This window comes from Rhinichthys klamathensis, unplaced genomic scaffold (assembly GCF_029890125.1).
Source record: "Rhinichthys klamathensis goyatoka isolate OS25496 unplaced genomic scaffold, OSU_Roscu_1.1 h1tg000011l_1, whole genome shotgun sequence".
NCBI lineage: Eukaryota > Metazoa > Chordata > Actinopteri > Cypriniformes > Leuciscidae > Rhinichthys > Rhinichthys klamathensis.
The window spans coordinates 3,487,072-4,002,842 of NW_026606564.1; the positions used below are offsets into that span (position 1 = coordinate 3,487,072).

General features: G+C 40.0%; 10 protein-coding genes and 1 long non-coding RNA gene across 17 annotated transcripts; 4 read left to right on the forward strand and 7 right to left on the reverse strand.

The window, feature by feature from the left end:
• Window positions 1-17,944: 17,944 nt before the first annotated feature.
• Window positions 17,945-73,324, reverse strand: LOC130097403 (phospholipid scramblase 1-like). 4 transcript variants are annotated; one of them, XM_056264243.1, is made up of 9 exons: window positions 28,916-28,954; window positions 28,715-28,798; window positions 28,551-28,615; window positions 28,256-28,298; window positions 26,649-26,869; window positions 18,847-19,008; window positions 18,575-18,736; window positions 18,398-18,449; window positions 17,945-18,297 (listed from the first exon to the last, which is right to left on the reverse strand). In XM_056264243.1, exons 1-8 carry the CDS (start codon window positions 28,929-28,931, stop codon window positions 18,420-18,422), a joined length of 783 nt encoding a protein of 260 aa, XP_056120218.1. In that variant the 5' UTR covers window positions 28,932-28,954; the 3' UTR covers window positions 17,945-18,297; window positions 18,398-18,419. The 4 variants fall into 4 exon arrangements, with proteins under 4 accessions (XP_056120218.1, XP_056120211.1, XP_056120203.1 ...); XM_056264236.1 differs by lacking the exons at window positions 28,715-28,798; window positions 28,916-28,954 and adding exons at window positions 73,096-73,179; window positions 73,294-73,324 and having other exon boundaries at window positions 17,946-18,297; window positions 28,551-28,621; XM_056264228.1 differs by having other exon boundaries at window positions 17,946-18,297; window positions 28,551-28,621; window positions 28,916-28,968.
• A 6,583-nt stretch (window positions 73,325-79,907) lies between these two features.
• On the reverse strand, window positions 79,908-84,072 carry LOC130097426 (phospholipid scramblase 1). Its single transcript, XM_056264261.1, has 7 exons — window positions 84,020-84,072; window positions 83,850-83,935; window positions 82,183-82,225; window positions 81,880-82,100; window positions 81,542-81,703; window positions 80,483-80,644; window positions 79,908-80,188 (listed from the first exon to the last, which is right to left on the reverse strand). The coding sequence occupies exons 2-7, from the start codon at window positions 83,910-83,912 to the stop codon at window positions 80,150-80,152; spliced, it is 690 nt and encodes a 229-aa protein (XP_056120236.1). The 5' UTR covers window positions 83,913-83,935; window positions 84,020-84,072; the 3' UTR covers window positions 79,908-80,149.
• A 10,467-nt stretch (window positions 84,073-94,539) lies between these two features.
• On the reverse strand, window positions 94,540-96,483 carry LOC130097439 (uncharacterized). Its single transcript, XR_008808304.1, has 3 exons — window positions 96,260-96,483; window positions 94,862-94,894; window positions 94,540-94,570 (listed from the first exon to the last, which is right to left on the reverse strand). It is a non-coding gene; the product is annotated as an uncharacterized LOC130097439 (long non-coding RNA).
• A 12,197-nt stretch (window positions 96,484-108,680) lies between these two features.
• Window positions 108,681-111,462, reverse strand: si:ch211-71m22.3 (uncharacterized protein LOC100148868 homolog). The gene is given in 8 exon segments (XM_056264272.1): window positions 108,681-108,821; window positions 108,973-109,011; window positions 109,139-109,297; window positions 110,718-110,879; window positions 110,956-111,093; window positions 111,096-111,160; window positions 111,244-111,298; window positions 111,398-111,462. Coding segments are annotated over 7 exon segments (666 nt in total). The 5' UTR covers window positions 111,455-111,462; the 3' UTR covers window positions 108,681-108,821; window positions 108,973-108,981.
• A 2,045-nt stretch (window positions 111,463-113,507) lies between these two features.
• Window positions 113,508-128,096, forward strand: fubp1 (far upstream element (FUSE) binding protein 1). 2 transcript variants are annotated; one of them, XM_056264193.1, is made up of 19 exons: window positions 113,508-113,673; window positions 114,251-114,344; window positions 115,794-115,829; window positions 115,934-115,970; window positions 116,105-116,151; window positions 116,263-116,334; window positions 116,431-116,488; window positions 116,583-116,745; window positions 119,210-119,308; window positions 119,399-119,539; window positions 119,653-119,755; window positions 119,843-120,085; window positions 120,192-120,352; window positions 120,671-120,816; window positions 120,927-121,003; window positions 121,149-121,274; window positions 125,258-125,332; window positions 125,593-125,750; window positions 126,033-128,096. In XM_056264193.1, exons 1-19 carry the CDS (start codon window positions 113,581-113,583, stop codon window positions 126,039-126,041), a joined length of 1,938 nt encoding a protein of 645 aa, XP_056120168.1. In that variant the 5' UTR covers window positions 113,508-113,580; the 3' UTR covers window positions 126,042-128,096. The 2 variants fall into 2 exon arrangements, with proteins under 2 accessions (XP_056120168.1, XP_056120177.1); XM_056264202.1 differs by having other exon boundaries at window positions 125,273-125,332.
• A 1,477-nt stretch (window positions 128,097-129,573) lies between these two features.
• miga1 (mitoguardin 1) lies at window positions 129,574-147,341 on the reverse strand. The gene is made up of 16 exons (XM_056264215.1): window positions 147,293-147,341; window positions 146,559-146,719; window positions 144,227-144,395; window positions 139,145-139,257; window positions 138,845-138,980; window positions 138,499-138,635; window positions 136,774-136,894; window positions 135,522-135,622; window positions 133,281-133,387; window positions 131,744-131,816; window positions 131,379-131,465; window positions 131,203-131,301; window positions 130,968-131,102; window positions 130,827-130,880; window positions 130,250-130,366; window positions 129,574-129,881 (listed from the first exon to the last, which is right to left on the reverse strand). Exons 2-16 carry the CDS (start codon window positions 146,655-146,657, stop codon window positions 129,663-129,665), a joined length of 1,767 nt encoding a protein of 588 aa, XP_056120190.1. The 5' UTR covers window positions 146,658-146,719; window positions 147,293-147,341; the 3' UTR covers window positions 129,574-129,662.
• A 1,369-nt stretch (window positions 147,342-148,710) lies between these two features.
• On the forward strand, window positions 148,711-206,281 carry usp33 (ubiquitin specific peptidase 33). Of its 2 annotated transcripts, none has more exons than XM_056264162.1 (24): window positions 148,711-148,940; window positions 161,143-161,230; window positions 164,597-164,650; window positions 164,785-164,847; window positions 174,608-174,748; window positions 175,156-175,261; window positions 175,353-175,422; window positions 175,512-175,625; window positions 175,740-175,818; window positions 180,460-180,868; window positions 181,207-181,341; window positions 181,867-181,979; window positions 185,395-185,567; window positions 188,235-188,305; window positions 188,483-188,516; window positions 188,599-188,644; window positions 190,222-190,402; window positions 193,933-194,059; window positions 194,580-194,749; window positions 195,647-195,728; window positions 195,816-195,924; window positions 198,831-198,933; window positions 199,112-199,180; window positions 205,137-206,281. In XM_056264162.1, the coding sequence occupies exons 2-24, from the start codon at window positions 161,147-161,149 to the stop codon at window positions 205,292-205,294; spliced, it is 2,691 nt and encodes an 896-aa protein (XP_056120137.1). In that variant the 5' UTR covers window positions 148,711-148,940; window positions 161,143-161,146; the 3' UTR covers window positions 205,295-206,281. The 2 variants fall into 2 exon arrangements, with proteins under 2 accessions (XP_056120137.1, XP_056120144.1); XM_056264169.1 differs by having other exon boundaries at window positions 180,460-180,862.
• A 1,066-nt stretch (window positions 206,282-207,347) lies between these two features.
• zzz3 (zinc finger, ZZ-type containing 3) lies at window positions 207,348-235,083 on the forward strand. The gene is made up of 12 exons (XM_056264181.1): window positions 207,348-207,499; window positions 216,567-218,049; window positions 221,367-221,505; window positions 221,610-221,757; window positions 223,560-223,687; window positions 224,919-224,990; window positions 225,208-225,309; window positions 226,174-226,269; window positions 228,779-228,928; window positions 230,751-230,885; window positions 231,257-231,357; window positions 233,566-235,083. Exons 2-12 carry the CDS (start codon window positions 216,632-216,634, stop codon window positions 233,708-233,710), a joined length of 2,634 nt encoding a protein of 877 aa, XP_056120156.1. The 5' UTR covers window positions 207,348-207,499; window positions 216,567-216,631; the 3' UTR covers window positions 233,711-235,083.
• A 522-nt stretch (window positions 235,084-235,605) lies between these two features.
• Window positions 235,606-340,562, reverse strand: ak5 (adenylate kinase 5). Of its 2 annotated transcripts, none has more exons than XM_056264313.1 (14): window positions 340,225-340,562; window positions 338,737-338,890; window positions 338,150-338,317; window positions 333,804-333,976; window positions 323,833-323,946; window positions 306,108-306,299; window positions 269,827-269,917; window positions 257,731-257,807; window positions 247,687-247,729; window positions 246,949-246,993; window positions 244,194-244,357; window positions 241,971-242,087; window positions 240,770-240,964; window positions 235,606-236,248 (listed from the first exon to the last, which is right to left on the reverse strand). In XM_056264313.1, the coding sequence occupies exons 1-14, from the start codon at window positions 340,282-340,284 to the stop codon at window positions 236,183-236,185; spliced, it is 1,659 nt and encodes a 552-aa protein (XP_056120288.1). In that variant the 5' UTR covers window positions 340,285-340,562; the 3' UTR covers window positions 235,606-236,182. The 2 variants fall into 2 exon arrangements, with proteins under 2 accessions (XP_056120288.1, XP_056120280.1); XM_056264305.1 differs by having other exon boundaries at window positions 338,704-338,890; window positions 340,225-340,561.
• Window positions 340,563-341,956: 1,394 nt separating this feature from the next.
• Window positions 341,957-399,419, forward strand: pigk (phosphatidylinositol glycan anchor biosynthesis, class K). Its single transcript, XM_056264346.1, has 11 exons — window positions 341,957-342,106; window positions 344,075-344,128; window positions 344,797-344,888; window positions 345,214-345,349; window positions 345,647-345,758; window positions 345,846-345,942; window positions 348,984-349,101; window positions 350,702-350,812; window positions 354,375-354,547; window positions 376,073-376,148; window positions 399,006-399,419. The coding sequence occupies exons 1-11, from the start codon at window positions 342,023-342,025 to the stop codon at window positions 399,120-399,122; spliced, it is 1,170 nt and encodes a 389-aa protein (XP_056120321.1). The 5' UTR covers window positions 341,957-342,022; the 3' UTR covers window positions 399,123-399,419.
• Window positions 399,420-422,615: 23,196 nt separating this feature from the next.
• Window positions 422,616-481,315, reverse strand: st6galnac5a (ST6 (alpha-N-acetyl-neuraminyl-2,3-beta-galactosyl-1,3)-N-acetylgalactosaminide alpha-2,6-sialyltransferase 5a). The gene is made up of 5 exons (XM_056264391.1): window positions 481,031-481,315; window positions 480,174-480,365; window positions 431,501-431,913; window positions 424,533-424,640; window positions 422,616-422,962 (listed from the first exon to the last, which is right to left on the reverse strand). The coding sequence occupies exons 1-5, from the start codon at window positions 481,043-481,045 to the stop codon at window positions 422,716-422,718; spliced, it is 975 nt and encodes a 324-aa protein (XP_056120366.1). The 5' UTR covers window positions 481,046-481,315; the 3' UTR covers window positions 422,616-422,715.
• Window positions 481,316-515,771: the final 34,456 nt, after the last annotated feature.

A 515,771-nucleotide genomic window follows, 5' to 3' on the forward strand; every position in this document is an offset into this window, starting at 1 on the left:
CACAATTAGATGTTGTCCCAACATCTAGCAGTTCACTTAAGCTTTAGTAATGACAATCTTTGTAGACTTTGTTTTATGTGGACTTTGCTGCTTTTACTACATCTGAGCCTGTATTAAACCACAGTCTATCCCTAATATCCGTATGCAAGAAATGGGTAAGGATTATAAAATGGCCCTGGGCTCGACCATGATGGAAATGTTTGCTGTCCAAGGTAAGGCATATTCTGATACTGCTGAACTTTATGACTACAACTTATATTATGGCAATTGGGTGTGCCAAGGTGATCATAAGTGAACAGTCGAGGGGCACGTCTTTCTCTCTGAGGTCTAGAATGTCTCTCAACTGTTGTCGAATCATTGCATTGCTCAGGTGATAATGTGTTCTCGACATGTTCCTCTCCTTCTTGTCCAGTTACAAAGGGATCCTCAGCTTGAATCAGTTCCTCCTCACAGTCTTCTTCACCTGGACATCCGTCCTCTGATAGCCCAACAGCATCCACTTGATCTCCGATTTCGGCGATATTCTCGATCTGCTCAGCCAGTCTGCTCGCCCCCCTTTCTAACTCGTCTTGCACCCTTCTCCACCGTGCTGTTGATTTGGTGAGTAATAAAGACAACATTCATCCTCATCCTCTTCATCTCTATCAGTTTCAACAATGTCACTCCTTTTTTTGTTCTCCTTTGTCAACCTTTTCTCTAGGTCAGCATCTTTGTTGAATTGTCCTTCCATCGGCAAGTGATCGCATGGAAGTAAGAGATTACGGTGTAGGATTCTAGACCTCCCCTTTCCCAGCTCAGGCTTGACTTCATAAATTGGGAGATTTTCCTTGACTTGCCTCACAACAGTGTGGATGGTCTCTTACCAATGGTTACGCAATTTACCCATACCTCCTCTGGGCGTCAGGTTCCTAACAAGTATGCGGTCACCTGGATACAAGGTTGTGCTCCTCAGTTTCTTATCGTAATACTTCTTACTCCGTCCTCCTGCCTTTTCCATATTTTCCCTAGATATTTCATATGCTTCCCGCATCTGTTCTTTCCATCTCTTCAGATATTCCTGCTGCCTTACTGTACCAGTGCTTTCTTCCAAACCAAAGAGAAGGTCAATTGGCAGTCTGGGATGTCGTCCATAAAGAAGATAGAAAGGTGAGAACCCTGTGACCTCACATTTAGTACTATTGTATGCAAAGATCAGTTTATTCAGGGATTCCTTCCAGTTCGTCTTCTGCTTGTCCGTCAGTGTTTTGAGCATTTGAAGTAAGGTCCTGTTAAATCGCTCTGTCTGACCATTCCCTTGCGGGTGGTATGGCGTCGTTCTGGAACTGAGGACACCGCAATTCTTTGTCAGCTGGGCTAAAAGCTGATTTTCAAATTCACCACCTTGGTCATGGTGTATTCGTTTTGGAAATCCAAATCGCAGGGCATAGTCATTAAACAGGCGACCGTTTTAGCTGACTTTGACGTTGTAGGGTATGCCTGCGCAAACCGTGTGAAGTGGTCGACTACCACTAATATATATATATATCCCCCCTTACATTTATCTAAATGCAGGAAGTCTACAGATACAAGTTCAAAGGGCTGCGTTGTGATGATATTGGTGAGAGGGGCCCTTGTTTCTCTACAAGGCTTCTTTTGCTTTAAGCAAGGACAGCTTTTTGCAACATACTGTTCGATTTCTTGTTGCATATGAGGCCAAAAGAAACGGTCTCTGATTAGGGATGTTGTACGGTCGATGCCTTGGTGGCCCATCTCATTGTGCAATTCTTTCATTACAACTGTCTTGTATCTTTCAGGTAGAACCAATTGGTTCCTTGTAGTTGTTTTCCGCTTCAGGATCCCATCCTCGTCTACATGGAGCTTCTCCCACTCCCGAAGAAGACATCTACTCTTAGCGGTAAGAGACTTAATTTGGTGGCCACGAGGCCTCACACTGGTCAGTTTACATTTGATTACAGGTCCAATATGCAGATCCTCTCGTTGAGCCTGTTGGATCTCATTCCCAGGAATAGAACTATTGACACCCCGATCTGACGGACATGGAGGATCAGGTACTACCCATGATGAAGAATCTTCCTGTACTTCCACTGCTTGAGCAGTCGCCGCTATACAGTCTGATGGCAATTCCTCTGTAAATTGTTCCATCATCTCTTCGATGTCGAGAGGCAATCTTGATAAGCTGTCAGCATCTGCATTCTCTCGACCAGGGCGATATTTTATTGAAAAATGGAAGTCGGCTAGCTCAGCTACCCACCTACAACCAGTTGCATTCAACTTCGCGCTGGATAACACATACGTGAGGGGATTATTATCGCTGAAGACTGTGAATGTCGGTGCATTGTATAGGTAGTCTCTGAATTTCTCAGTCACTGACCACTTGAGGGCGAGAAACTCTAATTTACCCGAATGCAGATGGTAGTTTCGTTCAGCAGTCGTGAGTGTCCGAGAGCCATACGCTATTACACGGAGCTTACCATTCTGCTTTGGTATAATACTGCCCCCAGACCTTGGTTTGAGGCATCCGTATGAAGAATAAAGGGCAACGAAAAGTCTGGGAAGCCGAGGATAGGTGGTTCGACCAGATGGTTGATCAATATCTCCAAAATCTCTTGGTGCTCAGCTTTCCAAACGATTGGTTGGTTAGAAGGCACTCCTCTATCTTTCAGTCTACTTAGTCTTGATTTTTGGCACATCTGTTCCCCTTCTGGAGTGCCCTTGAGTAGGTCATATAGTGGCAAGGGCGAAATTGTCAATCACACATTGGGGGGGGCAGCTGTGGAACTTTTTGTGTTGGCGCATGCACACATTTTTTTAATCAAAATAAAATAAAAGTCAGAGTCCGAATGTTTGTATAGGCTAACACAACAAGGAATTTTATTACATCTGATCGTCAAACGTATAGCCTACTCACAATGATTACAGCATCGGCATCAATTACAGGCCTGAATTGACAACAAAGCGGTCAGTGATCTCTCTCTCTTATATTCTTCTATAAACATATAGTGTGGCTATAAACATTTTGATTAAATTACTGTTACAGGATAACAGGATATTTACCATTCATAGATAGCCTATGTGCCAAATGTCTGTCAATTTCCGCGCTCCTCCTAACTCTTTTTCTGTTTGGTTTTTCCTAACTCACTGACGATGCACGAGCTACTAGGGATAGGAAAACATGACATGGATTTCAGGAGAAATAGGTTTTGCTAAATGTATAGTGTAAGGCAAGTCGAATGGATTTGGGAAATGGACCGGCCGGGATTTTATATTTTCGGAGCTGGGAAGAAAGACGTAGGCTATTTGCAATCACATCTGGCCCTGCCCGCATAATCATACAAGCCGCATTTCCATTAGGCTACCCTTCAAATTGCGCAAATGGAAATTGCGTAGCCTAATGAAAATGCGCACAATGGAAACACGTCCATTTCGCAAAAACTCCCGTTTATCCCAATAAAGTTTTTACGCTCGCATGAGGAGGTTTTTCAGGCAATTTGAAAAAGAAATATTTCGCAAAACTGCAATGGAAACGGGTTTTGCGCATTTACAGTCACCTGACTTACGCGGTGTGTTTTGGGTCCGTGTCCGCAAATAATAATAATAATTATCATCATTATTATAACATTTATTATATGTAGAAGACGCTTTTATCCAAAAAAGGAACAAAGCAATTCGTCACATTTCATTCATAATACAGGTTGGACAATAATAATAGGGCTAAGATTATCACAAATAAACAAGATTTTGACGCATATCCAAGTGTGTGTGCGGACTGGGTGTGGAGCGCGCACTGGATGGCACAGAGGCGTGGGCGCGAACACTTGCATTTTCCTATCAACAGTCGAAACAACTTAAAATACTCTGTCATTTCTGGTCATACAGAATATAATAATACATTATTCGCTACTTTTATAACTACTTTTATTTGCGTAATCTCACAATAACAAGAAAACGATGTGCTTTTGTAAAATAAAATAAAACAATCAGGCGCGCTTTCATGATCTCCGTGAACTGAAGCGCGAGAACTGATAGGCTAGCCTTTGTAGACTGAAGCTTTAAATGTCCACTTTAAAAGGAACAAATTCGAATCGAAAGCTAATACCTTCTGATTATGTAATCCGTATGAAGGTGCATTTCTCTCTAAAGGTGCATCCGGAGATGGAGATATGTTTTTAGCCGACACTGATTTAGGAAAACAATAGTTTATTAATAAACAATTAAAATGCCTCGTTATTTTTTCAGACACATTTATTATAGCCTAACTCACCCATACATCCCCTTTCTGTAGGCTGTGGTTATGGCTCTTCTCATTCAGCACTGCGGGAAAAATATAATTTCCAGGTTCTAATTTGGCCTTAGAAAACCAGTAAAATCTACATTTTTTTCTCCATATTAATTTGTGAATATTTTAAATGTTTAATAAAGGGGCAAAAAGTCATAAACAAATATCTGAAAATTCGTCTCTCTCTCTCTCTCTCTCTCTCTCTCTCTCTCTCTCATATATATATAGGCCTATATATATATATATATATATATATATTTTTTTTTTTATTTTATTTTATTTTTTTTTGTGCAGCATTTGGTGTAGGCCTACAGGTCAAACTAAAATGTTGGTGTTCACCTTTGCGTTTTAAAAATACAACAACCGTTCATTTTTCGTTTTGCAATTACGGGTTAAATAAGAAAAATGAATGCAAGTACACTGACCGTTTGGACATAATACGAGACAGAGTTCTTTATTGAATTCATAAAATAAACAATAATTACAGGAATATTCTACTGGACTCTAAACCCACTGATCTATATAATGACATTAATAAAGTCATTCTATATTGATCAGTGTCTAAACCTCAACGAAATGCCACAATCAAGACATCGGAGCAGAAATGAGGGAGAAACACCCAGGAACTCCGTGTCTTTCCCTGCCATTAACGCTTGGATAACACGCCACGTCTCCTTCCATTAATAGTAATAATGTCTATGCGGTGGCTGTGATATAGGCTATAAACCTACCAACGTCCGTTGCCATGATTTTTGGAATGACTTATCGCGAGAGGAAAAAAAGACGTTTTAGTCGCATTTATCGGTTAATGGAACGCCGTCATTTCGCAATAGTTTTTTATCGACATTTAGAAAATATCGCAAAAGTTTTGCGCAAATCTGTAATGGAAACGCGCCCCAAATATGATCAAATATTGGGGGGGGGACAAATTGCCCTTCGTTGAATATTGGGGGGGACGTGTCCCCCTGTCCCCCCATAGAATTACGCCTATGTATAGTGGTCCAGCAATCTTTGAGAAATCCTTGATATATTCTCGGTAGTAGCTTAAGAGCCCCATCACAGTTCGCAGTTGCCCAACGGTACGCGTTCTCTTTTTCTTCCAAGCTTGCACAGCCTCCGTATCAGCTGGGTCCACTTTGCTCCCTTCCGCAGAAACCATCCTTCCAAGATAGCGGATTTCTTTTTTCAACATTCCACATTTACTTGGTTTCAGTTTTATTCCATACCGTCTAAGCTGCTGTAGTACCTCCCGCACATGGTGTACATGATCTTCGAAGGACTTGCTATAGACTAGCAAGTCCTTTAATCCTTTTTCCTAACGCAGACTACAGGTGATGCATAAGATGATGTTGACTTAGATATCCAGCCCTGAGCAATCAGATCATGAAGATAATCTTTTACTTCCCTATACAGCGGCTTTGGCACGGAGATATATGAGCGTGCAACCGGAATCGTGTCTTATAGAAATATTTTCAGTGTTAGATTTTCTATGCACCCAATATCATCATCTGATTTGGAGAATGACAGACATTCCTCTCATAACATTTCTTTTTCAGGCTGACTCAGATGACTCAAATCCACCGGGGGGTCCCAAACATCACTGGTAGACTCAACGCTGCTCGTTTGGATGGAAGTCACAGATGTACGTATGGGCTGGCTTGACTGATCAAATGACGTGAGCGGATAAACAGCTTGTACCCCATATGCTGTTCCAATGACTGTTTTACTAAACAGGACAATGTCATGATCCGTTGGGTTCCGAGCGTCAAGCACGATGTATGGTGGGGAATACCCTGTCCATTGGCCGCAACTATCTGAAGTGTGTCAGATGCATCAATTATCTCGGAGACAAGCCTCAGCTTCACATCAGGTAATACCTTATTTTTCCACCACTCATCAATAATACAAACTTGAGAACCCGTGTCCCACAATGCTGTTGTTTTTACTCCATGAATATAACAGTCAATGAGACACTGTTTTCCCACTAAAGCGGCCACACTCAATGTTTTGTTTGAATTTGTTTTCGTTTTGACCCTTAATTCTTGCACATCTTTGTGTTCCTTTCGCTTACATTCTTTCTTGTGTTCACTCCAGTGATGGGCTTGACATAACTTAGAGCAGTAAAGGGACTTATGGCATGATGTACAGAGTCTTAAAGAATGGGAATCCCCCTTCACGCCACAACACGAGCACTGTTGGTGGGACATTAACACCTGGCAGGTCACCTCCTGTCCCATGGAAGTAACCCTCCCTCGTTTAAACGATCATCTCTGGGTGAGTTTGTTGTTCTTGCTCTGCAATCTGCCATGAAATGCTCACTGCTTCCACATCTGGAACAGTGTGTGCAATAAGTATCAATTTCACTCTGTTGGCAGTTTAAACATCTCCTAGGATGACCGCTTGGCTGCATGAAATGACGTTGAGGAGCAAATCCTTGTTGAAACTGAGTGGTCCTTCCTCTCTGTCCTGGGCTGTATTTTGGCCAATACGGAGGAGATGAATACTTAAACTGATTAGCTGGTATGTCGTCTTGTAAACCAGGTGAAGACAAATTCTGTGCAGCACTGGCTTAAGGCAGTTGAATCGACTCTCTGATTTGTGACACTTCAGCACTAAGGTTCTTTAATAGCGCCATGTCTGATTTGATTTCGCGGAGTTCATTCAGCAAATCAGGACTGTGTTTACTCTGCTTTTCCTGAAGTAACATTTTCCCTTTCTTCTCTGCAGGTGCTGGAACATCAGTGTATTCAACGCAGTGCACCATCGGCCGATGTTGAACTGCAGTTTTCTTTTTACTTTGTCTCTCTGCCTCGGTCATGCATGCAATATTCAATTTCTCTAACAACAGTTCATCACTCACGTCTGTTTGTTGCAGGTATGGCTTGAGGTCACCCCTGATGTAATCGTTTTGCAGACCTGTAAGAACTGTATGGAGAAACATATTTTGCACCAGAATAGGGTCATACTTGAGGCTAGACTCAGCTTCCGGTGATGCGAAAAGAATTTTCTGCCTCAAATCTAATGCACGAATGAGAAAGTTCTGAGGGGTTTCTTTGCTGTCTTGGGCCTCTGACATGAGTTGTTTGTACAGTTCGGTTGCGCCCTTCTCCTGGTAATGCGAGCGAAGGATTCTTCTCAAGGTAGGTAACGTTAAATTGCCTTTGCCCTCTAAGTAACTGCGTAGTTGCATGCCAGGCGCGATTGCTTTGATGACTGCATGTACTATTTCGTGTTCAGGGACGTTTTTCTTTATTCCATTTTCAATCTGATGAGTCAGGCTAGAGATACTAAGTTTATCTTTTTGTTCTGGTTCTCCAATTTGGCCTGCTATTTTAAACTCTCTTTGCCACACAAATGGTTGGGTGAGATCTCTTATTGGATTACTGTTTTGGTTTGTTTGATTCACCGTCTTTACTTCATGTTTTGTTTCACTTTGTGTGTGCTGTAGTGATAATTGTAAAGCTAACTGCAGTGCTTCAATCTGTTTTTGCAGAATTTCCTGTTCTGACACCTGAGCTACTTGTTGCGGCTCTACAGAATTATGAACTGCAGGCTGTCGTGGTAGTTGAATTTCAACAATTTTGTCTTTCAGGTTAAGGAGGAGAGACATACCTCCATCCTCAAGTTCCTCTACCTCATCTTTTTCTATATACTTCACAATGTGTGCAATTAGAAATGAACGACTTTTCTCCAATACATTCTCATGTTCAGTACCAACAATATGTAGAAAGTCACACACTGCAATCAACTGATCACTACCCAGAGTGTAAAGTGTCCCAACTACTTCAAGTCCTCTAGCGTGTCCATGTTGGTTGTGAATAAATGGTCAGTGACAGTGTAAAGCAGAATGTCTACTTGAGCAGGAAGAACTTGCAGCTTTTCCTGGCTAGCGTAAGGAACCTCAGATTAACCGCACTTCTGCCCGTCCAGTCGTGAGACTATACTGCACACCGCCGACCTTTTATCGTGATGGTTGTGGTTGCAAGGTGGAATGTTGTCATCTGGCACTACAATCGATCGGCAGGACCATGGACCATCCATCCTCGCTGGGGCCTCTAAAATGTTGCACCCCTGGAAAAGGGGAAAATAGACATAAATAAATGAGACGACACGAACTCCTTGATGTCTGTGCATCAAGCTGTATTGGCTGTGACGCAAAACTTACACTTCATTTCTTTTTTTCTTTTACCAACAAAACAATAATAAATTCACATACCATATTGTTTAGTATTGCATTAATCATATTGATTTTGTTTAACACACTACACTGCACATTTACGTATGAATCACATCGTACAAATTCATTCAAAATCTTAAAATAGTTAGTAGAGATGCACTGATACTGAATTTCTCAGTCGATAGCCGATTATTTAAAGTGATATCGGCCAATACCGATACTGATAGTTTGGTGACTCTGCCTTTTATGCCTTCTTTTAAACTAATAGTAATTCATTCCACAATTCTGAAACAAATTCAAATAAAACTGTATTCTCTCCATTTCAACAAGCTTCACAGTAACTGGTCTCATAAACAGAAAACACTTTACTCAAATTAACATTAACACTAACTAAAATCTGAATTTAAATTAAGATTGAATGTTATTAATTCATATTAACAAAAATTATTCTAAAATAAACTCCTGTTAGGCTCACATTCACTCACCACAAACAAAAGAATTGAACATCAAACTGATAATAATGTCAACTTTTTTGATGATATTAACTCATTTTAACATGAACAGGATTTCACGAGTTCACACTTACATATAATTAGATAAAGTAAAGAATATGTGTATTTGGCGTTCTGTCCGAGGGGAGGGCTCCGAGCTCGGGGTTTGGCCCGAACTCAGAGAACTCCCCCATCCCAGGTTTGGGATAGGACTAGAAAGAGGAGTGAGGAGATGGAGTGGTGGAGGGATGCTGGAAAACTGTCATAGAACCGCAGAAAAAACTGCTGTATACAGTATTGTATCTCCTGATGTTAATTGAGTTGACTGGATGAGCTCCTCCCATGACAATTAGATTAATTATCTGAACGTGCTTTTCCCGAACTTTGTTAATAAAACATCATTTAAAAAAGCATCTTGTTCTGCTAACACAAAGCATTTCCCTCAAATAAGTGTGTGAGGAAATTCATTCTTCACAAACAAGCTTTTCTGCTTTGAACATTGAACATCAAACTGGTAATTTTTTAATATTTTTGATGATATTAACTCCTATTAACATTAACTGGATGGCAACTGATGCACAGAATCTAGTGCCACACGTCGCTATGCTTTGTGGCACATCTGGTCTTCATTGGCATGTGCCAGGGAATAGTGTCACACATTGTCATGAAACACTGACACTGACACCGACACAGAGTTGTGGAACATGTCACCGTATGTTGTGACACCTCCAGTAGTGACTGACAGATGAGTTGAGCTGCTTTACTGACATAAATAAATAACCTCTGGTATTACAAAGCATTCAGTGGCACATGCCACTCAAATACAGATGTGCCACAAACTGACTATGGGCCCTATTTTAACGATCTGAGGGTGTACTCACACTAGCCAGTTTGAACCGTGCCCGAGTGCGTTTGACCACCAAAGCGCGGTTCGTTTGACTAGTGTGAGTGCTCCGAACCGTGCCCGGGCGCGGCTCGATTAGCCGGCCCTGGCCCGCTTGGAAGAGGTGGGCCAAAGCACGGTTCAGTTGGACTCAGGCGCGGTTCGCATGCAGTGTGAGCGCTAACCGTGCTGGAGCACGGAACAGGACGCGTGACCAGTGTTGCCAGATTGGGACGGTGATTTCCAGCCCAAAAGCTCACCAAAACCCGCCCACTACAAGAAAAAACCGCCCAGAATTTTACTGCCAAAATAATGTGATATAATTTCATAACCATGTCATTTAAGGTTGATAAGCACAATTTGTATCTCCTTAAAACAAAATAACAATAATAAAATAAAATAAAAAATAAATAAATTTTCCAGCAAAACAGATCAAAACAGGGCAATAATTAAGGAGAATTAGCCAATATGACTAAAATGTCCAGGTGGACACTGTCAAAACGGCAATCAAGAAATGAACCGATGACTTTAACCCTCGGAAGTACACATTGCAGAACATAACGCAGAATTTAGCAGTCAAAACGGATTATCTCGTCGGTTATGCTCGTCGGTGATGTCAACACTAACGCCAGCTGACTCTGCATGAGCGTGTGTGTACAGTAATGTCATGATGACTGATTTTATGGACTACATGCACTTTAGTTTCGTTTTTTTAACCAATTAGACTTTAAAATGTAGATGTTTGAAAACCGCCGAAATGATCCCAAACCAGCCCAAATTTTGACCACCCGCCCAAACCCTTTTTTACCCGCACAATCAAATTCAAAACCGCCCCCCTCCACTCTCAAGGTTTACGTGGCAGCCGTCGCGGCGTTCTCTGAACCCCGACGCGCTCAGTCCCTGGGCAAAGACGAGTTAGTCATCCGCTTCCTCAGGGGAGCTAAGAGGATGAACCCTCCGCGCCCCCCTTCGGTTCCTATCTGGGATCTTTCTATAGTTCTCGAAGCTATGAAAGCACCCCCGTTCGAACCGCTCGAGTCTGTGGACCTAAAATACCTCTCGCTCAAAACCGTTTTTCTGACGGCTCTGTCCTCAGTAAAACGCGTGGGGGATCTTCACGCGCTCTCATCCAGCGCCGCGTGTCTTGAGTTTGGACCGAATGATTCTGTTGTCATTCTCAAACCTAGGCATGGCTATGTCCCGAAGGCGATTGGTACCCCGTTCAGGGCTCAGATTATTTCCCTATCGGCTCTGCCTTCATCCGATAGTGAGCGCGACGCCAATCTCCTCTGCCCGGTGCGGGCTCTGAGATTGTACACTACGCGCGCTGCCGCGTTCAGACGCGCTGAGCAGCTTTTCGTGTCGTTTGGGGGGCGCACCAAAGGTCTGGCCGCCTCTAAACAGACACTGTCTAGATGGATAGTAGATGCTATCGCCTCTGCTTACGCATCTAAATGCCTGCCCTGCCCTCTGGGCATCAGGGCGCACTCCACTAGAGGCATGGCCTCATCGTGGGCATGGTCCTGTGGAATTTCCATTCATGACATTTGTGTGTCCGCGGGAGGGGCCTCCCCGTCCACTTTTGTCAGATTTTACAACTTGGAAGTTCCCGCCTTGCAGGCAAAATTACTAGCTGTCTAACGACCAGCTCCCTAAGAAGCTGCATTACTGGGAGTCCCTCACACAACCGGTTCGCCCCTTGTGCTCTCCTTAAATGCTTATACACTTCATGTGCCCGCTCTGCCGGCCTCATAGATGCTTATGTATACACTTCATGTGCCCCTTCTGCCGGCCTCATAATACATTCACTCCACGTTAAAAATCCCCCGGTATCACCCTGGGATTCATGAGTGGATTCATAGCGCGCACGGCGTTGACCAGGTGTTCCCGCAGCGTAAGCTAGCTTACGCAATACGAGAGAACCTCTCGTAAGAGAACGAATCGGTTACCTAACGTAACCTCGGTTCTCTCTAGAAGAGGGAACGAGTATTGCGTTCCCGGCCGTGCTTGCGCTAATAGCGTTTCGCTTCACGCTGAAATAAATCAACATAATAAGCCTGGGAGAGACTGTTATATACACCATAGCCACGCCCATTCTGGCGGGCCATGACGCAATGAGTGCGCGGGCGCCTCTCATTGGAAGCGGGTTCAGCCCCGCTCTCCCATAGGCTTAAGCAGTTCTCTCTGAGCGAACCAATGAGCTGCTAGCTAGCCTGCTCTAGGTCTGCCGCAGAGGAACTGCGTTGTCAATGGATACAAATTATGAAATAATTTTTTGGCTTCAATATCTCAGCAAAGATGAATCTTTCCCGCAGCGTAAGCTAGCTTACGCAATACTCATTCCCTCTTCTAGAGAGAACCGAGGTTACGTTAGGTAACCGATTCGTTTTTCTAAAGTATAATAAAAGGAAATGTGCCTTCCAAAAAAAACATTTATAAAACACATGTGTTGTATAAAGAAAATAAAAAGGACATAAGCAAATATAAATATCACAAATATGTGTTATAGACAAAGAAAGTTTGTAAAATGAACTTCAACTGTCAGAAGGACAGCTCATGAAGAATCAATCGTGTACAGAAAGGAATGTTCAAATTCAGAGGAACAGTTCAGAAGAAACGTTAATAATAAATATTGAGAAGATTGGATCAGTTGTGCTCCTTTTTTGTAATACTTGAAATACAATTTTTTTGTGGAATACTTGATGCGGCCCAGCCTGACCCCGACTCTACCTCCAGCGGCCCCCAGTTAAGTTGAGTTTGAGACCCCTGCGCTAAAGGGTGCCATGTGCGTTGGATGTAGACGCTTTGGCAAAAGCGTCAGTATATGACGCCTTGGGATGAGAACGGGCTGAAATAGTCTAATAGTAGACTTAGGGTGCTTTCACATCTGTAGTTCGGTTCATTTGGTCCGGACCAAGGGCGAAAAATGATACTTTGTAGCATTTTTCAGGCGTTTTGGTTCATTTTCACACCACTGATTGCTCTGGTCTGAATCAGTTGATGAAACGAACCAAAATGCAGTCACGTGACAATATCCACATCACTCGTTGGCGTATTTCCATAACTGCACTTCGATTGGTCAGAATTAACGTGCGGGAAAATTCCACAGATCTATGAAACCCCCTTACCCTGAGCTGTTTGCTAAACAAAGCCAAGATTCTGCTGTTCTTCGAGTTTTTGAAAGTTGGGACCTAATATGGTCATCAGACCAAATTTCGATGAGGCTCCCCACCTCCTCACAACTCCAAGTTTGTCCGTGCAAGCTGTCAACAAACATTAGTCCTCATCCCATAATGCACAGCGCAGCTGACTACGGCAGCTGGTTTAGTCCAAAAATGCGCAGTTCTTTGGCAGTTGGGTGTGTTCGAGGATCGGATCACGTTCTCACCACAAACGAACCGCTCCAGAGTTCGTTTGAAAGCGTACCGGTACGCTTGTTTGGTCCGCTTTTGGTGCACACCCAACTGCGACTGCTGCATTCACATCAGCCCAAACGAACCGCACCAAGGTGGACAACGAACTCTATTGCCATTCCACCGAACTAAATGAGGCAGGTGTGAAAGCACCCTTAAATAGTCTTGGCATGTTGGCCTCTAAGGTGTGAAGTAATGAAATTAGTTTTTTTTTTTTAAGATCTTCCTTGCAAAATTTTAGCAGGGCAGTTCTTACAAACCGCAGTTTTGTCGTCATTGTCACCCAATTCAAAGTAATCCCACACAAGAGACTTCTTTACACACAGCAAGAATTTGATGTGTTTTCCAGCCCTCTTTTGACTGACAGGATACAATCAGCCCTGATCATTGGATGTTATTAAACAATTGGACGATAGCGTGAAAATTTTCCTTTATCGGCCTATTCCGATTGTTGGCCGATACATCGGTGCATAGTCTTTGTTATATGCGATCGGCAACAAAGTTTAAACCTTACATAAAACTGTCTTTTTTTTAAAACACATGTTTATATCTGATTGCTGTACTATTTAATGTTTATGGATTGGCCTCATTCACTTCCACTGTAAGTGCCTCACTTTTTTTTTAAATAAGAAGAGACTCCTCGAAACTCATTTTTGTGGTAATCAACGTGCTGCAAGAGCTGTTGATTGAGCTTAACTTGTATTAAACCTGGAATATTTCTTAAAGGGTTAGTTCACCCCAAAATAAAAATTCTGTCAGTAATTACTCACCCTCATGTTGTTCCAACCCCGTAAGACTTTCTTTCATCTTCGGAACACAAATTAAGATATTTTTGATTAAATCTGAGAGCTGGATCACTCCTCCATAGGCTTCTTAAGGGATCGAAACTGGCCGGCCCAAAAGTTATGAAAGACATTGTTAAAATAGTCAAAGTGACTACAGTGGCTCAATCTTATGTTTATCAAGCGACGAGAATACTTTTTGTGCACAAAAAACAAACAAAAATAACGACTTTATTCAACTATTCATTCCCTTCGCTGTGGGCCGTGAGATTTCACGTAGTGAAACTACGCAAAGCTTCTGTGTTGCACGTCACACGTAGGCTCACTATTGGCCGACGCTGGTCATGTGTGTGATGCGTGTGACGTACAACCTAGAAGCTTCGCGTAGTTTCACTACGTGAACTCACTCGAGGCCCACAGAGAAGGAAATGAATAGTTGAATGAAGTCGTTATTTTTGTTTGTTTTTTGCACACAAAAAGTATTCTCGTCGCTTGATAAACTTAAGATTGAGCCACTGTAGTCACTCGGACTATTTTAACGATGTCTTTCATAACTTTTGGGCCGGTCAGTTTCGATCCCTTAAGAAGCCTATGGAGGAGTGATCCAGCTCTCAGATTTAATCAAAAATATATTAATTTGTGTTCCGAAGATGAACGAAAGTCTTACGCGGTTGGAACAACATGAGGGTGAGTAATTACTGACAGAATTTACATTTTGGGGTGAACTAACCCTTTAAGTTTACTTAGAATCACGAAAGCATAGTTCTGGATGAAAACTTTTTGGTTACTAACTAATAATTGTAACTACTAGCTACACCACTGTCAGTTATATGCCTATAATTTAAATCAGAAGATGCAACTGATTCGCCCACCTCTGTCTGTGAGCACTATAGGATACAAATTGAAGATCCTAATGATGAGACCCAGCATATTAAATGACTGCACCAACTCAGTGCTTTATTAATTACCTTCAAGGGACTAAATGCTCTCAGTGTACAGAGGTTGAGTAAGTGTTTAACGCCACTGAACAACAGTGGATTGTGACTGTACTGTATGTGAACGGTGGTGAGTTGTGGGTGGAGCTGCATGAGGTGAGGCCTTTGGCTGCTGTCATAGACACATCAGAGGACAACATCAATCAAGACCTTTCATTAGAGGCTGTCTAGGTCTCTCTGCGCCTCCATCAGCAGATGAGTACTCCATTATTGATCAGACCAAATACATCCAGCAGCCCAGCTACCACTATTTCTCCCAGCTTGTAATTTTACAAGCATTCTCCAGAGCAAGAGGTTATAAAGGAGGGAATATAGGGTTGAAAATACCTTTGAATATACTGTTGAAACTGACTTGCATTTCAAGTGCATTAGTGCAAATGAATATTTAATTTGTTTTTACAAACTGAGGGATGAGTCGGAATTATTGAATGTGTTAACTGATAGAATTTCAGAGACATCAGAAATTAACTTTCACAAAACAAGAAATAAAGTCACCCTGTAAGATTTTCGCTAGATATAAAGTCGCATTGTGATATAAAATCTCAAATACAAGAAATAAAGTAGCACTGTAAGATATGCTGTGGTCAGAATTATTGGCACCCATGGAAAATATGATCAAAGATCGCTGTGAAAATAAATCTGCATTGTTTATCCTTTTGATCTTTCTTTTTAAAAAAATCCAAAAAATTTAACCTTTCATTGAAGTAAAATTATTGAAATGAAACATAATGAAATCAATGTTTTTCTCTAAAACACTTTTATTGGCACATTAATTATTGGCAAAATATATAGGGAAGTATCTCTGAAGTATATTCCAATTAATATTTACATTTTTTAGCACGCCAGGGTGACTAGGTGACTAGCATATCCAGTTGGACTTCAGTTCAGTTCAGACTGGAACTTCGAAAGGGACTGGATTCTTTGCTCAGATCAAGCTAAAAATAACTTTTTGGTAGAAAACCCACTAAATGAGTTTAGTGGACTCTGGGATAAAAAGTACCCCATGTCCACGGTTAAATATACTGCGGGATCTTTAATGCTGTGGGCCTATTTTTTTGCTGGAGGTCCTGGATATCTTGTTCAGACACATGGTATCATGGATTCTGTCAAATACCAACAGGTAAAAAACCAAAACCCTGACAGCATGTGCTAGAAATCTTATAATGGGCCGTGGTTATCTTCCATCAGGACAGAGATCCAAAACAAACATCAAAATCAACACAAAAATGAGTCACTGAGCACTAAATGAAGCTTCTGCCATGGCTGTCCCAGTCCCTGACCTGAACCCTATAAAAAATGAGTGTGGTGAACAGAAGATGAGAAGCACCAACTGGGAATGGTCATGAAGTCATGAATGGTCTCTGATCTCTTGTCAGGTGTTCTCTAAACGCATCAGGCATTATAGGAGAAAACTCAGAGCTGTTATATTAGCAAAAGGAGGTTGCAAAAATGATTTAATAAAAGGATGCCAATAATTGTGGCCAACATGTTTTGGAGAAAAGCATTTATTTTTTTATAATGTAATTTCCCGCCACTTTCAATTCTTTTACTTCAAAGAAAGGTTAGATTTTTGCTTTTTTTTATGAAAGATCAAAGGGATAAACAGATTTATTTTTACAGCCATCTTTTATCATATTTACCAGGGGTGCCAATAATTCTGACCACAACAGACTGTAGTCGCAAATAGTCACATCAGATAGAAATAGTCACATCACAAGATAGAGTCACATTTTTAGATATGAAATCACACATTGTGAGATATAAAGTTGCAAATACAAGAAATAGTCACTTCTTATCTTGGCTATTTATACGTTTCGAGAACAGAATAATATTTTACGTTTACTGCATACAGCACAGTGTGCACTGTAACTGATGATATTTGCAATATAGTGTAGAGGGGAAAGTTTAGGATGACATGCTCCGGTCTTCAAAAGGTTTAGAGTAATGCAGGCAGACAGGAATAATTCAGTTAACTTATTTTATTGTCAATGAATTTCAGTCCTCTCAGTGTGTCTGTTTTGGATCTTATAATAATATGTGATATAGAACACATTATGCAATGACTTACATTGCACACAGCAAAATGCTATGCTGTGGTATCCAGTTATTATTTCAGAAATAAGTAAAAAACAGGTTTCAGGTTCATTCGCCACACTGGAAATAGAAAGTCATGTGCATTGCATTATGGGATACGGTTTCCCACACAGTGTGCTCTGGTTGTATACTCACATTTTGGCACATTTGGGGTATTCTATGCATGCAGAAATGTTGCATACAGTGAACAGCATATACACTGCACTAACAGTACAATTAAAATGTAGCGTACTATTATGAACATAGTACATTTTTCTAAAACTAAAAGGTGAATTTCGAGGGGCCCTTTTCATTTTTTATTTCTAAAGCTGTCCTTAGTTGCAACTCTGAAAATAATTTATTTTAGTGAAAAGTCTACAGATGAACATCTTTTCCAGGATAAGACTAAGGACTTTTTTAAGGATCATTTGATTCCTCGTGGAGTGTAAATGAGGTGTTGTTGCTGAGTAACGTTAAAACTTGAATAACAGGAAAGCAAAGGTAAAAAAGTGAAAGCGGTATTCATTATCTAATGCCTCCTTAACTTCCAAGAAGGCATAATGAGGAATTGAAGAGCACTTTGGGGAAAAGGCAGTAGGTGCTAAAAGAAATGTTATTTTGAATAATGAGAATAATTACACAGTTACAGTATATTATATGCTTATTTCAACTACTTTTTACAATATAAGATGTTTGAATGTAAAATGCACTACCAGTGATCAGTAATAAATAGACTGTAAAAAGTGGTAGCCTGCAATTACCTTAAATAGCTATTTCTACCTGATTAAAGTGATGTTAAATATTATTTTTGACATGATTAGTTAATTTAGATATTACCCCTTTTCCACTGTAGAATAGATGAAATTTTGTCTTCAACAAAAAAAGAGCAATGACCAAAAAACTGACTAAAAAACAAAAACAAAGAGCAAAAATTTTCATTAATTTTTCTTGCTACAAGTGTGTTTATATTGTGTAAAAATGCCTTAAAGTTTTAAAGGAAGTTAATTGTTTAGCAAAAGCTTCCATAGAGCAGGTACTTGATGCTGAAAACATTATAGAAAAGGGAATTGCTGTCACCTAGTGGTGACTCAAGAACATTAATAAAACACTATATAATATAATGTGCATAGTAATGTGTAAAATATAATTGTAAGCTAAGTCATCCACATTTGCATCCATGTTCAGAATAAGGAGTTCAAATTTCAACCTGAAATATTAATTGAAAGACAATAGTTAGAATCACGTGTTGACAAATCATGCTGTGGACATTTTCAAAACACTCCCATATGCAATATAAGTGTACTTACATGACATCAAGAAAACTATCATTTATTTACTGTGTTCAAAGAACATGAAGTCCTACAAGAGAAGAACAATATCAGATTATTCACTATGCTGAAACACTCAGAGCCTATAGAGGAAGTTTAAAAAACTGGTCTAACAAGAAACATGGTGATGTGCAATAATGCCTTATTTTAGCTTACTATGAGAAAACATGCTCCAAAAAGAACAGCTTTAATCTTCACATCCAGATCCATAGGAAAGGAGATTCCAAAATTGTCTGCGTCAGTGAAAGCTTCTCTCACCATACCGGTCCACTGTTTAGAGATTTTGCCCACCTTTGTTGACTCATCCATTGACAAAACCTGTTTAGATGCAAATAAATAACTATTTATGATCATGCAAAATGGTGCAAGAACATGACAACTCAAAAGATCAAACTATCATCAATATGTCGGTCTTATATGGTTCATACATCAAAGTTCACATCAGAGCAGCATTTGCAGACGCAGAACGGCCCCACGATCTTCAGAACTGCTTCTCTTTTCTCATTCTGTATGGTAAACTTGGGAATATAAGGATGCCAATTCTGGATCACGTATCCAATGGGGTTGCCTGGTGGAGACTGGATTTCAAGCTATGAGGCAGACAAAAGACACATCAGCAGCGATTGGAGCAGTTTAGGCATAACTATACTTAAAATATAGTAGATCTTATTATTCACAACTAGGTGGCGTTTAAGCTGTTAATTCAATCACAGACATGACAATTGATGGTGGCATTGCTGTGTACCCATCATGCAACACATCAGTCCTGCAATAGTCAAGGTGATTAAAACATTTAACAGACAACTTCCTCATTTTACAGTTAAACATGACATGCATATGCTGGCTCTTGATTCAGCAATGTTGTAATGACATTTTAAGAGTGTCCATGAGTGTTCGGAAATATTAAGTGAGAAATATATTTTACACATATCATATCATAAATCATTAATATCATAAAATCACGATATTATTATTTTTTGGTAAGTCCCACATGATATTTTACAACTCAACCTGAACTAACCTTGCCTTGTCATAAAAAGGTTGAATTATCTGATATTTTATAAGACATATTGTCATGTCCCTGGGCTGATCTGTCCGTCCTCCCTGGTCTCTGTCGTGTTTTGTGTTTGTTTGGAGTGTGTTTGTGTTTGTTTGGAGCATGTGGGTTCGTTTTGACAGTTCACCATGTGCCTCACTGTCATAGCGGTGTCTCATCCCGCCCCCTTGTTATCCAATTCATTACCTCATTATTGTTTCACTCACCTCACCTGATCCAGTATCAATTAATTCCTTCTATCTCCTATTTAGTTCCCTCATGTGTGTTGTCTTGTGCCAGATGGTTGTTTGAGCTATGTGCAAGCGATAGTTCCAGTTGCTTTGTCTTGTGTTCTACCGTGTCGTGTTGGATCTTTGGCAGAGGTGGGTAGAGTATCCAAAAACTGTACTCAAGTAAAAGTACAAGTACTTATAGAAATATTTACTCAAAGTAAAAGTAATAATCTTAAAAGTTACTTGAGTAAGAGTAAAAAAGTATCCAATGAAAAAACTACTCAAGTAGTTAGTTACTAGTTACTTTGGATCACATAGGCCTATATATATATCTATATATATATAGATATATAGATAGATATATATATCATGATATTATTTATATATTTTTTCATTTAACCCTTTAAGTGTCACCCCCCTTTTTTTGAATATACATGAAAATGCACATTTCGAACTTAAAAGGTTGTAATTCAAGAATGCTTTGGAATATAGACGTAAGATTGGTCTCGTTTTAAAGAAGACATTTGGCAGATTTTTGTAGAAGTGAAATAAATTAAGAAAGTGAAACAGAAAAAAAGTTATAGAAGTTTGAGTTTATGAAAATGTATAATGTAAAAAATTCAATTATTCATATTTTATATAGAATATATATTTTCAAAACCTGGGCGACTTTAAAACTGCAAAAAAAGCAAAGCCAAAAATCTGAACAAGTTGTGTTTCAAATTTTAGGTTGATATCTCAAAAAATGAGATTTCAGTAAGATTTTGTTTGGGCGCAGTACCAAACTTTTTCACTAGATGACAACCAGACTCCATTACTGCCCATATAAGGGTGCCTCCATTTCCAAATGTGTTTTGAGTGATCTGAACCATTATTTCCACAATTTTCATACAATTTATGAAGTAGACATCCTGTTCAAAAGTAATATGAGAAGTTTGGCAGATTTTGATATGAATTCAACCTCTAAGAAACACATCAAAAGAACAAGTATGTGCGTTATAGCTTCCTGCCACATCACAAATGGTGAATCTATCATTTTTTTCTTTATATTTAAAAAAATATTCAGACCTTTTTTTCTAAAATAATGGAATGGATGCTATCTTTTGAACTCTTGGCATGAAAACAAACTGAGGTTTCTACCCTTCTTTCATGATTTTTCATGTTCATCACTATTTCAAAATAAAGGTCTAAACACGCTTTAGGAGTATGAAAATATTCTTGTTGCAAATTGATAAATTACGGCTCCTCTGTAATTTATTTTGAAAATCAATCACTAAATATGGAAACTAGAGATTGTAAGCTTTCAAATGATATATGGTTTGTCAAGATTAGTTTAGGTTTATTATATGATATTACTGTTTTAAAAATGTAATGGATTTGGGCCCACCGGTGGGCCCGTGACACTTAAGGGGTTAAATGACTAAAATTATCATAATTAGATAAGCTATCTTTGCAACAAAAACAGAAGAGACAAATATTATTTCTGTATATCTGTATATTATCTATAGCCCAAAAACCATTGCCTGTCCTTTGGTTTGTATAATAGTATAATAACTTATACAACCACATTTGAATTATTAGACAATGTCGGAATAAAGTGACTCTATTGAGTTTTGCATTCAAATGTAAAGGGATGGGAACCATTGACACAGATTAGAAAGTGTTAAAACTCTTCACATGTGCTCGCAGTCATGTCATGCCAAACACAAACAACAATCAAATGCAAGGATCTTCTTCTGTCTGTTCTCCAAAATTTATTTAAATATATGCTATATTTATGAAAGCAGTTTAAACTAGTTAACTGTGTCTAATAAGGCAGGCAAAGGCATTCGTTTTCAAGTCGAGTTCGCACACCACTGCGCAATACACACATTGTGTGTGTAACGTTACACACATTCATAAACTTGACGATGATAGCTTATTTAATGTATAAAGTAATGTATATGTCCAAAAAAAAAGGGTAATGTCATACTTTGTAGTAAGTGCTATATGGCGTAATAATCTGTTTGGTTGTAAAATGTATTACCTGAATGAAATGAAATCGAATGTATCGTCGTGTGGAATAATTCATTCACAGACAGCTTACGAAGTAACATACGAAGATGTTCAACTAATAAAGATCTTCATCGCTGGAAAAAATATGATGCATTTGCAGATTTACTTTCTAGACTGTAGCTACTGTGGACCGCCACTTCATACAACGCTCTTGATGTTCTTAAATCTTCCTGTTACGACTCCGAGACGATTCAGTGCGTGCAGGAAACTGAACAGATCATTCAAACTGATTCGCGAACCGATTTAGACAGATCTGCCCAACTTGTTTGATGAAGTCTTTGAACAGAATCGACTCAAAAGAGTGATTCATATGTGAATTGAGCATCGATCATGCCCAGAAAAAAGAGAGAGCGCGCGCTTAGAATAAACTACGCTTTTAACAACATTGCATTAAAATAAAGTAACGAGAGGAACGTCGCCCAACGTAACGAAGTAAAAGTACAGTTTTTTCATTAGAAATGTACTCGAGTTAAAGTAAAAGTACCCACAATAAAATCTACTCTTAAAAGTAAACATTTTCCAATAAAATACTCAAGTAAATGTAACGAAGTAAATTGTACTTTGTTACTACCCACCTCTGGTTTTTGGTTTCATTTTTTAGCTTTATTTTCTCTACCTCCTCCTGAATTCTCCTCCGCTGCATTCAGCCCTGGTCTCGTTCTCTGTCTCCGATTGTGGATCGCCTTTTTCTCTTTCCTGCTTCACGTGCTACCTGAGAGCCGCCAGCCATCCCGCCTCTTCAGCCTACCCCTCTGCGCTACTCCGCCTTGTTCTGGCTCATCAGACGTTGTGAGTCTACTGAGGATGCTACCCTGGGAGTTCCTCTGAATTTGTTCAGTTTGTATTAAGTTCCTGTCTGGATTATTGACAGCCTTTTGTGTTTCTTATCTTTGAAGAAAAATAAAAGCTTTTTGTTGTCTGCAGTTTGAGTCCGTGTCCTGACCTGACATAACGATCTGGCCAATTATGGACTCAGCGGGCGCAGATCCCCTCAGATCAGTGGTCACTCAGCAGGGTATCTTGGGCCAGCATGCCTCCCAGCTAACAACCACATCTCGGAATCACGGAAGTTGGGTTCTTAAGTCCCCAGTTGTCAGATCTAAGCGTCCAGCTCCAGGAACTACGCAGGGAGACTTCAGCTAGCAAGACTGATGCCACCGCCAGTCTATCCACTCTCCGTCAAGAGCAGGAACCTCATGCTAACAACCCGCCACCCTATGATGGTAACCCTAACTCCTGTCAAGCGTTTTTGTCACAATGCTCTCTGGTTTTTGCCCTTCAGCCTCGTCGGTACGCTGTGGAACAGACCAAGGTTGCGTATGTCCTAACTCTGCTGACAGGAAAAGCCTGTGACTGGGGTACATCTGTATGGGAGGCTCGAGCTCCTTTTTGCACTTCCTTTGAGGAGTTCCATCAGGAGATGGTCAAGCTATTCGACCGGTCTGCTCAGGGTGAGCTGGTACGGCTACGTCGAGGAGGTCGGTCAGTAACAGAATTTGCAATAGAATTCAAGACGTTAGCAACTTCCTGTGGCTGGGACGATGGACCGTGCAGAGCCAAGTTCAGGGCTGGATTGGTTGAGGAGATCCAAGATGAGATTGCCACCCACGAGCTCCCATGTGGATTTGATGAACTGGTTAATTTGGCACTTTGTGTGGAAAGTCGCCTTCACCAACGGCGCCAGTGTCGGGCTGTGTGCTCTCCCTGGAGGTTGGGAGAGCTGACTAGCGACACCACTTCTGTTTTGCCCTTGCCTTCTCCGGATGATCCTGAACCAATGCAGTTGGGATGCCTGCGTCTCACTCCCCAGCAGAAACAAGAATGATTTGCCCGGGGCCTATGCCTCTACTGTGAAAATGCCGGACACTTCGCCAACAAGTGTCCGCTAAAAGCCAGGGCCCATCAGTTGCCAGTGGGATCCTGGTGGGCGCTTCTTCCGTTATTTCCTCCCCCTCGTCCCGCACCCTTCTTCCTGTGACGGTCCAGTTCGGGGGGTCTAATTACTCCTGCTCGGCTTTGGTGGACTCATTAGCTGGGGCCGGTGGTAACTTCATGGACAGTGGTATGGCGGAGCGGTGCGGTATTCCGGCCACTCCTCTTCCTAGCCCCATCTCCGTTCGGTCCCTTGACGATTCCCCGATCACTACCATGACTCACGTCACTCCCCCTGTAAGTCTTGTTGTCTCAGGCAATCACCATGAGATCACCGAGCTGTACCTCCTGAATTCCCCGAGTGCGCCAGTGGTCATGGGGCACCCGTGGCTGGTGCAGCACGGCCCTCACGTGGATTGGACCAGGAATTCTGTCTTGTCATGGAACCAGTCCTGTCTTGCGTCTTGTATGGGTGCTGCCTCTTCTCCTGGCTCCGTGTTTCCTGTTTTGCAGGTGGAGGCGGCTGATCTGTCCGGGGTCCCGGTGAGATGCCATGATTTTTGACCGTTTTTCAGCAAGTCCCAGCCCATGTCCTTGCCTCCTCACCGGCCTTATGATTATGCCATCAATCTCCTTCCAGGCACTTCTCCGCCGAAGGGTCACCTGTATTCCCTGTCCGGTTCAGAAAGAGAGGCTATGGACAAGTATATTCGAGAATCTCTAGATGCCGGCCTCATCCGCTCCCTCCTCGTCTCCGGCTGGTGCAGGGTTCTTCTTCGTAAAGAAGGATGGCTCCTTGCGTCCTTGTATTGATTACAGAGGTTTGCATGACATTACTGTCAAAAATAGGTATCCCCTGCCCTTAATGTCATCTGCCTTTGAACTCTTGCAGATAGCCAAGGTCTTCAGTAAGTTGGACCTCTGCAACGCCTATCATCTGGTTCGGATACGAGAGGGGGATGAGTGGAAGACAGCATTTATCACTCCCTCGGGACACTTTGAGTACTGGGTCTTACCGTTTGGCCTGACCAACACCCCAGCTGTCTTCCAGGCCCTGGTCAATAACGTGCTGAGAGACATGGTTAACAAATTTGTCTTTGTGTACCTTGACGATATTCTTATTTTTTTCTCCCTCTGTTCAGGTACACACTCAGCACGTACGTCAGGTGCTACAAGGGCTGTTAGATAACCAGCTGTATGTAAAAGCGGAGAAGTGTCTTCCACGCAGAGTCAGTTTCGTTCCTGGGCTACATTATTGCGGCAGAGGGGATCAGAGCTGATCCCGCTAAGGAAGGGCTTCTGTGGTTACAGTCTTACACCAACCAGCCTATATCTAACATTCAAATCAAAGGCTTTGAAACCTGAATAAACAATTTACTTAAAGAGACCCTATTATGCTATTTTAAAGTTTCCTAATGTTGTTTTGGAGTCTCCTACAACAGGTTTACATGCATCAAAGGTCAAAAAACTGTTTCATTTCCTCATAATATACATTTGCACATCACCACATTTTCAATGATTCTCAAACGACTCGTCAGATGAATCAATCTCTCTAAATCCCTCCTTTCCGTGAGCTACTCTGCTCTGATTGGCCAGACAGCTCAGTCTGTTGTGATTGGTCTGCCGCGTACAGCGTGTGTCGAAAACAAAAACGCCCATTGCCATAACAACGTCAGCTCTGATTGTCCTGAGGCTTCCTATGCCGTAAACCAGAGGTCTTCAATCCTGCTCCTATAGGGCCACTGTCCTACAGAGTTTAGTTCCAACCTGCTTCAGCACACCTGTCTTTGTATTTTCTAGCAATCCTGAAGAGCTTGATGAGCTGATTCAGGTGTGTTTGATTAGGGTTGGAACTAAACTAAGCAGTGGCCCTCATGGAGCAGGTTTGAAGACCTCTGCCGTAAACTAAACACAGTAACCAACAATGACGTTGATTTTTACCATATCAATCTGAGCACGAGTGCGATGATGAAACATTGGAAGAACTAGTAATTCAACCCGAACCTCCATTGCAAGGACAACTCTAGCAGGACGTTTATCAGTGATACACTGCTCAGTTTGAGGTAACGTAACGGTTACATTATGAAATGTTGCAACTGTAATTCCTCACCATCAGCATTAACAAGTGTATGTCCTTCAACAAAGAGATTATTTTACTTGTACTTATTTATTTACAGAGTATTTTTCTAATTTATTGCGGTGAACATGTGGAAACTGGATGTGCTGTCAATAAGTGCAATAAGCTGACCTCTAGCGTAAATGACTGATGTAACATAAACGTTGATAAAACAAATCTTGCTCCATTAATCTCTCCTCAAAGTAGTGAGAACGACAGACAATTTGCATTCATATATACAGTTTTAGGTAATAGTGGCCCACAACTGATTAGCAGAAGTATTTCAGTAAGACAGTAATAATGTGAGTTAACCAGTTAGCAGGAGACCAACACAATATAAAACTCAAAACGAAGTATTTTGAACACCATCTTTCAAGAGCAAGCGGTTTGCGAATCCTGCATTTAACTCAATTTGAGAAGCAGTCATCAGTACAATAAAGGGAACACAGCAAAAGTTTAGGATGCTGTGATATCGTGGTAAAGATTAATTTTAACCACCGATTCTTCACATGCTTGTCCTTGGGCAGTAAAAAAAAACTGGTTTTACCGTCACATTGTAGAGCACAGGGTCTCCTCGACATGATGCTGTCCATTATCCACAGGAATCAGCTGAAGTGTTTAAGGGTTCAAGTTTTCCCTGGTGTCTGCGAGCGCAATAAGTGGGCGGGCAATATCCGAATGTTTCGTCTTGACGTCACAACGAAGCGGCTTATGCCTCGTTTGAAAACCGATTCATTTCATTGACTCAGAGTCGACTCTTACTTTGGAAAGACAATAACTTTATATACGGTGCCCTTTCAGATTTAAAACTTTGCAGGATGTTTTCTTAGAGCTTAGAGCTATGTTACACATTACATGAAAGGTCATTTTCAAAAAATCCATAATAGGGACCCTTTAATGAACAGAAACGTGTTTTACCTCTTGCAGGCAACAGGGGCAGCAGCAGCCTCCACATTTCAAAGGGCGTGTGAGCGTTATCACTTCCTGTCCCAAGTTATCCTGAATATGGATGATGAATGAGCGCAATGGCCCACAGAACTGTCTGTTACAGCAGTCGTTTTCCTCAGCCGCATAGAACACCTGTTGCCCCAAGCTGTTCTTCACCATGTACTTGTTATTGGTCTCCCAGCCCAATAGAACTGTGATATGAATCAATAACACAATAAAAACAAAACATACCTGTGTATATCAAGTTGAGTTCACTGCATTAACTGACCCATCTGTAAGCCCCGCCTTAAAAAGGTTACTACCAATCTTACCTCGGCAACTGTTGCCATATGCCATATTATTAGACAATCTTTTTTCGAATAGAATTCTATGGAAGTCATGTGTGTTTGGATAGTTTAATATTACAGAATACTGTAATAATAATACAGATTCATATTACAGAAGTTTTATAAGCAAAAATAATATAAAACATTGTGACTGGGCCTTTTATCACCTTTTATAAAATAAAATGAATAAATAAATATAAATTATAAATAAAAAATATATATATATAGATATGTAAATTTTCTGAAGAAAATATGAGTGGTGCTTGTAATGGCAATACTCGGCACTGTGGTTGCTAGGAAGTAGCTAGGGTGTTGCTAGGCAGCTCCTAAGATGTTCTAGGTGGTTGATAGGACATTTCTAAGCATTGCTATGGTGTTCTGGGTTGTTGTCAGGGTGTTGCTTGGTATTTGCTATTGTGTTTTGAGTATTTACTAGGGCACTGGTATGTGGTTGCAAAGATATGGCCATACGGTCACTAGGGTGCTGTAAATTGTTGCTAGGGTGTAACTAGATAGTTTCCAGGGAGATTTTTAAAGACTATTTGCCAGTCCGAATCAAAAAATAAACAAATAAACAAACAAACCAACCAACACTGTGATTCTACAATGTTCTGGTGCCGAGATATGGCTGGCTCATTTAACTATATGGTTGCTAGGGTGCTCTAAATCAATGTGTCTCAATTGATGGGTCGCAACCCGAGAGTGGGTCACAAGACTGGTCTGAGTGGGTTAACTAAAAAGTGGACTGCAACTTGATGACCATGGGAAAATGTGGGTCCCATGGCCAAACCAGTTGAGAACCACTGCTCTAAATGGTTGCCAGGGTATTTAAAAACTACTTGAGATATTTAAAAACTACTTGGTCTGATTCCAAACATCCCACCCCCTTATCTATATGATGTTCTAATTCAAATATATCCCTCTCATTTTGTGGAAGTCTATGAGGTGGTTGCTAGGGTGCTGTAACTGGTTGGGGTATGGCTATAAAGTTGTCATGTCACTACTTCTTGGCTGCTTGACAGGCGAGTCAATATTCTATGAAAACATTCATTTTACTGAAAATCATATTGTTCATGTACATTTCCAGTTCATTCCTATGGGATGCTGTGTAAAGCTGAAGTAACCAAGGGGGCGGGGCTTATAGAAAGTTAATATGCCTTACATTTAAACACATTCAAAATATTCAGTAATTCATTTTTTTTCTTTTAAGTAATATCAGTGGAAAAACGACAACAAACATCACAATATTACCTTCAACTAGCTCAACTTTCTGCTTTACAAGAAGTTGATCAATCTGTGTTGTAAAAGGGGAACAAATGTTGAAAACCATCTTTAGGATTATCTTTACGTTTACTTGGATGGCATGGAAGGCAGTGTTACTCTAGTAATATTCATTCTTCCAAGAAGTGGAGCATTTCAAAGCCACAAAACTAATGCAACCTTAGCCACCACTTCCTGAGAAGATACCATCTCATGCAAGAAAAATAAAAACATCAGTGTCTTCAGTGTCGTACAGAGCGGTTCATTCGCAGTAGTGAAGCTCTACCTGGGTCAGGTACTCCAGTCCTGGTGGACAGCCTTCGGGTCTCTGTGGAACCGACATCATTGGCACTTGACCTTACAAAACAAAGAAAATTACATCTTAAACATAAGATTCTGAAAAAGTGAGATACGATTTTGAAAAATCACATTTTCAATAGATTCCCTTACCGTGGCCTGGTATGGCTGGTGCCTGGCTATACGGAGGGGTGGAATTAATTGCATTTGTCTGTGGTTGGAGGTCAATGGGTAAACCTATTTTAAAGAGTATCAAAAAACAGGGTGTTTTTTTTTTTTTGTGTGTGTGTACTGTATAACAGCAAGAATGCTGTCAGGATCAGGTTACTGATGATAAGGTTTTGACATACATACCATTATTTGTTGCCATGGCGGGCAGCTGCAAATTACTCTCTGGAAACCAGAAAAGCAAGTTATGCTAATATTTTCTTGTATGTTTTTTCCATGCATTGTAAGGAATGGAATTTTGGAAGCCCAACAGACTACATTAATATACATCATTTAGGCTGAGAACACCTGGGAATTGACCAGGAATTACCCGGGAAGTTGAACCACAGGTGCAGAATCCAAACTACATGTAGTCAGTTTTGTGATAATTCACTCACACGCAAGAGGTTTGTAACATTAGTTGTACCACTTTTAAAATTGTACTAATTGTTATAAACTGCAGCTTTTGTACATAAAATAACCATTACACCATAATGCATTCATACAGAAAAAAAAACACGAATAGTTAATGTGGCAAGCAGGACGTTTGCTAATGCGCGTCACATCGGCCTTGTGTCTCTCACGGAGGAGCTACAGAAGGATAAAAGGAGGAGTGACGACAGTGGAGGACGAGAGAGGACCAGGCCTGGACTTTACATTGTGTTTTGTTTATGTTTGTGCGCCAGTTGTTAATGAGGGGCTGCCACTTTACCTTCGTTTTTTGTTTGTTTATTTTGATCTTAAAGGGATAGTTCACCCAAAAATTTAAATTACACCATGATTTACACACCCTCAAGTCATCCTAGGTGTATATGACTTTCTTATTTCAGACGAACACAATCATAGATATATTTAAAAACTGTCCTGGCTCTTCCAAGCTTTATAATGGCAGTGAACGGAGGACGAGATTTTGAAGCCCAAAAAAGTGCATAAATCCATCATAAAAGTAATCGACACGGCTAGTTATTTTAGTTTTTTAAACGTTTTAAATATATGTATATTTTTCTTCCACAAACTTTTATGATTTTAGTGGGAAGTGCTTAGAAATGGAGACAAAGCACCTATGTGACGACCTTAAACAAAGCATTCAAATGAACTATCCAGGTTATAGCCCCAGTCTGAGTGTTGCCACTCCTAATCCAATCAGCATAACTAATGATGTTTTATTAACAAAGTTCGGGAGGAGCACGTTCAGTTAACAAGATGGAGTGCACTCAGCAATCAATGATGAGAGGTATATATACAGTAGATTCAGCAATCTCACCTCACTCCATTGATAGTTTAGCAGCATCCCTCCACCGCCCCTTCTCCACACTTCCAGTCCTAAACACTTACATAGGGGGGAGTACTCTGGGTTCGGGCCAAACTCGGAGCCCTCCCCCCGGACAGCACGCCAAATGCGCATTAAATCTTATCCACTCTAATTATATGTCGGTGTGAACTCGTGAATTCAAAGAATGGGACAGAGACTCCAAGGTAAGAGTATCAGTAATCTGACTCATTTTACTTACAGAACATGACTGGCAGGAACCTCTTGCTAAAATCTGTGCTTAATAGGATGATTCATCTGATGTCATCATCTTTACCTAAAATTCTAAATACAATGTACTTCTCTTTAGTTTTTAATATGTTATGTAAGGATATATCCGCAGATCTTAAACAGATTCTTAAATTTGTAATCCCACAGATGGCTTGAGGGTGAGTTGGGCAGCGCTAGGGAGTGGCTAGCAGGTGCTTCAGCACCCCCCAAAAAAAACAAAGCACCCCTAATAGCACCCCACAAAATAATTTCTGGAAGCAATTATATTCAGGCTAGGCTGTATTCTATGGAAGCCCGGAACCACATGGTGAAGAAGAAGAAAAAAAATAAAACTTATCTTGTTATTTCGAGATACAATATTTCAACATAATATATCGTTATTTCGACATAATAAGTCGTTATTTCGACATAATATCTGTTATTTCGACATCATATCTCGTTTTTCGACATGTGCTGGGACATTCTAATCTGCATTAAGCCAAGCGTTCTTATAATGGGTTTCTATGGGAGGAAAATGCTTAATGTGTAGGCTAATTAAATGCGTTGCGGCTCATCTGGGTTTTTTTGTACATAGTATAGCCTACATTATTATGATTTTAGTATTATAATGATTAATAAATGCACGCACAATTATCCATGAACTTGATAAATGTTGCAGATATGTTTTATGCACAAAAAATAGTCTGTATAGGCCTACTGTTGTAGCCATTAAATAAGCGCATTTAGTTTCATATTTGTTCAAATATTAAAATGTTTTTTTCCATCTATGTTCATTATGAAAAGTGAACAGCAGGAGTAAGATAGGATTTGCAATATATCGGGAGACATAAATGGGACAGGCATGATTTTGACTAGGCCTACTACATTACGTTTTGTTTTGTAGAAAGCCTTTCTTTAAAGTGAATTTCGTTTTGTATAAATTGTATCTTAATTAAAAAAAATCATCAAACAATTGCCTGGATTTAATTAATAAGAAACAAATATAGATGACAATATAAGCATGACATGGAGGCGCTGGCGCGGTCACTTGCATTGCACGTGAACTTGAGCGCATCTCATCATAAATTAACCGAAACTCAGCGTATGCCTCACAGACATGAGAAATATATATATAGAAAGCTTTAAATGTCTTTAAACGAAACAATTCAAAAGGAAAAGAAAATGATTATGTTGCACGCACACATATTATGTCGAAATTACGAGATATTATGTTGAAATAACATTAGGCTATTAAATTAATAATAAATCTTTAAGAATATTTGATTGAATGCTGAATGTTGTGCTTATTCAATTTAGTAAATTTAATACTTAAATTGTGATAATTAAAATAATTGAATATTAAATATGTAGTGGCCAAGATTTGCTCATTTAGTAGGCTATTTATATACAATATATAGGCTATATAATTGTGCAGCTCCCCCTGTCAATGATCTAGCACCCCCTCAGCACTCACATTAAACATTCTCTGGCGCCGCCCCTTCTTTGGGTGAACTAACCCAAACTATGTTGATCATTCGCCAGTTTATTCCCTTATCAACAAACCTTGTTACACTGGTGCCGAAACCCAAGAGGAATGAGAAACGCCCTGTCAAAGAGCCCTTGCTGCTGTGGGAAATCAGCTGTGTTTATTTTGATATTAAAGTGGCCTATCGTTTGCTAGTTCCCTCCTCTTCCCTTATCAACATACCTTGTTACAGTTAACATTAAAGGACACAAAATATTACCAAATAATCAATCAGTTATTTACATAATTAATAACTGGATTAGGCCTACTTAACTAAATCATCTACAATCCTTTGAAAGTATCTTATTTTATAGCATTTTCATTATGTGATCAATATAAACTTATTGATCATTTATGCTGTTTACAATACGTTTAAAAATGTTGACATTAGTTGGCTACATGAGCTAATAATGAACAATAATAATTCATCTTTAGAATGTATTAACCTTAACTAATGTTAATCTCAACTTGACTATTTTTAAGATCACAATTTTATATGTTAGCAAGTTAATGAACTGATAACCAACATTAACATGTGTATTAACTAACATTAACAAAGGTTAATAAATGTTGTACAAAAATATATATTGTTCATTTATGTTACTCAATGAATTATAATGTTAAAATGGACCTTGTTGTAAAGTGTTACCATTTATGCTATCTTTTTTTCTAGTAAGTGCTACCTTTTAATACCACTAAGCCTTCAGTATTTTGGCTGAATATAGCCTAGTTGTAGTGAAGAAAAGGCATAATTGCGTATAACAATGACATGACAATTCTATATTTCCAGAGGAAAGGAAACTATATGCTACTGTAACAGATGTAAGGCAGTTACTTTAAGTATATATTTCTACCCGATTTAACCGTTAAATATGCTACATTTGTAAGTGTCGTGTGTAACCTAGTCCGATTGATTCAGTAAATATACGTTTCATAAGCCAACAGTACTCACCTGCTGTTCAAAGAGAAGTAGCCTACTGTGGATGTTGATGCTGTAGATTTCTTGTTTTGTTCCTTAACTTGATTTCTTTTCCCGAAAAGCCAGTCGAAGAGAGGTATAATATATATATATTTTTTAGATGTATTGTAATGAGCGACATCCCACTCTTTTCTCTTCACTCTTTATATTGCAACACTGCCCACGGGTTTCCTATCCGGGAAACAGTGCTTCTGATCGCGAACACACCCTTTATAAACAAACTGACAAATCAAATATCTTCATGAACATTTTCCGTGACAACTCTTGGCATTTCTCAGGTCCTCTTATGTTTTAAAAGAACAAATACACCTTTTGATAAATCTCTCAGTTTCCATCACGTTTTACTTCCTTAGAAAAAAAAAACTTTCCTTGTGACTTGCAATCTCAGTCCACCCCATCCATAATTGACAGGAAACCCCTTATTAAAACAGTGCACAGTGCAATTAACGCTTTATTGAGGAAAAAAAAACACATTTTCCTAACAGTGAGGCTATTTACACCTCATCATGAGAATAGCAAGTATGTAGCTATCACTTTAAAACCGGTTCTTATTAGCATTTATTACCACATAAAACATTGTTCCATATCATAAAACCATATAAAAAAATATAACAAATAATATAGCTGCAAGCAGCAATTATCGGGGCCAAGCGCAAGCAGACGATTAGACATGCCAACATGGCTGGGAGTGTCAGACCAACTGCAACAATGAGCAATTAAAGACATTTAAAGAGGATTTTAGGCGAAATGGCTGAAACATCAGTAATGAAAAATATGATTTAATGGATTACCGCTTTCGACCAATAGGTGGCGCAGTTACGAAATTGATGTGGTGTGGTTAGAGTGAGGTGACAATGACACATACAAAGTTTGGTGTCAATATTTCAAGGCATTGTAGAGATAAAGCCTGAATAGTCATTTTGGCTTCATGCCTCAACTTTGCTGCTGCGTTTCATCTATCGACACGAAATCCATAACTTTTATTCGGCACGGTCTGATGATGATACGATTCGATTTTGGTGAAAATCGGACGAACGGTCTAGGAGAAGTTCGAAAAAGTAGGTTTTAAAAGAAAATAAAGATGGCGGACAGGAAGTTTGGCTGACTATGGCGAAATTGGTATCTATGTTTTCGGCATAACCCAAGAAATATATTAAGACCAGTGTCATTACAATAGGCAAATTCATTCAAAAGTTATTAGCATTTTTGGAAATTTATTATAACTTTTGACCAAAAGGTGGCGCTGTCTCGAAACTTTTTGAGTTCCTTCAAGGTATGGTGCTGATGGCACATACTGAGTGTCGTAATGTTACAGCAATGCATTCGTTAGCATTTTACATCACAATACTGTATTGAAGTCAATGGCAATTTCATAGTTTGTTCTATTATAGCGCCAACAAGTGGCACAATCCCACAATTTTTTTGTGTCCTCAGAGTGAGCCCATACATGTGTGTGTCAAATTTGGTGAAAATATCTCATTTTGTTTTGGAGTTATAGACATTTATGCATAAACACATAAAAAATTACCCACACCTGACTTTGTTTGCATTTTCTTGCCACTTACTATTAATATTTTGACATTTGGGCATTAGCATATATAGCCAACGACCTATGTTTTCAAACTTCTGACGGTGGTTTTGTCTCGATCGGTCTAACGGTTTCGAAGATATTGGCAAATGTTTTTTAAGCGCTAAATCCCAACGCTACACAAACCGTAAGGCAAAACCTAGCATGTTTGGTATCGTTGGACTCGGAAAGGATTCAGGAACCTAAGGAGATGACTCCCATGATAATTTTATTTTACCACTAGATGGCGCTGTTTCGAAACTTCTTGAATTCCATAACTTTTTGTCGGCATGGTCTGAAGATGATCTGGTTAAATTTTCGTGGAAATCGGAGCAACCGTCTAGGAGGAGTTTGAAAAAGTAGGTTTTTCAGAGAATTCAAAATGGCGGAAAGATTTCCATGACAGATGGATGTGTGCATTAGAATCGGCGTGAGCCAAGTCATCAGAGGAGACAATATTTTTACGGTTTACCTTTACGGTTCAAAAGTTATTAGCATAAACATGAGTGAAACTTTGGACAGTTGGTGGCGCTAGAGGGATTGAGTTAGAGACTCCAAATTTGCTATGGTGACTGTTCAGACTGTCCTCTATCAGTGTGCCAAATTTCATAACTTTCCCGCAAGCGGTTCTATGGGCTGCCATAGACTTCCATACGGAAGAAGAAACGGAAGAAGAAGAAGAATAAGAACGCCAACGATTTCAAGTGGTGCCTACGCACTTTCAGTGCTTGGCCCCTAATAAGTGATCTTAAAGGCACACTATGTAAGATTTTTGGATCAAAATATCCAAAAACCACTAGAACAATGTTATATATTTTGTTGATTTGTGTACTTACATTATCCCAAATGTTTCTAAGAATGTTTAAATCCAGAGAAATAAGCAGTTTTAACCAGGACACGGACCGTGTGTCGCCTTTCAATGACATCATATGTCCACGTTACCCTCTATTTCTGGAATTATTTTGTAGAAACCATGGAAACACCAAAGACGCTTTAATATATTGGACCCTATTTTAACGATCTGAAACGCAAGTATCAAGCGCGAAGCGCAAGTAACTTTAAAGGCGGGTCTTGGGCGCTGTTGCTATTTTACCGGCGGGATAAATGACTCTTGCGCCCGACGCAAGTTTAAAAGGGGTTGGTCTGAAATAGCTTCATTATTCATAGGTGTGGTTTGGGCGTAACGTGAAATAAACCAATCAGAGCGTCATCCAACATACCCTTTAAGAGCAGGTGCGCATGTTGCATGGCGGATTGTTATTATTAAGGCAGATTTACCAGGCGCGCGCCAGGAGCGGTTCACACCCGACGAGACCAACGTTCTTATCAGGGCAGTGAAAGAAAGAGAAGTGACGTTGTATGGGGATGGGAGTTTTTTTTTTCTTGGTTCTTGACGGACAAACTAATTTGTCAGATGTCCTTATATACATGTGTCTTGCCACTATTGGGCAAACAGGTCTGATCCGTCATTACTACAATTAGCCTGAAAAAATTGGGTAAATGTGTAAGCTAGATTTAGGACTACATTTTTTACATCTTCATGGACACCACAATGATTTACCTCATGTATTAATATTTTTCCTTGTTATAATGTATGATTTGCAAAAATAAAAACTGATGCATCTGTGTTGATGAGAGAATCAAAGTGTATGCGCGTTGTGCACCCGCTACATTATGGCCAAGCATGCGCGCTTAAAATAGCATTATGAACAACGCGCAACGCGCCACTGACTTTAGACTGTTTTTTTTCTGGTCAGTGGCGGAATTGTTTTCTGGAACTGCAAAGTAGCACTAGGGAATGTTTGCGCCGAAACACGCCTCCTTTTTGCGCCGACCCGCCCAGGGAGCGCAAGTTAATTTCCTAGTTTACCGACGTGCGTCTGTGGAGGGAAAAGCCCGCTTTGCGCGGGTGCAAAATAGGAATGATACATGCGTCAGTGTACAAAGTAATTTGCGCCGGGTGCAAGATAGGGCCCATTATGTGTTATGATACCATATTTACCATGCCTAATATCGATCTAGCTCACTGCAGTGTACAACAAGTGTCTCATATAGTAGCCGCAGAGCGAACGCACAGAGTAGCATTATAACAACTTTCATCACACTCAAATGTATCTAATATGATAAAACAGCACTGCGTTTCCCCACATACGCTTGACCAGAAGAAGTGTAAGTGGCGTCTCTGGCATAATAAAAGCTCCACTGCTCTTGAGCCGTGTGTCGTGCTCGTCTCTCATTAGTAATCGTTCCAGCGGCCTCGTTCCGCTCCAATGGCTTTCGTAACTTTTATAAATCTTTAATACATTACTGGTCATCCATAAATATGATTTCTGCACGAGTCCTGTCGTATTCTCCACCGGCTGTAGAGGTGAAGACAACAACTCCCATGATTCCGCCAAATCAAGGCGTCATCAAGCTACCCCTTTGTTTTGAATGAGCGACCTCTAGTGGCGAAATATTACATAGAGTGACTTTAAAGACTTGCTGCTTGTTTCAAGCCACCATCAAAACAAATGTTGGTCGATGAAGTTAAGGCATGTTAAGGCATAAGCATGTTGTATAGTCTTAACAATATAACAGGCAAAACATAAATGCATAAAATTGCAATCACAGAAATACAATGACAGACACAAACTGGCAATGTTACATCATGTTTACTATTTGCAATCTAATTCAGTTTCGAAGTACAACCATCAGCACTATTAACAGCAATTTCACATCTTTAAACATTTTCTGTAAATCATATTTTGGGATGAATCTGTTGCAAAGCTAACTTCCCTTTATAAGTCCAGAAATGAATGTGTGACTTAAAATAGCATACTGATAAAGTGAGACCTTCAGAAATGTACAGGATACACAACGACCATGACGTTCTGAACTAGTTGGGTTTGTAGTCGAAAATCGATTCCAGAATACTTATGATCAGGAATCGGATAGAAAATGTAAATTTCGATTTGATACGATGATGGAGAATACGACAGGACTCGTGCAGAAATTATATTTATGGATGACCAGTAAAGATTTATTAAAGTTACGAAAGCCACTGGAGCGGAAGGAGGCCGCTGGAACGATTACTAATGAGAGACGAGCACGACACACGGCTCAAGAGCAGTGGAGCTTTTATTATGCCAGAGACGCCACTTATGCCTGGTTCAGATTACACGTTTTTTTTGTCTGTTACGATAGTCACTGTGTCAGATTACACGATTTTGACTCCTAAAATCTTGTCGTGTCGTGGATAGGAAACATGTCAGACTACACGTTGCTTCCTGACCAGCCATCGCGTACCGTCTTTAACGACGCATTTGATGTCATCGAGAAGGCGAAACTAGTAGCGAGTGACTTCCGGAAAAGAACGTAAACAAACAATGGATGAAGCGGTGAGTGTTGTTCATTGTCGGGTTTTCTTTATTTTTTTTTTACGTTTTTCTGAACACAGGACAGCCAATACATGTTCCTGGATTGCTCGAAGAGGACAGTATGGGCTGTCAATCCTCCAAAGAGAACTTGAGGTAAAATATTGTTTTCTTATGACGGAACCCGTCGTGGACGACCGTTAAAAAAATTAAACATGCTAGTCTTTTTGTCGTGATGTCGTGAAGCATCGCAGACGCGACGTAGGTTGTCGCCCACTATGACACACTATACGAGATGATACGATCGAATCTTGCGTCCCGACACCCGTTGTCGTTTACGAATCCCCACGACACCCTACGTCAAACGGATCGGGCCAAAATCGGGCTAAAATCGTGTAATCTGAACCAGGCATTACACTTCTTCTGATCAAGCGTATGTGGGGAAACGCAGCGCTGTGCGTGCGTATTTTAATGTGATTTCAAACCATTTACAAGCACAAGAAGACACGAAAGAGGACTGTGCGTGGTTTTCTTTGTGCACACAGCCAAAGCGTGAATTAAATTCTCGTATGCATCTTCTTGTATCCTGGTAATACCAAACTCTGCTACTTCGCTTTGCTTCGTAGACAGAGTCTGGCATGGCATAATTGAAAAGTGTTTTCTTTCTCGCGGGGGGGGGGGGGGGGGGGGGGGGGGCGCTTGTCTGAAGTATAAAATCATTGGTTAATCGTAAGCCAATCACATAACGTCTGGTTATGACGTGTGTTATTCGCCAGCTCAGCCGCATCGAACTTCCACTGTAAACACATGTATGATGCGAAAACGAAACCATCGAGCGAAATACCGGAGTGAACATGGCTGACCGAGTTTTGCTGCCTCCTTAACCTGATCCTCCATGAGTGCAACCAAGGGGGACACAATCACAACTATCGCCTTGCCGGCCTTTGGCCTCCCCAGTTTCTCGTTGACGATCAGTAATAGTTGAGAAAATTGAACTTTTCCCAAAACCTGTCGGGAGTAGGGCCACAACGTCACCTCCATTCAAAATGTTTAACAAACACTCATCTTGTTCGGGCTTCAGTTTGCAAATGCCGGGAATATTCTCCACAACAGAGCGAATTGCATCCCGTGTCTCCATATCCGCGGTCGTTTTCGATTTCCCTAACCTAAAATACAATCAGTGCTTAGCGTCTACGTGTTACGAATTGCGTGGAAGCAAAGGCGGAAGTCGGATCTAGATGCAGCAATAGACTTTAATTATATACAGACTCAGAACAGAAAAGATACTCGTGGTACGCACATTAAAACATACATTCATTCAATAACTGACCACGAACAAAAGAGCAGACAGGATTTAAATACACAGAGGTGATCAGGGAACAAGACACAGCTGGGGCAAATCAGAACAACGAGCAGAGCCATAACAATTAACAGGGAAACACACCTGAACCAAAGGACCTAATAATGAACATGACTGGAGATAACAGAATACAATGAACAAGGCAGAGAAACGAGGTACAAACTGAATAAAAAAACCAAAGCCAGTGAACCACAAACCAGAAACATGACAAAAATAACCAACACTGTAACATTACCCCCCCCTTCCATAAGGCGCGACCTCGCGCCGATTCAGAACACGACCTGGGCGGGAGGGTTGGGCGTCATGGAGTCCCAGACAGGGTAGTCGGGAACCATAGACTCCATGACGGTACCGGTGTGAGTGGCCATGGCGGAACAGGACGGTACCGGAGTAAGTGGCGGAGCAAGACGTGCCGGTGGCCACGGCGGAGCGGGATGTGTAGGTGGCCACGGCGGCGCGGAACGTGGCGGTGGCCACGGCGGAGCAGGACGTGACGGCGGCCAGGGCGGGGCACGCTTGGCAGGAGACGAAGGCCAGGGTGGAGCATGGCGTGGTGAAGGCCAGGGTGGAGCATGACGTGGCGAAGGCCAGGGTGGAGCAGACTCAGACGAGGATGAGGACTATGTCGACGTCGTCTCCATGGCCCTCACGGAGTACCTTCTGCCCCCCCCCAAAAAATACTTGGGGAAATCCTCGGGAGGAACCTCCAGATGGTAAAAGGGTTCCGGGCAGGCCTCCCGGAGCTTGAAGGGCGCAGGCAGGACGAGGCGCAGAGGCGGGGCCGGCAGGGCGAGGCGCAGAGGAGGGGCCGGTAGGGCGAGGCGCAGAGGCGGGGCCGGCAGGGCGAGGAGTCTGGGAACGCCCTTCGGAGCCTGGCGAGGCAAACGAGACCTCCTTCTCCTCCTGCGACGACGCGTCACTGGGCTTGACTCACTTGACTCGGTAGACTCACTTGACTCGGTAGACTCACTTGACTCGGTAGACTCACTTGACTCGGTAGACTCACTTGACTCGGTAGACTCGGTAGACTCACTTGACTCGGTAGACTCGGTAGACTCACTTGACTCAGTAGACTCGGTAGCACTTGACTCGGCGGCACTTGACTCACTTGACTCGGCGGCACCTGACTCACTTGACTCGGCGGCACTTGACTCGCTTGACTCGGCGGCACTTGACTCGCTTGACTCGGCGGCACTTGACTCGCTTGACTCGGCGGCACTTGACTCGCTTGACTCGGCGGCAATTGACTCACTTGACTCGGGAAGCGCGGTCTCACTTGACTCGGCGGCACTTGACTCGCCTGACTCGGCGGCACTTGACTCACTTGACTCGGGTTCGTCGAGGCTGAAGCGACGTGCGGGTTCGGAAGACAGAAGCTCAGCCTCAGGCATGTCGATCTCGGCAGGAAGAAGCTCAGGCATGTCGGTCTCGGCAGGAAGAAGCTCAGGCATGTCGTGGAAAGCGGGCTCGACTCGGTTCACGTGAAGCGCCGGCTTGTGGAGCGTGGTCTCGGCTGAGCAGCTGAAGTGAAGCGCGGGCGCGACCGGGCTGACGTTAAGCGCAGGCTCTCGCAGCTTCTCCTCCACGCCCACAGTAAACGGGGAACCGCTCCACAACAGGGCCAGGTCAACGTACCATTCTAAAGATCCGTGAGGACCAGGTTCGGGCATCAGAGACCGGAGTGGTTCCGATAATCCTCCGCGGAAGAAGATCTTCAGGCCGTGGGTGTTCATTTGCGCGAGATATGCCAGCTCGAGGAATTCTGCGACATAATCCTCGATGGCGCGATTCTCCTGGCGAAGACGGAGGATCTGGACATCAGGACTCCAGGTAGGCATGGCTGCTAGATCCTAGTGGGTCAGTTATTCTGTTACGAATTGCGTGGAAGCAAAGGCGGAAGTCGGATCTAGATGCAGCAATAGACTTTAATTATATACAGACTCAGAACAGAAAAGATACTCGTGGTACGCACATTAAAACATACATTCATTCAATAACTGACCACGAACAAAAGAGCAGACAGGATTTAAATACACAGAGGTGATCAGGGAACAAGACACAGCTGGGGCAAATCAGAACAACGAGCAGAGCCATAACAATTAACAGGGAAACACACCTGAACCAAAGGACCTAATAATGAACATGACTGGAGATAACAGAATACAATGAACAAGGCAGAGAAACGAGGTACAAACTGAATGAAAAAACCAAAGCCAGTGAACCACAAACCAGAAACATGACAAAAATAACCAACACTGTAACACTACGTCACGGCTCTCAGCCCGCCCTCTGTTCGTTGATTGGCCGGCTGTTTTCAGGCCGGATGAAAACTGAGAGACATGTCGATGTCTCAGACTGAGTACAGAAGCAAACTGAAATAGAGCGGAAGAACGAAGTCTGACGGAGTCAGGCTAATCTTCTTGCACTTGAATCTAAAATACTCACAAATTATGTCAAAATATCCCCTTAAACCTCGGTAAACAGTTGATAAAAAAATCACGTGCACCAGTTAGGGATGAAGGCCAAACAACAACGTGGATAAGATACAACAGTTACACACTGTGTGGACTATAGCTCTGGATTGACAATATTAATTTCTAGATTTTAATCTGTAATGATATGGTTTTTTAAATCTAAAATCTTTTACTGTGCTGTTTTCTGTCATTATTTACAGAATTATATTACAGAATTCAAACAATAAATGTTGTTTACAACTTACCGAAATGAATCCTGTCTTATGTAATCGCTCAATCATAGCCACGGGAATATTTTATATCAGGTGGGTGCTGGGGGCGGTTCCCTCGAGATTTTCCTATAGGGTTTTTCAATATGAGTAAAATAAAGCCAGTGGTAAACATAACTTGATGATACTTTGAGGTTACTTTAATTTTTGAAAACGTGCTTTTTAATAAGTAACTAGATAAGGCAGTTTGGGGTGTGATAGTGTGTGCAGTTAACAGGGGCGAATTAGTCTTCCGGGTTCTGACGTCATGCCTGCACGGCCAAAAAACACTTTTTTTTTTTACTGTTTCTCAATTCCAAGAACGCAAAGAACGGATTTGCGTACTTGTGGAGACCGGTCTTGGTCTTGCCAGGATACCTTCAAAGAATGAACTTGGAAGGACGCAAGGACACAGAACGCATCCTTTTGAGAACGCATCATTCATATAATCAACTCTGATAAGTGGATCTTTATTTACCATCATGAGTGTAAAATGCAATAGAATGCCTAACAGAGGGGCAGGCAGCTTTCCTCTAGAGCTCTGTCAATATACACCAAGCGAACTGTGAAGTGAATGTTGTTTGCTTAAAGGTGCCCTAGAATGTTTTTTTAAATTATTTTATAATGTTTCCTGGGTTGACCTTATAATGTTAGTATGTTTTTTAGATCAAAAATAGTCATAATTTAGAAATAAAAGGCATTTTTCCTAGCCTGATTTTAGCCTCTGATTTGAACACTCTGTTTGAAGGGGCGTGTCTGCTGTGAGAACCGGCCACTGCTGTGATTGGCTGACATGCTTGCATATGAAATTGCTAAGTACATGTGAAACTCTCTCGAATACTTTTACTACAGATATTATACGTTTTTACAGCTATCGAGATTAACGAATCGTGAGATGTTTTTAAAGTATTTAGATCTATTCCCATCACACACAATGTTAACGTGATGAGCATTGAGCAGATGACAGTCTGTTGATCGCGAGACTGAAGATCTAATCATTGCAAAGCAGTTTCTGCACTCTCTCTCAGGCGTTCACCAATGCAAACACGATGATGTACATACAGTAAGAGCTTCGTTGTGCAGTAACGTGCGTCATTGATTTCATAACGAGTTGTCCAGATAAACTCATGCTGTGTGGAAAGATTGTTCTTTGATCGCTTTCTGTATATAATTTATTCACTTTAAAAAAAAGTTTGTTTTCATCCTACTAAAAGAAACGATGTGAAGTTGATATTTTAGTCACTGGTTTGACTTACTGATGCATAAACAGTATTGAACGATTTTGAGAGAAAGATTACCTGTCTGAACTTGAACAATTACACATCAGAAAGTGTTGCTTGGTAGCTCGATCCGAGGCCAGCTCTGTATTGGCCCAAGTTGAGGAAACAGTCGTCGGTTAAATGTTTGTAAATTTCCAGAGAAAATAAAATTAACCCATTGTTTCTTCAGAGGCTCGGATGAAGGAACTAAAAAATACTTTTGTGTTCATTTTTACATCCAAACACTGAGCAACTGCCATGCTTCGGCTGCGCAGATCCGCCCTCCGCCTGGCATTGAGGGCTGGCATATGCAAATCTTCGGAGGCGTACATATTAATGATCCCGACTATTGCGTCATAGTCGGTATTATGTGGAGATTCGCCTGTTTTTCAGGGGTGTTTTTTAAAAACGAGATTTAAATAAGAAGGAGAAAACAATGGTGTTTGAGACTCACTGTATGTCATGTCCATGTACTGAACTCTTGTTATTTAACCCCCTGGGGTCGGCTATCGCGCCGGTGCGATTGTCTCGCTTTTTTTCTTATCAGTGCAAAAGAGACTCAAAATACTCGGTTGATTTTGATCTTACATATAAGTGTGATACATCATTAGATCCTGTTAAGTTTCTTTTTTTTGTGGATACTCAGAATAAAAATAAAGTGTTGTGCTTTTCACCAAATAAAGATAAACAAACATGATGCGAGTTCTGCGTTCTCTCTGTCAGTGAAGTCCATTCTGAAATGCGTCCTAAGATTAACTGTAACTCCGCGATTACTTGTCACACAGGCATGAGAGATTTTTCTTTATGAAGCTTGAATTCTCTTCTTTTAAATGAAGTAATTTATATAAAAAACAAATATTCTCAGTTTATGCAATCTGTATGAAAAGAGAGTGCTGTCAGTATTTTTTTTCCCAGCTCATTACACTTCATTACGCGTTAATCTGACACGCCCACGGAGGACGTGCGCTATTCAAACGCAAATGTGAGGCAAGCCATGACAATGCCCACATCAGCCGTTCCACCGCGGCGGTAAAATGTGTGGTGTATTTGCTGCCTTTTACCGCTAAGAGGCGCTACAATCATAGACTCTGAAAAGTGTTTGTTTATTCCGGTTTATTCTCTCTAATGCATAATCTGCTACCGCGCCGCGGCTGATTCAGAGCGATTGAAAGCTGGTAGCAGATGAATTCAACGAGTGAAACGTAGTTAAAATAATTCATAATCACAATACTGAAATTAGAATACTGAAATGTAATTGAATAAATAATGAAAACATTTCAACATAAAACATTGCAATAAAAACATTTAGGCTACATCAATGAGGCCTTACAACTTTAACAGCGTACAGATGGTATAGCTCAGTGATCAACGCAACAACACGAGCTTCGAGGAGCTTCAATCGAGCCGAGATCGAATCTCAATGTAGCAACCGATGTTGTCCTACAGCGTTTTTATTTTACCACCTTGATGCTTAAATAAGTAACTGTTTATAACTGTTTACTTATTTAAAGTCAAGAGTTTTGTTTAATTATCATTACAACATAAATTTGCGACATTCCTGTAGAACCGCAGCCGCTGCACAAACGACAAAAACTGATGAAGGATGATTGTCAGCCGATTGCATCAGAAAATGAAAATGAAGAAGCTCATCTTTAGTCTGCTAAATTATTGTGTAATGTAAAAGAACACTAAAATTACTTAAGTTTGAAACCAAGTTCGAACATTTCAAGGTTTAAATAAAGTGTCGGGACAGTTTTTTTAAATTTAAAACAGGGTTGCATCGGGTTTAGAGTTTATTTCTTTTGCGATGCAAAATAAGAAACACTAGGCTAATCTTATTCTTGCGACATTTTAAATTTGTATTGCCAAAGAAATTACAGCTAAATTAAACAATTAAAACAGTACAAAACGAAAATTGTCCAAAGAAACATAATTAAATTAAAAACATGCGTTTCTCTTTGCCTCTCTCGAATCTCTTTTTAACAAGTTTATTTAGTCTCCCTTGCTGCGCGTGCCGGGTCTCTCTCGAAATTAAACATTTCAGGGTAAAAACACATCATACAGCTGATAATACTGTATATGTCGCTGCGTGTCAGCCATACAAATCACGAAAAAATTATTTAGCCTTTAATTGTTGCTTCAAAGACACAGCATGCCTTGTTGAATTCACCTTACAATAACTTCAATTGAAATTTTGTGTGAAAAAAAACTTTAAATAGGCTACAATAAATAAACTACAATATTTATAATTTAATAAGATATGGGGCCTACATTTAGACACAGATTTATCCTTACAATAATTTTGCCTGCTCATCAGGCTGGCTATCCGACACTCTCCATATGAAAGAGGAACATTAACACCTTTGTCCAGCAACTGTCCCTCCAACGCATGTTAATTTGTTGTCATGAACAAAATGTTCAACTCAATATTAAAGTCTACAGGGATCTTTGGATCCTTACAACCAGGCATGCAATTTGTGAATTAGGTTTTTATTTTTTGTATTATTCAAATAAATATCGAAACACGGTGCTTCGTGGTAATGCTGCTAAATTAAATAACATTTATAGAATAATTATGAACTTAAATGAAACAATATCGCAACATTTCGACAAATACATTATTTGATCTGTTTTTACATTTTAATTCAGGGCGATTTAGCCTACATTTAATTAGAGCGAGATTTTCACCCTTGTCTTGTCATTTTCTCATTGGGAAGCGCTTACATTACATGTTTGAGTAGATCCTCTGTACCTCTCGTTTTCATATGGATTAGCCTACATAATCAGATAACATTTATTAGCCTAAATATTTAGACATTTAAAGGCTTTAGACATAGCCGATTTCTTATCGTGACTGAGCTGAAGTGGCTTTCGGTTCATTTTTGTGACGCGCAGTTCCCGGAGACAGAGACGACAGATATACTGTTTTTGTCGTTAGCCTAATATGAATACAAGTTTACAGTTTTGAACGATGTAAGCTACTCTACTCTTATCTGTATGACCAAAAAATTACGGAGTCGCCTATTAAGTTATTTTAGCTGTAATAATGAGAAAAATAAATTAATCTAAATGAACACCCCGCCGCGTTTGTCGAACACTAACTCACCATGCCAGAATAAAACCCGACTTTAGAAAAATGCATAGGGCCACTCGGCGTGGTGTGCCAAAACACTTAATTATAAACTTCAATATTTCATTCAAAATAATCTCAACACGCTTTGTGAAATTTTGAAAAGCCGTGCATGCATTAGGGCCACTGGAACTAATGAACAACTGAAACGCTGGTTTTGATTTTATTGTTTGTTGTTTAAACGTGCCTGTTGCATATCTCTATTTTATATATTTGATATTGGTGAAGTAGCCTATAGCATTGATTAGCTGTGGAGGGAGGGGTGTGGGGATTAAAATAATTAAGCAGAAGCAGGGATGTTTAGACGAGAAGGAAATCCCAGTCCCCCCTGGCAAATCACACTTTACTTAAAACCATGTTTTTAAAAACTCTAGGTTGTAGGGAACAGACCTCTCTGCCATGCGCGCGCATGGTTTGGAGCACAATATCTGTCTCGCATGCACGCTCGCTCTAGATAGATTACAGGATATTTTAACTAATTTGCGGTATAACTAGTCGGTCACGAGTGGCTCAACAGGTAGATCTATAGATAAACCATATCTTTTAGGAATTTGACCGACCGGGTTGACACTTCAGCGTGAGAAATCGGGGGTGTGGCGTGAGAGCGTGAGATTTGGGTCAATTGCGTGAGTCTCACGCTCAATGCGTGAGAGTTGGCAGCCCTGAAAAAAATATATATATAGTATATATATATTAGAGGTGGGCATAGATTAATTTTTTTAATCTAGATTAATCTAGATTAATATTGAAATTAATCTAGATTAATCTAGATTAAAATGGCTCATTTGAATTCTCCCGAAGGCATTCAGAATACGTGTGCTACCCAAATAATGACTAAAAGTAAGTCTTTGAGAATAGTTTGCCTCGCGTAGGGATGTGCATTTCTGCCAAAAATGCCATTCGACAATCGAGGAGCAAAAGTCGAATATCGTAAAAAAAAAAAAAAAAAAAAAAAAAAAAACGCAATGACAAAAGGGAGGCCAATTTCATCTTTAGCGATTTGTCATCAAACAAACTGTTTATTAATTGAACAAGTAACATGTTTTCGTCCTTTTTTTTTTAACATAGTAGGCTAATTGGAAGAAGAAAAAAAACAATACGCACGACAGTCCGTTTTTGCATCGCCAATGCTCGTTAGATCAAAAAATAATGTCATCATATGTCATAAGAATTTTATGTGAACCTGCCTTGTTACTCCAATAGCCTCATTTTTAAACAAATTAGTTTCAATCAATGTAAACTATTCGTGTGATTATGCCACTGCGCAATACACGCGCAATACACACACAATGTACCTGAATGAAATGAAATCGAATGTATCGTCCAGTGGAATCATTCATTCACAGACAGCTTACGAAGATGTTCAACTAATAAAGATCTTCATCGCTGGCAAAAATATGATGCATTTGCAGATTTGCATTCACTAGACTAGACTGTAGATCGGCCACTTCATCCAACGCTCTTGATGCTCTTAAATCTTCCTGTTTTGACTCCGAGTGTGAATTGAAAGCGCTTCAGACGATTCAGTGCGAGAGGAACTGAACAGATCAACTGATTCGCGAACCGATTTAGACAGATCATCTGACAACTTGTTTGATGAAGTCTTTGAACAGAATCGACTCAAAAGAGTGATTCATTTGTAAATGAGCATCGCTCATGCCCATACAAAGGACACAGCGCGCTTGGAATAAACTAATTTAACAACGTATTGCATTAAAATAAAGTAACGAGAGGAACGTCGCCCAACGTAACAAAGTAAAAGTACACCTTGTGTCCCTGACAGGAAAATACCCCACTGCGCGATCTGTGACAGTAGGCGCGGCGTCATACTACACATTAGAATTGCGCGAAAATATAACGATATTCGAAAAAGCTATTTATGATCCCAACCCAACTTTGATTAACGGCGATATTTTTTTTATCGCCCGATAAGAGTCTCACGTTAACGCAGCACGTTAACGCCGATAACGGCCCAGCACTAATATATATATATATATATATATATATATATATATATATATATATATATATATATAGGCTATATATAATTTATTTTTTACAGAACTGCTTTTGAAATTACGATTGGTAGCCTTATACAGATGCAAAGTCGTTCTGTTGGATACTATTTTGTTCCTTAGTGTAAAATGGAAATGCATGATAATTGTATTTTATAAATATAAGCAAAAAAACTGTATGGTGTAACAGAGTTTCAGAGCTAGACAAATCTAAATAAATATAAAACTTACAACAGACCATGCGGGATTTGAACCCGTGTCATCTTGATTAAGAACCGTAAGCTCTACCACTCGGCTATGAGTTTTCTCACTGAAAAATACCCAAACGTCTGTTTCTGACATGAGCGAGAAAACGTTTTGTCTTTAGCCTGTGAGTGTAGGCCTATACTTTAGCCTTTTACAGTTTTAAAAGATTATATCTTATCTGTATGACCAACAATTACGGAGTAGGCTATACATGTTTGTTGTAGGCTTATTTGGAAATTACCATAACTTGTAGTATTTCATCCTTAGGCTACAGACATTAGCCCCACTTACGTTTTGCTAAATGTCCCTTTGCGCCACCTGGCGGTCATTTCGCGAATGACTTTGAAATGCGACTGGTTTATTTTTACCGCGGTGGATGGCTAAAAATGGTATGTGGATGGCTAAAAGGTGTGACAAAAAATGTGCTTTTGGCTTTCATTTATATTTTGATTGTTTGTATATATATATATATATATATATATATATATATATACACTACCGTTCAAAAGTTTGGGGTCGGTACGATTTTAAATACTTTTAAAAGAATTCTCTTCTGCTAACCATGGCTGCGCTTATTTGATTAAAAATACAACAAAAATCAGTTATAGTATTAAATATTATTCCAGTGTAAATCAGCTGTTTTCTGTGTGAATATATAGTAAAGTGTAATTTATTCCTGTGATCAAAGCTGAATTTTCAGCATCACCAGTGTCAGTGTCTTCAGTGTCAAATGATCCTTCACAAATCAGTATAATATGAGGATTTCAATGTTGAAACAGTTGTTGGTCTGTCAGGTGTACAGTTTTTTTTTTTTTTTAGGATTCTTTGATGAATAGGAAGTTCAAAAGACTTTTGTAACATTATAAATGTCTTTACTGTCACTTTCGATCAAATTAATTATTCCTTGATAAATAAAAGTATTGATTTCTTTCCTCCAAAAAAAAAAAAAAAAATTCTCACTGACCCCAAACTTTTGAACGGTAGTGTATATGTGTGTGTGTGTGTGTGTGTATAAATATTTATTTATATATATATATATATATATATATATATATATATATATTGTCCTTGCATTCTTTATTGTGTGACACCCCTGAATGAAAGGCTCATTAGTATGCAGTCTGCTCAGGTGAGAACTGCCTAATTATTCATGAGGGGGTTGGGCCGTTCCGCCCATCCGCATATTGCCTTTGCAAACAAAAAAATGTTTTTCACAATTTAAAACAATCTATTGTTTTATGTGAATGATTAGGCAGAATGATTTTCAGATCAATTTGAAGCAAAAACTCTAGGCGACAACATCCACTAGTCAAAAGTCTTGTGGACAGATATTTAGTATGTTATTTGTGGCCTTATATTAGAAACTTTAGTTTTTAGTTTTTTCAATAACCACGCATAAACAATATTCTCTCAAAAATACAAACATGTACATACATGTTGCTCACATATTATGGTAGCCCTGTGTGTGCTATATAGAGTGTACTTTCACCTGTGCCATTAATATGTTTATAAGCAACTGAAAAAAGCAGAAATGTCAGAGCATGCCAAAACATCTCAAGGACCCCGAAAACACCTCAGACCCCAGAGGGTTAACTATGCCAACATAAATTCAATTTCACATTCTAGGGCACCTTTAACCCTCTGGGGACTAAGCCCTTTTTGGTCCGTTTTCTCTATTTTTACATTTGGGCTTATAAACCATATGTAATGGAGATGGAACACCATGTGTTTGGTATCTATGGATTCAGAAGACCCTAAGCTAACATAATAATACATGTAATGTGTTTATAAAGGACGTTATAAGGAATTTTATTTTTGTCATTTATTACTGAAAATCACACCTCACACAACAATAGTGAACAGTTTTTGAACAAAAAATATACTTTTCAAACCCTTTGCTTGACAGAAATTTGTAACTGTTCAATCAAAAGTGTAAAGAACAATAAAATAATGAACTTTATATACAAACAGTACCAGGCGTTTTTTCTCAGGCATGCCAGTGAGCAAAGCAAGGCCTCTCCAGGAAGTTGCAGAGGGCCACCTGGCATGCCCCACACTGCCAGGGGGTCTTGTTGTACACTCTGCTTGCCTTGCAGTGCTCACAATACTTTCTGGTATCTGCAGGCTTGTGTGCAGGGTTCGCTGGGTCCAATGGGGCAATGGGCAGGGGTGTGTGATGCGTTGTCCTGTCTGCAGCCACTGTTGTCTGAACCTTAGTTGTCACCCCAGCAAGTTGAGCACAGAGCTCCTCCATAAAGGCTCTGTGTGTCAGCGGTGTAGTCTTCTGGTCTTTACACAGTTCTTTGTGGAGGAAGTAGCTGTTGCATGTGGCTATGTCCACAAAGTGTAAGAACATAGTCTTATACCATCTATGAGCTTTGTGGTGAGCAGAGGTGTACTGGATGAGCTGATCGGACAAGTCCACACCCCCCATGTATTTGTTGTATTCCACAACTGGAGTGGGAACTGGAATGCTCACTTTCTCCCAGGTTCCATCTCTCTTTTTTTGCCTTCTCGCGACCTTCTCAGATGTGTAGGCTTGATGGATGGTCGAGCAGATGGACACCTCTCTTGTGTCCATCCACTTGACAAAGAGCAAGTCACCATCTCGGATCCATCTGATTGTGCCTCTTTGGGATTTTTTGGAGAGGGCATTCACGGTGGATTTAGGGGTTTCCTTCCTCCCCTCTCTATAAGTACCGCAGGCTCTAAAGTGCAGAGACGACAGGTGTCTGAACAGCTGAGGGCTTGTATAAAAGTTATCACAATAAATGTGATAACCACTTCCCAAATACGCTTTGTCCAGGACACCCACAACTGCGTCATAGGAAAGTCAAAAGCCAGTGGGGAACTTTGCCTTCCCCGTGTACACGGTAAAGCTAGACGTGTATCCATTTGAAGAGTCGGCCAAGATGAACAGTTTGAATCCCCACTTAGTTGGTTTGTCCTTTATGTACTGTGTCATCCCTGTTTTGGCTTTTGTTGCCACCATCCTCTCATCTATTGCCAGATTTTTGTTTGGCTGGTAAAAGGACTTGCATGCTGCCTTGATTTCTGTCATCAGAGGCTTGAGGCGAAACAGTGGGTCATGGTCTGATGTGCCTTTTTTGCTGTCATTCACAATGTCCTCAGCCGGATCGCTCATGTGCACATTTGAGGAAATGCAGAGCCACCTGTCCCTTGGCATCACTTTGTTTGGAAATGGCACTGAAAAAATGTTTTTTTGCCTCCAGTAAGCTTTCACTGATCCAAGTTTTAGCAGTCCCATGAAAATGACAAGTGCAAGATATTTTAGGAAGTCTGTGGGGGTGACATCAGTCCATTTGAATTGCAGCCCTTCTGCTATCCTCTTTGTAGCTTGCTTATTTGTGTTACTGCACAGTTTTCTGATGACATTATTACTGAAAAAATGCTGGAACAAATCAAGTGGACTGTACACTTTGGATTTATCCAGTTGCACTCCTGGGGGCCTGGCAGGGGCAAACCTGGGGAGAATGGGTGCCACATCTAGATCGCTTTCGGTTTTCCAGTGTTGTTCAGGTGTTGTACGGTGTGGGGAGCGTGATCTTGAGCGGCTCAGTGTGGGCCTCTGAATACTCTGTGTAGATTGTCTGCGTCTCCTCCTCGGTGGAAGCTGAGGTGCTGTTGCCGGTGTTGCTGATGTGCTTGGCAGGCTCAATCTCCTCCTCGGTGGAAGCTGAGGTGCTGTTGCCGGTGTTGCTGATGTGCTTGGCAGGCTCAATCTCCTCCTCGGTGGAAGCTGAGGTGCAGTTGCCGGAGTTGCTGATGTGCTTAGCTGGCTCAATCTCCTCCTCGGTGGATGCTGAGGTGCTGTTGCTGGTGTTGCTGATGTGCTTGGCTGGTTTGTTTCGCTCCTCGGTGGCAGCTGAGGTGCTGGTGCCGGTGTAGATGACGTGCTTGGGTCATTATCATAACTGAAATAAATGTAAAAGGAGAGAGCAATTACACAATGAAACTGGAAGCTTCTTTTTGTGTCAAAATTCATTGACACAAAAAAAAAAAAAAACCTCCACTATAAACTCTATACTAAATGTTACTAAATGTAACCCTATGAAACTCCTCTGTACACTAAAACACATTTCATGTCTCAATCTCTCTCTCTCTGTCTAAAAATCCAATACATAACATTACACATAGGCCTACTCAAGATGCATGAGAAAATAAATAATAATAAAGAGGTTATTTGAAGTTACATACCAGTCCTCAAATGGATCCTCCCCATCCTGGTAAAATAATTCATCATCTGTCAAAAAGCTGTCAGCTTCGGATTTCTCCTCGTCACTTTCCAGTAATTGTGCCAGAGCTTGATCTGAGGTAAATCTTTTACTGCTTGCCATCATAAAAGTTATAAAACAATAAAATAATAATGCTATAATTGTTAATATGCTATATACACTCACCGGCCACTTTATTAGGTACACCTGTCCAACTGCTCGTTAACACTTAATTTCTAAGCAGCCAATCACATGGCGGCAACTCAGTGCATTTAGGCATGTAGACATGGTCAAGACAATCTCCTGCAGTTCAAACCAAGCATCAGTATGGGGAAGAAAGTTGATTTGAGTGACTTTGAACGTGGCATGATTGTTGGTGCCAGAAGGGCTGGTCTGAGTATTTCAGAAACTGCTAATCTACTGGGATTTTCACGCACAACCATCTCTAGGGTTTACAGAGAATGGTCCGAAAAAGAAAAAACATCCAGTGAGCGGCAGTTCTGTGGGCGGAAATGCCTTGTTGATGCCAGAGGTCAGAGGAGAATGGCCAGACTGGTTCGAGCTGATAGAAGGGCAACAGTGACTGAAATAACCACTCGTTACAACCGAGGTATGCAGCAAAGCATTTGTGAAGCCACAACACGCACAACCTTGAGGCGGATGGGCTACAACAGCAGAAGACTCCACCGGGTACCACTCATCTCCACTACAAATAGGAAAAAGAGGCTACAATTTGCAAGAGCTCACCAAAATTGAACAGTTGAAGACTGGAAAAATGTTGCCTGGTCTGATGAGTCTCGATTTCTGTTGAGACATTCAGATGTTAGAGTCAGAATTTGGCGTAAACAGAATGAGAACATGGAACCATCATGCCTTGTTACCACTGTGCAGGCTGGTGGTGGTGGTGTAATGGTGTGGGGGATGTTTTCCTGGCACACTTTAGGCCCCTTAGTGCCAATTGGGCATCGTTTAAATGCCACGGCCTACCTGAGCATTGTTTCTGACCATGTCCATCCCTTTATGGCCACCATGTACCCATCCTCTGATGGCTACTTCCACCATGTCACAAAGCTCTAATCATTTCAAATTGGTTTCTTGAACATGACAATGAGTTCACTGTACTAAAATGGCCTCCACAGTCACCAGATCTCAACCCAATAGAGCATCTTTGGGATGTGGTGGAACGGGAGATTCGCATCATGGATGTGCAGCCGACAAATCTGCGGCAAATGTGTGATGCCATCATGTCAATATGGACCAAACTCCCTGAGGAATGCTTCCAGCACCTTGTTGAATCTATGCCACGAAGAATTGAGGCAGTTCTGAAGGCAAAAGGGGGTCCAACCCGTTACTAGCATGGGGTACCTAATAAAGTGGCCGGTGAGTGTATATATATATATATATATATATATAAATATTATAATCGTTCTGTCTCTCTCTCTCATATAAATCTCTCTGTGCGCTCTGTAATACTCCGATCCGTTCGCTAGATGTCTCCTTCTCCACTCGACGCTGTTTGCGTCATATCACTTACTATAATCCCACCCCTTGCAAGGCTACAGAGTCCTCTGATTAGCTAGAATACGTCGTGGTAACCTTCCTCTGATTGGGTAATAAAAATATTCCTCCCAGCGGCAATTTTTTCATTGGTCTTTGCGCGTGGAATATTCCTAACAACATCGATTTCATTGGCCTTATACGCAGTGGTATTGCACAACAAGGAAGTGTGTATACCATATATCACTGTTTTCAGCGGAATCTGAGGAAGACGGCAAAAAAGACCGCACCTTTCTATCATTAATAGTTTTTAAGATAATTACACATTTGTAAAAGTATGTCATTTTGGGCGGTACCGCCCAATCCGTCCCCAGAGGGTTAAGCACATAAGAGACAGGCAGCCAAAAGAGCCCACTCAAGTCTTGCAGGAAACTCCTGTGTAGACGTTAACAAACACATTCTCGGCTATACGACCTAGTCTAAACCACTCGCTGAGGAGGGGCGTGGTGACTCAGCCATCCAATGGCACCTCATTAAAATCCTGTTGTGCAGAAAACACATCCGGTGCGAAAGAAAGGGGTTTTCAAGGTTATAGAATCTAGCAAAAGTATTCTGCGAAGACCAACCCTGCTGCTAAGCAAATTTTCTGAATAGACATGCCCTTTAAACAAGGCCAAGATGAAGCCAAACTCCTAGTGGAGTGGATGCGACCACTTATAGGACAGTCTGCCTCTTAAGAAGCATAAGCCAAGTGGATGGCTTCCACTATCTTTCCACTACTTTCTTAGCACCCTCATAGCAGACGAATAGCTGCTCCAACAAGCCAAAGGAGCTAGTTCTGTCCACATAAGCACGCAGCGCACGAACGGGGCACAATGGGCGTTTACGCGACCCTCCCTCCGTGGCTGGGTCGGGAGAGTCAAATGCTTGAAGTGTTATAACCTGTGCTCTAGAGCGCTTTGTGTGTATACACTCCAAAAGCCAGTCTGAAATGACTCGAACTCTTTTTAGAGGCTTGTAGAACGCAATTTCTACTTTTACTTTGTGAGCTCGTCGTGGACTTCCGGAAAAAAACGCGCTGCTCGCTGACGAGGGGCTTGATAGCGCCCCGGCAGGAACCATTCGTCTAACCGGCTGTGTGTGGGCTTCAGGGGCAGCCCAATCCAGTCCAAGCTCTTCAACAGCTTTGGAAAGGACGCAGAGAAACTCTACGTCAATCCCAGCTCTTGCGTCGGTTGGCTCTCTAAGCAGCGAGGGGGCGGGGTCATCTACCGAGCCCGACCAATCCTCGCGTCAAGAGGCCGCCAACGACATGCTGTCGTCATGAAGATCCTCGTCAGATCCTATGAATGAGACCATACCACTCGCGCTGGCAGAGGGGCGTTGGTCTGGGCGGGAAAACAGCACAGGTGAAACCTCTCTATGTGGAGAGAACGAGGCACGCGGGACATGGGGCCGGTGTGAGCTCGCTCAACTCCGAGGGTTCAACCCCTTTGCCCCGCTGTTTTTTCCTCCAAGGTTCCTGGAAGGAAGAAAACGAGAGAAAAAGAAAAAAAAGCGATCTTTCTTTTTTCTTTTTAAAAAGAAACGAGACGCACTCTCTTTGCTTGTCTTTAACGTGCAGGGGCTCACTACACGAGCCACAGTGGTGGCGTGACATTTGCATCAATCTCGTAATTTGCTCTTTTAGACTCGCCGGATGGCGGCAGGGGATCGCTGAAACAGCTACTTGCAGGCGAAGAGCGGCTCGCGAACAGTACGTGTGCGGGATCGGCAAAGAGCTGATGTCGGCGCGCTGATTCGGCTGGTTCCCTTGCTTTGCTGGTCAACAGCGAGAAGGATTGAAGAGTATCAGCGAAGAGAAGTGTCGTCGCTGAAGGAAAATTAATCTGATTGTCCCATGCCAGATCCCCTGCTTTTATAGCCAGATGCCACGCCCATATGATGGCGTGCTCTGGCGTGCTTCCCTGCCATAGGCTCGTGCAGCTCCGCTGCCTTGCCATTGGTTCGTTTTATTACTCTGCACGAACCAATGGCCGTGCAGTTTCACTGCGTGATTAAAAAGGCTTCAGAATTCGGAGAAAAATTACTCAGTACGAGTAAAGTATCGAAAGGGAACTGCTGTATATATACCTCCTGATGTTAATTGAGTTGACTGGATGAGGTCATACCATGACAATTAGATTAATTATCTGAACGTGCTTTTCCCAAACCTTTTTAATAAAACATCATATAAAAAAGCATCATGTTCTGCTAACACAAAGCATTTCCCTCAAATAAGTGTGTGGGGAAAATCTTTCTTCACAAACAAGCATTTCTGCTTTATCATTGAACATCAAACTGGTCAATTTTAATATAAATGTTTTTGATGATATTAACTCATATTAACATTAACTGGATATGAAAAGCATCATGTTCAGCTCACAATCAATCAGCATTTCCCTCAAATAAGTGTGTGGGGGGTAAATCTTTCACAAACAAAAGCATTTCTGCCTCATCATTGAGCATTAAAGAAAGGCACTTTAAAGATTAAGTGACATGGCACCTGACGCACAGAAGCCAGTGGCACACGTCGCTATGCTCTGTGGCACATTTACATTTATTCATTTAGCAGACGCTTTTATCCAAAGCGACTTACAAATGAGAAAAAATGGAAGCAGTTAAACTAACAGTAGGACAACAATATGCAAGTGCTATGACCCTTCTCAGTTTAATCTAACGCAGTACATGTAATTTTATATATATATATATATATATATATATATATATATATATATATATATATATATATATATATATATATATATATACATAATAGAATAGAAGAGAAAGTGTTAGTATTACTGGATCAAGTGCTGCCGAAAAAGATGCGTCTTCAGCCGTTTCTTGAAAATGGCTACGGACTCAGCAGCTCTGGTTGAGTTGGGCAGATCATTCCACCAGCAGGGAATGATCTGCCCAACTCAACCAGAGCTGCTGACAATGCTGCTGAAATGCTTACACATCCGGTCTTCATTGGCATGTGCCAGGGAATAGTGTCACTGACATTGTTGTGAAACACTGACACTGACACTGAACATGTTACCGTATGTTGTGACACCTCCAGTAGTGACTGACAGATGAGTTGAGCAGCTTTACTGACATAAATAAATAACCTCTGGTATTACAAAGCATTCAGTGGCACATGCCACTCAAATACAGATGTGCCACAAACTGACAATATGTTTTAATTAGGGGTGTAACGATACACGTATTCGTATTGAACCGTTTGGTACGAGGCTTTCGGTTCGGTTTTCGGTACGCATTTTTAAACCGAACGGTTCGTTGGACCATTTTTCCTGCCGACCAAAATTTCGTTATTTCAAATGCAGGCGCGTCGCGCGTGATAAGCGCGCTCATAATGTAAGAGACGCTGGCGTGACCACAACATTGCCCAACATCAAATGGCAAATGTAATGTAAGCGGAACGAAACTGAGCTACTCGTTATTGTGTGGTTGACGGACCGTTTATCAGTTTGGACCAATGCAGCGCGAGCCGATCTTAATCAAGAGCACTGTTACTACACAGTGAAATCCAGTAAAGAAAATTTTTTAATTCGCCACTGAAGTAATACCATCGCTGCGAGATCTAGTTCATTCACATTTCTCCGTTATTAACGGATCAAACAGCGCTGACGTGGAAACCAGGAAGAAACATTGTGCCATGAATGAACTATTCATTGTCCACAGATCAGCAACATTCACCATGGATTTACAGTAGTAACACTACTAACTATAACCATGGAAGTTTGGCAGGAATAGTAGGCTATAATGCTTTCAAGTAACATCACGTCGGTTTTATTTTGACATTATGGATACAATTGCTGCCCTCAAATGTTAATCTGAACTAAAATAAACCAATTTGTTTATAACTACTACAATATTACATTTCATTTTGTCCAAGGAGCTGTTTTGTTTTATATGCTCCTAAGAAAAGTTAAGTATAGCTCCATCATTGCTCAAAGTAAAAAAATATCATACTTTATGGTGTTAGTTTTAATAAAAATATAATTAAAAAAATTAAATCAAGGAAATTTCTCTGGCATTTCTTTCTTTTTGCTGTATCGAAAACGTACCGAACCGTGACACAAGTGTATCTTATCGAACCGAACCGTGATTTTTGTGAACCGTTACACCCCTAGTTTTAATATATATACAGTATATATATACACTCACCTAAAGGATTATTAGGAACTCCATACTAATACTGTGTTTGACCCCCTTCCGCCTTCAGAACTGCCTTAATTCTACATGGCATTGATTCAACAAGGTGCTGAAAGCATTCTTTAGAAATGTTGGCCCATATTGATAGGATAGCATCTTGCAGTTGATGGAGATTTGTGGGATGCACATTCAGGGCATGAAGCTCCCGTTCCACCACATGCCAAAGATGCTCTATTGGGTTGAGATCTGGTGACTGTGGGGGCCATTTTAGTACAGTGAACTCATTGTCATGTTCAAGAAACCAATTTGAAATGATTCGAGGTTTGTGTCATGGTGCATTATCCTGCTGGAAGTAGCCATCAGTAGTCCATGGTGGCCATAAAGGGATGGACATGGTCAGAAAGGTGCCACTAAGGTGGACATCGCACGACCCACTGACCACGCGGTGACCTTCATCGCACAAAGAGCTAGGTCCGTTGCAGTACGAAGTTCCTGGAGAACTTGTGGATCATGCACCCTCGTGCAAGTGGAGTTAGGGCACAGTTGCATAGCAATGGCCTGCTCCACTGGCGGGATACGCGTGTATCCCTTAGCTGCCCCGCCATCAAGGGTGGTGAGGGAAGAGGAGCCACTGAGATGGTTTCTGGCAGTAAAAGGTGCCGTCCACGTCACCGTGAGCTTCTCGAGCACTTCCGGGAAGAAAGGCACTGGGGTGGGTTGCTGAGAACCAGCATGCGCCACCCCGAGATACCAATCATCCAGCCTTGAGGGCTTGGGACACGGTGGAGGGTACCACACAAGCCCGATCCTGTTGGCGGCCCGGGAAAGCATGGCCATCATCTCCGGGTCCGATTCGGGTACCGCTGGCACAACCGAAGGAGGTAGCAGAGCCGAGTCGTCATCTGCGGAGAAGTCTGACCTACCCTCCGATGCAGCAATCGACATCTGATCGTCGCAGGGAGCACCAAAGGAAATGACTGGTACACACCTCGAGGATGGTCCAGCACGTTCCGTTGGTGGCTCAACTGGCTGCGGAGCGTGAGAGGGATGAGGGTTCCTAGATGGTTGGTTCCCCGAAGGAAGCGCGCTCACCGCAATCCTCAGGTCACCCGCGTCACTGCCCGAAGCAACCCTCTGGGGAGGATTGGATCGAGGCAGAGGCACAGGGACTCCGCCCCTTTGCAGGAACGAGAGTCTCAACCGCAGATCCGCGATGGTCATCTTTCCACAATGGCACATGACTCATCCACAAAAGCTGCCTCAGCGTGTTTGAGGCCCAGACACACGAGGCAGCGATCGTTACCATCCCGTGACCCCAGGTAACGACCGCATCCAGAAACACAGATAGAAAGTCATCTTTAAAAAGACGCGTTCTATCTGTGTAAGCTCTTTTAGGGACTGCTCTAACTGGTGCTGAAGCACGCAGGGGAACAGTCACTGTGAACACAGACAGGAATTTGCACCTGTCTGTGCGCTGTCTCTCTCTCTCGCTGGCAGGTCTTACCAGCTGTAAAAACAGCTTTTGAGCGCTCTGAATGGCACACCTTACCAGCTGTTATAACAGCTTTTTTGTTTGCTCAGTTTAACTGGAACGAAAATTAAAAAAAGACAGAAGGAAAGAGAGAAGAAAGATCGTTCGCGCTGCCGTGCTGTAACACCCGCACCAAATGGAGAGGTCCAAGAAAGGCTTGTTGGTTTCACAGTCTGTTTTAATTGTAGAAGCATCGAAGTGCTTGGCTCCGAAGCAAAAAAGCTGAAGTGCAATCGCACCTGCTGCTCATTATATACCCGTGCTGCGAGGCTGAGCAGCTGATGCAAATGATTGCACGCATTGGCTTGTTTAGTTTCACTCGAAGTAGATTGGCCTCTCTAGCGAGATTCCTATTCGTCGGTCACAATGTACGTCAAAGTGACCGACTGATAGGGAACTCATTTTTGTGGTAATCAACGTGCTGCAAGAGCTGTTGATTGAGTTTAACTTGTATTAAACCTGGAATATTTCTTAAGTTTACTTAGAATCAAGAAAGCATAGTTCATGGATGAAAACTTTTTGGTTAACTAATAATTGTAATTACACCCCTGTCAGTTATATGCCTATAATTTAAATCAAAAGATGCAACTGATTCGCCCACCTCTGTCTGCAGGGCCGGCGCTAGCCATTTGGGTGCCCTAAGCACAAATGCTTGGTGGTGCCCCCCCACTCCCAACCACCCACTCACTCACCCACCCAAGGAATAACAAGCATTCAGAATTTCTTAGTTAGGTTCTCTTTACTTCCAAAATAACTGCTGCAAATAAATCATTTTACATTTACAATGGCACCAAATATGAAAATAAATAATATAAAGGTTAAAATTATAAATACCAAAAACCACCACAATTACTAAAAACACAGATTTGGAACATGAATGATATATGTGTGTACTGTGTATAATTATTTTGTATATATATATAAATACACATTTGCATGTATGTGTTTAAGAAATGTTTGTTATTTATATATAAAATATTTAAATTTATATATAATACAGTATATACATGCAAATATTTCTTAAATATATACATGCATATGTGTGTGTATTTATATATACAAAATAATTATACGCACACATATATCATGTAGACACAAACTTTTATTTTGGATGCGATTAATATTTTCCCAGCCCTAATAATTTGACAACTCTGTGAATATGAAAATATACAAACACTGAGATTGTGTGTTTTTTTCTTTCTAATTGCAGTTTCACCAACAGATGTCGCCCTTGGGCCTTGGCCTATAAACCTCTTGAAAATTATCCGCATAGAACAACAACGAAAAAACGTATCTAAGCGGTCTTCCTTTTCTTCTCAAACAAACTAACTGCATCTTAAACAGCCCAAGTTTCAAAATTCGAGAAACCCCCGGACCCCCGTTAAAATAAAAGATTAAACATGCAGGGCTAAAAAAGCCCCGGATCATTTGCACTACTAGCGACGCTAGAGGGCTGCATTGGGATTGAGTCCCGCCGGGTCCCGCGGGACCCAACGCAAATCTCGCGGGAGCGGGCGGTTTGAACTTTGCTGCGGGCGGGAATGGGCGGACAAATAAAACCCCTGCGGGATTGGGAGGTAGCCTAACGACATGATGGAGATGTCAATGATGTGGAAAAGAACCTTAAACGAGGTATTTACAGTACAAAACCTGAGCAAGGCAAGTCTGACATTTACTATTCATCTTCCTGATCAGTGCGTCAGAATACATGCAGGCCAGGGAAACGAAACCAACAACCCCATGAATCTCTTTAACAATAGCAATACAAATACGCGTTTTTTTCCTGCGGGACAGGAGAAGACACAAAGTCAGTGCATCTCTATTATTGTGCGGGAATACATTCTCCGAGTTTTGCGGGTGCGGGCGGGAGTGGACATACATATTGCGGGAGCGGGCGGGAGTGTAACACATACGTTGCGGGAGCGGGCGGTAATGGTCAAAAATTCGGCGGGCGCGGGCGGGAGCGGGATGAAGAAAACAGTCCCGCGCAGGACTCTAAGCGACGCCCCCCTGGACATGCATACACGACGCAAGGGCGCCCGCGCTACAAAACTAACATTTTTATTTAAAACATTGTCTTACCTGCAAGCGACGCGCGAGTATCATCCCGCTGTCTCTTCTTTTTCCTTTTTTCCGCCCCCGACTCTTGATGCCTTTTTCGAGGCCATGTCTGAGGTCGGTGTCTGCCAAATTTGACATTGATTGAGGCATAATCGAACAGACCACTGGGAGGTGGGGAAGGGGGGGCACCAGAGGGAGACTGGCACAGGAGATACACCTTTTTCTCGACTAATTTGGTCTAGGCCTATATTACTTTTGTATTGCTTTTGTATATTAACATGCTTTAGACATATTTTATTTGTTATTTATACTAGTAACCTATTGTGATGATTTTTCACGACCCAGATTTTTTGGTGCCCCCCCCAAGCACACGGTGCCCTACGCGCAGTGCGTGATGTGCGTGTGCGGAGCGCCGGCCCTGTCTGTCTGTGAGCACTATAGGATACAAATTGAAGATCCTAATGATGAGACCCAGCATATTAAATGACTGCACCAACTTGGTGCTTTATTAATTAGCTTCAAGGGACTAAATGCTTACAGTGTACAGAGGTTGAGTAAGTGTTTAACGCCACTGAACAACAGTGGATTGTGGCTGTACTGTATGTAAACGGTGGTGAGTTGTGGGTGGAGCTGCATGAGGTGAGGCCTTTGGCTGCTGTCATAGACACATCAGAGGACAACATCAATCAAGCCCTTTCATTAGAGGCTGTCTAGGTCTCTCTGCGCCTCCATCAGCAGATGAGTCCTCCATTATTGATCAAACCAAATACATCCAGAAGCCCAGCTACCACTATTTCTCCCAGTTTGTAAGTTTACAAGCCTTCTCCAGAGCAAGAGGTTTTCTTCCTCAAAGACGCAGAATCGACTTACATTGGTGTACACTGGACTAAAAAAATAAATGACAAAAGAATCAGCTCCAATAGACAAAAAAAGAATATATGGTTGAAAAATACATATACTGTTGAAACTGACTTGCATTTCAAGTGCATTAGTGCAAATGAATATTTAGTTTGTTTTTACAAACTGAGGGATGAGTCAGATTAATCGAATGTTAACTGATAGAATTTCAGAGACATCAGAAATTAACTATCGTTCACAAAACAAGAAATAAAGTCACCCTGTAAGATTTTGCAATATGGTGCAATCTGCTAATACAGAAACCTCCCCGTGGTGCAGCCTGGGAAACGCTGACTGGTACAATCTGATATTCCTATCTGATATTACCATCACCAGTAGGCCAATATCTGTATACCTACCCGAGCAATCTAACAGATGACGATGCCAAAGCGCAACAGATACTCGCCCCCCTCAATATTGAAGGTTTTTCCTGATGCAAGGCAGACATGCTAGCAACAGCGGTCAGATGCTTCGACATAGTGTGCATGCAGGAAACCCACATCAGCCCTACACAACACCAACCAGCCATCCCTTGAATGAAGCTGGTGGCCGAGATCCGACACAGACAGTATGGGTCAGCTGTAGTCAGCAGACCAAACCTTGCGATCGAAGAGGTCTGCACCCACATCACCGAAGGGCAAATGGAAACCATCACAGTTGCCCTCCTGAACGTCTCTGTCACATCAGTGTATAAACCCCCCCAAAGTCCGTTCCTCTACTCTGAACTGCCAGACAGATGCAAGAGGAAATACCAAATCAGCATTGAGGACTTCAATGCCCATAGCACATGGTGGGGTTATGAAGCGAACAATCAAGACGGAGATGAAGTCGAAACCTGGCTCGAGTCGAAACACCTGACTCTGATCCACGACGCAAAACAGCCAAAATCTTTTCACAGCACCAGATGGAAACGAGGATATAACCCAGATATCGTGTGTGTGAGCAGTGAACTAACAACGAGAGTTGTGTGAAAGAGGTCCTAGACCCTATCCCCCACACGCAACACCGGCCAATCACCATAACCATCCGATCCGTTCTCCAAGCAACAACCGTCCCCTTCCGCAGAAGGTTCAATCTGCATAAGGCAGACTGGCTGCCGTTCCAACAGGAGATTGAAAACTCCATCTCCAGCATTCCATCACACCCCAACAACTACAGCATGTTTAAAGACCTGTTGAAAAGGTCAGCCAGGCGACATATACCAAGAGGATGCCAGACTGAGTACATCTCCGGGCTGTCGGAAACATCTAGTGACCTATTGAAAGCCTACCACGGGGCATACCATAAGGACCCCTTATCCCCCACCACCATGGAACTCTGAGAGATCCTGCTGAACAAAGTCGGGGAAGATCGAAGGAAAGCCTGGAAGGAGCTGTTAGAAAACACCAATATGACCAACAACAGCAGTAAGGCATCGGCCACATTCCGCCGCCTTGGCGAAGACCATACCACACCGCCCACACTTACAACAGTCACAGCAAACTCAGTTGCAGCACAGCTGGTGGCAAACGGTCGCAGCCAAAACCGGCGCAGACCCACAGGAGAATACCGCCGGACAGCGGTACTGGACCACCCACAACCAGCCAGAGCACTCACCAAGCCTTTCGATCCACAAGAACTTGAAGCTGCAATGAGCATGCTGAAACCTGGGAAAGCAGCAGGAATCGATGATGTACTGGCGGAAATGATACAGTACCTGGTACCTAAAGCAAAGACTTGGCTCCTAGAAATGCTGAACTCATGCATGGCAGAGAAAATATTCCCACCGTTATGGAGAAAGGCCAAGACTGTTGCAATTCTCAAACCTGGAAAGGATCCATCATCCCCAATTTCCCTCCTCTGCATCACCTACAAGTTCTACGAGAGCCTATTACTCCAATGCCTTATGCCACTTATAGAATCTAAGCTTATTAAAGATCAAGCTGGTTTCCGTCCTGGCCACTCCTGTACTGGACAGCTACTGAACCTTACCCAACACATTGAGGACGGTTTTGAGTGCAAACTCATCACCGGAGCAGCTTTCATAGACCTCACTGCTGTCTACGATACTGTCCAGCACCGCATCATGACTAGGAAACTTTTTGACATGACTGGTGACCTCGACCTCTGTCAAATCATCAAAAGCCTCCTCAACAACAGGCGCTTCTTTGCACAACTAAATGACATGAAGAGCAAATAGAAAGCCCAAAAGAATGGCCTACCACAAGGCAGCGTACTGGCCCCCCTTCTCTTCAACATATACACTAATGACCAATCACTTCAATTACAATGCCACGGTTTTATTTATGCAGACAATCTCTGCATCACCACCCAACAGGAGAACTTCCAGAAGATTGAGCCTGTCATGGAAAGTGCCCTCCAAGAGATTACAACCTACTACAATAACAACCACCTGAAACCCAACCCATCAAAAACCCAACTATGCAGCTTCCACCTTAAAAATCGAGATGCGAAAAAAGAACTGAGCATCTCATGGAATGGATACAAACTCTCCAACCACCCTCACCCCGTGTACCTGGGAGTCACACTCGACAGGACACTCTCTTTCAAAACTCACCTTCAGAACACCAAAGATCAACACTTGTAATAACATTCTGCGCAAACTGGTAAATTCAAAATGGGGCCCCGATCCACCAACCATCCATGCAACTGCCCTAGCCCTGTGCTTCCCCACAGCCGAATACGCGTGCTCAAGCTGGAGCCGCTCCCACCATACCAAACTGATTGACACAGCCCTCAAAGACACCTGCCGCATTATCACGGGGTGTATAAAGATAATGCCAGTCCTGTGCCTCTACGCCCTAGCTGGCTTTTTTTTTTTTTTGAAAAATCAAAGAGATAAACAGATTTATTTTTACAGCCATCTTTTATCAAATTTACCAGGGGTGCCAATAATTCTGACCACAACTGTAGTCGCAAATACAAGAAATAGTCACATCACAAGATACAGTCACATTTTTAGATATGAAATCAAGCATTGTGAGATATAAAGTTGCAAATACAAGAAATAGTCACTTCTTATCTTGGCTATTTATACGTCTTAAGAACAGAATAATATTTTACCGTTTACTGCATACAGCACAGTGTGCACTGTAACTGATGATATTTGCAATAGTGTAGAGGGGAAAGTTTAGGATGACATGCTCCGGTCTTCAAAAGGTTTAGAGTAATGCAGGCAGACAGGAATAATTCATTTAACTTATTTTATTGTCAATAAATTTCAGTCCTCTCAGTGTGTCTGTTTTGGATCTTATATTATGTGATATAGAACACATTATGCAATGAAATACATTGCACACAGCAAAATGCTATGCTGTGGTATCCAGTTATTATTTCAGAAATAAATATGAGTAAAAAACAGGTTTCAGGTTCATTCGCCACATTGAAAAAAAGAAAGTCACGTGCATTGCATTATGGGATACGGTTTCCCACACAGTGTACTCTTGTTGTATACTCACATTTTGGCACATTTGGGGTATTCTATGCATGCAGAAATGTTGCATACAGTGAACAGCATATACACTGCACAAACAGTACAATTAAAATGTAGCGTACTATTATGAACATAGTACATTTATCTAAAACTAAAAGGTGAATTTCAAAAGGGGACCTTCTCATTTTTCATTTCTAAAGCTGTCCTTAGTTGCAACTCTGAAAATAATTTATTTTAGTGAAAAGTCTACATATGAACATCTATTTTTCAGGATAAGACTAAGGACTTTTTTAAGGATCATTTGATTCCTCATGGAGTGTAAATGAAGTGTTGTTGCTGAGCAACGTTAAAACTTGAATAACAGGAAAGCAAAGGTAAAAAAGTGAAAGTGGTATTCATTATCTAATGCCTCCTTAACTTCTAAGAAGGCATAATGAGGAATTGAAGAGCACTTTGGGGAAAAGGCAGTAGGTGCTAAAAGAAATGTTATTTTGAATAATGAGAATAATTACACAGTTACAGTATATTTATTATATGCTTATTTCAACTACTTTTTACAATATAAGATGTTTGAATGTAAAATGCACTACCAGTGATCAGTAATAAATAGATGGTAAAAAGTGGTAGCCTGCAATTACCTTAAATAGCTACTTCTACCTGATTAAGTGATGTTAAATATTATTTTTGACATTATTAGTTAATTTAGATATTACCCCTTTTCCACTGTAAAATAGATGAAATTTTGTCTTCAACAAAAAAAAGAGCAATGACCAAAAAACTGACTAAAAAACAAAAACAAAGAGCAAAAATTTTCATTAATTTTTCTTGCTACAAGTGTGTTTATATTGTGTAAAAATGCCTTAAAGTTTTAAAGGAAGTTAATTGTTTAGCAAAAGCTTCCATAGAGCAGGTACTTGATGCTGAAAACATTATAGAAAAGGGAATTGCTGTCACCTAGTGGTGACTCAAGAACATTAATACAACACTATATAATATAATGTGCATAGTAATGTGTAAAATATAATTGTAAGCTAAGTCATCCACATTTGCATCCATGTTCAGAATAAGGAGTTCAAATTGCAACCTGAAATATTAATTGAAAGACAATAGTTAGAATCACGTGTTGACAAATCATGCTGTGGACATTTTCAAAATACTCCCATATGCAATATAAGTGTACTTACATGACATCAAGAAAACTATCATTTATTTACTGTGTTCAAAGAACATGAAGTCCTACAAGAGAAGAACAATATCAGATTATTCACTATGCTGAAACACACAGAGCCTATAGAGGAAGTTTAAAAAACTGGTCTAACAAGAAACATGGTGATGTGCAATAATGCCTTATTTTAGCTTACTATGAGAAAACATGCTCCAAAAAGAACAGCTTTAATCTTCACATCCAGATCCATAGGAAAGGAGATTCCAAAATTTTCTGCGTCAGTGAAAGCTTCTCTCATCATACCGCTCCACTGTTTAGAGATTCTGCCCACCTTTGTTGACTCATCCATTGACAAAACCTATTTAGATGCAAATAAATAACTATTTATGATCATGCAAAATGGTGCAAGAACATGACAACTCAAAAGATCAAACTATCGTCAATATGTCGGTCTTATATGGTCCATACATCAAAGTTCACATCAGAGCAGCATTTGCAGGCGCAGAACGGCCCCACGATCTTCAGAATTGCTTCTCTTTTCTCATTCTGTATGGTAAACTTGGGAATAAATGGATGCCAATTCTGGATCACGTATCCAATCGGGTTGCCTGGTGGAGACTGGATTTCAAGCTATGAGGCAGACAAAAGACACATCAGCAGCGATTGGAGCAGTTTAGGCATAACTATACTTAATTATTCACAACTAATAGGTGGCGTTTAAGCTGTTAATTCAATCACAGACATGACAATTGATGGTGGCATTGCTGTGTACCCATCATGCAACACATCAGTCCTGCAATAGTCAAGGTGATTTGAAAATTTAACATAACTTCCTTGGTAAGTAGTACCACATGGTATTTTACAACTCAACCTAAACTAACCTTTCCTAGTCATAAAAAGTTTGATTTATCTGAAAGGTTGATTTATCACAAGAATAAAATAAAATTTTACAATATATTAAAATAGAAAGTTATTTTCAATTCTAATAATATTTGACAATATTGCTGTTTCCACTTTTTTTATATATATAAATATAGCCTTGGTGAGCATAAGAGACTTAACTTACAAAATCTTGCCGACCCAAACTTTTGAACTGTTACATTGTAAAAGGGTTTTATCTAAAACATTTTTTTTTTCTACAGGAAATAGCACAATGATACTAGTTCATGAATCACTGCTTCTGTGGCTTGAACCTACATTCTTTCACCAACCGTCTTTAACCACTAAACCTGACATTCAAATCAAAGGCTTTGAAACCTGAATAAACTAATTACTTAATGAACATAAATGTGTTTTACCTCTTGCAGGCAACAGGGGCAGCAGCAGCTAGCACACTTCAAAGGGCGTGTGAGCGTTATCACTTCCTGTCCCAAGTTATCCTGAATATGGATGACGAATGAGCGCAATGGCCCACAGAACTGTCTGTTACAGCAGTCGTTTTCCTCAGCCGCATAGAACACCTGTTGCCCCATGCTGTTCTGCACCATGTACTTATTATTGGTCTCCCAGCCCAATATAACTGTGATATAAATCAATAACACAATAAAAACAAAATTATAAAATAAAGACCTGTGTATGTCAATTTGAGTTCACTGCATTAACTGACCCATCTGTAAGCCCCGCCTTAAAATGGTTACTACCAATCCTACCTCGGCATCTGTTGCCATATGCGATATTATTAGACAAACTTTTTTCGAATAGAATTCTATGGAAGTCCTGTGTGTTTGGATAGTTTAATATTACAGAATACTGTAATAATAATACAGATTCATATTACAGAAGTTTTATAAGCAAAAATAATATAAAACATTGTGACTGGGCCTTTTATCACCGTCTATAAAATAAAATGAATAAATACATTTAAATTATAAATAAAAAATATGTACATTTTCTGAAGAAAATGTGAGTGGTGCTTGCCATGGCAATACTCAGCACTGTGGTTGCTAGGAAGTAGCTAGGGTGTTTCTAGGCAGTTGCTAGAGGGTTCTGGTTGGTTGCTAGGGCGTTGCTATGTGCCTGATAGGCAATTGCTAGGGTGTTGCTAGGCAGCTGATAAGGTGTTCTAGGTGGTTGATAGGGCATTTTTAAGCATTGCTATGGTGTTCTGGGTTGTTGTCAGGGTGTTGCTTGGTAGTTGCTATTGTGTTTTGAGTATTTACTAGGGCACTGCTATGTGGTTGCAACGATATGGCCATACGGTTGCTAGGGTGCTGTAAATTGTTGCTAGGGTGTGACTAGAGAGTTTCCAGGGAGATTTTTAAAGACTATTTGCCATTCTGAATCCAAAAACAAAAAACAAACCAACACTGTGATTCTACAATGTTCTAGTGCTGAGATATGGCTGGCTCATTTAACTATACGGTTGCTAGGGTGCTCTAAATCAGTGTTTCTCAACTGATGGGTCGCAAAACTGGTCTGAGCGCGTTAACTAAAAAGTGGATTGCAGCTTGATGACCATGGGAAAATGTGGGTCCCATGGCCAAACCAGTTGAGAACCACTGCTCTAAATGGTTGTCAGGGTATTTAAAAACTACTTGAGATGTTTAAAACTACATGCCAGTCTGATTCCAAACATCCCTCCCCCTTATCTATATGATGTTCTAATTCAAAGATATCCTTCTCATCTTTTTTTAGTGGAAGTCTGAGGTGGTTGCTAGGGTGCTGTAACTGGTTGCTAGGGCATGGCTATAAAGTTCTCATGTCACTACTTCTTGGCTACTTGACAGGCCAAGTCAATATTCTCGGAAAACATTCATTTTACTTTAAATCATATTGTTCATTTAAAATTTCCAGTGTATCCCTATGAGATGTTGTGTAAAGCTTATATGATCAAGCAAAAGTAATCAAGGGGGTGGGGCTTATAGAAAGGTAATATGCCTTACATTTAAACACATTCAAAATATTCAAAGTAATATCATTGGAAAAACTACAACAAACATCACAATATTACCTTCAGCTAGCTCAACTTTCTGCTTTACAAGAAGTTGATCAATCTGTGTTGTAAAAAGGGAATAAATGTTGAAATCCATCTTTTACATTTACATTAAAAAGGGAATAAATGTTGAAAACCATCTTTTACATTTACATTAACATGTCAAAGCCACAAAACTAACGCAAGCTATGTCACCACTTCCTGAGAAGCAGTGGCGGCTGGTGGGTTTTAACATTTTAAATGGTGGGGCACACAATTTTAGCGGTTGGATTTTTAACTTCTTTAAAATGGCTTTTTTTTTGCTCACTTAACTTTCATATATTTTAGATTCAGGTCTTTTATTGTTTTAATACTGATGATTTTGGCATACAGCTCATGAAAACCCCAAATTCCTGTCTCAAAAAATTAGCATATCATGAAAAGGGTCTCTAAACGAGCTATTAACCAAATCATCTGAATCAACTAATTAACTCTAAACACCTCCAAAAGATTCCTGAGGCTTTTAAAAACTCCCAGCCTGTTTCATTACTCAAAACCGCAATCATGGGTAAGACTGCCGACCTGACTGCTGTCCAGAAGGCCATCATTGACACCCTCAAGCAAGAGGGTAAGACAAAAAGAAATTTCTGAACAAATAGGCTGTTCCCAGAGTGCTGTATCAAGGCACCTCAGTGGGAAGTCTGTGGGAAGGAAAAAGTGTGGCAAAAAACGCTGCACAACGAGAAGAGGTGACCGGACCCTGAGGAAGATTGTGGAGAAGGACCGATTCCAGACCTTGGGGGACCTGCGGAAGCAGTGGACTGAGTCTGGAGTAGAAACATCCAGAGCCACCGTGCACAGGCGTGTGCAGGAAATGGGCTACAGGTGCCGCATTCCCCAGGTCAAGCCACTTTTGAACCAGAAACAGCGGCAGAAGCGTCTGACCTGGGCTACAGAGAAGCAGCACTGGACTGTTGCTCAGTTTTGCATGTCATTCGGAAATCAAGGTGCCAGAGTCTGGAGGAAGACTGGGGAGAAGGAAATGCCAAAATGCCTGAAGTCCAGTGTCCAGTACCCACAGTCAGTGATGGTCTGGGGTGCCATGTCAGCTGCTGGTGTTGCTGCACTGTGTTTTATCAAGGGCAGGGTCAATGCAGCTAGCTATCAGGAGATTTTGGAGCACTTCATGCTTCCATCTGCTGAAAAGCTTTATGGAGATGAATATTTCATTTTTCAGCACGACCTGGCACCTGCTCACAGTGCCAAAACCACTGGTAAATGGTTTACTGACCATGGTATTACTGTGCTCAATTGGCCTGCCAGCTCTCCTGACCTGAACCCTATAGAGAATCTGTGGGATATTGTGAAGAGAAAGTTGAGAGACGCAAGACCCAACACTCTGGATGAGCTTAAGGCCGCTATCGAAGCATCCTGGGCCTCCATAACACCTCAGCAGTGCCACAGGCTGATTGCCTCCATGCCACGCCCCATTGAAGCAGTCATTTCTGCAAAAGGATTCCCGACCAAGTATTGACTATTGAGTGCATAACTGAACATAATTATTTGAAGGTTGACTTTTTTTTTTTGTATTAAAAACACTTCTTTTATTGGTTGGATGAAATATGCTAATTTTTTGAGACAGGAATTTTGGGTTTTCATGAGCTCTATGCCAAAATCATCAGTATTAAAACAATAAAAGACCTGAAATATTTCAGTTGGTGTGCAAGGAATCTAAAATATATGAAAGTTTCATTTTTATCATTACATTATGGAAAATAATGAACTTTATCACAATATGCTAATTTTTTGAGAAGGACCTGTATATACCTAAATATTTATAGAAAACGACACAGACATCAAGACAAAATAAACACCTAGTCCTAGCCTATCACTTGAAGCAAAAATCCATCCTTCTGTCTTTTTAAATGCAGTGTTAAAAGAGCACGGTTGTTTAGTGAATCTGATTGCTGCAGCCTATGTCCAACTTAGGCATGGGGTCTTTTTTATTTTTAATTTAGCTGTTGTTTGAATGGTAGTTTAGTAAATTTGTTTGCAATCAAATATTCAATATCCCTACTCTCCATATTTATATCAGCGGTACCAGTTCAAACTAATATCACGTAATTTACGTCTTGTCGATGATTGGTTGATATACCAAGGGAGGCTAGCCTCCTCTCCCATGTTACTTTTCTCAACACTCCTAATCGCTGAAAGTGAAATACTCGATGGTGATTGGCTAATTTTTTTATACCAACGGAGGCACAAGTCTCCGGCTATGGATTTGCCTCCTCGTCCCTTTCTCTATCCCCTCAGACTTGCGTTTCACAGATTCGGCGCATTCTGGGAAAAAGCACGCGGTGGTTACACTTACAGAGGTGAAGTTACAAACACAAAAAAGAAATACACATTCTGAGACACAAAATTTTGGGTAGGCTGTGCCTTCCTTGTTTCCCCTGACGAGCCGCCACTGCTGAGAAGAGATCTCATGCAAGAAAAAAAACAGTGTCTTCAGTGTCGTACAGAGCGGTTCATACGCAGCAGTGAAGCTCTACCTGGGTCAGGTACTCCAGTCCTGGTGGACAGCCTTCAGGTCTCTGTGGAACCGGCATCATAGGCACTTGACCTTGCGAAAGAAAGAACATGACTTCTTAAACATCAGGATCTGAAAAAGTGAGATACAATTTTGAAAAATTGTATTTTCCATAGATTCCCTTACCGTGGCCTGGTATGGCTGGTCCCTGGCTATAAGGAGGGGCGGAATTAATTGCATTTTTCTGTGGTTGGAGGTCAATGGGGTAACCTATTTTAAAGAGTATCAAAGAGCAGGATGTTTCTTTGAGTTATGTACTGTATAACAGCAATTTAACACAATGCTGTCAGGATCAGGTCACTGATAAGGTTTTGACACACTTACCATTATTTGTTGCCATGGCACCTGCAAATGACTCTCTGGAAACCAGAAAAGCAAGTTATGCAAATATTTTCCTGTATGTTTTTTCCATGCATTGTAAGGAATGGAATTTCAGCAGCCTAACAGAGTTTTTAATAGCCAATAAATTTGCAAAACAGGAGGGCATTAATATACACCGTTTAGGCTGAGAACACCAGGAATTACCCGGGAAGTTACTCACTTTATTTTATTTATAAAGCACTTTACAACTGCACCTGCAGACCAAAGTTTTGTACAATCAGCAGCATAAAAACAAACGCATAAAAACAACATGCAACATACTAATACAGATACTAGCCCAACCTCTCAAAAGCTAAAGACAAGAAATAATTTAACACAAGCTTTTAATACATTTAATTTAATACATGCACTATTCCCATGATTTACTCATCCTCAAGCCATCCTAGGTGTATATGGCTTTCTTATTTCAGACGAACACAATCAGAGATTGTGAAAAAATGTCCTGGCTAATCCAAGCTTTATAATTGAGGACGAGATTTTGAAGCGTGAAAAGTGCATCAATCCATCATAAAAGTAATCGGCACGGCTAGTTATTAATACGTTTTAAAGGGGTTTAAGCTATAAGTTTTTAAGGGGTTTAAGTATTTTCCTTACACAAACGCATCGCTTCTCTTCAGAAGGCATGTATTAACCCGAAAATGGAACATTGTGACACCCAACATGAAAATTAGTATTAACTAACATTAACAAAGGTTAATAAATGTTGTAAAAAAACATATTGCTCATTGTTAATTTTTGTTAATTAATGAATTACCTAATAATGAGACCTTGTTGTAAAGTGTTACCATTTTTGCTATGATTTCTAGTCAGTGCTACTCTCTAATACCACTAGTTGAAGTAAAGAAAAGGCATAATTAGCGTATAACAATGACATGACAATAATTCCAGAGGGATGGAAACTATATATAGAGGCTACTGTAACCGATGTATACGTGCAGTTGTTACTTTAAGGATCCATTTCTACCTGATAAACCGTTACATATGCTACATTTGTTAGTGTAACCTAGTCCGATTGATTCGAATTCATAGGATTAAACAGGTTAGGCATGCCTTACAATACGTTTTTTTTTACAGTGTAGCCTATGCTGCATCATGAATTTCATATGCCAACTTACCTGTTTATCAAAGAGAAGTACTGTGGATGTTGATGACGATGTTCTCAACTTAATGTTTTTCCGGAAAACCCACTCTAAGAGAGGTAGGATATTTAAATGAATAATAATAATAACAATAATGTTTTAATGAGAGATCCCAATGTTTTCTCTTCGCTCTTTATCTTCCTCGCACACCGCTCATGAGTTTCCTTTCCAGGAAACAGTCTGCTGCTTGTGGTCGCGAACACACCCCTTACCAACAAACGAAACAGACTGACAAAAAAAAACAAAAAAAAAAATCTCTTCATGACCATTTTACCGTGACAAATCTTGGCATTTCTCAGATCCTGTTAGATGTCCTCGAATTATTCATCTGGCTTTATGACGAAAGTGTCTCCATGGATATAGATAGTTATTTTTTTCGACTACATTTTTTCCAGGTGTTTTAAAAGCATCTGCTTCTGCTTTTTCAAATACCCCTCTGTTTCCTTCACGTTTCATTTCCTTAGAAAAAAAAACTTCCTGTCATGACATGCAATCTCAGTCCATCAATTTACAGAAAAACCCCTTATCAAAACAGTGCACAGTGCAATTCAAAGTTAAAGGAAACGGTTTATTGTAAAAAGATAACTAAATGTTTTTTTTTGTTTTTGTTTTTTTTTGCCATTTATTGCCTTGTATTCACGTTAAGGCTTTATAAAAACATTTTTTGAGCCTTTATTTACACCTCATCATTACTTCCTCTCATGAGAATAGCAGGCTATGTATCACTTTAGCCTACAACCGGTTCTTATTACCATATTTTATAGAAACCATTGTTCCAAATCATAAAACAGGATTAAAAAATATAAAAAATATAAGTGATCTTAAAGTGATCTTGCTTCTTGTTTCAAGCCACCCTCAAAACAAATGTTGGTCAATGAAGTTAAGGCAAAATGCAAAATGCAATCACATAAATACAATGACAGACAAACTGGCAATGTTATATCATATTTACTATTTGCACTCTAATTCAGTTTTGAAGTACAAGCCCTATTAACAGCAATTCACATCTTTAAACATTTTCTGTGCTTCATATTTTGGGATGAATCTGTTGCAAAGCTAACTTCCCTTTGTAAGTCCAGAAGTGAATGTGTGACTTAAAATAGCACACTGATAATGTGAGACCTTCAGAAATGTACAGGATACACACAACGACCATGACGTTCTGAATTAGTTGGGTTTGGAGTCGAAAATCAATTCCAGAATACGTATGATAAGGAATCGTATAGAAAATTTACATTTTGATTCCGTTTATAGATTCCCGAGTGTGTATTTTAATGTGATTTCAAACCATTTTCAAGCACAAGAAGACGTGAAAGAGGACTCCTTTTGGTACTCGCGCTGTGCGCGGTTTTCTTTGTGCACACAACCAAAGCGTGAATTAAGTTCTCGTATGCATCTTCTTGCACTTGAACGCACAAATACTCATAAATTATGTCAAAATATCCCTATTATTATATTATATTAAAATATACCTAGTCGGTAAACAGTTGATATACCGAAATTTTGGCCGCCAAAATGGTTTTGGAGGGCCGAAATCAGTGACTGAAACATGGAATTAGCTTCTCCGCTCCCACGTTTTGACTGTGTGCAGCGTCTATTTCCTGCACACAACGTGGATAATCTACAACAGTTAAACATGTCCGCTGTGTATAGCTCTGGATTGACAATATAGATTTTAATCTGTAATGATATGTTTTTTTAAATCTAAAATCTTTGTCTGTGCGTTTTTCTGTCGATTCTATTATAAAAATCCAGACAATAAATGTCGTTTCCAAGCGCTCGTCTTTAATCAGAAGGTATGTTGAAAGATACATTACATTAGACAGGGTTCATTTCGGTAACTTGTAATTGCTCAATCATAGCCGCGGGAACATATTTTATCAGGGGGGTGCTTTCAGTTTTGAAACCGTACGTTTTAAGTAACTAGATAATGCAGTTTGGGGTGTGAAAGTGTGCTGTTAATGTTGTAGAACAAAACAACAAGTTATGTTTAGCAGAGGCTTTATTTTACTCGTACGTTGAAAAACCCCATTATAAAAGCCCATCAAAAAATCTCGAAGGAACCAGTGGCGAATTAGTCTCAATTCCAAGTACTTCTGGAGACTAGTCTTGCCAGGCTACCTTGAAAGAATAAACTTGGAAGGACGCAAGGACACAGAACGCATCGTTGTGAGAATTGAGACTTGCTGCGATCTTGTTGCTCAATTGACCATTCCAGCATATTTAAGTAGTGGCCAATGCACAATAAATACAACATAACATCACAAACAAATGTCATATTAAAACATTTCTTTCATATTATTATAGACATTATTTTCATAGTATCTCATATTGTTTTTACTGCGTGTATTTGTGAAAATTAAGTTTAATGTTGCTTATGCTTTGTCAATGTTAAGATTATTTTATAAACCAATTAAAAATTTTCTGGCTTTCTCCAGGTCTTTATTAAAATTAGGCAAAACAAAATGACATGAGCCATCATTCATTTACGAGCTTGCAGCGGGAATCTCTTATGCCGGGGATACATTTAACGACTTGCGGGAACATTCTAAGACTGAACTGAACACACTTACAGACTTTCCAACGACTGCAGCAGATTTGAACCACCGAATGTGAACAGACTGAACTCAACTGTCTCTGATTCGCTGCGTTAGGGCATGATCAGTCGTAAGTATCAAATTACATTCATAATCGGCCTAACAGTCATTAAGTGTGTCCCCGGCTTTAAGTAAGAACGAGAACTTTAAAGCTTAGAGGCTTCTGTACATCAGCCTACCACAGCTTCCTTTGGGATTTCTAACGGTGCGTCTCCAGCAAACGAAGCAGAGCGAGCATTTCCAGCTCATTCCTATGGAAGTTGAGCTTCACACTCGCGTGGTGCATTGTGGGATTGACAGCAGACCGGAGAAAGAGAGAGCAGCAAAAGGTTGGGCAGTTCTCAACTTTATGCAAATATCAAGGATATTTGTTGCTATGTCATTTGTCAATGATGCTACAAACACAGACGGCAGCCAATCGCTGTGATGTTCTGGTAGTGACGCCTGTTTAAACCATGTAGATTCCACATTCGATCGCTCCAGACACGTCATCTTGGAACGGTCAGCATGTCGTTACTCACTGTAAGAATCAATGATGCCAAGACATGGCACAGCTTCTGATTTAAATTCCTGAAGAAATGGGATAACCTTATGTTGGTTTCTGTTTTTAACTCAATATTACAGGATTTTACTATGGTTTTTACTATGATAACTTTTAATGTCATGTTAGGCACCTTCGTCTTGTATTACCAGTAGTTAGTTCTGCTGAAGTGCATTGCAGATATTGATATTCATATTCATGCATGCGTTTAAAGTCCCCATGAATTCAAAATTGACCATACTTACTTTGTTTGCCTAAATTGATCGTTTTGTGGTGAACAATTCATCCATGCAAGTCAATCCACACAAAAAATTTGTTTGGCTTCGTAATCTTTAATCAAAATCTGAAATTTCCCCTCCCCTCTGCGTTGGAGGACCTTGCCTGATGACGTAGGTTTCACGGTTTGGGCGTCTTCTTAACATCCGTAATCACGCCCCTCCAACTGACAGTAGACAGACTGAATGAAAACACCTACTTTTCTAGATCCAATCAGGTGCTAGTTGGGGAAAAAGCCACGCCCACCATTTTGCCTCATTTAGTATTCCGTTTCTCTCGGAAATACGTCACAACACTGGAGAAAAGTCGTTTGCAACTTCCGGTTCACGGGGACTTTAACTATGGTTGCAGACGCAGTCAACTTGTTCCAAATTGTTGACGGACCGGGTTTGACTGTTCCAATATGGTAGGCGGCTAACGTATAGCGGCCCTTATAAACAGCTGGTAATGAGGCATCTATATACATATATATATAGCTCTGGACTGGAGTTTATGCTGGATTTATATGCACATAAATCATATTGTTTACACATTGGACACTTTGCAGACCTGTTGGGGAACGTACTGTATAAAATACCTGCCATGTAAAAAACACTAAAACACTTCCTCAAATCTAACAGAAGAGCTGAACAGGAGTGAACATATACCGCACAACGCAGCGCCATGGCACGGAATGGGGAAGTGATTGAAGAAACAATAATGTAAATGGTGCACTTATGACATAAACATCTTGACAAGCGGGATAACATTCAAATAATCAGCTCTGATAAGCAGATTATGTTAAATGCAATAGAATGCCTACCAGAGGGGCAGGCAGCTTTCCGCTGGAGCTCTGTCAATATACTGTACACCAAGCGCACCATGAAGTGAATGCTGTTTGCATAAGCACATAAGAGACAGGCAGCAAAAAGAGCCCACTCAAGTCTTGCATGAAACTCCTGTTTAGGCATTAACAAACAGGTCTCTCAGCCATCTAATGGCAGCTCATTAATCTCCTGCTGCACAGACAAAACATGCAGCACAAAAGAAGGGATTTTAAGGTTATAGAATCTAGCAAAAGTATTTTGCGAAGACCATCCCGCAATGTTCTGAATAGACATACCCTTTACACAAGCCCAAGATGACGTCAAACTCCTAGTGGAGTGGCGTGGACAACTATAGGACAGTCTGCCTCTTATAGAATCATAAGCCAAGTGGATGGCTTCCACTATCTTTCCACTACTTAACTACACTTTCTTAGCACCCCCAAAGCAGATGAATAGCTGCTCCGACAAGCCAAAGGAGCAAGTTCTGTCCACATAAGCACGCAGCGCACAAATGGGGTACAGTGGGCGTTTACTTGACCCTCCTTCCGTGGCTGGGTCAGGACAGGAGAGTCAAATGCTTGAAGTGTTGTAACCTGTGCTCTAAATGGGGTTGAGAGCAATTTGGGTGTATACCCTCACCTAGGGGTAAGCTTCACCATACAGCCGTCCGTCCCAAACTCCATATTAGCACTGTTAACTGAGAGAGCTTGACTAAATGTTTTTACCTGACTGGAATTGAAACTTGGAATCAAAAAGAATTGGAATCGATAAGCAATATCAGAAATCCAAATGATACCTAACCCAATGAACTAGTCATTTTAAAAAAGCAAAAAGGCCCAATTGAAGAATTACCTAAATGAGAATGCAAGGTTTAAATCAACATTTAGATTAGTTAAACATTGACATGTTCTAGAGGGCTGACATGTTATATTTACAGCAGTTTTATGGTGGCACACCTTTCTTTATTTGACGAAATAAAGAAAGGTGGTGTGACATCAAGAAAAGTGTCTGAAAAGGATGTTAAAGTTCATTCTTTACTGTTCATATATATAAATAACTATGAAAAACACTTTGATGTTGTAATCGGGGGAAAATTATGACTATGATCCACATAATCTTTAGTTAAAAATTCAAAGAGAAAACTACAGCACCTGAAATTCAAAAGAAATACACAATGTAAACAAATGGGGAACAAAGCTCCAGGATGTCACAACTTTCCTTGGAAAGAAGACGAATGATGCAGGATCCAAATAACATTCACGTTTACTGGTGAGTAACACATACAGCGTGACCACGTTCAATAACTGACAACGAATGAACAGAACGCGGAGTGTAAATACACAGAGTGAGGAGGGAGTTAAACAGGCACAGGTGGAGGAAGGTAAGCTAATCAGGGACTAACGAGAACAATACATGACTTCATGGTGACACAGGAGGGTTTCACTCTTGGTTTTGAGTGTGCTCAAAATACATGAAATCCTGTATATTAAAAAGGAGAAAAAGACTAATTAAATTACTGTGATTTATGCATTTATGTGAATATATAATATATACTATATCCAATTACAGCCTATTTTTTTATGCAGAAGTATGTTTGATTGCACCATGACTAAATGCCCATTATAACAAAAAACAACCAAATATTCATACAATTTGACCGGAAAGCTAATAATCAAAGTTTAAAAATCTGAAGAAGAGAAAAAAAGGCTTGTTATGGCTCTCAGATTTACAAAGTGTTATGGTTTGTATTAATGCAGTGTACATATTACTTACAATAAGAAAGCAGGCTCCTAATAGAACTGCTTTTATTTTCACATCCAAATCCATTGGAAATTGTAGGCCAAAGTTGTCTGCATCAGTAAATGCTTCTGCCTCAAATCCCGTCCACTGTTTGCTAATTCGACCAATCGCTGAGGACTCATCCAGTGACACCACCTGGCATCACATAAGCATGTGACTGTTAGTTTGATAAGCATCAGTGTTGCATTCACAAACATAAACACTCACTAGACATGTGTCATATTATTTTATACAATATACTGTACGCTACCCAGAGTTTGGGATCTCTTGTGCTCATAAAGACTGCATTTGTTTCTTCAAATACAGCAAAACAGTACTATTGTGGGAAACATTATTACAATTATAACAGTATTAAAATTTATGTTTTCTATTTTAATTTATAAAAATGTAATTTGCTCCTACTGCTTACTCCAGTCTTTAGTGTCACATGATCCCTTAGAAATCATTATAGTATGCTGATTTGTCAAGAAACATTTATTATTATTATCAATAATGAAAACCATTGTGCTTAATATTTCTGTTGAAACCATGACACATTTTTTTCAGGATTGTTCAATGAATGAAAAGTACAAGAACATCATTTGAAATTTCTTTTGTAATTTGTATTTTTGTGGAAACTGTGATGCTTTTTGGGGGAATTTTTGATGGCTTAAAAGTTTAAAGGAACAGAATTTATATATATAAATATATAAAAATATCTCTACTGTCACTTTTGATCAATTTATTTGAAATTGAATAAAGAGTCCTTGCTGATTAAGATTATTATTTTCTTTAAAATCTTACTGACCCCAAACATTCTAACTGTTTTATATTATTATATTATATTATATTATATTATATTATATTATATTATATTATATTATATTATATTATATTATATTATATTATATTTAGTACTGAGCAACGATTAATCGGATCCAAAACTAATAAATAAACTAAAACTAATAAATCGCATCCAGCACTAAGTAGGCTATATTTTATTGTTTTATGACATGATATGACATGATATTTGCTGTAATTTATACACCATACCTCAAAAATAACATCAGAACAACATTTGCAGTCACAGAACGGCCCCACAATCTTCAGAACGGGTTCTTTTCTCTCATTCTGAATAGTGAACTTCGGCAGGAAAGGATGCCAGCTTTGCATAACATAACCAATAGGGCTGCCCGGAGGGCTCTGAACCTCCAGCTGAAATATATAGCAGCACTGACATTAAGATAGCAACATAGATAGGTATTTTTCAATATTTAAAAATCATTGGTCCCTTTATTAGTATACCAGAATGCAAAGCACAATGCAAAACAATGTGATAATACTCATGGAACAGTATATGTGAAGTGGTAATGTTGTGTAGTATACTATACCTCTTGCAGACAGCAAGGGAAACAACAGCTACTGCAATTAAGCGGACGGGATAAAGTCATCACTTCCTGTCCCATGCTATTCTGGATATGAAGCAGGAAGGAGCGCACCGATCCACACATCATACGAGTACAGAAATCACTCTCCTCAGCAGCAAAAAACACCTGCTGCCCTAAGCTATTTTTCACCACATATTGATTTTTGGTCTCCCATCCCATGAGAACTGTGAGAGAAAGAGAGCATTTGTGTTCATGTGACAGGGGTTTATAAAAGTGTTTCTAGTGCAATCAATGGCTGAACATTACCTTCCATTAGTTCCACTTTCTGATGAACTAGAAGCTGGTCAATCTGTGATAAGAAGCATTGTAGAACTGACATGAAAATAGGCATTGAATGTATTTTCACATAGTATATTTGTAAAAAGATACAAGATACAAAACAGTTTGTATTCAGAAATGCTATTGCTTTCTTTTCTTTTTTTTAAAGAAAAGAAAAGACTGATTTATCCACCAGGGTCGTAAGGATTACTGTCACAATGGCTGTATGTGATTTTTTGGAGCTTCAACATTTGGGCACCCAATCACTTGGACTCACAGAGATTGTTTTTCTCTGTTTGACCCTACAGATTTATCAATATCTGATCAATATGCTTAATAAAATAGAAATGGGAGATGGTCACATCACATGAGTCACTTTATTGAACATTAAGTCAGTTATGAAGAAATAAAGAGCAGTAGCTATGAATTGTACCCGTCATATTCTGTGATCCCAGAATGGGCCTATGCATTTGTAAGGAAAAACTATAGGATCTCCAACAGTAATCATAGTTAATAGTAATAAGAATAAAGAGCATATGTGTATCAAACATTGAGAATATTTTATACAAAACAAAACCACCATTAACACAGTCCAGCATCAGACAACAACAGCGCAGCATAATGTTGACACCAAACGAGTGTCGACACCTGATAAGCTTCCAACGCCTCAAAACACGTAGTCTCTCAGCCTCAGACGTCAGGCCCACGTTTAATATTCCATTTAATTATTGACTTCGTATCTCTATTTTGTTTGAGATATATCATCATACGTTCAAAAAGGCGGAGGGAAGAGGAGATGCACCAAGTACCTCAGGTGTTACATCCTTTTATTCTCAGAAAACCAGACAGTTACAAAAAATATTTTTTAGTTAAATAAGATGTTAGAAATATGTTTATTCAGATTTTAATCATTTTTCTTGTGCGTGTTTTTTCTGTTTTTTTCTGTGACAGAAAATACATCGGACGTCATGCGCCAGGTGTATATTGTGCCTATTGGACCTAGATTCTGCCTTATTTTGTAAGTTTTAGTTGAAATTATGATATGATTTACAATACATTACATAAAACAGTAAATATTACATGACATCATATCTCTTACAAGTGGACACGAGAAAAGCATTTAAGACAAAAAAGTTATTGTTTAATGTTATTTTCAGTATTATTCTTCTTCATTAGTAGTACATGTCATATAATAAAAAATAAGAGTTCTCTTGGCAAAATAACTGGGGTGCTTCCGTGATTCGGGGGGAAAAGCTTATTAAACATCATATCGGCACCCAAGTAGTGTGATAGTTTCGAATCGGGAAATAGGTGTATCGTCCAAGCCCTAATAAATAACCCTCATGTTTCCATTGTATCTTGTCTAGCTTTGTCTTTGTAAGCTGCTGTTGGTGAGTTTGTTTATTTCATGTTTCAGTTCATGTTTCAAGTCAGGTCTTTGTATATGTTGTTCATGTTTTATTTTATTTTATTTAAAGCAAAATGTAGACTATAAACCAACTAAACCACGGTCACATGACTTCAAAGTCACACCACTAAGCTTCCAACCCTTTCAGTTTTTATTTTATTTTATTTTTATTTTGTCTGAACGTTTGGGTTAGAATAGTTTGAAAGTTTCTCACTTCACTGAAATCATGAGTTATGCTGTTATTCACCTGGGTCAGGTACTCCAGACCCGGAGGACAGCCCAGGGGTCTGTCTGGGACTGGTATCACCATCGGGACTTGAGGTGGTACATAACCTGCAGAAGAAAAGAAAACGCTTACAGTATGTGAACTCTATAAACACATTATTCATAAAGAAAAAAAAACTCTTAGCATTTTACCTGCTGGTGGTGTAGGATAAACTTCATTTCTTCCTGGATGAGGGCCAATGGTATATACTATGGTAGAAACAGAAAATCTCATTAACTATCAGATGTACATGTTCAGAGTCAGACATGGAGTGAAAGAGAATGAAAACATTTCCCTAGAGGTAGAAATTTGCCTGCCATGTTGATATAAGAAAATGTACCCATACTGTACTGTATTTACCCTTGTAACAAAAATTGTGCATAATTGTATCGAATGTGCACTTGCATTAAAAATGCGGGTAATAATAGCGCAGTCAGACAGTTCAATGATAGTGATGATTGTTTTGTGCAACCAGGTAGTTGCTGAGTTCGGTTGCAGATGGGAATAGTGTTTACGGAACAGCACATACCACAGGATGAGCATGGTAAGTATCAGGTGAGTATATCCACACAGGTATCACTGGAGATATTACAGGGAATATTACCTAAGGAATCTCGGAGATCGCTGGAGACATGCAAACCGAACTACTATGGTAAGTAGAGCAGACAAGGAGTCTGTAACCCTTTGCGGAGCCAGACAAGGAGTGACCGAATGTTTGTATTTATACTGGTCTGAGTGTGGTGCTGATGAGGAACGTCTCAGGCTACGACTGTAACCTTTGTTCCCTGAGAACAGGGAACGAGACACTGCGTTGATTGACGCATTGGGTAACGCCTCATGAAACTACTATCGAATCACAGCAATCCTATTGACCGGCGACAGCCCATGACATCATCAACGTGCGACCCGGAAGTATATAAGGGCGCCCTGTAAACATAACATTCACCTTCTCGTCTGAAGGGACTGTTTGCTAGGCAGGCCCCGAGGCATGGCAGAAAGACGCAGTGTCTCATTCCCTGTTCTCAGGGAGCAAAGGTTACAGGTGTAACCTGAGATGTTCCCATTCGAAGGGGAACTCGCACTGCGTCAATTGACGCATTGGGGAACGATATATCCATGCCGCCATGCTAAGGGGAGAACATGCCCTCAGGCAGTGACAACTGTCAGAACCAGCAAAATTCAAATGAAATGCCAGAACCACTCACCCTCAGGTCACACTGGGCTGTCAGTGACAGCATTCCCTACGGTCATAGCCCAAGCTATACGCTTCACAGGAAACCTCCAAAAACCTTGTTTATTGAAAAGGCCTACCTGGGCCTGCTCAAGGGCCTAGGACCACAGCTTCAAATTAGAAGGGAATGTGGCTAGGGCACCTGAAGGAGCCCCAGCCAATTACTATTCAGGGGAACATACTCACCCGAAATGCAACCAAGAAGGCCTGACCTGGCGTCACTTACATTGGACACTTCAGTCTGGCCAGCTTCCTGTCTGTCCGAAGACAGAGCCTCTGGACACTTGCCTTTAGGTAAGGCATCCAACCCGAGGGACTGCGAAGCTGAAAGTGAACCACTTGGCCCAGATCTCAGAGACGGGGTATGCCGGAGAGCATGATTCAGCATAGTGCCTCCAACCCTTGCTAGCGAGGTGAGTTTCTCTGCTCGATCCACGGATCTACCCAGGGTTTGTGTTTCAAAACACTGGGGAGGCCTGAAAGGCCTAAGGGCTGATCTAACTGGGAGGCCTCACAAGAGGCCTACGACCGCCTATGACCAGACTCAGGAGACAGAGTACTCATAGTGACTGGCCCGGATCTACCATATGGGCAATCTGGGCACGTGCCCAGGGGCCCTTGCACAGAGAGGAGCCCTCCGTGATGGAAGGTTTTTTTTTTTTTTGTGCGACATAAAATTAGTATACACAAGGCTTGGCCTCGATCTTGATAATTATCCAATCAGAATTTTAAAAAGTGTATATTACATTATATGATCCCGCTCTTATTCATGCAAATGCTTTTAAACCATTCATGTGCGACAAGACAAAAGTGTGACTGTGACAAACAAACACACAGAGAGAGAAAGACACGTGCCAGTATCGTGCGCTCAGACAGCACTCCAGAATACAGTTCTCTTTCGTGCTTGAATTTACAATAACACACACAATTAGGCCAAAATGTCCGTTTTGTCGAGTATCTTCATAACATAAGAGCAGTCTTATGTTGAACGTGAAGAGTTGTGAGAGAATGAGGCACGAGATCAGCGTCTCTGTCAGTAGTCTGGTCTTAAATAGACAGCAGCCAATAAAGCTTTCTGTCAGTAAAGTTAATCAAAGAACAAAAAGAACAGAGAAAATTACTCACTGGTCTTGACTAAATAACTTTTTTAGCTTTAATAAGGATTAGTCTATATTTAATTTATAACGTATGCAGTGCAGACTGTTTGATAACTTTATTCAATTTCGGTATATATCCAAGGCCTACCTGTTAGACACTAAGGGCACTGGTAAATATGACATTTATTTTTTACTAGTGTATTATTGAGACAAATTATTGCAGTAATGCAAAGATGCCAATATTTAATTTTGTAAAAAATATTATTTTACTTTGAAAACAGTGCATTTAGTTGTTGTTTCTTGTTTGAGTTGATACACATTTCAGCATTATCACTAATCTGTGTGCGCATTTTACTTGAGAACCAAGCAAGTTGACTCATGAAAACATTTGTTTATTATATCACAATCGCATATCGGAATTGCAATCGCAATATTGACCTCAATAACCGCAACATGTAATTTTCCCCAAATCGTGCAGCTCTACTTTTCAGGAAAAAAAAAAATGTGTATCATTGTCTTGTGTCTTGTGAACTAGTCATTCAGCTTTTGACCAATTGTGATTTGGCATGTCAAATCCCACACCTGGTGGGCCTTAGTATAAGTGTGTGTGTGTGTGTGTGTGTGTGTGTGTGTGTGTGTGTGTGTGTGTGTGTGTGTGTGTGTGTGTGTGTGTGTGTGTGTGTGTGTGTGTGTGTGTGTGTGCATGCATGCGTGTGTGTGTGTGTGTGTTCCTGTGGAAGGGAGGCCTGGTGAGGCCAACTACCTGATAACCAGAGAGACCAAAAAACTGGTTGCTATGAACCCCGATTCCGGGTGTCTGCCCAGTCCTGGGGCTTAGACTCCGTCTGAAAGTTAAAAATTAAAAAAAAAAAAAAAAAAAGCAAAAAATTATCCTTTAATTTCCTCATATTTGGAACGCATTGCTGCACAGAGCAGACCTGGACTAGGCAGCTCACGCGCCTATTGGCTGCTCTGCGGCACATGCTGCAACCTATCGGTGGACTGATAATGACGTCATCACCAATGAGGGCGCGGGCGCCCTTGCGCGTCATGTCCCCCCAGAATAGGCGTGGCTTACCTCTATATAAGCCGAGTCCAGATAGGGTGTACTTTGGTTTTTCATACTGAAGCGAAACCAGAACGCAGCACTAACACGGCCGGGTTACGCAACACTCGTTCCCTCTAGAACCGAGGTTACGTTAGTAACCGAGTGTCTTTTCTCTTACGAGAGTACTGTCGTGTTGCGTAAGCTAGCTTACGCTATGGGAACCCAGTTTAAAGCGCCGTGTATGCTGAGGTCATTCACAAAAAGCCCCAAGGGCAGGTGCCCAGGGAACACATAATAGTGAAGATATCTGGGCCGACACAGAGTGAGCCCGAGAATATATAATGACCATATAGGGAGTGTGTCACATCATATGTATAATTGAGTGCTTAACACAGTATAACAGTCAGCATGGACGAAATCAGACTGAGCTGTATAAGCAGAACTAAGTCAGTTCGCTAGATAAAAATGGTCTCAGACAGAGAACAATTTGGCCTGCAAAGCAGGAACCTCCAGGTTATAAAACCTTATAAATGTATACGGAGAGGCCCAGCCTGCCGCTCTACAAATATCATGGAGTGAAACACCACTAGTCCAAGACCACGACGAGGCCATAATTCTAGTGGAATGGTCTCGAACACCTAAAGGCCATTGAAGGCCTTTAGACTTGTAAGCCAAAGCGATAGCATCAACTATCCATCTGGAAATGCTCTGTTTCGAGGTAGCTAGCCCTTTAGTGCGGCCACCAAATGAAACAAAAAGCTGTTCTGACTGCCTGAAGGCAGCGATTCGTTGAACGTAAATCATTAAAGCCCTGACCGGACAAAGGAGGTTTACATCATTCTCACTGTCAGTTCCCGGAAGGGCTGACAGGGAAGTGACTTGCGCTCTGAACGCAGTGGAGAGCACTTTGGGGACATAACCGTGTCTTGGTTTGAGCATAACTTTAGAGTCATTAGGCCCAAATTCCATGCACGACGCGCTCACGGAGAGCGTGTGTAAGTCACCCATTCGCTTCACTGAAGCGAGAGCCAAGAGAAAAATGGTTTTGAACGAGAGACAACGTAAGTCCACCGACTGAAGTGGCTCGAAAGGGTCACTCTTCATAGCCTCTAGGACCATGGAAAGGTCCCAGGCCGGAACCATGAGGGGTCGAAGAGGGTTCAGTCTTATCGCTCCTCTAAGGAAACGAATGACAAGATCGTATCTCCCCAGTGACTGGCCATGCAGAGGTTCTGAGAATGCTGCTATGGCTGCAACATACACTTTGAGCGTGGAGGGGGACCTGCCCTCATCCAAAAGCTCTTGAAGGAAAGAAAGAACTTCCGTAACGCTACAGCGTTGTGGGTCTAGGTTTTGTGCCGAACACCAGCCAGAAAACACTGACCATTTAGAAGCATAGAGTCGTCTAGTAGAGGGCGCTCTTGCTTGTGCAATTGTACTCAGCACTCCAGCCGGGAGGTCAGCGGGTATCCGTTGACCGTCCACATATGCAGTGCCCATAAGTCGGGGCGCGGGTGCCAAATCGTGCCCCTGGCCTGAGAGAGGAGATCCTTTCTCAAAGGAATCGGCCACGGACCTGTGCTCGTGAGCTCCATCAGTTCTGAGAACCAAACGTGGTTTCTCCAGAACGGCGCCACGAGAAACACAGAGCACTTGCACTCCCTCACTCGCTTGATCACCAGTGGTAATAGTGTGATCGGGGGAAACGCATACAGCGGGCAGCTGGGCCAGTCGCGGGCCAGCTGAAAGTGGTGAGTCGAGCCCGCAGGTTCGACACAGCCATACAATCACATTCCTGGCAGCCGCCCACGGAAAGCGCGTGGTCCGCGTGGTTCCGTCCCAGGCAGGAAACGCATAAGATGTGTCGGTCCCGGTCGCTGAGAGGGGCTCGACAAGAGCCGCACTTGGAAAAACGAGGCATTTGAAACAACGCCTCGTGCTCTTTTAGGAGAAAAGAATTAGAATGCAAAGGATATAGGTGCCGGATTGCGCAGCAGGAACGGCGATGAAGCGGCGATGGCAGCTTCCAACAGTAGTGCAGAGGGCTCGTCCCGCTGAGATGCTTGATTCGACGGCGCAGGCTTCTCCGGAGAATCAGCGATGTGAAGACACTTCGCTGAAGAGATGAAAAATAAAAAAGAACTCCCTATCTGGACTCGGCTTATATACACTCACCTAAAGGATTATTAGGAACACCATACTAATACTGTGTTTGACCCCCTTTCACCTTCAGAACTGCCTTAATTCTATGTGGCATTGATTCAACAAGGTGCTGAAAGCATTCTTTAGAAATGTTGGCCCATATTGATAGGATAGCGTCTTGCAGTTGATGGAGATTTGTGGGATGCACATCCAGGGCACGAAGCTCCCGTTCCACCACATCCCAAAGATGCTCTATTGGGTTGAGATCTGGTGACTGTGGGGGCCATTTTAGTACAGTGAACTCTTTGTCATGTTCAAGAAACCAATTTGAAATGATTCAAGCTTTGTGACATGGTGCATTATCCTGCTGGAAGTAGCCATCAGAGGATGGGTACATGGTGGCCATAAAGGGATGGACATGGTTAGAAACAATGCTCAGGTAGGCCGTGGCATTTAAACGATGCCCAATTGGCACTAAGGGGCCTAAAGTGTGCCAATAAAACATCCCCCACACCATTACACCACCACCACCAGCCTGCACAGTGGTAACAAGGCATGATGGATCCATGTTCTCATTCTGTTTACGCCAAATTCTGACTCTACCATCTGAATGTCTCAACAGAAATCGAGACTCATCAGACCAGGCAACATTTTTCCAGTCTTCAACTGTCCAAGTTTGGTAAGCTCTTGCAAACTGTAGCCTCTTTTTCCTATTTGTAGTGGAGATGAGTGGTACCCGGTGGGGTCTTCTGCTGTTGTAGCCCATCCGCCTCAAGGTTGTGCGTGTTGTGGCTTCACAAATGCTTTGCTGCATACCTCGGTTGTAACGAGTGGTTATTTCAGTCAAAGTTGCTCTTCTATCAGCTTGAATCAGTCGGCCCATTCTCCTCTGACCTCTAGCATCAACAAGGCATTTTTCGCCCACAGTACTGCCGCATACTGGATGTTTTTCCCTTTTCACATCAATCTTTGTAAACCCTAGAAATGGTTGTGCGTGAAAATACCAGTAACTGAGCAGATTGTGAAATACTCAGACCGGCCCGTCTGGCACCATCCTTCAGAGAGCACTGAAGCCAATTGTCTGATTGGCCAGTGAATTTAACAGTCAAGCAGCCTATATGTTGGGGCTCAGGGTCAGGGAGGCCTGCTAAGGCCAGTGCCTGACCGTCAACACTGCTGCTGGCTGTGTACCCCGTCACTCGAAAACTCATTTGTGGATTTGAGAGGACTATTCAGCCTGAAGCACGCCAGTGCTGTCAGCCATCTACCCATACTGCTGGGAACTCGCTTTCAGGGAGGCCTGGTAGGGCCTACTAGCTGATAGCAAGTCTACACAACACCGTATTGGAACCATACTACACCAACACAAATATTGGGGCCACCCACAGGAGGCTTATTGAGGCTGGTTACCTGGTCACAGCTATAATGTATGTGCCACAATGTTGGGACTCTCTTCCGATGAGGCCTGTTAAGACCTACTACCCGTCAGTGAGTCTACTGCCCGGACGACTAAGGCCAACCACCTGAGGCAAGCTGGCCTAAAGTTTTTTGTTTTTTTGTCACAATAGATCCAGACTGAGAGGCAGAGGTGAGCGAATCCAAAACAAGTATTTATTGAACATTCAATGTGGAAATAATGCTGTAAGTAATAGCACAGTCAGACATTTCATTGATAGCGATGACAATAGTAACTCAGTCTTTTGTGTTAAGAGGTAGTTGCTGAGTTCTGGTGGAGATGGGAATAGTGTTTACTGAAGAGAACACACCACAGGATGAGCACGGTAAGTATTAGGTGAGTATATCCACAAAGGTATAGCTAGAGTTTTACAGGAAATATTGCTGAAGGAAAAACCGAGATCACTGGAATTCAATAAGGGAGATTGCTGGAGACTTACAAGCCAAACTACCTTGGTAAGCAGTGGCGGTTCTAGCCCATTTCAACTGGGGGGGCCAAGCTGGGGCCAGTTGTACTGTTAGAGGGGCCAGTTACATTTAGACCTTATTGTTGTCATATCATTTTCTGCACTGCTGCAGGCATTAACAGGGAAAATACCGTGTTTATAATCATTCAACAATGTATTTGCATTTCCATTATATTTTTACATTTGCATTACATATTCAGTATTAGTCACAGTAACTGTAATAGACATGATGTCCTTCTTTCTCTTCATTTTGAGAACTATAGAGCAAAAGCAATGGGGACCAAGAAGCTTATTAATTCATTTACTGAAAATAACTGACTTGATATGTCTAACCGTTTACAGGGTTCCTGCACACTTTTTAGAGTCCAATTTAAGGCTTTTTAAGACCTAAAGAAATCAAAATTAATACCGTACATTAGAGGTGTGCAATATTGACAAAAATATATTTCAACATTTTCAACATTTTGTTAATAATTAGATAATATTTTACTGATTGTGTTTTTGTGCTGGTGCCATGGCTGGTTTAGGCCTGTTGTTGACAGCTGACTCACGAAGATATTAATATTTTTCATATTCTATGCAGTGGTCGATTCACAGCAGTGACAGAAATACATTTTTTAATTAAGGGGCAATTTTTGCCACCTTAAATTGATTTCCAGGGGCATTTTCACCTATATATGGACATTTTTTCTAAACTTATTTAGAGTTATGCATCACCTTTTATGTCAAATACTAACATTCAAATTATACAGTAATTATACTTATTTATACAATAATACTTAATTATACAATAATTATACAGTACCACTGTTACCAGTCAAATTAATTAATTCAATCAAAATCCATCTTTGCAGTGCAGAGGTGACACAGAAGTGGCATTAATATATTTACACTCCATTTACAATTGCATAAATAAAGCTATGAGATTTTTTTCAAATCAATATTTAAATATGAAATTATTTCTAAGTTTAACGTTTTAATTAAAGGATACTTTAAATATGAAACTAAAACCGCCAGTAGGCGGCGGCAAGTCCCTGTAAGAGGGATTCATTCATTCAAACGATTTGTTCAAACGGCCGATTTATTCGGGAAAGAAGCAAGTGATTCGTTCAAAACGCGGATTTCAGTCAAGAAATCATCGCTGTGTTGCATTGAGACTCACTACGGTTTCATTATGAAATTCTAGTCGGCGAAATAAAGGGAAAACAAACAATATTGACAATATTGTGTCTAAAAAGTAACTCCCAATGTTAACTTATTGTTAATTTAACTGTTGTATAACATAAATATCACAGTTGCAATTGTGCACGGGAAAACGGCACTCTTGCTGATGTGATATTCTAATATAAGAACATAATATGATATAAATATAAGACAAAAACTAATTTGGGGACATAGCCTACCTATGAACTGCACACAGCAGTGAAAGGACGATAGACAAATGCTATGTCAGCTCACAGTGCCTCGTACATACCGTGAAACTTCAAATAATAGCCGAGTCCCGAATAGACGCCTGTCTCTTTTACACGCCTGGTGTGGCGACAGGTTTGGGTACATAAAGGCCGGTCTCAAATAGAAGCCGGGTCTGTTTTTAGTTTCGGGTTGTATTTTATCTTCTAAAACCCGTCAGAGCGTCCGCTTGCTGCGCTTGACAGTGCATAACGAGCAGAGAGAGAGAGAGAGAGAGAGCGCCCCGGCCGCGCGCGCGCACTCACCTCTTCAAACATTCTGCCGCGATTCCCGCGAATGTGATGCGAATTGTCACGTGAAAATGCAAATCCACAAAGATAGAAAAATAAAAAAATAATACACATACAACGATAGCAAAAAACAGTTTTGTAAAAATTATTTCAAACTCCACATTTAGGGGGGCCACAAGGGGGGCCAAGCTTTTTGTCACAGGGGCACTGGCCCCCCTGGCCCCCCCTCTAGAACCGCCACTGTTGGTAAGTAGAGCAGGTAAGTTGTCTGTATCTTTTTGCAAAGCCAGACAAGGAGTGACTGAAGGGCTGTGTTCGAAATCATCCCCTATACCTTCATGCACTATTCCCTACTTTACTCCACTAATAGAGTTTACTTGAAGGAGTGGCTGATTGAATTCGGACACTGAGTGCTTTTGTAAAGTTTGTGCTTGCTGTTTAATAATCATTTGAAACTTAGCATACTGGCAGCTCCAGTAGTAAGATGAAAAGATTTATCTTGAACTCTGTCATATAAACTAGTCAAGTCACCTTTATTTATATAGCGCTTTTTACAATACAGATTGTATCAAAGCGCAAAAACTAGCATATATAAACCTTGATTAAACTATTTAATAATCAAGTAAAAAGGAATGTATACCTGTATGATATTACACTGTAGCCACATTGGACCAGTGGTTTGGAAAATGGATGGATGGATGATTGAGCTGCGGGCGATATCTTTTGGTCACACGCAGGAATTGATTTGGCACGTGACTCTCACAGTGCATTATGGGTATTCTCTAGCCGTTGAGCGTACATCGGTTGTACACTCGTTACTGGTGTGCGTTGTGGGATTGAATGAGTGCACTCGGTAACGTCCACTATGGTTTCGCACACTACTTCAGATGGCTGTCCCCTCAAATAGTACTCTTTCGGACACAGCCACAGGGTGTGCATTGAGTGCAGTGCTGATGAGGTGCAGGTGCAGGTGATTAGTAATCGGGTGTGTGACTGAAGAGACTGGTGTCTCCACTAACTAACTCAATTTAATATAGAATATATAATTTAGTAATGAGAACTCTTTTTAAAAGTGTGTGTGGCGAGCAGGACGAGGTCGAGAGCCATGAGAGAACGGCGCGAGGCCGATGGCGTGATTGATAATGAGCGACACCTGTGCAACGCACCGGTCTCGTATCTCTCACGGAGGAGCGGAAGCATAAAGGATGAGCGACGACAGGGAAGATAGAGAGAGGAACAGGCTTGGTCTTGTGTTTTGTTTTATCATATGTGTCTTTTACTTTCGTTTTGTATTTGTTTTATTTTGTTATTAAAGTCTGTTGATTGTTCGCCAGATCCTGCCTCCTTCTTCAACTAACCTCGTTACAGTGTGCTTTGTAAAAGTTTACTTTTCCTTCACAATAAAATGTAATTTTGACTATGAAGACTTGTTAATTTTACAAGATTGTCAAATGCAAGTGCAGATTGTCTTGATTTTGTGTGTAATGTTTTTTATGGCTGCTGTAGAAAAAGTAGCTGAATTCTCACCAGGTGCTGCAGGTACATTTGCTTCTCCTGTCTGATCTACATTTAAAAAGAATGCAGATAAAAAAAAAAAACAGATTAGATCATTAAGTTATAAAACCAGAAAAGTGTCATGCCATCACAGTAACAATGCACTTCATTGGTTGCATTTTCTCAGGACTGAAACCTGTTTCCTGGTAATCTCCAAGATCATTAACCAACGTCCCGCCATCAAAAATGCAGAACAGCTTAATGTAATATGTATACACTTGACCGTTGCAATGTGTCATGCACTTTTATGAATTCAGATGTTTTTTTATTAAAATGGTTAAACTAAGGGTAATCACTTACCTTGCAAAAACATGATGAGAAATTAATGTTTGTCTGTAATGAAACACAATAACAAGAAAACAATAGAATTTCATTGTGAGTTCCCATCCGTAACTCTACGTTTTTGAGCTGCCACTATAGCAGAGAAATGCAGTCTATTCACATTATTTTGATAAACTAAATCTCAAAAGTACTGAATTGACGGTTATGCCCATAATTATTTGAACTACTTGCTGAGGTTTTGCACAACAATAAAACATTGATCAAAACTGTGAGTAACATAAATTATTCATGTATTCTGTCACTAAAGTTCCTGAGGGTGTCAATTGGGCTGAAGGATTTTAGCGTATTGTGTTACACAAAGGGCAATTACCACTATCTCTACATTTTTTTAAAGAGAAAAATAGAGAGATCACACTGTTATGTATATAATATATTGGGAATATAGGCTGTACAAACTGACTTTTTTTTATAAAAATTTTTACGTGTTTTAAGTGATCGGAAGCTCTGGACAGGCACTCGGCTCAGCTCGTAATTTGTCTCACTCTATAGAGTTCTTCTGGGTTGATGTATTTTTGTAGGTCAAAACCCTGAAACTACTTAGCATTATAGCACTTCTGGTTTTGTCGTCTTGAAGGCAAAGATATTTTCATGTTTTATTCTATGACATAAAATACATCGGTAATACCCTCTTGTGAATTTTACATATTTTTTACTTTAAAGGTCCCTAACAAAAATGGGACTAGAGAGGTTGTCGGGGACATTAAACATCACTAGCCGAACAGGTAAACTCATCTAGTCCACTTTCACAGCCTGGTGTTATCACGCTCTTGCAAATTATTATAACTCAAACTTTCAGGGAAAATGTTTTTATAGAAAGACTGAAGAAATTGTCAGCTTAATGATCGTGACTTTGAAGTCATGTGACCGTGGTGTAGTTTTTACTTCTGCTAATTGTTTTTAGGTTTCAACATTTATAAAAGTTGAGTTCATTTGTGAAATTATCATGATGAACAAAATATTCAAAACATAAACTTTTGTTAATCGCAGAAGTTATTTTCTGCAATACTCCCATTGGAAAAATCCTATTGGGGTTTTGTCTAGAGAACCAGGGTGATGTTAATTTCTGGGCTGGCCTACAAAAATATGTCATCAGTCTATTCGGGATCAATATGTACTCATGTTAAAAACTCAAAGAAGTTTTACATTTTTTAAGTATGTCTAGAATTCTTTCAGCCAAACTATTACGCACTTCTATAACTTGAGACCAATGGTACACCTGAGCAGAACAAAGGTGTTTCTTATTAAAAACCCAAAAATGGAAAAAAGCAACAAAATGTTAAAAGACATTCATCTAGCACATGTTCACATATAGGAAACTGCCTTTGTAAAAATGTCACAGTCTGTAAGCTTACTTACCAGATTGAATGATGATAGCACATTGAAGGTTCCATCATTACAAGTATGTTTGTCTGGCGTGGAAATTTGTTATTCATACACTCGTTGTTGTCTGTCAGTATTCTCTTTTGCATTAATTGGAATTGTACCTCCGGACATAAAAAGGCAATGACTTTGCAAACTCTTTTGTCTGACATATTGTGAAGTATCAAGACACCAGTGATACTCTACACTCCTGGAGAACACGAGGTTGCCAGGATACTGACTGTCAACAATATACCCCATGCAAAAACATGGCTCTTTGTTGGTGCTTTAAAGGGATAGTTCACCCAAAAATTTAAATTACCCCATTATTTACTCACCCTCAGGCCATCTTATGTGTAAATATCATTCTTCTTTCAGACTGATACAATTGGAGTTATATTAAAAAATGTCCTGGCTAATCCAAGCTTTATAAAGGCAGTGAAGGGGAGCCCAAAATTTGAAGCCCAAAAAAGTGAATCCCATTATAAAAGTAATCCACACAGCTCCGATGGGGTTAATGAAGCGAAGCGATGTATTTGTGTAAGAAAAATATCCGTATTTAAAACTTTATCAACTAAAATAACTAGCTTCTGACAGACGGAGTGATAAGGTTCACTCGCGTTAGTTAATAATCCTGTAATCCAATAATCCTGAAATGCCCTATAGTCAGAATCTTTCTCCTTCAGCGCAAAGATTATCTCGCTGCTCCGAAGAAGACTTAAGCTTAATTCAACTCACTAAAACAACTTGAATAAATATAGAAAACAATAATATTATAATAAAATATTTGATTTTCTCACTAGGGTGTAATGGAGTAATCCAAACATGTCATAGAGCAATGCTTTACACCGTGTAATGCCATACACCATAATGCAGCATCTTGACCTGAACAAGTTTTAACCTATAAAATATTGTCATCACATAACATTATAAACACTACATAGCTAACAATAAGGTTGATGACGGGGACATGTTAGTCCAACATTCTCTGTAAATAGTGGGAAAATGCCCTTCAGATGCAACTTCTGTCACCTCTGCAAAGAGTTTTTGTTGATATTAGTTTTATTAGAAAAAAAACACATCGTGTATTATTATTCAATGTGAATTTATAAAAAATTCAATTTATTACATTTATTATAGTGATTTTTATTGAATCTGACACAGATATGACTATAAATGTGAAAATACTCTTAATTTCTTTATTTATCGTTCAACGCGTTAGTTTTGATATGTTCTTGTAAAAGAGCATTTTCTGTATCATATTTTATTATAATGGATATTTAATATTACCTCCAAATTTTGACTGACAGTAACTGGTAACATTATGTCTAAAAATGTAAGTTACTCAATATTAACTTGATGCTTATTGAACCATTGTATGCAATAAAACAGTTGTGGCAACATGACATCATTATGGGTGACTCATTGAATCGATCACTAATGGGTATATCAACAGACTTTGCTTTGAAATAATTTAGAACTGTACAAAAGTAACTGGCAATAATTGTTGTTATGTTAGCTCTTGTTTATTACAGTTGTAAAAAAAAAAAACAGTTTATTGAACTGTTGTATAAAACAACCATGATGTTGGTCTGAATCAGCATCCTCTCGCTTGTTTAATATTCCTAAAATATGACTAAACTGTACAATTGACCATTGCAATGTGTCATGCACTTTTCATGAATTCAGATGGTTTTTTATAAATTGGTTAAATTATGGGTAATCACTTACCTTGTAAAAACATGATGAGAAAATAATGTTTGTCTGTAATGAAAGACAATAGCAAGAAAACAATAGGATTTCATTGTGAAGATTATCTTGCTGCTCTGAAGAAGACTGAAGCCTCGCCCTCCTCACCTCTTCTAGCTGTTGAATGTGCCTCGCAGCCTGTAATTCAACCAATTTGAAACCAATGAAATCCTATTGCCACTCGACTGAGGGCATGGCAGGCCATCCCTGGAGTGTCAAGCTGGATTTTGGGGATAATAGAACGAGGTTACTCGCTCCAATTCGCTCGCAGACCATCCCCTCTTCATGGGCGACCTTTCAGGATGTTAACTGTGAAACAAATCGTGCAAATTCGCCCCAGGGATTGGTTTATATCAGTGGATCTGAAAGACGCCTACTTTCATATCCACATGGCCCCCATCACAGACAGTTCTTGAGATTTGCGTTCGAGGGGGTGGCATGACAATATACAATCCTTCCATTCGGACTCTCTCTAGCTCTGCATACTTTTACGAAGTGTGTAGACACGGCTCTTTTCCCTCTTTCCTCTGAGACAGATGGGAATCCGCATACTCAACCATCTCAACGATTGGCTGCTTATAGCACCCACATATCCCAGCTCCTCAGCCATCTGGAGAACCTGGGCTTCAGGGTCAACTTTGGAAAGAGCTCAGTCAAACCATTAAGGAGGTCTCAGGTCTCGCCCTCTGCACAGACTGGCGAACCATCTTCTCCTATGGGCACAGAGGAACCTCCACTCAGTGAGGAGCAACGAAGGAGCAGACATGCTGTCGTGGCGGACTGGGCCTGGGGAATGGAGACCCCTACCCCAGGCAGTCAATGTGATATGGCGCACCTTCGCTCAGGCGGATGTGACTGAAGAGAACTCCCACTGGCAGATATACTTCTGGAAGGAAATGGATGTGTTGGCTTAGAAATGACCTCGTCTGTGCTTTTACGCCTTACCTCCTGTAGACCTACTTCCGCAGGTCATCAGTCAAATCCAGGATAAAGCATGTGCCGTTCTTCTGGTGGCACCATGCTGGCAGAGCCAGCCTTGATTCCCAGAATTGGTCCAGCTACTAGCTCCGTGGCCCATACTGCTAAGAAGAGACCTTCATGATTTTGCACCCCCAACCAGGGATGCGTTTCCCGAAAGCATCGTTAGCCAACTATGTTCGCAAGTTCCGTCGTTACCAATAGAGTTCAATGGAAATTGCAACCAACTTGCGACCAGAGTTGGCTAACGATGCTTTCGGGAAACGTACCCCAGAGATGTGGAACCTGCATGTTTGGTCAGGCCTTCCCCAGTAAGTGATAAAAATGATCTCGGAAGTGAGGGCCCCTTCCACAACTGTTCTTACAATTCTGCAGGAGATGCTGGATGCTGGGTGCGCCCCCTCCACATTCAAAGTATACGTGGTGGTCTTTGCGGCAAATCACACCCCGGTGGGTGGCCAATGGATTGGGAACCACAACCTGGTCGTTACGTTTCTCAGGGAAGCTAGGAGGTTGAATCCTCCCCGCTCGTGTTCGGTCCCGTCATGGGACCTCTCCATGGTCCTTGGAGAGGACCCTCCGGGACCCTCCCTTTGAGCCGCTCGAGTGAACTGACCTTCAGTCCCTCTCGCTTAAGACTGCCCTCTTGCTGCATCTAGCATCAGTCAAGCGAGTTGGAAGTTGGAGCAGGCTCTGTCTGTGGAACCTTTATGCCTTGATTTCGGTCATGACAACTGTAAAGTGGTCCTCAGGCCGAGAATAGGCTACATGCAAAAAGTGCTTTCCATCCCCGTTCAGAACACAGGTGATAGCACTGTCAGCTCTTCTGATTGCGTAGAACGAGCAGGCAAGCCATCCACTCTGTCCCGTCAGGGCCCTTAGAGTGTATATTGAGCACTCTAGCCGATTTCAGCAATCAGAGCAGCTGTTTGTCAGCTTCGGAGGCCGCACTAAGGGGCTGCTGGTCCCTGGTTCCCTGAGATAATGGAATGAACATTGCGTAGCTGCCGTGCTACTACGCTGCACAGCGAGTCATGCTAGACACTCCTCAGTTGAAAGATTCTGACGATTGGACATTTCTGCATGGCTTATATAGCCAGCTAACCCTGCCCCTTTCGGCAGGCATGAACCAAATTAGGCTTCAGGATTCAGAGAAAACTGAGTTTTACCCATAACCGTTGAATGAAATAATGCAATGCTTGTTCCCGTTATCTCAGGGAACCAGGGTTACGTGAGTAACCATAAACGTTTTTTTTTTTTTTTATAAACGTTGCTCTGCCCGGCACATAGACCCCATCTCTTGTGGGATTGCTTCTATTTTGTCTTTTCTTCAGGAGCTGTTGGATGGCAGGTGCACCTCATCCATGATCAAAGTGTACACTGCAGCTATAGCGACGTACCACGTTCCTATAACTAGCCAGTCAGTTGGGAAACACTACCTGGTGGTCAGACTTTTCAGAAGGGCCAGAGAGCTCCCCAACACAGTACCTACCTGGGACCTGTCTATTGTCCTGAGGGCGCTCCTGGGCCCTCGGTTTGAGCTGCTCGCAACAGCTGACCTTCGGCCTCTCTCGCTTAAGACCGCCCTCCTGCTGGCTCTGGTGTCGGCCAAGCTAATTGGTGACCTACAGGCTCTTTTTGTGGGTGCTTCCTGCCTCAAGTTTTTGGCCAAAGTTGTCCTTAAGCCCAGACCAGGCAGTGTGCTTAAGGTGCTTTCCACGCCTTTTAAGGCTCAAGTCATCTTGCTCTTTGCCCTCCCCTTTACCGAAGGTGAGCAGGTACCACACCCACTTTACCAGGTTCGGGCCCTTAGGGTCTACATTGAGCGCTCTAGCCAATTCAGGCAAACAGAGCAGCTGTTTTGTGTGCTTCTGAGGCTGCTCTAAAGGGCTGCCAGTTAGGAAGCAGAGACTGTCCCACTGGATAGTGATAGTACTAGCTTACAAGTTCTCAGAAGGGCCCATTCCACCAGGGGAATGGCCTCATCTTAGGGTTGGTCTAGTGAAATATCTATTGTTGATATCTGTGCGGCGGCAGACTGGTCCTCGCCGTTCACTTTTGCCAGGTTTTATAACCTAGACGTCCCTACTCTTCAGGCCAGATCCTTTCTGCCAAGTTGACCAGGGGTTTTTCCCTAAGTGATACAATTCTTGGAGGCTCCGGTCCCAAACCCAAGCCTGCCCCTCTTTTCAGACATACATTGTCCCTGACTCTAGTAGCTTGCCTGTGATAAAATAAACAAATGGTATCATGAGTCAACTTGCTTGGATATCAAGGACAATTCACACACAGATTACTGATAATGCTGAAATGTGTATTTCTCAACTCAAACATACAATCTAGCAACAACAACAACTAGAAATGCAGTATTTTCTAATCAAAATAAAAATTTTACTAAATTAAATAACAACTAAATCTTTACATTACTGCAAACTTGTTATTTTCCCAATAGTACAGCTAAATAAAATAAATAGAACACTAAATAAGAAAATACAAATGTTTATGAAAATAATTATTAACATTTTGTCCAAACAAGCAGGGACATTTAAGCAGGATGTTACATAATTTGTATAAACTCTTTTGAAAATGAAACTGGATATGAAAGTGTGGTTCACTTAATTATAGGTGCTGATCCCGTGGGTGCTCGGGGCCTGGAGCACCCACGGAAACGGTCGAGCACTCACGGAAAATTAAAAAATACGAGACATTCTCCACTGATTTTAACCAATAAAAAATCGATTGCAGACACTATTATCTTCACCTTTTTACAGTTTATTTGAGGTTGTTTCAATGGTTATTTTAATGACAATTGTCGAGAGAATGTTGGGACCTGCTGGGACATGTCCACACAACTTCGATATTAATCAAGTCATATTAATCAAGAACCCCGGCAGAAACATAAATCGGCGTCTATGCACTTAATCAAACTCAAACCATTAAAACTATTGTTGGTTTGTTGTTGTTCTTGTTTTTTAAATGACCAACTGGTATTTCAAAATCCTCTTTCCAAAAAGTAACTCTTATCGTTCGAGAGGTTCTTTACCAAAAGAACAAGCATATCCACCTTGTCTGGTTTCAGACAGGGGCAAAAAAAAAAACAAAAAAAAACATTAACATGGTGCAAAAAGCTCTCTCTGATGCACAGCTTGTTTCTTGTATGCACAGATGTGTATACAATGCTGGTTTGCATAGCCAGGGGAAGTTTATTTTGTGAAACTTTGGGTCTAAGCATGTTTAGCAGGATGCCTTCATTTTTCTCATTGAGATATTTCAGAATTTTTTTTTTGAGTGATTTGATTAGGTCCTTTTCCTCTTCAGTCAGTACTGAGGTGTTCAGAAGATGCAGAGCAGACTTCACGCAAGATATACGTTCACCTGACAGGTCATCCCTAAAGTCCTGGAGTGGGCTGAGTGCCTTGTTCACAGATTCTAGGACCTCCAGGTCCTGCCATTTGAGGGCAGTAGGTGTCACACTTTGCAGTCTTTAGAGAGAACCCTGGACAACGCATTTTGCTGCTCCAGGACTCTTGCTATCATTTTCTGAGCGGAACCCCATCTTATTGAGCAGTCTGTCACCATGGCATGCTCTCGGAGGTTGAGCTCTCTTTGTGCTTCCCTCAAGGCCACTCTTTTCTTCTAGTTATGGGAGGAGTGGCCAACAATCTTCCCGCATATCCCAGTAGCCCTGTTAATGCATTGTGCATTATCTTTCAGAGCATGTCCTGCTTACTAATGCAGTAGTAAGCAAATAGCTGTGGCAGATGTGTACTTTACATACAACCATTTCTTACAGAATTGTTTCATAATAATTAACCCTATATGAAATATGCTAGTATGCTTTGTGGCACACAGAATTCTACATTATTTTTAAATTATTTTATTCTTAAATTTATGGTACAACTACTCCTAACGTTATGGTTAATCACTGTCATCTTAAATGTACAGTAGTACAAATATTTGCTGTAGCCTAATAACAAATGTTGAAATCAATTTAACTTACCAATGGCCCGATGAAGTCTATGCTCAAAGCACTGGAACCTAGTTCACTGATTAATCTCCACTGCTTTGACAATGTTAGTGCTAGTCTGTTGTGACCTGATGCTCCTCGCAGAGGTCCCATGCAGCCAGTGCCTCTTTCAAGCCCAAGGTTATGTTCTCTCCCATCTGGTAGTCGGGGAAATACGATGTTTGCAGGCAGCGGCTTTTCAGTTCAAACTCCTCGTTGACAAAGTGCACAGTTAGGCTTCAGTAGTCCTGCTTGACCACAGGTCCATAGTGGTTGAAAAGAACATCACCGTAGTTATTTCCAGTTGAACCTTGCCACCTCAGGCAATTAAATTGTCGTGTTTAGATGTGCTTCAGACTCCAGCTCACACAGAAGCGGTCCCAGAGGGATCAGGACCATTAACCTTCCTCCTTCCCAATGAGTCGAGCCTTTAGCAAGATGGAGAGATGGAGCCAGTCAGATCGTACGTAAATAAATGAGTGCAGCTCTGTGGCAACTTGGGGAAGAGTCTCTCGTGGATGTCTGCTGGTATCTGAAATGTGATGGCCTGGACAGTGGAGAGTCCCACAGCAGGGCACGCAGGGCACTCATCAAGATGGCAGAGTGTGCATTGGATGAGCTTGAGGAGAAACTAGAGAGCGATGAAGTTAAACAGTACTGTGCTGATTGATTAACATGAATTGAAAGACAAAATAAAAGGTGTAGCCAGCTCCAAAAGGACTGGAAAAATATTTACCAAATACCACACACCTTTTCTTCTAAAGACTACAGATTCCCCCCTCAAGAGCCAACCAGAGCCAACTCCCCCATTGTAACATTGGGAAGGGAGTTTAAAATCTGTGGGCAAATTGGGCAGAGTGGTCAGAGGGATACATTGGCAAATCTCAGTTTAGTACGCCAGATTGAGCTGGGAATAGAAAAAGGGAACACACAGACTGAGTCGGGGCTGTAATCAAGGCTGTCAGTCCAGGGCTGCCTTTAAGAGACATGTTAGAGATCAAGTGTCGGCTGACCCTCAGTGCACTCCTCACGATCTTGAAATGCCACTATCGGGTAATAGCTCCACAGAACTTCATGGAAAGCAACCAATGAGGACACCGATGAACAGTAAAGCAAAGCCATCATTCAGCACAAGTTCCTCCTCTCGATAGAAACTGGACTGTGGAGTCAATCGGTGAAGTTCCAAATCCTACCCTAACTCAGCGATGTGACCATAACAGATGAAGAAATTATACAGAAAGTGGATGAGGCAGCAAAGGTAGAAATTGAGAAAAGAAAAAGTCTCTAAACCTAAGAAGTCCCAATCAACAGTGTTGATTAAAACAGTAAAGGGGATTGAGACTTAATCCTGAGACCCTGCGACCTCATATGAGGACATCACATTTTTGATTGTGTGCAGCATAATACTTAATTCTGTGTAACTGAAACATGTTTTCACAAACGAGGACACTTACACTGCCATCTGGTGGAGTCAGAAGAGAAAAAAATTTAACATAAATAATTTAAAGATGGCGGAGAACACAGGTCACATGTCACGCAGCCACTACAGACCAAAACTTTCAGCTGTTCCCCGTTTTGTTGATTATCTCCCCATGTGTTTCTGATTAGCCACGCCCCCTTGTTATCTTGTTTAGCTTGTTTGCCTGTGTATTTATACCCATGTTCTTCAGTTGGTGTTTGTCGGTCGTTGTTTGATGTTCCTCGTTCCCTGGGGCTCGTTCTTCGTACGTCGTTAACTCAGTTAGCTGGATTTGATTGTTGACGATTTGGCATGATCTTGGATCGTTTGGTTCTTCGAAGCTCATCCTTGACTTGCTGTCATAGCAACAGGTGCGCTAGCTTGAACCTGCTCGTGAGCAGGCTTATTTCATGTAAACAGGATTAGATCGCGCCTTTATAAGCGGAGGTGAAACGAGAAGTCTTTTAACACAGCGCGATAGTGTACTTTTTGAGAGATATAATTTTTCTCATGACTCGTGAGGATGTCATTTACATAAATTATTTTTTGGAAACGCCCATTAAATGTTCGACTCGTCGGAGTCGGCCTTTAATAACAGCACAAACTGTGTGCATTGTCCTGATATTATTTGCGAGTGGCTCTTTTTCCTTTAAACTATTGGAGATGCGGAGAACTTGATAAGTGCTGTCTGTCGTGTCATTCACAAAGTTTACCCTGGCACTCAAGCAGTTTTTAGGGTGTTTTTTTGTGGCATTTCCAAGCCAGTTTAGACCCAAGATTGTAGGCTATAGCATGTTTAGCCAACGCAGGTATTATAATTTTTAATGAAGATCATGCAATCATGAACATGCCGATTATGACACAGATATGTCCCTCAGGCTTCACTAATGTGATTGGTCAATAGACTGCACACATGTTCCCATCAAGGCCTCTATGAAGGGGATTTTGTGAACAGAAAGGGGGATCACAATGTAAATGTGCAGCAAAGTTACTATAAAAATTCTTAATATTCACGATTAGTAATATTATATCAAATTTAAAAAAAGGCAGTCGACAGACTTAAATCTCTAGATGGTGTGTGACTGTTCCATATCACAAATGTGGAAGCACAGAGATTCACATTTATGCACATTACTTGAACATGGTATCAATATCAAGCTCACTGTATTACATACAGTTACAATGCAGATCTAGCCAGGACAAGGTCACACAATGAAATGAACTTTGGCCAACTAAAGGGAAGATTTCAGTGTCTGAAAAGCCTGAGGGTTGCACTTGATAGGGCCTGTGACATTACATGTGCCATATTACACAATATTTCCACCATCAGCAAAAATATAAAACATTTCATTAAATGTTTAATAAAAGACAAGACAAATATGCTTAGTTCTTTGATTTTTTATTTAAATTGTTCTTTGTAAAGAAAAACCAGTGATCAAGTCATCTTTTGCCTGCAATAAGAGATACTATGCAAGGTCAGCAAAAGTACTGTGTGTGAAATAATATATTAGCACTTACTCTGAAGTTCCTTTGAAGCAACTGTTCAAACACAATTTCATTACAATGAAGTACACTGGGGGAAATGTGATCAATAACTCATTGCAACATATCACTTGTGATAAAAACATCTAAATGGTCACTACAAACTTATAATTTGCTACTTTTTGCCATATCTCTCTCCTGGCTTTGCACATTTTAGGTGAAAATTTGTAAGTTTTCAAATTCAGCATAACCTTCTAGCAATAGCTCTTGCTCTGCTGCAGAGTAAAACTGAGCGCGCTCTTAGGCCACGGTGAGCAGCCAATAGCAGCGTTGCTGATCAATGTTTCTACTATCGATACATATCGCCTTTTAAACCAGCGCATTAATTTTAACTAGTGAAAATGTAATTGTGGATATCAAGAATTAGCATTGTTACTAGTGGAAATGTAATTTCTGATATCAAAAATTGCCATTGTTACTAGTAGAAATCTAATTCCTGATATCAATTACTATTATTTTAACTAGTGAAAATTGAATTGTTGATATCAAGAATTCATATCCTGAAAATGAATAAAAGTTCAAACGGCTTGCCATAACCCCCAAAAAGCTAGAATAAATCTAAAATGCACGCCAAACCAAAACTCAGGTCTCAGGAGGATAAAGTTAAGATAGACCCACTGTCCTTGCATGAGGACATCATTTTATGCAAAAACTACTTCCTGTACAAAAACAAATTTTAGTTATTATACTTATTAGGCCCTACTTATACCAAATACCAAGAACAATTATAAAATGCACACCAGGCAAACTCTCGGGTCTCAGGAGGTTAATGACAGCATTGAACGTGCTGCAGATGTTGGAAGAGCTTTGCAAGGAGATGCAGATGTTTCTGGCTGTAATGGAGGCAAGTCCCCGCCCTCTTGGAATATAGCAGAGAGTGAAAGGCTGCAAATAGTGCAAGGAAGAGGGAACGGGTGAAAACTGTTTGCACTGTTTTAAATGTGGGCAGGGTCAAGCGACCCAGCGGTTGCTGGTGACCCCATCATCGGCTACAATGTCATTGAGGCCATCATTAACAGAAATGAGGGAAAGACTAAAGGTGAAAGAAAGCAGTTGGCACACAAAGAGAGTAAAGCCTTTGCAGTAACAGTGAAAACTGCTCATCGTGTGGTCGAGTTGATGCAGAATGGGGATTCAGATTCAGAGACTGGTGTAGTTCGTACCGGCAGAAAAAGTGTGCCCTTACCAGCTAACCAAGTCACCACACAAGAGCCCAAGGCCAACACATGTTCTTTTAACAGTGCCTTTTAATTGCTGTTTTTGATCCGGCTATTATTTAGTTACAAATTAAGCACTGGAGATCAGTCCAGAAAACGGTAAAGGGACAGAGTAGTTCTCAGAAATCTTCTGCTGCCATGTGACATTCTACCCCTTGATCAGCCACCAGCAGAGATTCGTCAGCCACAGAAAGAACCAAGCCACAACGACAGCATCGCCAGCAGCCGATTGACACCTACAACCTCAGAGGCCTGAGCATGGTGAATCCGAGGCAGACACAAGGAGAGTGACAGGTGGTAAGACAGCGAACCCAGAGACTGAGACATCAGCATGTTGTACTGAGTTATGATACATTGGGTCAACCATCCTTGGTACAAAGAAACTGTAAGGTAACAGAGATTTAGGTAACACAGACCAAGGTTTACTGGAGGCCTTGGATGGCTGAGGTGTTCAAAAGAAATGCGGTAACACTTTACAATAAGGTTCATTATTTAACTACATTAGTTAACATTAACTAAGAATGAACAATACTTCTTCAGCATTTGTTAATGTTAATTTCAACATTTACTAATACTTTATTAAAATCTTGTTAACATTAGTTAATGCACTGTGAACTAACATGAACAAACAATGAACAGCTGGATTTGTATTAACTAACGTTAACAAAGATTAACAAATACAGTAACAAATGTATTGCTCATGGTTAGTTCATGTTAGTTAATACATTAACTAATGTTTAATAAATGAACCTTATTGTAAAGTTTTACCAGTAATGCTTTACATGTTCATGAAAATATTAGGAGACATTAATTTTGTGGAGGGGAGTGTAGCTCTGAGTTTTTATTGACAGCTCAAAAGAGATATTGTCCCTGTTCAAATTTTGAACTGGCTAATGACTGAGATCTGAAAATAAGGAAACTATTTGCTAATAATATTGGTGTGATTGTATATTTAAGAGTGTTATTCTTGTTAAACTCAGCTTCACCAGTAGAGGGCACCCTACACTATGCAGCATTACACTATGCAGGATTGGTCACTGACGTCACTGAGTGGAAATAGCGTTCAGTATGTGAGTTCAGCAGTAGGCTACACACTATAGTGTTACCCGATCTAACCTGTCTTATTCATATTTCTTACAGAAATAAAGGTGTCGCACCAAGGACGAGCACCACCTCATTCTTAAAAAGTGTACAATACGTTTTTTTCACATCACCAGTAGAATTAATAAGAACTTCAGCTGTAGGTGTTTGTGGGTACTGTGGTGTTTGCTTCCCTTTCAGATAAAACATGCAACCTCAAGATGCAACCATGTCACCTTCCTATAAGTGAGAATCACAAGCTGAAACAATTGTCTTGAATTGAAAATAAACAGAACAGATTTATGTGCCCCAGAAAAGTAGAAGATTTAATGATAGCAACTTTAACAACATTTGCAAGGTGAAAGTATGTTTTCTTTTCTTTTTTTTTTTACAGAAAGAGATACAATACAAAAAAAATCAATATTGGCCATATACAGTATGATTTTTCTCTATTCAGCCTTTATTGGTATTGATAATTTAGCAAGCAGTCTGTAGACATTTGTCTTCCACCTCGTCTTCTTCGAAGTACTGTAACCAAAAAAGAAAAAGATGTGTTACATGCACACAAAGATAAAAAATTGCCCTAACTATTACATATCTTTTAGTTTTGTGCAAATAAAAATACCAGAATACTCCCTTCACATTATTATTAAAATACACCAGTGCACTTGCCACTCACAGTTCCACGTTATTGTCGGTTTTCATAATACAAGCAGTCCTAAAAATGAATTGAGTTATAATTAATAGAACATTTGTAATAGTAAATTAATAGTCCATAAATAGTAGATTAATTTTTTTAAATCCTATATTAGAACACTGGGGAATAATAATAAAAAAATGTTTACAATAAGTATGCAGGCTCCCAAAAGTGTAGCTTTCATTTTGACTTCCAAGCTTCTTGGAAACCTCAGTACAAAATCTGCACCTGCTGGTCCACAGCCTGAGAAAGGTTTGAAAATCTTGCCAAATGATGTGTTTATTGCTGCCCCATTCAAAGACACCAGCTGTGGTCACAGTATAAGACAAATTACAACACATTAAAGGCATAGTTCACCCAAAAATGAAAATTCTGTTAACATTTACTGTTTGGTAAACCATCTTTAACACATTAAAGGCCTGTTCACACCGGGACGAATTTCGCGCGCGTTATTCGCCGACGTTTAACGCCTCGTGACTAAACAAAGGGCGCCAATGTGAGTGTTCACACCAACGCGTAAAACGCCACGCGTAAAGGCGTCATTTTTTTAAAAACGCCTCGGGTTCGTTTTTTTGGTTTGACGCGCCGCGTCAAAAACTATCCGACCAATGAGATTGGCGCTTTTGCTCACGTGTCTGGAGCTTCTGAAGTTACAGTAAAACACAACTTGGGGGCGCTCAAACACAAAACGGTCTTGCCGAGCACCCATACGTAATGGCGAAGAAGATATACAGCGTCTACACTCTGCCGGGAAGAAATAAGACGAGGAAGATGTAAGGCTAGATGAGTAGAGCTGCTGGTCTTGTTGGTGTCTTTATAAAGAGACACCAACGACAATAAAGAACCATATAACAAACGCGACAAACTTGCTCTCTTCTTCTGAGTGACAAGCGAGTGTCAGAAGCGTAGTTGCGCAGCGCCACTTTGTGGACCGGGGTATTTCTGTTTTACATTAAGCGCCATCTAATGTCAGGGAATGAATTTGCGTGTTCACTCGGCTCATCGTCAGCGAAAATCGCTTGGGTGTGAACACAAAAAACGCGTTGAAAAACGCTGACGAATAACGCGAGCCGATATTCGTCCCGGTGTGTACAGGCCTTAACAGTGGTTAAATGTCTTCAGAAACCAGCACTGGTTTACAACGTAATCTTCATTCTGCTACTGTTTAGAAAAGTAAGACCAGCTCTGGCATTTAAAACCAAAGATATGTGTTTGTGGGTCAGGTTTTTTCCTTTCATTGTGGGGAAATATAGCACAACCTGAAATCCCCTACAGTGTGGGATGGACAATGAGCTTAAAATGGCTTTAAAAGCAAATCGAATTTGAGGTGGGATCAGGGTTGCCAGGTCTGCATAGCAAAAACAGTCCAAATGGGAGGTGAGGGATGGGTCTAAAAAAAAAAAAAAACCCGGGAACAGTGTAATAAAAGTAGCACAATTCCACGTGAAACACTGGCAACACTGTGGGGTACACAGGTAAGTTATGGGAACATGTTTGGTGTAATGGTTTAAGGGTTGATTAGGTGTTGGGGTCAAAAGTGTGATTACAGTAATTTATTACAGCTGTAATTACACACAGGTTTTTTTTATTAAACGAGTACAATTAAAAAACATGTATGTAAACAATACGTGCATTCTATCAAATGATTAATTTAAATCTCTAAGGTGGGACCAAATACTATTTTGTCATTTAAAAGGATACAAGTCAGTGGAAAGTTTGTGCATCACCTCAAAGTCTGCATCCATGCAGAAGGTACAAGGTACAAATGGTCCTGCAATCTTAAATGCTGGTTCACCTCGCTCATTCTCAATTGTGAATTTAGGTAGGCAAACTTGCCAGTTTTGTCGAACAAGTCCGATGGCAACGCCAGGTGGAGACTGAACCTCCAGCTAAAATAAACATACAGCATATCATATTACAGTACAACATAATCAAGGGGTAAACAAGACAGAGATAAGGTCATACCTCATTATTGCTGCAACAAACAAATGGTCGCACCAGTCTGATGATCTCTTGATTTGAGTCATTAAAAACATTCATTGTGAAGGGACGTGATCCACCATAGAAATTCCTGTTACAACAATCATTGACCTCAATTAATACTAAAAATGTTTTTTCCCAGTGTCATCCTTCACCTCATATCTGTTGTTAGACTTCATTCCAAAGAAAGCTTTCAAAATGAAAAGGTAGGAGATAAGTGTGTTGCTCATTTGATTTCACTGTATTTCATTCATGAAATGCTGACGAACAAACCTTCTTCAAGACTTTCTTCCAGAGTTTTTTCTTTGTAGACAAACAATTGATCAATCTAAAATAAACATGAAAATGTTTCAATCAAAATAACATACACATAACGATAAACATAATTATTTATTAAATTAAACAAGCATCTCCAGCCTTATCTGACCCAGGTTAAGGTCTCCAGATGAGAAGGACAGTGGTACGGGTCTGAGGAAGGCATCATTGCGGTGACCTCTGCAGAAATGTTTATGTATCAAACAGCTTTGTTAAACAAATTATTACACAGTGAAATCTATTGTGTATTATCAATAAAAAATGGATGTCATCCTTCATACACAACATTTTTATTTGATTCAGTGCACTTATATTTGTCTTTCATGGTCCCTTGTGAAAAATAAGTGCTTTATTATATTGAATGTGAACGTGTAGTGTACTTGCAACAAAATTGCAACATCATCATTACAAATGTGCAATTACAAATATACTTAAATACATGACATACAAGTTTAATAGAAGTTAGATTATATTTTAGTTGAAATGCCTGTCAGAACGTTTGGCAGTACACTTTAACCATATTTCAAAGACAATAGAAATAACATATAAAGATGTACTTAGGTCAAAAAAGGCACTCTTAAGTTATGCAACATTTAATATAACTTTAAAATTTTCATTTAATTGTAAATAACATGCAATTAAGTGTCTGAAAACATTACATTCATTTCACACTATATGGCCATGGTATTTCCATAGTGAGTAGCCTATTTTTTTTTTTTTTTTAAGTTTGCTAAAGTGTGTCTTATACCTTGCCTCGGCCATAGTCTGAATCCGTGCCTGTTGTAGTCAATCAAACAAAATCAGCATAGATAAACATACCACTTGAAAAACTCACCTGACAATTCCATATTTGATTTTAGACTGAAAGGAGACGGAGAGAGAATAAAAAAATAAAAAATAAAGGACATCAATATTGTTTATACATGTTAAATATCATTATTATAATTTAAAGATCATAATAAATCCAATGGTAGGCCTAAAAACTTCATGACACAAAAAAATTGCATTCATATATATATATATATATAAACATGATTTAAAATGAAATTATTTTAAAGGATCTCATATTGAGAGATATACCACATACCAGTGAGATACAAATATTTTGTTCGTCTGTGGCACTGCACAGAAAATGTTTCTCTCATGACAAACAATCTACCTAGCTTTTTTTTTTTTTTGTCAGCAAGGTGTTTGTGGTTGAACAGTGGGTTGACCCACTTTCAAGTTTAGTTATTTCTGGTTTTAACAGCTTGAAAATGTTCCGTTAATTCTGGTAATTTTATCTAAATAAATAAATATACCACATATAATTGCAGGCATTTGTCTTGTTTGCAACTTTTGGGTATCAGCTTTATCAAATGTCTCGTGATTGTTGCAGTTTGGACCTCATCCAGGCTATAAGGCAATTGATTTTTTTTTTTTTTGTAGTGTAGGTGCTCAGCTTTATACATGGATGTGTTTCTTTCTCAACAGCCTCAATTTGTCAGTTGACACTTCAACATGTGTTTCTGAAACCAAGAAACAGTGTACAATAGTAATATTTTTTTTCTTCCGTTTCAAACAGTTTTCATACAGTTAGTGTGGGAAAATTGACCATGGTTTTATTTTAGTAAAAGTGTAGCCATATTTGTAGGCTATATAACCATATAACCATCTACACTATAGATAGTGTAGCAGCATGTTAATTTGTGGTTAATTAATAGGAGTAACCATGTTTTATTTGTAGTAAAATGGTTAATTTTTGTAAGGGTTTGTTTAATCAGTGACTGCTTGCTTGTTCATTTTATATTTCCACATATCGTGGTTGTCGGAACATGCTTGCTGACCTGAGCCTCACTGTAAGTCTTTTTTTTTTCTGTTGTTGTTACATTATATGGTTTACATATTTAGAAGAATTTTCAAGTTTGTGCTTTGTACAGTGCTTTGAGCACTGACTGGAAGTGGTAAAGTAAAGATGTTATCACTAATGTCTTACTAGGCCTATCAATAGTCATGTTATGTCAATATGGTGGTGTGTCAGTTTTCTAGAAGACTATCTAATGTGTACATCATTTAATCACATTTCAAAGTTGTCATATATGATAACTGTAGTAATAAATATGTTATTTTGGTAGAAACAATATTATGAGCGACGGTACGTTTTGGAAGGAAGGAGGGACTTTTATTCCATTTCCGCTGTAGTAGCTTGCCGACCGGAAGTTGGATCAGGATCGAGGCGGCTGCAGTCGGTTCTCTTCATCACTCTCGCGCGTGACGGCCATCTTCCTTCAGCTCGAGAAGACTGTTCCTGCAGACATGGCCGACTATTCTAACGTGGCTCCGCCGTCCTCTAACTCCGGTGCAGGGATGAACGATGCTTTTAAAGACGCCCTTCAGAGGGCCAGACAAGTGAGTGCTTCGAAAGAGTCTGAAAATATGTTGTATCTTCAAACTTTCCGCATAAAAAACAAAATGAAGCCTAGCGAGCTCGTTAGCTAATGTGCTAATGTGAGGCCTTGATGCGTTGCAACAAAGAGGTTTCAGTTTAGCGTTTTTTTTTTAAAAAATTACTTCCTTATTTCAAGGTTTAGCGGAAGCAGAATGGCGTGTTACAAATAATACTTATATCCTATAGTATAGACTAAAAGGCAAACAAATAGTTTTAGCTCCACAATATTAGATATTTACGTGAGCTGTAACGTTGTTACACACAAACAGCCACTTATAACTTTAGGAGGAATTAGGCCATTGGATATAGGATGGCCTCAAATAGATTACATAGATGGTTTCGTTTCAGCCATTTTATAGGCTAAGTAAGCTAATTTATAGAAACAGCGAAACTTATTTTTTTTGGTGCTGCTAGGTCGAAGTAGTTTTGTTCAGGAGAACAGTAGACTCAGATAGGCCTCATACTGTTACATGTTTGTTGTGATTTTACAGAAAAAACGAAAACCGTTTAACTTTGGATTTCACAATATCTTTTTAGATAGCAGCAAAAATAGGAGGTGATGGTATACCCCCCTCTCCGTCCTCCAATGAGTTTGGTTATGGAGGACAGAAGAGACCCCTTGAAGATGGAGGTAAGTTCACAGGAGCCATGTTGCGGCTTTATTGTTGTGCATATTGGTCCGTGTAAACCACATTATTTCGTTTTTAACCCTCTTGTATTCTTAACTTGTGATCTTAAGACTTTTTTTTTAATTAATTGAATGTTATATTTAATATATTGAGCCTAGCCAAACCTTTAAGTCATGCCACATGTGTTCATATTTTCATTAAACACTACAAATGTTAAACTATTTATGCTGTAAACTCTGCATGAAACAAAATTTGTCATTCTCTTCAGAGAAAAATCTTGTAATTTTTATATTATTGTTGAGGACTGTTACTTTAGCTTAAAATAAATGGAACTAATATTTTAATCTTATTAGTACATTCAAGCACTAAGTCGAGCATGTGTCCAAGCAAGGCTTTCTGTAAAAATGCGTGGAAACGAAGTGTATTGTTGAAACAGTTATACAAAACTTGCCTATAAATAAACCAAATGCAAGATTCCCAACCAAGAGATGGCAAAAAAGAGCCTGATCTGTACAAACACAAAGGGTGCTGGATGGTCTCATCATGCTGCTTCAAATAACTTTTCCAGACGTATTTTCCTACCTTATTTGTGGTGTGAGCCGAGCGCTTACTCTTTTAAACAGTTTGGAAATTATAAATCTGTATAACTATAAAATAAATCTATAGCCTAAATAAAATCACAAAGCCACATTTTGTTTTGTTTTTCACTTTTACCTCAGTTCCACTGTTTTGCTTCTATGTTGGAAAGCTGAAAAAGATCACATTTGCCATGCTAGTTGTGAGAATGGCAATTGATGATACAGCAAGCGTACCATGTTCTTATGTTGGATAAAATAAATATAAAATGTCCACATTCACTACTGCTCAGTCTCTACCATTGTATTTGTGTCCTAAAACATATGTACATACAGGGCTGTGCAATCCCTAGTCGATGAGAACAGTGTTACTTCATATTACAAACACATTGACTATATATTTACCTTTAATAGGTTCTGCATTTGTATATATAAATATACTTTTTTTCAAAGCCTGATTTGTAACCCCCCAAAATTTGGATTTTTAAATTAATACATGTAAAAAAAAGTACATGTTTATTAAAGTAACAAATTAAGATAGTATAACCACATCAATTGCAAAAGATATTAAACTTAATGTCACTCAACTCCACCCTGCAAAAACAAATAACCTCACCACAATTAAAGGAGCAGGAGCTACACTGTTTTTTTTTTTAACCACAGCCTTTTCGAATCATGTCGAAATTTTTTTTGTGTCGAGTCACCAAGTTTCAATTCCAATTAAGCAGATTTTTTTTTTTTACATTAAAAATCAAAAAAAATCTGTCGGCCTAAAATGACTATCAGAGGGTTAAATGGTTTTCTTATGGATTGTTTGCTGTAATAGGCTGATATGTAGTAATTATATGGTTAACTTGGTCTTTTTGTCCTCTTTAGATCAACCAGAAACCAAGAAGGTTCCACCAAGCGATCGTAAGCAATGATTGTTCCACATTGAACTGATTACCTATTAAATGTGTTTTGCAAAGATGTGGCTATTTGGTCATCTTATAAGTTCATGCTTTTATTTGCACCAGCTTTTTCATCTGTAATGGGAGGCATGGGTGGCCCAAGGTACATTTATTTATTTTAAACAAAGTATTTAATGCAGATATATTTCAAATATTAATGCATTTGTTTTTTAAAAACAATAAGTACATTTCTGCTTTGCATATTTCTTTTAATGATGCTATCATGTCAATATGTAGGTCTATATCAGAAGAGTACAAGGTTCCAGATGGCATGGTCGGCTTCAGTAAGTTGTCCGATTCGTTTTTTCCGAATTCATATCCACGACTAGAGGCTTTGGAGGACTTTCATTTAAATCCCATCAATAATGCAGTGTTAATTAATCACTCATCTGCAGTCATTGGAAGAGGAGGAGAACAGATTTCAAGAATCCAGCAGGACTCAGGCTGCAAAATACAGATTGCTCCTGGTGAGTCAAAATGCTGTGCCCTGACATTGTGTGTCTGAGCCTGAGGCTCTTTGAAGCATAAATGAAAAGACTCTTATTCTGCACTCTACCCAACAGACAGTGGTGGCATGCCTGAGAGGTCAGTGACATTAACAGGCTCACCTGATGCAATCCAGTGAGTATCTCCACACGTTTAAAAACATTTCATGGTTAAAATGAGTATGGTGTTTTAGAAGTGGGTGAAAACAAATGTATGTTTTCCATAATAGGGGTGCAAAGAGGTTACTCTCAGAGATTGTAGAGAAAGGCAGACCTTCTCCAGCATTTCACCACAATGATGGACCAGGGATGTCTGTTCAGGAGATTATGGTCCCAGCCTCCAAAGCTGGTCTGGTCATTGGAAAGGGAGGAGAAACAATCAAACAGTTACAGGTAAGGTGCACAGATGTGGTTTATTTAGCAGACTGGTTTATTTAGCGTTCAATTAACCTGTTAAGCTTCACCAGTGCGTGGGCGCTCTGAAGCGTTTTTTTTTTTTAAATAGTTCAAAGTTACTATCATATTTAATGTTATTAACTTGACAAACTATACATAATTAAAAAGATATAAGACTCAAGTTTCAGTTTTTGACCACTATAGGCTTTATGCCGAGCGTCACGTGACCAAGCCGGAAAACAGATCACATCGCTTCCGATTCAGGTCTTTTGTATGTGCTTCATGAATTTTTTTGCGGTTTTACTCAAGATAACTTAAAAAGAGCAAGCAAAAATGAGCATAACCAATGTCCCTCGCATGTGCAGATTGATATTTAAAAGTTTTTTAATTTTTCTTCTTCAAACTAACGTTTAGATATTTAAATAGCATAAAACACCTATAACAAAGTGAACTTAGTAGGTTAGCTGATTACCTTAAAAATCCATAGATATTGTAGTTAGTTCTTACGGCCGTGAACACTTTCTCTGACAAGCGGATGCAATGAGACCTGTTTTCCAGTTTGGTCACGTGACGCTCGGCATAAAGCCTATTGTATTCTGAGAAACTTATAGTGACAGTTATGTCTTAATTTGTGTCAGGAGTTATGAAATTAAAAAACGAGTCGTTACCTTTAATATGAATTATGAGCGTCAGCTGCTCTTATTCAGAAAAAAACTCCCGTGCGATCGTCATGACAGCGCTTGACAAAACAACGTCCCTCAGGGCTTTTAGCTCAAACATGTGCAGATTTGGAGAAATATTGATAGATTCTCATAGGTTTACATCAGATTTCTATAGACAGGAATAATATTTATTGAATTTATACCCAAATGCGTCGATGTAATCATTATGAGCGCTGTATACTGTGATGTACTGTGTTTTCAATTCATACTGACAGTCTGAGGGCGCTGTGTGTTCAGTAAAGTCCATATATGGATCACATGAAGAGCCATAATCATGTGACATTCAGGAAGTCCTGACACAACAAAGCTATCAGAGATCGCTGTAAAGTGCAGATAAAGATGTTTTGAAGACAATAAACATGATTGCAATGATATTTGATTTACCTGTGTTCTTCGAGTCATGTCAGGTATTTTCATAATAATAGATTATATGTATAATGTAATGCTAATCGAGATAGACTTTCACAATTTGCAGAATACAATAAAATAATATATTTTCTATCAGATTTTTTTTATCTGAAGCCAAATCAGATCACAGAAAGTTATTTAAAACACTCGACTTGAACTATAAAGTAAGTTTAGAGTAAAAACATGATTTTAATCTCATAAATTGTCGTGTATTGATGGTGTGCTAAGCTAACATGCTAGCTAGCTCTGTGCACCTGCTAGGCTGCTAACGTTACCTAACTTCGCTGTCATTTTTATGATTTTTTCTAAATAAGAATGCTTACTGAAATGTTTCTTTTTTCAAAAAGGGCATTTGATACAGTTTCACTGTGAAGTGAGAACTTTTATAAAAGAAATGAGGGATTGAAACAGTGTGAATTGCTAGTCGTTAGTGATTATAATGAAGACAAAAGAAAAGCATATTTAGAGCAATAACCAAGCCGGAGAGGTGTGAATATGTGCAGGGGAGACTGAGACTGAACGGGGCTCGTTTTTGCATCACAAAACAATAGAGGCAATAGTCTGAATAGATGCTTATAAGATGACAATAAACACCAGTTTGCATTTTAGAGTAATCAAAATAAAGTCATATGACATGATCTTGAAAAACATTGAACTAAATACAGAGTTTTAGACTTATCATCTTCAGATTTTAAATATAACATAGTTAGACATGTGGCTTTAGCTGCAGTGCATTTCTAGATTGCTACAATGCCAACTTCAATTTTATTTTCATGAAGATGTTTCATAAAAATAAATGTATAATAACTTTACAAAACTTTGAAGCTATTTATAACTTTTTTTTCATTATGACAATAATTAATTCTACATTTACAATAAACTTCCAGGTGTCAGCTTTCAAATGAGATCTTACTTGTGCTTTTAGTACAAAGGGTTCATGAACTGTTTCAGTTTGGGTATGCTATATCTGGGGATTTTTCAAAAATGGGGTTGCAGCTTAACAGGTTAAAGCTGGTTTGGAATTCCTGCTTGTTCTCTGACTTCGGACCATAAAGGCTTTAATCTCTTTACGTGTTTTCCAGACATGTAATTACTAATTTAACTGAATCCTGCTGAGAGGGAGAGATATTCTTTCACCCATGCTCTCACTATTCTTTAATCCCTCCCTAGCTTGTACTATTCTGAACAATGTCAGAAACAAGTTTATTATTAAGTGCCTATTGCCTCGTAAGATGAATCGCTTGTATTCCTTGTTTGTGAGTCTCTTTGGATAAAAGCATCTGCTAAATGAATAAATGTAAAATTGTAATTGTTCAACATTTGTTTAACAGGAACGTGCTGGAGTCAAAATGGTCATGATTCAAGATGGACCCCAAAACACAGGTGCTGATAAACCGCTCAGGATCTCCGGCGATCCTTTTAAAGTTCAGGTGAGTACATTAAGGCATTTGCATTGCTACATCGTAATTATACCAAATTATGGATAATATATCTATTTTCAAATGTCTTGGTCTGTACAGCAAGCTAAAGACATGGTGATGGATCTGATCAGAGATCAGGGTTTCCGGGAACAGAGAGGAGAATATGGTTCTAGAGCTGGAGGAGGTGGTGGTAATGGCGGTGGCGGTGGTGGTGGAGGAGGAGGAGAAGGTGGTCTGGATGTAAGTACTGTTTGATGAGATGAACCTAATATTTTGACTCTTTGTGATTTTACACATTTAAATAAGTTTTTGAAAGGCAATTGACTATTGAAACTGTTTTGCTGTTGCTTTAGGTTCCTGTGCCAAGGTTTGCAGTGGGAATTGTGATTGGCAGGAATGGTGAAATGATCAAGAAGATTCAGAATGATACTGGTGTGAGGATTCAGTTCAAACCAGGTGAATAAGTTTATATGCACTTCAATGTAAAAGCGAAAACTAAATCGGATTCAGATCTTTGACACAAATGCTTGTCCTTTGGTTTAGATGATGGCACTACACCAGAGAGGATCGCTCAGATAATGGGGCCTCCAGACAGGGCTCAGCACGCAGCAGATATAATAACTGACCTTCTGAGAAGTGTGCAGGCAGGGGGCCCCCCTGGTCACGGTGGGGGCAGAGGGAGAGGCCGTGGGCAGGGAAACTGGAACATGGGCGGCCCTCCTGGAGGCCTGCAAGAATTCACTTTCACTGTGCCTTCCATGAAGACCGGCCTCATTATTGGCAAAGGTTAGCTGTTGCTGATAATTACTTTACCTTTGAAAGGATATGCAATTTTATGTTGTTAATTGGGTAAATGTATTAACTTTTTGAAATATTTTCTCTCTCTCTCTAGGGGGTGAAACAATTAAGAGCATCAGCCAGCAGTCCGGAGCCAGGATAGAATTACAAAGAAACCCTCCACCTAATTCAGACCCTAATATAAAGATCTTCACAGTCCGTGGATCACCCCAACAGATTGATTACGCCAGGCAACTGGTTGAGGAAAAAATTGGAGTTGAGTGCCTTGGTTTCCTAACAAAATTTAGCAAATTTTTTGGGTGAACATGAAATGCTGCGCAGACACAGTTTATTTCTTGCTTATTGACAAGCGCTTGTGTGAGGGGGTTATGAGATAGCCGCAACTTTAGTTTAAAAGAATACAAAGATGTTTTTCTTTTGGAGAACAGACTTTTTTTAGGGTGAGGGAAGGTTAATGTTTTTGATTAAAGATTATGAGGGCATATTAGGTACTACAGCATTATGTAAAAAAAATGAGAATTGTCCATTTTTATTTCATACCGACTCTAAAATGTTTATTTTGGTTTATTATAGGGTCCAGTTAGCCCTATGGGTGGCCCTCATGGTGGTCCTGGGCCCCACGGAGGTCCTTCTCATGGCCCTCCTGGTCCACAAGGACCTCCTGCTCCCATGGGCCCATACAACCCTGGGCCCTATGGCCAGGGCCCTCCTGGACCACAGTAAGAACTTTCTGCTTCATGATGTTAAGCATGTGTTGGTGTTTTCACTTTTTCTTAAGGAGTCAATTCAATTTGAGGTGAACTTAGTGCGTCTTATTTTTTATCCTCAGTGGTCCTCCAGCACCATACCAGCCTCAAGGCTGGGGCAACGGATACCCCCACTGGCAGCAAGGGCAGCCAGATCCCAGTAAGTGCTCATATCTGTGCAAATTAGGGTTGGTTCAGAGTGGTATCACTTAAGTTCTTTTCCTCATTGCTAGTCAAAGTCATTGCCACTTCAGTTGCCTGTTGGGGGAAAAATGAAATTGGCTAAGCGGTTGTTTGTTCTCCAGATAAAGCAGCAGCTGATGCTAATGCTGCTGCATGGGCAGCCTATTATTCTCAGTACCAGCAGCAGCCCCAGGGCCCCATGACACCCACCTCAGCAGCCCCAGGCACAACCCAGTCCAATGGACAAGGTACTTTTTTACCTGCACTCCACAAAAACGCCACCCTCCCTTCACTGTAGACCTACAGTCTGTTGTACAGTAGCACTTAGTAGGCTTCCAGTGTCGCCATATGTGCACAGTATAATGTTCTTTTTTTTTTTAATGGTCTTTATCCGTTGAGCTGGGGTGGCCTTTTTCGACTAGCACTCATGGACAGGGCAGTTTCTGAGGCACTCAACCTGTTTGTGCAAAGTGCGCCACCTAGCCAGGTGGAGGACTTTCTGCAGCCTTTGAAAAGAATGGTTATCAATTTCTCAAATTGACCCTTCGCTAAGCCCCGCCCTCCTTAGTTACTGTTGCTACGCCTGTCAAGCTTTCACGGCTGCCACGTCTATTACAGTGTGAATGCACCGGTGTCAGACATTCCCATGGAGATATTTAGTCATTTTTGGCGAACAAGTGAAATATCTGAGAGAGCAAGACAAAAGGGACAGCAGTATGCATTCGAGGGATATATCCACGACATATGCAACCGATTAGAGAATAATTTCATCAAAATTGAAGCTAAGGCCTATAACGTTAGGTCCCAGCGCAAGCAGCAGCCGCCTCCTTAGCAGACCATTCACATGGGAAACACACAAATTGAACAGCTATGTTCAACCACAGCAGAGTAAGTGAAATGTGAAAATAATCTAATAATTACAAATCAAACAGTTTATCCATCAATCTAACACCGGGAGAGCCGCGATCGGATTGGGGTAACGTTAGTAGGCCGTCCGCCGTCGATTAACAAAATGCTGAAACATATTTTAAAGTACCAGTGTTTCCTCTAGGATTTTTTCCAGCCGTGGTGGCAGGCCCATTTCGCCAGGGGGAGGGGGCGTGGCCCATTTTGTGATATTCCCATTGGCCACGCCCCCTTATCCCAGGTGTTTAAACCTCCCCTAAGCATTATAACATGAAAGGCGCCAATAAGAGCGGCAAAGCGATTATGCGCATCGCGTGCGCAGAATGATGCACTTGAAGCAACGCAAAGTCACAGCGCGCAGCGCTTCGCATTGAAAAGTTCAAAGCACAAAGCGAAGAGATTATATCTATCTATCTATGTTTAATGTATTATATCTATGCAACAGTTTATTGAGCCTTTTCTTTTAACAGTTTTAAATTTCAGTTAACTTACAGTGCGCATGAAGAACAATTCATTGTGCTCTCTACTCTAGTGCTGTAGTAACAGACACCCGGGAGAAAGGAATATGATTTAGAAAGCGCTATAAACTCCAGCAAGATAAAGTAATTTTATGCAAACCATAGACCTTTATCTACTAATAAAGTAAAATAATGGGAACATTGATCTTGAAGAGAGTGTCGTCGTGTTACTGTCGTAACCGAACGTGACGCGCTGTTTGAATGCTGAATGGAGAATGACTGAGGAGAGATGAGTTTCCATTAACTTTAACTTAACGACTTAAATATACATTTTTACCTCACATTATGCTATTGAATGACTTTAGAAGTCTTGGAATATAGTGCGAAAACGTTATGGTGCTTTACAATGTTTTGTATGCCTTTAGTGGGGCTTAACAATAACACACACAATATCGGACCGAGAAGCTGCAGCCGTGGCGGGATGATTTTAGGTGTGGCGGCCCGCCACGGCAGAATGAATGTAGCGGAAACACTGATGTCCGTGAGCCTCCGTCTTGCCTTTAATTGTCTTATTTTACGTTCAAATATATGCATTATGAACAAAGAACCGCCATTATTTCCAAGCAATAGGCGTTTTTTTTTGTTAATCCTGTCGACATTTAGTTGTGAATGGGTCTCCACACTGCTTGATCCACGCCCGGGATTTCTCCCCTTTGGCTTTTAGGTTTCGGGAAGAAAAAAAATGCCACCCCACCGTCCAAACTTTTAGAATACCGGGTATCAGATTTGCACAATCCATACGCACAACGCGTCGGCATGTTTCCCTCGCTCGAAAGCTTGACAGACCTCCCGCGCCTAGTTACGGTTGCTAAGCCACGATTGGCCAGTGGCGGTTTTCGGGCGTGGCTTAGCGAAGGGTCAATTGTACCATTTTTAACAGGTGACCCACAAGCTCCAGTTCAAAGTGGACAGTCAGATTACACCACGGCCTGGGAGGAATATTACAAGAAATTGGGTATAAATATTTTGTAGCTTCAGGTTATTTTCTTTGAGAGCAGGATAAATAGCAGCAGGGCTTGAATAGCCAATCTGTCCTGTTTAACTTTTGGAGTCTTGTGAGGGAAATTAGTGGCGTGAGAATTTTGTTTTTGGTGCTTGTCCACAGAAATATTGGTCTCAAACCCTGCTGTTCAGAATGAGGAGCTGTAGTGTCTCAACAGGTAGAATAGGATTAACACATTGACAACCATGAATGAGATTGTATTTCTCATTTTCGTATGCCTACAATGGATAAATAACTAAGTTTCCAAATTTGTGCCTAATATTACTGTATTTCAATGCCGGTTGCACTTATAAATAGAGCTGGGCAATAACGATAATTATCGCGATACAATTTCTCAAATACAACTAACAAAAGTTTGATAAATGTTTGATATAATGTTTATGTGCCAAAAGTGAAATGAAACAACTTCATTTAAACCACGCCTCATTTATTTGCTCTGTTTAAACGGCAGTGCAGAGCGTTCTTACTAGAGCAGATGATCCGTTTACTCTCGGATCGTTCTCGAGCACTAAACAGTGCTGTGAGAAGCTCTTGAATTCATTGAAGAACATGAATGTCTCTGTGATTTTAAACTAGTTTAAACCAGATGAAACGGCACTGACATTCTCGACAGCACTGAGAAACACGGTAAAAATTGTGCCATGAACGATCCAGTTAGGCTTTTCAATCTACACATCACCATCATTTACCATGGATTAACTCTTAACTGGCCGGCCCACGTTGTACAGCGGCCCACTGGGAAAACTTCCGGTGCTCCGGGTATCCTCATGGTATTGTGGCAGAAATGTGGTATATTCATATACATTTTTATATTATTAGTGTAGACATGTATTAAAGGAGTAATGGAATATGCTTGATTGTCATCAAGTTATAGCATTTGTGCATTTGTATTTATAGTAAACAGTTTATTTTTCATAACATGTAACTATGGTATTTACCGTGGTGGTTAGGTGTATATGTGGTTTTACCTATGGTCATCATGATCTAAATGAATAGTATGGATGACCAATGGTTAATTTTAATAAAAGTAGAGTCCTAACTCAAAGTCAGAATATTTAAATTTTACCATTGAGGTTTTCAATTTTTACAAATGTTACTGTTTTTGTTAGTAAACAAATTTACATCTGCATCCCAACTCGAGCTACTGACAAATGTGCATTTCTAGAAGACAAAACGTACTATTATTAATATTGTAGCTTGCACTGCAAACTCTGGCGAAGATGCGCATTATCAAAGTCGGGCAACACAAACTATCACCCGTTAGAACATGCAGAAAATAAGAACGTGGTATTTCTTGAGGACTAACTTGTAAGTCAACTTGTGCATATTTTGTAAAATGTAAGAAATATTTTATTAAATGCTTTGAATATTCTACCTCCGATTTGTTAAATGTTCACCTGATTTTGTCATGTTCTGAGAGTAAAGAGTAGTTTAAAACCACATTTAACTGTCTGGTTTTGACAACTTTTCACTCAGGAGCAAAAATCTGCCTTTTAAACTTGAAAGAAATAAAGATTTGACATTTATCGTGATAATTATTGATAGTCATTATTTATTTATTTTGGCCATATCGCCCAGCCCTTCTTATAAATATTAAATGTGAAATTACTGAAATTTGAAAACCTTAATCTTCAATGAATGTTTTAGTTGAACTGTTATTCTAATGTTAGTAAAATATTTGTTTCTTGCCTGATAAATTTGCTGGTAGACTTGGAGTCTAGTTGCATGTTTTGACCGGAATTGTCAGTAGATAATTCAGTAATATGTGATTGTTCTGTGTAGACTCGTGATTAACGTCTTTTAGATCTTGTGTCTTCAGGTCAAGGACAGCCTCAGCAGGACTACACGAAGGCATGGGAAGAGTACTATAAGAAACAAGGTGAGACATGAATATGAACGTTTTCTAAAGGTTTTGGGCAGCTGCAACTCTTTCACAGTCCTCTGCAGTAGAGCTGCTGTGGACTCGGCTGCCCTAGAGTAAAGCTGTGGGTTTCTGTCCCGGCTATCGGAGGTCGTGTGGCCGGGGTCGTTCCCCCACTTACAAACATTGTCATGGACTTCTTTAGCTTTAACCATGTGCTAAGCGGTGATTGTTGTTGTTGTTCTCTCTGTAATGCTTTGTGTTTGGTTTAATCTCAGGTCAAGCTGCTCCTCAAGCGGCGGCAGCAGCGGCGACGTCTCAGCCGGGAGGTCAGCCAGATTACAGTGCAGCGTGGGCAGAGTACTACCGCCAACAGGCAGCGTACTACGGCCAAGGCGCCCCTCAGGCGATGGGAGCTGCACCCCAGGCTCAGCAGGTACACTCCCACTAAAACACTTTGCCTTTTGCTCTCTTCAGATGTGCATGTCTACTGTTTTTGTTCCCCCCCTTTTTTTTTCTTTTCCTAACATTTACTTCCACAGGGTCAGCAGGTTTCCAGATGAGTCATCGATACAACACTTAACCAAACACTTTCCTCCTCAAACAGGCTTCTTTTATCTCTTTTCTTTCATTTATTTATTTTTATTTTGGGAGGGTGTTGCATAAATGTTTCTGCTCTTAACATGTTGTGTATTTCTTATGTATTTCTTCTGCACAGGGCCAGTAATGTGAAGTGGACATAAAGTAAATGCTACATTGTCAGAAAAAAACCTTTGTTAAATGTTTGGATGCAGACGCCATGATGAAGATCTTAATTTCATTGGTTTGAGTGTTTATGCTAGATCGCAGACCGGCTCCAAAGTCAAGTATATATATTTTTTTTTTTCCTTTTTGTTTTGCCACTCTTGTAAATGAACGGTTTGTTTTTAGTCGGGTAATATTGGTCATTCCAGCTCCTGTATCTCCTGTATTTCATGTAGTTTTGAGACTAATCTATAGTCATTTCCATGTAAATCATCTCAGTTTTAATATGATATGCCTGTTGTGTTTTGCAATAAAACAATGAAACCTCCTGTGTTGGTAAGTGGGGTGCAAAATTGGGCAATGTTTTGTGAAAATTTCATTTCCTGTTTTGGGATTTGGGGGGGGGGGGGGGGGGGGGTCTTGTATGCAAATTTACAGAAAGAAAATGTTGCTTTTTTTTTTTTTTTTCTCTTCTCCAACTGTCTACATTACCCCTGATTTTAAGTTTGATTCCTGGTCTATTTTAAAGTTGCAACTAAAGAGTATCAATGATCATTTGATTGCTTTGACAAATGGAAGGATATGGCTGTTTTATTATTTTTTTTGTACTGGTCATTGCTGTGGATGTAGGTGTAGGCAGGTTATCTAAGGCAAAGTGGCTTTGGTGTTGGCAAGGTATGTGATTAATTCAATAACTCTTCAGTGCTGTAGTGTTGCTCATTCTTGTACTGCATTTCACCTGGTTTGTTGAGGTAGTGTGCACTGTTAATGAGAGACATTTCCTCCCTCACAGGCAAGATTAGGAAGGCGGTAAGCAAGTATGCGTCTTTACATAAAATGTTCCTTATATATTGTGACTGCAATCATGTTGCAAGTATTTTAGTTTGTTCAAGTTTGCTGCTTTTTTACAGGGCAGGTCAAGTGTTCTGATCAACAGTCATGCCTTGCTAAATTACTTGTCCCCATCATATATTTTAAATGTCTAAAATCCACCAATTGTGTATATATTTATATCAATATTGCTGGCATTTCTAAACCGTTTTGATACGATTAAAAAAAGCTCAAATGCGAACGTGGACTACTTTTTTGTCTACCCATTGTTTGTTAGCATTTTTCCAATATAGGCCTGTAGGTTTTTGGAGACTCTGGCCTTCCACACCAGTGAAATGAGCTCTCCACTGTAAGTACAAAATGTACATGACTTTGCGGCCCAATTTGTTATGCTGTCAATGCATTGTCTTTGACTTACTGAAGCGCAATGTATTTAAATATCTTTAAATGTTGCCCTTTTTGGGTAAGTATGTCAGGGCTGTAATTTTGATTTTACATTCATTCAAGATAACGACTACCCTTTTCCACATTGGACTGTTATTTTTGCCATAACAGCATTGTGTGATATTTACAAATTGAGTCATTGCCATGTTGACACTGCTTTAGTCATTTAAGACTTGTCTCTGACTTCTCGTATGAAACTGTGAACTGTATCACTGTGTTTAAGTCAGGACGTCTGTAGAAACAGCATCGTTTTCCCATCTGAATTAACACTGACTAGACATTTTTTTGTGATTTCTACTGCCAAGTGTTTTGTACTGCATAGACCCATAAAGACCCTCAGCAAATGACCTCTTTCAGATGTTAATTAGTATTAATGTCCAATTTCTAAATCTGTGCCTGACCGGTTTGTGTGATTTGAGGTCATTGAGGCTGTCAAATTGATTCAAGTTCTTTTGATCTGACTGTTCAGTAGTGAGCAGTGCAATGTCTAATTTTGCAGTGTCATCCCTGACCTTGCACCTTAGGTTCTGCAGCAATAACACAGGTAAGAGTATCCTAAAAAATCCAAACAATTGAACCTGTGATCTAGTGTAATGCTTTTCACATTTGATACAGAGGTCAATATGTGCCGCTTTTTCAATTTAAGGATGTCTCTTGTCGTAAATGGACTGGCGTACGCCTCAAATGTTGGAATTTAGATCTGCTGGAAGTATGTTTTTGTCCATATGAATTGCATGGCATTGACCTGTAGCTCACAAAACAATGTTTTTCCTATCTTTAACTAGGATTGTTATGCTTTTCTAAATGAACCCAATGTGATATTTTTTTTTAATTTGATTGCCGATTTGTTAGCTTCCTGGTAAGTCTGTTTAGCGTGGTCCTGTTCTACTGTTATAAACTGCATGCAGATGCGAAATGATCCAGAGCTAGTCCTCTGAATGCACTCTCTGATAACTGACGTATACTGTATGTATGCTCATGTTTCATTGGTTTGCAAGCTTTCTTGATGCCCCTCTGTAGTGCTAATGTTTGTCCCACATTGCTGCCTTCATTCTCACTCACAGTGTTGAAGATGCTGCAGGCGTAGTTCGTAGAATCAGGTCCTAGTTTGTCCGTAAGGAGGAATCCTTTGAGTCTGTCCCTCTGCTGAACATAGACTGTTCAAGGGCTCCAATTATAAGGTAAAAATATATACCATGAGGAATCTGTCATTGCAAAGTCAATGTTTCTGTTAGTTTAGGGTGATGCCAGTTCGATTTGATTATAGAAATGTAGCCACATGTTTCTGTATTATTGGTTGACTAATGGTTCTATGAAATGTTCGAGTACATGCTTTGCCTTTTGTTGACAAGCGTAGGGATTTAATGTGCATCAATGCTGTACATGTGGACCATGACCAGACCAGGAACTTTTTTTCTTTTCTTTTTAATAGACATTTGCCAGACTGGTTTCAGTTAAATAGTTCCTTTAAACTTAGTCTTTGTCCATTGCTGCATATCTTTTTGTATGCATGCAAGATGTGCTTTCCTTTTGAGCAAATTGTTCACAACAGAATTCGTGGGGGTCTAAAAACGAAGAGAAAATCGGAGGCTAGCTGAGAAATTTGGAGCATGCCTTTGAGGTAAAACAAGCTATCATGAACTGTTAAAAGCTGTTGAATGTACTTTTGATTTTTTGCTGAGAATTGTTGGTCTGAAATGTTGAAGATTGTTGCCATTGTCATCAATAAAATTGTAATCATTACAAATGGTTAAGGTTTTTATTTCTCGTAGTGATTTCAGGGCTCCTTTTATACAATACATTTATACTGGCTTAACGTGGAGCAGTTTTAGCAGTTTTAACTCGGGCAGATTGCAGGACAAAACAGTTGCATTCAGGTCACAACACATTATATTTGTAAGGCTTTTAATAGATCATGTAATGAATTGCATTCACAACATCCACCTGCTCCATGTACTGCTCATGGAACCACTAAGAATGTAAAATAAATGTATTGCTAGTGTTGAATATTAGTTTCTATAAAGTGACCTACAGTAAAACAAATCCTATCTATCAAAATACTTCCAAGAAAGCTTAAGTCTTAAAACATCAAGGACCTTAATTCAGATCATTCATTGTGCAAGTTATTTATTAAAAGTCACAAATTAAAAACTACTGGAACACATTAAAGGGATAAAAAAAAAAACATCTTTGTCTTTTTTTAATCCACTTAAATACACAAACTTTACACTGCATTGAAATGGCACTAATAATAATAATGTGTGCTGGACTCAGCAACTGTAGGCAAGTACACGCCCCTGGAAATGTAAGGATGTGTCACAGCTGTAGCTCACTGAACCTGTGCCTCCAGTAAAGCACTGTGTACCAGGTGCAAAGGTGTGCCACTACAGCCGTTTAGGTGACGGATCATGTCGGTGCCCAGGTAGGCCAGAAGCAGCTCTGAGCGTCGGTGAAGCAGGTGCAGGACATCTTCAGACAGAGTGTCCAGACTAGAGTATCGCACTTTATCCAGGTCGAAGATGTCCTTTAGGAAGAACAGCACCTGCTCCTATGGGACAAAAGATAAACCATTGTGTTCCTGATTTACTATATTCAACAAAGTTGAAGATTATACCGTGGTCGTCTCACATGACCATCAGACCCCCTGATCATCAGCCGGATAGCCACTGTACTGTAAAGTTGAGTGCCAACCTTGAACTTTAAAGTATCAAGAGTGTTTGATTAAAGCTTAAACTCAGTAGGAAAGTGGATCTCCAGGAGCAGAACTGAGAACCCTGCTCATCAATTTTAACATTCAAATAAATGTCATGATGCTATTAAATGTGGTGACACATGCATCAGGCGTTCAGTGTATGTAGGTATGCCTTTTGAGACTGACATGCTTTAGGATAAAGAGGTCATCAAATTACACCTTACCTTGAAGAAGTCACAGAAATCGTGCAGGGAATTTTTGGGACCGAGAAACCCCCAGGCCAAGACCGGACTTATGTGTTCACACACTGCATAGAAATGTGCAATGAAGCCATCTTGAACCTGCGCACACCAAATGAAATCTTGTATTGACAATGCAAGACCTTCAGCTCTCTGTAACGTCTCCTCCAGCACATCTCAAAGTCTGGACTCAGAGATGCCAATTCATGTGTGGAAATGATTATTCATGCTCCTTCCAACCATTCTTTCACAATGAATCTTGACATTGTGATCCTGGAATATGGCCATGATTTGTTTTCCGACATTATTGTTTAAGAAATGAAAAGCTACACACTTCATCAATTAGGTTTAGAAGAACTGTTTCCAAACATATAACATGCTAGAAACATAATAATCACTGCAATAATGATCCAATCAATCCAAACAGTGACTTTTTTGGGCTGGGCAGTGGAAGATTTTACAATTTAGATTGACACTGAATTCATACAAAAAGAAAAAAGAGAGATACATTTCAAGCCAAACATGCGGGCCTTGACATCCTGGTTGCACATCTCAACAATACCTTCATATGTTGTCTCTTCTGCTTTAGAACGGACCAACAACTTGATGCAACAGCCTATGAAGGTAAAATAAAGTTATGAAATATTGTGTAATTGAAATGTCATTTTGTCGAATGATCAAATGTTAGAAATTCTGTACACACTGTCTCTTTGAAGGAGTTGTTGAGCCAACGATTGTTCACCACATTTTGGATTGAGACTGGTGGATTCTCAAGATCCTCAAATGAATCCATAAGAATGAAGTCAAGAACGATGTCATAGAAGTTGAGATGTTTAACCTGAAGAGAAAAAAAAACCTTCTTAATCAAGATCTTGTGTTTGAAGATACATTTTCAGGACAGGTCTTGTGTCAAATCTGTATAAAATGAGATCTCTCACCCCTCTTGCAGAAAGCTCAATTTCGGTGTTCTCCCAGTGGTCTGTTTGCTCCATGAAGCAGATCATTTCTTCGAACACCTCCTCAAATCTCTTTGGGCTCTGCAAACCACACAACACAGGTCTGTTAGGTTGGGGACGGATCATATGTGATCACACGAAACAGAAAGGACACTCACCTTCTTTGCTTTAACAATTATTGAAGACAATATCCTCTTTCCTGTGTCAGCCAGAAATGCTCTAGTTGCTCTTTCACATAAGATTACCTGAATTAAAATAAAAGGTACGGTTTAAAAGTTTACCCACACATTGAGGACACTTGCAGTCTTGTTGACTTGTGAATGGCTGCCACATGCACATGTCTGTGAAGTGCACAAGACCATAGGAAGAAGTGTCCCACAGACAGTTTGATAGAAATTCTAAAATTTTCCAAAACTTTGAAGTTCATTATGAACTATGAAGTTCATGAGCTTAGTGGCTTAGAATGGACTAAAACCAACAAAGCTGAATTTTGTAGTCAGGACATGAGAAAGGAGTCCTTTACCTGACACGCCTGCCGTATACAGTGCAGTTTCGCCAGGAAGTCAGTGTCTCCAAGGCATTCAAGCATTTCTGTTCTGATTTTAAAAGAAGATTACCAATGAACAACACAGTCTGCTGCATAAAACAAGCAATATTTGCAGAAACATGCAGATTTTTGAAACAGATCTGATCACATTCAAATAGCCAATAACTTGAACTTTGTTTAAGTGTCTATGTCAACAATATTATCTATAGCTAGTCTAGTGGACTACCGTAAAACTTCAAATAATAGCCGAGTCCCAAATAGACGCCTGTCTCTTTTACACGCCTGGTGTGGCTGCAGGTTTGGGTAAAAAAAAAGGCCGGTCTCAAATAGAGGCCAGGTCTGTTTTTTAGTTTCGGGTTGTATTTAATCTTATAAAACCCGTCAGATCGTCCGCTTTTTGGCGGCCGGCAAAGCACATTGTTGTCCCGCCAAAGCCATTTTTGATCGGTGAGTGATGTAGAATAGAGACTGCTGCGCTTGACAGGGCGCAAACGAGCAGAGAGAGACGTCTTCAAACAACACGAGTGCTGTCTTGCTCTCTCTCCCTCGCGCATATTAATCAAAATCAATTGACACGATAGTAAAAGGTCGGAAGACCGCAGTTTCACGTGGAGCATTTGGGGATTTTTAGAGATTAGAGACAGGCCTATACACTCAATGAACAACATCTCAACACTAAATTATAAAGGCCTGTCTCATATAGACGCCTGTCTCAAATACAAGCCGGTGCAGTTCGACGATTTGGGAAAATAAAAGCCCGGGCTATTATTTGAAGTTTTACGGTATATACAGAATTTATTATTGTGATTAACATTATTACATTTATACAATATGTATTTGATTGAACTAATGTTATGGATGTAATAAGCGGGATCATGTACAGCTGATGGTGATCAGGACCCTGACCCGAAGCTGTTAAGGCCCCAATATGCTTCAGGCCAAATTAAATAACGAACTGGTGTAATGTCATTTCGAACAAAATCAGGTGAAACAAAGTTCATTTGAGGTTCGCAACAGCTTGCCAAAACAAACTTTCCAACTACCATGGGTCTGTAGCGATTACTTAATAGGTGGGTGTAGATCCGGGGCTTTGACACAGAAATCCTCCCCGGTCACATGTGAGTAAAAACATGAACATACTGGAGACCTGCTTTGTAAAGTTGTAATTCTAATTGAAAGTGATAGTGAGATTTTGTTAATGTTTAATACTGTAAATCTGCTTGCGTTAAAGCAACCAATTGTACAAAGTGCTGTATAAATAAATGTGACTTGAATGGAGTGGTGAATTGCAGAGCTGGTGCAAACATGTCCACATCCCTAAGAACAGCTGCTCTCTTAACTGCTGTTTTTTCACCACTGGCATTTTTGTTGTGTGTTTATTGTGTTATTTCGAGGAAAGCATGCAGCACATATTTACATATTCATCTAAACTCTCAGCAGCATGTGCGGTGTAGGAATGTTCATTAACCGTATAGTGCTTTAAAAATACTTTTCCTTGACATACTGGACTCACCGTAGCACTCGACAGGAGATCTTCCCCTCCTCCGCCATCTGCAGGGCCTCCTCGTAGAAGGGGTGATGACACAGTGCATGGGCACTCCTCTCTCTGTGCTCAGATAACTGCAACAAATTACGAGATTTTTTGCAGAATTCTTTCAAATTGTATATATTTTACATCTAATATATTCTATTTCCTATATATAGGTTGGTGCCAGTCACCAACAAGATTGAGTGTCGACTAGGGATGTGCACCACGACTAATTCCATTAAGGTTTAAATGGACGTTTTGTAACCAACTTGTCTTAACAAACCCATAGAAGACAAAAGACAGTCTGTATAAGACAAAAGTCAATCCACTTAAAGTCCCCCTGTAGTCAATTTCATCCCTTAAAACTCATCTTTGACCCCAAAAATTACACATTTAAAAGTTTTTCCTAGAAAAAAAGTCTTCATGCCTTAAAATAGCTTGAATGTAATTCATTTAGTATTTGCGGTTCAATGAATATGCAAATAACATTAAAAACTTGATTTTCACCACAGGGGGACTTTAAAATAGCCTACATAATCTATGAATGAATCAGTAAAACCCCATACCGAATGCCGCAGAAAAATAGGTCATATACACTCACCTAAAGGATTATTAGGAACACCATACCAATACTGTGTTTGACCCCCTTTCGCCTTCAGAACTGCCTTGATTCTACGTGGCATTGATTCAACAAGGTGCTGAAAGCATTCTTTAGAAATGTTGGCCCATATTGATAGGATACCATATTGCAGTTGATGGAGATTTGTGGGATGCACATCCAGGGCACGAAGCTCCCGTTCCACCACATCCCAAAGATGCTCTATTGGGTTGAGATCTGGTGACTGTGGGGGCCATTTTAGTACAGTGAACTCATTGTCATGTTCAAGAAAACAATTTGAAATGATTCGAGCTTTGTGACATGGTGCATTATCCTGCTGGAAGTAGCCATCAGAGGATGGTTACATGGTGGCCATAAAGGGATGGACATGGCCAGAAACAATGCTCAGGTAGGCCGTGACATTTAAACGATGCCCAATGGGCACTAAGGGGCCTAAAGTGTGCCAAGAAAACATCACCCACACCATTACACCACCACCACCAGCCTGCACAGTGGTAACAAGGCATGATGGATCCATGTTCTCATTCTGTTTACGCCAAATTCTGACTCTAACATCTGAATGTCTCAACAGAAATCGAGACTCATCAGACCAGGCAACATTTTTCCAGTCTTCAACTGTCCAATTTTGGTGAGCTCTTGCAAATTGTAGCCTCTTTTTCATATTTGTAGTGGAGGTGAGTGGTACCCGGTGGGGTCTTCTGCTGTTGTAGCCCATCCGCCTCAAGGTTGTGCGTGTTGTGGCTTTACAAATGCTTTGCTGCATACCTCGGTTGTAACGAGTGGTTATTTCAGTCAAAGTTGCTCTTCTATCAGCTTGAATCAGTCGGCCCATTCTCCTCTGACCTCTGGCATCAACAAGGCATTTTCGCCCACAGGACTGCCGCATACTGGATGTTTTTCCCTTTTCACACCATTCTTTGAAAACCCTAGAAATGGTTGTGCGTGAAAATCCCAGTAACTGAGCAGATTGTGAAATACTCAGACCGGCCCGTCTGGCACCAACAACCATGCCACGCTCAAAATTGCTTAAATCACCTTTCTTTACCATTCTGACATTCAGTTTGGAGTTCAGGAGATTGTCTTGACCAGGACCACACCCCTAAATGCATTGAAGCAACTGCCATGTGATTGGTTGATTAAAAATGGTAAATGGACTGCATTTATATAGCGCTTTCACAGACCCAATGGCCACCAAAGTGCTTTACATTTTGCCTCCCATTCGCCCATTCACTCACTCATTCATACACCGACGGCGGTGTCAGCCATGCAAGGCGCCATCCAGCTCGTCGGGAGCATCTGGGGTTAGGTGTCTGGCTCATGGACACCTCGACACTTGGTCAGGTGGAACCGGGGATTGAACCACCAACCTTCTGGCTGCCGCCCCAGTGATAATTAGATAATTGCATTAATGAGAAATTGAACAGGTGTTCCTAATAATCCTTTAGGTGAGTCTACATGTGCTATAAAACACAATATGAAATGTGTTTAAATAAAACACATTCATGTTGAATCCCATAGAAAATGAAGGTCTGTGAGATGTGACTGACATACAGCCTATTAGGAACTGTCCAGCGTGCGCCACACTGGCACACAGACTTTCCTCTCACCTCTGCTGCAGACACAAAGGAATCTGTCGAGGCGATGCTGACTGAATCTCTGTGACAGTTGTCCTCCAAGTCCTCCCGCACAGAGAGATCCATGTGCGTGTCTGCCAGAGGAAATGAGGGAAGATTAGACTTAAGTGCCCTTATCTCACATGGGTGAGCAAACTGGTCTAATTCCAAAACAGCAGACAGCATAAACAAAGTCACATGGAGAGACTCAATGGAATTGAAGGACAAACGTGCCTATTGGTTTGCATGTGAATTGAGCGCATAATGCCTCATAACAATTGTAAACAATTGTAAGGAAACTTTCTGACCATGACCAGCTTCTTTATTTAGATACAGAACATGTTATATGCAGAAGCACAACATGCAAATTTGCACATCTACAGTACTGTGTCCAGTTCTGTGTTTAATGAAGAACTTAAGGCTCTCTCTCAAAAAAGAAAATGATATTGTTCCAAACCTGTATGACTTTCTTTTCTTCTGCAGAACAAAATGTATTTTGATCATACAATAAAAGTCAGTGTCTCCTGTGTTGTTTTGGATCCCAGTGATGTTCACTGGATGAAACATCAAGTAATCGAAACATCCTTCAAATCATCTTTTGTGTTCCACGGAAGAAAGAAAGTCACAGGTTTTCATCGACATTAGGAAAACCAAGTCACCATAGTCCATTTACACTTGCAGCTAAGGTTGCCAACTTCAGCAAACGAAAATAAAAGGACAATCTTGGTTCTTTACAGAAAAGTAAGAGTTAACGGGACACTCAAAATATAGTTACCTACAAGGTATAAGTTTACACTAAGCGTTCAACACTTGCAGTTCGGTTCTCTTGGTTCTTTGGTTTGTACCCACAAAATAATTGATACATTTAGTCCTGGTTCGCTTAGCGTTCACAGTCATAAGGACACAAAACAAAAAAACTGTTTTTATGATGTGCATTTTACGACGGATCTTACCGATAATTCAAAACTATGCTGTGTGCTAAACGCTTTTTACAATTGTTTTCAAGCAGCTTTACAGAAATAAACATGTCATTACCCATTACTCGTGTCAAACTGGTCTCTTGAAAACTGAAGGCACTGCTTATGCAATGGATCAATATGTCACACACCAATAAAAAAGTCAATTTTTAGAGTACAGTAATGCATAACAGAGCCAAGCCCAGTAATAAATGTTACACAAGACCATTAATTCACATTCACACAGATATTTATTGACTTTACATGACAGTCTTTAGTTTAACACTCACCGTTACTAGGACATGTTAAGGGGTCTGTCATTCCCAGCGCTCCCTCAAACTCCTCCTGGAGCCGATAGGCTCTCTGTAGCAGAGACTCCAGCTTTTGGATGAAATCTGCACTGATGATGTCCTAATAAACAGTCAATATTATTATTATATATGTTTTATGAACAGAGTTTCAGCTTAGGAAACTGTACATTAACATTGTTTTTAAATTATTTGTGTTTTTAAATAAGCATTAGTGTCAAGGGTAACCTAAATGCAAACTAGGGAAAATGAGCGTTAACAATTCAAATTTAGAAAAACAATAAATTACAAAAATGCCTAGTATTGGCTGAGAACCAATATGGTACCAATATCCAGCTTATTTTTAATGTAAGATCATTTGTAACTTTTTTTAACCTTTGTCATCCACTTCCAGTAAATTTAGCTGTGCAGAAACAGTCCGTTATGCTACTTGATAAGGCAAACTGGAATTTGTATCATTTTATCATAATCATGAACACATTAGTTCGTAGCACAAATAGTTTTATCATTTACTGCACATTGTTATTCTTCTAGTTATGTACCAATAGCAGCTAATGAATCAGATGTCTCGCACATTCACAGAAAATAGATTACCGTATTTTCCGCACTATAAGGCGCACCGGATTATAAGGCGCACCTTCATTGAATGACCTATTTTAGAAACATTTTCATATACAGGGCGCACCGGATTATAAGGCGCATAAGATACTGCAGTCAAACGTTTGACTGGGTTTGCGTTATGCATCCACTAGATGTGCTAAAGGGAATGTCAACAAAACAGTCAGATAAAGTCAAACTTTATTAAGCGTTCTGACAACTCCGTTCACTCCCATGGTAACGTTGTTCAAACATTAAAGGAGAACTCCGGTCAATTTTAATATTTAGCTAATTTTTTTGTAAATTTGGAGTGCTGTCAGTACAGATAACAACGACAAAAACCGACCGTGTTATCCTCTTTTTAAAATTCGCACCCTGTTGACTTAAACGGGGCAAGTTTTAAACCTGCTTTTAGCCTCTTAACAACCTTAATGTGTCATTACAAGTGCACAGCCATGTGAGTGAACACGGTGAATCTGACTGCAGTAAATGTGAAAGATATGAATAAAAATGATGTTTATTCAGCCAGCTCACATACCCGTATTTTCTTCCTGTTTTCGGTCGAAGTCCACAGTAGGCGACTGTCGAGTGCGCGCGCGCGATCATTGGTAACTAAGCAACAGTGGAGACTCAGACTGTCAGCTGTCAGCCGATGACGGTACTGTGTGGTGTTCTGAGAATATCAGCTCAAATGGATAGTTCATCCGAATCAGATGTTGAACACACGGAGGAGGTTTGATCGCGCGCGCAAACTCGACAATCAATTACTGTGGACTTCGACCGAAAACAGGAAGTAAATACGGGCATGTGAGCTGGCTGAATAAAGAGATTATTCCTGCCTTCGTGAAAGCTCGGATCACAGTTGAGACTGATATATCAGCCCAGGCATCCACGATCCATTGGCAGATAGTGGCGTAAGTCGGCCGGCGCTGTCTCCCCGTCTTGGTGAACGCGTGTTCACCATCCATATATAAGGCGCTCCGGATTATAAGGTGCACTGTCGTTTTTTGAAAAAATTATAGGCTTTTAAGTGCGCCTTATAGTGCGGAAAATAAGGTAGGTGGATATCATGCGTCCCTACTGAGGCCTGCAGTGTTTGGGGAGTAATACCTCCATGCTTTCTTCTGCAATGGCATCTCCAGCTCCCAGCTTGACCGACGCACAGCTGTCCTCATCCTCCGCTTGCCTGCTGCGGAATGTTAGTGCCTGTTCCCAGCGCCGCAGGGCCTCCTCGAACAACTCCATTCCTGTGAGAGGACACAAATATATCTATTCAACCTGTGTATTCATCTGCAAAAACTTGTGTATGTAAAAACTATGTGTGCACTTAAAGTATACCGCTGCAATGGCATTTTGAACATTTGAAAATGAGAAAGAACTCTGCCGTGAGTATACATGGGCCTTCATGAGACTGAGGGGAGAGGATGAATCAATTCTGCTGTGTGCTGGTTTTTACCCATCAGGTAGAGATTCTCTGGAGTGACAACAGGGATGTTGAGCAGATTACAGACGTCACCCTCATCTCCTGCCCCGTCCCAGCAGCTGGAGCCATTAGCACAGGTGGAGCTACTGGAGGAGTGCCTGCTCCTCCCCTGAGAGAATATTTCAACATCTCAATGGTGCACTAACGCCAAAAGGCACACATTTTACAAGACTACCTTTTTGTCAATGGCATTTTTGGTGCAGCATGTGCTGTTGAAGTCACAGGTATATTATACCACTATCTAAAGATGAGTATAAAAAAAATGTTGCTTACCGAGGCCAGGCTTTGCAGGGAGCCCGAAAGCTTCCCGTACAGGCCACCACTGGAAACCACATTACATGAGTAGCAGCTCTTTGAGTTCAGAGGCAGATTTTGATAGTCATTCTCTGAAATAAAAGAGAGAACAACAATTACATAATATATTCTATTATATTTATAAAAATATTAGGGGTGTAACGGTACATGTATTCGTCCCGAACCAAACAAATTTGTCATGAAAACAAGCTACGACAGTCACTGTGTAAATGTATATTTCACAAATGAATTGGAGAATAAAATTTACTTTATAATTAGATTTAGAAGATTTAGAAAAAAAATCGGTTTAATAAAAAAATAAGAAAAAATAAAGCAATTTTGTGTTTAGTTTTCTCCCCCTTGCCGTACCCGTACCGAACCGTGACTTAAAAACCGAGGTACGTACTGAACCGTAACGTTTGTGTACCGTTACCCCCCTAATATATATATATAAAAAAAAAATATATATATAAAAAATATATATATAGACATTAGGGGCTGTATTGTCCTAGTCGATTAGTCGATTAATTGGTCGATACGTTCTGGTTCGACCAAAATTCTGATTGGTCGATTTTTTTCCCCGCGTTCATTTCATCAGTTTTGCCCATAGACTGTAAAAAATGGTTTTGCCACGCTGAGGCGCGGTCATTTCATCAGGTGGAAAGCACTAACTGCTACTGGGGGTGTTTTCAGAGTACCCTTGCTTCACAGGTAACAGTCTGTCTTCAGAACACCCCCTTGTTTTCACCTTTTTTGGATTAGCCCAACCCAAGAGAGAACGATAAGTAGGCTATAAGGTTTGATGCTGAATATTATTTATTTAATTGTGAGAGCGTTTAATAGTCAGTCCTCTTCTAACATGTCAACAAAAAAGAAATCGATAGTGTGGCAGCATTTTGGTAAAATTGATAACGGGAAAAAGGTCGAATGCAAAGTGTGCAAGCAACCACACCTCGACGACAAACATGACATATCATCTAAAAGTGGTAAGCTCACTTGTCTGCGTTAGCTTGCCCTGTCTGTTTTGAATAGGCTATATGAACAAATCAGAATTTGCATATTTCAATGTTTTAGTGTGATAACCTAACTTTTTTATTTTTTGTTTGGAGCCTAATGCGCAATTGCGCTGTGTAGTCAGCGCTGTTTGTGTTGTTTTGAGCCTAAGATGCTTTATTTTTCAGTTATGCACTTTATTTCGTTTCTGCTCTTGATCTGGTTTGTTTAATAAATATTATTTTTTTTATTAAAGTGTGTTTATTAAGAGTAAAAGCTTTAAGTTTATAGTCTATTCGTGTCTCAGCCGCGAAGCTGATCTCTCCTATGTTCAGCCTGTGCGAGGACATGCACAGAGCGGCTGAAATGATAGTGTCTAACAGTTATAACATATGACAAAAATAATTGTCTAAATTATGTTGCATATTCCTCAACAGTTTGTGTGATGATATTACTAGTTGACAACATAGTACTATTTTCGGAAATCATAGGCTATGATATTGTGCAGGTGCACGTGATGCAACGCTGTCAGAGCCGACAGACTCGTGTGTCAAACTCATTTCAGTGCAAAATAATTCGGTCAAAAACGATTTAATATACTGCAAATAGGCTACTATTTTTTTTTATTTTTTTTTATAATTCATTTAGGCGGACAGCAAGGCTACCAAGTACTGCGCACTGTGCACAGCTAAGTAATTTAACGGGTTTTTTTTCTAACGTCATTTTTAGTCGATTTTTAGTCGAAAATGTCAGGACTTCAGTCGACCAAGATTTTCTTTGGTTGAATACAGCCCTAATACACATATACTACTGTTCAAAAATAGTCTCTTTTGCTTACCAATTTATTTGTTTAAAAAGTGAAAAGATTAATATTTTGAAATATTATTTGAATTTTTAAAAAGCTGTTTTCTATTATAATTAGTGCTGTCAAACGATTAAAATATTTAATTGCGATTAATCGCATTTATGTCATAGTTAACTCGCGATTAATCACATTTTTATCTATTCTAAATGTCCCTTGATTTATTTTTGTCCCATTATTTTTTTCTCTAATCAACATGGAAAAGTGGATCGGCTTGCTTTGTGCAAATGTTTTTTTTTACTGAAAACAATATTGGCATATACTGTAGTGTTCAATTTCACACTAACATTCACACTTGGAGCAAATAATCTTTACACAACGTAACCCTGTCCATCAACAAAAGGGTGAAAAAATACTTTGTCATACAAACAGCCCTTTCTAAGGGATCAAAACAGGGCGAAACAAAATAAAATTACAAAGTGCACATGTAAGGTAAACTAGGACTACTTTCTTTTTCTCAAGTTTGCTTTGAGCAGTCAGGCTACTGCTCTTTATTCACTAGAGGCTCATCAACCCAGCCTCTTATATCAGAAAGAATGAACGGTAGTGGTGTCACACCAAACGTGAATAGAGCGCCTGGCGCGAGTGATTTCAATGTAAAGACGCGTTTACGCGTGTCTTAAGGTCCTGCTGCTGTGAATTCACCTCATTCACGCGTCCAGTTTGCAAGAATGACGCGAGTTGAGCGTAAACTTTCCATTTAGAATCTTATTGGCATCCATTTCGGCGTCTCGCGCTCGCCATCCAATCAAAACGTAACCTTACCCTACTATTTGGCCGGCTCAAAAGCACAAACAAGTAGGGCTGGGTATTGACACAATTTTCACAATTCGATTCGATTTCGATTCACAAGCTTGCAATTCGATTCGGATTCGATTCAATATTGAATATTTTGGATATCAGGTAGAATACATGGCAAATTTTCTCAAGGAAAACAAATCTCTTAACTAATGCTGTAAACTATGGGAGTCAGTTGTAGCCTACTAGGCTTCATTAGCCTACTATAATATTGAAGGTAAAAATTAACTGATTTTTAGCTATACAAACACTTAAATTACACTTTTATTTATTTTTATAATAATAAAGTTATATGAAATATAAACATTTAAATGGTGGCTGTCATAAAAACTTGCCAGATTTATTCAAACATGCATTAAATATTGAAGAACATTAACATTTTTAATGAATATGTAATATGGTGCATATATTTAGCAAAATGCTCCTCTTTAGAGTTAATTTTTCTAGCTGACTAACGAGTTTATGGTTTTTCTGAGGTAAATGTGACGTTACATGACATTGTTTACAAGTTGTTTGACTGACGTCTTTCCACGGTTGAAACACTGATTGAGCGATTCCATGTGACATGATACGGATTTCGATAAGTTGTACTCCATCTTTTAACACACTTTCAGACGTTCATTCATGTTTATTTCGCACTGTAACTTTTATTATTAAGGCAGAAGAGGAGATCATGTGCGATCATGATCATCGATCATGTGGAGCGCGCTGCTGCTTCTCTTGAGCTGAGCTGAGCCAGAGCGATCTCACGCCACAGCGCCAAAACACTATTTACGTTTTTGAATTTCGTAAGAAAATGGACGTAATTTGAAATTTGAGACTTTATTTAGTATCCATAGTAACAAAGCGCGAAGATTATTGCGATTTATTGGATGGTATGCGCGCTACAATGTTCCATTCATTCATCAAATGAAAACAGGATGACTAATCGATTCAAGAGATTTACGAATCGATATCGGTTCGTAAAAATGAGAATCGATTAATATCGAGAAATCGATATTTTTTACCCAGCCCTACAAACAAGTGTGTGCTGCATGCCTATTGTTTTGTTTCTGGTCAAGCTAGATCTGGTGTGGTGTTGTAGTTTTTCTAACGTTACTAGTTGTTGTTACAGCATGTAAAAAAAAAACTACAACGTTTGCTAGGCCAAAAAGAACGTTAATCTCGCGATAAAAAAATTGACGCCGTTAAAATGGGTTTGCGTTAACGCCGTTAATAACGCGTTTAACTGACAGCACTAATTATAATATGTTTTTACTAGGGATGCACGATATAGGATTTTGGCCGATATTCGATATGCCGATATTTTCAAACTAATTTTGCCCGATGCCGATACCGATATCGATATATTTGTATTTTTTTTAAGTGAAAAAAAAGCTTATTAAAGCTTCTATTAATGTTCTCAGTCAAGAGCAGTGAGTGATTTCCTCTGTGTTTTGTTGTTTTATTAACATTAACGGGATAGTTATCCCAAAAATTTAAATTGTCATCATTTACTCTCTCAAGTTTCTTTCTTCTGTTGAAATTATAAAAGTTATTTGGAAGAATGTGGCTAACCAAACAGTTGCTGTACTCCAGTGACTTCCATCGTATATTTAAGCACAAGAAAGAAATGAATCCAGGTTTGAAACAACATTAGATAGACAGAATTTTTATTTCTGGGTGCAGTATCTCTTTAAAGACAAGCGGCAGAATATTATTACTGTCTCTTTAAGAACTGCACGCGAGTAACGCGACGCGTCTAATATACACGCATTTGACAAGCAGATTTTCTCTGTTTGCTTTCACTTTAGACATAACCAACTTTGTTTATGTAAACCTTGTGTGTATTTGACAGTATCAGCGCAATAAGACTCGAAGGATTAGTCCAGTATGCAGACTCTGTGACAGGCTTTTAGTTCCTGTGAGCGTCGCGTGTACGCGCTCAGAAAAGCGGATCTTAGAACAGCGCATCAGCACGTGAATGACATGTTTACCTAGCAAGACTTTGACGCACATGCAAACAATGAACTTTTGTGAATTGCAGTGTCCCGTGAGTGTAACTCTACCTCTGCGTTTACATGTGATGTGAATGTACGTCGCGTTGTACAGTATGTTGAGATGAAGGCGCCAGAATTGAACTGATAGAATGCACGATACTATGATTTTTCTTCAAATGCAGATCGTGGAGACATTTTAATCGTCCACGATCAAAAACCGTGAGACGCGCACCCCTAGTTGGAAGTTTAAGTTGCTGGCGCTCATGCTTCGTTCACGGTCGTCACGTGCGCATAGGAAACACGCCACCCTATCGGCAAGACTCATCGGCAGAAATATTCATATCGGCCGATGCCGATGATGGTCATTTTAAGCTTTTATCGGCCGATACCGATGTTGTCCCGATATCATCGTGCATCCCTAGTTTTTACCTTTTTTCATAGGGACAGAAGTGAGGAATTCAAATGTTTCCTGCTCTACAGGCGAACTGGCTTTATTCTTGCCCTTCCTCCTCCTGAAGCGGCGTGCGAGGAAGATGAGGGAGACTGCGCCGAAGGCAGTGGCGGCAAAGAGCTTCTTGGTGCCGGTGCTCAGACTCACCTGCTCAGAGAGGGAATAGAGAGACACAAGGCAACGTTTAACTTTGGATCAAGCGCACACAGAGATCAGACAGGGTGACAGCTAGGATTACATGACTGGAAATGACTGGCTGGCATTTGGCCTGAGGGATCTGATCTAATGAGCAAGTTTAAGCTAACCACAGACACAGACACATATTACTATCAAACAGTGTCTGTGTGAATGACCTAAACATAAAAGTTCCACATATGTTTTTCTGAAAAAATAACACAGAGGACCTGATCACACTAGGTTTGAACTTTGAATACATGCAAGCCTGAATGAGATTTAAACTAAAATGTTTGTCTGTTTGTCACACAAAGCTGTCATACGGCTTTAGAAGACTTCAAATACAGTGCTTGACTGAAATATAGTGTCACTTTTATGTGCTTTTTTTTTAGAGCTTGACAGCTTATCCACGACAGTGAGCTCATTGCACGCAACTCACGTATCCAAGCACTCACAGACCAATCAGACTCAGCTGCGAAATCCATCCAAGGACAGATACGTGACTAATTTAATGTTTCGCTTTTTCAAAAAGGGGATCAAAACCATTGTGACCTTGTGAAAAGCCAAGTATTAAAGCTTATAAATTAAGCTGTGCATGTATTGCTAAAATAAATAAATGCTAAAATAAACCTACTTTAAGCTGAATGCCATTTTTTTCCACCTCAATTTTATGGGCTGCATTTATTTAATCAAAAATACAGTAAAAACAGTAATATTGTGAAATGTTATTACAATTTAAAATGATTGTTTTCGATTCTATATATATTTCCAAATGTAATTTATTCCATCCTGGCGCATTATTCAGCATCATTACTCCAACCTTCAGTGTCACATGATGCTTCAGAGATCAAACATGATGATTTGCCGCTCAAGAATGATGTCTTATTATTATCAATGTTGAAAACAGTTATGCTGCTTAACATTGTTGTAACAGTGATGCCATTCAAACATAAGAGTACGTAAAAATAAAGAGTGAATTTAATACGTTTATTCATCTAGGATGCATTAAATTGATCAAAAGTGACAGTGAAGACATTTACAATGCTACAAAAGATTTCTATTTAATTACTTTAATAAATTAAAAAATTAAAAAATTGATAAATGCTGTTCATTTAACTTAATATTCATCAAAGAATCCTTAAAAAATATCACCATTTACACAAAAATGTTAAGCAGCACAACCGTTTTCAACATTGATAATAACAAGAAATGTTTCTTGAGCAGCAAATCATCTGAAAATTCATCAAAAGATGATGAAAATTCAGCTTTAACATCACAGGAATAAATTACAGTCTAAAACGCTTTTCAAATAGAAAACAGTCCTTTTAATTTGTAATAATATTTTGCACTAATAGTGTTTTTACTGTATTTTTGATTAAATAAATGCAGGCTTGGCGAGACTTCTTTCTATATATAGCCTACAGTATATATATATATATATATATATATACTAGGCCTTTACAGACACATGGATTAACCCAGAGAAAATAAAAAAAACTTTCCCTAATATAAAATATTCCCTATATAAAAAGGGTAACACTTTATAATAACTATCATTAATAGTAACATTGAAGCTAAAATGTGTACTAGCTGCAAAAAACTAATGTTTTCACACAGGTTTTCCCAAAAACTCCTGCTGTTAGGACAAACAGATACTTTTGCCACAAATTCACACCAATGAATAAGCCAATGCTGAACAAAAGCACTTTGTTTACACTGTTTGTGGGAAGCAACCTACAAATGCCTGGCTCACAGTCCTTGCACATCGCCTTTAAAGTCACTACGAAATCAAAATGGACAATTCTTGCCAAAGAGCCAATAAATTCCCCATTGACATAATCAAGTCCCATCCTAATTATTTTTGTTTGTGAGAATAAATAAATGTGTGTATATATTAAAAATAAAAATAAATTGTATACATCTAAGCCCAAGGCTGCATTTCCAAAAAAAGCATCGTAAGTCTAAGTAGATTGCAGAACCATTGCCACCAAACTTAACTCACAATGCTTTTGAGAAACGCAGCCCAGGTCGACAACCCTGGATTTAAACCCTATTTCTGGATGACAATGCACAAGTCAATAAGCTTGTGAAACAGAAGTGCCTGGCTTTATTTCTGTCCACTGTTGGTCAGTTTACCTGTGGAAGAGAGTAATAGACCGACAGTGGAAGGTCCACAAAGTGCAAAGCGGCCACCTTCATGGACACGCGAGAGCTCCTGAACACGTCCTCCGTCATGATCCCATAATTCCTCGGGATGAGTCTCAACCGCAGCTCTTTCTCCACTTCACCAATACAACCTGAAGAAACACATCACTTGTGTTATATCTATATGTTTAAATCAGCATCTACCAATGGAAAGAAGGAATGACCACCTGACCTGCCAAACCTCAACTGACACTTATCAAGAATCTTATCAATTGTTCACTTGAGTCTGACACACACACAGTTATTTTAAAGAAGTTCAAACAGTTATTCTCTAAATGGCCATTGACCAGAGAATAACTGTTTGAATATTATGAACTCTTCGTCTACGTAACAGCCCAAAACAAGCAATATTGCTCCTTGAGAATCAAGAAAACATGCTTGAATCAAGACTTTTAAACCAATAGAGGTTAAATTAAATATTTGTCATGTTAACGTCGTGATTCAATGTTAGCACCACTGATCATGGCCATAAATAAAAAGTAAGACCTTTATAAAAAAAATGACCCACATTTATCATTTTTTATATTTCGATCGTCGCTCTTGGTTAACTCTGTGTTAAACAAATTAATAACAGGCAACATCATACATTCTGACAGTGAAAGCAGTTAATGTGGGTTTGTAATCTAAGTACAACATGAACATGACAAACATGGGGTAATGCTTACATTTTTATGCCTTATATCGGCGACACGCCATCTGTCCTCTATCACTCAATGCGATAACTGTAACTGCGCGTGTGAGCTAGTGTGGAGGAGGCGAACAGACGCCGCTAGAACTCCCTTCCGGTGCCACTGCGAGGTTCCATAATAAAAGTTTTCAATCTGTAAGAAAATGAAAACAATAAGCAAAAAATAAAAAAACTACATAACTACCTAAAAATAAATAAACCATTTTAATAAAACAAAAAATATTAACTAATAAATAACATTTTGTTTAAAATGATAAATTAATACATTATATTTATACATTAAAACCAGTAAATACATTTTAATTTAAATAAAATAAATAAATAAAATTATTTGATTAAATAACTAGAAATTATTTAAATGAATAAATACAAGTTAATATAAATAAGTAAAAAACAATACATTTGATTAAAATAAATAAATAAATACAATTTGATTTAAATTAAAATGAACTACATAAATAAAACATTTTAAAATAATAAATTAATACATAGGATTAAAATAAGTAAATAAATAAATACAAACATGATTTAAATCTATACAAATATTAAAAAAATTAATAATACAAACTGATATAAATGAATAAAGAAATACATTTGATTAAAACAAATTACTAAATAAATAAAATTTGACTTAACTACAATTATTAAAATAAATAAATAAAATTTGATATAAATATGTAAAAAAATTATACATTTGATTAAAAAATGTTAAAATAAATAAATATACACAATTCTATTTAAATTAAAATAAGAGACAAGAAACAAGATAAACATATTTTAAAATAATAAATTAATACATTGGATTAAATAAGTAAATACAATTTTATTTAAACAAATAAATATAAATGTGATTGATAAAAAAATACAATTGAATTAAATTAAATTAAAACTAAATAAATAACTAAAACTTGCATTTAATAAAACTAAATCAATAAAAAATTAGAAAAGCAGTGTAGAATAATAAAATATACAAATAATAATAATACAATATTATTAAACTAACTATATAAATTACAATAAATTGAATAAAATAAAGTAAACGTGAAATAAATAAATAAATAAATGATAAACTAATACATTTGATAAAAAATAAATATATTAATAAAATACATCTAAGTCACATCTACAGTGTGATTAGAAAAAAACCCGCAATGATGTAATAGTAACATAAACTGAATAGTTCTCACATTTAAAATTCTTAAACAATTAAAATAATAAAATTTTAGGATGGATAGATTGAAAAGCCCTGCAGGTGTAGTTCTCTCTGTGTCCGCACCGGGGCGTCTGGGCTGGGACAGTCCTCACAGATCCCGGGCTCAACGCGCTTCTGCTGCGAGTGAGTCGCTCCGCTCGTCCACACTAGGCGGCGTTCACTCTCTCACACTCTCATCCGCGCAACCGGAAGGAGCTGTTTGAATGTGTCATACCATGTAGCTCCAGTCTGAAGTTAAACAGCCCGATGATGCCAGGCGTTTGAAAACCTGCTTTCTGCAAACGGAAGAATACTACAGATAATGTAGCTGACACACGCCGAAAGACCGCCATCTTTCAACCGCCTCTCTCTCCATCAGCAGATCAGAAGCGACAATCGATCCATATTTAAACCATCGTCCATTTCCCTAGAGGTGAGCTAACGTTACTATTATATCAGATCTGAAATATGGCGTATTTAAAGCTTTCCATCCAGCTGAGTGAATATTAACCTGCGCATTGACTGTGTGCAGTGTCAACTGTGATATGAGCTGTCAGATGATGTGACTTTAGCTTTAGCCCGTCGCATTCACACGCCTTCTGCCTGCCCTTCATTCACATTAAACGCCTCATTCAGTGACAGTCTGCAGGGACTTCAGCTGTTCTTGTGGTTGGAACTATAGAAAGATTTGTAATTGTTGGAAAAACTGCGTTGAAGTATGTGCGTGACAGCAGGCAGCTAGTTGCTAACTAGCCTAGCGAATATTCTGGCTAATGCTGACGCGTTACTGGAGTGACGTCACACACACACACAGCTGAGGCCCGTTACTGTACATTAATATACTGTACTGTACTGTACTGGACTACATTTAAGCCCTCCTAGTGTGCAACTGTTTGTTACATTTATGATGTATTTTATTGCATTCTTTAATATTTGGAACATATAATTAATAAAAAACTGCACATTAATATACGTGACTTACTGTACATTAATGCACAATGCTATGTATGTGAGTATACTGAACAGGATGATAATTATAACGATGCTGATCATATTCGGTGGTGTCATCTAAAATATTGAAAACCCCTGATTTAATAAAGGTTTAGCTTTCTATAAACTCACTAACCTCCTTCAGTTCCCTTGGGAACGCCAGTTTGGGAAATCCAGCCATATAAAATGGAGCAGTGCTAATTAACACATATGCACTAATTGTCTTGTGCTTACGGTATATTTTCAGAGGAGTTAATGATATTTTCTAGGTATCTCATCTGACAGTGTGGCCTTATTGAAACTGTTCTTTTAGCATCCATATCTTAGTATTCTTGCCTTTTCTGCTAAACTGGTTAGTCAGTAGATATTTAAAGATACAATTTTATGATCTTATTTTTGCTTTCGGTTTATATAAGTTTAAAATATGATGAGGTTGTATAGTATAGTATGTGCACAGGCCATAAAGACTGTACATGCTTGTATGCATTGGGCTACAGGTTATAGATTGAGTACTGAAGGCTCAGATAACGTTTTTTTAATTTTTTTTAGTGTCGTAGTGTAGATTTATGGCAGAAGACATGAAAGTGTTTTACTACCCTTGTGAAACATGTATTTTGATGCGTTGACTTGCATACTAAAGCACATCTAAAGTACTTGATTATAATTTTGAACTGTAGTGCGTTGTTCAATGTTACCTTTAAAGTTAATATTTTGTAATGTACTAAATTGCAGCTTATTCATAATGTGGCTACATACTATATGTAAATACACTACAAATTCACAAATGTCAATAGAAATGACATTACATTTTAATTTTGCACAGTTGTTTGTCAGTACATTCAGCAGTACACAATAACCATATTTCAAAGACAATAGAATTATGAAATCACATTAAAAATGTACTGAAGTCTTACTTGACAAAGTTCAACTATTTGCATTTAATATCAATTTAAACTAGAGCACATTTCCTGTTAATTGCAATCCCATGCAAATACGTTTCAGAAAACATTGCATTTGTTTTACACCAGCGTTCTTGTAAAGTGCATTATTTCCATATATAAGTGTACTCTTTTTGAAAGTGTAATTTTTCACAAAGGTACACTTCATAAACATGTTCTTGTTCCATGCTATGCAAATTGGCAAGAGGTTATTCCATCGTTCATGAAATAACAGATATCTTTGACGTGCTATTGATATTCACTCAGCGCAGTCCTGGTCTAACTCGCTTCTGGCGTAATACTTAGGCTTTACTACCCAAGTGTGTGTAATAAAGTGTGTTCATTTAGTCCGCTTGGCCAATATGGCGTCCGTCCAGTGTGTTTAACCCTGATACAGATGTCTCTGTTGTGTAAAGTGACAGATCGTATGTGCAGAGAATGCACAAAACCTCATTACTTTTTACCTGTGGTTTTATTCTGTTAAAGAACTAAACGTTTATTGAAGACCTTATTGAAAAAAAAAAGGGGTTTGTGTTACAGTTGTGTTGGAAAATGAAGAAAACAGTTACTTGTCAGTAGGACATTTTTATTTTTGGTGAACTTTCTGTTGTAAGACTATATAAAATGTTTTAATTTTAGTGTTTTAAACAGTAGGCCTATTTGTTTAATTCTTGCTAATTTCCTGACCAGTGATTTGTGATTAAAATTAAGAAGACCATTAAAAGACCACTTAATATTTTTCCAATTTTGGCTTGGCCCATTTTTCTATGCCCATTTGTTTTGTTTTTCTCTATGGTTTCTGGGTCATTTTGTGATGTGATGTTGCTGTTTTCACCAGGTTGTAACATGCGTCTCCTTTGACCACATGTGTTCATGTTTCGAGGGGATGCTCTCTGATTTCATTTGAGACACACCAGGATGCCTTAGGCTGTGTCCGAAATCTCCACTCAAACCACTACTCCCTAACCCCTATGTAGGGGGTAGGGAGTAGAGCACTATATAGTGAGCTCACCAGCATAATAGAAACACCACTTTCGGACACTACTCGATCGTCTCTCGGCGCCGTTGATTAAACGCGCCATCATCTGTCAGCTGGTGCCGAGCCAGCTCTGGGCTAAATAGATTTTTTTTATTATAAATAAATACATTACATTATATTGAGCTTATTTCTCCAAAATTGTAAAATTAAAAGTAATTTCTGGCCGTTTCTGTTATAATTCGTTTCTCCACACATGATTATAACTTATAAACATAAATAAAATTAATACACATATTTCATATATTTTCATTTTCGCGCCACACCGTTTTCTCTTGCCTGTCGACATTAGGAAAAAAAAACAGATCTACGTTATCAAATATCTTGCTCATAATACTCTTAATAAAACAGCTTTTAGACTCTGTGGAGATGCCACTCAATATTTATCTTTTTTGTTTGTTTGTTCTCGTGATTCAGAAGATTTTGCGGATTAGCAAAAGAAACAGGATTTCTAGACACAGAAAACGACGTGCTGTTCTTGCTACGCTAGCGAGTTGTCGTCAAATTGTAAGTTAAAGATGAAGATGATGCTGATAGGTCTTTTACGATCAGCGCAATGCATGATGTTATGTAGGGCTTGGGTTAGTGACCATCGGTTGTACACTACTTTTCAAAATGCATTCTGGGATACATTGAGTGGACTATATAGGGTATAATAATCATCACTATAAATTCGGACAGCACTACAAAATGGCGAGCTCACTATATAGTCCACTATATAGTGAGTAGTGGGAGATTTCGGACACAGCATTAGTGTTACAGTTGTGTTGGAAAATGAACAAAACAATTACTTTTGTCAGTAGCCTAGGACATTTTTATTTTTGGTGAACTTTCTGTTGTAAGAAGACTAGGGCTGGGCAAAAAAATCGATTTTTCGATTAATCGTTTTTTAAAATGTGGTCGATTCAAAATCGATTCTCAACGGCCACGAATCGATTTTTTCCATATTCAGGGCTCGCGGTGCTGCATCTTCTCACTCTGCACAAGGCAAGCGTCAAGCGCTGCAGGCGTCGATACACACTCGTGTTTAGGAGTCGGGACATGATTCACTTGCACAATCGGGCCAGCATTGCATCGTAACTAACGTTTATTATTTTCACGCCTTTTTAAAGGGGTCATATAATGCCATTTTTGTACAAGCTAATATGATTCTTTAGGGTCTAAATTAAAAGTTTGTAATATACTTTAATTAAAAATTCTCATTAGTATTGTAAGAAAACACTTATTTTACCTGGTCAAAAAGAGCTCTGTTTTCAGCACGCCGTTTCAGTGCATATGACTTTAAATGATAATGAGCTTTGCTCACCCCGCCTCTCTGTTCTGTGCGTACACCATTTGTAACACAATAACCATAACGCGTTGTTCATTATAAACGTGGGATTATGAATTATATTGAGAATGTCGTACATAGAAAACATGCCGTAATGTACCCTGTGTGTAAACCTTAGACTCATTCATCGTGAAGCGTGCAAGCGATTTGCAAAGATATAAATATTAATATAAAGTTTAATAAAACGTTACACTCACTTCAGTTGTTCTAGAGGTTCAGCAGGAACACGAATATCTGGTACCGATCCTTTATTCAGGAGCAGCTTCTTAGCAAAACCAGCTTTATACTGATCCTCGTTGTCGTTTATAAAGCAGTCTGGTGAGAAATGATTTGCGCAAACATGAAAGCATTGACGTTGCTCGTGGGGAATATTCCCTTCGAAAACAAACTCAGCCACTGCGTCTTCAGCGGTTCGGATTTGGGAACATTAAAATGACTGCTGTGTTCGTTATTACACCCAAGAACAGAACACCAATCGCTTAGACGCCATTCTGCTCATAGACAGTGCTCCAGCATATCAACAATGACCGCGCCGGTCTGCGCAGACTATGATTGACAGCTGGCTCACGAGCGAGGGCGGGTCTGTGTTGAAACGCTCCTGTCAATCAACAATCGCGGGAGGGGCGTCCGACCGTGTGACGTCACAGGCTCGAACGGCTCGATTTGAGGCAGGGGAAAACATATAAGGAGATTAAAACAAAAACACTGGATGGATTTTTATCATTATATGATGGTTGTGCACAGGCACTGCCAACACACATTTCAGTACAACCAACTTGAAAAAGTGCATGTACCATTATATGACCCCTTTAAAGTTTTACCAGTTTAAACATTCAAGCAATTTTAAACTATCCTTAGACTATATAAAATGTTTTAATTTTAGTGTTTTAATGGGTTAGTTCGCCCATTTAAGACATGAAGTTGTATGCAATCCTTACCAGCACTATAGTGCATACACACTGACCCACTCTGTTGTCACCTCCCTGGTCAGAGTTCTGGCCGCTGGAAGTTTTTCAATGAAGTACTCCCATTTATTTTCCGGGGCCACAAAACTGTGCGTTTTTACGTGAAAAAATGATTTGCGTTTCAAAGCTTGATTAATTTACCACACAAAAACGCCGGTCAAAATTCATACCTCAGTTTTAATCTGCACTATTTTCTATCCATTTCTATCAATCCCCGCTGCTGTCAACGTCAACAGTGCGCAGGTTCCGATCAGCTGTTGATAGCGCGACTCGCTGACATGTCTGACTGCGAAACTTCTGATGATGAAACCAATTTTAGCACAACGACAATGTTATTGATTGCAGCACAAAACTACTCGGTTACTATCGTAACCTCAGTTCCCTGAGAGAGGGAACGAGTATTGCGTAGCTATACGCAGTGGGGAAACTCCTTTTCCTCGATTTACTGAAACCTATATGTAAAACGCATTTGCAGCTGCACAGCTAGCACACTGAGCGTCTGGCACGCTCATAGGCTGTGCTGCCGCAACTGCACAACCAATGGCGCGGGCCACTCTGACATGCAGCCAATGAGCTAGCTCAACGTCAGAGCCCGTCAAGGGGGTGTGGCTTAGCCTATAAAAGACCCCCGAATTCGCCATTATAGCAGGTTTATACGACTGAAGCGACAACTTCACCAGCTACTAAGTGCGGCCGGCTACGCAATACTCGTTCCCTCTCTCAGGGAACTGAGGTTACGATAGTAACCGAGTAGTTCCCTTTCGAACGGTCACTTCGTATTGCGTAGCTATACGCAGTGGGGACGCCCTGTAAAACGCCGCACCCTTAGTAACTGGTTGCACTGCAACTCAGGCCCCCTGAGCTAACAGAACAAGCCAGAACCCAATATATGAATATATATATATAACAGACCAGACACTGTCAGGCCTGAATAATATATAAGAGTCAGTAACAACCAACAGAATATACTAACAAACCCCGACACTGTCGGGATTATTAATACAATTCATAACCGGCCTAAGCGGGTTTTATATGTATGTGATTATGCACAGTAATTTTTTGTAGACAAGACCAGACAGCATCGAGTCTTAATCATACTGAAAGAACCTTCGCCTGCAGGGAAGGCACCTCCATATTATAGAACTTCATAAATGTGGAAGGCGAGGACCAGCCGGCCGCATCACAAATATCTTGAATGGGAAACCCAGATGACCAAGCCCATGACGAGGCCATGCCTCTAGTCGAATGGGCCCTGACACCTATAGGGCAAACCTGACCCACTGAAGTATAAGCCATAGAAATGGTATCCACTATCCATCTAGACAGTCTTTGCTTGGTAACTGGACCACCCTTAGATCGGCCACCAAAGCAGACAAACAGCTGTTCTGACTGTCTAAAAGACGCAGAACGCTCCAGATAGACTCTCAGCGCCCTGACAGGGCAGAGAGGATTAACCTCCCCATCCTCAGCAGAAGGGGGAAGGGCTAATAGCGTGATAACTTGCGCTCTAAACGGCGTTGAGAGCACCTTGGGTACGTAACCATGCCTGGGTTTGAGAATGACTCTGGAGTCATCCGCTCCAAACTCCAAACATGCCGGACTCACAGAAAGGGCCTGCAGATCTCCCACTCGCTTGATAGATGCCAATGCCAACAGGAGAGCAGTCTTAAGCGAGAGTGGTTTTAGATCCACCGACCGGAGCGGTTCAAAAGGCGGCCCCTTCAGGGCCCTGAGGACCGTGGAGAGGTCCCAGGGAGGTACTGATGGGGGCCTGGAGGGGTTAATTCTCCTAGCGCCCTTCAGAAATCTTACCACCAGGTCATTTCTTCCCAGTGATTGACCAGCCACCAACGCATGATGCGCTGCGATGGCTGCCACATAAACCTTGAGCGTGGACGGGGTGCGGCCCGCGTCCAGTAGCTCCTGCAGGAAGGAGAGTACCACCGATACCTCACATGACTCTGGGTCAACTCGATTTTTCGAGCACCAGCTGGAAAAACCCGACCACTTCAAAGCATAAAGACGCCTAGTAGACGGGGCCCTTGCTTCAGAGATAGTGCTTAAGACCTTGTCAGGAAGGCCCCCGGGTACCCGTTTAGGGGCCACACATGGAGGGCCCATAAATCGGGTCGGGGGTGCCATATCGTCCCTTTGGCCTGTGTGAGGAGGTCCCTCCTCATTGGAACGGGCCAGGGGACCGTGTCTGACAGCTGAACCAGCTCCGGAAACCATGGTCTGGATTTCCAGAGAGGAGCCACCAGAAGGACTGGGCATCCGCTCTCCCTGACCCGTTCGATGACTTGTGGGACCATCGAGATGGGGGGGAAAGCATAAAGGGGGCGGTTGGGCCAGGGATGGGCCAGCGCGTCCCTGTTCTTCGAGAAAAACACCCTGCAGTGGGTGTTGGCTCTCGAGGCGAAAAGGTCGATTTCGGCCTCGCCGAATCTCTCCCATATCAGACTGACCGTCTGAGGGTTCAGAGACCACTCGCTTAGGGGAGTGTTGCCCCGTGAGAGCATATCCGCGCCCAGATTTTGGACGCCCGGGATGTGTGCTGCTCTCAGGGAGCTCAGGTTGGCCTGTGCCCATAGGAGGAGGTCCCTCGCCATAGCATGCAGGTTGCCCGACCTGATGCCACCCTGGCGATTTATGTAGGCCACCACTGACATGTTGTCCGTACGGACCAGGACATGGTGACCCCTGAGGTTTAACAGAAATGCTTTCAGGGCCAAACCAACTGCTTTCATTTCCAGACAGTTGATATGTAAGCTCTGCTCCGTGCTCGACCAGAGGCCGGATGCAGGCTTGCCCTCGTGCAGCGCTCCCCAACCCAGGTTGGATGCGTCTGTAAAAACCACCTTCCTCCTGGAAACTATCCCCATGGTCACCCCCTTGCGGTACCAGTCCTGAGCCCGCCAGGGAATCAGTGTTCTTAAACACCCGTGATTCACCATAATGCGCAGGCTGCCTGACTGCCATGCATGGGTTGGCACACGGCGTTTCAGCCAGTGCTGCAGCGGGCGCATGCGCAGTAATCCCATGTGGAGTACTGATGATGCGGCTGCCATTAGACCAAGCAGTTTCTGAAACCTCTTCAGAGGCGCGCGCCCTGAATGCGGCTGCCAGTGTCTGCACAGAGAGCGCGCGCTCTTGAGTGAGCCGCGCTTTCATTGTCACCGAGTCTAAAACCGTGCCCAGAAAGACCACAGTCTGACTGGGGTTCAGTTCGCTTTTGGCAACATTGATTGTGAGACCCAGGCATTTTAAATGGCCGAGAATCAAATCCCTGTGAACTATTAGTTCGTCTCTCGACTGCGCTAGCACCAGCCAGTCGTCGAGATAATTCAGCACACGCACTCCCTGGCTTTTTAGTGGGGAGAGCGCTGCATCCATACATTTCGTGAATGTACGGGGTGCCAAACACAGACCGAACGGCAGAACGGTGTATTGATATGCCCTCCCCTCGAAGGCGAATCTCAAGAATGGCCTGTGACGAGGGTCGATCTGAATATGAAAGTATGCATCTTTCAGATCCATTGAAACAAACCAATCCCCCGGGCGAACTTGCGCGAGAATTTGTTTGAGTGTTAACATTCTGAAAGGCCGTCTCATGAGAGCCCTGTTCAAACGTCTCAGATCTAGTATGGGTCTGAGCCCGCCGTCTTTCTTTGGAATTAGAAAATAACGGCTGTAAAACCCCGAATACATTAGCGCGGGAGGGACTGACTCTATCGCTCCTTTTGCTAATAAATTCTGAACTTCGGTGCGAAGCGCGTGACCCACGCCGCTTCTCACCGATGTCTCGATAACCGCCTGGAATTTCGGGGGTCTGCGAGCGAATTGGAGCGAGTAGCCTCGCTTTATAGTGTTTATGACCCAACTCGACACACCAGGGATGGCTTGCCAGGCCATCGCCCGTGTGGCTAGGGCTTGACACACTGAATGGGGGGGACCGCCTAACATAAGGGGACCTGATACCCTTACACTGTGATTTGTGCACATACTGAGTGTTTGACTGATTATACAGGCTTTTGCCCGGGGGGATTTCAGTCTTACAACAGGGCGGGGGCCGCCTAGTGAAGGGGGACCGTGAACCCGTGTGTTGTGATTGTGAAACATACTCTTTTTGTGCTTTAGTTGGGTCGCCGTGAAAACGGCGTTTGTTTGCAAAGACGCGCTCACTGCTGCGGGCCTGTTTACAATAATAAAATCCCCAGCCGCCTGAACTGAACAGGGAGCTGTGGGAAGTTTTGCCGGTTTTTTCGAGGGTGGTCCGGCTAGCGCGAGACACGAGCCCTCTCTCTTTCCTCTCCGTGCTAGGACGACTTCGGAGGCACCTGGTCGGCCGCGGCGCTGGGTCGAGGGCCTTGACGCCTGGGGAGCGGGTAGCGCTTCGCGGGCCTTGGCTGGCGTTGGCTATCAGCCGCAGGGCGGGGCTGAGAGGCCTGTTTCACCGGCTTGGCTGGATGAGGCGAAGGCGGCGGCTTGGGCTTGCTGGTCGCGGAGCTCGAACGTTTCGGCAAGAAGTGTCGCATGGCCTGGGACGCTTTCTGTGCCTCTGTGTACCTCTCCGAGAATCCTTTCACCGCCGGGCCGAAGAGACCGGAGCTGGACACCGGGGCGTCGAGAAACCTCGTTCTGTCGGCGTCCTTAATCTCGGTGAGGTTAAGCCAAAGATGGCGCTCGAGCACGACCAAGCTCGCCATGTTTCTTCCGATGGCCTGTGCTGTAGCCTTAGTAGCACGCAGCGCTAAGTCTGTAGCACTCCTCAGGTCTCGAAAGGTCTCCGGGTCCGGGCCAGTCTCGTCCATGGACCGGAGGAGTTTGGCCTGGTAGACCTGCAACACGGCCATCGTGTGCAGGCCCGATGCAGCCTGACCGGAGGCGGAGTACGCGCGTCCAGCGAGGGCTGAGGTGTTTCGGCAGGGTTTGTTGGGATGAGCGGCTCTAGCTCGCCAGCTAGCTGCAGTGCTCGGGCAAAGATGAGCTGCCACGGCCTCTTCGAGGGGCGGCAAAGACTCATAACTCTTTTCCGCTGCGCCATCCACGGAGGAGAGCGTCGCGGAAACTGCAGATCCCACACGTGCTGAGTATGGAGCGCGCCAGGCCTTGGTTAGCTCCTCGTGGACCTCGGGGAAAAATGGCGCCGGTTTGTGACGCGGGGCCTGCTGGCGCCCCTCCAGAAACCATCCATCCAGCCGACTACGAGGCGGCTCCTCGGGCGAGGCCCACTCTAGCTCGAGGTCCGCGACGGCCTTCGTCAGGATCCGAAGCATTTCGGCGTCGGAGTTCGTCCTGGTCGCTAATCCACTGGCCACAGATTGAGAAGCGGAGACGGGGTCGAGAGAGCCCGGCCATTCGTCCTCAGAAGCGGCGATGGATATGCTGTCGTCGCGCTCGAGAGATCCGCCGAAGGAGACGAGGCCTGCCACGTGTGGGGGGGGGGGCGTTGGTCTCCTGTGAACAGGACCGGTGATGGCGTTTGAGTCGGAGAAAGTGAAGCACGCGGGGACGCGGCCGGCGTGCGTTCACAAATCTCCAAACCCTCCGGTTGCCGTTGGCTGCGACGCTTCTTCTTCCTCGGAATGGAAAGCGTGGTTGAAGCGGCCTCGCCGTCTCGAGAGAGAGCTAGACGATTGCGCAGCACGGAGATAGGCATGCAGTCGCAGGCCGCACATCCGCCGACAGAGAGTGCATTCTCCGCGTGGTCGACACCCAAGCAGGAAATGCAGCTCTCGTGTTGGTCTGCCTCGTGCAGACGGCCTCCGCACGTGGCGCAGGATGAACGAGGCATTCTGAAACAAACACAATAATAGAAAGGATATAGGATGTCGCCGGATAGCCACAGGTGAGACGGCGTCAGGAGACGACGGCGTGCAGGCGAAGTCTGCTGAAGAGAAGCTCGCTCAGGCTGAAAGGCTTGTTCGACGGCGAATTCACAGTAAAAAGCTCAGGGACATGTGTACTGTCGCTGAAGGAGTAAAATCTGCTATAATGGTGAATTCGGGGGTCTTTTATAGGCTAAGCCACACCCCCTTGACGGGCTCTGACGTTGAGCTAGCTCATTGGCTGCATGTCAGAGTCGCCCGCGCCATTGGTTGTGCAGTTGCGGCAGCACAGCCTATGAGCGTGCCAGACGCTCAGTGTGCTAGCTGTGCAGCTGCAAATGCGTTTTACATATAGGTTTCAGTAAATCGAGGAAAAGGAGTTTCCCCACTGCGTATAGCTACGCAATACGAAGTGACCGTTCGAAAGGGAACCTCAATTGTGTGTGTGTTCAATCAAATAGTTTTCTCAGCAAATTGTACCAATATCCCTATAGCTGTTTTTATATTAAACATCTTTTCACGTGTTTTATAATATAGTCTAAACATTAGCTTGTTTACCGTACAGTTTAGACATGGGATCATAAAGTTAGTAAATAGAGCTTACCCGTGGTACTGGTACAGCAAAACTCTTTAATTTTCCTTTTCCTCCTTGGTTGGGGATGTAATCGTCTTCGCTGAAGTGAGCACTACACACACGAAAATCCTTTATTCTGGATATTTTAGCTCCCGCAGAGTAGCCGATGGCAACCAGCCAAATCAACAACACGCGCTTGCACCCCCTGCTGGTGAGGTCGACTAACAACAGATGGAGATTATGCTCGGTAAGCTGTCTCAGTTATATTCGAAACAGGAAAACGATGGAATCTGAACTTTGATCCCGGCACATCGTTGTGGTCACAGCCACAGCCTGGGAATTTACAAGTTCGCACCATTGTTAATTTAATACTTTTTACGTCGTTGTCAATCGATTGTGTAAACACTATGGAACAGCTGATCGGAACGTGCGCACTGTTGACGTTGACAGCAGCGGCACTAACCGGGAGTACTTCATTGAAAAACTTCCAGCGGCCAGAACTCTGACCAGGGAGGTGACAACAGAGTGGGTCAGTGTGTATGCACTATAGTGCTGGTAAGGATTGCATACAACTTCATGTCTTAAATGGGCGAACTAACCCTTTAAACAGTATTTCCTGACCAGTGATTTGTGATTAAAATTAAGAAGACCATTAAAAGACCACTTAATATTTTTCCCATTTTGGCTTGGACCATTTTTCTATGCCCATTTGTTTTGATTTTTCTATGGTTGCTGGGCCATTTCTTGGTTGCTGTTTTCACCGGGTTGTAACATGCGTCTCCTTTGACCTCATGTGTTCAGGTTTCGAGGGGATGCTCTCTGATTTCATTGAGACAAACCAGGATGCCTTATTGTTTGCACTACAAATTCACTGTGTTTCTTACTATTTCTAATGTATTTTTAATAATCAAATCCCAGCTGATATTGAAATAACAGTTTACTGATGTGTTCATCTTTCTCTCTTTTTCCAAAAGAGTGATGTCTGGAGCGTCGAGCAATGACTGCCCTCACTTGGAGTGTGTGGGGGAGATCACCAAGGAAGAACTCATTCAGAAGTCTCACGTGAGTCAAACCAAGACCCAGTCGCAACCTTTATCGTATCATTGCTTCCGCTCATTTCTTGTTCCTCAAATGTATTGTGCATTATTGAGAAGGCAATGACCCCTTTTTTGGAGTTATAATGTGTGGCTTCCTAACAAATAAGAGCTTAGGGTTAGAATCAATGTGCAGTTCTCCATTATAGTCTAAAGCATCTGAGGTTGCTGCACCACTAATTGCTTGCTGGCGAAAGCAGATTGTACCTTTTAATAGAAGATGTTTTCAGTAGTTTTTCCATACGTTAATGTTGCAGAGCTGTGAGCTACAGTGCGTACTGACATTCAAAAGTTTGGGGTCAGTACGAATTTTTTGTGTTTTTGAAAGAAGTCTCTTGTCCTCACCAAGGCTGGATGCATTTGATCAAAATACAATAAAAACAGTAATATTGTGAAATAGTCTTATCATTTTAAATTACTGTTTTCTATTTTAAAATGTAGTTTATTCCAGTTTTGGCTGATTTTTTTTGCATCATTACTCCAGTCTTCAGTGTCACATGACCCTTCTGAAACTATTCTAATATGCTGATTTGGTGCTCAAGTAAAAACATATGTTGTTGTTGTGCTTAATATTTTGTGGAAATGGTTATAGATGTTTGTCAGAATTCCTCGTTGAATAGAAAGTTCATAAGCACAGTATTTATTTGAAATATAAATCTTGGTCACACTTTAGTTTATGGTCCAATTCTCACTATTAACTAGTTGCTTATTAGCATGCATATTACTAGGATATTGGCTGTTTATCTGTACTTAGCACATATTAATTCCCTATTCTGCATGATCTTATTCTACATCCCTTGAAGAGATAGTTCACCCAAAAATTTTAATTCTGTCATCATTACTAGGGGTGTCACGATTCTCCAAATCCTCGATTCGATTAAGTTTTCGATTCTAAGGTCACGATTCGATTCGATTCTCGATTTAAAAAAAAAAAATTTAAAGCGCAGATTGCTATGCAATTTTTAGACTACACGTGTATGCATTATGCAATATAAATTTGTTCACAATGTACACTACACCATTGCCAAATTTAAAATATAACAAAAACAAGTAACATCATAAATGTAACAATAACTTTATTAAGGCTTCTATTGGGGTTTTAGAATGAAGCTTTGAATGTCTTTCTCCGTATTTATATATGGTACACGCACATAGCAGAGCTTGCAAACTGTGGCTTTTTTGTCGACAACGCGAACGTTGTCAACATACCGCACTGCAAATCCAAAATACCTCCACACCGGCGACTTCAGAGAAGCAGGAGGGTGTTCAAGTTCCGTTGATGGGTCTTCGATATCTGCAGTTGCCATGATGTGTCAGTTAGAGGACTCGCAGCCTTTCAACAGGTGTTTTGTTTTCCGCACCGTGATGAGTCGTTCATCATGAATGAGTCATTCATCATAAACGATCTGTTCATTGCCTCTGTCACGCGACAAATGAACAAAAGACTCGGAAGGTAAAGTAATTATTTGTTCCCTGTAGTGTAAATTATTTTTCACTGCATTCATCATTATGTACATCTTCTTAATGTTCGGGGAATTTGCATGTTAATAGTATAACATTTAAAGCCCCTGAAATGACTAGAAAAAAAGTTTAGTTAATTTTGATGAACGAGATTGAACAATAGAGTCTGTAAAACGATCCGAACTTTCCATCACGGACGCGACATGGGGCGTGGCAGTATCGACGATACCATTTTTTATTTCGATTTCGATACCATTGAATTAATTTCGATCGATTTCGATTTAATATCGAAATCGTGACACCCTTAATCATTACTCACCCTCATTTTGTTCCAAACCTGTATGAGTTTCTTTCATCTGTTGAACACAAAAGAAGATATTTTAAAGAATGATGGTAACTAGCGATTTAATGGACCCCATTTACTTCCATAGTAGGGAAAAAAAAAATACTATGTGGTAGTCAATGCTTACCGACGTTCTTTAAAATATCTTCTTTTGTGTTCAACAGAAGACAGAAACTCATACAGGTTTGGAACAACTTGAGGGTGAACTATCTCTTTAATGTCACCCAATAGTAGGGGTGTAACGATATTTGAACCGAACCGAAAAACCGCGATACACCACCCACGATACGTATCGCGAAACTCTCATGGCGAACCGAACACGCCCCCCTGCTGCCCCGCCCAGCACCGGCTCATTGCACCTCATGTGTTATGTGTACACAACGAATACAGGGCTGTTGCCTAACCACCATTGACCACATATAATTGCAATAAGCTCAGTGTTTTGTTACTTTTGATAATAAGCAAGGTGTAATCTTTCAAATTATGTCTATTTGATCACGAAATGCAAACAATAGATGCCGTTTTGGCGCTCTTAGATGTGGCGTGACAGATATCACTGTATGCATGCGGCAGCGCGGAGCGCGATCATCTCTTCCTCAGTTACAGAATAAACATGAATGGACACTCGAAGGTATGTTGAAAGATACAGTATACTTACTGAAAGGCATCATAACTCGTGTAAACACTCAATCAGTGTTTCAACAGCGGAAATACGTCAATAAAACGCTTAGTTTTTCACATAGCTTTATATTTAACTTACCTCAGGCAAGTCATTCAGTGTCCACAGCTTGCTGGTTTGCTAACTCTTTCACTAAATAAATGCTATATATTAGCCTATATATTATATTTTACTTAACCTGTTTATGATATCTTGATTATTTAATGTATGTTTAAAATAGTTGTCATGAAAATAACAGCAACTGTGTAAATTATTATTTAACAATAACAAATTAGAGTAAAAACATGTTAATGCAAAAATTGCCTTATGTGCAGTTTACATGTTTTCATACAATTTGTTATTTGAGTGTTGATTATTATTATATCATTTAGGCTAAAAGTCGCTGTTGTTAAGCTTTAATGTTATAGTAATGTAACTGGGCTAACGTAAGGGCTGTAGTTTACAGCATTAGCAGATAATTTTGTTATCCTTGAGAAACGTTTACTTGTAATTGAATTAATTTAAAGACAAGGACACAATTTGTTCATTAAAGCACTGTTTAATAAAAAAATAAAAGCAATTTTAGCTTTCTAAACCCCCCCACCCCACCGAAATGAACCGAACCGAACCGAGACCTCAAAACCGTGGGACGAACCGAACCGTAAGGTTTGTGTATCGTTACACCCCTACCCAATAGCAAAACAAATAAGCTGTAATTATGAGTTTATTGAGCCAAAAGCCGTAGTTAAAAGTCGGTTAATAGTGAGAACTGGACCCTAATCTAAAGTGTAACATTATAAATGTCTTTACTGTCACTTTTGATCAATTTATTGCATTCTTACTGAATAAAGAATAAATGTGTTTGTTTACAGGGTCAGTGTCAGGACTGTAAAGTCGGAGGACCGAACCTTTGGGCCTGTCTAGAGGTAAGTTATTTTGTTTAATACGGATGCGCCGATATTAAAACACCGCATTTTGATGTTGTACCTTATAAACCTCACCAATAAATGCTGATATAAAAATTCTTTACTATTTCTTTTGATGTTTATCACTCGTTCAGAACGGCTGTTCATATGTTGGCTGTGGAGAGTCACATGCGGATCACAGCACTGTCCACTCTCAGGTTAGTCATCGTATTCTCCGTTTCTACCATTTCTTAGCTCCTTTTGAAAATGTCTAAACATTTTGTGTATTAATACCTGGTTTTATTTATAGTATTTTACAAAATATTTTATTTAGTTTAATACATGAAGAGTTTGGTTCCAAAACGCGATAAACGCCATTTAAAAAAAATAATAATAATTACTGCAAAAATCAGTATTGTATCTGGTTGGTATTGAAAAGTCAATGTTTAATTTTAAGTAAAATGCGATATCCGCCGTGTTATTCTGTCATGTTTTCTCCCTTTCTTTCCAAACCGCGACAAACGCCAGTCTCCCTTCTCTGCAGAATGCGATATATCCGCTCTCAACCAATCACAACGCACCATTCCACGCAATGTAAACAGTAACGGCAGCGCCTTAAATACACCCGGCTTCCTAGTTTTTCTTATCTATTTTGTACTTTTCGATCAACAAACAAACAAAAAAATGATTAATTTTGACGGCATTGATGAACCTGTGGTTGTTTCTGCGGTGGGTAAGATAAGGCATCGAAATCGAATCATTTACGTGAGGAGATTAAGAAGATGAGGCACTCGGGAGGAGGAAAAATGTTTTCAATCTTCTTTACAGTTCTTAATAAAAATTTTATACTAATAAACTTACGTTGTTGTGTATTTTCAACAGTTTCAATATGAAAAAAAAAACTTATATTGATTCAATGGATTAATTGCATTTTGAATAAAAAAAAATGGATTTATTGCATTTTGGGGAAAAAATAATAATTCTTTGAAAATCAAAACCTGGATTTTTTTTGTTTTTTGTTATTATGACCTACAAAAGCTATGTGAAAGTTTGAAACAGAAAATAGTGGTTTTCATCTTTCCACTTTCTTGGTAAAGAAAACACATTTTTACTCAAATTAATCTAAATGGATTTATTGCGTTTTGGAACCAAACTCTTCACATGTACTTGCAGCTTGTGACGTTTTCACCCACAGTGAGCTGTCATTGTACATTTCAGACATGATGTGTGACCCTCATAGCGATTACATGTGGATCTAGACCGGTGGATCTGATCCCTGATCACATGTGTTGATTTCACGCCTGTTATTCTGAATGATGAGATGAGTCACTGAAGTGTGTTTTGAATCCCAGCCTGGCCTGTGGCTAAACTCATCCATTATTAATAAGCGCTCCGGTGGGGATCTCACTCCCCACTAAAGCCCACTCTGATTATTACCCATTACCAAAACCCTACAGTGTCTGTGTGAAAACCTCTGAGAGCAGACAGCCATCAGACATACTTCCTTTCACAATAACCTGCATTTGTTGCAGTAAACAAAATGCAGGCCAAGTTTTTTTTTCTTCCACTAAATGGTTTTCCTCTAGCAAGGGCCTTGTGGGTATAAAGTACTGCAGGGGTGATGTATTTTTGTAGACCAACTCTGAATAGCATCACCCTGGTTCCCTCGACAAAAACCCAATAGGATTTTTCCATTGGCTTTTGGATTATTGTAGAAAATAAGGTCATTACGGTCACATGACTTCAACGTCACCACCTTTAAGGCCCTGTTTACTTCTGGTATTAATTAGAGCCCGACCGATATGGATTTTTGGGGGCCGATGCCGATACCGATATTAGGGAGTAAAAAAAGCCCGATACCGATATATCGGCCGATATTATTTATGTGTATATTATAATACAGGAACAATATTATTTATCTGTATTATAGTACAGTATACCAGTCAAAAGTTTGGACACTTTCCTATTGGTGTGTACAAACTTTTGATGGGTACTTTACACAGTAGCTATAAACAGAATAAATATATTTTATAAACACGTTTTGCAATGATCACTCAAATGTGGTAATCAAACACTTGTGTGACACAGATATGTAATGGAGGCAGGGGGAATGATAGAATGAGAATTATACAGCTGAGCTGTAACCAAACTAGTTTGCTTTGCATGTTATATTATATTATATTCTAAATACTGTTGCATAATCTTCACTAACGACTTTGTCTTTTAATTTAGTCATAACCTGTATCAATAAATATATAAAAAGTGTCACTGACAACCTTATTATCTTCTATTTTAATTCCTCTAATCTCTACCAGTGGAGGAAGAACTCAGATCTTTTTACTAAAGTAAAATTAATAATATCATAATGAAAACGTTTTTAATTACATATGTACAGTACTTTTATACTATTTTAAATAATTAGTAAGCAAAATGTAGGCTACTAAACGTGAAACTAGGCTACTCTTTATGCAAAATGGCCCTATATAAAGTGTTATAATTATATACATTTTTGGAATATTGCTTGATGTTGTAACGTAGCGTTATCAGGCAGAATGAGCTTTAACACGGTGTCTACACCGGACGCGGCCGTTACTGCTTGCTTCGCAACAGCTGTTTTACCCGAGACAAAGCAGAATCAGTTTACTGTTGGAGATCGCTCGCGCCACGCATTTTAATCAATATGTTTCATCAACCAATTGCCTTAATAAATAAGAAGTAGGCCTAAATATAGCAGACAATATAATCAGGACTTCTCAGCTGCGCGCTTGCAATAGTCACAAGCTCACACAATACGTGACAGAGGCTTGTAGCAGAGAAATCAATTCTGTGAATTACACTGCGCAAATCACAAGTAGGCTACTACCCACCGGATGAAGAAGGGTTGGCTCTCAGTCTCCACAGGCTACATAAAATATTCATTTTATTTTATTTTTCGTGTTCGCATTTATGAGGAAAAAACAATGTTACAGACGCGACAGTTCAGCACTGCGGACGTGAGCGCTCTGAAAGCGGCACTAAAATATGCTTTGAAACTTTCACATAGACATCAAACAGAAAGCACAAAACCTTTCGTTTCAAAGTGAATTTCGTTTTGTATTAATTGTATCGTAATTTTAATCAATGTTTCATCAACCATTTGCCTGGATTTAATTTATAAGAAGTAAATATAGCAGACGATAGATAATCTCGACACGGAGGCGCCTGCGGGTGAACTGGAGCTCGTCTCATGAACCGAAACTCAGCGTATAGACCTGAGAATTGAAATATATCTATATTGAAATGTCTACTTTTAAACAGAACAATTCAAAACGAAAGTCAGACAGATTCATGCAATCGTATGAAATGTGCATTTCTCTCTGGCACGCCTTCACTGAAGATCGCGAGTCAGCATCGTCAACTTCATCTTTGGCTGACACTGACTGAAAACACTTGTTTATTAATAAACAATTAAAATGTCTCCTTGCTATATTTGTTGTATTCATAATCATTACTTTTGCCAGTTCTTGTGACAGCTTTTAGGTGCTTTATTGGCAGCGCCACCCTTACATGAATCACCGCACCCGCATTTTTAAAAATATTAATTTATCGGCCATTATAAATGCCGATACCGATAGTTAGGAAAATGCCTAAAATCGGCCGATAATATCGGCCCGCCGATATATCGGTCGGGCTCTAGTATTAATATGCGTTTTGTTCGATCGGATCACAAGTGGATGACGCTAAATACAGGTGTAAACGGGGTTAAAAAAAATTTGAGCTTGTCCACGTTCGACCACTTCCAGAGGTAGTCGAAAACGCATTCGACCGGATTGCTTTCGTAGTGTAAACGCTCATGTGATCGAATGAGTTCGAACAGCCACAAAAGACCATCTACTCTCCGTCAACTGAGTAAACTAGCGCGCTAGCCAGACGGGATTTAAACTTTGTCGCCATTTAAGACCCAAGCTTGGTTTGAAGATGAAAAACTTACCGAACACAATGACTTACTCTCACCATTCCTGATTTCTAACACACACTCAAAGCATTTGGTGTGATTCTAGCGGCTCTCAGAGCAGAAACGAAAGCTGCTGCTCTCCGTATGTTTTTTCCGTTGTCTCCGGGCGCATTAATATGTAAATCACACAAGCTTATTTCGTAGTTGAGAAGAGACGGAAGTAGTGGAAAGTGAAAAAAAAAAAGATGTTTCATGTCCTCGACAACCTCTGTAGTCCCATTTAGTCACTTGCTAGCAACCACCTTTTTTAAGGGTATAAGCTTTAAAATAATCACAAAGGCTATTACTGTATTTAGTACTTAGTTTTTTATATAAAGCACTTTCAAAACAATACTCTAGCAGTACAAGCATAAAATAAATACATAAAACACAACAAACGCAGCAAATATCATCCGTCATGCTACATATCACTTACAATGATCAGACACTCGAAAGCCAAGGATAAGAATAAGAAAGCCTTTGGACCAAATTTGAAAGTGTCAATGAGGAATGCCCCGATAGTCTTGCTTGATCCTAATGCCACATCACATCCTGCTCTGCCCATCAGGGCAATGCAAGTGTCTTTGTAGACACATAAAGATTATTATTATTTAATCCTGTTTTCAATCATGTAAATTCCCAGGGTCATGAGTGTGCTTTGCGTTTACCACAATGTATAATGTAGATGAGTTTTCTATCATGTTAGCCTTGCTGTGCTGCGAGTTCAATTAGATATGGGCATGTATTACATCTCGGTCACTGTGGTCGGAGTGGCAGATGTTGGCAGGGCTTGTATTTTGGCGCAGCTCTCATAAATGTTTTATCTGTCCCTGTCTGCACCAGTTGTAGTGCCGCAGTGAAAGCCAATCCAGACACATGAATAATGCAGAGACCCCTCAGCCACCGCTGTGTGTGCAAACCTTGACCTAACGTCACCACTCCCCATTTCCCCTACTACGCTTTCATTCTTGTAGCAATACACTTTCGTTTCACCCTACATTTTGAAGAGTCTTTCTGTTGCATTATATGTAGAGAAGTAGATCAGTACTCAAGCTGCCTTTATTTGGGAAGCAGAAACGCACTGATGTGGAAGTTCTGGTTGAAACCAGTAGCGGATAAGTGGCCGAGGCTATTCAAACATTTACTTATTATTGTTGTTGGTACACAGTATTGCCCCACAGTCGTCAAAGTCACACGTTTTGGTGAACTTTGCCATTTTCGAGCTGAAATATGGCATTTAGCCTATGTAATTTGATTTGATCCAGAACTTGTGATATTCTTAAAGGGTCCCTATTATGGATTTTTGAAAATGACCTTTCATGTAGTGTGTACCATAGCTCTAAGTGAATGAAAACATCCTGCAAAGTTTTAAATCTGAAAGGGCACCGTATATAAAGTTATTGGGCCCTATTTTAACGATCTAAAACGCAAGTGTCAAGCGCAAAGCGCAAGTAACTTTGTGGGCGGATCTCGGCGCTGTTGCTATTTAACCGGCGGGATAAATGACTCTTGCGCTCTACGCAAATCTAAAAGGGCTTGGTCTGAAGTAGCTTTATTGTTCATAAGTGTGGTTTGGGCGTAACGGGAAACAAACCAATAAGAGCGTTAAATCACATTCCCTTTAAGAGCATGATGAACGAGGTGCGCTTGTTCCATGGCGCAATACTATTATAACGGCGCATTTACCAGGCGCGCTTCAGAATCGGTTCACAGCCGAGGAGATCGATGTTCTCGTCAAGGCCGTAAAAGAAGGAGAAGTGACATTGGGGATGGGACAAACCCACCCAAATTAGCTTCGGTTAAACATGCATATAATAATTTGTGTAAATGTGTAAGCTTTATGCCTATTTTTCCCATCGTCATGGACACAACAATGATTTCCCTCGTGTTTTAATATTTTTCCTTATAATAATTAGGGGTGGTTAATCTGTCTGATTTTCCCGATTCGATTCGATTATTGAAGTCCCGATTCGATTACAGTCGATTTTCGATTATTAACGATTCTCGATTAGCGATTATTGATTTTTCATTTCACAACAGTAAACGAAAATACACTACAAAGTGTTTGCAGTATTAAAAAAAGTCAGCTGCTGAATTACTTAACTCTTTTATTGAGTAACAACAACTCAAAGCACTTTCTGTGTCGTGTAGTTATAACTTCAGAATTATTTGTATGTAGCTTATGTTCTGTAGAACACAGAAATGAATACATCACATTGTGTTGTGACTCATCAAGTTGAACTAAACAATAACAAATAAATGAAAGGCTTATTTCCTTTAGGAAGTAGATCAGAACCAACATACTGTAGAAATTGGACAATTTTCTTCTAGAAAGACAAGGTGTTGTAGCAAGCAACGCTCGTTAGGCCGGAGACACACTGGCTGCGTGGCGTGAGCGTGGCGTTTCTGTTGCGTGTCAGCTGCGTCGCGTTTTCTGTGTCTTTGCACACCAGAAACGTGTCTGACGCGGCGCCGCTGCTGCTAGGTGACATAGAGGGACAGTCTACATTTGGGTTAGCGGTGTGTTAATCCTTACTACAACAATTTCAACTCTTGCCTCTTGCCTTTACGACAACAATTTCAACTGTTATCACACATCTTCCAAAATCCGAAAAATAGGGAAGTGGGCTGTCTGTTTATTTCAATAACATTTACAAATTTTGTGTAGCTTTAAAGAGCCTATATTTAGCCTGATGGTGGACCGTCACTCAGAAGACACACTATGTTGTTATTGTAGCCTATTATCTTTATATCCTCCTGAGGCCCAGAACGTTTTTTTCTAAAGTTTTTTTTCTTCTTCATATAATCACATTGTTAAAGGGATACTCCACTTTTTTTGGAAATAGGCTCATTTTACAACTCCCCCAGAGTTAAACTGTTGAGTTTTACCGTTTTTGAATCCATTCAGCCGATCTCCGGTTCTGACGGTACCACTTTTAGCATAGCTTAGCATACATCATTGAAGTGGACAAGACCATTAGCATTTCTCATTAAAAAATGACCAAAGTGTTTCGATATTTTTCCTATTTAAAACTTGACTCTTCTGTAGTTACATCGTGCACTAAGGCCGACGGAAAATGTAAAGTTGCGATTTTCTAGGCTGATATGGCTAGGAACTATACTCTCATTCCTGCGTAATAATCAAGAAACTTCACTGCCGTACCATGAGAGCAGCAGGCGTAATGATGTGACGCAGCGCCTGAAAATAGGCCACCTTCCGTCAACACAACGGAACTATTTTCAGGCGCTGCGTCATATCATTACGCCTGCTGCTCTCATGGTACGGCAGTGAAGTTTCTTGATTATTACGCAGGAATGAGAGTATAGTTCCTAGCCATATCAGCCTAGAAAATCGCAACTTTACATTTTCCGTCGGCCTTAGTGCACGATGTAACTACAGAAGAGTCAAGTTTTAAATAGGAAAAATATCGAAACACTTTGGTCATTTTTTAATGAGAAATGCTAATGGTCTTGTCCACTTCAATGATGTATGCTAAGCTATGCTAAAAGTGGTACCGCCAGAACCGGAGATCGGCTGAATGGATTCAAAAACGGTAAAACTCAACAGTTTAACTCTGGGGGAGTTGTAAATTGAGCCTATTTCCAAAAAAAGTGGAGTATCCCTTTAAGAGCATAAGAAACAAATGAAAAAAAAGAGATATTTTATTCATATGTTATGCTATGACCTCTGTAGTGAACACCAGGACTCGATTGTTTAAAAAATAAAAATGACATAAATTTGTATATAGGCAAAAATAATGGCAATATTTGAAAATCTTTATTATTATTTGTTTAAATTACATTGATATCTGAATTTATATCAAAACCTAGACTTTCAAACATCAAAATGTAATTTATTAATATGTATTCGTGTACAAAATGACATATAAACATCGTTTCCTATTCTATTTTGCCTGGAAACGCTTCCAACACGCTTGCGTGTCGCGTGAAAAATAGGCGTCGGTTCTATTTCTAGCATGCACGCGTTATCCGCGCGGCTCATGCAGGCAGTGTGCAAGCTCTAACCTGTTAACATGGGAGCCGAAATAAAAACGGACACACCACGCAGCTGAGACGCCGCCACGCAGCCAGTGTGTCTCCGCACACCTGCTCTCACTCGCTCTAGCTGCCGTTACACGCGCTTGCTAACTGGGCGCGTTCGTGACGTTCAACTTCCGGTATAACATTTTTTACAAATGTTATAATGCAATAATGCAAAAAATAAAATAATGCAAATTTTTTTTTATATATATATAATAAAAAATCGATTTTTGAAAATGTAATAATCGATTCATACTCGTCCATAACATACTCGCGATTAATCAATAATCGATTTTTTTCACCACCCCTAATAATAATGTATAATTTGCAAAAAGTAAAATGCATCTGTGTAGATGAGAGAATCCTCTACAGTGTATGCGCGTTGTTTACACTCTGTATTATGGCCAAGCATGCGCGCTTAAAATAGCATCTGAATGTACGCGCAACGCGCCGCTGACTTTAGACTAGGTTTTTTCTGGTCAGTGGCGCAATCGTTTTCTGGAACTGCAAAATAGCACCAGGGAACGTTTGCGCCGAAACACCCCTCCTTTTTTGCGCTGAACTGCCCAGGGAGCGCAAGTTCATTCCCTAGTTTGCCGGCGTGCGTCTGTGGAGGGAAAAGTCTGCTTTGCGCGGGTGCAAAATACGAATGACACATGCGTCAGTGTACAAAGTCAATTGCGCTGGGTGCAAGATAGGGCCCATTGTCTTTCCAAAGTAAGAGTCGACTCCGAGTCAATGGAATGAAACGTTTTTCAAACGAGTCATAAGCCGTTTCGTTGTGACGTCAAGACGAAACATTCGCATATTGCCCGCCCACTTATACAGACACCAGGGAAAACTTGAACCTCAAACACTTCAGCTGATTCCTGTGGGGACTGGACAGCATCATGTCAAGAAGACCCTGTGCTCTACAATGTGACGGTAAAGACAGTTTTCAGACGGTAAAGCCCAAGGACGAGCATGTGAAGAATCAGTGGTTAAAATTCATCTTTACCACAATACCACACCAGTATAAACTTTTGCTGTGTTCCCTTTATTTTACTGACGACTGCTTCTCAAATCTCGGAGTTCAATGCAGGATTCGCAAACCGCTTGCTTGAGAATCATTGAAAATGTGGTGATGTGCAAATGTATATTATGAGGAAATTAAACCGTTCTTCCTCCTCCTTCTCATTATTCTTCTATTCCTCCTCCTCCTCCTCCTCCTCCTTCTGATATTGGTGGTATTGACATGGTCTCCACTATACTGTGCATCTCTAGTTATAGCTACCCTGGAAATCCAGGGTTCTCGCGAGAGCACAATTTGAATTTGCTCAGCGAGTCACTCTGGCATCGAGTAATGATGCTCATTAACTATGTCCTTGTAGCCGAGCTGCACCAATCACTTTGGTGTATCTGATATAGGCGGGCCAGAGGCGAGCTACACAGATGACGACAGCGCTGCGACGTCGAAGTCATTAGTAAACATCGCAAGATGGCTATTGATGAACACCAGTTGTTTGAAACGGCTTTGGCCGCTACAATGAACGAGATAGACTTGGCTTTTTATCTAAAAGAGGAACAGAAGACGGCGCTCGAATCGTTCCTTTGCAAGAAGAACGTTTTTGCTGTTTTGCCGACCGGACACGGCAAGAGTCTAACCAGTTAGCCCCGCTGGTAGCTAAGCGTATGGGGCGTATTGTTGTGATTGGTCGTAGTGTTATCCAATTGCGTGCAGTGAGATTTTCAAATGCATGCTTGGTGCCGTCCCTCGAGTTGGGCGATTTTCATTACTCAATGCCAGACCTTTAATCTTTCAGATTTGGGTCTGGATTTCCAGGCTAAGTTATAGGAATTTTTTCATGACTTTTTTTTTTTTTTTTTGTGGTTTATATTTTATTTGCATTTTGAATGTTAAACTGGCAGATACACTTTTATTTTCATTCACATGTCCACCTAAGCACTGTGCCTTTTTCTTCCAGGAGACGCGGCACAACCTGACAGTGAATCTGACCACTTTGAGAGTGTGGTGCTACGCCTGCACAAAGGAGGTGTTCCTGGAAAGAAAACTGGGTCCACACACACACTCACCCAGCGCTGCCAAACCCATCTCTCCAGTACAGGTCAGAGCTCTGATGCAGCTTTCCTTTGAATGCAAAGCGGCAAAACATGGTGTGAAAGTTCGGTTCTGCGTAGATAAAATCCTCCATTATATATGCAACGGCGTCTTTGCAGTGCAAACTTGGCTATAAAATGTTTGCTAGGAAGACAAGACCAATCACAATCTTGGTATGCAAATATGTGTCAGGCAGAAGACAAATCATAACATTTAATACATAATATTTGTCAGTTATGTTTTGAATGCTGAACATTATCAGTGTCTGGAATTTTTTTGTCCCCCTTTCTTTTCTTTTAATTTAATTTAAAGAAAGACAGCACACCTGTTAATTTTGAGGCCACAGTTTTTCTGAACATAGTTTATGGTTTTGCATAAGGTGTGCTGTTGCTGATCATCTCTCTGTTCTCTCAGGATTCCAAAGCTCCCGGGAGCCCCACCTCCTTGAGAATCCCTCCCGCGGGAAACTGTGATGACCTGGACATGGAAACTGAGGAGGAGGACGAACTGAGGACCAGAGGTCCTTCGTCTCTCATGTCTAGAGTTCTGTGCTTTTGCTCTGCATCGCAAACACTGTTAGTCTGAACCTGGCCATCCGTTTCTCCTCACAGGTCTGACTGGACTGAAGAACATCGGCAATACCTGCTACATGAATGCAGCGCTCCAGGCGCTCTCTAACTGGTAAGAAGAACCACAGAAATGTGTCGCTAATGTGTTCTAATTGTTCTCTTCCAGTCTTTTCCACTCTCTCTTTTTGGTTTATCTTCTAGTCCTCCACTGACTCAGTTTTTCTTGGACTGTGGCGGTCTGGTGAAGACAGACAAGAAGCCAGCGCTATGCAAGAGCTATCAGAAACTCATCACAGACCTGTGGCACAAAAACAGGTACATTATTCTTGTGCCATTTCCTATTTTATTCTCATTTTTTCCTCAAGAAACATGTTTTCAATATAACTTTTATTGCTTTTGATTTTTTTTTTTTTTTGTGTGTGGTTGCAGGAACTCCTATGTTGTTCCCACAAATCTATTCCAGGGCATTAAGGCTGTAAACCCAATGTTTCGTGGTTATTCCCAACAGGTATGCACCATTATTACTATTCTGTCCTATATTATGGCTTATATTATCGGTCAAAAGTTTGGGATCAGTAAAGTTTATTTAGCAAGGATATACATTAAATTGATCAAATGTGTCAGTAAATACATTTTATAATGTTTCATAAAAATTATATTTTAAATAAATGCTGTTTTTTCCCTGTGAATCAAAGAATCCTGACAATTGTATTCAACTTTGATAATAAGAAGAATTGTTCAAATCAGTATATTAGAATGATTTCTGAAGGATCATGTGACACTGAGAACTGGAGTAATGATGCTGAAAATTCAGCTTTGACATCACAGGAATTAATTTCATTTTAAAATATACTAATATCGAATACAGTTATTTAAAATTGTAATTATTAATCCATTTTTGATCAAATAAATACCGCCTTGCTTAGCATAAGAAACTTCTTTCAAAAACATAAAAAGTCTTTTTGAACATGAGTGTATTTTAAAATATTCATTCTATTTGGTCAATTTATGCACAATAAAAAACTAAAATCATTTGTTGATGACAGTTGCTTTTGTGAATTTAAGCATCACAACATTATAATGTACAGAATGAAAGACATTAATTTTGAGATTTGCTAAAGATATGTGTTATTAAATTGTTAGTGTTTTTTATCGATTAGATGATGAAAAGGGTAATCTAAATATAAAAATAAGAGGAATTTTAATCCATGATGAAATAGCCAGTACCATCCAATACACACAAAAATTAAAATTCTCTAAAATTGTCTGTTAACGATATGAAAAACGACATTTTGTGAATTGTAAGGCCCTATGACTTCCACAATGTGGAAACACTGTTGTTAAACTCTGTTGTGCAGCACATTGACAAAAAGGCTGTTTTATTGTATTTTCATTGTTCATTTGATTAGATTTATTCAATTATTCATGTTTTATAGGCCCCTAAATTCATATAAAAAGAGGACTAGCCTCACCCAGACCAGCCCAACTTAGTCAACCAATGGCATGAGTTTGTGGCGGGACTATCCTTTCATTTCAACCAATGACAGATGAGGTCAAGCTCAAATGATCTTGCTAGCAGAGGGAATTTCATCTGTTAGAGCCTCTGACTGTTTCACTTCGTTCTGTTTTTTTTTCATCCTTTTTCTTGCCATACTTTGTCCTCCAGCTGCATTTAAACAGTAAAGACCCTGTTTTAGTCTTGCATATGAGAGATGTTGTTCTCTTATATGGAGCACAAACTGATTCAGAGTCTCTCTATATGTTTGATCACCTCCAAACTGTGGCTTACATCCATTGTCACGCCTGGCTGGAGAGGAAGGCCGTTTGGAGAATTAGTGTTGACATGAATGGGCCATCACAGGCTTTTCAGAGACTCAGATAGTCTGTGGACTCCTGTAGAGGGGGCATTCAGTCAATGAATTCCTTGTTTTAAAGTCAACCCCTCTACTAAGTATGAAGGGAAATGGGCATTGGTTGACATCATCATACAGCCAGGAAACCCTTTGTCCTTGTACTGCATTGACATTATACAGCGATGGCCTTCTGGTCTAATTTGCTGTGTTCTGTTGTTAGAAACTTGTTTGCATACCAGGATTCTTAATATCAGGATGTTAGAATGCCAGTTGGGCTTGTTGCCATGTGGATGAGCCAGTAATGACTAATGTTCTAATAAGCTTCAGCTGTTCCTATGGTGATGGGGTCTCTGCGGGTCTCTGGCTAATCTCTGGTTTATAAAAGTGATGCTTCATGAATTTTGCATTCTTTTTATAATACCTGTAAATGTGTGCGTGACTGTCAGGTCAGGGCACACGTCAGGACTTAACCGTCAAATTTAATGGACAGGTCTTCAAGACAAATGTAATTGAAGAGATAGTTTACCCAAAAATGTAAATTCTGTCATTTGCTGGCCGAGATATCAGTACTGGCAGATATATCTGCTCATTTTTTCTCAATCACCTCCTGCTATTGGACAGACTTGCAGAATAATTAATGGTTGACTATGAATACATGCTTTCGCACCAGAGGAACGTTTTCATAGTTACTATAACTAATGTACCCACTTTTTGGCGCACCGCAGGTACTGGGAAAAAATTGAGTTCTAGGAACGCCTTTTGGGGGTCTAAACAGGGCTCGACATTAAGGCTTGTCCGCTTGTCCGGGACAAGTGGATTTTTTGTAGGACAAGTAGAAGAGAAAATTAGTTAAATTTCAAACAAAATAAAATGCCATGTTACTTCACGTTATGTGCCACTCGTTACGTCTATTTTACAGATTTAATTTGACCGATTTGAAACGAACACATTTTTTCGCGCTGCCTGTGAATGTCCTGAATGTGACTCACAGAAAGACGCGCGCCAGTATAATGCGCATGCACAGACCGCGCGCCAGAAGTTCTCTTTCGCGCTTGAACGAACATCAACAACACACACAATTAAGCCAAAATGTCATTTGTCGAGTATCTTCATAACATAAGAACAGTCTTGAGAGTTGTGACTCGTGAGAGAATGAGGCGCGTGTGATATCCGCGTCTCTGTCCACAGCGGCTGCTCTTAAAGGGCCAGCTACCAATAAAGCGTTCTGTCAGTAAAGTTACTGAAAGAACAAAGGGAACAGAGAAAATTACTCACTGCTCTTGACTAAAGAACTTGTGTAGCTTCAATAAGTAGTAGTCTATATATAATTTATAATTTATGCAGCCCAGACTGTTTGATAACTTTATTCAACTTCTGTATATGTCCTACCTGTTAGACAGTTAATTTTTATCCAGACATCAATGGCTTATTGATCATTATAGGTGTTATCAATCATTTAGTTGTTATTGCTAATTTCAGAATTATCACTAATCTGTGTGTGCATTTGGTTTAGAACCAAACAAGTTGACTCATGAAACCATTTGTTTATTATATCGCAATCGCATATCACAACCGCAACATTGAACTCAATAATCGCAATATGACATTTTCCCCAAATCGTGCAGCCCTAGATAAAATTATAAATCTTTACCCGGACAAGTGACTTTTGTGCATGGACAAGAGAAACATAAATTTACTTGTCCGAAGGACAAGTGCCTCAAAAAGTTAATGTCAAGCCCTGCTAAATTAGAGTAGGGTCTAACCTTGAGAGTAGGGTCTAACCCACACAATAGGAACGATCAGTGATGTAATTGTACTAGGGGTGGGAGAAAAAATCGATCCATCGATGCATCGCGATTCTCTCTCCAACGATTCTGGATCGATTCTGAGAATTCCAGAATCGATTCTGAGCTTAGTTTTTAACCAGATGTGCGATGACGTTGAGTTTGCTTTAGAAACACCTGTATTCTGCTTGCTTCCAATTCCTCACACACATACACCACTCGAACCTTCCGTAAAATAATCTTTCATAAAGTTCGGAAAGGTTGAAGCGAATAACACGGACATTCACAGGCTTCATTGCACAGGATACGCTGTGAGAGACGCGCGCTTTCTTTGATGTTACACTTGAAGTGTGCAGTCTCGCCCATCTGTATTTTCCTTACAATTGCTCTACGAAGTCATCATTTATGTGGTTTGGAATGCAGTGGACTTTTATATTTAAAATATGAACCTCACTAACAGAAGGCTGCTTTCAATTTCAAATGCTGACGCGCGCTTTGTTTGTGAGACTGCTCGCGCATGCGGCTGTGCGACTCCGTGTAGTGGTTTAATGTACTTGTGCAAAATTAACGTAAACACAGTCAGTTATGTCTTAAGGGATTAAACAGACAGGACACACCGGATTACTTCTTTTATTTCAAAAGAGATGCGTGCGTGAATGCAGCTTAATAGATCTTCTGCAGTCTATGATGTCATAGTAAAAAACAACAGTAAAGATGAAGAAAAATCACTCAGTTCTTGAATGGAAAACGTTCAGATAATCTATAGGCTACTGAAAGCACTTTTTGTTTGTTGTTTGTTATATTTTGATATATAATATTAAGGGGAATATTAAGACGAATTAAGTAAATTCGGCCAGAATTTAACTAAATTTAAACATGGATTTAACTGAAACTTGGGAGCAAATTAATAAAAAATGCCGGCACAATTTAATAAACGGGGAGTTCTTAATTTGTGGCGACGATAACTAGTTTTCTTCCACATATCATGTGCAGGGCTACTTAAAATAATGTGTTTCAGGAACTGGAAATCTTTGATTTTATGTGATGCTTCATCCAGTCCACTAGATGGCAGTGCAAGTCCAATATACTGTTATATTGGGCAGCGCAACATAAACAAAAAATTACCGAGTGCACCTTTAAAGGCCGGTTAACACCAAGAACAATAACTATAAAGATAACGATAATTATTTAAGCGTCCACACCAAAGCATTATAACGTGCTGTTTATTATGAGCGACGTTGTCAATATTTTTATCATTCATCAATTCATCAGCTGAAAAAAAAAAGCATTCTGAAAGTGAATTTAATGATATTGTACCTCTGTGTTGTTATCGTTATAGCTGTGGAGTGAACTTCCCTATTCTTACTGAATTAGAACGATTATTACAACTTTGTAGTCTTGTTGTTATCATTATAGTTCTATTCCTTGGCGTGAACGGGCCTTAGCATAGAGTTTAAACATTCTTTGTTTGTTCTTATTTTGTAAAACACTAAAATCTCTCTCCATCCTAAGGACTCTCAGGAGTTCCTGCGTTGTCTGATGGACCAACTCCACGAGGAGCTCAAGGAGCTCATTCCTGAACCCGAGGACCCAAACCAAGCTTTGGCCATGGATGACAGTCCCGACGAGGACAACCACAGCCAATCCGACGACTTCCAGTCCTGCGAGTCGTGCGGCAGCAGCGATCGTGCCGAAAGCGAAGGCCCCAGAGTCCCAGAAGACATCAACGAAGCGGAGATGCTGATGCCAGAGCAGAACCAAAACAACCGGGATTGGCAGAAAGAGAAAAATCTCATCAACAACTTGTACCGTGCCGGTTCCCATTGTGACCTGGATAAAGACGTGGACACGACCACCGAGTCTAGGCCGATTATCAGCAGCCAAGGAGCCATTAAAGCTCAGGGCCGAACTTCAGGTGAACGTAAGGACGTTAATGAAATCAAGTTAATTATACTAACATGTCAGTCTGATATCCCTGGTAAACTCACTGAAAAGTGAGGTAAAAAAGTTTGAAATAGCTGCCCAATGCTAGACTGTTTACGAACATTTTGAAAGCATCTGATCTCAGCGATGGGGATATGTCGGCACTCCAGTGTTTTTATGATTTTACTTGCGTCCAACCTTGATGAATGAGGAATTTTGGAATTTCGTTCTTTAATTTGGACGGATGGATATCAGGGCCTTACTTGGAATAAATGAAGGTCTGTGAATGTTTTGCTTGCTTTTCTTGACTAAATTCTGTGTTTCCTCTTTGTTCAGATTCAAACCCTGAAACCCATGTCAGCAGTAGCGTCAGGCCGCAGAGTCCCTGTGGAAATGATGGAATCACATCTAGACTGTCCTGCAGTCCCCCCAAATCCATGTGGACAAACCTGAGCTCAACTCACAAGAAAGGTACCAGAATTTCAGGCGAAATCACTTCGGGAATGAACTAGTTTTATATACTAGTTATTTAAATGTATTACTTTTTTATAGGGCTGTCAAATGATTAATCGTGATTAATCACATCCAAAATAAAAGTTTTTTTTACATAATATATGTGGGTGCATCGTGTATAATTATTTTATAAATATAAATACACACACATGCTTGTATATATTTAAGAAATATTTTCATGTGTATACTGTATATAGATTTATATATAATTTATATTATATATAAATATAAATATTTTATATATAAATTATATTTTTTTCTTAAATATACATGCATGTGTGTGTATTTATATATATATACAAAATAATTATACACAATCCACCCACATATATTATGTAAAAAAAACTTTTATTTTGGATGTGATTAATCGTGATTAATCATTTGACAGCCCTACTTTTTTATTGTTGTTTGCTTATTTCCATAACCTGAACTGAAACAGATTTGACATTGATCCTAAATGGTTGTGGTATGTCATGTTGACAGTACCCTCGTTCAACCCACCTAAGAGCAAGCGGCAGAGGAAATATCGCAGCATCATCTCTGAAGTGTTCGACGGCACCATTGTCAGCTCAGTTCAGTGTCTGACCTGCGACCGGGTGAGTGACTTGTGTGTTTTTCACCCAAACAACCTCGCTTTGACAAAGTGAACACAAGCATTTGATTCTTCAGTTAGCAGAGAAAAGCATTTTAAAAATAACAGAGGACAACGTACTTGTGATTGACTGATATATGGAGTTCCTGCAGATTAGCTGCTAGACTTTAATTTAGTATGACGTTGTTATTAGTGTGACACTAGAAAAACCAAGGTCAAAGGTTGATAGGTTAATAAACAGATATAAGCTACGGGTTGTTCATTGTCAGAAAACCCTAAAAATGTGGTGTAACATGAAAGCAATTTATTCTTAAAGCAAAACTTTCTTAAGCAACCTTTTACACATCAAATGAGTATTAAGTCGTTGATTTGATGTTGTGTTCATTGAGCCATTGATGATCTGTGTTCATTTTTACAGTTTTGTTTGTCATAATTTCTCTTGACTAAAATGCCATGTGTATATACAGTGAGGAAAATAAGTATTTGCAAGTTCTCCCACTTGGAAATCATGGAGGGGTCTGAAATTGTCATCGTAGGTGCATGTCCACTGTGAGAGACATAATCTAAAGAAAAAATATCCAGAAATCACAATGTATGATTTTTTAACTATTTATTTGTATGATACAGCTGCAAATAAGTATTTGAACACCTGAGAAAATGAAATGAAATGAAATGAAATACACTTTATTGTCCCCAAAGGGGAAATTTGTGTTGGACTCAAGGTGTTTACATTGACATTGAAACATTGAAATGCATACATTAAAATCACTAGTATTATAATAAATAACAATTCCTAAACACAAACATACATATACATACACATATATACACATCATTCATCATTTAACAATTTAATTGAAAAAGGGATAAAAGACTTCTTAAAACGGTTATATCTACACATCGGAAATCTGTATCGTCTTCCAGAAGGTTACAATTCATACTCAGTGTACAGAACATGCAATGGATCAACCACGATTTTATGTGCTTCTCTCAGGACCGATTGTTCATATAATGACTCAAGAGACAAAAATTCTTTTCTCCCAATGGTCTTCATCGCTATTCTAACCAAACGTGCAAGCTTCGACTTTACCTGAACTGTAAGGTTACCAAACCAAACTGTAATGCCATATCTGACTATGCTCTCTATAACTGCCTGATAAAACAACCACATAATTTTCTGGTCCACTCCATAAAGTCTGAGTCTACGTAAAAAATACAGTCTTTGCTGCACACGAGAACAAATTATATCAACATGAATCCCCCAACTTCAATGTTAATATTTGGTACAGTAGCCTTTGTTTGCAATTACAGAGGTCAAACGTTTCCTGTAGTTTTTCACCAGGTTTGCACACACTGCAGGAGGGATTTTGGCCCACTCCTCCACACAGATCTTCTCTAGATCAGTCAGGTTTCTGGGCTGTCGCTGAGAAACACGGAGTTTGAGCTCCCTCCAAAGATTCTCTATTGGGTTTAGGTCTGGAGACTGGCTAGGCCACGCCAGAACCTTGATATGCTTCTTACAGAGCCACTCCTTGGTTATCCTGGCTGTGTGCTTCGGGTAATTGTCATGTTGGAAGACCCAGCCTCGACCCATCTTCAATGCTCTAACTGAGGGAAGGAGGTTCTTCCCCAAAATCTCGCAATACATGGCCCCGGTCATCCTCTCCTTAATACAGGCTGGTCGCCCTGTCCCATGTGCAGAAAAACACCCCCAAAGCATGATGCTACCACCCCAATGCTTCACAGTAGGGATGGTGTTCTTGGGATGGTACTCATCATTCTTCTTCCTCCAAACACGGCGAGTGGAATTATGACCAAAAAGTTCTATTTTGGTCTCATCTGACCACATGACTTTCTCCCATGACTCCTCTGGATCATCCAAATGGTCATTGGCAAACTCAAGACGGGCCTTGACATGTGCTGGTTTAAGCAGGGGAACCTTCCGTGCCATGCATGATTTCAAACCATGACGTCTTAGTGTATTACCAACAGTAACCTTGGAAACGGCGGTCCCAGCTCTTTTCAGGTCATTGACCAGCTCCTCCCGTGTAGTTCTGGGCTGATTTCTCACCTTTCTTAGAATCACTGAGACCCCACGAGGTGAGATCTTGCATGGAGCCCCAGTCCGAGAGAGATTGACAGTCATGTTTAGCTTCTTCCATTTTCTAATGATTGCTCCAACAGTGGACCTTTTTTCACCAAGCTGCTTGGCAATTTCCCCGTAGCCCTTTCCAGCCTTGTGGAGGTGTACAATTTTGTCTCTAGTGTCTTTGGACAGCTCTTTGGTCTAGTGTCTTTGGACAGCTCTTTGGTCTTGGCCATGTTAGTAGTTGGATTCTTACTGATTGTATGGGGTGGACAGGTGTCTTTATGCAGCTAACGACCTCAAACAGGCGCATCTAATTTAGAATAATAAATGGAGTGGAGGTGGACATTTTCAAGGCAGACTAACAGGTCTTTGAGGGTCAGAATTAGCTGATAGACAGGTGTTCAAATAATTATTTGCAGCTGTATCATACAAATAAATACCGTAGTTAAAAAATCATATATTGTGATTTCTGGATATTTTTTTTTATATTATGTCTCTCACAGTGGACATGGACCTATGACAATTTCAGACCCCTCCATGATTTCTAAGTGGGAGAATTTGCAAAATAGCAGGGTGTTCAAATACTTATTTTCCTCACTGTATATCTGCATGTGTGTATTTATTTATTTATTTATTTATTTAAAAAAAACAATTATCCAGCAAAGATGTGTTATAAATGCCTTTGCTATCATTTTTTTTTATCAATTTAATTTTACAAATAAATCCTGCTCTTTTGAACTTTCTATTCAGCAAAGAATCCTGGAAAAAAAAAACGCATTACAGTTTCCACAAAAATATCAAGCAACAAAACTGTTTTCGACATTAATAATAATAATAAATGTTTATTGAGCGGCAAATCACTCATCATATTAGAATGATTTCTGAAGGATCATGTGACATGAAGACTTTCAGTAATGATGCTGAAAGTTCAGCTTTACCATCACAGGAATACATTACATTTTAAAATATTTAAAAAATAAAAAAAATAAAAAAAAATTTGATGATAATGTGGAAATGGTTTGATCATATAAATTTTTTTTAAACCTTTTTAAGTATTCACTTAATTGTCTGCGCAGATACAAGTAATTTTACGTTAAATAAATATTTTGTTTATAATGTTGTTTATTAAATCAACATCCCTTGCATATGAAAAATAATCAGTGATAATAGAGTAAATTGTACAAAGCTTGACATGATGATATTTTTGTTTCAATAGAGCTATTTTCATCACCGTTGTTTTAATGTCTCTGTTATTGTTCCTGGCAGTATTTGCAGTTACAGATTAGCATTTTAAATCCGGCTCCTCTGTTACTTGTCCTTCCTTTCTCAGGTATCGGTGACTTTGGAGAACTTCCAGGACATCTCTCTGCCCATCCCAGGGAAAGAGGACCTTGCCAAGCTGCACTCGTCCTCCCACCAGACGGCTCTTGTCAAGGCTGGTTCCTGTGGGGAAGCCTACGCCCCTCAAGGCTGGATTTCTTTCGTCATGGAATATATCAAGAGGTATGTTTGAACCAGAAACTGATTCTTAGGAAAAGAAAATTATACAGGCTGGCCCGGTTCTACGAGGGTGCTTGAGTTCTGCACGCTCACGAATCCTCTCATTAACAAAGTGCGGACATGATGTAAAATAAGAGATTCATTGTTCAATGTAGGCAACTTCATTGATTATAATTTTGAACTTGTGAGATCGCGAACTGCAATTAGTGAAAGCTTTTAGTGATTATAAAGGGAGCCATTTTTGCGTGCTTTCTAGGCTATATACAATCCATTCAGAATTTCGACACTACGGTAATTGATATGATTAGCTTTTGGTTTGACTAGGTTATCAAACAACTAATAATGTGTTGCTTATGTTACACAAACCATATTCCCGTTCTCCATCTCAGAGTTAGACGGCTGCCTTCTAACAACCAGCATCCGCAGGTTGACGGGATTGGTTACATGCTTGTGATGTAGAGAACAGGGGCGGTTTCAAACCACGTTTTTGAGACTGTCTTTGGTAAACTGCCGTTTTAAGGAGAAAATACTCAGAAATAGTTTTGGCTGATGAATTTACACATGGTTTGTCTTAAAGCAATTTACACACACACACAACAAAATTAAAAACTTGATTTTCTCGACGGGGTGTTTTTTAGTGTTTTTTTGACCCATTTAAGCAGAACTTGCCAAGGCGGGCATTTTGACGTAATTTTGTTTGAATATGTCTGTTCAAGCACAAGAAGACGTGAAAGGCTGCTCAATTCAGTATTGCAGTACCACACATCGCTCGAGTGACGAATTGAGGTCCCTTTCGCGTCGTCTTGAGTTTGAATATTTAAATTGGCACGGCTTAAATTGTTCATGTTCTCCCAATTTTGCATCGTTAGATTTGAGGGATGTGACGGTGAGGAAATTTTCCTACCGGTTAATCAATGTGTGACAACAGCTGTAATACTGGTATCACCTTAAGGGGGACGGTGGAGTTTTTCCTTTTTTTTTTTTTTTTTTACCTCGCTTTTAAATCGCTTGTGGTGCATGTCCACCGGTACAGAGCGAGTATTTCCAGTTAATTCCTATGGAAGCTCAACTTCCACAGGAATGAACTGAAAACGCTTGCTCTGCTCCGCACCAGCGGACACGCACCACTTTCGAATTAGCGCCAATTCCGGCGCAGCAGTTGCTTGAATGTTGAGTTCATTATTATTCTTAATGAAAAACACAACTACAAAACACTACAATGACAAACTCGCTTAAATAGGCACTTTTACATTTCGCTTTGAAACCAAATCTTCCGCCATAGTCTTGTCAGTCAAGAGTGAGGCAAAATCTGAGTCCTGCTGCTGATCCGTGCTGTGACTCTTGTTCGGCTCACGCTGCATTGAGCAGACGTGTTCAGTTTTTAATTGTAGTGTCAGTGCCCGGTTGCATAAAGCACCTTAAGTGTAATTTTGCCCTTAAAGTCGCCCTTATGTTTCCCTTAAACCTAAGGGTGTTGCAGAAAAATACCCTTAAGTGTTACTTAACGGTTTTTTTAAGTGAAACGTCATAAACACTTAGAATTTCCCTTAAATGCTGTTTTTTCACTTAAGTAATCGTTAAGTGTTGCATAAAACCCCTTAACGGTAATTTCCCTAAGTATAACTTAAGGTTTGGAAATCGTAACCTTAAGAGTAACGCGGACAAAAATAAGACGACATGGCTGAATTTATGAAACCAGCTGAAGATCATAGGGAATAGGGAGAACCCTTTGGACCAATTTAGCCATGAAAAATTGTTGCAAGAATACCGATTTGATCGACACGCAATATTTGACATCGCTATCAAACTAGACGGCCGTCTGTCTGTCATTACACGCGACTCGCATGTAAACTATCACAACGTTAAGTCAGTGCGCGCACGGAGAGTGTGTGGCCGACAAAAAATTCACAGGAGAACGAGCTGATTCTGTGTTTTAAAAGGAATCATGACAGAAGAAAACAGGTATGCTATGGAAATATACTCAGCTGTATTTCGAGACACAGAGCCAGAAGTGCATTCACAAAACCTAAACAAATGCCAAAGCATGAGACGGTGAACAACACAAACTGCCGCCACGTTCGGAGCTAACGCGGTGTTGCGTGATAGCGTCACTGGACTGACACGTGATATTCCGACATGTTAGTGTTTTGCGTATCTATGGCAACAACAGACTTTTATAACGTGAATCCAGGATCGCTGTCGTGAAACACTTAAATGTTTCCCTTACCTAAGAGAACCGTTTAAGAGATTATATGCAACACCCTTAAGTTGTTCTCTTAGGTAAGGGTAAATCGCCCCTTAAGTATCATACTTAAGGGAAAAACTTAAGGTGCTTTATGCAACCGGGCACTGCTCTCTAACTGAACTAAATAATTTTTATTACTATAAGAAATCAAATCGACGTTGGGGGGCGGTGGGCAAGTGATGGAACAGTTTTGTGGCAGAGCACCAACTAGTAGCAGCAAGCCTATTAAAATTCCTAAAAATATTATCAGCCAACTGGTGATTGACTCACCAACACCGATTTTTACTTTTATTTGGCGCTTGGCGAGTGTTCATTTTAGTTCCCTGTATATAAGCATGTATAACATTGTAGACCAAGGAAAAAGACTTAAGGTGTTGGTTTTGAATAATTGTCCCTGATTGTTTATTTCTGCTTATTGATTTTAGTTGGTTCTGGGGGCCTGTGGTCACGCTGCAGGACTGTCTGGCTGCCTTTTTTGCCAGGGATGAACTAAAAGGTTTGACATTTCTCAAAGCTTTAAGTCACCCAAACTAACCAATAGCTGATAGTACTGTTTTGAGTCTGACATAAAAAAAAAAGTAGATAAATATGGAAATCTTTCACTTTATAGAACTGTTTATATTTATATTTAATTCTCACTGGCTGGGTGTCTGTTTGTTTTTGTTTTTTTCAGGAGACAACATGTACAGCTGTGAAAAATGCAAGAAGTGAGTATGAACTTGTTGATTAAATTGAATGAGGTGGTTGCAGAAATTAAAGTGTTAATGTTGATTCCTTTGGTTGTTTCAGGTTACGGAATGGGGTCAAATTCTGCAAAGTTCAGAGTTTGCCAGAGGTAAGCGATCATATAAGCTATTTTGGTTATTATACAGGTTCAGGCATCACATTGTTTAAAGGGTTAGTTCACCCAAAAATGAAATTTCTGTCATTAATTACTCACCCTAATGTCGTTCCAAACCCGCAAGACCTTCGTTCATTTTCGGAACACAAATTAAGATATTTTTGATGAAATCCGTGAAGTTTCTGAACCAGCCATAGGCAGCAACATCATTGCAAATTTCAAGGCCCAGAAAGGTAGTAAAGACATCGTTAAAATAGTCCATGTGACTACAGTGGTTCAACCTTAATGTTATGAAGCGACGAGAATACTTTTTGTGCGCAGAAAACAAACAAAAATAAAGATTTTATTTAACAATTATTTTCCACGTAGTAAGTATTTCATCAAACATATCTTAATTTGTGTTCCGAAGATGAACGAAGGTCTTACGGGTTTGGAACGACATGAGGGTGAGTAATTAATGACAGAAATTTCATTTTTGGGTGAACTATCCCTTTAATTCCAGAGTTTGAAAAAATAAAAACTCCACAATGATAAACGCACCACAAATTAGGTCCACTATGTCTTGGCCTTGTATCAAGGCTGCCTGAAATGAGCACAAAACCTGGACCCTTGAGAAATAATAGTAATTTAATGAGTAATAAGGTCTGGTTTCCTACATCCGGTGGATTTATATTTGGAGAGAGTCTAAGGATGCCTTTAACCCACAATATCTGCTGCCATCTGGTAAATATGCTCAGGGATCTGTAATGGCAAGCGCAGACATCATATGGGAGTCATTAGATCTGATGATTGTTCAGTGCATCTGTTAAATGGCCAAAGCAGTTTGCTGATGGAAACCCTGAACTTCTCAAAAAGTACTAAACAGTCTTGCTGTAAAATAGTGTTGTAGTACTCGAGACGGGATGTTATTTCAAGACCGGTCAAGACCACAACTGCGAGGATATCACAAATTGCCATTACATTGTCTGATTTATTTGTTAACATAATTTGCATGGTTGGATGTAACACGTCCTGCTTCAAATGCAATTAATAACTTATTTCTACCGTAATTTGATTTCTTACTGTTGTGCCTGGTCAGAAATTAACGGGGGATTGTGTCAAAAATGTCACCAAAATTAATACGAATGCCCACAAAAATCCAAGATATGATTGCAAAAAAGTACCTGAACGAGCGCTTGTTTTTTTTTATATTATAACATGTTAATTAAGCAATATCAGCAAGAGTGCTTCTACATTTCTCAGGCAGTAGATATGGATCTTTCAGATTTTGAGGAGTGCTGGTCCGGTCTTGGTCTTGACCTAGTCTCGCCCTGCCTTGGTCTGGGTTTTGTCTTGGTCTCAACCCCCTCAAAGTCTTGGTCTTGTCTTGATCTCAACACACACTGGTCTTGGTCTTGACTCGGTCTCAGTTTAGCTGGTCTCGACTACAACACTACTGTAAAAAATTGCCCAGGTAGTTATATTTTTATATGAACAGGCATGGCACATTCTAGCTCTTTTTGTTTTATTGTAGGAAACTGACAGCAGACTTTCCTGCTTTGTTCAAATTCTCTTTACCGTCTCCCCAACAGATTTTGTGCATTCACCTCAAGCGCTTCAGACATGAACTTATGTTCTCCACCAAAATCGGCACTCACGTGTCCTTCCCTTTGGAAGGCCTCGAGATGCAGCCCTTCCTGGCCAAGGACAGCTCTGACCAGACCACCACCTACGACCTGCTGTCAGTCATCTGTCACCACGGCACTGCCAGCAGTAAGTCCAAGCTTTTCAATGAGGGAGATGGTCATAAAAGTATTATTGTCATTAAGAGCAGTTATAAATGTAGTATTCATATTCATATTATTATTATTATTATTTATAAATTATGGAAGCTTGTTTCCACCATGGAAGAAAAAAAAAATTATTAAAAAAGGTAATTGCGACAATTCTTAGAAAATAAAACAGATTTTTAGATGTAAACTCACAATTCACAAGTTCTGACTTTTTTTTCTTGCAATAATGAGTTTAGATTGAGTTTAGAATATTGAGGAAAATGTCTTGTGGTATTTACACTCACCTAAAGGATTATTAGGAACACCATACTAATACTGTGTTTGACCCCCTTTCGCCTTCAGAACTGCCTTAATTCTACGTGGCATTGATTCAACAAGGTGCTGAAAGCATTCTTTAGAAATGTTGGCCCATATTGATAGAATAGCATTATGCAGTTGATGGAGATTTGTGGGATGCACATCCAGGGCATGAAGCTCCCGTTCCACCACATCCCAAAGATGCTCTATTGGGTTGAGATCTGGTGACTGTGGGGGCCATTTTAGTACAGTGAACTCATTGTCATGTTCAAGAAACCAATTTGAAATGATTCGAGCTTTGTGACATGGTGCATTATCCTGCTGGAAGTAGCCATCAGAGGATGGGTACATGGTGGCCATAAAGGGATGGACATGGTCAGAAACAAAGCTCAGGTAGGCCGTGGCATTTAAACGATGCACAATTGGCACTAAGGGGCCTAAAGTGTGCCAAGAAAACATCACCCACACCATTACACCACCACCACCAACCTGCACAGTGGTAACAAGGCATGATGGATCCATGTTCTCATTCTGTTTACGCCAAATTCTGACTCTACCATCTGAATGTCTCAACAGAAATCGAGACTCATCAGACCAGGCAACATTTTTCCAGTCTTCAACTATCCAATTTTGGTGAGCTCTTGCAAATTGTAGCCTCTTTTTCCTATTTGTAGTGGAGATGAGTGGTACCTGGTGGGGTCTTCTGCTGTTGTAGCCCATCCGCCTCAAGGTTTAACGTGTTGTGGCTTTACAAATGCTTTGCTGCATACCTCGGTTGTAACGAGTGGTTATTTCGGTCAAAGTTGCTCTTCTATCAGCTTGAATCAGTCGGCCCATTCTCCTCTGACCTCTAGCATCAACAAGGCATTTTCGCCCACAGGACTGCCGCATACTGGATGTTTTTCCCTTTTCACACCATTCTTTGTAAACCCTAGAAATGGTTGTGCGTGAAAATCCCAGTAACTGAGCAGATTGTGAAATACTCAGACCGGCCCGTCTGGCACCAACAACCATGCCACGCTCAAAATTGCTTAAATCACCTTTCTTTCCCATTCTGACATTCAGTTTGGAGTTCAGGAGATTGTCTTGACCAGGACCACACCCCTAAATGCATTGAAGCAACTGCCATGTGATTGGGTGATTGGATAATTGCATTAATGAGAAATTGAACAGGTGTTCCTAATAATCCTTTAGGTGAGTGTATATTCGTAATTGCAAAAATTCAGAATAAAAAAAAGGTTTTCCCCGTGGTGGAAACAAGCACTCAACTTTACTAGAAGAGATGTTTAAGTGATGTCAGGTGGTGAAAGTAGAGTCTCTTTTTGATCACTGGTGTCATTTAAACCTGGAATACACTACACTATTTGTGCCTAGATTTTTGCTCTGAGTTGCCGTCTGGATGAGTCAACGCTAGTTGCCAGAAGACTGAGCCAGTATTCAGATTTTGGGCAAATTTGACAGATTTTACAGAAACTTTTGCACAAACTCCCATTTTTTTTTACTTCAGACTATGAATCTGTCCAGTTGGAGGATTTCAAACATGTTTGACACATTTGGTTTCATTTGTCATGTATCTCCTAGCAATGAGGCACCTGTTTAAAGGTGAACTAAGTAACTTTTTTACCTTAACCGAACAGCTTTGGAGTCATTGTAATGTTTATATTACTGATTTCGTGTTGAATGGTGGTCGTCTCGCACCCCCCTGGTGCCTGTGAGCCGCAAAACCACCCTTGCAACTTTGGGCCGGCGGGCCGCCCAGTGTTGAAGTATCGTGTGATATCAGGTCTCGCGAGGTAACGAATTGCTTTACGGCAAAAAAAACAGATCTGATAAAATTCTGATAAAATGACCATCAAACAGAAATAACCCGGTGCCGTATACATGTGGTATTCGAGGCGCACATACAATACAGACTGCCGACAGTTAAACAGGGCGCGCGCTGATCTTAAAGGGGCCATACCTTATTTCCACTCGTTACAGCGTCCATCCTACTGAACAGGTACCGGTGTACAGGGGGAGGGGATCCGGCCGTGAGTGCGAGCCATCTCTGCGTGAGTGCTATTCACGACAGTACAAGTACTCCACAGCGACTCTAGGGGTCGCTGTTTGACAAAAACGGAATTCCTACTTAGTGCTGCTTTAAATGTGAGTTTGTTGTGTTCGGAACTACTCGTTTAGTGTAGGATGCCCAGTTTTTCTCTGTAATCATTTACAAAGTCGGCAAGTGTATGATGCTAGAGGCCAGATTTACTAACAGGGTAAATTAGCGTGAGAGTGCAATTCTAAAAAGCCCTGATGGGAGTGGAAGTTCTGCATGTAATCTACTGACGACGAGCAAATTAAAAAACAGACATAGCAGATCATTTCCATTATGACGAAAACGCAATCTAACGCAAATCATTTAAATACTCTCCTCCTATAAGTTGAATGCATCTGAAAGGGAAACTCCTACAAATGCATATGGAATAAGGTCAGCAGCAAAAAATAATCCTGTCCGCGCCTTTACAACGCTAATTTGTCACTTTAGTAAATCCTGACAGTAGTTTTTTTTTATGCCAAAATAGGGTTTGCTCTGGCGCAAGCTGTTAGTAAATCTGTCCCTAAGTGTTTTTAAATCTGTTCAGATTATAAGAGTTGTGTAGTGTATTCCAGGCCAGCCATGGTGTTGATTCAATAATAGAGAAAAAATATAGCTGTAAGCAGTGATAATGGGCAGCAAAAGCAGTGCAGAGCCAGAAGAGCAGAAATAGAATATGCAGTACATGAAGGACAGATAGGTTCAGAAGTACAGGTGTGAATGAACTCAAAATGAACAGAGATTCAGATTAGAATGAACACAGATTGAAAAAAAAAAAAACATTTCAAATTTAGTAGGAAGAAAGATTAGTACAATACTTAACCAGATGATAAAGGAATCGAAGTCACACAACATTACACACACTTTTATAAAGTTGTACTAGGCAGGAATCAAACCCAGAATCTTAACATCACACGAATCTTATCGCTGTGCGCCACTCGGAAGACACGCTTTCACCCAGAAAAAGAGGAAACGGTGAGACAAAGCAGGGACAATGGGATCAGGAAATGTCACCAAACTAGCATTGCATACATGAGCGCCACAATTAAGTGTGTCAGATCATGTGAGCTAATCTCCAGGCTACGCCTGTGCTGACAGGACTGATGTTTTTTAATGTGCTTTTTGTTTTGTTCAAGGTGGCCACTATATTGCCTATTGTCGAAATGAACTGAACCAGCAGTGGTACGAGTTTGATGACCAGAGTGTTACTGAGGTGTCTGAGTCCTGTGTTCAAAACGCAGAGGCATATGTGCTCTTTTACAAGTAAGAACATATTACATAGAGTGAGTGAGTGAGTGAGTGAGTGAGTGAGTGAGTGAGTGAGTGAGTGAGTGAGTGAGTGAGTGAGTGAGTGAGTGAGTGAGTGAGTGAGTGAGTGAGTGAGTGAGTGAGTGAGTGAGTGAGTGAGTGAGTGAGTGAGTGAGTGAGTGAGTGAGTGAGTGAGTGAGTGAGTGAGTGAGTGAGTGTATACAGGCAAAGTAGCTGATAATCTTTTTTTTTTTTTTTTTTTGAGAATGTATTTTTTTTATTACATACTAAATGGAGTGTGTTAAAACTATGAACAAATTTGACTCTGCTTAGTATTTTGTTAAATATCAGTTTATTGAGTATTTTAAATGAACAAACAATATTTTAAGATTCAGCTATCTTTTAGGCAGAAAAGCTCAAGGTTGTGTTATGCAGGAAAAACGGCCTTGAGTTTGACTGTAAATCTCTGTGCTGTGGTAAAGCATGTGTTGGCAGTCACTAAATGGCGCTGATGTCCTTTGTGTGTGTGTAACAGGAAGAGTAATGACGAGTCTCAGAAAGAGAGGCGGAAGGTGACCAGTCTGCTCAACATGATGGAGCCAAGCCTCCTGCAGTTCTACATCTCCCGCCAGTGGCTGAACAAGTTCAAAACCTTCGCTGAGCCAGGACCCATCTCCAACCATGACTTCCTGTGTGCCCACGGAGGTGAGGACCACTCTTGTTAAAGGGGTCATAACATGAGAAATCAAAATTTGCCTCAATCTTTTGACATATAAGTGGTCTTTGTACCATTAAAAACATCCTGCAAGTTTCAGAGCTTCAGACGTCCTCATTATAAGCCAAGCATTTATTTAATCAAGTTCCTAAAACGGCTCGTTTTTATATTGTGGGATCTTTGAAGTCACACATGCAAATACATTTGCATATGCCTGCCTCCAGAGCAAGACATCGACAAATAGTTATACATCATTGCACCACCCACTGACATTCAGTCGCTTAGCGGCTAATATTTGTATACTCTGATTGTGATTTACAAGTAAGAACATATGGCACACACACATATTTTGTAAAAAAAAAAAAAAAAAAAAAAAAACTTTGTTAACATTATAAGTGAACCTCAAGGAGCATATTAAAGTCATTAAAAAAAATCACTGCCTTGACCCCTTAAAGATCTGGGCCTTTCCTACTTTTCCCATTGTAAAGTATTTATATACCACAGATATGACTCCACACCACCAGATATAATTGCAGATCTTGCCAACATTTTCGAGGTCAACTGCCGCCACATCCTTTTCACTGATTATGTTTGTTTTTCCTCTGTTCCTCTCCTTTTTACTCTACTAAACTTGAGAGTGCAGTATGAGCTCAGATGTGAATCTCTTTAGAAAGCACTTCAAAGGTCCTTTCCTCCCCTTGATCTGATTCGTTTGAACTGATTCAAATTAATTTAAAGGAAAATATCTAATAGAGGATATTAATTATTCATAAATCTTCATGAATGCAGTTTCGTGTTGACTTTTAGAGGAGAGTTTTTTTGGTCGTATGAGTAGAAAAACAAATTATTTGGTGGTTAAAAATCATGTTTTTCTTCTTCTCCAACAGGTATTCCGCCAAATAAAGCCACATCCATTGATGATCTTGTTATGATGCTTCCCCAAAGTGTATGGGATCATCTGTATAGCAGGTAAGTGTTTGTCACTGTTCTTTTCCTGACTTCATGCGGAAGTTTAAGTTCTTATTAAATGCTAATTGTCGGCATGCTGTTGTTTAGGTACGGAGGCGGCCCCGCTGTCAATCACTTGTATGTCTGCCACACCTGCCAGACCGAGATCGAGAAGCTGGAGAAACGCCGCAAGAATGAGCTGGACATGTTTGTTCGGGTAGGAGCCTCAGTGTCAAAGTAGATTTAAAGGGATAGTACACCCACAATTTTTAACTCTGTCATCATTAGAGTTGTCAAGAGTACCGACTTCTGTACCAAGTCGGCACTGAAATTTAAAAAAATGTGATGATACACATTTGATACCAGCATTTCCCTCTTGCATTTTGAGCGCTGTTGAACGGATTCTTAAACACCTCTGATTGGCCATTGTGTTCACGCGCTCAACATATGTCTGTGATTGGCCATTGTGTTCACGCGCTCAACATATGTCTGTGATTGGCCATTGTGTTCACGCGCTCAACATATGTCTGTGATTGGCCATTGTGTTCACGCGCTCAACATATGTCTGTGATTGGCCATTGTGTTCACACGCTCAACATATGTCTGTGATTGGCCATTGTGTTCACGCGCTCAACATATGTCTGTGATTGGCCATTGTGTTCACGCGCTCAACATATGTCTGTGATTGGCCATTGTGTTCACGCGCTCAACATATGTCTGTGATTGGCCATTGTGTTCACGCGCTCAACATATGTCTGTGATTGGCCATTGTGTTCACGCGCTCAACATATGTCTGTGTTTGGTCATTGTGTTCACGCGCTCAACATATGTCTGTGATCGGCCATTGTGTTCACGCGCTCAACATATGTCTGTGATTGGCCATTGTGTTCACGCGCTCAACATATGTCTGTGATTGGCCATTGTGTTCACGCGCTCAACATATGTCTGTGATTGGCCATTGTGTTCACGCGCTCAACATATGTCTGTGATTGGCCATTGTGTTCACGCGCTCAACATATGTCTGTGTTTGGTCATTGTGTTCACGCGCTCAACATATGTCTGTGATCGGCCATTGTGTTCACGCGCTCAACATATGTCTGTGATCGGCCATTGTGTTCACGCGCTCAACATATGTCTGTGTTTGGTCATTGTGTTCACGCGCTCAACATATGTCTGTGATCGGCCATTGTGTTCACGCGCTCAACATATGTCTGTGATCGGCCATTGTGTTCACGCGCTCAACATATGTCTGTGTTTGGTCATTGTGTTCACGCGCTCAACATATGTCTCTAATTGGCCGTTGTGTTCACGCGCTCAACATATGTCTGTGATTGGCCATTGTGATCACGCATTCTACATATATGTCTCTCATTGGCCATTGTGTTCACGCGCTCTACATGTATGTCTCTGATTGGCCATTGTGTTGACAAGCTCAATGATTGGCTACAATGATCGACGCTTCAAAAACATGTTGACTTTGAAAACTCTTCATCGAGCGCTTACACATACACACGGGAGCGCTTGAAAGTGTTGTCTTTCAGCGGATATATTAGGGATCTGATGATAGACGCCTGCTTTTAAATGCTCCCGTGTGTATCTGTGTAAGCGTTTGGTGAAGAGTGTCAAAGATGTCATTGTTGATCATTGTAGCCAATCACAGACATATATTGAGCTCGTCAACACAATGGCCAATCAGAGACATATATTGAGCTCGTCAACACAATGGCCAATCAGAGACATATATGTTGAGCGCGTGAACACAATGGCCAATCACAGACATATGTTGAGCGCGTCAACACACTGGCCAATCAGAGACATATATGTTGAGCGCGTCAACACACTAGCCAATCAGACTTCAACAGCGCTCAAAGTGCTAGAGGGAAATGCTGATATTATTACATTTTTTAATTTCAGTAACGACTTGGTACCGAAGTTGGTACTTTTAGAGAACTCTAGTCATCATATTCTCACCCTCAAGTTGTTACAAACCTGTATACATTTCTTTTTTGTGCTGAACAAAAAATAATATATTTGAAAGAATATGGGTAACCAAACAGTTGTGGGGCACCATTGACTGCTCCACAACCGTTTGGTTACAAACATTCTACAAAATATCTGCCTTTGTGTTCAGCACAACAAAGAAATTCATACAGGTTTGGAACAACTCGAGAGTGAGTAAATGATGACAGAATTTTCTTTTTTGGGTGAACTATCCCTTTAAGGGACATCCAGAGTGAAGAGTGTCTGGTCTTTTCAGCTAATCTAACGTCTGGACTGTTATCTGTGCACACACTCACCATCACGACCTCCACACCACCCTCTCAGACTGAGATCAGCAAGTCGACCCCCACCCTTCTTCTCCAAAATTGTAGTCATTATTTATGCATGAGCACAAAAGTACTTGATTTCAGCCAGAGACACTCAGCTTGGCTCAAATTAAGGGCAAACAAAGGAGGCCAAAGGAGCGATAATGTGGAATTTTATGCAGGGATGCACCAATATTAAAATTACATCTGATACGATAAGCCGATTAGGGCTGATAATTTTGATCATTGATTCATTTGTCATACACATCGGCAGAATTTGTAAACAATGCATCGAGAAAACATTTGAATCATCACACCCTTAGATCCATCTGTTTGAGACGTGAGCACAATGGTCAAAGGGTTCTCAACTCTGAATAGTTTAGCTCCAACCCTTCTCAAATTCATCTGAACAAAATCAAGGTCTTCAGGATCACTATAAAGAGAAAGGCAGATGAGTTTGATCAAGGTTAGAACGTAACTCTGCAGGAAAGTGGACTTTGATGGCCAGAGTTGAGAACCCATGGTCTAGTGCATGTTCACATAGAAAGGACATAGAAAAGCAGTGGAGTGGAATACAAACATGCTTTGTGTGTGAGCGGCGCTATAGAAAGCAGTGGCTTATGTAAGCCATAGGCCGCAAGGTAGCTTACTAGGATTTGGAACAGAGCTTCGGTCTTAGTTTATCCTGTTATTGTATAAACAACATTGGGGTGGGAAGATATTCCATGAAGAAACGCTCAGGTAATGGATTCTTTCTTTCTACATCTCATGGTCTCATGTGCTTTCTTCTCTTTCCTCCTCTCTTCTGTCCTTGTAGCTCAATAAGGCGTTTCAGGAGGAGGAGTCTCCTGTGGTGATATACTGTATCAGCATGCAGTGGTTCCGGGAATGGGAAGGCTTTGTCAAAGGCAAGGACATTGGTAAGTAATTTCTCATCCCTGCTGCCGAGACTTCTAAAGTATCTGAAAGTTTGAAATTGAATATTAGCATCATGTTTTGTGGTTATTGATCAATAAGGAGTTCTTGAAGAACTTCATTTTAGCTTTTGGTTGGGATATTCGGTGTGCTTCCGATGATGGATGGTCTTGTGTCTTTCAGATCCACCGGGGCCAATTGATAACTCCAAGATTGCTATAAATAAAAATGGACACATCACATTAAAGCCAGGTAATTTTTACCATCTGAATCTTTTAAAGTCATCATGAAATGGCGTTCGTGTTCCATTTTACTTCCTCAATATGATCATTTTCTAAGCAAAACTGGATAACCAATTCTGTCATTTACTCACGCTCATGTCATTCCAAACCTGTATGACGTTCTTCTGCAAAACATACAACGCTGTCCAATGTTGTGTGGACCTCAACGTTCTTCGGGATTTATTTTGTGACTCATAAGAAAGAAAAAAACGATAATGGGTAAACTGATAAATTAGGATTATTTTGATAAAATTTTGTTTATTAATCACAATTGTTCTCATTTTACACATTTCTTTTTACATTTCAGAGAACGTGATTTCATGCTCTTGATTTATTATATTTATCATAAACCTTAAGAAGCTTCTCTCAAAAGCTAAAACCGTGAAATTCCTTTTATTAATTCCAGTCATTCCAAATCATGTTACCGTTTTTCTGTTAAAACAACAAAAAGACTGCACTGCAGTCCTTTTATTTAGCCACCACAAAGGCAAATGGCCTTGTGAAGAAACACAGTCTGGCTGTAAGACACTTTCATTTGAGCAAACATTTAGATATCAAACATATTCTGTCTTTTTACAAAACATCTAAATAATAAACTAGATTAACTAATATATATTTTTAAAGAAAAGTATACAGTCCTTAATACAAGAAGAACAAATAAGCAAATTAGCTATAGCACAAACAAAGTTCAGAAATTAAAATCAAATGTAAAATAAGCAGTTTTTCGTTTTCTTTTGTACTTTGATTGACATTAATGACACAGAAGGCAACAGGTTTATTAGGCTGCTGTCACTTTAAGACCTAATGGACGAATCCAATATACTGACGCACATGTGTTTTCTTTCTCAAGCGGTTACGTTCACTTAAGACATAACAGACTGTTTACGAGGAAATGTTGACTTCATTTTGTGCGTATTTGTCCGTTCAAGCCCAAGAAGACGCGAAAGCGAACTCAATTCAGTATTCGTGCACTATATGAGCTCTCTGTGTGCAGAAAACAGTGCGCAAGTGCTGAATTGAGTTCTCTTTTGCGTCTTCTTGCACTTGAATGGTTTAAACACAGGAATCGATAAGCGGAATCGTAATTTTTATTTCATAACAAATATCCGATTCCTGACTTTAAGTGTCCGATTTTCGATTTCGACCCTACTAAACTCCAAAATATTTGTCAGTGTTTTCAGATCATTAGCACTTTTTTTCAGTGGAGAGTGCGTAGACATGGTTGCCAGGTTGGGAAGATTATAAAAACACTAGGCAGAAATAAAGGTGTGAATCCTCACTTCGATTCGATTACTATTCGGAGTGTAACGATTCGATTATAAAATGCATCACCATGGACCTCAATCTTTTAATAATAGTTACCAGGGCTCGACATTAAGGCTTGTCCGGGACAAGTGGATTTTTTGTTGGACAAGTAGAAGAGAAAATTTGTTGTCCGACCGGACAAGTTAAATTTCAAACAAAATAAAATGCCATGTTACTTCACGTTATGTGCCACTCGTTACGTCTATTTTACAGATTTAATTTTACCGATTTGAAACGAACACATTTTTTCGCGCTGCCTGTTAATGTCCTGAATGTGACTCACAGAAAGACGCGCGCCAGTATAATGCGCATGCACAGACCGCGCGCCAGAAGTTCTCTTTCGCGCTTGAACGAACATCAACAACACACAATTAAGCCAAAATGTCATTTGTCGAGTATCTTCATAACATAAGAACAGTCTTGAGAGTTGTGACTCGTGAGAGAATGAGGCGCGTGTGATATCCGCGTCTCTGTCCACAGCGGCTGCTCTTAAAGGGCCAGCTACCAATAAAGCGTTCTGTCAGTAAAGTTACTGAAAGAACAAAGGGAACAGAGAAAATTACTCACTGCTCTTGACTAAAGAACTTGTGTAGCTTCAATAAGTAGTAGTCTATATATAATTGATAATTTATGCAGCCCAGACTGTTTGATAACTTTATTCAATTTCTGTATGTGTCCTACCTGTTAGACAGTTAATTTTTATCCATACATCAATGGCTTATTGATCATTATAGGTGTTATCAATCATTTAGTTGTTATTGCTAATTTCAGAATTATCACTAATCTGTGTGTGCATTTGGTTTAGAACCAAACAAGTTGACTCATGAAACCATTTGTTTATTATATCGCAATCGCATATCACAACCGCAATATTGAACTCAATAATCGCAATATGACATTTTCCCCAAATCGTGCAGCCCTAGATAAAATTATAAATCTTTACCCGGACAAGTGACTTTTGTGCATGGACAAGAGAAACATAAATTTACTTGTCCAAAGGACAAGTGCCTCAAAAAGTTAATGTCAAGCCCTGGTTACTATATTAATAATCACAATATAGTTCTATTTGGTATTTTAGCTTTGTTATTAAAAATAAGAACAAAGATGCAAATTTTATATATATATATATATATATATATATATATATATATATATATATATATATATACATATATATACAACATACAGTATCTAACGAAAGTGAGTACACCCTTCACATTTCAGCAACCATTTTAGTATATCTTCTCAAGGGACAATGCTATAGAAATGAAACTTGTATATATTTTAGAGTGGTCAGTGTGCTGCTTGTATAGCGGTATATATTTACTGTCCTCTGAAAATAACTCAACATACAGCCATTATTGTCGAAATAGCTGGCAACTAAAAAGGGAGTACACCCTAAGTGAACATGTCAAAACTGTGTCCAAAGTGTCAATATTTTGTGTGAGCACCATTGTTATCTAGCACTGCCTAAGGTTTTGAGAATTAGAATTGTTGCTCTCCACAAAGATCATATAAAAAACTGAGTTTCAGTACAGGCCAGGGTCATACAGAGGTTTTCCAAGACGGCTTCCACTCGTAACAGGCCTCACAAGGGTCAATCAAAGTTGAGTCCTCGTGCTGTGCGTCAGGTGCAGAAGCTGGCTTCGAAAAACAGACGCATGATCGTGCCAGCATTGCTTTAGAGGTCGCAGAAGCGGAAGGTCAGCTTGTCAGTGCTCAGACCACACGCCGCACACTGCAACAAGTCGCTTTGCATGGCCGTCGTCCCAGAAGGAAGCCTCTGAATGATGCCCTCCCTTCATAAACTGGGCCGAACGGCATGATAACGACCCCAAACTGAACCCTATTGAGCACCTGTGGTAGGGCTGGGTATCGTAACAAAATGTTCGGTACCGATACCGATACCGATACCTTGACTTCGATACCGGTTCCTGAACGATACTTTTTTCGATACCAATTTTATGTAACCAGGTTTAACAATATAACATTACCTAATTTTTTTTTTCAGTTTGTTGACTTTTTTACACTCATATTTTGAGTATGTAAAAAAGCACCAATGCTAAAGTTTTCTATGTTTCCTAATCATTTAACAACATGTATTCTTTACTTCAATGAGCTCATTGTTTCTGCTTTAACTTAATGCATTAATTAACGATGAAACTGAATGAAAATTAATTGAAATGCATTACACTGTCACCTCTGATAACAGATCAATCTAAATTGTAATTTAGACATGCATTTTCTGTAAAGCTGCTTTGAAACGATATGTATTGTGAAAAATGCTATACAAATAAATGTGAATTAAATTAAATATAGGCTACTGGGGGGCGGGATATATACCTGCACGTGAAGCTTGCAGCAAAGCCCTGGCAAAAGTAGCCTAATGATTATGGATGTGGAAACAATAGCAAGGAGATATTTTAATTATTTATTAATGAACAAGTGTTTACTAATGGTGTGTTCACACCGAACGCGAATTTAATTATTTGTGCGAGTAGATTACATACATAGTCAATGCAAAGACGCGAATAGACGCATCATTCGCGCCGGGCGTCGCGAATGACGCGAATTGGGCGACGCGTTTGCCGCAAACGTCTTCCGCGCAAGTTGAAAAATTTGAACTCGAGCTGAAGATTCAAGCGTCGAACTAGACGCGATAGACGCGTATTTGACGCTCTATTCGCGTTCGATGTGAACACCATTACTCTCAAGTGTATTTTGTGCGCTTCAGTGCCTAGATTTACCGTGTTGCCGGTCTTGACAGCAATGATCTTGTCGAAAATATTGCATCGCGTGCATCTGGCATCGAGTCTGGCACATGACATAGGTACACTTTGGATCATTTCCACATATTTTCTATCTATCTGGGTTGGGACGCACGCTTACACACACACACACACTGCAGCATCATGTGCGACGAGCCGCGTCTCTGGGCAGCCGCGTAAACTAGTGTTTTTCCGCCACAGCCAATCATGCTGCATGCTTATTGTTTCACTGACATTGACGAGATTAACCACTTAGGTACCGAAATGTGGTACCGAAAAACAAGACATGTTTCGATACTCGGTAGTATCGAGGCAATTCGGTCGGTACCTAAAAAGTACCGAACTCGGTACCCAGCCCTAACCTGTGGTGATCCTCAAGCGGAAGGTGGAGTAGCGTCATGTGTCTAACATACGGCAGCTCCATGATGTCATTATAGAGGAGTGGAAGAGGGTCCCAGCCACAACCTGTGCAGCTCTGGTGAACTCCATGGCCAGGAGGATTAAGGCAATGCTAGATAACAATGGTGCTCACACAAAATATTGACACTTTGGACACAGTTTTGACATGTTCACTTTTGTTGCCAGCTATTTTGACAATAATGGCTGTGTTCAAGGGCGTAATTTGTGGGGGGGATGGGGGGGGTATAACCCCCCCAATATTTAAATCTATGCATTACAACCCCCCTATTATTTATACCATGATCACAATATCAGGAGGCATACCCAAACTTCAACCCCCCCAATGTTCAAACCAAATCTACGCCCTTGGCTGTGTTGAGTTATTTTCAGAGGACAGTAAATATATACCGCTATACAAGCAGCACACTGACCACTCTAAAATATATCCAAGTTTCCTTTCTATAGCATTGTCCCTTGAGAAGATATACTAAAATGGTTGCTGAAATGTGAAGGGTGTACTCACTTTTGTTAGATACTGTATATATATATATATATATATACAGGTGAAACTCAGAATATCATGCAAAAGTTAATTTATTTCAGTAATTCAACTTAAAAGGTGAAACTAATATATTATATAGAATAATTACATGCAAAGTGAGATATTTCAAGCCTTTATTTGTTATAATGTTTATGATTATGGCTTACAGCTTATGAAAACCCCAAATTCAAAATTAGAATATTGTGAAAAGGTTTTCATAGATGTTAGCCATAATCATCAACATTATAACAAATAAAGGCTTGAAATATCTCACTTTGCATGTAATGATTCTATATAATTTATTAGTTTCACCTTTTAAGTTGAATTACTGAAATAAATGAACTTTTGCACGATATTCTAATTGTTCGAGTTTCACCTGTATATATAACAAATACAATATAAGAAAGAAACAAATTCAATTAACAGTGCTTTACATTTTGTTTTTCATTTAACATCAATTTAACATAGCATGTAAGAAATAATACAGAAATTGAATAATGAAATGTAAAAAATAATCACTGCACAGTCTTGAGTGTATGAATTATGGTAACACTTTAGTTTAGGGTCCAATTCTCACTGTTAACTAGTTGTTTACCAGCATGCATATTGCTAGGATTCTCCCAACTGTGTATGTTCACTTATAAGGCATAATTGACTATGAATAGACTTTCAATGGAGGGACAGAAATCTCTCGCACGTGTTTCGAAGATGAATGAAAGAAAGGGTTTTTGAAACACGAGGGTGAGTAATTGGTACAATTTTCATTTTTGGGTGAACTGTCCCTTTAATTAATCAAGAGAAGCCGGAATTGTGATCACGATTAAAATGTGATTAATCGTGCAGCCCTACAAGAGTGTGCTTACTTTACTTGTGCCAAGTAACAAACACCTTTTGGCATTTTTATGGTTTAACAGGTGCCGATTCAGGTCAGATATCAGAAGAGACCTGGAACTTCCTCCATTCCATCCACGGAGGAGGGCCGGTGGTGACCGTGCGGCCCAGTGTCAGCCATCAGGAGTCGGAGAGTTCTCAAGCAGAGGAGAAGATCGAAGTGGAGACGCGCTCGGTGTAGTTGCGCCGAGATGCTGCTGGGCCGCAAGGGGACCGACAAACTTCTTATTTTGCACTTCACTTTAGTTTTTCAAGCATTCTAGCAAAGGACCTGACAGCTTCACCTCAACATACACACTCTTTACACCCTTTATGACTGTTCTTTATAGCAGACGGGTGGATTAATCATCCTCCTGTGTGCTTCACATGTGTATATATCGTGCATATCCACTTCCTTTTGACACTAGAAACCAATTTTCACAGTCCATTAATGCATTCGATATCTGTGTGCAACTGCATTCATGACAGAATTTGCTTCGCCTGAACCAAATAGACCATGATTTGCGTACAGCGAAAAAGTCCACTGCATCTGTACATATTTTTGAGGCACTGCCTCGCTTAAGAAAATGAAAGAATACGTTGTCTTAGTGGATGAAAGCTTCATGTTTTGGGTATGAAGGGATACTAAAAGCTACGTAGTCTCAGGAAAGAACATATTCGTTTTGCACTGTACTGTAGATTCAAAAGGTGCATGCTTCAGCTCTGATGTTCCATATGTATTTGAATGTACTAGTACTTAAAGAACACGCGTTCCTGCACTAAATGTTATTTATTCCAGAAGGGTATGATTATTCCGGCATTCATGGACGTTTTTTCTTTGTTGGAAAATGATTTGACAAGGTAAAGCAGACAAAGCAGAATGCGCGCTAATAGGAATGATGTGGCACATTATGCTGGCAAGAAAATCGATTTCTTCATTTTTATTTGTTGCATGGAGATGCAAACAATAAGGTGCGCATTTGAACACATCAATGGCTGTCTTGTTTAAAAATGCTATGTAAAAGGAAAAAAAAAAAAATCAGATCAATTAAATCCTGCTGCCGCACATGTGTACATTCAAGGCATTATTTAATGTATAGAAGGATGTGATGTTTTTCGATATTAATTGTCCGCAGAGACGAAAGCTGTATCTGAGTGGCTACTATTAAACCCCAAAACTTGTGCTGTCGATATCTGTCATCATTCGTATGAGCTGAAAATAATATGCTATGTGAATGGATACATTTCACAAAAACACGTCCGGGGTTGTATTTTACCCCAAACTTAAAGAAAGAGTGCATCTGCATAAAGAAAATAAAGCCTGTTTAGGACATTTTTCTTGACTTTGTGACATTATTTTCGTGAAAGTTAAGCACATTTGCGGCAGAGTTCATAATGTGTCCAGACGTTTTATTTTTGTGGGTTTCTGAATTCCATTACAGTAAAACAGTACATTTTTACTGAATGTTAAAGTACCTCACCGTTTCTTTCATTACAGTAAGGATAATTCGATTTTCATGCTTAATGTCGTGAAAATGTTTGTTTATATTTTCTTCTTTTGGTTTTGGGGAGAAATATAAGTAGGACTTGTTTTGGCAGGTTTTGCATGATTCACACAATGTTGTAGAACAGGTGTTTTCAATCTTTCAGATGCCACAGATCCCAAAATATGATTCAAAAATGATATATGTAAATATTATTTGGAAAATATTTAGGTACTTTAAAGCCCCTAAAGGGATATGAGATGCTAAAGCATTGCAATATTTGTCACTCCTATCTCATTTTTGTTTTTCCATCACCATGTCCCTTTATGGGGCTCTATAAGTTTCTATTAAGTTACATTATTTCATTTTATATTCGTATTGCTGTGCAATTTGTTTACTCATTTGAATCAATTTGAAGATTGATTTAAATATGTTTTTATTTATGATTTTCTCTAATCTTTTCCATGGACCTCCTAGCACACCCCGGGGGACCCCAGTTTGAAAACCCCTTTATAGAAATTGCTTGAAAAATTAATATCATTGATGGCACTGTCTTACAGGTCAAGCAATTCCTTGACATCAGTCAAGACATACAATTAGGGTAGTTATCTGAGCCCTAAATAGCATTGGTGCATTACTAGCCATTATTTCCTCTCGCAGACATATCAATAGCATATAATATTGCATTCTTCAGTACAATATGCTGTTCATCATCAGGCTGAAAGTGTCGGTGAGGTCGGTGCTGACAGCAGAGCTCTTGAGAGCCGGTCATTATGAAAGCAGCAAGCGTGTGGGCCGCGGCTGCTGTCCTGTACAGTATCGCAGTGAGAGCGGGATTGTGGGATTCACATTCACAGCAGCACCGAGAGAGAAAAAAAACATGGCGGCTGCCGAATGTGCAGCAAACGATTTGCGGAAGTGAGGTAAGTGTAATTCTGTAGCTTCATAAACCCTTTTACATTGAATTATCCGTCACTCAAGTTCAATTCCCTGAGTTTATCTCGAAGTTAAAGCAGAGTCCGGTGCAGAAGCCGCTCCAATTGTAGCAGTTCGAGCGGATTTTGATGGGCAAAGTTGTTGCGGCTTATCAGTTGTGTATCTGCACGCTGCCACTGTTACACGCTAGCCTGTTAGCTTCAGCATTTAGGCCTTTCATTTCCAAAAGTCATTTAATCACCTGCTCAGCTAGTTGCGTTTATTTTACACGGGGAAAACACACCATCCGTGCGTTAACAAGTGTTCTGAATGTGCGTTAAAAAGGGTGCGCCAAATTCGTTAGCATTAGCATGCTAAAGTGAGCCTCTATCATCTTTATTAGCGCTCTTAGCCAAAATGCTAATTAGTGGCCGAGTTGTGAGGGGGAAAAGATTTGTTTGTTTGTCGTCGAATTGTTTGTTTCTCATGGTTGCATGCCCGTTTACGCGACAAGTGTGTTTTATTGTGTATGGCGCAAAATGAAAGTGCAATCGCGCTTCCTGTGAAAGCAGTCGTTAGCACGTGAGCTACTAAAACCCTGCGGACACATTTGTTTTGTTAGGTTAAGCGGTTAGTTATGTCTATAAACATGTTTTTATGAAATATTTTAGTGAGTGCATGAAGCAAACGTGTTGCATTAAAGACTAATTTAATAGTTGAGAAATCAGGAATCAGCAGAGCTGAAGAAAGTTGCACGGGTGCTTTTGGGAGGCGCAGCCGGGCTGCACATCATGCCGAGCCGCAGATGCGGTCTGTGTTGCCGGAGAGGCCCGGTAAAAGCTATTGCAAGAGATAGTGTTTCTAGATAAACAACGGTAAGTTAATAATATGCAATAGTGCTTAAGTCGCTGTTTGTTTGTTAGTGTATTAGGCAACCCCGTTTCTGAGGAAATCATCTCATTCTGAGAACAGGTTTTAAATGAGGGTTTATCATTTTTTTCAATCACTGAGCCAAACTGGGTTCTCTGAAACCACTGCGACGAGCAATTTGGAAAACATGCTGAGTTGCACCGAGCGCTTTTCTCCGCTTTGTCATATTTTTGGACTGAGCTGGGCTGTTTTGTGAGAGTTCATTGGCGAGCACGTGTCAATTTAAAGTTCTTCGCCAAGCGCGCGAGCTGAAAGATTATCCAGGAAGTTATGAATTCTCGACGCGTGCGGCGCAGAGCGCGAGCAGAATGACAACCGCGTATATTAATGTCTATAAAACAATCTGAGTGACTCTTAGGGCAGTTGGCGCTCCTCTCACTCCTCTGGGACGTCCCAGCTCCTTTGAGTTTCGGTTGTCACCTGCCAGTGACCGAGATAGTTGTGTCTGTGGTAACACTATTAAGGTTTCATTAGCCAACTTAATCAAGTTAACATGAAGTAAAGAATGAGTAAGACTTCTACAGGACTTATTCATCTAAATAAATGTTAATTTTAACATTGGGCTGTCAGTCACTAACGATTATTTTGAGAATTGGTCGTTTTTTTGACGATTAATCGAATAATCCGATATTTTTGGGTGGTTAATTGAGTGCTACTTGTGGAAACTTACAAACAGACCTGAGCCTTTAATATGACTTAAAATACATTTAATAATAACGGGGAATAATGTTTGGTTTAAATATAGTATCAAAAGCATGTCTCAATTATAATCTGTCGATTTATTTCTTCAATTAATCGGATAATTGTAATAAAATAAAACAAAATTGAAATAATTCTTCCCAAGATTATTTCACATCGTGCCCAATGTTGAATTTTTTGTTGTTGTTGTTGATGATTTTCTTAGTTGTTGTAGCCCTAAAAATGCATATTTTGAATTATTCGTAAATTGAATTGCAATGTATTTCCATATACAGTTTCTCATATCGAGGCATCAAACATGCCTGTGTCTTTTACTGAGAACAGTACAATATTAGCTAATGTGCTGACTTGCTTCTAATATTAAAATAAAGAAAAAGTTCATCCAAAAAAAAAAAAAAAAAAAAAATCCTGTCATTGTTTACTTGCCCTCATTTAAGTCCAAACCTGTATGTTGTTATTCAGCAAAACACAAAATGTAAATTTTGTAAATAATCTTTTGTAGCAGAGACAGGAAAGCTCGAAAAAATGATGAACAGACTGAAGTTTAAAGGTGTGTTCACACTTGGCAGGTTTGGGTCAGCGGTCATTGGTCTCGTTCAAGTTCATATTCAAAAATGGAGCATTCCCAGTGCAGTTCCAGCATTGAAGTCAATGATGTGCTGTTGTAAACGAACAGGTAGAGCCATTAAATCCAGACTTAAATTTAAGTCAAAATCAGGAAGATTTAGAATTAGTGCACAAGTCAAACTTTGATGGTGTCCTACTAAATAGATGAACAACTGGTTTGGAACAATATGACGATGAATACATAATGTGTGACCTACTCTTTCTACTTTTAACTGTTCAGTTTTGTATCTGGACAATGCTGATGACATGAAGCATCTTCATTGGCTGTTATAAGAACAATAAGAGCCGCTGCACAGATGGGCTCCTGGGGTCTGAGTGATGTCTCCAGTGTGTCTTTAGTGTTAACTAATGCTGCCTGTAAATCCAGAGACTCTGTTAAAACTGAGCAAAGCCAGAACTGACATCTCCATTTGTGAACATTTTACATTTATTAGCTGATTTTATTCAGAAAAGATGTATAAGTTTAGTCTGAAAGTGCTGTTTAAAGGGACTGGATTAATTATTTAGTCGTCCTCATGTTCCAAACACACAAGCATATAGTGAGTGACCAGTGACTTAGGCTATACTTCACAAAGAACCATACGACTCTTTTTTTTTTTTTTTTTTTTTACTGAAATCTTGTCTTCAGATGTAGCAACTAATTGCACTTCCACTTTTTTAAACCTGGCGCATTGCAATGGGTCAAGAGTGAAATGGCATTTGCCAGTTTTGGCGGCAGAACCGTCGTGACATCGTTAACGTGTCCGGTGTGAACACGTACATGCAACTGAAATATCCTTGAACTATCCCTTTAATACAGTGGTTCTAACCTCTAACTTGAAGACGCCCCATTGCCCAACACAATATTCAAAGGCCCCCCATGTAGATTTCTGCAGCGATGACGTATTTTTGTAGGTCGACCTGGAGGTTAGCATCGTCCTGGTTCCCTCGACAAAATCCCCAAAGGAATTTTCCGTTTAATTTTTGCAGAAAATAAGCTGTCTGACCAACAAAAGTTGTTGATTCTTACACATTTTGTTCATCATGATGATCTTTGATGGCTTTTAATAATGTCCCTGACAAGTCCCATCCACTTTTTTCAATACAAGTAAATGAATAGTTAATTAAAATAGTAAAATAGCTCAGTTTTTGCTTTAGTACCGAAATTGGTACAGAGAACAAATTTTACTGGTTCCGTGACAACCCTACAAAGGGGTATTACCGATGTATTTTATGTTGTAGAATAAACCGTGAGACTATCTTGAGCTTGTATTGACCACAGACCTTATTTCAGGCATTTAACCAAAAATCCCATTGACTTCAGCACGACAGAACCAGAAGTGTTTTAATGCTAAGTTTTGGCCTACAAATATACATCATCCCTGCAGCGCTCTAAACGACAACAGAAATATCTCAGCCAATAGACTAAGCTTTTAATAACTATGTACAGTATTAACATACTGGGAGTGTAAATGTATGAAAAATAATTAACCACAATTCATGTTGTGATTCCAGAAGTTTAGAGATTTTAAATTTGGATGTTTTTAACAATGTTTATTGGAATAAGAGAGGAAAAAGAGAAACATGAATTCAATTTACATCGTGATTTGTGTGTGCTTAGCAATTGAAATGAATTTATTGAATCCTTATAATTTGAAGTCATTCTGTGACCCACTTGGAAGTCCGCCTGGTTGAGAACCACTGCTTTAATAAGTCAATCCTAGTGAATTTTCTAATGTTCACTCACACAATGAAATGCTTTGAGTGTGCTCTTTCACATTACTCATCATACTCTGTTATTTATGGTTTTTTACTCCTTTATTGGGCATATCAGGAGGATCAGCCAGAGCTTAACCTCCACTTACTCATATTTGAGTTCCCAGATAACCTCATTATGCACAGACGAGTCATGTCAGAAGGGTTGTTAGCGTGTGTGATGATGACATTAGTCCGTGAGCAAGAGCTTTTCCCTCTCGTTTTACGATCGTAGTGACTGTGAACGACGTTCTTCCAAAAAAAATCTGTTTTTTCTGATTATTTTCATGTGAATTAATTGTAATAGATAGGAAAACTGGGAAAAGTATACAAAGCGGATTCCTTTGTAACTAATCCCTCGCTCAGCCTGTGTGTGTTTGTGCCAGCTTAAACCACAGGTCTGGATTTGCTGTGTGGAAAAACAGGTCTTTTATAGTCTTTCTATATGGAGAGGAAAAGTAGTAGTTAAACTGACATGGGTAGTGATGGAAAATGATGTTTTATAACCATTTTAGTGCTTTTAGTATTCAGGCCTGACAACACCCCATCTGTCTGTTTTCCGTCTCGTCTTTTATATGCATGGTCAAATCACATTAGACACTCACCAGGAGGCTTCAGTGGAGTGTGAATAAGGGCTGCGTGTAAGACTCTCCTCAGGTGCTTCTCGTTTCTCAAGCAAAACCAATGTCAGCAGTGCAAAATCTTATTCAAAGCTTCTCATCAGATCACACTAATGGTACACGGCAGCGATTGTGCGGACTGATGGATATGTGCATTGTAAAAATGATTTAAGTTGTAAATAAAAGAAAGATTATTGGAGTTTGCTTTACAAGAAAATGACTTTTCTGTCTTTCTACTTCAAAATTGCAATGTTACTTTTCTGTGTAATTATATTAAAAATTCACTGGCGATTTCTGAGTGAGAATTTTTCAAAGTTAGCGTCACTGTTTTAACAAAAACAGTGTTTTCTACTTCAAGGACAGGCTAAAATGATGCCCTTTCCCTCCTGCATATGTACTAGATGTATCCTCTTGCATGGCCTTAGCATAATGGAGGCAACTGAGGAATTTGATACAGTGTAATCTAATTTGTCACACAGTTCCAGCTTATTTTTGACTTTGGTATTACACTAATTATTGAGTAATTCAGACGAGGACAGTGCTTCAGTCTTCAGTCTCCCTTCAGTCCCCAGCTGAAATATGCTGTTTTTGCTGCTACATTGCAGATTTTGTGGAGTTCACCGGTCCCATTATCCCATATCAATGTATCATGTTCTGTAAGCGCTGGTCTTCAGACTGACTGCTTCATTAGTCATACCCGGGGTCCAAAATGTACTTTTTGCCACACCTGCCAAATGTGCCAATGGGGAGTGAATTGAGAGAATTTACCAGTAAATGTTCTTTTGAATAACATTGAATAAATTGTCATCAGTAATTCACACTCATGTCATTCGACACCTAAGACTTTTGTTTATTTGAAGCATATTTTATCATCTTTGAAGATATTTTAAATGAGATTTCTGTCCCTCCATTTAAAGTCCATTCCACCAAAACTTTAGCACGTCAAGTTCATAAATGGATTGAAAAATGATGAACAGATTTAATTTAAAGGTACATTGCGCAACATTTCATGTTAAAAATACCCGTTTTTCTAACCCATACATGCCTAAACAATTGCCTCATGTGCTGAATGAGCCCTTCTCTGATCACTGCGATTGCCTCTATAATCCTGTACAGTAAAATAAATAAGAGGGATTCGGGACGGAATTTGAGACTGGGCGTGACGTCATGCGCGTTCACGCTCAACTGGCTATGTCTGGCAGGTTTGTGTATATTCGCCGGCGCCGCCATTCTCCGTATCAGCGAAGACAACTCGAGCGACAAAACTTTAGTCAACTTTCGACAAAAGTAGAAGATGGATTCAAAGAGACCGGCTTATAGTTCATTCCAAACCCCACGTAAGACAAAGAAAAGAAATCTTTTGTCTAGTGCCACCAAAAGGGCCAAATTGGAGTCAGACAGGCGTCGGAATAAGACGAGAGTCAACATCGGGAAGGCTTTCAACAAATGGAGAGATCTCCGGTCTGCTCTAGGGCTCAAACGGGATCCTCAGTTGGCTTTTTTCTTGATAAAACGGCTCATGAACGTGTTTCCATAATAATACAATCATAAGTGGATACAGTAAACACATAAAACTGTTCAACATGGAGATAGATGGAAACAAAAACCGAAGTTTTCTACTAACCCCGTTTTAATTAGATAGTGTGTAATTTACTCAAATGCCTTTCCTTTCATATATTTAAAATGACTTGCAGATTTATAACTTTATGACCTCTGAAGACATTATGACTGTAAACAAATGATTTGTGCGGCTGATGCTCCTTTGGTTATGAACAGCTCATGCAAGCATGCGTGTGGTCCATGAGCGTGCACACCTCTGGTTGCAGTTTCGCTTGTCGCCAGAGGGGGCATAGTTCTGCAAAAACTCAGAGACTTGCGCAATGCATCTTTAAGCATTTATTCATACATAAAAATTGATCAATGCACATACGTAGAGCATTTTAAATATGGTAAACAGAAGCTCAAACATGCTTGCTTGATGCTCGAAAACCAATGAGGTTTGTTTTTGCGTGTCATGAAAAAACATGATGTGCATTGATCAATGTTTGAATGTGTAAATGTGCAATTTGCAAATTTGTGCAACTTATATTTTGGTGCTTTATGAAAGTTAATTTTTGACCCTGGTAAAAGGTTTCTGTGGAGCACTGGCTGCTTAATTTGAGATACCACCCATGATCAGTCTTTGAAGACCCAAGGTTTGTGTTGTAGTGGCCATTGTTGGAAAGCACTTTTATAGCTCACATAAGAGGCAGCTCAAATACAGACCATCCCCCTTCACATCTGCAGCTTTAGTAATGCACCAGGGAAGCCTAGCCAGCACATGTGTGATAAGTAGATTGATAGCTTGTGGGAAACTCTCAGATAACCTCTGAATATCAAACATATTTATAGAATATTAGATAACAGTAGATCATAGCCAACCCGTAGGTTGTTATTCTGCCTTTGGTGTATGTTTGACTCTGTTTTACCAAACCCAAAGACTGTGAGAGTAAGAACTTGCGATAAAGATGTTCCTTTGAAATTGCACACATTAACAACAAAATTCCCCTCAAAAACAACTTTAGTGATGTTTGCTAATGCGTCATCATCACTATTACTATTGCACATACCCCTAAGTACTGTCCTGCAGTTTGTCCCATATTTTGCATAGACCTATGCTTACCTGAAAATGAGAGGCCATTGAAAGTTAATCATCTTTTTTGTACAATTATTGATTTGCAAACATAGCTAGCCCTTTGAGGACGGCTTGAAGACCAAGCAGAATCCTCTGCTGGCTAGTCGCTTATAAGGATAATTAGACGCAACGCAAGTGTTACGGTCAAACACGTCCGTCTAGCGGGTTTACATAGAAAAAATATGTAAAAGTAGCGCAGTGGAATAGAAAAACGCTTTGTGTGAATGGCCCATAACTCTTTATGGCTGCAACAACATTTTAATTCTAATTTTGAAATTGTTTAGACGTTCAATTGTTATGCTTTTAAATTATATGCCATATGTACCTTGAACAGTTTTTTATAAAGTGTAAAATATTTTTAAGGGAGCCTATTTAAAATGTGTCTCTCACACTTTTCAGATAGTTCCCACATTTTAACTGAACCTTTGTGCAACTTCGTTTTAATAGAAAGCTGATACAGAATTTCAGAAAGCATATATTTTATTTTGATCTTATCTCGACTCGTGTATGGAATATGATTGTAATGTAAAATGTTCATATCACGTTACTGCATGTTGTTGTAAGGCCTGTTATGTTTTTATGTGATTCCATGATTTATTTTGCCCATTTAATAAGTAGCCTCTTGTCTTTACAATCAAACCAAGTATATTTGGATACAAGGATGTAAACTTTGTTTTGACTTTTTATTGAATTTTTGTATGCCGATTTACCCAGGTGGGTTTGTCTGATCCTTGATGCGATCACGGGCAGCAATGCAAAGTTGATTCTGTGCTAAAATGATCTAGGCCTAATATTTAATGTTTTTTTAAAATGTTGTAGATTTAGGCCTAAGTGGCAAATGGGAACCGATAAAATTGTCTATATTTTGAGAAAGGTCTTGTTGTGCAGTGTTTTGAGGTTGTATTAGGTTTTTCACGCAAGCAAATAAAAAAAAAAACATTAGAGTTGCAGTAAAATAGGGATTTGAGACATGGACGGGATCTTTTTGACTTGAACCAGTAAAGAATTACATAGCAGCACCTTGACCTTGTGGTGGCAAACATCTCTCACATTTCCTTCAGAGATCTAGCTAATATTATTTTTCACTAGCATAAAGCTATAAATAAAGATGTCTGTCTCCTTTTCCAGTGGAACTTTTTCTTAGAAACATTCCAGATATTCCATGAATGTACTCTTCACAAGTCTTAAGTCTTGGCACATCAGTTATGCTCTTCCTGCTCCATCTCAATCCATCGATCCACTGTGGAGGAACATCCAGCAAACCGTTTAGCTCATATCTTTAAACTGCTGCTAAAATGTTTTTTACTTCATTTTTCCATATTTGGCTCTTTAGTCCATCATATGTTTATTGTTTTGATAAATCATATTAATGTTTTTTAAATATGACACTGAAATTAAGTTATCTAGCTGGCTAACAAAAGCAAGCTTTTACTGAAATGGCAAGAATGATTTGTGCTAATAGAATGAGTTGAAAATTACAAACAGATCACTGTGTGTCACTGTTCAGCAAAAATGTGTTTATGAATTCATAGTGGTCATAATTATATTATATTTATAGCTGGGACACTTTCACTTTTTTGCTTAAAAACACAGTAAATGGTTGTAAATTGCTGTAAATACTTTCTCTTTTTGTTAAGCTCTGACACAAATGTCTTAAGAATAAAATGTATCATTTGCAGGGCAATGGGAAATCTTGACTTTTTTTTTTTTTTTTTTTACTAAGATTAGTCTCAATAGTCTCTAACTGTGAATCTGAATGGTCTGTAAGTATTCTCTGGTTGTGTCCCTCAGGTGCCCACATTCTGCTGCTGAGGAGAGAGCACCACGATGAGGAGACAGTAGGCACCCACCATAGTATGGCCGCGTCCCGCTCTTCGCGCGTCACAAGATCATCAGTGGGGATAAATGGATTGGATGAGAACTTTTGTGGTCGAACCCTCAGGAACCGCAGCATCGCCCAGCCGGAAGAGAGCTCTCCGCCTCCTGTGCCCAGAGCCCGCTCACCCAAGAAGAAGCAGGACTGTCAACAGCACCAGCAGCCCGGAGCACAGGTCGGAAAGGTAGCCGAGAGCAAGGCGGAGGGTGAGCCCTTGCCCTCCTACGGAAAACGGGGCTTGCCAAGCTCCGAGAAGGACGAGTCGGACAAATCGGACTACTGCGAGCGTCCGAGGGCCGGGGGTGGGCCGGAAGCCTCCCCCGCCCTGAAGAGGGCCAAACGCTGCCCTCGCTCAGGTGAATCGCAGGGGGTGGAGGAGGAACCTTCTCTCAAACCGGAGAGCCCTGATCCCGCTGCACTGAAGGAAAATGACGAGGGCGCCAAATCGAACGCGTCCACGGCCCTTCAGCTCAGCCTCGACAAAGAGGCAGAGCAGAAAGAGGACAGCCTGGTGGAGAAGATCATCCTTCCCCCACAGGCTGGTGAGAACGTCAAGGCCACCAATGGTCTCGCCGAACTCTATAAGGAGGACTCAGAAGTTGCAGCCTTACCCGCGGTGCCCTGTGCCTCCCCTGCCACGCTCAACAACAGTCCTTCACTGTTAAACGGCAACCAGGCTGCGCCCTCATCCCCTGACCCTATTGTGCCTTGTAGATCCCCTCATCCCAAGCAAGCCAATGAGTCTGACAGTCCTCGGATTGACAGTGAGAGGAACTGCACGGCTGAGGAAGCTGCCGAGGCCGTGCTGTCCCGGGAACCCGAGATGGAGGTAGAGGTGGACGTCGTGGGGGACGCCGGGCAGGCTCAGGATGAGCTCGCGAGAGAGGAGAGCACCAATGGTGGCTTTCAGGCTGAGCCACAGGACCCTTCTGACAACTGCTCGAATATCTCAGGAGAAATGGCGATGCTGGCTGCCCCCCAGCTGCCCACGGAGCCCCCCTCCTTCACGGAGCCTCAAGAACACAGATACACCCTGAGGACTTCACCGCGCCGCGCTGCCTTTGGTAGTGGGCTCAAAGCCAGCTCCCCCAAACCCACTTCCCCGCACATAGACAATGGTTCGCTGAAGGAGGAGGCCACGCAGGTTCCTCTTTTCTCGGAGGACACCAGCCATAAAGAGCCTCCCCATGATGCACTGGGGCTTTCTAGCGAGGCAGACAGTGAACTCTCAGAGAAAGCAGGCGTCAGTGGAGAGGTCGGAGTGTTGGATAGTAGAGTGTCGAGATCCACCAAAGAGCTGCTGGCCGCTCAGGCTGAGGAAGATGAGGAGGAGGAAGAGGAGGATCCAGATGTCTACTATTTTGAGTCTGATCACTTGGCTCTCAAACACAACAAAGAGTATGTTCAGGTTTATGCTATCCTGTCTGAAGTCGTCATTGCTTTCATAATTGTGGTCAACAAAGATGTGCTTTGTCTTCGCTATGCCCTTTTGTTTTCATCCATTTGTGGCATTTTCTATGGCAAGCACCATTGTTACCGTTCATCATACTGTTCCTGATTTGAACAAACCCCGAGTATTCAACTTTTTAAATCTGAAGGATTAAAACTACATATTTTTTGCAACTGACATGAATCACGCAGCTTGTGGAGCAGAGTACTTTTCAGTCAACTGACAGATAGAAAAAATACCGTAGGCTTGAGGTGTGGTCACATTAGTGAAATCTTTGCTACATTTTGTGTGCAAAAAAGGCTATTATCTATTGTCAATAGTGTAGCAGTGTATAAAGCAAAGCTCAATCACAAGTCATTTTCAAACCAAGCAGCTTTCTGTTGGTTATCATGGTGAATCCGCATGACCAATTTGAACCCATTGCATCTCCATGGGGAAATCTTTCACCCTGACTCAAATTTTCCAAACACATGAATTTTATATTGAAATTACTGGATTTTGCCGTTGAAAAATCGCAGAAAAGTGGCAAATGTGACCTCACCTTTAGATTTAAGGACGGACCTGAGCCATTTCTAAAAACAGAATATGTTGCTCTTTTGACTTTAGCCAATGAGAAACCAAATAGCAAAGGTCTAGAGCCAATCAGAAAACCCTAGCTGATGCATAATAAAGTTCTGGTATCTTTAGCGGCATATTGGTGGTACCACTAGTACTCTTCAGGTCCAAATACTTTAGTTTCCAGATTCAGTGTGTTTTGTAGCTTTGAAAAGATTTAGCATGCTGCCGTGCTTTAACTTGTGTGATTGTCAAAGCCAAGCAGTTCAAGTTTTGATTTGTCTATCCTGCTCTTGTCTTTTTGTCTTTTTAGTTTTCAAAGTGTTTGTGCTTTGTAATTTGAAGACAGGAATGTTGACCCAGATACGCATCTTTGTGTTTTCCAGCTTAACTCTGCATATGTGTTTTCTGTAGCGTAATAGTCAACTGTGCTAGGAGAAAATGAGCGACAGCTGCTGTAATCTCCAGGACAGTGGTAGGCATTAAGCGAGGGGAAGCCTGCTGCTGGTGAACAGGTTGTCCTGGGTCGTACTCATTCAGCATGTGCCCGTCTCACAGTGTGAGTACAGGGATCAGGAGCAGCCAGCTGGATTAGCTTGTCGGTCAATAGAAATGAAAAGAGACTGGTGCCACGTCAGTTTATGAAGCCTGTCTGAATTGTTACATTGAATCGTTCTCATTTCTTGTCTGGGACAGATTTTCTCCTCCTGTTTAATTAGGATTTATTGTGTGCTTGACATAAATTCAAACTTTAGATATATTTATGCAGATTTGCACTTTTTTGAAGAACCAAATGAGGGTTGTTGCTTGTCTGTGCAAAAACTGGCAACCACAATGCCAGGAAATTCTTGTTACCAGGCTGTTGCTAAAATGTTAAGTGTTTTTTTTTTTTAAAGGATGGCTGGTTTGGTTCCTAGGACGTTGCTAGAGTGTTTTGATAGTCGCTATGGTGAAACAGTACCAGGCGAAAATGGTCGTCTGATAGTCAAGTCACCTTTCTTTATATAGCGCTTTTTACAATACAGATTTGTTTCGAAGCAGCTTTACAGTGATAACAGGAAAATAATGCAACAAAGTTTGTTTCTAGAAGAAAAAAGCGTCATAGCCCAGCTTAAGTAAGTTCAGTGATGGATCATTTTTGTTATTAAAAAGTAGCACTCCTCAAGTAGCTGCAGATTTGAGGTCTCCATTGATGTGGAAGTGTTAGGGGTTTGATTTAAACCAAAGTATGAGAAGAAGGGATAGCGATGATCGCCTTAACAAGCACCACTAACAAGTAAGGTGCCACACAATAAACTTCTGTCTGCCTCACATTAAAAGCTACTGAGCTGGAGAGATGTTTCTCTCTAAGTTTATCAAGAGCTGTTTTAGTACTGAATCCCAAGTGTGTGGTATTCAAGTACAGGTTAAAATGGCCCAGTACGAAGCCCATATCACTATATATTTGTTTAGTTTTTGTCTGTTATTAGTGATCTAGCCTGCCTTTCAGATGATTAACCCATAGGTGGCAGTGAAATGCCAGCCATATGTCAGGTTTGGGCTCATTGCCATCCTTGGCTGCTTTCCCCAACCTGCAGCGCTACATGCCCATCTTCATTGTGCATCTGAAATCGAGAGGCTGTTAACAGCTCCTGCGAGACAGCACGAAAATATTAGAAAAACTAGACGGCTGCCCTCAAGTAAGGCAAATCAAATGGAGCATGTCCTTTTAAATGAATTCTTTTTGAGATTAAATAATTAGCTTTCATCAATTGGTTTTCATTCATGCCATGTTAGGCTAGATTGATTTATACAAGGTCTGTTGAGCTTCTGAGTAAGATTACTTGTAAGCAGTAGGCAGAATCTCCTGCTCAGAGGAGCATCTTTGTCTAATTCGCTTTTTTTTTTTTTTCTCTACCTTTTTTTCGTGTTCCTATTTGTGGATCCTATGTTTCCTGAGGGCGCGCAGGGAAAAGGTCAAAGCTCTGTAGCGCTCAGGCAACGTCATCTTCATAACTTGCAGGATGAATCTAGAAAAGCTCTTTCGAACGTGAGCTTCTGAATCCCAAATCATATTTTGGAGGCACAAAATCCTATGTTTTTTTCTTTTTTGTTTGAACCGCAGGCAACTTTTATGTAACATGAATCTAGTAGAGAAGAATCTAGTAGAGAAGAATAGCGATTGTTGGCTTGTCATGCCTCTATTTCCAACAACTATAATCGTACATCAATGTTAGCAAAGAATCTGCAATCCTGTTGCCCATTCTAGTGTTTTTGTATTGTTATTTAATTTAAGTGTTTCATTATTCTTTGTTGTAAATGATCGGTTTAATTTTTCAACGCTTTTATGTTTATTTCTAGGGGGGGGAAATGCACTTTTACCTCCTGCGTTTGACCATCGCTATTTGAATTTGAAAAATCTTTCCCTAAGAGTGTTAAACAATTAAAAATGAGCTTTCCATTATGAACAACTAGTGGAAGCACAAAGCCCGGTTCCTGCATGAAGCTGTCACTCATCACCCACCCACCCCGTGACGAACAGGAAATATTTCTATTTATAGAGTATATATTTCTATGGGAACCGTTTACGGAGGCTTTCTTATGTAAAGCTTGTGGTTGTGCTGTACTAAAATTAAATAATGAATGAATGAACTGCTGAAAGTTTGATGGTTAGATGCATAGCATCAGCTGTTAATAATGTACAAGGCATCTCCTCTGTCCTACATGTTAGTTATCAGAGGTTGCTCCAGACCATCAGCGTACTGGAGGCCCAGCGAAACCAAGCCATCCTGGACCTAGAGACGCTGGCACGGCATCAGAAGGAAGCCCTGTCAGACCCCATCGCCTTTGTGGACCAGCTACAGAAACAGGTACAGAAGTTTCCTCCATTGCTGTTGTCTGAAATGGCTGTTATACTTAGTGATGTATTCTGGTTTGCGAATGTAATGCTTTTGATCTTTTGCTTTTGTTACAGGTGGAGATGGGGTTGCCTCGCCCCCAGAGAGTGGTCCAGCTCCCGGACATTGCGTGGGACCAATACACCTCAGGCCGTGGCGACTTTGAAAGGGAGTTCTGTGACAAGAAGCGCAAAACACGGCAGTTGCAGTTAATCTTTGACAAAGGTGTGTTTTTATGGAGGCCTGGTCCAATGAGTAGGATGTAGATAGAAGACCTTAGTGCATCGGTTGCCACAAGGGGGCCTCAGCGAGCTCTGTGGGGGTCGCGTCATATTTTGAAAGGTTTGAGCAATGAGCATTATATTAAAGTCCTTAACTTTTTTCTGTTCAAAATGTACAAAATGTATATAATGAGCGAGTTCATCATGAATCCATTTTCCAATCCGTGTTTTTGTCTTACCCTGAACCACTATGGTACACCTATAATAAGTGTTTACATTGGGACTATTTTACACTGGTTCGGATCGCTGCCGCTGCGGAGTAGCGCAGTACCTGCGTGACTCGTCATAGACGTACACAGAGAGATGTAGTTCCGGCTACAATGTTCTTCCGAAAGACTCATTATTCTGTTAATAAACGCAAGTTTATTATCGCTCGCTATAGCGCCAAAAGCGTAAAAAATAAAGCCTCACATTGATAAACCCTCACAAATAACATGCAAGTATTGAGGCCCCAGACAACAGTCATTTAGTAATAGCCTAATTCTTTCTTCTTCTTTTTTTTACCTACACACCAGTGTAAATATTTTTGCATTTCAAATAGGGCCAATTTATAGGCTTCTCCCAGGCTTACGTTTTTAGATTACAAAGGGCCTACTGATGTTTTTGCAATATTATAGGCTATTATTTGTGCAGTATATTTTGTCATCCTTGCTGCAAGCTTACAAGAGCGATAATATCATTAAATGTGAAGGGGGGCCCTAAAATATTTTCTTGGGGAAAAAGGGGGTCTCAGGAAAAAAAAAGGTTGGGAACCACTGCCTTAGTGTGCCCAAAAATACATTAAAAATGCAATTCGTAAAGGGCTGCACGATAAATCAAAATAAAATAAAATGAAATCGCAATATGGAATGATCCAGTACAATTGCCAACACAAAAGTTGGATTTAAAAATGAAGAAATTAAGAAAATGTAATATTTTAATTATGTAATTTATAGTAAAAATATAAAAAATATATATTTTATTGTGAAACGATTGTCATTATACTGTAACATGTAAAAAACAATTCTTAAATACTCTTTTTATTGTATTTATTTAATTTTTTTAACAGTGAAATATCACAATAATAATGTTTATTAATAATATTTTGTTTAGTAATAATAATAAAAAAAATAAAAAAACATTATTTTATAGTCATATTGATATAGAAATAGAATCGCTATTATTTTGGGCCAAATTGTGCAGCCCTACAAAATTAGAGCAATTAGAGCAGTGGAGCCCTAATTCATCACTACAATGACATAATTAATGTTAAATATTAAAGTTCATATTGATATTTTTGTGGGGTGATATTGTTTATTAAAGTTCATTGTGATATTTTTGTAAATGTCAGGGTGATGCAAAAATATTTTAACAAAACTGCTTTAATTTTTTTTTATTCGATTACTATTTGAAAAACATTTTTCCCTGCACAAAAGTCCTCTGTTGCGAACAACAAATGGAAACATGCAATAAAAAAAAAACTCCCTGTAAAACAGCATATAATGTCCTAGAGCTCCTGTATACCCTCAAGATTGTGTGTCGAGGTAACAGATGATTTGACATTTATCAAGGGAAGTGTAAAAAAAAAAAAAAAGTATCATATGATTCCAACTCGTAACCGAAGAGTACACTTGATGCACTAGATTTTTAAAAGATTTTCTTTATCGTTCTTTATCATTAGTGGGCCTTCTCATCATAGTGAAGTGTTTGTCAGTTCAATGGAAAGGGAATCATGCCAAAGTTAAAATGCCCATTGTCTTTCTGTAGTGGGGTTGCCTGCTCGACCAAAAAGTCCTGTGGATTCCAAGAAGGAGGGAGACTCCTCATCCGTCTACTCCTCCTCCCTGCCGTCAAGCGACGGCCCAGAACACAGCATGTCCAGTAGCAGAACTCAGGTAATCTCAGATAAAGTCTTCGCACTTACCGTCGTTTGTATTCTGCCGTCATTTACAGCCATCTTGACTCCATGAACCTGCATGTTGTGTTTTGTAGAGGAGAACATGGGATTACAGATTCTCTTTTAAGCTTTGCTCATTTGTTCCCCATGACCTACGATTTCACCATGTTTCATCACACACCGCTGCGTCTGATACATAATAAGATCAAGACCTAACATTTAACTTGACATTGTTTCTTGTTATATATGTGCTTAGGCCTTAGGGCATGAACTCGGATGTGTTCTGCATACACAACATCTTCCCTGAGAGCACAATATCTCCATCCATATTCATTCTGCTTTAACGTTTCAACATGGAATGCGCTACAAGCGTGCTGAAGACAAATGACTGTAAAAATCAGTGTCTCAATGGTTTTTCTTTTTCCTGGTCTGCTTCTGGTCTTAGTAGATCTCATTATCCAATCCAAAAGCCAATAGAGTGTATCAGTTTTGATTTGAAGGAAAAAAGGCAATACAAAGACTGAGTACATTAGTACGGGTAAGAACTGCAATACAATGAAGCATTGCAAATTATGTAATTGAATAAAAATGATGAAGAAATATAAAACTATTCATTTAAAAGGGATAGGTCACCCCAAATTTTTGTCATTTTTTCACCCTCTAGTTGTTCCAAACCTGTAATGAGTTTCTTTTCTTCTGTTGAACACAAAAAAAAATATTTTTAAGGAATGTTGGCAATCAGACAGTTGACGGTAGCCATTGATTTCCATAGAATTGGAACCATAAACTGTTTGATTACAAAAAAAGATATTTTGAAGAATGTTTGTGTTCAGCAGAAGAAAGAACCTAATTTTGGGTGAACTATCCCTTTAAGATTAAGTTTATTTCAAAATGCATATATCTACAAACATACAAGTGTTTTGAAAGCTTAGGGAGACCTACTAGATTACATCATTTGCCGTGCTTCGTGGGAGGAGCTGAAGGCTCTTTTGGTCACTGCGATACTCTAATTGGTGTAATTTTTGTATAGAAAGGGTAATGTAGTTTTCACCACAAATGTAGCTGTAAAACACTATTATTTTAAAAATAATAATGTGAACAGATGGCTTAAGCAAAAGCATATACCATTGATTATCAACCTCTAAACTCTCAATAGGAATGGCTTTAAATCTTTTTAAAATATCATTCAAAATCAATTTCCCAATTTTGACTGATTGTGTATCGTACAGTTTATCAGAGGGAGGCTGTGCAACCAGAACAAACCTGACACCTTCAACCAGCTGTGGACCGTTGAGGAGCAGGTACGAAACTACCCAAGAGCTCTTAGTGGACGTGAACTTTTATGAACAAACAACAGAGATGAGTTTAATGTCCCAAGAGTTGTAGCACTCTTAGAAAGCTACTCGTCCATTCAAATTAGTGGACTGAAGCTAATTGTTGTATACTAGAGTGCACATTTTACTGAACAGTTTTGTGTAGCTCTTGAGCTGTACCACATCTCGTATGTGAATCTTGTAGAAAAAGTTGGAGCAGCTGCTGTTGAAGTTCCCACCAGAGGAGGTCGAGTCTAAACGCTGGCAGAAGATCGCAGATGAACTTGGCAACAGGACCGCCAAACAGGTTCGTCTTCAGGCCCTGCTCTACAACGCCATGCTCTCTGAAGATGATCTTCTCTTGGCTTTGATGGCCATTCAAGTCTCTAGTCGCCTTTTCACTGCTCAGTAAAGCAGTCATCCAGTTCTCAGTTCCTTACAGCTCCATAAAAAGTCTTAAATACCTTAATTGGCATGAGAAAAGTCTTAATTATAGTTTCAAGACGTCTTGAATTTGGGGACAGGAATCGTGATATGGCTTAATGTGATGATTGAACAAGGCTATGAACATTGTATTTCTGCCATTCCATAAGCGCCACTGGCAGAGAATGAATTTGCATTTTTAATCAGCCTGTCTGCTGTTTTTGTTCAGACCAAAGCGAAAATCGACCCATATTTTTGCGCCGCATAAACACAAGAGTTGTAAATGTGAACCGGGGGATCGACAAGAAGCTAATGTCCATTCTAAAAATCTAAACCGTTAAGATAGTAAGATATGATGTATTTGAAATTGATATAATACAAATATTCTATTTACTCATCCCTTTTCTTAAATCATGGTTTAAAGGCTAAAATGTGTGGCTTGACATTTTATAAAACTTTTTGTAAAATTTGAACTTTAAATCATGTTTTTACAGTCATTTTATGGTTTAATGTTACCATTGACATTGCCCTACCCCGCTCATTCTGTATTCATTTTAATTGTGCTGGTCTTTAAAAAAGGTCTTAAAAGCTTTAAATTTGATTTTAAAAAAATCCTGCAGATATCCAGTTGTCTTTTTACTAATCTTACAAGAGTCTGAACATCAAAAAGCCATGGTCGGAAAGCTTAACCAGGGAATTCAGGGCAAGCTCTTTTTGTTTATCAAATCTTTGTTCCTCTTCTTCACAGGTTGCTAGCAGGGTACAGAAATATTTCATAAAACTGACAAAAGCTGGTATTCCAGTACCAGGCAGAACACCCAATGTGTGCTTGTACAGCAAAAAGGTAAATTGGTCTTATAATTATCAATGTATGCATTTTTGTTTTCAGAATTATTTTATCAATAGAAAGTTTAAAAGAGCAGCATTTATTTGAAATATATTTTTTTTGGTGACATTAAAAATGTATTTACTGTCACTTTTGATCAATTTAATGCATCATTGCAGAACAGAAGCATTCATTTCTTAAAAAAAAAAAAAAGTATACTGTGTAACCTATATCAGTGATGCTTTTAAAAGTTGTCTCTTCTGCTCACCAACGCGATATATATATATATATATGTATGTATATATACACACACTGAACAAAATTATAAATGCAACACTTTTGTTTTTGCCCCCATTTTCCATGTACACAAAATACCTACGGGTAATTCTCTGAAATATTGTTCAGAAATCTGTCTAAATCTGTGTTAGTGAGCACTTCTCCTTTGCCCGAGATAATCCATCCACTTCACAGGTGTGGCATATCAAGATGCTGATTAGACAGCATGATTATTGCACAGGTGTGCCTTAGGCTGGCCACAATAAAAATGTGCAGTTTTACTGTATTGGGGGGGGTCACATTTTAGGCCTTGTCCACACGGACACGGGTATTTTTATAACCAGAGTTTTTCCTACAGCGTTTAAAAAAAAATCCCGTCCACACATGCTCGGTCTCCGTCTACATGAAAACGCAAAAACACGCGGTCAAGAGCATGCCACGCCAGCAGGCGGCGATATAAACCTTAACCGCAAAGCCACGTTGGCCAATCAGAAGCGCAAATCTGACGTCAAACACAGCGGATAACGGCGCACACTTTCTCGCAAGGCAAAAACCCAGGTTTCACTGTCTACACGACAACACTGTAACCGGCGTTTCTGAAAATCCTCACCCTGGCAGGGGTTTTCGAAAATGTTCGGTTTCAGTGCGTTTTCGTGTGGACGAACGGCCGAACCGCGTAAAAAGTCACAGTTATAAAAATACCCGTGTCCGTGTGGACAGGGCCTTAGTGTGGCCTTTTATTGTGGCCAGCCTAAGGCACACCTGTGCAATAATCATGCAATCAGCATCTTGATATGCCACACCTGTGAGGTGGATGGATTATCTCGGCAAAGGAGAAGTGCTCACTAACACAGATTTAGACAGATTTCTGAACAATATTTGAGAGAAATAGGCCTTTTGTGTACATAGAAAAGTCTTAGATCTTTGAGTTCAGCTCATGAAAAATGGGGGCAAAAACAAAAGTGTTGCGTTTATCATTTTGTTCAGTGTGTATATATATATATATATATATATATATATATATATATATATATATACACATGTATACACATACATGCATGCAATGATCAACACATTCATTAGACCACCAACCAATGTAAGGTTTGTGCCACAGCTAAACTAACAGTATTGGTGATTACCAAAATATACACTACCGTTCAAAAGTTTGGGGTCGGTACGATTTTAAATACTTTAAAAAGAATTCTCTTCTGCTAACCATGGCTGCGCTTATTTGATTAAAAATACAACAAAAATCAGTTATAGTATTAAATATTATTCCAGTGTAAATCAGCTGTTTTCTGTGTGAATATATAGTAAAGTGTAATTTATTCCTGTGATCAAAGCTGAATTTTCAGCATCACCAGTGTCAGTGTCTTCAGTGTCAAATGATCCTTCACAAATCAGTATAATATGAGGATTTGATGCTCAAGAAACATTTATTATTATTATCAATGTTGAAACAGTTGTTGGTCTGTCAGTTGTACAGTTTTTTTTTTTTTTTTTTTTTTTTGGATTCTTTGATGAATAGGAAGTTCAAAAGAACAGCATTTGTTTGAAATAGAATCTTTTGTAACATTATAAATGTCTTTACTGTCCTTGATAAATAAAAGTATTGATTTCTTTCCTCCAAAAAATAAAAATAAAATTCTCACTGACCCCAAACTTTTGAACGGTAGTGTATATATTTTTAATGTTTCTGTAATTGTTAATCCACCAGTCCAGTATGTGTAAGCTCTTTAGTCACAGTTGGCCAAGTCAAAGTCCGGACTTGAATCCTAATTGAATACATTTTGGATTTAGTGAATTCAAAGATAGATCGCACAAAAGTTTCATCAAAAGCAAGTCAATGGGAACAACTAGAAACTATTTGGAAGTCAATAACAACAGAGACTGTGAAAAAAGTACTGAACATAAAAACAATGCCAACAAAAATGCAAGCTGTTATCAAGGCCAAAGGATGACATACAAAATATTAATTTATTAATGAGAAATATTTGCATGTATATATATATATATTTATATATCATTTATATTATATAAATATTTGATATATAAATAACAAATTTTTCTTAAATATATACATGCATGTGTGTGTATTATTTATATATACAAAATAATCATACACTGTACACACATATATTATACAAACTTTTATTTTGGATGCGATTAATCGTTGTCCAGCACTAGTTTAACATTTAAAATGCTTAATTAGTGCATGTTTAATGTCAGGGCATGTTGTCTGTAATTGCAGGCCTCCAGTAAGCGACAGCACCACCTCAATAAACACCTGTACAGGCCCTCAACGTTCCTCACCTCATACGAGCCCCCCGTCTACATGGATGATGAGGACGAGCGTTCTCACTTCTTCAACAGCCTCCAGGATAACAGCGCGGATGATTCGGTCAGTCCCAGTTCAACTCCAACTAAACCTGAGAGCTCCCAGCTCTTCAGCGTGGGCTGCTATTGATCATGTCACTAATCATGTGCGATTTAACAAGTGAAAGCCAGCGTTTTATTAATCATATGCAAGCAAATTGATTTAGAAGCTGAGAACGGAAGAACAAATACCAGAAATCGATGGATGGAACAAATGTTTTTTTGCTTCTTTTGAAAGCCATGTTTCAAGCCATTTGTTTCATCATTGTGACTTCCTTTCTTCCCCTCTGGCAAACATTTGATGGCCTTTCTCAAACAGGAAATCCATTAAAGACTGCAAACTGGCATTTCCACAGTCGGGATTTGCTTGATGTTTGATCATTTGATAATGATGTGCTGCCTTTTGAGAAGCACCGCTGCCAAAATCATTAGAGACGACTCGATGTTTGCGTCTCCCCGGCTGAACTGTGTGTTGAGTGACTGTGAACTGACTGCAGTGGCTTGACATTTTCTCTGTCTCTGATATGTAACCTTTACTCGACACTGGTCAGCGGACCCTGCAGAGAACATAACCAGTCGAGTGTTGCCAAGCATCAGTGAACCTTACATGCACCAAATGTAGACTTACTACGAATCATGACATCACAAGCCAGGGAAAGATCTGGAATGAAGATTTTCCTTTCAATAATCTAAATTGTCCTTATCACACTGCAATGTTGATTTGTACAGTATACTGTGGTGATCATACAGAGAGTAATCATATCTGCAGTTATCGGGCCCCAAGCAGCACAATAGTTTTCAACATTGACAATAATAAGAATTTTTTCTTAAGCATCAAATCAGCAAAATAGAATGATTTCTAAAGGATCATGTGACACTGAAGACTGGAGTAATGATGCTGAAAATTCAGCTTTGATCACAGGAATACATGTCAAACTAAGGTTGTCTGCTTAATATCTGCTAACACTTTATTTTGATGCTCCTGAACAGACATTCTACTGACTAGAAGCATCTTTGCAACTGCATATCAACTTATTCTACTAACCCTACTAATACTCTAATGAGAGTTAGTTGACATGTAGTTGCAAAGTTACTTATAGTTAGTAGAATGTCTAAAGTGGACCATCGAAGTAAAGTGTTACCCAGTATTACATTCCAGACTCGTTGGGAAGAGGTTTTGGGTTGGGTAGAGATTTGATTTTGTGCAAAAAATTCAGACACTGTCTGAATAGGCCTTTTTAAAGCTGCCGTCGGCAACATTTTTTTTATCATATTCAGTGAAATCGACACTATAATCCGACAGAACAACAGAAATAAAGTGGTTTTTGAAAAAAACCCGAGCTTCTAACTCCACCAAAATCCACCGCTCCCGGATCATCGGGTCCAATCAGCGCAGGGGGGTGTGAGATCTGACTGTCAATCACAGATCGGGCACACGCCACCCCTCGCGCACGTTAAAATTACATGCACACGCCTGAAGTTCGCGCAAGTAACGAAGAGTGATGGCGGAAAATCAAGTAAGCTCATTTAGAGTATAAATGACGTTAGCAATTGCAATCTATCGGTAGATTAGCCAGGACAGCACACCTCCAAATACTCCATGGTGTTGATGGATGCTGATGAGACGGGCGCGTTCACAGATAACCTGGTGCACACGCACTGACGAGCACGAACTCGGTGGGAGGGTATCCGTTTGATAGTGGGGGAGGGGCATGAGAGTTGTAAACATTCAAAATTTTGCCTAAATCCACTCAATCTGCCAGACTTGCCGACTGCAGCTTTAATAGCGACGACAGCTGATGTGGCGGAGAGTGTTGTGCCGTTCTGACCCTGCTGTGATGTTTCAGGACGAGGACGGGGTGCCAGTGGAGCTCAGGCACCTGCCGGAGTACAAGGAGCTGATGGAGCTGAAGAAACTCAAGAAACAGAAACTACAGGAGATCCAGGCCGAGAGCGCTCTCATGCAGCACGTCGGCTATAAGGTACGCATTTACCAGTCTGTCTTCTCACTGATTTCTGTTGGAAGGGAAATTTACTTCACCCTCGTGTCGTCGTTACAAACCTGAATGACTTTATTTCCGTGTGTGTGTGGAAAACAAAAGATTACTGAAACGTTGGACAAAATATCTTGTCTCGTGTTCCACAGGAGAAAGAAAGTCGTACAGGTTTGGAAACGACATGAGTAAATGATTAAGGAAATGTCTTTTTTGAGTGAACTATAAATACCATCTCTCTGAGCCATGAAGAACAAGGCCTTTTATGGCTCTTCGACAACTGTAGAACAACACAATGTGACTGTTTGTCATGTTCAGCGCTTTTGGTTTTTTCACATTTGCTTGTAATTCTCGCTCAGTGTGACATGTGTGGCATGGAGCCCATCCAGGGTGCACGGTGGCACTGTCAGGACTGCCCGCAGGACAACGCCGTGGACTTCTGCAGCACCTGCTCCGACTGGTGAGTCACAGCCTCACTAAACACACATGGAGCTGGGGATCTTTAGGCACCTCACAGTGGGGTTGGATTTAGATGTACAAAGCCACAATGTGATAGCTAACTGATTGTTCAGCAGTAGTGTACTAGGAAAACACATTCTCAGAGATATGTTGACTCTGTGGCTGTGGCTGTAAATAGGGCTGCAACCCAAATATAGACCTTAAACAGAATTTGATGAGCATGTAAATAGTCGTTTTGGCCTGCATATGCTTTTTCTATAAACAGAATTATTAATAATTCATTTTCAAGTCTGATTATGAATTTTTGTGTCCTTTAGCATTAGTGCCCGCTCACTATTTTTTACCGGCATTGGTTCCAGAAGTATTTTTTTCCATTCAAAGTGTTATAAGCTATGAAACAAACCGACCACATTCACATTCACAACAAAGCAAAAAAGTATTTGAAAATCAGATAAAAAGACAAAGGTACAAGACAGTGCTTTATTGAGGGAAAAATTACAATCCCATGAAGCGTTGCAACTGACAAGTTTATTGGAATGTGTGTGTATATATATATAGAAATAAGTATTTTGACAGCATAGTGAGACCGAATCCTTTACGATCTCGGTTTTTTTTTTTTTTTTTTTTTTGCTCGCCGCAAGTCTTTATTGGTGGAATATTCTGTACAGCTTCATGGATAATGTAGTTTTTCTAACACAATTAGTTTAAAAATAAGTTCCAAGTGGATGGCTTCAGCAACAGCATATACCATTTTCTAGTTGCCCACTGAAGCTAAGCAGGGTTGAGCCTGGTTAGTACCTACATGGGAGACCTTTTGGGAGAACCAGGTTGCTGCTGGAAGAGGTGTTAGTGAGGCCAGCAGGGGGCGCTCACCCTGTGGTCTGTGTGGGTCCTAACGCCCCAGTGTAGTGACGGGGACACTATACTGTCAAAAAGCACAGTCCTTTGGATGAGATTTTAAACCGAGGTCCTGACTCTCTGTGGTCATTAAAAATCCCAGGATGTCCTACGGAAAAAGAGTAGGGTATTTAACCCCGGCATCCTGGCCAAATTTGTCCATTGTCCATCATGGCCTCCCAATCAAATATATATATAAATCATATATAACTATTGGCGTCATCACTGTCTCCTCTCCACCAGTAAGCTGGTGTGTGGTGGGCGGTCTGGTGTAATATGGCTGCCGTCGCATCATCCAGGTGGATGCTGCACATTGGTGGTTGTTGAGGAGATTTCCCCTTCCATATAAAGCGCTTTGAGTAGACAGAAAAGCGCTATATAAATGTAATGAATTTTATTTTACCTCGGAACTCACAGTTGGTCGTCTTTTAAAGGTTTATACGTTTTTGTTAAAAATCAATTATCCTATGTAGAAAATGAATGAAGTTTTTACTTCTGGAACCAGAGTGTTGAAAATTGTGTACTGATATCGAAACATTTAACTCTTTCCCCGCCAATGATGGAATTTTCCGGCTTTCCATTTTATTCACTGTTATATGGTAGGGTGCGCCATTAGGCTGAAAGAGTACTGAATCTCCAGATCAGAAGACATGTGAAGAAGCGATATTATATGTAAGCAGATGCATATGTAAAATAACATGATCATCAACATTAAACGGCATATAAATCAAAACTGCCTAATGTCACTGAATGAAATGTCGACCCAGGACAAGCTATAAGACATAAGACTGTGAAGCTTTAGGGGTGTTGATGGACTAGATCTATCATCTATGATTTGATCATCATTCTGGATGTAGTCTTTGACAAAAACGCGATTTTTCTCAGCTTTTTGCGCAAAATTTAGCTTTTTTTCATGAAACTTATTTACATTTTAAAAAAAGCATGAATCTAGAAGAAAACAGGTTTTTTGCTGAAAAGCAGAGGCTCTGTTCTTTCTTTTGATAGTATGCATGTTCAGAAAATGATCCAAAAACTTTTTTCAAAAACGCTGGCAGGGAAAGAGTTAAGAAAGAAAGACTCCATTGAGTTCTGGTAATTCATCTGTTTAATGACTTGGTTTCAAATATTTTCTTGACACAAGAAAATCTCTCCCATTTTAAGCTTCCATTGCCGAATCAAAGGCGGATGAATTTTAGGCGGATGAATTGGGCACAATTATTTTAGTTTGTGCGCAAAACTTCCACAGTTTTAACTTGAACATTGGCACAACAGTCTTGTCCTAACCACACACCTTTCTGTTCGCCCCCTTCAGTTTGTTCAAAACCGAGACCCACAAGCCCACGCACAGACTGGAGCCAGTCTGCCCGGCCGAAACCTTCGTGGACAGAGACTACTGCTTACCGCAGAGCGCAGGCTACAACTACCTGGACCCCAACTACTTCCCTGCCAACAGATGACAGGGACGAGCTCCAGCGCTAGTATCCAGGGCTGGGCCGCAGCCCCCAGGGCATTCTGTGCATGACTCCATCATCCAAGTCAAGGAAATGCTTAAGTCTGGGCGAGAGGCTACCGCAGATGTGCTGCACCTCGCCCCGACCCGCTGCTGGAGGGGGGTGGGGTGGGGGAGGGTTCGTGGGGGGGAGGGGGCAACACCCTGCCGCGGTTGTCAAACCTTACCAGGTCTCGTCAAGTAACACTATCTCAAATCAAAAGAAACGAGAGGAAAGAAAGAAATGGCGCACCGACATTCCCAATCCCAGGACATTTAGAAGGCAACTCGACGTCTCCCTTTGTTCCCGCCGTTTGAGTGACGGGTGTCGAACCTCTCAGAGGAGCGCTCGGCTCCGGAATCGTCATCGGCGGAGGGCGGGCTCGCGTTAAAGTGCAAAATGTCGTCTGTAGTTGAAATATTTATAAGTGAAGCTTTGTGTGTGAGCTATTTTCATGAGGCGGGAGTACAAGGAATGGAACTCGGTGCTGAGACTGTTGTCTTTGATTCATACCAGGTTTTTAACCAATCGAGGAGGTTCGCTCACAACTCCGAAAAAAATCCCAGCTGACCGACCCCCATACGCGTCTCTTGCCATGGGCTACCATTTTCACTAGAAGCTGCTCTTTGTTTCCTCTTACGACCGTTACATGATGTTGTCACTTTATTTACGTTCATTTCCTGTTTTTTTTCTCTGTTTTTTTCGGCGAATTGGGGGGGAAAAAAACCCCACTCCACTTAACCCGACAGGTTCCCAAACCTCGAAGCACTACAGCACGGAGAAGACCAGCTGAAATCCGGAAGGCGTTCTTCACGCTCTGCGCTCGCGGAGAGCTTTCTTTTCTTTTCTCTCAATGTGTACTGTTGTTGATCATGTGGAGTATTCAAATATATGGTGAAAAGTAGCCAGTGGTAGTTGCCGTGTGCCATTTATTTGAATTTTTTTTCTTCCCTGGCCACTCGTTTTAGAAGAAGAAAATAAAGAACTCGTGGCACGTTTGCCCTCTGTGAAAAACTGCCCAACCATCATCACGCCTTTAGATCCCTCTAATTTTTCGCAGTTTCCTCACAGTCCATGAAAAGATTGTATTTTTATTAATCTATTTAAAAGACGAAAGAATAACAAGAAATCGAGTCGGTGGCGGGCGACGCTCCCACGTTATTTTATACACATACATTTCGTTGTGCTTTGAGTAGACCATTTTGTATTGGGTTCTGTTCTGTTCACCTCCCCTCCCTTGACCTGCTTCAGTATCTGTGTATAACAGTCTGTTCTTAAATAATGTCAAAAATGTTAGAGGAGAACTGTGGAAATAAAAGTATGTGAAAAGTCTTTCTACACCACATGACTCGGGTATTATGATTTATCTTTCTGGTTCATTTCCGTTCTTAAAGGTAGGCGGTTTTCGGAGAGGCTAGCATTAGCGAGCTAGCTTGGAAAAAATGTAACCTTCAAACATATACGGAGAGCAGCAGCTTTTGTTTCTGCTACGATAGCTGCAAGATCAAGCCGAACGTGGTGAGAGAACATTGTGCTTGGTACATTTTCGTCTTCAGTCCAAACTTGGGTCTTCAGCCGACGGAAGGTCAGTGGGCGGAGAGTAGATGGTCTTTTGTGGCTGTTCGATCACATGAGCGTTCACACTACGAAAGCAATCCGGTCGAATGAGTTTGGAAGCTACCTCTGGAAGTGGACAAACTCGGTGTTTTTAACCTTGTGTACACCTGACACGCATCTTAGTACCAGGTGTAAACGGGGCCAATGATTTGTGCATTCCTCTTCATACCCACACATACAATTAACTGAAATGAAAACATCATTCTAGCACACAGCTTCTACTTTTAAAGAAACACACGAATCCATTAAACATATGAAATGTCTTTATTTCACTCTGGTTGATAAAGAAGAATACAGTTATCACCTCGTTGTGAAATTGATGTAAAAGCCAGACTGTGAAATTCAAATCATTTCCCTTTCCAGCTCATTCATTTCCGCTTCGACTACAATAAATCACTATTCTGGCACGCTTAGCACGATATAATGAATAAAGTTACAATATAAAAAATGCTCTCCAGCGGCCAATCCTTCATGCTTCTCAGTTTTGCTGATTTCAGTACTCAAGGATACTGATTGAGTCCAAAAACACCAAAACGGCACCAGACTGTAGTAAATAACCCTCTTTTTTCCGTGTTTTATGAAGCTGAAAGCTAGCTTAAGCATACAGGTTCGATACCAAGAGATAAACACAGGTGATTTATTGGGCTGGTATTTACAGTGAACGATGATGATGTGAAAAGAACAGGTGCCAGTTTTCCAAGTGGACGTGCCATACAGAAACTGTTATCACAAGTGTGTGTGTGCGACAAACTGTGGTGTGTAAATGTGAGAAGCTGTAGGTGATGGTTTTGTCCTCCAGGGGGCAGTGCGAGTCCGAGCTCTCTAGCAGGAGTCCAAGACGAGGCAGATCTGCTCAAAGACGTCTTCCGGGGGCTGCTCGGCATCAATCTACATATACGCACACAACACGGCTGTTAGAAGCTGAAAAGTAGGGCATCAACCCACAGGAGAACCGTCATACAGCGCTAATAAATCCTACAAACACACACATGTTCTGAATGTGTTCACTCTTAACATGTATAGAGACACTGTCGTCATCACTGGATCATCAGATATGATTAGTGTAAAACATTTTGTTCTAGTAAAAGGGTTTTCTGCTGTAAACATTATTATTAATAAATTATCATTTAAATGTGTTGTGGTAATTGGCCTGAACTGCAAGATTTTCTTTTGTAACACTTAACAAACAAAAAAAGCATTTCCCTTTAAGATTATTTTATAGATATTTCAGCTGGTGGATTTACATTTGCATGTCAGTTACTAATCCTTTGAATGATTATTATCTTTAAATTACTCAGTGGGTGAACTGTTCAAAGAGCAATATCTCACTGAAATATTTTAGAGCATAGAAAAATCTTTTAAAGGGCAGGGTTCCCGCGGATCCTTAAAAAGTCTTAAAAAGTCTTAAATTAGATTTTTAAAATTTAAGACCATAAAAAGTCTTATAAAGTCTTATTTTTACTTATGAAAGGTCTTAAATTTTAGATGACACTTTGACTTAGACATATCTAAAAGCTTTCCAAATTAAAACTATCTAATTAGCGTACGTATTTTTATTTATTTATTATTCTATCTTTGTGGATTTGCTAATTCACGTGACATTTCGCGTCACTCGCGAGTCGCGTCACTCGCGAGTCGCGGCAGCATAACTGTCTCCTGCACGCGAGAGGAGAGAAGGAGAAGAAAGGTCGTAAATGTCAGTTCAGTTGTAAGTTCATTCTTTATGTGCGTATGGTGTGCGATGTGTATTGTCTATTATGATATTGTAATCATTGTTTTAACAATGTACGAGGCACTGCGAGCTGACAGCGCATTTGTCTCGTGCTTTCACTGCGTGATGTGTGCAGTGTAACTGTTATGTCCCCAAATTAGTTTTTGTCTTATATTTATATCATATTATGTTCTTATATTAGAATATCACATCAGAAAGAGTGCCGTTTTCCCGTGCACAATTCCAAGTGTGATATTTATGTTATACAAAAGTTAAATTAACAATAAGTTAACATTGAGTTACTTTTTAGACACAATATTGTCAATATTGTTTGTTTTCCCTTTATTTCGCCGACTATAATTTCAAAATGAAACAGTAGCAGAGTCTCAATGCAACCGACAGCGATGATTTCTTGACTGAAATCCGCGTTTTGAACGAATCACTTGCTTCTTTCCCGAATGAATCAGCCGTTTGAACGAATCGGTTGAATGAATGACTCCCTCAACTCACTTACTCACAACAGTGATTTGCCGCTGCGGTTTCATATTTAAAGTACCCTTTAAATAAAATGTTAAAATTAGAAATCATTTCATATTTAAATATTGAATATTAATTTAAAAATAGGCTATATATCTCATAGCTTTATTTATGCAGTTGTAAATGGAGTGTAAATATTTTAATGCCACTTCTGATGCCGCTTCTGTCACCTCTGCACTGCAAAGATGGATTTTGATTGAATGATTTAATTTGACTGGTAACAGTGGTACTGTATGATTATTATATAATTAAGTATTATTGTATAATTACTGTATAATTTAATTTGAATGATAGTATTTGACATTAAAGGTGATGCATAACTCTAAATAAGTTTAGAAAAAATGTCCATATATAGGTGAAAATGCCCCTGAAAAAATCAATTTAAGGTGGCAAATATTGCCCCTTAATTAAAATATTAATTTCTGTCACTGCTGTGAACTGACCACTGCATAGAATATGAAAAATATGAATATCTTCGTGAGTCAGCTGTCAACAACAGACCTAAACCAGCCATGGCACCAGCACAAAAACACAATCAGGAAAATATCATCTAATTATTATCAACAAAACGTTGAAAATATTAAGATATATTTTTGTCAATACTGCACAGCCCTAATGTACGGTATTAATTTTGATTTCTTAAGGTCTTAAAAAGGTCTTAAAAAGCCTTAAATTTGACTTTCAAAAGTGTGCAGGAACCCTGAAGGGTTATTCCACCCACAAATTCACCCTCATGTCGTTCCAAATCTGTAAAACGTTTGTTCATCTTTGAAATGCAAAGATATGAATGAAATCTGAGATCTTTCCGTCCCTCCATTGACAGTTCCCAACTACCACTTTGACGCTTCAAAAAGTTCATAAAGAGATTGCAAAACTAATCCATATGAATTGAGCCGTTCAGTCCAAATTTTCTAAAGAGACACGATCGCTTTATATGATGAACAGATTGAATTTAGGCTTTTATTCACGTATAAACACTGATCAGTGAACAGAAGCTCATCCATAACTGCTTGATACAGGAGAACAAACCTAATTGGTTCTAGTAGAAGCTCAAACGTGCTGCGTAACACGAGAATGAATCTCATTGGTTCTCGCTCATCAATGTGTGCGTTGATTAATGTTTATACTGTATGTGAACAAAAGCCTAAATCCAATCTGTTCATCTTATAAAGTGATCGTGTCTCTTCAGAAAATTAGGACTAAACGGCTCAATTCATATGGATTCGTTTTACCATCTCTTTATAAACCGTTTAAAGTGTCAAAGTGGTAGTTGCGTAGACTAGACTGTTAATCGAGGGACAGAAATCGCTCAGATTTCATAAAATATCATCATTTGTGATTTGAAGATGAACGAAAGTCTTACAGGTTTGGAACACCATAAGGGTGAGTAAATGATGACAGAATATTCATTTTTGATTGAACTAACCCTTTAAGATTGTAATATTTCAATAAGTTGAGGTCCACAAATTTAAAATCCACATATTTAAATGGACCATGGTGCTATTAAAATGTACATGTACCACAATAGTAACAATTTATTTTTGAAGTACCTTTGTGTACCATGGTAATGATAGAAATTTTCTTTGATTTTCTTTCTTTTGCGGCACATGATATTTTGATTAATGTTGGTAACAAGCATTGCTGACCATTAACATGTGTGTATATATATATATATATATATATATATATATATATATATATATAAACACCCAGCCATTTCTCAAAATATCTTATTTTATGTTACACAGAAAAAAGAATGTAATTTGGAACAATCTCTTTAGCCCCTTAACTGTCACCGTCCCGTATACGGGACGCCTAACTTTACTTCGCTATATTACTATTAAATCCTAATCTAATTATGACAAACTATACATGGTTGGAAAGGTCTAAGACTCCTAAATAGATATGTGACTGCAGTTTTTTGCTACAAATTATGTAGGAAGAGTAACCGATGAATTTTTGACAAGAGTGCACCTCAAAAAAATCTGCATCATAGCCTAACAGGATTTCTGACCTAAGTCACAAAAAGTTGACGCACACTCCTTTAATAATTGAAACTTTGGTTTTCATGCTAAAAGTTCATAATAAAACATATAATATAGTATTTTTGAATAAAAAATTATAATATAAAATTATCCTCTAAAAAGTATAATATGTATATTATCCTCTAAAATATAATATTATCTTTTTTTATCGCCTTTTTTTATATCACATATTTTAGTAGTTATCATAAATTAGGTATCATTTGAAAGGTTACAAACTCAGATTTCATCCTGTGAAAACTGTTTTGAAATTGAACTTAGAAACGGTACTTAAAAATATTTTATCAGGCTCCTCCCCTTTTGGGCATCATTATATTTCATAATTTATGATCAAAACCTTTTCTAATCTTCACAAAACACATATTTTCAGAAAGGTCTGAGTCTCAAGGTTCCACATTTTGTGACAAAATTGATATTTGGAAAGAAATTGATTAATTTGTTAAGGCAGAATGTGTACAACTAAAATTCAATGGAATGTATGTCACCCGGTGGGTATTTGTGGTACTACGCCCAAACAAAATCTCATTGCAACTTCAATTTTTGTGATATCAACTTCAAATTTGGAACATAACTTGGTTAGATTTATGGCTTTGATTTTATAGTAATTTTATAGTAAAAAATATTTTGTAAAATATATATTTTATATAAAATAAAAAATATATAGTACAGTATATTTGATTTACTGTAAATTTAAACTTCCATAACTTTTTCATACTTTCATTTTCTGAAGTGTTTCCTTTAAAACAAGACCAAACTTAGGTATATATTCCAAAGCATTCTTGAATTACAACCATTTAAGTTTTAATAGTGCATTTTAACCCCCATTCTCAAAAAGGGGGGTGACAGCTAAGGGGTTAAAAGATGGCTTCCCCTTTAGATGCACTTTCATTTATCGGATATCTGAGTAAAAAAAATGTCCTGCCATGACAAACCCAAATCTGGTTAATATGTGCATTGTGTAAGTCAAAACTCAAGATAGGGGACATATTTCAAGGACGTAAACTACACTTAAGAGGTTCTCCTTCAATTGAGGTCAGTGTAAACAGTCACAATGATCCACTTAACGGCCAAATAACACTGAAACTACCACTGATTGTATCTGATCTTCTCCACACCGACCTTATGCAGAACCTCTCTGTGTTGGTAGTGGCCGACCACGGGATTGACCAGACTGCAGAATCCGTCCACCCTACGACCAGTGTCTCTGTCTCGGGCTTCTTTAGTGTGCAGGCTGCAGGTGGCCCTCTGCTGCAGCCGTCGGCTCATGATGTCCGCAGAACATTCCAGAAGCAGAACAATGTCGGGCTGCCCCATCTGAAACACAAACACACACATAACCTGTCAGATCAGTGATTAAGGGCATTAACACAGAAGTCTCAAGAAACCCTATTCCTGGCCACATGTCAATGTCGGGTCACTGTGATTTTGCCAAGTTTAGTTGATCCTGGAACAACATTCCTGTCCAAAAATGTAGCCCTAACCCTAACTTATCCATAAAATCAGAAGGAAATGATAGGTGAACAACACTGATGTAGAAGCACTGGTTGTAAGCCTAAACTTCACATAAACTCTAAGCCTGTCTTTCAAATCTGATTGGTTGATTGGAATGTTTTTCCAGGATCAACAAAAATGTTGATCTAGGAATGTTGTACTTTGTGAAATCACGTTCACCGTCAATGTCAATGGACCAATAGTTTTTTGGCAAGTTGTAAGGATCACTGTCGAGTCCAGGGGGATCGTTGTATGTTCAGGCGGGAAAGTTATATCAATGCATAAGCTCGATTTCTTCTGTGCCAGTGAACACGTACCACGAGTGTGTGAAACAAATCAAACGTTAACCCAATAGTCATTGTAAATCTTGTCCTCTGAAGTAGCTCTCAGATCTAATTTGTGCATATTCAAACTTGGCTGTCATGTTTGGTACCAAAGTGACTGGCATCACTGATGTTAAAACTGGTTATGCTCAAATCCAAATGACATTTGAGAGCTGCAGTGAAGAGAAGATTTTCAATAAATTACATCAGATGTTCCACCTGTATCTCAAAGAACGCTTTCATATGGCAACGAATCATATGGCTTTGGAAGATCTGGAATCTGCTTTTGTGGGTGTGAACACTTTTTAAATTGTCTCAGTTTGTGTTTCATAAAACAAAGGTTAATTCGAACAACATGAAGGTGATATATTGATATTTAAGGTGATAATATTCCGTAACTTCCTGTCGTTGTGCTCAACATAATGCAACAACTGTGTTATAGTATTTGTCACTGGTGACTGCAGTCTCACTCCCAGTGATTCTATCCTTTCCTGAAGAGCACTGACCTTGGCTTCATATTCTTGCGCCTGCTTCACATTCTTCGGGAAGCCAGTGACCAGGAAGCCCTTCCCCTGACGCACAGTAGACGCCATGGCCTCGCACAACAGATCCAGCAGTGTGTCCTTAAACACACCCAAACAGAAGAGAACAACAGATGAACACTCTCATACAGAGAGTGACAACAGCTGGACACATAAGAACACAAACACATATTAGAAGTGAGAAGTTCTGATGTCTGGGATGACTAAAAGTAGTTCACAGCAAATGTTAATGACAGTCGTGTTGCTAAGCAACACCACTGTAACATAAATCATCTGATTAGGACTGAATCTCTCTGAGCCGCATGCTAAACCTCAGCAAATAAAACTTAACAACAAGAGCCTGAGCTCAAAATGATGAAACGACGACCTCATCTGACCCACTACTAAAAAAAAAGAAGTGTAGACATTGAAACGATTGCTTCATTAAATGTGTTTGTAAGTGTCTGATGGTGGAATATACTGTGTAATGATGGCATACCTTAAAATATCACAGTGTCATTGTTTTGTCTCAAGATGCACGCCAGTAATGTTTATTAAAGCCACTTAAATATCCTCACTGAACTAAGGCTTAAAGGGATACTCCACTTTTTTTGGAAATAGGCTCAATTTACAACTCCCCCAGAGTTAAACTTTTGAGTTTTACCGTTTTTGAATCCATTCAGCCGATCTCCGGTTCTGGCGGTACCACTTTTAGCATAGCTTAGCATACATCATTGAAGTGGACAAGACCATTAGCATTTCTAAAAAAAAAATGACCAAAGAGTTTCGATATTTTTCCTATTTAAAACTTGACTCTTCTGTAGTTACATCGTGCACTAAGACCGACGGAAAATGTAAAGTTGCGATTTTCTAGGCTGATATGGCTAGGAACTATACTCTCATTCCTGCGTAATAATCAAGAAACTTTACTGCCGTACCATGAGAGCAGCAGGCGTAATGATATGGCGCAGCGCCTGAAAATAGTCCCCAGCTCAGTAACTTCCAACGTGACCGGGACTAAGTGCCTGCGCCTGCTGCACGTCATGGTACGGCAGTAAAGTTTCTTGATTATTACGCAAGAATGAGAGTATAGTTCCTAGCCATATCAGCCTAGAAAATCGCAACTTTACATTTTCCGTCGGTTCCAGCCAGAACCGGAGATCGGCTGAATGGATTCAAAAACGGTAAAACTCAACAGTTTAACTCTGGGGGAGTTGTAAAATGAGCCTATTTCCAAAAAAAGTGGAGTATCCCTTTAATTCTGGCTTAATCTAAGCCATGTCCTAAAGGCCCCGATATACTTACAAAATACAAAATCGAAGAACAAACTGATCTGACGTCATTTCGAGAGAAATAAATAAATAAATAAAAATCAGGCCGAAACGAAGTTCGTTTTGAGAGTTCGAAACAGCTTGCCAATGCGGGGCCTTAAAAGTCTTAGGATTAGCTCCATCTCTAATCAAACACACCTGCCAGTGATTTTAAAGTAATCCTGAAGATTTCCCAAATGTGTTTGATTAGAGTTAAACACTGCAGGACCGTGGACTTCCAGGACTGGAGTCATTGGACTAGAGGCCAAGACATACTATTGCACGAGGCTGCTTGTGTGCAGTAAACCCAAGTCAGAGTCTGTATTTCTCTCCTGAGTGGTCCAGCTGAGTAATGTGTGCCATGAGAATTTACTTTAGCCCTCCCTCCTCCCCAGCACCACCTGTCTAGATCCTCTACAGCTTCTCCATACCTTACCTTGCAGCAGCCACACACTCCCTGAAACTCTGAGTATGCTTCAGCAGTAAGCTTTGCACAGCAGCAGTGTAGCAATATACTAGTCTGCCTAGATTAATCCTACTTACACTGCATTCTTATGTATAAAATGAGAGTGGTCATGATTGAACTGTAACAATGGCAAAAAAAAAGAAAGAAAAGAAAATTGGAGTTTTGTGGCTTTTTCCAGAACTGTCAGATTTAAAATGAATCTATGCTCTTAAAAGTTGACAAAATTACCTTTAAGCAGATAAACACATTTAAATGGCTTTCTCTTCTGGGAAAATGGACCAAAAATATTGCAAATGTTTAAGAAATGCTTCTGGGAAATTCAAGCATCACAGTAAAAGGTGTCAAGGTGTGTCCAAAAAAGCGTTAAACCCAGCGAAGCTGCTCTTTTGATCGTTGCAATTTCCAGTAATGGACTTTAGCGAGATTGTGCACCTCGGGAAGCTGCTCTCCTCTCTCCAGAAGGTCTCGGAGAAAGCGTCCTCTCTCGCTGTGAGACTGGAGCTCGCTGCACAGGATGTCCCCGGGACACAGGCGCTTCAAACTGTACCGCTCCTCGATTTTCTCAGACTGGAGAGCTTTCCCCGATCCCGGCCCACCTGGTCAGAATGAGAAAAAGTCGAGAATAGATCTGTGATGAAAAACTGTTACAGACAATGGATGGGAGAGACCGTTCTAAATGCTCAGGAACAAGACCCACAGCCTCAGTAATTGCCTGTCTTGGGAGATGTGAAATCAGTAGATGTCGTTCGGTTTGCACCTCACACACTATTCGCTGGCTCTCCCCGACCCTGCCATCTGACTGAACTCCCACAGGCCTTCATTAGGATTCTGCACACAGCTCATCTATCCAAACAGTCCACATCTAACAGATGTTGTCTATATAACGCTGATGACGAGGATGTGGCAGGCATACTTTCAAACTTTTAAGAAAGCCTCTGAAATATCCAAGCATCACAGCATAAAGCAAAGGGGTTTATGTACCAACCAGCCAAAAGAATAAGTGGCAGAACTTTGTTTATTGCTTGGACTCTATACTGGATGGCCCCAGCGACCAACAAATCAATATCATGCTTCATTACTATATTGCTATCTGACTGAATGTTAATTTTAGTGTGGAATAACCGTTACCAATTACTCATTGCAGAAACATTGTTTTTTTTCCCCATGTCTAAGGATGAAATAAATATATTTAGCCATTCACCATTATGAAAGAAGCCTCATATTGCTCACCCGAACTGCATTTATACAGTAAAACTTAAAGGATTAGTTCACTTTAAAAAAAACTTTTGCTGATAATTTACTCACCCCCATGTCATCTAAGATGTCCATGTCTTTCTTTCTTCAGTCGAAAAGAAATTAAGGTTTTTGATGAAAACATTCCAGGATTTTTCTCCATATAATGCACTTTACTGGGTACCAAACGGTTCAAGGTCCAAAAGACAGTTTCAGTGCAAACTGCAAACTGTTCAAATGGTTTTAAATGACACCAGACGATGAATAAGGGTCTTATCAAGCGAAACGATCGCTCATTTAAAAAAGAAATAACAAAGTTTAAGTTTTATAAGCTCACATGCTCGCCTTGCTCTGTTCTGTGTGACTCTCCTGTTCGAACTCGTTCATCAAAATGAACAAATCTTTTTCCGAGTCAATTCGTTCATTTCGGTCGTTAAATGAATCAAATGACTCGAAAAAAGATTTGTTCATTTTGATGAACGAGTTCGAACAGGAGAGTCACGAACGTGCATCACAGAATAGAGCAAGGCGAGCATTTGAGCTTATAAAACTTAAACTTTGTTATTTATTTTTTAAATGACCGATCGTTTCGCTTGATAAGACCATTATTCATCGTCTGGAATCGTTTAAAGCCATTTGAACAGTTTGCAGTTTGCACTGAAACTGTCTTTTGGACCTTGAACCGTTTGGTGCCCAGCAAAGTGCATTATATGGAGAAAAATCCTGGAATGTTTTCATCAAAAACCTTAATTTCTTTTCGACTGAAGAAAGAAAGACATGGACATCTTGGATGACATGGGGGTGAGTAAATTATCAGCAAAAGTTTTTTTTAAAGTGAACTACTCCTTTAAAAATGTTGTTACAATAAAAAAAAAAAAAAAAAATTAAATGTAATTTATTCCTGTGATGTCAAAGCTGAATTTTCAGTACCATTACTCCAGTCTTCACTGTCACATGATCCTTCAGAAATCATTCTTATATGATGATTTGCTGCTCAAGAAACATTTCACATTATTATCAATTTTGTAAACCGATAATATTATGTAGAAACTGTGATGCTTTTTTTTTTTCAGGATTGTTTGATGAATAGAAAGTTCAAAAGAACAGCATTTATTTGGAATCAAAATCTTTTATAGCCTAAATGTCTTTACTGTCATGCTGATTTTTTTAAATTCGTTAAATAATTTATACACCTGAGAGTCAAAAAACTTTTACGCTGTCAATGTTTTTGCAAAACCTACTCTGAATCTCTCTTTTACTGTCAAAGGAGTCTGACTATTAAATCTAATCTATTCCTTTTCTTGACAGGTACCACAGTGCAGATACAAAGCTGATAAATCTTTCCGCGAGTCTTTAACGTGTCAGTTAGGCTGGTCAAGTGCACTCTAGAGCGTAATTCACTCATGCTATCAATCTCAGATCAGCCATATCCAAAGCAATATTACAAGCATAAGCACTGTACGAATCTGCTGACGCAACAGGACAGGAACACAGGCCGGGTTCCTTTTAAATCAACCAAACAATCTCTTTTCGCCACAAAGAGATGTTAAGCTTGGCTTTTAGTCCACTTCACTACATTAGCTGGAGCTTTTGAACAAACGTGAGGGGAGGGAAGCCCCTAGCACACAAAGCCTCGTACCATCTTGACCGTCTGCTATCCATTTATCCAGAACATGAGTCATTTTCAAATGAAGACTGCCAACAGTTTCAATTAGGAACCATCAGAAGCTTTCACCTGCCCCCAGTTTCAAACACATGCTGCTTGTGTGTCTGTTATTGTGTCTGATCTAGCTGTGATATATGTACTTTATATCAAAACATTGCTTCCTGGTCTGTTCTTGTGGAGGAAATGAAGGCACAATAAAACAGTGTATTCCGTGTCTGTCTATAATGAAAATACTGTGCAATGAAAGTAATGTATAATGTGCTAATGCAGCTTTATCAGCTAACATACCAATCACAAAGATGACCTTTTGTTTCTTGGTCTCCACGGGAAAACCTGGTGGCATTTTGGAAAGAAAAAAAACACACCAATTATATTATGATCAGATAACAGGTTTCTCATGTCAAAATATAGCTTTGTCGTGTCATGTGGTCCAATCAATGCTGGAAATGAATGAGAATAATATGTTAGCGTTAAAAAATGCAGGTTTACCAGTAACAAATAATATAATATAATATATAATACATTTATATTATAATATAATATAATATAAAAGCCTTGAATTTGAAATAAATAAATTAAATAATAAATGTATGGTCTTGACAGAAGATTTGGCATTACTTGGCATCACTGAAAATCAAATTTTTGCATCTTAAAATTGTAAAAGCAATTGTGCACAAATTGAAGTCCAGGTTTTTCAAATTGAACTACAAAATTCAAATCTCTTGGTTACTAATATATAGGTTTCACAGTGAAAATCTTCAATATCATGAAATATTAGTCGTTTTTCCAAGATCAAGATTTTAAGTCTGGTGAAACTATTATGGCAACAGAGAATGTGTTTGTTTGCACTGCATCATTATTTATGATTAATGCCACTGTACAGACATAGAGACTTTAGAGGGCTATTAGACATCTGGTACTGCTTAAACAAGCATATCTTCATTCCTCTATCAATAATATAACAAGGAAATTTCATACACACACATATAAAGTGCACAAAGATCAATTAAGAGATACAGATCTCACTTTCTCCAAGCGCCTCTGCATATCCAGCCACATCTTCATCGATCTGCCATAGAGAAAGACACATAAGAAATATGCTTTTATATCACAAATGAAGTGAAAGGGCAGTTAAAAGCATGTACTGATGATTCCAAAAATAGGCTTTTGTCTTTTTTGATTTTTGGGAGAAAATATGATGCTTCTTGACGGTCGTTTCATGAGTTTCACTGAGCTAATTAAAACAAAAACTGTGAGGTTTCCAGTGTTTGAACACAAACACATCGCCGAAAACTGGGAACTTGACAGTTTTGTGCCGTGATTACTGTGATTAAAAGAGTTCTGGGCTGTTTAACAGCAAAACCTTAGGTGGTAACTTGCCACTTTTTTTTTTTTTTTCAGCATTAGAGAAGATGAGATGAAAAAGAGATTGTATGTGTGTGTGTGTGTGTGGGAGGAGTGCAGGGTGCCACTGATGAGCGTGTTTGTGATGTGGGCAGGCCAGCCGGTCCGATGAGTCACTGGCAGAAAGAGAGAGAAATGATACACATATCCAACAATCCTGCAAATTTGGACCATTCAGGCCACAAATCCTGCGCCATAGACAATGAGGGGTACACGTCCATCCCAATATTCACCTTAGTGCTTGATCAATATGGTTTCTTTTAACAACTGATTCTTGCATGTTTGTTTTTGGACATAATCCCCCAATCTCGAATATTTAGATACATCCATCCATGGCCAACATGCATTAGATTAAAAGCGAGCTGTTAAAACGTCAGTTTCTTTTCAGGACACTTCATGAGCATAACCATACAGCACCGATTCAAGCATGATTTTACCTTATCGCAACATATAAAGCCAGATTTTAGCAGATGTCTACTATCTAACCCTTCAACTGATATGCTGGCAATGATAGAACAAACTATGAATCTGATTGGCTGGAAGGTTATTTCACCTGCAAATGCTTCTCCATACGGTCACATGAAAAGCAAAGCAATATATGTTTGTCTTAATCAGTTTATTTGTCAAAATAGAGCAAAATTGTGAAATATTACCTTTGCATATCTTTCACTGGGGGGGGGAGTGCTTAAACCATAAATCTAACAACATTTAGTGAAATTTGCACTTAAAAAAATGTTGCCGACCCCCCGAGGCATGGACTCTACCAGACTCCTGAAGGTGTCCTGTGGTATCTGGCAGCAAGACATTACCAGCAGATCCTTCAAGTCCTGTAGGTTGCGAGGTGGAGCCGCCGTGGATCAAACTTGTTGGTCCAGAACATCCCACAGATGCTCAGTTGGATTGAGATCTTGGGAATTTTTGGAGGGCAGGGCAAAACCTTGAACTCTTCATCATGTTCCTGAGCCCCTTCCACCAGGGAACACCATTGTCAAGAAGGGGTGTACCTGGTCTGCAACAATGATTAGGTAGGTGGCAGAGGTGTAGTTGTAAAAAAAGAGGTGGGTAAACTATAAATTCTGGTGGACCACGACGTGGTCACCCGGTAAGGTGGGCCACTGCGTATGTGTATCCTGATGACATTGCTATTAGGCAGGGCTCGACATTAAGCCTTTTCATACGCTTGTCCTTAGGACAAGTAAATCTGTCATTCACTTGTAAAAAAGTTTCTCGTCAGGATTTCTTTTTTTTTGTGTGTGTTAATTTATTCTGAAACAATATTCTCATCAGTGTTCAATTAGCTTTGATATTTAAATCGGCATATTGTAATATTTGCACCTTTAAAGGGCATCCCCTCCCCAATATTATTAAATGTATGCTTCATCTTTCATTTTAAATTCCTAAATTTGATCAATAAATTCAATTATTTCGAATAATAAGACACTATAGGGCTGATCAAATTAAATCATGTACACTGAAAAATTACAATTGCATAAAATAATGTTATGAAATTGATTTAAATTTACAAATAAGAAACGTTGGAAAGAATGATACTACTTTTAAACATAACACAAACCGCCAGTAGGTGGCGGCAGGCGACCGTCTTAATGAGTGAGTCATTGATTCATTCATTCAAACGATTTATTCAAACGGCTGATTCATTCAAGAATGAGACAGATGTTTATGAATGGGTCATTGAATCTTTGACTCAATCGATTCGTTCAAAATGCTGAATCATTCAGTAATGAAAACAGGTTGAGTGTTCCTGTGAGATGCGCCGTGGTTCTGCTGTGATTTTTGTTTGGAACTATTTTCGCTGCTGAAACAGAACAAAAACAGCCAATATTGCATCTAAAATGTAAGTGACTTAATTTTAACTGTTTATTGAACTGTTGTATGAAATCAATGTCACATTTTCAATCGTGACGGTGTTCAGGAAAAATAATTGAGGTTGCTTAACATATGTTAAAAATATAAAAACTCCACATTTAGATTTTTTTATAGGCAGTATGTTGTTAACTGAGTGTGTGTGTGCGCTCATTTGTGTAGATTTCTCCTCGAGAGGCTGCGCGAGCGTCAACAGCACCACCGTCAGTAATAGTCAACAACACTGACAGTAATGCAGCGCAATATGAAAGAGTTCGTCTTAGGTTTAACAACCTATGAAACTAATAATTAACAATATGAAACTAAAACGACATAAGCTTAATTTATAGCTATTTAGAGGTGGATAAACGCAATTTAGAGGTGGATAAACGAACTTTGGAGGTGGGTAAACGCTATTTCCGAATATTGGGAGGTGCGTAAACGGCGTTTACGTGCGTTTAGCCTCCACTACATCCCTGGTAGGTGGCACGTGTCAAACTTACGTCCACATGATCCAGAGCATCGCACTCCCTCCACCGGCTTGTCATCGTCCCACAGTGCATCGTGGTCCCATCAATTCCCCAGGTAAATTACAAACATGTACATGACGGTCTGTGTGATGTAAAAGAAAATTCATTGGATCAGGCGACCTCCTTCCACTGCTTTAAGGTCCAGGTCTAACTCTTGTGTGCCCATTGAAGGCACTTTCGACAGTGGACAGGGGTCATCACAGGCACTCTGGTTGGTCTGCGGCTACACAGTTCCATACGAGGCAGGGTGTGATGCACTGTGTGTTGTGACACATTCCCTCATAACCATCATTAAAATTTGTTGTGACCTGTCCCACAGTAGACCTTCTGTTGGCTCGGACCAGACGGGATCGACTTCATTGTGGGGGTGGGGGTAAATTAAGTGCAATCTGCTGTGACGTCACAATCATGGTGCATTGTGATCTATGGATCTGCCTGAAGTGTACATGTTGAGTAGACTTGCTCCCTCGGTCAAAACCGAGAGGTCGAGGGTCTGTCCAAATAAACATCCCTCGTCCACTTAACGAAGATGAACGCACTTCAAAATGGCGGCGGGGATTCCCCCGAGGGGAAGTGCTTAGGGAAGTTTGTGAGTTTATGTCTAAAAGTGGAGTTAAACGCGGCCCCTGTCGCTAGTTTGTGGTTTGTCCCTCCTCCAATCACTCACTGTTGGTAAATTCTCACCACTGCTGACCGGGAGCAACACGCAAGCCTTTCAGAGATACTCTGACCCAGTCGCCTTGCCATAACAAACTGGCCCTTGCCAACGTCGCTCAGATCTTTATTCCTGCCCATTTCTCCTGGATCCAACTCATTGATTACGAGAACCGATTGTTTGCTTACAATCTAATCTACTGAGACCTTAATATGTGGCCTCAACAATATAGGTGTGACTGGTCAATGTTTTGGCTCATCAGTGTATTCCCTGAAAACAAATTTAAATATCTTCCAATATTTAACCTCTGAAGTAAATATATCTTAGGATGTTTAGGCAATTTGTCACTGAAAAGCAACACTAAAATATTGATTAAAATACTGATTATTTTGCAGTGAAGTCCAAATCTCCTACATCTCATGTTTTTGCTCTCCCTCTTTTACTCGTTCTTTCTCTCTCTCTCTCTCGGTCTGAGCCTCTCATTAGCTGTGCAGACTGAACAGTGGCGAAGGTCGGCCTGATGTGCTGTAGACGTTTGGCTTGTTTTTGTGCGTGGAGGAGCCGTGGGCGCTGCAGAAAGTACTGGATGCATGATTTCAGCAGTCACCCCCGTCTAATAAAGCAGCACAAGCCACTGTATGAGACGCTCGTCCTGTTGTGCTGCATCACGTCTGCATTGTCTGATTGTCAACAGATACCATATGCTTTAATATAATATGTTACTGAAAGAACACCATATTTCATCCTATGGAATGTCTATGTTATTTTCACGGTACTCAAAGGCACTACAAAGAATACAATAGAATTACCATGGTGGATGGTAAGAAGTGTAACCACTGATGTAACAGATGAGAGACAAATGAAAGGAAAATCCGCTACCTCCTCCAGAGGCATTTTGCTTTAAATAAGTACACTTATTTTTATGTGTTGACTAACAAGTACTTGATTATAATTTGCAGTATGTTATTCGATATTACATTTAAAGGTAAAGTATCCATATTATGCTATTTTAAAGGTTCCTAATTTTGTTTTGGAGGTCTCCTGCAATAGATGTACATGCTTCTTCTTCTTCTTTAGGTCCGTCTGTGCTACAGGGCACATTGGGCACAAGCCTATTCCACTGGTTGCGATTGACTGCATGGGATTCGGCTTCTTCCCATTTAACGCCAGTTTGCTTTAAGTCCTCTTTGAATGTACTTCACCAGGTCTTCATCATTCTACATGCATCCAAGGTCTAAAAACACTTTCATGTTATCATTATATGCATTGCACATCCACGTAAATTCTCAAAGATTCTTAAAGGTTCGTTCAAAGATTCAGTCCCCTCCTTTCCGAGCTTTCTCTGCTCTGATTGGTCAGATGGCCCAGTCTGTTGTGATTGGTCTACTGCTTATAGCACATGTCAGAAATGAAACACTCATTACCATATCTGAATTTCAGCTCAACAGCACTTGATACACAATGATACGAACAGTAACGATGACATCGATTTTACTTTAAACGTATGCTAAAGAATAGTGCTCTATCCCTCCAGCAGAGTTCCAGAATCTTGTAGACTCAGTGAGCATGTGGTGAACCAGGACCTCACTTTGGGCCAGGTTTACTAAATAGGGCAAATTAGCGTGAGAGAACAATTCCAAAAATGCACCAATGGGCGAGTGATGACGAGCAAATTAAAGAACACAAACGCAGCCGGATCTTTCCATTATGACCAACACAATCTACGCATTAGTGTCTGGTTTAAAGGTGCATTGTGTAATATTTAGGAGGATCTGTTGACAGAAATGCAATATCATATACATAACTATGTTTTCAGTGGTGTATAAAGACATTACATAACGAACCATTATGTTTTTATTACCTTAGAATGAGCAGTTTCTATCTACATACACCGCGGGTCCCCATTGTATATCGATAGAACAAGAACTTACATGTTAAGTCGCCATTTTGCGCCGTCATGTTTCTACAGTAGCCCTAAACGGACAAACGCATTTTGTCACTATGTTGTTCTTCGTGCAAAGAAGCTAGCTAAAGCGATTAAAACACTGACACAATGATAAACAAGTAACAATAATACTCGCAATAACATTTCGTTTGACTGAATAATTAAGTAAACATAATTTATTTCTTCATCTTTGTAAAGAAACCTCATTGCTTAACTGGCTACTCTCTGCTGCCTCAGACGACGACGTCTTTTCCTGTCGGCCACCGTAACTTCTGTTGGTTGCAATTCGCAACCTCACCACCAGATGCTGCTAAAAATCACACACTGCACCTTTAAGACTTGTTTTTTTTTTTTTTTGCTGTTAAATAATGGCACAAATACTAGTACATTGACGAACACAAACCTTAGTATATCACCATATATGATTCATTTAAATACTCCCCTTCCATAAATTTTGCTTCTAAAAGGGAAACTCCAACAAATGCATAGGTCTACAGCAAAAATAACAGCACAAATTTTTCCACTGCGTGTCTTTAGTAAATCCTGACAGTAGTTGTTTAACGCCATAAGAGGGTAAAACACAGGAAGGTATATAACAAGTACTGAACAAGTACAAAACTGTACTGAAGCTTTTCTGCACTGTAGTTGGAATGTCTTGATCCAAGTGGCTGGCAAACATTCACAGTACAGAATGAAACCAGCATGGCCAGAGCCAAAAACCCCACTGAACACGTAGCACACTGAGGCGAGGACTGCTCTGAGATCTGTTCTCATCTACACAAGTGTTTTTCCCTGCGTGATGTCGACGGCACGGAGAGTTTGCTGTCAGCAGCACCGCTGATGGACACAGATGAAAGAGTCACGGTGGGAATGTGGGCTGATCCACATCCATAAACACTCTTCACACTATCCTCCACCAAGGAGCCTTACCCGACTGCTTTTGTCTCACCCAGACACGATTTTAACCAAATATAATGGAGAAAGCATGACAGCATCTCCATGGAAATGCATAGAGAAGCAACAGATTCAGGAATTTAGTTTGACAGACATCTAGCAACAGGGAGGGTCTAATTGGTTCGCCTCTTACATGTAACCCTGCCGTATCGGTTGGTAGATAGCGAGAACCCTCTGAATAGATAATATGTGTGTGTGTGTGTGTGTGTGGCAGGAGACAAGGAGAAAGAAAAAATCATGTGAAGAGAACAAGATGCTCCCAGAAAGAGAGCAAAAGCAATCCAAACAGGGTTCCTGATAGTTTTGAGCTTATTCTGAATTGTGCATGAATCTGTGAAGCTGAATATAGTGTTATGATCTTCTGTGTATATATTGAGAATGTAAAAAAACGAACGCACAGCATGTATAAAAGAGCAAAAATGATAAAGCCAAACAATCTAGCTCACCCAAAAAATGACAAATGTAACTTTTTCACAGAATAGCGACTAGAATTTAGGTCTGTTTATCACACACATATGTTGGGATTCCATGTATTATGGAGACATTCCATAGACATAATAATTTTGATATCATTTGGCATAATGAACCTACCCAATTCACAGAAAACTTTCTGCATTTTTACATTTTCATTATTACATTATTAGTCTCCCTGGTAGTTAGTTAGTTCCTGCACCAGTTCTTTTTTTTACCTTGATTACTCCCCTGTGTATTTAAGCCCTCAGTTTTCTTTGTTTCATTGTCCGGTATCATCTTTGCTTTATGTGGTTGTGTGTTAGTTTGCTCCTGCGATCTCCTGAATGTTACTTTGTGGTTTAACCCTTGAATGCATGAATGTTTCGCCAATCATTTTAACATATTTGGGTCTTTAGTGACACGGATTTATATCTAACATGGATGGATCTCTACCTGTCGCGATAATAACTCTCCTGATATTAGAATAACAATTAGAGAAGAATAAATAAAGCATATTTTGTTACTTTTTGGAGCTTGGAAGTGTTCAGTTTGAGCAGATGTTTTACACCATCATCACTGTCCTCGTCAGAGCTCATTTCCCAATACATTCAGCATTACAGCAATACATTCCCTCAAACATATTCTCAAAACTATCATTTTCAGCATCTTCAAAATCAATATTTTGGTCGCTAACGGCTTTTCCACCAGATCCACCATCAAGTGACAGTGACTCTAATATTTGATTGCGTTCAGTACTTGCTCTGTAGTAAATCACTGAGCCATTTCAAGTTTTGCTGATGATACTTTCTATTCTTTTGTTTTCTGTCTGTGGTAACTCTGAGTGAAACGTCACTTCATCATTGTGTATCAGACATTACCACCTTATGGACTTGTGACATATGCTACTTGAAAACTTTTTACCAGGCCTTTATTTATCTGTGCTAATTAGGAAATGCCTTTTGTGTGAGGATTTTGTTGTTTTACCCTCACCCTAGATCCAGACTTAAATATAAAATAAAATATTACATTATTTTTATTTTTCTAAAAATATTTATTATTAAAAAAAAATTCATTTAATCCAAATTAGTGAATTTGTTTATTCACTTATTTGTTATTTGTTAAGGACCGAGTGTTTGACGACACGTGACGTGGTAGATATCACAAAAAGAATATTTTTACTTTGCATGTAATCAAGCTGTAATTTTGTCAAATTTTACAAAATAATTATTTACATAGAATGCTAGCTATTAATTAAAAATGCATTTAAAAAAAATTAAGTTGAACACATACACACAAAATATATTTTGAGGGATATTGGTAACCAAAAGGATTGAAAGAAGTTTGACGTGGGCATGAAATCTATTAGGAACTGCATGTGTTCCATCACATAAGGTCAGAGAACATGCATGTATTGAGCTCCATATGGAATAATTCAATACTAAAATAACCTCTCTTTACAAGCTTCAGAGACAGAAGCTTTCAGAGACAGTATCCGGGTGGGGATTACATAAAAATCTACTCTATAGCTCATTCTTCCTGACCTTGAGAAAAGAAATGGTCTCAGACAAACCCTTTACACACACACAGAGCTATATTTCTCATTATATCTATATAATACACACTCAAAGACTCAGAGATATTGATTACATTTCCATATTGAAGGTCAGCGAACATGTACCAGGTATTAATGCAATAATTGCAATTTAAATACCCAACAAATACACATGGCATTATTCTGTGGGCTATCATTAAAGGGGACCTATTATGCCCCCTTTTACAAGATGTAATATAAGTCTCAGGTGTCCCCAGAATGTGTTTGTGAAGTTTCAGCTCAAAATACCCCACAGATAATGTATTATACCATGTTGTAAATGGCCATTTTTGAGTGGAAGGAAAAACATGCCATTTTCGTGTATGTATCTTTAAATGCAAATGAGCTGACGCTCCCCACCCCCTGACCCCTATTTAAAAACACACAAAGTCGGTGTAACAAAAAAAAAGTCGGTTAGGTCTGTCAGTACCCAACGTAAACAGCGGGGAAAGAAATTGCATGTGTATATTAGATCTGTTTATTAAAGTGACAGCAGCGTAATATACAATACCTGTTTATGTGAATCAAACCACAAAAGAAAAACAGAAAATCACTCACTGCTCTTGATTAAATAACTTTAGTAGCTTTAATAAGACTACATTTCTTACTTGAATGCTGCTGTTAAATGCCCTGGCGAGTAGAATAACATGGCGGACTGTGTACACCTCACTGAGGGGAGGAGCTAAGCTAATAGGGCAGATTCCATCGCCAGTCGTGGGCGGAGCCTGTTGCAATGTGATGTCCCATTGGATCACATTCTTAAACGGCTCATTTTGAGACACTGGTTCAGTTTTATGGGGGAAATAACAAAAGGAGTGGGTGGATTTTCACCAACAATAGAGAGGTTGTGTACACACACTGCGGACTATTCTGCTCAAAAACCATACAAAAGCGAATTTTGCATCCCCTTTAAAAGATTATGCTGAAAATAACACATATGATATAACACTAATAACACTAATGAAAGTCAAGGACTATGGCTTAAGCTTCATCCATACAGAAGCTAATGCAGGAGATAGAGTCATTCATAATGACCATCCGCTAATGCAGGACTGTCACTCAACAAGCATTTCCATTAAATACAGACTCAATCTGCCTATAATGGCCCTTCAGCAGTCTCATCTGAGCCTAATCTGAGACTCCAATAACTTTATAATGAATTAAAGAGGTCCAGACAGATGGGACGTTTTCTGACATGCTAATGATGCTCTAAATGCTATTGTGATATCACAATAAAGGCCGCATAAGATACCATCAAACCATTGTGTTGTTGGATTAAGAATTCGCAGTACACCGTAAAAAAAAATATTTTACAAAGTTGTAAAACAAAAGATTACTGGAGTATCTTTTACAAGAAATTACTAATTTAGCTCTATCTACTTCATGTTTAATTCATTGTTACTTGCCGGTTCTTTCCCAGACTTAAACATAGTGCCGGCCCAGATCCGGCCCACATCTGGCACACGTGGAATCCACACATACCAGATGTGGGCCGGAACTGGGCTGACACTACGTTGCAGTCTGGGTTGAAATTATTTGTGAAATTTACTAGCAATTTCTGAGTGAAAATTGTTTATAATACACCAAATTTCTTTAAGTGTAGCCATCAAAGAAAAGCAAAGAAAGAAGTGCTTAGGAAAAAACAGAAAAGATGAGGTAAAAGACATTCTCATACCTGTTCGTCAAATTTGGTGGGCATATCTGCCAGACTGCTGCTGTCTGTTAACAGACTGAGGTCGAGCTCACTGGGTCCTATGGAGAAAAGCAAAAGATACAATCATGCTCTAACAAAACGCATTTGAAAGAAACATTGTATTAAGGTCTAAAAGAGGAAAAATACAGCAATTACAGCAAAGCCTTGTGTGAAAATAAAGACACTCTTGGACCTCTAACTACTATCCGTCATTGAAACGAAGTGCTGACGCTTCTTTATTGTTCTTTACCAGTAATTGCTCAAGGAACTCGGGCGTCCTTTCGGCGTAGCCAACAATCACAAAGGTTTCATTTCCTATATGTTAATTAGTCATTCATTTGTGGCACGAGTACATGTTTCACCAGAGCAAAGGAAGAGTTATGAAACTGATAGTGAACTGGCTTCTGTCTACACAGATTCTTAGATGTTTTCATTGTTAAGACGGTTATAGTCATTTTTACTTGTGATGATTCTCTTGACATGATTTCCATTACACGAGAGTAGATGTTAAAACTTAATGCTGATTTGTACTCAGCTTTCGCCAAGATAAGCAACACTAAGACTTAGCTTTACAGTAAACTATGCTTCTCCATCCATTTACGCTTCTTTCCATACGGTGGTGTGACTCCCCTTCTGTCTGGCGTTAATGACTGCAGTGTACTTGTCGCGTCAGCACACACGACGGCTGCAACTATAGTGTGGTCTCCCTAGTGGACCAGCACGACAACCGTCTGGATTGAGCCAAGTAGGGGACATCTCTAGGGTCTTCAAGTGGGCACCTTCCGTCCTCAGTGTTTCGTTGACTAGCCCACGACACCTCAAGAGGGCTCGACAGTGACTCTGGCATCCCAGAGTCACCCCCCTCCGTCCCCCACTCAACACAGGCCAGCTTACTGACCTCTACATCCCTCCTGCTGCTGAGACCTAACCACAATCTCACAATCTCTCCGCAACCCAACCATACGCGCCAACCCGTTTGACTAAGGCTGTCGAGCCCCACTGGTCTGTTAATATGCAGTTTCAGTGGCAACGGTTCCGTATGGCATACCACCTACCGCAAAACACAATATCTGCCCAACCACCCGTCATTCACGCAATATCCACAGGAACGTAATGACTGTAAATACTATACAACCTATACAAATAAACCAACAGACTCTTCAAGTTTTCAAGAATTCTACGAAACCGTAGCGTGGCGGCCTGTACACAGCCAGCTAGAATCTTTCCGTCTCAACCACAGCCAGTTGCTGCTCCTTTCTGCTGCTTCAGATAAGTTCTTTACTGTGCGACGCAACTCTTGGCCACTGAATCCGACGTCTCTGAGGAACCGGGTTGTAGAGTGTGCCACAAAACCTCGACAACCCACTTCCACTGGATAAACCTGGACTCTCCATCCTCGCTGTTCTGCTTCAGTGGCCAGATGAGCATACCGCAGTTTCTTCCTCTCATATGCCTCATCTACCGCATCCTCCCATGGCACTGTTAACTCTATCAGTTGAACAATGCGTGCTGACCCAGACCACAAAACAATATCTGGTCGTAGGTTAGTGGTGGCAATCTCAGGTGGAAAAATGAGCAGTTGATCAAGATCAGCCAGCATCTTCCAGTCCCTAGCAGCTTCCAGTTGTCCTGGACTAGAATTGGTGTTAGCACCTTTTCTTGGTGGTTGCTCGCCTGGGCGGAGGAATATTGTATTAATATATAATGTATATATATAATGTATGTATATATGACATAATGTATTATTCGTTAATTGGAAACCCTTTTAGAACTTAGTAAAGGAAAGCTTAGATTAGAAAATCACACTGACCGTATACGTTTACACCACAATGATGAACTAAAAATAGAAAACAACGGCAACGTTGTCAAAAATGATCCCCGTTCACACGGATTTGCGAAAACGACAAAAAAAATGCTGTATTCTGCTGCCAGGCCAGTAGTTGGCGATGTCACTGCGTGAAGAAACTACGTGCCTATAGACTGAACACTTAATACATATGCGCATAATGTCAAAGTTTTCACAAATTCATGTTTTTGTAGTTTACATGGTGATGATAGTGGCATCGTTTTCAAAAATGTGCGTTTTCAGGAACCCGAAACCCTGTTGTCCTGTAAATGAACGACCAAAACGCATAAAAAGTTTTCTGTTTTTAGTTGAAAATGGTGTCGTGTAAACGGCCCCTAAAACTGATGTACAGTAGCTTTACATAACAGTATTTGGGAACCTTCTATACCAACATATCACCAAGTAAATATTTAAAGAAAGAGAGCACAAAATGCGCTTTTCAAGCAAAACATTTCACCCAAAAAGTTTGTTAACACTATAGAAATACTGCTTAAGAGACAAAAGGTCAGTTTTCAGAAGGGACGATTTCTGCTTGGAAAACATTAGTGTATCGTGTTCATAGTTAATCTGATGAAAGCAGTGATGCCAATGATTTTCAAAGTAGCTAAAGCCCGCTCAAAAAGTCGCTAAATGTCTGTTTTCTCTCCTAATCCATGCTCACATACTGTATTTTAATATAATATAGCCGAATGTCCTATAAAGTTGTTCTCATCTACAGATTTTCTGTCAGACAACAGAACAAGTATGATATAGTGACTGACAAGTTAACCAGCAGTCCAAAAAGTTGGCAACACTGGATAGAAAATTGTTGCCAGAAGTTGCAAAAAGGGATCAGAAAAGTCAAGTTAGTTCCAAGGCTCAATAAATAAATGTATTATAATCCACGGAATAAACAATTCGTCCTTCATGTAATATAGCTTGTTAACCAAACTATACAGTAACTATACGAAGCAATGCAGTGAAATCTCTACTTCTACTTCCGGGATCAGTAAACATAACATAAACATTGATTTTATATATATTTTTTTTAAAGATCCTGGTGATAAAACTGGGAGAGCATCACTTTAACTTTAACTTTAAGCAATTCGTCAATTCCACAAGACGATTTTTTCAGTAAGTTGTTATCAGAGACTTCTTATTTGGAAATATACCTTATAATAGCCAGAAATATTATTTGCGAATTTGATGGGTGCTTTCACACTAGCACTTGTGGTGGATGCCTGGGTTCAATTGACATCAGAGTTTGGTTAGTTTGGATCATATGAACGCAGTTTTCCGAACTTCAGTATGCACCGACAAACCGTACACGAGTTGGCATAAAAAGGCTGGTCTGGGGTGCGGTTTACGTGAACTCTGGTACGGTTCGCTGCTGATATGAACGCAATCGTACTAAATGATGGAAGTCAACCCCTATTGATGAGGTATGATTCGATAAAACAGTGTGTTTGTGTGCGTCTCACTTACTTTCCTGACAAGCGTGACTGACGCACTGCAAGCAGAGAGAATGTGCTTGCCTTCATGCAACAAGCCAAAAATGGCTAAATATTTAGTGGTCTTTTAATGGTCTCAGCCATTTTAATCTAAATCACTGCTCAGGAAATTAGCAAGAATTGCACAAATACAACCTGGCATGGAATAGCCTTCCCCAACTTGGTAATTTCCATACCAATAATTTGTGGTTAAGACAAGTAAAAGCCTAGTGTATATCCCAAAACATTCAAAAGCATAAAAAGGTTAAGATTTGAGAAAGTTAAATCTTATTTCTGTTGTTTTCATTTATTTCTAAAAAAGGATTATGCCAAAGTGTTTTCAACCATTCATTGAGATTTTAAGAGAGTTTTGTTTATTACAATCTATAGACAGTTAAACTGTGTTTTTTGTGTTTTTTTTACTTTTGATGATGAACACATCTGAACACATCTGGTCAAAAAAATAATTAAAAATAAAAGGTTTAATTGAAGAAACTGCAAGTGCCCTGAGGAAATTTTTCCACGAAGAGTCTGACGGATCAGTGACTCTGATATGAAGCTGTCGTCACAGGGGTCTGGCTTCAGCCATGTGCTCATGTTTTCCGTAAAAGCATCTGTTCTGAGTTCTGATTCAGCTCAGCGCTGCACTACCACAGGCTGGAAGAGGCTGATGCCTTTTGACATCGGTCGCCTCTGTTGTCCCCTGACAGCTTCATTCCCTGTCCCCCAGTGCTAAACCAAACGTGGCAGCATCTTCCCATACAAAAAGAACAGGCTGTTTCAGCCTACTACCCTTTTTCATACTGCTTTTTCTTCTGAATGAGTCTTAGGGGAAGTGCAGCTGTCTGACAGACTGTTCCTCATACTATGAAGTGCATGTGGTGGGATTATATATTAAGGGACAGAATTTGCACCTGAGACCACAGGAAGTAATGGAACATTTCTTGCCCCGGTAGGATTGCGAGTCACAGATATATATTTGTTGATAGAGACGTGGCATTATTGGAAGAGCGTTTGAGGGATCGTGCGAGTGGGCGGCAAGGTCATTCCTGTGATGCAGTACCTTTTGAACTCTGCCACTTTTAATAAATGAACATGCCTGACGTATTTCTATAAAAGGGCAACAGACTTTCTGAAATATGCTCTGGTCAAGATCAGGCACCATTATGTGAATAATCAAACTTGATGGCAAGAAAAACATTTCAGTGAGGGACTGGGAGTTAGTTTACATGAGGGGGTGAACTATTCGACAACCAGTAGGGGCTTTTGCACCCTATAACTAATGGCGGAAGTACCCACGTTTTGCCATGTTCGCTCTGCAGGAACTGAGAATGATTTTAGTTCTAGGAATGTCTTTTGGGGGGGACTAAATTAGCTCCTACTTCAGAGTAGGGTTTAACCCAGCATGACAGGAACTGCCAGTGACGTAAATGTAGGGTTGATTGGCTGAACGCATGCGCATGGCACCCAGCATTTTTAAAAAGCCATGTAAACAGTTTATATCCTATATATTTACTCCACGAACATGGAAAACAGTGACGCGTGGACCAACGCCGAAGTACAAGCACTTCTCAACCTTTACAGTAAGGAGAAAATCCATCTTGACTTTGAAGGAACCAAGCAAAACAGCTAGCGACATTGGGCATCAACCACACGGCAAACGCTAAAATACTTTTTTGTAAACTGTTTACTTTCTATGCCACGCCGTCAAATTAAAGTCCCACACATCAACCAGAGCAGCGGGACGTAAGTGACGGCCACTTCAAAGTTCCAACTGGTGGTGTGAATGCAACCAGGAAAATGGGGGACTGCCCTGGTAGCTAGTTCAACTACCCGGTGCAAAAGCCCCTAATGATTAAGGATAGCAAGAAATGATGCATCACAAAACTGGTTTTACTTAGTTCACACTTTTCACGCATATGCTAAGGGTCCGTGTACAGTGCGTGTGATGCAAATTTTGTCCTTAGCACAGTATGCACATTCTGTATACGCTTAACCCGATTTTCTTAACCTACAACATGGATACGTGGCTAAGAGATTGTGCGTAAGAAAGTGAGAAAGTACCCGCATTTGTACAATGGGGTGTAAAATCCGTATCCCGGTGCTCTTTGGATAATTCGACTCATAAAAACGTATCAAGCCAAGGCACTCGAGAGTTTAAGTAAATATATATATAAAAAGTCTATGACACCCTGATGAAGGCTCATTAGCCAAATTAGGCAAATCAACCACCATGGCAACAACTAAGGGGGTACGTGTACACGAAGACGATATGCTTAAAACTGAGAAGTTTTTCCTTAGATTTTTCCACGTACAGACGACACCAGTGTCAAAACGATCCCCATTCACACGGATCCGCGAAAACGACTAACAACGCTGTATTTTGCTGCCAGGCCTTTAGATGGCGATTAAACACTATAGACTGAACATGTAATATACATCTTCAGAGATTCGCTTTTTTGTTGTTTACACGGAGACCATTTTCAAAAACTTGCACTTTAAATCCCGTTTTCAAAACGTTTTCAGGCACCCAAAACACTGTTGTCGTGTAGACGAACGGTCAAAACGCATAAAAAGTTTTACGACTTTAGTTGCAAATGGTGTTGTATAAACAGCCCCTAAAAAAACCTCAAACCCAGAAACAGATGTAACAGTTTCTTGAGCACCATATCAGCATATTGAAATGATTTCTGAAGGCACTGGAGTAATGCTGCTGAAAATGGAGCTTTGCCATCACAGATTGTTTTTTTTTACATCTATTAACATAGGAAACAGTTGTACTCAATTGTAATAACATTTCACAATATGACTGTCTCATTGATCAAACAAATGCTACCGTGGTAAGTGCATAAGTGACTGCTTTCAAAAACATTAAAACAATCTTACTGACCCCAAACTTTCATTGGTAAATACATGTTTATATCCAATCCAGTATATTGAGTGAATGCTTAATATTACACAGCACAACACAATTCTGCACCAGAAAGCTATAGGCCAATATTGGCTAGTCTACGAGCAAATGCACACCATGACAAATCTGAGGGACGGTTTGATTTGAAGCATTAAAATGCATTACCACTGGAGGTCTATTATTAATATCACAGTTCGATGACAGTAATAGACTGAGAACATTGAAATCACTGTCCAGTGACATATTTTTGTTTCTGTCAGCATGAAACAGATAATGACACAAAAATCATTATCAGCAGGGTTAACATGGCGGGCTAGGTGGAGGTGTTATTAACCTATGCTCGATTTGATCTGCAAACACCACAGACCCGGTCTATAAAGCCAACGGCTAAAAGCTTGACCGAGCTTCATTAGTCTCTGGTACAATAAAATTAGAAGTTGCCCTGGTTTCCTACAGAATTCCACTAGCGCACAATGCCATGTAATTAACACTAGCACTATTATTATGCACTGTCAGTGTAATGTGGCACATGCATTGCAACTGCCCGCCTTCACTAAAATGAACAGTTGTTCATTATCAATGAAAGATTCGCTTTTTTTATAGGTTTAGATGTGTGCCAAAAACATTGCAAATACATTAAGATTGAAGAGTTTGGTGGTCAGAAAGATTTTGTAATTTTTTTTTAAGAAATTCATATTTTAATTCAGCAAGGGTTTTTTAAGGGTTTGGGGCTATATTCCCTTCTCAAATCTTCTGGTCAAGTGCTCCTGATCATGCTTAAATGCCAGTAGATTTAAACATCATTAACTGCATCTTATCAGCATCCAAGAACTGTTTCTGCTCAACATCTTTCTAGAATAGACCTTCATCAATACCTTCGAATCCTCCTGAAGGTGGTAAGGTTGTATCAGGACATGTAGGACCGCTTCATAGGCGTTCAGATGCTGTTATCTCTGGCTGTTCTGACTCAGGTTTGACAAGCTTAGCATGTGTTTGATCAGCTGGGTTGGGTAATCGGTGAACTTATAAGTAGAAAATATGCAAATCTGCTCAAATTTGATTGGGCCGATCACACATTACAGGTTTTTGCGTTCCATCTGTGCCATGATTTAACTGTTTACACTGCCATTTTTTTTACCTCTCATCTTACTGGTTTTCAGACTCTCACATCATGAATGCCACATTTTTAAGATGTCCAGTTAAAAGTAGTGTAACCTCTGAAAGCTCGAGACTGTGGTCTCGAGACCCCTGCATTCTGATCCATTCTGTTCTGCTCAGTTGAGTGTTTTTTCAACGCAATAACAGGTTCATATGTGAACGGATTCTCACACAGCTGGTACTTCATGCTTGAACCTCTCAGATGGCAGGAAAACAAACTTAACTCAACAGAATTTACTGGTCAGGTAGAAAGGCTTTATTTTCTTTTTTCTTTTTTTTACAATTGCTGATCCATTTCTTAATACACACACAGTTCCCCTTATCAACTATCTGCTTGGTACAGCAATTAATTTCACATACAAAATGCACTAAAATTACCAAAAAAAACTTATTCTTCTATAACAAAGTTCTTCTATAGCAAAGGTTTCACCCAACAAATACACTGTATCACTCATAAAACAATTACTTAAAAAACAAAAAACGAACAAAAAGGTACAATGTTTCTTTTGTAAAATCTCTTTACAAAACAAGAATGACACACTCTCTTGCACACACGCTGCTTATAATTCACTGCAGTATATGTTACATAGTCCATGTTTACATTAAAGTACAACATTATTCCTAAGTTTCCCTTTTACGTAGATGAGAATTGAAATATATTTCAATATGGTATTGCTGTAGCAAATTGCTCTTATTCAGTTTTTTTTTTTGTATTATGTTCAGGTTTTGGTGGTGTTTGTGTCTGAGTGAGAAATAAATTCATGTCATTTGAAAGTAGTCACTGAATGCATTTTGTGCAAAAGCAATGTGAAATTTTCACAGTTTAGCCCACATACACTGCTGTTGTGTTCACTGTGTGAAGAGTTTTGAAAAAGTGAACTAAGTATTGAGAAATGAGTCCTAGCAATTAAAAAAATAAAAAATCAATGTGTTGTCTGCTGGTAGCATCGGAGCAACTGCACCAATAAGTAATTAAAGACGCTTTTAGATTTTAGGGAGAACAGCTGAAAAAATATGAATATATTCACCAGTATTATGACTTAATTGCTTATAACCTTTGACCATAATGTGTCGCTGTTACCATCAATTTGTTGTGGTCAGTGTGAGGTGATAATGACATATGCAAAGTGTGGGGTCAATATGCCAAAGCATTGCAGAGTTACAGCCTCAGAATCAGTTTGGCACCATGCCATCAAATTCATTGATGACGGTTTGGTTGATCAAAAATGATCAAAATGCCAATGACCTTACGAGTTTCGTGACGATAGCGTTTTATGATAAAATGGGAAAATTGGGTATCATTTGACTCGGACTGGACTGAAGAGACCAGATTCATGATTTTTGGGCAAACCGTTCAGAAGTTCTAAGCAAAAATAGCCATTTTCATATCTCCTGACCAGTAGGTGGCGGTGTGCCGAAACACAGCATGTAGCCTCAGGTCCTATTTGTGATGACAATATGCTAAAGTGTTGCAGAGATATAGTCATTCATCAATTTTGACATGCTCTTTGTCAAATTAGTTCGGGTGTTATTAGAGAACGGTTTGGTTCATCAAAAAAAAAAAAAAACTGTTTTGCCATCATGGATGTGACAAACATGTGAACCAATTTTGGTGAAAATCGGACAAACCATCAAGGACAATTGCGGAAAAGTCGGGGGTTTTTTCAAAAAAAAAAAATTATGATGGAAAATTACAAAAATGAGATCTAAACATCTTGAGCCAAGGAATCAGAGGAAAGCTCTTACAGTGCAAACGTTATTTGCATGAACGTAAGTGCAACTTCAAATAAAGACTCTCCAGAGACTCCAAATTTGGTGTGGTTCAGACTGCTCAGACTGTCCTCTATCTGTGTGCCAAATTTCATCATTTTCCCACAAGCGGTTCTATGGGCTGCCTGCCATAGACTTCCAGAGCGGAAAAAGCAAGAGAAGGAGAAGAACAACGCACCTTCCGTGACTGCATCTAGGGTTATGCTGGACTTCTGGATTTCATTTTGAAAATCGGTATATAAAACGTCAAATGAGAGATTAATCTTTTGTTTTATACATATTCTTTCCATGCAAAAGAAGGGAAAAAGATTGCTAAACTGATGCTAAATTAAATACGTCTGAAAACATTTCAAGTAGGCTTGAATGATACATTAATTTAGTTTCAATAATAATCCAAAATGTGTATTTACAATTTGTTTATGAATCATTTATTTTTTCAATCTTTTCTATAGAGTTTAAAGAATATTGTTTAAAAAAAAACACAATAAAAGATCATTTAAAACAATTGTTTGTTTGTGTATAAATGCATGTTATCTGTCATAACTGTATTCATTCCAATACACTGTGTTATCTAAGCTACAGTACACTGTATCCTGCAAAAAAACGGTAAACTACTGGCACCTGTGGTTGCCAGCATCATACCGTAAAAATACAGTGTGTTACTGTTTTTAAAATTAACAGCTAAATACCGTTTTGTCAGCTACAACTATATGCTGTTAAATTACAGTTATATACTGTGGCTGACAAACCGGTATTTAGCTGTTAATTTCAAAAACAGTTACACACTGTATTTTTACGGTATGATGCTGGCAACCACAGCTGCCAGTAGTTTACCGTTTTTTTTACAGGATTATTTTTTTACAGTTTAGATACATAACGTATAACATCAACTTGCTGTTTCCAGTGTGAGCCCTGACACTCACGTTAATAATTCAGCAGCAAGTAAAGGACAAAAGTGTATTACAACACTCACAAACTGGCTTTCCCTGACAGCCCAAATCCATTGAAGCCAATTCATTCAACCCGTCCATGTCTTTTGGTGGTTTTTAGCCACACCAAGCAGCACCAGGGAACACTTCACATTCACCTACCACTTCTTCACCTCAAGGTCACAGGTCCCAGAGAGACCGACAGCAGCGTTAATGCTTGCACTTTCACACAGACCCCTCACCCACCGACCTCCTTGTTCATCCTCTAATCTCTCACTTGTAAATAAACAACAGCTTCATCTGACGCAGACTTGACAGCGTGATGCATGGGGAGCCATGGATAGTCTATTTTGAGCTCTTACGGGAAAACTTTCTTGCAGTGACTTTGCAAAGACCTTTGAGAGAAAGATCAAATTCACTCTGGATGCTTTGGTGTCGTTCAGTGTGGCACGAGATCAAGGGTTCTGTGATGCGCGCTTCCTTTCAGGCCGAGGAAATCTTGAAATGGGATGATTAATTCAATCCAGTGTCTGGAAAACTTTCATTTTGTGGCTGGGAAGTCTAAATCTTTTTCACTACTTTGAAAAAAAAAGGTTTTATACAATTAGCCTGGGAAAACCCAGACAACTTCCGGCAAATTTAGATTTGCTCTGAAAGTTAGTCTGGCAAAGAGCTCATTCAAGCCCATTTCCAATTGGTCGAAATCGAGGCACCAATCAGAAACGTTGGGGCGGCTTTACACGATGACGACAGCGCTGGGATTTTGAAGCTGATTTTGCAGCCTACATTACAAAGATGGATGCCGCCGTCGAACATCACTCGTTCGAATCAGCTATCGCGTCTGTTTTAAGCGATTTGAACGTTTCCTTTTTGTTAAAAACCGAGCAAAGAACAACACACAGATGTTTCTCCGCCGCTCTGCATACGTCATCTCCTTCATCGCTCTGATTGGTTTTAGGTCTATCTGTGACGTACGTTGGTGACGCCCCTCTGGAAGTGATTTGTCTATGACGCTTTGCCAGACCATAACTCAGTTACAACTGAGAATGGTCTGGTTTTAATCAGGCTAACAGACAATGTAAGTTTCTGCTACTCTGAATAACACAGAAGAGAAAAATAGCCTCTGAAGTACAGTACATCTATAGACTTTATCTTCTGAAGTTCTCATCTTAATCTTTGTAAAGAGCATGAGATTGATTTTATACACAATCAATTATAATTATCTTCAGCCAATTTATCCTGACCACCTCAGTTGAAGCCACGGCCGCAGTGTAAATTGGTTTAACTAACACAAATGTCTTCCCTGTTTTGACATGTTTCCTATTGAAACAGAAAGATGGGATTGCATTTTTGTTTAGATAGCTATTGCAAAGATGGCTTCTCTCAAATGATCTATATTGCAAATAAGATAAAGCAGGCCTGCTTTAAGATTTTATCTGTCATCTGTCATTCCAAGTTGCTATATTTGCTTTACTAACTTTCTAAATCATATTTTATGAAAACATATGTTGATAATCATACATTATGAAAACAAGGGAATTGGAATTATTGCTATCATTTACATACTATGTACTTATTATAGCAATTACAATAACTTGGTAATAACTAGGTACTTACCTTGCCAACACCTAAACATAACTTTAACCCATATAGTTTATATCCATAAACTGTATACCCATATTGGGTATAACTGTAACTACTGTAATAACCGAAATAAAGTGTTATATAAACATTTTGATGTTGTCTGTATGCTACAATGCCTTGTATATTATGTACTAAACGTGTATATCCTATCAGAAATATTTCCTAGTACACTTTTTCTAACAAAAGCGAGGGAATATTAATCAAATTGAAAAATAAAATCCACTTTTAGGAGTACACCATCACAGAGATGGCTTCAAATGTAACAGATATGAACTAAAAGCAAACGTTTAATGAGGTCTCAATCAATGTTGATCTTATGATGGATCTTATAAAAGAATGACTTCTCTTTACCTGCCACAGGCTCTTTGGTGGGGTACAGTTTGTTGTCGACTGTCATGCTGATGTCACAGAATACTTCCTCTTCATCTCGATCTGCATCAAGCTGTATAGACAAGAAAGCACTTGTGTCAGGCATTCTGGGCTCTTGACAGGGTAGACAGAAAAAAAGATTTGGCCCTAAACACATTTTAATTGGACAGACAGTTAAGGGGTTCAACATGCTATTGATTTTACTAAGTAATAATAAGCTTTACAACAAAACATACATGCATATACATATATAGTGTGTATATATATATATATATATATATATATATATATATATATATATATATATATATATATATATTTTTTTTTTTCTCAGTTGTAGCTGCCTTAACAAAGATATAGAAAATCCCAAGATTGATCCCACAATTATTTACAGAAACTATTACACCGGGATGACGTTAAAGCTGTGACCGCATATGCTTCAAAATTGTTTGAATAAAATATAAAAAATTATACAACTTTCATGACTATGTGTCCAATGTGAGATCCACAATGAGCAGGAAATAGAAAAGGGGTCCTCGGAGTTAAAGATGACCATGTCAATGCCTGATTTATTGTTTGAGTTGACACAAAGTTAGGACACAACCTTGATAGGTTTTTTTTTAATGGAAAATATAATTCAAGTTTTACATTTTGTATTGTTTGATATATTACAGATCTCTGCCTTTCAATTTAGAAGTATATTTTTGAATTTGTTGCATTTTTTAAATTTGTTGCATTTTTTAAACTTTTTTGTTTGTCAGTTTTACATTGTGACCTCATGCTGAGGACAGGTTAAATTACATGTATTTTCAATACTAAACATATATATACAATACTAAAGAAATTATTTAAAAAGGAAAGCAATGAATGTCCTGAGTATCCAGATTTTCTTTAGATGTAACTTTTTAAGTATTTTTATTGTTGACGAATTTCTTTATTTTTAATACAGAGAGGGCTTTTGTGTGTGTATGACATGTCTTGTCCCTTATCTCAAGAATCAGTGATATATATTGTGATCATACATTGTATGAATTTTGTTTCAGTATAATGAGTTTCATTAGGTGGCTCAACACGATCACGTAAACAAGATAACAAGATTTCAGACAGCAGGGGTGCATCGATCTAAGGCTTGGCCAGAGATTCATTCATTTGGAACCATGGTGTGATTCACCATTAAAAGCAGGCTTCTTCACAATCTAACCATTACCTTCATAAACATTGTAAAAAGTATAAAAGCAGAACATATACCTAAACACTCAGTTCTAGTGCTTAGTCCTGAACTGTAGAAGATTATCAAAAACACACTTCACAAGAACCTTTAAGTAATGCACTGTGACAAAACCCACGGAAAAAAAAATAATCTTGAGAAATGGGGAGGCGAAGCAACGACCCCCTCCAACCTGTCTGAATGTTTCCATGACAACAGACTATAACGGGCCACAGCGTAGCAGGTACAGCGTGGGAGTGTCCCTCGGGCTTCAGAAGACTGTGTACCTGTCATATCATTATTGGATACACAAAAAGGTGTTGATTATTAAAAATGAACTCACATTTATTGGGTTTTCCGACCTTTCCCGCCTCAAAGACTGTGGGTAAAAATGTACATGTCTAGCCAAAGTCCACCTTCTATCTATTTTTATTTTAAACTCCATATAAAAGTACTGTGGGTGTCCCATTTTACTGACTTTTTCCATATTACTGACTTATTTCCATTTCCATACTTTAAAATATTATTTGACTACAAATGCGACTACATCGCATTTGCATTCTTTAGGTATTCCTGTGCATAGACTAGAACAAAGTTAGAACAAGGAATTGGTACTGATCAAAACCGATTTGATTATTTTTAATTATTTTTTTCAGTTTGTTATGTTTGCATTGTATATACACTCACCTAAAGGATTATTAGGATCACCTGTTCAATTTCTCATTAATGCAATTATCTAATCAATGCATTTAGGGGTGTGGTCCTGGTCAAGACAATCTCCTGAACTCCAAACTGAATGTCAGAATGGGAAAGAAAGGTGATTTAAGCAATTTTGAGCGTGGCATGGTTGTTGGTGCCAGACGGGCCGGTCTGAGTATTTCACAATCTGCTCAGTTACTGGGATTTTCACGCACAACCATTTCTAGGGTTTACAAAGAATGGTGTGAAAAGGGAAGAACATCCAGAATCAATGCGGCAGTCCTGTGGGCGAAAATGCCTTGTTGATGCTAGAGGTCAGAGGAGAATGGGCCGACTGATTCAAGCTGATAGAAGGGCAACAGTGACTGAAATAACCACTCGTTACAACCGAGGTTTGCAGCAAAGCATTTGTGAAGCCACAACACGCACAACCTTGAGGCGGATGGGCTACAACAGCAGAAGACCCCACCGGGTACCACTCATCTCCACCACAAATAGGAAAAAGAGGCTACAATTTGCAAGAGCTCACCAAAATTGGACAGTTGAAGACTGGAAAAATGTTGCCTGGTCTGATGAGTCTCGATTTCTGTTGAGACATTCAGATGGTAGAGTCAGAATTTGGCGTAAACAGAATGAGAACATGGATCCATCATGCCTTGTTACCACTGTGCAGGCTGGTGGTGGTGGTGTAATGGTGTGGGGGATGTTTTCTTGGCACACTTTAGGCCCCTTAGTGCCAATTGGGCATCGTTTAAATGCCACGGCCTACCTGAGCATTGTTTCTGACCATGTCCATCCCTTTATGGCCACCATGTACCCATCCTCTGATGGCTACTTCCAGCAGGATAATGCACCAAGTCACAAAGCTCGAATCATTTCAAATTGGTTTCTTGAACATGACAATGAGTTCACTGTACTAAAATGGCCCCCACAGTCACCAGATCTCAACCCAATAGAGCATCTTTGGGATGTGGTGGAACGGGAGCTTCGTGCCCTGGATGTGCATCCCACAAATCTCCATCAACTGCAAGATGCTATCCTACCAATATGGCCCAACATTTCTAAAGAATGCTTTCAGCACCTTGTTGAATCAATGCCACGTAGAATTAAGGCAGTTCTGAAGGCGAAAGGGGGTCAAACACGGTATTAGTATGGTGTTCCTAATAATCCTTTAGGTGAGTGTACATTTCAATAGTGTCAGAATGAAGCTGTGCTTAGGCTTTAGTCACTCTCAGCTTCACAAAACAGTCTTTGATAGAGGTCAGCCTAATGGTAATTGTAGCCATTCTCTTGTTTTGTTTCTTAAAAATCATAAATGGCCAAACACAACTGAAACACATGTGTCAACACTGCTTAGTGAGAGAGCAATCCCATTTCAGAGTGCTAAAGTGGTGCAGGGTATTCATTTTCTAAGGTCTGAGAAAGATAGAAAAAAACATGACTTAGTTCATTGCAACAGTCAAATCCATCTCTGAGGTCTGAGCTTAACACTCATGATGAAATGGAAGATCACACAGTGTGACCAAACTATTCCAGACTGCTAAAACTGCTGTTCACTTTTCTCTTTTTACCATGTAGATGTAGACTCATCAAAATACAAAATATGCACTGAACTCTATTACTGTTCCAAGGTAGATCCACAGTGTACTGTATCTTTGTAACTTCTTCCTAGATTTTTTTTTTTGGCTGGCACTTGAAGCAATGTGATGCATTTATATTTAGACATCACTAGTCAAAACACCAGTTACATGAAATTCATTCATCCTTGAAATGGTTATGATATAATTTGTACATTGATAATATAAAACAAAAAAACATTTGTATACATAGCATATACGCATTGTAAATATTGCATTTTGGACCCAAATGCAATTCAATTCAATTTGATCCGTTTTGATTCAATTCGATTTATTTCAATGCAAAGCAATGCAGTTCAATTTAATTCAATTAAAAATAACGAATTGCAAAACAAAATCAAATCAATGTGATTCAATTAATCAAAAATCGATGCATTTCACATCAATGCGATGTTAGATATATAGATCCGGGTCGCTAAAGACCAGAATTTGTAATAATGATTGGTGAAACATTCATGCATTTAATGGCAATTTTTTTTCAAATGCTTAAGCAGTAACATATGTAAAAAAATATTATATTTTCCCTATACAGCATGACGAGAACAAAATCGAATGTATCCGAATAATTAGTAAATTAACCTCAGAGACCTGAACATCAGCACACACTTTTGTTCAACGGTCATTCCAGAGAAGGGTTAAAAGGTTGTTTTTTTGTGTGTGTTTTTTCTCAGGAAAGTACATCAAACCCCATGTGGTGACAGTAAAGGGACTCACCACCAAAGCATTATAGATGGCTAATTAAATCTGTCTATTTTTTGCTATGAAGGGATGCACTTCAATCAAAGCTCCACCACAATCAATTATTGCTCTCTCTCTCTCTCTCTCTCCCTCTCTCTCTCTCTCTCTCTCTCTCTCTCTCTGCAGTTACACTTAAAAAGGTTAGAGCAGTGCCCATCATCAGAGCGCTCTGCTGGAATGCAGGAATTACTCATACAAGAGATCCAAAGCAAAAGAAAACAAACAATAATGTCGCAGTTTGATTCTAAATTTATATGTTGTTTGTGTGTGATGCTTTTTATCTGGAATGCTTGCAAGTCAGGGCTGGGTAATTATTGAACTCAAATGACATCAACCAAAATGTATTGCAGGACAAAGGCCAGATAATGAGCAATATATTGAGGGCATTTACAATTGCTGGGGGGTTTGTTTGTCAAGCCCAGGCATACTGGTTATAAATTATTTTGAAAATATCATTTGAGAGGCTTCATAATTATTTGATCTAACAGACTTGTTTAACATAATCTTCAGCCGGTCGTTCCTCTTGGAGAGGTTCTTCAGAAGGACACACAGCCAGGAACAGCACATGGTTTGATAGACTTATCCACTTTTTATTCTTATAACATTTAGAAATAATAGTATCTTTCTTCCTCCTCATTACCTCACTGCGACTGGACAGACCAAATAGTTGACATGCAAATAAATAGGTAATGTGCAAAGTAAGCGGTCAAGCTGCAATCAGTTTTATGACATCAAATGAAGAAATCAAATGATTGTTGTAGTCTACTTTCAAAATGTGAGTGGTGTAAAGCCTGTGATAGGATGTACATGTATTTAGTTACTATACTCAAGTATCTTTTTGGCAGTAGTTGTACTGAGTGTCCAATATATTAGCAACTTTTACTCTCTACTTGACTACATTTTTGAATAAGTACACAGTTGTGGTCAGACTTATTGGCAACCCTGGAAAATATGATCAAAGATGGCTGTAAAAATAAATATTTTTTTATCCTTTTGAAATTTCATTAAAAAAATTCACAAAAATCTAACCTTTCATTGAAGTAAAATAATTGAGGTTGGGGGAATCACATTATGAAATAAATGTTTTTCTCCAGAACACGTTGGCCACAATTATTGGCACCTCTAGAATTTCTTTATAAGTAAAATATCTCTGAAGTATTTTCCCATTAATATTTACATTTTTTAGCACACCAGGGTGACTAGGAGGGACATGAAATTGTCTAGCTATGACTTCTTGTTTCACAGGAGTACAAATATGAGGAAACACAAAGGCCAAATTCCCTTAATCATCCATCATCACAATAAGTAAAGATAAAATAATTTAGTTCTGATGTGCAGCAAGAGATTGTTGAGCTTCACAAAATAGAAAGTGGCTGTAAGAAAATAGCTAAAGCATTGGAAATTCCCATTTCCACCATCAGGGTTCAGAAGTTCATAATTCAGAAGTTCCAATCAACTAAAGATGTTACGAATCTGCCTGGAGGAAGATGCGAGTCTAATAGAGTCTAATTGTCTTAATGTACAGCGAGGAGGAAAGTTTGAGTGGCCAAACACTCTTCAAGAATCACAGATGGAGAATTGCAGAGATTAGTTGAGTCTTGGGGTCAGAAAGCCTAAAAAATTAAATCAAACAACCCCTACATCCCCACGTGTTGTTTGGGAGGATTTCAAGAAAAATCCTCCACGCTCATCCAAAAACAAACTCCAGCATATCCAGTTGGACTTCAGTTCAGTTCAGACTGGAACTTCGAAAGGGACTGGATTCTTTGGTCAGATCAAACTAAAAATAACTTTTTGGTAGAAAACCCACTAAATGAGTTTAGTGGACTCTGGGATAAAAAGTACCCCATGTCCACGGTTAAATATACTGCGGGATCTTTAATGTTTTGGAACTATATTTTTGCTGGAGGTCCTGGATATCTTGTTCAGACATGGTATCATGGATTCTGTCAAATACCAACAGGTAAAAAACCAAAACCCTGACGGCCTGTGCTAGAAATCTTCCATCAGGACAACGACCCAAAACAAACATCAAAATCAACACAAAAATGAGTCACTGAGCACTAAATGAAGCTTCTGCCATGGCTGTCCCAGTCCCCTGACCTGAACCCTATAGAAAATGAGTGTGGTGAACAGAAGATGAGAAGCACCAACTGGGAATGGTCATGAAGTCATGAATGGTCTCTGATCTCTTGTCAGGTGTTCTCTAAACGCATCAGGCATTATAGGAGAAAACTCATAGTTGTTATCTTGGCAATAGGCAATGTTATCTTGCAAAAAGTATTTAATGAAACGGTGCCAATAATTGTGGCCAACATGTTTTGGAGAAAAGCATTTATTTCATAATGTGATTTCCCCCCCACTTTCAATTCTTTTACTTCAATGAAAGGTTAGATTTTTGCAAATTCTTTGAATGAAAGATCGAAACGATAAACAATGCATTTATTTTTACAGCCATCTTTGATCATATTTACCAGGGGTGCCAATAATTCTGACAACAACTGTATGTACTCTTTACTCCAATACATTTGTGATGAGCAATGCAATTACTTTGCATGCCACCTAACTTGTATCTGCAGCAGTTTATTTATCTTGTGCGTTTTGCTCTTACTCACCCAAACTTGTCAACAAGCTGATAATACGAGTGCATTAGCAGGTAGTTGTGAATCGCAGGCGTTTTATATTTGAGATGAGCACATGACTGCAGCCGGTGAAGAGGCCGAAACCAGCACGTTCAGTGCAAGTAGCCTTTGACTATTTAATTTGACCTAACATAATTTTATTTATCCGTTATATTGAACAAACCTTTCTAAAAGATATTACTTTACTTATTCCCTTTTTGAGTCCTTTAGTTTTACTGACACTTGAGTGTTTGTAGACATCTTCGAGGCTTTTGTGTCGACCTTGATTTATTGCAATTTTAAGGTGTTCAGTTTTATTTAGATTTTATAAAATAAACATGTGATTGCTCTCCTCACAAATCAACTGTTTCTTGTTTTTTTCACTGGCATGTCTCTTAGGTGTTGAGGACTAATGCATTTTGTGCCTAAGTTCAGTACAAGTAAAATACTTAAAGGGTTAGTTCACCCCAAAATGAAAAAATGACGTACAACCAAGAAGCTTTGCCTAGTTTCACTACGTGAAATCTCGAGGCCAACAGAGAAGGAAATTAATAGTTGAATAAAGTTGTTATTTTTGTTTGTTTTTTTGCGCACAAAAAGTATTCTCGTTGCTTGATAAACTTAAGATTGAGCCACTGTAGTCACTCTGACTATTTTAACGATGTCTTTCATAACTTTTGGGCCGGCCAGTTTCGATCCCTTAAGAAGCCTATGATCCAGCTCTCAGTGATCCAGCTCTCAGATTTCATCAAAAATATCTTAATTTGTGTTCCGAAGATGAACGAAAGTCTTACGGGGTTGGAACAACTGGATCTCAATTAAGATCCAGCTCTCAGTGATCCAGCTCTCAGATTTCATCAAAAATATCTTAATTTGTGTTCCGAAGATGAACGAAAGTCTTACGGGGTTGGAACAACATGAGGGTGAGTAATTACTGACAGAATTTTCATTTTGGGGTGAACTAACCCTTTAAGTACTGCTAAAATACTCCTAACCCCCAGTTTTACAGACAAGGCTTAAGCCTAGTCCAAGACTAAAATGCATGTTGGAGCTGTTTTAACTGAAAGCAACTTGCACTGACATATCTTAGAATGCTGTTGTTTTGTCTCAAGATACACACCAGTAATGATTTTTTTTCAAAGGTATGTTTATAAAAGCTACTTAAATCTCTTACAGGAGCTAAGGCATAATCCTGGCGTAATCTAAGCCCTGTCTGTGAAACCAGGCCTAAGAATTTTACTTAAGTCGTATTGGAATTGGTGACTTGTAACTTGTAACGGAGTCGATGTTAGGTATCTTTACTTGTGCTCAAGTATGGTTTTCAGGTACGCTTTACACCACACATCCTCAAATTGCGGAATAATTGTCTCGGAATAATCTCTTATGTGGTAGAAATGGGCTTTCACAGATATGTATTAAAAGTGGGCAGAGACATTCTGATGATACAAGGTGAACGGTGTTCATAAATATTTGTTTGAAAGCATGAATGTCAGGCTAGTTCCAAATGCTTGTTGACATCCTACAGAGACTGAAATCGTACTCGGTTACTAACGTAACCTCGGTTCTCTCTATAGAGGGAACGAGTACTGCGTAATAGCTTACGCTCGGGGAAAACCTCTTTTCCACGAGATATTGAAACCAAAAATTATCCTTAATTTTTTATAATGTAAAACGCTTTGCAGCAGCAAGCAGACACAGGCGATACAGCTCGCGCGCCTATTGGCTGCTCTTGCGGCAAATGCAGCAGCCTATCGAGAGAGACTCTGCGTGACGTAATGGCCAATGGGGGCAACTCGCGCCCATATCGTCACGTCCCGCCAGAAAGGGCGTGGTCTCACTCTATAAATATGCTCGTTAGGCTGGTACAAGCTGGTTTTCATCGCCGAAGCGAACCAGAGCGTATACCAAGCACGGCAAGATACGCAGTACTCGTTCCCTCTCTAGAGAGAACCGAGGTTACGTTAGTAACCGAGTACGTTCTCTTACGAGAGTATCTCTCGTACTGCGTAATAGCTTACGCTAGGGGAACACAATGCAACACGCCGTGCGTACATGGATCCAACACCAAAGTCCCAGGGGCCGAAGCCCAGGGCTCATATAGTGCATAATCACCATAAACTCACATAGAGTGGAGGAAGAGAGGCTGGAAGCGTCATTCCTTATAAAATAGCACCCAGCGGGGCTATCATATGACAATAAAACGCGCAGCCAGGGTGAAAGCTTTCAGCCTGATCTGGGTGGCCATACGTGTGTCAACACTCATGGGGCTGCAGTAAACTCAGCATCTGGGCCGCACAGCGGGGCAGATAGCACTGAATTTTTTGACCGCCAAAAGCTTAGCTTGTAAGGCGGGTACCTCCAGGTTATAGTATTTCATAAATGTAGACGGCGAGGCCTAGCCCGCGGCCGTACAGATATCTTGCAGGGAAACGCCGCTAGACCATGCCCACGAAGAGGCCACGCCTCTCGTGGAGTGCGCTCTGACACCCAAGGGGCACTGCAGGCCCTTTGCAGTGTAAGCGAGCGCAATGGCATCCACTATCCATCTGGATAGGCTCTGTTTTGAGGCGGCAAGTCCCTTGGAGCGCCCGTCAAACAAAACGAAAAGCTGCTCAGTCTGTCTAAAAACAGACGAGCGCGACACATAAGCTCTTAATGCCCTGACGGGGCAAAGGAGACTCGCGTCCTCCTCCTCATTGAGAACCGGAAGGGCGGACAGGGAAATTACCTGGGCCCTAAACGGTGTATTGAGGGATTTCGGCACATACCCGTGCTTAGGTTTGAGAATGACCTTCGAGTCATTAGGCCCAAACTCCATACATGACGCGCTTACTGAAAGCGCCTGCAAGTCCCCTATGCGCTTCACTGAAGCGAGAGCCATGAGAAACACTGTTTTGAACGACAGGTGTTTCATGTCCACCAGCTGGATTGGCTCGAACGGGGCGCCTTTCATGGCCTCCAGGACCGTGGAAAGGTCCCACGTCGGGACTGAAGGGGGCCTGGGAGGGTTTAGCCTCCGAGCTCCCCTAAGGAAACGCACGACTAAGTCGTTCTTCCCCAGCGACTGGCCAGACACCGGTTTTGCAAACGTTGCTATGGCCGCCACATATACTTTGAGCGTGGATGGGGTCCTGCCCTTATCCAGTAGCTCTTGAAGGAAGGAAAGCACTTCCGAAACCCCGCATTCCACAGGTGAAAAACTCTGGGCTTGACACCATGCAGAGAAAACAGACCATTTCGAGGAGTAGAGCCGCCTGGTAGACGGAGCTCTAGCCTGCGCGATCGTGTTTAACACTCCTTCTGGGAGGCTAGCGGGTACCCGTTGATGGCCCATGCGTGCAGGGACCACAGCTCCGGGCGAGGGTGCCAATCGAGCCCTCCGCCTGAGAAAGGAGGTCTCTCCTCAATGGTACAGGCCATGGGGCAGTGCTGGTCAGCTGCATCAGGGCAGGGAACCACGTCTGGTTTGTCCAGAGCGAAGCTACGAGCAGCACTGGGCATCCGTTTTCCCTGATTCGTTCCAACACCTGAGGCAGGAGCGAGACAGGAGGAAAAGCATATAGGGGGCAGCGGGGCCAAACATGAGCCAGCGCGTCCTTGCTTTTCGAGAAAAACTTCGGGCAATGAGCGTTTTCGTGGGACGCGAATAGGTCCACCTGTGCTCCGCCGAATGTTTTCCACAGCAGCTGGACCGTCTGCGGGTGCAGCGACCACTCCCCTGCTGGAACATTGTTCCTGGACAGTCTGTCTGGTCCCACATTCAGGTGACCAGGCACGTGCGCTGCTCTCAGTGAGAGCAGGTTGTGCTGAGCCCAGACCAGGAGGCGTTCCGTCAGCCTGTGAAGGTTTCGTGACCTGACGCCGCCCTGGCGATTTATGTATGCCACCACTGACATGTTGTCCGACCGGACCAAGACGTGGTGGCCTGTTACCTGGGGACAAAAACGCCGTAGCGCTTTGTCGACTGCTATCATCTCCAAGCAGTTTATGTGAAGGAGCTTTTCCCGTTCTGGCCACAGGCCAGCTAGCGGTCTGCCCTCGAGCAGCGCTCCCCACCCCGAGGTGGAGGCGTCCGTAGACACCACCTTCACACTCGAAGCGGTCCCCAGACTCACACCTGACTGATACCAGTCGGTTATTTTCCAAGGTTCCAGAACTGAAACACACTGTAGGTCGACCCTGAGGCGAAACAGACCCGCTGTCCATGCCCTGGGTGGAACCCGCGCTTTCAGCCACATCTGCAGTGGGCGCATGCGAAGCAAGCCCAACTGGAGTACAGAGGCCGCTGAGGCCATCAGCCCCAGCATTTTCTGAAACCTTTTGAGCGGAACTATCGAGCCGTGGCGGAAGGATTTCGCGACGCGCCGAATATTTAGTCCGCGCTCTGGTGACAGGCGTGCCGTCATGGATAGCGAGTCTAACACTGTTCCCAGAAAGGAAATTTTCTGACTGGGAGACAGTGAGCTCTTCGCCCAATTAACTGTGAGGCCCAGCTCCTCGAGGTGCTCGAGTAATGCGGCCCTGTGTTCTATGAGCTCCGATCGTGATCGAGCTAGAATCGGCCAATCGTCCAAGTAGTTCAGGACTCGCATGCCCTGAAGTCTCAGGGGTGCGAGCGCCGCGTCCATGCACTTCGTGAATGTACGAGGTGCTAGGGACAGGCCAGATCTAAAATGGGTCTGACACCTCCATCTTTTTTCGGTACCAAAAAATATCTGCTGTGTAGGCACCCTTTGCTCTGAGCTTGAGATAAAGGTTCTATAGCACCTTTGCTCAGTAGTTTCGCTATCTCGGCTCGAAGTAGATGAGATACTTCGTTTTCACCGTCGTCTCGACGCGCGCCGCATAACGGCGGGGACGTCGAGCGAACTGTAGCGAATAGCCTCTTTTTATAGTGTTCAGCACCCATTCTGATACCCCAGGAAGCTGTGCCCACACTTTCGCGTGAATAGCTAGGGGTAGAATGAGATCTGGGCTCTGGCCGAGACATAGTGACGGCAAGGGAGCTCCGGCGTGCTGTAACGCAGACACTGTGTTTACAGTGTGTGAGGCGGGGGGCGCGCCGATCGCGGCGGGCAGCCTGGCCGCGCTCAAAACCCTTATAGCAGTTTGCTGAGGGAGAGAGAGCGGGGTGAGCCCCGTGGGGCTTAACATGTCTGTGAGTGAATGTGGGCGCAGGACAGCGGGCACATTTACTGCACTGAAAAACACCGTCAGCCTGAGCTGACTGAATGCGTGTTGGTTTCGTTTTTACAGAACCCGTGGGACATGTGGTGTGTAGTGTTTGTGGGCACTGAGACGTAGGCACATTCACTACATTTAGTGCACAATCGACATGAGGCGATTTTGTTAGTGCGAGCCCTGCATTTTTGCGGGCTGTGTTTGTGTGTAGAAATGAGCCCTGGGTTGTGGGCATTTTCAATACACTCATAACACCATCGGCTGTGGCCGGAATACCAAAAAATCATTTGTGTGCAGGCAAGCGGGCATGGTACTGGCTTGCTTACTGCAAAATACACTGGAACAGTCACATTTTCTGGAACTGAACGAGCGAAAATTTCAGTGGAAGTCTGGCCACGGCGAGACTGAAACACCGTCGATTTCCTAGGAGGCTAGGATGACTTGTGTTGGTTTCGTTTTACAGAAACCGTGGTAGTGTTTGTGGGCACTGGGTTGTGGGCACATTCACTACATTTAATGCACAATTGACATGCGTCGATTTCATTTGTGCGAGCCCTGTACCGTGGCGGGCTGTGTTTGTGTGTAGAAATGAACACTGGGCTGTGAAGCATTTTATTACACTTATAACACCATCGGCTGTGGCCGGAAAACCAGAAATACAATGATTACATTATTTTTCTGGGTCGCCGTGGAAAAGGCCTTTATGTGCAGGCAAGCGGGCCGTGGAACCAGCTTGTTTACTGCAAAATACACTGGAACAGTCGCATTTTCTGGAACTGAACGAGCGGAAAGTTTCGGTGGAAGTCTGGCCACGGCGAGACTAAATTTTTATCTGCTGCGAGAGCCGGGATCGAACACGGGTCTCTCGCGCGAAGGCTTCGGGTTCTGCCACTGGGCCACAGGGAGAACTACATTAGCGCAAGCAGATAAGAGAGTGTCATCACAGTTTTGTGTGTGTCGGCGTTTGTATGCAGGTGTGCGTGTTATACAACAGGCTCATTGCTGCAATAATGACATTTTCAGCCGCTCAAACTAGGAGCTGAGAAATGTTTGAGAAATGGAGATTAGTCCGGCCTCGGCGGGGACTAAAACACACTCTTTTCTCATTTGCCGGTGACGCACGCCCATGGGGGGCGGGGTAGATTTCTTATAACGTAAAGAAAGCTAGCCGCGGTTTTAGGGCTCGCGGTCTTGATGCTGGCCCGTTTCCCTGACGACTCGCGCGGCGGTTGCGCGGGCGCCTCCCAGTCGAGGCCGATGCTTTCCACGGCCTGAGAGAGCAGACGCATCAGCTCAGTCTCAATGCCGGCTCTCTTACCAGTGGTTTGGCGGGAAACGCTAGCGGAGGGGAGATCCACGGAGCTCGCCCAATCCTCGCTATCAGATGCCAGAAGAGAACAAGCCTCGGTGGGTTCGTCGAACTCGTGGACGGACGCGGCGGCAGGCGGCGGCCGTTGTCCGTCAGTGAGCGACTCGAGCGAAGCCGGCGAAGCTGGCGGGCGAACCGGCGAGCTTTGGCGAGCTGGAGAGAGCTCGGGAGCGCGCTGGGCGCGGCGCTTCTTGCGGCGCTTCTTGCGGCGCGGCACCACGGCGGGCTGCGGTGAAGGCTCGGAGAATGATGCCAGGCGAGTCCTCAGAGTCACCATAGGCAAAAGCTCGCAATGAGGGCATCCGCCGTCAGCGAGCGCGATGGCCGTGTGATCCTCACCCAGGCAGGACACACAGATGACGTGACAGTCCCCGTCGCTGAAGTGTGGCGCGGCACGAGCCACAGGATGGCATCTTTAAAAAGACGCAGCTCTTTTGTGATGAGAAGTGTGAGTCGCGTCAAGTAAGCGAGCAAACACTCTCAGCAGAGTAAGGATACAAAGTGATATAAAAGGATATAGAACGCCGGAAAGCGCAGCAGGTACGGCAGTTGAAGGCGGCGAGGCCAGCGACTCCAGAGCTCGTCCCGCTGAAAGGCTTGCTTCGACGGCGCGGCTTCTCACTCCGGATCCAGCGATGCGTGTGCTTCGCTGAAAAGATGAAAATCAGCTTGTACCAGCCTAACGAGCATATTTATAGAGTGAGACCACGCCCTTTCTGGCGGGACGTGACGATATGGGCGCGAGTTGCCCCCATTGGTCATTACGTCACGCAGAGTCTCTCTCGATAGGCTGCTGCATTTGCCGCAAGAGCAGCCAATAGGCGCGCGAGCTGTATCGCCTGTGTCTGCTTGCTGCTGCAAAGCGTTTTACATTATAAAAAATTAAGGATAATTTTTGGCTTCAATATCTCGTGGAAAAGAGGTTTTCCCCGAGCGTAAGCTATTACGCAGTACGAGAGATACTCTCGTAAGAGAACCAACACTTCACCTCTGCCTCGATCTGAGCTCGAAGGCTGCAGACATCATGTATCATGTTTTTGTGAACCTTATATCTTCCTGTCACAGGGTAACGAGTTAGTTAACAGCACCAATTATAACATTCTGTATTCATCAGAGATGCTGCTTTCTTCTCCTCTCAAACAGACTAATGAAGGTTGCTTCACCATAGCAACAAGTTGAAGAAATTACAGAAGACACAAGAGAATCCCAAACAGCATTTTCTGTGTCATTCTTCACATCGCTGTCATTTCTTATACCTTTTGAACTTCTGAGAGTTACCTGTAGTCAGAGCTTATTTTAAACTCCAACAACCAATTACAAACTTCTAGCGGAGATTATTTCCACACAACATCTGTACCTGTAACTTGCTTTTCTCCCCCATCCCACAGTCAGTTTAACACTTCTCTAAAAAAAAGGGGGGGGGGGGGATCTGAATATCCAGCCAGCTTAACATGTTGGGCTTAGTTCGAGTGAATGAGTCATATACATCCACTATCAGCGTATATGACGCCCTGCTGTTCAGAACAAATCCGGCTAAACTGCTGTTCTCACTTGGGATGAGAAAGAAAGAAAGAAAGAAAGAAAGAAAGAAAGAAAGAAAGAAAGAAAGAAAGAAAGAAAGAAAGAAAGAAAGAAAGAAAGAAAGAAAGAAAGAAAGAAAGAAAGAAAGAAAGAAAGAAAGAAAGAAAGAAAGAAAGAAAGAAAGAAAGAAAGAAAGAAAGAAAGAAAGAAAGAAAGAAAGAAAGAAAGAAAGAAAGAAAGAAAGAAAGAAAGAAAGAAAGAAAGAAAGAAAGAAAGAAAGAAAGAAAGAAGTCATTCTTTAAAGATGTTTTGTGAAATGGCTTTAACTATCCATAATGTATTTATTTAAATATAATAAATATATGAAATATTGAATTCATTTATCTACAGTAACAAATATTTTCTGATATTTTATATTCAGTCTACATTTGGTCCATAAAAATGACTTTCCTTTTGTTTTATATTTATATTTTGTTTTATAAGATCTATAATAAAAAGCATAATGAAATAAAGACTGTCAGAAATAAAACTTGATTTAGTTTGAACTGTGTTGTCAACAATATTGATGTCACTACCTTACATATTTCAGAAAAATCAAACTGATATTTTTATATAAAGAAAAGAATAGAATAGAATCGAAGTCATTCTGTTTTGGTTTCGTTTTCATTCTTTTCCCTGTTACGGTTTGCAGGAGTTGTGGGTAACGCTTCCTTTTACAGTACAGTACTTACGTGTACTTACCTAGAAAGTACTGGCTAATATAAGGTAAGTACATGGGTTAGGGGTAGGTTTAGGGGTAGGTTCAGGGTTAGTACCTAGTTATTACCCAGTAATAATAATTACTATAATAAGTAAATTGTAAGTACATGGGTAACAGGACTGTAAAAGGAAGCGTTACCGAGTTGTGTTTGCTTGTTAGTTTCCTAGTTAGTTCTATATAAATATATATATTTATTTATTTAAACAGTGTCTATTTACACCAAGTGCAAACAGCCCAACTTGTTGGCAGAGGCTATTTACACTAACTCCGCCCACCATTGTTTGATTAAGCCGGAAAATTACAAAAGAAATACCATTCATAACAGGATCAGTGGCATGGAGAGTTGACAGGGATAGGGGATTAATTACAGGGATAATTAATCTCCCATTAAGGCAGCATCCATTTATGTTTTTAATAAATATAATCATATGTTGTTGTTATTGCACACTGTTTTATACTACACTACAATACACCAGGGACGGATTAACGATGATGGTAGAAAATGTAATTGTTTGTCACACTTGACGAACAGATGCATGCCATTTCCATCAGTAATAGATAAACAGAGGCAGCGTGTGCAGAATAATTTGGTTCTTCATGACAGCTAATGTTGAAGACCATCATCCCAATAGTTCAGAAGTCCACCAAACATAACTCAGAGACAGTTTTCATTATAATTTCTGGAAGGTTCATTAAAATAAGTGTATTCCAAATCTTACACCTGAATCTCAAAAGCACCATTCATACCCCAGGAATCATTCTAAGCAAACATAATTAAGATACATTATTAGGAAAGTCATTAGAATATCACTCAGAGGTAAAAGCAGCAAAATGCTAATGTTTCAATTTGAGACCATTTCTAAACAAGGGCGAAAGAGAAAGAGGTCAAATATAATATAAGTATTTGAATGGAAATTTGTATTGCTAAAGAGTAAAGACCCCCCTGTGGTGAAAATCAAGTTTTTAAATGTTGCTTATATGTCTATGTGTGTCACGATGTGGGTTTGTGTCTTGTCATGTTTAGTGGTTCCCTGTCTTGTCCATTAGTTATCCCAGGTGTTTCTTGTTAACCACGCCCCCTTGTTATCCTGTCTAGCTCGTTTGTCCCTGATTATTTAAGCCCTGTGTTTCTGCCCTGTCTTTGTGAGTTGTTATATGTTTCAGGATTAACGTGAGTGTTGGTTTCCCAGTGTAAAGATTCTTGTTCCACGTTCTGAGTCTCTGTTTGAATTATAGTTTGTTTAAATAAAGCGTGTAAACTGCGTTTGGATCCAGCCTCCTATCTGCCTTCACCGCACCACGTTACAATGTGGTGTTTTAATATGCTTTAAGACAAATCATGTGCAAATTCATAAGTCAACACCATTGCTGAGTATTTTCTCCTTAAAACTGCAGTGGAAAAAAAGATCTGAAGATCTGCCCTTTTTTAAAATCGCTTCTCTACGTCACAAACATGTTGTAACCAATACTGTCAACGTACGGCGCGAGCTTTAGCATATCATCCATATATGCTGCGAAGCAGGAGTCTCAAGAGAAGCCAGGTTATCCCTATTTCTGTTGATATGAAAAATCAGGTACATTTAGCAATATAGCGGGTGAATTATGTGTATGATGTATATTACAATGTTATGATGAACTATATGCCTTCCACTGACGTTCTAAAATGTTCATATTGTTAGAAGGCTGGCTGACTCTATGATGATTTTTTTGATGCTGTTCACTTTATTTAAACCATTTATTTTGATTCAACACCATTGGATCAGGTTTCCGGTTCAAATGTGATTCCTTTATGTTAAATTGACCCGAAACGGTTACTCTTTAACATAACTTGATGTTTTCATTTTGAAATAACGTGTTTCAAGGGCTGTAACCATAGACTGTAAAAAAAGATGGACGACGCCCCTTTGCTCTTTTCCATTGGAGAGAACTGAAGCCGCCAGTGTCCCGATATGGCGCTGACATATTGGAACTTGAGTCTGCGCAGTAGCGTTTTCGGGACCAGTCATGCGCAGTCGTGAGCAGGAAATAAAGCCGCGAAATCAAGGCCCCGCCCTCACTCTCGCTGAATCAATCGTAAGCACACGCCCTGCACTTTTCTTAAGTGGCCTTGTCTGCTCCGTTCATCTCCAATGATGTCTGCTGATTGCAGTACCTCGTTAAAATAAGGTAAATACAACTACTAACCACATAGTCAACATTATGAAAAAAAGTCCGTTAGTACTTCAGTGACTACTTCGCACAGAGAAGCTGTCAATCACAGCTGTCAATCATGATGTCACAGCACCGTTTTTTTAGCATCAAATAACTAACTAAAAACTAACTTATTTTAAAAACAAACCCTTGAAATTACATCAACGTGATAGAAACTACAGTACATGACAGAAACTATCTTTAGAAAAAAGATATGTGAAGTGTAATTTAATTATTTAGTTGGTCTCACGTCCCGTTGAATAACATGGGGAGGCGGGGCTTATGACCTATACTAGGACCGGTCACCGGGGGGCGATCGAGACGTTTTGGCTTCACTTTTGAAGGCTTGTGCGGCACGCTTGGCTGTAACATGTAACATGTTCCTAACCCAAGAATGGGAAAATATTTAGTGTGACATAAGCAACACATTTTTAGCTGTTTGATAACGTAGTCAAGCCAAAGACAAATCATGTTAATTACCGTTACGTGTCGACGTAGAGAGCGATACATAAAATGCATTACCATTCTGATACATTGACCTGTATGAGCCTATATAATTCACACTTCCACTTAAACATATATGGCTAAATTAAACCAGTATTTCTTTCCACTTGTCAATGTGCTCATTGTGTGTGTCATTGTCAAAGCTGACCGAGTGGATCAATAGTCCGAGCTCTTGTGATTGAGTGTAACATGCATATTCATGGTTAAATTCATAGTATGCGCAGATCTGCATGATGGATCTGCGTATACTAAATGAAGCAGGGGTGTAGAGTTACATTCAAGCTATTTTCAGGCATGAAGAAATTATTCTCAATGGGAAAAAAAAACATTTAAATGTGTTATTTTGGTGATCGAAGATGAGTTTTTCCCAATAAACATCTCGACAGAAAAAAGAAAAGGCTATCAAGCTCCAAAAAGAACTAATAGCTAACCTATATGATAGGTTTGTGAGAGTGAAAGACGGAAATTTAAGCCGTTTTGGTTATGACATGTAAAAACCAATGTTGTTTTTTCACAATCTGACTCACTTCAGGGAAGATAATCAATGCGTTTTCCACTGATAAATAACAGCATACAGATTTGGAAAAGCATGAGGATGAGTAAATAATGACACAATTATTTTAAATTAAATTGAAATTTCTTCAATAATACAGAACCACAAAAGAAATGTCTGACGCTTCCACAAACTTGCCGCATATTCATTCTTTCGTTTAGCATTTAGTTTTGCTGAGAGCAGTAGCCTAATTTATATTCTCAAAGTAGTTTTTTCTAAATAAGAAGGTTTTTCTGTACACAGAAGATCAGCAGGAAGCAATATGAGGAGTTATTATTATAGATATTCACAGCCAGCGCTGAACTAATGCGGTTTCTCAGAATCCCGTTTGAGATATAAATATGTCTCAGGACTCTCATGTTCATAGAATATATAAGAGCAATGTGGCATATTGCAATTAGGCTCAGCTTGTTGTCCGCAATGGGGGGTTTTGAGAAATTACTCAAACTGTTCGACAGAATTATAAAAAATACAAAAACTGTGAATGAATTCGATGAGCCCTGGATTCCTGAATTCCATTACCTTATTTAATGCAATACTTCTTTCACACAAAAATCTCAATTTACAGAGAAAAAAAAGAAAAAAGAAAAAAAATTTCAGATATATAATCTACTCACGAAACACACTGATTCAATATGTTTTGTCTTTGTTAGATAAAGAATGTGAATCTACAGGTTAATGAGCTATAGTGTGATAATCAATGTGAGTTTCCCTAGGCAAACACAGATTTTGCCTGTATCAACGCAGTTATGCTTTTCATGAAAATATAGCCTGTCCTGAATCAACAAGAATTTCTGAGGACTTAAAATATCTATGAACAGTAGCACCCTTTAACATTCTGGCCTTCCCAAACCCATGACATAGCAGATATTGTTCAAATGGAAAAATGTCATTCCTATTAAAGGAACACTGACATTTTCAGCTTGCATAGTTCACACAAAAATAAACATTCTTGGTTAGTTTATTTTAAAGTGTCCTTGTTACAGTGTAATCATAGTGCTGAGTAATATTGTACATATTATTGGGTTCAGGTTAGGATTAGGTTTGGGGTTAGTTGCATAATTTATACATAATTTAGTTATTACTACTCTAAAAAAATGCTGGGTTGTTTTAACTCAATTTTGGGTCAAATATGGACAAACTCAAACGTTGGACTAAATATGCAATTAAAAAATGTAACCCAACGGCTGGGTTTGTCCATATTTTACCCAAAATTGGGTTAAAACAAACCAGCATTTTTTAGAGTTAAGTACATGTAACATGTAACAAGGACACTAAAATGTTACCAAATTGTCATAATTTAATCGCCCTCATGTCGTTCCAAACCTGTATATGAAAAACAGGGAAGAATAGAATATTTATAATATGAATTATTATAATAAGAATAGAAGAATATTTTAAAGAATGTTTCAGCTGTATAATGAAAGTCAATTGTATTTTATTATATGAACTAGAAACTATATCTTCTTTTATGTTCAACATAAGAAAGAAAAAAAGTCAAATAGGTTTGGAACAACACGAGGGACAGTGAAATTTGACAGAATATTTATGTTTGGGTGAACAATCCCTTTAAAAGAAGAAGGTCCGACATTTGAGGAGGTCAGTAAAGGACTGATAGGAAAACACTCAGGAAAGTGATTTCACTTGTGCTATATGTAGTTCTTCAAATACTTTTTTCCCCTTTCAATACGACTCTGGCTCTCAGTTTAGATAAGAAAAAAAATGGCTTTGTAAAGATCCATTCTAGGGTCATTTTAGGTGTAAAAAGTTTTGCAGTTAGCAATTTCAGCCCCCAAGTTGCTTCTACAGTGCCTGCAGGCAGAATGAGACATACTGCAGCAAACTAGCAAAGTTTAGAGCAACACTAAACCTGAAGATGACAATCTGACAGCCAGCACACACACTCTACTGCATGTAGTTGACATTAAGCAGGTAAATTGCACACTTCATTCCTCTCAAGGGAACCTGAAATGTCCCATATATGACATTACAATCTCTCCTGTATCTCTAACAATGTTGCATCACCAGTATCTGCAACATCCAGTGACAAGATGTCTGCTAAACTAATTCATTGCGAAACAACAACAGTGCTCGTCGTGCCAGCAAAATGTGTCCGTCTCATGCATGCGTTCTAACTTTGTTTAATTTCCCCTCTAAATAATGAGTCGCATGTACGTTTCTAAACCTGTTGCATTGGATTTTTTTCAATGGATTTAAAATAGGCCCCATTATTTATATCAGTTTCACCTGCAACCCACAGGACCCCGTCGCCATGGGAACTGCCGAGGTGATTGGGAAAAGATTTCACATCTTAGGCTTATCCAGCCTGAAACGCAGGCAGTTGTGTTTCATGAGATGCCAGACTCAGCCCAGTATCACTGACATGCAAACATATCTTCTCAGAAGGGAGCGTAGCATTCTCATCAGCGGCAGTCAAACACATCAGCTGATTGGATTTCCCTCATACACGTATAAGAGAGGAAACCTCATTCATCAGTTTATTTCCGTAATAATCACTTATTATTCTTAGGTTAATACAATGGCATGTGTTTTGTTGTCTAAATATCTAGTTCAGTCATAAAACTCTAGAGAGCAAAGGCTGATGGGTTTACATGCAATCTGCAAGCAATCACATCATCACCGCATGGCACAAGCTGATTGGCCTCTGCTGATCCTGCAGCCAATGAGATTGCTTGCTCAACATTTAAATAGTCTGGTTCAGTGTTTGATGTAGGCTAGTCCTGCAGAGAGTTCCTCTGAAACCCTCCACCTCCCCAGCTCCACCTGCCTATGTCTGTTACGGGATTTATATATGTCTTTTTATGCATATCGTACAGGCTCACTTCGGCAGCAACAATGTAGCAGATCTATGCCCCATTTACACGAAGGGAAGACGCAGATATTTCCCTGCGGTTTAGCCTCTCATTTACACGAAAACCCCATTTTTATCACAGAAAATGATTATTTTTAAAGACTTATCTCCAAAGTGGAGATTTCTGATAACGCCGGTTATGTGTTGCCGTGTCAACTGGGAGAAACGGGGTTTTAGGTTCTCAAACGTCACATTATGCGGCAGAAATGCTTAACGTCATGCGAGCGCCCATTTTGGCATATAGTTATGATGGCGCTCGACGGGGTATTTATGAGGGTTAATGTAAATGACAACTTTTTTTAAACCGATGTTGTGTGGACGATGTTATTATTGAAAACGGGGGGAGGGGGGAAATTCGTTTCTCTAAATACCCAGCTATGTGTAAATGTGGCCCTAATCTGACATATTCAATAACATGCAAAAACTATGTCGAGAGCGGTCTTGATTGAAATATTGTTCCTGTCTTTAGGAAAATAAAATAATATTTCTGATGAATTTTTTCACTCATCCATCCATCTGATATAGATGCTGCTTTTAAATTTGGCTTAAGGATGAGTAAATAATGGAACTATTTTTTATTTTGGGAAAAACTATTATTTTTGGCAGCCCAAGTATGCATTGTAATGTATGCACATTTACTACACATATACTGATGTACTTGAGTGTTTTATGACACATCTATTGCTTTGCACTTCATGGAGGACATCACAGTCAAACAATCTGAATGATCTACAAGGACATATCAACTATATCAAAACCCTCAAAATATCATTTAAATGACAACCATCATTTGAATTTAAAGGGATAGTTCACCCAAAAATGAAACTTCTGTCATCATCTATGCTTTCTCATGTAAATCTAAACCTGTATGACTGACCGTTTTCTGTGGAACACAAAAGAAGGTATTCTGAAGAATAGTTTTTGTCCATATAACACAAACAAACAAACATTCAAATACACAGATATTTTGAATGGCCGCACAAACGTTGAATTTAAAGCACAATGACAATCTGACAACTATTCCATTAGCCTCAAGAGAACCCTAATATCCTCAGATGTCTCTCTCTTCTTTTTCCCTGGTGTAATTTCTTCTTGTATTCCACTGCCATGTAATTTCACTGAGCTTTGGGGGTTCAGTTCTCTGACAGCTCAGATTGAGGTTAATGGTCTGACATGCCAATGACCTGGTAAGTCATTCTCTCACTTCTCACTTGCTTTAAATGTGATTGGCTATCTCACAGTACAGTATGTGAAAATAGCTTCATGTGGCGCACTTACAGAGGGAGAAGAATGTCACTATGATGAATATCAAGATTTTGCTCAACTTTTATATTTCAATCTTCAGGTGGTATCCAGTATTTAAAAAGGTACAAAACTTTTAAAAAGATTCAGCAGTAATAATACATTCATTTAATATGAATTTAAACTATAATAAATTTTCATTTAATTGCAAATGCATGCAATTAAGTGTCCAAAAACTTCAGTTCACAATCAAATATATTCTTGTAAAGTATATTATTTTTCGTAATACTAAATGTCACTTATTTTTCACAAAGTATCTCAATTGTTTCTCAGAAGGCAGTGTGAAAATATCACAAAAACTTGGGATGCACGATATATCGACCACAATATGTTATCGCCCGAAAAGTTGGCCGATATGTTAAAGCTGATAAATGATGGATTATTTCCATAAGTGAGACACTTCAGATGCTCACTGTTCGTTGAAATCACTTCAAAAAGGAAAATATGTTTAAGTTCATATAGGCTACCTAAAATTATAATGAGAACATCATAATTGTGTGCTTGCCTTGGGACATGGATTTTAATGGTGAGACTTTTGTTTTTTTTAAATCAGGCTCTCAAAAATTATATAAAAATTTGGATTTAGATTTATCGGTCAATATATCGGTTATCGGCTTTCAAATATAAAGAATTATCGGTTATCGTTTTCATATCGGTGCATCTCTATCACAAACTCTGTTCATATTTGTCTGTTATCCAAGATCCAAAATGGAAATATGTCATCATAGAGCAAGGTTTCTCAAATTGGAGTTCATGATACCCTGGGCGAACCATGAGTTGACGAAGAAAAAATAATAATGAAATAATTAAAAAAAGAGATAAAAAGTATATATATTTTACTTGTTACCTCCACATTTCATGCATAACTCCAGTCTTCAGTGTCTCATGATCCTCCAGAAATCATTCTAATATAATCATTTGATGTTTAAGAAATATTTCTTATTATTTATTAATGTTGAAAACTGTTGTGCTGCATAATGTTCATGTTCTTGTCCTTGTTTTTGAGTTTTTCATGCCACGCCATGTTTTTGTTTCATGTTTAATCTTGTTTGTAATAAACTGCACTAAAAAATCTAAAAATCTCTGTTAAAATATGAACTCTTCGGTAATTAAATTCACATTAATAAGAAATGTCATACAGCTTATTCGACCTGATTATTGCAGTGTGCTTGTGGTACCGCAGATGGAAGAGATTAATTAAGTCATCTCGTCTGAATCACATTAGCCATCTGAAATGCCAGCAGATTTAACACAAGCCTCTTCACTTTATACCACATCAACACATTTTATTAAAAACGACCTCACATATAGCATTGATTAAATGTTTACACTTATTCAACCCAACTAATCCACTTTGACTAAATTTAATGCTTTAATTTGATCAAAGATTATCACGTCTTGGTTTTAGGTAAGGCTTAATTTGCAACCAAACGAATATTTAAAGGACTCCTATATCATGAGGAATCAATTTTTTCCATCATCTTCTGAGATAAATAAAATGTGCCATGAACTTTCGGAACATTCCAAAGGAAAAACGACCAATAATAGAAACTAAGCAAAAATGGCTCATTCTGAAAACCTGAAACATTAACACACAACCAGTCATAGTGAGGTAATACAGTGAAAGTAAGATCATGTTAATTCTACCAGAAGAACTAATGACAAGTATAAAATCCTTGATCATTTCAGCATATATTAGGGCAAACTGTTGAAAATATGATTAAAAAAGGTTATTATTAAAGGATGAGGCAGTTAAAAGCTATATTGGATCCGACAGCAATCACACAGCTTGGTAGCAAAATTTCAGCATAGCACCGTCACTCCAGGGAGGAAGTCATGAGAGCCAACCAGCAAAAAATAACTCTTTTCTTTTTAAACAAATTTTAAAATGTAATTTATTCCTGTGACGCTAAAGCTTAATTTTCAGCATCATTACTCCAGTCTTCAGTGTCTCATGATCCTCCAGAAATCATTCTAATATAATCTTTGTGGATTATATTATCTTTATATATTTTTGTGGAAACCACAATACATTTTAAGCATTTTTTGATGAATAGAAAGTTCAAAAGATCAGAATTAATTTGTAACATTATTATGTATTTAGGGTTACTTTTGATCAATTTAATGCACTACCTATTAATGATGGAGCATTTTCAGGTGAACTACCCCTTTAATATATATTTTATTGACCTGAAACTTTTAATAGGTAGAGTAAGTATATTTGAGACACTTCTATGCATTTGTCAATTTTGATATTTTAGGCTTTTTAGCTTTTCATAAAGTGCTTTTTTTCCAGACTAGTGGAAAGAAAACATCCAAAATGCACTTTTAAGTGCATCTTTTAGCACTATACATCTATGTGCGTCTGTAGATTTAAATTACAGTACATATCTTTAAAGGTCATTTTTTTCTGACAGTATTCTATGATAAAAAGGGATATCCAAAATCCCCCTTGAGAAACCTTTGACTCTAATATGTCAAAAAAAAAAAAAAAAAAGGCAAAGAACTTTGAAACTGGCTTTATCCTATGTTCAGATTTGTGTCTGCAAATGAGTGCATATTTAATTAGATGATACATCTTTTGCATATTTAAACATAACATTTCAGAAAACTTGTAATACAATTTTTTTTTTGCAATTCTCAATCAACTGGGAAAGTATGGGGATATCTATTAGTTTAAAAGGTATTAGTTTGCTATAAGGAGCAAAAATATATAAAAAAGTCACTTAAAAAAAGGAATGATACTAATCCAATGGCTTCAGTCAGTGTTTGCTAAGCTCGTGTTGTGAAATGTGCCCACCCTCACGTCACACATCCCTGCATACACACCAGTAAAGGCAGTGCAGCAAACACTGAGGAATCTGCAGCCTTAGCTGACAGCCATGCTGTCAGAATCTAGCTTTATTTACACTCAGTTGCGATGGCCTTGCGAAGCGGGAGTCCACACAACACTCAGGCTGTCAATCTATCATCAGTTAATTAATCTGCTCAACCCGCTGCAGTTCTAAACAGGAAGTGAATATAGAATTGATGTCAAGGGGAAAACAACAGAACATCATTTTTTTCTCTCTCCTACTTCCAGGTCCAGTGGGCTTCCCAGTGGTAGTATGATTATGAAAAGTAATATTTGTGTGTCATCTCCAACGGTAAATGCTTCATTTGAGGGTGAAGTGGATCAATGCAGGCAGCACGCTGTGAATGAGAACCGTGCTCCTGAGGTATATTACACACACCTGTATCCCTAAACACCTGCTCATGCTGGCATATCTGAAACGAGAGAGATAGCATCCACTCTGTTTAAATGAGTATGAATGTTTTGCTCTCGTTTTTCGTTATTTCAATATTAAATGTAATTTTTCTCCAGTTGCTGTGGCATGGCAGTCCGTGCTGGCACACAAGCGGCTGAAATGTGAGCTAGTAGAGGTGCTTAAGAATGCATATGACAGATTAGGCTTATCGCAAGCTCATAAACTTGGAATAATAAATAAAAAATAATAGATGTTCATCATTGATTGTATATCAAGAGCAGGGACAGGTTTGTGTGTATTTTGTTTTGTGATTTCACTATAATGAATAGAGTCTCCGCAACGGCGTTAAGCGATAGATTGAAGAGCTCGTCTGTGTGAAAACTGTGCAGGAGCCTAATAACAGTGGCAACGAACACTCAGCATGATAAAAAAAAAAAAACATATTCCAGAGCCAGATCACCTCTTATTTAACAAATGAACTAAATTAATATTCTGCTAGTCAACTGGTGTTTCCAGTGGTGGGGACAATATCGACTCTGTCACAAATTGGTGGGGACATCTCCCACCCGCAAATTACTCCTATGTCCGAAATCAAATAGCTTCACTTCCTGTCTCATCTGATCATCTGTTCATCTGATCGATTTTGGAGCTAGTGTAGATGTATCCTTTGCTGCCTTTGATATCCCACAATCCTGTGTCTTCCAATCTGTGACAAACCAAAGTCAAGGTTGGTGGTCAGTTTGTGTTTAAATGTACTTTTTTGACCAACGTTGTGTTGGCCTGGCTGCTGCCTACCACAACAGCATTTCAGTAAAGACTGTTGATTTTTATGAGACTTTGACTTTTGAAAATTTAGTTCTCAAAATTTTCGTTTAAACTCTAATGCTTGTTATTCCTCTGTATCGTCCACCAAAATCTCTATTTTTATCAGTGAACTGAATGAACTGTTAAATCTTACATGTGCTATGTCCTCTTCTGTTTTACTACTTGGTGATTTCAATATACACGTTGATACTGATTATGAAGAATCACGCAAACTTTTCACAGTGTTCGAATGTTTTAATTTCGTACAGCAAGTTGATTTTCCTACACAGTCAAAATGTCACACATTTGATTTGGTTTGTACTGTTGGTTTATATAATGTTTCTGTGCCTGGTTCTCAAATTGGTCTGTGTGATCTTTTAATTGAAGTAAACTAGTAAACTTCTCGGTTACGTATGTAACCCTCGTTTCCTGAAGGAGGGAATGGAGATGTAATCGACGTACTATTGAACAAGCCAATGGAATTTGGCGTGCGTGACTTGTGTCCACCATGGGCGCGGTTATAAATACACGCACTAGTTGCTTTTTCGCTGAGGAGCCGAGCGTAACTCGGAGTCAGCGGGGGTCTAGCAATAGTGGCGAAGGGACTACGTCTCCGTTCCCTCCTTCAGGGAACGAGGGTTACATACGCAACAGAGACGTTCCCTTTCAGTCGTTCACGTTCAATGTAGTCGACATCGACTGAATCGATCACCATTGAAAACGCCACTAGTGCTGCCACCTTCCAGTGCGTAGACAAAAGCCTCCTGATCCCTCCACATCTTGAGGCGGACATGGAAGGGCTTAGGCCAGGGAAGTCACTGCTGTTCCACAGGACCACTGGGAAAGCATACCCTATCAAGGAAGGAAGAGAGGCTGCGGAAGCCACATCCTGCCTGAAGGAAGGTAACATGTGGAAGGTACACATATGGACTGGGCAGATGACCGGGCAGTACCACATATGGAATGTCACTGGGCTGACTTCAGTCTATAACAGGGGGGAGGATCAACAGAACAGAGATGGCAGAGTAACATGGGGGAGGATCAACAGAACAGGGAGGGAAGACACGGGCTCGCCGGAGGGAGCCGTACCGTGGAAGAATACACATATGGGATTGCCGTAGGGATCACAACATATGGACCCAGCCTAACACAGGTTCCACCAGTGCATACGAGTGATAGGCCTGACTTCGGACGTTCTGCCACGTCCGTTGCCGAAGGGTAGGGAGGAACTCGAAAAGGTTCGGTTAATAAGGGGAACTCAACAGGATCAAGAATGCGCACGTATCCAGTCCATAGGAGGGGAATGGTATAGCAAGCAGACACTTCGAACCGAGCTTACAATGAAACTAGCTTCATGTGAAGGGAGCACACGGGAGGCAGCGTTTCAACACATAGCCTAGTTCTCTAGCGAATGTGATAGGTGTCGCCCAGCCCACAACTCTAAATAACATCTGCTCAGCGAGGCATTCTGTGTTCTGTGTCAACGCCTAGGAGGGACCAATACTCTCACTTAGGAGGAGCTCACCACCCAGGTGGGCACGTGCATCTTGTGAAATTTCACGCCAAGGTGAAGGCAACCACTATAACAGTGGGCCAACCTCAGCTTGGAAACAGCCTTCCTTTCTGCTGGTCTCCATAACAGACAAGAGCTGGTCTGAGGTCCAGGCTTTGCATTCTGTGCACATATAACCGCATATAACCGAGCGGACGGAACAGAGAAAAGCCAGGGCTGGGTCTGCTTCCTCCAGGTCAGCGCTTGCAGGCTCACCACCTGGTCCCGTAAGAGAGGTAGGAAACTTGGGTAAATATTCCCAGGACACATTGCTCCCCTCAGGAACCTGACGATCAAATTGTGCTTCCCAAAGATTTGCACCCTACTGCATCATGATGTGCGTCAATACAGAGGCAACATACATTTTGAGGGTGGAAGAGACAGCCTCACTCCAACCCATCTAGCTGGAAGAAAACACTGAAGTGATCGAATACATTCGGAATCTCCTCACGGAGAGAAGATTCTGTTCAACGAATAGGTTCCACTTCTAAGGGGGGGCAAGCCTCATTTTTGAGAGGGTGCTCACAGGAGTGATGGTCTCTACGGCATAATAATTCTTGCGGTAGTAACCAGAACCTCCTCGTCCCGTTCTTTTTTAGAACCAGATCCGGAGCTCTCCAGGGTCCGAACGCGGTGCCTTGTGCTCACTGGGAAACACATTTCTGTGAGGGCCCCGGGGTCAGCTATGGCCAGAATCTTTTCTGTGTCTAGGAATGTTCACTCAGACAGGAGAAAGATCAACTGGTGGAGGGACGAGTCCGGAGGGGCAACAGATGTAGCAATGCGGCCTCGAAGTGGTCCCAAACTGCTGGACCGCCTGGGGGTGGAGTCTCCACTCTCCCTGGGCCACAGCTGTCGTAAGGCTTGTAAGTGGCACGATTGAGCAGGCCAGCAGTAATCCGTGGAATGAAGCGATCTCAGAAGCTTCTGACTCCAAGGAGGAGGTGGCGGGCGAGTTGGATTAGTTTCGAGGGGAGTGTAACTCAATGGTCGCAATGCTGTCTTTTCAGACCGGTACAAGCTCGCTGAGCAGCGGTGTCTCAAAGCGAGGTGAACTGAGCAACTTGAGGTACTTGAAACCAATGCAGTCAAAGGGCGCCCAGACCTCTGTTACTGCATGCCCTTTGTCGTGGCCCCTCAGCCGGTAATGGTGGACACTAGTTGCCCGGAGAAACAAAAGGTCTGTTTACGGGCTGAGGGTTTGGCGGCAGGCTAGGGTAATTGTTACACAGGGCGTGCCGCTCTGCCATGGCCACCTAGGGACCCGGCCGAGAAGCCAGTGCTCAAACGGTCTTCATATGGAGAAAGCCTTGCGGCTGCATCTGCCATATGCCCCAGGAGCCTCTGAATAAGTTTCAGTGGGACCCTTCCTCACTTCTTTAAGAACACTGACCTGACACATACTCTTGTTAAGAGATGCGTTGGTCCAAGTTACCCTCCAAAGTAGAAAGAGATCCTCAACCTGTGGGCAAGTTTACTCTTTCCCAGTTGACTTTGAAGACCCAACTGGCTATGTAGCACTCGAAGTGTAGGACTTCGTACTGATACTTCGCACCTTCGAACGCAAGAACACAGGATGGCCTGTGGAGTGGAAGGATAGAGATCTGAAGTACTGTCCTTTAGGTTGAACGCTGCAGACCAACCTTGGGGACAGAGGATTTGGAAATACAACCCGAATTCCGGAAAAGTTGGGACGTTTTTTAAATTTGAATAAAATGAAAACTATAAGACTTTCAAATCACATGAGCCAATATTTTATTCACAATAGAACATAGATAACATAACAAATGTTTAAACGAAGAAATTTTACACTTTTATCCACTAAATGAGCTCATTTCAAATTTGATGCCTGCTACAGGTCTCAAAATAGTTGGGACGGGGGCAACAAATGGTTGAAAAAGCAAGAAATTTAGAAAGGATTCAGGTGGGAGAACATCTAGCAACTAATTAAGTTCATTTATATCAGGTCTGTAACATGATTAGCTATAAAAGGGATGTTTTAGAGAGGTAGAGTCTCTCAGAAGTAAAGATGGGCAGAGGCTCTTCAATCGGTGAAAGAGTGCGTAAAAAGATTGTGGAACACTTTAAAAACAATGTTCCTCAACGTCAAATTGCAAAGGCTTTGCAAATCTCATCATCTTCAGTGCACAACATCATCAAAAGATTCAGAGAAACTGGAGAAATCTCTGTGCGTAAGGGACAAGGACAAAGACCTTTATTGGATGCCCGTGGTCTTCGGGCCCTCAGACGACACTGCATCACTCATCGGCATGATTGTGTGAATGACATTACTAAATGGGCCCAGGAACACTTCCAGAAACCACTGTCGGTAAACATAATCCGCTGTGCCATCTCCAGATGCCAACTAAAGCTCTATCATGCAAAAAGGAAGCCATATGTGAACATGGTCCAGAAGTGCCGCCGTGTCCTGTGGGCCACGGCTCATTTAAAACGGACTATTTCAAAGTGGAAAAGTATTCTATGGTCCGACGAGTCCAAATTTGACATTCTTGTTGGAAATCACGGACGCCGTGTCCCCCGGGCAAAAGAAGAGGGAGACCTTCCATCGTGTTATCAGCGTTCAGTTCAAAAGCCAGCATCTCTGATGGTATGGGGGTGCATAAGTGCATACGGTATGGGCAGCTTGCATGTTTTGGAAGGCACTATGAATGCTGAAAGCTATATAAAGGTTTTAGAGCAACATATGCTCCCCTCCAGACGACGTCTATTTCAGGGAAGGCCTTGTGTATTTCAGCAGGACAATGCAAAACCACATACTGCAGCTATTACAACTGCATGGCTACATCGTAGAAGAGTCCGGGTGTTGAATTGGCCTGCCTGCAGTTCAGATCTTTCACCTATAGAGAACATTTGGCGCATCATTAAACGAAAAATGCGTCAAAGACGACCACGAACACTTCAGCAGCTGGAAACCTATATAAGGCAAGAATGGGACCAAATTCCAACACCAAAACTCCAGACACTCATAAACCCGATGCCCAGACGTCTTCAAACTGTTTTGAAAAGAAGAGGAGATGTTACACCATGGTAAACGTGCCCCCGTCCCAACTATTTTGAGACCTGTAGCAGGCATCAAATTTGAAATGGGCTCATTTATTGGATAAAAGTGTCAAATTTCTCAGTTTAAACATTTGTTATGTTATCTATGTTCTATTGTGAATAAAATATTGGCTCATGTGATTTGAAAGTCTTATAGTTTTCATTTTATTCAAATTTAAAAAACGTCCCAACTTTTCTGGAATTCGGGTTGTACATCTCCGTGTTAGCAACTTGAACAGAGGCTTTCAAAAAAGGGCCTGTTTCAATTGACACAGGTCCAAGATAGGTCCAAGGTTCAACGTACCACATATCTAGGGTACAATGAAGTACAGGTTTATAGAAACCGGTCTTCATATCGGCTGGAGGAAGAGGCTACATCGCATACTTCGCCAGTAGGACTGCGGTGTACGCACACAGGACAGGAGAAACGCTCAACACCTAGGTGTGATGAATATTACTGAGCCAGGGCGGAAGCCAAGCAAAATGAATCGCAAGCCAAGTCTGCTGGTCAGATCGGGGCCAGGTGGACCGGTTGGACGCACTTTTAGGCTTACACACACCATGCCAGGGGCCAGGGAGACCACAGACGTACCTGAGGTGGGGCAGCGAGGGTGAGAACAGGGACCCAGCTCGAGAGGCGGCCCGAAGTAGGTCTGCTGGGTCTCTTGGGGCCCAGGAAGTGAGAAATGGATCTTTCTTTGAATATGTGGATGCCACTGGCTCCGCTTTTTTGGGAACCAGTGGCGGAACAGACACACACAAAAAACAAAAACTTCACCCAGTCCTACTACAGGTGAAGGTATGGGTTGTTGACCATCTCCAAGAGCATCCCTCCATCACTGGGCGGGGCACCCCTTCTGCGGCCGGCTCCGCGCTGAGACCTGGGTGGACGCTGCTGCGACGGTCCAGCGGGAGCGGAGGTGGCGGCAGGTGGGCGCCCTCGGCAACGAGTAGGCGGAGGATCTGCCACCAACGGACGGGTGAAGACAGCAGGAGGCCGTCGGGGCAGGATGTGCCGGATGGCCTCCATCTGCTTCTGGGCGGCAGAGAACTGCTGGGCAAAGTTCTCTACTGCGTCACTGAACAGCCCAACCTGAGAAAATGGAGAGTCCAGGAATCGAACCTTGTCCGCTTCTCTCATATCCACCAGGTTGAGCCAGAGATGACACTCCTGGACTACAAGGGTGGACATCATGCCCCGGAGGGCGAGGTCAGTTGCAGTGTGGAGCTCATCCATGAGCTCATGGTCTGGGCTACCCTCGTGCATGTTCATGAATGCCTGGGCCTGGTGGACCTGAAGCAACGTCATGGCACGCAGAGAGGAAGCGGCTTGCCCACAGGCTTTGTAAGCCTTGCCCGTGAGAATGGACAAAAACTTAAAAACTTCCATGAGGTAGCAGTCGCTGGACACAGCTGCATCGCAACAGACTGCTCCACTGGAGGGATAGCCTCGTAACCCTTCACCGCTCCCCCATCAAGGGTAGTGAGGGGGGAGGAACTATTTAGGCGATTTCTGGCAGAGAAAGGTGCCATCCATGCCCTTGTCAAATCCTCATGCACTTCAGGAAAGAAAGGTACCGGAGCAGCGGGCTGAGAACCAGACCGACCCGGTCCGAGAAACCAATCATCCAACCGAGACAGTTCGGGACACGGTGGGGGGTTCGACTCGAGCCCTACCGACCCTCGCCGGCCTTTTTGAGCATAGCTGCCATCTCTGGATCCGGCTGGACAACACTGGTTTCCCAGAGGGAGGCAGTGCAGCCGAGTCATCATCTCCAGTGCCCAGCTCCCCTTCCGATGCTGCGATGGACATCCTGTCCTCTGGAGGGGCCCCGAACAAGACGGCGGCTGGTCGGTACAACCCAGAGGGACCAGCATGCTCATCGGGGAGCTCCACTGGCTGCGGTGTAAGAGAGGAGTGAGCGATCCACGGGGCTTTGCCGGGCGGATTACCCCTCACTGTAATCCTCAGGTCACCCAGCCCAGACGGCACTCCAGGCCTCTTGTGGGAAGGTAGCACAGAAGAGACACTAGAGCGGAGCCTAAGGATGGGGACTCCACCTTCGCGAACGAGGGCGAGTCTCGACCTCAACACCGAGACAGTCATATTCCCGCAATGGGAACATGACTTATCCACAAGAGCTGCCTCTGCTTTAAGCCCTAACACGTGATACAACTCTTGTGACCCTCAGAGGGGGACAGAACCCTACCGCACCCAGAAACGCACGGATGGAATGGCATCTTGAAAAAGACGCAAACACACCCGTGTTGCTCTTTCAGAAATGGGACCCATCACCAGTGCCGGAGCACACAGGGAATGACCGCGGCAACACCGAATTCAGCGAACTTAAACAGTGAAGCACTCACTTTTCCACCCTCAACCAGCTATCTAATTCTAAGCAGGTCAGCTTGGTATGTCTGCATGATGGCCATAGTGTGCAGGCATGCTCCAGCCTGACCTGCCACCATATAACCGTCACATGCTATGTCAAGATTGGACTAGTTTCACACATACTGTCCTTCAGACGCAATTATACAGAGGCATTCTCCTATTGTGTCTTCTTTGATGCACTGCAAGTTCACTCAAAAGGGAATAATTTTGCTTTTCACTATCCCTCAAAAAGTTATGCTCCTTTCAAAAATAGTAAATGTCTATTTTTCTAAATGTCTGTTAAAGATTAAAAAAAAATCCATGTAGTAACAGAATATTTTGGTTTACATGTTTTAGCTTCAATACAATTTTGAGCAAGAACATTTACCATGCAGCCATTTTAAGACAGAAAATAATAAAGTACGAAGTGACACATTTGGTATTTCCCAAATGAACTCTCGGAACGAAACTTTGATTTAAAGTTTATTGCATTTCTCCTTTCTCAATTCCCTCGCTCAATTCCCATTTTTATAAACGTCTCCTAAATCTTATATGTTTCCTGAAAATTTCAGGTTGAAGTCCTGATTAAAAACATTTAACCCATTTCTAATAACGCATCCTCATCACCTTTGTTTAGTAACTGAAAAAAAGAGCTCCAGCTTGTTAAATAAGTGACTCCATTGGGATCCTGACACATGCTAGATCTAACTGCCTTTAATTTCTGCCCAGTCCCAGATCACCCTATTTGTCTGTAATAATTACTTAGAGTGATAAAGAGCATGTCTTAATGAATATGACAGCACTGGGATGATGTGGTGGTCTATATGCTGCTGGGTTTGCCAGAAATCAATCTTGAAATGTGTGCAGGTGTATTATAGATGTCAAATGATACCAGTTTAATATGCAAGATAAATCCACATAATCCACATGATGCATGCCATTATCTACACTAAATTGCAAGTTAAATGCACATGATCCACACGACATTATCAACACCATAGCCTGAAATTATCCACTTATGTCATTTCATGAACAATATTTCTAAGTTAATAAGACTGATCAATGTTTGTGTGTGCATAAAAGCCTAAATTAAAAATATTCATCATATAAAGCGATCATGTCACTTCAAGAGACTTGGATTTAATTTAATTAATATGGATTACTTTTACGGTGTCATTATGAACTTTTTTAAGAATGAACGTTTATGGTTTTTAAGGAATGGACTTTGAATGGAGGGACAAAATTAAAAATATCTTCATTTGATTTTCAAAGATGAACAAAAGTCTTATGGCTTTGGAGCAACATGAGGGCAAACAAATGACAGATTTTTTGTGCGAACTATAAGTGTGCTTAATACATGTACTTGGAGTTAATATAATATTAATGAATTAAAAGGCTACTTAAGTGTACTTAAATGGAGGATACTTTCATGACTGTTTAACACCTATAAGTACACTTTTAAAAAAGTGCACTTTGCAAAAGTCAAATTAAAGTTTTACTGTATTTTTTTAAACATTTTAAATCATAATGTTTTAATAATATTTTGTCATGCTATAAAGAAGTACACTTATTTTGATGTGTTGACTAACATACTAAAGCATATGTAAAGTACTTGATAATAATTTTAACTGCAGTGAGTTGTTTGATATTACATGTAAAGTTAATATATTTTAAATGTACTAAATTGCAACATCTTTACAAATGTGTCATACAAATTTCCATAGAAATGGCATTGAAATATATTTTAGTTTAGCATAACTGATTGCCAGTACATTCACAGTAGGCTACACTTTACTTTTAAATGAACTGAATTTAGTGTGACTTTAAACTATAATGTATTGTAATATGTGTACTAAAACATTACGTTCAGTTTGCACTGGAGAATAATCTTTTAAAGTATATTATTTCTGTAATGAGTACTCTTTTTAAAAGTATGCTAAATTGTACTTCTTTTTCTCAAGGGAACCCTTAAATTCTGTCACTATATTACTCGATTAAAAAGTCCTATCCAATTCCAAGTCTCCCATTTGAGTCTTATTAACTTTCGAGTAATATGCTCAAAAATATTCCTTACTGTGATGATGAGGCCTTTTTCTTGGAAGTATTTGACCAGGGGGATGGCATTCTGTTTGAAATTAGTCAAGCGTCGATCGATAGCTTTAGGGTTGTCATCTGGGCGACCCTGCTGCTCCTCGCGCTTCTCCAGACGCTCCTTCAGACGCTGGTTAGAGCAGGCCAGAAACACCACCAGGTCTGGAGTACAGATCTACAGAGACGGAACAAAGGAGGTGAGTGTCTCTTAACTAGTAATGTCTCAGTTCATGTTGATATTCATGGGCTTATTCACCTTCTGGCAGTCAAGTTCAAAGTGAATGGCTGTAGTGATCTGTGAAGATGTAGCTATTAAGTGCCACTCTGCTCTCATACGTCTAACGCATGAGAGGCAAATAAGCATACATCAAGTGTCTTAGTCGTAACGGTCACACATGAAACCACAGGAAATTCTCAGTATTTTGTATGACTGAGACTTTACAGAAATCTCACAGTCTTATTTAACATTGAAGGCTTTATTGTGCACAACAATATTGTTCAGTTGAAAAGAAATCTGGTCGGTTGTTATGGTTACTGACACATTTAAACAGTTGATAACACAACTGATGTTCAATATACATTTCCACAATATCCACATATCAGCCGTTTAAACAACAGTAATGTTTTGATATGTTTATATACTGCTTATATACAGCTACTGATGTCTCAATGAAATTTATTGTTTAGTTTTTTTTTCAATTTAAAACATTAATTATAGCCAAACAACATTAGAGTGTAATTGAAAGCTATATCTTTTTTTTAAATGTATTAGGCTGCAAAAAATACTTAATTTATAAATCAAAATTTTTCATTTAAGTGAATTTAAAACAATCCTCACATAAACCCGCGTGCATGTGCGTCAGGACATTCATAGCCACCTCTTTTGTTTTGTCACGCTTGAATGGTTTAAAAGCATTGGCATGAATAAGAGCGTGATCATATAATGTAACGCTAGCCAAAGGATGACAAAAAAACAGATGCAGCATTAATTGCGTTAAATCATTTTAACGTTAATTGAGGGTTTCTCTGCTTGTCATTCAACTAATTGAAGCCTGGGAATATTTAAAAAACAATACACTGAATGCTTTAACTAAAACCTTGGACTTTATCTTTTGTCTATGTGCCAAACTGGCAGCAGTTTATGTGCAATAAGTCTTAACAAAATGATGGAATGTGGTGGACATTTTTAACTATATATTAAACTAACCATGTTAAGTTAACCAACTTAACATGGTTAGTTAACCAACCATCGGTTAATTAACCAACCGCCTTACCTTATTTAACATCTAACATTTGAACAGAATGTACTGTTCGAAACCAAGGGAAAACTTATGACTTTGAGTGAGTGTGTGTGTGTGTGTGTGTGTGCGTGTGCGTGTGCGTGTGTGTGTGTGTGTGTGTGTGTGTGAGTGTGTGTAAATAACAAATATGGGAAATAAGACTAGACAGATGTCTAAACTCTAAACCAAAAACAGAGTTTGGTTATAGTAACAAGAGGGCTAGTCTATGAAGGACCAATCAAATTAAGTAATGTTTAATGTCATTTTTTGCCATACCTCCTTATTCTATAAAACTGTTGTATTTGTGTTTTACTGGGGGGGGGGGGGGGGGGGGGGGGTTCTCAATGGGATTTGACTGAGGTCCTCCGGCCATGCTTAATGCTTCTTCTTGGGGGAAGTTCTCTGAGGAAATGTCGAGAACTCCCGGCCGTGATTAAAGCATTTAGAGGACATTTGCTGAATCTGTTTGTCGATTATTCCTGTGCAGGAAGAAAGCTAGTTAGTGGAACGAGTTATTTAGCGAAACACTAGAGACCTTACTACCAAGTGATAGTGTGGAGCGTGTTAGGAACACTAGAGACCTTATTCCCAAGTGATAGTGTTCAATAAGGGGCGAGACGTCGTTCGACTCTTTGTGATACTGTTTGGTGGGGTTAGATTGTGTCAACTCGCGCGTTCAGAGGTAACTCAACTGAGTATAAAATTTTCAGGTGTCAAGGACACCAGTTTCAACCTAAGTCAGGTGCGTAGGGGAAAAATCTACCACACCTCAAAAGGCAGATATTTGAACCCATAACTCCCATGTCTTTACCTGTGTGATCTCCTGTGTCCTCTCCAGCGATTCCTCCAGTGCTCTGTCCTGTGCTCTCCTCTACCTTGTGTTTGCCATTTACCTGTTTGTCTGCCCAATGCTGCTAAATAAACTCTTTCACCGCTCTTCTGTCTCAGGGTCCCTCTTCCGTAACAGAAGACTGGACCTAGACAGATTGCTGCACGATGGGCATCCTCCTCGACCCACTAGATTCCACCGACCTACTCCTCACCATCACCCAGAATCACCGCCCGATCGAGGACTATATCGAGGAATTCCTCAACCTTGCATCTCGGGTGACATGGAATGATGGGACCCTTAAGACCATCTTTTGAAGCGGTTTGGACGATCCACTCTTCCAGCAATTACCAGCTGCTGCCACCACGTGTTCCTTAAAGGGATACTCCACCGGTTTTTCATATTAAACTATGTTATTCCCTTAACTAAGACGAGTTGATACATACCTCTCTCGTCTCAGTGCGTGCACTATATCGCTCTGTATTGCCACAAAACTATGTTAGCACTTAGCTTAGCCCATTGCATTAAATATGGGCCAAAAAGAGAAGCGACCAAACACTTCCTCGTTTTCCCTATTTAAACACAGTTACTCGAGTAGTGTAACTCGACCTAGGCTGGTGACACAAAATAAAACGTTGTGTTTTTCTAAGCGTTTAAAATTGATGACTATATTGTATGGCGGAATACCATTGCAAATGCTTTTGAGCACTTCGACTTTGCGCAATAATATCATCACTCGTGAAAAGTCCTCTTATCGGCTCCCCCTTCCTCTCCCCCTCCCTCTTATTTCCGTCAATACAACCAACGTGACTTTACTACCTGTGCTATTAGCAAACTGCAGATCATTTGCAATGGCGGACTTTGTAGATGATTATGACTTCTTTGTAGCAGACCCAGAGCCATATCTGTTTGAACCCGAGTACACGGAGGAGGAATTAGCTCTACACACGGGGGGTATGGGAGGCATACCTACCGCAGCGATTCTCATACCTACCGCAGCGATTTCCATACCTACCGCAGCGATTCCTCCAGTGTTCATCCCCATCGATCCTCTCCAGCGTCTGTGTCCTGTGCTCTCCTCTACCTTGTGTTTGCCATTTACCTGTTTGTCTGCCCACTGCTGCTAAATAAAATCTTTCACCTGCTTTTCTGTCTCCGGGTCCCTGTTCCGTAACAACTGCCATACTCTCAACCAGTTGCCTGCTGGGAAGCCTTTTGGGAATGTGTTCTTAATTAGTCACTGGAGGGGGAAAAAAAGGACTACAAATGTCAGTTCATAAATGCCTAAAAGCTTGTCACAAAAAAGACAAGCATGATGATTATCTCAACAGAAGCATGGCAGGCAAAATATCAGTGAAAGCTAAGACACTGAAATATATTTTTGCTATTTAAACTAGAATCTGTTCCTGCCATTCACTCCAAACTTATCTTTAAAAACGGACAGATCTGGATATACCGGAGGTCACATCATCAGTAAAGGTCAACTGATTTGATAACTAAGGTGGGAAAATTGGTCAATCGTTGTTGGTTTTTTAAATAAAAACACTTTACACTTAATGAAATGTGTAAATATATGAATTATAATTTAAATTATAATACGTAAAAAAATTTGCTATGCTAAATGACAGCTATGTTGGTTTTTCAGGTAAACTGTGTGTTTTGTGGGATGCTTCCATGGAACCTGGTTAGCAGAATATCTAGGCTGTTCTTTTCCATGCAACCAAAGCAAAGAATGATCCAAATTAAATGTGGAAATTAACAAAATTGTAGATTTACATTACAAGTGTTTTATATGGCTTATAAAATAATTCAGATATATTTGATATTCTGCACTATTTCTAGGTCACTTTTCACATTTGTGTCATTGAGCATGTGAACTCTTTATACGAAAGGTCTTTATACAAACTGTATATAAAAGGTCAAATGTTCTGGATTCCTTTGAAGCACATACGTTTCATCCCTGAATCAATTCATAAAGCAGTGCAAGCTAAATCAAAAGAAACCGGGTGAGGTCTCGTGCGACACTGTGGCGTGAACTGAAGATAAACATGGCGTTGTCCCTTAGGGTTACCAGAAAATGTCTGACGTTTTGTTTTAAAGGGTATTACACCTAGAAGAACCCTCAGAGCCCCCGTCAATTATACCTCCCGATGTGTAGGCTAATACACAAGACAGACTGCCAATCTAACTGTGATCATAACCCTCTGAGAGATGCTCCTGTACCACGCTTCTCACTTGTCTTTCTGCGGATTTACCTTTCTGCTAATCTTCAAAATCTATGAATAGTGTTCTGTTTTTAATTTTTCTAGTTTCCACTTGTTTCCATCATTCATTCCAGTCGGTCATTTTCATGCTTCTGTAAATGTCACCTATTGTTAGAGCCAACTATTGTAAAGAATAATTCCCCCCAAACATGAAAATTCTGTATTTACTCACCCTCATGTCGTTCCAAACATGTATGAATTTTTACAGAGATCTGGGACAACATGACAGAATTTTTATTTTGAACTAGTCTTTTTTTTATGTAAACAGAGCTGAGGTCTTGCTAATTCCTGTCAGTGCAGAGCGTTATTATTTCGCCCTCAGTTAAAACTCTGTGCTACTACATGCCAACTGCGCTCAGAAAACAGCTTGTTGAAACAACCTCGAGCTTGTAACGCCACATTAGCAAAGGCCCTTTAGTGCCCAAAAGAAAGAAAAACCTTATAAGCACATAGTATTTTATTAATTTGACAGTAAAGGCCACTAAAACAACAAACAAAGTCAACCGAAAAACTCTGCTCTCCAAAAGAATAAGTCTCTATGGCTTGTGTCTCACCCTCTATGTACAGTAAGTCTAAAAAATTCGGTCTGCCAGTCGGAAATCAGAAGTTGTTGTTTAAAAAAGTAACAGTAGTAGAATTAGTATTTAATGAGCTAAAACCAGTCCAAAATGGCACACGAAAGAAGATATTTGGAAAAATGTCTCCAGTGTTGGTTTGGACCCCATTGGTTTTCACTGTACGGACAAAGGAAAGAAAGTCATAAAGATTTACCAAAATGTGAGGGCAAGCAGTTGTGGTCTTTAGCAAAGTTATTTACATTTTTCAAGTATCTGTACTTAGAGTACTTTTATTTTCTGAAATGTTTAAGTTTACTTCACTGCATTCCAAGGGATAATGTACTTTTTATTCCACTGCATTTCATAAGAACATTGCTTCTTATTTTGAAATTCTTGAATGTGGACATGTGACTCTGTAGAGGGCTACACTAGGTAAAAATAATATATATATAATATTAAATTAATCATGCAAAACTAATAATTAATACAAATTTTCTGTTGCTCTAATTTCTATAAAACGAGTATGTGTGCACAGGGCTCTTGGTAACACATTTGGCCCCATGTAACACCTGTTTCATATAGTGTTTTTACTGTTTGTCTCCACACATTTACACACATTTTGTTTTTCATAATTTTACTATGGTATTTTTTCCTAATAACTATATATATGTTTTTTATTTTCACTAGTTGCACACTTGAATTAACAGTAACTTAAATTTATATTTTATTGATATATTAAAGTTTAATGTTTTGCAACAGTTTCTCTTGTGCCCCATATTGAAAAAAATGAGAATTATTTAGTGTTAAATTTAACACTAGTCTGCGTTGCGCTACGGCTGCGACATGGCTACCGGAGCTCATCACGCCCACTCTAGTCAATGCTTGTGTTTACACCAACCACGATGCGGCATTTCAGAAGCATCCCAGAAGAGGCTCTCCGCACCGCTTCACTAAATATAGGTGCTAAGTCTATTTTCGACGGACGCCGCATCCAAGCCGCACCGTAAATACAAAATAAAAGTAAATTTTTAAAAAAAATAAACACCCTGTAAGGTAAGGACTCCCAATTGTATTGCACACCAATATATCCTTGGAAGAAACCATAGACTGTAAGGTAGAAACCCAAAAATCAAGAAAAACCACATCGGACAGGCAAATCACATGGTCTAGCGCATCCAGTCGCTTTGCTTCTGAAATGCTCCTGGTGTGAGTTGGCACCGTGTGGAGGAAGTAATAAAAAATCTTGTCAGGGCCGTAATGCGCTGCAGACGTGTGCAGTGTACAAAAGGGGTAAAGTCGAGAGCAGTTCAGACGGTTATCGTTTATTGTTATCTTATTCATAAGCGTTTAGAAAAACCCTGCACGAATACTCAGTCACATAATCATTATTCAGATCACCGCTAGGGGGGCTTGAGATCATCATAGTGGGGGCTAAGCCCCCCCAAGCCCCCCCTTGACGCCGGGCCTGGTTCTCATTATCTGGTGTCTAGCTTTGTTTGTGTGAAAGCTGCTGATGAGTTTATTTCATGGTTCTAGTCAAGTCAAGTCTTTGTTTATTTTGCATTTGATTAGTCTCAAATTGATTTGTGGCAGCCTCGTCACATCATGGCCATCACTCCAGAGCCTTGTCACGTCATGGCCACCATGCCAGAAACTCCTCATCTCATGGCCGCCACACCAGAGACTTCTCCTCCCTTAACCCCTGCCTTGACTCCCAAGGAAATTTCGGAGGGGATAGCCCGCTCCTGACCAGGGAGGCCAGTCTCATGCCCGCCACAGCCCATGAGCCAGTGCTCCTAATTCTGGTGGTCTCAGCACTCTCAAGTCCGGTGGCCTCAGCTCTCTCTAGGCCGGTGGTCCCAGCATTCTTTAGCCCGGTGATCCCGGAGTTATTTCCCTTGTCCTCAGCGCTCCCAGTGTTGGTAGCCACCATTTTGTGTGTCTGGGCCATACACACTTCACCCGAGGCGAGGGTACGGAGGCTGTCTCAGCCACTGAGGCTATCTACGAAGTTTCTGTGTCTCCATGTCATGGCATGGAGGCCATCCTTGAACTTTCTGTGTTCCCTGTAATGAACATGGACACGGTCTTACGCTTTGCCGAGGGTGGTCATCTGCCGGCTCCACCCTGGTGCTCTCCATCTGCACTAGCTTCACCACGTCCAGGCCCGCCTCTGCTCCAGGATCCATGGTCTTGTTCCCTGCATCATGGTCCAGGTCCACCACCATGCCATAATCCTGACCCCCCTTCCTCTTCATGGGCCTGAACCTCCATACCTCCCCCTTCTCCTCCACCCTCCAGAACTGTTTTGTTATAATTGGCTGTTTCCTTTGAAGGGGGATAATGTCATGTCTGGTTAGGTTTTTGTCTCAGTTCATGGTTTCATGTCTTTTATTTTGAAGTTTATGTGGTGCATTTGTTTATGCCATGAACAATCATCATTTTGTTTTGTTAGTTATGTATTTGTTCACTGCACATGAGTTTGTTCAACCTGCCTCTCAGTGGATGACTTGTTACAAGTATCCCTATAACATTATGATAGATATGACAGCCTTTTTACTGAATAGTCACTCTTTTGTAATGCTCAGCACATATATGGATATGGCTGAGTCAGCTCATGCCACCTTCTCCAGGACTGACATACAGGAATAATATTTAGCTGACATTTGAAAAGGCTGGGGAGACAGTGTCTCTCAGGTTTGCTCACTGTGTAGATATTTGGTAATCCTATAATGATCCCTGTTTAAGCTGTGGTCTGATCCCCTCTCATTCTGTGCTCATCTCATAATTGGGTTTTAAATCCCTTCATTGCTGCTGCTCATCTCTATTCTGTGAGAGTCAAAGCTAATTCAGTTACTGAGGTTAGCTGTGGTGACACCGTTATTGGTTGCCTGGTCACCGAACACACTGTCACACAACACATAGTCTAGAGCCTGTTCAAACCTTTCTCCATCCCACAAACACACAATAATAATAAAAAGACTCATTGTTATTCATATCATCTCCTGCATTGGTAAATGTGTTTCAGTCTTCTCTGATCTGGCTTCATTGTATTCTATGCTTTCATTCAATCTAAACTAATCTCACAGCCTCCATGTTTGTTCCATAAGGATCCCTCAAAGTTTTTTAGCCATCAGAATCAAATGAAACACATTTTTTTTTTTTTTTTTTTTTTGTCAATGTATATTGCTAAGTTATTTTGTTATGCCTTTTTGGCAGTTGGTACCTTAACATTATATTTAATCCAAAAATGATTTTGTCATTACCCCCTTTCTTTTGTGGATAAAAAAAGAAAGAATATATTTTGACATTTTGAATGCCTATACAATAAAGGTCCAATGCTGTTTGGATTGATTTTTTTTTTAAAGATCTTCATTTGTGTCCCACTGAACAATGAAAGTCATTCAGGTTTGGGACAGCATGGGTGTGAGTAAATAAATAAATAAATAATAATTGAATTTTCATTTTTGATTAAAATATCCGTTTAACCATAATTCTAAGGATGGAATATTTTTCCCATTTGAGTTTAACTTAAAAAGTAACAATTTCAATCGTTACTTAATCGTTACAATAGACAATCTATCTATCTATCTATCTATCTATCTATCTATCTATCTATCTATCTATCTATCTATCTATCTATCTATCTATCTATCTATCTATCTATGCCATGTGACAGTGTCAAAGTGTAACCTACTGTAATGTATTTGGTTTAATCTGTCATATTACATTTTTGACATTTTACTCAAGTGGTTATGAATTCAACTATTTTAGACAATATTACATGAAGTACATGTAGCCTATTGGATCAAACATGTTGTGCAATAAAGTGTTGAGAAAAGCTGAAAGACTGCTGAATGATGGCTGTTGTGCTGGCGACTGCTGTCTGCTCGCCAGAAGGCTTGCAAGGTGCAGCCTATCACACAAAATGCAAGATTTTTTTTTGGCATGCTTTCACTCATAAATTCTCTCACTGACTGTTCCGGCACCTCCAGGAAAAGGCAGCGATAGAGAGAATAAGGATGCTCACAGGGGAATCTGTGCCTGAATCTGGGTCCCCATTGAACCGTGACAGCCAGCAGACAGGAAGTACACTAATTAAAGGATCGGTAAAGCCAGCCAGCACTTAACATTTACTTTGGTAATATACAGGAATGTGCCATATATGAGCTTGTATCATGTAAAAATGCCAGTGACGGAAATGAGCTCTTCCATAAAGAGGTGATACTTTCCCCCTTAAACTGATTTCCAGGGCATCATCTTTTGTGTTAGATTGAATCAAGTTTTGACCATTGCAATCACAAGACACTTTTCCCAATCAAATAAGATAAGTATTAACAAAATCCATCTTTGCATGCAGTGGTGACAGATGTTGAATCTTATGGCATTTAGTCTGTATTTAATCATACAGTTTGGGGCGGATGTTTCCCGGACAGGGTTTACATTAAGCCAGGAATAGGCCTTAATCTAGAATAGTTAGTCGTGTCTTAAAAAATGGCTTTCTGTAACAAAGATTAAGTACAGATTAGTTTACACCTGGACATTAACATTTCATTAACAATGAATGGTTTTAATTTAAAATGAATTATTCAAATAATCCTACAATTAATGTTTCTTGTTTATTCCTGCGATTTACATATCAAACTTATATACACTCACCGGCCACTTTATTAGGTACACCTGTCCAACTGCTCGTTAACACTTAATTTCTAAGCAGCCAATCACATGGCGGCAACTCAGTGCATTTAGGCATGTAGACATGGTCAAGACAATCTCCTGCAGTTCAAACCGAGCATCAGTATGGGGAAGAAAGTTGATTTGAGTGACTTTGAACATGGCATGATTGTTGGTGCCAGAAGGGCTGGTCTGAGTATTTCAGAAACTGCTAATCTACTGGGATTTTCACGCACAACCATCTCTAGGGTTTACAGAGAATGGTCCGAAAAAGAAAAAACATCCAGTGAGCGGCAGTTCTGTGGGCGGAAATGCCTTGTTGATGCCAGAGGTCAGAGGAGAATGGCCAGACTGGTTCGAGCTGATAGAAGGGCAACAGTGACTGAAATAACCACTCGTTACAACCGAGGTATGCAGCAAAGCATTTGTGAAGCCACAACACGCACAACCTTGAGGCGGATGGGCTACAACAGCAGAAGACTCCACCGGGTACCACTCATCTCCACTACAAATAGGAAAAAGAGGCTACAATTTGCAAGAGCTCACCAAAATTGAACAGTTGAAGACTGGAAAAATGTTGCCTGGTCTGATGAGTCTCGATTTCTGTTGAGACATTCAGATGTTAGAGTCAGAATTTGGCGTAAACAGAATGAGAACATGGAACCATCATGCCTTGTTACCACTGTGCAGGCTGGTGGTGGTGGTGTAATGGTGTGGGGGATGTTTTCCTGGCACACTTTAGGCCCCTTAGTGCCAATTGGGCATCGTTTAAATGCCACGGCCTACCTGAGCATTGTTTCTGACCATGTCCATCCCTTTATGGCCACCATGTACCCATCCTCTGATGGCTACTTCCACCATGTCACAAAGCTCTAATCATTTCAAATTGGTTTCTTGAACATGACAATGAGTTCACTGTACTAAAATGGCCTCCACAGTCACCAGATCTCAACCCAATAGAGCATCTTTGGGATGTGGTGGAACGGGAGATTCGCATCATGGATGTGCAGCCGACAAATCTGCGGCAACTGTGTGATGCCATCATGTCAATATGGACCAAACTCCCTGAGGAATGCTTCCAGCACCTTGTTGAATCTATGCCACGAAGAATTGAGGCAGTTCTGAAGGCAAAAGGGGGTCCAACCCGTTACTAGCATGGGGTACCTAATAAAGTGGCCGGTGAGTGTATATAAGAATATAACTAGTATATAACTTTTATATATATAAGAATATAACTAGAATATAACTTATATATATAAGAATATAAAAGAATATAACTTTTCTTTCCACGTCGTGTTCAAAGTTGGTATTCTAGAAGCAATACGGGTTTCAACTAGAGCACTACCATAGTGGTTGCTTAATTATTCATACAAATAGAAACCTTGATAGCAGGTCCTCGATCCAAGCACATGTAGCAATTGCAATTGCAATTGAATTAATAATGATATGAGTCTTATTTTATTAACATTTTATTTTACATATAGAAATATAATTTTTTTTAAAAAGTTGGAACTAAAATCGCCTGTTGGTGGTGACAAGTCACTGAATCATTCCTTAAAACGTAACCTCGGTTCTCTCAAGAAGAGGGAACGAGTACTGCGTAATATTAGCCTGACTTCGTCATACTCATATTCTAGAAAGAATGTGAGTCTGATACTGCTCCATTGGGCTGTGAATATGGGGCGTGTTTCAACCGAACCAGGAAAGAAAATGCCTCTGCATTCAATTGGATAGACCTACAACCAATCAGAGCAACGGAGTAAATGATCGCGGTTCTCTGTTCCTCTTTTAAAAGCAATGCGCTGTCGATATCTTCTATAACAGACGCGATGGCGGAATCTACACGATTATTGTTATTTCATAAACAAAGTTCGGGAGGAGCACGTTCAAATAATCAATCCAATCAACTTGTCATCAAACAATACCATGTCTAACGTTACCCTATCAGCATGAGAGGAAGCATATTCACTCTAACTCACCTAACACTCATCGACAGTTTTTCTGCATCCCTCCACCACCCCGACTCCTCACTCTTGGCTTGTTCTTTCACAGCCAGGAATACGGGGGAGTAGGCCTACTCTGGGTTCGGGCCGAATACTGCTCACGGAGCCCTCTCCTCGGACAGCACGTCATATACGCATTTATACTATCTGACTTATTTGTAAGTGTGAACTCGTGAAATCTCAATTCTCCAGCGGCAGATCTTTGTTGTAAACGAATTCAACCCAAGCGCTCTTTGGTGACGTGAGGATTACGTAACTGCACCTCATCTGTCAATCATCGTATAAAGCCCGCCCTGGCAATTTGATTGGTCCGAACATTTTTTGACTGATCATAATTACTCCTCAATGGATCGAGTCCAGACCGAACTTCCCGAGCAAAAATTGTTGTGGGCGGGGTTCGGTCTGGCAACCAGGCTAGCGTAATATCTTACACTAGGGGAAAACTTCTTTTCCACGAGATATTGAAGCCAAAAATTATCCTTAATTTTGAATTAATGTAAAACGTGTTGCGGCAGCATGCAGACATAGGCAAGACGGCTCGCGTGCCTATTGGCTGTCCTGCGGCAACTGCAGCAGCCTATCGAGAGAGGCTCTTGATCCAGGTCAGATCCAATGAGATCACTTCTGGCGCTTTCCGGCGCTTGCGCAGACCGAAGCGCCCGCGCCCTCAGATCACTTGGACGTGGCTGTGGTTACAAGAGGTAAAAACGATATAAATACTGTTCGTTTTCTCACACAAACCGCTCGTTTCGTGTCTTAGGCCATCAATGTGTACTTACATTTACGAGTCATTAAATCATGTATAATTTGGACTTCTCTGTGTATGCTCTTTGAGGTGGTGACCATAGAACTGCATTATATGACTGACAGACAAGAACGGTTTGACCTTAAAATATCAAAATTGAAACAACTGCGGAAACAAAGACACCTACATCTTGGATGCCCTTGAGGTAAGCTAAAACATAACAAAAATTAATTTCAAAGTGAACTATCCCTTTAAAAAATGTGTCCCCCACCAGCCAGCCAGAACCTGCAATTTTATCATTTTATTAATTAAATTAATCAAACTTCTGCAATTTTTAGCTTAAGGATCTATTTCTACTACACCTGACTGGACTGAAAAAGTACTATTGCAATTCAAATTGGTAGTGTTACCTAATGTAATTGTAACATGTAGTTCTATGTCAGTTTAGTTTCATGGTGTTTTGGTTCTGTTTTCCCTGTTCCCGTTTTGCCTGTGTTCCTGATCATTATTAGTCTTCCCGGTAGTCAATTAGTTCTGTTCTTTATTACTTTGACTACTCCCTTTGTATTTAAGCTCTCAGTTTCCTTTGTTTCAGTGTCCGGTATCGTCTTTGCTTTATGTGGTTGTTCATAAGTTTGCTCATGCAACCCATATAACCGCATATTATACATTAAATATCCACTTATTGCCGGGTGATTGTGACGTCACACATCATTTTCACATGGAAACGAGCCTGGTTAGGACACAGTGTTACATTTTGTCTGCCAGTGTGATCATCAGATGAGTACCTGCAAAAGGAAATCAACAGATAATGTGACCTCACGAGTTAATTTCTGAGATAAACATCTGGAAAAATCTGTTTCCGGCAGCAACAAGAGAACACAGATCTCTGTCTATGTTAGAGCATCTCTTAGATTATTGGTGTGAAATAAGGAAGGCTGTAAAGAGACGGAGAGAGAGAGAGCAAAGCATATCTGATTCTTGGTACTCATTAAATTTTACTGCTCATGTCGAGAGACTGAACTTGGTGATCGCTTCATTCGCAGCCTAGAAAACGCACTGTGTGACATTTGCAGGTGTAGACTTCCACAATTTTCAAATCCGGACTAGCAATCTAGTGTTTGTGTAAAACTTAAAGGTTAATTCGAGACTGACCGCACTGGTGAGTAGTAAGGGGCAGCTGAGTTTTTATTTACCCGTAATAGCTAATATACTTTCTTTAAAGCACACTGTCGTACAGGAAATAGAACAAAAATGTAAGAGAAAAAGCTAAATAGCCATGATGAAACGGGAGGGAATAGGCTGTAATTTAGAGATGAACGTGCATTGAGACGTGCAATCGAGAACTGTCATATGATTTCCTTTTAGCAAAGCTGACATTAGCTCCTTTTTGACAGGTTTATAGACATTAATATATACTCCTGTCACTGAGTCTCATCTCTTGATGTTGTCAAGTGGTTCCTGTCAAAAACACAGGAAATAGAGAGTTTCAAGTATACGTTTGAGATCTGACGTGTGTTACACACAGACAAGTCACTCACGCAGATGCGAATCAACAGGGTGTGAAATATTAGATCTCAACCCATTCTCCCATCGCAGGTTGACAAAATTGTCCCAATGTTTTGTCAGGCGCAGAGATCTTTCTGTGATCACTCCCCATTAAAGCGACCCTTGTGAAAATAAGTGCATTTAATTGTATTAAATGTGCACTTGTAGTGTACTAAAAATCTTAAAAGTATATTTTTTACAAAAACAAAACAAAACATGTATTTACCATAAATGCTTGTCAGTACATTAGGCGGTACACTAACTATATTTCAAAGATAATATAAGTAATTATGAAATATAAAGATGTACAGTACTTAAATCCTACTTAAGTAGGTCAAATAACATGCAATAAAGTAACCGAACCATTACATTCAGTTTACACTTTTCACTTGCAAGTTCTCGTTTTAAAAGTATGCTAAAGTGCACTTCTTTTCACAATTTCTTTTTTCATATGAGTCTTTTTGAAAGCTAAAGAAGACATCAGCAGGGTAAACACAGTAACAACAGTCCTGTCTACGCAACTGTATTATCCATGCAATTACCCACTCGACTGTGAGAATCTAGTCCATTAGCTATATTCTGATTCTGACATGTTATATTGGGTCCTCATGCCTTACTTTTGAACACACTGCAGACGAGAGCGCTGAACGGGATTGGAGAAAAGCTAACTTGTTAACTAATGCTTCAGAGTTATTCATGCTGCAGGCTCTAGTCGTGACAAAATTGGCTTTGGAAGTTAATAAATCTGGACTAGATGGCTTACAGTGATTTTCTACAACAGTGCGACTCATCTAGGAGATGTGCCCTGTTTATACATACAGTACACTATGTGGCCAACTTTTAAAATTCTAAGATAAATTTATATATTTTCAGAAGAATGTGTTTGGCCATGCAAAACTAACTCACATTAGAAAGGTTGCTAGGCCCTTGCTAGGGTGTTCTGGGTAGGGTGATGGTTAGGGTGTTATGAATGGTGGCTAGGATGTTGCTAGAATATTCTAGATAAGGCATTGCTAAGGCATTGTTAGGGTGTTATGGGTGGTTACTAGGGCTTTGCTAGGTTTTTATGAATAGGCTGATATATGTGGTTGGTAGAGCATCAAGGGTGGTCGCTAGAGTATTGCTAGGGTGTTCTCGTTGTTGCTAGGGTGTTTAAGGTGGTTTTCATGGCATTACTAGGGTGTTATGAGAAGGATGTTATACATTAGGTGGTTTCTATGGAATTGCTTTGGTGTTCTAGATCAATGCCCAGTTGCATAAAGCACCTTAAGTGTAATTTTCCCTTAAGAACACCCTTAGGTTTCCCTTAAACTTAAGGGTGTTGCAAAAAATAACCTTTAGGTGAAACGTCATACACCCTAAGAATTTCCCTTAAATATCTATTTTTCCGATTATTAGTAATAATCTCTTAAAAAACAATAAGTGTTGCTTAAAGCCCCTTAACCGTAATTTTCCTAAGTATAACTTAAGGTTTGGAAAACTTCACCTTAAGTGTTACACAGAACGAGCAGGTTCAATCCTTTCATTGATATATGGCCGCTTTATATGATAAACAAATACAAATTTTGCCATTTTTTTACATATAAACACATAAAGCACATCTTATATAACGGAAACTCAAACGTGCGTGCGTCACATGCAAAACTCATTGGTTCTTGCGCTTGCGCGCACGTTTGGGATTTCGAAACAGCATGAATCATTCGAATTACTTTTATGTCTTTCAATAAATGGACAGAAATGATGAGTGAACATTAAACATGTCTTTATGTGTGTCTAAAGACGACTGAAAGACTTATGGGTTTAAACCGACATGATTGTGAGTATGATGACAGGATTTTCAATATTTGAGTAAACTATCAATTTGAGTTTCATCTCGTCTGGTCCTTCTCTTTCATATTTGGTTTTCTATTTTGTTTTCTTTATCCATGTTATGCTGTTTTCTGGGAAACGTACCACTATTTGTATTAACAAATAACATGTCCATGCCAGCAATCGAATTTTATAACGGCAAAACCTGGGTCGCTGTCGTGAAACACTTAAAGCCTAGTTCACACTACATGATTTTAAAACGTCGGGCTGAACTGTGCGGTTCACACTACATGACTTGCTCTCTGTGAAATCAGGAGTGTTCAAGTTGTTGAGCTGTTCACACCACACGACACAACGTGATTGATCCGCAACAGGAGGTAACGCACTACACGAGTTGACAACAACTCTGTCACCCAACGATTCTATCTTGTCTACAAACCACGTTTTGTCACAAAAAATTACGCGATAAAACGAGCCGGAAATGACGCGAAACAGCACACGCGCAAATACCCAGCGAAGAAGACGAAGACCCATGCCTTGCTCTGATTGGAGCAACCAATGCCTTGCTCTGATTGGCTGTAGCTCATGACATCACTGAGGTTGAGTCGGGCGACAGCTCTGGATATCTAGCATGCTAGATATTTTTCTGGGCTCGGCGACGCGTCTGCGAGGCGTCAGCGAGCGTCTTTGATGCGTTGTTGGCTCTTTCATACTAACAGATTGGCGAGCGTCCATCGTCCGCTAATCCCCCGCGATTTGCACGCGATAACACCCTGACCTGTCGGCGAGCTCAACGATTTGCAAATCGGGCTTAAATCGGGCTTAAAATCATGTAGTGTGAACTAGGCTTAACGGTTTCCCTTACCTAAGAGAACCATTGAAGGGATTATATGCAACACTCTTAAAGCCTAGTTCACACTACATGATTTTAAGCCCGATTTAAGCCCGATTACTAGAATATTTAGTAGTATTTTAATAGATAGGCCTATATTTACAATTATATCAAACAGAAACAAAGCACAAACATTTGCGTGACCAGAAGCAACAGCAGGACATTTGCAAAATTATTTATTTATTAACCCCCAACTCTCTTTGCAAAACACAGTCCTTGCTCCCCTCGTCTTCCCAACCATTTCCTGCATAAACTGTTTTTTTTTTCTTTTCATTTTCGCTACAAATCAGTGCTCAGACAATTTGTAGGCTATCATTTTTAATAACCAATTCAGTGTCGCGCGAGAACTCCGGTCTCACGCACGCGTGATCTTCCGTTATTTCCTATCACTTCTCGCGTTTGTTTGGTAGTGAAACGTAGTTTGCGGACCAGGCAGAAGTTGTCGGCGATTCTTTCTTTTGTAAAGTCATGCAGTGTGAAACCTCCTGTCCCCGATCCATCGTGCAGTGTGAACACAGCAGCAACTGAATGTTACCCCAGATAGTCATGCAGTGTGAAAACAACAGTGACCCGATTTTTTTGAAAATCGTGCAGTCTGAACTCGCCATTAAGGTGCTTTTTTTAATGTCTTCAACTCTGCTCCTAAGGACCCACAGTCCTGCAGAGTTCAGTTCCAACCCTGATCAAACACACCTGAAGCAGCTAATCAAGCTCATCAGGATCACTTGAAAATAGGTTGAAAATAAACTTTGCAGGACTGTGGGTCTCCAGGAGCAATGTAGAAAATGAGTAGAAATGAGAGGGTGTTTTCAGTACATTCTCTATTGGAGCTGAGTGGCATATCTTACACGGCTGATTGTGGGATCGACAGTGAAGCAGAGTGACAAGTCAAAAATGTATAAAAAAATCATGAAAATGCAGGTGTCAGCCAGTCGCTATGGTGAAGGCAGTGAGGTTTGTCATAAACATTTCACATCATTGCATAGCAGATTACAATATTAAAATCAGATCTCAAGTTTATAACTCTATAAATGCATTTCTTCAATGTTAGTGGATCCACAAGGTAAAAGTATTGCTCTATCAGGCACCACAAGTAAATGCACTCACCTGGTCCTCAAAAGAAAGCGCTTGTCCCACATCTCGAGGGAAGCCGTCTATAACTATACCGCTGGCCTCTGAGATCTTCATGATCTTCTGCTTGATCTCAGTTATGGTGGTTTCCTAATGGGAAGGAATAAACATACTCAGGTAAAAATAATACATTCGAACCACAATGAAAAATGCTGTAGCAACATTGCAATTTTTACAGACTGAAACTAATTTGACAGTAATAAACCTCATTTCTCTAGCAATTTTGTCCTCATAGATCAAGTACCTGCAGGGAAATGTGCTTTGTAATTCTGGGCTATTTTAAACAGCACAGTGAATCAGTTTGTATGAAAGATGGGGACATGACTTCTCAGATGAGTTGGTCTTCTAAGGCAGTCATTCCATAATTCACAAGAGTATTTTAGAACATTCCCTGCATTTCTTTAAGCAGCTTTCTGAAAGGGTTAAATTAATAAATAACACATCAACTTGGTGACATATCCCATTCTGTGGGATTTCTAGTGTAATTGAGGAGTGCAGCGACATTTTCAGATAATTTTAATGTTCCTAAGCGCTGGAGGGAGAATATATATTCAAGCGTAGCAAATCGGATGATGTGGTTGGCATTATTTACAACGGAGATCTAGCGTCAGTACCAGATTGCTCTAAAAATAAGTCTTACATCAGTCATCATTTGTTGCCCAGTATGGAATGTAATTTGCATGATCAAATGTAATTTTTTACAGTTTTCTATCACTATGTGAAGCGATCCAGGGACGGTTCAAAGCAGAGGATATTTTTAGAATGGAAGACGACCGCCAACCACATGATATCATTATGACATCAAATACATCCAGAAATAAAGCCAGCTATCCTAATTTGCAAATCTGTAAGTGGTTTTGATAGAGTAGATGATAAAATGCATGAAAGTTGTGTTCGGTCTGCTGTGCATCTGAATCAATAATCGACATTAGATTACATAATATGTGTCTGTGTGGCATCAAAGGTAAACTGTATAATTGCTGCTTTGATTCACCATTTACACATAGTAAAATTGCTCTGAATTGCCAAATTCACCCATAACCGACCATAACCATAACGAAGTGAGAGTCCCCTGCATGGGTTTCTTATAGAACCGTATGTGCAATAAACTCAAAATCCCAAAAGATCATGGAAACCGATTCATTTAAATATGACGATTTAAATGGGTTATATCATACATTTTTTTTAAGTATAGTTTTAGTGAAGTATGATAATCACAAGTTTTCACCATTGACTTAATTCAAACTAAACTCTCCTTTCCCTTTCGAAAAGGAACTCGCACTGCGTCCATGACGCTATTGGGGAACGCCCTCCACGTGAACCGGTGTCTGAAAAACTATCCAATCACGGCAATCGATATTGACCGGCGACAGCCTATGAAGTCATTACTAGTGTGACCTGGAAGTATAAAGGGGGCGCCTAGAGAACATGTCATCCTCTTTTCGTCTTCAGGGACTGTTTTGTCTGATTTACAAATCACCTGAAAAAGGTAAGAACAATTATGGCAAGTGATAAGCGTTTCAAGACGTGTGTGGATCCGTGTCTCAGGTTTCTGACACCAGATGACACACACAACTTGTGCGTTTATTGTTTGGGCTCAGAGCATGCATCTGGTTGTGAAGAATGTGAGAGTTTTCCTCTAAAAAAACTCCGCTCTCGTCTGGCCCTCTTCTCGAGGGAAGAGGGACAGACATCTGTGCCAGGCGATTCAGGTCCCGCTCGCGCTGAGGCAGAGCAGAGACTAGAATCGTGGGGTTTCAGAGGGAGCTCGCCGAGGAGTTTGAGAGAGTTGTTTATCTCCCATGCCCCTCGGAGGCTCGCGAATTTGAGCTGCTGTATGAGGATGTGTTGTCACTAACATCCTCTGATCTGACAGTGAGTGCTCTGCTGGCAGCCCAAGAAAGCAGGAGATGCCTGATGAGGGTGAAGAGGATTTACAACCCGAATCCAGCGCGTAGCAGCGCGTGAAGGGAAGAGACCCCATGGAGCCTCCTTGATTTTAGCCCAGAGTCTGGTCAGTACTTATCAGGCTGAGGATGGTGTTCCAGAAGCTATCTGAGGATTGCTCTGTTTGAATACTTAACTCTCTAAGTCTGGTCGGAAGGTCGAAGGACTCTCACGAGGCCTCCCGGTTAGATCAGCACAAGAGCTGGTGGCGCCCCCCTTATTAGGGGCCCTATAGGCTCCCCATACGAGTTGGATGCTTAGCATTGCAAAGGCATTAAGTGTCAGGAAACAGACAGGTTGTTGGCAAGACTAGGCCAATCAATTTGACCAGGTCAGCCTCCCTGGTGGCATGTGGGGTTGACTTTATGTTCCCCTCAGAAAATGACTGGACGGGACTCCTTTCGGACCCCCTGGCCATACTCCCTTAAAGTAAGCCCTTCCATGGAAGCTGTTGGTTTCAAGCCTTTGAGCGGTCTTGGTAGGCCTTCCGTTGTTCGGAGGCCACGTTGAAGCCACGTTGAGGCAGTGACCATTGGGAATAATGTCACTGACATTATGTGTATGTGACCCGAAGTGTGTTCTTGGCATTTCAGGTTGAAACTGCCAGTTCTGACGTTTTTGTCACGAGCCATAATTGGCATGCACTCCCCTCAGCATAGTGGGATTGTACATTGTTCCCCAATAGCGTCATCGACGTAATGCGAGTTCCCTTTCGAAAGGGAACGTCTAGGTTACGACTGTAACCTCTGTTCCCTGAGAACAGGGAACGAGACACTGCGTCGTTAGCCATGCCTCGGGGATGCCTGCTGAACAGTCCCTTCAGACGAAAGTGGATGACATGTTCTCTAGGTGCCCCTTTTATACTTCCGGGTCGCACTAGTAGTGACGCCGGTCAATATCGATTGCCGTGATAGGATAGTTTTTCAGACACCAGTTCACGTGGAGGGCGTTCCTCAATAGTGTCATCGACGCAGTGTCTCGTTCCCTGTTCTCAGGTAACAGAGGTTACAGTTGTAACCTAGACGTTTTTTGCTGCTGGACCTCTAAGATTTCAATAATTGCCTGTGAAATGAAAAAGATATCTTAACAATTTACTCACAGCTGCATCTTAACAATGTTTTTTCTTTCTTTTAATATATTTTATAGGATTTAACTGCTTAATCCTAAAGCATTGTGCATTGTACATTGTGCATTGTGACAAATTCACAAAACAATAAATTATGAAATGTGTCATTCAAACTGTTAAAGTATACATATAACCTCCCTCGTGACTTTGTGATCATTCAGAAGGACCAGCAGAGTGGCAAGTTTAGTGGTCTTTCCCCCTTTTTTTCAAGCATATCATTAGTTTTTCTGGTATTCAGAAATAATCCCAGCAAATACATTCCCTTAATGTTATAGCGTATGATTCCCGTTTTGTTGTTTTTTCCAGGAACAAATTCCTTCTAGCAACATTCTTTTTAGGTTCTATTTTTGCAACCATATGCTTGCAGAGAACTGAACAACCAAGAACTGACATGGAACACTGTCTAATTATTAATATTTTTTATTTTATTTATATAACCATAAATTAACCTTAATGTTAGGTGAACACTCTCCAAACCTAAAGGGAACATTAAAGCAGCAGTCCGTAGCTTTTTTGGGGTTAAAAATTATATAAAAAACATATTTGAGAAAATACATAACCAGCCATTGTTCAAAACTATCTGCTTGCCTTAGCTCGATTCAAAGCGGTAAGCTTGTAATAATGTTTTTAATTCCAGTGGTACTGGTGGATTTCCGCCCGCGGGAGATTAGAGCATGTCTTTGCGTCATTACGTCACATCTGTACACATAAAGAAGAGTCTCGGCTAGTAGGCTATATTGCGTGTGAGGATGTTGGAGGTGGAGATTTATAGCCTTTTCTCACAGCACTTGATATAATTAAACTTATCAATTTGATGGCGGATCCAGAAAGGTTCAAACGACAATTACCAGTGTGACAACAGATTCACCCGCTGTAAAATGCAAAAGACTTAGTTCGGACTTCGGAGTGGCTAGAGAAAAAAAGAGACTGCAACCGGACCCATGCGAAAACAAGGATACATTGTCGCAAGGACATTACATACATTGGAAGGACATTACATACATTAGTAGTCACGCAATGCTGACGTTGTTAACATTAACAATTTGAGAACAAAGTATACTTTGCATAGTTTTGCGTGATATGAGAACTTATAAGCGATCGTTAGATTTAATCAGCTGCAATGCAAGCTCTAATAACTGCAATGTCAGAACCAGAACAAAAGTGGATGTTTCTTTCTTGTTCAGATGACGTATTCTTATGTTGGTCATACTTCCAAAAAGGATAATCTGTGATTCTGAATGCCAGTATCCACACCGGCGCGGTGACTGACAGCTGCACACTCTCCTCAAACATTGTGTTCATCCGCGCTGTGCGGTGTCGAGGGTGTTGAAGTACAACTCACGTAAAGTTGATAATTCTGCGAATGACTGCAATTGCAGATTTCGAACAGAGATGGCGACAAAGAGGAAAAACGCCGAACTGCAACGTTAAATTTATATATATAAAAAATAATCCTGGCTAACTAACATAGATGTTGGGATCTGGGAACTAGCTGGTAGAGTATCTAGAAGTTAAATTAGTTGAATTTTCTATGTAATTTTACAAAAGATAATTTAAAATGTTTTCCAACATTTTGCAGGAAGAAATTATTATTACATTGCGATTCTCTAACCTTAGAAAAGTTCAGAAAGAGATGCTTACAGAAGTTAGAAAGTAAGAAAAGGGAAGAAAATAAGTGCCCGAAGAGATGCGAGAGAAGATTTGCGCAGTGAATTTCTTTTTCACACTGTGAGAGCAGAATAAAAAATAAACAAAAGTCAAGAACCCACGACACGACGCTTGGTAAGACGAAAAGGGTCTGATATCAACACCACATGCATTATAATCATTTATTGACGGATAAAAATACCATGTCACAGTCTGCCAAAAAGATGGATAAATATTATTCATAGTGCAACCTCTGATTGCATGATGGCATCAACATGATTCCTGCGTATTGCTTTACTGAGACTAGACCGGCCAAAAGACGTTTAGAAACAAATTGTTTTCGTGGCTTAGCTTCAATACATTTTTGCACTAGTAAAGAAGTTTTAAGATTTAAATGAAAGCTTTATCATGATACAACCCACAGAATATATGATTTGAGACGTGTCCACTTATACGTTTCCTTTTACAGTCTGGGAAAAGTCTCCTTTGCTTCCCTAATCCAGGATGGCATTAGTGGAAAGTGGCTTTATTTCTCTGGCTGTGTCAAGAAGCTCGACTCAACCTGTGTCTCAGTACAAAGGTGCATTTAATGCAGCTAAGGATTAAATGGCATGGGTTGGTCATTTTATCCCCAAGTCAATAATCTTTGAAGATAGACTGCCCCCTCTAAAAGCGTACAAAGCATTTCTGGAGTTCTTCAGGGAATCAACACCCAGTAGGAGGTTTTCTGTTTCTCTGTCAAAACCCTCCTCGCTAAAATATGGTGCCCTCATTTCCAGCGCCACACACTTCTGTGCTTAGTTCTCAAATGGAACTTAACATGCAGGAAAGGGTGTGTGGGTACATTGCTTTAGGGAGGGAACTTAGGAAGTGGTGCTATTGTCAGGTCTGGTAATATAAACAGAATGAAGAAATGCAGTAAGCTCTTTAAAAACAGTCACTTTATGCATAAAGAGTCAGAAAATAGCTATTTTGGAGTCGTTTTAAAAGGTCTAGAAACCATTTTAACCATTCAGGGTGTGATGTTATATCCACCCTTAATTTTAATTCTGCAGGTATCTATGACAAACAAATTCAGTATGGCTAAAACATCTAATAATGAGATCTAAGAAACACTTTTTATTTTCTATACAGTACCTAAAAATACATCTGTCCACTGCATTGTATTAAAGGGGTCCTATTATGCCCTTTTACGAAGTCTTGATTTTGTTTTTGGGGTGTACTAGAATATGGTTTCATGCTTGATTGTTCAAAAACTGCATTATTTTTCACATACTTTAAATTGTTACAGCACCTCTCTCCTTAGTCTGGCTCGAACACACTGATTTCAATGAAGCCCCTCCTTCTCGAAACACGACATGTGCTGTGATTGGTTAGCTGTACCAGTGTGTTGTGATTGGCACTGCTTAGCGCGTGTTCGGGAAATGTCCCTCCCCTCCATAACTGCGAGTTCTTCTCTAGTGTAAATATTAAGGTTATTTCAAACCAATTCAGACCCTGACTATTTTAACAAACAAGAGGATCATCCAGAACGGATTTCATGTACAGACTTTGTAAGCACAGATTGCACAGTATGTTTTTTGTCATTTTCTTAAACATTATACTGTAGATACGATGTTATCCACCAATTAATTGTGATATTTGTCGAAAACTAAGGTAATACAAACAGTAATCAATCACAAAACCAGGGTTCATTTTCCCAAGGAGCGGTGAACTGTCTTACAAAAGCAAGAGCTTAAAAGCAAGAGAAATAACCTGTTCTCTATAAAATGTGCAGCACACAGATAAACGTTGGGGTTATAATGTTCAGGAACAGTGTTTAAAATACGTTTGAACCACTTTAAGTTCGCCAGCCTCAGGACGGTCAAACAAATTAGTTTTGGAAAATGCTGTAGAAAAAACAGCGTCTCTTTGACATAGCGACAACACTGTCTTCTCAAATGCAGCTCAACAAGGCCTCGTCCCTTTTAATCCCTGTATTCCGTGGGCGGGGATTATTTAAATGAGGAACATTGTGACTTCATAAGATTCGGAAAAATCGCATTGCAGTCCAAACGAGTCGTTCGTTGTAGTTCTTGAATCTTTTCATCATGTACTGGATGAAAAACATGGGTCAAAAAGTACAGGGTCATGTACTAAAGATTCTAATTTCCTTGAGCTTTTAAAATATAAGTGGTCATCATGAGTTTAACAATGACAGAGTTCTGGACTCTCGCCAAAACTCCCGTTATAACAACGTCCCTTTTATCTATAGTCTTAGATTGTAATCAACAAATCTTATTTACATCATGTTTGAACTGTTAGTTATGATGAAAGTAGGGGTGGGCGATATGGCAAAAATATCATATCACGATTTTTTCCAGGAAAATCACGATTCACGATTCTTTTTCATGTTGGTTTTACTATCTTGCAAGTGACTGACAGGCAAACTAATGTGAAATGGAAAATTATGTCATCATTTACTCCCTCAAGTTGTTTTAAACATGAATAAGTTTCTCTCTTCTGTTGAAAATGACATTTATTTTGAAGAATATGGGGTTGACTTCCATAGTATATTTTTTCCTGCTATGGAATTCAATGGGGACCAGCAACTGTTTGGTTAGTCACATTCTTCAAAATATCTTCTTTTGTGTTCAGCACAAGAAAGAAATTAATACAGGTTTGGAACAACATTAGAGTGAGTAAATAATGATATAATTGTCATTTTTGGGTGAACTATCTCTTTAAGGACAAGCGGCAGCATGTTTACTATGAGCTACTGTCACTTTAAGGTCGGTGTTCTGACGATTCATGCAACCCCATCGAGATTTGCTACTTACTGGTTATGCGCATGCGCAAACTCAGTTTTTTTTTTTTTAAAGGTAAATTTTCATGTGTTATTTCCCTTTAAAAATGGCTAACTACCATATGAATATTTGTACGGTCAGCCAGCTGAACAAGAATAACTGAACGTTTCAGTTACTAAGGAAAGGTGTGCTTTGACAAGTCAAAGATGAATATTTGATGATAATTTTTACTTTTCACACCGTTTTAAAAATAAAACAGTAGTCTACAGTATACAGTAGCTACTCATAACTTAGAATTGTATTATAATTTTATTTCATTCAATATTAATCGGCATTCTCTGTGATCGATTCACGCTACGGTAGCATTTTTCGACAAGGCAGCACAAATCGTCAGAACACTATGCGCTCAGAAAAGCGCATGTTAGAACAGCGCATCAGCACGCGAATGAAACGTTTAACCGGCAAGGCTTTAAAGGAGAACTCCGGCGCAAAATGAACCTTTGGTCTAATAAAACATTGGTACCTATCAACCGTTCTCTGAGATTTGTTTTCATGATAATCGAATGTAAAGAGTTTTATCTCTAAAAACTGTTTAGTGTATAACGCTAGTAATGGGGGCATTTAATAAGTAAAAAGAAATCGCTAGTTTATACCACTAACAAGGCTCAAAATAGCCCCACACGAACACAGTAACATAATGAGGGTCCCTACATGCAAAACGAAGCATTGAGAACTTTGTAAGTGTACAGACCGTTTAATAAGAAGATAAAGATAAAGACAGTCCACTTCGTGTATACAGACAGGAGCCATCTTTGGAAAACAGTCTCGACTAATCAAACCACGAACGCCATTCATACAGTTCAGAAGTTCACTGAACTTCATACAGTTCAGCTCACTTAGCACGTCGTTCGTGGTTTGATTAGTCAAGACTGTTTTCCAAAGATGGCTTCTGTCTGTATACACGAAGTGGACTGTCTTTATCTTTATCTTCTTATTAAACGGTCTGTACACTTACAAAGTTCTCAATGCTTCGTTTTGCATGTAGGGACCCTCATTATGTTACTGTGTTAGTGTGGGGCTATTTTGAGCCTTGTTAGTGGTATAAACTAGCGATTTCTTTTTACTTATTATATGCCCCCATTACTAGCGTTATACACTAAACAGTTTTTAGAGATAAAACTCTTTACATTCGATTATCATGAAAACAAATCTCAGAGAACGGTTGACTAGGTACCAATGTTTTATTAGACCAAAGGTTCATTTTGCGCCGGAGTTCTCCTTTAAAGCACATGCAAATACTGTACTTTTGTGAATTGCAGTGTCCCGTGAGTGTAACTCTACTCTACATGAACATGTGATGTGAATGTAAGTCGCGTTGTTTAGACGGAGGCACCAGAATTGCAACTGATAACACTATAACTAAAGTTAAAAACTGGAAATGCATAATAGGACCCCTTTAAAGGGTGCGACATTCTGTAGTTTATCTGAAATGGTTTGCAACGACATTTTTCCAGTTTGTCAATCATTTTTGTATGACCTCATATTAACTGAAAGGCATGGACTATTTGTTCCACACCACAGGATGTTATTTGTTATTTCTATTCAATTTATCATGAATGAAAGCAAAAAGAAGATTGGGTCCTACAATACATTTCCCTTATACAGATGTATTTTAACCTAAAATGTTGATGTTAAAAAGTCATGAATCATGGACAAATCACCTACCTATTTGTTAATAGGTAATTTCAATTAATTTATTATGTTACAAGTTCATATTTTTTTGTAACTGATTTTTAAAGGACATATTCTTTGCTTAAATACAAATTGTCATAAGCATGCATTACAGGTTTTATTTACAATCGCTATAGGACACATTTCTCAATACTTGGATCCCTTTTTCAAAACTCTTCACACAGTTCTCCTAACCAACTTTCATATTGGCACAGCAGTTATTTTCACAAGTAATTCAAGTAATTCTTCCATAAACATAGCAAAGGTTTTCATCCAACAAACATACTTTGTCACTTATAAAACAATGAGCTAAAAATCACTAACAACAACAAGTAGCATTATGTTTTCTTTAGTAAAATTTCTTTACAAAACAAGAATGACACCCTCTACTGCTTATAATTCACTGCCGTATATGTAACAGTCATGTTTCCATTACAGTACAAAATTATTCCTAAGTTTCCCCTTTTGTATGGCGATGGCAATGCAATTTAAAGACTAACACTTGAGTAAGTGTTCAGGTAATTGCTTTGATAGTATTCACATTTTTTGGGATTCAGAATATATTTCAATACTGTGTGAAGAGTTTTGAAAAAGTGACCTAAGTATTGAGAAATCTGTCCAAGCGATTTGTAAAAAAAAAAAGTGGGAAAGATGTGTAACCCTCTCAAAACATATTCAATTACCAGTATGAGCCTTTGACCTTTTCATACCTGTGGTGCCAGTTCCCCATTGGTGATGATCCTGGCAATCAGACTCCATTTTCTGTTGCTGGTGGCGTTATGGATCATCTTCTTCCTGAGTAGCTCACCCACTGAGACATATTCAAAGCCATAGCGCTCTGCAATCTTCAAACACTGTGTACCTTTACCGCTGCCTGGGCCACCTGTTTGGGAAGACAGCAGAGAGACATTTGAACCTGTACAGTCGCATATGCTTTTCATATTTCATTAAAGAAGTTAATGTTAAGTAAACTTACATTTTTGTGTTTTTAACAAATCGGTTGAGTGAATAATTCAACGACTCACTTACAGAGAGAGTTAATTGTTTTGATCCCGAATGAATCATTACTTTTTAACAAATCTGTTGAATGAATGATTCAATGACTCATTCATAAAGACAGTCACTTATCGCCACCTTTTGGTGTAACAATCTAACCTGCAAAAAGAGTCACTGAAAAATATATGTAATGCCTGTTTCACTCATATTCCCTTTACAGTGAGTATGCAGTTCGTATGTGGGTATGTATGCATTGTGGAAGCAGGATGGGTTCATAGCTGGAAAACTTCCTTCCTTTACCCAGGGCAGAAAGTCATATGTCGACAGTAGTAAATGATGGAATTACTACACTGTCATGTCATTCCATGTTCATTTTCACCACAAATAATTCAGCGTGTGCAGCACTGCAGAGTTCATGCTGCACGCACCATGTCGTAATTACCGTGGTATCAAGATGTCAACGCGTGACGTTATATTTGGAGCAACACGTCCTCGTACTGGAAATTATGAATTTCCATGACACCACTATCAACACCTAAATGTAGGAAAAGTAGGAGCTCTCAAACAATTCCCATCTTACAAGCTGTAATTACGAGCTCTACAAGGACGTGAACACATTTTACAAGTTGAAATCACGTAATTGCTGTACTTATGACACGGCGTCAACGCACCTTTAGCTCCAACCCCAATTAAATACACCTGAACCATCAAAAATCAATGTCTTACTAGACATATTAGGAACTTCCAGTCAGGTGTGTTGAGGCAAGATAAACTCTGTAGGACAGTAACCCACCAGGACCAAGTTCCGTACTGCGAACAGAGTATTGATCTAACGATTTTTATATATTTATCGTTATCGTTCTTGGTGTGAATAGGCCTTAATGCTGCAACAAATACTAAACACTAACACCCTTACCCATTAAAATTGGCTGCAGGGCGGTATTTGTGCTGAACTGGTTTGGGGGGGGGGGGGGGGTCATGTGTTACACCCTTTTACACATACTCTGTTTGCAGTACGGAACTTGGTTAAGGTGGGCTACTGTCCTACGGAGTTCAGCTTGCCTCAACACACCTGACTGGAAGTTATTGGATCCCTTAAGAAGCCTATGGAGGAGTGATCCAGCTCTCAGATTTAATAAAAAACATCTTAATTTGTGTTCCGAAGATGAACGAAAGTCTTACGGGGTTGGAACAACATGAGGGTGAGTAATTACTGACAGAATTTGATATCAGTTATCAGGCTCAGTTTCAGCCACAGAAAAGCATACATAAAAAAATAGTATTAAAACCCAGACAATTTTAATAAATGAAATTGAATGCCGATCAGCGACATGAAACGATTCCTATAGCTAATATCTCAGTGAGATAATGCTGGAGGTGGGTGGTCACTCGCCTGATAGAATATGCGCATTCATTTGCTTGTGGGTTACGCTCAGCACAGATAATGTTTTCTCTCACAAATGACATCAGTTAATAACGTAGCTGACATGCATATGCTGTTCAGGGAAGTCTGATAAGGCAGGAGGGAAATGTCCAACAGAACTATTAGCACTAGAGCCTGAACTATTAGCACTCAGCGGCCTTGTCTACAGCAGGTATCCATCTCAAATGCATCCCCACTGACCTCATATAATTGGATTTTGACAAGGGGAGGGTCTCTGATTTCACGATCCCATCATTCACTACGTCACCAGTAAATCAGTCAGCAAACTGCTGTTCTCAAATAAAGCCTACTTGAATTGAAAACTGACAAACACATTTTGAGTGGAAGACTCTTATTTTAGTCCAGTGGTTACCAGTGTAAATAAACTAGTGATGCGCTATTAAACTCCTGACCAATTGAAACCGTTTTGGTTTCGTTATCACTCCGTTCTGTTCCTGTTCTGCCTGGCTTAGTTCTCTAGTTCATTTTCCTTTGTTCTCATTTTCCCGCAACTAGTTAGTTTCAATGGTTATTTATTATATGATTAAACAGATAAATTACACCTGATTGCATTCAGTTCATTATCTTGTGTATTTAACCCCTTCAGTTCTTTCTGTTCATTGTCTGGGTTTTGGTGTTTTGAGCACAGTGTTACGTTGCTACTCTGTTTGGCCTTTTTTTTTAGGGATGCACCAATATCAACATTTTGGTCGATACCGTTAACCGATAATTCTTTAATCCAAATTTTTATAAAATTATAATGCGAACATCATAATTGTGTGCTTGGGACATGGAGATTAATGGTGAGACTTTTGTTTTTGTAATCAGACCCTCAAATAATTATATAAAAATTTGGATTTAAATGTATCTGCCAGTTTATCGGTTATCGGCTTTCAAATATAAAGAATTATCGGTTAACGGTATCGACCATTATCTTGTGTATTTAACCCCTTCAGTTCTTTCTGTTCATTGTCTGGGTGTTGGTGTTTTGAGCACAGTGTTACGTTGCTACTCTGTTTTTTTAGGGATGCACCAATATCAACATTTTGGTTCGATACCGTTAACCGATAATTCTTTATATTTGAAAGCCGATAACCGATAAACTGGCAGATACATTTAAATCCAAATTTTTATATAATTATTTGAGAGTCTGATTACAAAAACAAAAGTCTCACCATTAATATCCATGTCTCAAGCACACAATTATGATGTTCGCATTATAATTTTATGTAGCCTATATGACAGACTTGCGCTGCACATGTTGCTCTTAACCGTGTTTTACTTTTTAGAAGTGATTCCAATAATTTTTAAGCAGTTCAAAACTATCACAGTGCGCATCTGAAGTGTCTAAGTGGAAGGAAATAATTAATTAATTATCGGTTTTAATATATCGGCCAAATTTTCTTATCGGGCCGATAACATTAAAAAGGATCATATATCGGCTGATACCGATATGGTGGCCGATATATCGTGCATCCCTACTTTTTTAAAGTTATTTATTTTATTTGCGTGCTAACCTTCTCCCTAATCTTCTTCGTGGACCTAATAGTGACACCAATAAAAATAAGCTAATAATTATTTTATAGGCAATATTAAAATATTATTTTGTTCAAATTAATAAAAAAACATTTGAACCTTTTCAAGAGAATTTAGGCATCACAACATAATGTACACTATGAAAAATGGATTTTCATTTAGAGTTTTCTAAATTTATTTAAATTTATCTCTATCTAACTTTATTTATAGTAACTTTAAGCGAACATTAGATAATGGCAAAGGTCATCTAAATGCAAAAATAGACTAGGTGATAAATATGCATAATTAAATCTTCTAATTAATAATTAAATATCAACCGATATTAGAAATTCAATAGACATTTATTTAGATGCTTTTATTCAAAGCAAATTATCTTTATCAATGCCTACTGGGAATGTGTTTTTTTTGTTGTTGTCATTTTCTTTGGATGTCTCACATAATCGGTAAAGCTTAAAACTCTAGTTTTAATGAATAATAGACATTATTACACAGACTACTGTTCAAAAGGTTAGATTCATCATTCAAAGAATATTTTTATGCCAAGTCTCTTATGCTCACCAAGGCTGCATTTATTTGATCAAAGATACAGTAAAACAGTTATATTGTGGGAAATATTATTACCATGATATTATTCCTGTGATGGTAAAGCTGAATTTTCAGCATCATCACTCCAGTCTTCAGTGTCACATGATCCTTCAGAAATCATTTTAATATGCTGATTTAGTGCTCAAGAAACATTTCTTATTATTATCAATGCTGAAAACAGTTGTATTGCTTAATAGTTTTCTGAAAACTGTAATACATTTTTTTATGTATTCCTGAATGAAAAGTTAAAAAATAAAAGCATTGATTTGAAATAGAAATATTTTTGTAACATGTCCTTACTGTCACTGATGAATTTAATAAACCCTTGCTGAATAAAATATTATTTTATTTCAAAGAAACTCAACATTCTGAAGAATGATAGTGTGTTTTCATAGGATAGTGATAGATGATAGTGTGTTTTGACAGGAATTTCGAGTGCACATACACAGACACCATGCCTGTTTCTCTCCATTGGCTTGTTATCAGTGATGAAATATAGCTAGTCTTTGGTCTTACCTATAATAAGGATGACTTTGGGTCTGGGTCTAGATGGGTCAAACACTTCATATTCCTCTATGAGCTCCGCTGTCTCAGACAAGTCTGAGTCACTCTCTATGGAAAACTGGTTGATGGGTGGGAGGCGCTCGTACCTCCGATAGGGGAAGTTGGGGCTGTCCGGGAGAACTGCGTGGAAGAATGCAAATAGTTAGTCATGAGAGCTTCTGAAGTCCTCAGCAATGCAATGCAAACGTTTCAGAGGAAAGCCCACTGATAGTCTATCATTGGAAGAATAGGTTTTGTTTAGATGACATTTTTTACTGTAGAGGTACTTTGCATTCATTTGCCTTTTTTCATTGCCCCGAGGTGGGTAGAACAATGTTGCCCAGCACAAAGACAGGAAAACCCCTACCGATGGTTTCCATGCTCTAACAGGATCCAAATAATGAATAACAGGCCTGCTGTGCAAGACCCAACAACACAGCAGTTTGTGGCCAGTTCTAGTTTGCATGAATTTCAGCATCGCCTACAATTTAGAGTTGCGTCGGCTGATGACAACACCTCCTACTCACCGTTCCGGAAAAAAGATCGGCGTGACTGCCCACCATTGAGAGGCGGTAACGACTTCTTCTCCTGTCCGACGAACGTGTCCCACCGAACTTTGTCAGTCCCACCGATCTCCTTCACCTTCTTAAGGCAGGTCTCTAGATAGTCCAGAGGGTCGTCTGGTCGGTAGTACATCAGACCCGTCAGCAGACTCTGGGAAATCAGTGACAGATCAGGGAGTCGTACTGTGTTTATCCATAATTACCACTGTAAATACCGGTAGCATGATTTTTTTTATTATGTTCTAATCCAGTTTTCCACATACTAAGGGATACTGCAGCATTTTTTGATATTATAATAAAAAATGTATATTAAAAAACATACACACACACATGTATATATACTGTATAAATGTATGCATTATTGTGCGTACGTGTATACACACACATACACACAAAAGATTATATAAAAACATGTATTTTTATGTTTTTTAATATTTATTTTTGTATTATAATATCAAAATATAATATATAAACGTATATATATATATATATATATATATATATGTGTGTGTGTGTGTATGTGTGTGTGTATACACGCATGTACGTACATACATACATACATACATACATACATACATATACATACATATATATGCAATGAGTACAGTCAGTTGCAGTGTTACACCTTTTCAAATGACTTTAACAACATATTGTTTATTCCTTTAAAACTGTAATGCATGACGAGTTTATGACCCCCAATAGCAACTATATGGAACATTTAAACAAACTAATAAAAAATGTATTTGTTACACCACATGACCATTTAAAATAAACCAGAGAATGCAAAAAAAAAAGTTATTAAAATGTTGAAAAAGAAATTGTAAAGAGTGACAGCTCCTAAAATATACACATTCCAATGCATTCGATATAGGCTAAAAACCCTAATGCAAATCATCATCATTCGCATCATATGGCCAGGATATTGCAAACAAACTTTCTAAGCAAGAGCACATAAATAAGCACTAATCCTATAGACTCAGAATGATCCTACTGTTTTCACAACAATAGTAAAATAATAATTGGTCACTGTAAAATTATTAACAGTTACAAAATAAGCCTGTTATAAGACTTGACTTAAATAATGTGTACGCTTCTGACAGCACGTCTACCATAATAAACAACGACACGATCGGCAGCTTTGTGCGTAAAAACGCAAACACAGTAGCAAGGGCGTAAGTAACCCTCATTTTATATTAATTTATATAGCCTATAGCCTATCTAATGCAACACTCAGCAACCCAGTCAGCTTACATCATTTACAGCATGCGAAGCCTTCACATAAATCAACCATATACCTTTTAATTATAAATTATCAACTTTATAATGACCCCTTTAATAATGAATCAACAATATAGGCATACGCTTTTGCAGTGAGACATCCCGGTGCTAGAAACTTCTCCGTGTTATTGTTTTTATTTGTAACGGCTATGATGTGGAAACATCTTTAGGTTTCACCACAACAAAAGTTCCAACACAAATGCTCACCTCAAACAGCTGAGGTATCTCTCTACTGGAGAGGTATTCCTTCGCGTCGTTGGTGTTCATGTCTGTTTCGGGAGAACTATCGATGCTGTTGAGTTGAGTGTATGTAGATTGTTGCAGGTTCACGAATCCGTGATGTTGTTGCGATCTTAAAGCATTCTCCAAGTGCCGACTAAACTAGATGGACAAAGACAGCTTCGTTCTCAGTAAAATCTTTGTGCATGGTATACATGCTTGGTCTAACCTCTTCTCTTAATGTCTCACTTCAGTGTTTGAATCCGCCGACACAACGCGATACACCTGCGCGCCGCTGGAGAGAGAGACTCGCGTGTTCGGCCAGCTGACGCGCGCGTTCTGGCGACTGATGCGCGTCTCTGGAGTTCACAGCATGTTAGCGAGAGAAAATAAAAACACACTTAAAAAGTTTTGGTAGGCCTGTTTACATTATTTAAACCATACATGTAGTTTGAATACATCTTGAATTATGTGGGCACACAATGTTTACAAAACGTTTTCAAGCATTTAGGCGCCTATATATTTTTAATATGTTGCATTAATTAATAATTAATAGTGGAATCATTCATATTTTACATAATATATGCTGTGTACAATATTTTAACATTTATCCAATCCATAATATATCATATTATCTATTTCAATAAAAAATTCAAGATTTTGTGCGTGTTAGTTACGACTGCTTTAACTTGGCAAATATTTCGCAAAATGTTTGACTTTACTGCTCATCATGAATTCATATTATTTTTTACAAACTATGGCAAAGTTATTTTTTAAGAATTTCAGCCTTTTATTATAATTATATTACAATCTTTGACGGTTAGACATTTTCATGTTTCATATTTCATCAATGGGACTATATTATATTAGTATGTAACCAATATAGTAACACTGACATACTTTTCACAGTAAGTGCCACACAGGCACCAAATGTTCCATGACGGATTTTGACATTTTTAGCCTCCATCTGTCCTACAATCTCACTTATTCCATCGTCAGTATTCCAGTGCCTGCCGATAAACAGGTCCTAGAAATTATAGCATCGTGTAAATTGTGTAAAGTGGAATTCTCAAGCATTGTTCATGTGAGATGAGATGAGATGACACGTTTAATCTGCTGTATAATCCTTGTTGCAATGCTCTTAAGAGGCAGTTAGCTAACTGTGGGTAAATTGTATAAAAAACATTTTTTTTAAATGAAAAATGAGTATGATGTACATTTTTCAATGCCCCATTTTTGCTTGATGCTTGCACACTATTTATGGTTGATAATATTTATGCTATTACAGTAAACAAGACCAGGGATGTTGCTTAAATTTATGGGACATGGGGCAAAAGCATGGGCAAAAGTCCTATCTGTCGGTTTCATAGGGTCCAAGATATATCCAACCATAGATATTTGCTATGCAACTACAAAAATAACAATTGTTATGATAACAGCACAGTGACATGGTGAACAAGCCAAACCTAGGTCAAGTAAGAGCTGTTTTACTATATCATTTTTACATGACTGGAATGCTGTGCAATTAGCATGCACCAGTTTATATCAAAAGTAATGGTTTATAACTGAATATACTACACATTCATATTCAGAATATTTATTATTTCTATCGTCATTGATAAAACGTAATGCATGATCATATATTCATATGCGTCTGCTTCTAAATATTTGAGCAGAGGAATGACTTTTATTTCGGGAAAATGGGACTTTTAATCAAACCGGAAATGAAGCGCTTCCTGGTTGCCGTTGCAAATCTAGCCTGTCACTAAACCGGTGACGAAATAAAATGGATTATTACAATTTAATGGCAATATGTGCATGTATTCATTTGCTTTTTTTCATACCACATGTATACAGTAATCATGTTGAGGTAAGTGTCTTTATTTATAGCTGTTGTAAAGCGTCTCTTTAATGCATTGGACTGGCAGTGAAGCTTTCAGCAGTAATATTCTCAGCTCAGCATTAAGGTTTCTTTTTTAACATTTTTTTTTTTATTTTATGTCTGTCTTATACACACACACACACACACACACACACACGCACGCACATATGCACATATAAAACATACACTGAGTTCAGTTGATATGAGAGCGTGCTTATGATGCCCAAACATACAGTACTGTTTAGGTAGGTAACTTACTAGGTTTTGAAACACAGCCTGTGAGTTACATTATGATGATCAGTTTGTTGTAAACAGCACATCTCTGTGGGCATTTGGAATTGATTAATCAGTCAACTATTTATGTCATTATTTTGGCTCACAGTTTTCTGTTAAGATGACAGCAACGCACAGACTTGTCTGTATTTCTTTGTCATATTAGGTGCACTTTTGTAAAGCATTTTAAATGAACAAAATGTTAAATATCATGTATGTTGTTCAGATATAGTTGTCAAACTTAATTCATTCCAATATATAGACAGTGTTGTAATTCTCTCTGCAAGACAAAACATCTTGTCATCTTCAAATGTAATCTTTCAGTTCTTTCTTACATTGCATTTGACGTGTTCATATACCCATCCACATCCACACAACAAGTGCATCAATTTCACACAAAAATGGCCACAATATAAAATATATTCACAATCTAAATGTCAAACAATATAAAAATGATAAAATGTTAATTTTACTGGAGATTCAGTGGACTTATTTTAAACCTAACAAATCTTTTTGTGACATAAATGGGCTTCCCTGGTGAAAAAGAAGTGCACTTCTTTATTATTCTGTATCGAATATGCATGTGTAGAGTACTTCAAATCTTTAAAGCATATTGGTAAAAAACGTTCTTTCAGATAATATAGGCCTAATATCAATGAACTAAAAGACCACTTAGATGACACTTTCAACTGTTTAACCCTCTTAAGTACACATTTAAAAAGGGTAATATTTCAAGAAAAATGTTGAATTCACACACAGACAGTAGATTTTTAAATCATCATGTTTTAATAATGTTTTTTATGCTTTTGAATTTGATGTGTTTACTAAAATAATAATGCACATGTAAAGTACTTGATTATAACTTTAAATGTAGAGTGTTATTATATTCGATAATACACTTTAACCACATTTGAAAGACAATAAAACTAATAATGAAATTACATATTAAGATTAAAGCCCTACTTAAGTGGGTCAAAAAAGCACTCAAACTAATTGCATTTATTATCAATTTAATCTATAATACAGTTTCATTTCATTCTAAATAACATATATTTAATTGTCTGAAAACATTACACTCAGTTTGCACTTAAGTATGTTGTTTTAAAGTATATTATTTCCATAATAAGCACTCTTAAAACAGAACAAGTGTGCTAAAGTATAGGCTACTTCTTTTGACAAGGATTGTGCTATCTTTAAAATATGCCGCTTGGTTTTTTATTAATATATAAAGCGATGACTATTATGCTAGCTTTAGTTTTAAAGCTTCTCCAGTTAAAAACCCGTAGCCTATATGATGTTTTATGTCACATGACCTTCTGATACAGCCAGCATTCAAAGTCGAGGCAATTTTTGCTTTTAGGATTTTGCTACCATATTACGTCCATAAAGTGCCTTTCATAAGCTTTCATACAGTGGCTAAAAAGGACAAAGTCTCTACTTATGGCCTTAATTTGATTTTCTTTTCTCCTTTTATTTGCCTGAAAGAGAGAATTTTCACATTTTACAGATTTATTAAATTAATAATGCAAGCTAATAGTCTGCATTAAGGAGACAATACATGTACAAGCATACAAATACAAATGAAACTGAATCAAATATTTCAAATGTACTTAATGTCTTAGAGTCTTGCTCATCTGCACACCATTAATTGTGTAATAATTGTATTTTCTGATTGTTGTTTAGACAAAAGCTGGACAGTTTTTCAGCAGTGGCCACACCAACAACTGGGCAGTCCTCGTAAGTTTGACTTCTGAGAATTTAGAAGGATTCTTATCTTAATGCATAAATTCATAAATACAACAATATTCAAAGGCCTCATGACTTTTCTAGGTTATTCATACAAAGCATAAAAATGCCCATCGAATCACATAATTGTATTAAGTTACATTTTAAAATTTTAATTTAGAAATATATCAGTTTTTTCAAGACAGTGGGAACCCTAGCTCTTCTAAGAAAAATTAAAATGGTTAGTCATAAATTGTTTAGTTAACTAAAACTAATCAAATATGTTTTTAATGTAATTCAAATAAAGCTGGAAATAAATTAAATACACATTTAACTCATTTAAATAAGTTTAAATTAAAAGTTTAAAGTACTACGATTACTAAAACTGAAATAAACCTGCATTGAAGCTATATACAGTAGGCCTATATTTATGAAAACTGATATATCACATTATTGGTTAATGCTGTTTAACCATTGTTTTAGGCTGCTCTTATAGGTTTTGTGAAATCTTGGTCACAGGTAACACAGGAATTTACTGCCAGTTAGCATTAATGTAATAAAGGGTACGAATAAATAAGAGCACATAATAGGAAAGACAACAAAAGGGTAATTTACAGGTATAACAGATTATTTGAAATTGTATTTGATTATTTTTTCATTCTAATCATGCTTTTGTCTAGGTCTGCACATCTAGATTCTGGTTTAATTATCGGCATGTGGCGAACACGCTGTCAGTATACAGGAGCGTAAAGAGACTGGGCATCCCAGACAGGTAAACTTCAGGTCATTTACTTCAATTATGCTGTAAAGCGTTCCTATCTGGACACAATAATTTTTTTTTTTTTTAAAACATAAACTGGCCTAGTTGGACCAATCCATTGTATATCAACTATTATTCCCTCCTGGCATCCTCATTATAGTGACACATTATTCAAATAGACCTTTACCCACTGTTTTCCATCGCTTAATTTGTGTTGTCCAGAGATAGCTGCATGTTCGCCCTTTTGTCACAATGAGGCAGTGATATTTGTGTCTCTAGCCGCAGTAAAAGTCTTCCTGTCTGCTCTGATTAGATGTGTTTGCTCTGCTTTCCCCAGTCACATCGTGCTGATGCTAGCCGATGATATGGCCTGTAACTATAGAAACCCCAAACCGGCCACTGTGTTCAGTCATAAGAACATGGAGCTCAATGTGTATGGAGACGATGTGGAGGTGGATTACCGCGGATATGAGGTGAAGCTGCCCTTGCTTTAATTTTTTTAATTTAAGTTCTGCTAGTTGTTTTCAGCATGTAAAAAATGTTTTAAACTTAATGAAAATAGTCAAAGTAGAATCAACCGTTGCACATTTCCGAGAAACACACAAGTGTTTTTGAGTTAATCAGTTGAGGGAATGATTCACTTATTGTTATTGACTTGTCGCCGGTCTGCCATAACAATATATAATCTGCACCGTCACTGTAAAATCCATATCGCTTGCCTTTTGTGATAGTTGTTTCTTAGTTTAAAGGCATTTCTTTTTGTTTTGCAGGTCACAGTAGAGAACTTCCTGCGAGTCCTGACAGGCCGTCTCCCCACCAGCACCCCTCGATCCAAACGTCTGCTATCAGACGACCGGAGCAACATTCTCATCTACCTGACAGGTCAGACCGCTAACGGAGTCATTGCTGGCTGTTTTTTATTTTTATATTCCTTCTTTTTCCTGAATCTGTGACCATCCTTTTTCACAGGTCATGGTGGAAACGGCTTCCTGAAGTTCCAGGATTCTGAGGAAATCAGCAACATGGAGCTGGCTGATGCATTTGAGCAGATGTGGCAAAAGAGGAGGTAATTATACAGTAAACTCTCATATATTTGGCATGATTTCATCATTATATACTCCGTTTTTACCACACACAATTTCATTGACGTGGTCAGGCATGGTGTTGGCTCGTGGTGAAAGGTCTTGGTCTCGGTTTCACGCCTCAGGTCTCAGGAAAAGCAACGTCAGTGTCAGGTCTCGTACAATTAGGCATGAGTGTAGGGTATTGGGATAGTCAAAACATTTGGTAGCCTAACTAAACATTTTCATTGAGTTTAGTGACAGCATATTATGGTGCAATGAATGGTAGGCTATTGCTTTTATTATTTCTTTCATACAAATTAAAAAATTTCAATTCAATTATTGTGGTTTGATTCCGATCTTGATTCAATATCGATTCATTTTGATAAATATTAGGTACAGTAGATATATGTAAATTTTTCTCAATAAAAAAATCTCAGCTAATGCTGTAAACATAGTCTACAGAGAGTATAATGCGTTTTTTATTATAATAACAACTTTATAATATTTGAATGATATAAGTAAATATATAATAATTATGTAATAGTGCACATATTTAGCAAAATACTCATTTATGCTAATACTAAATATATTATAAAATACACATTTTTCTAGCCAACTAACGTGCTATGGTCATTAAATGTTTTTTTCTGAGGTAAATGTAACGTTATGTGACATAGTGTCCTCCAGCTGTTTTATTGACCTCTTTCCACGGTTGAAAAACACTGATTTATCTATGTTATCTATGAGGCATGTAGATTTCGGTAAGTTGTACTGTATCTTTCAACATAGGCTACCTATTATTGTTCATTTGTGTTTATTCAACTAGTAGTAAAGAGAGATTTTCGGTTCACGTGCCGCCAGGCGCCACAGCGATCTGTCACGTCACATTTAAAAGCGGCAAAACGGTATTTATTGTTTGAATTTCGTAATAAAATTGACAGAATCTGAGAGCTGAGAATTTGTTTCATATCAAAAGTAACCTGCTCTGTCTTGTCTGTCGGTGTCGGTGTCCTCTTTGCTCCGCGATTTTTCTCTGCGTGAGAAAATGGATGTATGGCGTGTGAAAAGTGTCAATTGCGTGAGTCTTCACGGTGAATGCGTGAGAGTTGGCATCTCTGGTCACATATATTTAAAAAATGGGGGTTCGGATCTTCCGACACCTTTTAAACCCAAGTTAGTTTGCATTCCTGATTAATTCAGGAATAAAACCACTTACTATCTTTATGATTAACCCTCAGACGGTCTTCGTTTCGGAGTCACATCCTGGGCCTTCCCGGTCAGAAGTGACCGGACACCTAAAAATGAAACTTCCTCCATCCCAGTAAAACCAATGCAATTTATTTTTGTTCTATAATATTTATTCTTTTTAATTTAGTATTTTGAGACAATTTGATTGAACTTATTAATATTTATGGAATATTTATGGTCAATTTTTTGCCATTGAAAATAAGGAGTTTTTTATTTTATTTTTATTTATTATTTATTTTTCTTCTATGCAGTATTTTCAGTTAAAATAAAGACTAGGCTTTCAGAAAAAAAAAAAAAATCAATTTATTAAACATAAAATTAAATAAATCATGTTATTGCATGGGTTTACCTCTAGATGCATGTATAGCTCTAGATGCTTGTGAATTCTAGTTGTTTTTGGACCAAATTACTTACTTTTAAGATGTGGATTGAATGTATTTTTTTTTTTAGAAATTCTCAAATAATACTTTTTGCCAAGGTTTATAACATTTTATTAATTATTATTTTAATAATTTGAATAATTATTATATTAATTATATATATATATTAATTATAATTATTAATTATGTTATGTTTTTCACTCTTGATGTTTTAGAGTTTCACCCCGTCATTGCTGAGCACTTTTTTTTTGCATCATAGCCGATTTGTAGATAATTTTTGTGTTTTTGTCAATTTCCCATTCATTTCCTATGGGGGTCATTTTTGACCGAAGACCAAAATCGTGACTAATTGTTTTACGACCACTTAGCATGGTCGGATCATGAACTCAATTTTTTTTTTTTTTTATTTACATACCTAATGCCATAAAAGTCACCAAGTTTCATAACATTCCGATGAAGCTGTGATTTTTAGAAATTCAAAACAGAAAATGATTCGGTCAGAAATGACCGAGGACCGTCTGAGGGTTAAGTCATTGAAGCATTCACTCTTCATTGATATGAACATATAACCACTGATTTATTCAGGAATGACACTGAATGTTTGATTCTGCTTTGGTTTTATTTGGAACTATTTTTGTTGGCTGAGGAAAAAATATGCAAGTTACTCAATACAAACGTTCATTAAATGCGTATTAAACCATTTTGCAAAAGCACACTTCCGGTCATATCATCAAACGTACTTGTTCAGCTTAATCATTAAATGCAGCTTTTGAGAGCAAATTACAGTAATTGACCGAAACAAATCCAAAACTCATGAAACATGCATTAGTCTTCATTGTGGAGCTTCTAGACACAGTATTAATGTACATGAAGCGCTGCAGCTTCCTAACGTATTAATTGTGTGTTATAAATGCTCTAATAGGCTGTTTAGGTTCCAGCGCTGTGTAAATATTGTAGGCTGGTGTGAGGTGCAATGAGAGCTTCCTCTCTTCCCGTAGAGCACAGGATGTTTTGTGCCTGTCAGTGTAGTAATTGCAGGCTTGATCCAATAAATTAGTGAAGCCCCCTTTTGTGCTTCATTGCTCCCCCATTACATTTCAGGTTCATGCCATTCCAAGCCGTCTCATTCTCTGGTTCGCTCATCTGAGATGGCCTGAAGTGGTTTCTAATTTTTATTATATATATAAATTTGTGAATGGCGCAGTAATGGGTGCTGGGTTCTTGGTTACCGTGGCGACGGCTTGTAGAGAGTGCTGTGTTGGTTGTACAGATTTGAGTCCAGTGCTGCAGGTCAGATCTGTCTCAACTTCACAACCAATAGCTTTAATCACAAATGATATCAGACATATACATGGAAAGGGGTTTAAAGCTGACAACCAAGAACCGACTGGCTCTAAAACGGCCTTTCTTTGCAGGTACAATGAGCTGTTGTTCATCATAGACACGTGCCAGGGAGCCTCCATGTATGAGAGGTTTTACTCGCCGAACCTCATGGCTCTGGCCAGCAGTCAAGTGGGAGAGGACTCGCTTTCGGTGAGTCAAACCTGAGGAACTTGATCTTCTGCACACCTGAAATTAGCTGTTGAATAACCTTTAAAAAACATTAGCATGGAAATTATAGAGAGAAAGGGGTTTGGGGATTAAATGGATAGGAAATCACAGGGATTTCGGGATGTGATGAGGTTTGGGATCAAACATACACCTCTTAAACAAGCACCAAGGTTTGGTGTGTCCCTATAACATGTGCTAACTGCTAATCACATTTCGGAGTGATTTAATTGGTTCGAATAGAGTTCAAAAGTTTGTGGCCAGACAGAAAGGGTTAGAACTGATGAAATTAATTCTATTCAGTTCTGCAAGGATGCATTAAATGAATCACAAATGACAGTAAAGACATGTATGATGTAACATAATTTCTACTTCAAATAAATGCTGTTTGAACTTTGTATTCATTAAAGAATCCTGGAAAAAAATGTTTCCACAAAATTATATTTAGCTTTGCTATCAAAATTAATAGTTTTTAAATGACATATTCAAATATAATAAAATGGAAACCAGTTATTTTAAATGGCAATAATCTTAAAAAAAGACTGTTTTTACTGTATTTTTGAACAAATAAATACGTACTTGGTGAGAATAAGGGAGTTTTTGCAGAAACATAAAAAAAATCTTTTTGACCCCAAACTTTTGGACCAACTACATGAGCAATGTTAATCTTTTTAACAAAATTATAATTGCTTTGTCTTTTATAGCACTTTATTTTACAGTCCTGCTCCCCATGCACATGCGGTGTATTACAGTGATTACACTAACTGGGTAATAACTAGGTACTAACCTTGAGCCTACTCCTAAACCTAACCTTAAAGGGTCGGGTCAGAGGTCACTCTTCCGCCAGAACTAGACTCGCGCACGGCCGTTACCGGAAGCCAGTGATTATAGTTTATAAAGTTTTAAATATGGATATTTTTCTATATGTATTAACCCCCTGGAGCCGTATGGATTACTTTTATGATGGAGGGATTCGCTTTTTGGAGCTACAAAAACTCTGGCTCTATTCACTCCCATTATAAAGCTTTTTTAAAAAGGATATTTTTTAATATAAGATTGAGTTTGGCTGAAAGAAGAAAGTCACATACAACTAGGATGGCTTGAGGGTGAGTAAATAGTTTGAGTTTTTGGGTGAACAAACCCTTTAACCCCTATAGTTACCTTATATTACCCAGTATTTTCTTAGTACACGCACTGTAAGATAAAGTGCAACCATTTTGACAAAATTTGACTACAATTATGTGCCATTTAACGAAGATAGATCTGACTAAATGTATTGAATATAACATGACAAAATATTGAGAACATTTAAGGGTCATTTTTGTCAGAAGACAGAATCTTTGACCAACCCACTGTTTATAGTTTTTAGTGCCAAAAATTGATTGCAAACATTTTACACTTTTGTTTTATCTAGTCACATTGGACTTGGTGTGAACAGACTGTAATACACACTAGACTAGATTCAACATCTGTACAACATGACTCTCTAAAAATCCCTGAACATGAATAATTCAAATAAGTTTGAAATGATTAAAGAAGTATAAAAGATTGGGATTGGTTCACCTGTATTGTTCTGTCCTTACAGCATCAGCCAGATTTGGCAATAGGGGTCCATTTGATGGACAAGTACACCTTCTACTTACTGGAGTTCCTGGAGGAAGTCCACCCCGCCAGCCAAGCCAACATGAATGATCTGGTAAGTGTCTGTGTGCATGTGTGTTTTGTGCCTGTTTATAATTCCAGCCAAATAATATGGATAATATATAATAATAATTTTTGGCATTTTTTCTGACCTCATAATTGGAAACTAGTTGTCAAAACCTACAGGAGCATTTCCCACATCCACAACGCTGGCACGAACTTAAAAAGCGGCGGTCACAAAGACGTCCTGTCACCTCAGATGAAAAGAACGGCCTTGCGGTCCACAGGTCTCCTAACGCACCACTTTAAACAGAGCGACTAACACAGGCGTAGGTCAAACAGCTTTGAAACAGTCAGGAGGGAGACCTTTTCTCTGAAGGCCTGGGCGAGCTTTAGTTTCTCTTCCCTTCATCTGAGTGGTTGGAGTCCCACCAACTCCCACAATCCATTTTGATCTCTTCTGCCCTCCACATCCTCTCTGCTTTCCAGATCAAACAGGTGCAACAACAGCCTCTTTTCTGGTTGCTTTTTTGTTCCCTGTCCTCTTCTGACTCTCTCTCTCTCTCTCTCTCTCTCTCTCTCTCTCTCTCTCTCTCTCTCTCTCTCTCTCTCTCTCTCTCTCTCTCTCTCTCTCTCTCTCTCTCTCTCTCTCTCTCTCTCTCTCTCTCTCTCTGTCTCTCTCTCTCTCTCTCTCTCTCTCTCTCTCTCTCTCTCTCTCTCTCTCTCTCTCTCTGTCTCTCTCTCTCTCTCTCTCTCTCTCTCTCTCCCCATTCTACTGCATTAGCAGTGATATTATTGATTTCCCGTGGGAGCAAGAGAGAGGTTTTAATGTTGATAGAAAAAGGCCACTTGATCTTTCATGAATGATCTTTCACATGAATGATCTCTCTTTCACTCTCATCATCAGAAAGATTGCAGAATGTGTTTCTGGCTGTCACTGTGCACTGGGAGTTGTGGTAGAAAAGAATGCAGTTCGTTTAAATCAGATTCATTTGGCTTAATTCAAGTATGCACTTGAAACTTGTTTCTGAACTGGATGTTCAGAGAAATTACATTTTGAAAGCATTAAGAGTCATGTCAAGTTTGATTTATTTGATTTATTCATGCTTAGCTTTTTTTCGGGGGCCGTCGTGGCCTAATGGTTAGAGAGTCAGACTGGTAACCTGAAGGTTGCGGGTCTGGCAGGAAGTGACTGAGGTGATCTTGAGTAAGGCACATAACCCCCAATCGCTCTCCAGGCGCCGCAGCAAATGGCTGCCCACTGCTCCGGGTGTGTGTGTGTGTGTGCGTTCACTACTCACTGCTCCTAATGTGTGTGCACTAATTTGGATGAGTTAAACGCAGAGGACCACATGGGTTGCATGTGTGTGTATTTACAAAACAACTATACACAGTACACACACATATTTTATGTGTAAACAAACTTTTATTTTGGATGCGACTAATCGCGATTAATCGTTTCACAGCCCTAGACGAAATATCTCAATTTCTGGCTGAACGCCGATGTTTTAATTTATTGCTGCACTTTCTTTCGATTGACAAAACTATTGTTGGCCTTTTTGTTGATTAAGAGCTGCTTGCTTATGAATTTCACAAGCTTATTTATTGTATTAATTCCTGCTTTCATTTAGCAAACATTTTTAAAGGACTTCATTCTTGTTTGTGTATGGTAAACTGAATTAAATGACATGTTAAAGCAGTTTACAGTGATGCCAGCCTAAACTACGCAGTCGTTATGCCTCTGCAAATATTCTTATAAAACTTCTTCGTCCACATTACTGGCCTTATTGTGCATTATTCATATGTGCATATGTGCAGAAAAAAAAAATGCCTCCATTTCCCAGTCAGAAACTCGATTCCCAGCTGGTCAAAATTTACATCCTCTCCACAATTAACTGCAAACCCGCATTCAGGTCTGCCTCCATTCTGATACGGAAAGTCAGACATTATTAAATGGTAAATGGACTGCATTTATATAGCGCTTTCACAGACCCAATGGCCACCGAAGCGCTTTACATTTGCCTCACATTCACCCATTCACTCACTCATTCATACACCGACGGCGGTGTCTGCCATACAAGGTGCCATCCAGCTCGTCGGGAGCATCTGGGGTTGCTCATGGACACCTCGACACTTGGTCAGGTGGAACCGGGGATTGAACCACCAACCTTTTGGTTCGCAGACAACCTACATGAACCACTGAGCCATTATTGAATCTCATTGAATATTCAGTTTCACATTGTGGAAACAAAATGTATTGTGAATGCAATTTAAAGGTGCACTATGCAGGAATTACATTTTTGTCAAACAGCGACCCCTAGAGTCGCTGTGGAGTACTTGTACTGTCGTGAATAGCACTCACGCAGAGATGGCTCGCACTCACGGCCGGATCCCCTCCCCCTGTACACCGGTACCTGTTCAGTAGGATGGACGCTGTAACGAGTGGAAATAAGGTATGGCCCCTTTAAGAGCTGCGCGCGCCCTGTTTAGTGTCGGCAGTCTGTATTGTATGTGCGCCTCGAACACCACATGTATACGCCGCCGGGTTATTTCTGTTTGATGGTCATTTTATCAGAATTTTATCAGATCTTTTTTTCCGTAAAGCAATTCGTTACATCGCGAGACCTGATATCACGTGACACTTCCTGATGCTGCGGCCGGCGGCCCGCTGGCTCAAAGTTGAAAGTGTGTTTTTTTCCGCTCACATGCGATAGGGGGGTGCGAAACGACCACCATTCAACCCGAAAAGAGTAATATAACCATTCCAATGACTCCGATGCTGTTCGGTTGAGGTAAAAAACCTGCATAGTTCACCTTTAATGTCTACAATTTAATGTCTAGCCCCCCCCAACACACACACCTCATTCCAGCTGGACAGGATTGGGTCTTAAATGATTTCATCCTGAGGTCACACTAAAAAAGGATGATTTAGAGCTTAGTGTGGATTAAGATTAAAAGTCCCAAATTACGATGTATTAAATGTCTAGGTAATGGCTTCATCATTTCGAAAGGAATCTATACAGGGTAAAGTTTGAATTACAGAACACGTTTTTGCTGTTACAATCGCGAGACGCTGTTCAATGGAACGAAAAAAATGCGCAAGGTCTAGAGACGTGTTTTTAAAAGTGGAACTTAACCTGAGCGCCCTGTTTTTGTCGTGCGTGACGCGCTACAAAAGCCGCAAGACCAAAGCAAGGCGGTTAAAGACGTCCGTCTAGCGCGTGTTTATTTACATTGAAAAACAATGGAAAAGTAGCGCAGTGGAATGGAAAAACGTGTTCTGTGTGAACCGCCACTTACTGGTTAAATTTTCATGTCCGTGTTTCATTTACAAGCCCATTTTTATACATTTTCAGTCTTTTTTTTTTTTTATAAGAATTCACAAGATCACATATTAATGACACTTTCCTGCAGCCCATTGCTGGATGCGCAGGGAACAGATGTTATTTAAATGGTAATTTTTGTTCTTTTTCTTTGTATTCATTTCTGACAGCTTCTGATAAACTGCAAAAAACCATTTGGGAATGAATGCGCTCTTAGAACTTGGCAACCCGTAATTAATCTCTTTGTTTGCGTTTCTCAGTCTCGTTTGACTGATTGTATTGTGTCTGTTTCAGTTTAAGGTGTGCCCGCAGAGTCAGTGTGTGTCCACTCCAGGCCACCGTACTGACCTGTTCCAGAGAGATCCGGCGAGTGTCCTCATCACTGACTTTTTCGGAAGTGTTCGTAAAGTGGAGATCACCAAGGACACTATCAATCTGACGTCCCCTTTAGAGACGCCAATGCAGAGGTAAGTGGAACACAGTCGTCAGTGTCTTAATTATATTGAGTATTACTGTTTCCTGGAAAAATGCAGTGCATCTACTGTAGTAAATTAGCCCATTCAGTGTTGGCTTTTATGGGACACAATGTACGCCTACTGTATATAATGCAGTTGGCTTATACTGACTTTATAGTCATTGAAAGCTTAATACTAATAGAAATGAATTTGTGATATGTGTGTGGGCATGAGGATCATGTTCGACGTCAAAGACACGGATGTTAAAGGGTTCATGATTTGAGAAATCCAATTTTCCTTAATCTTTTGACATGTAAGAGGTCATTTTACTACCAAAACATCCTTTAACTCAAAAGTTCCTTGTTAGTTCAAAAACTTTTATTGAAACCAAGCTTCGAAAACGACTCGTTTCGGATTTTTGTCACATTATGATGTAATAGTGCAACGAAAGACCGCCGTTTTTATACTGTACAAATTTAGGAAAATTAATCTGTGAGTGTTTTACTTATAGCTGTCTCAGCATATTAAGCTACTATAGGATATATATATATATATATATACATATATAACATTTAAAAAAATGACACACTTTAGCTTTGATATTTATTTATTTTCTTCGGTTCGGCATAATTAGTGTGTTTTAAATGAGTGTTTAGTGGTTCGAGCGGCAGAGCTAATTAAGCCATTTTGAATGTTCCAGAGCAAACGCTCTCGTTTAATGAAACATTAGATACGTTGTGGCTGTTAAAAACTTTGTTAGTGATATTGATTCTTCTAATGACCCAATAATGAATTTGCATACTGCGGTCACCATGGTTACTGTGAAATCTGCCAAATGAGGTCACACAGGTTTCCAATATGATAAATATGACTGTACTGTGTTTTTTTAAATACTATTTACTTCCAATAACAATAAGACTTCAGTAGTAGTTTAATATACGATTTGAACAATGCTTATAAATATTGTTGTTTTTTCTCAATTGTTTGAACATTAAAGTCCATTTTAACAGCCAAAAAATGCTAAATATAGTCATTTTCTTATAGAAAGAGCCGTTCCTCAAACTATAATCACCGTGCTTGCATTTCACACACGTTTCAAATCTGTTAAACCTTAAAACCTCTAAACTCAATTTCAGCATTTGACGTCATGTTTTGCATGTGCTCGTTTAGAAAGCATAGCATTGGAAAATAATCACTATTATCATGTCGCACGTCCAGATTTTGCTGAGTTAGACGCGTTCCTGGGTCAACTTATTTTGTTGATCCTGGAACAACATTCCTGTCCGAAAATGTAGTCCTGAACCTAACCCTACCCATAACTTATCCCTAAAATCAGAGGGAAATGATAGGTGGATAACACTGATATAGAAGCACCTATAACCTTGATTGTAAGTCTGAATTTGACATAAACTGTAAACTTGTCCCTTAAATCTGATTGGTTGATTGGAATGTTGTTCCAGGATCAACAAACATGTTGGTGTATAAATATATATATATATAATTTTTTTTTTTACATTTGTCTTACAAAAGATATTTCTCTTACTGGTGTTGGTTGAATATTTGGAGAATTTTTGTTTTGTTTTTTAATGTTTGTAGTTTTCATGTAACATGCCTCTTTTCCCCCTAAATCAGCACAAACCTAATACTTATGACAATAATAATAATACTAAAAATAGCACAAAACTTTTCAGAAATTATTTAATTTTTAATAAAACAATTATTTGACTTGCTTTGATGTTTATAAATATACCTAAAAAGTCTGTAATTGAGGAAAATCTATTTTTTAAATAGAGTGTATAATTTTGAGCTTTGTAGTTTTGATCGTGTGGTTATAGTTTCAGGAAATGTGCAGTAGAATAAACGTGCATGTTATTAGCATTTGCAGGCATTGTGTTGGGAAACATGTTGGCCACAAGATGGCAGTAGTATTTCTTGGTTTACTAATCTAAAAAGAAAAAAAAAATCAGATTTTTTTTTCTCTGCTGTCAAACTAATCTGTAATGCAGTCTGTGTGTGGATGAGATTAGATAGACATATTAGATTCCACAGCATCATAGTAAAGTGAATTAACTGTATCTACTGTATCTATATTGGAATAGCAGCAGCACATATGATTAAAATCACTTTGCATTTGGACCTAAATCTGAAACTACAGTACATTGTTGTGCTTTTGACCAGAAATCTTGTTTGCATAATTATTTCATTATTCATTATATCAGGTCACAAACAGATTATGTAAACATAATTGCACATTTTATTCTAATCTTGAAAGATATTTTTTATCTAATTAGTGTATAAAAGCTAATTTAGCTAAATCGTTCAGGTCTTCCATGTCTTATGTCCTCTCACTTATTATTTTTGGTTACTGGAAAAACAACATTATTACAGAGGTAAGCATTTTGAATGGGTCAGACTGAGAATGATGATGAGAAATAATAATGTCCCATAGTTAGCAGATTCTTTATAAGCCACCGTCATTTCTAGCTCCCCTGACTAAAAGTCGACTCTTTGTGAATAAATGACTATGACTAGAGTAAACAGAAACTGAGAATTCAATGAATGACATTATCATATGATGAATAAATAAATACACTCACCGGCCACTTTATTAGGTACCCCATGCTAGTAACGGGTTGGACCCCCTTTTGCCTTCAGAACTGCCTCAATTCTTCGTGGCATAGATTCAACAAGGTGCTGGAAGCATTCCTCAGGGAGTTTGGTCCATATTGACATGATGGCATCACACAGTTGCCGCAGATTTGTCGGCTGCACATCCATGATGCGAATCTCCCGTTCCACCACATCCCAAAGATGCTCTATTGGGTTGAGATCTGGTGACTGTGGAGGCCATTTTAGTACAGTGAACTCATTGTCATGTTCAAGAAACCAATTTGAAATGATTAGAGCTTTGTGACATGGTGGAAGTAGCCATCAGAGGATGGGTACATGGTGGCCATAAAGGGATGGACATGGTCAGAAACAATGCTCAGGTAGGCCGTGGCATTTAAACGATGCCCAATTGGCACTAAGGGGCCTAAAGTGTGCCAGGAAAACATCCCCCACACCATTACACCACCACCACCAGCCTGCACAGTGGTAACAAGGCATGATGGTTCCATGTTCTCATTCTGTTTACGCCAAATTCTGACTCTAACATCTGAATGTCTCAACAGAAATCGAGACTCATCAGACCAGGCAACATTTTTCCAGTCTTCAACTGTTCAATTTTGGTGAGCTCTTGCAAATTGTAGCCTCTTTTTCCTATTTGTAGTGGAGATGAGTGGTACCCGGTGGAGTCTTCTGCTGTTGTAGCCCATCCGCCTCAAGGTTGTGCGTGTTGTGGCTTCACAAATGCTTTGCTGCATACCTCGGTTGTAACGAGTGGTTATTTCAGTCACTGTTGCCCTTCTATCAGCTCGAACCAGTCTGGCCATTCTCCTCTGACCTCTGGCATCAACAAGGCATTTCCGCCCACAGAACTGCCGCTCACTGGATGTTTTTTCTTTTTCGGACCATTCTCTGTAAACCCTAGAGATGGTTGTGCGTGAAAATCCCAGTAGATTAGCAGTTTCTGAAATACTCAGACCAGCCCTTCTGGCACCAACAATTATGCCACGTTCAAAGTCACTCAAATCAACTTTCTTCCCCATACTGATGCTCGGTTTGAACTGCAGGAGATTGTCTTGACCATGTCTACATGCCTAAATGCACTGAGTTGCCGCCATGTGATTGGCTGCTTAGAAATTAAGTGTTAACGAGCAGTTGGACAGGTGTACCTAATAAAGTGGCCGGTGAGTGTAATTCATGAATAATAAGTAAATAATATATGAGATAAATCACCTTGTTCCACTGATATGCGGCAGAACACTGATGATTTTCACCAGGTATCGTGTGAATTGTCCTTCCTCTGGTGTTTTACATTCAACATTGATATTTACTATATTGATATTTATTACATAGATGTGTAAGCAGTAGGATGATCACACTACTAAAGTCATAAGTTTGGGGTCAGTTATATTTTTAATGAAATTCTGAAAGAAATCATAAGAAATTTTATGAAATTTAAAGAAATTAATACTTTTTTATTTGTCGTACTTTTACTTTTATCTATCTATCTATCTATCTATCTATCTATCTATCTATCTATCTATCTATCTATCTATCTGTCTGTCTGTCTGTCTGTCTGTCTGTCTGTCTGTCTGTCTGTCTGTCTGTATCTGTCTGTCTGTCTGTCTGTCTGTCTGTCTGTCTATCTATCTATCTATCTATCTATCTATCTATCTATCTATCTATCTATCTATCTATCTGTCTGTCTGTCTGTCTGTCTGTCTGTCTGTCTGTCTGTCTGTCTGTCTGTCTGTCTGTCTGTATCTATCTATCTATCTATCTATCTATCTATCTATCTATCTATCTATCTATCTATCTATCTATCTATCTATCTATCTATCTATCTATCTATCTATCTATCTATCTATCTATCTATCTATCTGTCTGTCTGTCTGTCTGTCTGTCTGTCTGTCTCTATCTATCTGTCTGTCTGTCTGTCTGTCTGTCTGTCTGTCTGTCTGTCTGTCTCTATCTATCTATCTATCTATCTATCTATCTATCTATCTATCTATCTATCTATCTATCTATCTATCTATCTATCTATCTATCTATCTATCTATCTATCTATCTGTCTGTCTGTCTGTATGTCTGTCTGTCTGTCTGTCTGTCTGTCTGTCTGTCTGTCTACCTGTCTGTTCTATCTGTCTGTCTACCTACCTGTCTGTCTGTATCTATCTATCTATCTATCTATCTATCTATCTATCTATCTATCTATCTATCTATCTATCTATCTATCTATCTATCTATCTATCTATCTATCTATCTATCTATCTATCTATCTACCTACCTACCTGTCTGTCTGTCTGTCTGTCTGTCTGTCTGTCTGTCTGTCTGTCTGTCTACCTACCTGTCTGTCTGTCTGTCTATCTACCTGTCTGTCTATCTATCTACCTACCTACCTACCTGTCTGTCTGTCTGTCTGTCTACCTACCTCTCTGTCTGTCTACCTGTCTGTCTGTCTGTCTGTCTGTCTGTCTATCTACCTGTCTGTCTATCTACCTACCTGTCTGTCTGTCTACCTACCTGTCTGTCTGTCTATCTACCTACCTGTCTGTCTGTCTGTCTGTCTGTCTATCTACCTACCTACCTGTCTGTCTGTCTGTCTACCTGTCTGTCTGTATGTCTGTCTACCTGTCTATCTACCTACCTGTCTGTCTGTCTATCTACCTACCTACCTGTCTGTCTGTCTGTCTGTTTACCTACCTGTCTGTCTGTGTATGTCTGTCTACCTGTCTGTCTGTCTATCTACCTACCTGTCTGTCTGTCTGTCTGTCTGTCTGTCTATCTATCTACCTGTCTGTCTATCTACCTACCTGTCTGTCTGTCTGTCTACCTAACTGTCTGTCTGTCTGTCTACCTACCTGTCTGTCTGTCTATCTACCTGTCTGTCTGTCTGTCTGTCTATCCATCTACCTGTCTGTCTATCTACCTACCTGTCTGTCTGTCTGTCTACCTAACTGTCTGTCTGTCTGTCTATCTACCTGTCTGTCTGTCTACCTACCTGTCTGTCTGTCTGTCTACCTACCTGTCTGTTTGTCTGTCTGTCTATCTATCTACCTGTCTGTCTATCTACCTACCTGTCTGTCTGTCTGTCTGTCTACCTAACTGTCTGTCTGTCTGTCTGTCTGTCTGTCTGTCTATCTACCTACCTGTCTGTCTGTCTACCTACCTGTCTGTCTGTCTACCTACCTGTCTGTCTATCTACCTACCTTCCTGTCTGTCTGTCTGTCTACCTACCTGTCTGTCTATCTACCTACCTTCCTGTCTGTCTGTCTACCTACCTGTCTGTCTATCTATCTACCTACCTATCTGTCTGTCTGTCTGTCTGTCTGTCTATCTACCTACCTACCTGTCTGTCTGTCTATCTGTCTTTCTGTCTATGCATGCCTTGTTTTACTGCGGGCGGGCGGGGGAATTAATCCCATCAGACTGAATTATCTCGCTTATTTATTTACTTGTTGTAAAATAAACAAAATTAAAATCTGCTGCAGGCTTACACTTGATAAGTTATTCTATTGGCGTGACACAAGCTGAATTGCTTGGATCCACTGGAGTCGTCTTTAAGTGTCTTTTTTTATATTGGTTGGCAGGAGAAAAAAGGCTTTTTTCGTTCATCTTTTTCTTTTAAAAAAACCCCAATCTAGTGGAAATTACTCTTCATTCATAAACTATGGAAACAGGATTTTTTTTTTCCTCATTCTAAACCAGTTGCATTAGACTGCATTTACTGTTAATGTCACATGACTAAAATGACCAGTCAATCAAAAGAAAGCAGACATAGCAGATCCTTGTGATAGGTTGTGTAGCATGTAAATGGTTCATCCTCCATGCATGTTTTTTTTTTGACCATTTAATTAAAGCTGCAGTCCGTAGTTTTTCCTCTTTGTCGCCGTCTCTGTTTGAAATCTGCAATTGCAGTCATTCGCGGAACTATCAACTTTATGTGGGTTGTGCCTCGACACGGCACAGCGCGGATGAACACAATGTTTGAGGAGACTGTGAGGCTGTCAGTCACCGCGCTGGTGTGGATACTGGCATTCAGAATCACAGATTAATCTTTTTGGAAGTATGACCAACATAATAATTTTCACTGGAAAATGTCATCTGAACAAGTAAGAAACATCCACTTTTGTTCGGGTTCTGACCAACTAAGAGGAAAAAAAGCATTGCAGTAAATCGCGCTGATAAAATTTATCGATCACTTATCATATCACGTAAAACCGTTAAAATTATACTTTGTTCTCAAATTGTTAATGTTCAACGTCAGCATTGCGTGACTACATTTAAAGCCCTTCCAATATTTATCCTTGTTTTCGCATGGGTCCGGTTGCAGTCTTTTTTTTTCTGTAGCCACTCCGAAGTCTTTTGCATTTTACAGCGGGTGAATCTGTTGTCACTGGTGATTTGTCGTTTGAACCTTTCTGGATCCGCCATCAAATTGATACGTTTAATTATATCAAGTGCTGTGAGAAAAGGCTATAAATCTCCACCTCCAGCATCCTCACACGCAATATAGCCGACTAGCCGAGACTCTTCTTTATGTGTACAGATGTGACGTAATGACGCAAAAACATGCTCGAATCTCCCGCGGAAATCCACCAGTACCACTGGAATTAAAAACATTATTACAAGCTTACCGCTTTGAATCGAGCTAAGGCAAGCAGATCGTTTTGAACACTGGCTGGTTATGGATTTGCTCAAATTTATTTGGGATAATTTTTAACCCAAAAAAGTTACGGACTGCAGCTTTAATAATTAAAACATCACTCTATTTTCTGGTGAAACAACTTCTCTCTGGTGACATATGTAGGACTTCTTCAATCATTTAGTCCACTTAAACCCCGCCCCTTTCCTACAATCGAATGCAAGTCCTCATTCAGATCTGCTGCCATCCAATCAACATCTGATGCATCATTTTACTAATCCATTTTACTCAGTATGTCTCAAAAAGATTGGACGTCGACTTCCGGTGCATCGCAAATGTATGTTTTGCGAAGTTAAAAAATAATTCTAATAATGGTGAGTTTTCATTTTGTTCTCAATAACTGATATTTCACGCATGGCAAAAAAGGTTAGGTCACCGGTTCGTCAGCATATCCACTGAACAAGCTGTCAACCAGCGCTACAGTCAAGAGTCAACTCTGTCTGTTGCTTTGGGAAAGGGAAGTATTCTCTTTTGTCCCCCACTGTCACAGCCTGTCACGACTCATATACTGGCACATCTGTGGGTGAAACGGCAGCATATGCACCTGAGGGAAGGTCTCTGTCCCGTGTCTCTTTGCTGTCTTACAGCTGTCATGCATGGCTGGCGTCTCCTGCTCTCTTCTACCATCAGGCTCACTTGACAAGGACATGAGTCCACTCTCTAATGCCTGGTCACCTTGCTCACTCTGTCTGGGCCTGTGAACGTATGGACTAGTTGTCACATCCGGAGCAATGCATGTCTGTCATGTGGCAGCAGAGCGCTTGCGGGACGTCAGGGGTGGATAACTTTCACTTAACCTTCTTTAAAGTATCAAATATACTGATTACCACCTTTGACTTTCTTTATTCTGTGGAACACAAAAGGGGGACTTTCAAGTCAAGTTTCAAAAGAGAAGAATACCTTGACAGTATCATATATACTGGCATATAAACTCATTGGATACTTTATTAGGTATTATTTATAATAAATATATATATATATATATATATAGCATATGACCACATTATTTGATGAACCAAATCATTTAGAACAGATCATTCATACCAGTTTTGAGAACCAAAATAGCGCATGGATGACTTTATTAAAAACGAATAATTTTGGAATCTGACAGCCCCAGGTCATTTTTTATATTGCACTTTATACAATACAGATTGCTTCAAAGCAGCTTCACAGCAATAAACAGGAAAATAACAGTATTAAGGTTGCGAAATCCTTCAATTATGTAACTAATTCCATTTCACCAGTAAAGCAAGTCTACAGAACACAATATGAAGGTAAAATGATGCCATAAAGAATCGCATGATCTGATTATCATGCATGATTATTCTGACTTCCATTTTTCCGGGCTTACACTTTTGCCATGTTTTTTTTTGGGGGGGGGGAGGGGGCAAAATGTGGCCAAAATCATTGCAAGCCTGTGAACAGTGATTCTCAAGCTAAAACAACTGTTGAAAGAACTGCAAAACGGATTGACTGCGTATCTGTATGTGTAAAAAACAATTGTTGTATGTCCAAATGACTTGCGAACGTAGGGCAAAAAGTTCCAAAAATATCCCGATATTTACTGTTCTGTCTTTCTTTTAGCTGCGCTTACAGTTTTGGCACCATTCTCTCACTCATTGAGTTTTGCAAACGTGAGGAGGAAGGCGGGTCCACCTTCTTCTTGTAGCAAATTTGATTGGTTCTATAAACACGCCAGACGCCACCAAGACATTTATCTTTATTTGGTTCAGCATCACACTTTCTGGCGGAATGGTACTTTTAACGCACACATACACTGCCGTTAAAAAGTTTGGGATCGGTACGATTTTTCATGTTTTTTATAAGTCTCTTATGCTCACCAAGGCTGCATTTGTTTGATTACAAATACTGTAATATTGTTTAATATTATGGCAATTTAAAACAACTCTTTTCTAATTGAATATATTTTAAAATATCATTTATTTCTGTGATCAAAGCTAAATTTTCAGCATTATTACTCCAGTCTACAGTGTCACATGATCCTTCAGAAATCATTCTAATATGCTGATTTGATGCTAATAAGCATTCATTGTTATTATCAATAATAAAAAAGCTTTCCATTTCAGATAAAAGCTGTTCTTTAGAACTTTCTATTCATCAAAGAATCCTATTTTTTTTACATAACTGTTTTCAACATTGATAATAATAATAAACGTTTCATGAGCATCAAATCATCATATTAGAAAGATTTCTGAAGGATCATGTGACACTGAAGACTGGAGTAATGATGCTGAAAATTCAGCTTTGCATCTCAGGAATAAATTACATTTTAAAATATATTAAAATAGAAAAAATAAATAGTTATTTTAAATTGTAATAATATTTCACAATATTACTGTTTTTTTCTTTTGTTTGTTTTTAATCAAATAAATGCAGAGCCTTCGTGAGCATAAGAGACTTCTTTTAAAACATTAGACATCTTACCGATCCCAAACTTTTGAACGGAAGTGTACATATTAAAAACAAAACAAAAACTGAATTAAAACATGGTCCTTTATAAGCTATATACAATTAGGCTAGACTCCCATGTGTTCATATTAAATTTCGAGCTGGTGCGTATGCAATTCTTTATAGCATAATTTTACCTTCATAGACAATAGTGTCAACCCCAGCATCAAATTAAATTTAAAATGTTGCAAAGAAAAGTCACGCAGGTTTGGAATGGCATGAGGGTGAGTGAATGATGACAGAATATTCCTTTTTGGGTGAACTAACCCTTTTTTAGCATACATAGTAGAACATCACGTTCTCCAGTGTTTAAAAGCAACACAACTCTTATTTCCCCCCTCCATGAGACGTGTCTCTGTAGTGTGACAGTAGAGGCGTGACGACGCTAAATCATTCTGTAGCCATCCTGTTTTCCGCCTCCTTTCCTCTGCAGTCTTAGCTGCTGTATCAGAGGGCTTCCATTAGGTAAATTAAGTTTTACAGAGGAGGCTGGTTTAATAGACTCCCCACTCGTCTTTATAATACGTGCCCACTCTTTACGAGATTGTATTGTAATTCAGGTTTGCCCAGGGTGATGATGTTGACTGCCTAGCGCAGGTCTCAAGTCTCAAAGTAATTAAATGTCAGGTGATGTTACGGAATGAAAAATAAATCAGGAGCTGCGGTGTGGGCATAAAAGAAATGAAAGTGTGCTCTCAGTACACACTCGCCCCCTCTCTAGACACCATCTGATGGTTTTTCATATGAATTGACCAAAACTCTTTCAAGTTCATCGTGAAAATAGTTGCAAAATTGCAGTGACCGATGTTGAATCATTTTGAGTCTCTTTAAATGATTCATTAGCCTCATATTGCGATATTTAAAATGCATCATTCCATTCACGCTCCGTATCAAAGTTTTTTTTTGCAAAGCCAATCTAGCGCTCCGTAAACCACTGTCTGACCACGTGCCTCCATGAGCCCCAATGTGCGAAAGAGATCGAGTGTGTCTGCGCGCGAGCGACAGTGCACGAGAGGGACCGAGTGTCCAAGAGCGTGCTCGAAAGTGCGCGAGAGATACCGAGTGTGTCTGCGTGCGAGCGACAGCGCGCGAGAGATACCGATTGTGTCTGCGCGCGAGAGAGACCGAGTGACGGTGCGCGTGAGAGACCGAGTGTGAGCATTAGTGAATTGGTTCATACTACATAGTAATATATAATTACTATATAAGAGGCATGCAAGTTCGATTAATGGACTCCAATAATCAGTAAACGTCTTGTTTTGAACTATTGTTTAATAAATATAAATAATTTGAGTACATAAACTTTCATATGGAGGATTACATAGATTCAATTTATGCAGTAAGATTTCACAACTAATCACTGACACTGTACCACAACCAGGTTTTACATTTCTTAAGCGTCATAACAGTGACTCTGAATTTCATCCATTAATCAAACTTCCATAGTGCATAGTTCTGCCTTGACATGTTCTCATTTGGTTACATTCTGTTATGGAATATTTGTTTTTTATTGATTGTATATTTTGCGCGTTTTATTGACATCCATTATGCAGGTACAATGCAAGTTTATATTTTGCTTCCTAAAATATATTTACACAATGTAAAATAGTGCCCTGTTGAAGTTTTGCTACATTTTCTTTATTGTTTTATTTATTTGTATTTATTCTTTAAGAGATGCACTGAATTTTGGTGAATAAGAGGATCTGTTTTATTTTGATGCACATAGTTGTACATTAGCAGGAATGTAGCACAATATGGACGTGAAAGCAGTTATAATTAGCCTATGTGACAATAACATTTGTTTTGGTTAAAATCAACAAATAATCGTGATAATTAATCGTGATCTCAATATTGATCAAAATAATCGTGATTATCGTTTTGGCCCAGATCGTGCAGCCCTACCAACTTTAGTATTGTGACATATTTTCAAGTGAAACAGAATATTTAATTATAAATAATAGATGGCAGGGCTTGATTTCCAAGCCATCAAACTGATGTCATCAGATGAGGAACACAAATTCCAGAGGAGAAACACACTTCCTGATTTTAACTTGAAATTTTGAAAACAGTTTTATTTTTTGTGGTGTCATTTGCACAGATTATATACACTCACCTAAAGGATTATTAGGAACACCTGTTCAATTTCTCATTTATGCAATTATCTAATCAACCAATCACATGGCAGTTGCTTCAATGCATTTAGGGGTGTGGTCCTGGTCAAGACAATCTCCTGAACTCCAAACTGAATGTCAGAATGGGAAAGAAAGGTGATTTAAGCAATTTTGAGCGTGGCATGGTTGTTGGTGCCAGACGGGCCGGTCTGAGTATTTCACAATCTGCTCAGTTACTGGGATTTTCACGCACAACCATTTCTAGGGTTTACAAAGAATGGTGTGAAAAAGGAAAAACATCCAGTATGCGGCAGTCCTGTGGGCGAAAATGCCTTGTTGATGCTCGAGGTCAGAGGAGAATGGGCCGACTGATTCAAGCTGATAGAAGAGCAACTTTGACTGAAATAACCACTCGTTACAACCGAGGTATGCAGCAAAGCATTTGTGAAGCCACAACACGCACAACCTTGAGGCGGATGGGCTACAACAGCAGAAGACCCCACCGGGTACCACTCATCTCCACCACAAATAGGAAAAAGAGGCTACAATTTGCAAGAGCTCACCAAAATTGGACAGTTGAAGACTGGAAAAATGTTGCCTGGTCTGATGAGTCTCGATTTCTGTTGAGACATTCAGATGTTAGAGTCAGAATTTGGCGTAAACAGAATGAGAACATGGATCCATCATGACTTGTTACCACTGTGCAGGCTGGTGGTGGTGGTGTAATGGTGTGGGGGATGTTTTCTTGGCACACTTTAGGCCCCTTAGTGCCAATTGGGCATCGTTTAAATGCCAGGGCCTACCTGAGCTTTGTTTCTGACCATGTCCATCCCTTTATGGCCACCATGTACCCATCCTCTGATGGCTACTTCCTGCAGGATAATGCACCATGTCACAAAGCTCGAATCATTTCAAATTGGTGTCTTGAACATGACAATGAGTTCACTGTACTAAAATGGCCCCCACAGTCACCAGATCTCAACCCAATAGAGCATCTTTGGGATGTGGTGGAACGGGAGCTTCGTGCCCTGGATGTGCATCCCACACATCTCCATTAACTGCAAGATGCTATCCTATCAATATGGGCCAACATTTCTAAAGAATGCTTTCAGCACCTTGTTGAATCAATGCCACGTAGAATTAAGGCAGTTCTGAAGGCGAAAGGGGGTCAAACACAGTATTAGTATGGTGTTCCTAATAATCCTTTAGGTGAGTGTATATTCACTACAAGACTACTAATCTGCGCTTTGTAAAATCATGTCAGTTTTGATTTCAAGAAGACTTCAAGGCCATGACAAACCAATCCAACAATCGGCTGTCATCCGATACCGTGCGTCGTTGAGCGCTGGCCAGGCTCCTGTCGTCGGTTTTTCATTCGATCATTCACAAACAGAAACAAGTGATGAAAGCAAGCAAAGCAAATCAAGAGGGCCAACACTAAGGCTGTATCCGAAATCGCATACTTCCCTACTATATAGTAGGAGAAAAACAATATCTCACAAAAGAAGTATGTCCGAATTCACAGTACTCATAAAAGAACCCGGGTGACCTATGTGCATACGATGGACACCTTACTATCCCATGAGGCCACGGGAGAGGATTTATGAATGATACTATGCAACTGATGCTGGTGGTGGTCATGTGATAAAGGCAACATGTCAAATGCATACCACGGGCGATTTCTTCATTAGGGTGATTGGGCGACGCACCAGCAAAGTGCAAAAGGGACTTTTTCAATCACATTCGCATTCAACCACAGAGTTATGCTAGCCGTCACTGTTGTTCTGCCTCTGGATATAGTCCAATCTGTCTGTGGAGTACCTGGAGTTACCGCCTCTTTTTGGGCGATTTCACTCTGGCCGAGAATGGCCGAACAGACGGAGCGCAAATCGATCAGGAGCGCAATAATTCTGACTAAAATATACAATAACACTTATAAATATAATTTGCTACAATATTTGTTGTTGAATATTTGTTGTTGTTGGTGAACATAAATGTGCTATAGAATTTCAAACCTACAAGTGTATGTTTATGATATATCAGTTTTGTTGTTATTTATTTTCATTTTAAGTTAAGTGAGTTTAACTACTTCTTTAAAATTCAGATTTTTTGGGAAATTGGTTATTGCCCAAGCCTACCTTATGGCATGCTTTAAATGCTGAATTTTCCATTTTTAGCTAAGCAGTAATGATACATTATTATCACTGTTAAATGGTTATTTAACAATTAGCCTACATTCAGTTCTGCATTAATAATTCAGTTTGTTTGCGCCCCCTCAATTGTTTTTAGCACCAGCCGGCACGGATTCATACTATATAGAACATACTTTTTTAGTGGTCGTGAAGTAAATACTTATTCAAAATAAGGACCTACTTAAGAGAATATTCCATTTTGGACACAGCTAAGGCTCTTCTCATTGTATATTCGCACTCCAGTGCTGTGTTGAAATCGCCCCCTGTATCTTCATTCACTATTCCCTGCATTACTTCACTAATTTAGTCCACAGTGAATTAAAACGAGTGAGGGAATTCGGACACAGTGCGCTGAAGCGCTGCTGTTTCTGCATGATTTGTGCTGTTTAATAATAATTTAAAACGTAGCAAACTGGCAGCTCCAGTAGTAATGAAAAGATTCATCTTGAACTCTGTCATGGAAACTAGCATACATAAACCGTAATTAAACAATCTAATAATTAATTTAAAGGGAATGTATACATGTATGATATTACGCTGCAGCCACATTGAACCAGCGGTTTGGAAAATGGATGGATGGATGGATGATTCAGCTGTGAGCGCCATCTTCTGGTCAGACGCGGGAATTCATTTGACGCGCGACTGTCACAGTGCATTATGGGGATTCTCTAGCAGTTTTGAGCGCACACTCGTTATTGCGGTGCATTGTGGGATTGAATGAGTGCTCTCAGTAACGTCCACTATCGTTTCGGACACCACTACAAATGGCTGTCTCCTTAAATAGTGCCCTATTTAAGGGTATAGGGGGTGATTTCAGACACAGCCCTAGCTCTTCTGGTTTTCTGTTTTTGAATGATGAATACAGACTACTGCCATCTCCTGGCATGGAGAGTTATTTCCTCTCACATAGACGCAGAACGTACGTGCTAGTTGGCCGACGACTGTAGTCTTTGCAGTGTGCTCAAGTGCAACTTTTTGACCCAGTCGTGGACAATGTGAGACGACACCACAGCTGACTTTTGTCGCTGTTAGTTCTTTGATGTCTGTTTAGTGTTTTTAGGCCTTTATGCAAATGCAGTGTGATGTAGCAACAGCCAATGGAAGTAATATAGTTGGATAGTGTTGGATATTGTAGTTGAGCAGCAACTAGGGCTGGGTATCCGCAAGCTTGCAGTTCCGATAACGAATCAATTTGATTTGACATTGATTAATTTGGATGTATATCAGGTACATTACAAGTACCTGACAAGTACATTACGCTACAGGAAAAAAAAACTTTTACTAGCTAACTATCACATTATGGTCATTGAATGGCTTTTCTAAGGTAAATGCAGTGTTACGCAACATTGTTTACAAGCTGTTTTATTGACATCTTTATGCAGTTGAAACACTGGTTGAGCGATTACATGAGACATGATACATTTCGGTAAGTTGCACTGTCTCTTTCAGTGTAATAGCAAATTTTCTATTAAACAATCATCAATGCGTTAGAGACAGTCTGAGAATTAAAAATGATTTATTTCTTGCAAGGAATAAAGGTTCAGTTGTTCCACAGAGGTAGTCAATGTACAGTCTGCGATACAAGAGTGAACGAAGTGTGGAGGGGGAGCGCAGTCTCTTATAACCCTATCTCAAGGTCTGTTCTTCTGCCCATAGATAGACTAAAGTTCAGTTCTCTCTAGTCAGGAAATCACAGTAATAACCTGAACTTTAGGATTTGGGCATGCTCTTCTACTCGCTCTAAAACCGGCCTGTACTTTGACCTTTGGGGTCAAAGTCCATCCGTTTTTCTCCCCGTCCATCCTTCTCACCTGCTCGCTTCAATCAGTAAATCAGCAGTAGCAGCATTCATTGGTTTGAAAGAGATGGCAATAATTCTGCCATAACATCAGCAAAATGAGAATTGAATAAAATTCAGAATTTTTTTTAACTATTTTCAGCCCTAGTAGCAACCCCACAGACAATCTGTCAAGTATTAGGTTTTGATGCGTACCTTGTAGGGGTGTAAAAGTGCACGGTTCAATACAGTGTTGTTTTAACCACTGCATGTGCTGAACTTTGTGTGGAATGTAATTTCAAACTCAGTTTCCCCCCTTGTTTGGGGTGATATCGTTTATATCGATATTCTTTTGTGTGATATTCGATATTGCAATGAGCTTCTGCCAGATAAGTGCACAATCCAATTCGTCATAAACATGAGATGCGCTTTATGTTAAGCTCTTTAAACTAAACAGGGCTCCAGACTAACTTTTTGCCTTGGTTGCACTGGTGCGCCTAACTTTTTTATTTAGGTGCACCAGCACAAAATTTAGGTGCACTCAAATTTTTCCTCGTCTCGCGTCGCCTTTAACGCCACAATTTCAAGGTCACCTTTTTATCACGTTCCATATATTCATGTATATTATGTAAATGCTTTTAAACAAGAATAAGGTGTAGTTTTTTTTTTATTTGAAGCACAATTATACTGTATATAAAAATATAAATCTTTAAAAAAAAAAAAAAATTAAAGTGCTGTTTTTACATTGTTCAAGTTAGGGCAGGATATTGACACAAATTTCACAATTCGATTCAATATTGATTATTTTGGATATCAGGTACAATACATGGCAAATTTTCTCAAGAAAAACAAATCTCAACTAATGCTGTAAACTGGGAGTCAGTTGTAGCCCACTATGCTTCATTAGCCTACTATAATATTGAAGGTAAAAATTACCTGATTTGTACACAAACACCTAAATTACACTTTTTTTTTATAATAATAAAGTTATCTGAAATATAAACATTTAAATGGTGGCTGCATAAAAACTTGCCAGATTTTTTTCAAACAACATGCATTAAATATTGAAAAACATAAAAAATTATAATGAATATGTAATATGGTGCATATATTAGGCACAATGCTCCTCTAGAGTTAATTTTTCTAGCTAGCTAACGAGTTTATGGGCACTGGATATGTTTTTTTCTGAAGTAAATGTGGCGTTACATTACATTGTTTACAAGCGTTTTACTGACGTCTTTCCACGGTTGAAACACCGATTGAGCGATTCCATGTGACATGATACGGATTTCGATAAGTTGTACTCTATCTTTTAACACACTTTCAGATGCTCGTTCATGTTTATTTCGCGCTGTAACTGGTATTATTGAGGCGGAAGAGAAGATCATGTGCGCTCCGCACTGCTGCTTCTCTTGAGCTGAGCTGAGCCAGAGCGATCTCACGCCACAGCGTCAATACACTATTTATGTTTTTGAATTTCTTAAGAAAATGGACCTAATTTGAAATCTGAGACTTTGTTTCATATCAATAGTAACAAAGCACAAAGATTATTGCGATTTATTGGATGGGATGCTCGCTACAATGTTCCATTCATTCATCAACTGATAGCCCAACGGTTCGTAAAAATCAATGAGAATCGAGAAATCAATATTTTTTACCTAGTTCAAGTAGCCTACATTTTTAAAAGTTTCTTCGTCGTCTGTTTTCCTGCGTTTTTTTAGCTGATGCTGCTGATTGCCATAACTGATTCTCTGGTGCTCAGGTGACAGGTCGCAATTTATTTCAATCACACTGCACGGAGCATTTTAGTCCTACAGGAATATCTGAACCACAACCAATCAGAGGCAAAGACCCACCCAATCTCTATCTCTGATTGGTTTAGACCACGATATGATCCAACCATGCGTGCAAGGAGAACAAAAGACTCGTTTGTGGAGAGGCAGCGGATGCGATTGCGATCATAGAACGTTAGGTGCACTGGTGCGACCTAGGAAAAATTCTTGTCGCACCCTTACAAATTTTGGTCGCACTCTAGAGCCCTGCTAAATCATAAACATGGCTTGCCCTACTGTCAGATGTTTGTGATAATGTGTTTTCCTCAGTGCACAACTTACATAGTACAGTTGTATACTTGCATGTAAATGTTACAAATTCACGCAAGTATTTCCATTTATTATCCTGACAGCAAGCGTGTACATGTTCAACTTCGCAGACTTCAATGAACAAGTGCCGGCGACAAATGCTCAAAACAAATGGAGTGGCTTAGAATGTCAGCACTGCAATTCTAACCTTATCCAAAAACATTTTGCTAACATACAGTATTTTGCATCCAAAGGTGTTCAATTACAGCACCATAAATTGTGCGGTGTGTTAGTTCCAGTTGCAACAACATTGACAGACTTTTTTTTATTTAAATTCAGACATAGTTTGTTCAGTAAACCACTGTTTTAAAAAAAAGTGTTTCGCTGGACCAAAACCATACCAAACCATGACTTCAGAACCGTCATTTTTGTGTACAGTTACACCCCAAGTAACTTCTAGTGATGGGCGGATCGATCCTGAAGTATCGATACTTCGATACTGACGTGGCATCGAAAAGGATCGATCCTCACATAAAAATATCGATCCAAATGTGTATTTTTTTTCCAGTAATTTTTTATTAATTTAGCACGCAATTCAGTGTGTAAAATAAGCTTCTAAGTGGAAAAATAAGCGAATGTTAGCGGGTAATTGTGTAGGATAGAACCTTTTCTCCTAGTCATCTGTATACAAGACGAAACCAATCAATCACAGAGAGCGTTTGATGCTGGTGCTTCGCTGAGCTCACAGGCCCAGTGCGTTTGGGAAACGAAGCCTTGCTTAGATGACAGAGAAACAATCGGGAGTTATTTCGCAATAAACAAACCAAAACTGTACATAACGGTTTAAAATGTTGACGTCAGTAAGATCTTTTTTATGAAATTAATATTTTTATTCAACAAGGATAGATGCATTAAATTGATCAAAAGTGACAGTCAAGGGTTTTACACTGTAAAAAAAAAAATCTACTTCATATAAATGCTGTTCTTTCAACTTTGTTCATCAAATAATTCTGCATAAAATGTATCATGGTTTCCAACAAAATATGAAACTGTTTTCAACATTGATAATAATAAGAAATGTTTCCTGAGCAGCAAGTCAGCATATTAAAATGAATTGACTGGAGTAATGATGCCAAAAATTCAGCTTTGATCACATGAATAAATTAGTTTACTATGGCATAGAAAACAGATAGCCTATGTTAAATTGTTAAATTGTAATATTACAGTTTTTACTAAGAGAAATAAAAATCTTACAGACCCCAAACTTTTGAACAGTAGGCTAGTACTATAATTAGGGTAGTTTTGTAAAAGTCACTGACTAATTAAAGGGGAGTTGAGAGCACAAATCACAAAATATTTAGGCCTAGTAGTCATGAAAACGTGTTCAGATTTAGCATATTAATGATGCATTCACCTCATAAATCATGACACACTGCTCTAGCACAGGAAAGTGCATACAAGTTCAAATGCATGCTTTTAAAATGAAAAAGTATCGGTATCGGTATCGATATCGGTGATACTGACCCTGTATTTACTTGGTATCGGATCGATACAGAAATTTGCAGTATCGCCCATCACTATGTTCCACACCATTTTGACTACCGTAAAACTTCAAATAATAGCCCGGGCTTTTATTTTCCCAAATCGTCGAACTGCACCGGCTTGTATTTGAGACAGGCGTCTATATGAGACCGGCCTTTATAATTTAGTGTTGAGATGTTGTTCATTGAGTGTAGGCCTAGAGTCTCTAATCTCTTAAAATCTACAAATGCTCCACGTGAAACTGCGGTCTTCCGACCTTTTACTATCGCGTCAATTGATTTTGATTAATATGCGCGAGGGAGAGAGAGCAAGACAGCGCTCGTGTTGTTTGAAGACGGGAGAGTGCGCGCGCGCGGCCGGGGCGCTCTCTCTCTCTCTGCTCGTAACGCGCCCTGTCAAGCGCAGCAGTCAATTCTACATCACTCGCCGATCAAAAAAGGCTTTGGCGGGACACACATTTGCTTTGGCGGCCGCCAAAAAGCGGACGATCGGACGGGTTTTAGAAGGTTAAATACAACCCGAAACTAAAAAACAGACCCGGCCTCTATTTGAGACCGGCCTTTATTTACCCAAACCTGCAGCCACACCAGGCGTGTAAAAGAGACAGGCGTCTATTTGGGACTCGGCTATTATTTGAAGTTTTACGGTACATACATGAATTACACCTCAAATTGTGCGGCTTTTGGGGAGATTCTTAACAAGGATTTGAAGGATTGTTCTGAGATCTTGGGATCAGAATGTTATAAAGAGGGTGGGCTGTTTTGACTCTCTTCAAACCACGAAACTATCACTTCAGAACACCCTAGCAACCTCTTAGAAACACGTTAAAAAACGAATCTAGAACATATTAGCAACCTCATCGTTGGAATTGTGAAGTTTTGAAAACGTAATTGAAAAAAATGTGTTTATTTTATTCCTTGTTAGAATGAAGCTATTTGTTACATTGCTACTGCAGTGTTTTTATTGCGGTTTTATTGCTGGTGTGCAGATGTTGTAGCCGGCAGGCTCACAGTAAATAATCTTGCTGTGTTCTTGTTGCTTTTCCGTTTTGCAGTAATTCAAGTCTAGCCATTTCAACCGAGACCAAAAGTGGTTCAATGTGCCTATACCATACACATGGCTAGAATGACAGGCCATTTTGTCACCTAATAGAAAAAGCCTCATCCCGATGGGCCATGAATTTGCTGCCCAGGCCGCTCATTGAAATACAGGAGTGATTTGTCGGCTGAAATGCTGTGCCCACCTATAGATTACCAATTGCCTCCACTCTCCAACACATAGCTGCGCTACACTCGTTTTGTTAACCTCCATTCCTCATTCTTCATACAAACACCTTTCAGTTTGTTTGCTGTTTGTTCAGTGAATAGCAATGACACCTCTAAAATTACCTGTCAGTCACCACCCCCTCGTCACCCAATGGATATTTGAAAAGCTCGATTTGTTTTATTTGTCCTGCTAACCATATAATAGTGTTGCTTCAACTAACTCTGGATGCAGAACATTTTTTTTTTTTCAAAATCTAGTCCAGTGGGATTTCATGAGGGTTTTCTATCGCTTACTCTTATCTTCCCTTTATTCATTATAAAGGGAAGTTGTTTTTGTTGTGGTACCACTCCCGATCATCCTCTGTCTCAGTCAGTTGTTGTGTGGAATTGAGAGCTGCATCCTGAATTCAATTTCAGCAGCCACTCATGTATGAAGCCGGAGACAGCCGGGCTGAAGCAGACTCTTTCGTCCGGTCCTGCCTCTGAGCTTTGCTGGCCCACTTGAAGGCCAAAATATCATCCCACCACTCAAACGAACAGACTGTGGGCAATTTCGGAAGGGGATGGCTGTACGTTAATGAGGCTTTGGCTTCTTCTGCCCACTGCATAGTAATGTGGTTAGATTAGAGGGTGCTTCAATTTTACGGAAGACAAAACAAGTGATTTGTTTAGTCTGAAAATACGGTTTTGTTGTTTTGCCGCAGGCAAAGTTGGAACACATTACATTTAAAAAGAACTTGTTTTGTCTCCTGTTAAGACCGTTGCCTCTTCTTGTTTTTTTTCTTCAGGTCTGGAAGTGGCGATCTACAGATCGAGTCTCTGACGTATGTGGACCAACTTCCAGTGGCTGAAATTATTCATCAGGTAAGTCTAATTGTTAAATATTGTTGGAATATGTAAGTGAGGAAATGGTTGATATGGTCCATGATTGTGATCGTTTTAAACGTACAATTGATTATTCATAAGATACGTATTTCTTCTTCAACTTCATAAATCTATCTTCCCTAAAACAAAAAATAAACAAAGAAGCCTTTTTTTTCTTCACTATACTGTTGTGTTATATTAGTCTGGCATGAAATTAAAGGAAATTAGTTAACACAGCTGCAGTGTGGTTTTAAGTAGAGCTGTTAAGGGAGTGACTAATTTTGACATCTGCTTTCTCAAACCATTGTTTTATTTTGCTGTTGTAGCAAATGCAAAAATGATATTTGCTATGCTCTTCCAGTCATTTAGCAGCACACCCTAATATAGTTTACTTTCGAGTGCTATTTGCATATAATTTACATCTGATTATTTATTAAAGGGATTGTTCACCCAGAAATTTTATATTCTGTCATTTACGCACCCTCATATTGTTCCAAAGCCGTAAAACTTTCGTTCATCTTCGAAACATAAATTATCTTTATTTAAATGAAATTCCTCCATAGACAGCTACGCAACTACCATAAAGAGAGTGAAACTAATCCATATGAATTGAGCGGTTTAGCGCACATTTTCTGAAGAGACATGATCACTTTACACTCACCGGCCACTTTATTAGGTACACCTGTCCAACTGCTCGTTAACACTTAATTTCTAAGCAGCCAATCACATGGCGGCAACTCAGTGCATTTAGGCATGTAGACATGGTCAAGACAATCTCCTGCAGTTCAAACCGAGCATCAGTATGGGGAAGAAAGTTGATTTGAGTGACTTTGAACGTGGCATGATTGTTGGTGCCAGAAGGGCTGGTCTGAGTATTTCAGAAACTGCTAATCTACTGGGATTTTCACGCACAACCATCTCTAGGGTTTACAGAGAATGGTCCGAAAAAGAAAAAACATCCAGTGAGCGGCAGTTCTGTGGGCGGAAATGCCTTGTTGATGCCAGAGGTCAGAGGAGAATGGCCAGACTGGTTCGAGCTGATAGAAGGGCAACAGTGACTGAAATAACCACTCGTTACAACCGAGGTATGCAGCAAAGCATTTGTGAAGCCACAACACGCACAACCTTGAGGCGGATGGGCTACAACAGCAGAAGACTCCACCGGGTACCACTCATCTCCACTACAAATAGGAAAAAGAGGCTACAATTTGCAAGAGCTCACCAAAATTGAACAGTTGAAGACTGGAAAAATGTTGCCTGGTCTGATGAGTCTCGATTTCTGTTGAGACATTCAGATGTTAGAGTCAGAATTTGGCGTAAACAGAATGAGAACATGGAACCATCATGCCTTGTTACCACTGTACAGGCTGGTGGTGGTGGTGTAATGGTGTGGGGGATGTTTTCCTGGCACACTTTAGGCCCCTTAGTGCCAATTGGGCATCGTTTAAATGCCACGGCCTACCTGATCATTGTTTCTGACCATGTCCATCCCTTTATGGCCACCATGTACCCATCCTCTGATGGCTACTTCCACCATGTCACAAAGCTCTAATCATTTCAAATTGGTTTCTTGAACATGACAATGAGTTCACTGTACTAAAATGGCCTCCACAGTCACCAGATCTCAACCCAATAGAGCATCTTTGGGATGTGGTGGAACGGGAGATTCGCATCATGGATGTGCAGCCGACAAATCTGCGGCAACTGTGTGATGCCATCATGTCAATATGGACCAAACTCCCTGAGGAATGCTTCCAGCACCTTGTTGAATCTATGCCACGAAGAATTGAGGCAGTTCTGAAGGCAAAAGGGGGTCCAACCCGTTACTAGCATGGGGTACCTAATAAAGTGGCCGGTGAGTGTATATGATGAACAGATTAAATTTAGGCTTTTATTCACAATTGATCAGCGAACCTGAAGAACAAAACTCATTGGTTCTTGCGGAAGCTCAAACGTGCTGCGAACACGAGAATGAACCTCATTGGTTCTCACACGTCAAGCGAACATGCTTGAGCTTCCGTTTAGCACAACTGATGTGTGAGTTGATGAATGCTTATGTGAATACAAGCCTAAATTCAATCTGTTCATCATGTTTAAAGCGATCAAGTCTCTTCAGAAAATTTGGATTGAACTGCTAAATTTTTACGGATTAGTTTTACGGTCTCTTTATGAACTTTTTGAAGTATCAAAGTGGTAGTGGCGTAGGCTGTCAATGGAGGGACAGAAATCTCTCAGATTTTATCAAAACGACATGAGGGTGAATCAGTAATGACAGAATTTTCATTTTTGGGAGAATTATCCCTTTAAATGATTTTATTCTCATCTCTGCATTCATCTAATTTCATAAAATGTTTCTGGCCTTAAAGAGGTCCATTTCAAGCATTTACATATCGGCACAAATCCTTAGTAGCACCTCATTGCAGTACATGAGATCCAGGGGGCGGAGTTGGATCCAGATCTAAGGGGTGGAGATGGGTAGGATTAGGGGTGGGGTTAGGGATCAGGGGGCGAAGATGGGTAGGTTTAGGGGTGGGGTTAGGGATCAGGGGGCGGAGATGGGTAGGTTTAGGGGTGGGGTTAGGGATCAGGGGGCGGAGATGGGTAGGTTTAGGGGTGGGGTTAGGGATCAGGGATCAGGGGACGGAGAAGGGTAGGTTTAGTGGTGGGGTTAGGGATCAGGGGACGGAGATGGGTAGGTTTAGGGGTGGGGTTAGGGATCAGGGGCGGAGATGGGTAGGTTTAGGGGTGGGGTTAGGGATCAGGGGTCGGAGATGGGTAGGTTTAGGGGTGGGGTTAGGGATCGGGGCGGATATGGGTAGGTTTAGGGGTGGGGTTAGGGATCAGGGGTCGGAGATGGGTAGGTTTAGTGGTGGGGTTAAGGATCAGGGGACGGAGATGGGTAGGTTTAGGGGTGGGGTTAGGGATCAGGGGCGGAGATGGGTAGGTTTAGGGATGGGGTTAGGGATCAGGGGTCGGAGATGGGTAGGTTTAGTGGTGGGGTTAGGGATCAGGGGTCGGAGATGGGTAGGTTTAGGGGTGGGGTTAGGGATCAGGGGTCGGAGATGGGTAGGTTTAGGGGTGGGGTTAGGGATCAGGGGCGGAGATGGGTAGGTTTAGGGGTGGGGTTAGGGATCAGGGGTCGGAGATGGGTAGGTTTAGGGGTGGGGTTAGGGATCAGGGGCTGATATGGGTAGGTTTAGGGATGGGGTTAGGGATCAGGGGGCGGAGATGGGTAGGTTTAGGGGTGGGGTTAGGGATCAGGGGCGGAGATGGGTAGGTTTAGGGGTGGGGTTAGGGATCAGGGGTCGGAGATGGGTAGGTTTAGGGGTGGGGTTAGGGATCAGGGGGCGGAGATGGGTAGGTTTAGGGGTGGGGTTAGGGATCAGGGGGCGGAGATGGGTAGGTTTAGGGGTGGGGTTAGGGATCAGGAGCGGATATGGGTAGGTATAGGGTTAGGTGGGAGGAGTTGGATCTGGATCCAACTCCTCCCTCTGGATTTCGTGTTCTGCAGTGAGGACCATCTCCAAATCCTTGCAAACCACCTAAAAATGAACCAAATCGTTGAAGTGGACTGGACACTGACTACCGTATTACTTCTCTGAAATTTCTGCTTAAATCTAGAACATATTTCAGTATCCTTTTTCTTGATACTACCAGATATTTTCCAGGGTGTGATAAAGGGATTGTCATATTCAATTGTGAATGAAAAATAAAAAAACCTTCTGTCAATTTTTTGATACAGTGATTTTTCTGTCTAAACCCCAGTGGCTTTAAGAAATCATCTGGAGGACTGCAGAATATTGCTAAAGATTCAGGCCTGTCATGAGTCATGACTGTCTTTAGAGTGATGATATCGAACTGTCATAACGGAGCTTTGCAATGACATTCATACATATGTGAGTGTTCTATTCGGGATAAAAAGACAGTGTGAGGCAGTGTGTGTATATGTAGCGGGATGAGTCGTCCCTCTAGCATCCGTTCACTCTGTATTCGGATGATTGGACTCTCCCTCCCACTGCGTGCTGGACTCTATTACTGGCCTCATGCAGACTACATAAGAACCTTTGATCTTTCTATCTCCATCTCTTCTTTCTCTTCATCATTTTTTATTAGTGCGAATGTTAAGCAGAGACTCTCTTTACTGATTCCTTTATTAAAACATTACTTTTGATTCCTTTATTAAAACATTAATTCTGGACAAAATGCCCAAGCATTTAAAATGCTTGCTGTCTGAACACCAAACACTATGATCTCAAATTAATTGAATATCTCAATGTCAGTGTTTCTTAAATCAGTTCTTTATTTGCCATTCCCTGTTTGTCCAAACACTTTAATTTTCTCTTTTTACTTTTGCACCTCCACAGTCTTACACTGTTTGATTTTAGCCCATTCTTTCTGGCAGATTTGCTTCAGTTGGATGGTGGTTGTGCGCCACAATTTTCAAACAGAGCAAAAGATTCTTCCTAGGTTTCTATGAAGAATATTAGTCTTTTATAGGGTGCTGTGGAGTATGTTAACCAAATATAGTAAGATACAAACCAGCTTTGAGCAAAAGTTCCTCTCCTACATGGTTATAGGGATAATGGCTAAGGCAAAAACCTCATTATTTCTAAAACTCTGATTAAGATTAAGAATATGATCAAACCCCTAATACTGTTTCCTAACTAAGCATAATGCAATAAAAGATACTTTTTTGTCCTAACCAGCCAAAAGTAAGAAACAACAAACAAAACTGTGAAACAGTAACATGACATTTTGAGGCATTGTGCTAAGTAGACCCTTACAGAAAAACCACATGAATTTCCAATGTTTCAATTTCATTCGAATGAGTTTGCCCATGTGAAATTTACATTTTAAAACTACACGTGAAATATGTTTTTGTTTTTTGTTTTTTTTGTTCACCCGCCCACAGTGGAACTTATGGGCCAAAATCATGCACCAACAGTTGAATATTAAACATCAAATATGTTTTGATTGGACCTGTGGTCGGAAAATGTACATTGTCGCAGTGGTTTGGACATGATGTAACCCTAACCCTGTAATTAAACTTTGGTCTGCATTTCTTTCTGGACTTGTATTACAAACGTGAATGATGCCACAAATTGTTGAGGAGAAGATTTTCTAAGACCTAAAATAATAATAATAAAATCCTTTAGATCCTTTAGACATTGAAGGAGAGTTCCAAGCCATCAGAATATCATAGAGATTCTATGATAGCAGAATTTAATGCAAATGAGCAGTGGTGTGATGCGGGACTGTTTTGTGAATATTAGAATAACTGAATAAATGTAATGCTCAAAAAAGTGTGGTTTTCAGGTCAGATTCTCCTGTGGCCGCTCTTCACAGATAATGAAGGGGGTGTTCTTGCTTTATTTCAAAAAAGAGAGTTGTGTAGTGTTATAAGAGTGATGATTGGACATCTTTCCTTATCAAGCCAAAGACATAGTCACATTTCTTCATGTGGTTTAGAGACTTTCAAGAGCCTTTTAAATTGGATTCTTAAAATAGTCATTTTAGTCATTCTAAACTAAACATAATGTTTAAAATGTGCAGATATTTTGTAGTTTAAGATGTCTCTTCTTAGATTCAAAATGTTTAATGATCAAAGTTCTAAAGTGTCTTATGACAGATACATTAAAGAGCATTTTTAGAACAGCACAGAATTATTTAAGATAGCCGAGGATGAATAATTCTACCTCAAATTGCTTTGATACTATGTGCCTAATTCACGGAATAGTTGCATCACTTTTGTACGCAGTAAAGGGATAGTTCACCCAAAAATGAAAATTACCCCATGATTTACTCACCCTCAAGTCATCCTAGTTGTATATGACTTTTTTCTGTCAGACGAATAGAATTGGAGTTAAAAAAGAAAAATGTCCTGACTCATCCAAGCTTTATAATGGCAGTGAATGGAGGATATGATTTTTGAAGGCAAAAAAGGTGCACCCATCCTTAAAGTAATCCACACGGCTCCAGGGGTTAATAAAGGCCTTCTGAAACGAAACAATGCGTTTTTGTGAAAAAATATCCATATTTAAAACTTTATCAACTAAAATAACTATAGCTTCCCGCTTTACGGCGAAAGAGTAACACTTGACCTGACGCATTACGCATAGATGAACGTGGAAGCGCAGAGGATAGAGCAAAACTAAATTAGAAGTCTCACGAATTAGAAGTCCAAAACGAGAATTTAAAAAAAATTAATTCAGAGGAGCTTGAGTTTGTTGCCCAGCCTTATTTGTTTGAACCGCGAGAGGCGTCAAAGCTTACGATACTCCTACACCGGACGTCCTACATCGCGTCAGAAGTTACTCTTGTGGCGTAAGTCGACTTGCGTATGGCCGTCTGCCGGAAGCTACTTATTCTAGTTGATAAGGTTATAAATATGGATATTTTTCTAACACAAACGCATCGCTATAGAAGGCCTTGATTAACCCCCTGGAGCCGAATGGATTACTTTTATGATGGATGGATGCACTTTTTTGGGCTTCAATATCTCGTCCTCCATTCACTGCCTGGAAGAGCTAGGACATTTTTTAAATATAACTCTGATTGTATTCGTCTGAAAGATGAAAGTCATATACACCTAGGATGGCTTGAGGGTGTATAAATCATGGGATAATTTTCATTTTTAGGTGAACTATCCTTTTAACATCTGCATCATATTACCTCATCACCCACAAGCCAGTTTAACCAGGCATGATTTGTGCACCATAGTTCAGTTAAGTCATTGTCATTCTTTTCAGTATAAATGTCCCTCCTTTCTACATGAATTGGCTTTATAGATTGCATCTAATAATATTAATTCCTGGGTTTTTTTATTAATAAAAAATAATATTGATTTTAATAGGTTTTTTTTTATTAAATTTTCTATTGATCATGGCAAGAGTATTTTATCAAATGATGTTAAAATTATGGAGAAGGGCAGTACAACTCCATACATCCAGTAACAGTGTTGTCAAGCTCATTTTCAGTATTTTAAAGAGCTTAGTCCGGTCTCTGAATGCTAGATTCTCAATAAAGTATGCCAGATCACAGTAATCTGCTGTATCCTTGAACGCGATGGAGACATTAACGGTCAAAAGCTTGGAATAATTAAGAATTTTTTATTTTGTTTGTTTATGCTCACCAAGGGTGCCTTTATATTTGATTCAAAACAAAGTAAACCTTTAGTAGTATTTTGAAATACGATCAAAATTTAACAGAATTGAAATGCATAACTGCTTTCTGTTTTAATATTAATTAATGTTTTAGTTTTAAAACGTCATTTATTCCTGTGATGGCTAAGCTTATTAGGCTTAAACATGCTTATTTGGTGCTCAATTATTATTTATTATTGGTGCTCAGTTATTAGTAATGGATCGTATTATCAATGTTGAAAACCGTTTTTGCTGCTTAATTTTTTTGTGGAAACTGAGATACATTTTTTTAGGATTCTTTTATAAATAGAAAGTTCAAAAGAAATTTTTATTTAACTAAATCTTTTGACAAAAAAAAAATAGGCAGCAAAAATCTGTTTTCGGCATTGGTAATAATAATAAATGTTTCTTGAGCAGCAAATCAGCATATTAGAATGATATCTGAAGGATCATGTGACACTGAAGACTGGAGTAATGATGCTGAAAATTCAGCTTTGACATCACAGGAATTATACTAATATTTCACAATAGTTCTGTTTTTACTCTATTTTGGATCAAATAGATAGACTTGGTGAGCATGAGAGACTTCTTTCAAAAACAGTGCAGATGGCAAATTCGTTCTTAGAGAAATCCCCCATGTTTAATTTATTTAACAAATCTAGTCAGTGTATGAGGTCATACAGTAGCAGTGGGAACACTGGGCCTTTTCTTCCAAGAGCTCTTGTTAGCCGTGCTGTCTCCTGGTTCAAACCGTCTATCTCCGGTTGAGGATGAGGTTATTCCCTTTGTGCAGGGATCATTCTTGCTTCTAAATCAGGATTTAAATGTCAGAGACTAAGCAGTGTACTCAGCTGAATGCTTTTCTCCAAACTCAATTACTCTGCTTGTTGTGATGATTCTGCTCTGAGGACTCTTGCTTTCAGCTTTGAATAGTTATTTGTTGGCTTGACAGTTTGATGCCTCAGCACTATGGCTTTAGGCAATCAAAGCTGGAGGAGGAGGATTCATGGCTTGTCCTCCTTTTGTCCTTTTTTTGGCTGGGTTGTGAACCAGTCAAATAAAATATAAATTATTCACTGAATAGCACAAGGTTTGATGGCCAGCAGAATGGAGTACAATTCCATACATAAAGCATGATTTACCAGAAAACTTAAAGAGATAGTTCACCCAAAAATGAAAATTAGCCCATGATTTACTCACCCTCAAGTCATCCTAGGTGTAAATGACATTCTTCTTTCAGACGAATACAATCCGAGTTATATTATAAAATGTCCTGGCTCTTCTAAGCTTTATAATGGAAGTAAATGGCTGTTTCTGTTTTGTCCATAAAAGTGCATCTGTCCATCATAAACGAACTCCATACGGCTCCGGGGGGTTAATAAAGGCCTTCTGAAGAGATGCGTTTGTGTAAGAAAAACAAAGTTTTACAAAGTAAAATTCTAGCTTCCGGCCAAACGGCCATACACAGTCTACTTGCGCCTCGCTTCGCTTCAGAAGGCCTTTATTAACCCCCCGGAGCCGTATGGAGTTTGTTTATGATGGACAGATGCACTTTTATGGACTTCAAAACAGAAACATTAATTCACTGCCATTATAAAGCTTAGAAGAGATAGGACATTTTATAATAATATAACTCAGATTGTATTTGTCTGAAAGAAGAATGTCATATACACCGAGGGTGAGTAAATACTGGGCTAATTTTCATTTTTGGGTGAACTATCCCGTGAACAATGTCTACTTTGACCTGCCTTCAAACACTGTAGTTGTAACTGAGGCCTGGCCTGGAAGAGTTTGGTTCATGTTGTCGACATGTCGAGAAGAGGCTGTTTTCTGCGCTGCGAATGCAAATCCAAAAAGGATGAGGACTCAGGCTGATACGATAAAACTGACGGCATTGTTACTGTTTGTATCACTCTGTATCAAGCGCTGAGGAATCGTCCGAGGCTGAAAGTCAGATATGGTAATGGAGTTTTTGTTTCCGACACGCTGTAAGCGGTAGACCAATCACAACAGACTGAGCCATCTGACCAATCAGAGCAGAGAAATGTAGACCAATCACAACAGACTGGGCCCTCTGACCAATCAGAGCAGAGTGGACCAATCATAACAAACGGAACCATCTGACCAATCAGAGCAGAGCAGAGTAGAACAATCACAACAGACTGGGCCCTCTGACCAATCAGAACAGAGTAGACCAATCATAACAAACTGGGCCCTCTGACCAATAAGAGCAGAGTAGACCAATCATAACAGACTGGGCCCTCTGACCAATAAGAGCAGAGCAGAGTAGACCAATCATAACAAACTGAGCCATCTGACCAATCAGAGCAGAGCAGAGTAGACCAATCATAACAAACTGGGCCCTCTGACCAATAAGAGCAGAGTAGACCAATCATAACAAACTGGGCCCTCTGACCAATCAGAGCAGAGCAGACCAATCACAACAGACTGGGTCATCTGACCAATCAGAGCAGAGTAGGCTCACAGAAAGGAGGGTTTCGAGAGACTGAATCTATCTATCAGAGAGTGAAATATACTTGAATACTTGAAAAAAAAAGTATTTGTTTAATTGTAAGCATTTAAACATTAAAAATGGAACACTTGTCTTAGCATTTTAAATTGACTTTTGAAAACAAAACACATTCGTTTAGTCTATGTCTGAAAGAGATTATTCACCCAAAAATGACCTTATGTGAGCGTGATTGATTGGCTTGTTTGGATAAAGAAAAATTAGGATAAAGAAAAGTCATGATGACCAGTGTACTTTGAAGTCTACACTAAATTGTAATGGAGCAAAAATTATAATTTTTTTCCTTGTAAATGTAATTGAGGATAAGTACAAGTATTCTGTTTTAACAGAACTCAAGGACACATTGACACATCCCCAGAATAATACTTAAGTATATAGTGAAAGCCTATCACTTTACATCTCTGTTCATACAGTATCTATGCACAAATATGGAGTAGCTTTACAGAGGTGTTAATCTTCATTCAAATCAGCATTTTGAATGTCCTTTCAGCAAAAAGACCCAAAAATATTGGCCAAAGCAAATAAACTATTTCCATTTTTGTCAAAAAATATTTTAGTTTTTTCTGGGTCTTTTGCTGTGGTAGACTATACAGCTCTTTGAAATAACTGATATTATTCGGCAAAGGGAAATTGATCTGAAATGCGGCCTAGATCTGGAACTACTTCACAGCCACAGTTATCGTGTCAGAGAATCAGAATCAGGCATTCTAGTGTCCTTTGTTATCATTTTGTGTGATCTCCTACATCGTTCTAACTCCACATCTCTCATAGCACTCTCATTGTTCTCACATAATCAAATAAATAAATGGACATGAAGTATTGATTTGGGGTGAAATGATTCATTTATTTGGTTAGTTTAAGCATGTAATAAGCAGGATCATATAGAGCAGGGTTTTCCAAACAGGAGTTGCAGGAGGTTTCTAAATTGATGAATGGCTAATAATTAAATATCCAATGTAAAATTAAAATTAAATAAATGGAGCTGCTTGATAATCGTGATATGGAGCGACTGTCAAATCAAAGGCTGTGATTTAATTTAATAACTGTAGTCTGATCCTCTGCATGTTAAAAAAATTCACAATAAAGGCAGGGTAGGCGATTTGTTACAGATTTTCTTTTTTGTTGTTATGCTGGTTGAAAGTGTCTTCACATCCTGATAGCAAAAACTAAGTTAAGTGATCTAAATGCATTTATATGTATATGTATTTTTTTCTGTGAAAGGCGTAGAACCATAAAATGTTCATCATATCATTGAATTTGGTCCGAATGCAATGATACGATGTCACCTGCCTGTCAACGTATGTATTTCCATACCTGCACGTTAGACAGACGTCAGTCACTGAGCACCACAAACAAACACCAGCCACCTTTTACAGTTCTTCCTGAACCAAAACAACCAGCTGCGTTCACACCATAACTACTGTAATTTGGAGGAGATATAAAACCTGTGACGTTATACTAGGAGCGGTTGCTGAATCGAATTAATACGTTTCTATGGCAACACTATCAACGCTGTAAGGATTCAGGGCGGATCTAATCCGTGGGGAATTTGCATATCATAATTAATAATTGGTAATTAATAATTATTCATACATGTTTGGATTAGATCAGTCTTACATGTTAATAAATCTCCTGATAAGGGAGGATCTGTCATTCTACCTGCATGCGTGCATGTGAATCCCTGAAATTAACCACTAGTTGATTGCAGTTAATTACACGGACCATGTTTCACAAACAGGTAAAATGAATTAGCTCAATTGTCAGGATAATATTTGTGGGATCCACAATATCATCTTACTTTATAGGATTTCAGGAAACGCAATTCTCTGGCCAGAAGAATTGGGTTTCCCGCCCTATCAACACATACTCTTTAAAGTATCTTTAATTCGTAAAGCTTGTAGCATAAGTTAGGTCTTTGGCACTTAAGGGACTTGAAATTGAGCAAAGAGACAGCACATCAATCAAATGAATATATAATTAATTTAATAGAGGCATGACTACTTATGTATTTACTACGGTTACACGGGATATATGTATTTACAAACACATAGGCATCAATGAACAATACAATAAGACATCAATGAACGAGAAATGCGTAAAGTTTGGACAATGGATAACTTACACGCGTGAGCGAGTAAGAGAGAGAGGAAAGGGGATGGGGAGAGAGAGAGAACAGAGAAAATTGGGAGAATTTCATTGGCAGGAAGACATTCACCTCTCCGATTACAACACGAAACATCATCTTAAAACTTCTTAAAAGCTCTATAAAGAGATTATACTTGCACAAGTTATGTTATGGTCTCTCTGTATGTCGAGGCATTCCTGTACGGACCCGTCTGGCCGCGTGAGCTGAGTCCTTTGTGTGTGAGGAAGCGTCACGTGGGCTGCTTGGCGCGCGTGTTGAACGGAGGTTTAAAGTCTTTAGTGTAACATTTCCAAAGGGAAATAAAGATCTCTACGGGGAAATCACGCGGAGTTAACGTTACATCTGTTCATGGCTGGCGAAGAAGCGCGTGCTTCGCTCGGTCCGGCGCGTCACGCGGTCACGTGCGCGTGTTTCTCCTTCAAAGCGAGCGCGCGCTCGTTTAAAGGTCCCTTGTAGATGGATTTGCTGAAGAGATATGTCACGGGGTTTTCTTTTCAATCGTCGATTGGAATTAAACACAGAGACTTCTCTACAACTGAAAAACACAAACTAAACTAGAAACAAATAAAAGAAAGGCGAAGAGCTCGCCCGGAGGCGAGACGTTACATTATAACACGAGGACAAGGGAGAGAAGAGAGCGAGCGGAGGGGAGAAGCGTCATTTATCACTTTTGGAGAAATCCAGCCTCTTCCTGTTGGCTTGGCCAATTAGAGGGTTGGAAGTTTACAGGCGGGACTTTGGGTTTTATTGCTCTTTGTCTCCAGAGAGAGACATTTGAAACCCTAATTTCGTCGGTTGTTTAAGAGAAGAATCTTCACAATTCTTATAATACTAATGTGTCACAAAGTTTAGCAAAATGTAATGTCAATTAACAAATGGGGAACGAAGATTGGAGTTTATCGAGACCAAACTTGCCACAAATGGATTTGGTTAAACATTAGTTGGCAAAGTTTGAAACATTATCCAATTAGAGTTGTCGAGAAACATAGACCAAACCACAGAAAGGCAACTCATGAAATAGGGAACTTAGATACATCGTTCATACAATTCTCAAGTGGATATATAATAGCATATATATATGAATACAGGATTCATTTCTCCTCCTTGGTTAGAATTCAGAGAGAGAGAGAGAGAGAGAGACACACTTCTCTGACATTCCTGGTGAGGTCGTAAATGCTGTAATCTAAGAACCCCAGGCTCTGACAGTATGTTAAGTTTTGGTTCTTACTGTCCCAAAAAGCTGGTGCACATAGAATCATAACTTTTACTGTAATTTCTTGTATCTGATTAATTCCGCTGGATCATGAGAATTAAAACAAGACCAAGAACGATGTATAACAATACTGGGAATAGACAGTAAAATGTAAAAATGCATAATGATAAAGTCACAGTTATTCCAATGTGACATGGGCAAATGGACACACATAAAAACACATCAAATATATCTGGTTGAATGTCTTTTAAAGAAAAGAAGTTTCTTTTCGCTGTAGGATTCACTTCCTTTGGGACATTCCAAAAATGTCATAAAATGTCTTAATGTCTTGTAAGCGGACACCACGCTCTGTCCTGAGTGTGGGTGTCAGCTGTGGGGGAGGTGTGTGTGTGTGTGTGTTTTTTCAAGTTCCAGGCCTTTTAGGGCTAAAGGCTTTGGGATTTTAGCACGGAGGTATTTAGTTATTCAGATTCACCCTCGCCCAGTGCTTACAACGCCAAAATTAATTTGCAGCAGTCAGGTGGTACAGGTCAGTGCTCTTTAAAGGCAGGGTAGGTAGAAATCCCCAAAAATACTTTTTTCCAAATTTGTTTAAACTGTCTTTATATATCAATGCATAATTACAATGTAAGTAATCTGGAAAAGAAATGATAAAAATCAAGTGTCTGTAGTCCTCTCAGGACTGCAATAAACACATCTCATTATTCCATTCGGGACGAAAGAAAATATTGGCTGGGGCGACCGACACTCTCCCTCGCTACCATGGATACCACCTGCTGATACAGGAGCAGCCCAAATGCGCGCACCCGTTTGAAGAGGCACGGAAGCTAGTCAAAATTCTCAGTACCTGCATATACAGGCAGCGAAGTCAAACAAGTTACAAAAAGGAAGACAGTATTTGAAAAGGCTATGAACAAAAAGTCTTTTGATAAATCAAGAAATCATACGAGAGTCAATATTGGCGTGGCTTTCCAGCGGTGGCGACAACTGAGGGATCTCAAGGGGCTGAAAAGTGACTCCATGATGGCATTATTTCTGCTGGACAGGTAATCTCGCTGTTTTCATTTTGATGGCATTTATTTTTTCATGAAGCATGTATCACTAGCACACGTAGCTACCTAATATAACTACCTAACGTTACGCAGCATAACTAACGTTACACTGGCTTAGCTATGACAGTGTAACTTTGGTGTCGACTGTTATAACGTTACTGTTAGTGAGCCAGGGTTGAGACGATAAATAACCAATAGGCCTATCTGCAGTTGAAAGCTGTTTTGTTTAATTTCGCCAAATCTAACTTTAGGTTAAAAAGTTTAGGGGATCTATTTTTATACCTAGCTTTACCCTCTGCCAAAACTTTGTTCCTATGTTCACCGTGAACTCTACCTGCTCCGTTTTTTTCACGTTTGGTTTGTTGTTATATGCTCTACATATGTTTACCTATGTCTTTATGTTGTATCTGTAGCTAACTGATAGTAACGGCAAACGTGTATCAATTAAGCTATTTATAGCTTTGCCTTATATTGAGTTTGATTCGGTTACGAGCTAGTCAAATATTTTAAACTTTACCAGTATCGATATGCGAGCTTGATAGTGTGTACTAACAGCCATGTTAATTATTTATATTCATACTGATAAAGTTAGTTACTTTATTACATGGCCGTAGCCAGCTATGAGGTCACTGAGGTCCGGACCTCGGTCATTTTTTTACATTCAAAAGTAAAATGTCAAGCTCTCTGAATGATTAATTAGCCGTGTTTAAACCACCTCACATGAGTGTTTGCAATTCATGTTGCTGCGAGAAGCTAGCGCAGTGAACGGGGCTTGAGAGCGCGCCGTGAGTGAGGGCACGGGTGCAGCCTCCGTGTTGCCAGATCCACCTAATGGAAAGATGGCAGTAGTCTCCTGGACCTGTGTTTCTGATTTAATGTGACACTTTCTGAAGTTATTAAAGTGGAAAGTTGCATGTTTGGGTTAGTGATAATATTCATCTTATTTCCAAAACACAAGCTTTGAACTTATTTCGGATTATTATTATTATTATTTAGTTTTTCTTGTTTTTCGTAGCAATATCTGGCAACATTTTACTGTCGGCATTAATAAAAAAAAGCTTATAGACAAACTGTAATTGCATAAAGCTACCACATTCGGTAAGACAAACGCAATGATCATCGTGATTATCTGTAAGAAATGTAAGAAATGGACAAAACTCTCCAGAAAGTGCCATTTAATGGTTTATTTTTCAAAAAACAATCCCGGGGGGGCATACCCCCGGACCCCCCTAGTGAGAGACTACCCCACACATAATTAAATCCAAATTTAACCCCTGTATATATATATGGCAAATTCTTAAAAAAAAAAAAAAAGGGTTGCAGCTTAATGTCCATGGGGGGACGTGGGTCACATGGCCTAACCATTATTATAGCACAATTCTTTACACAACACCCCGGACCTCACTAAATTTCAAACCCTGGTTACGGCTTGTGACATGATGTCACTACATGCACTGCGCTCCTCTCTGCTCGGCGCTGGTAAACGCGTCCGACTCTTCCAGCTGAGCGAACGGCCGGGATCGCGCGTTCATGTGATTTGGGGGCGTGGCTTTGGAAGGAGCCGAGAAGGGAGGGGGTGGAGTTAATGGAATAATGAGCTGTGTTTATTGCAGTCCTGAGAGGACTACAGACACTCGATTTTTATCATTTCTTTTCCAGATTACTTACATTTTAATTATGCATTGATATATAAAGACAGTTTAAACAAATTTGGAACAAAGTATTTTTGGGGATTTCTACCTGCCTTTAAGCTATGTTAATTATTATTGTAATGTTATGTGTTTTGAGACATGAGTAGTTTAACGCTTTTGTTTGCTGTTAGCGTTCATGTGTTTTGAAGGAGGCGTGACTTTGGAGACGCTGTGAAGGGAGGGTGGATCTTATGCTTTCAAAGCTAGCTCAAAATTGCTTGCCTCTCTGAAAATTGCCTACCCTACCTTTAAATGCAGCAAATCTCTGCATGTTCTGCGAGTTTAACGTGCATTTTGGAACTGAGTACGTGTGATCCCATAACTGACTATCAAAGGACTGTGGCGCTTATTTGTGAGTGCAGTCCCAACATCATGATCTAAACAATTTTTTTAACTTTTCAAGTGCTAATAATCTCTGAATAATCCCATTCATCTCCCTCTTCCTCATTACCGTGGTTCTAGTTAACTCCAGCTCAGTTCCCCGACTGTTCCCGGAGGTAGACTGAGCCGTCTGTCGGAGTCAATCCATCAGTCCGCGTTCAGCCATGTGCGAAACCCCCTTATGTACAGTCTTCACCCTCCCGTTCCCCTCTTACTTGTGGAGGTTAACTACCTCAGCGCCCGGGACGTCTCCTCGGCTGTCCCTCCACACTCAGCTGCAATGTATTATGCAGATGAAGGCCACTCATTATTGCTGTCCTTACTGTCTGATGGAGCAAAATACATCGTCTTGCAGCATGGGAATATGAGGAGTATAAAGTAATAAGAAATGTTAGGAAGGTACAAGTGTGCTGATGTCATAATGAAGAACTGTGTGGCATTATCCAAAATTATTATTTCTTAGATAAAATGAAACGTGAAGTTTTGTTAAAGAGGCTATATTATGCCTTTTTATAAAGTCTTGATTTTGAATTTGGTGTCTGCTAAATTATATTTTCATGTTTGAATGTTCAAAAAACAGTTATTCTACATTGTTGCAGCACCTCTCTTCGAAGTCTGTCAGTAAAGCTCTGTTTTAGTTCCGGTCTCTCTACAAAGCCACTCTGTAGATTTGAAAATCAGGCTTTTCCCCATTATTGTTGAATCACGGAAGCTACACCAGATATTTTCTATTTATTATTTAATATACATGTATCAGACAGAAAGAAACAGGCATGGAAGAATAAGGCTACAGGTGAGGAGGTCTTCATTCCAGATTTCTCTGTTCCCCATTTCTCTATTCCCTCACCCCATCATGCCAGCTGTAAATAGTTTCTTGGTGTTTCTCCTCCTTCACCCCCCACATGCCTTTGTTTCTCCTTCCTTTCACTCTGTCATGCCTCTGTTTCTCTGAGGTGGCACAGTAAGATTGAGCTTACATGCACTACTGAGCGACTTTCAGGTTCCTTGTAAGGTAGAAAACCACGTTGCTTATGTTTAAAAATGGAACGTATACCTCATGCTTACACATGGTACAATCCACTTTCCCTCGGTGTATACATTGGTGGTACATTTGCATCAGTTGAAACATTCTTTTCCTTGTAAAGATCATTCCAACTGGACACATTTGATGTATCATCATTAGTGGAACATCTCTGCTCAGTGAACGTTGCATTGCACACATCCTTGTACGCAAAATATAGCTCATCCCATATCTCTCATGTACAAATACTCTGACTTCACAAAATACAGTGTGAAATTATTATGAAAATGAATAAAGAAAAATAATACTAAAAAATAACATTAAACAGTAAAATTCCTAAAAGTGCATTGTTTTAGCGGATATGCCTTGAGCGGGAATCATTTAAATGAGGAATATTGTGACGTGTTTGTTCCTTGAAGAAAACTCGAGACTACAATCGAGGCGTTTCAGGGAGTTCAGAATCAGTGCGCACTGATATAGAGATTAACTCCCTTTGGAGTGACTTTGTGCTTTGTAACTTTGCACCTTTTTCATGCTCAAACAGCCACATTACACATCAAAGAAAGTTGAAAATATGTATATAAAAGCATAATAGGTCCTCTTCAAAATATTATACATATTTGAAATAATTTGTTTGCCAAGTTAAAGGGCAACCAACAAAGTCATGTGGTGCAACTAGCATTCAGAAACATGGGGGGGGGGGAATGATATCGAGAGACACCTGCAGACCCTCATGTTGGTGTGTCAAGCAGGTATTATTGTTAACTAAAACTATTATACACATTTTTGTTAATTGAAATTAGGCTGAAATCAAATAAATATAAATTTTAGATGAAAAACCTAAACTGCAGTTAGAAATTCTGCCTTGGCAACTAACTGAAATAAATAACCTAAAACTGAGCTAAAACTAAAAATGAAATCAAAATAAATGAAGCTTAAATAGTATTTAAAGTAATTAAAGGGTATTTAATAAAAGCATAATAAAAATAGCCAATTTTTATAATTACTAAAAGTTGAAATTAAAAATAAAATCTAAATAAATATATTAATAGATATAAATAATATTAAAATAACACTTGTCAAATGTGCCTCTTAAAACAGCAGATAATTTGACTTTTTATGACAAGTCAAGGTTAAAAAGATTATTAAATGTAATGTGGTGTGACTCCCCAATGTAATATTTATGAATCAATGACGTTATATATGACGTTTGTAATTGAAATTCTTTTTACCTTAAAAAAAAAAAGAAACTTAAAAGATGTGTACACTCACATATTCAAGGTGTAAGTAAAATGTTCTTTTGTACAAATGTGTAGAGTAATTAAATATAAATCTTTGTTTAAAAAATGGTAAAAAAAAAAAATTTATTGTTTGTTTTTTCAAAACTATATAAACCAACATGAACATCAAGAGCACATTTCGAACCTGTCACTGTTTAAACGACATTTTTGAACATTTTCCTTGATTTATTTAGGACACTCTTATTTGTCATTGACTCCATGATAGGCCTCATGTTAGAATAGGAGAACAATATTTTCCAACATACATTTTTGTGAGTTCATCAACAGCGCTATTTTTTTCCTTTGGAAGGCTTAGAATAAAGCGCACGGTGTACATGGACCGCTTTTATGGTGCTTTATTTATCTCTCTTTTTTTTCCCATATGGAAAAGAGTGACAAGTGCATTCTTCAACAATTCTCTTTTTCTGTTCCACGGAAAAATGAAACTCTTATTTTTCAGAACAACATGACGGTGAGAGAATTTTCCCTTTCCGGGTGTATTATTCCTTTGAAAGTGTGTATCCAGCACAGCCGTGATGGGAAGGACGGTGAACACACACGTGCTCCTCCCAGGCATAAACACCATGCACAAATGTTCTGTATCCGTCTTTCCCCAAAGCTGTATGTGTCACGGGTTCCTGTGGGTGTGTCCGGTTATGTGCACTGTGTGGGCAGTGTGGATATGTATTATTAATTTCTAGATCACGCAGTCATGTTCACACACAGTGCAGGAAAAGGCCTAGAAGAATGTGTTCTCAAGCCCCTGTAACATCATTGGAAAAGTTATGAACACTTTTTTTTTAGAGGTTAACCTTTTCTTTTCAGTCGAATATTCAGTCCGCATTAGCATATAAATGCACTTCTGGTGATGCATGTTTAATGGTGGGCGATTTAAATGTATAATATTCATACACAAAGTGATGATGTAGCTGTAAGTGTGCAAACACTGACTGAAGCAGACGAGTTCTGATGCAGTGCGCTCTGTGTCTGCTTCTTTTTCTTTCTTTTGTTTTTCCGTTCGTTTATTTTTGCTTGCAAGTGCTCGTTCTTCCATTTGCTCGGTAATTCTGTCTTTCCTTTGTGCTTTCATTCATTTTGTTTTTTGTTGGCTTTCTTTCTTTCACCCTCTAGTTCTGTTCTTCTTTCATTCTTTTTCACTTGTTCATTCTTTTTTCGCATTGATTCATTCGTTCGAGTGCTTTGTTGCAGTGGTCCGATTGGTCTTCCTTTCTTTTGTTAGTTCTTTCTTTCTTTTGTTCTTTTTTTGTTTGCCCTTTCTTTTCTTTTGTTCTGTTTTTTTCATTCATTCCATTTGTTTATTTATTCGCTCGCACTATTCCTTCTTCCATTCACCCGATGATTTTTCCCTTTTTTATTCATGCTCTTTCAATCAATACATTTTTCGCTTTTTTTTCACTCGTTTATTCTGTTTTTGTTCTCATTCTTTTTTTTCTGTCCATTCATTTTTTCTTTGCACGTTCTTTGTTCCATTTGTCCGATCAGTCTCTTTCCATAATTTTTTTTCTTTTCAATGTTTTTTTGTTTGTTTGTGCTTTCTTTTACTCGCTTATACTGTCTTTTCCTCTTTCATTCTGTAGTTTTTTTTGTTAAATTTTGTTCACTTTTTTTGCTGGTTCATTCTATGATTTGTTTAATTTGGTTTTCCTTTATTTGTTCATTCATTCTTTCATTTGATCATTCCCTCTTTTTTGTTAGTTTTATTCTGTTCATTTTTTCATTGGCTTGCTTTTTCTCTTTCGTTCATTCTTTATATTTATGTCTTTATATTTATTCTTTCAGTTTTTCTTTCTGTTTCGTTTCCTTTTTTCTGTTTTCTCTCACTTGTTCTTTCTTTTTTTGTTCACTTGTTCTGTTCTTCTTTTGGCCCCGTTCACACAGCAGCAGAATGCAGTTGTCAGTTCTGTATTTGAGTCTTTAATACGGTTACGTTCACAGACAGATCAGTTACGTATGGTAGTGACAGCCTCCTTCTATTACCAAACTTACACCCAAACATTTTCAGGACTCACAACCGCATTCTTGAAAACCTGCACAAACAGATCTCGTATTTCTGACTTTATTTCTCAGAATTGGCAGTTTACATCCCGTAATTCTGACTTATTTCTCAGAATTGCCAGTTTACACCTCGTAATTCTGACTTTATTTCTCAGAATTGGCAGTTTACATCCCGTAATTCTGACTTTATTTCTCAGAATTGGCAGTTTACATCCCGTAATTCTGACTTATTTCTCAGAATTGCCAGTTTACACCTCGTAATTCTGACTTTATTTCTCAGAATTGGCAGTTTACATCCCGTAATTCTGACTTTATTTCTCAGAATTGCCAGTTTACATCCCGTAATTCTGACTTTATTTCTCAGAATTGGCAGTTTACATCCCGTAATTCTGACTTATTTCTCAGAATTGCCAGTTTGCACCTCGTAATTCTTACTTATTTCTCAGAATTGCCAGTTTACATCCCGTAATTGTGACTTATTTCTCAGAATTGGCAGTTTACACCTCGTAATTCTGACTTTATTTCTCAGAATTGGCAGTTTACATCCCGTAATTCTGACTTATTTCTCAGAATTGGCAGTTTACACCTCGTAATTCTGACTTATTTCTCAGAATTGGCAGTTTACATCCCGTAATTCTGACTTATTTCTCACAATTGGCAGTTTACACCTCGTAATTCTGACTTTATTTCTCAGAATTGGCAGTTTACATCCCGTAATTCTGACTTATTTCTCACAATTGGCAGTTTACATCCCGTAATTTTGACTTATTTCTCAGAATTGCCAGTTTACACCTCGTAATTCTGTCTTTATTTCTCAGAATTGGCAGTTTACATCCCGTAATTCTGACTTATTTCTCACAATTGGCAGTTTACATCCCGTAATTCTGACTTATTTCTCAGAATTGCCAGTTTACACCTCGTAATTCTGACTTTATTTCTCAGAATTGGCAGTTTACATCCCGTAATTCTGACTTATTTCTCACAATTGGCAGTTTACACCTCGTAATTCTGACTTTATTTCTCAGAATTGGCAGTTTACATCCCGTAATTCTGACTTATTTCTCACAATTGGCAGTTTACATCCCGTAATTTTGACTTATTTCTCAGAATTGCCAGTTTACACCTCGTAATTCTGTCTTTATTTCTCAGAATTGCCAGTTTACACCTCGTAATTCTGACTTATTTCTCAGAATTGGCAGTTTGCATCCCGTAATTCTGACTTATTTCTCAGAATTGCCAGTTTACACTTCGTAATTCTGACTTATTTCTCAGAATTGCCAGTTTACATCCCGTAATTCTGACTTTATTTCTTAGAATTGCCAGTTTACATCCCCTAATTCTGACTTATTTCTCAGAATTGCCATTTTACACCTCGTAATTCTGACTTTATTTCTCAGAATTGGCAGTTTACATCCCGTAATTCGGACTTATTTCTCAGAATAGCCATTTTACACCTCGTAATTCTGACTTCATTTCTCAGAATTGGCAGTTTACATCCCGTAATTCGGACTTATTTCTCAGAATTGGCAGTTTACACCTCGTAATTCTGACTTATTTCTCAGAATTGCCAGTTTACATCCCGTAATTCTGACTTATTTCTCAGAATTGCCAGTTTACACCTCGTAATTCTGACTTTATTTCTCAGAATTGCCAGTTTACATCCCATTCTCAGAATTGGCAGTTTACATCCCGTAATTCTGACTTTATTTCTCCGAATTGCCAGTTTACATCCCGTAATTTTGACTTATTTGTCAAAATTGCCCGTTATAAAGTCAGACTTGTGAGATCTACATAAACTCGCAATTGCAAGAAAATGTGGTGAGCTGTTTTTTCCCTCTCAGTATTAGTTGAATGTGTGTGGTTGGTAATAATATTTCCATTTGAATGTGTGTGGTTGGTAATAACATAACACCCTATCCTTCAGTAACAGCCTTTGTGTAAACATTAGCTTCTTTCCCAACATCGGGCCGAACGGTTCTAAAAACAGTAAGGATATACAATTCAAGTTATACTAGTTCCACCTAAGACCGATTACGATTACACGATTCTCGCCCCGTAATTCTACCGTACTGGTAGAATGCGTGTAATGACGTCGGCACTCAGGATTGGTCACTTGTCTGTTGCCTGGCTACCAGTTTCTCTGTAGCTGGCTAAATGTGCTATTTGATCGACGTAAACACAAGCTTTTAATCAAATCAAATAAATATCTGATCATCCTCCATAATGCAGTCGCTATTTAAATCTCATATCGTCTGTAAAAGGCAACGACTGACACACTCAGTGCTTACATAGTGAATCCATTTCTTTTATTTCAGAAGAGGAAATGAAATGCAGTTGTTCATGCTATGAAACACTCATCAGAGTTCTCCCTACATGTCTTCACAGAAACCCAAGCAGAAAGACTGGCACCCTCCCGATGGCTTCATTCTGGGGCTCTGGACTCTAATCCTGCTGGTGTTCTTCAAGACCTATGGCATCAAACATCTCAAACACATCTTCTGATCCCACAGAGGTCAAAGAACCTGCTGCGTCTGCGTCTGCTCTGTCATAAGAGAGTCCACCATAACTTTCTTCATGATTGATTTGGTCAGGAATAGGTTTTTATTTATTTCTTGATGCAAGTTTGTTTTCTTTTGGTTTTGCTGTGTATCATATTTTGAAAGTGACATGCACTGACTTGTTCTTTGTTATTTTTTTTAGCTCTGTAGTGAAATCCATTTGAATTTCACACAAGGACTTTCTTTTGAACTAAACACACACACAGCTTGCAGGGAGAAGCATACTTCTTGTTTTTTGGTTTGTTTCTGTTTTTGGAAGCTTCTGTATGGAAGCTTGTTTCCACCACGGAATAAAATAATTAAAAGATAATTGTGACTTTTTATCTCACAATTCTGACTTCTTTTTTTCTCTAAAATTACGAGTTTATGACTACTAAAAGTTGTAAGATATAAACTTGCAATTACGAGTCCAATTCTGAGGTAAAAAGACTGACTTATATTGAGTCTATAGCTTGCAATTCTGACTTTATAACTCACAATTGCGAGTTTATATCATGCAGTTCTGAGGGGGAAAAAAAAACAGAATTGCGAGATGTAAACGTGCAATTGCGATAAAAAAAGTTAGAATTGTTAAATAAAATAATTCGCATTTACCTTTTTTCCTTTTTATTCAGTGGCGGAAACAAGCTACCATACTTCAGCCCAGGGCAGGGTTCAATTCTTTTCTAACATTTGTTATGGCACACATGACATTGTAACTTGTAATGAGGGCATGCACTCCTCCCAGATTCCTTCATTTTGTTCTCAGGGGGATGAGATTGTTTGTTAGCTTTTTACAGATATTCTAAATCTGTATATGCAATTGCTTGATCTATTGTTTCAGTTGCACTTTATCATTTCCATTCTTATTCTTCAATGGTTATATGAAGTGGGAAAAGACGCTAATGTTCAGGGTAGCTCTGAGAAGAGTTGTGAAAACCAACTGTGAACATATCTGAAAACCACTTATTCATATAATGTTTGGATCATAGAAAGAAAATGAAGCTTATTTTAGGATAATGAATTTTTCTTTTCTTTTTTTTCCCATTTCCATTAAGAAAATAAACATCTCATTGTCATTTAAGTAAAACAGTGGGGGGAAAAATAATCTAACATGATGTGTAATTAAAATTGTCTCTCATTTAAGTAATGTAACAGTTATTTCCAAATTACAGTAATGAGAATAGGCTTTTTTTTCTACATATCATTAAGCTGCTGACAATTAACTAACAAGTAGGTAGAAAATGCCAAATATCTTATTGGTCCTAAAATAGGCTTCTTTTTTTTTTTAAGCAAAATGTATTTAATGGACAGCAAACACATTTCCATGTACTGCAACCAAATCACTCCATTTGCCTTTGGCTGTGTCCTGTATCTGTCCATTAGCATCTCCGCTCCACTTGAACCGTGTTAAGAACATGCTCTAAAAGGGGTCGACCGAATTCACCCCCTGCTACACAGTAAGTGCGAATGAGAGAATGACAAATTGGACAATTCGAACTAATTTTTTTTCCCCTGTTTGTCTAATGCAGCATTAACTGTTGGTAGGTCAGACATCACAAATTATTTAGGAGAGCCCACATCAAAATATTCACTGGCACTCACTCCTGCATTGCATTATGAGAATTTCTACAGTGCCATTTTGCCTTTTTCACATTTATGTTCTCTAGCAGTTTGCTGTGTTTTTTTTTGTTTTTTATATAACTGGCTAAAGGTGACGTTTTGAATAAAGCCTACAGAGAAAAGACTGAAAGCTTTTCATGTTCGGTTCCTTTTAAAAGTTGAAGGAGAGTCATAAAGCAGAAAGTAGTGGAAAGCAGGAGCTCCTTTTTTTCTGTGTGAAATGAAAGAGAACAAAGAACTCACATTTTTCAATGGAGAAGCATTATGAAAATGAATCCTTGTAACAGGATGTTGAGTTGAAAGCTGTGAATTATTTTTTTTTTGGTTAGGTTGTCTTAAAAATCTACTTAATGCATATATTTATTAGGCTATGAAATCTTGTTCAAATGTAAATTATAGGATGTCAGCTCTCAACTCATCAAGTCATTATTAATACGCCAATTACATATTTCAGCTCATTGAATCTCATTAGTGCCCATTAAAAGGCTTTTTTTTTTTTTACCTGTTTAATGGTTGGTCATAAGTACAATAAATGGTCCCAATTTCCAGGGTTGGTTATATATGGCCATATTGTGGGTTTAATTACAGCTCAGCACTGTCTGTTTTCTCAGAGCAAGAAACTATTGTCTCTCAGTCAGCGACTCGCTGTTTGGAAAATAGCTGGGCCACAATGGATCAATACACCACCAAGAGATAGACTCTATGCCGTAGTAATCTGGCCTAGCTGCAGTGGCCCATATTGCTTTATTTCTCAACAATTCTCTCTTTCAGCATCATACTATAGTGCCACACTTGAGCTATTCTGGTCAAAACTGTGAGTTTTCCTCTACACAGAGTAACCCGCTTTCAAGGATTGCCTTGAGCGTGGCTAAACCTGAAAATGAGAAAGTCTCCATGTAATACCACCACCAAGAACACGTGCACGCTTTACCAATAAAGGAATATTCTGGGTTGAATATAACTTTAGCTCACATTTAAGACATTTTGACTTCTTATTATAAAAAGTAATTCACACTAGACTAAAGACGATAACTAAAAGCTCTGCATTTAAAAGAATTGCAGAGTACACACCACAACTAGGCTAAGGTATAATTACAGCACCAAGAAACAATATTGTTGGAATCACTTTCCGAATGATTTTCTCTGCCGATCAGACTTGAGCCAGTTGCACACAGTGCGATTTATAATAGTCCTTTACGACTGTTGCTTGTCAGACTGTACGAACATGATCATCGCTATAAGTAAGCCATGTGACACGTTTTAAGATCTCAGTTGTCATTGATGTCAGACTGTACGACAGTCGAGACGCGTTAAAAACGGACGCACGCAAGAAAACTTGTCCGGAGTTTTACATCATCTATTAATGATACGTACGTTCACGGTGAGCTGCATTACACGTGGGATTGAAATGGTGGCTACAAAAGAAATCTCGGTAACACTTTATTTTAAGGTGCTTGTAATAAGCAGTAATTAACAGTTAATAAGACACTTATAAGACCTTATAAGATGCATATAAGATGCATATAAGCATTAACTAATGATAATAAATAAATTAAATTAAATAATAAATTTCTCAAGTATCAATACATTGCACTTTTAGAACAGCCGAACAAACATAAATGGTAACACAAACTCCCAGGCCCTTAAAAATTGACCTTCCCAAGAGGGAGTAGTTTCCCTGATCTCTTCAGGGCCTGGACCTTTAATTAACCCTTATATGAAGTAGTTAATGCTTATATGCATCTTATATGCATCTTATAAGGTCTTATAAGTGTCTTATTAACTGTTAATTACTGCTTATTACAAGCACCTTAAAATAAAGTGTTACCGAAATCTCTAACGTTAATTTTGGTCACGGCTTGTCTTGAAAAACTTTCGCCGGAGGTCAAATTTTATAGCAACGGTCATTTATCGGTCATTTATGTCAAACTGACGTTCAAAGACTTCAGATTTGAGCCCAGGATCAAATTAATCTTTTAGGATTTCATCTTCTGTGTGGGCCTCAGAGTGAGTTCACGTAGTGTAACAGCGCAGCACTACATCAGAACGCAGGCTCACTATTGGCCAGCATCACACTCATGACCAGCGTCGGCCAATAGTGAGGCCTAACCCTAACCCTGACGTAGCCAGAACATCAAAAGAAGATGAGCAGTTGAATAATGTCGTTATATTTTTTTGCGCACAAAAAGTATTCTTGTCGCTTGATAAACTTAAGGTTGAGCCACTGTAGTCAATTGGGCTATTTTAAAGGGCTCCTATTATGGAATTTTGAAAATTACCTTGCATGTAGTGTGTAACAGATCTAAGTGAACAAAAACATCCTGCAAAGTTTTATATGGGCCATTCTACAGAATTGGTGCAGTCAGAGTTGGAAACATCTTGATTTTGTTTTGTTTTTTCCCCCACAAATTTTGCATGTATGCAAATTGTATAATATCCAAGGTACGCTTTTCTAGTAATTGTGCATTTAATTCTCATATTGAAAATGCTGGAATATTTTCCTTCTCCCCAAATTTGTCACTACCGAAACACAATATTAAATATTTTTTTAAGAAGCCTTATAACGACCTATTAAGATTTTGTTTACATCTACCTTATAAATATAAATCTTTCTATGTTTTAAAAATATTTTTACAGGTTAAATCAATAAAGATTATAATTTTAATAATATTTTAAGTGTAATTTATGAGATTTGTTGTATTTTGAACCCAATTTTTCTTTGTAGAAGGCATAAAGTTTATCGTACTGATTTCAAAGTTAAGGATTCATTAGTTTGAATATGCATTGAACCAAACACTATCCTAACATCTTATTTGATAATTCAATATAATTTATTTTTGACAAAACATCTCATGTTACGGTAGTGACTGCAGATTTTTGGTAGTGACCACAAAACTTAGTTTGCCATGGCTGAATCAGACTGTCCACATTTTATGTTAAAGCTGCAGTCCGTATTTTTTGGGGTTAAAAATGATCCAAAATACATATTTCAGAAAATACATAACCAGCCAGTGTTCAAAACGATCTGCTTGCCTTAGCTCGATTCTAAACGGTAAGCTTGTAATAATGTTTTTAATTCCAGTGGTACTGGTGGATTTCCGCGGGAGATTCGACCATGTCTTTGCGTCATTACGTCACATCTGCACACACACATCTGTACACACACACATCTGTACACATAAAGAAGAGTCTCGGCTAGTAGGCTATATTGCGTGTGAGGATGCTGGAGGTGGAGATTTATAGCCTTTTCTCACAGCACTTGATATAATTAAACTTATCAATTTGATGGCGGATCCAGAAAGGTTCAAACGACAAATCACCAGTGACAACAGATTCACCCGCTGTAAAATGCAAAAGACTTCGGTCGGACTTCGGAGTGGCTACAGAAAAAAAAGAGACTGCAACCGGACCCATGAGAAAACAAGGATACATATCGGAAGGACATTACATGTAGTCACGCAATGCTGACGTTGTTAACATTATCAATTTGAGAACAAAGTATAATTTGCACGGTTTTGCGTGATATGATAAGCGATTGTTAGATTTAATCAGCGCGATTTACTGCAATGTCAGAACCAGAACTAAAGTGGATGTTTCTTACTTGTTCAGATGACATTTTCCGGTGAAAATTATGATGTTAGTCATACTTCCAAAAAGAATGATCTGTGATTCTGAATGCCAGTATCGACAGCGGCGCGGTGATTGACAGCTGCACACTCTCCTCAATGTGTTCATCTGCGCTGTGCCGTGTCGAACTACAACTCGCGTAAAGTTGATAATTCCGCGAATGACTGCAATTGCAGATTTCGAACAGAGATGGCGACAATTAAAGAGGAAAACATGCGGACTGCAGCTTTAATATAAATAAATAACTATGATGCACATATGCAGTCAGTACATATAGCAGACACACATCTGACAGTAAATATCTTATAAGAACACCTAGAGCTATTCTATACTTTGGGTCTTGAGGTGCAAATGAGAAGAGTATGCTCATAGATTTTTCTTCCTAAAAAAAACCAACAACTTACAATGTAGACTGTTTCAGAACCACTTTGTTTTATTTTCACATTTTCAACATTTTGTTTGAGTCATTCAGATAAATCTCCAGAACCACTGAACTGTGTGTGTGTGTGTGTGTGTGTGTGTTTACATAAAACATTAATTTCAGAATAATTTTCCTCATTCAGATAAATCTCCAGAACCACTGAACTGTGTGTGTGTGTGTGTGTGTGTGTGTGTGTGTGTGTGTGTGTGATATTTTCGTTAGTTACTGATTTTTGCTCGTTTTCCCCCTTGTCCCCCAGTGTGTATGTGCACTGGTGTCTGATCACCCTCACTGGAAGTGCTAGGTGCTGTGGAAGCCCTGCAAAATGTCTCCACCTCTTTTTGTCTTTTCACCATCCTCCTGTGTCTTTTTTCTGTCTTTTCCTCCATGCTTTTCTGACATCTCTCTGCTCCCTGTCAGATAATTCACTGATACTCTTCAACTTTCCTTCTTCCCCTCGTTTCTTATTTCTTTCTCTTTCTTTCCTTAAGTATTCCTCGTACTTCACTGGGTCTTCCTTCAACCTTTATTTGTATTTTCTCTGTCTCTCTGTTGTAGTTTTTCTATTTTTTAGGCATGTTGGTGTTTTATGTCATTCTCCCTGTCAAGTTAATCATAGAAATTAACATTACATACTGACAACAACCTTACACGTAAGCTAGTATCATGGACTGCAACCTTAAGTAATTGTAACCTCATCACATTACAGAATTTTAAAGGTGAACTAAGTAACTTTTTTACCTTAACCGAACAGCTTTGGAGTCATTGTAATGTTTATATTACTGATTTCGTGTTGAATGGTGGTCGTCTCGCACCCCCCTGGTGCCTGTGAGCCGCAAAACCACCCTTGCAACTTTGGGCCGGCGGCCGCCGGCCTCAGTGTTAGGAAGTATCGTGTGATATCAGGTCTCGCGAGGTAACGAATTGCTTTACGGCAAAAAACAGATCTGATAAAATTCTGATAAAATGAGCATCAAACAGAAATAACCCGGCGCCGTATACATGTGGTGTTCGAGGCGCACATACAATACAGACTGCCGACAGTTAAACAGGGCGCGCGCTGCTCTTAAAGGGGCCATACCTTATTTCCACTCGTTACAGCGTCCATCCTACTGAACAGGTACCGGTGTACAGGGGGAGGGGATCCGGCCGTGAGTGCGAGCCATCTCTGCGTGAGTGCTATTCACGACAGTACAAGTACTCCACAGCGACTCTAGGGGTCGCTGTTTGACAAAAACGGAATTCCTACTTCATGCTGCTTTAACAGAATCTTGCATACTAAAACACTACTAAAACATACTATAGTAGTAATTATTTGCATAACTGTACTAAAATGTAGTTTATTCCTCCAAATAAAGGATTATGTGTTCCCTTTTGTCACTACCAAAACAATAATGTCACAACCGAAACTTCAAGACATGTTTCGGTTGTGACTGTTTTGGTAGTGACAATTTTAGATACTTTTGAGCTAGTCTCGCGTAGCCAGACCTTCAGACTGACGGCTGAAGGTCTGGAATTCATAGCAGCTTTCTTTGGCCAAGGCCCGCCCATAAGGCCGTTTGACCGACATGTAAAACAACCAATTACAGTTCGTTTCGTTCAGCGTCACGTTTCGGTGCGTGGAAATGTCCCCACAACAACAGACCGGCGTGCAACAAGTCAGTCAGCATAGAAAATCAAAGAAGGAGAAGAAAACTTCAAGAGTCTATGCCGTGAACCGCGCATACTTTTGAGAATCCTACGTTTAGCTGATCTTGATAAATGCTCATTGTCACTCGTGTAAACACAACAGTTTTTCTTCCGCAATCACACGTCTGCGCTTTGTTTCCCGGCGGACCGAAAATAAACGCGACACTCGCGCCCCCCGGAAATCCGATAAAATTCAACCAATCAGATGACGATTTCGACATTCCTGAAGTGTTTCCAGTTAAGTGTACCATATGCATCAGACGTTTAGCCAACGTTCCGTGGGCGTGACGTCTGAGGCTGAGACTACTTTTGAGCCTAGCTCGAAGATGCTAGTAATCAGCACATGGTTAGCAATCACTGGTCAGAACAGTTGAACACATATAACAACTAAATTGTATGGAATAACATCCAAAAAAGTTTTCTCAATAGCAGAAAAAATGAGTTTGGTGGTGACATTCCTTAAAGTTACACACAGATTTTTAGACTTTAGAACTTATTTACCTCAAAATGATGGGATCAATCTACTCGCCATATAGCACATGAGAGAGAGGGACACAGGAATATTTCCTGATAAAAAATGTAGGGGTGTGGTTAAAATCAGTCTCAGCCAATGGACTACAACATTCACAGTTTTGCTAGTGACATGAAAATGCAGGACACGTTTTTTTAGATAAAGTTTCATGATTTAAAAATTAAATATAAAATAAATATTTTTTTTAACTTCATCTTAAATATATATATATATATATATATATATATTATTATTATTATTTTATTTTTTAAACAAGAATGGAAAAAATTGCCAAAAAATATTCAATATAATTTTCACAAGTTGAAATTTAGGGGTTAGGGTTTGGGACAGCCACCTCCTAATTGAAATTAGCCCATAAATTATGATTATATATATATATAAAGCTTACTGATATCTTAAATATTATTGTGGGTTTCAATTGATAATTGAAGGATCTAGTAAACATCTAAGATTTTAATAATTAAATGCTTTTCAAATGTGTTTTTTGGACGAGGGACAGCAGTTTGCGCCAATTCTGTAGAATGGCCCATATATGAAAGTTCACCGTAAAAAAAGTTATTGTCTCTCAAAGGTATGAATCGTCTCTGAGTCAAGGTAATGAATCGTTTTTCCAATGAGTCATTTTCCTTTTCGTTGTGATGTCAAGACGAAAAATTATCAAATTGACCGCGCCCACTCATTGCGCGCGCAGACACTTAGGGAAAACTTGAAATCATCATGTCGACAACAAGACGCTGTGTTCTGAAGTGCGTATCAAAATCGACCTTTTTTTCACTGCCCAGGGACGTGCATGTGAAGAATCAGTGGCTCGAGTTTATATTTACATCTATACCACACAAGTATAGCCCGAACCTTGTGCTGTGTTCGCGTCATTTTAATGACGATTGCTTTACAAACATGAATGCGTTCAAGTGTGGATTCGCGAGCCGGTTAATACTGAAGGAAGGTTCAGTACCAAGTTTATTTGGATCAGCTTCCTCCTCCGAATCACAACCTGTAAGTATTATTAATAATAGTTGCTTTTATGTGTTTTTAGCATGCTTAATAAGTATTTGTGTCGTGTAAGTAATCGGTTCCCAACAGGGGGGTCGCGGCCCACAAGGGGGCCTCAGCGAGCTCTGTGGGGGGACGCGTCATATTTTGAAAGGTTTGAGCAATGAGCATTAAATAAAAGTCCTTAACTTTTTTCTGTTCAAAATTTACTAAATTTATATAATGAGCGAGTTCATCATGAATCAATTTTCCAATCCGTGTTTTTGTCTTATCCTGAACCACTATGGTACACTATAATAAGTGTTTACATTGGGACTATTTTACACTGGTTCGGATCGCTGCCGCTGCGGAGTAGCCCAGTACCTGCGTGACTCGTCATAGACGTACACAGAGAGATGTAGTTCCGGCTACAATGTTCTTCCGAAAGACTCATTATTCTGTTAATAAACGCAAGTTTATTATCGCTCGCTATAGCGCCAAAAGCGTAAAAAATAAAGCCTCACATTGATAAAGCCTCACAAATAACATGCAAGTATTGAGGCCCCAGACAACAGTCATTTTAGTAATAGCCTATATTCTTTCTTTTTTTACCTACACACCAGTGTGAATATTTTTGTTTTTGCATTTCAAATAGGGCCAATATATAGGCTTCTCCTAGGCTTACGTTTTTAAATTACAAAGGGCCTACTGATGTTTTTGTTATTGTATTTTCAATATTATTAGGGGTGTAACCAGTGGCGTAGGCAGAAATTGTATTTTGGGTGGGCCAGTGAAAATGTGAGTGGGCCTATAGTTTTTCATAGAAAAAAATGACTTCAGTAATAATTAACCTTAGAGAGTAGAAAAATGAATAGACAAACTGCAAAAACAGTTACACCTTTATATTCGGCAAATCATCATGTTCAACCAACAGAGCTTAATAAAGGCTGGACAAACCAGTGTAGACAATAACCTGTCTATTTTATTCAGGCTAGTCAGCAGTGCAAAGACAGTTCACCCGAAAATAAAATAAGCTAAAATAACAATATCGCAATTAGATCGGCGGGTAAACCCACGTCAGGCTGACGGGAAGAGAGGGAGCAAGAAGCGGCCGGCGCCAGCACCTGACTAGCCTTCTCCTGGGGTAATGAGTCTGAAGAACTGGGCTGTGTGGACTCGGTAGATGAAGGCAGTGGCGTGTCTTCTTCCTCAACTCTAGCTTTTTTCAAATAGCACATTAAAGAAAGTTCGCCGCTGTGAGTTTTCCTGTCGGAACCCCCAGCAGCAACCATAGCAACCAATAACGTTCCGGAGAGAGGCTTTCTACAACTTGCTTCGACAGTTCCATTTTATTCGGAAAACGAATTAAACACACACAGCAGTCAACAATAAATCAGGTATATATTAATATATTTTCTTAAATACATTTGAATAAAAATAAACTAAAAATGTATTTTTATCAAACTTGCCTGGGCGGGCCAGTGAGTAATGTGGGCGGGCCAGTGCCGCCCTGGCCCAATACTGGCTACGCCCCTGGGTGTAACGATACACAAACCTGACGGTTCGGTTCGTCCCACGGTTTTGAGGTCTCGGTTCGGTTCATTTCGGTGGGGTGGGGGGGGTTTAGAAAGCTAAAATTGCTTTATTTTTTTATTAAACAGTGCTTTAATGAACAAATTGTGCCCTTGTCTTTAAATTAATTCAATTACAAGTAAACGTTTCTCAAGGATAACAAAATTATCTGCTAATGCTGTAAACTACAGCCCTTACTTGCACATTACTATAACATTAAAGCTTAACAACAGAGCCTAGACTTTTAGCCTAAATGATATAATAATAATCAACACTCAAATAACAAATTGTATGAAAACATGTAAACTGCATATAAGGCAATTTTTGCATTAACATGTTTTTACTCTAATTTGTTATTGTTATATAATAATTTACACAGTTGCTGTTATTTTCATGACAACTATTTTAAACATACATTAAATAATCAAGATATCATAAACAGGTTAAGTAAAATATAATATATAGGCTAATATATAGCATTTATTTAGTGAAAGAGTTAGCAAACCAGCAAGCTGTGGACACTGAATGACTTGCCAAATATAAAGCTATGTGAAAAACTAAGCGTTTTATTGACGTATTTCCGCTGTTGAAACACTGATTGAGTGTTTACACGAGTTATGATGCCTTTCAGTAAGTATACTGTATCTTTCAACATACCTTCGGGTGTCCATTCATGTTTATTCTGTAACTGAGGAAGAGATGATCGCGCTCCGCGCTGCCGCATGCATACAGTGATATCTGTCACGCCACATCTAAGAGCGCCAAAACGGCATCTATTGTTTGCATTTCGTGATCAAATAGACATAATTACACCTTGCTTATTATCAAAAGTAACAAAACACTGAGCTTATTGCGATTATATGTGGTTAATGGTGGTTAGGCAACAGCCCTGTAATCGTTGTGTACACATAACACATGAGGTGCAATGAGCATAATTACATTGCTGGGCGGGGCAGCAGGGGGCTGGGCGTGTTTGGTTCGCCATGAGAGTATCGCGATACGGATCGTGGGTGGTGTATCGCGGTTTTTCGGTTCGGTTCAAATATCGTTACACCCCTAAATATTATAGGCTATTATTTGTGCATAAACATACCGTTTGTTTGAAAACAACATATTTTGTCATCCTATCGCTCATTGTAAGCTTGCAGCAAGGATGACAAAATATGTTGTTTTCAAACAAACGGTATGTTTATGCACAAATAATAGCCTATAATATGAAGATTTGTGGGATGCACATCCAGGGCACGAAGCTCCCGTTCCACCACATCCCAAAGATGCTCTATTGGGTTGAGATCTGGTGACTGTGGGGGCCATTTTAGTACAGTGAACTCATTGTCATGTTCAAGAAACCAATTTGAAATGATTCGAGCTTTGTGACATGGTGCATTATCCTGCTGGAAGTAGCCATCAGAGGATGGGTACATGGTGGCCATAAAGGGATGGACATGGTCAGAAACAATGCTCAGGTAGGCCGTGGCATTTAAACGATGCCCAATTGGCACTAAGGGGCCTAAAGTGTGCCAAGAAAACATCCCCCACACCATTACACCACCACCACCAGCCTGCACAGTGGTAACTAGACATGATGGATCCATGTTCTCATTCTGTTTACGCCAAATTCTGACTCTACCATCTGAATGTCTCAACAGAAATCAAGACTCATCAGACCAGGCAACATTTTTCCAGTCTTCAACTGTCCAATTTTGGTGAGCTCTTGCAAATTGTAGCCTCTTTTTCCTATTTGTAGTGGAGATGAGTGGTACCCGGTGGGGTCTTCTGCTGTTGTAGCCCATCCGCCTCAAGGTTGTGCGTGTTGTGGCTTCACAAATGCTTTACTAGTAACGAGTGGTTATTTTAGTCAAAGTTGCTCTTCTATCAGCTTGAATCAGTCGGCCCATTCTCCTCTGACCTCTAGCATCAACAAGGCATTTTCGCCCACAGGACTGCCGCATACTGGATGTTTTTCCCTTTTCACACCATTCTTTGTAAACCCTAGAAATGGTTGTGCGTGAAAATCCCAGTAACTGAGCAGATTGTAAAATACTCAGACCGGCCTGTCTGGCACCAACAACCATGCCACGCTCAAAATTGCTTAAATCACCTTTCTTTCCCATTCTGACATTCAGTTTGGAGTTCAGGAGATTGTCTTGACCAGGACCACACCCCTAAATGCATTGAAGCAACTGCCATGTGATTGGTTGATTAGATAATTGCATTAATGAGAAATTGAACAGGTGTTCCTAATAATCCTTTTGGTGAGTGTGTGTGTATATACACTCACCGGCCACTTTATTAGGTACCCCATGCTAGTAACGGGTTGGACCCCCTTTTGCCTTCAGAACTGCCTCAATTCTTCGTGGCATAGATTCAACAAGGTGCTGGAAGCACTCCTCAGGGAGTTTGGTCCATATTGACATGATGGCATCACACAGTTGCCGCAGATTTGTCGGCTGCACATCCATGATGCGAATCTCCCGTTCCACCACATCCCAAAGATGCTCTATTGGGTTGAGATCTGGTGACTGTGGAGGCCATTTTAGTACAGTGAACTCATTGTCATGTTCAAGAAACCAATTCGAAATGATTAGAGCTTTGTGACATGGTGGAAGTAGACATCAGAGGATGGGTACATGGTGGCCATAAAGGGATGGACATGGTCAGAAACAATGCTTTTAAACGGATGGCATTTAAACGATGCCCAATTGGCACTAAGGGGCCTAAAGTGTGCCAGGAAAACATCCCCCACACCATTACACCACCACCACCAGCCTGCACAGTGGTAACAAGGCATGATGGTTCCATGTTCTCATTCTGTTTACGCCAAATTCTGACTCTAACATCTGAATGTCTCAACAGAAATCGAGACTCATCAGACCAGGCAACATTTTTCCAGTCTTCAACTGTTCAATTTTGGTGAGCTCTTGCAAATTGTAGCCTCTTTTTCCTATTTGTAGTGGAGATGAGTGGTACCCGGTGGAGTCTTTTGCTGTTGTAGCCCATCCGCCTCAAGGTTGTGCGTGTTGTGGCTTCACAAATGCTTTGCTGCATACCTCGGTTGTAACGAGTGGTTATTTCAGTCACTGTTGCCCTTCTATCAGCTCGAACCAGTCTGGCCATTCTCCTCTGACCTCTGGCATCAACAAGGCATTTCCGCCCACAGAACTGCCGCTCACTGGATGTTTTTTCTTTTTCGGACCATTCTCTGTAAACCCTAGAGATGGTTGTGCGTGAAAATCCCAGTAGATTAGCAGTTTCTGAAATACTCAGACCAGCCCTTCTGGCACCAACAATCATGCCACGTTCAAAGTCACTCAAATCAACTTTCTTCCCCATACTGATGCTCGGTTTGAACTGCAGGAGATTGTCTTGACCATGTCTACATGCCTAAATGCACTGAGTTGCCGCCATGTGATTGGCTGCTTAGAAATTAAGTGTTAACGAGCAGTTGGACAGGTGTACCTAATAAAGTGGCAGGTGAGTATATATATATATATATACTCACCTGCCACTTTATTAGGTAGCAGGTGAGTATATATATATATATACTCACCTGCCACTTTATTAGGTACACGCACAACCTTGAGGCGGAAATGCCTTGTTGATGCCAGAGGTCAGAGGAGAATGGCCAGACTGGTTCGAGCTGATAGAAGGGCAACAGTGACTGAAATAACCACTCGTTACAACCGAGGTATGCAGCAAAGCATTTGTGAAGCCACAACACGCACAACCTTGAGGCGGATGGGCTACAACAGCAGAAGACTCCACCGGGTACCACTCATCTCCACTACAAATAGGAAAAAGAGGCTACAATTTGCAAGAGCTCACCAAAATTGAACAGTTGAAGACTGGAAAAATGTTGCCTGGTCTGATGAGTCTCGATTTCTGTTGAGACATTCAGATGTTAGAGTCAGAATTTGGCGTAAACAGAATGAGAACATGGAACCATCATGCCTTGTTACCACTGTGCAGGCTGGTGGTGGTGGTGTAGTGGTGTGGGCGATGTTTTCCTGGCACACTTTAGGCCCCTTAGTGCCAATTGGGCATCGTTTAAATGCCACGGCCTACCTGAGCATTGTTTCTGACCATGTCCATCCCTTTATGGCCACCATGTACCCATCCTCTGATGGCTACTTCCACCATGTCACAAAGCTCTAATCATTTCAAATTGGTTTCTTGAACATGACAATGAGTTCACTGTACTAAAATGGCCTTCACAGTCACCAGATCTCAACCCAATAGAGCATCTTTGGGATGTGGTGGAACGGGAGATTCGCATCATGGATGTGCAGCCGACAAATCTGCGGCAACTGTGTGATGCCATCATGTCAATATGGACCAAACTCCCTGAGGAATGCTTCCAGCACCTTGTTGAATCTATGCCACGAAGAATTGAGGCAGTTCTGAAGGCAAAAGGGGGTCCAACCCGTTACTAGCATGGGGTACCTAATAAAGTGGCCGGTGAGTGTATATGCACACACAATATTTTCACTTCACGTTATGATTGTTATTTTAATCTATTACATTAAATGCCTCGGTTCGGTTCATTTCGGTGGGGTGGGGGGGGTTTAGAAAGCTAAAATTGCTTTATTTTTTTATTAAACAGTGCTTTAATGAACAAATTGTGCCCTTGTCTTTAAATTAATTCAATTACAAGTAAACGTTTCTCAAGGATAACAAAATTATCTGCTAATGCTGTAAACTACAGCCCTTACTTGCACATTACTATAACATTAAAGCTTAACAACAGAGCCTAGACTTTTAGCCTAAATGATATAATAATAATCAACACTCAAATAACAAATTGTATGAAAACATGTAAACTGCATATAAGGCAATTTTTGCATTAACATGTTTTTACTCTAATTTGTTATTGTTATATAATAATTTACACAGTTGCTGTTATTTTCATGACAACTATTTTAAACATACATTAAATAATCAAGATATCATAAACAGGTTAAGTAAAATATAATATATAGGCTAATATATAGCATTTATTTAGTGAAAGAGTTAGCAAACCAGCAAGCTGTGGACACTGAATGACTTGCCAAATATAAAGCTATGTGAAAAACTAAGCGTTTTATTGACGTATTTCCGCTGTTGAAACACTGATTGAGTGTTTACACGAGTTATGATGCCTTTCAGTAAGTATACTGTATCTTTCAACATACCTTCGGGTGTCCATTCATGTTTATTCTGTAACTGAGGAAGAGATGATCGCGCTCCGCGCTGCCGCATGCATACAGTGATATCTGTCACGCCACATCTAAGAGCGCCAAAACGGCATCTATTGTTTGCATTTCGTGATCAAATAGACATAATTACACCTTGCTTATTATCAAAAGTAACAAAACACTGAGCTTATTGCGATTATATGTGGTTAATGGTGGTTAGGCAACAGCCCTGTAATCGTTGTGTACACATAACACATGAGGTGCAATGAGCATAATTACATTGCTGGGCGGGGCAGCAGGGGGCTGGGCGTGTTTGGTTCGCCATGAGAGTATCGCGATACGGATCGTGGGTGGTGTATCGCGGTTTTTCGGTTCGGTTCAAATATCGTTACACCCCTAAATATTATAGGCTATTATTTGTGCATAAACATACCGTTTGTTTGAAAACAACATATTTTGTCATCCTATCGCTCATTGTAAGCTTGCAGCAAGGATGACAAAATATGTTGTTTTCAAACAAACGGTATGTTTATGCACAAATAATAGCCTATAATATGAAGATTTGTGGGATGCACATCCAGGGCACGAAGCTCCCGTTCCACCACATCCCAAAGATGCTCTATTGGGTTGAGATCTGGTGACTGTGGGGGCCATTTTAGTACAGTGAACTCATTGTCATGTTCAAGAAACCAATTTGAAATGATTCGAGCTTTGTGACATGGTGCATTATCCTGCTGGAAGTAGCCATCAGAGGATGGGTACATGGTGGCCATAAAGGGATGGACATGGTCAGAAACAATGCTCAGGTAGGCCGTGGCATTTAAACGATGCCCAATTGGCACTAAGGGGCCTAAAGTGTGCCAAGAAAACATCCCCCACACCATTACACCACCACCACCAGCCTGCACAGTGGTAACTAGACATGATGGATCCATGTTCTCATTCTGTTTACGCCAAATTCTGACTCTACCATCTGAATGTCTCAACAGAAATCAAGACTCATCAGACCAGGCAACATTTTTCCAGTCTTCAACTGTCCAATTTTGGTGAGCTCTTGCAAATTGTAGCCTCTTTTTCCTATTTGTAGTGGAGATGAGTGGTACCCGGTGGGGTCTTCTGCTGTTGTAGCCCATCCGCCTCAAGGTTGTGCGTGTTGTGGCTTCACAAATGCTTTACTAGTAACGAGTGGTTATTTTAGTCAAAGTTGCTCTTCTATCAGCTTGAATCAGTCGGCCCATTCTCCTCTGACCTCTAGCATCAACAAGGCATTTTCGCCCACAGGACTGCCGCATACTGGATGTTTTTCCCTTTTCACACCATTCTTTGTAAACCCTAGAAATGGTTGTGCGTGAAAATCCCAGTAACTGAGCAGATTGTAAAATACTCAGACCGGCCTGTCTGGCACCAACAACCATGCCACGCTCAAAATTGCTTAAATCACCTTTCTTTCCCATTCTGACATTCAGTTTGGAGTTCAGGAGATTGTCTTGACCAGGACCACACCCCTAAATGCATTGAAGCAACTGCCATGTGATTGGTTGATTAGATAATTGCATTAATGAGAAATTGAACAGGTGTTCCTAATAATCCTTTTGGTGAGTGTGTGTGTATATACACTCACCGGCCACTTTATTAGGTACCCCATGCTAGTAACGGGTTGGACCCCCTTTTGCCTTCAGAACTGCCTCAATTCTTCGTGGCATAGATTCAACAAGGTGCTGGAAGCACTCCTCAGGGAGTTTGGTCCATATTGACATGATGGCATCACACAGTTGCCGCAGATTTGTCGGCTGCACATCCATGATGCGAATCTCCCGTTCCACCACATCCCAAAGATGCTCTATTGGGTTGAGATCTGGTGACTGTGGAGGCCATTTTAGTACAGTGAACTCATTGTCATGTTCAAGAAACCAATTCGAAATGATTAGAGCTTTGTGACATGGTGGAAGTAGCCATCAGAGGATGGGTACATGGTGGCCATAAAGGGATGGACATGGTCAGAAACAATGCTTTTAAACGGATGGCATTTAAACGATGCCCAATTGGCACTAAGGGGCCTAAAGTGTGCCAGGAAAACATCCCCCACACCATTACACCACCACCACCAGCCTGCACAGTGGTAACAAGGCATGATGGTTCCATGTTCTCATTCTGTTTACGCCAAATTCTGACTCTAACATCTGAATGTCTCAACAGAAATCGAGACTCATCAGACCAGGCAACATTTTTCCAGTCTTCAACTGTTCAATTTTGGTGAGCTCTTGCAAATTGTAGCCTCTTTTTCCTATTTGTAGTGGAGATGAGTGGTACCCGGTGGAGTCTTCTGCTGTTGTAGCCCATCCGCCTCAAGGTTGTGCGTGTTGTGGCTTCACAAATGCTTTGCTGCATACCTCGGTTGTAACGAGTGGTTATTTCAGTCACTGTTGCCCTTCTATCAGCTCGAACCAGTCTGGCCATTCTCCTCTGACCTCTGGCATCAACAAGGCATTTCCGCCCACAGAACTGCCGCTCACTGGATGTTTTTTCTTTTTCGGACCATTCTCTGTAAACCCTAGAGATGGTTGTGCGTGAAAATCCCAGTAGATTAGCAGTTTCTGAAATACTCAGACCAGCCCTTCTGGCACCAACAATCATGCCACGTTCAAAGTCACTCAAATCAACTTTCTTCCCCATACTGATGCTCGGTTTGAACTGCAGGAGATTGTCTTGACCATGTCTACATGCCTAAATGCACTGAGTTGCCGCCATGTGATTGGCTGCTTAGAAATTAAGTGTTAACGAGCAGTTGGACAGGTGTACCTAATAAAGTGGCAGGTGAGTATATATATATATATACTCACCTGCCACTTTATTAGGTACACGCACAACCTTGAGGCGGAAATGCCTTGTTGATGCCAGAGGTCAGAGGAGAATGGCCAGACTGGTTCGAGCTGATAGAAGGGCAACAGTGACTGAAATAACCACTCGTTACAACCGAGGTATGCAGCAAAGCATTTGTGAAGCCACAACACGCACAACCTTGAGGCGGATGGGCTACAACAGCAGAAGACTCCACCGGGTACCACTCATCTCCACTACAAATAGGAAAAAGAGGCTACAATTTGCAAGAGCTCACCAAAATTGAACAGTTGAAGACTGGAAAAATGTTGCCTGGTCTGATGAGTCTCGATTTCTGTTGAGACATTCAGATGTTAGAGTCAGAATTTGGCGTAAACAGAATGAGAACATGGAACCATCATGCCTTGTTACCACTGTGCAGGCTGGTGGTGGTGGTGTAGTGGTGTGGGGGATGTTTTCCTGGCACACTTTAGGCCCCTTAGTGCCAATTGGGCATCGTTTAAATGCCACGGCCTACCTGAGCATTGTTTCTGACCATGTCCATCCCTTTATGGCCACCATGTACCCATCCTCTGATGGCTACTTCCACCATGTCACAAAGCTCTAATCATTTCAAATTGGTTTCTTGAACATGACAATGAGTTCACTGTACTAAAATGGCCTTCACAGTCACCAGATCTCAACCCAATAGAGCATCTTTGGGATGTGGTGGAACGGGAGATTCGCATCATGGATGTGCAGCCGACAAATCTGCGGCAACTGTGTGATGCCATCATGTCAATATGGACCAAACTCCCTGAGGAATGCTTCCAGCACCTTGTTGAATCTATGCCACGAAGAATTGAGGCAGTTCTGAAGGCAAAAGGGGGTCCAACCCGTTACTAGCATGGGGTACCTAATAAAGTGGCCGGTGAGTGTATATGCACACACAATATTTTCACTTCACGTTATGATTGTTATTTTAATCTATTACATGTAATTCTTTTTTATTAAGCATTACATGTACTAGTGTCAAAGGCACAAGTATTGCATAAACAATAGATCAACTCTACCTGTTGTACTTCCTTGCAGCAAAGATTTTCAGCCCCGCTTGGCATTTTGATACAGTTCCCACACGTGCACCTAAAAAAATTGCCAATTAATTTGTCTAATACTTCCGTTCCGACAGCAAAATTAATCCGATTACAGCACGTCATTTATCAGACATTATTAGTCCGATTATGCATGTTCCATTGGCCTGAAGTACCATAAACTACGGTACATTGACACTTACCATTGGGAAAGGTGCTGCTCCAGTAGTGTTTGCGATTGGGTTTCTGGTTCATCGGCATCTCTGGACGTTTCCTCTTCGGACTCTGGCTCGAATTGATAAGGCAAAATTGATGCCATGTCTGTTCATATACTGTATAGAATTTTCAACACTTAACAAGCCATAATCCATTAATGGTGATGGGCGTTTCATTTCCGACAATCTCTGCACAGAGTATACCAATCACAACTGACTGGGTCATCTGACCAATCACTGCAGATTAGCGTCACGCAAAGGAGGGGTTTGGAAAAATGAGTCGTTGAACGAATCATTTGGGACTCGGTGAGCAAATCAGGTAAAAATAAATGCATATTATAAGACAACAAATGTGTTTTTTGTCATTGCATGCATGTAAAACTGTTGTTGGGGATTCCCAAAACAATATTAGGAACATTTTAAATGCCATAATAGGTGCCCTTTAACGATGTCTTTACTAACTTTCTGGGCCGGCAGGTTTCAATTACAATAGAAGTCTATGAAGGAGTGAGACAGCTCTCAGATTTAATCAATATCTTAATTTGTGTTCCGAAAATGAACGAAAGTCTTACGGGGTTGAAACAACATGAGGGTGAGTAATTTTTGGGTGAACTAACCCTTTAAGAGAATAGGGACAACCCTTTTAGACCATGCGCCGCCGACCATTTTTCCCGCCATTAAACTAGCAAAAGTGGATTCGGACATGACCTACAGTAAGTGCACTTTCGTTGTGCGCTTTAGACCATGTGCTTAGATCGTTAAAATAGGGTCCCTAATTATTGTGGTCAGATCAATTAAGATAACATCCCTATTCATTATTATAGGAATGACTTTATCTAGCAAACACTTTTCCTTTATCTTGTGACATGATTTCCTCTAACAGCTGTTAGCAAACAGAACTAAATCTCCCAGAATTCTAGTGCTTCCCTTCCAGATGGACAGGCCTACATCAGCATTTATACAACGAACAATCGCTTTTGCAATAATTCATGCTATAATAGTCCGACCCATCACTCATAGCGGCACGTCGTATCTGCAAACATTTGTGCATTCAACAGCGATGCCAACTTGTCAGTCATCTGGGGCGCATTAATGCGACGGCTGCTTTAACAGTCCCGACGCGTGTACATTTGCATGACTGACAGGCGCAGCGCGGTCATAGTCAATGATGCGTGACCTCCTGCTGTGACGGGCATAATTACACCTGTACGCGTCCTGTACACCTCTGACATGCTCTTCACACTGACCACAAAAATAATGCATTTCATTTTAATACGCTCTGTGTTGACTTCATACTGCTGCGTTTCTGGTGGGATTTCAAGATGCCGTTTTATCTGAAACCTGGCACCAAGACTATACATCCCATCTGGTCGTCTTAAATATTCCAGTTTTGATAAATGTGAGAACGCTAGATCAAAACTGCAGGATCACAGTGCTTATTAATTGTCATTTTTCCCTTTTAACAAACAAATTGTTTATTGTTCATGTTAAAACATTTCAAATCAATCAAGTAGCTACAATCATTTGCTCCATTGATCTTCTGTGTAACGGTTTCTGCAGTGCGCAACTTTCTTATCTTAAGAAAAAAAAAGAGCAAAACATGATAGATAGATAGATAGATAGATAGATAGATAGATAGATAGATAGATAGATAGATAGATTTCTTTGGGTACGTTTACACGACAACAATGTATGATGTACTAAAACATTTTCAAAACGTAAAAAGTTTTTCCTTTGCGTTTTTGAAAAGTTTCACGTCCCCACGGATCCTCATAAACGACTAAAAACGCTGCATTCTGCTGCCAGGCCACTAGTTGGCGATGTTACTTTGTAAAGAAAAACTATGCGTTTTTGTAGTTTACACGGAGACGATAACGGTATAGTTTTCAAAAAACGTTTTCAAAAGTTTACATTTTCAGGTCCGCAAAACGCCATTGTCATGTAAATGAATGGTCAAAATGCATAAAAAGTTTTCCGTTTTAAAGCTGCAGTCCGTATCTTTTCCTCTTTGTCGCCATCTCTCTGTTTGAAATCTGTAACTGCAGTGATTCGCGGAATTATTATCTTTACGTGGGTTGTAAATCGGCATGAAACAGCGCGGATGAACACAGTGCTTTGAGGCGAGTGCTGCTGTCAGTCACCGCGCTGTGTGGATACTGGCATACAGAATCACAGATTCACTTTTTGAAAGTTTGACCAACATAAGAATTCTAATAAGAAAATGTCTTCTGAACAAGTAAGTAAAATCCATTTTTGTTCTGACCAACTAAGGGGGAAAAAGCATTCGACATAAGCTTCGTTAGATTTAATCAACGCGATTTACAGCAACCGTGCAAATTATAGCCTACTTTGTTCTCAAATTGTTAATGTTAACAACATCAGCATTGCGTGACTAATGTTAAATTTAATGTGTTTTATGGTTACCTGTGTAGTTCAGAATTCATATTCTCCATAATAGCAAAACGAGAAAGGCACAACAAAGGAAACTCCATAACTGTGTGAATTAAGAAAACGTACTGTTACACGATTGAACTATTGAAATGTCTTACTTGTTCAGCAGAAAAAAGCCGTCTCTTCTTCCGTTTCGAACCCCTTCAAAACACGGAGTTCACGCACTTTTCAAAAGCCCCGCCGATGTTTAAATCCTTGTTCGCATGAGACGGTTTCTTTCTCTTTCTCTAGCCACCTTAAATCCGAAGTACGAAGTCTTTTGGGTTTTATAACTGCTGAATCTCCAGTTGACACTGATGATTGTTGTTTGGATCTTTCTGGATGCCATAAGTTTAATTATGTAAAGTGCTGCGAGAAAAGCCTATACATCTAAACATCTCGTCACGCGCAGTATAGCCGGCTAGCCGAAACTCCTTCTTTATGTGTACGGGTGTGACGTAATGACGCAAAGACATGCTCGAATTTCCCACGGAAACCCACCAGTACCACTGGAATTAAAATCATTATTACAAACTAACCGTTTTGAATCTAGCTATGGCAAGCAGATAGTTTTGACCACTGGCAGAATACGTTTTTTTTTATATAATTATTTTGGATTATTTTTAACTTAAAAAAGTTACGGACTGGAGCTTTAAGTTGAAAACGGTGTCGTGTAAACGGCCCCTTAGAGCACATTTGTGGTCTCATTACGAATTATGACTTCACGTTATTCCAAATTTGTAAAAATGGTCATCATAATCAAAATTCATAAAAAAAAATAAAAAATAAAACGTCACAAACCACTCCCTCCAACCACCTGTCATATAGAAACCATGTTTCACAGTCAAATCAATTGCAACCCCAGACAGCAACATAGTTCTGGCCCAGATCTGGGCCGTGGGGAATCCACGCACGTGCCAGATGTGGGCTGGATCTGGGCCAACACCATGTTGCTCTCTGGGCCTGGATTAAATGAAGTTGCACCGTTTTGTTCTCTCATTGAATTACGGAACAAAAAAAATGGCAATGCTTTTTCATTGACTTTAGCGCACATTTTGTTTGCAAGCGGATCCTCGTCACTTCAGAGCTCTTGGATCCGCCATCCTTTTTCTTTTTCTTTCACACGGTATAAAACCAAGATCTCTTAGTGATTACTCAATACATTGCTGATAAGGATTTCTGAAATATGAATGTGTACAGATTGCTGGAATGCTTTTCATACCTTAAAAAAAAAAAAACCAATGAATGTGCAAAAGAATAGGTTTAAGCGTCAGTTCTCCATGAATCGCCCTCTCCCAGCCAACCCGACACGTAAAGCTCCATCCACATGGCAACAGGAATTAGCCAGTGATCCGTTTGAGGCAGTTTGAGATCTTTGGAAGGCTCTGGTAAGAGTCACGTCTTCTGCGATCGAGGAAACGCTGTGGTCGCCGTGTGATTTCTCGGTAACGGCGGAGGACTCCAGTCCGGCTGGTAGAAATGGATGTTGAATGTCCGAGCCCAGTTCGCAAAGACCCGCTTCTCCGTGATGAAGCGATGGTGGCTGCCTCGACGGCCTCGCTCGTGGGAGATGTACATGGCACATTCGTCCGGGCCCGTGGGCTCGTAGTAGTGATACGGGACAGAGTGGTGCTGGGACTCCCTGGACACAATGAGAGAAGAGATTAAAATGGGGACAGTGTCATTGTATTTCTCGATTCTCAAATTAATCCTGAGCTAGATATTCGTTTTCAAGGCAATTAACCTGATTTGGTTCAGAGTATAGCTTGCTTTAAGGGGAATGAATAGATTTTATGTAATACATTAAGGTTGGAAAATGGCTGGGGGAAAGGTCATGCCTCAGCGGGGAATCACAATGAATCATTTAATTTTCGGCTCTGGGTTATTTTTCCCCGTAGCTCTGGTACACAGCAGGGACGGCCGTGGCAATATTGCAGACTATGCAGGGAGAAAATCAATACATACACATATAGAAAGAACTGATCTTTGACCACATCTGCGATTCACAATATAATTTAAACGCAGATTTTAAAACACTGTAAACAACGAACCATTATGGCGAAAAAAAATGCTTACCGTATTTGATCTGTGACCTATTTCTCATAGGGATGCCAGTTTTCAACTGATATTAAGAGATTTTTTTTATTTATCATATAGGCCAATATTGGACATTTAATTGTTTATTTTCTATATTTTTACATTTAGATTACATTAGTCGTCACCTAATAACTACTCAAAGATAATCTTTAAAAAAACACTAATAATTTAATAAGTGTTAAATTTAATCTTTAATCTCAAAATGAATATACATTTTATATATTGTACATTACAAAGTCAAGATGCATTAATTCACTTGTAGCATTTAACTATTCATTTTAGTTTTTAGAGTTTTATACATTAGACATTTTAGTTTTACTTTGACAAAATATGATAGAATTCTAAAATCTGCTTTTTTTTTGTGGCTGTAACATGAAAATAAATATAGCCTAAATATCTTGTCTTATATCAGATATAATTGTAATATCAGTGCATGATTATTTCTAGGTCAATAATGAAATAAACAAATTTGTGCCATTAATCTTCTGACAAAAATTAATATGAATAAATGGACAGATGTTCTTTAAACATTCAAAAGGTCGTGGCCAGTAAGACTTTATTCATTTATGTAATACTTTTATTCAGCCAGGATGCATTAAATTTGATCAAAAATGACTTTTTTTATATGGTTACATTACATTGTTACACTTTCAATTCATCAAAGAATCCTGAAAACAAATGATCATGGTTTCCACAAAAATATTAAGCAGCAAAATCTATTTTCAACATTGATAATTATAATAACAATAAATCTTTTTTGAGCACCAAATCATCATATCAGAATAATTTCTGAAGGATCATGTGACACTGAAGACTGGAGTAATGATGCTGAAAATCCAGCTTTGCCATCACAGGAAATAAATTATATGTTAAAAATATATTAAAATATAACACAATTATTTAAAATGTTAATAATATTTCATAATATTACTGTCTTTACTGTATTTTTGTTCAAACACATGCAGCCTTGATAAGACTTATTTCAAAAACATTGAAAAATCTTAAAAACTTTTGGACGGTATAAATCAGAAAAATGCAAAAGAAAAACATTTTCACGAGTGGTGATCTCACTGTACACCAAAACCCCAGAAACAATGCATTGAAATATGACTTACCTACAGAAATCTGGAGGCACCATCCCATAAACATTGATTCTGTCACAAAGCTCTAAGGCAATAGTCATTGTGAACCAGCCTGTGCTTAACCACGAGTTAGAGATTCTCCTGAAAAGAGAAACAGAGAGAGAGACAATACAATACAATGAATACCAAACTGCGAGGAGTGCAGTAGTTAACATTCCACAAGACATTTCCGTTAGAGATTCCGCACACGCAACCCCAAGATCTTGTTGCGTTTAGAGAGCCGACCAGCTGTCAGGATCATTTCTGCAACTGAACATTATCATCAACTGTTCATCAGTTCTGCCAACCTGCCGTCTGACATCAAACCCCTGGTGAATCTTTGACAAATAACACATTAATAAAGGAAAACAAAGCATTAGTGAACAACAGCCCGGACGTGATTGATTAGAAGCCTCTGATTACTTCCGATAACAGTGTCCATCCACTGTCTGGCAAATGCAGTGTAAATAATCTCTTGTACATGTGTTGGAATATACAGTGGAATTAATCAACATCTAAACCTCTGCACAGTTATGTATGGAAGCTTGTTTCCGCCACAGAATAAAAAATACAAAAAGGTAATTGCGCAATGATCTCGCAATTTTGACTTGCTTGCGTGATATAAAGTCGCAATTCCGAGTTATAAAGTCATAATTTTATTCTGTGGTGAAAGCAAGCTTATGGGCTCTTCACACAGAACGTGACTTTGCATTCCACAGCCATGCTTTGCTTTAATTCATGATTCATGATTTCGCATGATATGGCATTCCAAAAACACGGCGCTCAAGATAAACAAAATAAAAAATTTAAAAAAGCGCGTCTCTAGACTTTTTAAAATTCTACTGCCGTACCTCTCACACTTTTAATGGCCGGTTCACTCACACCATGTTTTCTTGTGTCAGTGTGTGTGCTAGACAAGTGTTTCCCGACCCTGTTCCTGGAGGCACACCAACAGTGGACATTTCGGATGTCTCCCTCATCTGACCCGTATATATTTCAGGTCGTATATAACGAGCTGATGACTTGAATCGGGTGTGTTTGATTAGGAAGAGTTCAAAAATGTTTGTGTCTCTGTGTCAAGTTAAACGCACTTCAGAATCTCGCCGTAAACAGGAGGTTATCTTTTTGCCCACTGTTTTATGAATACTGTGAATTCATACTACACTTTTCACATACTCTTTTTGGCTTGAGTATGCAGGGAAGTATATATATTTGGATGCGGCCAAACACTAATTTGTTTATGAATGAATTAAGAGTTTTTGAACAAATTGGTTGAATGAAAAATTCAATGACTCCCTCATACAGTCACGTTTTGCGGGCCTGAAATCGCAAACTTTTGAAAACGGGTTCAAAGTGCCAGTTTTTGGAAACAATTCGTTTCCTGAAACGTGTTACGTGTTCAGTCTATAGGCTCGTAGTGTTTCTTCACAAAGTGACATCGCCACCTACTGGCCTGGCAGCAGAATACAGCGTTTGTAATCGTTTACGCGGATCCGCGTGAACGGGGATCGTTTTGACAACGTTGTCTGTACGTGGAAAACACAAAGGACAAACGTTTCCGGTTTTAGTACACCGTTGTCATGTAAACGAGTGTGGTTTTCGTTACTTGTGTTTGCTCTTGTGATCTCCTCTGTGTTTTGTTTAGTTTAATAACACGTTTCAGTCACATTCCCACAAATGAATATCTCATGGCCACGCCATATCACATTCCCGCGAGTTAATGTCTCATGACCACGACAAAACTAAGTGAACCAAACATGTCTCGGTCACTGTGATTATGGAGGTGGAAGAACTGATAAAAATGAAAATCATTATAATGGATGTGTAGATTTTCTGTCATTTCAGCTGTACTTGAACTGCAAATAGTTATTTGAATAATTCATTATTCAAACTCATTATTAAAATAATATGTACGACTGTCAGTTGAAGGTCGGTTCATTTAGCTTATAGTCTCAGGGAAATATCCAAGGATAAAGATGGCCCCGAAGACATAAACATATCGTGTCATTTGAGGGTTAAATTAAATCAATAAATGAATATACTACTATATTTGTGCTAGTTTCTTTCAATGACTTTTTCAGACGAAACAAATGATTTCTGGAATGCACACGCTGATACACCACTGAGTCTTTGAGTAGGATGATAATGCCTGACAATGTTTAGTACATGAAGAGCACTTAGAGAAATGTGTGTGTGGTACAATATTACGTGAGAAAATTCATAAATCCAAGGCGGCAGAGAGAATGACCACAACCTCTGCATTTCAATTACCCAAAGAATTCAAATGTGAGTTTGTATTTTAGCCATTAAGTCACTACAAAAAAAAAAATAAGTTACCAAACATAATATTCAACATTTAATATCCAGCACATGCTATCCAGATATCATGGAAACATATTGCTTAGATTTATGCTCAGAATCCCCGTGAACACATTCTGACAGACAGTATTCTCCACAGCAGGGTTGTTTAGAAGCCAATGTGACCAGATGCAGGAGAAAACAACAGAAGAAGAGACAAACGAACTGCTAAGTCCTGGAAAAACAAAATGCCAAAACACATTGGGCTGTGTTTGTGCCACAGGGCTGTCTGTCGCTGCCAGGCCAGAGAGCAAAGGCACTGCGTCCCGACTGCCAAGTGTTCCTGCATGACTATTTACATGACCTACCATGCACGAATTATAGCACCATCAGCCTGAATTACGTTAAAAGTAGTCTTGGGGTCTGACTGTAAGAACAGCTTCAGAAGGACCGAGCAGATTGAGGCTCTCAGGGCACTATGATTCTTTAATAAAGCAATGAGCCATTAGACGGCATGTGTTACAGTGATTTTACCGCGGGTAATGGGAGTCCGCAACCCTGATACAGTCAGTCCCCCTAATAGATCTGCAAAGTTTGAACCGCAGATGCATAAGGAATTCCTGTTGTAAAATACTCTGAGAGTGTTTCCTGAATATACAGTGGCAAAAAGATGCACGACCAGTGTGTAGGGTCTGGACCCATCAGACACACACTAATTATTCATATACAAAGGTTTATGAAACTCCAAAACTAACATCCCAAATGAAACAAACACCAGGGCTGAAACAGTATCATGTTACAGGGCCGATAAGGAGGTTTTTACGACCACATTCCTTTGGCCACATGCACAAGAGAGAGACAATGGGAAGACAGAAACCCTCTTTAAAACAGACTTTTCTGCATTAATCATAGACTAACTGATCTATAAATGAACATGCTTCATAGCATTGTGTAAATGATTTACTGTCTTGTGTACTATTATGTATATATTATGGTATGTACCTGGGTATACAACCAACTAACGGTCAATGTTGTAACCTCACATGTATCATGCCTCCTACCTAATTAATCCTCATTTAATGACACACACTTTGATGTACATCACCTTCTTCTAGAATGCAGTGTGGATGTGTTATATCTATCTGAGCAATAATGAAGGTATAATCAAGCTTGGGACAAAGACTCGTAAATTAACTGAAAGCAACCTTCCCACTCGGACATCTCACCTTGCTTATTGGTCCAGTCAACCCTTAGGGGTGGATCGTTCTCAGGCCTTTATTAGAGACAGTCCACATGTGACCTTCCTCTCTTAGTTTTCTCATTCGGCCGCAACACAGTGCTACTGATACTGGGGAACACACTCCCCCTCCACGGGGGCCCAGGGCCCAGAAGGCCTTGATCCAACCAGATATGCAGACATGCAGGAGAGAGAAGACTCTCTCACAAAGAACCAAGGACAATCTCAGGAGTTTGTAACAAGGACTCTAACCCACCATGCAAGTTCATCATATCTTCTTCATCCAACAAAGAAGAAAATGATTGAGACTTCAACATGTGACACTCGCAGAATCATCAACAACTTCAGTTTTCAACAACTTTGATAATAGTGTACGCTACTCATGAATGCAAGTTTTGATTTGATGCTTTGAAAATGAAATGCTGATGTTCTTCTCATATAGTTACATGGAACTTCTCAATAGTTCCGTTTTCGGTTTCGCTCTATCACTCACCTATTTATGTATTCATGTGTGTATGTTGTTTAGTTTATTTATATTCATATAAATATCTATATTTAGTTAATAAAACTTGTACATAATATGTATTTGGTTCTGTCTTGTTTGCAATACAAAGTCACTTTTACGATCGCGGTTTTTGCTACTTGCTCAAAGTGCTGTACATGCTAAGAAATAATTCTTCTTCTGGGGCGATGGAAGATAATAATCAAAAGAGTTTGTTGGGCGAACTGATTAATTGATTGTAATATTAATTCAGCCACATCAAGTTAATCCAATTAACTGACCCAAATATTCATAATTAATAATAACAAGTTATTATTGATTATTAATATTTCCAAAAAGCTGAGTTCCTTACAAGTGTTATACAGTTTTTAACTTTGTTGCATTGTCTCTTGAGACTTAAATCAAGTCTGATTGCTCATTTGACAGATTGCAGTTAAAGATCCACATTTTGAGTTTTCTCAGCAGTATTTCATAAAAACAAACTAATGAATGAAATACACCACCAGTCTAAAGTTTTGGATCGGTGAGCTTTTTTATGTTTTTAAAAGAAGTCTCTTCTGCTCACCAAGGCTGCATTTATTTGATTAAAAATACAAAAAAAGTTATATTTTTAAACGTGACAGTTTAAAATAACTGTTTCCTATTTTAATATATTTTGAAATGTAGTTTATTCCTGTGATCAAAGCTGAATTTTCAGCATCATTACTCCAGTCTTCAGTGTCACATGATCCATCTGAAATCATTCTAATATGATTTGGTGCTCAAAAAACATGTATTATTATTATCAATGTTGAAAACAGTTGTGTACCGTTTTATTTCAGGATTCTTTGATGAATAGAAAGTTAAAAAGAACAGCATTTATTCATTTTCTAACATTATAAATGTCTTTACTGTAACTTTTGAACAATTTAATTCATCCTTTAGGAATAAAAGTATTGATTTCTTTTATTTATTTCCCCCCAAAAATAAATAAAAATCTTACTGACCCCAAACCTTTGAACGGTAGTATTTAAGCTTTCTATTTCAGATAAATGCTGTTCTTTTGAACTTTCTATATTCACCAAAGAATCCTGAAATAAAAATAAAAATAACTGTTTTCAACATTGATAATAATGAGAAATGTTTCTTGAGCATCAAATCATCATATTAGAATGATTTCTGAACCTGAAGGATCATGTGACACTGAAGACTGGATTAATGATGCTGAAAATTCAGCTTTGATCACAGAAAAAATATATATTCACATAGAACACAACTGTTTTAAATTGTAATATTCACAATATTACTGTTTTTTAGTATTTTTAATCAAATAAATGCAGCCTTGGTGAGCAGAAGAGACTTCTTTTAAAAACATTAAAAACCTTACAGATACAAAACCTTTGACTGGTAGTGTATGTTACCAAATATTTGTTATATCTAGCATTGTTGTATAATATATGGGTAGGGCCAATAATTAAATTGCAATCACGATGCCTCTAAAAAGACTGGGAAGTCTTTAAAAAGTCTTTGTAAACACACCTTTGACAAGAACTCTTAAAATGATAATGACTTTTTCCCCCAAAATATTCCCTGAAGTGTAAAGTCCCAGATGCAATTCCTGCTCATTGAATATTAATAATGTTACATGACTGGAACTTGGTGCTTTTGTTGTCATTTTTGGATCTTAAGAATCCCTGTTTTTTTGTTTGTGATTATAAATGCATTTTGTGCATTTTAAGACAGTAGCAGTTTCCTAAAGTAACTTTTGATAGACCAGCTCTTTGAAATTCTCTATATGCAAACAAACATGGAAAAACACTGATCAAACCAATAAAAGAACAGCAGCCGTCCTTCTCCAGTCTAAGTCGGGCATCTAACAGATTTTATCTTGAGTGTTGTTGATTCTCACAGCAATCTTTTGTCTTCCCACGAGATACAAACAGATACAAGATGAAAAAAAGACACACTTTTACGTCTGCAATATGACTGCTTTGATAATAAGGGACAGAAGCTACAAAACACTCCAGGATCATTCTAAGCCAGTTCATCAATGGTATATATTTGCATTTATTTCCAATGAGCCTCCAAAGAGTTTTAAGAAGAGTTTTTGCGATAAAACCCACATGAAAAGACATTCACTAATGAGAGCATACTATATATTGTTCGTTTGAAGGATTAGAATAAAACCAGGACACTTTTAAAAATAAAGGTTCCAGAAAGGCGGTTTCACAGTGATGCCATAGAAGAACCATTTTGGGTTCCCAAAGAACCTTCCGATGAACAGTTTTAACTGAAGAACCCTTTTTCCACTTTAAAGAACTTTTTGTGCAATTGGAAAGATCCCATGGATGTTAAAGGTTCTTCGTGGACCTTTATTTTTTAAGAGTGTACAAAATTACAATCATGACAAATCCATGTTCTGTGGACAACAATGACTATTTCCAGCTCCATTCGCTCACACACTAATCTCCTTTTTGCTTTGATTAAGTAGAGATCTTGGCTTAATGTTCAAATCCAGAATCCCAAACTGATTTCCCATGTGATCCTGGAGTAGAAAGAGGAAAAGAGGTTGGTCTTCTCAGAGAGCAGTAAATGTGGAATAATAAGGGCCTCTGCAGACTCTATTCTAGGACATTTATCATCTTTCCCTTACAACACCTTTTTTTAAATAAAAAAATAGGTCACAAAAATTAGGCCATACCACATTCATAGTATTGGCAGGTTGATGAAAACGTCTGTCATCGCACTCATGTAAATGCACGCTTACAGTTAATCATGTTCCGAAGACCCATTTCATTTCAGAAATGGGTTTGAAAATATTTAGCTTTATTCAATCTAACATCAGAGTAGTCACATATTTAAGCTTATTTTCTTGATCGTATCATCACAGATACTAAATTGGCCATTTCAAATTGACTCTGCGCAGCGTAACAAAGTGCCTATTACCTGTCTTTGCCGGTCTCTCTCTTGAATATCTCATCAAACTGGAGCATTTTCTGCCAGGAGATGATGTAGACCTTGAGTTTGGGCAGCACTTGGTTCATGAGCCGCAGGTTGTTATAAACCAGCCCTTTCCCGTCACGTCTCATGTAACTGCTGGGTCCCCAGAAGATGAAGACCGTGTCCTGACTGGAGTTGAGGAGCTCATGGCGGCTGCGCAGGACTCTCTGCATGCTGGAATGAGCGATGACCCTCAGGCTCGTGCGGTGACCCACGTCCGCCCCGTAGCCACGGGCTGTAGGCGCATCGTTCATTCGGATGACGCACTCCGCCTGATCGATCTCTTTTCCACGACCCCCGCCGGTTAGATGACCCGAGCTGGTGACGAGCGCGCAGCTCCTGCAGTGCATCTTCAGAGGCTATGGGGAAGAGAGAGCGAAAAGATTTGTTTATGCAAGCATAAAATCATACTCAATATTTCATACCGAGTCTATAATACATGCAGTGGTCATTTAAATAATGTATTCAGAGCTAAGCAAATGGGATCACCAGTGTAGCAGTTCAAGGCAAACAAGATCAACCTCAATGCCTTATTGGTGTTTCTTCAACTATACCTTCATGGCTCAGGGGGTTGAGTTTTATTGAGACGAAGAGATTCACTTTTTCCCCCCCCGGTTTGTTATATGAAGGTTACATTTTTTTTAAACTCAATTGCCTTTAATTTAGAGCTGTTTTACCCAGACTTTTAATCTGAAGGCAAAACAATATAGGCAAAAACACTGTTTTTCCTTGATTTTTTTCACTTGATTCCTGCTCTAGCTGCATCCGTCTTGACACTATAAACCTCTATCAGCGCTGGGAAATCCAGAGAGAGCGCGTTAGTATTAATACGAATGTAGTATATCATTTGACAGCGAGAATGACGTCTACATTCATATAGTATTTGCGTGTTTCTCGACACTTACAAATAAAGCCACAATAAGCTCATGGAGCCAATCATCTTGATGGATGACGCAGAGGAAATTCTGACCAATAAGAGGACAGTTGTACTCGCATGTGACTTGCATAAACACATTTTGGTACGCTTTGAAAGGTTACCTTGCCAAGTAGAAAATGCTACATTGTAACACATTAAGTCCCTGTTTCGGAACAAAACAAACGATCAATAGGTGTGAAAACGCCCTAAGGTCATTAAATGATAACTGCGACTATATTAACATGCAACTTTGACACAAAAAAGACTAAATGTAGTTTAACTTTACAAAAATATCTCTTTTTTTGTTGATAAAAAGATGTAACAAGACGTTACAGGCTGCTACAAGCCTCTACTACAAGCTTTCATGAGCGAAAGAATGTTAAAGGGGTCAGTTCATCCAAAAGTGAAAGTCATGTTTGAAACAACATGAAGGTGAGTAAATGACGATGACGGATGTTTTATTTTTGGGTGAACTGGTGTTGTATGTTTGGTGATAGTAGACAGATTATCTTGAGTGAGAGTGTTTAAACTGTGTTTTCAGAGGATTTATTTTAGCGAGCAGTTCATTTCCACAAGGCTCAAAAGTGTCCATTGGTGAAGAAACATCCGTATATGACGGAACAACAGTTTCATTTAGTCTCCAGACCTTGATTTGGTACTCTCAGTTATGGGTCAGGAAGAGTGCACCGAGAATCAAAGGATGCTCTTCAATTTAAAAGATCTATTCAGAGGAAAATGTCCCAGTTTTAAAAAAATATTGTCGACATATCGCACTGCAATTTTTCTTAAGGGTGTCAAAATCTTGTTGTTCAGATATTATTGAAGCGGTTGGTAATTCAGACCTCCTCCAGACCTTGAATCATTTTAAAAACCGTCCAGCTTCACATTCATTCCACATACGTTTACACTGCGTGTCTGTCCATCCCCTACAGCTTTCATGAATTATTCCCAGCCAACATAAAAGCACCATTGGTATTCTTATAGTGATAAGGGCACAGTCCCTACACCCCCATCCTTGGGGGATAAAGGGTTTCAGGAATAAACGCCCCATCATCGCTTCTCGAGGAAGTGTCGCATTTACGGTGAATTTCCTCTTCCCCATCCTCTGTCACGCTCTTTAAATCAATAAAGATGCGTTGCGTAATTTGTCCTGGATGAAGGCATCTGCTGTGAGAGAAATAATAATAACAAACGGCGCCATGTATTCTGCAGGCAATGCTGCAGCATTTGCATGTGTCTTCTCTTGGCATCCGTTGCTCTTTAGGTAATGAAACTCAGCCGCAGGTCAAAGAAGACACAGGTGCAGCTCCACTGACATAATGTTTAATGAGTTCAATCCTCGTAGGCCGCATGAGATTCCCGTGTCGCCCAAAACCCTTCATTTAACTGCTGAAAAACGTCCTGGTAACGTCGATACTTGCACGGGAGACTCAAGTTCTGTTCCATCCAGATGTGGCATTAGTGAGGGTTAAACGAACACAACAGCAGTCATTGTCCGACAAATCTTAACATATGGGCATTTAAAGCTGGCCTTGGAAAACAACAAAAACAACAAAATCGATTTTGGCATATCCACTCAAATCTATGTGTTTTTGTATTCTAAACAGCTCAAAAACACATTGAATATAAACTAGGGCTGTCAGTTAAACGCGTTATTAACGGCGTTAACGCAAACCCATTTTAACGGCGTTAATTTTTTTATCGCGCGATTAACGGTCTTTTTGGCCTAGCAAACTTTGTAGTTTTTTTCACATGCTTTTGCAACAGGACGCGGCATGCACGGCGCTGCGCTATGAAACCCATTCATTTAAATGGCTTGCGCCGCACAAGGACGTTTTGAAAGCGCAAGCGGATCTAGCTAGACCGGAAACAAAACAACAGGCACAACGCCGCACACACTTGTTTAGGCTTGCGAGCCGGCCAAATAGTAGGTTAACGTTACGTTTTGAGTGGATGACGAGCGCGAGACGCCGAAATGGATGCCAATAAGATTCTGAATGGAAAGTTTACTTTTAAAAAGTTGCCAAATGGTTCCATTGACAAGACCAAAGTGATCTGTGTGTTTTGTCGTTGTGAACTGAGCTATCATCTTAGCAGCAAGTCCAGTCTGAAATACCACTTGATGGCCAAGCACACACACACACACACAGCTGATGTGAATTCTCCGCCCCTCGTCAATATCAGTACCTCTCAGTATTTCTTTCACCCTTTTATTGATGGACAGTGTTACATTGTGTGAGAGATTATTTGCTCCAAGTGAGAATGTTAGTGTGAAATTGAACACAGTATTGTCAATGTTGTTTTCAATAAAAAAAACATTTGCACAAAGCAAGCCGATCCACTTTTCCATGTTGATAAGAGCATTAAAATTAGAAAAAAGAATGGGACAAAAAGAAACCAAGAGACATTTAGAATAGATAAAAATGTGCGATTAATTGCGATTAATCGCGAGTTAAATATGACATTGTTGCGATTAATCACGATTAAATATTTTAATCGTTTGACAGCACTAATATAAACCTGATCCAAACCACATTTATACATGGGTAACACTTTACAATAAGGTTACCCAATTAATTAACTAAGGTCGTTAAGAATGTTAACTAATAAACCTTATTGTAAAGTGTTGCATATACATGGTTTGCCATCTGTTCAAAACCACCTTCTTCTCTTTTTTTTGGAAAATCAAAAATGCTCCATCCGAAATTTGTTCATAAAACATAATTTTGTCTTCTTGAAAATTGAGGTTTTTGAAAATGATGGTGCATGTTTAGTCATGTGGCTGTAGCGGCGTGTTCCTGATAAGTGCTATTCGCTTTTACAGTGTTGCTAAAGATAAATGTTACTCTTCAAACCTTATATTACATTTCTGCAAAGTTTTCAGAAGATGTATACTCCAAATTGCTGTCCTGTGGAAAAACAAGAGGGCAAAGGCAAAGGAAAATGGCGATTGAGTGCCACCTGAACGCACTAGTAAGTGGTGGGGATGTTTTGCTAATAGTATGAAATGATAGTGCCAGAAGAATAGTATGAAAACGTTATCAAGTCTGGTCTCTCTTTACAATCTCTGTGAACCTTCATCAGTGTGGACAAAAAACTTTTTTGAAAACACTTGAAAGTGGAAGTGTGGACTGAAAGTGTTTTGAAATGAAAACGCTTTTTTCAAATGTATCCAGATTAAGGTAGATGTAACCTCAGTCTAAACAGTCTCAGATTTCCAGATCATTTGGGATGTCATTTGGAGCTTGTCCAAATTTCATTTAAATGACTTGTACCACATTCACCATATAGTGAACGAGTGACTGAGTCAGCAGTTTTAAACAGATGGATCCATGATATGTCATCCATATTGACTCATGCGGGTCATGATTTTCCATCTTCTCTTTCCACAATGACAGCTATCCGCAGTTTTACGAGAACGTTTCTTGGCATGCTGCTGACGCTTACATCATTACTGTAGTAACCACTGTAAATACAACACATATTGATTACAATGTCTGAACTAACGGATCAGATTTCATCACTTGCAAAATGACAAAGTGTAGAGAGGCAATCCTAAAGATCGATTTGGAACGGAAATTGGATTTGTGTGCAGTTTGAACGAAATGACTCGGTGTCCAGAGTGTTTTCTGCAGTGCTTCAGCTTTTACTTCACACTCTGAATTGCACATTGCCGAGAGAGCAAGGCTCTGTCCATCAAGCTTGAGGAAATGTCACTGGAAAATGGCACTATCAGATTGATAGCCATCTGAGAAGCAGATGACAAGAGTAATCTTACAAAATGACACATAAATGCTACCCCGGCATGACGACTCGAGGATTGAAGCATTTTGTGTAATTCTATGAAAGCTTAGCTAAGATTATGAGTGCTAGAGTGCTATGCTATGATACAATTTTACAAGAATAAAAAAAAAAAATTGTAGCATTTGTTATTTGCTTGAATATTAGCATTAGCTATTTGGAGCATTAATACAAATTCAAAAATCATGTCGAATGCAGCTGCAATCTACAAGAGTAGACATTTTTGCAATGTCATTGCATCTCTAGAAGTGCTGGGGGCAAAATGTGCTCTTGCTAAAAAGTAAATGCTGTCTTGTATCATGAGAGAAATGTTTACTATATATTTCACTGTTATCTAAGCACATGGCAATCAGATATGCTTGTGAATTATGGTTTATGTAATTATTCAATTATTTAAAGTCCCCCTGAAGTTAATAATTATATCCCTGTAAACTCATCTTTGATCACCAAAATGACACATTGAAACGTTTTTTTCCTTCATGCCTTAAAATAGCTTGAATGTAACTCTACACCCTTGCTTCATTTAGTATATGAGGATCCATTAATATGCAAATTAGCTCCGCCTCCACTCACTCACACCAGCTCAGAGATCCACTCGTTGACCTGATTGGTTACAAGGTAGTTTGTGACGCCAGAAACACCAGCGATTTCAAACCTAGTTTTTGAGACTGTCTTTGGTTCACTGCAGTTTAAATGAGAAAATACTCAGCAATGGTGTTGACTTATGAATTTGCACATGGTTTGTCTTAAAGCATTTTAAAAACACCACATAGACATATAAACAACATTAAAAGCTTGATTTTCACCACAGGGGGGACTTTAAGAGCATGGGGGGCATGCGTACTGTCTGCCCAGGCTTCAGAGGCGAAAGGCATCTGGCAGATTTGTCATGGCTTATCTTTCCTTTTTGTCTGAGTGTGAACTAAAACAGCCTGAACATTAGTCTCAACTCTCGGTGTGAGCTGGGATGGGACCCTGGGGATCAGAGACCTGGTGCGTCGGGACAGTAAACGTTGCGCTGGAGAAGTTATGCCATCCCTGGGTGTGTTTGCGCAGGTTGAGCAAGGCTGCATGAATGTCCAAACCATCACGTCCATATTTTTGTAGGAGATGCTTTGCAGACTTGACACCACACTCCACCAGACCATTGGCTAAAAGGTTAATGTGCTATTGCATTTAAAAAATAATGAACACTCTAAACTACACCCTACCCTGAACCTAACAAATAGTGTTAACAAAAGCAAATGTAAATGAAAAACGCATTTGCTTAAGATTTCCCCCTGTGGTGAAAATCAAGTTTTTAATGTTGTTTATTTGTCTATGTGGTGTTTTTAATATGATTTAAGAGAGATAAACCATGTACAAATTCATGTCAACACCATTGATGAGTATTTTCTCCTTAAAACTGCAGTGAACCAAAGACAGTCTTAAAAACGCGGTTTGAAATGGTTGGTGTTTCTGACGACACAAATCAGCTTGTAACCAATCCGGATATTGGGTCTCATTCATGAAACACGAGCAGAACGAATTTTTGTGTAAATCGTGTGTAAAGTGGTTCTGGCGTAAATTTTCGGATTCATTAAAATGTTCGTATTTTCCCAATGTTAGTTGGTACGAAAGAAATCTACACCTGCTCCCAGCCACGCGTAAATAGTGAGCTTAACATCCGAACGTTTTGCTCATTAATAACTAAGGCTGCATTTTAATTCACCTCAATCGGGTACATATTTACACAGCATTTTGAAAAATATTATATATAGTAATTACATACGGTTTTTCTTTTTACATCTGGGACTGTTTGATTAACAGATGAAACTCCATTAACTGCATCTGTAATATGCTGCCAAGCTTCCTTTTTTTAGGACCTGATACGCCACTATGTAGCCTACGCTTGAAAATAAAATGTGGTGTTTTGCAGGGCCGCATTAAGAGCTCACTGGGCCCCGGGGCTATGAGTTACTGCAGGGCCCCCCACCACTACAGGTCACCAACTACATGAGCTAAATGTTCTATCATTATGAGTCATTTTATCCATCTATGATATACTTCACAGTTAAGTTATATTACTTTTAAAACGATTTTTTATCATATCAAAATTTAATGGGACTAACATTTCATAATTCTTGTGACCAATTTCAATAATAGTAACTTAAGAAAAGAATCTCAAGCTTACCGATGACAAGAGTCACAAATAACAATAGAACAAAGGCACATAAGAAATCGACCTTGAAAAATTTAAAGCACTGAATAATATTATATTGTATAAAGTAATCAAATATACAAAACATAGTTTTCAGTATAAATTCAACATTCATTCTTATTAATTTTACAAAAGTGATTCATTCAAGGGCAGTAAATTACTTTCTTTCTGATGTTTGATTAACATTACACAAATGGCGACAGCAGGTTTATTAGCAGCTACTGTCACTTTAAGACCTCAGGGTCGGAACTCAAGTGCGCTGTGCAAAACTGCCTCAAGTTATCATTTAAAATATTTGTATCCTTCCAAACCACAATTATTAAAAACGTGTTTAATTTATAAACTTACATCATGATGTCTCAGCAAAATTTACATATTTCTACCGGATATATTATCGCCAGCCCTTTAGGCGAATATAGAGTTTGATCAAACACAAAAAGCAAGATCAAACATCCATCAAGTTAATAATCAAACTTACCGAAAATTTGTGGGGTCGACGATGACGCTGTGTTTTAAAAAATAGTCTAGACTCTAGAATGAAGTGAAGGGTGGAGGCGATTTATTGGTTGATGCGTAGCTATATTCTAATAAGGCGCAGGCACTCCAGGCAGCCATCTATAGGCCTATGTGCAGCAGCAGGTCGATCGTTCACAAGTTAAATATAGAATAAATGTATTATGTTAAATTAAAACGTGACGTTTCATTTCACCATGCCCTGTCCTGGTGCCCACGGGGGGTTTGATTGACAGGCGACCTGGCCAATCATAACGCCGAATATGCAATTTTGTCCGACAACAAAGCTGTCAGTAGATTAACGTCGGTGGACTTGAACTTGAAAACGGTATGGTTTAAATTATTTAAATTACAATATTTGAAAGTTGAGACTTTGTTTCATATCAACAGTAAGCTGCTCTGAACTCTCTCTCGTAGTCAATTGTGTAACGTTAGTCTTTGCCCCGTGATGTATTTTTCAGTGCATGAGTGAGAATGTGCGTGACTCGTGAGAGCCGCCTGGCTTGTCACACAGTAACTAAAAAAGGCGGTTCTTTGCGAACGGTCACTATAATATTAATGATAATGATTCCATGATAATGCATGGAATATTCGGCAAAGCGCTACTAAATAACAGGGCTAATTTGTGGGGGGCGTTGCGTGGTAAGGCTTTGGCAATCAGAAGGGTAGTAGATCTGCTCCACAGCCAATCAAGGGCCCCCTCCTTGTTCGGGCCCCGGGGCTTTAGCCCCGCCTAGCCCTATTGTTAATGCGGCCGTGGTGTTTTTAATGAACTTCTGATAATAAAATGTCAATTTCTGCATCTGAGAAATTTTTCTTTTTCATTCGTTTTGAGAAGACATGTTGAAATCCTTCGTTTGGTGTCATAATATGATGCCCATATATAGTTGTCAGTCGTATTTAATTGGCGGGATTTATGGTAATTGAGAATGAGCGTGCACGCGCGTCCCATTTACGACTGATTGGAATTCAGTAACACACACACATTTCCCTATCACATCTGACGTTTACGAAGTATTTGTGAATCAGGATATGAGTTTTCGGGAAGGTCTCTTTACGCGCAAATCACTCTCATATTTACTCGTATATTGACGAATGTTTCATGAATGAGACCCATTGTGTATATCGTCAACGACTAGATCTCTGATATAGTGTGAGTAAGTGGAGGAAGGGGTAATTTGCATATTCATAGATACGCGTATACTTAAGCAAGGGTGCAGAGTTACATTCAAGCTATTTAAGGCATGCCGATTTTTTTTTCCAAGGAAAAAACTTTTAAATATGTCATTTTGGTGATCAAAAATGAGTTTTAAGGGATACAGTTATTGACTACAGGGGGACTTTAAGCAGCCAAGCCATTTTATATTTCTTTTGTGACTTGCGTTTCACAGGATTTGTACCCAATTGCTCCGCATCCCAAGTGCAATGACGTACGTGCCAGGTGAGCTACTGAGCAAGTTTACCACATCAGAAAAGCCGTGCATATGGAGCTGATTATGTGATGCAAATGTCAAAATGTATTAAGTTTGCACTATGATGAATGTGCAATGATAACTTCATCACAATGATGAAGTAGCAATTCACTCAGAGTTACCACAGACAGAGTAGAATCACTGTATTGATTTTGAAGATGTTGAAAATGATAGTTTTGAGAATATGTTTGAGATGGCGAATATGAACCAGATGCTGAATGTATTGGGAAATAAGCTCTGACGAGGACAGTGATGATGGTGTAAAACATCTGCTCAAACTGAACCCTTCCAAGCTCCAAAAGGTAACAAAAAATGCTTTATTTTATTCTCCTGTGATTGTTATTCTAATATCTGGAGAGTTTTATATTATTGCTACAGGTTGAGATCCATCCGTGTAAGATTTCATCGTTATGTAATGATAATTGGCGAAACATTCATTCATTTAAGGGTTAATCAATAATCTAGATATGTCCGAGCACTGCCAACAAGTCAACAATGGAGACCAGATTTTCCATTGAGAATGAGTTTACCCGAATGTGTTTTGATACACAGAAAGTAAGTAAGTTGGGTCAATTTTGATATCATGTTTATTTTAACACCCCAACAATATATCTAATATAATCTGCCCAAGGCTTGTGTTTGGCAAGCTTTCTTTGTTCAGACAGCTTTCTTAATTGAGATTCCATGATGTTTAGTCAGTGCTTCATGGAACCCAATGAAGATAATTCAAAATAAAGGCGAAAAGACACAGGGAGGGAGGGAATGAGGGAGTAATTAGTCTCAGTGTACATGCTGCAGGCAAATCTCGAATTAAAAAAATAGATATCTCTTTCAAATCAGGCCAGGGAGAGGAAATAAAACTGCATTTGCATTGTGGGAGGAAGTGGCTCTGGGGCATCATCGATTAAAGGCCCTGCTGAGATCGCTGACTCTATGCAAATCGCTCTGCTGACCCGAACGGCCCACGGTGCACATGATATACGGAGCTAACAAAGGAGACGCGATGGGGCGCACCGGCCGCAACGAAACGAGCGGCAATTAGCCAAATCCCATTGGCGTGCCATCATCACCCTGCTGAAGGTCCAAGCTGCATGTTCCTGCATGCTCTTAATTAGAGAAAAGCTTTTCTTTTTTTCTACAATGCCACTAAAAAAAGAAGTTTATCCCAATTATTTGGAGCTTCCAATAATAGCACAGAGGCCAGAGAATGGGGAAGGGAGGAGGACAGAGGAGTTTTATTATGATTCAAACAGAACCAAACTGCTATAGATGAGGGTACACGTCTCTTTCCCGAAAATGAAATGTACCGAAGCGTCTAGTGATGTTCTTGTATGTGATGGTTCGAGAGAAGTGTGAAGGAAGCAAGTCAAGTCATCACCCCACACACACTCGTAATGGAACTGCACAGAACATTAATCTCTAAATGACTTTTCTGGCTGTGAGACTTTCTGACAAAGTTGTTTTTGTTGTAAAAAAAACCCTGAATATTATTATTGTCTACTGAATGCTGCTATTGTCAGAGGGGATTCTTCTTAAATCTTCACTGGTCTGTGTTTTCTGCCAACCAAGTTTAGCGACTTTCAAAGTGAAATATCCAGTGAGCGGCGCTAAAAGCATGTACAGTTTTATCCGAAACAGATTACCATGAATCTGCCAATGTTTTAGCTTTCACTTTATTTTGATGGTCCCTTTAACACAGTCTGTTGACTATGAGTGTTGTACCTACATGTCTAGTAACTCTCATTAGAGTGTCAGTAGAGTATTAGTATTCTGGTAGGCAGGGCTGGACTGGCCATCGGGCATACCAGGCATTTGCCCGGTGGGCCGACGTGCTTTGTGGGCCGATACATCTCATACTTAATTTTTTTTTTTTGTTGTCTGAACGGCCCATAAAACTCGTACATCGGCGGCCCATTGCGTTTAGTTTTGTTTAATTGGCGGCTCTGAAATCTTTGTGCCGGTGTAATGCATTGGACAAAAAAGTCAGCGTAGGTTTTTCTTTTTCTCACAGACCGGCGCATGATGAAACGCGTAGATCAGCGGCCCATTGGTTATTTTCTTGATTGACACTGGGCTGGTCCAATCACATCTTTAAACTCCTCCTCTTTGAGCTCTGAGTGAGCGAGCAGTGTCATCTGTCAATATAGTCAGAGCGATGGAGAAGAAACGCAAGGAATGTGCAGAGAAATAGCGTGAAAAAAGAAACCTCAAAGGCCCTTCAAGTGTCTGATGAGGATAGTGAGGAGGATAAGGAGAGAGATGAGTGAGTGTAGAGAACAGTGGTAAGCAGAACTAGGCTACTGTCACAACACTTACTGGAACCCACTACCCAGTTACGCATTATTTACACATCTGCATATTTGACGATTACGCATTTTATTAGAATTGTAATGAGACGAGTTTGTAAACCATGTTTTTCTTCAAAATAAAAGCTCGATGCCGTTTCCTTCAAAATAAAAGATCATGTGCTTATCTCTGTATAGAAATTAGTACGAAACTAATTCTGAAAGTTGCTTTTATTTTTCAGTGCATTTGTTTTACAACATTTGGCTATTACTGCCATGGGATTAATTTTATAACTATTGTTATGTAGTAGTGTAATGTAGACAGACACTATATCACAACTAAAAGAGTTTTGAGTTTTTCTTTGTTCAATTTGCACACTGAATATGGGTTGGAGCTCTTTATTTTTAACTCTCAAAGTGCACCAGATTGATGAATTTAACATTAAAAAGCACAACATTTTCTTACGGGGGAGCATACCCCCCAACCCCCCTAGCGGGACAGAGGTGCACTCACCACAGATTTCACAAAATCCTGTGGGAAAAACCAGTATTGCTATCCCAGCTTATAGCTTTCTTTAGGATTCATCACTGTGGAGTATAGTTCAACTTATGCTGGGTACACATTAAAAGATAATCGGGCTGATTTTGGGCCGATTTTCCCCCTTCCGACAATCCTAGCTATGTCCCGATTATCTTGATGGTTCTACAGATTATCTTATCAGATTTTCCCTTGGTGTGAGGTGTGTTAAGAGTGTCCGAACCTGCTCGGAAGAACGTCGGAGCCGCCCCGATCGCAAATCGTAAATATTCAACATGTTGAATATTTACGATCAGAAATCCTGATGTGTGGGGAGAACCCCGATGACAAAAACGTGCGCACGCTCTGGAGATTATCACGTGAAACGAAACAATATCCAATCAGAAAGCGAGATGATGGAAGACGGAAGCATAACAAACGCGGTCATGGCGTTGCAAAAAGTTAAATTGATGTGGACAGCAGAGATGGAGGATCAGCTTGTTGATTTGTGGCAACAGGACAAATGTTTCTCTGTGAAAATCATTCCAAACACTATCATCGCAATTTCTTCCTGCATATCGTCCGCCAAGCTTATTCTGAAGTCTCGCGAGATTTTGTGAGATTTCCTTTGTTCACAGTCGAGACTCTGGTTGAAAATCTGTTCGTGTGTGGTGTGCTGTCTTTGTCACATCATGGCACACCACACACTATAGGAGCAAAACGCTTAAATCTAAGATTTTTTGTCATCATGTTTGTGGTCTATCACATTTTGAAAATCTTATAAGATGTAAAAAATCTTTTGGTGTGTACCCAGCATTAGTAGTTATTTCATCGGTTAACTCTTACTCACTCCTATTCACTTATGACATTAGTGGTTTTAATAGGAGTTGGTATACATATTCAAGGGCGTGCAAAGTTCAGTTGTGTTATATAGTGGGCCAGTCTGGGCCAAAATGGGCCGGGCCGGTTTTTTGTCCCAGTCCAGCCCTGCTGGTAGGGTTAGAATAACCCTTGGGGAGCATCACAATAAATAGTTAGCAGATATTAGGCAGACTACTAATACTCTAATGAGAGTTAGTTGACATGTAGTTGCAAAGTAACTTAGTAGTCTATGTAACTATTGTAGCAGGGTGAAGTGTATCAGTGTTGGTTATTGGCCAGTGTCAGGTAAGAACATTGAACCTATCGGCAGTTAGATGTCAGGGTATAAAATGGGGAGGGTTGTTGTCATTTGGGATGCGTTGTCACCTGTACCGCCCCTTTTCCGGAAGTTGCTACTTCTGAATGAGATCGTATCTGGAGTGCCGTCTCTGCGTTGCGCTGCTGTGCATTGGCTGTCCCTGGCTTTGAGGTTGGTGCGTTTACGATGAGGATTTTCTTGTTAATGGGATGGTTGCTTATTATCTCGAGTTTTTGTGTAGCTCATCAACGAACAAACTGCATGCTATGGTCAACGACCACGTATAGTACCACGTTGTCAACATTCGGTACGTACAAGAGGCATTTGCGCGGTTTGTTTCTTTTATTTTTTGTTTGTTAGTAATTCTGTTTTATGTTCGACAGGTTGAGTAACAATCAAGGGTTTCATCTGATTTACGGGACGAGATGCGTGTCTTTCTGTAACGCACTGCTGTCTTGCCTGGGCTGATTTGCGTCTTTTTTTTGTTGGAGCGAACTTGAACTCTCATAACAGCGAGTCGGGACGATTGCTCGCTGAGGCGTGAGCATTTATGTGGAAGCTTGTCCTCTCGCTGGTTTGCTCTGCTCTTTGAGTGTACGGCCGATCGTGGCCTGTTTGTTTCATTTTGATTTGTTTCTTGTTTTTCTCCGAATTGTAATTTATATTTTTTTTGTTATTTGTCTTGTGCTCATTTCTGCGTATTTTGCGATATCATTTATTTTTCTTTTGTTTAGGCTTAAGTTTGGTTGAGTTACAAAACGAGACTGAAATTAATATATTGTTTTGTTTCTTATTTTTATTTTGTTTGTGAACTGAAGATTTCTTTTTTTTGGCGCTGGCTTTTGCCAGTTAATCAATGTTTATTGTTGGAGACTTTTCTTTTTTTTATAAACAGCGTGACGAAGAAAGTTTATATAGAGGAGGGGTTTAGCCGCTGTTTAACGGGGTTCACATTGAGTGCTGTGCATTGAGTGACCTGACTTCACCAGAGTGGGTGTGTAGATCTTAATTGTGTTGCATGAATTGAGGGTCACAGCAGGCCATCTCCCTTCCAATTAAACTTTCTTGTGTAATTGTTTTTTTGTATTTATTTATTCCGAAGTTTTGTGAAGTATTGTTTGTTTTCTTCTTTCTTTTTGACATGTGAATATTGAGCCATTGATGTTAATCTATGTGTTGATTTTAACTTTTGTATTTGAATAAAGCTGCTTCATATTTGATACTCCCTGGCCTATGTCTCTCTGCTCACCCATTTCTTTTGGTTACGAACCTGTGTGCTCCCTGTTTCAGGGTGAAGTTCCCGGTATATACCGGGTGGCGTAGTCGACAATTATCTAATTGTTTCATACATTTCCCTCAAGTACCTGATGCAACTGGCCACATTTGGCATAGTGTCGGCAGGGTCTCCATATTTTGGGTGAGCTTGTATTTTGAGACGTAGGTCTTGGAGTGTCTTTTTTGTTGGTATTGTATGTTGGGTATTGTATGTTGAAAGTAGTAATTTTTTTTTCTCTCTTTTTTTTCTAAAGGCAAGGCAGCAGTGTGTTATTTGTGAGTAAATCTCCTCTTGTTGAGTTTCCTTCGCAAGTGGTAAGTAGTGTAGCGGTGGAAGGGGAGTTGCAAGAATTGAGGGAATTGGTGGCACAGCTAAAGGCTGATAATGAGAAATTGCGCCAAGAACGTGTATCTGCTCCATTGTTGTCAAATAATGCTTTTTCTAGTGTTGCAGGCGCTCCTGCTGCAGTGTCCCAGCCCATGAGTGCTGATGTCACCTCGGCTGAGAGGTTTGTGTTTGTACCTCGTGATTGGCGATGTCCAAAATTTAATGGCCGGACTGGCATCAGCATTGATGAATGGGTTGAGGAAGTGCAGGCGTGTATGCGGGTGCGCCATCTTTCTATTGCCGATCAAGCATTTTTTTTATTTGACCATTTGGAGGGGGAAGCACGGGAGGAGATTAAGCATCGCCCTAGTGTTGAACGGGGGGATTGCGCTAAAATGATTTCAGCATTGAGGGAATTATATGGCTGTTCTCAGTCATATGTGGCTCTGCAAGAGGCATTTTTTTCTCGTAAACAGCGTGAGGGGGAGACCCTATTAGAGTTTTCATTAGCTTTGATGGGCCTTTGGAAGTGTGTTGAAGAAAAGTCCCCTTATGCTATGCCAAATTCAGAAACCCTTGTGCGTGATCAATTTGTGGAACATGTGATGGATAGCTCTTTACGCCGTGAGTTGAAACAATTGGTGCGTCGCTCGCCCTCCTCTAGTTTGCTGGAGGTCCGTAGTGAGGCTTTTAGATGGGAGAGGGAGGGGTTGCCCGGGGGCGATCGCCGTCGAAGTCAGTCGGTTCCGTTGGTTCCTGTCATGCAGTATGGGGTACAGGGCGGATCATCGTTAGATACTCACGGTGCCTCAACGTTTGAGTTAAGTGAGTTAAGGGATCTGTTGAAGTCGCAGCAAGCCCAGTTAAATCAGCTCTCTAAAAGTGTGACTCGGCTTCAGATGGTTGCTGAGTGTAGTCAAGCACCTCGTGCACGTAGTCATTCTCCACACCCGCGGAATCACTCTTCTCGTGGCAATAGCATCATTTGTCGAAGATGTCAGCGACCTGGCCATTTTGCCAGGGAGTGTGACGGGGAACGTGTTCCTCCTCATCCTCCATCTTCTCGTATGGTCCCTTCTGTGGCTGGAGTTGGGCAACCTTTTGCACAGCAGTTGTCGGAAAACTAGCACCCGCCGGGCTGCAGAGTCACAGCTCGGTTGGGGTAGATGGCGGCTCAAATATTCTTCAGGGTTCTCGTTCAGTATCGTCTTTGATGTCATCGTGCCCCCATTTGGTAGTTTGTGTTGGTGGGGTTCAGGTGCCTTGCCTTATAGATACTGGCTCCATGGTCTCTACAATCACAGAGAGTTGCTTCTTACAAAATTTTGAACCATGGGGTCAAGATCGTCTTCGGTCATGCCAATGGTTGCAACTTCGTGCTGCCAATGGGTTGGACATCCCCTACATTGGGTATATGGAGTTGGATGTCGAACTCTGCGGCAGGTTAGTGCCGAAGTGTGGAGTGCTGGTTGTCCGAGATCCTCCTGGGGGCTTGTGTTCCCAGGCACCGGGAGTTCTGGGAATGAATGTTCTCAGCCGGTGCTACCAGGAGCTCTTTGGACAGCATGGCTCTTCTCTTTTTGAATCTCCCTCGTTAGTTCAGGTGCCCAGTATTGTAACAAAGGCATTTCAATATTGTCATGAGGTATGTTCCCAGCCTCATTCCATTCCCGTAGGTTCAGTTAAGGTACGCGGTCGTAGGGTACAACGCATCCCAGGTGGCATGTTACAATTAGTTACGGCAACTTGTTCAAAGCAGTTCTTGCATGACACTGTGCTTTTTGAGCCCCCGGAATCTGGCCTTCCAGCTGGGTTGTTGGCTTCGCCATCGTTGGTGCAGGTAAATCAAGGTATTGTGTCAGTGCCAGTGGTGAACGTGGGAACCACTGACATCGTGCTTTACCCACGCACCCATTTAGGCACTCTAACTAGTGTTTATGTTGTCAGTTTACCATCAGGGGTCACAGAGGTTAAAACTGTTGCGGCTACCGTTAACATGCAGGTCTCCCAGGAGTTACCTACGGTTGAAGAACAGATAAGGACTACTGATTTGTCTGTGTTGTCACTTGATGATCAAGAACGTGTTCGGGCTCTGCTCTGGCAGTACCAGTCGGTGTTTTCTGCACATGAAGGGGATTTGGGGTGTACTACCCTGTTGTCACACGAAATCCCACTGTTGGATGATACCCCAGTTCGGCAGCGGTACCGTCGAATACCCCCGTCAGAGTATGAGGTGGTAAAAGCTCATATCAATATGTTGTTGGAGGCAAAGGTGATACGTGAGAGTTGTAGCCCTTATGCATCCCCTGTGGTTCTTGTCAAGAAAAAGGACGGTGGTCTGCGCATGTGCGTAGACTACCGTCAGTTGAATGCTAGAACTAGGAAGGATGCGTTTCCTCTTCCTCGTATTGAGGAGTCATTAGATTCACTGACAGGGGCCCGTTGGTTTTCCACTATGGATTTGGCTAGCGGATACAATCAGGTCCCTGTCAGTGAGCAAGACCGGCCTAAGACCGCATTTTGTACACCATTTGGCTTATTCGAATGGAATCGCATGCCTTTTGGCCTTTGCAATGCACCTAGTACGTTTCAGCGTTTAATGCAGCGTTTATACGGTGATCAGCAGTGTCAGTCATTATTACTCTATCTTGATGATATTGTAATTTTTTCATCCTCAGTCGTACAACATCTGGAACGACTGGAGCTTGTTTTGAGTAGGTTGCAGTGTGAAGGTCTTAAGGCAAAATTGGAGAAATGCGCTTTCTTTCGTTCGGAAGTCACATATTTGGGACATGTGATTTCAGCCGATGGTGTTTCCACAGACCCCAAGAAGATTGAGGCGGTGGCCCAGTGGCCACAACCTACTAGTGTGTCAGAGCTTCGTTCCTTCTTGGGCTTTGCGAGTTATTACCGCCGTTTTGTGGAGGGGTTTGCTAAGTTGGCAGCCCCTCTACATCGGCTGGTTGCAGAGTTTGGGGGTACAAAGTCGCGTAAGAGAGCAGAGCCGGCTTTTGCCAGTGGCTGGACTACCCACTGTCAGAGAAGTTTTGAGAGTTTGAAAGGTAAGCTCGTTTCTGCCCCAGTGCTCAGTTATGCAAATTTTTCCCTTCCTTTTATTTTGGAGGTGGATGCTAGCCTGGGTGGGTTAGGTGCTGTCCTTTCGCAGGAGCAGGGTGGCAAAGTAAGACCTGTGGCGTATGCAAGTCGTGGCCTAAGACCCACAGAACGTAATATGTCAAACTATAGTTCTATGAAACTAGAGTTCTTGGCATTAAAGTGGGCAATGGCCGAGAAATTTAGGGAATATTTATTAGGCCATAGATGCGTGGTGTACACTGATAACAACCCCCTCAGTCACCTGACCTCGGCTAAATTGGGGGCGACAGAGCAGCGCTGGGCATCACAGTTAGCTTGCTTCGATTTTGAAGTTAAGTATCGACCGGGGAGGTGTAATAAGAATGCAGACGCCTTGTCTCGCCAGAATCCACCCGTGCTGGAAGTGGCAGGCCGCCTAGTTCCTGGTACAGTTGTTCCCGCTTCAGTACAGCAGGCTGTTGCTATACCATCGGCCCCTCTTGCAATTCAGGCTGTTGTGACTGCCTTACCGGGTCATTCAGTGGATCATATCAGGGCCCTACAAGCGGCTGACCCAGTAATTGGCGAGATTTTGGGGTTTTGGAGGAAGCAAGAGCTCCCTGGGCCTCTCGAGCGGCGGCAGCTCTCACAGGCTGCTCTAATTCTTCTTCGGCAGTGGGATCGCCTAGTGGAGAGACAGGGAGTGATTTACCGTCGCATTTTCCGTCCTGATGGTGGAGATGAGATTTTGCAAGTAGTTCTGCCTTCTGTTCTGCGGCGTGACGTTTTGCAGGGGTTGCATCAAGAACACGGGCACCAGGGCATTGAGCGCACTACGGAGTTAGTGCGCCAGCGGTGTTATTGGCCCAGTATGACAGCCGAGGTGGCACGATGGGTCCAGGAGTGCGAACGATGCCAAATGGCCAAGGACACTGAACCGGCTGCCCGTAGTTTTATGGGACACTTGTTAGCGTCCCGGCCAAATGAAATCTTGGCCATAGATTTCACGTTGCTGGAAGCCTCCCGTTCGGGCCTGGAGAACGTTCTTGTAATGACGGATGTGTTTACGAAGTTCACGCTTGCCGTCCCTACTAGGGATCAACGGGCCGAGACTGTAGCACAGGTGCTGGTGAGTGAGTGGTTCTACAAGTTTGGGGTCCCGGTACGACATTCTGACCAGGGCCGCAACTTTGAGTCCTTTCTGATCCAGCAACTGTGTAAGCTTTATGGGGTTGAGAAGTCTCGCACTACACCATACCACCCGGCTGGTAATGGTCAGTGCGAGCGCTTCAATAGAACCTTACATAACTTATTGCGTACCTTGCCAGTTTCAAAGAAAAGAGATTGGGTGTCATGCCTCCCTCAGGTGCTCTTTTCATATAATACCACACCACACCAGGCCACAGGTGAATCCCCGCACTTCCTGATGTTTGGGCAGGAACCACGGCTCCCCATTGATTTCCTGTTGGGCAGAGTGTCTGAGCCAGTGGCAGGTGAGGTGCATGAGTGGATTATGGAACACCAGACACGGTTACAAGTAGCCTTTGATGGGGCGAGAGACCGTTTAAAAGCAGCTGCCGATCGTCGGAAAACATCGTTTGATCTGCGGGTCCGTGACGCACCACTTGAGCAAGGGCAGCTGGTTTATCTCCGGGAATGTGGCAGGCAGGGACGACATAAGATTCAGGACTTTTGGAGCTCTGTGGTGTATAGGGTGATGGAAGCGCCTAGGGTAGGTGGCTCAGTGTATACTATTGCACCGGTGGACAATGTGGATAAGATCAAGCGGGTTCATCGGTCATTGTTAAAAGCCCAGGTTCAAGGTAGCCCTGTTCACATACCTTTTGTTGCTCCTGTAGTTGAACCAGAACTGAGTTTACAGGATAGTTACGATGAGGTGGACTTGTGGGTAGCAGTGCCAGAGTCGCCCCAGGCGACTGGATTCTCTGTCCCTTTGGAAAAGTCAGTTGTGGGTGAGAGATCGGGGGCTATGGATGGGCCAGGTTCTCCTTGCGAGGTGGGAATAAGTCAAGGGCTATCATCAGACTCGTCATCTCTGGATCAGCCGCGAGAGGCTGGGAATTTGCCTCGTAAGTCACGGCGGCCAACAGCTGGCCAACATTCAAATGTTTATCATTTGCCCAGGGCCGTGGGAGAAGTCACAGAACGCGTTAGGACGCCCTCTGGAGCAACGTCTAATGTAGTATTAGCCATTTTTAGGCCATGGGATTGATTCTTGGGGTCTGTGGACTAATCGTCGGGGCGACGATTTATACTGCGGGGGTGGAATGTAGCAGGGTGAAGTGTATCAGTGTTGGTTATTGGCCAGTGTCAGGTAAGAACATTGAACCTATCGGCAGTTAGATGTCAGGGTATAAAATGGGGAGGGTTGTTGTCATTTGGGATGCGTTGTCACCTGTACCGCCCCTTTTCCGGAAGTTGCTACTTCTGAATGAGATCGTATCTGGAGTGCCGTCTCTGCGTTGCGCTGCTGTGCATGGGCTGTCCCTGGCTTTGAGGTTGGTGCGTTTACGATGAGGATTTTCTTGTTAATGGGATGGTTGCTTATTATCTCGAGTTTTTGTGTAGCTCATCAACGAACAAACTGCATGCTATGGTCAACGACCACGTATAGTACCACGTTGTCAACATTCGGTACGTACAAGAGGCATTTGCGCGGTTTGTTTCTTTTATTTTTTGTTTGTTAGTAATTCTGTTTTATGTTCGACAGGTTGAGTAACAATCAAGGGTTTCATCTGATTTACGGGACGAGATGCGTGTCTTTCTGTAACGCACTGCTGTCTTGCCTGGGCTGATTTGCGTCTTTTTTTTGTTGGAGCGAACTTGAACTCTCATAACAGCGAGTCGGGACGATTGCTCGCTGAGGCGTGAGCATTTATGTGGAAGCTTGTCCTCTCGCTGGTTTGCTCTGCTCTTTGAGTGTACGGCCGATCGTGGCCTGTTTGTTTCATTTTGATTTGTTTCTTGTTTTGCTCCGAATTGTAATTTATATTTTTTTTGTTATTTGTCTTGTGCTCATTTCTGCGTATTTTGCGATATCATTTATTTTTCTTTTGTTTAGGCTTAAGTTTGGTTGAGTTACAAAACGAGACTGAAATTAATATATTGTTTTGTTTCTTATTTTTATTTTGTTTGTGAACTGAAGATTTCTTTTTTTTGGCGCTGGCTTTTGCCAGTTAATCAATGTTTATTGTTGGAGACTTTTCTTTTTTTTATAAACAGCGTGACGAAGAAAGTTTATATAGAGGAGGGGTTTAGCCGCTGTTTAACGGGGTTCACATTGAGTGCTGTGCATTGAGTGACCTGACTTCACCAGAGTGGGTGTGTAGATCTTAATTGTGTTGCATGAATTGAGGGTCACAGCAGGCCATCTCCCTTCCAATTAAACTTTCTTGTGTAATTGTTTTTTTGTATTTATTTATTTATTCCGAAGTTTTGTGAAGTATTGTTTGTTTTCTTCTTTCTTTTTGACATGTGAATATTGAGCCATTGATGTTAATCTATGTGTTGATTTTAACTTTTGTATTTGAATAAAGCTGCTTCATATTTGATACTCCCTGGCCTATGTCTCTCTGCTCACCCATTTCTTTTGGTTACGAACCTGTGTGCTCCCTGTTTCAGGGTGAAGTTCCCGGTATATACCGGGTGGCGTAGTCGACAATTATCTAATTGTTTCATACATTTCCCTCAAGTACCTGATGCAACTGGCCACACTATGTTCAAAAGAGACCATCAAAATAGAGTGTTACCGTGTTTTATTACATTGGTTGGTTTATAATAATAATACTAATACATTTTATTTGTAATGCGCTTTTCTTAAACCCAAAGCCTTAAATAAATATGTCTTAACCAACTTTTTAAAGTGTCCCAGTGTTGGTGCATTTCTGATGGTAAGAGGAAGCACATTCCATAGCTTGGGGGCTTTGTATGAAAAGGCTCTTTCCCCCATGGTCTTGAGCTTACATGAAGGCTGGTGCAGTAGCAGAGAGTTAGCAGAACGGAGAGTACGTGATGGAGTATAAGGGCTAATGAGATCACAAAGATACTCTGGTGCAGTCCCATATAGTGCCTTGTATGTTAAAATAAGAATTTTAAAATTGATTCGCGCATTTATGGGAAGCCAGTGCAACTGTGAAAGCACTGGTGTAATGTGTCCACGAGGAGAAGTACGAGAAAAAGGCGGCAGACTTTTGAATGTACTGTCGCCTGCTCAGAGATTTAGCTGGAAGGCCAGAGAACAAGGTATTATAATAATCTAACCTAGTTGTAATGAAAGCATGTATAAGCCTTTCTGTGTCTGCAAAAGAGAAAAAAGGTCTGAGTCGAGAAACGTTTCTCAGATGGTAAAAAGCAGTTTTAGAGATGTGTTTTATATGTGCTTCAAATGTTAACTGTGGATCAAAAATTACACCAAGAAGTGGTGCACCTGTGAAGTGGGAATTACCATGTCAGAGTCAACAATCAAACTAATCTGCTCGGCCTTACGAGTAGCCGCCACTGTGCCAATCTGCATCAATTCCGTTTTGGAGCCGTTCAGCTTCAGGAAATTATTCTGCATCCATATACTGATCTCTGCTAGACAACTACGTAAAGCTATTAATGAGCATTGGATATCAGGACTAGTGGTGATGTAAATCTGTGTATCCGCGTAGCAGTGATACCCAAGACCATATTTCCTGATGATCTGCCCAAGTCGAAGCATGTAAATGTTAAATAAAATTGGACCCAACACTGAACCCTGAGGAACTCCCTGTTGAACAAGTAGGGTATCAGATTTGTAATTACCCAAGCTTACAAACTGGGATACGATTTGTTAAATAAGATCGAAAGCAACTGAATACTGCTATGCACTGTATGCATCGCAGGTGTATGGAAATGAAATGTCCGGTGAAGTGGAGCTAAAAGGTTAATGCTCTTTAATTGTTTTTGAAAGTAAGGTATCACCTACACTTGACTGTTTTAACTTGCTTCTACAAGTCTTTGAGTTGTATAGAGTTGTTACCCCACAGGACTCGTACCCGAGCGCTCCGGATCGCAAGTGCAATGCTGTAGCATGTGAGCTACCGAGCTAGTTTAGAAAAGCCACACAAATGGAGCTGGTTATGTGATGCAAATTTAAAATGTATTAGTTTACAAATTATCTACTGTAAACGTGTTTTTGAGGTCTTTTGAAATTTTTTAATCGATTATCTGCCCCTCTAATCATAATTTGTTTGAAAAGGAATACAATTGTTGGTGTTTTACTGCCACTAGTGTTAATTTCAATTGGAATCTGCAGTGATTTGTATGTATAGGTACATTGTTTGGAGTTTTACAAAAATGTAGGTAGAGGACCATTGTTCCAATAAGCCTTGCTGTTTTTTTGTTTGTTTGTTTTTTGCAGGTTATGAGAAGACCCACACGGATTCTGCACTCAGGCAAGACAATCTGCAGATATTGCAGACCTGGAAAATGGAGAAGTGTCTGAACTTCAAAAAATACTACCCCCTACTCCTGACATTTCATTTATTAAATATTTAAGATAATCTTATTGTGGTTTCAGCTGGCAATAGGAGACTTACACTCTCAGCTCTGTTTTCATTTTTTTTTTTTTTTTTACCAGATTTAAATCCAATCCTTTGCAGATTCCATTCCTCCATTCTTCCCCGAAATTGCATTTAAAATGCAAGGTCAAAGATTCTGTCTGCACCTAGATATTATTGATAACCTATTATAATAAGGTCCTCTTGGATGATTATTCACGGTGTGTACGTTTCAACACATGCCATCTGGTCGATGGATAATGCACATTTTTAGCAATAATTTATTATTATTTTATAAAGTTGTGTGCTTGTAATTTGAGTATATCAAAGTTAACCTGCAGAGCCCCAGCAAAAGAAATTATAAATCAGTTAATTAAGTTAGCCGTCTGTGTTGAATGTGATATATATATATATATATATATTTCTATGTTATTACTATGAGTGAAATCAAGGTGACGCAATCAAGGATGAATGAAATCAAGGATGCTGTTGCTAACCAGCAACTAACAGCAACTAAAATCAGTCACCATTACAGTAGAGTAGAAGTATCATTACACAACCTACAACAGTTTAAGCCAGGGGTGTCCAATCCTGCAGAGTTCAGCTCCAACCCCAATTCAACACCCCTGAAACAACTAATCAGGCAAACTAGAAACTTCCAGACTTGTGTTGAAGCAAGTTAGAGCTAAACTCTGCAGGACAGTGGCTCTCCATAAATCGAGTTTGGACACCCCTGATTTAGTCCCTGACAACACAGTATTCAATTAGCATAGCCTATAAAATTACACAAAAGCATTACAGGAGAGAGACGTTTGTCAAGGCCATTTGGATGTAAACCTTCCAGCATCATCTGTGTGTTTGTGAAAGGTAAAGCCAACAGATTCATCTTCATCCTCCAACTTAATCTGTGAGCCGCAGAGGCTTCTCTGACTTCATACTGAGGGCTCATCGCATCCTCAGCAGGGAAAGAAACACAGAGAATGTGTGTACCTCTTTGGTAATATGACTGAATGGAAAAGGGAAAGACGGAGAGAGAGAGAGAGAGAGAGAGAGAGAGAGAGAGAGAGAGAGAGAGAGAGAGAGAGAGAGAGAGAGAGAGAGAGCAGTAAAGCGAGTTAAAAAAAAAATATCCAAGAGACACTGTCAGAATTGAGATGAGACGAAGACGCTCCCCGGTGGGATGATTGCTTTGCCCTGAATACAAAAGGTGCTTCCCAGCAAACACTTCGTGTTGTTTGCGAGCACAGATTAGGTCCGGCCGCAGACATCCGCAATTCTTTAAAACAAGCCCTCAGGGAGGAATTATCATCCGTACCCGGGCTTATAAACCAGAGATGGGCTGCAATGATAAAAAGCTCCTCTCAAGTAGAGCATGGTGAGGGTATAGAAAGGAGAGATGCGCTGCAGAAGGGGCAATCATGGTAAAAGTGCGAGGAGGGGTTAGGATTGCAAGAACAAGTGCTTTGAAAGGGGGGAGGGTGTTCTGGCGGGGGAAAAGGAGGAGAAGATTCAAGCATGAATCATGGGAGTACTTGAAAGAGCACTTTTCTGAAGTAGACGATGACATTTTATAAGAACATGCAAGTCTCACTGACCCAGAAACACCCAGAATAGCATATTTTAATATCAAAAACATGTTATTAATATATATTTATGTAGTTAACACTAAAGTGCATTCATTCTACAATGTTACAATTTTAAGCTACTTGATTTAGCCATAGAGTGTTGCAGAGATGATTTATTTTTATAGGCCAAAACCTGAAAACAAGTTAGCATTTTAGCACTTACGTTTCTATACGTCTGAAGTCAATGTTTTTTGGGGTTTTTTAAGAGTTCACGTTATGCAATTCACGTTATATTCTACGCCATAAAATACAGCAGTAATACCCCCTGCTTTTACTTGTCTTCAAAAAGGTGTTTTTTTGTTTTTTTCTCAATTGTTTTTTTGTCAAGGGAACCAGGGTGATGCAAACTTAGGGGTTGGCCTACAAAATTACGTCATCAATGCAGTGCTCTATAGTGCAGCAAAATACAATGAAAGTGACCCAGTGTTGTCATTGTTTGTACAAATAGTTGAAAAAAAAAACAAGATCTTCTTTTGTGTTCTGCAGAATAAATCATGCTAGACCACTATACAGATATATAAAACAAATCGTTTACTTCTGTCAAACGTCCCTTTTCAGGTTGCTGTATTTTTTCATAATTTGCTGATAAACAAGAGTCTGGCTATGGGATTGCAGTAGCTGTACAACACAGAACAGAATTAAACGGCTATAATGTAGGTAAATTGTTTTCCTTGAGGAGGAGGTCTGGTAAATTTGTGTTTTTAATCCTTTTTTTTTTCATCACACAAATTCTGTAAAAAGTACGAAGCAAGTTACCCACCTAGCTTTTCAACAAACTCAGATCTCCTCTGAGAAATCGGATGCTGTCTAGACTGTTTGAGGGATGTCTGAAATTGCAGTATTTTTTATTTTTCATAATGCTTCTCTGTGTGTACTATGACCTTAATAACTGAGGCTAAATCTATTGCTGCACTGCCTGGTGCACCTTCATTATGGATTTACACCTTTCTGCCAACTTTCTGAGTAAAATAACAGTTGGTTCAGCTACTGCTGGCATCCCATCTGATGTAAAAAAAAAAAAGGATTAAATCAACGTGGATAGTTCGGCCACGAACTGCACAGAACGACCAGCCTCAGGTTTGATGATCTTCTTAATTAATTACTTCTCTGCATTTTCACTGGCCACAATTTTGACATCGATGCCATGGGGAAAAACGGCAATATATATATTTTAATATTATCACATAATTTGGCAGCAGGAATATTAGGCTGCTGTCACTTTAAGACTTGACACACTGATCGTCTCGGTTACGGATGTAACCCTCGTTCCCTGAGTAGGGAACGGAGACGTTCCGTCGGATGACGACGAATGGGGGTTTCGCTTAGAAAGCCAATCGACTTCGAGTACTACAAAACGAGCCAATGGCAAAGAAATGCCATGGGTCTGCGGAATTTGCATAGCGTAACTCCGCCTCACCTCGTGGGTATTTAAGGAGGACGCTGGCAGCAAATAGGCATGTTTTCTTCGCTGAGGAGCCAAGACTGAGCTCAGGCGATCCCCGCGGTACAGCGGAAGTGGCAGACAGACGGAACGTCTCCGTTCCCTACTCAGGGAACGAGGGTTACATCCGTAACCGAGACGTTCCCTTTCGTTGTCACTCCGAGTTCCGTCGGATGACGACGAATGGGGATACCAGTCTAATCACGCCACCTTCCCAGCTGTCTTCCAGTGCCCTGCGTAAATCTGAGATCCCTGTCGTGAGACTAGCACGGACGAAGGACTCCTATTTAACACAGGAATACCAAGGTACACTGGGGAGCATATCCCAGATCTTAGGGAAGTATGCAATTACTGCCAACCCAGAGGGGGGGACTTAAGAATACACATATGACCCGAGGGATGCATATGGGGAATCACTGGGGTGTCCAGCCGCAGGTGGAATATTTCAACCCCAGGGGTGGCAAGGTGGCTTGCCAAGGGAAAGACACATGCTCAGAGAGGCTTACAGTGGGAATACACATGTGGGGGTAGCTCAGGGAGGTACCATGCACACGGGAGGCACCTAGCCGACGCGCAGGCAAGAGACACTGGCGCCGACGTCAGGAGTGCTGGAGGAACTCAGGGCTTTCGGAGAAGCTCACCTGAGGAGAATATCGCACGTATCCAGTCCGTAGAGTGGAATGGCGAGCAAGCGAAGACACCTGAGCGGGTCCGGTACTAGCTGGTTGAAGCGAGTACATGAGAGGACACAGGCTCCACTCGGAGATTGTAGAATCTGGCGAATGTGTTAGGTGTCGCCCAGCCTGCAGCTCTGCAGATGTCTGTTAGCGAGGCGCCATGCGCTAGAGCCCAAGAGGATGCCACACTCCGGGTGGAGTGGGCAGTCACACCAAGGGGGCACGGTCGACCTTGCTGCTGGTATGCCAAAGCAATGGCGTCCACTATCCAGTGAGACAACCTTTGCTTGGAGAGAGCCTTTCCCTTCAGCTTCCCACCATAACAGACAAAGAGCTGGTCTGAGGTCCTGAAACACTGCGTTCTGTCTACATAGATGCGAAGAGCACGTACTGGACAGAGCAGTGCCAAGGCTGGGTCTGCCTCCTCCTGGGGCAGCGCTTGCAGGTTCACCACCTGGTCCCGAAAGGGAGTGGTAGGAACCTTGGGCACATATCCAAGCCGGGGTCTCAGGATCACGTGAGAGTACGCCGGCCCGAATTCCAGGCACGCTTCGTCAACGGAGAATGCGTGCAGGTCCCCTACCCTCTTAACGGAGGCCAATGCAGTCAGAAGTGCCGTCTTCATTGACAGGAAGTTAAGCTCGACTGACTGTAAAGGCTCAAAGGGAGCACTACGCAGGGCGGTTAAGACCACTGCGAGGTCCCAAGAGGGTACGAGAGAAGGGCGAGGAGGATTCAGTCTCCTCGCTCCTCTCAGGAACCTGACGATCAGGTCATGCTTCCCCAAAGACTTACCTTCTATAAGGTCATGCTGTGCGGCAATAGCGGCGACATAGACCTTAAGGGTGGAGGGAGACAGCCTTCGCTCCAACCCTTCTTGAAGAAAGGAAAGCACAACACTGATCGAACAACTCCGGGGCTCTTCTCGGCGAGAAGAGCACCAGCTGACGAAGAGGTTCCACTTCAACGCGTAGAGGTGTCTCGTGGACGACGCTCTGGCGGAAGTGATGGTAGCCGCCACCGCTGGTGGCAGGGTACTCAAACCTGCCTCGTCCCATCCAGGAGCCACACGTGGAGGTTCCAAAGATCGGGACGAGGGTGCCATAGGGTGCCCCGTCCCTGAGAAAGGAGGTCCTTCCTCAGAGGAATTGGCCAAGGAGGTGCTGTCGCGAGGAGTACAAGTTCGGAGAACCAGGTCCGGGTGGGCCAGTACGGCGCTACCAAGGTGACCTGCTCCTCGTCCTCCCTGACCTTGCGCAGGGTCTGCGCAAGGAGGCCCACTGGGGGAAACGCATACTTGCGGCCCCGCGGCCAGCTGTGCGCCAGTGCATCCGTGCCGAGCGTGCCCTCGGTCAGGGAATAATACAGGGCGCAATGGGTCGAGTCGTGAGAGGCAAACAGATCTATCTGTGCGTCCCCGAACTGGTCCCAAATCAGCTGAACCGACTGGGGATGGAGTCGCCAATCTCCCGGGAGGGGCTGAAACCGTGAGAGCTCGTCGGCTGCACAGTTCAGAGCTCCTGGAATATAGATGGCACGAAGCGACCTCAGATGCTTCTGACTCCAAAATAGGAGGTGGCGGGCGAGTTGCGACATACGGCGAGAGCGCAGACCACCTTGACGGTTGATGTACGCTACAGTCGCGGTATTGTCTGATCGGACTAGTACATGCTGGCCCGAGAGCACGGCTCGGAAGCGGCGCAGGGCGAGCTGTACAGCCAGCAACTCGAGGCAATTGATGTGCCATAAGCGGTGGGGTCCTATCCAGGAGCCCGCGGCAGCACGTCCATTGCACATGGCACCCCAGCCCGTGGTGGAGGCATCTGTCGTTACGACAACATGCCGAGAAGCTCGTTCCAGAGGCACTCCTGCCCGTAGAAAGCTGAGGTTCCCCCACGGGGTGAAGGTCTGACGGCAGGTCGGAGTAACTGGTACTCGGAGCGTGCCGTGTTGCCATGCCCACCTCGGGACTCGGTCGCGAAGCCAAAGCTGAAGCGGTCTCATATGAAGCAATCCGAGCGGCGTTGCCGCGGCTGCAGATGCCATATGCCCCAGGAGCCTCTGAAAAAGTTTCAGTGGAACCGCACTCTTGCCCTCGAACTGTCTCAGGCAAGTCAGCAGTGACTGCGCGCGCTCGCTCGTAAGCTGCGCGGACATGGCGACCGAGTCGATCTCCATACCGAGAAAAGAGATCCTCTGCGCGGGGCAAAGTTTGCTCTTCTCCCAGTTGACCCGAAGGCCCAAACGGGCTACATGGCGGAGTACCAAGTCCCTGTGTTCGCAAAGCTGATCTCGAGAGTGAGCTAGAATCAGCCAGTCGTCGAGATAGTTCAGAATGCGAACCCCGTGTTCCCGGAGGGGAACAAGGGCTGCCTCGACGACCTTCGTAAAGACGCGAGGGGACAGGGCTAGCCCGAATGGGAGAACTGCGTACTGATATGCCTGACCCTCGAAAGCAAACCGAAGGAACGGTCTGTGTCGAGGGAGAATGGAGACATGAAAGTAGGCGTCCTTCAGGTCGATCGCTGCAAACCAATCCTGGTGCCGCACACATTCGAAAACGCGTTTGGCGGTGAGCATCTTGAACGGCAGCCTGTGAAGGGAGCGGTTCAGAACGCGCAGGTCCAGGATTGGCCGTAACCCACCGGTTTTCTTCGGGACAATGAAATACGGGCTGTAGAAGCCGGTCTTCATTTCGGCTGGAGGGACAGTCTCGATCGCACCCTTCGCCAGCAGGGTAGCAACCTCCGCTCTCATGATAGGGGCATTGCCACCGACCAAAGTGGAGCGGACTCCCCTGAAGCGGGGAGGAGACCGCGCGAACTGAATCGCGTAGCCGAGCCTGATCGTTCGTGCGACCCAGCGGGACAGGTTGGGAAGCTCTAGCCAGGCTCCCAAGGACTGAACCAGCGGGGTCATGCGAACCACAGACTTCCCGTCGGTGGGGCAGCGAGGCGGTATGACTGACCCAGACGTGGACGGCATAGCGGCCCGATGTGGGGGTGCAGTCATGAACCGCGCCCTGACAGAGGAGACCAGGGAAGGACGAACGTTCCACGGGGGTCTGCTCTGCCAGGGGTCTGGCGACAGAGGGGGATGAGAGCGGCATGGTCCGGGGACGGCGCGCACTGTCATCCGGCTCTGGGACAGAGGAGGACGAGGGGTGCACGGCCCGGGGGCGGCGCACCGTGTCGTCCAAGAACTCTGTATGCTCAGGGATGAATGTGTCACTTCTCTCAAGATTCTCCCCCGGCCCTCCACCGGGGGAAGGAGTGGTCCTGCTACCACCTCCTGAGAAGTGTACATCATCCCTGAGCAGCCCGTCTCAGGAGCGCCGCTTGACCCGGCATTTAGCGGGGGGCGGGACTGGAGAGGGCTGGGGCGCCTTCCTACGGCCTCCTCCGCGACCGGGCCCGGGTGAAGGCTGCTGCTTGGGCCGGGCGGGAGGGGTGGGAGCCGTAGGAGGGCGCCCTCGGCGGGAAACAGACTGAGTATTCTGCCCGGTCGGCTGAGTGGAGGCAGCAGCGGGCCGTCGGGGCAGAATGTGCTTAATAGCCTCAGTCTGTTTCTGGGCAGTCGAGAACTGTTGGGCAAAATCCTCGACTGCACCGCCGAAAAGGCCATCTTGCGATATGGGGGTGTCGAGCAGCCGGGACCGCTCGGCATCCTCCACATCAGCAAGATTAAGCCAGAGGTGTCTCTCCTGGACCACGGCTGTGGACATCACCAAACCCAGGGAGCGTGCGGTCACCTTCGTCGCTCGGAGAGCAAGGTCGGTGGCGGCGCGCAGCTCATTGAAGAGCCCCGGGTCTGTCCTGCCCTCGTGCATGTCCCTGAGCATCTGGGCCTGGTAGACCTGCAGAATGGCCATGGCATGCAAAGAGGCGGCTGCCTGTCCCGCAGCTCTGTAGGACTTCGCCACTAACGCAGACGAGTACATACAGGCTTTGGATGTGTGCTTAGGCTCACCACGAGAAGAAGCGCTCTGAGGACACAGTTGCATCGCAACAGAGCGTTCAACCGGGGGGAGCCCAGTGTACCCACGGGCAGCGGCCTCATCGAGGGGAGGAAAGGCGGATGAAATCAGCGAGCGGTCACGGGAAGACATGGGAGTCTTCCAGGACTTCGAGATCTCATCATGCACGTCCGGGAAGAAAGGTATCGGGGCCTGACGCGGACGGGGGTCCGCAGCCTGACCCAAATACCAGTCATCCAGCCGCGAGCGCTCGGGGCAGGGCGGAGGGTTCCACTCTAACCCGATGCTTGCGGCGGCTCGAGACAGCATGGCCGTCATCTCTGGATCAGACTCTAGCACAACTGTATTCACACCCGAAGGTGGCAGCTGTGATGAGTCTTCACTTCCAGAAGACTCAGACCCACCTTGTGATGCTGCGATAGACATCGCGTCATCCTCTGGAGCGTCAAAGGAAACCCGCGGGACACCCGAAGATGATCCCGCCGGAATCCCCCGAACACTCACGGGTTGCAGCACTGGAGAGGATGCGGCTGGGCACGGACTGATAGTCGGCGCTTTGTTCCAAACCGTCATCCTCAGATCACCCTGGCCACCAGCCGAAGTACTAGCTCTATTTCTAGAGTCAGTAGATCGGGGTGTGGATGAGGGGACCCTCACTCTTGCGAGATCACCGAGTCTTGATCGTAATGCTGCGATGGTCATGTTCCCACAGAGAGAACATGAGTCATCCACGAGTGCTGCTCTAGCGTGATTAATGCCCAAACACACTATGCACCACTCGTGCCCATCAGAGTCATCAACGAGTCTACCGCAACCAGAAGTGCACGGGCGAGGCATCTTTAAAAAGACGTGCCGCGTGCAAGCTCTTTTGTGAGAAAAAGAAACTCTGACTGTGTTGAAGCGCCCGGGGAGAAACACACTCGCTGTCGAATCACGGACAGAAAAGCAGGAAGCGCGTCCTCGCCGGAGATCGCCGTCACACCAACACCAGAGAATCTCGCTCGTCTGCAGAACTGACAGTACAGGAATGGCTTGTGGAGCGAAGGATCACCTTGGCTCCGAAGCGAAAACATGCCTATTTGCTGCCAGCGTCCTCCTTAAATACCCACGAGGTGAGGCGGAGTTACGCTATGCAAATTCCGCAGACCCATGGCATTTCTTTGCCATTGGCTCGTTTTGTAGTACTCGAAGTCGATTGGCTTTCTAAGCGAAACCCCCATTCGTCGTCATCCGACGGAACTCGGAGTGACAACGAAAGGGAACCATAATACTGTTGCACATGCGTTTTCTTTCTCAACTGTTTACGTTCACTTAAAACATAAACAACTATATTTACATGAATACTCGCCAAGAACAGCATTTTGTCCTTATTTTGTGTGTATTTGACTGTTGAACCGCAATAATCGGTGAAAAAGTGCTAAATTTCCAAGCACAAATTCTGCGGGAATGAGTAAAATTATGCACAATACGCGCAATCCCACGCCGAAATTCAAGCCCTGTAACACCAACAATATTAATCCGGAGTGAATTAAACGAGTGAGTGAGGGGAGGCGGGTTTGTGTGCCAAATCCAGGCTAGTAAGAACTGAAGAGATCCCAATCCTGTCCAAATCAATATGTCCCAATACTTCTAATTATATGAAGGGGGGTTTCTTTAACATAAGGCCAGTGTGCCGATCAAAACCTTTGCAGAGTTGAAAGATAGATTTGAAAAGTTCACAAACACACAACAAGAATGTAAACGACACCAGATGAGATGCTTCAAGAACCAAATGTTGCTGAGGCTTTTTAGGGTGATTCTATTTTATATTCTATTCACATGCACAGTGTATTTGACGTTTTGCTGGGATTAAATCGGTTAAAGTGTGTAACAATCATAACAGACGCAGCTTTAAAAGGCACATGACGCTACCCATAATGACACACAGTAGTCATTAGAGACATCCTATCATCTCCATTTAAAAGACACGAATACGCTCACGCTTTGCCAGTCATTAACTTCTCTGCTCTTTATCAGATAATGATAATGATCTTGGGCTTCTGCTGAGCTAGTGAGACTCTAACCTTGTGTTGATAATGCTCTGAATTATGCCTCATTTCTCCATGGGCTGTTGAGCGGATAGCACTTCTTTCATTGGTTGCACATTTGTGTCGCATGAGTTGAATGCCAAATCCTGATATCACACCCCACGTTCAAGCATAACCACAGACCAAACAGCTGTTTATCGATCATCACAACTTAGGCACTATTGCAGAAAGGTATAATACATTATCCATTATAACAATTGTTTGTAATTTTCAGACTTTTAAATGTTTTTTTCTAAATTAACTGGTTAACTGTATCTAATATTACCTTTAAGTTTTTACTTGCTGTATATATGTTCATATACATGATATCAGTATACAGTCATTCAGAATTTTTACTTTTTTATATTCTACAGTAAAATATATGTTAATCAAAGTATAAATTAAAACATGCTAGTAAAAACTAGTTGACTGTAAGTTATGGTAACTTACAGTTAAACAAACATTTCTTATGTGAAAAATTATGCTACATTTGATGTAACATAATACATGCTGTAATTTTACAGTTTTTTTACATAAAAATTGTGAATTACAACAATCTATGGTGAAAATACATATTACATTTAACAAGATAATACACATTAACTGAAATCACCTTGAGTAATTGTTTTAGTAAAATGAAATACGAGTCATCTTAACCTAATTTACAGTAAAATAAAGTAAAATTGGCATTGCATTTATTTATATTTTATTTAAATAGTATCATCAGTTAAGCACATTATGAAGTTTTTAGTTGTTGCTTACGCTTTATTTTAATGCCATGCGTGTTTATTAGTGTGCAAGTTTATTAGCTTTTGCTCAAGAAATGTAATAACACCACCATTTAGTTTACTACAGTACAGTATACAGTACTTGAACTACAGTATAAAGCTGTAGTTCAAGGAGACTTCTATATTAACTTTGTATCAATAAATGAAATACAGCTTATGGTTATGAACTGTAAATTTTACACAGGTGCCATATTTTTGCAGTGATCTTCTGGCAGCTACAGCTGTTAACCAGAAGTATAAAGAGACACGTTTTGTGCAAGTAACCCTGAAGACTCGGTTCAATTTAAAAGTGATTAATGCAATATGATTAGACTTGATAACAAAGTCCATTGTCCCTCTATAGGGTTTATTATCCTTTGCGATTCACCACTCAGTCCTCTCTTTAAACCCCTGACCTCCATAATAGCTCTAAAGAAAGTGCGTCCATATCTTTAATAGCTGGCAGATATCAGGAGAAGTCATTAAAGCTCGCAGATCAAGGAGATGCTGTCACAAACGTTCTCCATTCATCTCCCACATTCTTGCTTATCCTTTAGCAACAAGACTGATCCTCAATTACTATGGAGTCCCAGCGGGGATCTGCATATGCATTAAAAAAAGAACGATAATGCTCTATCTGTACTATAGGGCTTAGAAAGTCTCACACAATGGGCTGTCATGTGTGTTTGGGACTAAACTATTGTGCAATATTTCAATCTGTCGTGTCACAAGCGCTGATGAGAGCTGTCAACAGCATCCATCATAGCCGTGAAGCTGTGCTATTAGTCAATGTGGGAATGTGTTGAAAAAACGGCAAATTCCTCTTGGAATACCACTTTAGTTTAAGCTAGCAGAAAGTGTCAGCTTGTTCTCGGATCGCTGTGATTTGAGTCCGGTGGGGAAACTAAAGGATAAATTGATGTAAGAAATCATTTTCCTTTGCAGCTGTGGTTTGATTAAACCTGCACTGCTTTGAGTCCTAAGGATTATATTTAAAGGGCCCTTATTATTCTCATTTACAGGTTCATTATTCTAGGGGTCTATAATACCTTTACATGATTTAATGTTACAAAAACATAATTTTTCTTATAATTTGCTTTGTTGTAGAACCTATTTTCACCCTCTGTCTAAACGCTCTGCGTTCTGTTCGATTTCTGTGTACTCCCCTTATGGACCGGGTCAAATTGACCCTAATTGGATTCAATACAATTCCTCAAAAATCACACTATGAAAAACAACAAAGATTTAGATATAAACTGTAAACTTTTAATATCAACATTTGTCAAACATTACAAAAACATTATATCTGAAAATATGATTTATGAAAATGTTTTTAAAACATTTTTTAAAACAGTTTTGTTTTGACAAAATTGGAAGATAAACAGTATACTGATTTTTTTTTGCATATCTTTTTTTCTCCCTTTTTTTATTTTTTTTAATACATTTTATGCTTTGAACATCGTAACTGAACAAAAAAAAAATTGCTGTATAATGAAAATTTTTCATTTTCCTAAGTTAACTTTCCCTAGTTTCCTAAGACCTATTTTCCTAGTTTCATTATTCACTCACTGGGAAGTGAGAAACCAAACATAACAAAAACATACATCAAATAAATGTTTTTTTATTTATTGTTTGGCTCTGTGAAGCTGCCTTTGAAAATCCTACATAAAAGTTTTGGTTAAAAGCTAGGTATTTTAGATATTTTGAATATTGAAATGAGAGCTTATTTTACTATCTGTGTCTGACAAAGATTTTCATCTGTAATTTGCAAATAATTCTGAACACTGTAATTTTAGCTTTTTCAAGTGTGTTTGGTTAGGGTTAGAGCACTTTTAGATGCACTTGCACGTTATAACTGGAGTTGAAGTGCCCTTACATACAGAAAATAAATGTTTTTATTTTGTGTCTGTACAGTTGCTTTTGAATGGCTGTCTATGAGGGTCAAATTGACCCGCGAACATCACAAACGAAATAGTAATTTTGTTTGTATATGTCAAAACACATCAGCATGTTGAAACTTTGCATGCATGTTCATCATGATAAATGAGAAAAAGTCACAAAATATCAAGAAAAAAAACAAAGGTTAACCAGTATTTCCAACAACTTGAAAATCGAAGCGGATCAAATTGACCCGCAACATAACACAAGGGTTAAGGGGCTGTTTACACGACACCGGCGTTTCGGGTGCCTGAAAACACAAACTATTGGAAACGGGATTCAAAATGCAAGTTTTTGAAAACAGTCTCCGTTGTAAACAACAAAAACGCGAATCTCTGAAGACGATTACGTTATTCTCAAGCGTTTCACGTGTTCAGTCTATAGTGTTTCATCGCCATCTAATGGCCTGGCAGGAAAATACAGCGCTTAAGTCATTTTCGCGGGTTCCTGTGAATGGGGATCGTTTTGACAATGGTGTCATCTGATAACGTCGGAAATGTTGGAAAACTAAAAGGAAAAACTTCTCCGTTTTAAGCATATCATTGTTGTGTAAACGTACCCTTAGTTTCTTAGTAAACCGCCTTCTGAAATGCGCAGTCTGCTCTGATTGGTCAGCCGGCCACAGTCTGTTGTGATTGGTTTACCTCCTACCTATTAGTTCGAGCCCAGGTCCGATATTGACAGTCAGGAAGAACAAGCTGATTGACCCGAACCACCATCGCAAGGACGACTTGTGCAGGATGTTGCACAGTGTTAATTTGTAAAAAAAATTCCTCACTTACATTTCAGGAGTGATGTTATAACTGCGTAATTTCTCAACAGCACAGTAAAAACTGTATGTCCGTTAACTGGAGTTGGTCCTCACTGCAGAACACGAAATCCAGGGGGAGGAGTTGGATCTGGATCTCCCACCTTACATATACCTAAACCTACCCATCTCCGCCCCCTGATCCCTAACCCCACCCCTAATCCTACATATCTCCACCCCTTAGATCTGGATCCAACTCCGCCCCCTGGATCTCGTGTACTGCAATGAGGTGCTACTGGTTAACTGCACAATTCAGAAAGCATTCGTTAGACAGAAGGTTGTGGTTGCACTGCTGTGGAATAGTGTTAAAAATAAGAGTAATAAACTCTTCTTGGCCTCATAACTACCTTTGTTTGACAGCGAGCCAAAGAAGCCAGCAGATATGCAAATGTGTTATATAGTGACGGTACGGAAATAATGGCAGGACTACAGATGAGGCGTTTCAGGCAGGTATTTTCTGTTGTAGAAATTCAGAACTTTTGCTGTGGACTCTTTGCTTAGTAACTTCACAGATTTCTTACATGCACAAACAGCTATTACACACTAAAGGAAAGATAAATAGCATACTAAGTCTCCTTAAATGTTACTGGTTCATAGAAACATACTTCAATGTTTAATCCCTCCTTTTCTTTTTTTCTCTCAACTAAGAAAATGTCATTTGGAGCAACTTTATAAGAATGATTTGACTTGGTAGAGGAATAATGAATTGCTCCATGTTGTTCACGCAATATGTTCCGACTCTCCAGGGAAATGTTATCACCATACAAACTTATCAAGGCCAGATTACATAGAAAACGCAAATAACAGCTTGATCGCTCTTTTCTGAGGCTGAACGACAAACTCATCAATCACTGCTAAATAGCTGCATAATGCCCCGGGCTTCTGGAGCACTATGGGTGCAAAAAAAATCATTAATATACAATTCATCTGCTGCTTTCCCCTCTAAATTTCTCACCAGGAGAATAGCCAGAGGATGATCAATCCATCTGTTATGTATGTAAACCTCGCTGCAGACCGTAGCGAGAATCTGTTGTTGTGTAGCAGTTTGTGGTTTGTGCGACGCCTCTTGAGACTCAACTGGAAAACATCATTCCCTCAAGCTGACGAATCAGAAAGAAATAAAAGGTTAAACATTAAAACCATAAAATCATTATTCTGTACAGACAAGTGCTTCCCAAATCCCTGTTTCCTGCTTTATACTGAAACATCTAGACGCAGTTTCCTGACCTAGAATCCCCAAACGGACTCTACCACAATATTACATTCATGAAGGAATTCTAGTCTAAACACATACATTCACACATTTGTAGTGCTACCAAGAGTGCTTTTGTTTAGTATAAAAGAAAGTATCTATGGCAGAGGTGAGCCTTAAACAGAGACCGATCAAGCATAATCATGAATGACTTTCTGTTATTACTTCATAGCTACATAATCCAAAAGATACACTGAAAACCTGAGTGGTGCTTGCCAGTGAAGAACTCAACGCTGAAATCCCAAAATCAGTTTGTGAATTAAGCTGCATTTCAATCCCATGTGTTCAAGAGAACAAAATATTCACTGCCACTGTGGATCTTTTATAATTTACTTTTGGATTATAGTGCGCAAACAAAATATCTGATGAACTTCATGTTTGCTAGCAATCGGCGTAAGATGCTTTATGTCTTGGAGTGACAGTGTGCTTCACCGCATGAAGTTGAAGACTTCAACTTTTTGACTTGACTTTTTTGATGTGCATTTCTTGTTGGAATAAATCATGTTTGGGAATGCACAGACATTACATTTCTAGAAGATGCTGATAAGCCGATAATTAACGTCATGTTATGGATGACAAGCGATAAATTGATGTTATTAAAATTAAGTAAAATAAGTGAACAATATATGATGCAAAGGAAATCTAAATGTTAAAACATTGCAAATATTGACCAATATCTGATAGATATCAAATATTAATATATACCATTTAAAAAATATCTATTACCAACAGAAACCAAAATACTAGGTAATACAATACTAGAAATATCGTCCAATGTCTGATACACACTTATTAGCCAAAACATTATGACCAGTCAGAGGTGAAGCCAATATTGTTGATGATCTCCAAACAAGGCCACATGTTAAGGTCTGAGTAGATTAGATGGTAAGCAAAAAATCGGTTCTTGTAAACAATGTGTTGAATGTAGGAGAAATATCAGGAATAAAGAACTGAGCGACTTGGACAAGGGCCAAACTGTTAAGGCAAGGCGACTGGGTCAGAGTATCTCTGAAACGGCAAGGCTTGTGTGTTGCTCCCAGTCAGCAGTGGTGAGAATTTAGGGACAAACCACAAACCAGCCACAGGGTGTTGGGTGCCCAAGGCTGATCGATGCACGGGGGGAATAAAGGCTTTCCCGTCTGGTTGAAGCCAACAGAAGGTCTACAGTGGCACAAGTCACAACAAATTTTAATGATGGTTATGGGGAAATGTGTCACAACAAACAGTGCATCACACCCTGCCGCGTATGGAACTGTGTAGCCGCAGACCAACCAGAGTGCCTGTGATGACCCCTGTCCACTGTCGAAAGTGCCTTCAATGGGCACACGAGCGTCAGAACTGGACCTTAAAGCAGTGGAAGAAGGTCGCCTGGTCGGATTAGTCATACATCACGTGGGCGGCCGTGTTGACCATTTACTAGGGGAAGTGATGGCACCAGGATGGACTGTGGGAGCTGGAGGGAGTGTGATGCTCTGGACAATGTTCTGCTGGGAAACCCTGGGTCCGGCCATTCATGTGGACGTAAGTTTGACACGTGCCACCAACCTAATCATTGTTGCAGACCAGGTACACCCCTTCTTGACAATGGTGTTCCCTGGTGGAAGTGACCTCTTTCAGTAGGATAATGCATCCTGACACTGAACACATTGTTATGAATGGTTTGAGGAACATGATGAAGAGTTCAAGGGTTTGCCCTGGCTTCTAAATTCCCCAGATCTCAATCCAATTGAGCTGTGCTGAATGTGCTGGACCAACAAGTTTGATCCATGGTGGCTCCACCTCGCAATCTACAGAACTTGAAGGGTCTGCTGTTAATGTCTTGCTGCCAGATACCACAGGACACTCAAAGGGAGCGTATACATTTTGTATGCCCATTTTGGAAATTGTATTCACATTTTGGTGGTTCAATAAACTGTTTATGAAATATACTGAAATTCTCTTGAAAATATTATCTCATTTCACCTGTTCCTTAATTGAAGGAGGGGGTGTTTCTTAAAGGTGCAGTAAAAAACTGTTTAATTCTTCGGGTTTGAGAGGAAGCTAACTTTACAAACATTATAAATAGACCTCAAGAAAAAATTTAATTAAAATAATGTAATAACTCATTTACCCCTCAGGATTAGAAATTTGTTCAAATCCATAAAAGAAAGAACTACCAAGCACCTTAGCAAGCAGCACTAATAACTTGGAAAGTGGTGAATGAATTTTACCAGCTACTAGGCCATCATAGAAGTCAAATCTGCATGACAAACAAGCTTTGGGAAGAACAGAATTTTAGCACCTAATAGAAATGAGGTATCAGGCACATAGTAACATCCGAACTGGCATATACTGACTGTAGGGGAATGACATTCACATCCTTCCCTTAAATTGTGTTCCTGAGGTGTACATATCAGTACGTAACCAAAGCTCCCCTACTGTTTAACATCCACAGGTTGTGTGTTTTCAGAGTGAGCGGAGAGGATGTTTTCAGCCCAGAGCTGAGAGCCGTGCAAATCCGCCATCACTGGAGACATCAGCCCGGCTTGGTGAGCTGAGGGAAGACCGTTGGGATGTCTCGCTCAGCCTCTCCACAGTCGAGAGAAGAACTGACACTCATCTCGTCCCACACTGGGAGGATTCAAAGGAGCAGTCATCCAGCAAATGAAATGCAGAGAGAGCTCAGCAGAGAGCAGGGGGACCACTATCCTTTCAGAAGCTGATAATTCCAAAGTCCTTTCCGAAATCTGACTTACAAAATTAAATGATCCTTGTACCTCTAATATTTGACTGTGCTATGTCAACGTTACTTGACCACAGCTCAAAAAAACAATGGTGAATTCAACAAGAACTCTTTCTGAGCATTACAGTTTGTTTATTCACTCACACCAATTGTGTTATTGTAGCAAACAATTCACTAAAGAAACTATATGCAAGTCAGGTAATGGCGGGAAGTAGGCCTGTCACAATATCAATTTCACCACACATTTATCGTGGCGAGAAGAACTCACAATAATGACATTATCACAAAAAAAATTGATGAAAAAATTTAAACAGTCAAATTGCATCAGTTTTCATCTTTTACTTTATTTTACGTTTTCACAAAAAAACAAAACAAAAAAAACACTCAAAATAATAAATGTTCAGAGTGAGTTTGTCACCACGACTGTACAACAGCATACCAAAAGAACTTGCTCATCTTCTCGCACATCTTTTTTTCTGGAATTTTAGGGTACGCCAACACGACAATGTATAAACTTAAATATATTACTTAAAACGCTTAAAACTGAGACGTTTTTCCTTGTTTTCTGCGTACAGACGACAAAATCGATCCCCATTCACACGGGGAAAACGACTAAAAATGCTGTATTCTGCTGCCATTAGATGGCGATGATGAAACACTATAGGCTGAACAAGTAATATTTTTGGCTTGTGTGCGTGAGAGCGCCCTCTGGCATTCAGGTGGAGCAGCATTTAATTGTGCAGCCCTAATGTGCATGACGTCATCGTTTTCAGAGATTCGCGTTTTTGTTGTTTACACGGAGACCGTTTACAAAAACTTGGACTTTTTAGCACCTGAAACTCGTTTTTAAAAGTTTGCGTTTTCAGGCATCCAAAACGCATAAAAAGTTTTGCAGTTTGAGTTGAAAACGGTGTCGTGTAAACAGCCCCTAAAAGTCTCCCGCACTAGCTATGTTTCCATCAAAAATTGCGAATTTATCTTATGCACAAAATTGGAATATCGCATAAAAAATTTGCGATTAAATTAGCGTTTCCATCCAGCGAGTCAAAGTGAACAAAATTATTACTTCCTGATAAACTGGCGCTAAATATCACTAAGAAAAGTAGGAGAAGACACTATATAAAACAATTTTCGTGTCTAATAAATTACTTGCGTCTCAGATGAAACGCAATAAACACAGTCATGTTATCTTGCTTTCGGAGGCGGATGCCTGCTGTTTGGGAACGTAGTCGTGTAAGACAGTTCTGGAAGGTAATTATACTAAACCACTTTGACGACAGACTTTGCTCAGGCATTTTAGAACAACCAAAACAGCATTTCTGTTGTGAAAAAAAGATCGACCCGCTGCTTAGTCCAGTTATGTCATCCAATCGCGCAAAGTAACAGGATTTTTTTTTTATGCGCATCAAGGAATTTATTCGGTAAATGTGTTTCCACCATAGTTTATGCACATATTTTGTTATTGGATAAAAAATTTATCCGACTTAAACGAACGCATAATTTTTTTAATTTATGCGCATCTTGGCGTTTCCATCCAGCAGTTTTTTATGCAAAATCCCAAAATGCGCATAACAATAGGTGGTTGGAAACATCGCTACTGGCGCGGGGTGCGGTAAGAGTGTCCCGCTTTCACTTTTTATATCCTCCAACATGATTTTGTGCACCAATAATTAATTCACAAAAAAATACACAAAGCTACACATTGAGTCTTCTCCTTTTTTACATTTTATGATGGGTGGAAACTAGAGTTAAGGTGCAATACCACCACCTACTGTGTTGGAGTGTAACCAGTTTCTGTATTATATTTGATATTGTATGTGTAGTGTTAACATATCAATATTTATTTATTTTAAAATGTACATTTCACAAATTCACATTTATCTTCAATACATGTATATTGCAACTTTTATTTATTTAATTAATTTATTTATTTAATTTTTGGAGCTATACAGCCCCTGATCACCATTCACTTATAAAAAATAGCAGTCTAAACTTCTTCTAAATCTTTCTGGTATAATCATCCACAATCAAAGGCTAATGTTAAAGAGAATAAATCCTTTGATGGCCCACATGCATGCTACATTTGTGTGTGTCGTTTCAATACCAAACACTCAAAGTGTATACGGATTCGAACCTGTGTGCAACTATGCTGTGTAATGACGAATTATAAGAGCTACGAACTATACAATTTCTATGTTACCCTAATACTTCAAGGAAAAACTAACATTCTGTCATTCAGGGGCGTCATGCAAGCCAAAATTCTGGGGGGGCACAATCTGAGACGTTGCAATTGTTTTCTGACGGGTGATATGGATCATGTTAGGAGGGGTCAGGGGGGTTTCTCCCCCTGATTTTTTTTTAATTCTGGCTGCGAAACATACTATTTCAATGCAGTTTGGGAGGGACAGAAATACCTTAACGGAGCTAGCAGCAACCCTCCTCTATCTGAGGACTAAGTTAAAGTATGTGTATCTGTGCATTATAAGATGTTTTGAAGGCCAAAAAAACTGGATACAAACAGCTTTAAAACCATGTCACGCAGCTGATTATTTTTCTCTCCTCATCTCCATCACACTTTTTCTCTTTGTTTTTCTCTTGCCCTGTCTCTTCCCCTCCTAAAGTTGAACTTTGACTGATAGGCTTTCCATTTTTGTCTGTCAGTGAAGAAAGTAAACATAGGGTCAACTGGTTGATTTATGAATCATTTTCTCAGACGAGTTACTGAAAGCTACTAGGAAAGCTAGGTAGCCTAACTAAGTTTATTAAATTCATTCACAGTACATATTCATTATTGATCTTATACCTAATACAGGGCCGTAGACAGGGCTTTATAATCAAATAGGTCCTAAATTTGAGGTGGGTATAGGGGGTTCAAATTTTTATTTCTCTGATATGTGCATTTCAAGACGTTTGAAGGCCAAAAAAAGGATAAGAAATAGCCTTAAAACCATGTCAGCGGACAGTAGATTATTTGTCAATACCTGCTCTCACTTCTTATCCATCACTCTTTATTTTTCTCTCAGTCTCCTGATCTTGCCTTCCCCTCCTAAAGCTGAGCTTTTTTAATTTACTTAAGGCTACAAATTGTACTATATTAATTCTCAATATGTATACATTCATTATTAATCTTGTGCCTGACAAGGAAAACGGCTTTTCCCCTCACAATGACAGTAAACTAATTATTAGCCATTACGAGTCACGTTACATAGGCCTATTTTCAGTTCAAAATGGCGAAATTAGACAAAAGTATATTCGTGTGCCTGATTATTTTCGTCATTCGTTTAACATTTATGAACTAAAAAAACTGTCAAATATGAAATGTTTACTTTAGCAACTTACATCTCGCACTTGACTGTACACTGACTGAAGCGTCGAGTGAGTCTAAAATTCGCGCTAAGCTTCTGTGAGCATAAAGCCCGCCTCCTTTGATTTCATTGGCCATCTCAAATATTCTGACATTGACGAGCAGTGACAGACCAATGAGGCTCAGATGAACACACACGCGCGCACACACACACCCTGTCCTGTGTCCTCTGTTTCTGACGTGCGCTCTGCTCGGCGCCGCTGCGGATTGAAGATGAACAACGTGCTGAATCTGATTATAACAAGTAATTTAAAAAAATTATCAGGGAGGAAAAATCTGAGGGGGCACGTGCCCCCTCACTTTGAATGGGCATGACGCCACTGCTGTCATTATTGACTCACCCTCCTGTCATTCCTAACCTGTAGCGGTTTTTTATTTCTCTGTGGAACACAAAAGGAAATTTTGAAGAATGCATGCCTCTATTTTTCATTGCATGACAGTTCTTGGTAACCAACAATGACAAAAAAAAAAAAAAATCATAAAATTGTTCAATTTGTGTTCAGCGAGTCTTCTGATGTTTTAAGATTTGTGAGGAATACACTGAAATTTAACTAATTTACATTTAAAATCTCACTGATGTCATTTGAATTTGTGCAAAAATCAGTTACAAGACACAAAACACACACAAACAGTTTAACCTGGTTGGACATGTTTTAATGCATGTTTTAAATATACACAAATGTGAATGATACTTGGGAGCGAAGACAATCATTGAATAACTCAAACTGTTATCTGCACCTCACACAAAACTATCGAATGACTCTCAAAGACTTCAACTATAGTGCATAATATATATATGGACTACTTTCATGGTGCTTTTTTGTTTTTATTTCCCGAGTTTCCCAGCCCTTAGTCATTGGCTCGGTATTAAATCTATCGTATGAAAAAGAGTTTGAACATTGAGTCAAATTTCTCCTTTTGCATTCCGCAGAAAGAAAGAAAGTTAAACGAGTTTAAAACGAACTGAGGGTGAGTAGTTTTCTTGTTTTTATTTGGGTGAACTATCTCTTTAAGTTCTGTGAAACAGTAGAATGCGCTGGCATATGTCTCTTGCCTTTTCTAAGAATTCAGCTGGGTTTAAAAGCATTTGGAATAGTATTTCATAATTCTATCTGCGTCCGTGATTCAAACTGAGCCCTTCCACTACTATCTTCAAATCACATTAGCAGGCTGTACATTCTCTAACATGCTCTCGAGAATTGTTTCCTTTGAACTGGCAGGTCTGAATTTGGGGCAGTATAATATGCATTCTTTCTATACTGTCAGCCAGACATCACTGATGTAATGGTGGACTTTCTAATCCACCCACATAATCCGGTGGCAAACAAAACAATAAGCAGCACTTGGCATCTACTTTAAAAAATGTGCAGGGCTTTAATCTTTAAAGTCTTAAAGCAGCACAAATGCATGTGCACTCAGCCGTCAGTCATACCACCAACTGCTTTTAAGCAGATTCCTGCGCTTTGCTCTCATCTTTGACCTTACTGTCCTGAACAAATCACAAATGTTGAAATCATGCATTGCTTTCACACTGACATCCACTGATCTGACGCAGAAACCCAAATTCAGATTCGGCTGAAAGAAACAGACCTCACAGACATCCACTGAGGCGGAGGTCCTTAAATAGTACTTGAAAAGACATGCGCTGAATGTGAATTCTGATGTATTGAACTTAAGTCATACAGTCGGAAACAAAAGGTCCAACAACATTCATTAAACAACACATGATACTGCATGTGCAAACACAAAAAAATCTAAAATAGATTTTGTGAATTTGATGGATGGATGGATGGATGGAGTTTGAATGAGTTTGAATTCATATATTACAACTAATATCATTAACAAATGAAATCATTCAGCAAATGTCAACTCAAGCCATCAGACTCCTGCGAAGACTTCAGATGACGCGAAATCTGAACTGTGATTTTGTACATTTCTGAAATACATAACTTAGACAGTTACCTCTGATAACAGATCACTCTAAATTGTAACGTGGACTTTTTCTGTAAAGCTGCTTTGAAATGATGTGTATTGTGAAAAGCGCTATACAAATAAATGTGAATTGAATCAGAGACTTTGCAAAAAAAAAGAAAGAAAACAGAGCACTGGAAGACATAGAGCCGTCAAAGGAACTCGCCGATCGATCACAGGCTCATTTGGCTTTGTCAACAGCTCTTCCGTGACTTAGAGTGCAGCGCGGCTACCATAGCAGTGCGTTTTCTATCAGCCCTCGTGTGAACGACATGGCAGTCATCAACAGAGGCATCAGAAGAGTGGTGTCAAATCTCATCAGACAAAAAATGCTTGGGTTTATCAATAAGAGATAGAAGAGGTCAATGAGGGATTTCGCTCGAGTTGAAAGCTGATATTGCTAAAGGCAGGTGAGTATCGAGCCGCCCGTCTGCCTGAGCCAGGGGTAAATAGTGATTAATGGCCGATGGAGGAAAGGGTTAGTGCCTGGGATCAGATTCTTCCCTTCAGCCCTCCTCTGTAGAATCTCAAGACCATTTGAACAAGAGGAATGAATTCAGTGACGGAAGTGAAATGGAAATACCTTTTTGTGACCAAAACTGCTCCAGTTAAAGGTGAACTAAGTAACTTTTTTACCTTAACCGAACAGCTTTGGAGTCATTGTAATGTTTATATTACTGATTTCGTGTTGAATGGTGGTCGTCTCGCACCCCCCTGGTGCCTGTGAGCCGCAAAACCACCCTTGCAACTTTGGGCCGGCGAACCGCCGGCCTCAGTGTTAGGAAGTATCGTGTGATATCAGGTCTCGCGAGGTAACGAATTGCTTTACGGCAAAAAACAGATCTGATAAAATTCTGATAAAATGAGCATCAAACAGAAATAACCCGGCGGCGTATACATGTGGTGTTCGAGGCGCACATACAATACAGCATGCCGACAGTTAAACAGGGCGCGCGCGCAGCTCTTAAAGGGGCCATACCTTATTTCCACTCGTTACAGCGTCCATCCTACTGAACAGGTACCGGTGTACAAGGGGAGGGGATCCGGCCGTGAGTGCAGAGCCATCTCTGCATGAGTGCTATTCACGACAGTACAAGTACTCCACAGCGACTCTAGGGGTCGCTGTTTGACAAAAACGGAATTCCTACTTAGTGCTGCTTTAACCAAAGATGAGATTAGAGAACGCCGGCACTGGCCATGAAAACACCAATCAGACCAAAGAGATGATGCATAACCTTTTTTTTTTTAATTATTATTGTTAGAGGATTATTTTGAAAGTCAATTTCTCTAAAAGCAATTGAACATTTTCACCTTTATAGCAGAGGGAAACATTTGGTGATAACATGCCCCAATACCACAATCATGTGAATTTATAGTCAATTCCTGGTTACTATTTGCAGTAATTTACCAGTAATTTTTACAGTAGTACAATTTATTACAAGTTCAAGGCAACTGATTTCACAGTAAACATGAGCAGGAAATGACTGCTGCCGCACAGTGATTAGCCGTGTCTGCATTTCAGTAATCTCTTGAAATATAATTGGATTATCTAAAAAGATGTCCTTATTCTTGACTTTTCTATGCTGAGTCTTAATATTAAAAGTATATATTAAAAGTTCCCCAGATATAACAATCAATCAGATCAACGCAATAGCATTGCCAACTCTCTCCCCCATTATAATCGAACAGTTAAGCACAAAATTGCTACAGTACATAATGTGCAGACTGCAAGTTATAATCAGGCTTAAAGGTCAATCATAATGCTTAGACTCTTTTCTCCATGTAACAGTGGAACCAATTGTAACACTATTACGGGCTGAACGAAAATGAAAGCCAGCCAGCAGGTACACTCATCAACATAATGGCTCAAACATAATGGACTTCACTGCTGTTATCCCACAGATACTCCGTTTGTTGTACAAGCACCTACAGAAGCCTGCATTGTGAATTATGATAGTATTTTATTGTAGGTAAATTTATTGTAGGATATTTAACCGTATATATGTATATGGCTTGACATAAACACCCACCAACCTGCCAAATGCGTGTGGATTTCAGCAGTGGCATGTCACTCCTACTAGCCACTTTGGTGGGTTGAATTTTAAATATAATATACGTTTTTTCAATTAGAGTCTTTTTTAAAAGGCATCTGAAATAATAAAGTGCACTGTAGTGTTGTCAAAAATATCGATTATTGAAATCATATCAACACTGTAATATATATCGATAACCTGTTTACAAGGTTACAGGGGTCGAAAACAATGAAAACAATAACTTTTTGTGGATTTTGACAGGGCAAGTAAAAATCTGAAGTGGTCTGACTGGGCCAATAAAAAATAAAAATAGCCCTGAAATTTTGAAGGGCACAGGTAAATGTGAGACTCGTTATATTTAAAGCCTAATAAATGTTAAAAATGTCAGCTTTCAATTATACTGCAATGTGAATGCCTATAATTAATGTCTAACATTGAGAGAGAAAAAATCTATTTCATAGAGACATCAGTTGGTATCGGTGATACTGTCCTGCTTCATTCATAAAAAAGATCCCATTAAACAAATATTTAGGCTACTGTCTTTATGTTGCTTCTATGTCATTTTGGAGATTAAATGTAAAAATATTACAATATAAAATATATTAACTTTAATGTTAGGTTTTATTAATCGCAATTAATTGCAAAAAAAGTGTGATTAAACACACACACACACACACACACACACACATACATTTACACTGGTTTCTTAAACAAGCTAACAACCTTGGATCATAAACTTGCTATCTTCTTTCAAAACAAAGCTGATTTTGCAGCAGGATACAAATGTGCATAACTCTGGTAATAACCAATAGTGAGTTTTTGTTGCATTGGTTACAGACAACTTCACTCGAATAGATAAAGAACAACCGTTTACCTTGTGCTCAATGATGCTGCTGTACCCCTGCAGTGCTGGAGGCGCGCGCGGCGCTCTGGTGGGCTCCACTTTCTCACCTGACGCGCCCTTAGACGCGCGGGATGCTGTAGTATTATTACTGTAGCTGACGCTGTACACGAACAACAGACTGGTGCACATGGTGATCGCGAGAAAAACGGCAACTCCATGACGCTGGAAAACATGAGGGCAAAAGTTCAAATCCACCACAGAGCGCAAGCCAAGGTCATAAATCATCACCAACTCATGCCCTCGGCGCAGTCAATTATAGGATACAAATCAGATTTCCCATGCTCAAATATTAATTAGATTGAGATTATAAGAACTTGCAGGTTCTAACTAAATGCTGATGCCTAAGACTAATGCACCAGATCATGCAAAAAATGTTTTTGCAACAGCAACATTAAACAAAGTAAAATTTTGTATATTTGATCGCATGTTGATCTTGTCATAGCGAGAGAGAGAAAAAAGCTCCTTTATTTCAAAGACTGTTATTATTTAATAGTGCCATACTAAAATCAAATAAAACTGTTTGCATCATTTTGCAATGCATAGAAATACATAATATTCTCATGGAAATTGTTTTAAAAATATTTTAAAAAATAAAATTCACAAAAGCCACGTTCTTTCCACAAAGCAACATTTCCTGTCTCCATAAATTTAATTTCCGACAAACTCCTCATGATTTAGACATGGGGATTAAGTTTTTTTAATTCTTTTTTTATTGTCTTTAATCTTCTTTCATTCAGCATGTGAAAGCAACAGAGAGCCGCAGTACTTCAGCAACAATGCTGCACTGGAGAGATGCGAGACATTCAAACTGTTTTCAATACAATTACCATCGGTGTCTTCATCCTGAAGCCAGCTGGAATATTCCTGGGAATGTGCGCATGAAGATCCACTTTTTCCCCCCGATTGTTGCTACTTCATCAGATTATGTCGTCATTAAATTGCCGCGCTCCGCTCGCGCTGGGAGATGTCAGTGTGTGTGCTGTGCGCGCGGACTGAACCCATTCTTGAGCTCGGCGAGCACAGACCGTTGTGACACCGCACGGTCCTAAAGATCATGGGGTTTGGGTGTGAACTCTAATTTAGCGTTTAGGACAAATTGCACTGTGGAAATTCATGGAAATAGGCTAAAATATCTCTAACAAATTGCACATTTGGAGTCATTGCGGCAACATGTGCCTACAACTACAGGTAATATGCCAGGTTGAACTCAATCCACAGTATTTGTCACACTCACTGCCCGATGCATATTGCAGAGAAAAGTGGTAATGAAATTGCCAGTCCCGATCTGATTGGCTGGCTGCAACACAATTTTAAGAGTCTGTTGCATCAGTCAGACAAACATAGTCATACAAGATATACCGCCATGTCGGGCTGCTGCTATATATCAGAGAGGAACCGCCAGGGCCCCTTTTAAATGAAAAGTCATCAGTTCTAATGTTATTTTATGAATTCATAATTTGACAATAAACATCTAAATCTTTTTGAGGAAATGAACCCTACAAATCTAACGATTCAATTTGTGTTGTGTTGTGTAGATCGGTAGGTTTTCTCCATATTCTGATTTTTCCACCTAACGCTTTCAGCTCTGTGATTGGTGGTATACAGCTGTGAAATTGCAGAGGGCCAAGCCATAGTAAGTCAAGGACCCTGCATCCCAATATCCACACTATCCATCCTAAACAGTATGTGAGATTAGAATAAGTGTGTCCCAAAGCGAAAAGAGTATGTCAAAAGTCCCCGGATGGTCTACTATTTCCGGTGGATTTTCGAAGTGTGGATCCCTGCTCACTATAACAGCTAATATTACCCACAACCAATTGCGCTTTGGAGGAGGAACTACAAACACGAGTAAAAAGTGTTAAAAAAACTACAAAACATGGCGGATATGCGCGACAGGTTTAGATAAAGGTTTGAGTGACTAATCAAAGTTTAACCTAATAAAAAATATTTATTTTAATGTTATTCTTTTTGTGTTTCATCTGCAATAACAATGTGGACTTTTATAAAGCTCCGTTTGGCCATTCACTTTTAAATGCATCATTATGCATGAATATGAGGAGAGTCTCCGCATTCGGTAGGAAATCAAATTAAATGAAATGTGGAGGATTTTAAATGTGACAAGATGATTGACAGGCCAGTTTGCTGTGACAGGATGCGACAGAGAGCAACCGTTAAAGAAGCAATGTATGACGTGATAGTAGCCTATGTCCCAAAGCTTGTACTCTTTTGCTACACACTCAAAAGTATCTACTTTTTCTTCACAAAAAGAGTACATACTTTTAAGGTGTAGTATAAGTAGACCGTGACTGGATAAAATAACTGGTCAGTCTGTAAATTTACTTAGCGACCATGCACAATAAATCTGCATATAGTTAAAGTCCCCATAGTCAATAATTTGATCCCTTTAAATTAATCGTTTATCACCAAATGTTTTTTTCCTCTGAAAAAAATGTCTTCATGCCTTAATGTTTTTAAACAGCTAATAATGTGTTGCTAATGTTGCACAAACCCTGTTCCCGTTCGCCACCTCAGAGTCAGACAGCTGCCTTCTAATAATAATCAGAAACCTTTGAACAACACAGAGCGTCAGTGGAGAAAGGCATATAGTTCATCATTACATCGTAATATTCATCATACACCTGCTATATTGCTAAATCTACCAGATTTGTCATATCAACAGAAGAATATACCGGTATAACCTGGCATCTCTTGAGACTCCCCTGCCAGTTCGATGTTAAAGGATTAGTTCACTTTAAAAAAAACTTTTGCTGATAATTTACTCACCCCCATGTCATCCAAGATGTACCATATAATGCACTTTGCTGGGCACCAAACGGTTCAAGGTCCAAAAGACAGTTTCAGTGCAAACTGCAAACTGTTCAAAGGGCTTTAAACGATTCCAGACGATGAATAATGGTCTTATCAAGCGAAACGATCGGTCATTTCAAAAATAAATAACAAAGTTTAAGTTTAATAATGTCAAATGCTGGCCTTGCTCTGTTCTGTGATGCACGTTCGTGACTCTCCTGTTCGAACTCGTTCATCAAAATGAACAAATCTTTTTTCGAGTCATTTGGTTCATTTAACGAACGAAATGAACGAATTGACTCGGAAAAAGATTCGTTCATTTTGATGAACGAGTTCGAGGAGAGGAGAGTCACACAGAACAGAGCAAGGCGAGCATTTGAGCTTATAAAACTTAAATTTTGTTATTTCTTTTTTAAATGAGCGATCGTTTCGCTTGATAAGACCCTTATTCATCGTCTGGTGTCGTTTAAAGCCATTTGAACAGTTTGCACTGAAACTGTCTTTTGGACCTTGAACCGTTTGGTGCCCAGTAAAGTGCATTATATGGAGAAAAATCCTGGAATGTTTTCATCAAAAACCTTAATTTCTTTTCGACTGAAGAAAGAAAGACATGGACATCTTGGATGACATGGGGGTGAGTAAATTATCAGCAAAAGTTTTTTTTAAAAGTGAACTAATCCTTTAATGGTAAAGCCTGCCCGCATGTTGATGTGATTGGTCACAAGGTAGTTTGTGACATCAGAAACACCAGCGATTTCAAACCGTGTTTTTGAGACTGTCTTTGGTTCACTGCAGTTTTAAGGAGAAAATACTCATCAATGGTGCTGACTTATGATTTAGCACATGGTTTGCTTAAAGCACATTAAAAACACCACATAGACATATAACCAACATTAAAAGCTTGATTTTCAACACAGGGGGACTTTAAATTTCCCCCAAATCGTAAGTTTAATATGGTCTGTTTCACACATTTCATTGGCTGCCTTGCCAGTGTAATGATATGATTTATTTTCAACATATGCAGAAGTGTCTGTCGCTAATGTGCTTTGGTCTGAGCACTGTCATGATGCATCGGCTTACATTCAATTTGGTTGCTTTTATGGCCGGTTGTCACCATGTTCCTCTGAAATGACACACCAATTGTGTGATGATGCAATTCTTTGTAATGATGATTTGTATTTTATTACTTTTTGTTTTATTTTGGTGATACTGTAACTCCCACGCTCACTCTGATGTTTGCTTGTGGAATTTCTTGCCAAAGGTAACATTCAGTATTATAGAAGAGGACACAGTAAGCTAGGCTGATTATAGGCTTTTACTTTTTGGTAATACTTTACTTGAAGGGGTGTGCATAAGACTGACATGACACGACACCTTCATAATCATGACATGATACATGTCATGAATATGAAGGAGGTTTTATGCATGTTTATGACAAATGCCATTAAGTGTCATTCGCTCAATTATGACATTTTTACAGCAAATATGACATTGTTTGAGATGTTTGAGATTGTTTGAGATGACATTGTTTGAGATGCCCCAGATCTCAGGGGCCACCATGTGCTTGGTCAAACAACACATTGGTGGTCGCCTACATAAATCACCAGGTGGGTTTGCGCTCACGTCCACTGGCGCATCAAATCCTCCTGTGATCCCAGGGGAAGCTGCTTTCACTCAGGGCAACTTACATCCTTGGGTGCCAAAATCAGGGAGCAGACATCCTGTCGAGGAAGAAGCTGAGAAGATATGGGGGTGTTCGGCAAGGCAGAAGTGGATCTGTTTGCGTCTCGAGAGACGTCACACTGTCCACTCTGGTTCTCTGGTTTTTATCGGCTTTATTTTGATAAACATGATGACACAATATAACATTGCGACTGCATGAAAAGAGATTTTACTGTTATAAAAAACAGATTTGTGACAGGTTATGATGTATTGGTTTATGTCAAGTTGTCATAACAAAGACATCTCAAACAAAGTCATATTTGCATTTAAAATGTCATAATTGAGCGAATGACACTTAATGACAGTTGTCATAAACATGCCTACAACCTCCTTCATATTCATGACATGTGTCATGTCATGATTATGAAGGTGTCATGTCAGTTTTATGCACACCCCTTCAAGTAAAGTGTTACCCCAGCAATGCAGAAGGACATCTATCACTTTATAAATAAGTAATAAGGTACGAGAGGCAAACAATACCTATAACCCCACAATACCAATATTAAAACGAAATATATATATATGGTGTAACATGCCTCATCTGATGGAGCTCAAATAAAAAGAGACTACAGGAACTGTTCTCATGCCTCAGTTTTTTTTGTTTTTTTTTTACGTTTTCTCACACATAAGTCCTATGGCAGCTTGTTTCTGACACAGAATAGAAAAAATAAAGGTAATTGTGACATTTTATATTGTCTTTTTATTATTTTTATGCAATTTATAATAATTATAATACTATTAATAACTCGTTTTTTTTTCATTCATTGTATTAATTAAAGCAACACCACCTCCAGTTCAATGTTATTAAGACTGAACTCACCGTCATCCCATCAGACAGTCCATCATTACTGTTCTGTACTTCTGCTCCAGCTTTAGTCTATTTTTCTTTACTCTTTAAATTGGGTATTTCACCGCTGCTACTATTGTTTAAAAAATGTAATTTTCACCACCACCATTTTGATCACAGAAAATGTTTATGACTTTCAGAGAAAAATGTCAAAAATGACCGAATTTTCCTGTGATGCATGTAAGTCTAGTGTTGGACGGTGTTAATAGACAAATTAAATAAACTAGGGATAGTCTGAGAAGTTTAGAAGGTGCAGTATGTAACATTGAGCTAGTGGTTGAAATGGGTACTGCAGTCCAAATTTAAAATATTGGAGAGATAGCTGTTTTCCCCGCCCTGCTCTCTCCACCACATACTCGACACGTGCACAATTGACAATGAAAGCAGAGGAGACTTAAGTTGATGTGTTGATTTATCAGCATTTTAATATGCTTCTGTTCAAAGAAATGCCAAGGCTTTCTAGCTCGGGTGGAATCTGCAATCTCTGACCCAGTTTGTTTGCTGAGTTCCATGGCTGCAATACGCCGTGTTTTCCACCAAATGGCAACCCCGGGTGTTGGAATACTATTGGGCAAATTGTATAGTGTGCGGAATCACATACACAAAATCACAATCACACAGACCAAAACAAAAACAGATATTACTGCACAGAACGTACATTTCAAAGTAGAATAACTGGCTGCAGTATTGTGTATGCGAACTTAGCAAGTTCCTAAATATCTGCAAACATATTATGGTATTTTAATGCTTTACTACAGTAAAAAAAAACGACATACAGCACATTTAAAAAAAGATTATTTTCTAAAGGTGTATGTCACGGTCTACCTGTTTGTTTTCAATTTCATGAACTTTAGTTCGTATTTTCTTTGGTTACCTGTTTTCCTATGTTCCGTTGTCCTGCTCTTCATTTGTTGCTATGGCTATTGATTAATTAGTTCTCACTTGTTCCATCATATAATTAAGGGATTTCCGAACTTCATTGAGTTTTCTGTCGATTGATAGCGAAGAGGAACAAAGTCTTGAGAGTCAGAAACTTGACTGGATCCCCCTCAATAGGCTCGAAGGGAGACAAGGACAAGCTTTGGAGAACCACGGCCAAATCCCAAGCCGGCACTCTAGTACGTACCGCAGGGTTCAGCCTCACTGTGCCACGGAGGAAACATGTTACCAATGGTTTTCACCCAAAGGAAAGTGGTAAGCAGCTATAGCCGCAACATAAACCTTTGGATGGGGATAACCCTGCAGTGAATCACTCTTGCAGGAACTCCAGCACTGTACAAACATGGCAGTTAACTGGGTCCAGCTAACGACCATTGCATCAGGAAGTGAACACTCTCCACTTCAAGGCATACAATTTCCTTGTGGAAGGAGCTCTGGAGTGATGAATGGTCTTAACAGTTGAGAGATCGTAATCTATGAGATGGGCCCCCTCAGAGGCCAAGCCCACAGCTTCCACAGTTCTAGGCGGAGGTGAAGAATTGAGCCCCCTGCCTGGGATATAAGGTTTCTCCTGATCGGAATCTCCCAAGGAGAGCCATTGAGGAGAGACACAAGACTTCGGGACAACACTCTGCCTGGCCACCGCGGGGCAATTAAGGTGAGATGGACCTTGTCCCGGCGAACTCTCTCCAGAACTTCCGGGAGCAGAGCGATCGGGGGAAATGTGTACAGGTGAAGCCTCAGCCACGGGAGAACCAGAGTGGACAGTGTGACGTCTCTCGAGACGCAAACAGATCCACTTCTGCCTTGCCGAACACCCCCATATCTGCTCAGCTTCTTCCTCGACAGGATGTCTGCTCCCTGATTTTGGCACCCAAGGATGTAAGTTGCCCTGAGTGAAAGCAGCTTCCCCTGGGATCACAGGAGGATTTGATGCGCCAGTGGACGTGAGCGCAAACCCACCTGGTGATTTATGTAGGCGACCACCAATGTGTTGTTTGACCAAGCACATGGTGGCCCCTGAGATCTGGGAGGAAATTCTTGTAAGCAAGACAGACAGCCATCATCTCCAGCTGGTTGATGTGCCAGGAGACATGATGCCCCTCCACAGACCTTGTGTTGAGCGACCTTCTAGAATCGCTCCCCAACCTGTGAGGGAAGCATCCGTCGTTAGCATTTTGCGACTACAAGGAGCTCCCAGCATGGGACCTTGGGATCGGAACTTGCATTCTTTACCACAGCTGAAGTGTTGCTTAATAAAGTGTCTGTTTGTACAAGAATAAAGTTCGACATAAGCCTATACTATCAATGCAGTCGGGTCTGTTTTTTATCGGTTTTATTTTGATAAACATGACACAATAACATTGCGACTGCATGAAAAGAGATTTTACTGTTATAAAAAAACTGATTTGTGAGCATTAGTGGAGCTGAAGGTGTCAGAATAAACACGAAACACGAGTGATTGTTGTCATGCGGTGAATCCAGCTAACTGTGAAACAGCTGTGTCGTCATCAGAGCTTGTGCAGCCGCTCTTGAATCGCTCTCGCTGTACTTTGATGGCATACATCACAGTCACGTTGTGTCGGCACAGTCTCAAGTCGGACAACATTTCTAACCGGCATGCAATGCTTCAAGTCAGCCGCCAATCGGTCTGCACAGCACTGCATGAAGTCGAACAAGCCTGTCACAGGATCAGTCACACCATATGACCCAGCTCCACCCATCATCCGATCACAATCACCAGAGTACTCATTCACTGCACCTGCATCCACTCATCACACGCACTATATCAGCAGTCACCATCCTCACTTCAGTTGTCTGGTCTTGTCTGTTCTATGGACACTTACCTGACTACCTACCTGATCTACTTCCCGATCTATTTCCCTGCTACCGCCATCGTACCGTAGCTCAACTGTCTTCTGTCTTCTGTCATCAACCTCTACCTGTCAGCTGAGACTCGTTCTGCCAACAGCTTCTGCAACATACCAATATATCTGACTTCAGTTATACTCACCATTGACTCTCTCCTGCTATCGCTTCCGGTTCCTGCAAATAAAGATACTGTGTTTCGCCACTTACCTGTGTTGCCTCCTTCTGTGTTATGACAAGCATAAATGTAGCTTGTTTTTTTAAACGGATATAAAATCCTTAATAATTGACATAATAGGTCCTTCTATTTTTAATGAGTTTACTCCAATGACAGTCAGTAACTGTTGGTGGAAACTATAGAAATAGAGAGGTAGTTCCATAAATACATTTTACATCAACATCAACCATGTTGAAGATTAGCATCCAGGTATTCAATTTATTATATGATTAACTGTTACCACTCAAAACTCACTTGACATTAACTCCCAGGACTTGCTCCCACCATTTCCATTTCCACCTCCATTTCCAGCCCTGATCTGTTCCTGTCTTATTGGAAAGTTCTTGACCAGCTTAAGTGGATCAGACTTTATGCCGCTAGCCAAAAGTCTGGCTCTGAGAGACTACCTATATTCCAGAGTTCTACTGATAGAACATCTTTTTCCCTTAAGCAGTTAACTCAGTCAGTGTTCTTTACACCAATTTAGATAAAAAAGCCTCTGCAAAAAGGCAATGTAAAACTAATGTAAAATCTTCTGTGTTTTCAGAGCTTATTTAAAAGAGGAAGGTCAGATTGGTCTGTCTGATGCTAGAATGAAGAGGTGTGTGCAAGACGGTTCGCTTTAGATCCTCGCTGATATTAATTTCTGTGAGAACCACTATGCCGAATGAGTCTGCCAAACCACACACCGTGCACACACTGTGTGTGCTCACCTCATTACATTTGCTGCCAAAAGGCACATGTGTGGATGTTGCTATGACAGCCACATTAGGAGAGAGAGAGAGAGAGAGAGCTAGGGAAAGGCGGATCGACTGATTTGCTAGATGTCATCAAGATCATGCATATATTTCACTTTTTTTTGTCATTTTTCAAGTCCCTTCGAGAAGTTGTGAAACAACAAGGCTTTGTGACACATGCAATGCAGTGGGAAGCTTGTCCAGCTGAGGTAAAATGGCAGAAAGCACAAAAAACAAAGATATGCTCTGTGTGAGTTTTATGCTCATTGCAGATATTGTGAATTTTATCCGAAAGTCTCATAGTCATGGCTCATCTAAAAGCGAAATTTGAAAAGCAGCGTTTCTCGCCCCCATTGAACAGACTAGTAGTAATAGTCAAGTCACCTTAATTTATGTAGCACTTTTTACAATACAGATTATTTCAAAGCAGCTTTACAGTGATAACAGCAAAATAACGCAACAAAGTTTGTTTCGGCTGTACAGCAGATCTAGAAGAAAATAGTGTCATAGTCCAGTTTAAGTAAGTTCAGTGATGGTTCATTTCTGTGGTAAAAAAGTTATTAATTTAGTTCATTTATATATATATATATATATATACTGTATATAGCCTCTCTGGAGAAAACAGTGATGTCATCGTCCAGCTCAGTTCAGTTCTACTATAATGGTGTCAGTGCAGGCAAATCAATTATATTTTTGAATATTTCACGAGTTCACACTTACAAACAATTAGAGGGGTAAAGTTTAATGCGTATTTGGCGTGCTGTCCGGGGAGAGGGCTCGGAGTTCGCCCCGAACCCAGAGTACTCCCCCCTATGTATAGTTAGGACAAGAAGTGTGGAGAAGGGGTGGTGGAGGGATGCTGCTAAACTGTCAATGGATTGAGGTGAGAATGCTGAGTCTATATATACATCTCTTATCATTGATTGTTGAGAGCTCTCCACCCGTGTTAATTATCTGAACGTGCACCTCCCGAACTTTGTTAATAAAACATCATTAAGTGTCCCCAACTAAGCAAGCCAAAAGCCAAAGTTAACAAAGACAACAGTGGCAAGGAACCAAAACTGCATCAGGTGACAGAAGGGAGGAAAAAAACAGGCTCAGTCGGGTGGCCAGTTCTCCTCTGGCCAATGAACGGACAGTGTGTGATTATGATTCAGGCAGCATTACAGGTCAGAAGTCAGACTGGATCGGAACATTCAGAATATTTATCCAGTTCCACCTGGTTGAAGATCGGAGTCATCACAACGGTATGGAGACGGGTTTGTTGAGGATCAGTGCCGCTTGCTGTTGGGTCGAGGAAGTCTTCACAGGGGAGAATCTAGTTGACACAGTGCAGGTCCAACATCTGATCTTGATACGGCCTGGATCCGGCTGACTACGATAACCTCGGGATAAACAGAGATACTACTATTAGCGTAGATGCCATTCTTCTTATGATGTAACAAATACACCGGGTGTTATAGGAAGTGTTCCGGGTTCGGGCTGGCCTACCAATCAGCCAACCAGCCTATTGAAATTGATAATGTGTTATGTGTATGCCAGGTTAAAGAGATGTGTTTTAGTCTAGATTTCAACTGATAGAGTGTGTCTGCATCGCGGACAATGTTAGGAAGACTGTTCCAGAGTTTAGGTGCTAAATAGGAAAAGGATCTACCGTCTGCAGTTGATTTTTATATTCTAGATATTATCGACTGGCCAGAATTTTGAGATCGCTTTAGACGTGAAGGATTATTATGCGTTAAGAGCTTGCTCAAGTACTGGGGAGCTAAACCCTTTAGTGCTTTGTAAGTAATCAAGATATTAAAATGTATACAATGTTTAATAGCGAGCCAATGCACTGTTGACAGAACCGGGCTTAGTCATACTTCCTGGTTCTAGTAAGAACTTTAGCTGCTGCGTTTTGGACCAGCTGGAGTTTGTTTATTACGTGTGCAGGGCAACCACCCAGTAAGAGCATTACAATAATCTAGCCTTGAGGTCATGAACGTATGAAATAACTGATGCATTTGTCATTGAGAGCATATGTCGATGGAAGAATGTGGTTTTACAGATGCTAGAAACCTGGCTTTCAAATGAAAGATTGGTATCAAATGCACACCCAGGTTCCTAACCGACAACGAAGACTTGACAGAGCAGCCATCAATTGTTAGAGAGTATTCTAGGTTTAAGACGTGCAGAGGTTTTTTGCCCAATAATTAGAAACTCTAATTATTTTCAGAATAATTTTTTTTTTTTTTAGAATTAAGTAGTAGGAAATTATTACAAGTCATCAATTTTTTTTATATCAGCTATGCATTCCATCAATTTTGTGAATTGGTAAGTTTCTTCAGGGCGCAAAGAAATATAGAGCTGAGAGTATCATCAGCATAACAGTGAAAACTAATGCCATGCTTCCTAATGATATCTCCCAAGAATAGCATGTACAGGGAGAAAAGCAATGGTCCTAGTACTGAGCCTTGTGGTACTCCATACTGAACTTGTGATCGATATGACATCTCTTCGTTTACTGCTACAAACTGATAACGGTCAGATAAGTATGATTTAAACCATGCTAATGCAATTCCACTAATGCCCAAATAATTTTCAAGTCTATTCAAAAGAATGTTGTGTTTCTTTGGTAACAAATGCAGCACTAAGATCCAGAACCACTAATAGAGAGATACAACCACGATCGGATGATAAGAGCAAATCCTTTGTAACTCTAATGAGAGCTGTCTCAGTAATATGATATGGTTTAAATCCTGACTGGAAATCCTCGCAGATACCATTTCTTTCTAAAAAGTAACGTAATTGTGAGGATATTGCCTTTTCAAGTATTTTTGACAGAAAGGGTAGATTTGAGATCGGCCTGTAATTGACTTATAATTGGCTGTAATTGTTATGCAAGTACAGTAAACAAGAAGTTTTGAGTGACTTACAGTTTAGAGACAATATTGTCAGTTAAGGGTGCACTACACAACTTTTAACATTATGAACAGATTTTAAAACACCAGGCATCATACACTTGCCAACTTTGTTACAGAGAAAAACTAGACATCGTACACTAAACAACTGAGGATCACATCAGATTTTGAAGTCGTTCCGAACACAACAAACTTACACAGAAACATGTGCCACATCACTAGGAGACCCATGACAAATGTGTGTTCTAAAATGGGCTCAAACTATCAAACATGTTTGATATCCTCAGAGTAAAAAAAAAAAAAAAAAAAGAAATCGGAGTTTGTGCCCAAACACCATATTCTGTGAAATCTTGCAAATCCAAATACCCAAAATCTGCACACTGGCTCTGACTTTTTCCAACTAGCGTCAACTTGTCCAGACTAAATTGTGACGAACATCTGGGCAAAAAACTTAAAATGTATCCCAGCCCTTACTTTACTTTCTATTTTTTTATACAAAAAAGAAAAAATGTTACAACATACAGTTCTCCAGGCAAAACACAGTAATTGTGTTTAATTTTTTTCTACAGATCGGTTGAGGGAATGATTCAATGACTAATTTGCCCAAACTGAATGGATGTCAATGGAGGAGACTGACAGTATGCTTGGAACATGCAAACAAGGGGTGTGAAAAAAGTCAGTGACACGTTCCAGTGTTGTACTGTCAGGACTCTTGGAACAATGTTTGACTGATCAAAGTCAAGGAACTTTTGTTTAAGTTTGTTTAATGTGGAGTTCAAATTTACTAGTTCTGTGAGAGACAAGTCTGTAGTGAATGGTAAAAATTAGTTTTACATTATCAACAATAAAATAATGTATTTCAATACAATTAACCTACGACAGAGCTTATAGACATTAATCACTTCTTTCTTGGTTTTCCTTATTCAAAATAAATGTTTTTGTTAAATACTATGGGATGTTTTTGTATATATTTTGTTTATACTTCCATACTTTTTGAATACACTTACCTATAGTGGAAGCTTTCCAGGTGCACTTTCAGGCAACATGACACATTTAAAAACAACTTGGCTGTACCTTATCTTTACTCATTTATTAATATAAAATTAATTAATATAAACCCATGTTTCAATAAAGAAAATAACTTGGTGAAAATTAAATGCTTCCCAAAAACATACGTCTTGAAGTCATACAAGGTTGGAAGAGGTACATCTCTATCATTCGGTGCTATTTAAAACTTACTCATTACATTTTAGAGGAGAAAATATTTGGCATTATTATTTGCTTCTCACACCTGTTCAGATATTCAGTTTAAAACAAAGTCAAATATAGACCAATATCCCCAATAAGATTAGTTTTGTGCCTCACACATACGTAGCTTCCTTACAAGTAATCAAGAGACAGGTGTTTGAGACAGCAAAACAGATTTTTGACAAGTCATCAACAGAGAGATGGTTTGAGATGTGAAATATGAAAGAGAACCAAATTAAAGTTCAAGAAGAACATAAAACAGGAAAGTAATAAATGGCACCAGGGTCGGAGCCGGAGGAGGTTAGGAGGGCACCAAGACAATAAAATGTAAATGAGAACGTGAGACACAGGCTATTATTTATGGTTCATACAATCTTTTCATTAAATGAATGGCCATCGCTAAGGAGCTTTCCTTGAAAAGGTAATCAAGAAATGTGTTACCATGAAACAGTGAGCCTTGTAAAGCACAGCGTGTGCTTGGATCTCTATAAAGACCTCAAATGTGTCCGAATATTTAAAAAAAAACCTCTTTGCAACAACACGCATGTCGACATCCACGAGAGACATGTTAAAAGCTTTAACCTTTTTGTGGTATTATAGAGAATATTACAGATAATAAGGCCCAATTATGTCAAATAATCATTGACGGACCTTTTTATGACCTATTAAAGGGAAGGGTTCAAATACCAAGAAAAGAGCTAGCTTGCAAGATCATACAAAGATATTTGTCCATATCTTCTTGTAAAGCATTAAACTAAGACAATGACGTGAAATAATGATGCGAAACTGCCAGTGATTTTGTCGCTGATGTGTTCTCACCTGGACCTAAAAACACTGCTGAACTCCCGCATAGTGAATAGAGCTAATTGGGATCCTTGTGAAACTTGATGATTTGCACATAAATGCAAATTATCCTTTACCTTTTTTCAGAGCTAAAAGTACTCCTGCTCCTGTAATGGGTCTTACATCATATTTCAAAATCAACATATCTAAAATATTCCTTTTTATATGATACTGGCTTAGAAACTGGAGATCATAAGCAGAAACATGAGGGGAATACTGTATGCCTGTTGCTATCGTGTGTATTAATCAATTATTGGAGTATAATTGTGCAGTTTAAATTTCAATCACATTTTGCCAAATGGCAAAATAAAACAAATTGTCTCAAAACCATTTTAATTGTGCCCAAAATCAAATAATGCTTTCAGATCTTGCATACACCCAGTCAAAATATAAATACTAGATCATTCATTAGACACACAGAGCGATGTGTTTTAGTGAGAGAGAATCTGTTTAAAGTTTTGCAAAAAGAGTGCATAAGATTTGCAACTTGTTAAAGGTTTTACAGAAAGAGTGATTTATTCGACAAATTGGTTTAGGCCATTGAGAATTTGGTTTAGAGAATAGGGTTTAGTGTTTTAGCAATTCAGAAAAAAAACTGTAATACAAAGTGAAGGTTTGTGGGTTTAATCAGATTGCATTATTGTATTATTGTAACGGAATACCACTCAGACAGGATTATTATAGTCAAACCCCAAAAGGTGTTTATTGAACAGATGGAATGCACAAATGAAGGAGGTGAGTAATAGCGAATCCTGAGTTATTGATGACTGATGAATAGTAAATAACAAAGTCATTTCTTTTTACAAGGTAGCTTGGGATGAGACAGAGTTTGATTGGTGAGAGGAGGAGACTGGAGAGCACACACTTCTTGGATGGTTGAAACAGGTGAATAGTGGAGCGGGGAGCAGGTGAGGAAACACAGGTAAGTAATTGGAGAGTCTTACCAGGATAACACTGGAGGTAGATCTCAGGAGTATAACTGGGAATCCAGGAGACAACTTTAGGTAATAGCGGGAAAGTCAGTAATCCACATTGGAAACCAGAAGATGAGTGACTGAGAAGTGTGTGCTCTTATAGAAATCTGGTGAGAGTGAACACTGTGAACACTGTGTGACGGAGGAGCCAGTGACACAGTGACAATTATTTTATAATTAATTGTATAAATAATAATTTTCGCAGCATTAAAGTAAATCATATTGGCTTATTTTATTATCAGTTTTATTTTATATTACACACAATTCCAAGTAAAAAATATATAACGTACTAGGCTTCAAAATGTCTTCTTTTGTGTTCAGCAGAAGAAAGAAATTCATACAGGTTTGGAACAAATTGATGTAAGTAGTAAATGAGTAAATTACGACAGAATCTTAATTTTTGGGTTAACTATCCCTTTAACTCAATCTGCTTGCAATCACATTGTTCTCTGCATGGCACAAGCTGATTGGTTCCTGCTGCAGCAGCAGCCAGTGAGCTTTCTGCTTAACATTCAAGCCCTCCACCTTCCCCAGCTCCACCTAGAACTGTCATGATAGAACTGTTAGAAAGTATGCAAAGATAGTCAAAGGTCAAAATTAAGGTTTGGGGTTTATTCATATCGCATTTTATTATGTAATAGTATATTGTAGTCAGCATATACCAGACTCAGAGACAGAGAGTTAGTTCAACCCAAACAGGTATTTATTGACAGATGACATGCACATTTAAAGCTGCAGTCCATAGCTTTTTTGGGTTAAAAATTATCCCAAATAAATTTGAGCAAATCCATAACCAGCCAGTGTTCAAAACGATCTGCTTGCCTTAGCTCGATTCAAACCGGTAAGCTTGTAATAATGTTTTTAATTCCAGTGGTACTGGTGGATTTCCGCGGGAGATTAGAGCATGTCTTTGCGTCATTACGTCACATCTGTACACATAAAGAAGAGTCTCGGCTAGTCGGCTATATTGCGTGTGAGGATGTTGGAGGTGGAGATTTATAGCCTTTTCTCACAGCACTTGATATAATTAAACTTATTAATCTGATGGCGGACCCAGAAAGGTTCAAACGACAAATCACCAGTGACAACAGATTCACCCGCTGTAAAATGCAAAAGACTTCGGAGTGGCTACAGAAAAAAAAAGACTGCAACCGGACCCATGCGAAAACAAGGATAAATATTGGAAGGGCTTTAAATGTAGTCACGCAATGCTGATGTTGAACATTAACAATTTGAGAACAAAGTATAATTTCCACGGTTTTACGTGATATGACAAGCGATCGTTAGATTTAATCAGCGCGATTTACTGCAATGCTTTTTCCTCTTAGTTGGTCAGAACCCGAACAAAAAGTGGATGTTACTTACTTGTTCAGATGACATTTTCCGGTGAAAATTATTATGTTGGTCATACTTCCAAAAAGAATAATCTGTGATTCTGAATGCCAGTATCCACACAGGCGCGGTGACTGACGGCTGCACAGTCTCCTCAAACACTGTGTTCATCCGCGCTGTGCCGTGTCGAGGTACAACCCACGTAAAGTTGATAATTCCGTGAATAACTGCAATTGAAGATTTCGAACAGAGATGGCGACAAAGAGGAAAAACTGCGGACTGCAGCTTTAAGCAGGTGAGTAATGAATCAGTCAGAGTAAGGAGCAGATGAACTGAAAGACAGAGTCTCTCACTCTTTTACCAGGGTAACCGAGGACCGGTGGTAACTGGAACATGAAGAGAGAACACACCTCTTTTCATAGTATGGCGATTAGACAGGTTCCAAACAATAGCTTACAGGAGATTGTTACAGTGTCACAAGGAGATCACTGGAGTTTCACAAGGAGATACGTGTATCACAGCTAAGTAGAGCGGGCACGTAGTGCATAATCCGTTTTGGAGAACAGGAGCAAATTCCAAACAGCCTTTTTACACCATTGAAGGGCACTTTGGAAAGGGGTCGCCAGTTGCAGAGGCGTTCCAAACGAAAGTGAATAACAGAATCCCTTCATGAAGGGCCCTTTCACAAGTCCGTTAGCGAAGAGAACATGTGATGGTCACAAATCATTAAGTATTTAATGATTTATGGTCATGTGACCCAGGGTCGTAATCGTAATCGTAATTCATTTTAAATCTAGATATGATTGGAGAGTTGGAGTTAACGTATAAACAGAATAATTCAAGATGTTTTTTTTTTTTAGGGATGCTCACTTCCGATTGGAAGTCAGGTGTGTGCTCTTATCCTTGTGCAGATTGGACTGCTAATGGGGAACAAGTGCTAATGGGGAACAAATATAATGTTTAATTTACATGATATCATATGTATATATATATTATATCAATATCCGAATTGAATTGTTAATCACAATTATTTATATGACAATCATCAGCACAAAATTCATGATCGTGACAGGCCTAAAGGGGAATGATGAAGACAATCTAAAACAGCGTCTTTAATTAGCAAAATGTAAAGAGCTCTGTTGAGTTCTCTAATGTTCAGCAACACAGTATCGTCCATTACCTCGGCAGTGCCATATTTCTGCAGGGAACAGATACCGGAGTGAAAATAGGCCTCCCTCCCATTTGTCACCGGCGTTTGGGTAATGAACGAGGTGGATTGGGCGTACTTGCTAATTATATATAGGACAAAGAGCCAGCGAAAGCCTTGAGTCAAGGTCTCAGCTCTACTGCGGCAAGAGCTCTGGCTGATGAAGAAAATGCACTGAAGTCTTAAATTTGTCGTGGAGTAAAAAAAGAAATATATGAGGATGCTCATTATCATCAGGGATGCAATCATCCAGAGGCGAGTCATGCTGAAATGACATGTGTAGCCATTCTTTAGCTGCTGTAATGAGCTCATTTGGCAAGTCATCACTGTATTTCTGCAGATTTCTCTGTGGCATAAAAATGTATTCATTCACTGGTAATATTACTGCTGCAATAAAAGGCATTTTTTGTTTGGATGGTTTTAGGGCTAAGATAAATATATACAGCAGAAATAGAAGTTTATGTTGAGATCATTTCTGGTAATTTAAAGGCTTCTTTTGTCTTGATGTTCATTCACTTTATTGATTTCCAAGGCCTGTGGACAGCCCCGACCAAGGTGAGAGACAGGACAGTAACTTGCAGGAAAATGGAAGAATACTAATACAGTCCCTTTTATTGCAGGAAACCCGCTGCCGAAGAAGATTAGGAGGCACCACTCATGGTACTGAGGTCTTACAAACTCAGAACGAGACAAGACAATGATGGTAACGTGAGTATACATATTGATGAAGGAGGTAGTAGTGAACAGGTGAAGACAATCTATATTCCAGCGAACGAGAGGGAACTGGTGGAACATGGTCCTGCAGACCCAAATTTCCATTTTTTGTTTTGTGGACACTCTTTTGGCATGATCCATAAACTCCTTCAGACTTATTTCTTGCTTTCCATATATTTGAACTATACCCTGTCCAAAGAAAGAGCAAATGCCCAGTAAGATATTCTTCTTTTTTACACTCCTCGGTTTGGTTAGAGCGGATGATTGTCCTATGCTCGGAGCGGAGCTTTAATTAAATTGCTCCCCGAGGCATGATGGAGCTGGAATCTAGTTTCAGGGGTGACTACACTACAGGAGCTGTGAGACTCCCCGCTCTTATGCCATGGCTAGCTTATACACAGCAACCCTTGTAGACATTTTGCCCTAATCCACCTGACACAAAAGGGAAAAAAGCAACTACAACTTGTTTCCCTTTATGTTTGTTCCTTAATAATTAGTCTTCACGACAATCCCTGTTAGGGAATTTACTTTGAGGCTTATAGGCTGATGGTGGTAAACAGCAGCTGTTTTAACAGTTCCTCAACTGCAGTTCTTTAGTGGTCCTCGCTAACGGGGTTTTTGCTACATCTTTGTTGTAACTTATAAGTAAAGTGCACTGAATTATGACTTTGCTCATCAGCTACAAAACAAACTTTATCTATCTATGACTCCAAGAAAAAGTGCCACATTTCTTGTCGCTTGAAATGTCCCCATGATGAAATGTGATGTTATCCGGGTGTTTCTTTGAACCGTTGCCCATTCTCCAGCTAGTCTCAGTCTGCCAGCGTGTTCCTCATTAAAATTTGATTGGAGGCGCTTTGGTCTTTGACTTCAGTAAGAGCTCGAGCTGATTGATATTGTGGAAAGAAGGTATTAGTGTGATTAGAACTCCACCACTTAATAGCCTCCATCATTTATATTGGCACTCATGCAGAAATATGTTTAACTTCTGTCACATTAGGGTTAATGACAATTAATTTAAGCTAAGAAATCTGATTAAAATATCAGTTACATCATAAAAAATACCATGTCATTATTCTCAGGTGTGTGAGAATATTTTATTTCAAATATTTTATTTTATTTCAAAATTTAAGATGAACACCTACCACTAGAAATCGAACAGATTAAAGGGGAAGCATCTGCCATTTATTCACATGAACGGTCTAGTAATACGTTCTGAGAATCTCGGAAATAAGCAAATAAATTTAGATAGACCTATGCAGAAAGTCTGAGTGACAAATCACAAATTAGAATGGTTTCTCTTAGAAAATGAGATTAAATGGGCAGCAAATTATTTGACTTCTTTCTTAGATGTTTCTCATGAGACAAATTTAATTAATCTCATCTCAATTTCATTAGCCTGGTTAAAACCAGACCATTCTCAGTTGTAACTGAGTTATGGTCTGGCAAAGCGTCATAGACAAATCATTTCCAGAGGGGCGTCACCAACGGACGTCGCGGATAGACCTAAAACCAATCAGAGTGATGAAGGAGATGACGTATGCAGAGCGGCGGAGAAACATCTCCGAGTGTTGTTCTTTGCTCGGTTTTTAACAAAAAGGAAACGTTCAAGTCGCTTAAAACAGACGCGATAGCTGATTCGAACGAGTGATGTTCGACGGCGGCATCCATCTTTGTAATGTAGGCTACAAAATCTGCTTCAAAATCCCAGCGCTGTCGTCATCGTGTAAAGCCCGCCCCAACGTTTCTGATTGGTGCCTCGATTTCGACAGATTGGAAATGGGCTTGAATGAACTCTTTGTCAGACTAACTATCAGAGCAAATCTAAATTTGCCGGAAGTTGTCTGGGTTTTCCCAGGCTACGATTTCATAAGAGAAAGGGAGAAACTCCATTAAGCCTCCTGCGCTATAAAAGAGTGACCTCAGCGCAATAACATTTTGCTCTGGGAAGACTCCCTCTAGCAGAAGCTTAATATGGCATATTTACAATACATATTTCTCATAAACTCTGCATGTGGTCATCATTGCCAGCATCTGTATATGGACTCACTCTCCCAGCTGCAGGTAAAAACTCAGGCCGTTTATCAATACGAACAGACCAGCAGCAGCACTGAACCCAGAGGCTTTGGCTCCGAGACTCTATATTTCAGCCTGCTTATCGTTTCTCCATTTGGCTCATGTTGTTCTACCTTTAAATGGGAAAACAAAAATGCTTTTTATCTCAGGCTGAAGTCAATGAAAAGATATAAAAACTTTAATGGGGAGGAACTCGTTTATTGCAAACATTCTGCAGGCGAATGTGATTGTACAGCGTCTGCTACACAGTATCTTTGAAGCAATCTGTTGCAGCAGGCAGAGAGCAGTAGTTAATTGGGTTGTGGCAGAGAAAAAGACAGCTGATGTTTTTCAAGTCCCCCTGTAAGGGAAACCTTGAATCACAGCATTATTTTTTTCAGAAACTCGCCTTCTAAAAGTCAATGTTTTCTTCGCCTGCTCAACAACACTGATGTTACTTATGTGCAACTATTTGTTAGTATTAAGATTCATTGTTAATTATCTATTACGGTCAAATTCAAATAAGAGTGTCCACAATAAAGAAAACACTTGGTTGGCTTCATATAGTTTTGAGAAAAGTTTAAAAAAATATTTTTGGGGGGTGAAAACATCAAATAAAATGTAATAGCATGTTTGTAATGGCATATATATGCCACTCATATACACTCACCGGCCACTTTATTAGGTACACCTGTCCAACTGCTCGTTAACACTTAATTTCTAAGCAGCCAATCACATGGCGGCAACTCAGTGCATTTAGGCATGTAGACATGGTCAAGACAATCTCCTGCAGTTCAAACCGAGCATCAGTATGGGGAAGAAAGTTGATTTGAGTGACTTTGAACGTGGCATGATTGTTGGTGCCAGAAGGGCTGGTCTGAGTATTTCAGAAACTGCTAATCTACTGGGATTTTCACGCACAACCATCTCTAGGGTTTACAGAGAATGGTCCGAAAAAGAAAAAACATCCAGTGAGCGGCAGTTCTGTGGGCAGAAATGTCTTGTTAATGCCAGAGGTCAGAGGAGAATGGCCAGACTGGTTCGAGCTGATAGAAGGGCAACAGTGACTGAAATAACCACTCGTTACAACCGAGGTATGCAGCAAAGCATTTGTGAAGCCACAACACGCACAACCTTGAGGCGGATGGGCTACAACAGCAGAAGACTCCACCGGGTATCACTCATCTCCACTACAAATAGGAAAAAGAGGCTACAATTTGCAAGAGCTCACCAAAATTGAACAGTTGAAGACTGGAAAAATGTTGCCTGGTCTGATGAGTCTCGATTTCTGTTGAGACATTCAGATGTTAGAGTCAGAATTTGGCGTAAACAGAATGAGAACATGGAACCATCATGCCTTGTTACCACTGTGCAGGCTGGTGGTGGTGGTGTAATGGTGTGGGGGATGTTTTCCTGGCACACTTTAGGCCCCTTAGTGCCAATTGGGCATCGTTTAAATGCCACGGCCTACCTGAGCATTGTTTCTGACCATGTCCATCCCTTTATGGCCACCATGTACCCATCCTCTGATGGCTACTTCCACCATGTCACAAAGCTCTAATCATTTCAAATTGGTTTCTTGAACATGGCAATGAGTTCACTGTACTAAAATGGCCTCCACAGTCACCAGATCTCAACCCAATAGAGCATCTTTGGGATGTGGTGGAACGGGAGATTCGCATCATGGATGTGCAGCCGACAAATCTGCGGCAACTGTGTGATGCCATCATGTCAATATGGACCAAACTCCCTGAGGAATGCTTCCAGCACCTTGTTGAATCTATGCCACGAAGAATTGAGGCAGTTCTGAAGGCAAAAGGGGGTCCAACCCGTTACTAGCATGGGGTACCTAATAAAGTGGCCGGTGAGTGTATATATTGCCAGCAGATGCTGTATTATCTCCTGCAGAATATCATGAATTATTAATGAATATCATTTTTGTGGAGTTGCACCACAATGACATTTTACAGCTTGAACAAACCTTGCCTTGTCATGAAAAGGTCAAGTTATCTGGATGATTTTTTTTATGGTAGTCTTTTTTGTCTGCATGTTGGTTGCACCACATGACTTTTATGTGGTGGACAAATATTTTCAAATATTACTAAAGCTTATCTTTTTAAAGCTGCAGTCCGGCATTTTTCCTCTTTGTCGCCATCTCTGTTCGAAATCTGCAATTGCAGTCATTCGCGGAATTATCAACTTTACGTGGGTTGTAGTTCAACACCCTCGACACGGCACAGCGCGGAGGAACACAATGTTTGAGGAGAGTGTGCAGCTGTCAGTCACCGCGCCGATGTGGATATTGTCATTCAGAATCACAGATTATTCTTTTTGGAAGTATGACCAACATAACAATTTTCACCGGGAAATGTCATCTGAACTAGTAAGAAACATTCACTTTTGTTCTGGTTCTGACATTGCAGTAAATCGCGCTGATTAAATCTAACAATTGCTTATAAATTATCATTTCACGCAAAACCGTGCAAAGTAGCTATACTATGTTCTCAAATTGTTAATGTTAACAACGTCAGCAAGCATTGCGTGACTACATCATGTAATGTCCTTCCGATATTATCCTTGTTTTCGCATGGGTCCGGTTGCAGTCTCTTTTTTTCTGTAGCCACTCCGAAGTCCGAACGAAGTCTTTTGCATGTTACAGCGGGTGAGTCTCTAGTTGTCACTGATGATGATCGTCGTTTGAACCTTTCTGGATCCGCCATCAAATTGATAAGTTTAATTATATCAAGTGCTGTGAGAAAAGGCTATAAATCTCTACCTCCAACATCCTCACACGCAATATAGCTTATACTAGCCGAGACTCCTTCTTTATGTGTACAGATGTGACGTAATGACGCAAAGACATGCTCGAATCTCCCGCGGAAATCCACCAGTACCACTAAAATTAAAAACATTATTACAAGCTTACCGTTTTGCATCGAGCTAAGGCAAGCAGATAGTTTTGAACACTGGCTGGTTATGTATTTTATCAAATATGTATTTTGGATAATTTTTAACCCAAAAAAAGCTACGGACAGCAGCTTTAATGATGCTTTTTTTTTTATTCATTATGATATCAAGGCAGTTGTATCACCCTGACATTTTTTTTTACTTTAGGCCACCCAAAATATCTAAAAGAATTTTAATTAAAATACCTTTTATTAAATAGTTTTTCCAATTTTTTTTGAATAAGTTAATAGACCCACTGTCAGACAAAAAAAAAAAAAATCACATCATGTGATTGTGTCAGGAAGGGATGAGGCAATGAATCAATGAGGCAGAGTAACGAGTTATGGGCTTTTATTGAAATAATAATAAAAAAAAACAGTAAGGGAAAAACATGGCAGATGTGAAGAATAAATAGGGAAGGAAATCAGGAGGTTAACAAGGGATAGAAGGTGGGGCAAATGAACCAATAGGTAATAAGAAGAGCGGGGTTGACCGAAGAGTGCGTGGCGGTGGCACATAGAAACAAACAAAACGAATCGGTTACCTAACGTAACCTCGGTTCTCTCTAGATGAGGGAACGAGTATTGCGTAAGCTAGCTTACGCTACGGGGAAAGATTCATCTTTTAGAAGCCAAAATATATTGAAGCCAAAAAATTATCCTTAATTTTTGTATCCATTGTCAACGCAGTGCAGCAGCTGCAGACCTTGAGCGGGCTAGCTAGCGAGCTCATTGGTTGCTCTGCGGCAACTGCTGCAGCCTATAGACGAACTGAATGAACTCGCGTCCAATGAGAGGCGCTCGCGCCTTCATCGCGTCACAGCCCGCCAAACTGGGCGTGGCTAGAGTGTATATAAGCGAGGTTCGTAGGCTGCTTCCCTGGTTTTCATTAAATGAAGCGAAAAACGCTTGTGGCGCGAGCACAGCCGGCTACGCAATACTCGTTCCCTCATCTAGAGAGAACCGAGGTTACGTTAGGTAACCGATTCGTTCTCTTACGAGAGGTTCTCTCGTATTGCGTAAGCTAGCTTACGCTACGGGAACCCATTGTCAACGCCGTGCGCGCCAAGCATCCACTGCATGAGCCCAGGGGGAGAACCCCGGGGAGCCCTATGAGTGGGGAAAAATATTTGGCCAGCAAGAGTGCGGGCCAGTGTGTATGTAATACATAAGCACGTAGTGGGAAGGGAGACAGAGCGGCGGTGCCGGTCTGTGTGGAAAGTTTCCCATCAGTGCAGCTCACCAGGAGAGCTGTAGCGTATTAGACCGCTAGTAATTTTGCCTGCAGGGCGGGCACTTCCAGATTGTAAAATCTGACAAAGGTGGAGGGGGAAGCCCAGCCCGCTGCCACACATATGTCGTGAATGGAAATCCCACTGGACCATGCCCACGAGGAGGCCATGCCTCTAGTGGAGTGAGCCCTAATGCCTAACGGGCATGGCAGGTCTTTTGACGCGTACGCAGCAGCAATAGCGTCCACTATCCATCTAGACAGTGTCTGTTTCGAGGCGGCGAGACCCTTGGTGCGCCCTCCGAACGAAACGAAAAGCTGCTCAGAGCGTCTGAAAGAGGCACAGCGCGCAGTATACAATCTCAGTGCTCTCACAGGGCAGAGGAGATTGGCGTCACATTCGCTTTCGGATGTTGGCAGAGCCGATAGGGAAATGATCTGCGCTCTGAACGGAGTACCGATCACCTTGGGGACATAGCCATGTCTAGGCTTTAAAATGATCTTGGAGTCATTTGATCCAAACTCAAGACACGCAGCGCTGACAGACAGCGCATGAAGGTCTCCCACACGTTTAACTGATGACAGGGCAGTCAGAAAAACGGTTTTGAGTGAAAGGTATTTCACATCCACGAATTGAAGCGGTTCGAAAGGAGGGGCTTTCATAGCTTCGAGAACTATAGAAAGATCCCAGATAGGAACCGATGGGGGGCGCGGGGGGTTCATCCTTCTAGCTCCCCTGAGGAAGCGGATGACCAGCTCGTTTTTTCCCAGTGACTGGCCGTGCAGAGGTTCAGCGAACGCCGCGACGGCCGCCACATATACTTTGAGCGTGGATGGGGACCTGCCCTTATCCAATAGCTCTTGTAAAAACACGAGCAGCGACGAAACCCCACATGTCCGTGGGTCCAGATCTCTGTCGGTGCACCATTTTAAAAACACAGACCATTTGGACGCGTAGAGTCTTCTTGTGGAAGGAGCTTTAGCGTGTATGATAGTATTTATTACTTCCTCTGGCAAAGCGATGGGTAGTCGTTGATCACCCACGCGTGCAGCGCCCAGCGCTCTGGGTGGGGATGCCAGATCGTGCCGCGAGCTTGAGAGAGGAGATCTGTTCTCACTGGAATGGGCCACAGGGCTGTCAGTGAAAGCTGCGTAAGCTCCGGAAACCATGTCTGATTCTCCCAGCGCGGGGCTATGAGGAGCACCGAGCAGCGCGTTTCCCTGATCCTCTGCATTACCTGTGGCAATAGCGAGACGGGCGTAAAGCGGGCGCTATCATTTCCAGACAATTTATGTGAAGGAGCTTTTCCTGAACTGACCATAGGCCAAAAACTCGTGAGCCCTCGCAGACCGCGCCCCAACCCGTGTTGGACGCGTCTGTCGAGATGACTTTTCGGCAAGATACAGCTCCCATCATCACTCCCCGCTGATACCATTCGGCCACTGTCCAGGGCTGCAGAGCTGAGATACAGGTCTGAGTCACTCTGATCGGCTGGCGGCCTGTGGCCCAAGCCCGGCGAAACGCGCGGGTGTTTAGCCAATGTTGAAGCGGGCGCATGCGCAGTAAACCCAGCTGGAGTACTGCTGAGGCTGAGGCCATGTAACCTAGCATTTTCTGAAATTGTTTCAGAGGCGTGAGGTTGTTCATCTGAAAAGATGCGGCTAGTCGCTGAACACGGCGCGTGCTGATAAGCGGCGCGTGTTGATAAGCGAGCCGTCATAGCCACGGAGTCTAGCTCTATTCCAAGGAAGGAAATCGCTCGACTGGGCTGTAGTGAGCTCTTGGTCCAATTGACTGTGGGACCCAAGCTGTTCAGATGACTGAGGAGAACTGTCCTGTGAGACAGCAGCTCCGTGTGTGATTGTGCCAAAATCAGCCAGTCGTCCAAATAGTTCAAGATTCGCAAGCCCTGGCTCCTTAGGGGTGCGAGCGCCGCATCCATGCACTTCGTGAAAGTACGGGGTGCTAGGGACAGGCCGAACGGAAGGACAGTGTATTGATAAACCTGACCGTTGAAGGCGAATCTCAAGAATGGCCTGTGACGGGGATTTATCTGAATCTGAAAGTAGGCAACTTTCAGATCGAGAGAAATAAACCAGTCCCCCTGGCGCACGTGTGCGAGGAGTTTCCTGACTGTAAGCATTTTGAACGGACTTTTCGCAAGCACCTTGTTCAAAAATCTGAGATCCAAAATCGATCTGAGGCCGCCGTCTTTCTTGGGAACAAGAAAATAACGGCTGTAAAACCCCGACTCGCTCAGAGAAGGCGGCACTCTCTCTATGGCCCTTTTGCACAGAAGGTTTGCTATTTCTGAACGAAGCATGCAGGCTGCTGCCGTGTTCACAGTCGTTTCGAGCCGCGCTCGGAAGCGGGGAGGGCGGTGATCGAACTGTAGCAAATAACCTTGTTTTATCGTGCTTAACACCCATTTGGATATCCCTGGGATAGCTTCCCACACTTTGAAGCGTAGCGCCAGAGGGTGAATGGCCAAATCGCCCTGATTGCCGTACACAGCGAGCTGAACAGGATGTGTGAGCGCGCTTACTGTGCTTATGCATGACGGCTCGCAAACAGCGGGAACAGGCTGTTCTGTGAGTGACTTCCCGATTGAGGTGAATGGGGAAAGAGTCACATCTGTTAAGTGATGCGCGAGCATAGTCACGGGCACGGGACTTACATACAGAGAGGTGATAGCTGGCCGTGTGACAGAGCGGGCAGAGAGGGGGCGCGCGCACGGGCTCGTGGGCGCGTTTATTCAAGTTCAAGTTCAAGTTCAAGTTTATTTATATAGCACGTTTAAGAACAACCATGAACCATTATTGACTCTAACACTCGAGCGGGCTGTGCCCGCTTTATGGGAGTGGGCTCTGATAGGGACACGGGTAGTGTAATGCTTGTGTGTAGGGGTGAACACTGGGTTGTGGGCACATTTTCTACACATAAGGCATGTTTGCTCTTTAAGAGATTTCTCTGGGTCGCCGTAAAAACGGCGTTTGGGTGCAGGCAAGCGGGTAGTTTCACCGGCTTGTTGGCTGCTGTATCCACCACTGTAGTAGCCTGAGAGAAGGGGACTGACAGGGGGCGAAGCTTTGACGGTGGTCCGGCCGCGGCGGGACTGAGCCATCGTTTTCTCAACGTAGCTAGGAGGACTTCGGTTTCTCAGGTTTTAGCGCGATCCGAGGCCGAGGCCCGCGGGGGGGGCGGCGGTCTGCGGCGGCTGTCTGAGCGCGATCTAGGGCGGCCGCCCTGTCGACGCTGAGAAGTCTGGCTGTGCTGAGCTGGGCGCTGTGAAGGGGCTCGTGCAGGAGGCTGGTCATGTGGGCGGCCTGCAGAGGAGCTAGCGCGACGAGGCAGGAAAAGGTTCATGGCTTGGGTGGCTTTCTGGACTTCCGAGAAGCGGTCAATAATGTCACTCACCGCGGAACCGAAGAGACCGGAAGGAGAGAGCGGCGCGTTGAGGAACGTGGCGCGTTCAGATTCTCCCATGTTGGCAAGCGTTAGCCACAGATGTCTCTCGGTCACAGTCAGCGAGGCCATGCAATTTCCCAGGGCTTGAGCTGCAGATTTGGTGGCATGAAGGGAGAGATCCGTCGCGCTCCTTAGGTCTGACACAGACTCTGGGTGCCTGTTTTTCTCATCCCACTCCCGAAGAAGGTCCGCTTGGAGGATCTGCAAGACGGCCATGAAATGCAGAGCGGATGCGGCTTGGCCGGCGGCGGCATAGGCGCGGCCAACACAAGCGGAAGTAGTTCTGCAGGCCTTAGACGGGAGCGCGGGCTTAGACCGCCATCTCGCAGAGGGCGGGCAAAGGTGCGCTGCAACCGAATCCTCGACCGGGGGGATAGAAGAATAGCCTTTAGTTCCTCTTCGACTCCGGCGCTGGTCCTGCTGGATTCGTGGGCCGAGGAGGAGGCGAGAGAGCCTGACCACTCCTCGCTGTCCGAAGCCATGACGGAACAGCAGTCCTTTACCTCCGCCTCGTCATCCGAGATGGCAGCAGTGCGGCCGCTCGGCGGCCAATGCGCGTCCGGTGAGGGGGGGGGGGGGGGGGGGGGTGAAAGCGAGGCTCGAGGGAGAGGCTCCGGCGAGACAGTCGCTTCCAGCACCGGTTCTGGCGGCCTTTGGGAGCGGCGCTTCTTTTTGCGCGGCGAGACGAAAGGCGGCGCGGCGGCTTCGGTTTTGAACGCTTCGAGTCGAGCCCGCAGGGTCGACATCGGAAGCTCCTCGCAGAGGTTGCATCCGTCGTCAGCGAGAGCGAGCTCTGCGTGCTCCAGTCCCAGGCAGAGAGCGCAGATGAGGTGGCGGTCTCCGGCGCTGAGAGGGGCGCGGCATGAGCCGCAGGTGGTGCGAGGCATCTTTACAAAGACGCTCGTGCTCTTTTGTGAAGTTCACTGAGGAACTAGCTTTGCTCTAAAAAAGGATACGTCAACCGGATGGCGTCGCTTGCAGGATGGCTGAAGGTGCGAAGACGGCCGGCTTCTTCAAGCGCTGTCCAAGCTCGCTAAAATGCCCCTCAGACGGCGACGCGGCTTCTGTGGATCAGATGCGAAGAGCTTCGCTGAAGAGATGAAAATCAGGGAAGCACCCTACGAACCTCGCTTATATACACTCTAGCCACGCCCAGTTTGGCGGGCTGTGACGCGATGAAGGCGCGGGTGCCTCTCATTGGACGCGAGTGCCTCTCATTGGACGCGAGTTCATTCAGTTCATCTATAGGCTGCAGCAGTTGCCGCAGACTAACCAATGAGCTCGCTAGCTAGCCCGCTCAAGGTCTGCAGATAATTTTTTGGCTTCAATATTTCAGAAAAGATTCATCTTTTCCCGTAGCGTAAGCTAGCTTATGCAATACGAGAGAGCCTCTCGTAAGAGAACAAAGCCATGACATGAACACGCAGTCAACAAGAGCTCTCAGAGACTGCATGTCCACACAAAACATGACATGAAAGCTCGCGGCCGATGAAAAACACGAACCACGTGCTACACTGAACACGACAACAGAAGAACACCTGGGCAAATAAACACGTATACCAGGCACTCAAAACGTACAGACGCTCCGTACAGACGACAATGTTGTCAAAGCGTTCACAAGGATCCGCGAAAACGTTTAAAATCGCTGTATTCTGCTGCAAGGCCAGTAGGTGGCGATGTCCCTCTGTAAAGAAACACTACGGACTACAGACTGAACACATGCGCATGACATCACTGTTTTCACAAATTCGCGGTTTTGACAATAACGGTATCGTTTTCAAAAACCCGCACTTTGAAACGCGTTTTCAACGGAAAAAGTTTTCAGTTTAAAACAGTGTCATGTAAACGGCCCCTCAGAATTAACGAGACCAAAGTGACAGAACCCTGACTTGACCCATTAATTAAAGAGTTTCAGAATGCAATGTTACATGCACATTTCATAGGACTCCCAAACAAGTCACATATTTCATTTTGTCATTTATTATAAACAGCCAGACAGCAAGTACAAAAATGAGTGAGACAATCACATTGCTTTAAAAGCCAACATTTTGTCAATGTGTAACATTTTTTTTCTTTAAAAACAAACAAACATTGCAGCGTAACAGACAATAACGAGAAGAGGAAAAGAAACAAAGCAGCATACATAGTACAAGACGTTAAAGAAGACAAAGTGATAATATTAAACAACACGGAACAATCAGCTTCCACAACAGCAACATATTTTAACAAGAGTGTGAAGGACCACTGATTTCCCCACTGTAATTGGTAGGGGAAACCAATAATATAAATACAGCATCATAATAATATGAGCTGCTGAAAAGGGCTTAAATTAACCTAAGATGGTTTCTGATCTTAGCTGGCATTTGGTCTCTCAGTCTGATCTAACAAATGCCAATCCAAAACCAGAAAACTATAGCTTAGCAGATTTTTTTATTTTTTATTTCAGCAGGGTTATCAACAATGTGGATTTAAAACTTAGAAAACAATTATTTTATAATGCAACAAAGGGAAGCAGAACAGCTGACACTCCACGGGTGTTTCCTTACACCTAGTTTTTCATACAGTCATTGTAATTCCACAGAACAGCAGTGAAATTGCGGTTTTGAGCTGCGAGAAGAGCCTAGATGGGAGCACAGTACATATGGCAATGCCATCTGTTCAATGAAGGGCATCAGCACATTCCAAGAAAATTTATTTTGCAGGAAAATGTGCATTTGATAAAAAAAAACCCTGAAGTGATGAGTTATCTGACCTGCTTCAACAAAGTTTCAGATGAACTACAGAATGTCGAGTGAATATCACTGGCATAGCGGTGCTCACTGACATTTATCCTTAGAGTCCTTACAGGATTTGTAGAGTTACAGCACATATAAAGAATGTGAAAATGACAGATATGTTGAAATGAGGAGATATGCAAGCTGGGGTTGATGGGGTATTAAAGCTCAATTCCCCTCACTGTCCCATGGTTCATTTAGATTTTAATGAGGAATGTAACCATTGTTCATAATCACTTCCACTTCTCAAATGCAACCACGTCTGGAGACAACAGAGCAGGAAACCATCAATTCTACAAAGGCTTCATTAATACATGTCACTAATAACTAATAATCTGTACTCTGTCATTTTCCAACCTGGACTGTCTTCTCACCAAGGCTGCATTTATTTAATCAAGAATACAGTAAAAACTGTAATATTGTGAAATATTATTACAGTTTAAAAGATCTGTTTACTATTTTAGTATATTTTAAAATGTAATTTATTCCTGTGATCTAAGCTGAATTTTCAGCATCATTACTCCAGTCTTCAGTGTCACATGATCCTTCAGAAATCATTCTAATATGATAATTTGCTACACAAGAAAAAATTATTTTTATAATCAATGTTGAAAACAGATTTTGCTGCTAAATATTTTTGTGGAAAGTGTTATACACTACTATACAAAAGTTGGGGAAGTAATGTTTATATATGTATGTATAAATTAATACTTTTATTCAGCAAAGATACATTAAATTGAACAGAAGTGACAGTAAAGACATATATAATGTTATAATGTTAAAAAAGATTTCTATTTCAAATAAATGCTGAAGATGAATGGCACACTTAATGTTTTGTAAAAAAAATTAAAAAATTTTTTTAAATTGTAATCATTGTCCACAATATTACCATTTTTACTGTATTTTTATCACATAAATGGAGCATTGGTGAAAAACATTTAAAAACGATCTATATAGTATATATTGTCAGTGGAAATTTTAAACAATCTTTACGTGGCTCTTTTCCAATCAAGATTAAAAAAGTAAAGTAAAAGTCTATAAACCAATCCTCTCTAATGCTATGATGATATTCACACATTCTCAGACAGCAGGAATGACCAGGAAATGTCAAGACAAACGAATTACACCTAACTTCAACTGTTCTACTCATAAATGAACATGAAGAATCAGATGCTCCCTATGTGATTGTTGTGATTACTGCTGATAATTACACACCAAGATACAGTAGACTGACCTGTAAATAAACTAAATAAATATAATGTAATTATATTATAGCAAAGGACTACTAACACCCAAACAGTTTGAATCCATTTGGTCTCTTTTGCAATTAGAAACAGACATATTTTGTACACACCACAACATAGTTAACACAGATAACAAGATTAATTTTTACAGACCAATACTGTGAAACACTTTCAAGGCAAGGTTCATAAAACACTCAAGATCACAACACAAGATGATACAGTGCTTTGCAAAGGTTTTCAGACCCTTAATCATTTCTGAGTTCCAAATTAAACTGAGTTACATCTTTAATAAAAAGAAAAACTGTGTATTCAGTCTACACATGTGAGGATATCATAGAGCTATAGCATTGAAGCAATGATAGCTTTATAGAAGTCTTTTGTGGCATGTACCTCTTTTCACAGCTGTATTGAGGTGTAATTTTGTCCCATTTTCACCAGACAGATTGATATTTCAGGTAAGTCGGTGATTTTCAAATAGCACCAGAGATGCACAATTGAACTGAGATCAGGGTTTTGACGGGGCCATTGTAGGAAATTCACCTCTTAGGCCACTCCATTGTTAAAACGGCCTAGTGCCTGGTCATTCAAGCTAAAAGATATTCTAGATTTATCCACTCTTTGTTGACAAGATGCCAAGTCCTTGCTTTGGAAAAGCAGCCCCACAGCAGGATGCTATCACGACTTGATTTCACTGTAAGCGTGATGGGTTTAATTTTAGTTATACGTGTTAGATTTGCTTTTAAATTCACCTATCTTTTCCCATATTGCTGCTAGGTCACGGTTATGCTATTTCTTTCATGCGTTCGTTTGCACCACCTTCTTATACAGAACAATATGAAGATATCTTTGCCCAATAATATGTCATTTTTACCTTTTTTTTTTTAGTTGATTTAGATGTGGCTTTCTTTATCATTAATTCAATTAAAAGTGTATTGTACTTTTCACTACAGCTTGTGACTTTGGCACCACCTGAAAAATTCAAGGCAGTAATTCAAATGTAAAGTTTTCCATTTTAATGGGTTGACGTTTTTACAGTGTAAGTACGTATTAAGTGATCTTATGATTTTTACCCATCAGATGATAAAACATTTGCAAAAAAATCCCTAAACTGCATTTAAAAAGCAAAATAGGGATCTGAATATCATAAAAAAAACTTGTCAGTGGGATCTTTTGGCTTAGATCAGCATGCGACCACATGCCAAAAATCTGTAAGAACACCTTAGCAATCTAACTTAGAAAGATGGCGGCAGGTTTTACATGTACTAACACCACTGTAAAAATAAAATACTTATGTAATAGCTTGTTATATTGGGATATTCTCCTCATCTATGAAATTTGCTTTACATTCTCATAACATAAATGTAATGCGCATTGTTAATTTTGTCTGTCGGAAATCTAAATGATGATTCTAAATTGTTTTTTACCGTGAATGTGGAAATTATTGTAATGATTCACAGTCGGAGGCCAATTGAAAGGCAATTGTTTCCTTGTTAGTGGGATTGTTACTTTTGGAAAGCACTGTATATTTGACTCTTAGTAGATTGCACTAACAATGGAGAGAAAACACTCAGGAAATCATCACCTAAAAAAAACAGACATTTCTGATTGCAGTGAATGGCCAAAACCTTAATTATGTGAGGACATAAAAAAAATCAGAAATGCAGCAAAAATACAACTAAATGAAAGATAAAAAGGACACTTTATGCTGCAAAGAAAAGTGATCAAGTGTACACCTCAAGCACGCACTTTCAAAAGGTTCAAGAAAAGCACTTACGACATTTGATAAAGAAACAACCTCACAAGATAAGCTCAATGCTAAAGTCAGTATTGCGGGGAGGTTTTTCACACAAACAAAAAAACACAAAATGTGCTGAATTTTTACTCAGTCGGGCATCTGGGTGACAAGTCAACATTCAAAAGCGTGTGCTAAACCGCCAAAGCTGCTGCAGATTTGTGGAAAGGCATCGACTGCATCAGGCAGATCCCGAGACTGAGATAACCGAGCTCAAAGAGTCACGACCTCTACTTTTCCAAGCTCTGATATACACAACATGACCACAAGCATATGGACATACACTTCCAGTTAACAGGTGTTGCCCATTACTGAGAAGTTAATACAATCAAGAATACAACCATGTCACTATGAGCACTATACAAAGTCACTATGAGCAAAGAAAGGTCAATGAAAAAACTTGACTGGCCTTCACAAAGTGTGGCATGAATCCCACTGAACACCTCTGAAATTAATTTGGAAAGCTGAGTGAGCCAGACCCCATCATCCAGCATCAGCTATTGACCTCACAGATGCTCCTCTTCTGAAATAGAAGTACATTCCTGCATCCTGATTCCAACATCTGGCGGAAAGCCTTTCCAGAGTGGAAGCTGGTAAAGCAGCACAGAGTGGACCACCTCTATATTAATGCCAATGACTTTGAAACAAGCTCATTTTGGGTATCTCATCATCTGTGCTGCAAAAATAATTCTCCCAATGAGTATTTTTGTCTTGTTTTCCATTGAAAATCCTTAAACATCATGCCGTTTGGGGTCTGTAAATGTTTAAATGTTTCTGAAAGAAGACTCTTCTGTAAGAGTAATAGTGTGTAATATTGTGAATTACTATTACAATTTATATTATCTGTTTTCAATTGTAATATATTATCATTACTCCAGTCTTCAGTGTCACATGATCCTTCTGAATCATTCTAATATGAGGATTTGCTGCTCAAGAAATATTTATTATTATCAATGTTGAAAACAGATTTGCTGCTTCATATTTTTGTGAAAACCATGATTTTTTTTAGGATTCTTTGGTTTATTTAAAATAAGATTTTTGTTACAATGTAGAAGTCTTAACTGTCACCTTTGACTGATTAAATGTCCTTGCTGACCAAAACTATTAATTTCTTTCCAAAAAAAAATCTTATTGACCCCAAAATTTTGAACGGTAGTGAAAATTAGCTTAAGAAATCAAATTAGCTCTTATCTCATTATTTACCTCCAGCAAATGTATTTTGTTTATATTTTAGATATTTTTTAAGTGGAAACAAGACAAAAATACTGATAAACAATTATTTCTTTTGCAGTACATCCACATACTTTCGGTCATGTAGTGTATATCATGAGAACATCAAGTTATAACTGAGGCATGAACAGCAGAAGCTAAAGTCAAAAATACATCGAAGAGTGAAAGTGCCGTTTGTTGACCAGCTCTTTTTTTATATATCACATGGTGAACAAAATCAATACAGACGACAGATGATGATACCGGGTCAGCACTCTGAGAAATTGAGCTGGCATCAATTGTTTTAATGAACAGGTTGGCCAGAGGCGTGAGTAGTTTCTCATCAATGTGTTCCAGCAGTGGCACCTCCTATCCGTTCAGTGTATCAGTCTCATATTCTCATGCCAGATATAATTCTCTCTAGTGCACCCAGAACAGCCTTCTCTCCAGGGAGAAACTGTGACGGTGCTTAGGCGATGTTGCAGTGCT

Excerpts from the sequence above, each read along its gene's own strand:
- ak5 (XM_056264305.1), bottom strand. The coding sequence starts at position 340,284 with ATGAACACCAACGACGCGAAGGAATACCTCTCCAGTAGAGAGATACCT. Across the intron at positions 338,891-340,224 it reads AGATACCTCAGCTGTTTGAG|AGTCTGCTGACGGGTCTGAT; the intron begins GTGAGCATTTGT and ends CTGATTTCCCAG. Across the intron at positions 246,994-247,686 it reads TGCAGAGGCGCTTGGAGAAA|GTTTTCCCGTGGAGACCAAG; the intron begins GTGAGATCTGTA and ends AAATGCCACCAG.
- zzz3 (XM_056264181.1), top strand. The coding sequence starts at position 216,632 with ATGGCCGCGTCCCGCTCTTCGCGCGTCACAAGATCATCAGTGGGGATA. Across the intron at positions 218,050-221,366 it reads GCTCTCAAACACAACAAAGA|TTATCAGAGGTTGCTCCAGA; the intron begins GTATGTTCAGGT and ends CCTACATGTTAG. Across the intron at positions 231,358-233,565 it reads TGCAGCACCTGCTCCGACTG|TTTGTTCAAAACCGAGACCC; the intron begins GTGAGTCACAGC and ends CGCCCCCTTCAG.
- miga1 (XM_056264215.1), bottom strand. The coding sequence starts at position 146,657 with ATGACGGAGGACGTGTTCAGGAGCTCTCGCGTGTCCATGAAGGTGGCC. Across the intron at positions 144,396-146,558 it reads TCTATTACTCTCTTCCACAG|GTGAGTCTGAGCACCGGCAC; the intron begins GTAAACTGACCA and ends CTCTCTGAGCAG. Across the intron at positions 130,881-130,967 it reads ACAACTCCTTCAAAGAGACA|GCTGTTGCATCAAGTTGTTG; the intron begins GTGTGTACAGAA and ends TTACCTTCATAG.
- LOC130097426 (XM_056264261.1), bottom strand. The coding sequence starts at position 83,912 with ATGGTGATACCAGTCCCAGACAGACCCCTGGGCTGTCCTCCGGGTCTG. Across the intron at positions 82,101-82,182 it reads GAAAGTGGAACTAATGGAAG|TTCTCATGGGATGGGAGACC; the intron begins GTAATGTTCAGC and ends TTTCTCTCACAG. Across the intron at positions 80,189-80,482 it reads TAGGAGCCTGCTTTCTTATT|GATTTCATGTATTTTGAGCA; the intron begins GTAAGTAATATG and ends TTTAATATACAG.
- LOC130097403 (XM_056264236.1), bottom strand. Across the intron at positions 28,622-73,095 it reads ACCAGCCATACCAGGCCACG|GTCAAGTGCCAATGATGTCG; the intron begins GTAAGGGAATCT and ends TTGTTTTGTAAG. Across the intron at positions 19,009-26,648 it reads GCCCCTGTTGCCTGCAAGAG|CTTGAAATCCAGTCTCCACC; the intron begins GTAAAACACGTT and ends TCTGCCTCATAG.
- pigk (XM_056264346.1), top strand. The coding sequence starts at position 342,023 with ATGGATTATTACAATTTAATGGCAATATGTGCATGTATTCATTTGCTT. Across the intron at positions 349,102-350,701 it reads TGGGAGAGGACTCGCTTTCG|CATCAGCCAGATTTGGCAAT; the intron begins GTGAGTCAAACC and ends CTGTCCTTACAG. Across the intron at positions 354,548-376,072 it reads TTAGAGACGCCAATGCAGAG|GTCTGGAAGTGGCGATCTAC; the intron begins GTAAGTGGAACA and ends TTTTTTCTTCAG.
- st6galnac5a (XM_056264391.1), bottom strand. Across the intron at positions 431,914-480,173 it reads GCAGCATCATTGAGCACAAG|CCTCTGAAGATGCACTGCAG; the intron begins GTAAACGGTTGT and ends TCTTCCCCATAG. Across the intron at positions 422,963-424,532 it reads GTGCCTCCAGATTTCTGTAG|GGAGTCCCAGCACCACTCTG; the intron begins GTAAGTCATATT and ends CATTGTGTCCAG.
- usp33 (XM_056264162.1), top strand. The coding sequence starts at position 161,147 with ATGTCTGGAGCGTCGAGCAATGACTGCCCTCACTTGGAGTGTGTGGGG. Across the intron at positions 185,568-188,234 it reads GTCATGGAATATATCAAGAG|TTGGTTCTGGGGGCCTGTGG; the intron begins GTATGTTTGAAC and ends TATTGATTTTAG. Across the intron at positions 199,181-205,136 it reads ACACATCACATTAAAGCCAG|GTGCCGATTCAGGTCAGATA; the intron begins GTAATTTTTACC and ends ATGGTTTAACAG.
- fubp1 (XM_056264193.1), top strand. The coding sequence starts at position 113,581 with ATGGCCGACTATTCTAACGTGGCTCCGCCGTCCTCTAACTCCGGTGCA. Across the intron at positions 115,971-116,104 it reads GGAGGCATGGGTGGCCCAAG|GTCTATATCAGAAGAGTACA; the intron begins GTACATTTATTT and ends GTCAATATGTAG. Across the intron at positions 120,353-120,670 it reads TGGTTGAGGAAAAAATTGGA|GGTCCAGTTAGCCCTATGGG; the intron begins GTTGAGTGCCTT and ends GGTTTATTATAG.